This window comes from Cetorhinus maximus, chromosome 5 (assembly GCF_964194155.1).
Source record: "Cetorhinus maximus chromosome 5, sCetMax3.hap1.1, whole genome shotgun sequence".
In the NCBI taxonomy this organism is placed as follows: Eukaryota; Metazoa; Chordata; class Chondrichthyes; order Lamniformes; family Cetorhinidae; genus Cetorhinus; species Cetorhinus maximus.
This window is the reverse complement of record NC_135883.1, coordinates 126,475,426-126,992,842: the sequence shown is the minus strand read 5'-3', so window position 1 is coordinate 126,992,842 and position 517,417 is coordinate 126,475,426. Positions and strand designations below refer to the sequence as shown.

Genomic DNA, 517,417 nt, shown 5'->3' with positions numbered 1-517,417 from the left:
CTGTGCAAAAATGATTGTACCTGATTATTCTGACACAGAGGGCTCTCCTGATCTTCATGTTAGCTGATATTATCCTCTCTGCTCAGGGTACTGACCATCTTCCCTTCAAATCTGCCAGTGTTCCCTCTCAGCTGTGCAGCCATGCACGATCAGAAAGTTCCCGCGCAGGTCATGAATAAAGCAGCCCCTTAAAGTTACTGTTGTGTGTGTGGTAGCAAAAATAATTCAAGGTAGCCGCACATTTAAACAAATGGCCTCAACAACACTTAACCTTTCTGTCCTTACAAGCTCTGTTCCCCCATCTCCCACCTCCCTTCCCTCTTAACTCCTTGAATGTGGGCACAGATGAACAAGGTGACACCACCTTTCCCCAAACTCCATGTTTGAATCCCTCCAATCAAGTTTCTGCCCCCACTAGAGTACTGAAATTACTCTCATCAAAGTCATAAATGATATCCTATGTGATTGTGGTGAATTATCTCAACATGTCTACAGTCTTCGACAGGGTGAACCACACCATTTCCTCCAATGCCTCTCTGTTGTTCTCTTAGGTGGAACTGCATTTGTCTGATTCTATTTTTATCTATCCAATCGTAGCCAGGGAATCACCTACAATGGCTTCTTTTCTCATTTTCAACTGTTATCTCTGGTGTTATCTCTGGTGTTACCTCAAGGTTCTATCCATGGCCCCCTCCTATATCTCAACTACATCCTGCCCCTTGTTGACATCATCCAAAAACATATCAGCTTCTACCTATGAGCTGGGAATACCCATCTCTACCTCATCATCATCACCTCTCTTGACTACTGTCCCTAAATCGTCAAACTGTTTATCCAACATCCAATGCTGAGAGCTGAAATTTCAGTCCCCTCTACAAACTATGTTCCCTAGAGACTCATTCATTCCCTCTCCCTGGCAACTGTCTGAGGCAGAACTGGGCTGATTGTCGTATTTTACACTGAAATGAGCTTCCAATTACATATCCACGCCTTCACCAAGACCACCTATTTCCACCTTGGTAACATTGCTCAATTCCATTCCTCCTCTTCTCATCTCATGCTGAAACACATCCCAAGACTTTCTTACCTTTTAGACTTGACTATTTCAATACACTCCTGGCAGACCTATCTTCCACCCACAATAAAATAAAGCTTATCCAAAACTCTGCTGCTTATATCCTAACTCTACAATCAACCCCTGTCCATCTATCAACCTGTGCTCACTGACCTACATTAGCTCTCAGTTATGCAACAACTTGGTTTTAAATTCCTTCTCCTTGTTTTCAAATCCTTCCATGGGCCCACCTGCCCCTCCGCATCTCATCTCCTCCAGTTCTACAACCTAGTGAGATATCTTCTCTCCTCTTAACTCTGGCCTCTTGCACATCCCCGATTTTAATCACTGCTATTGGCAGCCATGCCTTCAGTTGCCATGGCATTAAGTTCTGGAATTCCATCCCTAAACCCCTCCACCTCTCTTTCCTTGTTTAAGATACTCATTGAAACCTACCTCTTTCACCACCCGCTGTGTCAAATTTTGTTCAATAGCGTTCCTGTGAAGTGCCATGGGAGTTGCTGTTAACATCAGGTAAATCTCAGTATTTTAATTGTACTGGAAAAGCCTGACCATGGGCATGGCTAATTCTGGAGCAAAGGTCTCCACCCTGATGTTTATGGGGCCTGGAGCCTTTGCTGTGCTAAGTGCACTCATGTTTCTTGATGTCATGGATTAAATTAAATTGGTTGAAGCCTGGCATTTGTGATGGTGGGACCTCGAAAGGAGACAGACTTGATTGTAAAGACTTCAGCCTTGTTTTGTTTTCACAGACTGGATTCTGTTATTGACAATGGGAGGGTTAATTGAACTTCCTGTAAGTTGCTTAATTGTCTATCAAAATTGGCAACTGGATGTGGCTGAGCTTTGGGTTTTGGCATTTAATTTAACTTGGTATGAGCCTGGAAGATTCCATCCCAAACGGTGAAACACCAGACTTCAATCCTCACCCAACCTAGGAATTTCAGCTTTAACATACCTCCTAATGGTTGGTTTCAGAGTGGCATTGGATTGGAACAATTTCATCAGTCTGCTCTTGCATCTGTGCATGATTTGGAAACCCCAATAGAGCAGAGGAAGATAACACCTATTACAAAAGGTATGGACAAATCTTCATTACTTTTACATGCCAGAATCACGCTACCCATGATTTTCCATTTATTCACTTTTAATAAATAGAAAAATGTGGGAACTTTCCAGTTTTTGGATATGTAGTCCTGATGCATGAAATTCTGCTTTAGGACTGTGCTAAAGGCAAAGTCTGTCCATATATCTTCACTATGTCATAAGCTTAAAATTCTTCCTAATTCACACACTATAGTATACTCCAGTTATTTACTATCAAAATTAGGTTAATATATGAATGATTTTGACTCAAAGTAGAGGTATGTTGTTGAAATTTGCAAAAAATACCAAATTGAAGAGTGTAGATAATGATGTGGAGGACTACACCAAAATAAAGGATGAATGGATGGATAAATGACAAATTGAATATACCCAATGGTTCATTTTAGAAGGAGAAACAAAAGGGTCAAGTTACTTGAATGGTAAGAGATTAACTGGGGTGAAGAAACAAAGAGATCCAGAATGTAGATACATAAGTCACTAAAGGTAGCAACTCATTGATAAGACCATAAAGGGTGTGAACAAAGTACTAGGGTTCATTTGTATAGTAATGGATAAGTAGAAAGAAAGAGCCTTGGTTAGACAACAGAATTTTGCTAGGGGGTTGGAGTTTAAAAATAGGGAAGTCTTGTTACAGTTGTACAGGGTGTTGGTGAGGCCGCTCCTGGTGTATGTGTACAGTTTTGGTCCCCATATTTAAGAAAGGATATACTAGCATTGGAGGCAGTTCAAAAGAGATTCACAAGTCTGATTCCTGGGATGAAGGGGTTGACTTATCAAGAACGGCTAAACAGGTTAAGCCTTTATTCATTAGAGTTTAGAAGAATGAGGGGTGATCTTATTGAAACGTACAAGATTCTGAGGGGCCTGACAGGGTAGATGTTGAGAAGATGTTTCCACTAGTGGATATAGTTACAGAATAAAGGGACAATCATTTAAAACAGATGTGAAGGAATTTCTTTTCTCATGGTGGTGAATGTCTGGAATTCTCTACCCCAAGAGAGTTGTGGAGGCTAGATCACAAAGTATTTAAAGAGGAGGTAGATAGATTTTTGAAATATCGGTGAGTTGAGCTATGAGGAGCTGGCATGAAAGAGGAGTTGAGGCCTTGGGCAGATCAGCCATGATATTGAATGGCGGGGCAGGCTTGAGGGGCCAAATGGCCTCCTTTTTTATGTTCTTATGCACACGTGGAGTATTGTGTGCAGTACTGGTTGCCACATTGCACAAATAACATTGGAGCACTGGAGAAAGTGCAGAAAAGAGAATTGAGAGTAATACAACCATTAGAAAAGATTGAATATGCCAGGCTCTTTGGGAACAGGAGACTTGATAGAAAATTCTTTAAATTATGAAGAGAAACTGTTTTTGCCTGTGGGCAAACAAGGAGGTACTAACAGATCAAATAAAGAATTTGGGAGACATTTGTTTACACATGGAGTGGTTGAAGCAGATAGTAGGAAAAGGGAATGGAGGGATATGGGGCTAGGGTGAGACCAGGTGATTTGAGTGGGAGGAGGCTCATGTTGACTTCAAGCACCAGTATAAGCCTGTTTCTGTGCTGTATAGTTGTATGTAATTCTATGTTAAAATGTACTTAATTATAACAATATTAATTTGGTTTTTGGACAAATACAATTATTATTCATCATCCTTTTTACAAAACTATTTCATGTTTATGGTTTGCTTATTGAAGGTTAGAAGTTTGTCCTTTCAATGACACCACCAGAGGGAGGTATTCATAACCAGTTGAACTGTCTTGGTAAAGTCAAGAACTCCCTTCCACACAGCACTGTGGATGTACGTGGACTGCAGAGGCTCAAGAAGGCAGCTCACCACCACCTTCTTGAGGGTAATTAGGGATGGGCAATAAATGCTGGTCTAGCCAGGGGTATCCACACCCTGAGAAATAATTTTAAAAAACAGTTTTTAAATAGAACTTGAACTCTTACACTGTATGCTATTTATATTACAAAGCTATGCTGATACTTTTCCTGTCTTCCTCATCTGGCATGTAAAAATACATGAAACCTCAGAATATGCAAAAATTAATTGATGCTGAAGTAAACTTCACAATACTTCTATTATGTTTTTCATTATTTCGTGAAAATATTGAACCAATTTTCTTTAGCGTTCAGGTAAATTCCTAAGAAAAAATGATACGTCTCTGACTTTATCTGAAATCTCATAAATTATAATAAACTACAAAAGCAATTAGCGCCTTGAGGAAGAAGCACAATAGATGTTAAGAAACCTTTGTCATGTATATTGTGAACTTTTAGTCAATACGTTAAAATTTTGAATACAAACAGGCTATTAAAATGGCTGTGGCAAGTCATGTGACCTTTTGGTCTTTCAAGTGTCAGGCAGTCCTGAGTCTCAAGCAGATACCTAATTAAATATGGACACTTACAGGCATCCAGGGAATTCACACATCCCTTTGTTTAAGAATGGACCATCAACAAAAGAACTGTAGCATTCCAGCCAGCCCATCTTTCAGTTTCACCATGGACAAAATAAACTTCAAAATTCAGTGTGTGGTAGACAAGTGTGAATGGATCCCATTGACCTTCCATTGTAAGATGATGGTCTCTTGTGCAAATCAGGCTGGGTGAATTTCAAGGTGACAAATGGATGTGTAAGCAACAAATGAAGATCTTCATTTCAGCTAAAGCATAAACTCATCTAAAGAACTACAGGCCTACCACAAAAGAGGCTGGGGCAATCATAAATTGTAATTGTATTGTTTTGCCTTCATCTGTACCTGATCTTTGTGTGTGTTAGTGTGTGTGAGTTGAGTGAGGTGAGACATCGTGTTTTAAACATCTGGGGCAAATGTGATCAGGCCTCAACTGTGATTTTACGCTGGCTGGCCAATTAACGGCCAGCCAGAGCAAATCATGCGCTACAGCACTCAGCACTGCTGGGGTGGGGGGAGGAGGGCAAGCGTGGATATTTGCGGGTGCACACAGTAAAAGCTCTGTGCCTCAGGGAGCTGAAGTTTTTAAAATAAATAATTTAAAAATGTTAAAAATATGTCCCCATGAGCAGGGAAATTAGTTTGAAAATTTTTATTTTTTTTAATCACTGATCAAAACTGCAAAAAATCCAAAGGCTGCCTAGCCGATTCGCCTGTCTGCCAACCGTAAGGTTGGCCAGGCAGCGAAAAGTTTCTGCCCTATGATCTGAAATATTTGAACTCAGTGTTGAGTCCAGAAGGCTGTAAAGTGCCTAATCCAAAGATGAGGTGCTGTTCCTCGAGTTTGCGTTGGGCTTCATTGGAACACTCCAGTAGGCCAAGGACAGAGATGCCAGGGTGGGAGCAAGGTGGAGAAGTAAAATGGCAAACCATCAGAAGCTCAGCGTCATGCTTGTGGTCTGAGTGAAGGTATTCCTCAAAATGGTCAACAAATCTGCGTCTGGTCTCCACAGTATTGATGACACTGCACTGTGAGCAGCAAATACAATATAATAAATTGAAAGAAATACATTTTGATCACTGCTTCACCTAGAAAGTGTGTTTGAGGCCTTGTTCAGTGAGGAGAGAGGAGGTAAAAGGACAGATGTTACATGTCTGATGTTTATATGGAAAGGTGCAGTGGGAAGGAGATGTGGCTTTGGGAGTGATAGAGGATTGGACCAGGGTGTCACGGAGCAAATAGTCCCTTCAGAATGCTGATAGGGAAGGGAGGGGAAGAAGTGTTTGGTGCTGGCATCATGCTGGAGGTGGTGGAAATGGTAGAGAGTGATTTGTTGAATATGGAGGCTGGTGGGGTGGAAGGTGGGGATAAGGGGAATCGTATCGTGGTTCTAGAATGGACAGGAAGGGGTGAGAGGAGAAGTGCGGGAAATGGGCAGGACAAAGTTGAGGGTCCTGTTAATCACAGTGGGGGGGTATCCTTGGTTGAGGGAAAATGAGGGTATATTAGAGGTGCTAGTATGGAAGTTTGCATCATCTGAACATGTGACAGAGAAACCAGGAGAATGGAATGGAATCCTTACAGGATTTGAGGTAGTTGTGGGAGTTGGTGGGTTTATAATGAACATTTGTGGATAGCCTATCTCCAGAAATGGAGACAGAAGTTGAAGGGAAGTGATGAGTCGGATGGACCAGGTGAAGGTGAGGGAAGAGTGGAAATTAGAAGCAAAGTTGTCTAAGATTTCCAATTTGGGGAAAGGGCAGGAAACAGCACCGATACTATCATTACTGTAATGGAAAAAGAGTTGAAGAAGGGGTCCGGAGTAGGACTGGAACAAGGAGTGCTCCACATACCCCAGAAAAAAACAGACATAGCTAGAACCCATGCAGATACCCGTAGGAACACTGAGGTAAGTAAATTTGAAACACTTACCTTGAAGGCTGCAGGTGAACCCAAGGTTTGGTATTGCTGAATGCATTTGCGCAATGCCTCAGGGGATAGCATTGTGAAGTGGGCGCCTCAGGCATTAGCCCCACTATTTATGCAAAGAGCCTAACACCTGTTTCAGGCATTGGCCCTTGCAGGACAGTTTTCTTTCCTCCATCAATATGGCAGGTGCTACACCTCCAACTGGATATATGTGTGCAATTCCTGACTTCATACTGGGGATTTAGTAGGCCACTGAGCACCTGAAAAATGGACACTGGGTGACTGAATATATATGCCATAAATTTCTAAAGCATCTTCACTTCCCTCCCTCAATACCCTTAGGATTCTAGGATGTATCCTGTCAGACCCTGATGTTTAGTCTTCCCATAGCTAACATCTAAATTTTTCAGCTATCACAATATCACCCATCTCGCATTCAACTATTTCAGAACTCACCTCTGTGATATCCTCCTCTTTAGTAAAGACAAAGAACTTACTGAACACTTCTACCATTTTTTGATCATCCTCTCAAAATTGACAATCCTCTCACCTCAGGGCTCCCACCTCATTTTAATAATTCTCTCTTTAATAATATTTTTTGTAAAATACTTAGCTGATCCTTTTGATGTTTTAGAATTTTTCTGCATACCTTCTCTTATCTTTCCTTTTCTAAACTTATTTACTTATTTTCTTCTTCCCCTTTAATTTTTTCATTATTATTCCTAAATGGATTTCCTGTAAATAAATCCATAATAAAGGCAGTTTTCTTTAGCATAGTTGCCATGCTTTACAACATACTTATGACCACTGTATTCCTAAACCATTTCTAATTCTTCTTTACTGTATCAGGCATTTTGAAGCTTGATAACCTCTCCAGGAAGTGTGAGCAATTTAGCTCTGCTCTATTTCCGTGGCTCATTATTTGACATTATGTATGGATAAGGCAATTTGCACCATCTGGTACATGGAGATTTAGATTGGACTTTACTACCTTTCAAGCCCTATAAACATCTGTTGTGTTTTATATGAAGTGCATCAGATTTACTCATGCAGATTATAGGGAAAATGACACACACTGTGGGAGTAGCTACTATTACAGATAAATTAGTCAGGTTCCAGCTGCCATCCAAGAGAAAAAGGGAAGAAAGACTTGCATTTATATAGCACTTTTCATGATAGCAGGACATCTCAAAAGCGTTTTACAGCCAATGAAGTATTTTTGAAAGTGTTGTCTCTGTGTAAAAAGGAACCATTTGTATGAGGGCAATGATGTAACTCAAAACTAAAAGAAAGGAAATCTCTCTATCAAAAATTGCCTTCTTCACCTACCTCACTTTACTAATGTTTTCCACTGAAAATTCAAACCAACTAAGTGGAAAACCTTTTTGCCTGTCAAAATTTAGCCTTTGTTCTTCAGTGTACATGATCACTTCTTGTTGTTCTCACATGCTGGCTTCACACAATACACAGAGAACTTCAGATTCACAAATATAATCACAAATATAGTCCTTACAACTGTTAAAGGATCTCATTAGATTCACACAACTGAGTTAACACGCACCTGAACACATATCTTTCCATCTTTGGTCAAGTCAGAGCCCTTCAACACTCACTATCTTTTCAAGAGTTGGCAGGGAATGGCAGTGCAGTGGGTTATGTTCGTAAACTACTATAATAATCTACATATGTTCAAATCCCACCATGGCAGTTTGAGAAGTTGAATACAGTCTGGAATTTTTTTTTAAAACTTGCTGATAATACTTAAAGTGACCATGAAGCTTTTGGATTGCTGTAAAAATCCAACTGATGCACAATGTGTGAATGAATGGACCTGAATGAACTGTCACCCTTGCCTGACCTTTAACACATTGGTGGCTCTGAAATGGCCTAGTATCAAATAAATACTCCAATGTCGCTCACTAGTTCTGGGAGGGTGGAAAATTGGCCAGTTCCTATGTCGGACTGGTTTGCAATTTTGTTCCTTTAGGACCTTTTCTTAAGCAGTCACCAAGGTCGCTTTAAGGACTGCTGGTTAGACCGTTCACTATCTAGCAGAAAGGTAGGATGCTGATTTGCATATTTAAGCAGTCATATGTCAAAGCAGGTAAGGGATCTGCTTGCCCATTTACAGACCTACATGAAAATTGTGTCAGCTGGGTCTTTAGCATCAATGCTGAGGTGGCCTCCTGATATTTCACTTCAGGCAAGAAACAGGCAGCTGATAGCAGATAATCACTGCCAATTCTTCAGGAGAGAAAAATTCTGCCCCTTGTCTGTGAGGCTGCTAGTCAGATGGTTAAAAAACAGGTTGAGACTTTGCAGTTCAGCAAGGCAATATTACTGGTTCCACAAGTTAGAGACCCATGTCACATGACTCCCACCTCCACACTATCTTTGACAAAGGACGTGTATCCCTTGTCTGGGTCCCAAGATTGTTAAATGTCTCAATCATTAGGAATCGAAAGGAAGGTTGTGGGGCCCTTTGTCTCAGCAGACAAGCAGACTCCTGTTGGCCAGCTTGGGTTATGAAAATGCAGGTGGCCTTTGTATAGCTCTCTTTGAATTTGGTCTGGGCAGCCCACTGGGGATCGTTAGTGGCTCTTCAGGGATAACGATATGTGAGTTTCTACAATATTGCCAGGTAGCTTCTTTTGTTTGGGGGTCACAGGCAGACATAGGTTCCGCCATTTTAGATCTTTTCCCAGTTTGAAATTGTTAGAGATAGCAATGAGCGTATCTCTATAAATGTTATTTTTAAAAAAATTATTCAGGGTGAGGCCTTAGTCCCTCACAGCATACAGTGGGTCACCAATTCCTTGCATTGGTACACTAACAGTGCAATGCATCTATGGCAATTCAGCACGGGAACCACAGATATTTTATCTGGTAGACACGAGTGGACCAACAGTGGCAGAACTATGGATCTCAACGTTGTGACTAACCACAAGATCACCAAGGTACCAATGGCAGCAGAAGAGACCAAGAACAGTATCAAGTCAGTCCAGGGGCAACAACAATTGTACCCGGAGAACTTCAATACCATTGGAGATTTCAAAGGTGATGCTGTACTGCACTTCAGAGCAGATGCAATTTCGTCAATTGACCCTCCCAGAAAGTGCAGCGCTCACATACAAGAAAAACTTTAGTGTGAGCTGGACGACGTGGAACACAGTGGCATCATCCACCGTGTGCATCACCACAGACCGGTGCAGTTCAATTGTGTGCGTTCTAAGGAAGGACGATGTAATCAGAGTATGTCTCGACCAGAGACTTCTAAACCTCTCCCTAAAGAGATGCCCACACAACATTCCAACAGGAGGAGCTGAATCCCAGGTTCATGGGAGTTAAACTCTTCTCCAAGCTGGATGCCAAACAAGTGTATTGGTCGGTCCACTTAGCTAAGGAATCTCAGGAAGCCACCATCTTCAGAACACCATTTGGAAGACATTGCTTCCAGAGACTACCTGTCTGAGCTTATCTGTCAGTCAAGATCTGTTCTAGCGGCGTATGGACAGAATCACAGAAAGCACACCTGGATGCACATGCATCACTGATAATATCACAGTGATGGGCAAAACCAAAGGAGAGCATGATTAAAATCTTCATTCACTGATGGCAGTGGCTCGTTGTGACAGGCTCATCTTCAACAGCAGGAAGTGCCAGGTGAACGTGAGTTGGGTCTATTTCTTTGGCTCCATCTATTCAGGCTGCGGAATTCGTCCTGATTCAGGCAATGTCAAAGATGTCAGATATATGCCTACCCCACAGGACAAAGAAGACCTACAGAGATGCCTTGGATTTTTCAACATCATGGCATGATACAGTCTGAACTTTTCCGACAAAGCGACATCACTGAGAGAGCTGCTGAAGAAAGATGTAAAATAGTGTGGCAGGAGGACTACCAACATATGTTTGAGTCTCTCAAATAATCGTTGTTAGCAGAAACGTGCACCCTACAGTACTACGACCCACAGAAGACGACAATCCTGGAAGTCAATGCCTCGCAAAAAGTACCAGGAATGTGCATCCTGCAAGATGCAAACTGATTGAGATAGGCTTTTGGATCCAAATGCAAACACAATACAATTACTCCAATATAGAATGCAAAACACTTGCTCTGGTAATTGGGATCACAAGATTCCACACTTACCTCTTTGGTAAGCAGTTTGCAGTAGAAACTGATCACAAGCCACTGGAGATGATCTAGCACAAACCACTGACTAGTGTGCCACCTCCACTACAATGACTCCTCGTAAAATACAGGGGTACGACTTCAATGTCTGCTACAAACCTGGTACCAAAACGGTCACCTTGGACATATACGAACATACCAAATAGGAGCAGAAGTAGACCATTTGGCCCATCGAGCCTGCTCCACCATTCAATAAGATCATGGCTGATCTGTTTGTATTACTAATTCCACATTCCCATCTGCCCCTGATAACCTTTAATTCCCTTGCCTAACAAGAATCTATCTACCTCTGTCTTAAAGATATTCAATGACCTCGCCTCCACTGCCTTCTGAGGCAAAGAGTTCCAAAGTTGCACAAACCTCTGAGAAAAAAATTCTCCTCATCTCTGTCCTAAAAGGGCATCCCCTAATTTTAAAACAGTTCCCCCCAGTTCTGGACTCACCCACAGGAGGGCACGCTGAGCAGATTGCTGAATTCGAACAAGAATGCAGACATTCCCCTGGATTTACAAGTAGGCAGCATAGACATCGAGGTGGAAGATGTGCTCAAAATCGATCTACTGCAGTTTGATCAGCACAAGTGCGACCAACTTCAGTCAGAAACAGCCAGTGACCCACAACTGAAGGCACTGTAGAAAGCCATTGTAGAAGGATGACCCAACATGATAAAAGAGGTGCAAGCCAACCTCAGATGTTTCTGGTCATACAGGGATGAACTCGGTATCTCGAGAGGCATAATATTCAAAAGGAAACAAGTACTTGTGCTTGAAGCAGTCCAACAGGACATATTGTCACAACTACACCAAGGACACAGAGCGGACGAGATGACTGGCATGTGATACAGTCTATTGGCCAGGGATTAATGGTGACATTGAGACGTTAGTGAGGATGTGTGAGGCATGCAACAGTCACAGCAACATAAAGAACTCTACATCCTCATGAGGTTTTGTCAGTTCCCTGGTCCAAAATCGCCACTGATCTATTTACTGTAAATGGAGACAGCTTTATCATAGTCACTGATTACTTCTCCAAATTTCCAATTGGCAGGAAGGCGAGGGACATGTCAAGTGTGTCTGAGGCAGACATATAGGATGCAATATTCAGTCTGTTTGGTGAGCCTGATAGAATCATTTCAGACAATGGGCAACAGGAAACAGGCAGACCTTTCAGGGACATGTGTGTCAAATGGGGTGTGACCCATGTGACATCCTCACCAACTACTCCCGATCTAACAGCCTCACCGAGGGGATGGTCCACACTGTCAAATCACTTATCCTGAAGTGTGGGACAATGAAACAAGATTTTCGTGTCGCCATGTTTACACCTCTTAGCTACACCTCTGGGTATGGGTTTACTATTGCCAGCAGAGATCATACTTGGAAGGCAAGTGAGAACGATCTTGCCAAGCCATCGCCTACCCAAATCCTCCGAGACGCAGGATGCGCTTATCAAAAATCGAGAGGATGAAGATAATGGATGACTGGCATGCAGGTGCGGAACTACCTCAGCTATACATAGGACAAAACGTTAGGGTCACACACCCTGCAGTGGGAACATGGTTACCCGCAGAGGTATCCAAAGTGTGCAGGGAGTCCAGGTCTTATGAAGTCACAACATCCAACGGAGCAACATTAAGGAGGAACAGAAGCCAGCTAAGAGAAATGCACAACACGCCAATTGTGCACAACCAAAACGAAAGATCACACCCAGATGATGACAATGGGATGGAACACCAGGACAACAAACAACACAACCAACATGTCTGCGAATCAAGAATAGCCAAGGGAAAAACACACACCTCCTAGACCTCTAAACTTGTAAATGTTACAATCAATATTTCTATACTTGCAAAGCTTACAATCCCTATCTCTGTATAACTAAATTTGCACTTACCCAATGTCTATTTTCTCTGTGGGCATTTTGCTTGCACCAGGATGGCCCACCACCATGTGGAGAGACCGCCATTTGAAACTTGGTGGCCTCCCAGCAAGCTCTGGGGGTTCCACCTTTATGGGCATTCTGTGGCCCATGCAGGGGGCCCTTTGGTGGCAATGGCCAGTCTTGCAGCAACGGTGCCACCAGTGCTCAGTGAACCCCTGCCTCCCCTCCCCCCCCCCCCCCCCCACCTCCCTGAACTCTACTTACATTTCCTCAAGGGTGCTTGGCTATTGAGATGCCTTCCCTGCCCCAGAGCTGCAGCTTCAACTGTGGCCACCACTGATGCTGAGACTGATGGTCTTCTGACTGGGCCAGCAGCTCTTTAGGCATGGGGGTGGAGAGGAGGGGAAGGAGGGTACTATTTTTAATTGACCAGCAGTTATTTAATAAGCCGGCAGTGCCACCCCAGGCCCCGCCACCAGTCAAAACTGACTTGCCTCCCGCTTTCAGCCCTGGCTGTGGGTCTTCTACCTTTTCCACAAAATCCAGCCCTAGGTTTCTACTTGCTCCTGAAAAACTTCTGCATCATATGAAAACTGCTTTAAGCTTCAAGAAAATCTACATTTGAGTGAAACACACACACATACATTTCTCAATCTGCAACATATTAAGCAGTTCACCAATGTCCTGTTCTCCAGGGCTTACCATCACCTTGCTCACTGACCTCAGCATTCAACCCTTGAGGAGTGTGAAGGCAACAGAGAGGGTACAGAAAACATTTAGGGAATGGTTCCAAACGAGGTACTTCAGTTAGGTAGATAGATTGGAGAAGCTGGGTTGTTCTCCTTAGTGAGCAGAAGGTTGAGAGGAGATTTGATAAAGGCATTCAAAATCATGAGGGGTCTGGATAGAGTAGAAAGAGAGAAGCTGTTCCCTTTGGCAGAAGGATTGAGAACCAGAAGGCACCAATTAAGATGATTTGCAAAAGAACACAAGGGTGGCATGAGGAAAAAAACATTTTCAAGAAGCAAAAAGTTAGGATCTGGAATTCACAGCCTGACGAATGATGGAGGTAGGTTCAATTGTGACTGTCGGAGGGAGTTGGATATTTATCTGAAGGGAAAACCTTTGCTGGGTGATGGGGAAAAGGCGGGACAGTGGGACTAGCTGAATTGCTCTTGCGGTGAGGCAGTGTGGACACAATGGTCCAAATGGCCTCCTCCTGTGCTGTAACCATCCTACGATCCAATGAAATAGGAGTTTGAGCATCTGCTGCAGTGGTTGGATTTCCAAGGCATCATTGATTGTACACATATCCCTACCAAGGAATAATTCATGCAGCAGTCATTATTCAATCACTATTTCAAATTTTACCCATTTAGTTTAAAAAAATGTTTATTTCAAAATGCTGCAATTTGATTTGCATTTAAAAGGTCAATGACTTCACCGTGCCTGCTGTAGGGCATTGCAATGAATTTTCTTTCAGTTTAAACAGCTTTCTGAATCATAAAGATAGAGCAGTATGGTGATAGAGGCTATACAGAAAAACAAAACAGATACCATGATAATGATTCAAGTTGACTTATTTAAGCAACAGCCCAGGTGTAGCAGTAATAATTTTGGAAATGCTTCCCCCACTTCTCTTTGCTGATGGATATTTTATGGTATCTGACCAACGTCAGCATAAAAGCTGAGGAAACTTGTTTTACTCTTGGTGTGTTTTTGTTAATACAGAGAATTGAATGTGTTCACACAGTGGCCATATATCTCTGTGACTTGAGTAACAGGTAAACAAGCTGTTGACTCACAATCAGACACATTGACCCAGAATTTGCTGAAGTGAAATATCTCACAGCAAGTGCCAAGAGTTGGATATTTTTCCCTTACCCTTTGGATCGTATTACAATAATTCCTCACTTAACTTTGTAGTTGCATTCCTGAAAAGTGCAACTTTAAATGAAACAAAGTGAAGCGCATCAAATTTTCCCATTACCACCAATGTAAAAGCTTTAATTAGGTTCTGTTGGACCTTTCCCAGCAGGAAAAACATTTAACTCTGTTAGTTTAAACACTGTACATTGCCAAATTACTATATTCATAAACAAAATAACTTCTATAATAAAATAAATCTAAAAATATAAAAGAAATATGCTAACTCTTTCTACTTACCTCCCACTCCTCACCGCCTCTCCCACTCTCCAGCCCTCTAGTTCACTGCCAGTCATGCTCCCTGAACCTCCTGTTGGTTGACCCTTCCAGTCCCCAACCCTCTCCCACTCACCACCTCTTTTGTTCCACACCTCTCTCGCTCATTGCCTCTCCTGCTCCCCGGCTCTCTGGCTCACCGTCAACTGTGGTCACCGACCCTCATGCTGATCGACTCTCCCGCTCCCTGACACTCCCGTTTGTCACCTCTCCTGCTCGCTGCTTCCCTCTCCTGAACCCTCATTGTGAGTGAGCAGGAGATGAGCGGCAAACAGCAGGCAACAACCTGCTAAGTGAGAGCAACTTTGAGTTGCAGGGACGCAGAGGAAAGCACAAGCTGGAGAAGCAGCAATCGGGAGGGCAGTCAGTGGGTCAGCGGCAACCGGGAGGGTTGGGGAGTGAGAGGGACCACTCCAAAATGGTGCTGATTGGCCATGCAACCCATGTCACACCCGACATGAAATAAGGTTAAAATGAAACCCTGCCGCTAAATGCGAACACCAGCCCCATTAACTGACTGACCTTAAAAGCGAAACAACTTAAAACAGGGGTAATTAAAGCGAGGACTTTATGTATTTTTATGCCAGAAATCGTTGGAAGTGCAATTTGATCAGGCTATGTCAGCACCAGTAGAGCCTGAGCAGCAGGTCTAATGGTCTCCTCAACCTCCTTGATCAATGAAATTTAAGGAGAGAGAAAGAAACAAGAGTGAACAACAGAGAAGGAAATAAAATGAATCATAATCAACTGAGGTACCGAAAGAGAAAGGAAGAGAGAAATTGGATTAAGAGAGAGAGAGAAAAGAATAGAAAGGTAAAGTAAGAAAAAGACTTATAACTTAAATAAACCTCGAAGACAATATGCCACCTGCAGAAGGGAGACCGCACAGTTTCAACTGTTCCTGTTTTGAGCCTTGAAGTTTCATGGCAGGACCATTAATCACATCCATAACAGAGTCCTTACTGCATTAAATAGGCCTAACTCAACGATGAGGTTCCTTCAAATAATGATAGAAATTCAGCAATTTCTTAATGCTCACACTGAGTGCTCAAAGTTGTAACTAGTAAGCTCCTAGAAATTAGGGATCTCTTGAAATCGAGATGGTGCATAGAGTTTGTCTATTTGGGTTAAAAGATGTCCCATAACTCTTTATAATTAATTCAGTTTTGTGTAGCAGTGTTATGTCACACTTAAAGACTTTATCTTCTAATTGCTGCTAGTATTAATTGAACTGGCCTGCGCATTGCAGAGGTCCTATCCCCTCCCAGTGATATGTCAATTATGGATAAAATTGGTCTTATTGTCCATAAGAGCAATGACCACGTTTTGTGACCTCTAGAGAGTTATCCACAGGGCATGACCAAACTATGTGTCCATGAAGCTGTACCCTTCCCATTTTGTCAGTGATGGGTGAATTGAGAGAGCCTATGTAGGGTAGAGCAATTGTCATAGGGGACTCTACAGTCAGGGGCTCAGATAGACGCTTCTGTGGTTGTGAAAGAGACACCAGGATGGTATGTTGCCTCCCTGGTGCCAGGGTCCAGGATGTCCCTGATCGGGTACGGGACATTCTGAAGGGGGAGGGAAAACAGCCAGAGGTCGTGGTACACATTGGTACTAACAACATAGGCAGGAAGAGTGACGAGGTCCTGCAGCGGGAGTTCAGGGAGTTAGGCAGAAAGTTAAAAAACAGGACCTCTAGGGTTGTAATCTCAGAATTACTCCCTGTGCCAGTGAGGCTAGAAATAGGAGGATAGTGCAGCTAAACATGTGGCTGAAGGAGGGAGGGTTTCCGATATCTGGATCATTGGGATCTCTTCCGGAGTAGGTGGGACCTGTACAAGAAAGACAGGTTGCATCTAAACTGGAGGGGCGTCAATATCCTGGCTGCGAGGTTTGCTAGTGTCACTCGGGAGGATTTAAACTAGTATGGCAGGGGGGTGGAAACCAGAGCAATAGGTCAGCAGGTGAAATAAATGACTGGGAACTAGTGAATATGGCCAGTAGGACTAAGAGGAAGAGCAGGCAAGGAGAAATTACTGAACACAGTGGGACTGGGGGTCTGAAATGCACTTGTTTCAATGCGATAAGTATAACAGGCAAGGCAGATGAGCTTAGAGCTTGGATTAGTACTTGGGACTATGATGTTATTGCTATTACAGAGACTTGGTTGAAGGATGGACAGGATTGGCAGATAAACGTTCCAGGATTTAGATGTTTCAGGCAGGATAGAGAGGAATGCAGAAGAGGTGGGGGAGTTGCACTGCTGGTTAAGGAGAATATCACAGCTGTACAACAGGAGGACACATCGGTGAGCTGATGCAGCGAGGCAATATGGGTATAGCTCCGGAATAGGAAGGGTGCAGTCACAATGTTGGGGGTTTACTATAGGCCTCCTGTGGAGGAATAAAATACGTGTGTAATTGGGAATGAATTAAAATACACGTATAATTGTGAATGAAATAAAATACACGTACAACTGTGAAATAAATAAAATACACCTATATTTGTGAGAGAAATAAACTTAAAATACATGTATAATGTAATTTACTGTAGACTGTCCCCAAACAGTCACGCAGCCAGCACATAAATTAGCAAATCAAAGGGCCAGTGCTACCTTCCCAGACTAAGGGGCTCCGGATGTCAGATACGGTGGCAAAATCTAAGAGAGAAAAAACTATTGTGTGTGTGTCTTGCCCAGGATATGTAATCAAATATCACTGTCTATTTGCTAAACCATTGACATTGTCCTGTCTAATCGTTAAACCATTAACACTGATCGCTATCTTTTGAAACCATTTGAAACTATTGTAATTGCCCAAGTTTCTGTCACGAACCTTTTGCTATATCTATGTGTGTAAAGAGGTGTTAGGCAGATACTGGTTCCCTCCATTGAATGCGACTAGGCTCTCCGTGATATCACGACTTTAATAAAGACTTCCTAGACAAACCTCCAGTTCTGAGTGTTCACTCTGTTTTTCCGCGACACCTCCCAATTGCCGGCGGGAGATTGAGGAACAGTTATGTAGGCAGATTTTGGAAAGATGTAAAAGCAATAGAGTTGTTGTGGCGGGTGATTTTAACTTTCCCTATATTGACTGGGAATCACTTAGTGCTAGGGGTTTGGTGCAGAATTTGTAAGGCGCATCCAGGAGGGCTTCCTGAGGCAATATGTAAATAGTCCAACTAGGGAAGGGACAATACTGGACCTGGTATTAGGGAATGAACCTGGCCAGGTGGTCGAAATTTCAGTAGGGGAGCATTTCGGGAAAAGTGACCATAATTCAGTAAGTTTCAAGGTACTGGTGGATAAGGATAACAGGAGTCCTCGGGTTAAGGTGCTTAACTGGGGGAAGGCTAATTATAACAATATTAGGCAGGAACTGAGGAATCTAGACTGGAGGCGGATGTTTGAAGGCAAATCAACAACTGACATGTGGGGGGGCTTTCAAACGTCAGTTGATAAGAATTCAGGACCGGCATTGTTCCTGCTAGGATGAAGGATAAGTATGTCAAGTTTCAGGAACCTTGGATATCGAAGGATATTGTGAGATTAGTCAAAAAGAAAAGGGAAGCATTCGTAAGGGCTAGAAGGCTGGGAACAGATTAAGCACGTGGAGAATATAAAGAAAGTAGGAAGAAACTTAAACAAGGAGTCAGGAGGGCTAAAAGGGGTCATGAAAAGTCATTGGCAACCAGGATTAAGGAAAATCCGAAGGCCTTTTTTATATATATATATATATATATATATAAATAAAAAGCAAGAGGGTAGCCAGGGAAAGGGCAGGCCTACTCAGGGACATAGGTGGGAATCTGTGTGTGGAGCCAGAAGAAATGGGAGAGATACTAAATGAGTACTTCTCATCAGTATTCACCAAAGAGAAAGAATTAGCATCTAGGGAAGAGTGTGTAGATAGCCTGGATCATGTTGAGATCAAAAAAGAGGAGGTGTTAGGTGTCTTGAAGAATATTAAGGAGGATAAGTCCCCAGGGCCAGATGAGATCTACCCCAGAGTACTGAGGGAGGCAAGGGAGGAGATTGCTGGGGCCTTGACAGAAATCTTTGTATCCTCACTGGCTACGGGTGAGGTCCCAGAGGACTGGAGAATGGCCAATGTTGTTCCATTGTTTAAGAAGGGTAGCAGGGATAATCCAGGAAATTACAGGCCGGTGAGCCTTACGTCAGTGGTAGGGAAATTATTGGAGAAGATTCTTCGTGACAGGATTTACTACCATTTGGAAGCAAATGGGCGTATTAGTGAGAAGCAGCATGGTTTTGTGAAGGGGAGGTCGTGTCTCACTAACTTGATCGAGTTTTTCAAGGAAGTGACAAAGATGATCAACGATGGAAGAGCAGTGGATGTTATATACATGGATCTCAGTAAGGCCTTTGACAAAGTCCCTCATGGCAGACTGGTACAGAAGGTAAAGTCGCACGGGATCAGAGGTGAACTGACAAGATGGATACAGAATTGGCTTGGTCATAGAAGAGAGGGTAGCAGTGGAAGGGTGCTTATTTGAATGGAGAGCTGTAACTAGTGGTGTTCCACAGGGATCAGTGCTGGGACCTTTGCTGTTTGTAGTATACATAAATGATTTGGAGGAAAATGTAACTGGGCTAATTAGTAACTTTGCAGATGACACGAAGGTTGGAGGAGTTGCAGGTAGTGAAGAGGATTATCAAAGGATACAACGAGATATAGATCGGTTGGAGACTTGGGCGGAGAAATGGCAGATGGAGTTTAATCCGGACAACTGCGAGGTAATGCATTTTGGAAGGTCTAATACAGGTAGAAATTATACAGTAAATGGCAGAACCCTTAAGTGCATCGACGGGCAGAACCTGGGTGTTCAGGTTCACAGGTCACTGAAAGTGGCAACGCAGGTGGATAAGGTAGTCAGGAAGGCATATCGCATGCTTGCCTTCAACGGCAGGGGTATTGAGTATAAAAGCTGGGAAGTCATGCTGCAGCTGTATAGAACCTTGGTTAGGCCACACTTGGAATATTGTGTGCAATTCTGGTCGCCACATTACCAGAAGGATATGGAGGCGTTGGAGAGGGTGCAGAGGAGGTTTACCAGGATGCTGCCTGGTCTGGAGGTTATTAGCTATGAGGAGAGGTTGGAGAAACTCGGATTGTTCTCACTAGAGCGACGGAGATTGAGGGGCGACTTGATAGAAGTTTACAAAATTATGAGTGACATGGACAGAGTAGATAGTCAGAAGCATTTTCCCAGGGTGGAAGAGTCAATTACTAGGGGACATAGATTTAAGGTGAGAGGAGAAAACTTTAGAGAAGATGTGCGGGGCAAGTTTTTTACGCAGAGGGTAGTGAGTGTCTGGAATTCGCTGCCAGAGGAGGTGGTGGAAGCAGGTGTGATAGTGGTGTTTAAGAGGCAGCTTGACAAATACATGAATAGGATGGGAATAGAGGGATAAGGACCCTGGAAGTGCAAAATGTTTTAGTTGATGGGCAATATGATCGGTGCAGGCTTGGAGGGCCGAAGGGCCTGTTCCTGTGCTGTACTTTTCTTTGTTTGTTTATGTGACACATTCAATACATAATCCTGACTTGACTGTTTTTGCATTTACCTGAAGATATAAGTTGAGGATTGACTTTCATGCTTTCCATCCCCCCACCACCCCTTTCTCTCACACATACTATTATTAGTAAGGTCTCATTTCCAAGTTTCTCTTTCTCAAAGGTTTTCTATGGGCATGTTGGAGAATTATGATGCAGAGGGAATAAATGTGCTTTCAGGGAATTAATATATAAAATTAGTATTATAAGTTCCTGGTGGTAATGTTGGATTTTCAGGTGATGAAGTGGTCTTGCTGTGTAACATATTGAGCAGTTGTTGGAAGGCCTCTGGAATCCGTCATCCTGCTAGCTGGACAGACGACTGAGACAATCAGGCACGGTCTCTGAGACACAGTCTCTCTGTACTGTACCTGTCCTGGAAGTGTTTGATGGGACAATGTAAAGGGGACTTCACTATTTTCTCCATGTGTTTCTGGACCTCCATGTACTGGAAGTGATATCTTTATGCATTTGTAGACAAGCAGATTGAGACTGTGTGGGTTAATAAAAAATTATCAAGTAATCCCCGGTTAATCCCATCACCACTGCCAGCAAAGACCCTTTTATCAAATGTCTTTGTTATTTTGTCTCATGAAAGAGAGACTTGCTTTTATATAGTCCTTGTCACAATCTCAGGACATCCCAAAGTAATTTACAGGCAATGGAATACTTTTTTTGCAGTGAACTCACTGTTATAATGCAGGAAACATAGCAGCCAATTTGCTCACTGCAAGTTCCCCAAAACAGCAATTTGATAAGGATCAGATAACCTGTTTTAGTGAAGTTGGTTGAAGGATAAATATTGGGCAGAATACCAGGGTGACCTCTTCTCTTCTTCAAAATGGTGCCATGGAATATTCTGCATCCGCCTGAGAGGCAGGCCTTTGGCTTAGTGTCTCATCTAAAATATATTAACATATTTGAGACTAAATGACTTTGTATGTTTTTTTTATGAGGCCCACATCTCCTACAACCACTTTAATGATTAATATACTCACAATCTGTGTGCTGTATTTTGGAAATGGCTGACATTATCTTAGTCAGATTAGAATAGTGCAGCTAATATCCGTAATATGGGAAGAAACTACTTAGGAACTGATACAAAAGAGCCAACTGTCTAAAATAAACACTTGCATGCAGCCTTATTGCTTAAGTTTATTTTCCTCATAAAATTCATGCAGGTAAGTGACTGCCTGCAGTAGTTTGCTGTAAAGTGAACATAAGTCAGTTTTGACAGTTTTTTGTCAACTTCAGGTTAAAGTTATTTTGCAGAGGTTCCGCGGAACAAGGCCTGGAAGTTATTACCCTCTTCCCTTCCCCATGAAGAGCCCATTTTGGAGGGAATTATTGACTGTTTGTTCACGACCCTGAACTCTCCGTTTATGACACAAGCAGAGCTATAATTGTTGTAATGATTGTGTCACGTGGGTCAGTTATCACACTAAAGTGAGATGGTGACAATCCAAATCCTGCAGTCATGCTGTAAAATCCAGCTTGCAACAGATAAAGTGACTATAAACTGTGGCAGTAAAAACAAAAATGTTTAAACACACAACAATTCTGCTTATTCATATCATAGGTTGTTGATGGAATATAATAATAATCAAACATAGGAAGCATTAAAAAGAGTTTATTAGACCTTTGACTGTTGAACATGCTTTGCAGTCAAGATACATGTATGAACCTGTGGGCCAGACATTGTGTTTTGGGTGTGGGTGTCTCAATTCTGTTCACAGACCTTTAACCACATACCCCGTGCTAACAACTGTTTGAGAGAGCAGGAAGCTGGTGCCTCCCATATGAGCACCCATCAGCACTCAAGACCTCACAAGCTCATACTCATCCACCATGGGAGTTTCTGAAAGAGAGGATCAGGAAGCACAAGTTAGAAGGAGATCTAGGAGTAACACTAGCAATAAGAAGAAAGGATATTTCAGGCCAGACACGCAGTTTCTGTAGGGCTGATGAATTTATATCTTACAGTGAATGCAAACAGAGCTTAAGTTTGTAATCAGCAAGAAGTGTTTCCTGCAGTTCTTCGAGAACTTTTAGATTTTTTTGTATGGTATTTTGAAGATTGTGCAGTGTTGCTGCTCCAATACCTGTGCAGGCATGTGGAAAGCTGCAGCCCATCATGGAGAGAATGGCAACTCTCATGTTATCTGAAGGGGAGTTCCAGAGGACAGGGTATCACAGCACAGATGCAGCTTTGCTGACCTAGCCTGTGACTCCCACATTTGACAGCTGGGGCTTTCAATTGATAGAAGAATTTCACTTTTGAGCTCTGGGAGACTGCAACACAATCTTTGGACCTCTTTCTGGAATCTATTGCTGCTGGTCATATTATACGCCTGGACAATATAATTTTTGTAGCTACAAAAGATAGGAGGTCATTCCTTTTAGGCAGTTTCAAGCTTTTAAGATTCAAAGCAACACAGGATGTTCCCTTCCCCTCTTGTTCTGTTGGCTATATCTGAGTAAAAAGAAGGCCCACCCGGTACTCCCCAACATCATGCTAATAGATGGGACTCAGAAATACAGACAAAGTCACACCCTTCCATTTTGGTCAGGTGCAAAACCTGCGAATCGCAACATGCACTTCAAGAGAAATGCTAGGATCATAAAATTAAAGGGGATGTAGCCACATGAATAGAGAGATAGCCAAGGACAGAAAAGCATAAGGAAAGAAAACTTGCATTCATATAGTGGTTTTCATGACCAAATATCTCAAATTGCTTTACAGCCAATGAACTACTTTGAAGAGTAGCCACTACTGTAATTCTTCTTATTGTGTCCACAGACAGTCTATACATGGCCCAGCCAGAACTGGACACATTTTTGCACCTTGTTGTTGAATTCGGCAAGATCTGCAACAATGCAGGGTTCCTCTAGCGATAGACATTGCAGGAGTTGTTGCATAGTCTGTGGCTCAGTTCCACATTCACAAGTTGTCGGGCAGGTTGTATATCCCCATTTGCTTAGTGACGCCTTTGAAATACCTGCACCAGTCCTAAGACTGTTAAGGCACTTCCAGGTTGCCCAGTTGCAATTAGCTCCTGGGGGAAGGCTTTCATCAGGTAGAATTTCCATCGCTAGGGGTTGTTCAAGACTGGCGAGCCGGTCTTTCCACAAGGCGATGCGGGCTTCATTACTACTGTAATGTATGAATGTGTAAATGGAGGCTTTTTTAACTGATAGCACGTGGGCAGTGTCCAGGTATCTGTGCTGGGACCAATTTTGTTTTGTTTATATAAATGATCAAGACATAGGGTCAAGAGGTATGGCGTTGATATTTAGAACCATAGAAAAGTTACAGCACAGAAAGAGGCCATTCAGCCAATCGTGTCCGCGCCAGCCGATAAAAGAAAAAATAAAAACTAGCTGCCCATTTTAATATCATCTTCCAGCACCTAGTCTGTAGCCTTGCAGGTTACAGCACTTTATGTGCAGATCTAGGTGCCTTTTAAATGAGTTGAGAGTTTCTGCCTCCACCACCAAACCAGACAGTGAATTCCAAACACCTACCATCCTCTGGATGAAGAAATTTTTCCTCATGTTCCCTCTAATCCTTCTATCAATCATCTTAAATCTGTGCCCCTGGTCATTGACCCCTCAGCTATGTCCTGATAATAGTTGATTGTGGTAGTGGACTCCAATATTAGATACCAAATGGCAAGGGAAGTGGCTCTAGAAGTCTATAACGCATTCACATTTGAAAGTGACTTGAAAGAAATAATGGAAAAATTTGAAGCCTACTGCAGCCCTAAGAAAAACATCACATATGAAAGATACTGATTTTGTATATGCACGCAAGGTAGTGACAACATTAGTCAGTACGTAACTGAGCTGAGAAAATCGTGTGAATTTGGAGAGCTTGAAGAATCGCTCATCCGAGATAGAATTATTTGCAGAATGGCAAATGACACTCTGAGAGAGTGGCTTTTGAGAGAAGTTGATCTCACATTGAAGAAAGCAATAAATATCTGCAGAGGGGCAGAGACAACAAAATTCCAGATTAAACAGGTGACAGAAGATGATAAGCCGCACAGGGTCAAGCAGTTAGATGCAATTAAACAGAAACAGCCCCGGGGAAAAACAAATAGATAGTATGAACGTAAAAAGAACAAAACTGCTATTAAAACATTTAAATGCAAATGATGCAGAACCGAGCATTTTCCACGTGGTTGTCTAGCCTATGGAAAACAGTGTAAGAACTGTGATAAACTAAAGCACTTAGCTAAGATGTGTAAGTTGAAGAAAGTGCATACGATTGCAGATGATGACAGACACTGAAACTGAACCTTTCATTGGTGCAGTAACAACAAATCCTAAAGAAGACGGATGGAAGGTTGATTTAAATATTGCCAACATGATGGTGAATTTCAAGCTTGACATAGGTGCACAAGCAAATGTCATTCCCATAAGCCTGTATTGTAAGATAAAGAAAGAAAAACAGCTAAATAAAACAAAAGTGAAGCTGTCTACTTATACAGGTGAAAAAATTGCAGTAGAAGACAGGTGCACTTAAAGTGAACTACAAAAATAGTCTAAAGCACTTCCATTCGTAATGATGAAAACTGATGCAAAACCCATTTTTGGAATCAAACTTATGAAAATCTGAAGGTGAGCAAGAGAATAATGACTGTCATCACTGTTGACATCCTGAGCGAGTATAAAGATATGTTCCAGGGGATTGGTTGCCTAAAAGGAGAACACACTATCGAGACTGATGAAACTGTGGCACCCAAAATACACCCACCCGGGAAAATACCAGTAATGCTGAGAGACTGACTGAAAGCAGAGTTGGACAGAATGGAAAAACTTAACATCATCAAGAATCCAACCTTAATTAATTGAAAGTTAATTTTAAAATCAGATGGGAATCTGAGACTCTGTCTGGATCCCAGAGATCTCAACCAGGCAGTACAAAGAGAGCATTACCAGCTGCTCACAGTGGAAGAGATCACGTGTAAGCTAGCTGATGCTAAATACTATTCAGCCTTGGATGCGAATTCAGGTTTCTGGCCGGTCAAGCTGGATGAATGCAGCTCCCATCTCTATATCTTCAACACACCATACAGTCGATACAGATTTTTACACTTACTTTTTAGTATTAATTCAGCTCCAGAGCTGTTCCACAGAACAGTGAAGCAACTGTTTGAAGTGTTAGGGGGCGTGGAAACCTATATCAATGATGCGTTGGTCTGGGGAGGCTCATGAGAAGAACACAACCACAGGCTGAGGCAGGTGCAGGCCAGAGCTAGAGAAAGGGACCTCAAGTTGAAGAAGGAAAATTGCAAAATAGATCTTCATGAGATCAAGTACTTGGGACATGTGCTAACAAATGAGGGACTGAAGCCGGACCCAAGTAAAATCAAAGCAGTCATGAACATGCTATCCCCAGAATGTAAAAAAGACTTGGAGATGTTTTTGGGAATAGTGACCTATCTTGGGAAATTCATTCCAAACATGTCAGACCTGACAACACCTCTCAGAGAACTTATACAAAATGATGTGGAATGGCATTGGGAATAAAGTCACAAGGGGCCTTTGATCAGTCTGAAGAGAACACTGACCCAGGCACCAGTGTTAAAGTATTACGATGTCAGTCAGCTGATCAAGATCTCAGTGGATGCTTTAAGGACTGGCCTGGGAGCTGTCCTCTTGCAAAATGAGGCACCAGTGGCATACGCTTCAAAGGCAATGCCCAAATAGAGAAAGAAATTGTGTTTGACCTAGAACGTTTCCACCAGTTTGTCTATGGCAAAGACATAGAGGTAGAGTCTGATCATAAGCCTTTGGAAGCTATACTTAAAAAGCCCCTGAACTGAAGAATCCTAAGATTACTAATGCGTCTGCAGAAGTACCAGGTCAGAGTTAAATACAAACCGGGCAAGGAAATGTGCATCACAGACACTCTGACACGTGCATAACGACCCATCACGGAGGAAGAGGATAAAGAACCGGAAGCACAGGTTCACATGCTGACAAAGAACTTACCTGTGGCAGTAAACAAACTGGATGAGATCAGGGAAACAACCAAGAACGATGCCACCCTGAGAAAACTGTGGCAAATTGTGCAAACTGGCTGGCCCACACATCGGAGCGGAGCCTGTTCTGCTGTACAGGAGTACTGGAACTTTTGTGAGGAACTTCATGTAGCAGAAGGAATACTTTTCAAGGGAGAAAAGATCATAATTCCTGCAACATTGAGGAAAGGAATGCTGCAGCACATACTTAAAAGTCACCTCAGCATAGAAACATGCAGAAAAGCTCAAGATGTATTGGCCTGGAATGGGAGCACAAATTGGTGAAATGGTGAATGTGTGTGTAGCCTGCCAAAAGTACAGTAAACCACAACAAAAAGAACCACTTCAACCACACAATGTTCCAGAGAGGCCCTGGCAGAAAATTGGAGTGGGTTGTTCACATTTGGCAAAAGTGAGTACCTACTAGCAGTAGATTATTACTCAAAGTTGTTTGAGTCTGTGCTGCTGAGAAATGAAAGTAAGAGCATCATTGCAATAAATCATTTAAAATCAATTTTTGCTTGCCATGGCATCCCTGAAGTGCCCTATCTCAGATAACGGTCCACAATTCTAAGGCACTGAGTTTTGCAAATTTGCACTGGACTGGGAGTTTTGCCACACTATGTTAAGTCCCAAATATCCATAATCCAATGGTGGAGCATACTGTGCAGACCTTCTAACACTTGTTGAAGGAGGCAAAGACGGATGGAAGAGACCCCTACCTAGCTCTGCTGGATTTCAGGAATATTCCATTCGAGGGCATTGGATCATCTCCAGCACAGCTCCTGAAGAGGAAAAGACTAAGAACTAAGCTTCCAACTGTATCCCAACCGTTATTTCCACAGCCAGTGAGTTACAGCGAGCAAGACCTGCTCAAACTGAGACAGCAGAAGCAGAAACAGTACTTTGAGCGAATGTATGAAGGTCGGATAGCATATGTTGGAGCCTGTCTTGATAGAATTCAGTTGCTGCAGATATGTGTTTATGTTAGAAAATGAGTTATTAATAAAGTTAGCTCAGCTACAATGTCGATGGCCTGAGTGCATCATTGAAACAAAAAACGGGGAAAACAAGGCATCCTGATCTACTCTATCCAGGCCCCTCAATCTTGTTCACTTCAGTTAGGTCACCTCTCAGCTTCCTCAGTTCCAAGGAAAATAACCCCAGTCTGTCCAATCATTCCTCATAACTGCAATTTTAAAGCCCTGGCAATATTCTTGTAAATCTCCTCCGGACGCTCTCCAGAGCAATTAGGTCCTTCCTGTAATGTGGTGACCAGAACTGTACACAAAATTCCAGCTGTGGCCTAACCAGCATTTTATACGGTTCCATCATTACATCCCTGCTTTTGTATTCTATACCTTGTCTAATAAAGGAAAGCATTCCATATGTTTTCTTTACCACCTTACCCCCTGACCTGCCACCTTCAGGGAACTGTTGACAAGGCCTCTCACTTCCTCTACCCCTTCCAACATCCTTCCATTTATTGAGTATTCCCTAGCTTTGTTTGCCCTCTCCAAATGCATTCTCTCACATCTCTGGATTGAATTCCTTTTGCCACTTTTCCACCCACTCAACCAAAATATTTACTAAAGTTTCTAATTTGTGGAGAATTCTGGGGATTACAGAAGGACATGGACAGATTAACAGAATGGGCATCTAGATAACTGATGAAATTCAATTCAGTGAAGTATTTCATTTTGGTAGAAATAGTAACATAACCTAATGGTGGCGAGTGAAGGAACAGAAAGACTATCAAAGATAGCATGAAGAAAGGTTCTTGCGTTGAATTAGAGTAAATTAAGGATAGATGTAACTGAGGTTTTCAAAATAAAGTTTTTGAGAGGGTAGATAGTGAAACATTGTCTGGAATTTTCTCAGCAAGTAGTCCTGCTGCTGGGACTGAAAGCAGGACCCAACCCCATACCTGCATTTTACTGGCAGCAACTAATTAAGAGGCCCCAGCAGGACTGCTGTCCAGTTGAGTGCAGCAACCCACTTCCCAGACTCCCGGTCCAATAAGAAGGCCGGCAGATTGGCAATACCACTGATAGTGGTGGCCATTGCTGAGGCTGCATGAAGAAGGAGAGGGCACCTCCATGTTGAGGTGCTCTCGAAGACAAAGTACGTTTATTAATCTGCCATGCTGAGGTCAGGCAGGCAGGCCCTGGTGATCAGGGGCTCATCCTCCAAAGGCAGTGCTGTAGCTGTGGCGGTGGCCATTGACGCCTGGGGGCCCCTCCATGGGTCATGGAGTAGCCATAAAGGGAATCTGCTGTGGCCGTTGGGGTTTACTTGGTGGTCTCCCGCATGGCAGCGCCTCTCAACACAGGTAAAATGAGGGGTGGGAAGTGGCCTTTAATTGGACACTTAATTGGTTTTATTGGCCAATAAAGCCAATTAAGCATTTTGGTGAGCTTTCAATTTTTCTGTTGCCATCTTAAGAGGCCTTCCACCTCCCAGTCTCCAGAATGCTGGCAAAATGCAGCCCATTGTTTCCATTGCTTAGTGAGATGAAAATAAGTTGGTCATAAACTGAGGACCTTCACCTAAAGAATAGAGAAGGGAGTTAGAAGATTTTTATTTCCTCACAGATGACTATTAAAACAAGAATTGATTTGCAAGAAGCAATCATTGAAATTATAACATGATTTTAAAAAGAAAATGAACAGGATTGGTGTTTGAGAACAAAGTCTATGGCCAGATTATTGCCGTCGGCATGTGGGGGCGGGCCCGACACGCCGATGCACAAAATGACGCACAATGACGTCGGCGTGCGTCCCGATGTCATCGCGCATCATTTAGATATTTTGTTCGGCAGGCGGGCACCAGAGGCAGCCTATTAAGGCCATTAAAAAAACCAATTAAAGTAGTTAACAAGAGCCCAAGCAGCCTTCGCGTTTTTCAGGAAACCTCATCCATGGGCGGGATGAGGTTTCCTGAAGGTTTTATAAAATTAATTAATTTTTGCACAATTCACAAACATGTCCCAGCTCATGTGACACTGCCACATGAGGGGACATGTTTAAATAATTTTTAACTTTGTTATTGAAAAACTTTTATTTTGTAGCTTTGTGCCTCAGGGAAGTGGCTGCACTCTTTCGTGCGCATGCTCTCTCTCTCTCCTCCCCCCGCCTGCACAGGTAGCGCTGAACTGGCTATGTGTCACGCTGGGTGGGCCTTAATTGGCCTCCCCCCATGTAAAATGGCGGTGTGCAGCCGATCACAGGTAGCGATCGGCTCTGCGCCCATCCGCCCGCCCGACATAGGTAAATTTCTGGCCTATGAAAGGACATGGGGGAAATAGGGAAATAGGATTACAGTAGTGTAATAATCCTGTTAAAGATTGTTAACATTTAGAGAAATTTGAACACCCAGTGATTAACTGAAAGAAATTAAAATTCCATGGTTTAAAACAAAGGAATTTTACTATACAGAAAACAAGTCAAGCAAACACCACTAAATAAACATCGTCTTAGATGAATATTTATACTTTACATCAAAAAGCACAATAAAACATAATCACATTTATTTAAACTAAAATTCTCAATGGAACCTCTTCTTTTTCCTTATTACTTGCTCCAGAACGTCTTTGGCTACTTATCGAGCTCTTGAAGGTTCCTTCACTTCTTGGGACTAAACCAAAGTTCCACAGCACTCAGGAATTCTCAGTGTTCCTGCTATCCTCCAAGGTATGAGCTTTCTTTGGGGCCTTCCACTGGCCTCCAGCTAAATTTGACTCTTCACTGCTTCTTAAGCATCTCACAATTGTGGACACTCAAACTGAAGCATGGGCTTCCCTGCACTCTTGCTTAGTGTCTCCACCTCAGAAATACCCCAGATTTCTCATAGCCCTTTTGCTTCTGGACTAAGCTATTTTTCAGCTCTTAGCAGCTCTCTTTCTGTGCCTGCTGAACTTTGGGCTTAAACCCAACAACTTCATTGCTTTCAACTCCAACCTCAAAGACCTTCTGGAAAAATCCCACAGACAACCTCCCAGAATTCCACCCAAGGCTTCATCTTGACTCACTCATCGCTATGGCAACAGAGAATAGTTGAGATATCCAATAGATATTTACATTAATTAACCTTTTAGCTTCAAAACCAAAGCTCTTGACCCTGAGGCCAATTTAAATTTCTAATGAAGTCAGGGCAATTCTCCTCAGGTTTATTGTTAGCAGTTCCCCAGCTGAATGAAGGCCACCTGCTGTTTTATGACTTTCACCCTCCTAACTCTGACCTCAGAATTACACCCGGAACCTTTTGAACTGACACTACTTGAGGTGTTCTGGCAAAATTCTAGCATTTCAATTGCCTTGCCCTCACAAATGTAATCTTCCCAAAATTAGCTCCAAAATATAAATATGAACCATGAACCAGGTAATTATATTGGTAGATAACTCCATTCAAGATCTGTCACTAGCATGGGCACTTTGTGTCAAATGGCCTCTCCTTATGATGTAAGATCTCTAAAGAATATAGTGTTGGACAGTAATTGCATAATGCATCATAGCATACCTAAAATGAAAACATCTTCTGAAAGTGACAGGGTCATATAATTAAAAACAGCAATAAGTATGAATTTGGTTGTACAGAACTTGACTATTGTTTAGAAAAGAGATATGTTGTTGAAGCTTTTCATCTTGCACCCATCAGGACAGATTCGCAAGAATAGCAACTGTAAAGGGAAGGGAAGGGAAATAAATTGTTGGTCCCTTTACAACTGGTATTCTTGTCCTGTCTTGAGTGTATACGAACATATGAATTAGGAGCAGGTGTAGGCCACTTGGCCCCCGAGCCTGCTCCGCCAGTCAATAAGATCATGGCTGATTTGATTGTAACCTCAACTCCATGGGCAGAATTTTGCCCTTGGCAGGCAGAATTGGCGGGAGTAGGTGTGGACGGTTGGGAAGCCGACTGCCACCTGTGATCGGCACCACGCCGCAATTTCAGGCTGGCGGGCCAATTATGGCCTGCCCAGCGTAAAATGTGAGTGGCAGCGCTGAACGCTGCCTGTGCGGGAGGGAGTGTGAACTGGCCGAGCGCGAATTTCGCGCATGCGCGCGGATGAGCGCTGTATAATCTCCCTGAGGCACGGAGCTACCTCAGGGAGATGAAGAGATGTTAAAAATAATAGAGAAAATAAAAATATAATAAAACATGTCCCCTCATGTGACTCTGTCACATGAGCAGGGACATGTTATGAATGAAAAATTAAAGTTTTTACTTTATTTTTATTTGCTTTTGGAAACCACATTTGCCCGTGGATGTGGTTTCCAAAAAAATGTGAAGGCCACTTGGCCTTTTCGCCTGCCCACCAACTGTTAGGCTGGAAAGGCAGCGAAAAATTTATGTTAATTGATTACTTAATGGCCTTAATGGGCCTTTTAATTGACTGAACTATCGCACATCCGGGTGCTGACGTCAACATGCTCAGCCAACGTCAACGCGTGTCATTTCACACTTGAGGGTGTCGGGCGCACGCCTGCTGAGTGAAAATTTCTGCCCCATATTCCCATCTACCCCCAATAACCTTTCACCCCACTGCTTATCAAAAATCTATCTAGCTCTGCCTTAAAAATATTTGAAGTCTCTGCTCCTACCATCTTTTGAGGAAGAGTTTCAAAAGCTCACAATTCTCTTAAGAGAAAACATTTCTCCTCATCTCTGTCTTAAATGAGTGACCACTTATTTTTAAGCAATGATCCCTAATTCTAGATTCTCCCAGAAGAGGAAACATCCTCTCCACACCCGTTCTGTCAAGACCCCTCAGGATCTTATATGTTTCAATCAAGTCTCTGCTTAATCTTCGAAACTCCAGTGGATACAAGCCTAGCCTGTCCAACCTTTCCTCTTAAGATAACCCTCCCATTCCAGGTATTAGTCTAGTAAACCTTTTCTGAGCTGCTTCTGATGCATCCTTCTTTAAATATGGAGACAGTACTCCAGATGAGGGGGAGAATTTTCTTCCCGTTGGGCGGGTGGTTCGGGCACGGGCGCAAGTGGGCATGGAGCTGATCACCGCCCGCGATCGGCTACGTGCCGTCATTTTGCGTGGGCGGGCCAGTTAAGGCTCGCCTAGTGTGACATGCACCCAGAAGCGCTCAGCACTACCTGTGCAGGCGGAGGGGGTGCTGGGGAAGAGAAAAGTCGGGGCCTGCACTCTTTTGCACGTAGAAATCTCCCTAAGGCAGGAAGCTGCCTCAGGGAGATTAATTTAAGAATCAAACATTGCAAGAAAGGGAAAAAAACTTACTCAGACATGTCCCCTCATGTGACAATGTCACATGAGCTGGAACATGTTTATATATTTTAGTAATTTTTATTTAATTAATAAATCCTTCATGAAACCTCATCCTGCCCGTGGATGAGGTTTCCTGAGAAATGCAAAGGCTGCCTGGGCTCTTCGCCTGCCCGCCAACCTTAAGGTTGGATGAGCAGCCCAATCAGTTTATTTAGGTGATTAATGGCCTTAACAGACCTTTGACAGCAGCTGACTCTGGTGCATGTCCGCTGAACTGAAAATCGGAATGATGCGCAGTGACGTTGGGATGCACGCCCAACTTCCCTGTGCATCATTTTATGTGTTGGTGTGCGGGGCCTGCCCCCACACGCCGAACGGAAGATTCTGGCTGTGGTCTCACCAATGCCTGGTATAACTGAAGCATAACCTCCCTACTTTTGCATTCAATTCTGCTTGCAATAAATGATAATATTCTATTAGCTTTCCTAATTACTTGCTGTACCTGCATACTAACCCTTTTTGATTCATGCACGAGGGCACCCAGATCCCTCTACATCTCAGAGCTCTGCAACCTCTCACCATTTAGATAATATGCTTCTTTTTTATTCTTCCTGCCAAAATGGACAATTTCACATTTTCCTACACCATACTCCATTTGCCAGATCTTTGCCCACTCATTTAACCTATCTATATCCCTTTGTAACCTCCTTATGCCTTCTTCACGACTTACTTTCCTACCTACCTTTGTGTTATCAGCAAATTTAGCAACCATACCTTCAGTCCCTTCATCCAAGTCATTTATATAAATTGTAAAAAGTTGAAGCCCCAGCACTAATCCCTGTGGTGCACCACTCACTACTTCATACCAACCAGAAAATGATCCACTTATGCCTACTCTCTGTTTCCTGTTAGTAGCCGATCTTCTATCCATGCCAATATGTTACTCCCTATGCCATGAGCTTTTATTTTCCGCAATAACATTTGATGTGGCACCTTATCAAATGCTTGATGGGCCGAATGGCCTAATTTCTGCTCGACCCGCCATTTCTGTCCAACCTTATTTACTTAATTAGTCAATTAGTTAATAATTTACACAGATAAAGTAACAGAAAGTTGCATTCATCTAGCTTGGAGACAAGGAAGGAAACTGAACAACCACTGGAGGCTGAAAAAAGTAGATAAAACCTGGGTGTAGTGCTGCCGGAGCACACCAAAGCACCACTCTGGCACCTCCAACCAGGGCCCAGGAGAAGGGGTTGCACTCTGGGTGCTCAGCAGTCTACAGTGTATTGTTTTATGGAGGTTGAGCTGCTTATGTTATCTGATCTCTCTGGCTGTGTCTCCCTCTCTCTGGTGTACTACACAGCTTACTCAAACGGGCAGGCATTGAATTCCGAGGCCTTTGTAGGCCGGGGTATAATGTCAAAGGAAGCGGGACCGGCTAAAAGATTGTTTTCTTTTGAAAGTCAGGTTTCAAATGCTTGGCCCTCAAATCAGAACGCAAAAGGAGAAACTGGTGGGAAACATTCCAGGAATTGAACAGCTTGACTGGTGTTTTTGCCGTCTTAAATTCAATCTTAAAAATCCCAAAGAACGGAAAGAACCAAATGCGGCAAGTACCATGTGGATGATTGCATAATTATTCAGATTGATCTGATCATGAATGTTTACAGCATTAAGTATATAACATGCCGCAAGGCCAAAAAGCAGGACAGGAAAATTGAGGTTTGCTATCATGCTTCTTTTATCCCAGCACCATGTCACAATTGTGAACACCTGACAATAATACAAAGCCATGTACTGTCAAGAGCTGATATGTTGCATCTCCAGATTTCAGGAAAAAAGTGCTTTGCCTTTCAAACATGTTTAATGTTTCAGTCTTATGGAGACAGGGGTTCTTAATATACCACACACAATCTGTTCCAATAAATATGTTCCAATAAATATGTTAAAGTATTATTGTATATTTATTTTTCAATTGACTTTATAGTCTGGTGTTTCGTTTTAAGCAGCTTTCTGAATATACCAAGACCTTTATGGTTATGTCCCATAGTTCTCAGCTACAAAGTAAAGGCTGAGAAAGGATCCATTGTGTTTGGTGGATGACGAAAACTGTTTGGGTGCGGCTGCAGAGAAGCTCCATCTCCCTTACAAGTTCAAGTTCAGTTCAATATGCAAGTTCAATAGAAATAAGTTATACGCACCTTTCAAAGTATAAATCCTATTTAAAAAAATCTCAAAGCCACTGAATGTTCCAAGTTAAGAGCAACAAGTGTGCCTATTTGTTGTTATATTGTTTTTAACAGTTATATAATGGCAAATTCTAACAAAATACTGACAACCATTATCATACTCTCTATGTTTATTATATAAAATAACATCAAACTGACAGTAGATCAATCAGAAGTGAACATTCTTTAAAAAATAGGACTTCATTTTTAACAGGCAGAGGTCTTTCCTAGGTTTCTGATGTCTATTCACAGCACAGTATTGACCAGGATTTGTTTTTGAATTCTAATTTGACATGAGGGCTCAGGATCCCACGTCAGTGGGCTGGAGGGATGAAAGCTATGGCTATGAAATGTAGCACAGACAACTGAGTACAGAAGGGACAGCAAATGTAAAATAACAGCGCTGACAGAAGTCTTTCATCTGGTAACTTATTTCCAATTTCCCTTACCCGACTATGTCGGTGAAAATTAAAAATCTAAAATGCCAACATATATTAGCAAAATATTATTATAATAGTGGAGCCCTAAACTCTGGATTACCCTCCTTACACCTCTCTGCCTCTTTACCTCCTTTTCCTCCCTTAAGACACTCCTTAAAACTGGTCTTTTTCCCATTTTACAATACTTCCAAGACTTGCATCATCTTCAAATTTTGAAATTGTGCCCTGTACATCGTTCTGGGTTATATTAGTATAAATCAAGCAAAGCAGTAGCCCCTCTATATACCATCACCCAGTCAGAAGTAAGTAAAGTTTTCTGTAAATTCATGTTATTAATAGGCTTGAATTAAATAATTAAACTGTTGCATAATGAAATTCTAGCTATGCAAAATACCACAATTTGAAATAAAATGCCTACTGGGACTAATATTTTTTAACTTAAAAGCATAGTTTTGCTTACTTTTGGGGACTCAAATGATTAATGCATAGGAAAACCACATAACAGTAGATTTAGAAATTATATGACCAACATATTTTCTTAGAGCTCCAGCACTTTGAAATTTGAGAAAAAGGAGCACCTCTTTTCCCCTGTGCCCCAAATTCCCATCTGAACCAAATCCCTAACTCCTCACTCAATATGCATACCACTCCCACCTGAATCGTATTTCCAACTCCTCCCAACTCCTTTCTGCGTGTGGGTTTAAAACCTCTTTGCTTTTATAGAGCCTCTGATGACTCACTAGCTAGCTCAGCTTTCTGATACAGTAATTAACACTTATTGAGGGCAACTACTTTCAGCTAATTGACAGATAGCTGCCACGTCAGGCAGCTCCCTACTTGGCTGGGCTATTCAACTAAAAGTGTTTGAAAGTAAAAGCCTAACTCTTGATTCGAATTTAAAATAAAGAAATTCCCACCTCAGCCAAATTCCCAATTCTTCACTCAATCTACGTCTTACTCAGGTGTAGTCTTATGTCTGCTGGAAAGCTTCGATTGCATGTCCCTTTTTTTCAGCAATAAGTGAGAATTTAGTAAAATTGATCCTGTTGGCCCCACCTAGAACCCATTGCCTGTCAGGATAGGCTCTGAATCCCCGGGACCCTGAACTGGATGAAGCAGCTCTGGAAAAGTGAGTGAGTGAGCGATCCTGTTGGGTTACAGCGTACTGCCACCAGGTGACAGAAAGAACATCTATATCTTTATAAATGCAAACTGATAGACGAAATTCATATTAATTCAAAAAATACTCATAAACTTAACTACACAAAGCTAAGACCTATATTTGGAAGTATTTTTATTGCACGTTATTCAATGTCATATCCTGTGATTCTAAACATCATTCAAATTATTTTCATCAACTGTTGACAAAGAAAGGTTTAAGAAGTGGAGAAAATATTCAGAGAGGAGAGAGGAGAGGGGAGTATCCGGAACACACTGCTGCTCCTTTGCTGGCGCTGCCGCTTTGTGTATGTGTGTGTAGCAAGTGCTAGCCTCTTCTCCCTCCCTCCCCACTCTCTCTCTCTTTCTTCAATGGCAACAGCTCTGGTCCCCATCGAGCATGTCCGCCTTTGACGTCAGCGCTTTATATAGACCTGGCTAAGGGACGAACATCAGACACTGGCTTTGAGTCATCAACAGCTGCTCTCAGGATTTCTCTCTTTCCCCTTAGCACAATTATCCCAGGGTGTCTGTTGCCACGACTGTTATTTGGATATTTCCATTTAGCAATTTTCATTACAAACTACATCAGTAACATCCCTGAAGTGAAGGGCTCATTGCACATATAAGTTAGCAGATGTTAACTTACCATGTAGAATAATAGAGCATGAAGCAATTAACTCAAAGAGGACAGCAGGTATTATAAATAATGTGAACCAAAAGCAATAACTCCTCAGCCTATTACCTCTGGTAAAGCTAGTCCAGGACCTATGGACTTTTTAAAGCTGCAAATGCAATTTTTTTTATACTCTTTTATATTTTCATTAAGGAGAGAAAAATAATTAGCTTAGCTTCCAACATTGTAAGGAAAGGCTCATTACAATACCAAAGCAACTCAACTGTAAATGTTTAAACTGCAGTCTGCTGACACAAGAGACATGCTATAAAACACACAGGTGCATTGTGCCACATGGTTCCACTTATCATTTTAATATGGAATGATAATTGCATCAAGGACAAGGGACTTGATATAAAATTGATAAAAGGAAAATTTTAGCTAGACTAGCAACATCAATTGTTGTAAAAATCCAACTGGTTTACAAATGTCCTTTAGGGAAGGAAATCTGTCGCCCTTAGCCTGGTCTGGCCTACATGTGACTCCAGACCCACAGCAATGTGGTTGACACTTAAGTGCCCTCTGAAATGGCCTAGCAAGCCACTCAGTTGTAACAAACTGCTACAAAGTCACAAAAAAGGAATGAAACTGGACAGACCACCCGGCGTCGACCGAGGCATCGGAAATGACAATGGCAAACTCAGCCCTGTCAACCCTGCAAAGTCCTCCGTGGCTAGTGCCAAAATTGGGAGAGCTGTCTCACAGACTAGTCAAGCAACAGCTTGACATAGTCATCCTCACGGAATCATACTTTACAGATAATGTCCCAGACACCACCATCACCATCCCTGGCTATGTCCGGTCCCACCGGCAGGAAAGACCCAGCAGAAGTGGCGGCACAGTGGTATACAGTCGGGAGGGAGTTGCCCTGGGGATCCTCAACATCGACTCCGGACCCCATGAAGTCTAATGGCATCTGGTCAAACATGGGCAAGGAAACCTCCTGCTGATTACCACACACTGCCCTCCCTCAGCTGATCAATCAGTGCTCCTCCATGTTGAACACCACTTGGTGGAAGCACTGAGGGTGGAAAGGGTGTAGAATGTACTCTGGTTGGGAGATTTCAATGTCCATCACCAAGAGTGGCTCGGTAGCACCACTACTGACCGAGCTGGCCGAGTCCTAAATGACATAGCTGCTAGACTGGGTCTGTGGCAGGTGGTGAGGGAATCAACAAGAGGGAAAAACATACTTGATCGCATCCTCACCAACCTGCCTGCCACAGATGCATTTGTCCATGACAGTATCGGTAGGAGTGACCACTGCACAGTTGTTGTGGAGACGATGTCCTGGCTTCACATTGAGGATACCCTCCATCATGTTGTGTGGCACTACCACTGTGCTAAATGGGATTGATTTTGAACAAATCTAGCAACTCAAGACTGGGCGCCCATGAGGTGCTGCGGGCCATCAGCAGCAGCAGAATTGTACTCGAGCACAATCTGTAATCTCATGGCCTGGAATATCCCCCACTCTACCATTACCATCAAGCCAGGGGATCAACCCTGGTTCAATGAAAGTGCAGGAGGGCAGGCCAGAAGCAGCTCCAGGCATACCTAAAAATGAAGTGTCTACCTGGTGAAACTGTAACACAGGACTACTTACATGCCAAACAGCATAAGCAGCAAATGATAGACAGAGCTAAACGATCCCATAATCAACGGATTAGGTCTAAGCTCTGCAGTCCTGCCACATCCAATCATGAATGGTGGTCGACAATTAAACAACTCACTGGAGGAGGAGGCTCCACAAATATCCCCACTCTCAATGATGGAGGAGTCCAGCACATCAGTGCAAAAGATAAGGCTGAAACATTCATAACAATCTTCAGCCAGAAATATCGAGTGGATGATCCATCTAGGCCTCCTCCAGAGGGCCTCAGTATCACAGATGCCAGTCTTTAGCCAATTCGATTCACTCCACGTGATATCAAGAAACGGCTGAAGGCACTGGATATTGAAAGGCTATGTGCCCTGACAATATTCCAGCAACAGTACTGATGGCTTGTGCTCCCGAACTTGCTGCGCCCCTAGTCAAGCTGTTCCAGTACAGCTACAACGCTGACATCTACCCGGCTATGTGGAAAATTGCCCAAGTATGTCCTGCACAGAAACAGCAGGACAAATCCAACCCGGCCAATTACCGCCCCATCAGTCTACTCTCGATCATCAGTAAAGTAATGGAAAGAGTCATCAACAGTGCTATCAAGCGGCACTTGCTTAGCAATAATCTGCTCACTGACACCCAGTTTGGGTTCCACCAGGGCCACTCAGCTCCTGACCTCATTACAGCCTTGGTTCAAACATGAATCCCAAGGTGAGGTGAGAGTGGCTGCCCTTGATATCAAGGCAGCATTTGACCAAGTGTAGCATCAAGGAGCCCTAGCAAAACTGGAGTCAATGAGAATCAGGGGGAAAACTCTCCGCTGGTTGGAGCCATACCTAGCACAAAGGAAGATGGTTGTAATTGTTGGTGGTCAGTCATCTTAGCTCCAGGACATCACTGCAGGAGTTCCTCAGGGTAGTGTCCTCAGCCCAACCATCTTCAGCTGCTCATCAATGACCTTCCTTCCATCATAAGGTCAGAAGGGGGAATGTTTGCTGATGAATGCATGATGTTGGGCACCATTCATGACTTCTCAGATACTGAAGCAGTCCATGTCCAAATGCAGCAAGACCTGGACAATATCCAGGCTTGGGCTGACAAGTGGCAAGTAACATTTGCGCCACACAAGTGTCAGGCAATGACCAAGTCCAATAAGCGAGAATCCAACCATCACCCCTTGACATTCAATGGCATTACCATCACTGAGTCCCCACTATCAACATCCTGGGGGTTACCATTGACCAGAAACTGAACTAGACTAGCCACATAATTACTATGGCTACAAGAGCAGGTTAGAGGCTAGGAATCGTGCAACGAGTAACTCACCTCCTGACTCCCCAAAGCCTGTCCATCATCTACAAGGCGCAAGTCAGGAGTGTGATGGAATATGCTCCACTTGCCTGGATGAGTGAAGCTCCCATAACACTCAAGATGCTTGACACCATCCAGGACAAAGCATCCTGCTTGACTGGCACCACATCCACAAACACACAGTTTATGGATGTGGTGCCAATCCCACTCCCTCCACCACCAACACACAGTAGCAGCAGTGTGTACCAATTACAAGATGCACTGCAGGAATTCACCAAGGCTCCTTAGACAGCACCTTCCATACCCATGACCACTACCATCTAGAAGGACAAGAGCAGCAGATAGATGGGAACACCACCACCTAGAAGTTCCCCTCCAAGTCACTCACCATCCTGACTTGGAAATATATCGCCATTCCTTCATTGTCTCGGGGTCAAAATCCTGGAACTCCCTCCCTAACAGCACTGGGTGTACCTACACCACATGGTCTGCAGCGGTTCAAGAAGGCAGCTCACCACCACCTGCTCAAGGGCAACTATGGATGAGTAATAAATGCTGGCCCAGCCAGCGAAGCCCACATCCCATGAATGAATAAAAACAGAAATATCCTTGAACTTTATGGAAGAAGGTAGCTGGATATGAATGTTAAATATGTATTCAACTATTTGTATCTTAGACCACCAATATACAAAGATGCAGGCATGTCAAAATTCTACTCCAATGAAATTTGGAGAGTACCTGTTTTCTCTACAATTAACAACCTAACAATGAAATTTCAAAGCCGTATGTTCTCATGACCTTATTAGTGGGCAGTAATTACAACAGAAAATAGTCTGATTTTTCATTTAACAAGGATTTTCCTTAGATGTATTATGTCTAAATTTTCATTCACGCCAATTAATTACGTTTGATGTGGTGTCTTCAATCCTGATGGATGCCTCTCTATCCCAGAAATTAGCATATTTGTCCCATTAGTCAGTATGGAATTATGCTGATAGATCTGTCTTATTTCCTCCTTTGTAGATTAGCATAAATGATGTTTAGCTCACCATTATCAATTCTGAGTACCACTGATGGTCTTTAGAGGAAGGATGTAGCAAGGCTCTCCAGACATATTTCACTACTGCAAAGATTTTCCAAATGCATTAAACATGACATGTTTTGTGCAGAACAACCATGGGTGCCCTGGGTTTGAATCCCTCCAGTTTTCTGACCCTGTTACAGCATTGAAAGGTCACAAGTCATAAGTGACATCATTTGTGGCTGTGGCCATTGTAAACAATCCCTCTGCATCCTTCTCAAGCTCTCTGCAGCTTGTGACACAGTAAAAGTCTCTCCTCCATTCTCCAGTTCAGTGAACTGCCCTCTCCTTGTTCCACTCTCACTGATCCAAGTCATAGCCAGAGTATCTCCAGCAATGGCTTCTCGTTACCTCTGGAGTCCCCAAGACCGTTCTATGACCCACTTCCTCTTCCTCATCCACACACTGCCTCTTGGTGACATTATCCAAAGATATGGTCCTTGATAATAACCGTCTCTCCCTGTCACAACGGCCAGGAGAGGATCATAAAGTGAAATACGTACAACTGGACCCCAACCTCTTTCTGCCTCATCATATCTGAGTAACCCACCCATGGAGAGGTGGGACACTTAACTTTAAATTGGGCTCTGGATTTAAAATTTACAGCTGTTCCATGGGTTTCTGGGGGTGTGAAACGTGATAGTGAATGGGAGATGGAAATTGCAAGCTCCACAAGATAAATGCCTCTTACAGCAGTCCTTGCCAGCCTTCCAACCTCCAATCGCCAGTCTTTTCTCTGCAGACTCGATTATTGATCCCCCCCATGCCCTCCCAATCCCAGCCTCCCTCCCTTCTTGATCACCAATCTCTCCCCACCCGATCATGGGCCTCAGTCTCTCCCCTCCAGAACACAGGTCTCTTTTCCTCCTGGTGACAAGCCTTTCCCCCTCCCAATCAGAGGCATCACCTCCCTCCCAATCACAAGCCATTCCCCTTTCCCAACATAGGCGCCCCTCGCCCCGCCTCTCTCAATCACAGTCCTCTCCCCTTTTCTCAATAACAGGCCTCTACCCCCTCTCGATCACAGGCCGCTCCTCCCTCCCAACACAAGCTCCACCCCCGTCTTGATAACAGGCCTTTATCCCCTCCCAATCACAGGCCGCAATTCCCTCCCAATCACAGGCCTCACCCCACCTCCAAATCACAAATCATCCCTTCCTCCTGACACAGGCCCCTCCCCCTCTCAGTCACAGGCCTCTCCCCCCCTCCCACTCAGGCCCCCCACCCCCATCCCAATCATAAGCCATTACTCCTTCCCGACACAGGCCCCTCGCCTCTCTTGATCAAGGCCCCTCCCCTCATCTCAATGACGAGCCTGTCTTCCCTCCCAATCCTGGGCCTCTCCTCCCTCCCAATCACAGGCCTCTCCCCCCTCCCAATCACAGGCCTCTCCCCCCTCCCGATCACAGGCCTCTCCCCCCACCCCCGATCATGAGTCCCTTCCCTCTGCAGGATGTTGATAGGGAGGAATTTGGTGTTGGTAATGCCCTTGAATGTCATAGGGGAGGTATTTAGACTGCTGTTGGAGATGGTAATTGCCTGGCAGTTGAGTGATGCAAATGTTATTTGCCATTTATCTGCCCATTGCTTCTGGTCAGATTGGAGCAGTTATCAAGAAGGCAAATAAGCTGCTAGAATGCATTTGGAGAGCATTAGATTGTAAATTAAAACACAATAACAATAACAACAACTTGCATTTATACAAGATAAAGCACGAAGCCAACTTTAGATTATGACGTCATTTTGGTTTCTCTCAAAAAGGATACAAATGCATTTGGGAAGAATGTGCAGAGTGACTTCAGGCGTTAGGGCACAATACATGAAGAAAAAGTTTAGTGGTTAAACAAAACTTTTCAGGAGCCATGATATAGGTTTTTAAAATAATGTGTACAGATAAGTTTGAAATAAACAGGCTGCTGAAATTAGGCAATGAGCACAAGAGTAAAGGACACAAGTACAAAATTCAAAAGTCTCAAGTCAGGTTAAAGATTAGAAACTACTTTTCTTCCTACAAATAACAAGGGAAGATTGTTGACTAGGTTCCAGTTTACTTTTAAAGTAAGGTGAGTTGTCGAGATGTTAAAAGTATTGCTTGACGTTTCTCAGGAGAATTAGCAGAACTTTGGGAGTGAAATTGTTCAAGCGAAATGGGCTCCTAGTGAGTCGGCAGTCCATTTTACTCCATGCTTCATTTTCTTTCCTATTGGTCTACTGATTCTCTAAGTGCAAATCTGGGACAATTCTGCCCAAAGTGCAGTAGCATGCGGGAAAAGGAACATTTTACCCGCCAGCTGCAAAGGCAACTTTTCACGCTTTACTGCCTCAGTAATCGTGCATTCCCAGGAAACACAGCGGGCCTCTGGCAGGGTGTCATCTCATTTGCCCACCCCACTGTCACATCAGGCCTTCAGTAAATCAGGTGCCATATTCAAAGGCTGCCCCTGCACAGAGCTAGCACTCTCCAAGTCATTGGAAGCTGCAGCAAAGTAATGGCTGCCATAGGGAGGAAACGTGCTGTCTCCAGATTTAGCGGCGCCTCTCTCAAGCGTCTACTGGACACAGTGGAGGCCCGCCATGAAGTCCTCTATCTTCACTTTGGGCAAAGACCAGCAAGCAAGGTCACCAATCTAGCATGAGAGGCGTTAGTAGCGATGGTCAACGCCAATGCCCTGCAAAAGACGCCCAGTGCCGCAATACGATGAATACGCATCTGTTCCGCCAGGATAAGTCAACCACCTCAACTCACACACTGACAAACCCATCACACATCCACAGGGATCTCACACTTCAAGGGACAACACCACTAACTCTCTCACACACCCTCATACCTCCATCAGGCTTATATCTTCTCGAGCTCGCATCCTCATTCCATCCATGGCTCCGTTCACCACACAAACATTCCATGCAGTGCCATGTGCCCTGCTCACATTCTCTCCATCTGTTTTCATGCAGGAGAAGCTGGCTCACAAGAGCAGGGAGAGGTCCCAGACCTGGGGTGGAGTGGTCCTCAATAGGCCCCTCGCTCACTTTGAGGACCAAGCTATTGTGCTGACTGGTGAGGACGTGGACCTTGCCTGTGGCGATGGTGAGGTCAACAGTGAACGCATGAGGATCCTGCACCACATCATCCCTCTCTCAACACAATAGTGAGTGCTCTCTCTCTTGCTTTTGACTCTGCTGTCATGCATTAATTATCTCTATTTTGGTTCACAGGAGCTCTGCCAAGCAACCGACACACTCAGCCAGCTAGTCCCTCAGCTCCATCCACGTCCTCACCTCCAGCGAAGAGGACACCTCCTCCATTGAAGAGCTGGAAATAAGTAGCCTTACCCACACCCTCCACCTGCGCAGAGGCACATACCTTGGTGAAACCTAGATCTAGAGCAGGCTCGGGCTCACAATCTGGTGGTCACCACACAGACATGTGTCTGCAGCAGGAGGAGGCAGGTTCAGCCGAGTTCTCCGGCACTCAGAGCACTGCTGGAGAAGAGGCATCTGTGAGGTCCAAGTTGGATGACGAGCCTCTGGATTTGGCCTTTCAACTCATCCTGGAGAGTCAGTAGAGGGCGGGGGAACATCATGCATAGCTGTTGGAAGCCCTCAACAAAGTGGCACGTGAGTCAGAGGAGTGCGTCTGTCAGCTCTCTGATGAAGTGATGCCCATATGTGCGCACATGGCGGTATCCATAGGAAGGATGGCGGACGCCATGGAGGTCCTGGTCCAGCAGGACATGGAGATGCGCGCAGACCTGCATTCCATCACGGTAGCCATGGGTGACTTCCTGTAGTGGCAACACGGTAGGGAAATGGGCCACCTCGACGTCCCTCCAGGTGCTCCTTACCCTCAAGGAGTCAGTCAGGGGCCCTCGGGCCCAAAGGGAGGAGGAGCAGCTGTTAGGCACCCCCGGGTCATCCACTCAGGAATCTCAGAGGCTGTCCTCTCCCTCTATGTCCCCTTTGCCTGTGATTCCCTCAACCTCGTCCTCTGTCACTGCAGAGGGAGCAGTGGCCCACAGGAGGACAGCCAAAGCAAGCCGAGGCCCTCAAGGCCTCGGCTCTCCAGAAGACCCACGCCACAGTCATCAGAGGCAACAGGGCCAACCATTGCCCAGGCTGTCTCCACCCCTGCTGTGGATGTCAGGGCAGAACCTAGAAGTAGCAGGCCTAGAAAAGTTAAGAAATTCTGATCACAAGTGGTTGTACGGGTAAACACATTGTGTCAGTATATAATCTGAAAATATATTCACTTTCACTGAACAACGTTTCATTGACAGGCTTCACAAGCCCTCCCACTGGATACCCCCAACCCCCCATATTCTCCCCGTTATACCCTCTTCCCCCTGTATCCCCTTTCCCCCTTCCAACCTCACCCCTCTGACACCATCGTTCTGCCTCCCAATCTCACCTGCCCCCAACACGCCTTCCTCTCCCAGTCAAACTTAGACTTTCCTCTCCCAGCCAACCTACACCTTCCTCTCCACCGCCTTGTCGACCATCTGTAGGAGCCCATGGCCAAGACACTGATCTCCTGAAGCTGACCCTCATTGGTGACCTTCCACCTTTCGTGAGCTGCTTCGCAGTGGAACCATGTCCATGGGAATCCACCCAGCATGCGATGCACGTTCCTCCAGGGTCCCTTTGCTGTAGAGCTCCAGCATCTTCTGTTCCTTGGATATCCGGGATATGAGCAAAGCCCTGGTGGTAAGTCCCGACTTCTGCACGTCACACTTGTCAGGACGTGTTCTGTGTGTTTTCCCGCCAATGTGGGTGGCAAATATGACGTTGGGGGTTGATTCCATGAGCTGGGTTTATAATGATATGCAGATGTGTTAAAATGAAGTTGCTGACATGCGGTAGCAGGAAAAGCAGCCCGCCATTGATGGGCAGAGCGGACGATTGCAAACTGGTTTCACAATGACATGAAACTGATTTTTGGGCTTCCCGCCATATTGCCCGCTCACAGCCATAATGATGTCCGACCTCCACGCCCACAGAAAATTCTGCCCTATGAATCCATTTTAGTGCAGGTCTGACAATGGTCAGCAAGATTTGTGTGAAGCCAGGAGCCATTTTCTTGGGTGAGCTGTGGCTCAGTTGGTAGCACCCTTGCCTCTGAATCACAAGATTCTGGGTTCAGGTCCCTCTCCAGGACTTAAACATAAACATCAAGGCTGACAGTCCAGTGCAGTACCGAGAGGCAATGCCGAAAGTCAGAAGTGCAGTCTTTTGGATGAGATGATAAACTGAGGCCTTGTCTGCCCTCTCAAGTGGGTATAAAAGATCCTGTGGAACTATTTTGAAGACGACCCATGAGTTCTCCCTGGTGTTCTGGTCAATATTTATCCCTCAATCAACATCACAAAAAAACAGATTATCTGGTCATTATCACATTGCTGTTTGTAGGAGCTTGCTGCCGTCCCTTTAAAAACCGTTGATTTGGCCACCTTACATTCATTCCTATTGAGCTGGATTTTTGTAAAGCGTGCAATGTGCATTGCTTGAAAATTGCATCAAGACTGATCCCTTAATTTGTTTTCCGACTGTTTTGCGTGAGGGCACAGGACGCCTATTTCTTGGCCTGCTCCAAAATTGTGGCAGTTGGTGAATGGTCACCACTGCACTGTTGTTTTGGTGTCATCACTGTCCTGTTCTTGCTGAAAAATAGGTGATGCCAAGGTCAGAACTGGCCTCTATATTCTCAGAGTTATGAGGAGAATAGATTGATTCATGTATACCAATGCTTGTTTTATTTAGTATGCTGAAACTTGACTGAGGATAGTTTATCAACATTTTCAAAGCATTAACTAAAGCATAATAGCTTAAATACTAAGTGGTTTCTTAATAGCTGTAGATTTAATATTGACAGTGAATGGAATCCCGGCAGAGCAAAGTACATATGACATTCTGTTGTGTAATCTTTATGGCAACTATATTAAAACAGATAAATGAATCAAGAAGAGTACTCTGACTTCTGTTTGTATTGTACTGATTCTACGTGAAATAAAATATATATTTAACAATGTATAACACGTGAACTTTGAGGTTTGGATCTGCACTTAAATCTCAATATATTTCATTAATAGTAGGATTTGCTCGAATACATATTTTGTTTCATTGTGCTACATAGCAAGCAATTCCTTCAGGTATTATGCTATGACCCATGAGCAATGTAAAAGAGATGATGATGCATGTGTCCCTGATCCCTATATAACCAATGGGGCTTCCCATATAAATCTTGTTTAACTTTGGTAAGTTTTAATAGTTTCTTCTTGTCTTTTGTTTTTCTTTTAGGTAATCTGTCCCAAAACATGTGATGATGGGATACTTTCCATGATTGCTACAAGGTACATTAAAATTGTCCTTGAGATGTTTTGTTCTATCTTCCTTTCTCCTCTCTGGAGGAACCTCTCTTTGATCCAATAGCAATTTAAGGAACTTACAATGTTAAGAAAACACTCTATAGATCAAGAGTCCTAAATAATGTCACGTAGCTCATTGAAACGTTAATGATGCCAATGGTAACTTAGGTGTGAAGAAAAGGATTTTAAAAATATTTAACTGTAATTTTCAAAACAAAATCTTCAAGAATCAACTGAGCAATTTGAAGATGTTTTCCAAACTTCTCAACTTTCAAAATACTTGGCTCATAGGAAGACAGTAATTGGTTGCCGGAAGGAAATCATAATTTTTGGGATTCCTCAACAAAGCATCCTCGGCCCAACTACCTTCAGCTGCTTCATTCATGGCATGTTTTCCATTGTAAAGTCAGGAATGTGGTTGTTTGCAAGTGATTCCAATATTCAGCTCCATTTACAACCTAATGAAACAGGCCAGGTCCAGAATGCAGACAAAGTTCTGACTTGAATTGGCAACTTTCAGTAACATTCACATCACAACTTCCAGGTGATGACCATCTCCAATAGTAGAAAGCCTTACCATCTTCCCTAGACCTTCACCAGAACCACCATCACTGAGTCTCGCACATTCCATATTATGGGATTACCACTGACCTGAAGCTTAAATGGATCAGTCATATCAACACTGCAGGAGTTCCTCAGGGGCACTATATTAGGTCCAAACATCTTCAGCTCCTTCATCAATGACCTTGCCTCCATCATAAGGCCAGAAGTGAGGGTGTTCACTGATGATTGCATAATGTTCAGTAGCATTCGCAACTCCTCAGATACTGAAACAGTCCATGCATTCTTGCAACAAGACCTGGACAACATTCAGGTTTGGGCAAGTAACATGTGTGTCACATAAGAGCAAGGCATTGACCATCTTCAACAAGAAAGAGTCTAACTACTTCCTCTTGACATTCAACAGCATTACCATTGTTGAATCACTCACTATCAACATCCTGTGGTTTACCATTGACTAGAAATTTAATTGGACCAGCCATATGAATACTGTTACAAGAAGAGCTGGTCAGAGGCTGGGTATTCTGGGGTGAGTAACTCACCTCCTGACTCACCAAATCTCACCCACCATCTGCAAGTCACAAGCCAGGCAAGTGATGGTATGCTGTTCACTTGCCTGAACATGTATAGCTCCAACAACACAAAATTCTCAACGCCATCCAGGGAAAAGCGGCCCACTTGAATGGCATCCCATCCTCCACCTTGAACATTCACCCCCTCCATCACCTGTGCACAGTGGCTGCAGTGTGAACCACCTGCAAGATGAACTGCAGTAACTTGCCAAAACTGCTTTAACAGCACCTCCCAAACCCATGACCGCTACAGTCTACAGGAGCAAGGGCAGCAGGTGAACACCGCCAACTGCAAGTTCCCCTCCAAGTCACATGCCATCCTGGCTTGGAAATTTATTCCTGTTCCTTCACCTTCAGCACTGTGAGTGTACCTTCACCACATGGACTGCAGCGGTTCAAGAAGGAAGCTTAACATCACCCTCTCAAGGGCATTTAGGGATGGGAAATAAATGCTGGCCTTGCCAGTGATGCTCACATCCCATTAACAAATAAAAAAATATACACTGGGGGCTGAATTTTCCCAAAAGTTAGGAAGCTCCACCACAGAAATCAAAGGCCAGTTGAGGATGGCGGCCTGTCTCTCAGAGTTGCTGGTCCAATCAGAAGCCTGGCACCTCACCTCGGCAGTGCCACTGATAGTTGCTGAGACTACAAAGAGAAGAAGAGAATGCCTCCATGTTAAGGCAACCCCAAAGACTAAGTAACATCTTTTATTTAATGTTTCGGGGCCAGGCAGGCAGGTCCCAGTGATTAGTGGGGTGAAGCCTCCAGCGGATGCATTGGAGCCCTGGGGGCAACCATTACCACCAGGGGGCTCTTCTGTGGGCCATGGAGGGTCATAAATGAACGTTCCCATTACCCCCAACTCTCCACTAGGAACCCGCCAGACGGCCACCCTCACCTACCCGGCGGTCTCCAAACTCAACAGGGGCCCATTCCAAACACAGTAAGATGCTGGTGGGGGTCAGAAGTGGCCATTAATTGGCCAATTAACTGAAATAATTCTAAGACCTTTCTGCCATAGTGCACCGAGGGGCTGGGAATTGTATAGACCCCTCAGGCTGTACGGCTCACAATGAATGTATGCATTGAATACTAATTGTATTATAATTGTATTGAAGCACCTCAGAGTGCAACACGATGTATGTTGATAACTCCAATACCATTGCACTGTCTGACTATCTGTAATGACCATATTGAAATGATTGTAATATTCATTGATTGTATTGAAGCACCTCATGATCCACGTGTAAGAGTTGAATCTGATTGTATTTTTTGTGAAGGCGATTTAGAAATGTTTTGTAATGTTCTTCCAGATATTTTATGTATAAAGTATTTTTTCAAAAAAACAATTAATTGCAATAATTAGATGCCCGCCTCTGGTTGGTGGATAGCTGCTCTGTTTTCATTCCTACTGTTGACAATATGTCGTTGTGGTGGGAAGATGTCAGGTTGCCCTCCCAACAGCTTCTGCCATGATTTTACGAGACCTACCCCTGTCCCATCCCATTTCCAGAGATGTGGGAAAATTCAGCCCACAAGATCAGGGTGCAGGCCGTGCACTCTGTGACTCAGAAGATCTACATGTCGAATTCTTGTTATCCCATTCACTCAATCGTCATCCCTGCCATTGGATCACAGATTCACAGAATTGTTACGGTACAAAAGGAGGCCCTTTGGCCTATCATGTCTGCACCAGCTTTCTGAGCATTTTAACTTAGTGCCAATCTCCTGCCTTTTCCCCGTAACCCTGCACATTGTTTCTATTTAAATAATCATCCAATGCTCTCCTGAATGCCTCAGTTTAACCTGCCTCCACCACACTTCCAGGCCGTGCATTCCAAACCCTAACTACTCACTGTGTGAAAAAGTTTTTTCTCACCTCGTATTTGCTTCTTTTGCAAAACACTTTAAAACTGTGCCCTTTGGTTCTCGATTCGTTTACGAGCGGGAACAGTTTCTCCCTATCTACTCTGTCCAGGCCCCTCATGATTTTGAAAACTTTTATCAAGTCTCCTCTTAACCTTCTCCTCTCCAAGGAAAACAGTCCCAACTTCTCCAATCTTTCCTCATAACTGAAGTGTACACAATACTCCAGCTGAGGTCTAAACAGTGTCTTGTATAAGTTCATCAAAATCTCCCTGCTCTTATACTCCGTGCCCCTATTATTGAAGCCTAGAACACTGTATGCTTTAGAAACAGCTCTCTCTACCTGTCCTGCCACCTTTAATGACTTAAGTACATATACATCCAGGTCTCTCTGCTACTGCTACCTTTTAGAATAGTATCCTTTATTTTATACTGTCTTTCCATATCCTTTGTACCAAAGTGTATTACCTCTTCTCCACATTGAACTTCATCTGCCATCTGCCCACTCCACCAATGTGTCAATGTCCTTTTGAAGTTCTACACTGTCCTCCTCACAGTTTACAATTCTCCCAAGTTTTCTGTCGTCCGCATACTTTGAAATTGTCCCCTGCACACCAAGATCTAGATCATTTATATATATGTATCAGGAAAAGCAAGGGTCCCAATACCGACCCCGGGGAAGTCCACTACAAACCTTCTTCCAGCCTGAAAAATACCCATTAACCATTACTCTCTGTTTCCTATCCCTCAGCCAATTTTGTATCCACATTGCTACTGTCCCTTTTATTCCATGACTTATAACTTTCATCACAAGTCTGTTGTGTGGCACTGTATCGACGCCTTTTGGAAGTCCATATACACCACATCAATGGCCTTGCCCTCATCAACTATCTCTGTTACCTCTTCAAAAAACTCCAGCAAGTTAGTGAGACATGATTTTCCTTTAACAAATCCATGCTGACTCTTCTGAATCAATCCACATTTTTCCATGTGACTATTAATTCTATCCTAAATAATTGTTTCTAGAAGTTTTCCCACCACCGAAGTTAAATTGACTGGTCTGTAATTTCAGAGCAGATCTTTACAACCTTTTTTGAACAAGGGTGTAATGTTTGCAATTCTCCTGTCCTCCGACCTGAGCACCCCCCCACACCCCCCCCCCCCCTCCCCAACTCCCGAATCCAGGGAACATTGTAAGATTATTGCCAGTGCCTCTGCAATTTCCACTCTCACTTCCTTCAGTATTCTTGGATGCGTCTCATCCGCTTCTGGTGCCTTATCAACTTTAAGTACAGGCAGCTTATCCAATACCTCCTCCTCCTCCTTATCAATTTTAAACCCTTCTAGTGACTGAGTTTCCTCCGCTGTCACCATGGCCTGGGTAGCATCTACCTCATAGGTAAAGACAGGTGCAAAGTTTTCATTTAACACCTCAGCCATGCCTCTTGCCTCTATGTGTAAATCCCCTTTTTGGTCCCTAATCGGCCCTACTAGCCCTTTTACCACCCTTTTACTGTTGAAGTGCTTATCGAATACCTTGGGATTTCTTTTTATGTTAGCTGCCTGTCTTTTTTCATAATCCCTCTTTGCCTCTTGTATTTGCTTTTTCACATCCCTTCTGAATCTCCTATATTCAGCTTGGTTCTCAATTGTATTTGCAACTGACACCTGTCTTAAGCACACTTTTTCTTCTTTAACTTAATTTCTATCTCCTTTGTCACCCAGGGTGCTCTGGATTTGTTTGTCCTACCCTTCCCTTTTGAGGGAAAATACCTTGACTGTGCCCAAACCATCTCCTCTTTGAAGGTAGCCCATTGTTCAGCTACTGTTTTTCCCGCCAACCTTTGGTTCCAGTCTATCCAGCCGAATTCCGTTCTTGCCCCATTGAAGTTTGCTCTCTGCCACTTGATTATTCTTACTCTGGATTGACCAATCTTATTTTCCGCTGTCATCCTAAACCTTATGATACAATGATCACTGTCCCCTAAATGTTCCCTCACTGTCATTTGATCTACTTGGCTCACCTCATTCCCAAGAACCAGGTCTAGCAGTGCCTCCTTTCTTGTTGGACTGGACACATACTGCAGTGGGAAATTTTCCTGAACACAATTTAGGAATGCTTGTCTCTCACTGCCCCTTACACAACCACTATCCCAGTCTATGTACGGGTAATTAAAGTCCCCCATTATAGCTACTTTATGATGTTTACACCTCTCTGTAATTTCCTTGCAGATTTGTTCCTTGATATCCTTCCCGCTAGCTGGTGGTCTGTATATTACACCGAGCAATGTAATTGCACCCTCCTTATTCCTTAGCTCTAGCCAAATCGATTTTGTCCTTGAATCCTCCGACACATCCACTTTCTCCTGTACTAAAATACTCTCCTTAACTAAAAGTGGCAGCCTTCCTCCTTTTTTCCCTTTCCTATCCTTTCTGAATACTTTGTAACCAGGAATATTTAACACCCAGATCTGCCCTTCCTTAAGCCAGGTCTCCATTATTGCCACAACATCATAATGTCACAAGGCAATCTGTGCCTGTAACTCCCCAATTTTTTTAACCAAAGTCCATGCATTCAGATACATGCAGTGTAACCCTGATTTAGACTTCATTACTTGCTCCCTTACTCCGACTCCATCTATTAACTTACTATTCTCTATTTTGGTGCTATCTGCCTCTCCCAGCATTCCGTGCACCCTGGTATTACTTTCTAATATTCTCTCCTGGTTCCCGCACCCCTGCTGAGTTAGTTTAAACCCTCCCCAACAGCACTAGCAAAATGACTCGCAAGGAACTCAGTCCCAGCTCTGTTCAGATGCAACCCATCCGGCTTGCACAGATGCCATCTCCCCTAGAGCCAGTCCCAGTATCCAACTCTTTCACCAGTGATACTGTGGCTGCAATATATACAGGATGCACTGAGACAGCTTATTAAAATTACCTCAACAGTTCCCTGATCTCCTGCAATATCCAGAAGAACAAGAGCAGCAATATTGTGAGAACACTGTTTTCTCCAAGATCTTCTCTGAGTCACACATCATTTTGACATGGACACATATCGCTATTTCTGCATCATTGGACCAATATTCTGAAAATCCCAACCGAATACCATTGTGGACAAACCACCATCACCAGCATCACAAGGACTGCCTTCTCAAGGGAACCAGTTATAGGCAATAATCCCAGCTTTGTTAGTGTCCTCCATACCTCATACAAACATACGAATTCGGAGCAGGGGTAGGCCACTCGGCCCCTAAAGCCTGCTCTGCCATTCAATAAGATCATGGCTGATCTGAATGTAATCTCAAACCTACATTCCTGCCTACCCCTGATAGCCTTTCCCCCCCTTGTTAATCAAGAATCTATCTAGCCCTGCCTTAAAAATATTCAAAGACTCTGCTTCCACTGCCTTTTGAGGAAGAGAGTTCCAAAAGCTCACAACCCTCAGGGAAAAAAAATTCTCCTCATCTCTGTCTTAAGTGAGCGACCACTTATTTTTAAAAAGTGACCCCCTAGTTCCAGATTCTCCCACAAGAGGAAACATTCTCTCCACATCCACGCTGTCAAGACCCCTCAGGATCTTAAAGGTTTCAATTAAGTCACCTCTTACTCTTCTAAATTCCAGTGGATACAAGCCTAATCTGTCCAGTCTTTCCTCATATGAAAACCCACCCATTCCTGGTATTAGTCTAGTAAGCCTTCTCTGAACTGCTTCTAGTGCATTTATATCTTTATTTACGTGAGGAGATCGGTACTGTTCACAATACTCCAGATGTGGTCTCACCAGTGCCCTGTACAACTGAAGCATAACCTCCCTACTTTAGTAACCAATTCTCCTCACAATAAATGATAACATTCTACTAGCTTTCCTAATTACCTGCTGTACCTGCGTATTAACCTTTTATGATTCATGCACAAGGACACCCAGATCCCTCTGAATCTCAGAGCTCTGCAATCTCTCACCATTTAGATAATAAGCTTCTGTTTTAGTTTTCCTGCCAAAATGAACAATTTCACATTTGCCCACATTATACTCCATTTGCCAGATCTTTGCCCACTCACTTAACCTGTCTACGTCACTTTGTAGCCCCCTTACATCCTCTTCACTATTTACTTTTCTACCTATCTTTGTGCCATCAGTAAATTTAGCAACCATTCCTTCGATTCCTTCATTCAAGTCATTTATATAAATTGTAAAAAGTTGAGTCCCCAGCACTGATACCTGTGGCACACTGCTTGTCACCTGCCAACCAGAAAAAGACGCATTTATGCCAACTCTCTTCTATCCATGCCAATGTTACCTCCTACACCAAGAGCTTTTATTTTCTGCAATAACCTTTGATGTGGCACTTTATCAAATGCCTTCTGAAATCTAAGTACAGTACATCCACCAGTTTCCCTTTATCCACAGCACATGTGACTCCTTCAAAGAACTCCAATAAATTGGATAACATGATTTCCGTTTTACAAAACCATGTTGACTCTGCCTGATTGCCTTTGTCATTGTCACAACATCTTTAATAATAGCTTCTAACATTTTCCCTATGACAGGTATTAGGCTAACTGGTCTATCGTTTCCTGCTTTCTGTCTCCCTCCCTTTTGGAATAAAGGAGTTATATTTGCTATTTTCCAATCTAATGGAACCTTTCCTGAATTGAGAGAATTTTGGAAAATTAAAACCAGCACATTAACTATCTCACTAGCCACTTCTTTCAATACCTTAGGATGAAGTCCACCTGGACCTGGGGATTTGTCAGCCCACAGACCCAACAGTTTGCTCAATACCACTTCCCTGGTGATTGTAATTTTCCCAAGCTCTTCCCTCTCTTCCATTTCCTGATTTACAGCTATTTTCGGGATGTTACTTGTGTTGTCTATAGTGAAGACTGAAGCAAAATAGCTGTTTGATCCATCCACCATCTCCCTACTTTCCATTAGCCATTCTCCAGATGCACTTTCAAAGGACCAATGCTCACTTTGTTAACTCTTTTCTTATTTAAATATCTATAGAAACTCTTACTCTCCGTCTTTATATTACTAGCTAGCTTTCTCTCGTACTCAAAATTTTCCCTCCTTATTAGTCTTTGTGTCATTCTTTGCTGTTCTTTATATTCTTTCCAATCTTCTGACCTGCAACCTGTCTTTGCGTAATAATATGTTTTTCTTTAAGTTTGATACTGTCTTTAACTTTTTTAGATAACCATGGGTGGTGGGCCCTCCTCCTCAGATTTTTCTTTCTCATTGTAATGTGTATATTCTGTGTATTCTGAAATATCCCTTTAAATGTCACTGAACTTCTTTTGACATTAACCTCATTTGCCAGTTCACTTTACCTAGCTCTGCTTTCATGCCCTCATAATTGCCCTTGTTTAATTTTAAAATACTAGTCTTGGATGCATTCGTTTCTCTCTCAAAATGAATGTAAAATTCAATCATATTATGATTGCTACTACTTAGGGGTGCTTTCACTAGGCGGTTATCAATTAATCCTATGTCGTTGCCCAATGCCAGTTCTAGTATAGCCTGCTCCAGGGGAAAAATTTTCCCCCCATTGGTGGGAGCGGGGGGAAGTGCAGGAGCGGGCACAGGCAGGTGTGTCTCCAATTGGCGCCCCTGATCGGGGGGTGTGCCGCCATTTTATGTGGGCGGGCTAATTAAGGCCCGCCCAGCGTGACGTCCACTAGGAAGCGCTATGTGCTCCCTGTACGGGTGGGGGGGGGTTCCCTCAGGTATGTGCACGAAAGAGTGCACTGATCTCCCTGAAGCTAAGTGCTGCCTCAGGGAGATCGGCTCCAAATTTAAAAATGTTAAACAAATGGTAGCAAGATTTCCTTGACATGTCCCCTCATTTGACACTGTCATATGAGTTGGCTCATGTCCTTCGCTTTTACTGAAACCTTTATTAAACATTTAAAAACCCTCATGAAACCTCATCCCGCCCATGGATGAGGTTTCATGCTTTTTATTAAGTCCGCCAGGGCTCCCAGCCTGCCCACCAACCCTAAGGTTGGACAGGCAGGTCCATTAATGATGTTAATTACTTTTTAAATGGCCTCAATAGACCGTTGACAGGTCGGCGGGCGTGCAGCTGATTTGGCTGCACCCCCATCGACCTGAAAATGGAAATGACGCAGGGTGACATCGGGAGTTCCACCCAACGTCATTTTACGCGTCGGCGAGTGGGTCCCGCCCCCGCTTGCCGACCGGAAGATCCTCCCCCAGGATGTGCTGCTGTAAGAAACTATCCCGAAAATGTTCTATGAACCTCTCATCTACGCTACCTTTGCTCATTTGATTTTTCCAGTCTATATGTAGATTAAAATTCCCCATGATTATTGCTGTACCTTTCTGGCAAGCTCCCATTATCTCTCCTTTTACAATTACAATTAGGTGGCCTGTACAGCACTCCTCCAAGTGACTTCTTGCCTTTACCATTCCTCATCTCAACCCAAACTGCTTCCTGAACTTAGGTCATCCCTCTCTAATGTGCTAATACCATCATTAATTAACAGAGCCACCCCTCCACCTTTTCCTAACTTCCTGTCCTTCGTAAATGTCACATACCCTTCAATATTCAGGTCCTAATCTATATCATCCTATAGTCATGTCGCTGTAATGTCTATCAGACTTATTTATTTCTAGTTGCGCTATCAGTTCATTTGTTTTATTTTGAATGCTATGTGTGTTTAGATACAAAGCCTTTAGTTTTGTCCTTTATTTTTGTAGCATCTAGACTTATCTGCTGATTTACTCTTAGATTTGTACTCTCTGTCCCTTCCTGTCACAGTCTGTTTATCATTTCCCATGTTAATACCTGTCTCTCTTGCATTGTCTCTGCTCTTTGGTTTACCACATCTTCCCAAATTGATCCCTTGCCCCCACTATTCAGTTTAAAACCCTCTCTACTTCCCTAGCGAGGCAGCTCGTGAGGACACCAGCCCCAGCATGGTTCAAGTGTAGATTGTCCCAACAGCACAGATCCCACTTTCCCCAGTGCTGGTGCCAATGCCCCACAAACCGGAACCCACTTCTCCCACACCAGTCTTTGAGCCATACATTCATTTCCCTAATCTTATTTGTCCTATGCCAATTTGCACGAGGCTCAGGTAATAATCCAGAAATTATTACCTTTGAGGTTCTGCTTCTTAATTTGGTGTCTAGCTGGCCATACTGACTATGCAGAACCTCCTTCCTCAGCCTGTCTATGTCATTGGTACCTACATGGACAATGACCACTGGATCCCCCTGCCATCCCCGCCACGGCAAGTTCATCTCCAGCCTGAGCAGGTGTCCCGAACACCGGCACTGGGCAGGCAACAAAGCCGCCTGGACTCTCGCTCTTTGCTACAGAGAACAGTGTCAGTCCCCTTTACTATACTGTCTACTACTACCACTACATTCCTTTTTTGCTCCCCTGACTTGGATGGCTTCCTGTACCACAGTACCATGGTCAGTTGCTCATCCATCCTGCAGCCCCTGCTCTCATCCAACAAGCTGAGAGAACCTCAAACCTCTTGGACAATTGCAGAGGCTCACACTCCTGCACTCCTGCCCTCTGGGCCCACTTACCTGCCCCACTCGCAGTCACACCCTCCTGTCCCTGGCCACTGACAAAATCAGAAAACCCTATCCTAAGTGGTGTGATTGCCTCCTGGAATAAAGCATCCAGGTAACTTTCTTTCTCCCTGATGTGTCACAGAGCCTGCAGTTCTACCTCCAGCTCAATGACTCTGAGTCAAACCTCAAACACTTGCTGCGGACGTGTTTGCCTGGGATCACAATGTTATCTAGGAGCTCCCACATGCTGCAGCCTTGACACATCACCTGTCCTGTGATCCTTAATGCGTTTTAAAAAATTACTTAATTATATTAATCACTTATTTATGTTGCTTTCTTATATATTTTACTAACTTTACCACCAAATGGTGTACTATTTTAAACCTTAGGGACAGAGTAGAACTTAACCACTTACCAGATACTCACCAAACAGCTAGCTCCTTTCCTTGAGGTAGAGCCAGACTCAATTTCTATGGGCTGAGAAAGATAGAAAGTGAAAACGAACAACTCCTTCTCCCCCTTCCCCGAACTCCCCTCTCACCAAGTCTTCCGCTCAGTTAGTCTTGGCTGCACTCCGTCTGCCAAAACTGCACTAAAGAACCCTGAATTTACAGTGAACTGAACTGTGGATACAGTAACCAGATTCAACCGGTTAGCTAATTAACTATTCAGCTCCTGAAGCTGAGAGTGAGTTTACCTTGTTAACCTGCAAGAAAGAAAGAACTTAGCCTGTTTACACCGTACTTTTCCAGTTACTGTTAATTACTGTTAATTACAGACCAGATTAGATTTTAAGAGCAAAATTTAAGAACAAAATTAACACTTAAAACTCCCCTCTCACGAAACTCCGCCACCAGCGCGTCAGTCATAAAATTCTGCCCAAGGTGTTTAACAAGGTCGAAGCCAGACTTGCCTTTATTAGCCGAGGAATAGAATGTAGGAAAAGGGAGGTCATGTTGCAAGTACAGAAAACGCTGTTGAGGCCACATCTACACTTCTGCGTTCATTTGTGACCTGCGCTTCATGGGAGGGATGGCATTGGAGTGGAGAGAATGCAGAGGTTCCTGACCAGGATGCATGCTGGCCTGGAGAGTTAGAGTGATGAGGAAACATTGTGACATTTGCCGTGGAGCACAGGAGATTGAGAGGTCACATTATTGACCTTCATACCATTATGAGGGGCATAGAACGGGTGGACAGAAGGCAACATTTCCCCTTGGCGCAGGGATGACTAACATGGTGGCATTTATTTAAGTTGAGTGCCATGAGATTGACAGGTGAGGTGCTGAGGACCTTTTGGACAGAGTAATGTGGGACGGACTGACTGTAAGGGTGGTGGAGATATAAACCCTCCTAAGATGCAATAAGTATTTGGCTGTGCAGCAGCGATGCCATGGCATGTTAGGCCATGGGGATAGTGGTCAGAAATGGGATAAGGCAACTTTGGAAGGTGCTAGAGACACGCATCCTCAAGGGGCCGAGGGACCTTTGTGTATGACCCACACATCTGACTGTCCCAGTCTGTGAATGAGCAGAGTTGCTGTATTAACGATTGCAGCAATCATCAGTGCTTTGGATGGTGGGCAGACAGAGTGTATGGTACTGTGGGCCTCAAATACCTGGCCGCTGCACCCCAGCCTCACTGACACCTGCCGACTTGGCCGCCTGCCTCCTCCCCAGCCCCATGGCCTGCTCCTCATAAGTGGTGAGGTGCTGCAGCACGGCGTGCCCACCACCAGTCCGCGGACACTCCTGGATATTGCTCTCAGTTTTTGCCTGCAGAACAGAGAAGAGCATTTATTGGGGCTGATCGCTCATGTACTCTGCACGCGCACGTCACACCCCAACCACATTGGCCCATCTGAGGCCTCCAGCAGCTCCTGTCCACACGACTGGTGATCAGTCACTAGAAGATAGTACGGCTGCTCCCAACCCCCTCCCCCAACGGCCACCTTGGACACATTTGGCGTCCATCACTTTGAATAACACACGGGTCTTGGCGTCCATGGGAAGGAGGCGCAACTAGGTGTGGCGCCGAGGCCAGCAGATGTCAAATGCGACAAGCACCAACATATGCTGCGGGGAGAACCCATCTTCCCCTCAACCACTAAGGCTGATGTAAGTTTGCCCACCCAGTGTGTGCCAAATGCCCAATGCAGTAACGACACTAAGACATGGGGTGGGTGGGGGTGGGGGGGGCTCAAAGGCTAAGGCTACCTGCTGTGTAAAGTGACCAAGGCCGACATGGTACTCACCCTTCCAGAGCGCTGCAAATCATTGAAGCGCTTGCGACACTGGGTTCCTGGGCACCGCACATCGTCATGGGAGCTTACAGCCTCCGCCACCTCCTGCCAGGCCTGCCTAGTGACGTGGGGGGCCCTCCTCCTCCCTGGACACCTATTCCAGGAGGACAGCAAGGCAGGCATCAGAGACCCGAGGGGCACATTGTCCCCGGTCGCTGGCCATGGTGAACAGCCTAAAGGAGGCTGCCTGGCCGTGCTTTATACAGACTGCCGGTTCCCCATTGGAACCTGCGGTCTGAGCACGCCCACTGCCGATTTAATTTTCCCGATGAACATGGGAGGCTGAAATGCGCTGGGCGGGCCTTAATTGGCCCACCCGCACAAAATGGCGGTACGGCCCATTTCGGCGGCGGGGATTGGCTGCCCGCCTGCCGCCGATTCGATCGGGCCCACCCGCCCGACAAACTCAAAATTCAGCCCCTTATGTTCCTGTTCTGCTACCTTAACAGGTCTGCCCAGCATGGTCCCTGTAATCGTTGTGACTTCCAACAGTCCTATCATTACTCATGTATTCCCGTACCTTGCTTGTCTTGCCCAAGTGCTTAACCGAACACTTATCCACATAACATTCCAGGTGGCATTCCTTAGGCCATCTGATCAGCCTGTCTGTATGCGCGTGTAATGTGTGGGCCTCATCTTGACTATTTACCACCCTACCAATGTTCGTCTCCTTAGGTTCTTGAAGGGTGAGTGACTTATGAGCCTGGGGGGGAAAGGGATGAAAGGTGTTACTGACTGAACGCTAACTGATGCACTGTCCTTGTTGTTAATTTCAGCATCACCACCGCATGGCTGCCACCAACAAGTCCAGAGCCCCCCCTCCACACCTGAGGGCCAACACTTGCGACGTGGGTCACATCCTTTCAGTGAGCCAGGCACCAGCGCAGCGACAAACACCTCGGTGGGGATTATGACGTCGGCTAGTGTCCCGGGGCACAGTGGAGGGGGCACTTCACAATCGCTGGAGGAGGTGGCACGGACAGAGAGTGCCAATGGCGCCAGCAGCGGGAGGACTGCAGGGGACCAGGCACATGCTGAGTCCGGCAGTGATGATGTGCCTCTGGAGATGTCAGCCATGCAGCAGCTGCAGCCAAACGGCCGGGTGCGCGGGAGCATCTGGCAGGGTTGCATGAGGATGTGTTTCACTTGGTCTCTGTGGTGGAGGAATCCAGGCAGAGTGTCAGTGATGGCATGAACCTCAGGACAGAGCTTCAGGCTTCCTCCATTGAGAGATTGGCGACTCTCATGGAGAGGGGGTTCAATCGGATTGAGAATCTTCTGATTGGGTTACGCTCTGACCTGCAAGCCCTCACAGCGCTAATGGCCGTCATTGGCAATGTGGGAGATGTTCTGGGCACCAAGTGTCGCCACTCGGTGCCCATCCATCTGCGGTGAGCAGGGAGGTCCAATGTGACCTCACGTCGGCACAGCAGCTGCCTGTTGTCGCTGTGAGCTCCTCTCAGGGTGCTCCGGATGAGGGCAGCAGCTCCTCCGCCCCTCTGCCAGTGACCGTTGCATCAGTTGAGGCTGCGACAACTGGGGAGGTGCTAGTTCTGGAACTGGCCACTCCCTCCCAGGTGGCGCCATCACAGGCTCCACGGGCCAGAGGACACCCATCAAGGTCATCGAGGCCAACAGGACAGCAGATTCAGCAGGCTGTCTAACAAGCCACTCCGAGCGATGGGGCGGCACCTAGATGTAGCACCCGCAAACGAAAGCATAAGGCACATTAGGCACTCCCCGGGTATGTCACTGGTGATTTTGTGTTGGCCTTAGAATCGGGAACAAAATTCTTATGTTTGCAATGGAGAAGTCTCTGTTATATTTTGGACATAATAAAGTCCACTTTTCTGACCATGGCTGAGGGTGTTTCCTTTGTGCTGCAGTTTTCTTTTTCACAGACATGTCATGAGTGTTTGAGAGGACATTGATGTTTCTGTACTAAGCCCTTAGTTGCAGCTGATAAGGTGGAAGATGTAGCACCTAAGTGCCACGTGTGGAAGTTCCAGGCAATGCTGTTCCTGCTGATCCATGTGTGTGGAGCTAGCTGACGGTTCATTGGATTAAATTGTCCCGGGTGTCCCTGCCTCCTTGGTGTAGTAGCGGGTCGGCATGCTGCCCCTCATCATCGCCCTGTGCTTCCTCATCCTCTGAGCCACTGCTGGATTCATCGTGTGCAGCCTCATCCAGGGCGTCAAGGTCTTTATCATTAACTGCATCCCCCCTTTCCAGCGCAAGATTGTGCAGAGTGCAGCATGCTACCACTATCACAGAGACGCGATCTGGGGGGTACTGGAGTCCGCCCCCTGAGCGGTCCAGGCAATGGAAGCGCATCTGGAGAAGACCGATGGCTGTCTCCACCACAGCCCTTAAGGTGCAGTGGCTCCTATTGTACCGCTGCTCAGCTTCTGTTCTTGGATGACGATGAGGCGTCATGAGTCACCTTCTGAGGGGATAGCCCTTGTCACCCACCAGCCAACCATCCAGCCGAGCCAGAGCACTGAAGAGTGCTGGCACCTGGGAGTGTCTGAGGATGTAGGCGTCATGGAGCTGCCTGGGTACCTTGCACAGACTTGCAGAATCTGCATCCTGTGATCACACACTATCTGCACGTTCATGGAGAGGAAGCCCTTCCTGTTGACGAAGGCACCGGGCTCACCTGCTGGTGCCTTGATGGCCACATGTGTGCAGTCTATTGCACCCTGGACACGGGGGAAGCCAGCAATGGCCACAAAGCCTCTGGCTCGCTGTGCCAGACTTGCCTGGTCGCAGCAGAAGTGGATGAAGGTCAATGCACGTCTGAACAGAGCGTCTGTAACCTGATTGACACAAGTGTGGACAGCTGATTGGGAGACACTGCAAAGATCATCCACCGACCCCTGGAAGGAGCCAGATGCATAGAAGTGGAGGGCAACTGTGACCTTCACAACCGCTGGCATGGGGTGTCCACCCACACAGTTGGGGGAGATCTCAGGGTCAATCATCTGACAGATATAGTTGACTGTCCCCCTTGACAGTCGGACCCTCCTTTGGCACTGCACCTCAGTCATATTGAGGTAGCTGCTTCGCCGCCTATATACCCTGGCAGCAGGATAGTCGCGTCTCCTGCAACCCCTTCCACCTTGGACAACCTCTTGGCCCCGCACACCTTGTGCCTGCTCCTGGCCTCCCAAAGGTGGCTCCCCTGGAGGCTGATTGTCCACTCCTGGCCTCCTCCTTATTCTATCCCTCCCTTCCTCCTCAGAGGAGCTGCCTCCAGTGGAGATGTCAGAACCCATACCCAGCCTAAATGGAGGCCTCCAGAAAGCTGCAGGCCCGATAAAGATTACTGCCTGCAGATTGCTGAGCTGAAGCTTCATAAGTACAGAGAAAGCTATTGGAAATTGATCCGAACTGCTAACAATCACACAGGCAAGGTTAAAACACTTTCTGCGTTAAATACTTCAGAAAAAACATTAACAATCCCTCTGAGCCCACATATCCCGACCGTGAATGAGGTTTGTTAAAAAGTCACTTACCCGCCTGCCCGTTGGGTCCGTGCGCCGAGGTGAAGATCACACGGGCGCCTCAAAATCAGCTTCAATTGCCGAGTTAAGGGCCTTAACAAGGCCTTTAATTAATGGCAGGCATGCGTCATGCTTCATAATGCACCCGCCCACCTAAATATCGCAATGCTGCGCGCTGACGTCAGGACACTCGCGCGACATTTTAAGCGCTGACATGTGGGCTTCGCCACCTGCGCGTCAGCCAGAAAATTCTGCCCCAAGTCTCTAATCAGTTTGTCAGTTGCACTCTGTTTGCCTCGAAAACAAAATTTGAAAATTACAATCTTGCTTCCTTTCAGAAAAGCGGTGACTACCCATCTCCTTTCTTGAAGAATTAATTTCTTTAGATTCTAGACAATGAAGTAGAATTGGAAACGAATGAAGTAAGGAACATTGAATAGGTTTTAATTCTACTCACCCTGCAGAAAATGTGCAGGTGGACAATTAAAATCAGCCAGGAAACGTACTTGCCAACATCCTACACAATTACAGGAAAGGCACTGCCAATATTCTACACAATTATGTCTTCTATTTGCTAGTGTACTTTCCCAAAGCTTTAATCCACAACGCATCCTGATAAACATGCACAATATGCCAAGGTAGGTTTGTTATTTGTTTGGAGATAGATAAGATAATCAGGACTTCAATTCAATAGTTATAAATGCAAGATCTTTCCTTTTTTATTTGTTACCCTGGTTTGTAGTTGATCTTTGTCTGATAAGCATGGATCAGAAGTTAACATTTTCTGGTTAGTTACTTCTTTTCACAGCCTCTTGACCAATTAGTATTGGAGAGTAAATGTGGAGTCTGTAAGCAGTACTCCAGTTTTTCAGTTAATGGTTAACTATGTCTGAGGATCTCTTGTTTGTCATTTAAATACTTTAACTTGTTACCTTCAAATATGGTATTTTTGACTTAAGAAGTCTCTTTGCTTCTTCTTAATTATATGTTTGTCTGCACAAGATATATCAGATTTTTGTTTTGGATCTCATTGTTAGCTGAGCTACAAGGAAGGGACTGATATTATATATAATTGGAATGTACACGCCAACCTTGCATTTTCCTCATAGTACACTCCCACAATTGTCGGCTCTGTCTGAGGAGGGGTGTAATGGAGGCAAAAGGAGAAGTGGGAAAAATCTGAGCGTAAGTCAACTATACTCTTCTTAGCATAAGTATTTTTAAGTGCTAAGGAACAGTTAACTTGCCCTCTCACTGTTTCCTGGGCTGCTGTGAAGTCTTAGGAGAACTACATAAAGCAAGAGTAATGTACAATAAAAACAAATGTTTCAGGGTGTGTTGAGAATTATTGCAAGTAGATCACAAGGGGAGTTTTATGGAGCCTGCAAGAGTGGGAAACATGGCATGCAGGGTGAATTAATTAGGCAAGATGTGAAATCACAATTTCCTGATGCCGGGTTGAAATGCAGAGATAGAGTAAGTGGCATGCTGAGCCTCATGTCATCCTATGGTGGGTTCATACTTGTTATATATTTGCATCCATAAATCGTCATGGTGGAAACCCTTTTTTTAATTACAGCCTACCTTCAAGATAAATTGGGGAGGCGATGGTGTAGTGACATTGTCACTGGACTAGCAATCCAGAGACCCTGGGGACCTGGGTTCAAATCCTGCCACGATAAATGGTGGAATTTGAATTCAATAAAAACCTGGAATAAAATCTGGATGACCATGAAATTATTTTTGATTGTTGTAAAAATCCATCTTGTTCATTAATGTCCTTTAGGGAAGGAAATCTGCTATCTTTACTGGTCTGGACTGGCCTACATGTGACTCCAGAACTGCAGTAATGTGATTGACTCTTAAATGCTCTCTGAATAAGGGCAATTAGGGATGGGCAAGTTGGGATGACTTGGGAGCCTTTTAAAAATGGCAGGCAGGTCCCTATTCTGGGATTCCCAACTTCATTCCTGGGGTTTCCGATTTTTGGGAGTGCCCTTAAGGGCGCAGGCTGGTTTGGGTTGCGAGCCTACATGCTCCACTCCCAACCTGGCCAGCTTCATTGTGGGGGTAGGCATGTTCTAATCCTCCACAATTTTCATGGAATCGGGCCAGCTATTTGAAGAGTCGTAGCTCACAGCACCTCAGATGTGTCACAAAACATAGTCTGCATAAGGGAGCCTTTTGAACGGTAAGTTCAAAAGGCCCACCTCATGCCCCCATGCCAAGGTATGCCCCCCCCAAAGAGCCACTAAGGCCCCTCATGCTCCCGCATGCCAAGCTATGGCAATTCTATGCCCCTTACCCCACAATACGCTGTGTAGAACAAATGAACACTATAGGGTCAGTATTATGTGTAAAAAAAAAAGTTTTAAAAGCCATTCATTGATAACTGTCCACTTAAAAAAACTCCTTTCTACTACATGCCAATAAATGTGTTAATCATCCAGACCTTTAAAATTATCAATAGCTGAAACTGCAAGCTCTAGAAACCTCTTTATCTTGAGTAAATAAACATTGTGAAATTGACAGCATAAATCAGAGATAGAGCTGTCAATCAAGCAATGTTTTCCCCGGGGTTCAGATGTTTCAACAGGCTAATGAATTTCTGGGTTCTCAGCTAAGCCTCATTATGTATTCTTGGCTGAGAGCCCAAACATCAATTAGAGTACTAAAACATTGTTTGACTGATAGCTCTTGCTCTATGATCTATGCCGTCAATTTCACAAAGTTTATTTACACAAGATAAAGAGGTTTCTAGTGCTTACGGTTTCTGCTATTGATACTTTAAAGGGACTGGATGATCGACACTTTTATTGCCCTTACTAAAAAGGAGCTTTTTAAAAACATGGAAACATCAATGAATGAGTGTTTTTTTAAAGATTTTTTTACATATCCTATTGTCACTTTAGGGTCCAGTGTATAGTGGGTGAATGGGCATGGAAGTGCCATAGCTTGACATGAGCACGAGAGGCCACAGGGGTGGGTGAGGCATACTTTGGCATGGGGGGCATGAGGGGCCAAAGTAATTGTTGAGGGAAAGGTTGGCATGGGGGAGCATGAGGGGCCATGGGGAATGGGCAAGAGGCATGAGGTGGCATGGAGTGTGTATGGGGGAGCAAGGGGGTGTGATGGGTGAGGGCTAGAGGGCCTATCTGGTTTTATTATAAGCAGGACAAAGTTCCACAGCACCAAGGTGGGCTTTTTAAACAACCCGCCTCTGTACCTGGAAGCCCCTGCGGCAGCCTCCAAACCTTTCCCTTGGTCAGCTGGCCTGACTGTAGCCGCACGCTTCCCCCTACATGAAAATGCCGTCCTTATGGGCTTCCTTTTATGGTAATATTTCGTTCTTTAACAGAGTTTATGGCTATATTATTTCCCCCCAAAGGTCAACAATGATGTAGAGTGCCTCATTAAAGGTTCCTCACTAATCTCAATGAACTCATTTGTCAAATTTTACTGCAGCAAGAACACACTCTCCCAAGGTGGGCGGGTCAAGCTGGGAATTTTCTTGACTCCTGCTAGCCGCCTTGAGGGTGAAAATCCAACCCATACTAATTTATTGAAATTTTGCAATCAATGCTATCTGCAGTAATTTGCGGTATAATGAACAGAAGCAAATAAAGCTACTGCTTGAGCTCTGCAGTACATACAAATTCAGAAATGTATGCCCTGGGAAAGTTCAAGCCAACAGTCTCACCTCGGAATTTAGATGAGGGGGGTAAACCAATTAAACTACATTCTTGTGTTTTGCGGCAACACCCAAAACTCTTCTTGAGATTACTGCCTTGTAATTGCTTCATAGAAAAACTCTTTGGCTCAGAAATTGCTACAGTGGTGTATTGTGCAGCCAGTGACATGAATTCGACTTTTTTCTTCACCTTTCAGATTGCACTATACTTGTGAAAATTGCTGGAACATTGACATCACTACGCCATTATTGCTTCAACTTGAAAGGAAGAAGAGTGTGTGCGTGAGACAGAGAAAGGCAGAAAGGAAAAGTGTCATAACCATGGATCCTATCCCTGAATTACTTACGGACATATTGAACTTTTAAGTAAGACATATGTTTTTTAAAAAAAGGACAGAAAAGCAAAAGCTGGCTGAGACTGTACAATAACCACTTGCTGGGAAATTCCTATGTGGATTACTTGACTGGCTAGTTCAGAGAGAACAGAATGTCACACTTAAAAGGTGTTGATACGGCCTACTTCAGACAGAGGCACTTCAAAGGAAAAGATACTATGCAAACTGAACTGTAATCTCCTGTGGTTGTGGACATAATGGGAAATGAGTATCATCTCAGCCGAAACCATCTCCTGCTGAGTTATGCCTCAGACTGTGAACATGAACTGAGTTGAAAAGAAAACAGATCTGGGCGAAAGACATGTTTGTTTTTCCCCTTCCAGGAATACACAAGGAAAGGGGTTTAAAAAAGCCAACTGCAACCCTAGTTCTGTGTGCTAGTCTGGTGTTCTCTTCTGGTATGTGTGTGCTATAAAGTCACTGCTGAAGAACATCAACTGGGCATCCCTGCACTTGTAGATATAAAGGTTCTATCTGATTGCTGGAAGCAAGTCACAAGTCAATCAATCCACAGTCAAAAAGGAAACAGAACAACTCCTTTCAGCTAACCTGCAGAACCAAGAATCTCCAAACCAAATGCTCAATTGCCAAAGTCAGCGCTACCGGAATCACCTCAACTTAACAGCCACAACGTTTCACCACCTACTCCTCACGGACAAGCCAAAGGACTGATTCATATATCTTTTTTTTTTAAACTTTTGCTTTTGGACTCGATTTCTCATTTCTAATCTGTGTTTATGTGTGTTGCATTTTTATTATTTTTCCTCGCATTTAATAACTAATAAACTCTTTCTTTGACTCAAGACAATCTTTTAAAACATAGGGCAGGATTTTCGGGTGGCCGGGCAGGCGCGACGGATGGGCCCGGAGCGGCTGGAAAACGGTCCCCTGCCCTCAACTGCGATTTCACGCTGGCTAGCCAATTAATGGTCAGCCAGCATGAAAGGTGCACTGATAAGCTCAGCGCTGCCAGGGTGGGGGCGGAAGGTGTGAGTGCAAAAGTCTGCGCATGCCTGGGGGAGCACGCACTGAAAGCTTTCTGAAGGCAGGGACCTGAAGACATTTAAAATCCAAAATAAAGCTTTTGAAAACCTGAAAAAAAAATGTCCCCACATAGGACTCACGCACATGAACATCCGCCCGTGGATGGGATTTCCTAAAAAATCCAAAGGCTGCCTGGCTGTAAGGTTGGACGGTCAGCGAACAATAGCTTTAAATTAATTGATTAATCCTTGAATAGGCATCTTAATTGTCGGCGGGCACACTGCCGACTCTTGCGCGTGCCCCGCCGACTGAAATATCGTGCGACATCATCGCATGTTATTTTACACCCGATTGGGTCAGGCGTATGCCTGCCAGTGGGATGTAAAATCCTGCCCATAAATACATTTGGACTGGGAAAAGGTATCCATGAGGGAAGGGGTCCTTTTTAAATTAACCTTGTTGTGACCAACCGAGGGGTTGAATCAAGAAAGGGAGCCAGTTCATCCCTCCTCACCCGGGAGCATAACAATTTGGGGTATCTCATCCAAAATCATAACAAATTGGGGGAACCTCGCCCGGGGACCGGTCATAACAAAGGCAAAAAAAAATGTGGAAAGAACAAGCAGAAAAAGAGGGCTTTGTAACCCAGTTGTGTGTTGGGAATTGTTGTATTGGTCCTTGAGAAATTAATGAATGAATGGCAAGGTAGGTGTGCGAAATGTACAAGCAGTCTTAGATACATATGCTGGGATTTTGTTAGTGTGGCAGTGGCCCCCGTGATGGGCTGGAAAGCAGGGGCAATTCCACCTCGACAGCTTCTGGGGGCCCTGACTTGATTTTACATCCATCAGGCAGCTAATGAGCTGCAGTTAGAGCTCCCGTTTCTTTAAAGGGACAAGATCCCACCTCCAAGAGGTACCAGCCAATTGAAGGACCAGCAGCTCTTCAGTCCCAGCTGCACCACCAGGAGCAGTGGCCATTGCTGGGAATGCACACAGCCCAGATAAGCAGTGTGGATGCTATCCTTGGACCAAGGTAAGTAGGATTGGGGTCATCAGGGCAGCAGCCCAGCTATGGCAGTGGGGGCAGGGTGGTTGGTGAGGGCTGGAAGGGTATTGTTGCTGGGCAGCCACTACCACCAGGGATGGGGGGTGGTTGGGGTGGGGGGTGTGGGGTGGGTGGTCGCCCTTCTATGGAGTCTCAATATTCTGTTGGGACTGGAGAAATGGTAGGTAGAAACTGCTCATCGCTAGCCTTGTTTTACAAACAGGGTACAGAGGCAAAAATTACCATTTTCATGGTGTCCTGGGCTCCCAGATGACCTGAAAAACATCTAGTGCCATATGCCATATCTAATGTCAGATGTTTCTCAGCCATCAGGTGTGGCTGCCTGAAACAGGCATTAGGCTCCTTGCCATGTTAAAGAGGTGCTAACACCTGTCTTTGCATACTTCAGGGAACTTGAACTGCCCTGAGCAGAACATGTGTCAGCCCTAATTTGTCTGCTGTGGATGTAGCCTATAAACTGGCCGCCAAAGGTAAGTAAAAGCTTCACTTTTTTTGAACGCAGTGCAGGAACAGGAGTGCTCTTCTTGGCTCAATAGCATTCCTGCAAGCTGTTGCCAGCTGCCATCCCACTGTCCTTCACTAGCCCTCCCTTCCCAAGAACCTCCATCATCTGGAACTTATTATGTTTTTTGTATTAATGCCAATAAGGTAAATAATTTGTGCCCTTGGAACTATTGTTTCCATTGGGCTGAAAATGCAATCAATAGTCACATTTGAATATTTTGAAGTTAATTTTCCAAAGACATTTAACAATTTGCAAATCAATTTGAAGATTTAATTTATTTAGATTCACTCTTCATGCTTCTCACTGAACCTGGCATGTAGGTGGAAATTTATATTATATTACAGCTTGATCAGGAAATAACAGCCTTCAGAAAGGAGATCACGTTTCCATTTATGGATTCATTATAAATGTTAGCTGATGGACAACAGTGATAAAGAGCTACTTGCAGTGAGCTAGGATGCACGTACTAAAGTGCATTGTAGGTCAGACACAGTAGCTTATCTTTAGCCAGAACCTGCTCTGCCTTTTAGGAAATAAATATGCACATTGCTTCCAATAGGAAGCCAAAGCAAACATATATTGGTCTTGGACTTTGTCCATGATGAAATGACAAACAAAGGATAGAGCTGTATACTGCACACGCCATCAGATGTTGTAGAGCATAGAGTCTTCTGTGAATTTGCAACCAAATAACTATTTTTTAAAAAATAAAACTTTTCCCAATACATTTACATTTCCCTTTCCTCCTTCAGGCCCCTTCAACATCACACGTGATGCTCTTTTTATAGGCAGAGCAAATTGAGACAGGTTTCTCTCTGATTCCTGTAAATTTAGTTGAGCAAGTTAGGTGAATAAAGGTAAAGAAAGTAGTCAATTTCAGTTTTTTCTTTTCCTGACCTACCTCCTCTGAGGGAAAGCCTCAGTTTTTCAGATCCAGATGAAAACCAATGAGGTTTAATCAGCTAAGGTGGCTGGATTCAATTAGCAGGTCCTCCTGGGTCCTCGGACCTTCTGGTGGGAAACCATGAGTCGCTGGAATTGTTTTACTTCATATTTCCATGCCTAGCAATTTCTTTTGCTTATCACCTGAATTATTAAGTTGTAGATAAAGGAGTTGAGGGGCACTGAGTGGTCTTGTCCATCTCCAGTGGCCATACTGCTCTTTGTCGAGACTGAGTAAAGTGCAATTCTCCTCAGAGGCTGAACTTTCATCTATTTCTTTCCTTTCTCATTATAGGTGCAAATATTTACAATTAAGGATTTTTGAATGAATGGAGTCATTCATACCTGTGGGATGGTGATATTTCAACATGGCACAGAGTACAAATAAACTAACATTAATGTGTAACTGCAGCATATTGCTATGATACTTTGGGCTGGATTTTCTGGTCAGTGGTAGAATTGAGGTGAAGATTTGCCATGTTCCTAGTGAATGGTGGAACAGGCTACTCCTGCTTCTATTTTTTTTTTAAGAGGATATATTGTAGTCATGCTCCAATTATACAAAGTTCGGGTTAGGCCTACATGTTAGACCATAACTAACTGGAATGGAACATGATAAAGTCTGGGCTGTGTGGCTGAATTTGCTTTATAAACTGATCCATAGGGTGGAATTTTCCCCGAATTGCACTAAGTGCGGTAGCGGGCTGGTAAAATGAAGTCCTACCCACCAATGAAAATGGTGGGTTTTCTCGCCGTATCTACCCGAGCCCGCCTCATTATTTATGCATTCCCAGGGAACACGCCGCTTCCATGGCGGGCGGCTCTCATTCACCCGCTCGCCATCACGCCAGCCACCATTTTTAAAAGGCAGCTGCCAGCAAAGCACTCTGCCACCAGCTCACCACTGCTGTCTGGGAGACATGGCCAGCAAAGGCAAAAAGACTGCAACCCTCTGCTTCAACGATGGGTCCCTCGAGCGACTGCTGGATGCTGTGGAGGCCCGCGGGGATTTGCTGTACCCCCACTCTGGCCGCAGGATGGGTAGCAATGTCACCAACCCAGGTTGGGAGGCAGTGGCAGCGGTGGTCAGCACAAACACCCTGCAGAGGAGGACAGCCACTCAGTGCTGCAAAAGGATGAATGATCTCCTCCGTTCCGCCAGGGTAAGTCACTCCTTTCATCACTCCCAACTCTCACACTCACAAATCCATCACAGATCCACAGGGCCCTCACTCACTGTCAGTGCAAGAGATGTTACCATTCACTTTTTCACACACACCGTCATTGTCCTCACCCCATCCATGGGACCACTCACCACCCACAGAGGCCAGGCATACTTATCATCTAAAACAAAAACAGAATTACCTGGAAAAACTCAGTAGGTCTGGCAGCATCGGCAGAGAAGAAAAAAGTTGACGTTTCGAGTCCTCATGACCCTTCAACAGAACTGAGTAATATTAGGAGAGGGGTGAAATATAAGCTGGTTTAAGGTGGGGTGGGGGGGCTGGGGGGAGAGAAGTGGAGGGGGGGTGCGGGGGGGAATGGAAACAAGCAAGCAGTGATAGGAGCAGATAATCAAAAGATGTCACAGACAAAAGGATCAAAGAGGTGTTGAAGGCGGTGATATTATCTAAATGAATGTGCTAATTAAGAATGGATGGCAGGACACAGAAGGTACAGCTCTAGTGGGGGTGGGGTGGAAAGACTAACAGGGCATAAAAGGTATAGATTTAAAAATAATGGAAATAGGTGGGAAAAAAAAATCTATATAAATTATTGGAAAAAACAAAAGGGAGGGGGAAGAAACAGAAATGGGTGTGGGGATGGAGGAGGGACTTCAAGATCTAAAGTTGTTGATTTCGATATTCAGTCCAGAAGGCTGTAAAGTGCTTAGTCGGAAGATGAGGTGCTGTTCCTCCAGATTGCGTTGGCCTTACCGGAACAATGCAGCAAGCCAAGGACAGACATGTGGGCAAGAGAGCAGGGTGGAGTGTTAAAATGGCAAGCGACAGGGAGGTTTGGGTCTTTCTTGCGGACAGACCACAGGTGTTCTGCAAAGCGGTCGCCCAGTTTGCGTTTGGTCTCACAATCTGGTGAGCACATCGCACTTTCTGATCCACAGCAGGCGGAGGAAGGGACTTCCCAGGCTCCCGGCACTCAGAGGACTCCTGGAGGCTAGAAATTTGCTGAGTCCAAGTCAGGGATCAAGCCTCTGGACTCGGTCATGTCACAGTTGCTGGAGCTGCAAAGGCAAGCTAGGGAACATCAGGAAGGGATGTTCGCTGAACCCCTCAGATTGCAAAGCATGATGGAGGAGTCCGACCATCTTCAGGCTGAGGTGATAGCGTCGGCATTGCAATGCACTGAGGTCAACACTAGCAGGGTGGTGGCTGCCATGGAGACCTTGGTCCAGGACGTCACTCCTGCACTGCTGCGCGGGCTTAACTCCATCGCTGATGCCAGAGTTGGTCTCCAACAATGTATACGCGAGAGGGGTGCTGGGCAGCTTCGTCTCACTCCACCCATTCCTTCTGCTCATAGAGTCAGCCAGGGGCCCTCGGGCACCCATTGGTAGGAGGATCAGCAGGTGCACACTCAGGGGCCACCACCCAAATGATTCTGGGAGTGACTGACCCATCCGAATCTGCTCTTCCTGTGACCTCCGCAGATCCAACTTCACAGGCCGAGGAGGGTGTCACTGCCAAACAGCAGGACCCCGAAAGCAGGCCTGGGCCTTCCAAGTCTTGCCCCTCCAGAGGACGCTCAACAAAGTCATCACAGACAGAGCGTCACAGTCAGCAGGCTGCCTCCACCTCTGCTGTAGATGTGCGGGGAGCACCAAGACGTAGTGGCAGGGTTAGGAGAGTTAGGTAAAAGTAATTGCACAGCCTGGGCATGGGTGTTGATCACTTGTACATACTGTTCACTATTGTCAATAAACTCCTAAGAATGTCACCCTACCTATGGCTCCTTGTTCTGATGACCAGTGTTCTTGTCACTCAGATGTGAAATGTTTCTGCACAAGATAAAAGGCAGGTGTCTCAGGCCAGGGCCTCTTCCCTGTGCTCTGTGCAGCCTTCAGACCAAAGTGATGGTCCAGCCTCACACTCCCTGGAAACATTACTGATGGCCGCACCTCAGTGATGCTGGTCATTGCTGCCAGAATGTAGTGGGTAGGTGCCACAGAGTTCTCTTATACTCTCTGTCTGCTCTCAGCACCCTTAAGGTGGGGCTGGTCGCCATCACACCAACATCTGCGACCAGTGATGCTGTGCATCAGCTCCTGAAGGGCTGAGTCACTGAAGGCGGACACAGCATCAGATGCTTCTAAAGTTTCATGGCTGTGTCTCTGAGATGGCCCGATGATGGAGCACAAGCGAGCTGCCCTAGGCCAGACAGGAGTCAGACATTCTCAGAGGCCATGTAAAGATCTATGGAGTGTCCTCACTACATGTTATCATCATCCTCCTGCGATTGAGTGACTAGGGCCTCCATTGTATCTCCGTGACAGGACAATTCTCACAGAGGGTATTAGCGCTGCGATAAGCCAGACTGGAGTCAAATGTTCACAACTGCGATGTGAGGATCTATGGGGACACCTCACTGCATGTCGGCATCATCCTCCACAAATCTGGCAGCTTTGAGGGCCTCCCAAGTGCGCCTCCCTTGTCTAGCCATCCCCATCATCATCACCACCGAGGACCCCCTCACCCTCATCCCCGTCGGCATCCTCCTCATCGGAGGAGACGTGCAGCTCTTTCACCTCCTCCTCAGCCAGCTCCTCTCCCCGTTGCAGCGCCAGGTTGTAAAGGGCGAAGCAGGTGACGATGATGCGCGACACCCTCTGCGGACTATATTGCAGGGCTCCACTAGACTGGTCCAGGCACTGGAACTGCATCTTCAGCATCTCAATGGTCTGCTCCACCAAGGTGCGAGCTGCTGCATGAGCCTCATTATAGTGTCGCTCTGCTGCAGTCTGAGGCCGCTGTACAGTGTCATCAGCCACAGCCTCTGCTGGTAGCCCTTGTCCTCAAGGAACCATCCCTGCAGCCTCTGTGGACCCTGGAAGACTGCAGGGATCTGCGAGTGACTCAGGGTGTAGGTGTCGTGCACACTCCCTGGAAACCGTGCACATACCTGCAGGATGTGTTTCTGGTGCTCGCATACCAGCTGCATGTTCCGTGAGTGGATGCCTTTGCAGTTGATGTAGTCCACCGAGTGTAACGATGGAGACCTGAGCGCCACATGAATGCAGTCAATTGCACCCTGCACCTGTGGGAATCACGAGATCGGGGCGAATCCAATGGCCCTTGCATCCTGGCTGTCCCAGTCCCGGACGAAATGCACAAAGTTGTGTGTCATGGAGAAGATGGCATCCGTGACCTCATGGATGCATTTGTGGGTGGCAGATTGTGAAATCCCGCAGAGGTCACCTGTGGAGCCCTGAAAGGAGCCACTGGCATAGAAATTGAGCGCCGTGGTCACTTTCACAGCCACAGGCAGTGGATACCTTCCATATCCCCTTGGCGCCAAGTCCTGTAGTAAATGGAAGATGTGAGCCACCAGGTCCCTAGACATGTGCAGTCATCGGTGACACTGGTTCTCAGTCATCTGCAGAAATGGCAGGTGGCGTCTATAGACCCTGGATCTCACTAGGCGCCGACCAGCCACAGCTCGCAGTTGCTCCTGGGCAGCATGTGTGGGAGCCCCTGCTGCCCCTTCTTCATGAGGTTGCTGCTCCTGCCTTTGCACAGCCAAGAGCCTCAGTCACTCTCTCCTCTATTTTCTACAGTCTCTGTAGGCCGTCAGGCATACAGCTAGGATCCATGATCTTGACGTGGTCCTCCTGCAGCATGAAAGAGAGACAGATGTGGTTATCATGGCTGTAATTAGCACCTTTCCAGGCTGGCTGTGACTGCCCCTTAGTGCTTCCTGAAGAGTGCTGGTCACTCCTCGGATGGCCAGAGATGAGTGTGCTGCATGGCTGCCCTTTCAACCTGCGACATGGGAGACACTGGTCCAAACCAGGATGCTGAGATTGCAAGGGGCTGTAAGTGCCTCCAGCAGTGACTGCTACATGGCCAGCATTGGCGAGGATATTGTACAATGTATGCAGTCCAAATGCTCCGCCGTCCAATAAAGTGGTGATGGACTCGAAGCCTGTGTGGAGGGTGGCGGAGGGGGGCAGGGGGGAAGGGTATGCTTGGTGGCCCTTTGGTGCCTCCACGTTACTTGCATGAGCGGGCAGGCTAGGACCTGACCCCAATCATATCACTGTGGCTGTGCCTGATCTGTCTCAGTTGCAGAGGCATGGTCAGTTTATACAGGTGTCACTAAGGCATGGCAACTCCCCTCAGTTACCCTGCGCACCCCCCCACCCCACCCCACCTCGATTACCTGTGTGCGGGATGCAGCGCCAGGGCAGCACTTGACCCCCCCTCCACTCCTCAGCAGTCGCCTCCGAGGCTGGCCAGCACTTGACCCTGGACACCATCTCATCCGTCCTCCTCAGCAGTTGCCTCCGGGGCCAGGCGTCAGTTGTCCCCGCTCCCTGGCGTCCCTGAGGCCTGTAAACAATGGGTGAGCTGTGGAGAACGCTGCCGCTCACTCACCTCAGTTCCCCCAAAGTGAAGGCCACTAAGTGCACGTGGCCTGCGTGATGTTGTGAAACACTTCGGCATGCTTTCCTGCCGACTTGGACGGACAATACTACGGGTTTCCAAGAGCCTGATGGGATGGCCTTTCAATCATATTCTAATATAACAATTAGCTCGCCGCCAACCGATGGTGGGAAACGCGGCCTGCTGTTGGCGGGCAGAGTGGACGATTGTGACCTGCCTTCATGCCATGGCGAAGTGGGTCACGCCATATTTTCCATGCACGCCACCTATCAAGCCCGCCATCAGCGGGCTTGGAAAATTCTGCCCATAGTGGCACACCCTGGACTTTTAAATCCTAATACTCTTGTCTTAATAGGCAGCTGACTTGTTTCCAACATCACTTATAAACATTTTTGCAAGGTGTATGAAGGAACCCTTGATCTCTGCCCCTGTGATTTCCCCACACTTAGGGAAAGCTCATGGCCTTTGCTCTGTACCTTCCCCCAGCTGGAGGAACTAAAACTAACAGTTTCCATTTTGGGGTGCTGTGGATGTGAACCTACATTGCAAAACTCTAAGGCTCAATGTACCAGAGCAGTTGCACTACTGACTGCCATATTTTCAGCCACACATTATGGTTTAAATCTTAACTTTCAAATATTGGCACCAAGAAAATTTCAGTACTTCCAAAGGAAATGGAACTGACAGATATGAACACGTTGCATTTTTGGCTTGGCTATTGTCAAGGACAGCGTGAATTTGATAAAACTCCCGTGACTGTAAAAGAATTACATCATCTAAGTTGGCAGCTTGAGGAGGTCATTGGTACCAAGGTACGGATGTCTCCTTCACAACAGTATACGTGATGACCAACAATATATCCTCTATTAACCTTGCAGAGATAAAGCTCTCACCATTCCTGCCATTCAGAGAAATCAGGTAACCAATCAACGTAGAAAGAAAAAAATGAAATAATCAGCCACGCCTGGCTTTGCAGTTGAAGTTCAAGGTACTTTTACAACAAGGGTTACGCTGAGCCTATAAAAGCAGAGTTCAGTGACTGTGAAGGCAGATAAGATTCAGAAGGGTTGCAGGCAGTTAAAAATGGCTTGTGTATCCCAGTCAGTGAGTTTTGATAAATGCCACTGTGGCCAGGGATCACACAGTAGCATACTCTACAGCATTCTCAACAAAGATCATTCCAGCGAATCAAACTGGTGCCACTATCGACATCACCACCACCCCTCAGCTCTTGGGTGCTCCTGTGAGTTTGGAAGAAAAGTTGTTCTCAAAACGCCAGAACTCACTTGCAGACTGGCCTCGGAGGTGCTGCTAAAGACTCTGAATTTCATTAAAAACTTGCCTTCATTTTGCCAGCTACCTGAAGGGGATCAGGTCCTGCTGGTGCAGGATTGCTGGGCTCCGCTCTTTGTCTTGGGCTTAGCTCAAGAAAGAGTAGACTTTGAGGTGGCTGAAGCTGTAACACCCAGCTTGCTGAGAAAGATTCTCTTGAATCAGAAAGTGATGGATGGACAGAACCAGGAGACAGCCTTGAACATCCCTACTCTGGCAGAAGTTCAAAGAGTGAAGATATTTCTTATGAAGCTCTGGAACATGGATATCAGCACCAAAGAATATGCATATCTCAAAGGCATCACCCTTTTCAATCCAGGTAAGAAAGAAACCGAATTTCAATAACAATGATGACTTTTTAAAAAAATCATTACTCACAAAATGGAGAACTCTATAAATGTTATAAAAAGAAACCATAAAAAGAAATCCCTCATATTGCTCCTAGTCTGGTTAAACCATCTGCACTCAGAAAATTCTCTCCAATTGTGGAGTGTTGCATTGGATCTGATGGTCTTCCGCTGAACAGTCGAGAATATTCCCGGTTCAGCTATTAGGAGTGCTATAGCAGTTCAGGCCCATCTGTTCACAACTATTTACCATCCTTCAGCATGCTAATAATCCTCACAATGTGGCAAGATTGGCAAAGCATATTGTGTGGGCTAAGCATATGGAGTAATGGAAAGAAAAGTCACTCAGGCTTGCCCTGCAAACCTTTCAGAGCAACATTGGTGGAAGCCAGAGGAGTAAGCAAAGGGCTTAATATTAATACAGGCTGAGATTCAATAAAAGGATAAAGGGAAAGAGTAGGAAAATGTAAATACAGTAGATAGCTTCAGCACCTTCATTGGCACAATGGGCTAGGTGGCCTTTTCCTATGCTGCAATTTTCATGATTATCTGAAACAACATCACAAATTAAGTCCTGACACATAACCAAAACAGCCAAAGTCAGGGGAAATCATGCTGAGATTCTATAGTGCTTTCGTTAGACTAACCTTGACTTCTAGGTTCAGATCTTGCCACTAGGCACAGCAGAAGCATTCAAGCCCTGGCTTGAAAAGAGGCATAAGTTAGGCTACAACAACAGCTGCAACAACAACCTGTATTTATACCGCACCATTAACATAGTAAAACACTTCACAGGAGCATTACCAAACAAAATTAGACACTGAGTCACATAAGGAGGCATTTGGGCCAGTGACCAAAAGGTTGGACAAAGAGGTAGGTTTTAAGGAGCGTCTTAAAGGAGGAAAGAGACGAAGAGAGGCAGAGAGGTTTAGGGATGGAATATTAGAGTTTAGGGACTAGGCAACTGAAAGCATGACTGCCAAAGTTGAGGTGACTAAAATCAAGGATGCTCAAAAGGCCAGAACTGAAAGAATGCAGATATCTTGGTGGGTTGTAGGGCTGGAAGAGATTGTTGAGACAGGGAGAGGCGAGGCCATAGAGGGGATCTGAAAACAAGGGTGAGAATTTTTAAATCTTCACTGGGAGTGAGCACAAGGACTTGGTGTGTTAGGACAGGGGCAGCAGAGCTTTGGCTGACCTCATGATCAAGGAGGATAGAACATGAGAGGCCAGCCAGGGGTGTGTTAGAAATAATATAGACACCTGGGCTTCTCAGCTTTTAAAGGGGTGTGACAGCTATATTGTAAAGGAAGTGGCATAAAAAAAGATAAATCTGGAAAACTATTTCAAACTAGGCGATGACTTTAGGACAAAAGGAATGACAAGTTCAAACCAGAAAAAGGCAAATTTAGGACTAATATAAGGACACCCTTCTTCATTCAAACAGTGATCAACACATGAAATGGGTAGAATAGAATCATTGAAACATAGAAAGTTTATGGCACAGAAAGAGGCCACTTGGCCCATCGTGTCTGTGCTGGTTGAAAAAGGACCCACCTAATCCCACTTTCCAGCATTTGGTCCATAGCCCTGCAGGTTACAGCACATCAGGTGCATATCCAGACACCTTTTAAATGAGTTGAGGGTTTCTGCCTCTACTACCCTCTCAGACAGTGAGTTCCAGATCCCCGCAACCGTCTGGGTGAAAAGAAAATGTCCTTATATTCCTTCTAGTCTTTCTACCAATCACTTTAAATCTATGCCCCCTAGTCCCTGACCTCTCTGGTAAAGTAAAGAGGCCCTTCCCATCCACTCTATCCAGGCCCCTCACAATTTTGCACATCTCAATCAAACCTTCCCTTAAACTTCTCTGTTCCAAGGGGAACAACCCCAGCCTGTCCAATCTTTCCTCATAGCCGCTATTTTCCAGTCCTGGCAACATGCTCATAAATCTCCTCTATAACTTCTCTAATGCAACATCATTTCTATAATATCGTGACCAGAATTGCACACAGTACTCAAGTTGTGGTCTAACTAATGTTTTATATAGTTCCAGCATAACCTACTCTTATATTCTATGCCTCAGCTAATAAATTAAAGGATTCCATATGCCTTCTTAACCACCTTACAACCTGTTCTGCTACCTTCAGGGATCTGTCGACATTCAATCCAAAGTCTCTTGCTTCCTCTGTACCTCTCAGCATCCTTCCATTTATCATGTAATCCTTTGCCTTGTTTGACCTACCCAAATGCATCACCACACACTTCTCTGGGTTGAATTCCATTTTCCACTTTTCTGCCCACCTGACCAGTCCATTGACATCTTCCTGCAGTCTACAGCAATTCTCCTTGCTATACACCGTGCAGCCAATTTTTGTGTCATCTGCAAACTTCTTGATTATTCCCCTACATTTACATCCAAATCATTGCTACATTCCCTGGATTGAATGGGTTTTTATTTATTTTAACCAGTCTGCCATGTGGGACCTTGTCAAAAGACTTGCTAAAATCCGTGTGGACCACATCAACTACACTACCCTCACCAGACCTCCCTGTTACCTCCTCAGAAAAAAAATCAAATTAGTCAAGACATGACTTTCCCTTAACAAATCCATGCTGACTGTCCTTGATTGATCCATGCCTTCCTAATCGACAGTTTATCCTGTCCCTTAGAATTGATTCCAATAATTTGCCCACCATCGAGGTCAGACTGAATGGCCTATAATTATTCAGTCTATCCCTCGGTGTATTTTTAAACAAAGGTACAATGTTAGCAGTCCTCCAATCCTCTGGCACCACACCTGTATCCAGTCAGGCTGGGGCCCCTGGGCACCCAAAAGGAGGGGGAGCGGCAGGTGGACACTCCTGGGTCACTGACTTGGGAATCTCAGAGGCTGTCCTCTACCTCCAAGTCCCCTTTGCCTGTAACCCCTTCAACCTCATCCTCTGTCACCGCAGAGGGAGCAGCTGGTCCACAGGAGGACAGCCAAAGCAAGCCGGGCCCTTATGGCCTTGGCTCTCCAGAGGACCCATGCCGACGTCATCAGAGGCAACAAAGCCAACCATTGCACGGGCTGTCTCCCCTATTTGCTGCAGATGTCAGGGCAGCACCTAGAAGTCTAAGGCTTTCAAAAGTCAAGAGATTCTGATCACAGCTGGTTGCACGGGTGAACACATTTTGTCACTTTACAATCTGAAGATATATTCACTTTCACTGAATGATGTGCAATGGTGTCTTTCAGCTTCATTGACAGGCATCGCGAATCCTCTCACTGCATCCCCCACCCCCCCTACTCCCCCCACCGACTAGCGGTTCAGCTGCACGCAGCCAGCCCTCAAGTGATTCTGGAGGGAGAAGTGTGGGTGTGTGGCAGGGCCTTTTGGAGCCTCATGTAAACACTCTCCAATACACATGGATCCTTCCCGCATCACACTCATCTCAATGGCCTGAGCATTTTCAATGCTGCCTGCTGGGGTTCTCTTTCAGTTGTCCATTTGTGCTGACCTGCATCTCCGCCCACCTACTGACCACACTCCCATGCAGCACCTGTTTTTGCCCACCACGACTCTCATTTTACTTTCGATTTAGCCAGCATGGTGCGTCTAACATTTTTCTTCAGGTCTACTGTCCTTCCCCTCCCCCAGTCACCCATTTCCTTTCTCCCATCACTGTCAACCCCCAGCATCATCTTCCACGTTCCCACTGTTACCTACCAGCCACAACCATTTACTTTCGGGGATGTCCAAGTAAGCATGCACATTCCCTTCCTACCTGAAAATCCCACCCCCATCCACATTAACCTCCCTGACCTCCTCCTTCCCACCCCCAGGGTCCATGCCTGCCTCCGAGTCCCCACCAAACACCCTCGCCGACCCTTCTACCGATACAATTACACCCGCACCCTCCCATCCTACCGCCTCACTCTGTCCTCTGTCATTCTAACCATTCCCTCCTACCACTCCCACCCTCAGGTCGCTCCCCAGGAGGCAGTCATGGAATCAACAGAACCCTCCCTTGCACCTTCACCAGGGACATCCTGCCTATCGCTCTCCTTCCTCCCTTGGAAATCCTTCCCCTCTTGGAACTCCTTCCTCCACCATCATCCATTGTGAGCAGGCCCTCAACTGTGACATTCCAACTTCCGCGCCCTGCTTCGCAGCAGAGCCATGTCCATAAAAATCCACCCAGCATGCTATGGACCTCCAGGGCCCCGTTGCTGTCGGTCTCCAGCATTTTCTGCTCCTTAGAAGTCCATGTCGTGAGCAAGGCCCTGACAGTAAGCCCCAACTTCTGCACGTCACACTTGCCAAGACATGTTATGCAGTGGCGTGTTTTCCTGCCGACGTGCTTGGATGATCCAGCGTGGAGGGATGATTCCAGCAAGCTGATCTTATAATGATATTAAGATGTATTACAATGAGGTTCCTGACGTCCGACAGCGGGAAAAGCGCCCTGCCATTGACGGGCAGAGCGGGCGATTGCAAACTGGTTTCATGATGTCATGAAACCAATTTTTGCCCTTTGTGCCATATTGTCCGCTCACGCCTCCAAACGTACCCGTCGCCAGCAGGCATGGAAAGTTCTGCCCAGAGTTAATGTTTTGAGTCTGTATGACTTCTTCAGAGCAATATACTTGTCCCACCCTACTGAGGTGCAAACCGCCTGGCTTGTGCAGGTCCCACCTGTCCCAGAACCAGTCCTAAGGCCCCAGTAATCTGAATCTCTCCCTGCTACACCATCTCTCCAGGCATGAATTCATCAGCTCTAACCTCTGTTATGGCACAGCCGATAGTAAATGCTGAGCTGCTCAAATCCCAAAGAGAAACTTGAAACAACTGCCACAACTGCTTTGCAATTTGTATATTTATTTCGAGATGCATGCCTTGAATTCAGTAGTAATAAGTCCACTGAGTGTTAGAGGGTTTTTACAAAACTAAATCCAACATTTATTAATAAAAGAAATAATTTTAAGCACATAAGTAGGTCTATAAATTTCTACTATGATAACTCCTAGCTCCCATGATTAATCTAACTCCCAGTTACACCTCCATTAAGGCAACAGTAAAACACATAGGGGAGAATTTTCTCTGTCGAAGGGATTAGGTGGGAGTGGGCGTGGGTGCAGCCAATCCACCATTTTATGTGGGCTGGCCAATTAAGGCCCACAGAAGTGCTGAGCGCCCCCTGTGTGGGCAGGGGAAGTAGGCTGAGCCGGGGCCTGCACTCTTTCGCACACATGCGTATGAAAGAGCGCAGAAATCTCCCTGAGGCAAAGAGCTGCCTCAAGGAAATTAGTTTTGGTTTCAAAAATTTTAATGAAGAAAAAAAAAGTTTAGGACATGTCCCCTCATGTGAAAGTGTCACATGAGCTGGGACATGTCTATGAATTTTAATGAAAATCTTTATTTCACTTATAAATTATTCATGAAACCTCATCCCGCCCATGGATGAGGTTTCATGAAAAAAGCAAAGGCCGCCTGGGCTCTTTGCCTGCCTGCCAACCTTAAGGTTGGACGGGCATCTATGTTACGTGGTTTAATTAGTTTTTAAGTGGTCTTAATAGATCTTTGACAGTTTGGAGGGTGCGCAGCTGACTCCAGTGCGCGCCTGCCAAACTGAAAATCAGAATGACGTACAGTGACGTCGGGTCACATGCCCGACATCACCGCTCATCATTTTATGCGTTGGCGAGTGGGCCCCGCCCCTGCTTGCTGAGCCGAAGATTCTGGCCACGGATTTTAAAAGACCCCGGCAAAGTAACACGATACCCTGAACAGTCGAATTCAAAAGTGAGTTTTCTTAACTTTGGTTCCTTGTGGACAGAAGCTTGAGGCTTAGATGCTGGAGGCTTTTCACATTTGTGTTACATCTTAAAATGCCTGCCCTTACACACAACCTTCTTTCCTTTATACATATTTCCCCCCTTGAATGCAAATTCCCATTGTTTCACTATGTCTTTGGACTTTACCTCTCTAAAAATAAAAATCTACCACAGTACTAATTTTACCAGTAATCTTTGGGAAAAATAAACACACTGTTTCTTAACTTCTTCTGGCTAGGTGTAACATTTCACCCCCTCTTTTGAATTCAAGCTACTCTGGTTTATTTAAAAATGAAAATGCTTCCTTTACACCTCACATTCTAAAACTTCACCCATGTTTACTTAGTTAGTATTTGAAACCTAGCGTCTCTTCTTACATCAAAGCCTTCAGACCAGCTGTCTTTAATTCAATTAAGTCACACACACACACACTCAGACACTCTACAATAAATTCCAATAACATTATGAAAATTATTATATCACCTCCTATTTTTATGCTCACTAGTCCGCAGCCCTGGTAGATTTCTGGAGATTACTATCTCTGAGGTCCTGCTTTTTAATGTCTTACCTAGCTCCCTAAAATTTGCTTTCAGGACCTCTTCCCTCTTTCTGCCTATGTCATTGGTACCAATGTGAACCACAACGTCTAGCTGTTCATCCTCTCCTTAAGAATATTAGTCGTGGCAAAAACACTTATCATTGAAGGAGTGAGATGTTGTGATAAGAGAACCATGGATCTTTTGGATGGATAAGTTAGGATGAGCTGCATGGCCTTCTTCATCTCAATATATTTTGTGAACCGGCAATCTCACACATTGGTCTACCAGTTAGTACTCTAAGACAATAATGGATATTTTGAAAAAAATTACGTGGGAGAACTAATAGGAAAGCATTAAAAGTATTCATTACCATAATAATGCAATCTGAAAATCCAGGTGTAACTATGGTAGGTTAAGGCTTGACTTGAGTGAATAATGCAACTGTCTACATCAGTAGTGATTTTAGATTGCATTCAATATGTTTTACCTATTTTTCATTTTAATATTTGATGGTCAAGTGTACTTTCTATGGGGTGTTAACTGAAAAGAAAACATCGCAAAAACCTCCCTCTTTCCTCACTGAAATCTATTCAATATGTTGAGTTTATCCTTCGAAAGTTAGATCATAATAGAATTTGATAAATGTTATATATAGATGGAAAAATTCAATACAAACCTACAAACCAATACAAATTCAATAAGGAAAACAATATTGCCTGTCTTCCAGCAGATAGCTCAGGTGTCATTGAATGAATCCTGTGTTGTAAGGTTGTTTGGTATCTCACTAAGAGGTCTGGAGTCTTGTGCGGTTGAACATAAACCGTTTATAGACCTGTACTATCGTCATGCTGACTTCTCTCAAACTCTATCTACAAACACCCTACCATCATGTGACTTTCTACATCATAATATGGGCGGTACTGTTTCCCCAGTCCCACATTAACCCTTGCTCTGCTGAACACCCTTACACTACACCTCCCCCTAAGTCTTTACCCAAATATATTTACAATATAATATTTCCACGCTACCTCTTCTCCCCCCCAAGTCTCTGACTTTAAAAATTCAGATGGTCTGGAGGCTTTATGACTCTTCCAGATCTCATTCTCTTCCCATTCGGAGGAGTGGTAGTCTCAGTTGCTTCGGGCTGACTTTGTTGGCTTGGAGTTGAAATTATAGTACTTGTTGTTTCAAATAGATGGGTTTTAAGATCTGGTTCGCTTATTGCGTTTGTTAGTGTTATGTTTTTCTTTATCAACCATCGTCTTCTTTGATTGGATACCATGGGATTATCCTGTTCCTTCTGGAGGGAATGTTCACTCTGTTCATTCATAGTGTGGGCTCTGGTTTTCTTTGTCCATGGGGACCGCCATGTTCTTCCTGGAAGTTGACATTTCAAAAATTGAACCTTCATTTCCACTTGTTTCACAATTTTAGCCAAATATTTGTTTACTCTCTTATCTTCCAGTTTGTTTTCAAGCTGATTAATCCTTTTATTCAGCTCAGTAGCTGCTCTGGTGAGTTCAGTTGCCTTTGTTTCACAGTTATCTGCGGAACCCTTATACAAGCTTAACAACTTCACCTCGGCATTCAGTTCTTTTCGGAGTTTATCTTCCATGGGTCACTGACTGTTCCTTAGCCACTTTCAAATCACTTATTAGATCCTCAAGCTGTTTCCTAGAATTTTCCTTATCTACTTTTAAAGTCTAGATTTCCTTTCGCATACTGAACACCTCATCTTTCATGTTCTTCAGATTGGATTGAAGTTCAAGGATTTCATTGCTCTTTTCACAATGAAGTTCCAACATTTCATCAGTTTTGGTTGTTAATTCTGCATTCAACCAACTGTTCTGATTCATTAGTAATTCCTTTTCCTGTTCCAGGAATTTTTCACCATACTTAATAGGGATTTCTGATATTTGAAGTTCATCAAGTTCTAATTTTTCATTAGCAAACTCATCTGCTGTATGTGAAAATTGGTTCTCTACATTGAACAGTTTCTCTTCAGCAGAGCCTATTTCCTCTGTGCTATCATTAAAGCTCACATTTTAAAATTTTTTACTTCTGCTAGTTGTTTCTGAGACTCTTCACACTCCTTTGAGAGCTTCTACTTTCTCTTGCAACTGGTCAACCTTTTCTTGACATTCCAAGTTCTTGACTTTCATTTCAGCCAAGTAATTTTTCAACAACTCAATGGTTCTCAGTAGGTCCTTCAACAGGTTTTCCTTTTCTTTGTGAAGCTCAATTGCTTTGTCTTGAGTTTTCTTTTAATTCAGTAGAATCTTCTCACGTTTTTCTGCTGTTCCTCCATTCTGCTGTTCAAGGCAATCTTCATCTCTTCATGCTAATGAATGATTACGTACTCCTTTTGTATTTGATCTTGAAGAACAATTAGCTGTTCTTTTGACTGTTTATTTTCTTGTTGGCCTACTGCCAACTCACGCTGCGCTTCCATGCATTGCTTTGTCGTCACTTCAGCTCCAAAGCAGCTTTTCTGAAATAGTATTCAACATTTTTGTTTAACTCTTCATGTTTCTCCGAGCCATGTATTGATTCTTCAAAGAGTTTTTCAGGGCAGCGACTTCTTTAAGCACCTTTTCTGTCTGCTGTTGTGCTTGGCTGTACTTCTGGTTGAGTTCTTCCAACGTACAAACATTTTCCTGTGGAATTGCTTAATTTTCTTTTTGCAGGTTTTATTGCTTTTGGGTTACATTAGGTACTTTCTTCATTCACAGCCATCTGCTTGCTCCGCACTCTCACCTGTTGTTGCAATTTGTCTACTGTATCAGCATTTTCAAAAAGCTCTATTTTTAAGCCTTTCGGTTGCTTCTCAGCCTCTTCTTTCCTCTGCACTAAACCGTTTGGCTCGTACACTTCATTGCACTGACATGGTCTGCACCCATCTTGTATTTTGCTTGGATATTGTCTCTCTCGCCCTAGAGTCTCCTTGCCCTTTTGGTGCTGTATTGGGATTGTGCCAGACGTTTTTTTAATGTCTGTGCTCTCCACAACTTGGAGTTCAAAATACTTATCAAAGGCTGTTAATACCTCACCAGATGTGGTTGAGGATTCATCTATACCTTGTCTTATGATTACCTTGGTGGCAATTTCACCAAATAAGTACAAGAATGCGTTAACTTGTACTTCATCTGATTTTCTACTTAATCCTGATGTACTCCTGTAATTTAAAAACTTTCTTCTCCATGATGCCCAATTTTGTGTCTGGTTTGGCCTTTGCACAAGCCCAAATTGTTCTGTTTTTTTCAGAACAGGGGAGTACAGCTTTGAAGGTTTTTTCAAGATGACGCCACAGTAACTGTTTTTCTCTTCTTCCTGCGCTTGTTGGGTTTCAGTGGGCTCCCGTTGTGATCTCAGAGCTGCCTTTAAAACTTAGCGATTCTGCTGGCAACCTTTTAAAGTAGCAGTTTTTGCCAGTGATTTGCTTCTTTGAGCTTGGGAAATCGATTTGAAGGCAATTTTTTTGCTCTGCCTTCTGTTTTAAATTTTTTTTCCACTCATTCGAGTTCGGCTGCCACGTGGTATGGTACGGACTCTAGACTCAACGGCAGCGTCCTTCCAGCTGCACTGGTTAAACAATCAGCATGCTCTGCTTGATTAGTGCCCTGATTATTTTTGGAAGGTTAGTTCAGTCTTTTAGTAATATTTTTCTCACCCTTTGTGAGATCTGGCTGGGTCCTTCGACCCAGCATTCGATCAGGTTTGGCAATGGATTGCCACGTATTCTGGTGGAGTCATTTTCAGCTGCGCAGTGGATCTTTCTTTTGCCCTTTAGGCAATGCAATGGAGCTTTTTTAGGTGATCTACAGCTGTGCTTTCAAATTAGGTGCGCTTCATTCAGGTCAGGCTACAGTTTCTTTACTGTTTCATGTCTTATTATTTTGAGGTCCTCCCTTTGCTGCTACCATGTTGTTTGGTATCTCACTAAGAGAACAGAAACCATTTATTGTTAACACACAACTACATGTATATCTCCAAGGTATAGCACTGTCTAGTTACTATTTTCATGCCAACTTCTCTCAGACTCTCTCTACACACAGTCTATCATCATGTGGCTCTACATCATAATGTGGGCGGTACTATTTCCCCACTCCCACATTAAACCTTACTAAACCGAACACCCTTATACTACAACCTGTTAAAGTAGGATTGAATATGTTAGGTGATGCTCTTGTAAGTTCATTTGTCATTTTAAGTGTAGAAATTCCTTTGTGTGTTCTTATTAATGAAGTTGTTAATGCTTTAAGGTGAAATTTCCATGCTTGCTCTCATAACAAAATCTATTTATCTTACACAGGCTGACCCAAACATAACAATCAATCGATTTAAAATGACCACAAATAAATTTCTACTCCATCATGTCAAGAAACACTCAGTAATTGATTTTTAAAACATTTTTTTAAGGTTGATACCTTACTTTTCCAGCATTGTGAGGGGGTGTGGAGAAAAATATCACAGCCTGATCTCAACCAGAAACATTTTTTCTTCCCATTTTGCTGTGTATTTTTCTCCTCTCTTTCTTAGACTCCCATTCCAATTAATGCACCATTTATATAATGTAAAGGTGGGCACTCCAACAATTCAGTACCAGGCATTCCTAATGCTCCAGCCAGGAGGAATTCATGAGAGTAGCTTGAGGTGTCTGGATCTTCAATGTTCTCACTCATCGCTTGTGTTGATGTGTTTAGTCTCTGTTTGGTACCTCCTCCTGATGGGGTGAGCTCCTACAGTGCTTGCCCAGTTTTGTTTATAAATCATTACTTTAACATCTTTAACATAAAATGTTTGAACAAACAAATTTCACATCTTAATTTTAAATTGGGCTTAAACTATAAGGTAGGCATTTCTTGAAGAGGTGAGCAGCACTTCTAAACTACAAAATCAGCATAATTCACTTGAAAGTAAGGAAGTATTGACCACTTAATGAAATAACGCAGATTCATGATCATGACCGTTGATATGATGAATTCCTAAACTCAGCCAGGTCATCAGCAATTAAATAGAACAGAGATAAAGGAAGAGAAAAGAGATTTTAGGTTTACTGTATAGGGGGTAAAAACTCACCTTGGATTGTAACAATGTCATTTATTGCATCAGCTGCCTGTTGTGTGCCACACTTGAGTTTCATTCCCGTTTACTGTAATTGAATTGAATATTGGACCGGGAGTAAAACAGGTAGCCCATATGGTTTTGCCCATTAGTGCTACCACCAAAGACATATTTATACCCTGTAGACTTTTGGAACATAACACAGAGTAACTGTGAATGTGTGTAATTCCTTCCATTTTAAATGAGCATAACTCTTCACTATGCTGTATTACAGACATTCCTAGTTTAAGGATGCCTCAGTACATCCTGGCCCTGCAGCAAGAAGCCCAGCACACTCTGAATGAATTCATCAGCATGGTGAACAATGGAGATCAAGCGAGGTTTGCTCGAATTCTACTGATTCTCTCCACTCTTAGAATGGTCAGCGCTACTTCTGTCACAGAACTCTTTTTCAGACCAGTCCTGGGCAAAGTGAATATGAATGAATTGCTCTTGGAGATGCTCTGTGCAAAACTGAATTGATTTGCAAGAATATTATCCTCTACACTTGAATCTTCTTGATACTTTTGTGACATGTGAATGTACTTTTTGTTGTGTATGTAGCAAACCCTGTAGCAGCTATCTGTGCAATATGTATAGTAAATATCAATTATTGTATCTACACAGAGGCATGTTATTAACAAGTGCTTATTTATGTGTTTGTTTTAATAAAATTGGAGTTGTGAACTAATCTACATTCCATACTATTTCTTCTCCCAAGTTATCTTTCTTAAAATACCTATAATAAGAACATAAGAAATAGCAGCAGGAGTAGGCTATTTGGTCCCTTGAACCTGTTCCAGCATTCAATAAGATCACAGCTGATCTGATTGTCCCCTTAACTCCACTTTCCTGCCAACCCCATATAATCCTTGACTCCCTTGTCTATCAAATATCTGTCTTACCAAGTCTTGAATATCTTCAATGACACAGCTTCTGATGCTTGATGGGAAAGTAAAATCCAAACACTAACTCTGAGAGAATAAATCCCTCTTCACTTCCATCTTAAGACCCCTTATTTTTAAACTGTGTCCCCAGTTTTAGTATCCCCCATGAGAAGAAACATCCTCTCAACATTTAACCTGTCATGCCCCATCAGAATCTTATATGCTTCAAGAAGATCACCTCTCATTCTTCTAAATTCGAATGAGTGTAGGCCCAACCTGTTCAACCCATCCTCTTCTCAGAAATCAGCTGAGTGAGCTCTAGGGAAGAGTGATCATAGCATGGTAGAATTTCACGTTCAGTTTGAGAGCGAGAAACTTGAGGCCCACACTAGTGTTCTGGAGTTAAACAAAGGTAACTACATGGGTATGAGGGCAGATTTGGCCCTAGTGGACTGGGCAGGAAGACTACAAAGTAAGACAGTTGATGAACAGTGGCAGATATTTAAGGAGATATTCAATTCCTCCCGAGTAAAATATATCCCAGTGAGGAAGAAAGATGGTAAGAGGGAGAAAAAGCATCCATGGCTAAGCAAGGAAGTTAAAGATAGCTTAAAGGCAAAAACTAAGGCATAATAATTGCAAAGGTCAGTGGCAGGCTGGAAGATTGGGACATTTTTAAAGATCAACAAAGGGTTACTAAAGAAATAATAAAAAGAGCAAAGGTAAATTATGAAAGAAAACTAGCGCAAAGTGTAAAAACTGATAGCGAAAGCTTCTACAAGTATATAAAAGGAAAGAGAGTAACTGAAGTGAATGTTGGTTCCTTGGAGGACGAGACTGGGGAGCTAATAGTGGGGAACGCAGAAATGGCAGAGATGCTTAATCAATATTTTGCCTCAGTTTTCACAGTGGAGGACACTAGTACCACCCCAATAGTAACAGGTAGTGCAGAGGATATAGAGAAGGAGGAACTTAGAACAATCACTATCACTGGAGAAAAAGTACTGAGTAAACTATTGGGATTAAAGGATGACAAGTCCTACATCCCAGGGTCTTAAAGGAAGTGGCAGCGGAGATAGTGGATGCATTGGCTATAATATTCAAAAATTCCCTGGATTCTGAAAAGGTTCCAGTGGATTGGAAAATGCTAATATAACCCCCTTATTCAAAAAGGATTGGGGGGTGGGGGGGTGGTGGGGGGAGGCAGAAAGTAGGAAAATATAGACCAGTTAGTTTAATGTCTGTCAAATTGTTGCAATCCATTATTAAGGAAGTAGTAATGGGGCATTTGGAAAGTCAAAATGCAATCCATCAGAGTCAGCATGGTTTTATGAAGAGTAAATCATGTTTGACTAATTTGCTAGAGTTCTTTGAAGATGTGACAAGCAAAGTGGATAATGGGGATCCTGTAGATGTAGTATATCTGGACTTCCAGAAGGCCTTTGATAAGGTGCCGCACAAAAGATTAATACAGAAGATAAGATCACACGTAGTTAGGGGTAATATATTAGCTTGGATAGAAGATTGGCTAACCAACAGAAAGCAGAGAGTTGGTATAAGTGGGTCTTTTTCTCGATGGCAAGCTGTAACTAGTGGGGTGCCACAGGGTTCAGTCCTTGAGCCCCAACTATTTACAATCTATATTAATGACTTGGATTCAGGGATAGAAGGTACTATAGTTAAATTTGCAGATGACATCAAAATTGGTGGGAAAGTAAGTTGCAATGAAGAAATAAGAAATTTACAAATGGATATGGACAGGTTGGGTGAATGGGCCAAAATTTGGCAGATGGAGTTTGACGTGGATAAGTGTGAGGTCATTCATTTTGGTCGGAAGAATAAAAAAGCAACTTATTATTTAAATGGAGAGAAACTTCAGAATGCTTCAGTGCAGAGGGATCTGGGTGTCCTCGTGCATGAATCACTGAAACCTAGTATGCAGGTACAGCAGTTAATAAGGAAGGCAAATGGAATTTTGGCATTTATTGCTAAAAGAATAGAGTATAAAACTAGGGAAGTGTTGTTGCAACTGTACAAGGCATTGGTGAGACCGCACCTGGAGTACTGTGCACAGTTTTGGTCCCCTTACTTGAGGAAGGATGTAGTTGCATTGGAGGCGGTTCAGAGGAGGTTCACTAGATTGATTCCAGAGATGCGGGGCTTGTCTTATGAGGAGAGATTGAGCAGTTTAGGCCTATACTCGTTAGAGTTTAGAAGGATGAGAGGAGATCTAATTGAGGTATATAAGATCCTAAAGGGGATAGACAAAGTAGACATGGAGCGGATTTTTCCCCTTGTGGGGCATTCTAGAACGAGAGGCTATAGTTTTAGGCTAAAGGGTGGTAGATTTAAATAAGAGATGAGGAGGAATTACTTTTCTCAAAGGGTTGTGAATCTGTGGAATTCAACACCTCAGATTGCAGTGGTTGCCGGGATGCTGAATAATTTTAAGGAGGAGATAGACAGATTTTTAATTAGTACTGGGTTGAAAGGTTATGGGGAGAGGGCGGGAAATTGGAGTTGAGGCCGAAATGAGATCAGTCATGATCATAATAAATGGTGGGGCAGGCTCGAGGTGCTGAATTGCCTACTCCTGCTCCTAGTTCTTATGTTCTTATGAGCCTTCTCTAAACTGCTTTCAATGCAAGTATGTCCCTCCGTAAGTAAGATGACCAAAACTGTACACAGTACTTTAGATGCAGTCTCACCAATGCACTGTACAGTTGTAGTTAGACTTCGCTACTTTTGTATTCCATTTCCCTTGAAATAAAGGGCAACATTCCATATGTCTTCCTAATTACTTGCTGCAACTGCATGCTAAATTTTTGTGATTCATGTACAAGGACACCCAGATCTCTTTGTACTGCAGCATTCTGCAGTCCATCTCCATTTAAACAGTATTCTGCTTTTCTATTCTTCCTGCCAAAGTGGACAATCTCACATTTTCCCACATTATACTTCATCTGCCAATTTTTTGCTCAGTCACTTAACTTATCGATATTGCTTTGCAGATTCTTTGTATCCTCCTCACAACTTTCTTTCCTATCTATCTTTGTATCATCAACAAATTTAACTACAACACAATCGGTCCCTTCACCCAAGTCATTAATAAAGTAAATAGTTGAGGCCCGAGCACTGATCCCTGCAGCACTCCATAGTTACAATTTTCCATCCTGAAAATGAACCATTTATCCTGACTCTATTTCCTGTTAGTTAGCCTGTCCTCTATCTGTGCTAATATGTCACACCCAACACTATAAACTCTTATCTCGTGTCGTAACCTTCTATGTGGCACCTTATCAGATGCCTTTTGGAAATCCAAATACACTACACCTACTGGTTCTCCTGATTCACCTGCTTGGTACACCTCCAAAGAATGCTAATAAATTTGTCAAGCATGATAAATAAGCATATTAGCAAATACACTTGGCAGAGGAGATACAGATATGATCCAAATAAATTAAAAATAGCCAGGAGCCATGAGTTGAAATTCTCCTCCAATGAGGAGATTGATGACTCACAGGTCAGAATTTAATGACCCCCCCCCACCCACTCCAAGTGAGTTTGTGGGCGAGGGGCATTTAATTGGATGGGAGGGTGGTGTGTGGAGACCCTGCTGCTTCCCCGCTTCTACCCCAATTAGGCCCAGGGAGGGAAGGCTCAAGGCCTACCTCCCCTGCCTTTTGAGGCCTTATTTGAGCAAGGTAGATGGGGGGACCCGTCATGCAGAAAGCCTGAATAGCAAACCCTGTCGGGGTTACTTACAGGCTTCCAGGGCGGGTCCCTCATTCAAAGGCACTCGGTACTTGACCAAGGGACCTGGCATTGGGAAGGTGGCTGACCAGTCAAGAGCTATCTCCTGCCCCTGCTGCCAACCCCCTGCCCTTCAATCCCCACTGCGGGATCCCTTGTGATCCTGGGAGTTGGGTGGCTGAATTAAAGGCAACAACCACCACCTCCCAGGTGGTGCTGCAGAGCACTGTACAGCTGTCGGCCTCTGATTGGCCAGCAGTTCCTGGTGATCAGGACTTCTGCCTCCTGGGTTCTTGATCCCTGGTAAGAACTGCCGCTGCCCAGTCAAGTGCCTAAGTGGCGATTAATGCAGCGGTCCTTCCCTAAAAGAGGTGACACGGGGCTCTTGCCAGCTCTCCAGCTGGCTGTGAGAACCCTAATGCCTACGTTAAATTCAGCACACAGTAATGATCAGATTCACTTAGTTCAGTCAATACAACTTATCTTTGTGTGATAAAATGAAGAATATACCATGCTTCTTTACTTCAGTGGGTTATCTTATTGACTTAAACAATACAGGCCGGACACTGGTCTACCACTTATCTTTTGAGCACTATAAGGGCCCTTGTGACTTCAAAATATCATCTGTGGTATATATTCACACTTGAGGAGCAAATCGCACTGGACAGTACATTGATGCAGGCAAGTGCGATAATCATCATTCAGAAGTTTGCAGAGCAGGCAGATCACGATAGCAATGAAATGTAACACTGATTTGACGCCAGTGGTGCCATTTTGGACTTCAATGCTTCAGCTAATGTCCTCTCTTCACCTTACACAGTGTTCAGCAGCTGGAAGGACCCCTAGCCAGCTCTATTAAAAGGGATCATAAACTACTGATATAAATACCTAGTTCATGGTTCATAGTAATACTTTAGAGGTGATTTTTAGCTCTGGGAAGATTAAAGTTTAACTGTAGAAAATGGGATAAATGAAAGTAAAGCAGCTTGAAGGCCATTACACTTAAAAGGTTGGGCCATGTTGACTTAAAGGGTTAACAGAGAAGTAACATCATAAAACAGAAGGTGGGCTTACTTAGCTGGAGAATTGGAAGAGGTGTCTACGCTGCTTGCAAAGAAATGTTTTGTTTTTGGAGTTAGAGCTACAATTAATTTAAAAGCATTCAGTGAGCCCTGGAAGGTAATGTTGTCATGGAGATGGGTGGAGCTTAAGAAAGTTCTAGGGTTTTAATTTACCACAGATAAGGGGGAGTGTGTGTTCTGCAGCGGGTAAAAAGGCCATACTGAAAAGGTACTGCTGTTCACAGGCTCCAGGCAGTAAAAAGTGTTGCTGTTAGCTGGCTCTTTGTAGTTGGGGCTCAGGAGAAGTCCCAGGAACTGTTTGATAGCTCTGTGCAGTTAGGGCTCAGGAGAAGTCTAGGGGAGTTGAGAAGATGGCAGAAGGTTACTGACTCTGTGTTGTTAATGGTTAGGGTTCAAAAGAATCCCTGGGAGCTATTTATAACTTGGTGTAGCTGTTGAGATTGGAGTTTGGTGAAATTTAGGGGCAGTGTCAGCCCAGTGAAGCAAGCCAACTATTAAAGAGCTGGAATTGTGCCAGTAAGTAGAGGCTGAAGTGCAAACTCAGAAATCCAGGGGAATGGAATCCTGCAAGATGAGATTGAAACCCTGTGAGGCATGTAGTCATTGAGGCAGTCTGAGTTGGAGCAGCACTGAGAGAATTCAGGGGCTTGATCTTTCAAGTGAGAAGTTTGGAGTCCCTTGTAGGGGAGACAGAGTTTCAATGAGATTGGCTGACTCATAGTGTTTACTGACATCTGGGTGGGTTACTGAAAAATCTGTGGGATCTGTCTTGGTTGCATTTGCTATTTATTGTACAGTTTGGTATGTTTGGCCACAGTTTGCTGTTAATTGGCATGCACCTCATATTAACCTTGAAGGTTATGTATAAGATGGATAATGTAAATTGTTTTATCTTTCTGACCTTGTATAGTAAAGTTTATTTTTGTTTGTTCAAAACCCGTGGAATCTTGTGGCTTTATTCACTTAGCAAGTGCCTTGAATCTCAAACTTTGTCTACTTTAAACAAAATGTTATTGGTCCCTAACTGGATCTTACCAAAATCTTGGGGGTCTGGTCTAGGATAATAGCACTATTCACAAGTTAGTAGTTACTTGATTTCTTCTGACTATGATTCTGCAAGCATTTGGTGCTTTCTATAGTTGTTTCAAATTGCAAAAGTCTACAAGGAGTGGTTAGCCAGTTTTGAAGGATTTTTTTGCTGATTTCAAGTCTTCCGCACAGAGTAGTTGATCCCAGACATGGTCACTATAGTAGGCGTTCTCCTTGGAATACTAAATGAACAGAGGCCATGCACAGCAGGACAAGCTGCTGGAAGAGTGAGGAGGAGGAAGAAGAAAGGAGGAGACCACTTAGACAACCCCTTTATGTTAGGGTTGTCCCTGAAGAGCTCATCCAAGTGTTGTATACCAGTAGCTGCAACCCTAATTCTTCATTCACCAACAGTCCCACACTTTACCTTTACTCTGTCACGGACTATCACAGCATCTGCCTGGCCACCGTGCAAAAATAAAACTCACCATAAAATAAACATTCCAAACTGAATTTATGAATGAAATCACACCATATTGCAAGCAATAGTCCACACACCATATTGCAAGCAATAGTCCACTAATCACCCTTGTGCACTCCCTTAACATCTATCATCGGTGTGCCTTTGCCTGTCCTAGTGCTCCGACAGAATGTTACCCCAATGGCTGCAACGTGGTTGGTGGAAGGTTGCTGACTTTCAGTGGGGAACACCTTGGCCTTAGAGGTTGACCTTGAACAGTTCTGGGCCTATAAGGCTGACTGCAGACTGCACCAGCTCAGCATGGGTGCAGCAGTCTGAGCTGGCTGGCTGACAGGCAACAGCAAAGGCACTAGCAGGTAATGACAGCATTGTGATTATGTCACTGGATTAATAATTCAGAGGCCTGGACCAATGTCTCACCATGCTAACTGTGGAATTTCAATTCAGTTAATAAATAAATCTGGAAAAGAAAGCTAACATTCGTACTGATGACCTTGTGAGTATGAGATGAGGAAGTAATGGCATATGAAAAGGAGGACTGAGGATGAGGATACTGTCATCTTCAATGGTTTCATTCCCCCTCTGCCCCTACCTGAGTTCTTCTGCTCCTGAACCCTTCATCGAAATCGTTGCTACTTCTAGACCTAACTATTCAAACCCACTCCTGGCTGGCATCTAACATTCTACCCTCAGTAAATTTGATTCATTCAAAACTTTGCTGCCTATGTCCTAACTCACACCTAATCCCATTCACCCACCACCCCTGTGCTTGCTAATCGACTCAGGCCTCTGGTTAAACAATGCCTCAATCTTAAAATTATCATCCCTGTTTTCAAATCCATGTATGGCCTGGTTCTTCCTTATCTCTGTAGTCGCCTTCAGCCCAATGACCCTCCAAGATATTTGCATTACTCTAATCCTAGCCTCTTGCACATACTTGATTTTAATTGATCCACCATTGCTGGCTGTGCCTTCAGTTACCAAGGCCCTAATCTCTAGAATTCCACCCCTAAACCTTTTTATTCTCTACCTTTTACCTCCTTCAAGACCAAGTTTTCGGTCATCTGCCCTAATATTTCCTTATGTGGTTTGTGCCATATTTTATTTTATAATGCTTCTGTGAAGCGCCTTGGGACATTTTATTACATTAAAGGTGCAACATAACTACAAGTTGTTGTTGTTATTCGGCCACAGTTTCGGCAATGGCTGTTCCAGTAATGGTCAGCACCTCTCCTCCATAGGTGTTAGGACATGCAGGCCTGCTTGCCTCCTTCCAGTTAGCTCCTGCACCACTTTGTCCTGTATGAGGAGTGAATTGTGTCAGCGAGTGTTGGAAAATATTTGGCTGAGTTGGTGTCGTAGTTGAATAGTGTCTGCAGTACATGAGATGTGGGTATGAGACTTGTAACAGTGCTAAGTGTGTGAAGGTGAGGTGAAGCATATGAGTGTCATAAATGAGGGCTGACATTGATAATATTGGAACAAAAACAAAAATACCTGGAAAAACTCAGCAGGTCTGACAGCATCTGCGGAGAGGGATACAATTGATGTTTCGAGTCCATAAGACCCTTCATCAGAACTAAGACATAGAGAAATGAGATGAAATATAAGCTGGTAGAAGAGGGTGGGTGGTATTTCATCTCATTTCTATATGTCTTAGTTCTGATGAAAGGTCATACGGACTCGAAATGTCAACTGTATCCCTCTCCGCAGATGCTGTCAGACCTACTGAGTTTTTCCAGGTATTTTTGTTTTTGTTCTAGATTTCCAGCATCCGCAGTATTTTGCTTTTATCTTATTGATAATATTGGTATGTGGGTGTTACGACCCCGGATGAGTTTCCCCCAATTTGTTATGATCCCGGATGAGGTACCCCAAATTGTTATACTCCCAGTTGAGAAGGAATGAACTGGCTCCCTTTCTTCATTAAACCCACTTGGTTGGTCGCAACAAGATTAATTTAAAAAGGATCCCTTCCCTTGTGGACAACTTTTCCCAGTTCAAATGTATTTATGTTTTAAAAGGAGCCAATTTTATCAGACTGTCTTGAGCTAAAGAGTGAGTTTATTAGTAACTAAAATGTGAGAAAAAAATAATAAAAATGCAACACACATACACAGATTAGAAATGAGAAGTGAGTCCAGAAATAAAAGTTAAAAAGATATACGAATCAGTCTTTGGCTGGTTCATGAGGAGTAGATGATGAAATGCTGCGGCCGTTAAGTTAGATGATTTCGGTAGAGTTGACTTTGGGCAGTTGAACAGTGGGTTTGGAGATTCTCGGTTCTGCAGGTTAGCTGAAAGAAGTTGTCCTGTTTCCTTTTTGACTGTGGCTTGGCTGGACTTGTGACTTGCTTCCAACAATCAGAGAGAGAGGACTTTTTTACCTGCAAGCGCAAGAATGCCTAGTTGATGTTCTTCACCTGTGACCTTCACAGCACACACCCTCACACACCAGGCCTGGAACACCAAGACCAGCACACAGAGACCATGGTTACAGTTGGTTTTTAACCCCTTTACTTGTGTATTCCTAGAGGGGAAAAAACAAATATGTCTATCGTCCAGAAACTGTTTTTTTCATTTCACATCATGTCCACAGTCTGAGATATAACTCACAGGAGATGGTTTCTGCTGAGATGGTAATCAGCCTTCATTATCTCTGTTCAGTTTTTGCATTGCATCTTTTCCTTTGAAGTGTCTCTCTCTGAAGTAGGCCTTGACACCCTTTTAGGTGCAACATTCCATTCTCTGGACCAGTTGGTCAAGTGTAATCCACATAGGAATTTTCCAGCAAGTAGTTACTTTGCAGTCTCAGCCAGCTTTTTCTTGTATGTCCCTTCTTAAAAAAAACACATCCTACTTAAAAGTTCATATGTTCATAAGTAATTCAAGGCTATGATCTGTGGTCATGACTGGATGTGTGGTGAGTTGAGCAGTATCTAAGACTAATGGTGCAGTTGGTGGGATTTGGCATTTGATGATGCATTCTCTAACTTTAATCACTTCTGTGAGATTGTTGAACTTCTTGCATCACTGCATCCAAGTCCTCGGAGCTTGACTCCTGGTATTGACCTTCACTGTTATCTATTCCAACTGCCTTTTGAGTGTGTGTCTGGAGAGCCTCCTGGTAGCCTGTGGGTACAGGGCATCTCTTCTACTTTCCACCAATGCCACCAAAGCCTCCAGTGCAGCTGGAGCTGCCATGGCGAAAAACCCAGGTGCAACCCACACCTGCTGTGCCATTCTGTTCATCTCCCCTTTGCCCCAATATTTTCTACTCTATATAATGTCCTGCCGGGTGTTGACATAGGTATGACAGGTATTACTAATACAATGCCTATTAGCATATTACTATTCACTATACATTCAACATTCATTCTATATACACATGTTAAACCTCAGAGCTGGCAAGCGGTCAAGTCATGATTCTTGTGTTGTGAGAGATTCAATAAATGCTCATTAGTTACCCATAAAGGGACTACCCCTTCATTAATCGGTCTTAAATTTTCTCGGGCTTGTTCCAGTGCCCAAGATCGATAGGTGCTGCATACATCATTTCTGCTCGCTTCGTCTGAAATATCTTTCCCTATTTCAATTAATTTATTGATAGTCCCCGCATGACTTTCGAGCACGGTAGCCAGGCTTTGGATTAACCAATGATGTCCCTATATTAAATGTCGTAGTGGCATCATTTATCAGGCTGCACTTAACGCGGTTCCCTCCCAAGCCTGACTGCATCTCGCCATTGAACTGAACTGCTTCAGTCATCAATTGGCACGTCAGAACTGTATAGAGTGCTTGGTAGTGGGTTGAGGACCACTGGGGCAGGACGACACCGGATACATTCAAGACTATGGGTACCAGCTCATGGTGTACATTATCATACAAAACTTCTGATTAACCAGTACCAAACCATTCGCCGGTCCGGGATGCATATTCGGACAAGATGGGTCAGTTTTGGTGGTTTGGGGCATCAATTATCTCTACTCGGACTGTGAAAGTAGAGGTGGGAGGTGGCTGGGTAGTGGCGGACCTCACATGCCCAATCTGAAGCAAACTCTTACTACAATTCGAAAGCACTTGTTCTCCTACTGTTACATTTATCATTCCCCGTTGCGTGTCGCATTCGGCACTGTCAGTGCTGTACCCAAGTTCCTCCTGCGGTGCGGGATGAGCAGTGATGATCCCTGACCTTGTTGCCAGTACTGATACGCCAACGACCAGGATCTGTGGAGACATTAACATCGGCTCTCGTTCTCATATCTACAAGTGCGCATGTATCACCTATCATAATTACCTCGTATGGTCCATGTCTGTTCGCTCCGAGCTCACCCTGACCATCACCTTATTCCCCACTTGGGGGGGTTCGTTGTTGCTCTTTGGATTTGACTGTTTCCATATCCTTAATCAGCTGTCAGTCTCTAACTTCCTCTCTCAACTGTAAATGCCTACTTAATTCCCTTACATTGTCCTGTATTTTTCCTTTCAGTGGCCCTACACCTCCTACTATAATGCCTTCAGGTAATTGCATGGCCCTTCCTGTTATCAGTTCAATGCGGTGAACCTGGTAGTCCTATTTGGTGTAGCCCTAAGGCGCATCAGAATGCTGGACAATACTGTGGCCCAGCTGTTGCCTGTCTCCTAAATTGCTTAGGCTATAGATGTTTTTAAAGTTCAGTTCATCATTTCCACCATCCCTGGACTCTGGGGGTGGTAAGGAATATGGAATTTCTGTTTAATCTCCATAAGATTACACACTTCTTTAATGACTCTCCCTGTGAAATGAGTTCCCTGTTCTGAATCCATCTGGGTAGGCATCCCCACTCCTTCCAGTTTACTCTCTCCTGCTGCTGTGTCATACCATTTTACACATGCAACAGCTACTATCTTATCTTGTCCAGGTTGCCTGGAGAGACTTTAAAATAAATAAAATATTCTCATAACAGTTTTAAAAAAATAGAAATCAGTATTGACATGTTTTTGCTTCCTTATCTTCTTCTCAAACATTTTATTGTCTCAAAAGTAACCCACTAAATTGTGTCTGACCCTTTTCTTTTAGAATTATCCCAGATTCATTAACTCGGCCAAAAATTGGATTTCTGCCAAACTTTGTCAAGGTCTTGAGCTTAGCTTCATATTTTGGGAACAGACTTTACAAATACAAAAGCTTGCAGCATTTGAATTGGTGCCAATTGTTGTCAAACCTTTTAAAATGAAAGTTCCCTTTTGAGAACTTTATCAAGAACCAAACCTCAAATTTTTAAACTTTGTAAGAACTGTAATTTACACTATCAAAATTAAAAGAACCTCTTTGTCATGTGTAATGATTTGTATCCAAGTTATAATTTCCGTATGTTTATCGACACATTCTTTATCTTAGTTAGCATCCTCGTTATTCAAAGTAACCTGTTAATTACACTGCACTTTACATCTCAAGATTGTCCCAAATTCAAATTCCAGTGCTTTTGGAAAGCAGATTTCCTTTAATATTTAATTCATCTCTTCATAAGAAACCCCTTTTTATCCATTGGAACCACCTAGACCTTGTGTTTGTGTCTTTTGGTTTTCCTAGAATCTTTCTGAATTTCAAGTAATTTTTTTTCCTCAGAATTTTAGAATACTAACTCGTATGTATTAATCCCAATCAGTTTGGAAGCTGATGATAAGGGTTATTCCCTACTAGTCTGCAAGGGGGTGGTACAAGGGTTGGTTCATCTCAAACAAAGGCAAGCCCTGCTTTATCTTTACACTACCTTCAAATTACGATTTTTGCCAGAAATCTCAACTCAAACCTTATACTCAAAACTTTGGAATGTTTGAGTATACTTTCCCTTTAATCTAATAAGGGGCTTTTGACTCTAAAGTGCTCAACTACACACAAAAAAGACAATTCAGGGAAGAAAACACATTAAAGCTCACATACAAATGCTTCATTGCACACAAACAAACACATAGATAAAGGTATGTATCGATACTCCTATAATATTGAACTTAACTCTAAACGAAGCTTCAAGTACCAGTGGGGGGAATAAAGGGATCTTGAAGGCTCCACCTATAGGGACCTTCAAACTGACGAAAGCTCACATTTTCTCTGCTGCTGCTTGTCAATTGCTCATTAACCCCCTAGGGGTACCCTCTCTCTCTCTTCAGCACAAACAGCTCTTGTAACTTAGATCAATTCATTTTTTTTTAAGTTACAGAAAATTCAGTAGCGGACTACCTACCTCCCTTAAAACATATTATAAACGCTCAATTCTGTCCCGATTAAAAGTTCCATCTGGTGGGAAGCTCTCTCCTTTACCTTGAGTCAATTTAACCCAATCTGAAACATATTGGACAATTTCAGGACCGTAATGGACATACATATAAGCACTTGGGGTTCCCTTCAAAGGGGGAACCTGGGGTTTCTTTGATGCTATATTTCCCATTTTTATTTAATAATATACACAAAAATACACACAGAAACTAAATCTTCAACTCCAGGGGACTCAAATCCCTGGGTATACTACTATTACTTTTCAACTTCAAGGGACTTGAACCCCTGGGTATACTACTACTGCTTTTCAACTCCAGGGGACTTGAATCCCTGGGTATACTACTACTACTTTTCAACTCCAGGGGACTCGAACCCCTGGGTATACTACTACTACTTTTCAACTCCAGGGGACTCGAACGCCTGGGTATACTACTACTGCTTTTCATCTCCAGGGGACTCGAACCCCTGGATATACTACTACTACTTTTCAACTCCGGGGACTCAAACCCCGAGTACACTAAATTACTGGCCAGACTAATCTCCTAAATACTTAAATAGATGACTTACCCTGAGAGTCAGCTACAGGCAGGCGAAAGCAGATCGCAGGTCAACGAACCCCAGAAGCCCAAATGGGGTTGCCGCGGACTGAGGAGTCCTTGAACTGTGAGGTCCTAATGCTGGCGTCCGTGACGCAACCCCAGGGGTTAGTCATCTCGATGGAACCTCCAAGAAACTGTCGGAGATTAATCACACCAAGGCATCATTAATACATAGAAACCCCATTTATTACTTGTGCACAAGGGAGAACAATACAGCGAGAGCTATTGCACTGTCTCAAAGCAGAATACACAAACACTTGCTTAAAAGCATTTTACAACCAATCAGTAAATTTTTCACATCTCAGTCCGCTTATTTGCATACGTCAACTGACCAATCCATGTTTTAGTTAATTTCCATTCCCACCACAACAGGTGCGGTGCCTACGCACTTGGTTATCACAATTTTGATTACATTCGGCCTGAGAAAGAACAACATGGAATGTCTCAGGGCTCATCCTACAACAGTGGTCAGACAAGATGGTATTGTTCTTCAAGGTTGCAGTATTTTTCTCTTAGGCCTAGGCATTTAATTCAATTTCTCAAGGCCACCACAGCTTCAGCCTTATCTTTTCCACCGATATGCTGGACTCCTCCATCATTGAGGATGGGGATACTTGTGGAGCCTCCTCCTCCAGTGAGCTGTTTGATTGTCCACCACCATTCACGGCTGGATGTGGCAGGACTGCAGAGTTTAGATCTGATCTTTTGGTTGTGCGGTCACTTAGCTCTGATTCTCACTTGATGCTTATGCTGTTTGGCATGCAAGCAGTCCTGTGTTATAGCTTCACCAGGTTGACACATCATTTTTAGATAAGTCTGGTGCTGCTCCTGGTATGCCCACCTGCACACTTCATTGAACCAGGGTTGATCCCTTGGCTTGATGGTAATGGTAGAGTGGGGGATATGCTGGGCCATGAGGTTAGATTGTGTTGGAGTACAATTCTGCTGCTGCCCTACAGCGCCTCCTGGATGTCCAGTTGTGAGCTGTTAGATCTGTTTGAAATCTATCCCATTTAGCACGCTGGTAGCGTCACACAACAAAATGGAGTAAATCCTGAATGTGAAGTCTCCACAACGACTGTGCGACGGTCACTCCTACCAACACTGTCATGGACAGATGCATCTGTGGCAGGCAGGTTGGTGAGGATGAGATCAAGTATGTTTTTCCCTCTTGTTGGTTCCCTCACCACCTGCTGCAGACCCAGCCTAGCAGCAATGTCATTTAGGACTCCGCCAGCTCGATCAGTAGTGGTGGTACCGAGCCACTCTTGGTGATGGACATTGAAGTCCCCCACTCAGAGTCCATTCTGCGCCCTTGCCACCTTCAGTGCTCCCTCCAAGTGATGTTCAACATGGAGGAGCACTGATTCGTCAGCTGAGGGCGGGCAGCACATGGTAATCAGCAGGAGGTTTTCTTGTCCATGTTTGACCTTCATGGGGTCCAGAGTTGATGTTGATAACTCCCTGGGCAACTCTCTCCTAACTGTATACCACTGTGCCACCACCTGTGCTGGTTGGACAGGACATACTGAGGGATGGCAATGGTGGTGTCTGGGACAGTATTTGTTAGGCATGGTTCTGTGAGGAAGACTATGTCAGGCTGTTGCAGTAGCCCCCAGATGTTAGTAAGGTGGAATTTGCAGATTTGACAGGTTGCGATTGCCCTTGTTGTTTCCAGTGCCTTAGGTCGATGCCTGGTGGTCCGTCCGGTTTCATTCCTTTTTTGAGACTTTGTAGTGGTTTGTCACAACTGAGTGGCTTGCTAGGCCATTTCAGAGGGCATTTAAGAGTCAGCCACATTGCTGTGGCTCTGGAGTCACATGTAGGCCAGACCAGGTAAGGATGACAGATTTCCTTCCCTCAAGTGTACCAGATGGGTTTTTATAACAATCGACAAGGGTCATCATCGAACCTCTAACTACAGATTTTTATTGAATTCAAATTCCACCATCTGCAGTGGTGGAATTTGAACACAGGTACCCAGAGCATTACCCTGGGTCTCTGGATTACGGGTGCAGCGACAATACCACTATGCCATCGCCTCCCCTATATGCTTTTTAGCTCCTCATGTTTTCCCATGACTCCATATTGATTCTTCAAGGAGTCTTTCAAGGCCGCAACTTCTTTACGTGCCTTTTCTGCCTGCTGGTTTGCCTGGCTGTACATCTGGTTGAGTTTTCCCAACTCCAACTTTGATTTGCCAACTGTGGAACTGAGAGTCATTATTTCCTCCTGGTACCTTTGTATTGTCTCTGAAATTTGTTTATTCAGGTCTTGAACAGCTTGGTTCATTGAAGACTTCAGTTTATTGTGCGTTTTCAGAGGCATATACTCAGCTTGAATCTTATGTTTCAAATCTTCCAGTCCAGCTTTGATGTGACCATTTTCCTGTAAAACAGCTTCATTTGCTTTTTGCCCGTTTTGCTTCTTTTGAGTTACCTCAGATAGCTTTCCTTCATTCATAGCCATCTGCTCACTCTAAACTGCCACCTGTGCCCCTTGCTCGGGGGTTGTTTGGCTCCTCTCTGTGGAATTTTCTGTCACCCCTCGCTCTGGAGTCTTTTGTTGCCCTCTCTCTGGGGTCTTTCGTGGCCTTCTCTCCAAAATCTACTTTTTCCCTCTCTCTGGCGTCTTTTGTTGCCCTTGGCACTTTATTGGCAATTGACCTCTCTCTCTGGGGTCTCTTGTTGCCCTCAGTGGAGTTGCCTTCTCTCTCTGGGATCTCTTGTTGGCCTCAGTGGAGTTGTCCTCACTCTCTGGGGTCTCTTCCAATTTTCCGTCCATGGCTCTTTTCTTGTAGTTACAGCTTTAAATTGTGTTGCCTCTTTAAGAATTTGAGTGCAGTAACTTTTTTTTACGCTCAGGCTGTAGTTGCAAGGATACAGTTAGCTTCCCTCTTTTTTAGAGATTTGTTGCTGGGAGATTTTTGACTCAACTTTGAAAGAAAAGCTTTGCTGGTGTATTTCGCATTAAATGTATCAAAGCAGGTGCAGAGTGTTCCAGGTTTTGGTACTGTCCTGTATTGTACTGGGCTGTAAGCTTGAATCTGCTCTCCTTAGTTTCCATTGAGAGTGCTTTTAAAACTAAGATTTCAGCATTTGGTCCATGCAAGAAGACAGGGACCCAACTGAAAAGGGTTCCCTTTCTCAGGAGCTCTGCAGGATCTTTTCTTTTTTTCTTACAGATTTCTCTGCATGTTTCTCTAGTTAACTCTGCTAGCCTTTTTTTCCTGCAGATTTTTTTTAAACCTTTGTTTTTTACTTGCAGCTCTCTTTCAGCTACCCTCTGGAAGTTCCTGTGACCACGGCCTATTCTAAAATGTAAGTAGTTACTTTTTTTGCATTTTTGCTCACCATCTCATGAACTGTGTCACTCAGGTTCTTGCAATTTTCTGTCATGGACTTTCAGTCACTCTGGTGGATTCCTCATTCCCAAGTCTGTAGTGAAGTTTCTTCAATTGCTTCTTCAATTTTTCTTCTTAGTGCATAGCTGTCTAGTCCGATGTCAGCTGCTTTTAGTTTTTCATACCTTGGGTTCATGCATTTAGCTGCCACCTTTCATATCACCGCAGATCACCATGGCAGATTATGGTCCTATCTCGGATGTGATATCTTTTAGGAGCTCCTACTTCTGCCAACCATGTTGTACTATGCTGATAGTGCTGATACCCCACCGCTGCCAATGATGTTGCATTATGGTATGCAGTGGTCTCTCAACAATGGGATGTTGAGACTTGCATATTTAAACATGAACTGTTTATTGTTAGACTTTAACTATTTACAGGTCCCAGGTTACTCTCATGCAGGATGCTGTTACCTCCATGCAGACTGGTTCCAGCGTGTTCTTTCTAGACTGTTCTCTCGGTCTATTACCATGTGACTCTATACATCATACTGTAGGTGGTGCTATTCTCCAGTCCCACATGAACCCTTGCTCTGCCCAGCACCTTTACAGTACAATGGCATCCAGGCATATCATACAACAGACAAAAAGATCTGAGTGGCTGAAGACTAAAAGGTCTGAGTTTTTTTGTGATAAAGAATCGTGTAATTATAGCACTTCTTATGACCTGTTGTGGAATGCAAATGCTTCTAGGCCATTTCAAATGGGTGGAGTTATTTGACTTCAAGTGGGTAGAAATATTCGTTTTCCCTTCTATTGCTATCAAGATTGTGGACCAATGCATTTGTATCAAATCACCAAAGTGACCTCAGCATTTCAGCATTCAATGCAGTTAGTGCATGTAATCCAGGATGAAGTCCATACTAACAATAGAACATGACCTTGCTGGATTATGTACATGCGAAGAGAAGCAAAGGATAGCGGCAGTGCTTTGCAAACTATTTTCCAATGTGACCCTATTTTATTCATCACCACCTTCTCAAGGACAATTCGAGGTGGGCAACAAAGGCTGGCCTTGCCAGTGATGCCATGTCCCATGAACGATATAACTTTTGAAAATTAATGTGACCTCATACATTCTGGCTGCGCTTTTCCTATATTACAATAGTAAAGCACTTCATTGGCTATAGACGCTTTGAAATGCCCAGTGGTGAAAAGCGTCATATAAAAGCAAGTTTTTTTTTAACTTAGTCATGGGTTAAGTGTATGTATGTGAAATTTGAAGATTATTGTTCAGATGCATTGCAGGCCCTCACTCTGACTACCATTTCACCTTGATCATACTGCAGGATGCCAGCTGCTGACTTACTCACCCGCTGCGGAACTACAGCAACCCGAATGCACCGCGGCAAAAAAAATCTGCCGCAACCTGGTTGGTGGCGCGCGACGATGACGACAGAAAAGCCGTCAACCAATGGGTTTGCGCTCGTGCGGTGACGGTGGAAGGAGGTGAAAGATGGCGGCGATGTTGCTGGTGCGAGCGGCGGTTTGTCGGAGTGGCGGGAGGCTGGCGCGAACGGCAGTGATGTCAATAGCCCAACGGTCCATGGCGCATTTCACCTTCGTGCCGGACCCTGAGCCCAACCCTGCACAGTATGGTGAGGGCGGCGAGGCGGGAGGGAGCAAGCCCTGCGGTGGGGTTAGAGGACATTACTCTGTATCGAATCAATGACATGGTTATAGGGTTCAGGTCTCAACTTAGGGAGACAGTGCATTATGATGAAAGTTCATTGACAAGAAACGATATCTCTGTTTCTCTCTCCATGAGTGATGCCAGACCTGCTGAGTGTTTCCAACATTTTCTGTTTTAATGCACACTGCTTAAACTCTGGCTTGAACTGGCTTAAACCCTCCCCCTCCATTGACAATATGGTCCCCGAATGCTGCTGAAAAGCTTCAATATTCAAGTTCTGTACTACCAAGAAACTGTTAATATGGTCCCTGTTACAGGTTGTTGTTTGGTGCTCTACCCAGCCTTCCTTCCCCTTGATGTGCAACCCTGATGATTATACTGTGATAGGAACCTTCAAGCTCAAAGTGCTAAACAGCTAATGCTTACTATGTAAATATTGTAATGTCAGGGAATACAGCAGCAATCTGTTCACAGTAAAGTCCCACAAACAGCAGTGAGCTACACTTTGATTTTGGAGGTGTTGAGCTCCCCTTTGCTTCAGTAAGTGCCACACAACCTGCTGTCTGTCACACAATATGCTGCCTGAGAGGGCAGATGAGACCTTGGTTTAATATCTCATCCCAAAAAAACCACCCCTGACTGGAGCATTTCTTCAGTATTGCAGTGAAGTGCCAGTCCAGATTCTGTACTCCAGTTTCTGGAGTGGTCCTTGAACCCACAATCTTTTATATCAGAGGTGAGATTCCTACCTGCTAAGTCAAGGGTTAGCACAGTGCGGTTTGTGTGCCGGCAGTGTGACTGGACATGACCTTCTCCATATGTCAGAAACAAGAGGAGTGTAGGGAACAGAGTATACTTTTGTAGGTCTCATGAAGACATTTGGCACTGTCAGCAGGCAGGACTCTACAAGATTTTGGCTGTCCACCAAAGCTCCTCAGCCTCATCTGCTCCTCTGTTACAACTTGCACTGCACATGCACAATTTGATGGCTCCACTTCCAACTGCATCAGATTGAAGAATGGAGTGAAACAGGATTGTGTCCTACCTCCTACACTTTTTCTCCATGCTCCTGACCTTGTCTTATCTGCAAAAATGGAAGGAGTCTATTTGCACACTAGGTCAGATGGCAAGCTCTACACTCTATCAAGAATGAAAGCAACGATAAAAACACATTGTGTCCTGATCAGAGAACTTGTGTACACTGATGATACTGTGCTAATTAGGCGCACACAAACTCTGCTACAAGGACTCATGGACAGCCTCTCCCATGCCTGTAATTTGTTCTCTCTGACTATAAACACCAAGATAAAAGGCTAATGGAATGCTATCCTTTATTATGAGAAGGATTGAACATAAAAGTAAGGATGTTATGCTTTGGTATACAGGGTATTGGTGAGACCACACCTGGAATAATGTGTGCAGTTTTGGTCTCCTTATTTAAGGAAGGATGTAAATGCATTGGAGGTGGCTCAAAGGAGGTTTACTAGATTGATACCTGGAATTGTGGAATACCTGGGTTGTCTTATGAGGAAAAGTTGGACAGACTGGGCCTGTTTCCACTGGAGTTTAGAAGAGTGAGGGGTGATTTGATTCAAGTATACAAGATCCTGAATGGCCTTGACAAGGTAAACATTGAAAGGATGTTTCCTCTTGTGAGTCCAGAACTAGGGGGCACTGTTTTAAAATTACGCGTTGCTCTTTAAGGACAGAGTTGAGGAGAAATTTTTTCTCTGAGGGTTGTGCAACTTTGGAACTCTGCCTCAGGAGGTGGTGGAGGTGGGGTCATTGAATATTTTTAAGGCAGAGGTAGATAGATTCTTGTTAGGCAAGGGAATCAAAGGTTATTGGGGTTAGATGGGAATGTTGAAATTGAAACACAAGAAGATCAGCCATGATCTGATTGAATGGCGGAGCAGGCTCCAGAGGCCGAATGGTCTACTCCTGTTCCTATTTCTTATGAAAACTGTGGTCATGGGACAAGGTGTTGCATCTCTGCTGCTGACCCCACTAAATAATGTCTCACTGGAAGTGGTTAGCAAAGTTGGATCCATGGTGACACAGAATCTGTCCTTTGATGCAGAACTTGCTAATTACACATAGGAAAAGAAGTTACCATTTTTAGCCCGAAACATGCCTGGAATAAATCAGCTGACCCTTGGGCCTTAAACCACCAGCTTGGACCTATGATCTCAGCACCTCGTATGGCTGTGAAACATGGACAGCTGAAGCTATTGAGAAAATAAGCTCAATAATTTCCATCTTTGCTGTCTGTGGTGCATTATGGGTATATCCTAGCAGGACAAAATCACGAATGCAGCAGTCCTCTCAAAGGCAGAGCTCCCAAGTTTGTTAGTACTCATCAAACAGAGGTTGGCTCGGACATATCCGCAGGATGGAAGACGGTTACATATGCAAAGACTTTCTGTATGGTGAGGTAGCGGGAGCCAGACGGCCAGTGGGATGCCTGAAGCTCTGCTTCAATGATGCTTGCAAGGGTGACATGAAAGCCCTAGAGATCAATTACCTCACCTGGAGGTCACTAGCTGACGACAGAGGAAAATGATGACAACTCCTCTGGGCTGGCATGTACCACAACGATGACCTGTGGCTACAGTGTCTTGGCAACAGACGCCAATGCTGAAAACAGCAATCCACAACGACACTTGGTAGCTTCACGTGCGGCACCTGTGGCAGAACCTGCGTCTCAAGGATTGGCCTCTTCAGTCATCAGCAAAGTGGCTCCATATGAAGAAACTGCATCTGAAATGATTGTTAACTGCGTGTCCATCATCTTTTGTAGATGGAAGGATGCTGTTGCTGATGAAGCCAAGGCTAATAACTGATATCTGGAGTGGGTTACTTTGCTGTAATTAAAGCCATTAGATTGAATACATATGTTTTCAAATCAGTGAGGTGTCGAAACTCCTCACACACAAATATGCCTTTGAGTTTTCAAAGTACTTAGTTAGCACCACACACAGCCATTCCAATGCTCTCCTTACCATCCTCAACTCCATAAGCTTCAGTTCTTCCAAAGCTTTGCCTATATTGTACCCTGTACCAAGTCCAGGTCACTTATTATCTCTGTCATGCTGACCTCCATTGCCTCCTAATTTCCCAAAGTGTCAAATTTAAAATTCTTATCCTTGTGTTTAAATTCCTTCATGATCTTTCTCCTCCCTATTTTCACGATCTCCTCCAGCCTTATAGCGCCCAGATTCCATATTCGTCTGACTGTAGCCTCTTGTGTATTTCACCTAACTTTATTCTATCACTGACGGTAAAACCAAATTTTATGCTCTGGAGTTCCCTCCCCTTTCCTTGTTATCACAAGCTGGGGCAAACAGCAGTACAGCATTAGTTGAGATATTGCTGCCATGCCAGTTGCAGCGAATGAAAATTGTAATTGTTACCATTATGCAGTATTGTGCATCAATGTATTACACATCCCTATTCTAAAGTGTTAGATGCTAGCTTAGATTTGAAAGTTTTTTTTGACATCTTTCCTCTTCCCAACCAAGTGACTGGAGAAGAAAGAACAAAACTGCAGCAATAATTCGATTCTGGACTTGTATCTCAGATGTAAAGGAGTTGAGACATACTATGAACCATGTGAAGAAGTAGACTGGTGCCAGGTGTACTTGTGTTTAGAATTTGACTTTGTCTGAAAATTAGGTAAAAGTGGTTGGTGGTGACTTTGAAATATCTCCAAACTTTTTTGCTTTATTTTCCTTTTTTTTATTTCTTCCTTCTCTCCTCCCTCTAGGAGATTTTAATTTCAGCTTATGTTGAACATTGACATGGGATTCCGAATGATGCAGCAGTTGGTCATAACTGTATGTCTTGTTTTTGTAATTATATAAAAGTACCAATACTCGAAAGGGATTGTGTAAACACTTTGTGGGTTCATTTATTTAAACTAGGCACATGAGAACGTATATACATGAATAGAAAGCTTGAAGATACCGGTAGCAGAGCTGTGTGTGCTGTGTACTGTTCACAGGCCAAAACTGTGATTGGATCACATGACACCCTTCTCTTCTAGTGATGGCATTCTCTATCCCTTCAAGACATATTACAACACTGGGAATGTAACATCGTAATGTGCAAATCCAGCAAGTCCTTAAAAATACAGCAGGTTCTACCTTTTCATGCACCGAATTTGCTGGTTAATTTGTTGTGAATGCGCTATGACTTTCCCAGCAAAACTTGGGCCATTATGTCTTGTATGTGCCAGATATGATGTGTTGTTACAAATGCAAAACTATCTTAAAATTATGAGTTTAAAACTGATTAGCGCTTTCCAGTCTTCAAAGTTCCTCATCAAACAATAATTGAACTCTGAGTGATCTCTTGTTTACGTGAAGCAATTAAACTTTGTGACATTAAAGAGATCGGCTAATGGAAACTTTGTATAACAAATTTCATTCATTGTTCAAAAGTTACATTTTGTGAAAAATAAATTTGTCTTTTGTAGCTTGACATTATCAACAAACAAAATGATTAATGTTGTCGTCGTTGGCTGTCTGTTGATTCGAGGATGAGTCTACTCAGGATTGTGAGTTTCTGCCATGGGTCTTCATGTGACTGAACAGGCTGTGTCTTAACCCACAGATCTTTGGGTACATGGGGTAGGATGTGCTACGAGGTAGTGGGATCTGGAGTGTGGGATCTGGAGTGTGGGATTTGCTTCCTTCTCTGCTGCTTCTCTGCCTCATGATTAAGGTGTTTGGACTCAACATGTGACACAGCGTGATGGGCAAGATGTTGCCAATTAGATAGATTGGTTGCAAGCTCCTCATAGTCATTAACATCAATGCTGATGAGATGTTTTTACTCAAGGACATTCGTTGACAAATCAAAAGCTTTCACATCAGCTCAATGATCTATTAAGAGCTTTTAAAGTATTAATTGAATTTAGAAACCATTTACCAGATATGGAAATGAATGAAGTGCTTTTATTAACTAGACTTTATGCGTCAGGATAATGAAAGATTATTTTTAAAAATGGATCCGTGGACAAAGTAATCAAAGATCATTATTCAATGCTGGAAAACAGAAGGACTTTAATTTTATGAAATGACTTTGTAATGAGAAAATATTGTCTGTATTTTTTTTTAAAGGTCCAACTCAGAAGATGAACCTTTTTCAATCTATTACAAGTGGCTTGGACAATGTTTTGGCGAAAGATCCAACTGCAAGTATGTAACTTCATTTTATTGTCATTTTTGGGTGGGAACGGGGTTCTGGTAAAAGATGGAAGTGAAAGGAGGAAATGTTCACAGAACCTTATATGCCTACCCCATGCTTTTTAATTCCTTTTCAGTGGCTCATGCATTAATGGAATTTTGGCATTGCCTCTGACACATATAGTGTGGTGTTCCAGGGCATTACATTACTGTCTTTAATCTTGGTGATATCTTTGTCTTTAAACTGAGCCCTTGGGGGTTTGGTATTTTAGTTTAATTTGAGACCTGACCCATTTTGTGTAAGTTGTAAAAGCCCGTTATAAAATATTATTTACTTATTTTTATTTCTTACTTTTCCTGTCATGTCACCTTTGGACAAGAATTGATAGTGTTGGCCACGTTGAAGGCCAACTGTTACCAGAAAGTAAATCCAGTAGGAAGCTTCAATTCTTAGGAAAAGAATAAACCATAATATTTAACATATCATATTTCATTCTTATGTTTTCTGTTAATTTATATGCAGGTTTTCCTCAAAGTAACATCAGAAATCTGGATGCCACTAATGCAGATGAAAATGGATTAATTTTGAAGTTGGACAGTATTTTATTCATTCATGGGATGTGGGCATCGCTGACTAGGCCAGCATTTATTGCCCATCCCTAATTGCCCTTGAGAAGGTGGTGGTGAGCTGTTTTCTTGAACCTTTGCAGTCCATGTGATGTAGGTACATCCACGGTGCTGTTAGGGAGGGTGTTCCAGGATTTTGAACCAGCGACTGTGAAAGAACGGCGATATATTTCCAAGTCAGGATGGTGGGCGACTTGGAGGGGAGGTTCCAGGTGGTGGTATTCCCATGCGCCTGCTGCTCTTGGTAGTGTTCATGGGTTTGGAAGGTTCTGTCTAAGGAGCCTTGATGAGTTCTTGCAGTGCATCTTGTGTATGGTACACACTGCTGCCACTGTGCATCAGAGGTGAAGGGGTGGCAATCAAACAGGCTGATATGTCCTGAATGGTGTCAAGCTTCTTGAGTGTTGCTGGAGCTGCACTCATCCAGCCAAGTGGAGAGTATTCCATCACACTCCTGACTTGGGCCTTGTAGACGGTGTACAGGCTTTGGGGAGTCAGGGGGTGAGTTACTTGCCACAGGATTCCTAGTCTCTGACTTGCCCTCATAGGCACAGTATTTATATGGCTAGTTCAATTCAGATTCTGGTCAACATTACCCCCACGATGTTGATACTGGGGTATTCAGCGATGGTAATGTCATTGAATGTCAAGGGGAAATGGTTGGATTCTCTCTTGTTGGAGATGGTTGTTGTCTGGCATTTGTGTGGCGCACCTGTTAGTTGCCACATGTCAGCCGAAGCCTGGATATTGTCCAAGTCTTGCTGCATTTGGACATGGACTGCTTCAGTATCTGAGGAGTTTCGAATGGTGCTGAACATTGTGCAATCATCAGCGAACATCCCCACTTCTGACCTTATGATGAAAGGAAGGTCATTGATGAAGCAGCTGAAGATGATTAGGCCTAGGAGACTACCCTGAAGAGCTCCTGCAGTGATGTCCTGGTATTGCGATGATTCACCTCCAACAACCGCAACCATCATCCTTTGTGCTAGGCATGACTCCAACCAGTGGAGAGTTTCCCCCTGATTCCCATTGACTCCAGTTTTGCTGGGGCTCCTTGATGCCACACTCATTCAAATGTCACCTTGATGTCAAGGGCAGTCACTCTCATCACACCTCTAGAGTTCAGCTCTTTTGTCCATGTTTGAACCAAGGCTGTAATGGGGTCAGGAGCTGAGTGACCCCAGCGGAACCCAAACTGAGCGTCAGTGAGCAGGTTATTGCTGAGCAAATGCCTCTTGATTGCACTGTTGATGAAACCTTTTATCGCTTTACTGATGATCGAGGGTAGACTGATGGGGCGGTAATTGGCTGGGTTAGATTTGTCCTTGTATGCAGGACATACCTTGGCAATTTTCCACATTGCCGGGGAGATGCCAGTGTTGTAGCTGTACTGGAACAGCTTGGCTTGGAGCCCGGCAAGTTCTGGAGCACGCATCTTCAGTACCATTGCTGGAATATTATCAGGGCCCATAGCCTTTGCAGCACCCAGTGCCTTCAGCCGATTCTTGATATCACGCAGAATTAATTGAATTGCTGAAGATTGGCATCTGTAATGCTGGGGACCTCAGGAGGAGGCTGGGATGGATCATCCACTCAGCACTTCTGGCTGAGGATTGTTGCTAATGCTTCAGCTTTATCTTTATCTGAATACAAAGTTGACTGCATTAATGTGTCCTGTTTCTTGAAACAAATAGTACTGCTGACAAGCTCACTGCATTCTTCTGGTATTACTGGAAAAACTGGCTTGTCAGGGTATAAATTACCTCTAATTCTCTATTCCATAGCTGTCTGTTGTCTTCAGCAAATTCTTTAGTTTGTTTCTTATCCTTATTTACAGCTGTGACATTTTCACCATTTCGTTTTTGTATTCAAACCTTAAGAATACACTTAAAATTGTGGTTCCAAATTTGCTGTCAAAGTTATGCTGTGGTTTATATGTCTCTTTGCCACCTGTGTTCAAATGGTGCAGCAATTTCACATGACGGGCAGAGGCTTGGTTAACGTGAATATCCAGAAGTTGCCATCTGAATAGCGCAACTTCACTCTTAGCTTCACGAAAATAGCAGCTGCCTGTCTCATTGAATCGTGGTGTTGCTTTATTTGTGTGGAGGAAATGAATGAAATAAGCCACATGAAATTAAGTCTTGTAATTTCAAGTCTAAGTACAGTTTTAACAACGTGATAGCTGTTAATTACTGCAAATCACCCTCTGGTGCAGAAAAGTTAACTTACAAGTATGAAGTGTCATTGTTTCAGGTTTTAAATGTTGGATAGTTTATTGTTACAACCAAGTGAGAGGTGGCAAACTGGCTGTCCTCTATTCAACTTCGGTTGGACACAACAATCACAGAATCTTAACGGCACAGAAGGGGGACATTCGGGCCATCGTGTCTACACTGGCTCTCCAAATGACCATTATGACCTAGTGCCATTGCCCTGCCTTTTCCCCATTCCCCTGCACATTGTTTCTATTCAAATAATCATCTAATGCCCTCTTGAATACCTCGATTGAACCTGCCTCCACCACACTTCCAGGCATTGCATTCCAGACCCAAACCAATCGTTATGTGAAAAAGTTTTTTCTCACATCACACTGGCTTCTTTTGCAAATCACTTTAAATCTGTGCCCTCTCGTTCTTGATCCTTTTACAAGCGGGAGCAGCTTCTCCCTATCTACTCTGTCCAGCCCCCTCATGATTTTGAACATCTCTATCAAATCTCCTGTTAGCGGCCTTCTCTCCAAGGAGAACAGTCCCAACCTCTCTAACCTATCTTTGTAACTGAAGTTTCTCATCCCTGGAACCATTCTTGTAAACCTCTTCTGCACTCTCTCCAGTGTGTTCACATCCTTCCTATAATGTGGCGCCCACAACTGTACACAATACTCCAGCTGAGGTCTAACGAGTGTTTTATATGAATTCAGCATAACCTCCTTGCTCTTGTACCCAATGCCCCTATTAATAAATCCCAGAATATTATATGCTTTATTAGCTGCTCACTCTACCTGTCCTGCCACTTTCAATGATCTATGCACATATACATCCAGGTCTTTCTTTTGCACCCCCTTCAAAATTTCATCCCTTATATTATCTGTTCACGTTCTTCCTACCAAAGTGCATCACCTCACACTTCTCCACATTGAACTTCATCTGCCACATATCTGCCCACTCCATCAACTTGTCTATGTCCTTTTGAACTTCTACACTGTCCTCGTAGTTTACAACACTCCCAAACTTCTTTTAACCCGCAAACCATGAAATTGCCCCCTGTACCAAGACCTAGTTCATTAATAGCAGGAAAAGCAAGGGTCCCAATACTGACCCCTGGGGAACTCCACTACTAACCTTCCTCTAGCATGAAAAGTATCCATTGACCATTGCCCTCTGCCTCCTATTTTTCAGCCAATTTTGTATACATGTTGCTACTGTCTCTTTTATTCCATGAGCAATAACTTTTTTCACAAGTCTGTTGTGTGGCACTGTATCAAGTGCCTTTTGAAAGTCCATGTACGCCACATCAACAGCATTACCCTCATCGACCTTTTCTGTTACCTGTTCAAAAAATTCCAAGTTAGTTAAACACGATTTCCAATTAGAAATCCATGCTGGCTCTTCCTTATCAACCCATATTTTTCCATGTGACTACTAATTCTATCCCGAATAATCGTTTCTAGAATGCTGCCCCCAAAGGTTTAAGTTTCTTCTCATGAGGATATGCCTTTTCCAAATCAGAATGTGTTTAAATATTTAAGCTGTGAGGAATAAGGAGCCAATCAAACAAGGTTTTCTTGAGTCAAAGAAAGAGCAAATTTATTAACCACTAAACCCAAGAAAAATAATAAAAAGGCAACATCAGGCTTTTGGCTCTCATGCAATCATTTGGGCCCATACACACATTCAAGTATCAGAAATGAGGCGTTAGATTCCAAGTGAAAAAAAGGTAAAAGAGTATCTGGTTAAGTGTCCTTTGATTGTCCTTGAGGTATAGATTTTAAACACTGTCCCCAATTTAGTTTAACTGGTTTCTTGGATGTGGTTAGATGTAGATGATTTTGCAATTATCACGAGATCTCAGTTTGCTGGTAGGTTTCTGGTAGAGTTGGCTTCTCAAACCAGGTGATGTTCTTATTCCAAAAGAGAGAGGGGGAGAGAGAGAGAGCAGCCTTCAGCCTGTTTCCTCTGCTGAAGACTTTCTTGACACTGCCTTGGTCACTTGCAATCTCTCTAAAGTGGTTGGGCAGCCTTGCCTTGAAATACTTCACTCATTGTGCAGTTCCAAGAGGTTTTGGGTGTGTCTGTCTGTGGCAGCAATTGTTTCAATATCCAGTACTTTGCATTTTTAATGTCCCTTCCTTGGACAGTTATGAGTTTTGATGGGTATCTGGATTACAGGAAATGTCTCTCCCTTCACACTTCCTTGAGGGTGCTTTGTTTTCTTCTCCCCTTCACCTTGGAATGTGGCCTTCCAGTTTTCAGCAGTTTGCTCTGTCTCAGTTCATATTGCAGAATTTCCAGCCAGTTGAAAAGTCATATTTTCAAAAAACAAAAAGGCATTTCCTTGTGAAAAATAAAATTAAACCTTTGCTGTTATCAACAGAGGAGGTTGAGTAGAAGGGAGCCAGTTTACCCCTTCTCACCTGGTCATAACATTATGCATGTCAAATTAAAAGTTTTATTTTTAAAAAACATTTTCTTTAATTTTCGCTTTCTCAATCTGATCTTTCCTTCCCTCTTTTTAAGTCTCTTTTTGTGCCTAATTTGACATTTAATTCACAAACTCTAATTTACAGTTCCATCTCAATCCTTACACTGTTGATTTCTGAATCCTTCAGTCTAATTGATTAAGAAGATACACATTTTGTTTCTTTGTTGAGCCCTCCCTGACCCTTTTAGTTTAAAGCCTTATTTACAGCTTTCATTTGCTGCACTGGTGCCAGTGCCCCATGTATTGAAACCCCTGCTTGCCACACCACAGTCATGCATTTAAACCTTTAACCTGTTTGTCCCTATGGCAATTTTTGTATGGCTCAGATAGTTATCCAGAGATTATTACCTTTGAGATTCTGGTTTTTGGTTTGTACCCAAGCTTCTCAAACCCCCTGGGCTCTCTAAGATGCCCTTAACACTGGCACCAGGTAGGCAACATAGCTTTTGGGATTCCAGGTCATGGCTGTGGAGTACAATATCTGTCCCCTGACTATACTGTCCCCTACAGGTACCATGCCCTAAGAGGACGTCAGCAGTCATGGTCTTCCATTGGATTGGTCCATGATTATGCTTGGCAAAGTTTGCCATTGCCTTCTGCAGTATGGCTGACCAGGAAACTCTCCCGCTCTTTACCACCTGCAATCAGGGGTATTGGATCAAGTTACAGACTGATAACCTGTTTGGCGACATTATGAATGTACCTTCTGTGGCCTTCATGTCTTGAAGTGGGACTTGAACCCTGAGCCTCTGGCCCAGAGGTACGGACACTACCACTGTGCCACAAGACCACTTGGCCCCCCCCCTACCACTACTGTGTTCCTATTTGCTACCCCCTGGCCCCAGGATGGCATCCTACACCACAGTGACATAGTCAGTTTACCCATCCTCCTTGCGGTCTTTGCTCTCATCCATGCTAGTAGTAGGTAAATCTACCAGCCACCTACTGTACAGTGAGGCTTCAAAGTAATTCACCAATGTGCTCTGTAATTCCAGAATGTTGACAAAATTCTATTTCAAGCAAACTGCTGTCCTGGAAATTGCAGAAGAGTTGGAAATGTTTATTACCAGATATACCTTTTGGAGGTAGGGGAAGAGAATAAGTGATAGTCTATTTTCTAGAATTATATTATCTACTGCCTCTGTGTTGTCAGCTTGTCTGACATCCATTTTTGGATGAACCACAATTTCCTCCTGTTAAGCACTGGGAAAAATGAAACCATCACCTTTAGCCTCTGAACAAGCTCTGTGTACCCTTGCCATTGATTCTATCCCTCTGCCTCTGGTTCATGTTGAAACAGACAGTTCACAAGTTTTGTATTTGACTCAGCTGAGTTTCTGACCTCATTTCCACCCTCATCGTGAGACTGCCCATTTCCACCACCATAATGTCACCCCTCCTTACACTAAGTAAGCTTTGTGTTTTCGAATGCTCAATTGCCCATACCATGTTCTGCACACCATCAGCTCTGTTCTTATTGACTTGCATTGGCACCCGGCCACTCAACGATTTCACTTTAAAATTCTTATCCTCATATTTAAATCCCTTCCTATTTCTGCAATCTCTCTCAGCTCCACAAGCCCTCTCCCCAAGAACTCTCCCTCTTCCTCTGGCTTCTTGTGCATCCCTCCTCTGCCTCCCTCACTGGCAGCTATGGCATTAGTTGCCTAGGCCTCACCCTCTGGAATTCCCTCCCTAAACTGCTTCACCTCCATCTCTTTTTAGACCGTCCATTAAATCCACCTTTTTGACCAATCTTTTGGTCTTTCCCTTTCTAATATCTCCTTTGCCCTGGCATTTATTGCCCATTCCTTATTGCCCTTGAGAAGGTGGTAGTGAGCTGCCTTCCTGAATCACTGCAGTCCATGTGGTGTAAGTACATCCACAGTGCTGTTAGGAAGGGAGTTCCAGGATTTTGACCCAGCGACAGTGAAGGACCGGCGATATATTTCCAAGTCAGGATGGTGAGTGACTTGGAGGGGAACTTGCAGGTGGTGGAGTTCCCATCTACCTGCTGCCTTTGTCCTTCTAGATGGTAGTGGTCGTGGGTTTGGAAAGTGCTGTCTAAGGTGCCTTGGTGAGTTCCTGCAGTGCATCTTGTAGATGGTACACACTGCTGCTACTGTGCAGCGGTGGTGGAGGGAGTGAATGTTTGTGGATGTGGTGCTAATCAAGCAGACTGCTTTTTCCTGGATGGTGTCAAGCTTCTTGAGTGTTGTGGGAGCTGCATTCATCCGGGCAAGTGGGGAGTATTCCATCACACTCCTGACTTGTGCCTTGTGGACAGGCTTTGGGGAGTCAGGAGACGAGTTACTCATTGCACAATTCCTAACTCCTGACCTGCTCTTGTAGCCACAGTATTTATATGGTAGTTCAGTTCAGTTTCTGGTTGTTTGTGTTGTTAAATAACTGAAAATAAACAAACAGATTCAAAGATGCTAATGAGATGAAATAGGAGAATGAGTAAAATGGATAAATGAGAAACATAAGTTACTTTGAAAATAATTTGTTTACACCATAAGACCATAAGACATAGGAGCAGAAATTAGGCCATTCGGTCCATTGAGTCTGCTCCGCCATTCAATCATGGCTGATAAGTTTCTCAACTCCATTCTCCCGCCTTCTCCCCGTAACACATAGGAAATTATGGCAGAATTTCATGACTTCATGGAGTGAAGTGGCAAGATTACTTGGGTTACTTTGTTACGAGAAAAGCTTTATGATCAAAAGTAAACCACAGATAAATTGTTCACATAAATTGGTTTGGGAGCTGCTTGAACTGTCCCTTCTTGGCTAATTTAAAAGAAAAAATAAGACTTCCCATCAATTAGCTGAAAGGAACAAAACAGTTGATTGGCTTTGTAATATAATTGGTTGCAATTTTCCTATTTATTTTGTAACTATGTGCAAAAAAAAAATGAAAGGAAATAAATTATTTTCTGAAGTTCATTTTGTTTTATTTTTGGAAACTATGTCCAGTAACCATTCCCTACTAATTGGTAGATTTGCAATTTCATTATTGACTAAGGGAATTGCAAACTGGAGGGCAAAAGACAGCTGCCACCAGCCTGCCACTTCCCATGTTTCCTCTTAGTAGTTTTTTCTGCATATTTTGGCATATAAAAATCAGTTTAGGTAAAGTGTCAAAAAAATCTGCATAAGTGCCAACACATGGTGCACATGCACATTGTGCTGACTTGTGTAGTTTTGATTTGCATTTTGCTTCTGCCCACTTTATTTTTAATAGATTTTTATTTGACAGAAGAAGAGTGATTTCAATAAAAATCATTAAGTTACAGAGATTGTTGTGGTCGACTATAGGTGATTTTTTTTCATTGTACTTTCTGGAGTACTGCTGTGAAGTCTGCTATACTTTATGATAGGAATTTGACATTTTGTCAGAACAGCATAAATTAAATATACTGATGCCTGTCATATTTTCTTTGCAGTAATTCAGCTTCGCCTGATCAGTCTGCTTCTTGTGTTTCCAGTATAATCATAAAAAGAAACTGATATTTTTGCCACGTCATTGACAAAGCTGATAGTGCAGAGCAATTAACATATCAATGAAATGTGGTAAAAGGAAGCTGTACAACTTGGTTTCATTTTTGTGCTAAACATGTTGAATTAATATTTCATGGTGTTAGATCAAAACACCACAGTGGCAGATTTCCTCTGTTATAACAATTCACAAATTCTTCCTTTATACTCAAGTTTATGATACTATAAATTAGCAGATTTCCTGTTGTGTTGCTCATAGTGAGTTGGAGAATATACCATTTTATAATAATAGGAGTGTTATGCCATGTGCTGTTGGAGCCACCGATTTGCAGTGAATGAATAATTTTTTTTTATTACTTTATTTTGAGATTTTCATCTTTTGAATGGATTTGAGGTCGAATTTGGAAAAATAATTTTTGTTAACCCAATCAGTGGCATTCATTATGCTTAAACAAACAAAAAACACATGGCCTTTATTTATACTTATTCGTTTATCTGTGTGTTTTTTTATCCCATTTTAAAAAAAATACAAGAATATATATGTTCCATTTAGGAGTATGTACCTACTTCTTAATAGTACTGGGGATTTTCATGGGGTTTAGAATTATTAGGAGGTGGTTCTAGGTTTTGTTAGCACTGTGGAAATGGTCTTTGGACTTTGCAGCATTGAGCAGGGGGAGTCATGGGTCTCACAGTACTGTGAAAGGGAAATTTGACAATACTGGGATGGGGATGGATTGTAAGTTTCCAATAGATCTCAGCAAACACTGAATTAATTGTTTTTTTAGTTCTTCCTGAAAAAGTACTGTTTTCTTAAATTAGATATTGGAATTGCACAAATAAATATGCAAATGTGGCCGTTTCACTGAAAACTCTCGAGTAAGTGCATGTTTGTTTTAATATTATGTTATTACTTGTAACCAGTACAAGCCAATCAGCAATTTTTGAATGTCTTCATGGAAGTGGCTGGAAGAGGTAGGTGTTGTGCAAGCAGCCTCCTTGTAAATGGTCAGTTTTCCTGTTAATTGGAATTGCTCTTTAGAAATTCTAACACAATTTAAGAATCCCATTCAAAATGGTTGCCATTTTACCATAATACACAAAAAAATATGATTCACTCAACAGTAAATAGTTAGCATTTCACTCACCTTTTAGCTGCATAACATTTTATATGATGGCAGTCACTAATGAGAGTGTCTCTGTATCTCAACTTGACTAGCTTGCAGAAATAAAAACTAAACTTAGTAGCTTAAAGTTTTACTAAAGTCTTACTCAAATAATTCAACTTTTAATAACGCCATTTCCAAAAACACAAGCTGAAGCATTGTTAAGGGATGTGGGACAAATTCATTTTTGCCTCCTGAGCCTTTAATTGGTGGAACAATTCTTTTCTAAAACCCTCTCAGTTTTTGTTCATTTGGAATTAAAAAGTGTTTGATTCCAGTGAAGCATTACATAGTATTCATATTTGACCATTGAGAGGCAGCCTGTATTTTAAACATATTGTTTAGAGTTTGGCACCTTTTTAGTAACAGATTTAAATGGTAAACATTCAACTATGTTTTTGCACCTTCCAGAAGGCGCAACGATTCAGAAACACTATTTCTGTCTTTTAAACTGTCTGTTTCTTAAGGATCTTATCTTAGTGGAATCAGTCAATAATCTTTGTCTTGCTGATGCTGGGTTTACAGTGACTTATTGAAATGGGTTTGCCCACAAGCATCATGGCAACCGATGGAAGGGAACGAATACTCTTGTGGTTCCCAATGTCAGGTTCCATCTTGATCTACCCACTTGCTCCTTTGGTACTTCCTTCAAGCCACTTAATTCTCTACTACCTCTCCCATTTCTACCAAATGTATTCATTTCTTCTTTGCTGAGATCTCCTCCTTCCTTCCCCATTTTCCTTCTGCATGGAACATCTTCTCATCATTGATTTCAACTTTCAAATAGATTCATCTTGCCTCTTCTCTTCACCTTCATGCTCATTCAGTTTCATCTTCCACATACAATTCCCTACTAATGGCTATTCCCCTGGTCTTATCATCCTTGCTGCCTCTTGAGACATTTATCTTTGATTAAGCCATTTCTGACTATCTCGTTTCTATACACTTTTTGCTGCCTGCTTTGATTCCCTTTACAAGTGCCCTCATCACAGTAGATGACAGATTGTCCTGAACATTTTCACTTGAAGCACCAGATCTGATGAGCTTTCATAATCTCACCTCGATGGCTGCCTGTACTCCAGCCTGCTACCTCGATCATTAACAACTTCACATCTTCTCTTAAATCCTCAAGTGTTTCATCTCAATGATACTTGACTCCTCTTGACTCATTCCTGATTATATAACTGCTTGTCCCAATGCTTTATTGCATTCAGTGGCTCCCTTTTTTGTTTTGTTCTTCCATTTTTATTAACCATAAGGCTGATTTCTCTAACACTTTAACCTCTGTTATCCAGCTAGTGCATGTGCCATCACCTGTTTTAACTCTATCTATCCAGTTGTAGCCAGGAGAGAATCCCCTGCAATGGTTTATTTTCCTGTTACTGCATTGTTAGCTCTGGGGACCCCAAAGATCTCTCATTAGCCCCTTCTTATTGATTGTTTATATGCTGTGTTACTTTCCAGTTAGGGACCTTGTTTTAACCAATAGAACTAGGACAAGATTTCACTTTTTTTTCACTTTTGTATTGTGGATGCCTAGCCTCTTGCTTTTCCAATACTTCCAAGCTAATTCAGCTGATTACTTTTGCAATAAGACACTGTGAGGCCCACTGTATATTCTCCCACTAGTTTCAAATTGGGCAATCTTCCAGCTTCTGTTCCCTCACAAAATTCAAACTGAGATTAAGCCTTACCCACGTTCCACATGGTCAGTAATGATGTTAGCTCTTTGCTCTGCTTAAAGTGCAGCTTATCTAACTGTTAATTGCTCTGGTTACCTTCTCTCAGTGAGATGCATACACCATGAGGTCCAAACTGCAACTAACTCAGCAAAAACGCCTCAATAAAGTGAAAGCAGAGAACCTTCTTAAGCTCCACCTGTTTTCATAATGATGTAGTCTGCACTGGGCTGTGCTCAAACTGACCTTCAGATTAACTACCCCTAGTTTATAAATTCTTCTTTGATCTGATGAAGTGAATGGGTTTTACAATCTTTCAGGGTTTATTGAATGCTTTTAAACTTACTTAGCTCTAACTCTGAAAACAAAAACGCCTCTCTGAACTGCCATTGTTCTTCCAAGCATTGCAGACATTAGATCTCCAGCTCTTTAGCTAAGTAAACACATCTGTTTTATAGCCCTATCTCTTCTGACATTATTAAACAAACATGGGCCACCTTTTGAACTGTAATTTCTTTAGGTTTTCTGGCAGTCTTTAAAACACAACACTTTAATTACCTTATCTTTTTAGCTGTTAGCTGCTTGAGGCAACATGGTCCCAACCTTTCAAGTATAAAGTGAGGGAGGTGGTGGCAGAGTGGTATTGTCATTGGACTAGTAATCCAGTGACACAGGGTAATGCTCTGCGGAAAGCTCAGGTAATGTCCCAGGGCAATACTCTGTGCATCCAGGTTCGAAATTTGAATTCAATAAAAATCTGGAATTAAAAGTCCTTTAGGGAAGGAAATCTGCCGTCTTTGTCTACATGTGACTTCAGACCCTCAGCAATGTGGTTGACGCTTAAGACCACTCAGTTGTATCAAACTGCTACGAAGTCTAAAAAAAAGAAACTGGACGGACCACCCGGCATCGACCTTAGGACCAGAAACAAAACCGCAAACTCAGCCCTGTCAGCCCTGCAAAGTCCTTCTTACTAATATCTGGTGCCAAAATTGGGAGAGCTGTCTCACAGACTAGTCATGCATCAGTCTGATTTAGTCATACTCAGGTAATCACCCAGACACCACCACCACCATTTTCGGGTATGTCCTGTTCCACCGGCAGGACAGACCCAGTAGAGGTGGTGGCATGGTGGTATACAGTTGGGAGGGAGTTGCCTTGGGAGTCAACATCGACTCTGGACCCCATGAAGTCTCATGGCATCAGGTCAAACATGGTCAGCTGGTGAGTCAGTACTGCTCCAAGTTGAACACTATTTGGAGGATACACTGAGGATGGCAAGGGTGCAGAATGTACTTTGGTTGGAGGACTTCATGTCCATCACTAAGAGTGGCTCGGTAGCACAATTACAGACCGAGCTGGGCAAGTCCTAAAGGACATAGCTGCTAGACTGGTTCTGTGGCAGGTGGTGAGGGAACCAACGAGGGAAAAACATACTTGACCCCATTATCACCAACCTGCCAGTCCCAGATGCATCTGTGAAGGACTGTATCAGTAGGAGTGACCACTGCACAATCCTTGTGGAGATGAAGTCTTGTCTTCACATTGAGGACACCCTCCATCATGCCTGGCACTACCACCGTGCTAAATGGGATAGATTTCGAACAGATCTAGCAACCCAAGACTGGGCACCATGAGGCGTTGTAGGCCATCAGCAGCAACAGGATTGTACTCAACCACCATTTGTAACCTCATGGCCTGGCATATCCCCCACTCTACCATTACTATCAAGTTAGGGGACCAACCCTGGTTCAATGAAGAGTGCAGGAGGGCATGCCAGGAACCGCACCAGGCATACCTAAAAATGAGATGTCAACCTGGTGAAGCTGCAGCACAGGACTACTTGCTTGCAAACAGCTTAAGCAGCAAGTGATAGACAGAGCTAAGCAATTATACAACCAATGGATCAGATCCAAACTCTCCGGCCCTGCCACATCCAGTCGTGACTGGTGGTGGACGATTAAACAACTCACTGGAGGAGGAACCTCCACAAATATCCCCATCCTCAATGAGGGGGGAGCCCAGCATTTCAATGCAAAAGATAAGGCTGAAGCATTTGCAAAGATCTTCAGCCACAAGTGCTGAGTGGATGATCCATCTCGGCCTCCTCTGGAGGTCTCCAGCATCACAGATGCCAGCCTTCAGCCAATTAGATTCACTCCATGTGATATCAAGAAAAGGCTGAAGTCACTGGATACTACAAAGGCTTTGGGCCCTGACAATATTCCAGCAATAGTACTGAAGACTTGTGCTCCAGAACTTGCCGAGCCCCTAGTCAAGCTGTTCCACTACAGCTACAATACTGGCATCCCCCCAGCAATGTGGAAAATTGCCCAGGTATGTGCTGTAGACAAAATGCAGGACAAATCCAATCCGGCGAATTACCGCCCCATCAGCCTACTCTCGATCATCAGTAAAGTGATGGAAGGAGTATTCAACTATACTATCAAGCGGCAGTTGCTTAGCAATAACCTACTCACTGACGCTCGGTTTGGGTTCCGCCAGCGTCACTCAGTTCCTGACCTCGTTACAGTCTTGGTTCAAACATGGACAAAAGAGCTGAACCGGTGAGGTGAGAGTGACTGTTCTTGCCACACTCGGTCAAATGTTGCCTTGATGTCATCAAGGAGCCCTAGCAAAACTGGAGTCAATGGAAATCGGGGGAAAACACTCCCTGGTTGAAGTCATACCCAGCAAAAAGGAAGATGGTTGTGATTGTTGGAGGTCAGTCAACTCAGTTGCAGGACATCACTGCTAGAGTTCCTCAGAGTAGTGTCATAGGCCCAACTATCTTCAGCTGCTTCATCAAGGACCTTTCATCATAAGGTCAAAAGTGGGGATGTTCCTTGATGATTGCACAATGTTCAGCACCAATCACGATTCCTCAGATACTGAAGCAGTCCATGTCCATATGCAGCAAGACCTGGATAATAGCCAGGCTTGGGCTGACAAATGGCAAGTAACATTCATGCCACACGTGCCAGGCAATGGCCATCTCCAACAAGAGAGAATCTCACTATTGCCCCATGGCATTTAATGGCATTACCATTGCTGAATCCCCACGATCAACATCCTGGGGGTTACCATCGACCAGAAACTGAACTGGCCTCGCCATATAAATACTGTGGCTGCAGGAGCAGGTCAGAAGCTAGGAATCGTGCAACGAGTAACTCACCTCCTGACTTCCCAAAGGCTGTCCACCATCTACAAGGCACAAGTCAAGAGTCTGATGGAATACTCTCCACTTGCCTGGATGAGTGCAGCTCCAACAACATTCAAGAAGCTTGACACCATACAGCACAAAGCAGCCTGCTTGATTGGCACTCCATCCACAAAAATTCACTCCCTCCACCACCGACATAGTAGCAGCAGTGTGTACTGTCTATAAGTTGCACTGCAGGAACTCACCAAGCCTCTTTAGGTAGCACCTTCCAAACCAACGGCCACTACCATCTAGAAGGACAAGGGCAGCAGGTAGATGGGAACACCACCACCTGAAAGTTCCCTTCCAAGCCACTCACTGTTCTGACTTGGAACTATATCACCGTTTCTCCACTGTCGCTAGATCAAAATCCTGGAACTCCCTCCCTAACAGCACTGTGGATGTACCTACACCACATGGACTGCAGCGATTCAGGAAGACAGCTCACCACCACCTTCTCAAGGGCAATTAAGGATGGGCAATAAATGCTGGCATAGCCAGTGATACCCACATCCCATGAACGAATAATAAAAAAAAAAGCTCCCAGCTTGCGTTAGTTGCATTTATCCCATTTTTTACAGTTAAATTTTAATTTCTCAAACTAAAAATTATGTACTAAAACATAGGAACCATGAATAAATAATCACAACAGCTGTCACACAGTGCCATTATATGAAAGCATGCCAGGTTCTACATTTGTGCTGAAGACAACCTGATCTACCTCATCACCAACTTTCTTGACCCTCCCATTGCCTTTAAGTTGTTAGACTGGCATTCCTGGGTGAAACAAAATTTATGCTGATTTATAATTGGCAAGACTGAAGCCATTGTCCTTGGCCCCCTGTACAACTGCATTCTCTACCCATCATCTCCATCCACTTCTCAAGTCATTATCTCAGGCTGACCCAGACTGATTGCAATTTCAGAATGTCTTCTGTTAACTATTACTGAAATTTCAGTCAGATGAAGTAAGTGATGGTGGAAGTTATTTCTTTTACAGTTGAAGATCAGTGGAAAACTAACAAGCTTTTACAGTAACTAAAATATTTCAGCCTCAATTTTGTGCACAAGTCTCGAGTGAGACTTGAATCTATCACCTCCTGCCTCAAAGACAAGAATGCTAGTGTTGAACCTGGACTTCGGTAGCATAAGAACATTGGAATTCTATGTGTATACATTTTCTTAAATGTCAACAGAAAATGTCAGCAGATATAATAGGTCAGTTAACTCCTGAAGAGAAAGAATAGACTAGCTAGGTTCTGAATGCAATGGTTCAACTTTGGTTCAGATTACCAATATTGGTGATTTTGCGTTTATCTTTGATCAAACATATTTTTTTCACCATTTTGGTTATTTTGTTGATCAGTGCAACTTTAACAAATTTTTATTGCTTTTAAAGTGATTTTTGGAGAGGACGTTGCCTTTGGAGGAGTTTTCCGGTGTACAGTTGGACTCAGGGACAAATATGGTAAGTTATGTATTTTTTCTTAACATGTAAGTGTGTTACCATCTAGTAACCCATCAAGGAGTTTAAATGACATCCACAGCTCTATTTGAATCGTTATCCTTCATTTTTCTTATTTAGGATTATACATTTACAAATATCCAATTTTAGAATAATCGGACAAAACTTGGTAGGAAGGCTTAATGTGACTTAATGACAAACTATTGGGGAGGTTTTGAGACTGCATTCCTGTCAATGGTTTTTCTAGCCATATCTTCCCCAGAGTCTATTGCTGGGTGACCAAACCTAAAAGGTGCGCCATTTCAATATGCCAATCAGGATCCTTCGATGTACGTGGATTATGATTGCCAGTTTAGGACAATGCTTGCAGTCTGAATATGAATACAGTAACTTGGGCCATTGTTGCATTGGGTCCCCCCATCTTACTTTTGAGAACTCCCTCTTGCACCAACCAAACCCTTCTTCCAGCCTGGATTACTGGTGGGGCCACCTGATACTTTTGTAGGCCTGGAATTGGCAGGCTTGCCCCAAAGAGCTTGTTTTCTTCCTTCAGCCTGCTGGCCCTATGCTGACTGGCCTCGGCCCTCCCCTGTTGGGACTGTCGGGCAGCTGACGGGTGCGCTCCTCTGGCCAGTGCATGCAGTTGAAGTCTGCTGTCATATGTTTATCATATAACTGCATTCAAATTGATCCAAGTTTTAAATATGATGCACAGTAGGCGTTGGATGATGACGAGACTTTTCATTAAATTCAGATTGATTATCCAATTCAGTAAAGAACGGCAAATTAAATTTAATTGAAAGGACCTGACCTGACAGTCAGTTTCTCATTTGTGGATCTGAATATTGTGGAGATGCAATTAGTATGGTGGGATACACAGGACATTGGAATATTTAATGCCTACATAGGTAATTCCCTGGTTAGATTGCCCTACAGTATGACAATAAATACATTTAAAAAGTAATTAATTGGCTATGAAGTGATTTTGGATGTTCTGAGGTGGTGATGGGTACTATATAAATGCATGTTTGTTCTTTTCTTGGTGTGCTAGAATTTGTAGTAAATGAAGAGAAAATTTAGCTTACTCTTGTGCAATTCTGATCCCATACTTCAAAAGGAATATGTGTACTTTGGAAAGAATGCAGAGAAGAGGAAGAAAACATGTAAGGGGATGAGTACAATGGTGGTTTAGAGAAGCTTAAGAGAAGATATTCGGTTTAAAATGTTTTCCATATACTGTACTTGAATGCTAAAAATGTTGTATTGAGAAAAAGCTAGTGGCGTGAATTATTTAAACATTTCTGTACTGTTTTCCTTTACAGTCTGCAGAAATTTTGGTTGAGTTTGACTTGGTGGGAAACTTGGTGAAATTACAATCACTTGGGAAGCAGTGCTAAACAAACTGATGGAACTGCAGGCTGACAAGCCTTCAGGTTCTGATGGACTTCATCCTAGGGTCTTAAAATAAGTGGCTAATGAGGTAGCAGATGCATTGGTGTTAATTTTCCAAAATTCACTAGATTCTGGAAAGGTTCCATCAGACTGGAAAGTAGCAATTATAACCCCTCTATTCAAGAAGGGAGGGAGACAGAAAACAGGAAACTGTAGGCCAGTTAGCTTGATGACTGTTGTGGGGAAGATGTTAGAATTGATCATTAAGGAAGTTATAGCTGGGCGCTTAGAGAAACTCAAGGTAATTGGGATGACTGAGCGTGGTTTTGTGAAAAGTAAATCATGTTTAACCAATTTATTGGAGGTCTTTAAAGGAGTAACATGCGCTGTGGATAAAGGGGAGCCTGTAGGCGTGTTGCACTTGGATTTCCAGAAGGCATTTGATAAGGTACCACATCAAAGGTTGTTGCGGAACATAAAAGCCCATGGCGTTGGGGGTAACATATTAGTATGGATAGAAGATTGACTGGCTGGCAGAAAACAGTATGCATAAACGGGTCTTTTTCTGATTGGCAGGATGTGATGAGTGGAGCCCCGCAGGGCTCTGTGCTGGGAACTCAACATTTTACAATTCACATCAATGACTTAGACGAGGGGAGTGAAGGCATGGTAGCTAAATTTGCAGATGACACAAGATAGGTAAGTTAAGTATGTTGTGAAGAGGACTTAAGGAGGTTGCAGATGGATATAGATAGGTTGAGTGAGTGGTCAAAAATCTGGCAGATGGAATATGATGTCGGAAAATGTGAAGTTGTTCACTTTGGTAGGAAGAATAGAAAAGAGTACTGCTTAAAAGGAAAACAGCTGCAGAGTTCCGAGGTCCAGAGGGATCTTTGTGTTCTCATGCATGAGTCTCAACAAGTTATTATGCAGGTACAGCAAATGATTAAGAAGGCTAATGTAATGCTATCCTTTATTACGAGAGGATTTGAACATGAAAGTAAGGATGTTATGCTTCAGTTATACAGGCATTGGTGAGACCAAATCTCGAATATTGTGTGCAGTTTTGGCCTCCTTATTTAAGGAAGGATGTAAATGTGTTGGAGGCGGTTCAGAGGAGGTTTACTAGATTGATACCTGGAATGAGCACGTTGTCTTATGAGGATAGGTTGGACAGGCTGGACTTGTTTCCACTGGAGTTTAGAAGAGTGAGGAGTGATTTGATTGAAGTACATCAGATCCTGAATGGCCTCGGCAAGGCGGATGTGGAAAGGATGTTTCCTCTTCTGGCTGAGTCCAGAACCAGGGAGCACTGGTTTAAGATTAGGGGTCGCCCTTATAGGACAGAGATGAGGAGGAATTTTTTCTCTGAGGGTTGTGCGACTTTGGAACTCTGCCTCAGAAGGCGGTGGAGGCAGGGTCACTGAATAATTTTAAGGCAGCGGTAGATAGATTCTTGTTAGACAAGGGGATCAAAGGTTATTGGGGGTAGATGTCAATGTGGAATGATCTTATTAAGGCAGGGTCGCGAGACTGAATAGCTACTTCTGTTCCTATTTTGTTTGTGCGTATGATACAGCATTGGCAAAAATGGAATCATAGAATTATAGAAATTTACAGTACAGAAGAAAGCTATTCGGCCCATCGGCTGATAAGCCACCCATCTAGCATAGTCCCACTTTCCGGCTCTAGGTCCGTAGCCTTGCGGGTTATGGGACTTCAAGTGCATGTCCAAGTACTTTTTAAATGTTGTGAGGGTTTCTACCTCTGCATTTCAGGCAGAGTTCCAGGTCCTCACCAGCCTTTTGTGAAAAATATTCTTCTCAAATCCCCTCTAAACATCTTACCTCTTACCATAAAATGAGGATTATGGACCCCTCAAGTAAGGGAAATAGTCCTGCTCTACCTACTCTATCTAGACTCCTCATTTTATACACTTCAATTAGACCTCCTCTCAACCTCCCCTGTTCCAAAGAAAACAACCCATGTCTATCCAATCTTTCCTCATAACTGATATTCTTCAGTCCAGGCAATATCATCGTAAACCTCCTCTGAACCCTCTCTCGTGCAATCACACCTTTCCTATAGTGTGGTGACCAGAAATGCACACAGCAACTAGTGTTTTATACACTTCCAGCATGACCTCCCTGCTCCCATGTTCTTTGCCTTGGCTGATAAAGATAGGAATGCCGCATGCTTTCTTGACCATCTTGTCAACTAGTCCAGTCATCTCAAGGATCTGTGGACATGCACTTCAAGATCCTTCTGTTCAAGATACTTCTCAGTATCTTACCATTTATTATTTATTCACTTGCCATGTAAGCCTTCCCCAAAAGTATTACCTTATGCTTCTTTGGATTGAACTCCATATGTCACTGTTCTGCCTGCTGACTAGTCCATTGATACCTTGCAGCAGTCTCAGCTTTATTGTCAACCACCCAACCAATTTTTGTATTATGCAAACTATTTTAATCATATCCCCTACATTTAAAGTCCAAACCATTTATATATGTCATAAAAAGCAAGAGACCTAGTATTGAGCCCTGCGGAACGCCACTTGAGGCGGCTAGGGGGAGTTGGGAAAATTCCCGGCTCAGCCCGCTGTCTCGGGAGAAAATGCCTGCCGAGGCAGGATCTCCTTTGCTGAGTGTGAGCTGGAGTCGGGCTAGCCAGCCTGGGAAGAAATGCGGAGGCAGGCTGTTTAAAAGACCTGCCTCGGGGCTGTGGGACTGTGTCCCAGTGAAAAAACAGAAAGGCCACCCAGCCCTCACCCCTCACACCCCTCCATCTTCCATACACTCCCTATGCCTCATCCATGCCACCTCATGCCCTCCACCCTCCTCCTCAGGCCCCTCATGCCCCCATGTCAAGCTCTGCCCTTCCACCCACCTCCCTATAGCCCTTCATGCCCCCTATGGCAAGTCCTGCCCTACCTCCCACCCCTAAGCCAAACTCTGGCACTTCCATCCCCATTGACCCACTGTACACTGTCTTGAACCAATGAACACCAGAGCGTAAAGTGGGTGTGTAGAAAAAAGGCAAACGAATAAAAATGTCAATCATCCAGCCCCTTTGAAGTTTCAGAAAGCACAAACGCTCAAAACCACTTGAGTTACCTAATGTAATATTGTGAAATTGATTGCAGAGATGAGAGAGCCTGAACTGTCAATCAAGCCATGTTTCCTTTGGAGCACAGAATACTTTTTTTCAAACTTAGAAAGTGACCAAAGGATTACATTTTCTTAAAGCTTTTCATTAAACATCTCACTTTACATTGTGATGTTCATTGGTTCTGAAAAGGAGACAGTGGGCCAATTAAATAGTTAATGCGTTGGTTTTAATTTTCCAAAATTTCCTAAATTCAGGGAAGGTTCCATTAGATTGGGAGATAAATGTAACTCCTTTATTCAAAGAGGGAGGGAGACAGAAAGCAGGAAACTACAGGCCAGTTAGCTTAACATCTGTTAGAGGGAAAATGTTAGAAGCTATTATTAAAGATGTTATAGCAGGGCACTTAAAAAATTCAAGGCAATCAGGCAGAGTCAACATGGTTGTGCTGTGGATAAAGGTGAATGTACTGTACTTAGATTTCCAGAAGGCATTTGATAAGGTGCCAAATCAAAGGTTATTGCCGAAAATAAAAGCCCATGGGGTAGGGGGTAATATATTGACATGGATAGAAGATTGGCTGGCTAAAAGGAAACATAGAGTAGGCATAAATGTGTCTTTTTCTGGTTGGCAGGATGTGACGAGTGGTATGCTACAGGGATCAGTGCTGAGGCCTCAACTTTTTTACAATTTATATAAATGACTTGGATGTAGAGACAAATGGTATGGCTGCTGAATTTGCTGATGACACAAAGGTAGGAAAGTAAGTTGTAAGGAGGACGTAAGGAGGCTACAAAGTGACATAGATAGGTTAAGTGAGTCGACAAAGACGTGGCAAATGGACTATAATGTGGGCAAATGTGAAATTGTCCCATTTTGGCAGGAAGCATAAAAAGAAGCATATTATCTAAATGGTGAGAGATTGCAGAGCTAGTCCCAGTGCATGAATCACAAAAGGTTAGTATGCAGGTAAAGCAGGTAATTAGGAAAGCTAATAGAATGTTATCATTTATTGTGAGGGGAATTGAATAACAAAGTAGGGAGGTTATGCTTCAGTTTTACAGGGCACCGGTGAGACCACATCTGGAATATTGTGTACAGTACTGGCCTCCTTATTTAAGGAAAGATGTAAATACGTTAGAAACAGTTCAGAGAAGGTTTACTAGGCTCCAACCAGGCATGGGCGGGTTGTCTTATGAGGAAAGGTTGTACAGGTTAGACTCGTATCCACTGAAGTTCAGAATAGTAAGAGGTGACTTGATCGAAACCTTTAAGATCCTGAGGGGTCTTGACAGGGTGGATGTAGAAAGGCTGTTTCCTGTTGTGGGAGAATTTAGAACTAGGGGTCACAGTTTAAAAATAAAGGATCGCTCATTTAAGACAGAGATAAGGAGAAATTTTTTCTCTCGGAGGGTTGTTGACTCGGTGAGTTTTTGGAACTATTCCTCAAAAGGCAGTGAAAGCAGAGTTTTTGAATATTTTTAAGGCAGAGCTAGATAGATCCTTGATTAACAAGCGGATGAAAGGTAGACGGGAAGTTACAATCAGATCAGCCATGATCTTATTGAATAGCGGACTCCTGCTCCTAGTCCATATGTTCGTATGTAATGGGCATGTGGACATGAGAGGACCTAGAGAGTGGGTGGAAGGGCAGAGCTAGGCATAGGGGGCATGATGGGGCCTGAGGGGGTGGGTGGGGGATTGTAACTTGGCATAGGAGGCATGATGGGGACCTTTTGAACTTCCCTTTTATACGGTCCCCTCATGCATAGTAGGAGTCATGACTCCTGTAAGGGGCCTTGATCCACAACTCTTTAAAAGCTGGCCCGACCCCATGACAATTGCGGAAGTCTAGGAGATACCTATGTCCGTAATGGAGCTGGCCAGGTCGGGAGTGCCGGATGCAGGCTTCTGACAGGAAGCAGCCCATACCCTTTAAAGGCACTCTTAAAAATTGCACAGCCCGGGAATGGGGTCGAGAATCATGCGATCGGGACCCGCTCGCCATTTTTGAAGGGTTCCCAAGACTTGGTGAAAATCCCCTTCTGAGCCAATTTTGGATGCAACTTGCAACTTTGTCATGAGCTTTTACTTTCGTGACGAGTTTACCATGCGAGGCCTTATCAAAAACCTTGCTAAAATTCATATCGATACATCAAATGAGCAAATTTTGGGTGCAACTTGTAACTTTGTCATGAGCTTTTACTTTCGTGACGAGTTTACCATGTGGGGCCTTTTCAAAAACCTTGCTAAAATTCATATACATCAAATGAGCTACCCTCTTCAACCCTCCTTGTTAACTCCTCAAAAGATTCAATTGTATTAGTCAGGTGCCACCTTTGCTTAACAAATCTGTGCTGAGATTGTCTTTGATTAATCTGTGTCTTTCTAAAAGAAGATTTATCTTGTCCCTCAGAATTTTTCCAATTGTTTTCCCACCACCAAAGTTAGGCTGACTGGCCTCTAATTGCTCAGTATATCCCTTTTTAAACAATAGTATAATGTTAGTTGTCCTTCAGTCTTCTGGCACCACACCAGCAGAGAAGGTTGGAAAATGATGGTCAGAGCCTCCACTGTTTTCTTAACTTAAAGTCTTAATTTGTTTGGGAGTGTGAAACCTCCCCTAGACATTTCCTTACACTTGACCAGTGCTGTTCTGAATCATTCTGTCTGGGGGGAAGTTCAGCCTGACTGAATATTCCTTCATTCAGTCCCAGAAACTATTGAAACCTTGTTTCTAGGGGAAATACAATTTGTGACTGTTAGTCTGCTACTTCAAAGGCTGGCAATGCAGAAATTTTTGTTGGCTGAGCTCTGTGCTGAAGAATATAAAGAAATTGGCTTTCCTCTGTTTGTCCTCTATGTTTCCTTTGAAGAATGCACTGTTACTTGTGGTTATTGTGTTGGAACATGTCTATTAAATATTTTGTACGAACACTCTGTACTGAACGCAGTATTTTAAAATTAAGGAGCCCGTTTAATGTTGCTAGGCCATATATCTACCTATGGCCAAAATTGTTGGTGGACAATTTGCTCCAAGGTAAGAGATGTTCTTGCTCAGGTCAGTGTTGTTCTTCAGCAAACACATTGAACAAGAATTAACCAGTTAATGATTTCTGATCAGTGGCTTGCTATAGCAAGCAATTTAAAGATTGCATCATCATCTTGCTATTTATTGTGTTTTGTAGGTGCAATTTTATTGGATTTCTACCAATTGCACAGCCCGGGAATGGGGTCGGGTCTTGATTGTGGTATTCCTGACCCCATTCCCGGCTGTGAGCAATGAGGTGGGTGTTAAGAGGCTTTAAGGTGATTTAGACAGGTTGAGTGAGTGGGCAAATACATGGCAGATACAGTAGAGCGTGGCTAAGTGTGAAGTTATCCACCTTGGTAGGAAAAACAGAATGGCAGAGTATTATTTAAATGGTGAGAAATTGGGAAGTGTTGATGTACAAAAAGGACCTGGGTGTCCTTGTACCAATCACTGAAAGCAAGCATGCAGGTGCAGCAAGCAGTTAAGAAGGCAAATGGGAACGTTGGCCTTCATTGCGAGAGGACTTGACTACAGGAGCAAGGATGTCTTACTGCCGCTGTACAGGGCCTTGGTGAGACCACAAATGGAGTATTATGTGCAGTTTTGGCCTCCTTACTTAAGAAAAGATATACTTGCCATAGAGGGAGTGCAGCAAAGGTTCATCAGACTGATTCCTGGGATGGCAGGATTGTCGTATGAGGAGAGATTGGGCTGACTAGGTCTGTGTTCACTAGAGTTTAGAAGAATGAGAGAAGATCTCATTGAAACGTATAAAATTCTGACAGGGATGGACAGGCTGGATGCAGGGATGATATTTCCTCTGGCTGGGGGGGGGTGTTCTAGAACAAGGGGCCACAGTCTCAGGATACGGGGTAGGCCATTTAGGACTGAGATGAGGAGAAACTTCTTCATTCAGAGGTTGATGAACCTATCACAGAATCACAGTGCTGAAGAGGCCCTTCGGCCCATCGAGTTGGCACTGACACGTGAGAAACACCTGACCTACCTACCTAATCCCATTTACCAGCACTTGGCCCATAGCCTTGAATGTTATGATGTGCCAAGTGCTCATTCCATACTTTTTGTACTTTTTAAAGGATGTGAGGCAACCTGCCTCCACCGCCCTCCCAGGCAGTGCACTCCAGACCGTCACCACCCTCTGGGTAAAAAAGTTTTTCCTCACATTCCCCCCAAACCTCCTGCCCCTCACCTTGAATTTGTGTCCCCTCGTGACTGACCCTTCAACTAAGAGGAACAGCTGCCCCCTATCCACCCTGCCCATGCCCCTCATAATCTTGTACACCTCGATCAGATCGCCCCTCAGTCTTCTCTGCTCCAACAAAAACAACCCAAGTCTATCCAACCTCTCTTCATAACTTAAATGTTTCAACCCAGGCAACATCCTGGTCCTGGAACCCCTTCCAGTGCAATCATATCCTTCCTATGATGCGGTGACCAGAACTGCACACAGTACTCCAGCTGTGGCCTCACCAAGGTTCTATACAACTCCAACATGACCTCCCTACTTTTGTAATCTATGCCTCGATTGATAAAGGCAAGTTTCCCATTTGCCTTTTTCACCACCCCACTAACATGCCCCTCCGTCTTCAGAGATCTATGGACACACACGCCAAGGTCCCTTTGTTCTTCAGAACTTCCTAGTGTCATGCTGTTCATTGAATACTTCCTTGTCAAATTACTTCTTCCAAAGTGTATCACCTCACACTTTTCAGGGTTAAATTCCATCTGCCACTTATCTGCCCATTTGACCATCCTGTCTATATCATCCTATAGCCCAAGACACTCAACCTCACTGTTAACCACCTGGCCAATCTTTGTGTCATCTGCAAACTTACTAATCTTACCTCCCACATAGTCATCTATGTTGTTTATATAAACGACGAATAATAGGGGACCGAGCACACATCCCTGTGGTAGGCCACTGGACACTGGCTTCCAATCACGAAAACATCCTTCTGTTATCACCCTTTGTCTCCTACAACTAAGCCAATTTTGAATCCACTTCATCAAATTACCCTGTATCCCATGTGCATTTGCCTTCTTTATTAGTCTCTAATGTGAGACCTTGTCAAAGGCTTTGCTGAAATCCATATAAACTACATCAGCTGCACTACCCTCATCTACACACCTGGTCACCATCTCAAAAAATTCAGTCAAACCTATGGAATTCTCTACCATAGAAGGCTGTGGAGGCCAAGTCATGGAATATATTTAAGAAAGAAATGGATAGATTTCTAGACTCTAAAGGCACCAGGGGATATGGGGAGAGCACAGGAGTATGGCGTTGAGATGGAGGATCAGCCATGATCATATTGAATGGTGGAGCAGGCTCGAACGGCCGTACCCCTACTCCTATTTTATATGTTTCTGTAAACCTGTGCATGTTATGTAATTGATATAATAAAGTGATAACTTTGTATTCGTGATGCAAGATTATGTGAAAATTTAAAGTAATACATCAGCATTGTTTTGCAAGTTTTATAAACAGTTATTGTAGCCATGCAAGTATATGGCTTCCCTTTCTCAACTGTGCACCTTTAAAGCGGTGTCTTCATTGCATTGAATTGTTTTAGAAGCTGGAATATTTTACAGTGGTGCACTGCTTCATTGCCTGATGGGAATGGGAATGAAGGGTGCACACCATTAAAGGAAGTTGCAAATTTCAATCAGATATTAGTGGGAAATACCAAACAGAGATGTATTCTTTCCCAAAGAATAGAAGGAAAAATTGGAAACTTGCAACCAAGTTCTCTGTGGTACACTTGGCAATATGATCTGGCTCATTCATGGGACCTAGAGGATTGTATGAGTAATTGGATGCTGTGATTTTTATTCCTGCTGGTACATGATGCCAGTGCCTGAAGGATAGTGGTGATTATAGCCATACAAGCACTGGAAAGTTTATATGTACCCTGTATAGGTTAAGCTAAGTGTGGTTTGAGAAGATTAAACTCCAGCTGTATCTTGTGCGTAGTTGAGGGTCCCTCGGTGTTGTCACTCTGTGCTTTAAACATCCAGACTTAATGGGCTGTGCATCTCTGTGCAGTGTGCACAGGCAGACATAAACTTGACACCCTTTTCTCAGTATCTTAGTTTCAAACCTTGTAAACGTGATCATTTTCTGATTGATGATAGTGGCAGTTATCTGCTTGATCCAATTGAAAATCTATATTTTCAGTATGTTAACAGTAATGATGGAATGCTTATCATGCACCTGAATGGGTGCAGCTGCAACAGCACATAAGCTCAACACCCACCAGGAGAGAGTATTCTGCCTTAATTGGTGCCATTGCCAATAGATTCAATATCCACACCCTCCAGCTGCATTGCACGAGAGGGTGCAGCAATTTAACAGACTTATTTTGATAGCACTTCTCAGTTCAATGATCTCTACCACCAAGGAGGAGAAGAGCAGCAATATTATGCTCATCACCTGCAACTTCCCCTCCAATTCACACACCTTTCTGTCTTGGATACTTAACACCATTCATCACTATTGGGTCAAAATACCACAATTCCCTAGCTGGAATCATTGTGGAGCACCATGAGCTTAAGGACAGCTCAAGGAGAAGGCCCACCACCAGCTTTTCAGGATAAGATGGGATAGGTAATAAAAATGCAGCGTTATCAACATTGCTCACTTTCCAGGAACAAATAAATGGAAAAAAATAATTTTCTATAATTTCTTCAGCCGCCTTTGCAGTAAGAAAATAGTCCTGGAACTCAATTCTGTAATCATAACTGTATTTCAAAGTCTCTTTTTAACTTGCTCTCCTCTAAGGAGAACATCGCCAACTTCTCTAGTCTCTCAGCATAACTGAAGTCCCTCATCTCTGGCATAAAAACAGAAAATGCTGAAAACACTTGAGGTTGGCAGCAACTGTGGAGGGAGAATCAGAATTTATGTTTCTGGTCTTTGACCTTTCATCAGTTCTGATTGTTGATCTTTGCACTCAAACCCTGGAGAGTGACTTGAACCTGGAACCTTGTAACTCAGGGGCAAGCGTGCTACCAACTGAGCCACTGCTGACACTCAAATCCCAGATATCTCTCTTCCTGCAGCCCTTTAAAACTGTTTAATTAGTTTATCTTGCCTTTCATTCTTCCTATTGAAATTTATCACCACTCCACTCTGCGATACAGTTCATCTGCCACGTGCCTGCCCATCTTACCAACTTGTGTCCCCCTGAAGTCTGATAATATCTTTCTCATTGCTGATGATGTTAAACTCGGACGTGTAGTAAGCAAACTTTAAAATTATGCCCTGTCCTATCCTGATCAGTGATATGTATCAAAAAGCAGTAGTCCTAATACCGACTCTTGAGGCGCACCACTGATTACCTCCCTCATGCCTGAAAAGCAACCGTTCATCACTACCTTCTGTTTTCTGACCCTTAATGAATTTTGCATCATGCTACACAATATCAACCGTACTAGCCCCACCTGCCCTCTGCAATACTTCATAGAAGAACCTGATCAAGTCAGTCAAACACTATTGCCTTTAACAAATCTATGCTAACTTTTATCTATTAGCCATACTCTTCCAAATGTCAATTAATTTTGTTTCGGATTATTGAATGGTGAGCAGGTTTGAAGGACTAAATGACCACCTTCTTTTCCTAAGTTACAAGCAGAAATCATTCTGCGGTCAGTAGCTTGCTAGCGTCATGGAAGTAGCATGTGCCTTCTTATGATGGGAGGTTTGCATACTTCACTGTGTAACTACTTGAAAATTAAATCTCCTTTGTGGATTGAATGTATGATCATCATTGTCAACCAGTCATGGTCAGTGAAATCCTCTAATGGCCACAGAATGTGAGGGATTAATTGGCACTTGAGCTGAATCATGATTTTTATCAATTTAGCAGAATGCATTTGGGAGAATCTGGAATGTGAATATAGTCACAAAAAAACCCTTTTATGTTTGAAATGCAAAGACAAAAAACAGCACTTGAAAAGGGTATGCTGCTTCTACTCAGCGAGGCAACACAAATTATAAGTCCACAGTGAAGGCACTTAATTTGATGGACAAATTTACAATGTGAATTGGTACGTTGAATAACCTCTTGGAGAATTGAACTTACCACATTAACTTACTGGAATCTTGTTTTTCTTTCTAACTTAAAGAAAGAATCATAATTCATTTGTTAGCTAAGAGTAAAGTAAGGCTTCTGTTTGAAATAATTGACTAAGTTCCACAACTGTCACCTTCGCACAGCGTGCTCGAGTTTTTAACAGTGTTCAGGAAACTCAGTTAGGTGTGATATTTCTTACTTGAACAAAAGCTGGCACTAGAGCCCTGCAAAATCAAAGCCCCTATTCAGTCACTTACTGTTTCATTGTTCGCGTCCTTCTATCTACGAAAAATGACGGGGTTTCTTCATATGGCGCACCTCACCTCTAGAGTTCAGCCCTTTTGTCCATGTTGGAACCAGGCTGTAATGAGGTCAGGAGCTGAGTGTCACTGGCAGAACCCAAATTGAGCATCTGAGCAGGTTATTGCTAAGCCAGTGCCGCTTGATAGCACTGTTGATGCCCCTTTCATCACTTTATTGGTGATTGAGAGTAGACTGATGCTGGAGGAAGAATGTATAATGAAGTTCAGGTTTGGGAGTAGTTCCTTCTTTAATAATATCTGGGGTGTCGCTGTGGTTCTCATTGGAATAGGGTGAAGTCCTGTTTCATGTCGCTAATTGAAAATTAAATGTTCAATCAGCCTTCTCCTGTGACACAAAGCTGAAATGCATCCAGTTTCTCCCTGGAGAACATTTCATAGACCTGTGGCCACTGAGTCCATCTGGACCCAAGGGATAGAATGACAAAATACCTAAGTGCTTTCTGTATCGATATATTAATGTGTTTACATGAGCCTATAGTTTTGAGTCGCAGTTCAGTGGTTAGGTGGATTCAATCCTGATGGAGGTAAATGTAGACAAGATTGGAACATTTAGTCAGACAGGAGATAATCACTGTACAAGATGCACTTTGTGTAGCTGACAGCATTGATGGACCTGTTTCGAAAGCAGCTCTTGAACTAAATAATGATGAAAGAAACTGAACAAATAGGCCCTGATTTTAACCAGTCCTCATCATGTATAGCAGTTAATGGACTACCTGGATACCTCAGATTGTGTGCCCATGTTTTGCTAACGGAGGTGAATTTCAGAGGGGAACAAAATGTTTCATTATATGTCAGCTTAACTCAGTGTGAGCCTCCGAGTCAAAAGTCTGTAATTCATGTGCATCCTAGGATTTGAACATATAACCTAAACTGATACTTTAGTGAAGCACTGAGGAAATGCCGTACTATTGGAGGTGTCCTTTTTCAGATGAAATGTTAAGCTGAGGCCCTGTCTGCCTGTTGATTTGGACTTGAAAAAGCTCATTATTATGTTTAGTTCAGCTCATATTGGATTGGGTCCAAATAACTAACAATCAGGAAAATCATTTTGACTTGGTACCTAGAATCCAAAATTATCAGGCTTCTGATATATCACATTAGGTTTGAGACAAATTTTATTAACACATTCTGAAGAAAAAGTGGGATGTAGTAAAATAGCCACTTCTCACACTGTGGGTTCTTAGCTAATAGGCTATCTAAGGTGCTATGTGGGAGGCTTGTGGTTCTAAATAATATGTTTGAGTTGCATTTCAGTTTACCAATTCCTGCCAGAGTTGGGGAGAATAGTGGTCACCTTTGGCTTTGTGTGTATCTGGAACAGAGAGAGTCTGAGAAGCTTGCATTTGAAACTGCTATAGAGGGAGAGATCTTTTCTTGTAGTGTGGATTAATTTGCTAATTAGCTTGCTAGTGGGTGGCATGCTTTGCTAATTTATATTTTCTGAGGGATGTTATGAAATAGATTCAAATTCATTGAATCTGTTCTGATTGTTCATGCATTACATATAAAATAAATCAGCTTATTGGTTTACAGTTATCTACATCTCAGTGAATTTTTTCATCTGCCTTCTGCAAGATAGGAGAATAGGATTAAGGGGTGAGATCAATGTCGAATACATCACTGATGGTTTCATTTCTTATGATTTCTGAATTGTATATTCTATGTTCCTTAAGTCAAAGGGGCATAGACTTTAAAGGATATGCCGGCTGACTGATTTAGCTGTCCACTGCCTGATCTGGCTAGGCCAAGTAAAGCATTATCAGGACTTGCTCATGATTGCTAAAGCTGCTCGTCCTGGAATGCAAAGATACACCCTGGCTAATTTTCTCTACTGCAAACTGTCGTCTGAACAATTCTCCCCCGTCTCCCCCACCCTCACCTCCCAACAATAAGTATCAGGAGCTCATGGACTTCTATGTTATTGAGATCAAAACTACCTGATCAGCTGCCGCACCGTGCTCCTCCCTTCCGCTAGCCCACCAAGCCAAACCTCCCCTGAAGTTCCTCTATCCCCTTGCCCTAAATTCACAAATTTCTCTCATTCCTCACATTTCTCCCCTCATGCCCTCTCTGAGATCACCTTGTCCATGAGACTCATCTCCTGCTCCCTCGACCTTATCCCCACTAAACTGCTGACCACCCAACTTTCCCAGCTGCTCCCCATGTTAGTTGATGTTGTTATTAGTTCCCTCTCCTCAAAAAACCTACTCTTGTCCAAGCAAACTACTGCGCCATCCACAACCTCCCTAATATCCAATTCTGGATGAGCAGAAATTCCCTCAGTTAAATATTGGGAAGAACTAAAACCATTGTTTTAGGTCCCTACTCCAAACTTTGATCCCTAGTCATTGGCTCTACCCCTCTCTCTGAAAACTGTATTGAGACTAAATCAGATTGTTCATCACCTTGGTGTCAAATTTGACCCCCAAGTTGAGCTTCCACCACATTTTTGCACCATCACTGAGACTGTCTTTTTCCACCTCCGTAACTTCGTGCGTGCCTCAGCTCGTCTGCTGTTGGAACCCTCATTCATGCTTTTATTACCTTCAGACTTGACTATTCCAACACACTTCTGGTTTGTCTCTCACATTCTACCCTCTGTAAATGTAAGGCTATCCAAAACTCTGCCCGTGTTCTCACTCGTACCAAGTACTGATCACCTCTTATCCTGTGCTTGCTGACCTATATTGGCTTCCGGTCAGCTAAGTCTTGATTTTAAAAATTTCATCCTTGTTTCAAATCCCTCCATGGCTTCATATCTCCCTATCTCCTGCAACCCCACAATCTGCCAGGACATCAGTGCTGCTCTGTTTCTGGCCTCTTGAGTATCACCAATTTTAATCTCTCTACCATTGATGGCTGTGCCTTTGGTTACCTGGTTCTTAAACTCTGGAATTCCCTCCCTACACCTCCCTACCTTGTTTGCCTCCTTTAAGACTCTTGCTCGAACCCACCTCTTTGACCAAGCTTTTAGCCATCTGACCTAATATCATCTTTTGTGGTTCAGTGTAATATTTTGTTTTATGTTGCTCCTGTGAAGTGCCTTGGGATGTTTTAATATGTTAAAAGCATTATATAATTATAATTTATTGTTGTTGTAAATATTGGGCAATTGGCTGTGGCTGAAGGGGCTCATTGAGATCTCCTCTTTCCATCACAACATGATGGGTAAGCTCAGCTATGAAAAGGCAATATCTCAGAGGTTTGAGATCCCCAGGGGGTTCAAACTGGGTTGCCTTCTGGCACAGACACTGTGGCATATTCTTGTCTTTGCTGTTGTCATATGCCTTCTGTTCATCTATGGAGGGTTCTGAGGAACAAAGGGACCTTGGCGTGTGTGTCCATAGATCTCAGAAGACGGAGGGGCATGTTAGTGGGGTGGTGAAAAAGGCAAATGGGAAACTTGCCTTTTGTAATCTATGCCTCGATTGATAAAGTAGGGAGGCCATGCTGGAGTTGGAAAGTACCTTGGTGAGGCCACAGCTGGAGTACTGTGTGCAGTTCTGGTTGCCACATCATAGGAAGGATGTGATTGCGTTGGAGGGGGTGCAGAGGAGATTCACCAGGATGTTGCCTGGGATGAAACATTTAAGTTACGAAGAGAGGTTGGATAGTCTTGGGTTGTTTTTGTTGGAGCAGAGAAGACTGAGGGGCGACCTGATCGAGGTGTACAAGATTGAGGGGCATGGACAGGGTGGATAGGGAGCAGCTGTTCCCCTTAGTTGAAGGGTCTGTCACAAGGGGACATAAGTTCAAGGTGAGGGGCAGGAGGTTTAGGGGGGATGTGAGGAAAAACTTTTTTACCCAGAGGGTGGTGACGGTCTGGAATGCACTGCCTGGGAGGGTGGTGGAGGCGGGTTGCCTCACATCCTTTAAAAAGTACCTGGATGAGCACTTGGCATGTCATGACATTCAAGGCTATGGGCCAAGTGCTGGTAAATGGGATTAGGTAGGTAGGTCAGGTGTTTCTCATGTATCGGTGCACTCTGTGATTCTGAGAGGGTGTCTATTTACATAGTAGAACTGACAGAAAGCTGTTCAGCCTTGTCTGCCTGAGATTCAAGACAAAAGTGTGCCAAGTCTTCAGCAGAGAGTTGCTCTACATTGATGATTCTACATAAGCATACCATACTAAAGAATGCCTTAAGTGGTAAATGGTCAGACCCTCTCATGTCTGCAAAGGGTTTGGTTTGACTAGTAGCATCAGGAAGTCAAATGTCATGGTCCAGGATGTTGCCATGCTGTCATCAATCAGCATTGACAATGTGATGCTGGAGGTTGTTGAAAGCTTCTCAAAACCGGACTCCGCAATCACCAGCTTCCTGTCATTTGATGCTGAAATCAGCACATGCATCGTACAAGCTGCAGCTGCTATGTCCAAACTGAGTAAGAGTGTGTGTAACAACAGCAGCCTGACTGAGAACACCAAACTGCAAGTTTATCCAAGCCTATTCCTCTGTGCACTCCAGGCAGATGAAACAGTTTCCACATTCACCATCTCAGGTGTATCCTCGGCATTTCTTGGCAGGACAAGGTCACCAATTCAGAGTTCCTGGAGCATACTAATTCAATCAGTATATACTCATTACTAAAACAATAATGTCTGTACTGGCTTGGCCAAATACACTGGATGAACTGTATGGTGAACTGGCCACTGGGTCATGACCTCCTGAATGTCCATACCTATCACAGATTTTCTACAGCACAGGAGGAGGCCATTTGGCCCATTTTATGTCTGCATTGGCACTCTGAATGAGCAATTTGCATAGTGCCATTCCCTGCCTTCTCCCCTTAATCTTCCTTTTCAGATAACAATTTATTTCCTTTTCGAATGCTTTGATTGAACCTGCCTCCACTGCACTCTCAGGCGGTGCATTCCAGGTCCTAACTTCTTGCTGCATGAAAATGTTTTCCCTCATGTTGCCATTGTTTCTTTTGCCAACTATCTTAAATCTGTGCCCTCTTGTTCTTGATCCTTCCATGTATGGGAGCAGTTTTTGCCTTTCTACTCTGTCCAGATCCCCTTATAATTTTGAATACCTCTTTCAAATCTCCTCTCAAAATTCTCTTCTCCAAGAGAAACAGTCCCAACTTCTCCAATCCATCTTGGTAACTGAAGTTCCTCATCCCTGAAACCATTCTCGTGATTCTTTTCTGCACTCTCTAATGCCTTCACATCTTTTCTAAAGTGTGGCACTCAGAACTGGACGTAGCGCTCCAGTAGAGATTGTACTAGTGCTTAAGCAAGTTTAACATAGCCTCCTTGCTCTTGTACTTGATGCTCCTTTCAATAAAGCTGAGGATATTGTATGCCTTATTAACTGCTCTCTCAAACTGTCCTGCCATCTTCAATGACTTTTGCACATGCATACACAGGTCCCTCTGCTCCTGCATCTCCTTAAGAATTGTACCTTTTATGTTATCTCTCCTTGTTCTTCTTACAAAATAAATCACTATACACTTCTCTGTTAATATGGCAATCATCTTGTTAAAACCAATTGGTAGTTAAACAGGTGATGGGCATTAATTATTCCAACTGAAAAGAATTAAAAGGTACAGCTGGAACACTGTGTGGAAGCTACTGGGAAGCTAGTAGCACTATGGAGTTGTCTTGGAAATAAACCAGCTTTAACCAAGAGACCTGCCTGGATTAATTCTTCCACCACAACCTCTTATTGTGAGTAACATGGTAGCAGAGAATGAACGTTAAGCTTTGCTGATTGATTGCTGTATATGAAGCTTTCTGTCTCAGTCCTCTGAAGGAAAAGAAGTGTACTGTTGCTAACAATTTACGTTACGGAAAGGTGGAAGGACGGTGCAAAATCACAAGCTTTGACTATTCATCAATTTTTTCTGACTCTGAAACTTATCAGCATTGGAAGGCTGAAGTTGAAATGTGGACCCGGGTTACTACTATACCCTGGATGAAGCAAGGTATGGCTTTGGCATTATCATTACCAGCCAAAAGGAAGATAAGGAGTAAAGTATTTTCAGAGTGGAAAGTAGATGATTTGGATCATGAAGAGGGATTAAACCGTCTGATACAATTTTTGGATAAGTTCTACAAAAAGGATGAGTTATTGGAAGCGTATGAAGCTTGGACGATCTTTGATAGATTTAGGAAATCAGATGAACAGTCCATGGAAGAATATATCTTGGATTTTGATAAATGGTACAGGAGACTACAGTGATTTGACCTTGAAATTCCAGAATCGCTTTTGGCATTTAAATTACTGGACTGTGCTCGCATTTCCCATGTTGATAGTTTTTTTTGGTACTAACAGGTGTTCAGTTCCGGGGGGAAGAACCTCTCTCAGATCAAATGGCTGCTGCCCTAATAAAATTTCTGGGGGAACAGTCATTCCCTGCCACTTTTTTTTAAACAAATATGAACAACTATGCTGTAAAACAAAGGATAGAGGATTCATTGGTGACCGAATTTCACGGTCGACCAAATATTAGACGAAGATTCCAATACAAAGATGGGGTTAATGACAAGAGGTCTGAAAATGGTCGTAACCCTAGCCAATTTCAGGGTTGGGACAGAAAGCGCGTCTGGGATGGTGACCGTAGACGTTTAAACCCCAAAAACGCATTGGGAATGGTTAATTGGTGTTTTTGGTGTGATTCCCAGTACCATTACGTAATGAACTGCCCACAGCGAAGGAATTGTGTTTTTGAAGTGACCCACGAGACGGATTCATCTGAAAATGATGATGGTGACTGCTATGATGGAATTGTGTTGATCACTGAGAGTTTGAATCCGGTGATGAGTATCTTGATGGTAGATTCCTTCAGCTGTGCAGTTCTGGACAGTGGTTGCACTTGTACGGTGTGCGGCATGGACTGGCTTAACTGCTATCTGAAGTCTCTCGATGCGGCAGACTGGCGGAAGGTCAAGGAGTATGAAAGCTCTACCTGTTTCAGGTTTGAAGATGACAATACATTAACATCCTCCAAACAGGTGGTCCTCCCTTGTAAGCTAGCAGGGATCAATCTGTTTATCTGTACTGATGTGGTTTCTAGCGAGATACTGCTATTGTTGAGTCGATCTGTGAAGAAGGAGGCTCAGATGACGTTAGACATGAAGAATGATAGAGCAGTTGTGTTTGGAAAAAATGTGAACCTGCATTTTGCTCGGTCAGGCCATTATTGCTTGTCACTAAGCAGGCCAGAGATTTCTTATCAAAAAATTCATGAAGTTTTGTTAACTGCTGAGAATGAGAATTTGGTGGACAAAAAGATCATTTGGAAATTACATATACAGTTTACACATCCGGTGCCACAGAAACTGAAGACTCTGCTTCGAGATACGTGAGTGGTCGATAAAGGATATGATGATCTTATTGAACAAGTCACTGCTCAGTGTGAAATTTGCCTTAAATATTGCAAGACACCACTGTGACCTGTTGTGAGCTTGCCACTAGCCAGGGAGTTTAACGATGCAGTGGCAAAGAACTTGAAAGTTTGGGACAAGGATAGGGGTATTTTTTTTACTACGCTTCATAGATATGGCAACCAGATGTAGTCTATCCACTGTGATACATAGTAAAGACGAAAGGACCATTGTCGATAAGGTCATGGAGAAATGGATAGGAACAGGATTAGGAACACCAATGAAGTTCCTCACAGATAATGGTGGGGAATTCGCCAGTGAGGAATTTCAAGATATGTGTGAAAATTTAAACATCTTCGCTATGCACAATGCAGCTGAGAGCCCATTTAGTAATGGTCTTTGTGAAAGAAACCATGCAGTAGTAGATGACATATTATATAAAATATTAGCTGATCAACCAGGTTGTAAACTGCAAACAGCGTTCGCATGGGCGGTGCAGACAAAGAACTCTCTGCAAATGGTTGGGTACAGTCCGTATCAGTTGGTGTACAGAAGAAATCCGAAGTTACTTTTGGTGTTGTCAGATGCTCCCCCTGCTCTAGAAGGGACTAGCATTAGCTCCACTTTTTCTGCTCATCTGAATGCTTTGCATGCGGCGGAAAAGCTTTCGTTAAAGCTGAGATTTCAGAGAAAATTTGGCGGACCCCACGGCACCGCATAAGACCATCAGGAATACAGTTTAGACAAGGAGACATGGCATGTTATAAAAGGGAAGGCCAGAAAGAGTGGAAAGGACCTGACAAGGTTATGGGGAGTGATGGGAAAGAAGTAATTGTGCAACATGGTAATCAAACTGTTAGGGTACGTTCGTCACGGTTAATTGGTACTGACTATACCTTTACAAGTTCTGAACAGGACATAGAACCCGGGGAGGCACCATGCACTTCACATACACATACACTGGGTAGTTATGAGGAGCAGACGGCGGCAGATACAGGGTTGACTGACTATGAACAAAGTAATACTGAGGTCCAGGACAACGCTATTCGTCCAAAAGGGAAATTACCCAAAGTAGGAACAAAGGTAATATACATGCCAGAGGGGACCAATGTGTGGAGGGATGCCACCATCATAGGGAGAGCAGGAAAGGCCACCGGTAAATACAAACATCGGCTAAATGTGCAGGATGAAGGACAGGAGTCAAGACCTATCGATTGGCAAACCGAGGTAAAGATGTGGAAACCCAGAAAGCGCAGTATGAGTTCTGATAGACCAGAAAGTGGTCGTGGCCCTAGAAAAAGATCACGGACTTGTATACGGAGTTCTGTTCGCATGGGAAGACAATCATATAGTAGCAGTCCAGAAAGGGAGAGGAATGAGAGTAGAGGCCGTAGCTTAACAAGGAAGACTAGAGAGCAAGCAAGTAGAAGTCCTTCTGACAGAGAGATTCTAGTAGCTGCCAATAAATTGGAAAGTAAGTTGATAAAGGAAGCCAAATGGAATGAGTTAGAAAGTTGGAAGGAATTTGGGGTATATTCTGAAATACCTGACAGAGGACAGCCAGCTTTATCTAACAGATGGATCCAGGTCGGAAGTCAGGCTTCTGGGGCCTTTAAATTCATAGGTTTAGACATTGAGCAGAGCAAGTTAGGAGTGACATTGAATCAACAATCTTATCTAGAAAATGTTAATTATATCCCAATAACTCGTGGTAGATCCTCACAAAAAGAGGATCCTGCTTCCAAGGAAAAAATGGAACAGTTGAGAAGTTTGATTGGGCGGCAGTTGAACTGGTTGCGCACTCAGACTAAGCCTGACGCTAGTTATGATGTGTTAGAGCTGAGTACCATGATGAAATATGCCACAGTTGAGCAAGTTCTGAAAGCAAATGAAACACTTAAAAAAAAATTAAATTCTGAGAGATGTGTGCTCAAGTTTCCAGCCTTGGGTGATCCAGAAGATATGTGGTTGGTCATTTTTAGTGATGCTTTACATGCCAAACTTCCAGATGGGTACTCTAGCACAGCAGGATTCATCATATTGTTGGTGGGAAAGAATGATAAATGTTGTCCACTGGCTTGGGAGGCCAAGAAAATAATAAGGGTAGTAAGAGCACCTTAGCTTCTGAAACATTAGCCTTAGTAGAAGCATTAGATATGGAGGTTTACTTGTCCAATATATTGGCAGAAATATTATATAAGGGGCAATGTGGGAAAAGTTTGCCCATAGAATGTTATGTTGATAACTGGTCTCTTTGGGACAACGTTCATTCCACGAAGTGTCACGGAAAAAAGACTATGAATAGACCTAGCCAGCATTAAGGAGATGTTAGAAAGCGAAAAGATCTCTAAGATAAAATGGGTTGACACAAGTCACCAACTATCAGACTGTTTTACAAATATATATATATATATATAAAATATGTGGTAAAAGAAATTTGGGAATTACAGACGTGGAAATACTTGACATTATTTCCTTCTGTTTGTTTAAAAAAAAGTGTTCAAAAAAGAAAAGAGGGGAATATGTTAATATGGCAATCACCTTGTTAAAACCAATTGGTAGTTAAACAGGTGATGGGCATTAATTATCCCAACTGAAAAGAATAAAAAGGTACAGCTGGAACACTTTGTGTGCAAGCTACTGGGAAGCTAATAGCACTGAGGAGTTGTCTTGGAAATAAACCAGCTTTAACCAAGAGACCTGCCTGGATTATATTCTTCCACCACAACCTCTTATTGTGGGTAACATTCTCCACATTGAACTTAATATGCCACTTGTCTGCACACTCCACCAATTTGTCTATGTCCTTTTGAAGCGCTACAATATCTTCCTCTCATTTCAAGGACACCTGCAAATGAGTTATGAAGGTAGTGGATGTGGACAACCAGGAGATAGTCACCAACAGTTATTACTTCTGGAACAAAAATAAAAATACCTGGAAAAACTCAGGTCTGGCAGCATCTGCGGAGAGGAACAGTTAACGTTTTGAGTCCATATGACTCTTCAACACAACTATGTAAAAATAGAAGAGAGGTGAAATATAAGCTGGTTTAAGGGGGTGGGGTGGGACAAGTAGAGCTGGATAGAGGGCCAGTGATAGGTGGAGATAACCAAAAGATATCATAGACAAAAGGACAAAGAGGTGTTGAAGGTGGTGATATTATCTAAGGAATGTGCTAATTAAGGGTAGAAAGCAGGACAAGCAGGGTACAGATAGCCCTAGTGGGGGGTGGGGTGAAGGAATCGAAAAAGGCTAAAAGGTAGAGATAAAACAATGGATGGAAATACATTTAAAAATAATGGAAGTAGTTGGGAAAAGAAAAATCTATATAAATTATTAGAAAAAAAAGGAAGGGATCGGAAAGGGGGTGGGGATGGAGGAGAGAGTTCATGATCTAAAATTGTTGAACTCAATATTCAGTCCGGAAGGCTGTAAAGTGCCTAGTTGGAAGCTGAGGTGCTGTTCCTCCAGTTTGCATTGAGCTTCACTGGGACAATGCAGCAGGCCAAGGACGGACAGGTGGGCATGAGAGCAGGGTGGAGTGTTGAAATGGCAAGCGACAGGGAGGTCTGGGTAATGCTTGCGGACAGACCGAAGGTGTTCTGCAAAGCGGTCACCCAGTCTGCGTTTGTCCTCTCCAATGTAGAGGAAATCGCATTGGGAGCAACGAATGCAGTAGGCTAAATTGAGGGAAATGCAAGTGAAATGCTGCTTCACTTGAAAGGAGTGTTTGAGCCCTTGGACAGTGAGAAGAGGGGAAGTAAAGGGGCAGGTGTTGCACCTTCTGCGGTTGCATGGGAAGGTGCCGTGGGAGGGGGTTGAGGTATAGGGGGTGATGGAGGAGTGGACCAGGGTGTCCCGGAGGGAATGCCGCTGCGGGGGGGGGTGAAGGGAAGATGTGTTTGGTGGTGGCATCATGCTGGAGTTGGTGGAAATGGTGGAGGATGATCCTTTGAATGCGGAGGCTGGTGGGGTGATAAGTGAGGACAAGAGAGACCCTATCATGTTTCTGGGAGGGAGAGGAAGGTGTGAGGGCGGATGCGCGGGAGATGGGCCGGACACGGTTGAGGGCCCTGTCAACCACCGTGGGTGGAAAACATCGGTTAAGGAAGAAGGAAGACATGTCAGAGGAACTGTTTTGGAAAGTGGCATCATCAGAACAGATGCGACGGAGGTGAAGGAACTGAGAGAATGGGATGGAGTCCTTACAGGAAGTGGGGTGTGAGGAGCTGTAGTCAAGGTAGCTGTGGGAAACTTTTTACTTAATTACTTCTGGAGGCTGACTGCTTGGAAAGACATCAGAAGAGGCAAGGAGAAATGGAAAACTCAGCTGACTGAGAAGAGGGCACAGAGAAAACAGAGGCCAGAGAATCCTGGACCTTCTCAAACTACTGTCTTCATCTGCAGCAATGTGACAGAAAATGTTATGCCAGAGTGAGGCTCCTCTGATGAAGAGTCATACGGACTCGAAACGTTAGCTGTATTCCTCTCCGCAGATGCTGTCAGACCTGCTGAGTTTTTCCAGCTATTTTTATTTTTTTCAGATTTCCAGCATCCGCGGTATTTTGCTTTTAACTAAGTGATGTTTAACACAGAGTTGACCCAACAGGGCACAAGCGATCGTCTTTCACATTTCACACAGAGGTGTGTGTTGAACAAATCGTAACCGCTTTTGAAAGCATACTTTACCAGAAGCAAACTTTCTGTCAGCTGATGATGGATTGGAATTGTTCGGGAAAGATTGCACGTTGAAAGCCTGATATAAGATTATGTTACAGTCAGGTTCATAGAGTGGGAAACTGTGAAGTTGAAGGCATGGAAAATTATTGTCGAAGCTGATACCAGTGATTACTCCAAGCTGGTTTCAGGTAAGGATATGGAATTTAAGTTCATGAAAGGTTGTGGGCCGGCTTGTTTTAAAGACTTTTTAACTGTTTTATTATAAAGAGTTCTCTGTGACCAGTAGATGGCAATAAGTATCCATTGTTTTTAACCTTCATGTGCACCACCTGAAATTGCAGCCAGTGGACCTTTGAATGAGAGTTGAACAGCTCCCAGATAAGGGGAATGTGATGTTACCAGAGATGAAACACCAATAACCTATTGAGCATCTGGTAACCCAAGTAGAATAAATCATGATAATAAAAATGAGGTGAATACCCAGGCAGGCTGCAAGGGCTCCAGACAAAAAATTCCATGGACCAGACACAATTTAACCTAATGCTCTAAGAGAAAGGAGATTAGATTTGTGAGGCATTGAAGATCATTAAGATGGAATTGTTGATTATTTTGGAGGTACCAGTATGCTTTTGTAGGCTAATGCGGTGCCTATTTTCAAAAAGGGTGCCAAAACTGACATAAACAATGACATACCTATTTATAAAATAATAGAAACAATTATATTAGAAGTAAACTCTAAAATTAACTGTAGGATTAACCCCTCTGCTTCACTTTCCTCCTTTCAGACACATCTTTAAAGCTACCTCTTTGACCAAGCTTTTGGTCATCCAACCTAATATCCCCTTATGTGACTCAGTGTCATACTTCATTTTATAATATTTGTATGAAGAGCCTTGGGATGTTTCATTACATTTAAAGGTGCTATGTAAATATAAGTTGTTGTACAAAAAAACTTAGTAAATAATAGTCTGCATGGATTCAGGAAAGGAATTTCTTACCTGACCGATCTTGTATGTTTTGAGATGGTGACATTCAGTTGACCTTTGGAGAATCCAATAACTAGTATGCCAAGATAAATGAATATCCAGAAAGCATTTGAAAAAGTTCCATGTAAGGAGCTGCTAGTTAAGCTAGCAACAGTTGGAAATTTTGGCAATGGATTAAAAATTGGATGAATGCTAGAAAATTGTGTGTTCTATTAGAGGAATTATATCAAGGTGTAAAAATGCTGACTTTGTGTAGTCAGGGGTCCTGTGGGAGGCGTGGGTAGGGATGTCCCGTTGGAGAGGGGAGGGTGGGGGATATTCGGGGTGTCCTGTGGGGAGGTGTTGGGGGGGTGGCGGTTTCCCAGGGAGGTCATAGGAACATAGAAAATTGGAACAGGAGTAGGTCATTCGGCCATTTGAGCCTGTTCCGCCATTCAATATGATCATGGCTGACCCTCTAACTCAACGCTGTACTCCAGTTCTCTCCCCATACCCCTTGATGCCTTTAGAGTCTTGTGTGTGCCAGGCGGACCAAATCCACAAGGGAGACTTGGTCACGCTATCGCAACGGTTTCTCAATATGTATTTATTATGAGAAGATGTATGCACTGAATTTAGAAGTAATAAGTCTACCAAGACCTCTAGAGATTTTAAAAGTTAAATTAAAATATCTATCAACAAAATAAAAGTTTTCAAGCACATACATAAGACTACAATTACTTACTACTATAATAACTCCTAAAATTCCTAATTAACTGACTCCCAGTTACACCCCCTTTAAGGCAATAGCCCAAAATAGATTTTAGATTTAAAACAGAACGAGCAAGTTAACATAATACCCACTTTACAGTGGAATTCCAAATAGCTTTTCCCCAACTTCAGTTTCATTACATAGCAGGCTCATGCACACATGGCTGGAGGCTTTACTGAGGCTATTTCACTCACTCCTGTTAGATCTTACATGGCCTTCTGACACATAGCCTTTCATCCTCCTTTATATATGTTTCTTTCTTTGAATATGTAAATTCTATTATTCCACTTGCCTTTGAAACTGTATCTTCCTCACAATATAAAAACTTTCATCTTGCTAATACTGTTAGTAACCTTTGGAAAAAATAAGCACACTCCTTAGCCCTGCATATCTGGCTAGTTGTAAACAGACTAAGATCCCTTTGAAATCCAAATAATCCCCTCATTTATCTAAAAATGCAAATTCCCTTCACACCTTACACGCTCAGCCAACATCCATGTTTACTCATAAGCATGTCAAGCACCTAGCTTCTTTTGATGATTTAAAGCCTGCAGTCTACTTGACTCCAAATGTAATTAAATCACACAGTCAGACCCAACTATACTTACCCTCATAAACCTATTTCACAATAAACCAGAAAAATATTATGAAAATTATTATACTTTCATCACAGTCTAGAAATCAATCTATTTCCTCCTTAAATATATTGAATGCCTTGGCCTCCACCACCGAAGCCTCCACCACCTTCTGTGGTAGAGATTTTCACAGGTCCACAAACCTCTGACTGAAGACGTTTCCCCCCTTCTCAGTCCTATATGGCCTACCCTGTATCCTGAGACTGTGGTCCCCTTGTTCTAGATGCCTTCGCCCCCCCCGCCCCCAGCCAGGGGAGGATCATCTCTGCATCCAGCCTGTCCATCCCTGTCAGAATTTTATATGTTTCAATGAGATCCCCTCTCATACTTCTAAACTCCAGTGAATACAGGCCTAGTCAGCCCAATCTCTCCTCATATGACAATCCTGCCATCCTAGGAATCAATTTGGTGAATCTTTGCTGCACTGCCTCTATGACAAGCATATCCTTTCTTGGGTAAGGAGAGCAAAACTACACACACTACTCTAGGTGTGGTCTCACCAAAGCCCTGTATAGTTGCAGTAAGTATTCCTTGCTCCTGTAGTCAAGTCCTCTTGCAGTGAAGGTCAACATACCATTTGCCTTCTTAACTGCTTGCTACACCTGCATGCCTGCTTTCAGTGGTTGATGTACAGGGACACCCATGTCCCTAAGTACATCAACATTTCCCAATCTATCACCATTTAACTAATACTCTGCCATTCTGTTTTTCTTACCGAAGTGGATAACTTCACACTTATCCACATTATACTTCATTTGTCATGTATTTGTTCACTCACTCAACCTGTTTAAATCACCTTGAAGTCTCTTAATATCCTCCTCACCACTCACATTCCCACCAAGTTTTGTGTCGTTAGCAAACTTGGAAATATTACATTTGGTTCCCTCATCCAAATCATTGATATTTATTGTGAATAGCTGGGGCCCAAGCACTGATCCCTGCGGTACCCCACTAGTCACCGCCTGCCTCTCCGAAAAAGACCCATTTATTCCTACTCTCTGTTTCCTGTCTGCTAATCAATTCTCAATCCATGCCAACATATTACCCCCAACTTAGAGTGCAAAATTAAAGCACATCAACTGCTTATGTGGGACATTATCAAAAGCTTTCTGAACATCCACATACACCACATCTACTGTGGCCTCAACTCCACTTTCCTTCCTACCCCCATACCCTTTGACTCTCTCGTCAATCACGAATCCATCTAACTCGACCTTAAAAGGTATTCAATGACCCTGCCTCCACTGCTCTGAGGAAGAGAGTTCCACGCACTCATGACCCTCTGAGAGAAAAAAATTCTCCTCTTCTCCTTATCAATTCTGCTAGTTATACCCTCAAAAAACTCTACTCGGTTTAGTAAACATAATTTATCTTGTATAAATCCATGTTGACTTTGTCTAATCCTGCTGATCTTTTCCAAGTATCCTGTTATCACATTGGGAGTATGTGGGAGTTGGTGCTTTGGTGGGGTTGTTGGGGGTGTAGTAGGGGTGTGAGTGGTAGTCATGGGCCTTGTGAGGGTTCGGGGGAGGTCAGTACAATAGTTATGCAGAAGTGGGGTAACTATTGCTGTAAGACACTTGGAACCATCTGAAGTTTGCAATTTGAATCGCATTTCTGGATGCTTCCCAGGGCAGGGCAATTGTCCATCGGAAGTTTGAACTTCCCAGGCAATTACCATGCAATCCTTACCTGGGAACTTCCAGGGTTGGGGTGGGGTGGGGAGGGTGTTGGAGGTTGGGGGGTGGAGGTGGTTCCCCAGTGTATCTTTTGGGCACACCCTCCCCTCTGCACCCCTGATATGCTGCCCTGGAGCTCGGAAGTTACGGGTCAATGTGAATTAATAAAATTAAAGAAGATACCAAACAAGAAAGCATCATTGATTCCAAAGAGGCAAAACAGAATCTACAAAATTTCTGAGTGAGTGGAACATTGGCAGATTTTAATATGAACAAGTGTCAAGTACTGCACACAGGAAGAAAAAAATGGGTAATACCTCCATCAGTATTATTGAAATTGCTAAAAGATGAAGTTGCAAATGATCAAGGTACAAATCAGACTCTACGCACACAGCAGGATTTACAGTAGAAAGAACACTGAACTGTGTAACCACAAAGTATTGTACAAATAGAGGCAGTCATATGCAAATTGTATAATGCTTCGGTCATACAATGTCTTGAGTGCTGTGTTCATTTCTAGTCACTGAAATGCAAGGACGATATTTAATACAGAGATGTAGTTTTATTTTCTTAGTAATTCTAATTAACATTTGTTACAAGAGTGAGGTTTATGTAATTATTAAGTTTTAGAACTATATCTGGTTTATGTATGTCTAACACCTGTGGACAAGAACAGCTGTTTCTAAGTTTACAAGATAAAGACCCAAATCTTCTAAGACCCAGAAAGCTATTATTGATCTTGGGTTATGCTCAAACCTAGCCCTTTGTTTCTAAGATGAAAAGCAATGGTGTTCAGAGATAGCTGATTAACATTTCTACTTGGATACAAGGTTAGTTTGTTTCCTATTGCAGTGGAGAGGAGGGTAGAGGAAGCCATTTTGAGATCAGATTACAGGCTTCCCTATAAACCCAGAAATATTACAGATTCGCAGTTGCAGTTTTTGGTCTCGAGTGACCTGCAGCTGACAGGGAGGGAGAGAACTCGAAGATAGATGTTGGTCAGGCAAGAGCACAACCATTAGGATGTGGCAAAATAAAAACAAAAATACTTGGAAAACCCAGCAGGTCTGGCAGCATCTGCGGAGAGGAGCACAGTTAACGTTTTGAGTCCGAATGACCCTTCAACAGAACTAAGTAAAAATAGGTGAAATATAAGCTGGTTTAAGAGGGGGTGGGACAAGTAGAGCTGGATAGAGGGCCAGTGATAGGTGGAGATAACCAAAATATGTCACAGACAAAAGGACAAAGAGGTGTTGAAGGTGGTGATATTATCTAAGGAATGTGCTAATTAAGGGTAGAAAGCAGGACAAGCAAGGTACAGATAGCCCTAGTGGGGGCGGGGTGAAGGAATCAAAAAAGGCTAAAAGGTAGAGATAAAACAATGGATGGAAATACATTTAAAAATAATGGAAGTAGGTGGGAAAAGAAAAATCTATATAAATTATTGGGAAAAAAAAGGGGGGGAATCGGAAAGGGGGTGGGGATGGAGAAGAGAGTTCATGATCTAAAATTCAACAATTTTAGATAATGAACTCCCTTCTCCATCCCCACCCCCTTTCCGATCCCCCCCTTTTTTTCCAATAATTTATATAGATTTTTCTTTTCCCACCTACTTCCATTATTTTTAAATGTATTTCCATCCATTGTTTTATCTCGACCTTTTAGCCTTTTTTGATTCCTTCACCCCACCCCACCCCCACTAGAGCTATCTGTACTTTGCTTGTCCTGCTTTCTACCCTTAATTAGCATATTCCTTAGATAATATCACCACCTTCAACACATCTTTGTCCTTTTGTCTGTGACATATTTTGGTTATCTCCACCTATCACTGGCCCTCTATCCAGCTCTACTTGTCCCACCCCCTCTTAAACCAGCTTATATTTCACCTCTCTTTTATTTTTACTTAGTTCTGTTGAAGGGTCATTCGGATTCAAAACGTTAACTGTGCTCCTCTCCACAGATGCTGCCAGACCTGCTGAGTTTTTCCAGCTATTTTTGTTTTTGTTTTGGATTTCCAGCATCTGCAGTTTTTTGCTTTTATATTAGGATGTGGCACATCATCGAATGTCTTTTGGAAATCCAAGTACACATCTACAGGTTCCCCTTTATTCACCTTGCTTGTTACTTCCTCAAAGAACAGTAATAAATTAGTCAAGCATGTTATCCCTTTCACAAACCAGGCCAAACTAGTGACTTATACAAATTCAACATAAACTCCTTGCTTTTGTATTCTATGCCCCTATTAATAAAGCCCAGGATACTGTCTGCTTTATTAACCACTCTCTCAACCTGCCCCGCCACCTTCAATGATTTATCCACATATACACACCCAGGTCCTTCTGCTTCTGCACCCCCTTTAGAGGGTGTACCCTTTATTTTATTTTGTCTCTCCTTGTTCTTCCTACCAAAATAAATCACTTCACCATATGCCATCCGTCTGCCCATTCCACCAGCTTCTTTGAAGTTTACAGTATCTTCCTCACAGTTCACAATGCTTCCTAATTTTGTATCATCCGCAAATTTGGAAAGAGTTCTTGTCTAGAGATTTTAGGAGATGCTTTGAAAAACCTACGATTGCCAATAAAGTACAAGAACAGAGAGTGTAGGAGAATAGCAGTATAAATATTTAGATATGAGGTTTGCAAAATGCTGCATATAATTTTTTTTCTCACTTATCTATAGAACTAATTCTTCCACTTAATTGGTAATTCATTGTATGTGAAGTGCTTTGAGATGTTTGAACATAAAAACCTAATAACAGGAGTACTAAGCCTTTAAGCCTGCTTTGTCATTTAATAATATCATAGCTGCTCTTCAACCTCAACTTCACTTGCTCACTTGATCCCCACATCCCATGATTCCTTTAGAGTCCAAATCTATCAATCTCAGCTTTGAATGTACTTAAATCCTTCCGTGGTAGAGAATTCCAAAGCTCCACAGCCTTCTGAGTGAAGTGCAAGTTTGGGAGATGGGGGAAATACTTATTTTCAGTGTTTACTTTAAGTCTGTGAAGCTATTAGTGCAGTTCCTGACAAATTTATGGATTGATAACTCGTACAGTGAAGGTAGTAAAATTAAGTTAAACATAGTATGTGTTAGATTTCTGTGATGCCAGTGCTGGAAGAGATGAATTGTAAGGACAGGTTGCATACACTTGGATTTATTCTCTTAAGTTTAGAGGTTGAGGGGCATCTAATCGAGGTGTTTAAAATTGTGACAAAGTCAGTAGGATACATAGAAACTCCAGAACAAGGACAGCATCTTAAAATTAGAGGCAGGCCATTTATGAGTGAAATTAGGAAACACTTTTTGACTCAGCCATATCAACACTGTGGTTACAACATTCACTGGATGAAGGTAGCTGCAATAACAGTCAAAATTCAATATTATCCAGGGCAAAGCACTTTGTCCCTGCTATTGAACTTGATATCCACCTTCCCTGTCACCATGAGCACTGTGGCTGCAGTAAGTACAATTTTCAGGATGCATTTTTAACAACTCACTAAGGTTACTTCAATGCACGTTCCTCCTTCTGCGACTTCTACCACAGAAAAACAGCAATATCATGAGAGAACTATCACAACCTAAATTCCACTCGAAGCCCTATGCCACTCTGACTTGGATATTGCTGCTCCCTTACTGTCATTGGATGAGTATCGTGGAATTCTGTACCTAGTGTCGCTGTGGCAGCAGTGTAACCAAAAGGATGGCACAGGTTTAAGGAGAAGGCCACGCTACATTTTCAGTACAACTAAGGATGGGCAATAAATGTGGCCTTGTCAGCATTATCCATATTCTGCAAAAGATTTTTAAAATTGCATGTTGTTTTTGAGAATTGTTTGTTTTTAAACCTTTTGCCTTTTTACACTATTTACAAAGATTTAAAATGCTGCAATATGTCATTTCTTCTGATGTGTAGGTTATTAATAGCAACGTTGAGATTAACGTAATTGGATAGCGCCTAGTAAGCTTCTAGGTAACTGTCACAAATAGTTGTGTGTAATTTAAGTGTATCATCTTCGCCTGTGATCTTAAGTGCACTTGAAGTGTTGACAGTGCCATTGAGTTTGATGTGGAAGAGGCTAAAGAGACATGAGTAGGGCATCTCTTGATTATCAAATAAATGCTTAGGGCTATAAAAAGACTCATTCATTCCAAACATTTGGCACATAATTCTCAATTCCAATGGGTTTAGAAAATTTAGGAGAGTTCTGATTTTACAGAACCTTTTAATGATATTTTAGAAAATATGCAAAGTATTCTGACCTCACTGAAATAAACTTGAGCTTCATTGGTTTAGGGAGAACATTTTTTTAAATTAAACAGATTTTTTTTTCTCAAATGCTCTGTTGCCTACCAAGGAAGCCATCATAAAATGTGGTTTGTGGTTCTCAAACACATAGAATGACAATGTTCAGTTAGCTGATATTTGCATTTTGGGTGGTTTTTTTAAAAGTCTATTTATGTTAAAAGAAAATATAGTAGTTACGTGTTTTTGGGAAACAGTTTTATACATTGAGAAGTACTTATGTTGAAACGATTATCTTCCCCATTGTTGAGCTCCACTGCGCAGTGGTGGGAAATAATCTGAAGTATTATACGTTTAGGAAATTCATGTGCTGAGTGACTGTGATCTTCCATTGCTTCAGTGGTATAGTAGTGTAGAAACCTACTAGGTCAGTTGAAATATCTTCTCAGATGTTTTAACTGGAAGAGAGCAAGTGGACTAGTCAGCTGTTCTTTTACTTGAAAACTTTCACCAGCAACTGGAGGCCAGTGAGCAGAACTCTTAATAAGTTTACATCTGTAAGCAGAGTACTTTGTTTAGGCTGGTTAGAGTGAACATTGCAGTTTCAGGCATTCACCTTTTGCCATTAAAAATTGTACCGGTGTCAAATCAGTGAAGCTACACTTTAAGGCTGCATTTGCATTTCAAGTTTATTGCTGACATAAAATACCTTCAACTTCATAATTGTGCTAAATTTGTATAGTATAATTTAAACCCAAGGTGACTTCAAAGCAGAGTAAGACCCCCTCTCTCAGGTATTTCATTCTACTTTGCCCTGCTGTCCCATCTGGCCTTGTCTCTAGATTTAGCCTGTATTTATACCGAAACTGTAGTGTCAGCGTGGTACAAAATTACCCTGCAGTGATATAGTTTAAGTGTAATATGCTTTAAGTCTACTGAAAGTACACTTTCTGAAATCATGCCATGATAATTCTGGTACAAATAGTTTGCAGCAATACAGAAGAATAATGTTTTGTACATCAAATATAGGTACACACTGATGTGATTAAGATGTAAATAAAACTAATCAGTGCCATATGCTTTGTGTTTTTTTGCATGCTGATTTGGCAAAATCATTTTAAAATGCCATCCCTTGCATTACATTAAAGTTGAATGTATTTAGGAGTAATGGCCATTTAAAAAACAACATGTTGTGTAACTTACAGGATTTCTATTTTTTGTTTTATTTTAATTCCGATTAATATTGCATTTGTGTTAGATATTTTGTTTCTCTCCTTTCAGCAAATGTCCAGAAGGTTCCGGCTACGTCAGCTGGAACCGCCAAAAAAAAAATGTAAATGTAAAGAATAGTCTTCTGGAAAAACAAGCCCTACTCTGTACTTTTATGTTCTAGAAGCTAAATGTTGGAAAATGTTTTCTGAATGAGTTCGTGAATTTAAAAAAATGTAATTTTACTTTTAAAAAGTTTTCAACAATTGTGGTTTAATTATGCGTTTATTTAATCACACTTCTGACATTTTTAATGCTTCCTTGTAGTTATTCAGTTGCAATCATAAAATATTGCTTTATTTTAGGAAAAGAACGAGTGTTCAATACTCCTCTCTGTGAACAAGGTATTGTGGGATTTGGAATTGGTGTAGCAGTTACAGGAGCCACAGCCATTGCAGAAATACAGTTTGCAGATTACATCTTTCCAGCCTTTGATCAGGTATGTAATTGCTATCACAAAGTGAATTACTGGATCCCTGTAGGTTGAGTAATTTCCTGTTTCAACACACCACATTTTAAAATCTATTAATGAGTTAACCATATTACTTTTTAAAGTGTGTTAAATAGACATTACCATAACTGCCATGCCCAGTAAAGGCATGTCATATTCATACATGTAAAGATGGACTGTATTCAGTATAGAATTTCCTGGAACTGCTATTTCTTTTAAAAATGGACGTTAAAAGGTTGCTAAGGTGGGTGGTGGGGTCAGGTGACTTTTGCATTTTCTGCACAAACTCAGAATGAGTTCAAGTCTCTGGAAAGTTCCTAATTGAATGACCATGGGTGGGGTGCCCTCCTTGAATGAAAATACCAAGATGGAACCATTTCTGGAATTTACACCTCCTATTTTTTGCAGACTTACCCAAAATCTATGGACCCTCCGACTCTCAGTCCCTGAGCTCGAAACTTAACAAAGAGAGCTGTAAAGAGACTGTTTGATCACAAGTAGGTGTGAATGGCCATCCCATACCCATTGTGTAGCAATGGCTTCTAACTTCAAATCATTCTGAGTGGACAGTAGGAGTATTAATCATGTAGTCACATGACTGAAACTGACTGCAGATAATGAATCTTATCCCAAGAACCAGAGAGAAACCAGCCAGTTTGCAAACAACACAGCAGCAGCAAAGGCAGAAACACCTAAGCCTTAAATGGAGACTGAGCATCATAAGATATTTAAGCCTCCTTCTTCTCAAGTCCACGAATACAGAAAACCAACCTCCTAGTAATACTACAAGCAACTAACTTGTGATTTGGTGAAAAATCCACCTCTTTGAAGGAATCCTACAATGACTTTGATATATGACTTTGATTACTGAATTCATCTAGCTACACTTCAAGAATGGAAAAGAACCTCTTCTTCACCAGGCCTGCACTGAGATGAGCCAATCACCTGGCTTACAAACTATTTTCTTTGTTTATAACTTGTAAAAGTGCACCACCCTCTTTATCTGCATTTTCCTTAAGAGGGTGTGTGTGTGGTGAGTAAGTGAGTGACATAGCGTTAGATTTTTAGGGTGAATGTGTGAATAAATAATATTTATTTAAATCCACTAAAAGTGCTTTTCCTATTCAAATTAACTGCACACTCGGGTTAAGAAACACCCACATCTTCCTTTTCAAAAATATACTGATTATGGAGAGTAAAGGAACAGGGATTTCAGTTCTCTGTCATCTCTAACAGTAACATTTAATGAAACTTGTCAATTCAGGTGACTTTCCAGCAGAATAATGAAACTGCTTGCTCGCAAACTGTGAACGTGTTGAGAAGGGACACTGGAAACCAGATTCTGGGATCAAATGGCAAAAAGTTATGCTCTGCCAAATTTATGAGTAAAAAAATATTCTATGAAAATTTTCTCCCTTTATTCAGTCATGCTTTCCCATTATACTTCTTGTGCTTTGGACCTACCTCTGTTCTTGACAATTTCCAACTGCTTGTATTTTGCTTAGAAATAATCATTCAAGATTCGGTCACTCTTTTGCTTTGGCTCCTCTCCATTTGATGCAACAGTTGAGGTCAATTAAAAAAAGAAAATACCCAGCAACTGCTATCTACCTGCTATAAGGTTTACTGCATTGACTTTTTTTAATGGGCATTACATTGTTTTCATTACATACTTTTCAGAATATTTTAGAACTCTCAGAATTGGCAGGCATAGTATGAGGCACAACCTAGCACAAGGCTGGTTCTCTTCTCTCTCTGGAAAAACACTTAAACAGCCACTAGCTGCCCATACTTAATTGCCCTTGAGAAGGTGGCGATGAGCTGCCACTTTGAACCACTGTGATACAGCTTCACCAGGGTGACACCTCATTTTTAGGTATACCTGGTGCTGCTGCTGACATGCCTTCCTGCACTCTTCGTTGAACTTTATTTACAGCTCCCCAACAAAGAGCACACGAGAGCGGCAGCTGTAAGATACTACACTCCCTCCCCACTTCAAAAAAACTTGTACCACTTTAATGTATATGTAAATAATTTCCCAGGTACAATATTTCTAAACCAATATCAACAATACTTGAACTTTAACAGAACAACAAAAATGCTGGACAAACTCAGCAGGTCTAACAGCATCTGTGGAGAGAAAGACAGGATTAACGTTTTGAGCCCATATGACTCTTCTTCAGAGCTGAACTTTAACACGTTGGGTTGCAAATTTGTTTTTACTGTAATCACATCCAAAACACGTACGGCCAATGCCACCAGAGTAATTCACATGTAAGAAAACCTTGTTTTTCCTTGACACTAGTTTATATTTAACAAAAACATCACCATTTAACAAGACATTATGAAGAGAACAATTTTTTTCCTGCTTTCTGCATACTTTTAATTAACCTAACTTGTTTCTTTCTGTTTCTACCTGGGTATCTTCTTCCATTTCCATTAGCTTGACTCTGCTCTATCAATATTTCTAACTTTGACTACTGTTTCCACTTAATGGTTAGGACTGTGACATTGATTAATTTGCCTTAATCAAAGACCCTGGCACACTTTGCCCTACCTGTGGATTCTGTGATGTCATCAAACTTTTAGTTTCTTTGTGACTTCCATTTTTTTTCTGACTTTCACACTGGACTGTAGGAGGAATTTGGACTATAGGAGGGTTATCATACTGTCCTTTTGTGTGATTTCCTTTTCCAAACAAATGATCTACAAGACACTGACGGAGTCCCTCTCCAGCTTTCACTTTAATCATATACTCCTCCTTCGAACTGCGGTGGTTTTTCACCTTGACCTCCTGACCAGCACTTAATCCTCTAAAATTCATGCCTTGTATATCATGACTCATCTTTACTTGGTCTTGCTTTTCTTTTACTTTGCTATTGATGTAATGCTTAAGCAAACTAAACCTTGTCCTAGGAACAAAACAAAAACAGAATTACCTGGAAAAACTCAGCAGGTCTGGCAGCATCGGTGGAGAAGAAATCAGTTAACGTTTCGAGTCCTCATGACCCTTCGGCAGAACTAGGAGCCTGTTTAAACACAAACTCATTAGGTGAACAACCTGTTGTAGACTGTGTGGTTATTCTGTAAGAGAACAGAAATTTGTCTAATGTGTGTCAAAGAGAAACATGGAAATTATTGCTTAGCTTGTCACTCAGCAAAAACTTCTGCTAAGACTTCATAATCAGTACACTTCTTTCTGCAGCACCATTTGATGTTGGGTGATACGGTGGGATTAGAGTGTGTTCGGCTCCGTTGATTTTCAGAAATTACTTGACACCAACACCCCTGGCAACCCGTAAATTGCAAACCAACTTTTCAAAACCTCAGTAGTTTTGGCAATTGTGGTATTGGGCATAGACTCAACACTTATCTGCTTGCTATAGCTATTGATCAAAATAAAGCACCCTTTCCCTTGCACTTGGAAGAAATCAACATGTACTTGTTTCCACGGTTTTCTTGCATTTGACTATTGAATGCAAGGAGCCTTGGTTGGATCGTTTCTCATTCTGCGACACGCTTCACAACTTTTCACCAATTCTTCAATATCTCCATCTACCTTCTTAATTGCCCCAGTTGTTTCTGATCCATTCAGCACTTTTGTCCTCCTTGCTCAAAGATCACTTTGTGCTCTCTTAGCACTTCCTCAATGTCAACTGTACTCCTACTTGTCGGTACTGTAAATAACTTGGCCCAGATTAAAAATATCACCTTAAACCAATTCCTTCCCATCAGGGAGACTTTGTTCTCTCCTACTACTGCCAATGGCAAGTAGGATGTATCATCCTATTTCACCCTAACACCGACTTGATCTAACACTGAATAATGTTTTTGGAATAATTAGAGAGTTTCACACCAGTTTTATGTAAGGGAATGTGATTTAGGGATTTTGTGTACTCTCCTAAAATAACAGACACTGCTTTAGCCTTATCAGTGATGAAAGTAAGTTGTGAATCTCTGACTTTCATTTCAACTGTGGGTACTGGAATTATATCTTCAGTCCTTTTACTTGGCTCTTCCATGTGCAGTTTTTCTTGCTCTCTCAGTGAATACAACTCTTGATCATCCTGCTTGATAACATCGACTCCTGTTTCCATATATCATTTGTGCATTCGAGGAATTTCAGGCTCTTGAACTAGCTTTAAATCTATCACAACTTTGACCTGTTGAGTAGCTATGACCTGGAGTTTTACCGCGACCGGGAGCATTATTGCTTACTCTACTTTTGCATGCTGTCTGGACGTGACCGATTTTCCCACAGGCAGAGCACTTTGAATGGAAATGTTGGCATCTAGATGGTTGGTGGCCACCAAGGCAACAGTAACAGTTAAATTTCTGACTCTGAGACTGTGAACTTAGTGGCATGGCCTCGATCCTGCTGAAACCTGGTGAACCTCCCCAATTAACTCAGAAAAAGAACTCCCTTGCAATCTGCAAGTATCGTTTTCTGCCATTTTCATAACCGTGGCCCATCTCAGGCTTCCTTCCATGTCAGTTTATTGTCTTTACTCAAAAGCTTATCCTAGATTTTATTGTTCTTAAGATTGCCTATGGAAGTGTTTCCAAGGTTGTTTTCTAAGTTCACGCCATACCCACAGTGATGAGAGATCTTTAACATGAGAATGTAATCTGCAATGGTCTCACGAGGCAACTGACTCCTTTGACGGAATACAACTTTCAGTGCAATTTCATTCTTAGTCATGCCATTATAAGTCCAGAATCTCATTAATCTCAGCATTTTCCATAGTACTTGGGTCTCGCAGGCAACACTGGTTAGATACTACATCAAAAGCATCTGGCCCCATCATGGTGAGGAAAATATTTGCTTTATCCTCATCTTTTATTATATTCACTTCCATCTAAATTTGAAAACTTCAATCATAATTACACCAGTCCTTTTTTTTTTGTAGGATTGAATTCCCCCACTGCCCCAACTATGACTTCAGTGCCATTTTTCCCATTCAATGATGTACCATGCTGATTCACTGGGCTGTACGTGGACACATGTAAAGGAGCAGTCTTTTGAACTGCTGAAACCACCTCAAAATCAATTTTAGGAGTTTGAAAAAGTGTTACAATACTCGTTAGTCCTCAATTTGTGTCACAATGCTCTTTAGTCCTCAATTTCTCAAATGAAATGTAAGAAAAATTCCATCCCAGCTTTGTTGCCATCTTTCTGTTGTGAACTACATTGAGAAAAACTTATCATGTGGACTCACTGCAACCAGCGATTGCTGAACGAACTTGATTTACACCACCACAACAGAGAGGGCAGCAGAGAAGCAGCTATAATGTACAACAATAATGAAGCCATCGATCCCATGGTAAACATATCATGAACTTGTGTGTGTAAAAATAAAAACTAGTGATCTCAGTTTTGAAAATGTTTATTTTTCTAGCACCCACAGTTGCGGAGCAAGTTCCAGCTTTCCACTGTGTGGAAAATGTAGGATTGAAATCCCCTGCAACTGGGAAATTTATGGAACATAATTTCAAACACACGGACATTTTGACCTCCTGACTGGAACTAGAAATTTCAAAAAAGATAAACTGCAGTCAGCAGTACAGGGCTGGGCAGCAAGGGATTAATTTGGACATTTAGTGAAAACACAATGACTTATCAAAGCGTTTGGACATTGAATAACGCGATCAAGAAAGCCTGATTACCCAACACAATGGCACAAAGGACATATCATCAACACAATACACTCAAGGAATTATTCAACCACCATAGACGATAATAGTGCAACAGGGGTCATTCAAACCCTAATTAACTTTGGAGCCAGGTGCTGTTACTGTGCTGTTACTGTGCCACCTCAAACAGCAGGAGAATTGCTCATACAATGAGAACTGATGATATTCGCCTGGATAAAAACAAAAAACTACTGCGCATGCTGGAAATCCAAAACAAAAACAAAATTACCTGGAAAAACTCAGCAGGTCTGGCAGCATCGGTGGAGAAGAAAAGAGTCGACGTTTCGAGTCCTCATGACCCTTCAGCAGAACTGAGTGAAGTTAGGAGAGGGGTGAAATATAAGCTGGTTTAAGGTTGGGGGTGGGGGGAGAGAAGTTGTGGGGGTGGGGGGGGTGTTGGTTGTAGGGACAAGCAAGCAGTGATACAGATGATCAAAAGATGTTACAGACAAAGGAACAGGGAGGTGTTAAAGGTGGTGATATTATCTAAGAGAATGTGCTAATTAAGAATGGATGGTAGGACACTCAAGGTACAGCTCTAGTGGGGGTGGGGTGGAAAGACTGACAGGGTATTGTAGTTATAGATGTAAAAATAATGGAAATAGGTGGGAAAAGAAAAATCTATATAAATTATTGGAAAAAACAAAAGGAAGGGGGGAAGAAATGGGGGTGGGGATGGGGGAGGGAGTTTAAGATCTAAAGTTGTTGAATTCAATATTCAGCCCGGAAGGCTGTAAAGTGCCTAGTCGGAAGATGAGGTGCTGTTCCTCCAGTTTGCGTTGGGCTTCACTGGAACAATGCAGCAAGCCGAGGACAGACATGTGGGCAAGAGAGCAGGGTGGAGTGTTAAAATGGCAAGCGACAGGGAGGTTTGGGTCTTTCTTGCGGACAGACCGCAGGTGTTCTGCAAAGCGGTCACCCAGTTTGCGTTTGGTGCCATAGGTGGGGGTTGAGGAGTAGGGGGTGATGGAGGAGTGGACCAGGGTGTCCCAGAGGGAACGATCCCTACGGAATGCTGCCGGGGGGGTGAAGGGAAGATGTGTTTGGGGTGGCATCATGCTGGAGTTGGTGGAAATGGCAGAGGATGATCCTTTGAATGCGGAAGCTGGTGGGGTGATAAGTGAGGACAAGGGGGACCCTATCATGTTTCTGGGAGGGAGAAGGAGGTGTGAGGGCGGATGCGCGGGAGATGGGCTGGACACGGTTGAGGGCCCTGTCAACAACCACCTTGGGTGGAAAACCTTGGTTAAGGAAGAATGAGGACACGTCAGAGGAACTGTTTTTGAAGGTAGTATCATCAGAACAGATGCGACGGAGGCGAAGGAACTGAGAGAATGGGATGGAGTCCTTACAGGAAGTGGGGTGGCACCTCCCCATGCCCACGCAGAAGATGCAACACCTGCCCCTTCACTTCCTCTCTCCTCACCGTCCAAGGGCCCAAACACTCCTTTCAAGTGAAGCAGCATTTCACTTGCATTTCCTCTAACTTAGTCTACTGCATTCGTTGCTCCCAATACGGTCTCCTCTACATTGGAGAGACCAAACGCAAACTGGGTGACCGCTTTGCAGAACACCTGCGGTCTCTCCGCAAGAAAGACCCAAACCTCCCTGTCGCTTGCCATTTTAACACTCCACCCTGTTCTCTTGCCCACATGTCTGTCCTCGGCTTGCTGCATTGTTCCAGTGAAGCCCAACGCAAACTGGAGGAACAGCACCTCATCTTCCGACTAGGCACTTTACAGCCTTCTGGGCTGAATATTGAATTCAACAACTTTAGATCTTAAACTCCCTCCCCCATCCCCACCCCCATTTCTTCCCCCTCCCTTTTGTTTTTGTCAATAATTTATATAGATTTTTCTTTTCCCATTATTTTTACATCTATAACTATAATACCCTGTCAGTCTTTCCACCCCACCCCCACTAGAGCTGTACTTTGAGTGTCCTGCCATCCATTCCTAATTAGCACATTCTCTTAGATAATATCACCACCTTTAACACCTCCCTGTTCCTTTGTCTGTAACATCTTTTGATCATCTATATCACTGCTTGCTTGTCCCTACAACCAACCACCCCCCCCCCCCCCCCCCCCCCCCGACCTTAAACCAGCTTATATTTCACCCCTCTCCTAACTTCACTCAGTTCTGCTGAAGGGTCATGAGGACTCGAAACGTCGACTCTTTTCTTCTCCGCCGATGCTGCCAGACCTGCTGAATATTCGCCTGGATACATTTGCCATGGAAAACCTTGTATTGTTTCAACCAGCAGCACCTGATCACATTTGTTTGGACTTGTGTGGAATCAACTGATGGACATGGAACAACAAGAAATATGTTTTGACATGTCTGAGTTAAATTATTATAAAAGCAGAGCAGATCTGAGCATCTGGGGCTGTAGTCAAGAAGGAGGTTCAGGAAGGGTCAACCTGGCTCGCGGACCTACAGTTTTCGCTGGAAAGACCAGCCGTGTTGGGGATTGTAAGTGTTTTCAGCCATGTCGTGGTGACACTGGCCTTAAGTATTTGGGCTGCAGAGGGAAGAAAGGTTGAATTTGATCACCTTGACTCAGGCCTACAATCAACACCAGACAGACGAGCTGTGTTGGGGGATTGTAAGTTTCAGCCAAATCGTAATAATATTGGTCTGAGGTTTTGTGAAGGTTTGGGGCGAAATCCTGGTGGGTTTTTTTTGCCGGTACCTTGTAACTTATTTCAGCCATATCTTGATATTGGCCTGAGGGGTTTTTTTCCCTTAAGGTTTCAGGACAGGACGTGGTTTTTAGCCTGTGTTTTTGTAAGATTTAACCGAGTCGTGGTGACTTCGTGTCGGGCACTGGGAATAGGTTGTTTAAATTTTAGGTTTTGTACTGTGTGGTTGTGGGTGATTCAATAAAGCAATTGTGAATTATCAGAAGAAACTTGTCTTGCTGGTCATTTTGTTCAAACCACACACTTTTGAATCTGGCGTCACGAACTTGAGTGTGGGGAGGGTCTCTGTGGGGGGGGGGGTGTGGGGGATCCCCTACCAAAAAGTGCTTTCTGGTTTCATCCCTAAACATCCTGGTTTTAATTTTAAAATTTGACACTTTGTTCAAGAATCCCTCACCAGAGGAAATAGTTTATTTGGATCATCCCCATTTGAAATCATTTATCATTTTAGGCTCTATGATCAGATCATCCCTCAACCTTCTAAACTCTAGGAAATACAATCAAGTTAATGTGGCCTGCCCTCATAATTTAACCCTTTTTAAGATTTTGTATCATTCTGGTGAATCCATCCTTAATTTCCAATGCATCTTCCCTTAGGTTCAATGCCTAACATTATTTTACCCTGATTCCAAATCTGGTTTAGGAACATAGTTAAGCATTGTCACCTTGTAGATTGCTTTTCTGCAATGACTTGACATTTTAAGTACCAATTCACTAAAACCTCTGATCTATCTCAATCTTTTCTTTAACAATTTATATAACATTCATAGAGTATGTATTTTTTTCTAACATGCTGTACATACAGGGTGGTATGTGACTTGAAGAGGAACACGGACATGGTTGCATTCCCATGCATTTGTTTTGCCCCTGTTTTGTAGACTTGTATTCTATCTAACCTAATTTGTAGCATAGGAATTGCTAGATGAAAAAAGGCCAAGGTCCACCTAGTTTGCCTTTTACCATTCTGGTGTTCATGTGATAAAATGATAATTGAGTTTTTGACTAATTTTAGCAATCAATTTCTATGAATTAATCTATTACAGACTTGTATATAACACAAGGAACAACATAATGGTGGAAAGCTTTGGGAACCATAGGTCCACAGTTACCATTTGCTCTCAAGCGTGCTACTCTTGCCATATGTCATGTGTCAAACTATTCATATACTGTATTTCAAAATGGTATTTTCTGAGCGAAACCTATCAACACTTCTCCCATTCTCTCCCCTAGTCTTTTCTTCTATATTTATTATTCCATGAAACAGTAGCACAATGGTGCAGAAATTGGGCAATGGTCATTTCTAATAACTAATATTTTTGTAATGTGCTCATAAAAATTAAAATCTACTTTAGGTTACCTTTTATTTTACCTCTGCCTTTTTGTTTCTCTCATAGGGAATCAAGGGCTTTCACCCAACGTAATTTGTAAATTGCTCAACATTCTGCATTGAATCTTTCAGCTATTTCAGTGTGGGAAGACTCCTGTTTCCGTATTGCACATGTATAAATAGGAATGCATTCTAGAGAAGATTTACTATGGTATTGAAACTGAACTATAATTTTCACTTTGTTCTGATATTTTATTTTCAGATTGTTAATGAAGCTGCTAAGTATCGCTATCGCTCTGGGAACTTATTTGACTGTGGAAGTTTAACAATTCGAGCACCTTGGGGATGTGTTGGTCATGGATCGCTCTATCATTCTCAGAGTCCTGAGGCTTTCTTTTCCCATATTCCTGGAGTTAAGGTGAGCATTCCAGGACAACTTAATTTTCATTTTTGTAAATTAGCTGGTTGAAATAAGTTTTCGCTATTTCATCTTATAGATGCAGACCCATAGCACAAAACAATGCTCAATTTTAGAAGAGTATGGAGAAATGGAGTTTGTTGGAGTGGGAATGACGAATGTACACTGGTTCTGTTGAGGATTTAGTTCATGGTATAATCCTGAAATAAGTACAGATGATTTTCTTTGCTTCTAGGTGGGCTACTCCTGACCTTTAGAGGGTTTGATGCTTGCACTGTGTAGCCACAATGTAGTTCTAGAATTTTGACTCTGTGATGTTGAAGATAAAGCAGTATATTTCCAAGTCAGGGTGGTATGTGACTTGGAGAGGAACACGGAGATGGTTGCATTCCCATGCATCTGCTATTCTTGTTCTTTAGGAGGTAGAAGTCCTAGGCTTGGGAGATGCTGTTGAAAAAGCCTCAGCAAGTTGCTGCAGCACATCTTGTAGATGGTACACAGTGTAGACAGGATGCACCAGTGTTGGAGGGAGGGAATGTTTAAGGTGGCGAATAGGGTGCTAATCAAGCGGGCTGCTTTGATGGTGTTGAGTTTATTGAATGTTGTTGGAGTTTCACTCATCCAGGCAAGTGGAGAATATTCCATCAGACTCCTGACTTGTGCCTTTGTAGATGGTAGAAACACATTAAGAAGTAGGTGAGATATTCGCTGCAGTATACCTAGCCTCTGACCTGCTTTTATAACAGCAATATTTATGTGGTTGGTTCAGTTAAGTTTCTGCTCAATAATGATCCCCAGAATGTTGATGGTGGAGGATTCAGAGAAGGTAATCCTGCTGAATGTCAAAGGGGGATGGTTAGATTCTCTCTTGTTGGAGATGGTCATTAGCTGGCACCACTGTGGTACAAATGTTACTTGCCATATACCAGCCCAAGCCTGAATGCTGTCCAGGTCATCCTGCATGTGGGCATGGACTGCTTTGTTATCTGAGCAACTATGAATGGAATTGAACAATATGCAATCATCCTAATTTCCCATTCCCATTTCAGACCCAGTGGAGGAGGGAAGGTTATTGATGAAGCAGCTGAAAATGGTTGCATCTAGGACACTGCCCTGAAGTACACCTACTGTGATTTCCTCAGGCAGAGGTGATTGACTTGCAACAACTGCAACCATCTTTGGTGCTAGATATCACACCAGCCAGTGGAGAACTTTCCCTCTTATTCCACTTTTACTGGGGCTCCTTAATGCCATGCTTGATGAAATGCTAATATACTTTCAAGGGCAGTGACCCTCCCCTCACCCGGAATTTTACTCTTGTGTCTATGTTTAAACCAAGGCTGTAATAAGTCCTGGAGCCAACTGGTCCTGAAAGAACCCAAACTGCGCATCGATAATCAAATTATTGTCAGTAATTGCCACTTGATAGCACAGTTGATGATACCTTGCATTGTTTTACTTATGATCGAGAGTAGGCTGATTGGGTGGTAGTTGACAGGATTGGATTTGAGCTTTTCGCGGAGGAAACATACCTGGGCAATTTTTCACTTTGCCAGGTAGATGCCAATGTTTTACTGGAATAGCTTGTTGAGAAACTTGGAGTGTGAGTCTTCAGCACTAGAGCTGGGATGCTGTCAAGGCTTTTTGCTATATCGAGTGCGCTCAGCTTGTTTTTGATATTACATGGAGTGAATCGAATTGGCTGAAGACTGGTATTTATGATTGTGGGGACCACAGGAGGAGGGCAGAGATGGATCATCTACTGGCACTTATTGCTGAAGATTGTTGTGAATGCTTCAGCCTTGTATTTTGCACCCATGCTGGGCTCTGCCACAATTGAGGATAGGGATGCTCAGGGAGCTGCCTTCTCCCATTAGGTTTCTAATTGTCCATATTATGTGTTAACTGTCATATAATGCTGATATAGGACGATTGTTTCAGAACAGTATAAGTCCTAGAGCGAAGCATTATTAGTAGCATAGCAATTAAGTTTTCTGGTTTCATGTGAACTCAACAATAATTGACAGAGGGTGTCTAGGTAATGTTGGCGTAGTGTTGGGTAAGGTGTGGGGAATGTGGCGAAGACATCTCGGTGCATTGACCCTTTTTTAAAATGAGGGAAATATATTTCCAGTGTAACATTTTGTAATGAAAATGTTAAGATATAAAACTTAACAACCCAACTTGCAGTTAATGACAGTGAAGACCAGGTTTTTTGCTGGGTCTCTAAATTGATTCTGGGATTGGAACCCTTCACATTTTCCTTGTAGATGCAGTGAAAAAAAGATGCAAGCATCAATATTCTTACACTGGGATCTAAAATAAGCTTTTTGGCTGATTTATGCTTTGATGGTGTAATTGTTTTGACACTAAAAAGCTTTTGACCCTATATATTTAAAACAGTAACAAAATGCATGCATCTGATGTTCAGGTTGCATGGGTCAGAATTTAATTCAAGCATTGCATGGTGGAAAGATGCAAGGGCATGGATCAAGTGCTAAAGAAGCTGCTGTTATTTTTAAAACCAATTTCTAAGTTTCTATCTTTTAGTGCACATGCAAAAATCCCATTCAGTACTTCTTGACACTCTTAATTACTGGCACCTCTGACTTCTGTCATAGCTGATTTGGGCAGTTTACCATACAGTATTTGTTAGATACTTTACTGTTTGACTAATTGCTAAATATCTCTCAGATTCTAACTGATTATGGATGTCTGTGTATATAATGCAAGTGTTAAGATGCAACCTAGGGATAGCAAACAGGACAAAAAATTGGCACATGCTCATTTTCCAGATAGCAACTTCCAACATAGTGCAATTGGATATTTTAACACTGATGACAATGTTGGTAAAATTTCTAAATCCCTTCTAATATAGCAAGATCTGCTGTGCATCCTAAATAGAAATGCTTAACTAATTTGTATCACATGTTTGAAACGCTGCAGATGATGTACTGTCGTTTCCTTTCTCCTATCTACCCACCCATTTCCATAGAAATTAAAAGTAAATAGTTGTCATCAGAAATTGCAATGTGAAAAGTATAAGCAGAAAAAAGAGTACCGGTCCTCCTATAAACTGATTTTTCTTTGGATAGCAGTGGAATAAATTTTATTAGAACCTGTAACTTCCACTGTAAACTGCGAAGACAAGAGGAGTCAAGATGTAAAATTAATTGTATGTTAAAGTTGCTTGAGCGGGGGGAAATGGAAATAAAACTTACTAACTGAGAAGGGAAAATAACTTGTAAAACTTGAGTAAGCTTGAATGTATTACCACCTAGAATGGGCATGCGAAATGGTATCTAGACATGTAGAAGTGCCATCTAGCAATGGAGGATTGGAAAACAAGCTATGGTAAATGTAAAACTGTACAAATGTTCAAATTTAAAGACAATTCCGGGTGCTATTGCCTGGTTTGATTCATGTGTGACATGATAGTGACTCAGAAAGTAAATGTTACAAACAACTGCATAACTGGATGCAAGACTTTTAACATAGGAACCTAGGATGATCCCCCATAATGCATATGGTAAAACACAGATTACGGGCTTTTTCTTGCTTCTCTTTGTGTTAATGTTTCTCTCTGTTCTCTTTTGTGTGGGAGATGGTGAGATGTGGCAAGGAAAGGGGTCACCATTAGCTGCAGGCTGCATTTAGAGTGGGTTTGTGGATCAATTGTGACCACCACAGATCCCTTTCACTCCCTCCTCTAATCACTTGTGCTTTCCCATTGATCTCATCTGTTCTATCCTCTTCTCCCAAAATTCCAATTAAAACTCTTAACAAAAAAAAGTTTTGCGTATAAAAGGCATGACTAAAACACTTGCCATTCTTTTTGAAGTTTTCAAAATTCTAGAATTTATTGGTCGAATTAAAATAGGTTAAAGTTTGAATTCGGCTGAGTCTTATTTTGGGGCATCTGCCATGCACAGCAGTAAAGTGCATCTTTTTGTGACCTGTCTTCTTTATTGGCATGCTCGGAACAGGTCAAATGTAACCCTGAGGGATTGCTGATCAGATTTCAATATCTTGGATGAAAACAGGAAATGCTGGAAATATTTAACAGATCTGGCAGCCTGTGTGAAGAGAGAAACCAAGTTAATGCTTCAGGTCTGTAAACTTTCATCAGAACTGGCAAAGACTTGAAGCATTAACTCTGTTTTTCTCACTCCACAGATGCTATCAGACTTGTTGAGTATTTACAGCATTTTCTATTTTTATTTCAGATTTTCAGCACCTGCAATATTTAGCTGATAAATCTTGGAGCTCAGTCTTTATTTCCAATCCACAACCAATTACAATCCTTTTTGCAGCAACATTTAAAAAAAAAAATTACCTGCTCAGGTAGAAGCAATAGTTCAAACGGTTCTTTTGTGTGAAATTCTCCTGATGTAATGGCCAATATTTTTGCTCAAACAAAACACTACAACAGATTATCAGGTCATTAATCCAAATGATAAGGTGCTCTGCAGTCCTGCCACATCCAGTTGTGAATGGTGGTGCACAATTAAACAACTCACTGGAGGAGGAGGCTCCACAAATATCCCCATCCTCAATGATGGAGGAGCCCAACACATCATTGCAAAACATAAGGCTGAAGCATTCTCACAATCTTCAGCCAGAAGTGCCGAGTGGATGATCCATCTCGGCTTATTCCGGAGGTCCACAGCATCACAGTTGCCAGTCTTCAAATTAGGTTCACTCCACGTGTTATCAAGAATGGCTGAAGGAACTGGATACTGCAAAGGCTATGGGCTCTGAAAATATTCTGGCAATAGTACTGAAGACGTGCTCCAGAACTTGCTGCGTCCCTAGCCAAACTCTTCCAGTACAACTATAACACTGGCATCTACCTGGCAATATGGAAAATTGCCCAGGTGTGCCCTGTACACAAAAAGCAGCTCAAATCCAACCTGGCCAATTACCGCCCCACAGGTCTACTATCAATCATTGGTAAAGTAATGGAAGTGGTCATCAACAGTGATTAGCAATAGCCTGTTCAATGACGCTCAGTTTGGGTTCCGCCAGGGTGACCCAGCTTCTGACCTCTTTACAGCCTTGGTTCAAACATGGACAACAAGGGCTGAACTCGAGGTGAGGTGAGAGTGACTGCCCTTGACATCAAGGCAGCATTTGACTGAGTGGGGCATCCAGGAGCCCTAGCAAAACTGGAATCAATGGGAATCAGGAGGAAAACTCTACACTAGGTTGGAGTCATACCTAGCACAAAGGAAGATGATTGTGGTTTTGGAGGTCAATCATCTCAGCTCGAGGACAACACTGCAAGTGTTCCTTAGGCTAGTGTCCTAGGCCCAACCATCTTCAGCTGCTTCCTCAATGACCTTCCTTCCATCATAAGGTCAGAAGTGGGGATGTTCACTGATGATTGCACAATCTTCAGCACCATTCGCGACTCCTCAGATACTGAAGCAGTCCATGTCCAAATGCAGCAAGACCTGGACAATATCCAGGCTTGGGCTGACAAGTGGCAAGTAACATTCACGCCACACAAGTGCCCGGCAATGACCATCTCTAACAATCTCAATCCTTCGCCCCTTGACTTTCAATGGGATTACCATTGCAGAAACCCCCACTATCAACTTCCAATGGGTTACCATTGACCAGAAACTGAACTGGACTAACATATAAATACTGTGGCTACATGAGCAAGTCAGAGACGAGGAATCCTGTGACGAGTAACTCGCCTCCTGACTACTCAAAGCTTGTCCACTATCTACAAGGCACAAATCAGGAGTGTAATGGAATACTCTCCACTTGCCTGGATGGGCGCAGCTCCAACAGCACTCAAGAAGCTTGACATCGTTCAGGACAAAGCAGCTCACTTGATTGGCACCCTTCCACAAACATTCATTCCCTCAACCACCGCTGAACATTGGCAGCAGTGTGTACCACCAACAAGATGCACTGCCGGAACTCAACAAGGCTCCTCAGGCAGCATCTTCCAAACCCCTGACCACCAGCATCTAGAAGGACAAGGGCAGCAGATGAATGGGAACACTACCACCTGGAAGTTCCCCTCCAAGCCACTCACCATCCTGACTTGAAAATGTATCACCATTCCTTCAATGTTGCTGGGTCAAAGTCCTGGAACTCCCTCTCTAACAGCACTGTGGGTATACCTACACCACAGGGACTGCAGTGGTTCAATAAAGCAGCTCACCACCACCACCTCAAGGGCAATTAGGGATGGGAAAGGAATGCTGGCCTAGCCAGCGATGCCCATATCCTGTAAATGAACTAAACTGCTGATCATCCAACTTCCCCCTCTTGGTCCCCATGTTAGCTGATATTGTAAATTGTGTTCTCTGTTCAGTTTTTGTCCCTGTCTCCTTGAATTCTGCTGTCAACACCCCTCTCAAAAAAATCAGTTCTTGACCCCACTGACCTTGCAAACACTGTTCCTTCTCCAAAGTCCTTGACCATGTTGTCTCCTCCCAAATCCATACCCATCTTTCTCGAAATTCCATGTTTGAATCTCTCTAATCAGGTTTTCGCCCTGCAGTACTAAAGCAGCTCTTATTATAGTCACAAATGACACCCTTTGTGACTGTGACAAAGATATATTTTTCCTTCTTGTTCTTTTTGACCTGTATGTAGCCATTTACATGGTTGACCACACCATCCTCCTCCAATGCCTCTGTGCTGGCGCCCAGGTGGGCGGTACTGCTGTCAGCTGGTTCCATTCTTATCTGTTTAATCACAACCAGAGTATCACTTGCAATGGTTTTTCTTCCTGCCCCTGTACTGTTAGCTCTGCTGGCCCCAAGGATCTATCCTTGGCCTCTACCTATTTCTCCATCTACATTCTTCCGCGAAGTGATCCGAAATCACAGTACTACTTTTTGTCTGGTGCTGATGACACCCAGCTGTACCTCAACATCACCCCTCTCAACTCCTCCACTGTTGCTAAATTATCAAACTGCTTATCCGACACCCAGTACTGATGAGCAGAAATTTCCTCCAGTTAAATATTGGTAAGACTGAAACCATTGATTTTGGTCACTGCTCCAAACTCTGTTCCTTAGCCACTGACTCCATCTCTCTTTCTCTCTGGCAACCTCTGTTCACAACCTTGGTGTCACATTTGAGTCTGAAATGAGCTTGTAGAGTAGACTCATAAAATGATTTTTAAAAATTCTTTCACAGGATGCGGGCCTCACTGACTCAAGATTTAGCCCATTGAGTCTATGCTGACTCTCTATACAGCAACCCAATCAGTCCCATTCCCCACTCTATCACCGTAGTCCTGTAAGGTTATTTTGTATAAGTGCTCACCCAGTTTCCTTTTGGAATCATTTATTGCCTCCACTTCCACCACCTTTTTGGTAGCAAATTCCAGGTCATTACCACTTGTGGTGTAAAAGAAAGTTCTTCCTCACATCCCCTCTTGCATCTCTTGCCGAAAACTTTAAACTTGTGTCCCCTAATCCTTGCACCATCAGCTAATGGGAGCAACTTTTCTTTGTCTAGCTTATCGAAACCTGTTATAATCTTGTGCACCTCTATCAGATCTCTCTGGAGAACAATTCCAGCTTCTCTTACCTAACCTTGCTAAAATCCCTCATCCCTGCAACCATTCTGATAAATATCCTCTGCACCCTCTCAAGGACCCTCACATTTCTTAAAGCATGCTAACCAGAATTGGATGCAATACTCTAGTTGTGCCATAATCAGAGCTTTATAAAGGTTCAGCATAACTTTGCCGACTTTTGTATGCAATACCTCTATTTATGAAGCCCAGGACCCCATATGCCTTGCTAACTGTTTTCTCAATATGCCTTGCCACCTTCAAAGATCTTTGCACATGAATCTCCACGTCCTTTTGTCCCGGTACAATTTTTAGAACTATGCTATTTAGTCTAAATTGCTTCTCCCTATTCCATCTGCCCAAATTCATCACTCACACATCTCTGCAATAATAATTTTCTCAGTACCTGGTGATTGTAGTTTTCAGTTCCTCTGTCCCTTTCACCTCTTGATTCACAATTATTACTGGGATGTCATTTGTATCCTCTACAGTGAAGGCAGATGCAAAATACCTGTTCAATTCGTCTGCTATTTCCATATTTTCCATTATTAATTCCCCAGACACACACTCTAGAGGTCCAATGCTCCCTTTACTATTTCTTTTCCTTTTTTAAACACCCATAGAAGCTCTTACTATCAGTTTTTATATCTCTAGCTAGCTTTCTATCAGACTCGAATTTCTCCCTCCTTATTAACCTTGTAGCCATTCTTTGCTGTTATTTTATAACCTGTCCAATCTTCTGATTTTTTTTTTCTGACCAAAAAAGTCAATTTTCTGACCAATCTTGAGACCACGTCTAGAGCACTGTATACAGTTTTGGTCTCCTTATTTAAGAAAATCCATAAATGTATAAGAAGCAAGGTGGTGAGGTTATCTTATGAGGGAAGATTGACCAGGTTGAGCCTATTTCAGGGCTTAGAAGACTGAGAGGTGATCTTGAAACAAACAAGATCTCGAAGAGACTTGACAGAGTGGATGCTGAGAGGATGTTTCCCCTTGTGGGAGAGACCAGAACTAGGGGACACAGTTTAAAGATAAGGGGTCTCCTATTTAAGATGAAGATGAGCAGAAATTATTTTCTGAGGGTTGTGAATCTGTAAAACACTTTTCCACAGAGAGTGGGAGAGGAAGTGTCATTGAATATTTTTTAAGACAGAGGTAGATAGATTCTTGACGAACAAAGGAATTGAAGGGTATAGGAGATAGGCAGGAAAGTGACATTGAGACCACAATCAGATCAGCCATGATCTTTTTGAATGGCCAAGCAGGCTCGAGGGGCTGAATGGCCTACTCCTGCTCCTAATTTGTATTTTATGTATGCTCATATGTATTAAATTCTATCTCCCACTTGTCTGCCCATTCTGCTAGCCTAATCTACCATCTTCCAGTCTGAAAAACAGCCATTTACCATGACTTAGTGTTTTCAGTCCTTTAGCCAATTTTTCATCCAAGCTGACACTGACCCTTCTATTCCATGATACACACTTTTGTTGATCAGCCTCTTTAGTGGTGCTTTGTCATAGGCTTTCTTTATATTCATACAACCAACATCTATTGCAATTTCCTTTCATCAACTTTATCTGTTAATTCATCAAAAGGTTCAGTTAGATTAGTCAAATATGACCCGCCTTTTGCAAATTCTGCTGACTATCCTTAATTAACTCCAACCTCTACAAGTGCCAATTGATTTTTTTTCCCTGATTATTATTTCTAATACCTTACCCGCCACTGATGTTAAAGTGACTGGCCTGTAGTTACTAAGAATGACTGGCCTGTAGCTACTGAAAAAAAACTTTTTCACACAACGAATGGTTTGGGTCTGGAATGCACTGCCTGGAAGTGTGGTGGAGGCGGGTTCAGCCTAGGCATTCAAGAAGGTATTAGATGATTATTTGAATAGAAACAATGTGCAGAGGCACAGGGAAAAGGCAGGGCAATGGCACTATGTCATAATGCTCATTTGGAGTGCTGGTGCCAACACGCTGGGTCAATTGGCCGCCTCCTGTGCCGTTAAAATTCTGTGATTCTGTGAATGTCCTTGCACCCTTTCTTGTATAATGATGTTACATTTGCCACTCTCCAATCATCTGGCCCCTCCCTTGTACCTAGGGAAGAATGAAAGATTGTGGCAAACCCTTGCTCTGGAGATCACTCTCTTCCTTTAGCAACCTGCAATGCAAGCCATCTAGACTAGATGACTTATCCACTGTTAGCATAACCAGTCTTGCCAGCCTATCCTTCCTATCAATTTTCACCCCATCCATTACCTCTACCGCCTCTGCTTCTATTAATATTTTGTCTGTTTCTGACCTCATATGCCTGGCATCACTAAGACCGCCCAGTTTCACCTCAGTAAGATTGCCAGATTTCGCCCCTGTCTTATATCATCTCTGGCTGAAATCCTCATTCATGCTTGAGTTTTCTCATGCACTCTTGGCTGTTCTCCCACATTCTACCCTCCATAAACTTTAGGTCATCCAAAACTCTGCTGCATGTGTCTTAATTCATACCAATTCCAATTCCCTGTCACCCCTGTGGTCTCTGACCTACCTTAGCTCCCAGTCAAGCAATGTCCTAATTTCAAAATTCTTATCATTGTTTTCAAATCCCTTCATGGCCTTGCCCCTCCCCATCTCTTTAGTCTCCCCCAGCCCCACAGCCCTCTGAGATATCTGTATTTTTCTAATCCTTCCGTGACTTTACCAGAGGACTGTTGAGAGTAGGTTGGTACAGTGTTAATTGACTGATTGGATTTGTCCTGCTTTTTATGGGCAGGGCGTACCTGAGGAATTTTCCAAATTGTTGGGTAGAGGCCATGTGTTAGCTGTACTGGAGCAGCTTGGCTAGCGATGGGGCTAGTTCTGGAGCATAAGCCTTCAGCATTACAGCCCTGACATAAGTGACAAAGGCTATGTCAAGGCCCATAGCCTTTGCTGTATTCAGTGCGCTCAGCCATTCCTTGATATCATGTGGAGTTAGGCCAATAGGGTAAACGTATAGAGCATGTTGGCACTTAGTGAGTCCATAACTAAAGGTCATAAATATATGATGGTCACCAATAAATCCAATAAGAAATTCAGGAGAAATGTCTTCACCCAGAGAGTGGTTAGAATGTGGACTTTGCCATAGCATGAAGTAGTTGAGGCACAAAGCATAGGTGTATTTAAAGCGAAGCTAGACAGGTTCATGTGGGAGAAAGAAAGTTTTGGTGATACGGTAAGATGAAGTTGAATGGGAGGAAGCTTGTGTGGAGCATAAGCATTGACGAGTTGTGCTGAATAACCTGCTTCTGTGCTGTAAATTTTGTGTTGTTCTGAGGAGATTGCATATTGGTATCAAAAAAATGGGAATGAAGTTTGAGAAAGAGACAATTAATATTTGTTTTAATTGGGTCATAGATAAAAGAGACTTTTACCCATTGTAGTTAGATAGTAAATTTGCTCCCTTCACACTTTGGATCATAGATGTGCATACATCATAATGGATTTGGTTACATAAACATACTCTTTTGATAATAAAAGTGGGAATTGCAGAAATAATATTTAGAAAGTTGAACTTCATGCTGCATTGAAGCATTCTGCAACATCCCTGCTGGCTGGTAAAGCACTTAAAAGGAGTCTGCTATATTGCCATGGATTATAATAGCAATTTTGTGCAGTCTCTGATATTATTTTAATGTTTCCAGTCAGACACTCTTGTAGGAGCGACAGTAGAAATAAGTCCCTTAGTGTACTGTGGTAGTTTCGTTAAAGACTACCAATGAGCAATTCCTGCATTGGGTTTAGTAAATGATGATGTTGATCAATGGTTTGTTCAGTTAAAAAAAAACTTTCTGCTGCATGCATAAAATAAATCAGAACTTAGAAGTGTTACCCAATCGAATTCAATTACTCTAGTATTACTTGTATTTGAAACTGCCATTGTTTCTCTTTTCAGGATTTTTTTTCTTAATTTCTTCAAATCCAATGCTTAAATAAATAATGATCTGGTGTAATTAGTATAAATGTGTAAGTGTATGCAGAGCCTGGCAAAATTAATTTGTTGGGCATTAGAGGATCTGTGCTGTGTGACAGGTAAATTCCAAATAATTATTCACAGGATCATAGATTTTTAGTGGCACAGAAGGAGGCCGTTCGACCCATTGTGTCTGCACCGACTCTCCAAATGAGCATTATGACCTAGTAACTGATGGATTGTTGAAACTTTAGAAGCCATATTTATATTCCATTTAACCATAGATCAGAAAACTACCACCAAAAATCTGCATTAAATTTGGCCAATAATGAGGATAACCAGCCTCAGTGCTGTCTAACTCATTCTTTCATTAACATTAAAACTCCTGATTTAGTGGAGGATGGAACTGAACTGACGAAGAGACTGAGTGAGGTTCTATTTATACATTGAGGGAAATGATGGTCAGTATTGTATATTGTATGCCAAACTCGGCATACAATTATGCCTTTGTACTACTTATACCAGATCGTTATTTCTTGAAGCATTTCATTTGAAAAAATAAATGGAAACATTGCTGCCAAGAAAAATGGGGACAGTTCCAATACGTGCAAGTGCTACCAGAATAGTTGCAGCAGATTTGCTATCCTTTGTCGGAGCGAGCTTTAGATTGAAGGAAAATATCAGTAACAGTTCTTCGTTCCTAACAGATGATATCCAACATTTTTAAAGTTGTGTTCCAATGAAAAACTGAGGAATGCTGTTCTTAAAATGGGTATAATTCTGTAAGCAACGCTGTGCCACATGATTTTAGAAGTATCAACTTGTTGTGCTGAATTCCTGGTCAGTTGTGGGAATGAAAACCTGATGGGAAATTCGATCCCTGGCTGTATTTGGACACTGATTAGTTGCTAGTCTGAAGTTGTGTTACTGAATGTTTTGAGATAGTTCACTTTTAGGATGGGTAACCAGGTGATTTTTATATCTTAAAAGAGGAAAGGCAGACAAGTGGCAGATGGAATTTAATATAATATATGAGGTGATGTATTTTGGCAGAAGGGTTAGGGAGAGGCAATGTGGTCTAATGGCACAGTTCTAAAGAGTATGCAGGAACAGGAGAACCTGGGGCGCATGTGCATCGATCTTTGAAGGTGACAGGACATACTGAGAGAGTGGTTAGAAAAGCATATGGGATCCTTGTGCTTCATAAATAGAGGCATTGAGCACAAAAGCAGAGAAGTTAAGCTGAACCTTTATAAAGCTCTGGCTAGGCCCCAACTAGAGCATTATGTCCAGGCTTTGTCACCACACTTTATTAAGGATGAGAGGGTCCTTGAGACAGTGCAGAAGAGATTTACCAGAATGGTTCCAGAGATAGGGGATTGTGGTTACAAGGTTACGTTGAAAACACGAGTTGGTGTTTTTGGAGCAAAGAGTTTGAGGGGAGATTTGATAGAAGTATACAAAATTATGACAGTTTTAGATAAGGTAGACAAGAAAAAGCTGTTCCCATTAGCTAATAGTACGAGGACTAGGGGACAACCAGCGTGGACTTGATGGGCCAAATGACCTTCCTTTGAGCTGTCAATGACTCCATGAGGTGGAGACACAGAAAAACTTAGGAATGAAATTCCAGAACCTTGTGTCAGACAACTGTGGCACAACCTTCATTGGTGGGGTGAAGGAATCATGGATGAGCAAGAAGCCAGAATTGGAGGAAAGCAGTGGAGAAGTGCTGATCAAGCTGTGTTGAGCTTGTCGAATGTTGCAGGTGCATCCATCCAGGAAATCAGAATGTATTCCATTTCATTCCTGGCTTGTACCATGTAGGTGGTGGAGAGGTTTTGGCGAGTCAGCAGGTGAGTTATCTGCAGACTGCTCAGCCTCTGATTTGCTTTAGTAGCCACTGCATTTTTACATTTGCTCGAGTTTCTGTTCGATGCAGGTGCCCTGAATGTTGATGGTGGGATCCCAACAAGGATGATGCCATTGAATCTCAATGGTATATAATTACATTCTCTTGTTGAGAATGATCATTCCCTGACACTTGTGTGCCATGAATGTTATTTGTCACTTACCCAGAGTTATTTAGGTCTTGCAACGTGCAAGCATTCCCTCTTAATCGTCATTTACTTCAATTTTGTCAGGGCTCATTGAATCCTTTAATTTGAAAGGCCATATGTGTTGTTTGCTCTCTGAAAAATTGTTTGGCGTTAGTCTTAAACATGTGATTTTACTAGTATAATACATGCCCTTTGTTCCATTGCCACAGAAAAAATTGGAATAGTGTCATGGATTTGCCTTTGTACACTGTTTTCCATCTAATATACTTCTGTAAGTTTCACTTTTAGCCATCTTCTCTGCATTATCTTCAGAGTTTGATGGTCTCCTTTTTTTCTTGAAGTTAGTATAACAATAAATGTCGGTGATATGAGAGTACCAAATGGGAGTTTAACTGCCCTCAGCTACATTGAAATATATTTTTTTTATCAATAAACTCATCTCTTGTATTGAAACTCATTTACTTAATTTTTTTATATTAGTTTTTGAATGCATGGTGTAAATGGAATAATTCTGAAGGCCAAAATAGATTCTGTAATAGTCTCCAAGCATTGTATTAACTTACTTGTGCATTTGTTATGTGACCAATCTGATGAGACCCAAACTCAAATGTTGTTCAAGTGTGCGATCATTTTGTGGTCACTGCTGTAAAAGATCATACGAGTTGCACAGGTTTGTCTTTCTCATTCTGCAACTGGATGACTATCCAATTGCTCTTAAGAAGATGGCCGCCTTGAACTACTGCAGATTATGTGCTGTGGATACACCCACAGTGCTGTTAGGAAGGATGTTTTGGCTTTTTGACCCAGCGGGGCTGTTCTGATGGATCTACTGCCCTTGTTCTTATAGAAGAATGTGTACAGTTCACACAGTAAATTCTACAGTTCCATATTATGTTCAAGATAGTGATTTAATTATTCTGGCAACACATTGTGGAGAAAAAAAATCCGCAATTGCTTTGTATCGTTTTCCTTTCATCTGATGTTAGCTGATATAACAACTTCAAAAAAACATTATTTTCATGGATTCAGTACAGTATTTGAAGTGCGCACAGATATAGAATAAATATTCATGTTGACCTATCAACAAGTTTTCTGAAATCAGATTTTGAGTATAATAATTATTGTGCAATCAACATGGCCAATTACTGTCAAATTTCATGTAAATGTTAACTTGTTATTGTTGCCATTTTGCAATTTGAGGTTATACCTTATTAAAGCCATCTGCAATTAAAACCTCGCTCCTTCAGAATTGGAAGAAGTTGACTTAAACCGTAGGCATATGGTGACAATCAGTTATGAAAATATTTGTAATGCTTCCTTCTGACTGTGATAATGTGGATATTGTTCTGCTACTCATCTTTTTCTCTCTTTTCCTAATTTCGCTTCCTTTTCTAATTAGGTTTATTGGATGAAATTCCAGGTGGATATTAGTGTCGCTTGCATTTTATTCTGACAAAACAGCTTCCTATTTTTAAAAACCCTTTTAACATTTTTTCCACTTTTGAATCTGCATTAATTAGTATCCGCCAATGCTATTTTTGTGTCCTCTGCTGTTAGTCAGATGTGGATCCTTGAAATAGTTCACCCCCAGATTTAATTTCTTGACCCCTATCTTTTTTTTAATGACAGCTTAGATCCTTGATACTGAATATTAGAGGACTGGTGAACTTCTCGTGACTTCAGCAAATTTGAATTTCTTCTGTTGGTCATGAGCTTTTGATCATCAGCTTTTTGTTAATGTATCAGAAGAGGAACTAAGCTGATGGAAGGAAATCCAAAATAACTGCCAGTGGCATGGTTGTTTTCAAGTGTGTACAATAGACTGGAAATTGTTCAGTATATTGTTGTTTTGTACAATTAAAATACTACACGATCCTCTGACCCCTCCCCCCCACTTATCTCCTCACCACCTAACCTATAAATGTACTATCTCGTGTGAGCTTGAGCTAGTAAATTGGGAATGTCTCTGGTATAATCCTTGTTCTCTGTTAAGTTAACTGATCTCACTCAAGTGGTGATGATAAGGTTAGGTCAGTTTCCTAAGCAGCTTGAGCAAGGGAGAATTAAAAAGTAACTGGGGCAACTGAAGAGTAGATTCATGTAGATCTTTATTAGGGACTCAACTGAGCAGAGTCCATCTCCAATATCAGTTTCATATTTGACTACTATTATTTAGGCCCACAGGGAAAGAATGATCATTTGGGTGAGGCTTTGGGAGTCAGCATATTCAGGGAGAAGCGAAGAAAACTGTTGAAAAATATTATTTGTTCAGAAGCTGAACCTCCTGGAATGAAATATTAAGATTGCTGGTGCTATTAATTGTAACTATCAAAAGTCAAGCAACTTAAATTGTTTATTAAAAGATGAAATATTTTATTTTCATGTGGGTTGGTTTCCCTTTTTAATCTTTCAAGATGTATATTTTCAGAAGGAGTTTTTTAAACCCCTTTTAATGCTGTGATTTTTAATGAAAGACACGAAACATGCTTTCTGGTAAGTTTAAATCAAAATTTCTAGAATCAAAGCACGCACTTAGGTTAACAGAATAGCAAGAAGCAAATCATGTGTTAAATTAGTCCTTTAAGATGCAAGCATTGCAGGCCTGATGGGTTTTCTTTTGTGGTTCCTTGAAGACGAAGAATGGAGGTTGAAAGCTGGGTGTGGAAAGCGGTGTTTTGGCTAGTTTCTGTAAACACGAATCTTGGAGGTGAAGACAAATTAGCCCCTCTCTCACTACCTGGGTTGCCTGTTGTATTAGGCAGGATTCCTTTGGAGGATGGTCCCTCTTGTGTCCTGTTTGTTTCCAGGACTTGCCCTTGGCCCTTGCAATAATGAGATATGTTATCTGAAGTCTGTTTTGATCATGTGACCACATGATCTTTACTTCTATTGTCCACATAAATGACTGGAATTTAGAAGCCTTGCTACACAATGGAGGATGAATGGTGGTCATTCACACCTTGTGATAAACTGGTTTCTTCACAACTTGTTTTATTAATTTTCGAGTTCTCCGACACTGTATTTTGAGTGTTTTTTTCAAGGGAGGGTCCTCCAGCCATGGACATTTACAGTTTAATGACTTTCCAGAAGCAGGTTCAGACATGGGTTTATACTTGCTTGTCTAGAAACCACAAACAGTAGTTGACCTGACTTTCTGGCAGTTATTTTGGGAGAGTACAGTGTCAATTATTCCATGTTTCGTGTCTTTCATTTTAAAAATACAGAGTCCACATTGAATAGAGTTTGTGTCTTAAATGTTATGAATATGACATGCCTTCCCTGAGCATGACATAGATCAAAAATCTGTCTAACTCAAGACTTGAATATATTCAATGCCCCACCTCCAGTGCTATCTGTAGAAGAGAATTCCAAAGTTTAACAGCCTTCTCAGAGAAGAAATTCCTCCTCACCGCCATCTTAAATGAGAGACCCTTTACCTTTAAATTATGCCCCCTAGTTCTAGATTCCCCCACGAGAGGAAACACCCTCCCTGTCAAGCCCCCTCAGGATCTTATATGTTTAAATAAGATTACCTCTCATTCTTCTAAATCACAATGAGCATAGGCCCAACCTTTGCTCATATGACAACCATTGCATCCCTGGAATCAGCCCAGTGAACATTCTCTGAGCTGTTTCCGATGCAAGTAAAGCCGTCCTTAACTAAGGAGACAAACCCTACACACTACTCCAGGTGTGGACTCATCAATGCCCTGTAAAGTTGTAGCAAGACTACTCTACTTTTCTACTCGATCCTCTTTGCAATAAAGGCCAAAATTCCATTTGCCTTCCTGATTGTTTGCTGTACCTACTAACTTTTTGTGATTCATGTACAAGGGACCCAGATCCCCCTGTACTGCAGGATTCTGCAGTCTCTCTCCACTTAAATAATAGACCAGAACTTCTGAGGAGTGACAGTCACAGTCAGATTGCCTCATTGAGCTTTTTTCTTACCTTAGTCGGGAGCTGCAGCTTCTTGACCTGACCTTCTGACTTGGGCCGGGTGAGCAAAGTGCAGCGGGTTCCTGAGTCCTCCAGTCCAGGAGTCAGATGAAAGGAAGCTATGCCCCCTTTCTACAGCACTAACTGCCGTAAGGCAGGTAAGCTTAAAGGTCCCAGGCACTTTGAGAAGCCAGGGAGAAGTGTATGTGTAAGCTGGGAGTTCAGGTGGTTAGTTGGGGGGTTGGGGGGGAGGTGGTGGCGGGGTGGGGTTGGGGAGCGGTGTCAGGTGATCGATGGGGGTGTGTCAAGTGGCCAGGGCTTGGGAGGGTAGGAGTGGCCGGGGGGGGTAGTTACGGGGTCAGGAGAGTTGTGGGGTTGGTGGTAGGGACAGTAGTCGGTTGGGGGGGAGGGGGAGTCGGAAGGGCAGTGGGGGGGGTGCGGTGGGCTGGAGGGTGTCACAGAATCACAGAGTGCAGAAGAGGCCCTTCGGCCTATCGAGTCTGAACCGACACGTGAGAAACACCTGACCTACCTAACTAATCCCATTTACCAGCACTTGGCCCATAGCCTTGAATGTTATGACGTGCCAAGTGCTCATCCAGGTACTTTTTAAAGGATGTGACACAATCCGCCTCCATCACCCTCTCAGGCAGCTCATTCCAGTCCATCACCATCATCTGGGTAAAAAGGTTTTTTCCTCACAGCCCCCCTAAACCTCCTGCCCCTCACCTTGAACTTGTGTCCCCTCGCGATTGACCCTTCAACTAAGGGGGGTTGGAAGTGTAGCGAGAGTGTGGGGGTAGTCAGGGATTTAGGAGTGAAGTTGATTGTTAGAGGGGTAGGTGGGGTTAGTCAGGTGGTTGGGGGGCTTGGAGGGATAGTTGGGAGTGGGGTGGTATTTGGGGTCGGGAGGTCTTTGGGGGGCAGGGTGAGGGGTAGTTGGTGTGAGAGGATTAGTTGGGTGGGTTGGTCCAGAGGTGGGAAGGGTAATCGTGTGGTCGGGGAGGTAGTCAGGGGGTTGGAGGTAGTTGGGAGGTCGGAAGGTAGTCAGGAGGCAAAGGGGTGTCCTGTGGGGTGTTGGGACGGTAGTTGGGGTGTCCTGTGGGATGTCAGGAGAGTAGCTTGGGGTTGGGGTGGGGGTGGGTGTGGTCAGTACTATGGTTACCCAGGAGTTAGAATTGGTTTTCATTCTTCTAACTTTTCCTGGGTAACTATTTTGATAATACAGTCGGAACCAGCCAAAGTCTCGAGCTTAAATCGGAGTATGGGATGGTTCCCAGTGCAGGGTAATTGATCATTGGAAGTTTGAACTCCCCTGGCAATTGCTGTGTAGTCCTAATGTGGGAAATTTCGTAGGGGTACCCCAGCACATCATCTGGGGTATCTCCTGGGTATGATGCCCCGGAGATTGGGTTACGGGTCAGTATTCTGTTTTCTATCTGCCAAAGTGGACAACCTCATTTTTTCAATTCATTCTCCATCTGCCAATTTTTTGCCTACTTACTTAACCTATCTATATTTCTTTGCAGACTCTTTGTATCCTCACAAGTTGCTTTCCTACCTATCTTTTAATTGTCACCAGATCTGGCTACAATACTATCAGTTCTGTAATCCAAGTCACTAATTGTTTTGACATGGCTGATGATGTGTATAGGCGGATCAAATCGACAAGGGAAACTTGATCGCGCTGTTACAACAGTTTTGCAATTTGTATTTATTTTGAGATGTGTGCACTGAATTCAGAAGTAATACAGGCAAAACTCAGTTATGTTATAACAGAGTAATAAATCCACCAAGACTTTAGAGATTTAAAAAAAAAACTAAATTAAAATATTTAACAAAAGCAGAGATTTCAAGCGCATACATAGATCTACAAATTACTGCTGTAATAACTCCTAAAATCCCTAATTAGCCTGGCTCCCAATTACACCCCCTTTAAGGCAACAGTCCAAAAAATTAGATTTTAGATTTTAAACAGATCCAGCAAATTAACACAATACCTTGACAGTGGAATTCAAAATGGCTCTCTTCAGCTTCGGTTTCTGTAGACAGCAGGTTTATGCACAAATGCTGGAGGCTTCTCAATTCTGTTAGATCTTACAATGCCTTCCCCTAACACACAGCCTCAAAATCCTTTATTATGTAAATTCCATTGTTCCCACATGCCTTTGGGACTTTACCTTTCTTATAATATAAATCTTTTCATGTTGCTACTATTCTCATTAACCTCTTTGAAATTCAAATTCCCCTTCATCTATCTAAAAATGCAAAACCCTTTACACCTTACATGACCGCAAACATGTTTACTCATTAGCAAGACACTTCTACACCTTACTTCCTTTTGATAACTTCAACTTGCAGTCTGCTTAACTATAAAATGTAATTAAATCTCTCACGTGTGCGCGCGCGCGCACACACACACACACACACACGCAAACACAAAAACACAACCCCCATAAACCTACTTTACAATAAACCAGAAAAATATTATGAAAATTATTATACTCTCATGACACTAATATAGAACGTAAATAGTTGAACCCTGCAGTGATCTCTGTGGCACCTCACTCGGTACAGTTGCCAACCTGGAAATGACCCATTTATTCTGACTTTGTTTCCTGTTAGTTAGCCAATCCTTTATCCATGCCAATATATCACCTCCAACACTGTGGGCAGAATTTTCGGGTGGGCCTGACCCAATCTCCGGCGGGCGTGGAGCCCATCGCCGCCAGCGAAGTGGGCCGCACCGCCATTTTACGTGGGCTGACCAATTAAGGCCCGCCCAGGGTGACATCCACTGGGAAGCACTATGCGCCCTCTGTGCGGGCGGGGGGAATCCCTGAAATTAAGAGTGCACTCTTTCGCGCATGCTCACGAAAGAGCGCACATCTCCTTGAGGCTAAGTGCAGCCTCACGGAGATCGCCTGGACCTTTAAAAATATTAAAAATAGAAAAAAAAATTCCCTTACATGTCCCCTCATGTGACATTGTCACATGAGTTGGAACATGTTCATAATTTACAGAACAACTTTATTACAATTTTTAAAACCCTACATGAAACCTCATCCCGCCGGTGGATGAGGTTTCATGTTTTTTCTGTTTGCTGCCGGGCCTCCTGGCCTGCCTGCCAACCTTAAAGTTGGACGGGCAGGTCCTTTAATTGGTTATTGGTCCTGTCAATGGCCTCAAGTGGCCATTGACAGGTCGGTGGGCCTGCAGCTGATTTTGCTGCGCCCCCGCCTTCCTGAAAATTTAAATGGGGCGGGATGATGTCGGGGGTTCCGCCCGACGTCATCCCGCGTAATTTTACACGTCGGCGAGCGGGCCACGCCCCCAGCCCAGTGACGGCAAAATTCTGCCCCATGAGTTTTTATCTTGTGTAGTAACCTTTTATGTGGTATCTTATTGAATGTCTTTTGGAAATCCAAATACACTACAGCTACTGGTTCCCTTTTTCTGCTTGTTACACCCTCAAGGGACTCTAATAAGCTTGTCAAACTGAATTTGCACAAGAATAAACCTGGTACCAGTCACATGCTAAGATTTTATGGAAAACAAAGCTGCTCTTCCCAGAATAAGAATATAATGCATACAAGTGAGGAGGGCATTCAATCGAGCACATACCTCCGCCACACTGTGCTAATTCTGTTATTACATTTACAAAGCTCTTCCTTGAGGCTTTTTCCTGCCTGGTTGATGCTCTGTAACCACAAAGTGGAAAAAAGAAATCTTTTTGTTAAGAACTTCCATCTCACTGATGAGGCTTCAAACCAATCTACATCCAACAACCTGCTCTGAGAACTCTGCTCACATTTTGACAGCTGAGACAATCCACAACATTCTTAAATGATCAACAACATTCTAAATATAACAACCCAAAACATTCTTTAAAAAAAAATCAATTTGCCCTATCTCACAACGTTAACAGATCCTTAAAAAGAAAATCCCAGGATCCAGATCCAAATCTGCACCTTTGTCAAAACTAGCCAGCTCTTCCTTTGGCCATCCCTTATCTGTGTACCAAGTTTCGTTTAAACCTGTCCATTAGTATTTGAGGTGTGTTGTTTATAGTCAAACAGACTAACGGGGTGAAAATATTACCTCCGCCCACCTTCAGTGGCAGAAGTAATAACTATGCAATATATTAATCCAAGTTGGCTAGAAATTAGACTTCAAAAAATATTTTTCAAGTTTTGATAGTATTCTGCTATTAGGTTTTTCTAAATCTGCAATTTATTAATGCCTGACAACTACGTGAAATGGGCGTTAATTAAACTGTAATCTGAAACAACATGCAGCTTCTATGTATTAACGAGCAATGGGTATTCTTAAAAAAAACACTTCCAGTGAGAAGTCAGCGGAAGTACTATTGGAGACATGTCTGGAAGGTAACTTAATAGATAGGTCGATCATACTGTACTAATGTGGGAAAAATTCTTAAAATACTTTTTTGTTACAGGTGGTTATTCCAAGAAGCCCTATCCAGGCCAAGGGATTATTGCTATCATGCATAGGGGACAAAAATCCTTGTATCTTCTTTGAACCTAAAATTCTTTACAGAGCTGCTGGTAAGTTTCCAGGTGTATTGTCTTCTTTGTTTCTGATGTAAGAACAATCAAGCAGCACATACTACATTTATTAATTTTGTTGGAATTAATACAGCTATGTAAGCTTAAAAAATCAGTGTTTTAATTCATTGAAAAATACAAATGCATTTGGCAAAGGTCAAAACCAGACATTTTTGTATGTTGGATTTCAAATAAGACATTCCAGTTTTGTCATCCTTTTGGTTTTTATGTTGGCTTTCTGTTTTTAGTTCAACTAAGCACAGTATTATTATGTTGTACTTTTCAAAGCCCAACATTATTAAGAAAATCATTTTTGGCACTTGATCTCTCTTGTATGTTGAGTAAGATTTGAAAGCACTCTATGATGTGTAAGTATAACACTGGAGGAAAAAAAGGTCTTTTGAGAGGAAGAACAATCAAGCAGCACAAAGCCTTTAATTGAAAATTCAGTTTTCTGATTTCAGGGACAATGAAAATAGAAGTATGCAATTGGAGCTCAAGATTGTTTGGAAGATAAATTCACTGCAGTATAGCACTTTGTTCTAGATATGACTCCAGCCAGTGGACAATTTTAGGTAACCTTGTGACATGCATGGTAATGGCTGAGAGCTAGGAAGTAGCATGGGGATAAGGGGTACATTCTCTGAATACTGCAACGTGACAACTAATGTTCTCCAGGAAATCTGTATTGTGTGTCAGCTTTTCGCAACATATGCTGGTGCTTGGAAGAAGGAATAGAGAGTTCTATATTCAAATTTGTAGATGACACAAATTTAGGCGACTTAGCAAGCCATGTGGGTTGGACCAGGAACTTACAAAGGAACATAGACAGATTAAGTGAGTGGACAAAACTATGGCAGATGGGAGTTCACTGTGGGGTTGTGAGATCATTCACTTTATCTGAGAAAGACCAATTGAAATTTTTTTTATAGGAGCCGTGATGGAGTAAACGGATTTTAGGTATCCTTGTACACAAATCACTAAAAACTAGAGCACAGGTACAAAAAGATTCAAAAAGTTAAATAGAATGTTAACCTTTATCTTAAGGGGGATGGAATGCAGAAGTGAGGAAATGATAGTTTTACAGAGCATTGGTCAGACTTTATCTGAACTACTACGTTCAATTTTGAGGATTGACCCTCATGGAAGTGGATAGAGCCTAGGAAAGGGTGCAGCACAGAATCGCCAGAAAGATATCAGGCCTTAAAGTGTTAAATTATGAGGAGAGCTCGCATAAAGATGGCATTTAAAAGATTAAGTGGAAAAATAATTGAGGTATTTAAAAAGATTGTGATTCAGTAGGGTAGATAGAAATTATTTGCTTTGGTGGGGGAATCATGAACAAGAGGGCGTAATCTGAAAATTAGAGCTGGGCCATTTCGGAGAAAAATTGGGAAGCATTTTTTCACGAAAGGAGTATGGTGGAAATTTGGAGAACTTAATTAAAAGATCTATGAATGCTGGATTAATTTATATTTTCAAGACTGGAAAAGACTTGCATTTATGTAGTATTTTTCATGACCATAGGATATTCCAAAATGCTTTAAAACCAATGAAGTACTTTTGAAGTGTTGCCGCTGTTGTAGGAAAAAATGGCAGCTAAATTTCAGACAGCAGGTTCCCACAAAGAGCAATGTGATAATTAAATAATCTGTTTTTGAGATATTGACTTAGGGATAAATGTAGGCCAGGACATTGGGGTAACTTCCTTGCTCTTCTTCAGAAAGACAGGGCATCAGATTTAAAGTCACATCGGAAAAAAATTACCTCCGACAGTGTAGCACTCAGTACTCATTAGAGTATCAGCCTTAATTTTTGTGTTCTACTCCTGGAATGGGATCGATAGATAATTGGGTAAGGGTATCAAAGGATATGGAGCAAATGATGGGTAAATGGAATTGAGGTACAGATCAGCCATGATCTAAAAATCTTGAGCTGAATTGAGCTTGAGTTTGTTTGTATGTATATTTGCAAGCATGTGCATATGTATAATATATATCTGTGTATTTGTAATTACGAATGAGTATATATGTAAATATGTATGTATGTAAATGCATGTATGTGTGCACCTGCGTATGTGCTTATGCATGTATGAATATTTAAGTGGCTGGATGTACAAAGATATAACGTGTGTTGATGCATCTACATGTAAGTGCATGTGTGCATTTATGCATTTATATGTGTGTGTAAATATTAACAAAAATATCTGCCCTCTGGATGTGATGCTAAGGCTTCATTTATTGCCCATCTCTAGTTGTGCTGTTAAGGTGGTGGTAAGACGACTTCTTGCACTACTGCAGTCCTTGTGAAGTTACTCCCACAATAGTGTTAGATATGAAATTCCAGCAATAATGAAGGAACAGCAGTGTAAAGGGATCTGATTGAAACTTACAGAATACTGAAAGGCCTGGATAGAGTGGACGTGGGGAAGATGTTTCCATTAGTAGGAGAGACTAGGACCCGAGGGCACAGCCTCAGAGTAAAGGGAAGACCTTTTAGAACAGAGATGAGGAGAAACTTCTTTAGCCAGAGAGTGGTGAATCTATGGAATTCATTGCCACAGAAGGCTGTGGAGGCCAGGTCATTGAGTATATTTAAGACCGAGATAGATAGGTTCTTGATTGGTAAGGGGATCAAAGGTTACGGGGAGAGGACGGGAGAATGGGTTTGAGAAACTTATCAGCCATGATTGAATGGCGGAGCAGACTCGATGGGCTGAATGGCCTAATTTCTGCTCCTATGTCTTATGGTCTTATGGTCTATGTCCCAGTCAGGTTTGTCTGTGACATGGGGAGGTCCTGGAGTGCACCTTGGAGGTCTTTTTGTGACTTGAACCTGATGTACGTAGGATTCCAATGTTGAAACAGGTCCTCAATTCAGGCCCGGAGAATATATGGGAAAATTTAAAATATGAGCAGCTGCATCATGTTATGGTACAATTTCCACTGGAAGCAGTTCTGCACTATAAATGGGCTATTACAAGAAAGGATAAAATTGATGAGCCTCTAGAAATTGAGAAGAATAAGTTATGTGAGAGCTAGTGTTTCCTGCTAAAGGATAATCTTAGTAGAACTGTAAATTGTCCTGGCATTTCTGAACATTCAGTTTCCAGGCTACCGTGGAAGCCTATTCCAACTGTGTGTGAAATAAAAGCTGCTACTGGTGGATTGGTTGCTGTTGTGACAGAGTGGGTATTTTCCTTAGCTGCAGCAGTTACAATCCTGAAGTGGTACATTCTGTTCCTCTGACTCATAAATATAAGTTTTATAGATCTGCAGGAATCATGCCAGTTCTAACCACATGGTGTTAAAATACATAAAGCACCTCCATTTTTTGGTAGATGAACTACTTTGATTGGTCTAAACCCACAGATTGACCTGACTCTTAATTGGTTTCAGTCATTCATTTGCAAAGTTTGTTCATGGAAACAAAATATTCAGAGTCTGATTTATGTAAGCTAAAATGCCTATATTTCCATATTTTACAGTTGATACTATATATATTTTAATTAATTTAAATATGCCCATTTAAAATGTTAGAGATAAATTGTAGAATTCTACAAAAATATTCTATGAAATAATAGTTCGTTATTTATCCACGTGGAATAGAATATTGCTTTGAAAACTGTGTCTTCCCTGTCCTTCCCCATTACGAGAATGTTAACAAGGAGGAAAAAAAAGCACCCATAACAAGAATGTTAACAAGGAGGAAAAAAAAGCAATGTTAAGATCTAGCAATTAAGTAACCTGTGTATGCTTGACATCAAAAGATGTTTGCTACAAAATTAAGATCAGAAGCTGTGATTGGCAGTGGAATTTTATTAATAGGTGACCAGTTTTCACAAGATAAAAAGAAATTATGATGGTAGAATAGGTGCACGTTGGCACCAACAATATAGAGAGCAGATATTGAGATTCTAAGGTCAGATTCTCAGGAGCTAGGGAGGAAGTTAAAAAGTAGATCTTCGAGGGGAGTAATAGTGCCATGCGTTGAAAATGGAAGATAGGGAGGATCAACGCATGTCTTGAAGCATGCTGCAGAGAGGAGGACTTGGGGCATCGGGTCAAGTTCTCGGACAAAAGGTATCTATTCAAAAGGGACAGGTTGCACCTCAACAGGACTGGGACCAATCCCCTTGTTGGGAGGTTGACCAGTGTGGTTAGGCAGGACTTAAACTAAGTTGGCAGGGGATGGGCACCAGCATATAGAAGTAAAAAAGAAAAATAAGGGGCATAAAGTGAGTGTTGAATTGTACTAGAGAAGGAATTAGGACCATATTAAATAGGGATGGGCTAAGAAGTACTAAGAGGGCTGCAAAGAAGGATTACAGTGCATGTATGTAAATGCACAAATACTGTGGCTACAAGAGCAGGTCAGAGGCTAGGAATTGTGCGACGAGTAACTTGCCTCCTGATTCTCTAAAGGCTGTCCACAATCTACAAGGCATAAGTCAGGAATGTGATGGAATACGCCCCACTTGCCTGGATGAGTGCAGCTCCGACAACACTGAAGAAGCTGGACACCGTCCAGGATAAAGCAGTCCGCTTTGATTGGCACCACACCCACAAACATTCACTTCCTCCACCACCGACGCACAGTAGCAGCAGTGTGTACCATCTACAAGATGCACTGCAGGAATTCACCAAGGCTCCTTAGACAGCACCTTCCAAACCCACGACCACTACCACCGAGAAGGACAAGGGCAGCAAATAGATGGGAACACCACCACCTGGAAGTTCCTCTCCAAGTCAATCACCGTCCTGACTTAGAAATATATCGCCATTCCTTCACTGTCGCTGGGTCAAAATCCTGGAACTCCGTTCCTAAAAGCACTGTGGGTGTCCATACACCACATGGACTGCAGCGGTTCAAGAAGGCAGCTTACCACCATCTTCTCAAGGGCAACTAGGGATGGGCAGTAAATGCTGGCCCAGCCAGCGAAGCCCACATCTCATGAATGAATAAAAAAATCATGCTTGACTAATCTACTTGAATTTTTTGATGAAGTAACAGAGAACGTTGATGAAGGAAACACGGTGGATGTTGTCTATTTGAATATTAAGAAAGCCTTTGACAAGGTACCACACGAAATGCTGATTAACAAAATTAAGGTTAATGGAATAGGAAGGCCATTGTAAATTGGATTAAAAAATTGGCTTAAGGACAGAAAGCAGTGAATTGTGGTAGATGGTTATGTTTTGGACTGGAGGTGGTGACCATATGAAAAGGGAGGCGGTGAACAGATGAAAAGGGAGCAGAAGTCAGCCATTCGGCCCCTTGAGCTTGCTCTGCTATTCAATAAGATCATGGCTGAACTGTTTGTGTTTCGAGTTCCATATTCCCATCTATGCCTGATAGCCTTTGATTCCCTTGCCTAACAAGAATCTATCTACCACTGCCTTAAAATTATTCAGTGACCCTGCCTCCACTGCCTTCTGAGGCAGAGGGTTCCAAAGTCATACAATTCTCTGAGAGAAAAAAATTCTCATTGCTGTCCTATAAGGGTGACCCCTAATTTTAAACCAGTGCTCCCTGGTTCTAGACTCACCCACAAGAGGAAACATCCTTTTCATGTCCACCTTGTCAATCAAGTCACCCCTCACTCTTCTACACTCCAGTGGAAACAAGTCCAGCCTATCCTCATAGACAACCTGTTCATTCCAGGTATCATTCTAGTAAACTTCTGAACTGCTTCAATGCATTTACATCCTTCCTTTAATAAGGAGACCAAAACTGCATGCAGTATTCGAGATGCACCAATGCCCTGTATGACTGAAGCATAACATCCTTACTTTTATGTTCATTTCCTCTTGTAATAAAGGATAGCATTCCATTAACCTTTTTGGTTAATGTACCTGCATACTAACTTTTTGTGACTTGTGCATGAGAACACCTGCATCCCCCCGCACCTCGGAATTCTGCAGTTGTTCTCCGTTTAAATAATACTGTGCTATTTTATTCTTCCTGCCAAAGTGAACAACTTCACATTTTCCCACAATATACTCCATCTGCCATATTTTTGCCCACTCACTCAACTTGTATACATCTGTCTGCAAACTCCTTACGTCTTCTTCACAACATACTTTCCTACCTACCTTTGTATCATCTGAAAATTTAGACAGTGGCGTACCATACGGAGTAAAATTTTAAAATTTGCTGATTCTACCAAACTTGGAGGAGGGGCAAACAGCAATGATGATCCGAATTGCCTGCATCAGGACATTGACTAGCAGAATGATCAGACAATTTAATATTGAGAAGTGTGAGGTGATGCATTTTGGCAGAAGGGATGGGGAGAGGCAATATAGACTTAATGACAAAATTCTAAAGAGTGTGCAGGAACAGAGGGACCTGGGTTCCATGTGCATTGATTTTTGAACGTGACAGGGCATATTGAGATAATGATTAACAAAGCATATGGGATCTTGGACTTCATTAATAGAAGCATTGAGTTCAAAAGCAGAGAAGTCATGTTGAACCATTGTAAAGCTTTGGACAGGCCCCATCTAGTTGTTCACCTTGGAGCAAAGGAGTTTGAGGGAAGATTTGAGGTGTACAAGGTTATGACAGGCTTAGCTAAGGTAAGGAAAATCTCTTCCCATTAGCTGATTATACAAGGACTAGGAGACATAGATTTAAGATTTTGGGCAAAAGATGCAGGGGGAATTAAAGGAAGAACTTTATTACATTGCGAGTGGTAATGACCTGGAACCCGCTCCCACGAGGGTAGTGGATGTGGAAACAATCAACAAAATCAAAAAGAAATTGGATGGGCACCTAAAGGGAAATAAACTTGCAGCATTATGGGGACTGAGTGGGGGAATGTAACTGGCTGGCTTGCTTTGCAAGGAGCTGGCATGGGATTTGATGGGCTCCTCCTGTGCTGTAAATTCCTCAATGACTAATAGAAAAATACACAAATTTCCTAGTATGTTAGTTGTGCTTTATGCACAATATTTTACAGAAAAGCCACTTCTAAGGGGGAATTGGAAGCATGTGGAGCTCCATCTCTGTCTGAAGTCTTCAGCGAGTATGCTAGATATGTAGAGTGTCAGGCAACAAAATACTCAAAATTGAGCTACGGATGGGTGAACATACCAGCAATTTATAATATTTAAGGAGTATTTTAGGAGTATTTATCAACGCCCACGGCTTCTGTTGAAATCTGTTTGAGTACCTCATGTCACATACAAAGCATGCCTGTGATTAGTTCTATTTTCCAGGGACTATTCATACTGTTAACAGGTGGTGGCAGTGTTGCATGCTTTAGGAATGCCAAATAGTTAACGATGAATTATCTATTTATAAAGTAATGCTTTGTGATGTTCAGTTTTTTTTCAATAGCTTTTTAGGTTAATGTGTCCAGGTTACAGAAGTAATATAAGAAATTCTCGTTTCATAAAATTTTTAAAACCAATTTTGTATCAGTGCTGGTGAAAGCATTAAGAGAATGTCTGCCTAAATCATGGTAATTTTCTTGAGTAGGCCAGGATGGAAAATCAGGCAGGAACTTGAATTGCTCAGTTTTTGCCCGTTTCTACATCCATACCAATCTTTCAGGGATGCTTCTGCTCGACACTATAAATGCACATCCAGATATGGGTGTGAAGAACCTTGCAGCAGCAGCAGTCATTTTTCTCCCTCCTCCTTTTCCCATCCCATAGAATTAATCAGACCCTGAAAAAATCATCACCATGAGCCTGCCAGAATTAAGATTGTAAACTGATGCTGGGAAAGTCATTGGGATGAGTTCAGGTTGAGACACACTCCACATTTCCAGGTGCTTTCATTTGATCACCTTTCTTCCCACCCTGACAGCCAAAATGGGATTCAGAAAGTTTTGAGCGAAATTACTTTCAAAGGTCGCTAGTAATGTTTCAGCGTTTTGTATAGTTCCGCTCAGTGTTGAGAACCATCTATAGGCAGCTCAGTATCAATCTTGATTTATGTTCCTCCAGACCTCCAGCCTCCTCTGTGAAAGCACTGACTAATGCAATTAGTTATAGTTAAATTATAGTTCTAAAGAAACCACCACTACTCAATTCCTTACCGTAGTGAAGCAACAACACGCTAAAAAGTGGATGCAGCATGGAATAGAGTGAGTTATGTGATTCTGCGACCAATGGTTCAGTCAAAGCCCTGCAGCCCTGTCACATCCAGTCATGAATGCTGGTGGACAATTAAACAACTAATAGGAGGAGGCTGTTTCAAGAACATCCCCACCCTCAATGAGGTGGAGCCCATCATGAGTTCAAAAAACAAGTCAGAAGTGCTGAGTGGATGATACTTCTTGGCCTCCTCCTGAGGTCCACTGCACCATAGATGCCAGTCTTCAACTAATTTGATTCCTCCATATAACGTCACCTTCAGGGCTACAGGTCCACTTAACATTCCAGCTGTAGTGCTGAAGACTTGTGCTCCATAAGTTGCCAAGCTATTTCAGTGCAGCTAAATCACTGGCATTGTTCACCAACGTGATAAATTCAATTGGAATGCCCTGTCCACAAAAATAGCAGGACAAGTGGCTTATTGTCCCATCGATCTACTTGTAATCATTATCAGCAGATGTCATCAACGGTGCTATCAAATGGTACTTACCAATAACCTGCTCACCAATGCTCAGTCTGGGTGACAACAGGATCACCCAGTCTAAACTTAATTACACCCTAAGTCCAAATATGGGCATGAGCTGAATTCCAGAGGTGAGAGTGACTGCCCTTGGTATCAAGGCAGTATTCAATTAAATGAGGAGCCAAGGGTCAAACTCTCCATTAGCCGCAGTCACACCTAGGAAGATGCTTATGATTGTAGGAGGCCAGACATCATTGCTGCAGGAATTCCTTGGAGCAGCAGTGTTTTTGGCCCAACTCTCTACAGCTGTTTCATTAATGACCTGCCCTGCATCATAAGGTCAGCATTAGGGCTGTTTGCTGACTATTGCACAGTGTTCAGCTGCATACTCAATTCCTCAGATAATGAAGCAGTCTCTGCCTGAATGCAGCAAGACATGGATAATATTCAGACTTTGGCTGATAAATGGCAAGTTATATTTGCATCACACAAGTGCCAAGCAATGACCATTCTCCCAACACGAAGCATACTAACCACCTTCCCTTGACATTCAATATCATTACCATCGCAGATCTACTTCACAGCCTCTTGAGTGACTGACGATATGAAAAATTCTACAAAATATTTTGACTGCTTATTGCTCTGAAAACTGGAGGCAACATTTGTTTTATTATGTTTGTGCACTTTAATTTTTCTTAAAATGGTGGAGAACAAACCTAGTGAGTAGACACTGAAAAGAATATACCTTATGAGGTGGCTCCTCTTTAGCAGCATGTGTGCGTTGCAAAATCGTGTTTCTGATCTCATATACTGCATTCTTTCCCTGCCTGATTTTTCAACAATACTTGTGGGCCTCACTTATCCCTGTAAAACCTTTCACTAAAAGTATGAAATTTATATCCCATAGAAGATCTTGTGACTTTTGGACAAGTTCACTTTTGCCCCTCATAAACTGACTTGCTGTGGTTTGCATTGCAGTGATTTAATTGTGATTTCTGTGATTTACTCATTGTTTAGTGTCAGCTTTGGTCATCTTTCATGTTTGAGTGTTCAATTTTAGGTCACTTTTATAGCAGGGAGAAATGCTCTTAATAAGTTACATTAGCGGGCAGCTATATTTGTCCTAACTGCAACAAAGGAAGCTGGGAGAATGGAATTCTGTTTGGCTGTTCCAATTGACCTGAATATAGAACCCTTCAAGAGGCTACATTTATTCTTGTATCCGGGAACTGATTGAATTGGCAGGATCTGCGTAATTTGGGGTTGTCTAAGGGGATGTTTTTGTCACCAGAGGTATCTTGATGGTGGAATGTGCTGCAGGCTGTTCTGCAGAACACCTTCAGGAATACAAAGGTACTACGTGTGGTTTTAAAGCTCTATTGGTTTTCAGGCCCACAGCAGGGGAGGGCATCAACGCATGCTTTGTTCACAGGTGTGCCACCATGTTTGTCAGGGCAGCATCTTCATATGTTTCCAATAGGAAGGGACCAAGCACCGGGTTTGGGTTCAAGACTTTTCTTAGTGGTAAAATTTCCTCAAGTGTTGAGTTTTGCAAATGGAACCCATTTAACAACTATTCTGCTTCAGGAGCTACCTCTCTAAACCTGCCCTTTCTCCTCATTTAAGACATGTCAAACCTACTGTTTTGACCAAGCTTTTTTTCACTTGACCTAATAGTTCAATGTCAAATTTTGTCTCTTAATGCTTCTATGAAGTGCCGTGCACTCTTTATTATGTTAAAGACATAATATAAATGCAAATTTTTGGACTACTTAGCAGTGATGATCCTGTACATTTGGATTAAGGGGACCACCATGTGTTCTGTACTGCACAGCTTTGTAATCCAAAGTGATATCAGTGTTCAGGTGGTGCAGAATGACCAGAAAACTGATGGCTTCTAGGAAGGGTAGGAGACCATCAAATTAGCACTGATATTCAGGGCGACTGAAGTGAAGCATTCATTGCCAGTTAGTTTCAGTGAATGATAACTTTTACACTGTGTGGTTGAGTTAATAATAAAAATGTACACATTCTGTCCCTCATGAAGAAAGCACACTTTCCACCCATTCAAACTGATTTGCCTTGGCCTTGTTCCATAGCATTGGTGAGAATCTTTCTAACACCCACACGATGGGCTGGATTTTACAGCCCCCCACTGGGCGTGTTTTCGGTGGGGTGCAGAGGGGCACTTACAATGCGAGGGGTGGCAAACTGACCGCCTTCCTGCCCAACCCCGAGCTGCCCCTCTCAATGTTGTAGGTGGGCTGGTGAATCAGCAGCCCACCCTCCATTTTTTAAATAAATAATTATGGGTCAATTAAGCTTGTTACCAAGCCAATTGATTTGAATAATATGCTGCCCACGCCATAATACAGTTGGTGTGGGCAGGACTGGGCAGGCAGTTTTTTTAAGCAGATTGCTTAAAATTCAGGAAGGGGTTATACAACTTTTGGGAGTGCCCTGTGTGCATTGGGGTTAACCCATCAAGATGATACCCCCTTTATTTCTCCCCGCCTAGCCTCCAAAACCTGCCCCCGACCCCTCTCGCTCTCCTTTGGTTACCCGATCCTTCCCCATCCAAAACCCCAGATTTATGCCTCTCTGGTGGCCACGCCCTCTTCATCTATGCATCTGCTTGCAGTCCCAACAGTGCCCTCTACTGAAGTCTGGCGCTGCTGGGACTGCTACAGCTGCTAGCCAATCGCTTAAGAGTTAAAAGTCCCACTCTCGCCTCATTCATGCCACCCACAACATGTTATTGCTGCGGGGCGGCCTTGTTTAATTTGGGTTGGCTGGCGCATGATATTTTTTTCCGGGGGCGGTGAGCAATATGCCCTCCTATCAAATTCAACCCCATATGTAACCATACATTAAAATAAAATGAAGGTATTCCCCTCTTCCTGCATATTCCAATTTCCTAACACCTATGCTCATAATCTTTGACTGATAAAATCAATTGTGGTAGCAGCCCTGTTGAGTTGCATGTAGCATGGCTTCTCTAAATGGAGGGTAATCCAGTATCTGAAACACCTGGAGCCAATTGCACTGTGGCTGTCAGCTCATCCTCACTTTCTGCCAATTTCTGAATCCATTGAGGAGATTTACTGCAAAAGAACTTGTGCTATCTCTGAGAGGAGGCTGATCATGGGACATTTCACCCACCATATTTTCAGAGTTGAATTTTACAGTTGGCAATCCCACATACTCGTGAAGCCTGACATCATTGCTCATTCCAGATAGCTGACCAATCAATCAATTTGTAATGTGAATTGTTGTTTGTGCTGTATAATATATTGCTTATCCTTTTGCTTTTATGAATAATTTTGTTTGTACTTATTTAACTTTGAAACAAAATTTGAATAGTAGTTTGAAGTGGTATAGAAGTGTTATATTTTTTGTTATCTGAATTGACAGAAAATGCGAACGGTGTCCAATGCATTCTCTAGAATAAAGAGGAGGCATAGTGGTATTGTCACTGGACTAGTATTCTAGAGACCAGGGTAATGCTCTGGGGACCCAGGTTCAAATCCCACCAAAGCAGATGGTGAAATTTGAATCCAATAAAACCCAGGAATTAAAAGCCTAATGATCATGAAACCATGTCAATTGTCGTAAAAACCCATCTGGTTCACTAATGTCCTTTAGGGAAGGAAATCTGTCCTTACCTGGTCTGGCCTACCTTCAGACCCACAGCAATGTGGTTGACTCTTAAAATGCCCTCTGAACAAGGGCAATTAGGGATGGGCAATAAATGCCGGCCTAGCCAGCGACATCCATATCCCATGAACGAATTTAGAAAAAGAATGTTTACAGAAAATGTAATTTCATTTGCACAAAGGAAGAGGTAATGGAGAACACTCAACAGAAGATCCAGTGCCTATATAAAGTTAATACTGCTCTGTATATGAGGAGCTTTTTTAAAAAAAAAAGTTGTGAATACCTCCGGGAACAAATGAAATCCCCAGTGATTTTGCTTGAATCGTTCATTCAAGTAGCCGTTTATTAAAGAAGTCACTTGCATATAACCCCTTAGATCGAATGTTCACTTAATCCGTCTTCCCGGCTAGTGGAACCTGCATTCATTTCATCCAGTAAATGTAGACATTTTGAGAACCAGGAGAGCAGTTCTTATCATAGTTGTGAGCATTTTTAAAAAAGGTGTTATAAATAGGATTGTTTAATTCAAAAATAAAAATGCATCGTCTGTGTTGTTTCACTCAGAAGTGCCTTTAAAAAAATTTAAATATGCTTTATAATCTTGGATTGCTTCTGTTCAGGTTTTGCTGCTAAACTGAGCAGACGGTTTCTCCAAAACATTGTGAACTTTGTCAATTAACCCATGTGTCATGAAAGTTCTGAAGGCTTGGCCGGCACATATTGAATAGCAAAATAAAGATGTGGCTCAAGGAAAAATTTTGTTATTGTCATTGTAAATTTACTGAGTACACAGTAATGTCTCCAATACGGAAATCAATTGTTTGGAAACACCAGTTATCCGGAAATGTTTTGAGCAAACCCAAGCAATTCATGGACTCGCCACTTGTCTGTTCAGGCACTACAACAAATTGCAAAGGCATGGAAAAGTAAAGATTATGGGCATATAACTTCTTAATGTGGGGCACAGTATTTTTGGAAGTACAGTTTTGGAGCAAACTCAGCAGGTATCAAATGCAGTATTAAAATATTAAACATAACTCAAAAGTTGTGTTTGCATAATGCACTGTTTGTAATCCATTGTAGCTAGTAGCCCTTAGCTACTAAAGATTTTTTTCAGGCTGCTACATTTTAAACAGCAGAGGTCCTGTAGCTTACCTATTTTTACCAAATTAAGATCAATATAACTGTAAATGTATTCCCTGATCTCTAGAGTGGGTAAAATTGATGCAATCAATTTTTGACTTGCCAGCATACATTCTTTTTAAATGACCCCATTGGCAGCCCCATGAGCCCTGGATAGGACCAGATGTTCTTCTTTAAACCCATGATTCTTGCCAACATTGGTAGGGCACGGAAGAAATACATATGTATTACTTCTGTGTGGTTCATCATTCTATAATCTAGAAAATTCCAAAATCCAGAAATGACTTGGCCCTAAGCATTCCAAACTGGAGAGGTTACAGCAAAGTTTCATTCTTACAGGATATACAAATTATTTAGATATTTCTGTTAGTGGGCTGTGATTCTTAATTTGCTACGTGGTAGAATAAATTTATTATCTTCAAGTACGAATGATTCCATAACCTTAATTATAAAGTGCTGATCACATTTGTGAACGGTATACAAACTAATACTAAAACAAAATACTGTGAATGCTGGAAATCTGAAATTAAAACAGAAAAAGCTGGAAATACTCAGCAGGCCAGATAGCATCCGTGGAGAGAAACAGAGTTAACCTTTCAGATCTATGGTCTTTGATGTGCTGAGTATTTGTGGCATTTTCTGTTTTTATTATGGTATACAAACTAATACGTTTTGTGTTTTTATTGCATTGCATTTGCTTAGTGGAGCAAGTTCCTGTAGAAGCCTATCAAATCCCTCTTTCGCAAGCAGAGGTCCTGCAGGAGGGAAATGATGTAACACTTGTTGCCTGGGGAACTCAGGTTGGTATTTGTATATTTTATTTATTGAAGCAAGACGCTTTGTCTATTGTGTGTAATATAAAATCATATCTTTTAAGAATTAGTGGTTTTGAAAAGCAGAAATGGAGATGCTATGTAAAGTAAGGTGACATTTATATTACCAGGGCAAAAGAACTAAAAAAACACTAAGCAGTGTAAAATTGTCTTTCCAAGTTAAATATTCTAGTGTGTGTCACAGTATGGGTTGTTCATTGTATGTTTAAGAAAACTATGTTTGTAATTCAATAAATCTGATTGTTAATAAAGCTTACTTGTTCCCCATCCTTGACTAGCACTGAGAATCTCTGACCAACTTGTTTGAGGAATGTACATGTTGCACATTGTGTGCTTGAGCTTTCATAAAATGAAAAGTCCCATATGAAAAGCTGTTACGCAAACGTTAAGCAGAGGGATCTGATTTAGAACTTGCAGATGGAGATAGAACTGGTTGAAAGAAAGTAGCAGGTACTAGTCAGGTGGAGATCTACTGAGTGGAATATCCATGGGATCGGTACAGTGGCCTCTAGTGTTTGGAGGAAAGTTGAGCCTGATGAAGCAGCCAATAAATTACAGAAAAAATCTAGACACAAGTTGCATGTCTGTGGAACAATCTTGTGTATTATTTAAAAATGTATATATGGCATGCAGTTCCTGTACACAAGTCTTTCTTCTTCTTGTTGCTTAGTTTGGTCGCACTTTGCTGTCGATGTTTACCATTATAAATTGTTACGTCAACATTTTCATTCAATTTTGCTTTGTCAGCAGTTAAGATATATATAGCATGCAGACCTTATTCACTAGTTGGATTTTTGGAGAGAACTTTTGATGCCTCCCAATTCCATTGCCACCTTGTGTCTAAAATAAAACTTGTATTCATCAACTGACTGGACAACACTGTGGAAAATTTACTAATAGTGGATGGATGTCAGTACAGGTAATTGTAAAATTATTACAGTCCAGAAGGAAAAATAAAACACATACGTAATAAATGGTGGAGAACTATCTTTGAAAGAGACAGACATCTGGAGTGATAGAAGACTTAATCCTGTCAATTTATTGTAGAGCAGTAAACAACAAAGAAAGCAATATACTGAGATGTATTACTAAATCCACAGAGTATGGGACTTTAGGCATTCTCTGGTTAGGCAACACCTTGAATACTGTGGTCTTTTCTGGCCATTGAAGCACACCAGACACATCAAAGCCTTAAGGTAATACAAAAAAGGACAAAGAATCTGATTTCATGTGTGTTGGAGGACTAAATTCTCAGGGAAAGTCCAAAAATACATGAATATTCGGTCCTTAAAGAAGGTGATCAGAAGGCAATTTAGAAGCCTGTGAAATACACATGGAATAGAAATGGTTAATCTTGAGCTTTATTTCAGGATAAACCATCTCCTCTTTTGTGTGTGTCTTTTTTGCTATTTATTTTTTCTCTAAGTGTCTCCTTCATTCTGTGCCTGTTATTTTGGAAGCCTTTTGTGCTTCGGTTCCATTTCACTCTATATCTGTTACACAAACGCTAAAGTGAGGCAATCAAAATTGAGTAAGTTGAAATAAAGAATAGGAAATAAGTGAAAGTATTTTATGACAGAAGGATAAAAATATGCTGCAAGTTATGTGAATCAACATTTTTTAACAGTATATACTTAATGCATTTAGGAATACAAATTGTAGGAAATAGAATATAAAGGTTAAAAGCTTTTGAAACATTCTAATAGCAGAGAGAAACAGAGTTAATGTTTCAGGTTGATGATTTTCATCAGAACTGAATGATGTTTGAGATTAATGGCTTTTAAACAATTACAAAGCCGGGGGAAAAAGGGTAGAAAAAGGACAAAAGAAGGGATCGATGATTGTGTGGATGGTGGGAGTAAATTAAGGACTAAAGTGATGGCGCAAAGCAAAATGAGGTGACAAAGAGGCAAGTATAGAAACAGAAGATGCGTCCAAACTGGGTGTAAACGATTACACCAAAGTAGCAGAGCAGGGAAGCATGGGAAATATGACAGATGAGAAGGCTGGCATGACCCGGGAATGATGTCTGAAAGAAAATGGAACGGTGCTCAAGGCTTGCAGTTGTTAATCTCTGTTAAGGCCAGAAAGTTGTAAAGCGTCTAGTAGGAAGATGAGGTGTTGTTCCTTGTGCTTACTTAATTGAAACAGTATTAGGAGGCCAAGACAGAGAGGACATAGTGTGAGTGGGATTGAGAATTAAATTGGCATTGCCCATTTGGCGAGCTACAGTCACATGATTTGTCTCTGACTCTCAAAGCCAACTTTGCTTTGCTTGAGGATTCCACTAGCCTGTTCAAGATGCTGTTGAAGACATGCCAAGACAAAAGATATTAATGAAAGTAAGAACTTTTAATCATAATGGATGGATGGATCATGATTTCTTAGTATAGAATGAGGAATGGTGAGTCTTAGCGAGCAGGGCATTGATAAATAGCTTAAAACAGCTAAAAAATGCAGACTGTGTTATGAGGGAGATGTCCCCTGTAGCAGACTGGAAGGAGCCAGTGGCTAGGAAGTTAAGGGTTGTGATGATTCTGAAAGGCATTGACAAAGTCTCTAGTGGACTTACTCGGATATCGAAATTTCCTAGAGCTGGAATGCTTTTGTGTTGACAGTATGGCTGTTGAACAGAGACAGCTGTTAAGATAGGGACATCCTTTGACATGATTTTTTTTACTGCTGCCGTCTGAACTGTAAGTACCTCAGCGGGTAGTTAAAGACCATTTCACTGCTACTTCCTGTACTGTATTTTCTGAAAGTATCATTGCAGTTACTATGTGCAATGTTCTTGACAGATGGAGTTTCTATTGACCTTTCCATTGTTCAGTGATATAAGAATATGAATCATTCCTGCTGCTCTTTTGTGTTGTGCTCTTTAATGCCCTTTTTTAATTGTCATTTAATGAATATTTTATAAACTGATGGTATCCTTTGCAAGTACTTGGATTTGTGCAATAGCTCATACACTAAAACGCTATCATCTTGGCCATCACTGTCGTACGGTGTCATAATATTTCATATTACTCAACATCACACCTGGATTTAACATGTTTAAGAAGCTATTCTTTTTCAATGTTCAACTAAATTGCTAATGTTATAGCATTGGTATGCAGAACACTACAAATCTCAGTGTCAAATCTCTCCTACCTTTTATTTACCCAGTGACTAAGTCTCTGTAGATGTCTTTGAACTATATCCAAATTAGAAAATTCTCCTTTCCTACACAAATTGATGTAATTTGCAAATGTATGTAATCTGTTTACAATACTCATCGGAAAGTCATTATTTAACATGAACAGCAGTAGTTTCAGGATCAAGGAATGATCTGTTCCTAATATTACTGCTACCCAATTAATAAATTACATTGAAGATTGATTTCTACTTATTCTTGCCTTGCCATTTCATGAATTTGTAACTTAACGTTGGCTCCTATGAGCCTTGCTTTATTCAGAAGACTCTTGTGAATTACCTTATCAAACTTTTTCTGGAAGACCAGATGTTTATATATCTACTGTCACACGTTAATTGCCACAGCATCAAAAAGCCAAAACAGTTTAGTTTAGAAACAATAATCCAGGGCAATATTACCAGCCACATCGGCAAATGCGAGTTAATTAAAGAAAGCCAGCATGGATTTCTTAAGGGAAAATAGTTTTTAACTAACTTGCTGGAGTTCTTTGAAGAGGTCTGAGTGCCACACTTTAGGAAAGATATGAAGGCATTGGAGCCAATGTAGAAAAGATTCACGAGAATGGTTCCAGGGATGAGGAACTTCAGTTATGCAAATAGAATGGGGAAGTTGGGAGTGTTTTCTTTGGAGAAGAAGAGGCTCAGAGGAGATTTGATAGAGGTATTCAAAATCATGAGGTCTAGACAGGGTAGATAGAGAGAAACTGTTCCCACTCATGAAAGGATCAAGAACGTGTGGTCACAGATTTAAAGTAATTTGCAAAAGAAGCAAAAAATGATATCAGAAACAAGTTTTTCATACAGTGTGGGGTTAAGATCTGGAATGCACTGCCTGAGGCTGTAATGAAGGCAGGTTCAATCGAAGCATTCAAAAGGAAATTTGACTGTTATCTGAAAAGGAATCTGCAAGGTTATGGGGAGAAGGTGGGGGAATGGCACTAAGTGAATTGTTCATTTGGAGAACTGGTGTAGACACGATGGGCTGAATAACCTCCGGTGCTGTAAAAATTCTGTGACTCTGAATTGGACACAACCTCACTTCCTAAATCCAAGTTGGCTTCAAATGATTGTACTTTCCTTAGATCAGATCAACATTAATTTTGCTTTATGGTAGGCTGCAATATAAAGAATTCCAGGATTGCGCCATTGCCTCACTTAAAAGATTGGAATTATTTATAGATGTCATTTTCTGAGTTGTAAAAAGAAATGCCATGGGAATGCCTATTTTTCTTTCTTGTTTTCTGTTGTGATACTGTTGTTTTATGGATAGTCAAGTTTTGTTTTTCTGTTGAACATTTTACTACTGACCTTTGATTTCTTTGTGAACTAGGTTACATTCTTCTACTCCCTCAGTTCAATTCTAGCAATGTTTTCTGTAGCAAAAAAAATTGTTGACAAAATGTTTAGTAGCCCAACTATCCTGTTGCTCCCCGACTCATATCCTCCACTCTTAATTGTGCCTCACGAGTTTAATACGTTTCCTGCTACAAACTTACCAAATAATTTTTTCTTTTCTGAAGTTCATTTTTTGTCCCAGGCTACCATTTTGGCATCTTTTTATCTGTTTTCCATTCTCCATCTGAATCTGCTTGCTTAAGCACTTAAAAATGTATTTGTTTTTGTTCTTGCACTGACCAGACTATTTAACTATTTAGTCCTTAGTTTTGAAATTAATTTGTATTTCTTTTATATTTTAGTTGCAATGGTTACAGTATTTGATCAAATATTTAATATTTGATAAATGTTTGTCCTATGTAATGGTATTTCCACTTTACATTTCCAAGAAGTGTCACAGAAGAATACATTATTTCCTCAGAACTTCTGTGAAATTTTAAGGATAGAAATTGAAGGATTCATTGCTACTGTTCTGTATTCCTTAATGTTATGCAGAGAAAGGAGCTAGCTGTTTAGTGAGTATCTGGTAAGTGGTAAGTTATATTCTAACCCTGAGGTTTAAAATAGTACACAATTTGGTGGTAACGTTAATCAAATATATAAGGAAACAACATTAAATAAATGATTAACATAATTAAGTAATTATTTAAAACATATTAAGCATGGCAGGACAGGTGATATGTCAAGGCTGCAGCATGTGGGACTCCTGGGTAACATTGTGATCCAGGGCAAACACGTCCGCAGTAAGTGCTTATGGCTTGAGGAACTTAGGCTCAGAGTCATTGAGCTGGAGGCTGGGCTGCAGACTCTGCAACATATCCGGGAGGGGAAAGTTACCTGGATGCTTTGTACCAGGAGGCAGTCACACCACTTAGGATAGGGTCTTCTGATTTGGTCAGCAGCCAGGAACAGGAGGGTGCGAGTGAGGCAGGTAAGGGGACCTAGAGGGCAGGAGTGTGAGCCTCTGCAGTTGTCCAATAGGTTTGAGGTTCTCTCAGCTTGTTTGGATGAGAGCAGGGGCTGCAGAGTGAATGAGCAAACTGACCTTGGCACCGTGGTACAGGAAACCATCGAAGTGGGGGGAGCAAAAAGGAATGTAGTGGTAGTAGGAGACAGTATAGTAAGGGGGATTGTTATGACTGAGCAGTTGGTAAAGCTGAGTTATTTAAAAATTCCAGATGGAAACTTTAAACAACTGCCATAACCTAAATTTTAGTGGTACGTTTGAGATGCAACTCTAAATTCAGGAATCAGACCACCAGTTCTCGAGACATTTTATATTAAACTAAATGAAACATTTTATTCAGATACAACACATTAAACACATATACATGGCTACAAATTACTACTGTAATAACTTTTAACAAATTCCCAAAGCAATCTCCATTAAGGCAACAGCACCTATAGACTTAACCAGGCACCAAGCAAAGCATTTTCCGCTTACGAATTCAAAATGAGGTTCCTGTGGAGACAGTTGTAGGCTTGCAGCTACTTTGATCTTACATTGCCCCTGCGCTGCACACACAAAATTGCTATTGGTCATATCCAGCACATCTCATTGAATGTAAATTCTCATTGTATCACCAGCCTCTTTGAACTCCACCTCTTCTAACAATAAAACCCTTTCCATAGTACCAATTTTATTAGTCATATAAACATATCGCTTGGTTTCTGCTATCTAGGTGCCAGATTTCACCCCACTTCTTGAGTGCCCTATTTAAAAAATGCCAATGCCCTCTACCTCTCTTACATCTCAAAACTAGTACACATCAAAGCACCCAGACTAGCTGGCTTTAATCCAATGAAGACACACCCACAGACGAAACCTCTTTTTTAAAAGGAAAATATTTTCCAATAATATTATATACATTAATAGCTTCATGACATCCCACTGCCTGTCGAAAAATGAACCATCATAATTCTAAAAGACTTCATTTTAATAACCCATCTCACACTATCTCCTATACTTATTACACTATTACATTATCAGATGCATGCATTAACACAAGTCCTTGGCATCAACAGAAATCACTCCAGTTCAGTGTCTGGGTTTTATTTTAAAATGTCCCATTTTCCTTTAAGCTTTAAACTCTTGATAGTGCAACTGCAAACAGACTTTCTCTTCCAGCAATACGCATAATCCATAGATTAAATGGTTGTAATAAAAGACTCCACCTGAAAAGCCTTGCAGTTTTGTCTCAAAATTTGTCCAAAAACTTCAAAGGATTATGTTCTGTGTAAACAATTGTTTCTGATGAATTGTTTGCGACATAAATTTCAAAATGCTGCAATGCTAACACCAAACTCAGTCTCTTTTTCGATTGTTGAATATCTTTTGTACGTGAAAATACCCTATTGGTTTTTCAATTCCGGTGTCATCATCTTGTAACAGTGCAGCCCCAATGCCTATATTGCTTACGTTAACAGCCAACTTCAATTGCTTGGCATAATTGGATACTGCCAACACTGGTGTTATAGCTCATACAGTTTTCAAATTATTGAATGACTTCTGACATTCCAGTGTCCATTGAAATTTCTTGTTTTTTAATAGTTCAGTCAGTCGAGCAACTTGGCTAAAATTTGGTACAAATTTCCAGTAAAATGCACTCATGCCCAGAAATCTCAAAATTTCTCATTTTGTTGTAGGCACTGGGAAATCCATGATAGCCTTGACTTTCGCATCCGAACCACCTTACCATGTCCAACGGTATAGACTATATACGTAACTTGCGCTTTTGCAAATTCACTTTTAGCCATGTTCATCACCAAATTAGCTTCTTGTCATTGAGTAAATAATTCTTCCAGATGCTGTAAGTGCTTCTCCCACGTCTGACTGAAAGCGATTAGATCATCAATACAAACGGCACAATTGCTTAGACCTGCAATTACTTTGTTCGTCAGTCTTTGAAACATTGCAGGTACATTCTTCATACCAAATGGCATGACTTTAAACTGATATAATCCACTTGGCATTACAAAAACTGATATCTCCTTTGCTCTCTCTGACAGCGGTATCTGCCAATATCCTTTTAGCAAGTCAACCTTTGTAATAAATTTAGATTGTTCCACTTTCTCAATGAAATCTTCCAACCGTGGTATAGGATATGAATTCATTTTTGTCACCGCATTCACCTTTCGATGGTTCACACACGGTCTTTGTGTTCCATCGGTTTTGGTAACAGTACAATAGGCGAACTCCAATTACTGCAACTACACTCAATGATATAATTTTGAGGCATGAAATCAGTTTCTTTTTGTACTTGTGATAACTTTGTCGGATTTAATCTATAAGGTTGTTGCCTTATTGAAGATGATATTTCTATACATACATCATGTAAAGCTAAATGTGTCGTTCCCAGCTTATTTCCACAAATAGGTTTGTGTGACTGCAATACCTTTTCCAAATTGCTTTGATACTTGTTTGGAAGGTAACTCAATATTTCATTAAAATTTTCAAGCACCCCCTCATTATCCAATTTGATTAGGGGAAAATCAATTTCAGAGTCCTGCATCTCTATCTCTTTCTCATCATCCACCATCATTAATACCTCTCTTTGTTCCTCTTCCCTCTCAAAGCACTTTTTAAGCATATTTACATGACACACCCTCTGCTTCTTTCTTCTACCTGGAGTATTTATTAAATAATTTGCTTCACTCAACTTCTTTTCAATCCTGTAAGGCCCACTACATCTTTCATTTAATGAATCACCTAGTACTGGTAACAAAACTAGTATTTTCTCCCCAGAAACAAAACTGCGAGTCTTAGCTTTCTTATCTGCTTTCACTTTCACCATTTGCAGTGATGTCTTTAAATGTTCTCCAGCCAACTCACATGCTCTGTTCAATCTTTCCCTGAAATTTGACAGTAATCCAGGAGAGTAGTTTCTGAATTTTGATCCACCAGTTTCTCATGAATCAATTTCAGTGGTCCCCTTACCTCATGATCATAAACTCGTTCAAAAGGGCTAAAACCAATCAATGATTAGGAGCATCTCTAACAGCAAATAACAAAAATGGAATTCCTGTATCCCAATCCTGTGCATAATCCTGACGGTATGCTCTTATCATAGTTTTTAAAGTTTGATGCCATCTTTCCAAAGGTCCTTGTGACTCCGGATGATAAGCTGTTGACTTAAACTGTTTTATCCCCAAACTCTTCATTACTTCCTTAAACAGCTGTGACATGAAATTTGACCCCTGACCTGATTGTATTTCTTTAGGTAAATCATATCTTGTTAACAAAAATTTAATTAACTCCTCCACAATCTTCTTAGTTGTAATATTCCTTAAAGGTATCGCTTCAGGAAACCTGGTAGACACACCCATTAGTGTCAGTAAATACTGATTTCCACTTTTAACCTTAGAAATGGGTCCTACACAATCAATTATGACCCTGGTAAAAGGTTCTTAAAATGCTGGTATTGGGATTAAAGGCGCTGGCTTAATCACTGCTTGCGGTTTTCCTGTTATTTGACATGTATAACAGGTCCTACAGAATTTGACTACATCCCTATGCAATCCTGGCCAAAAAAATACTTCTGTATCTTTTCCTAATTCCTAAATGTTCCCCCTTTGGAATTTCATGAGCAATCCTCAGAACCTCATTTCCATACCCTAATGGATAACAATCTGATGCACCTCCCTCCTGCTTTCATTTGCTGAGACATGATCCGACCTCCATTTTCCTTAAGGTAATAACATACTGCACTACATTTTGCTTCTGTTTCTGAATAAGCTTTCTGATATAACTGTTTTAATTGCAAATCATTTTTCTGTAATTCCACTAACCTCTTTGAGTTAAACACTTCAGCTGAACTGTCCTATATCCCTTCCTCCTGAAGAATGTTATCAAAAACAGTGCCAGCTAATTGGATTTCAACACCTTTTTCTTGTCTTTGAACTGCCTGCTTATCTTGTTTGTCTTGTTCTTCCCTATAAGCCAATGACCTCGTTACAGCACAATCAGGAAACAATCCAGGATGTTCCTTCTGTAACACCTCTGTTGAAAACACTTCTACAGGCTGCTCAACTACCACAGGCATCACCCACATTTGCGATCCAGCTATATGATTACCCAGAAAAAATGAACCCCTGCAATGGGCAATTTTTCCACCACTTCAAATATAACTTCATCATTCTTCCATTTACTCTTTAAATTCACATTCCACAACGGAAAAGATTTAGCATCTCCATGAACCCCGCTTATTATTACCTTTTCCTGCAATACTTCCTTTGAACAGCAAATATCACTATCCCGCAACATTAAGGATTGACTAGCCCCTGCATCTCTTAAAATTTTAATATCTTTACCTATCCACCCTGTACACATGGAAAGACTTTCCCTTCACGTACAAAGCCTTTAAACATTTCTGCAACCTGCTCTTCAGAATTCTCTTGAGTAAACTGTGAACACATTCCCACTTCTTTACCTTTCACAGATTCTCCCTATTTCACTTGTACACAAACCACTGGTTTCTTCTATGCCTGAACCTCAGAACCCACAGCACTTTTACTTCCAGAGCTTTGCTATACCCCAATAATTCCAACAGATTTTTCCTGCAATCTCCAACACACTGACTTCGTGTGCCCCACTTTGTTACAATGAAAACACTGCAATTTTCAAATATCACTTCTACCTTCAGCACCTTCCTTTTTATTTTGAGAAAAAACTTCCTAGGGACTTCAACCTACTCCTCTTCCCTGATTACCTACCTCCTTTTCACCTTCCCACTTTTTGTCCTTTTCCAATTTGAAAGGGTGATGAAAAAAGGTTTGGCTCTATGAACTAACTCATCATCACCAGCTATCTCTGCTGCTTGTCTTACAGAATCAACCCTCTGTTCCTCTACATGCGTTCTCACTATTGAAGGGATTGAATCTTTAAATTCTTCAAAAGAATTACCTCCCTAAGAGCTGCATAGGTTGTTTCTATTTTTAACACCCGTATTCACTGGTCAAAATTACTTTGTTTTACTCTTTCAAACTCAATATGTTTGCCCAGGCTGTTTTTTCATTTTCCTAAATTTCTGCCTGTATACTTAAGGAACCAATGCATATGCACTCAAAATAGTCTTTTTCACCACATCATAATTCACTGACATTTTTTCCGATAGCGAAGCATATACCTCAAGCGCCCTACCTAACAACTTAGACTAATAATAACGTCCAGTTTTCCTGTGGCCGTTTCATCTGTTTAGCTAGCTTCTCAAATGAAATTGAGAATGCTTCAATATCATTTTCCTCAAACTTTGGAAGATCTTGTACAAATTTAAACATCTCTCCACTGGGTTTTACTCTCGAGATAAATCCTTCCTAACCTACTGGCATCTCTTTTTTTAATTGCCGACATTTTCAGTTGGAATTCTCTTTCTCTCTCCTCTTTCCTCCTCCTCTATCTTCACAATTTCTAATTCCCTTTTAAAAGCCATTACTCTATCCTTTGCATCTAATTCAAGCTTTTTTCATTTGCAGCTGAAGCCTTCCAGCTGTAGATACTGTGCTATACTTTCAATTATATCTTATTTCCTAGCACCCACAGGTAACTCCAATTTTAACTTATCTGCCAACTCTGTTAACTTACTTTTGGTTATTTTCTCCAATCCAATCAGAGTTATCTCTTCTACTCCCAGACAAGTCTTAGCAATTACCAAAATCATCTTGCAGTCTCACCACTTCTAAAATACCTCAGCAGCTCCTGAATTCAAAGTACTTCTTGCACTCGTAACCTTAAGATTCACCAATTCCAAACCAATCAAGGAATTAGAAATATTTTTATCCTGGCAAGAGCTCCCAATTGTTATGATCCAGCAGTTGGTAAAGCTGAGTTATTTAAAAATTCCAGAGGGAAACTTTAAACAACTGCCATAACCTATATTTTAAGTGGTATGTTTGAGATGCAACTCTAAATTCAGGAATCAGACCACCAGTTCTCGAGAGGCTTTATATTAAACTAAATGAAATATTTTATTAAGTTACAACACATTAAGCACATATACATGGCTACAAGTTACTTACTATCATAACTTTTAACAAATTCCCAAACTAATTTCCATTAAGGCAACAGCACCCATAGACTTAACCAGACAACAGGCAAAGCCTTTTCACCTTCATATTCAAAATTAAGTTCCTCTCACTTTGGTTCCTGTGGAGGCAGTTGTAGGCTTACAGCTACTTTGATCTTACATTGCCCCTGCACTGCACACACAAAATTGCAATCGGTTATATCCAGCACATCTCATTGAATGTAAATTCTCATTGTATCACCAGCCCCTTTGAACTCCACCTCTTCCAACAATAAAACCCCTTTCATAGTACCAATTTTATTAATAATATTGCTTGGTCTCTGCTATCTAGGTGCCATATTTCACCCCACTTCTTGAATGCTCTATTCAAAAAATGCCAATGCACTCTACCTCTCGTATATCTCAAAACCAGTACACATCAAAGCACCCAGACTAGCTGGTTTTAATCCAGCTAAGACACACACACAGACGAAACCTCTATTTTAAAAGAAAAATATTTTCCAATAATATTATATACATTAATAGCTTCATGACAGGGGTTCACACAGTTCTCTGTGGCAAAGAGCGAGAGTCCAGAGGGCTTTGTTGCCTGCCTGGTGCCAGGGTTTGGGACACCTGCTCAGGGCTGGAGAGGAACTTGCAGTGGGAGGGAAAGGATCCAGTGGTCGTGGTCCATGTAGGTACCAACGACATAGGTAACATGAGAAAGGAGGCTCTGCATAATCTGTATGACAAGCTAGGCTCCAAATTAAGAAGCAGAACCTCAAAGATAATTTCTGTGTTATTACCTGAGCCATGTGCAAATTGGCATAGGACAAATAAGATTAGAGAAATGAATGCATGGTTCAAAGACTGGTGTGGGAAAAGTGGGTTCTGGTTTGTGGGGCACTGGCGCTAGTATTGGGGAAAGTGGGATCTGTACCTTTGGGACGGTCTACCTCTGAACCGTGTTGGGGCTGGTGCCCTTGCGAGTTCCTGACTAGGGAAGTAGAGAGGGTTTTAAACTGAAAAATGGAGGCAAGGGATCAAATCTAGGGAGATGTGGTAAACCATAGAGTAGAAACAAGGCAAGAGAGACAGGTATTAATATGGGAAATGATAAACAGACGGTGGCAGGAAGGATCAGAGAGTAGAACTCTAAGAGTGAATCAGCAGATAAGGCTAGACACTACAAAAGTAATAAAAGGACAAAACTAAAGGCTCTGTATCCGAACACACGTAGCATTCAAAACAAAACATGAAATGATAGCGCAAATAGAAATAAACAAGTATGATCTGATAGCCATTACAGAGGGCATGGCTACAGGATGACATAGATTGGGACCTGAATATTGAAGGGTATGTGACATTTAGGAAGGACAGGAAGTTAGGAAAAGGTGGAAGCGTGGCTCAGTTGATTAATGATGGTATTAGCACGTTAGAGAGGGATGACCCAAGCTCAGAAAACCAGGATGCAGAAGCGGTTTGGGTTGAGATGAGGAATGATAAAAGCAAGAGGTTACTTGTGGGACTGGTGTTCAGGCCTCCTAATTGCAAGTACACAATAGGACAGATTATAAAAGAAGAGATAATGAGAGCTTTCCAGAAAGGTACAGCAATAATCATGGAGGATTTTAATCTGAATATAGAGTAGAAAAATCAGATGGGCAGAGGTAGCATAGATAGGAGTTCATCGAATGTTTTTAAGGATAGTTTCTTAGAACAGCATGTTCTGGAGCCAACCAGAGAGTAGGCTATACTGGACCTGGTATTGAACAACGAGATAGGATTAATTGATTTCCTCCTCGTGAAGGCACCCCTATGGAGTAGCATTCATAATTTGATTGAATTTTACATTCATTTTGATTGAGATGTCAATAGAAGCTCAGTGGCAGACACTTAATTGGATATTTCAGAATGCACAGAATATATACATTCCAATGAGAAAAAAATCCAAGGAGCCTTGGTTAACTATAACAGTTAAAGACAGTATAAAACTTAAAGAAAAAGCATATAATTACGCAAAGACAGGTGGCAGGTCAGAAGATTGGAAAGAATGTAAAGAACAGCAAAGAATGACAAAAAGATTAATGAGGGGGGAAAAATTAGAGTATGAAATAAAGCTAGCTAGTAATATAAAGAGGGATAGTAAGAGGTTCTGTAGATATTTAAATAAGAAAAGAGTTGACAAAGTGAGCGTTGGTCCTCTAGAGAGTGCATCCGGGGAACTGATAATGGAAAGTAGGGAGATGACGGATGAATTAAATGGGTATTTTGCTTCAGCCTTCACTATGAAGGACATCAGTAATATCTGGGAAACAGCTGTAAATCAGGAAATGGATAGGGAGGAACTTGGGAAAATTGCAGTCATTAGGGAAGTGGTATTGAGCAAATCTTTGGGGCTGTGGGCTGACAGATCCCCAGGTCTGGATGGACTTCATCCTATGGTCTTGAAAGAAGTGGCCAGTGAGATAGTTGATGCACAGGTTTTAATTTTCCAAAGTTCTCTAGATTCAGGAAAGATTCCATTGGATTGGAAAATAGCAAATATAACTCCTTTATTCAAAAAGGGAGGGAAACTGAAAGAAACTATAGGCCAGTTAGCCTAACATCTATCATGGGGAAAATGTTAGAAGTTATTATTAAAGATGTTATAGCAGGGCACTTCGAAAAATTCAAGGCAAATCAGGCAGAGCCAACATGGCTTTGTAAAAGGGAAATTAACCAATTTATTGGAGTTCTTTGAAGGAGTCACATTTGCTGTGGATAAAGGGGAACCGGTGGATGTACTGTACTTAGATTTCCAGAAGGCGTTTGCTAAAGTGCCACATCAAAGCTTATTGCAGACATAAAAGCTCATGGTGTAGGGGTTAGCATAGTGGCATGGATAGAAGATTGGCTAGCTAATAGGAATCAGAGAATAGGCACAAATGGATCTTTTTCTGGTTGACAAGATGTGACAAGTGGTGTGTCACAGGGATCAGTGCTGGGACCTCAACTTTTTCCAATTTATGTAAATGACTTGGATGAGGGGACCGAAGGAATGGTCGCTAAATTTGCTGATGACACAAAGACGGGGAGAAAAGTAAATTGTCAAGATGATGTAAGAGGCTACAAAGTGACATAGATTAAATTAATGGGCAAAGATCTGGCAAATGGAGTGTAATGTGGACAAATGTGAAATTGTTCATTTTGGCAGGAAGAATAAAAAAGAAGCTTATTTTCTAAATGGTGAGAAATTGCAGAATTCTGAGATTCAGACGGACCTGAGTATCCTGGTGCATGAATCACAAAAGGTTAGTATGCAGGTACAACAGTTAATTAGGAAGCTAATAGAATGTTATAATTTATTGTGAGAAGAATTGACTACCAAAGTAGGGAGGTTATGCTTCAGTTGTAAAGGGCATTGGTGAGACCATATCTGGGGTATTGTGTACAATACTATTCTCATTTAAAAAAAGGTGTAAATGCGTGAGAAACAGTTCAGAGAGATTTACTAGATTAATACCAGGAATGGGCGGGTTGCCTTATGAGGAAAAGCTGGACAGGTTAGGCTTGATTCCACTGGAATATGGAAGAGTAAGAGGTGACTTAATTGAAACCTTTAAGATCCTGAGGGATCTTGACAGGGTGGATGTGGAGAGGATGTTTCCTTTTGTGGGAGAATCTAGAACTAGGGGTCACTGCTTAAAAATAAGGGCTGCTTATTTAAGACAGAGATGAGGAGAAATTTTTTCTCTGACGGTTGCAAGTCTTTGGAACACTCTTCCTCAAAAGGCGGTGGAAGCAGACTCTTTGAATATTTTTAAGGCAGCGCTGTATAGATTCTTGATAAACAAGGGGGTGAAAAGTTATTGGGGGTAGGCAGGAATGTGGGGTTGAGGTTACATTCAGATCAGCATGATCCTATTGAATCGTGGAGCAAGCTCGAGCGGCCGAGTGACTTGCTCCTCCTAATTTGTATGTTCATATGCATGTTTAGGAGGAGGTGGGTGGTGACACCCATATCCTATTACCGCTTGCCTTTATAACTTAGGTTCTCAAAATTTCAGTTTCTGTTGTGCAACTCTACAGTTCATCATGTTCACGCTTATGGGTCAAACTATATTATATCGGAATATTTAGCCACTGCATAATCATTGCTCCAAATGCCTAATTACTTTCCCAGATGTTTGTTTTTGAATCCATAGAATTGTACTTTCCATTTTCCACTGAGCCTTTCTTGCAATTAAAATACAACAATATTTATATTGTGCCTCTAAAATTTTAGTAAAAATTGCCGAGTGCCAATTTGTGAACACGTGAAGGAGAAAGAGAATTAGCAAAGTAGAGCAAATGCACAAATGAAAATTTGAGGTACCTTTTAAGGTTAGTCAGAGAGCAGGAAGGGGAAACTGGACATCCTCAGCATACTGACGACTACTGACACTGTGTGAATAATGTTTCCCAGGTGCTGGCTCTTAATGCAACAGGTGTGGAACCAGATATAATTGACCCCCAGAGGAGTAACGCATAGATTGCGGAGGAGAATGCAGTAGTTTTCCATGTTGAATGCTGTGTAGAGATCAGGGATGGTTAATGTGCCATGATTTTAGGTACAAAGGATGCTGTTAATGACTATTGTGCCTGGATTTGTTGGCCCTTTTTCACCATTACTTTTAATGGTGTGGCTTTTACAAGCACTATGCATTCTTATAGGATTCAAACAGAAACATGATCAAAGATGGTTAAACTGAGATAAAAACAGAATTACCTGGAAAAACTCAGCAGGTCTGGCAGCATCGGTAGAGAAGAAAAGAGTCGACGTTTCGAGTCCACATGACCCTTCAACAGAACTGAAGTATAGTTAGGAGAGGGGTGAAATATAAGCTGGTTTAAGGTGGGGGGCGGGGGGACAGAAGTTGAGGGTGGGGTGGTTGTAGGGACAAGCAAGCAGTGATAGGAGCAGATAATCAAAAGATGTCACAGACAAAAGGATCAAAGAGGTGTTGAAGGTGGTGATATTATCTAAGAAAAGTGCTAATTAAGAATGGATGGCAGGACACTCAAGGTACAGCTCTAGTGGGGGTGGGGTGGAAAGACTGACAAGGTATTAGTTGTAGATTTAAAAATAATGGAAATGGGTGGGAAAAGAAAAATCTATATAAATTATTGAAAAAAAAAACAAAAAGGAGGGGGAAGAAACGGGGTGGGGATGGGGGGTAGGGGGAGTTTAAGATCTAAAGTTGTTGAATTCAATATTCAGCCCGGAAGGCTGTAAAAATTCTGTTTTTGTTTTGGATTTCCAGCATCCGCAGTAGCTTTTTGTTGTTAAACTGAGATGTTGGGTCTCCTAGATCCTGAACAGTAAGTGATTTGGCTGGGTAAGATGCCTTTCACCATCGTGTTGGAAAAGCATTTCACCTTTGTTGGACTATGAGAGGGACTGGATTTTTGACACAGTGAGCAGTTTTTAAAAATTACAACATATAATGACATGACAAGCCCAGGTCAGAATGAAAATGATGGATAGTACCACTGTCAATCACACCTGGAGAATGCACACTTCCAATTTTGTACTATGTAACCATCCTCCCCACTGCATTTTGTTGCAGAAATAACGTGGATAACGTGGAGACTTTGCTATAGATTTAGTCATGAGGTACTGTTTGTTTTAGTCAGTAGAGACTGTTAGATAGATTCTGTTTGGTGTAGACATTGTTTGCTGCCCCGTTGTAAATCCCACCCCATCATTGACTGACATGGTTGTGTCAATGCTCACTTTGTTTGAGAAAAGAACAGAAGCATTTAAGCAGCAAAATGTTGTGAGAAGATTGAAAAGACAATGTGTTGCAGGCAGATGAGGCTGTGCCCTGGGTTGCAGGACAGACTTAGAGGATTAATCCCCATTTAAGTAAAGCCAGGTAGCCCAACTAAAGTTGGATAGCACAGTGTGTTAATTGTTTTATCTTACCAGAGATAAGGTTTGCTGTTTGAACAGTGTGACTCTAATCATCTCCATTGCTGTCGAATAAAGCCATTTATTGGTTCGAAATCAAACCTTGTGTTTTGGACTGGTACATCAAGGGACAGACTTCTTAGAACAGCTCTGACAACTTCTAACGACCAATTTCTGTCAGTTGGAGCACTGATGTGAGATAATGGGAAGCCCCGCTTGAAGCTGAGTTGTGGTTAGGGCAGCCAGTGCAGCAATGTTGGAGGCTTATTTTGTGTAAACAGGCAGGGAGTGGTTAACATATGTCAGAATAACTTTGGAAGAAATATGAAAATTCTGTCCACAGTCCTTGGATCTAAATGAGTATTGTGACATTGTAATGTCCTTGGTACCTGCTGACACCAGTATTTTACAGAAGTTTGAGAGCAGAACTTGGCCCGAGAGTCAGATATATTTCTTCAAAGAACATTTGAAGCAGTGCATGATAATTTCAAGTTTCTCTCTGCTTTCCTCATTTCCCGTCTGAAATACTGGAAGTCTAGTAGATTGGGAAGTACTGTGCTTACTATTAATGAGAATAGGAAGTCATCTTAGTTGCTTCTTCCAGATGATATTCCTTGGAATGTTTGATTCATAAACTGTTCTCAGTTGGGGGGATGAAAGGTTGATTCAACTAATGCACCCAGAAAGGGAATGAGAATGCATTAGACCCTATGTATGGATGCGTAACAGTTAAAAAAGCTATTATGTTGACTGATATTTGTCTAGTCTCTTTGACTTTAACTCTTTGACTTTAGTCTCTTTGACCTTAGTCATTAAATGTGCTTAGCTAATCAGCTACATTACAGTTAATCCAAACTCTTTCATGTTTCTTTTAGTATGCTTCTTGATATTTGCTTTTAATTATTTGAGTGTTGTATGACATCAAGATTAGCATAATATGCAAATTTAAAGACTGATTTCTGATTACTGATAATCTATTAACCTAATGTCTATACTGAAAGTGTGATCTGTTGGAAAACGTTTCATGAACAAAAGTCACACACGTTATATTTTAAGTACTAAACGTAATTTGCACTTCATAATTCAGCTGCAAAAATAATTTTCTGTATTATCAAATGCTTTGAAGTAGGATTAAATGAATTGTAGAAGACTGTGACAGACTTTTTAGTTCTTAGTTTTTTTTTCAATAAACTAAAGGAACCAATTTTTTTTGGTAACACTGCAAAAGGCCCCATTACTAGAACAACAATTACTGACGTTTCTGTGGTACTTATTATGTACATAGAGACATCACAGAGTGTCTTATTGGGCAGTGGATAACACATGGACACTTAGGAGAGGCCAGGGGAGCGAAGAAAGGAGAAAATTGCTATCAAAGTGGAGGTGCTAAAGGTGGTATTTAAAGGCATGGAGGGAGCTGGTAAGGCAGTGATGCAAAAAGAGTTTGAGGGTGGGATAAGGTGACTGAAGTAGCAGCTAGCAATGGTGGGATGAAGTGAAGTGAGGAATGAAAAGTACAGCAGTGTTGGATGGCTGATGGATGCGCAGGACATAATTGGATAAGATTATGGAAGTTGGTGGAGCATGCAAGGTTGTGGAGGTATTTGAAGCTGGGGCAAGAATCTTAAAAATTGAGTCTGTGAGGCATTTGTAGGTGGTGGAAGTTGTGATTGTAGGTGATAGGGCATGTGTGTTCACAAGCTGTGGTATTCTGCATGATACAGTTTATGACCATAGTGCACGGTTAAAAGTGGGATGCTGGCAACGAAGGCATTCATGAAATCTGACTATATAGTGATAAAATGTGGATTAGTGTTTTGGCAGTAGGTGAGGAGAGATGGGGCAGAGGTGAAGAAAAGTAAATTTGATTTAGGGAAGTTGAGGTTGAAAACTATGGCAAATGATACTGAAATGCAGTAACAATGTGCCATGATCTGTAACTGAGATTAATAACGTATGTGACTTACTTTAAATGAACAAAAGTAATAAAGGCCTTGGTGACTCAGTTGGCTGGAACATTGTTTTCAATTTAGGAGTTTAAGCCGTATGACTGTCATGACCATGGATCTTATCCCCGAATCCTATCCCCTCTCCCAGGCAATGACCATCTCCAACAAGAGAGAATCCAGCCATCCCCCCTTGATGTTCAATGGCATTACCAGCACTGAGTCCCCCACTGTCAACTTCCTGGGGGTTACCATTGACCAGAAGCTGAACTGGACTAGCCATATAAATACTGTGGCTACAAAAGCAGGTCAGAGGCTAGGAATCCTGCAACAAGTAACTCACCTCCTGACTCTCCAAAGCCTGTCCACCATCTACAAGGCTACAAGGCACAAGTCAGCAATGTGATAGAATACTCCCCACTTGTCTGGATGAGTGCAGCTCCTACAGAACTGAAGAAGCTGGACACTGTCCAGGACAAAGCAGTCCGCTTGATTGGCACCACATCCACAAACATTCACTCCCTCCACCACCTGCGCACAGTAGCAGCAGTATGCACCATCTACAAGATGCACTGCAAGAATCCACCAAGGCTCCTTAGACAGCACCTTCCAAACCCATGACCACTACCACCTGGAAGGACAAGGACAGCAGATAGATGGGAACACCACCACCTGGAAGTTCCCCTCCAAATCACTCACCAACCTGACTTGGAAATATATCATCGCTCCTTCACTGTTGCTGGGTCAAAATTCTGGAACTCCCTTCCTAACAGCAGTGTGGGTGTACCTACACCACATGGACTGCAGCGGTTCAAGGAACAGCTCACCACCACCTTCTCAAGGGCAACTAGGGATGGGCAATAAATGCTGGCCCAGCATTTGCTTTTACCTTCTGTAACAGGTTGTTCTGTGGCCTTAGTAGTGAAGCAATGCAGAAACGCCTTCTGACAGAGGCTAACCTCACTTTGCAGAAAGCCTTAGAGATTGCAGTTTCCATGGAGCTGGCTGCATAAGAGGCACAGCAGCTGAATGCATCAATTTGAGTGCATAATGTGACAGCTGGGCATGCACACAAGATAGCAAGCAGCCAAGAGTGTCACCATTGTGGAAAACCTGGTCACCATCCATCTGAATGTTGGTGCAGAGACCATGAATGCTGTCAGTGTGGCAAGTAGGGATACATTGAGCATGTCTGTAAAAACAAAAATTTAGCAGTGAATCAGTATAGCAAACCAGAGGAAAAGAAATCTACAGTCTGGCGTAACAAAAAGAAAAACCTGCATGTCATACAGCAAGGACCAGAGTGACACCGAGTCCAAAGAAGAAGGGCTCCTCCACATCTTGTCAATGGCAGGTGGCTCACAGGACTACTGGGTAACACCGCTGCTGGGGTGGGGGGGGCAACCAATACTTTGGAACTGTATACAGGAGCAGCAGTTTATATGGCCCCAGATGCTGTGTTAAGGAGAAGCTTAAACACCTTCCCTTGACGCCTGCAAAAATCGTTCTGAAAGCATATAGGGGGGAATCTGTACCTATGATGGGCCGAACGGAAGTTAAAGTAGAACTAAATGGATAGATTGCTCAGCTACTACTGTTTGTGGTGAAAGGCAACGACCCAGCTTTAGTTAGATGGTCATGGCTTGAGAAGACCTGGTTAAACTGGGCAGAAGTACACAATATTTCAAAAGAAGAAACTGGTCTGACAGCTGTTCTAAATATATATTCTCCTTACACACATGCTGTTGTTTTCGAAGGAGATTTGGGAAGCATGAAGGGAATTACTATAAAATTGAATTTCAAAGCTGACTCGCAACCAAAATTTCTGAAGGCCAGAACTGTGCCTTATGCTATACGACTAAAAGTTGAGGCTGACCTGAAGTGTCTGGTCAAGATAGGAGTCTTGGCACCTGCCACTCATAGCGAATGGGCAACACCCATCGTTCCAGTGCTCAAGAAAGAAGGTTCCATATGCATGTGTGGTGATTTCAAGGTTACTGTTAACTCCATGTTGTGTGCTGAACAATATCCACTTCCTCATATTGAGGACCTTTTGCTGGCCCTGCATGAACTTCTGTGTCACAACAAAGCCTGGACAGAAGCCTTGTTGCGTTCAAGAAGGTTAGAGCTGTGTTGATAGATTCCGAGGTTCTGATGCACCTGGACCCCTCCTTACCTCTACAACTTGCATGTGATGCATCGCTTTATGGAGTTGGGGCCGTTATTTCACACATAATGCCCTCAGGTGTGGAGAGGCCCATAACATTCGCTTCATGGACTTTAAGCAAAGCAGAGAGCCAATATGCTCAAACCGAATGCGAAGCACTGGGAATAATTTTCAGAATTTGGAAATTTCACCAATACCTGTTTGGATGGAAATTCACGCTGCTGACTGATCATGGACCACTCACCTCAATATTCGGTCTACACACAAGCATCCCTTTTTTGCAAGCAGGATGCAGCGTTGAGCATTAATGTTGAGTGCTCTCACACATGACATCAAATGTGGAAAATCTATTTTGCATGGCAATATGGATGGTTTTTCGAGGTTGCCCCTACCAATCAGCCATGTGGACACTGCTCAGAAAGACATCGCCTTTGCACACGTGGAGAACACACCCATCACTTCAGTCCAAATCAAGAAGGCTGCTTCAGCTGACCCAACGTTGTCCAAAGGCATGGACCTTGTGATGCATGGCAACTCTTCCCGAACTTCCAAGTCTCAGCTGACCTTCAACTTTACTTTTCCAGGAGAATGGAGTTATCAATCACTTCAGGTTGCTTGTTTTGGGGCATGCGAGTTATTATTCCACCAACATTGAGGAAACCAGTGTTAGACCAACTGCATTCTGGACACTGTGAAATAGTTCGCATGAAAGAGATTGCCAGAAGCCACTTTTGGTGGCCTGGCCTGGACTATGACATTGAAAACAAGGCAAGATCTTGTTCTTCATGTCAGAGTGTGAGAAATGTACCTCAATTGACATCCCTCCACCCATGAGATTGGCCGGAAAACCTTGGCAGCGCATCCACGTCGATTTCACTGGTCCATTTCAAGAAACAATGCTCAAGGTGATTGTGGATGCACAATCCAAATATCCAGAAGTTTCAGTGATGTCCTCTACTACTGCTGAGAGTATAATTCAAGGGTTAAGAGAAATGTTCAGTCATTACGGGTTACCAGAACAACTTGTGACCGACAATGGATCTCCATTTGCCTCGCAGGAGTTTGAGAAGTAACGGAATTCATCACATCACCTCAGCACCATACCAACCATCCACCCGCCAGTGGCTTAGCAGAGAGATTTGTTCAAACCATGAAACATGCTTTAAGATCGGGACAAGGACATTTCTTCATTTAAAAGCGTTTCGACATACTTCTGTTGACATACTGAAACACGCCACATGCTACGACTAAAACAAATCCAGCATTCCTACTAATGGGATGGCAACTGCGCACTTGCTTTGATCTGCTGAAACCAGCAAAAGCACAACAAGTTGCGCAAGATTAACAGCGCGACCAAGTGAAGAGTAGAACACAAAGACCAAAGCCAAGAATTTTCTGTTCTGGACAAGAAGTTATAGTTCGCAATGATGCTACCAGAGCTAAATGGGTTCCTGATACTGTGATTGCTCAGACAGGACAGGACCTGTTTCGTATGCATCCAAACTATGAATGATCTCCCCTGGCGCAGACGTGTTGACCAATTGTTGTCAAGTCAAGCACCATCTAAGGATATACACCCCTTATGGAAGAGCCTGATCACACCACTTCCAGTGAGCAGTCTCCAAGTCAAGGAATGTTGACTCCAGTCTCGCCACCTCAGTCTAGCTTGTCTGAAGTTGATGTCTCACTTTTACCTGTATTAGTCACAAATTCATATTCTGCTACAAGTCCTAAGTTGTCATCAGCCTCCAATGAACACTACTCTGTAAAAGCACCAGACGTCAGCCGTAACCCACACCGGAGGAGAAGACCTCCTGAGCGTCTGAGTTATTGTTAAGGTGAACCCATGTTTATTTTCTGGGGCAGTATAATCCCTCGGGTTCAGCCGGGAATAGAGGCAGCCTACCCTTTTCCCCTAGTTCAGAAAATGTTTTCTTGAACTGACATTTCCAGTTGGGGGTAGGAATATGTTATGCACTGTATGCCTTGTTTAACTTCTTGTATTTTGCAAGCCAGTGCAATATGGGATTGCAAAATCCATCTTGTTAGATAGGTTGTTGAAGTAAAAAAAATGGAAGCTGTAATGTTCAATCCCTCCACGCCTACGTGTGCATTGATTAATCTTTGAAAAGTTATCAGCAGTACCAGTATTAAAACGTAACATCAATCAGCATAGTTACATATTTAAAATGAGCAAGATGCTTCTGTTGTATGGGAAGTAGAAATATCACATTAGTACAGTTGGAGTTCTCCAAAATTTATGTTGCTGAGGGAAACTGGAGAAGCTCTTCATATTTGTATTTGATACAGGAAAAAACTGTTATTGCAAACACTGGATTAGATTGAGTCAGGTGCTTTGCTTCAGTTTAGGTTTTCTACTGTCGTATCCCTTAAGAAGGATTGCAGAACCTAATTCCATGCAGAAAAATGGAATTCACAAAATGGCTCTACTTGATATATTCAGTCAACTGCAAACCTGCCAACTCTTCTGGATTTGATGGGGTCACGTAGAGTGAGATTTTCTTCTCCCAACTTCAGGATTTCGTTCTCACAAGGGTACCTTGTGCTCATCTTTTCCTAACAAGAACAGTCATTTTTATAGGGTTCACAATTCTAGCATCCAAAGCAGAATTAGAAATTTAACTTCTATAGTTTTGCAGTTATTTTTCTCCTGTTCCAAATGGTGATAAGTTCCTAACTTCATAGGCTCTGGCTCCAGCTGAAGATCACATGAAAAAATGCATGCAATTCCCACAGTTGGCTTTTACGAGAGAACTGAAATATAGAGGAAGCAAGGAAGAGAATCAAATAAGAGGAAGACAGGGAGAAGAAAAATAAGCCTGTTATATTTAATACTCAGGGAAAATTAAATACAACAAGCTTATTTTTCTTCTTCCTAATAGCCTATGTGACTCACATTAATACTCTGAAAATAAATTTATTTACTAATGTTTTAAACTGACTCTTGTTCATTTGTAGGTTCATATTTTAAGAGAGGTGGCCAGCATGGCTCAGGAGAAGTTGGGAGTCTCATGCGAAGTAATTGATTTGAAAACTATTCTGCCTTGGGATGTTGAGACTATATGCAAGGTATGCTTTATGGTATGGTAAACTATCTTTATAAAGCCAATGATTGTTGCAAAATATATTTTTAAAAATAAAAAGTTTATGTAGTTTTTCAGAGGATTATCTGATCTGAGATTGTACTGCTTTCTAGACTCGCTATCACTTCATTTGTGAACTAGGCTAATGTTTTTCTCCATGTATTTTATCTGCTCACAATCTTAATGAAGAGCATTATTTCTTTCCATGATCTCCTCTTCCCATTGTGGTACTTACACCTCCTTTGCTCAGTAAGAAGCATTACTGTGTTTAACATTTTAAATCAGCTTTTCTCACCCTATTGTCCAAATATCTGTTACTTACTAAAGTGAAATGTTTGTTTCAAAATCAGAAATGCAGGAAGAAAAACAATGATACTGATCATAATTTGACATTTGTCAGTTTGCACCTACAAATGCATTTTTTGTTGTTTTGCATTTCTTCGCCTGTGTATCTGTCTGCTTTTCTGACAGCCAATACAGTAATGATTAGAATGTGTGAGATGTTTTTAGTTCATCCTGTATAGAGTTACTTCAAAAATTCATAAATAATAGAATACGTAAAGTTTTTTTAAACAAAAAAGTGCACAAAATATGCACAATTTTCAGTCAGTCCATGTATTTCATCTTTTCAGTTTATATTTGCTCGTTTTGGCCTCTGGATCATGCAGATGCTCAGGTATATTCCTGGAGATTGCATTGAGATTGCATAACTGTACCTTGTGAAAAGTTCCAGTTCTCTCATACGAGTATTGTGCTGTTTAGTATTTTGCCTATAATTGATGCTGTGAATTATTTCAGTTGTAATTAAATCTGCAAAGTAGGTCAGCATGCATACTGCGGTTTTAACTGGTATTTCCACAGTCTCAGATGACCCAAACAGAACAGATGTCTACAAATAAGTAGTTTCTTGCTGCTGAGGATAGTTGTTAGATAAAGAGCTATTCCAAGTCACAGCAGAAAATAACCATGCAGGTGTTGTTTGCAGAATTTATGCAAATGTCAGACTTTAATTTTTTTTAATCCAAAGAATCTTGTACTATGACAGCCCAGTCTGTATTTTCTGTTATGGTGGATCCCATTCACTTTTTTGTGTGCCCAGTGCTCTGTTAACCTTTTTTATGCTGGCAACAGTGTCCACCTTAAAATTGGCAGGTGCATTTAGATGAAACAGTAATGATGTGCTGTTACAGCCCATTTTTTGCTCATTGCTGCTCAGCTCATGCCTCTATAAAACAGACCTTCATTGTTTTGTAAAGGCAAACATGAATTTCAAGGGTCTAGATACCTTTCATTGAAGGATTATTAAAAATCTTGTTCCTCAGCCATTTATAATTTTAAAATTTATTTTTTTGCTACTGACAACTGTTTTGCTACTTACCTTTTGTGCTATGGGGCTGCCATTTCTCATTCCCCTTTTGTGAGTACCCCTGCATTTTTTTTTGAGTACAACAAACAAGGAAGGGCGGTTGGGCTAGTCAAGCACCACGGGATGTTATAGTACACACCTGTTGTACTCCCACTACAGACCAAGATCCCTATGGGCAGAATTTTTAGGTTGGTGTGTGGGTGCGAGCCCAACCCAATGGGATGTGAAATCACCTGAGATGACGTCGGGCGAGCGCCCCGACATCATCCTGCGGTTGCGCAATATTTCGGTTGGTGGGCGTGCATGTGTCGGAAGCGCACCCGCCGACAATTATGAAGACAATTAAAGTTGCCAAAGTTCCAGTTGTCCCCGATTTTTCGTGGACTGCCCAACCTTACGGTTGGCGAATGGGCTAATCTGCCCAACGGACTTTGCATTTTTGATGAAGCCTCATTCAAGGGTGGAATGAGGTTTCTGTTATTAAATATAAAAAAAAATGTATGGACAGAATTTTCATCATGTACATGTTCAGGCGACTGTGATGCGTGGACATTTTTTTCAGGATTTAAAAATCTTTATTTAAATATTTTGAAGTCTTCACTCCCTGAGGTAGCTCCCTGCCTTCAGGGAGCTTTTATTCAGTGCTTGCCTGCGCCCACACTTACATCAGCATCCGCCCTCCTCCCGCCCAAACCCTGGCAGCACTGAGCATTTTGGTGCGTGCTTCATGCTGGCTGGCTGTTAATTTGCCAGCCAGTGTGAAATCGCGGTCGGGGGCTGATGACAGGCAGTGGTACATTTCCCCGCTGCTCCCGGGCCTGCCGATTGCGGCCACACGCCGACCTAAAAATCCTGCCCTATGTCTCCAACAGAATTAGGTGTTTGCAGAGACTGTGCTTCATAATGAAAGCTACCAACATACTATGCAATATGTTGCAACCATCTCTCAGCAAATTCTACCATTGATATTGCACTGCTACTGGATGTGAATGTCACAATTATCTTAAATTTACATTATCTGGTCATTCTAGGTTGTTACTGGGAGCATTAGTAACATTATAAAATACATAAAGGAAGTCACTGATGCATTATTTTAAAGAATCAAACCATTTCATCCACTTCCTTACAGACAAATGTGAGCAGCATGTTAGAGAGACATACTTTTTAAAGAGAGGTTGGATTCCCAAAGGCAAAGGTATATTATTGATTGCAGCCACATGTCCATATGTGTTCTCATGATTGATCTTATCATTTACATCAATAGGAAAGGATTTCACTCCGGCAATGTCCAGTTCTTTTCTAACCAGCAGGACTTAATCTTGCCATCTTGTGAGCTAATGCCTTCATTTTAAGGCAGACTACACTGCTCATAATTTTTCCCTCAAGAGAGGAAAAGCTTTGAGTGGATCCTGGGAGATCAAGGCTATCATTTACAGTCATGTTGATGACATCCTGGGAACATGGAGAGGTGTCACCTGAGGCCCATTCTACCACAGAGCCTTCATAGGCTACAGCATTGGGATTTTAAATGCATGCTTCAGGTACCTAAATCTTTCTGGGAGTATTCTGCAACATAGTTTAGCTAGGTTTTCAAGGATTCTGATGGTGTGTTATATGTTGCACAACATTGATTTACAAAGAGGCCTCATCAGGGAATTCCCAAAGGGAAAAAATACTCAGAGGAACGGATCAACAAGTGGAGCAGCACCTTGTAAAATCTCAGGAGATCCTTTTGCTAGTTGCAAGAGAGAATTTTAGTAATCTGATATGTGACTACTGTGTCCGACCACTGCATGAACGGCCCTATCTAAGGCTACTTGTTCCATTTCCCTTAAGTTCTACCGGTCTCTAGACAGAGTTATATTGGGATGCTAAACAAAAACAAAAATACCTGGAAAAACTCAGCAGGTCTGGCAGCATCTGTGGAGAGGAGCACAGTTAATGTTTCGAGTCCGCATGACTCTTCAACAGAACTGAGGAAAAATAGAAAAGGGGTGAAATATAAGCTGGTTTAATGGGGGGGTGGGGTTGGGACAAGAAGAGCTGGATAGAGGGCCAGTGATAGGTGGAGATAGCCAAAAGATGTCACAGACAAAAGAACAAAGAGGTGTTGAAGGTGGTAAATATAAATATATTGGGATGCTGTTAGAACCCCTGTGGAACTTCATGGTCAGTTTTGCATTTGTAGATTTTACTTGGTGTTGAAACATATATGGATTAATTTTGGTTTGTATGAACCTTTTCTCTACAAATGAATCCCTTCTGACAACAGATTTGAATTTGTAATTCAGTTGTAAATGCTTCAAAATTTGTATAGCTATCCCTTGCTTAGCACTCCTAATGTGCCAAACGAAAATCACTATCCCATCAGAGAACATGTAATAAGGGTGGGTTATGTTCTTGACCTGTCATTTTTGCATTAAAAACTTATTGGCTGCCTTGAACCCTAACTGACCCAAAAACCCTCTTACTTATTCTTAAATACTTGAGAACTCTAAATAACTTACTAGCTCTTTCTACTTTTCTCCTCCTCGCCACTTCCCTCCCTGATCCTCCCAATTGCCAACCTTCCTGCTCGCTGCTTCCCTCTCCCAAACCCTGGCTGTGAACAAAAACTCGGGAGAGGGGTGGCAAGAGGGAGGATGTGAGCGATAGGGAGGGAGCGGGGCAAGTCACAGGAAGCAGCAAGTGGGAGGGTCAGGGGAGGGAAGCAACAAGCGGGTGGGTCGAGAAGGGAAGTGGTGAGCAGAAGGGAAGCTCTGAATGGAAAGATTGGGTTTTGGAAGCGGCAAGGGGCAGGGCTGAGCAGGGAAGTAGCAAGTGTGTGGATAGAGGAAGGAAGTGGCGAAGCCACTTATTGGCGAAAGCTTGCAATGGGAAAATTGAGGCATGAAACAGCATAAAATGCAGCACAAGTCATAGATCGCAGGGAAATCTGTGCCTTAGTTTTCATTTTGCAAATTATAACTGAAACAGTATCATGTTATGGAAACAAAGCTTGTCTAATGCCAGGAGTTGTTCTGTTATTGCAATGTTAGCCTTGTGCTGTAAAAATACTTGAATGAAAATACTGTTAAACATTAATTCTCTTCAACTCTTCCTCCTTTTTCTCACAGTCTCTTATTTTTAATTTGTTTTTGTATTTCTAACTAATGGGTTACATAGTCTGCTATTTTATTTTATGTTAAGAAGGTAAATTTGAACATTAGTTGTTGTTAATGAGCTCCTTTGGATCCACCTGTCTGAGAAAATTGGCTGAAATTAGTTTCCTGTTGCTATTTTTCAGTTTGTCGAGAAATATAGAGGCAGACGCATTAAACTCTCAGATCCAGCCAGATTAATTTCAATGCACTTTAAAATTTCAAATATCAGACTGTTACTGCAAGATAAATTATATCGTTTGCAGTATTGGCAGCCCAGCAGTACCTAGATGAGATAATTTGTCTGTAATGCTGCAAGCGTTAGGAGCCTGGCACAATCACAGAGTAGTAATCTAATCTTGACATTAAAAAGACTTCTAAACCACAGGAGCTTTACTTATGTGGTATAGGGCTGAGTTTGATCAAATTACTGCTATTTAATCGGTGTTAATAATCCATTATTGTTTTTGCAAATTTACAGTTTGTGCTGTCTCTCGTTATGAGTAACATGGTTTATTTGCACGTTACCTACACTTTACAGTGTAAATGTTGTTCCTCTCAATTTTAACACCATTAGGCTGGCCGGACCACTTGCATGTTTCCCATTTAATTCTTTCAGATTAGTTTATTTTTATCCTCGATTAGCTCAAAATTTATTCCTCTGCAAACAACTTAATGTTTTTTTATATATGTATTACCAAAAACATATTCTTCTCTTGTCTCCCTTTTCTTTTGCTTGGACTTTTCTTTCCCTCTTGTCTGATGTTTTTTTTTTCATTCTTCTGGTTTAATTTTTCCCTTGCTGCCCATATTAAGTACATTCCAACAATGGCCAACATTTATCCCTCAGCCAACAGTGTTAGAACAATCTAACTATTCATTTATCTTGTCGCAATTATGGGACCTTGCTGTATGCAAATTGACTTTCATGTTCCATATAATCACAATAACTGCTTAAAAATGAACTTCATTGGCTGTGAAACTCTTTGGAACATTGAAGGCGTGAACCTCGTGAATTAAATGCAACTTTCTTTTCTTTCATATGTTCTATAAATATCTGTGTGCCTAAAAGTGCAAAGATACACCTTACATCCTATGCAATTTTGATTCTATTTTGCAAAAATATTAGCAAAACTGATTTGATATATAATTTTACTATTCTGTCCATAAAGTGGAATGAACAACAATCTATATCAGTACAACAAAAAACTTGCATTTGTATCATGCTTTACAGAAGTATTATCAAACAAAATTTTAAACAGAATCACATGAAGTGATATTAGAACAGATGATTAATTAGAACAGAACTTTTTTCGCTCAGAAGTTGGTTAGTATGTGGAATTCTCTTCCCCAGAGAGCAGTGGAGGCTGGGTCACTAAATTTATTCAAAGCTGAGTTAGACAGATTTTTGATAGACAAGGGAGTTGAAGGTTATGGATGGCAGACAGGAAAGTGGAGTTGAGACCACAACCAGATCAGCCATGATCTTATTGTATGGCAGAGCAGGCTCGAGGGGCTGAATGGCCTACTAATACTCCTAAGTCCCATGTCCCTATGACCAAAAACTTGGTCAAAATGGTAGGTTTTAAGGAACCTCTTAAGGAAGAAAAAGAGGTGGAGGTTTAGGGATGGAATTCTGAACTTTGGCCTGAAGCAGCTGAAGGTGCAGTAACTAATGGTGGAGCAATGAAAATCAGGGATGCGCAAAAACCATAATTGGAGGAGTGCAGATATCTTGGAGGGTTGCCAGGCTCTAGGAGATTACAAAGATAGAGAGGAGTGATACAGTGAAGAGGCTTGGAAGCAAGGATAAGAATTTTAAAATCGAGGTGTTGCTTGACTGGTAGCCATCAGCAAGCATAGGAGTGATAGGTAAATGGGACTTGGTATGAGTTAGGATATTGGCTTCAGAACTTTGGATGATCCCAAGTTTACAGAGGGTGCAAGTTGGGAGGCCAGTTGAGAGGTAACAAAGGCATGCATGAGGGTTTGAGCAGATGAGCTGGAGCAGAAGCGGAGATAGGTGATATTACAGAGATAGAAGTAGGCAGGCTTGGTGAAGGAGATGGTTTGGAAGTTTGACTCTGGTTTAATAAAATGCAACGTTGCGAATGGTCTGGTTCAACCTCACATAGTGCCAGGGAGTTGGTGGTGTGGGAAGAGTTTGTGGTGGGGACTGAGTATAAGAGCTTGGGACTTTTAGTTGGCGCAAATTTCTCCTCATCCAAACCCGATATATGTTCAGAGAATGTCACTGAGGGGCAGTATGTAGATGAGAAATAGGTTGGAGCCAAGGATAGATCTTATGAAGAAACATAGGTATTGGTGCAGGACTGAGAAGAGAACCATTGCAGGTGATGTGCAGCTTTAGGACGTAACTTTCAGTGCCTTATATCTCGCCTTGTTAGATATCTGGCCCTGTTTTTGTCATGGAACATTTGTGACATGGAACATTATGGGATATGGACTACAGGAATGAATTGTCAAAAGTGGAATGAGTATAATCTTTAGGTTAGTGTTACTTTACAAATCTGCATTTTTTGAAGAAGAAAATCAATGCTATTTGAGTAGCTTTCAACTGTCTTTTGTACATAATATGTCAAAAATTGAGTTAAAGGTTTTCTTCCTTGTGAACTTATAAATGGTAGGATGAACTAAGGTTTGTTTACATAAAAACTGCTAATTAAACTTGCACTGGCAATTGCAAAATGAAATATAGTTATATTTGTGGCTGGCATTGCACTGATTCATACTATTATTAGATACACAAAATGTTTTGTGTATTTGTTTACTATCTGATTTAGTTCCTTCACTCAGGGATGAAAAGTGTTTGAAAGACCATTAACTCAGCCATTAGTTTAACTTCTGAGGTCGAATTATGAGGTGAAATGCAACATACATGTAATTAAAATGCCTATACTTGGATGAGACGAATTATGTGGCAGGAACATGTAATTTTGCTTCCTTTCCAATGGGCGTTGTAAAAATGTTGAAGAAGCACTTTAATATTTGAAAACGAAGGAATCGGCACAAGGTTCAAGAACCAGAGAATACTGATTTAAGGCGAATGAAAAGAACCAATGGCAACACGGGAGAAAAACTTTTTTAACGCAGCAAGTGACTAGGATTCAGAATGCAGTGCCTGAGAGTGTGATGGAGACAGATTCAATCCTTGCTTTTGAAAGGAATTGAATAAGCACCTGAAGAGAGAAAATATGCAGGCCTACGGGGGACTGGGACTAGCTGGCATTGGCACAATGAGCTGAATGGCCTCCTCAGTGCTGTAACCTTTCTATGATTCTAGGAGGTAGGAAAAAACTCTTTCCTCTGGCAAGTGGATTGGTAACCAATCCAGAGATTCTCTGGAGTTGCAAGTAAAAGAAAGAAGGACTTTTTACAGTACCTGTCATTTTCCCAAAATACTTCACAAATGATGTATATGGTGCATACGCATTGTTGAGGAAACCCTGATATCAGTGTTTTAAAAAAAATGTAAAATTGTTGGATTTCATGGTGTAAGATGTAAATTCCCACCCCTGACAGGTAACTCTACTATTTGGACATGAGAATTATGAGAAATGACGAGACAACGCTCTAAGCTCAAATTAGTAATGAATGTCTTTATTAGATTTGAACAATACAATACCTGTGGTACCATGCACTGAGTAACCATATGTCCATTGGTCATAAGTACATTACAAGGAATCATACATATGATCACCTAGTGAGCGGCCACCACCCTGCCAATTGTACCCTTTAGCAACTAATCAAACTGCCTGACTTAAGCACCAAATCACTCTTTGCAACAATTTGTATCTTTCTCTTCAAGGTGGGCAGGATGTCTCTTTGACAAGATTGTACTGTCCCTACCCACCCCATACCCTCCATGCTAACCTATGCCCCTGTGGGTACAGGCATGGATCCCCATACTGTCCATGCCAATCTATACCCCTGTACCCACCCCCCATGGACCCCTATGCTCTCTGTACCAACCTATGCCCCTGTCCCCACCCTCTGATCCCCATACCCTCCATGCCAACCTATGCCCCATGTACCCACCACCAATGTCCCCTCATACCCTTATGCCCCTCTACTCACCCCTACGGCTCCTCATAACCCTCATGCCAACACATGCTCCCCACTCATCCCCGTAACATTTCATAGGCCCTACGTCAATTTAGTGCCAACTCATTCCAACCCATCCCTCCACCCACCACCTTTTGCCCTTACCCTCTCCATGCCAATTCATTTAGTATCCACCATGGGAAAACCTTGGGAGCAGTGCTGACATAAAGTTGTGTCTATTTATGCCATCACTAGTTTTAAAAAAAAAACTCACTGATGAAAAAAATTCAATACATCAACTAGTCCCATATGAAAATAAATATTTCACTTAAGTACTTAATCTCTAATGAAAAAAACATCTTCCACATTCCAAAACCACTTGAAGCCGTCGATCAAACTTCTCACTTAACACGCACTCCACTGTGATGATGTTAGCTTGTAAAATTAATCATGCAGCACAAATCCTATAATGAAAGTCATCAGGCTTATGTTAACAAACAGAGTAAAATAGCCAGCACTGATTTTTTTTAAAAAAGTGGTGTTTAAAATTTAAAGCCTAGCAGAGTTAAATCCATTGACAGCTTTGACAGTCCCATTTAGCTTTGTCAGTTCTTTGACTGCTCTTTGACAGCTCCAATGAGTTTATGCACTTTTTATGCACATTCGTGTCTAATTTAAAAAAATCCCAAAGAGTACTTTACCTCAACCAAAGGGCACCTGACCTCTCCCAAAAGTGTCCTCGGACCATATCCAATGGGTTTCTGTTCCTCTCCAAAAGGGTACACTGGCTACCCACAAGTGAATCCACAAGTGTCAGATCTGCTTCTACCAGATCTAATCTGCACACTTAGGGTTCAGACACCTTCCTCCCCTAAAGTCACAAATAAATGAAGACAGCTGCTGATTTATATGGGCAGCTCTTCTGGGGAAATACGGATATGCAATTTAGAAACCCCCCCCCCCCGCCCCCCCACCACCACCACCACTCCAAGCACCCATCTCAACTCCCTGCAGAAATGGCGGAGGCTGGGTTCAGGAGTGGGACTTCAAGATTCAGGTCTCTGCTGGCATTTTGTACGGACTGGGAGCCTCCCAATCTGTGCAAAAGTTCAGGCCCTAGTTTCTCTGCATTCCAAAAGAAGCAAACTCTGCTATCTTCAATCAATGTCAGTAGGTGTCACCCTCTCACAGTTTTCAAAGCACCCAAGTTAGCTAAACAGACATTTTGGCTCCATGTTATTTGTGTACATGGGGCCGAATTTTTCGCCCTGCGGGCGGGTGTGGGCCCAACCCAAATTGCAGTGAAATAGTGCGCGATGACGTTGGGCGAGCATACCAATGTCATCGTGCACACTTGCAATCTTTTGGTCGGCGGGCGTGCACGAGAGGTGGCAGCGTGCACGCTGACAATTAAAAGGCCTTTTAAGGCCCTTAAGTAATTAATTAAGTTGCATTTTTCGCTGCCTGCTCAACCGTTTGGTTGGCGGGCAGGCGATTAGGCTAGGCGGCCTTCGCATTTTTAATGAAAACTCATCCACATGCGGGATGAGGTTTCCAATGCTTGCTAAAAAAAAATTTTAACATCCTTTTTTTACATGTCCCTCTTCATGTGACTGAGCCACATGTGGGGACATATTTATCTTGTATGTAAAAAGTTTATTTTTGTAATGAAAGCCCATCAACTCCCTCAGGCAGCTCTGTGCCTTCAGGGAGCTGGCAGTGCGTGCTCCCACGTGCATGTGCATGCTTCAACGCTTGTGCTTCTCCCACCCCCATCCCGGCAGTGCTGAGGCTCTCGGTGCACGTTTCATGCTGGCTGGCTGCTAATTGGCCAACCAGCGTGAAATTGCAGTCGGAGCCCGATCGCGGTTGGTCTCGTGGCCGTTCTCGGCCTGCCTGCCGCGCTCACCTGACAAGGGGATTATCCTCCCCATGAAGTTTAACCAAAATTCTAATTTGACATCAAAGCAAAACATAGCTTTGAAGTATTTATGTTTGCTGGTTCCAACCTGATTTGATGACTTGTGCCTCTTTTGCTAAACATTACATAGCATTGAAGTGTTACAGACCAATGCCTCTCTATATCTGTAATGAAAAGAAAATCCTGCAGTTGTTAACAGGTTAATTTTAATTTGAAAAGCCTTTTTGACCTTTGCAATGTGTGCTGGCCAGATTCAGTCAGTTACTGTACCTGCATACAACCAACAGCATTCTGCATTTTATTTAAAATTTCAATGCAACCTCCTCCCCCACACCCGCCCCGCCAGGTCAAATAGCTTGTGTAAATCTCAACCACAAATTTTGATTAAAGTATGCTTGTCAGTATTAAATGGATTGTATTTATTAACTAAATAGACATTCGACTAAGTTTGAATTGCAACTTCAGAGATTCACCATAAGGTCTCTTTAGTGCTGGTGGAAAGCCTGTGTACGCCTTCTCTCTACTGCACACTTCCTTCTCACATACCCAAATTCACGCATTTCAGTGCTCTGAAATTTGGAAGAATTTTGTGTTCTTCATTCATCATCATTTAATTGCTAAAATTCAAGGAGAGTTTATAGATACAGGTAGTTCTATTCGCCATTATCACAAGGTGAAGTATATTGCCTTTAATTGCTTCTTATGTTACAATTAAAAGCAGAAGTCCAGGAAAAATGTAATTGAATTTGTGAATTCCAATTGGGTGGCGGTAACTAGTATTCTGACCTTTAATAAATATAGTAATTAAAATCACTTTCGTGAATTAAGGTGTTGTAGGTTGCTTCATTTTAACAACTGCAAATAAGTAGCACTCAACTCAAGTGTAGATTTCATGTTATGTTGGTGTCGTTTCAAATGGCAGCAGAATTGACAATGGAATTAAGCGGAAACATATGGAAACTTATTCCAGTGAAAAAACTGGAACAATTAATTATTACTCACTTTTACATCAAGCAAAGGTCCCAGAGTATGAGATCACTCCCAAAATCAGAATATGTCTCTGTTTTTGATCAGATGAGAATTACTAGTTCCAGATTTGTCATGCATTTGCAATTTAGCAGAGAGAAAAAGCTTTCAATTTTTGATTAGGAATAAGTTTTAATTTGTTCCCAGTATGAAGATATGAAAGAATCAAGGGACTCTTCAAGCATAGAAGTAGACTTAAGACTTAGTTGATATTACATTTCATTTTTGATATTGCCATCTATAATGTGACAGTAGATGATCTGTGCCAGACGGATCAAATCCACAATGGAAACTTGATCACGCGGTCACAGCGGTTTTGCAATTTGTATTTTATTTTGAGATGTGTGTCCTGAATTCAGTAACACTAAGTCCACCAAGACTTGAGATCTTTTAGAAAACTAAATTAAATATTTATTAACAAAAGAAAAGATTTCAAGCACATACATAGGTCTACAAATTACTACTATGATAACTCCTAAAACCCCTAATTAATCTAGCTTCTAGTTACACCCCCATTAAGGCAACATTTAAAACAAATAGATTTAAACAGATCCAGGCAAGTCAACACAATACCCTGGACAGTAGAATTCAAAGTGGCTTTTCCCAGTTTCAGTTTCTGTGGACAGCAACTTAATGCACAAATACTGGAGGCTTTTCACATTTCCGGTCGATCTTACAATGCCTTTCCTGACACACAGCCTCATTCTCCTTTATACATGTTTCTCCCATGTAAATCCCATTGTTCCCATATATCTTTGGAACTTTACCTTTCTCATAATATAAATCATTTCATGGTGCTAATAATATCAGTAACCTTTGGGAAAAATAAACACACTGCTTGCCCTAGCTTCTCTGGCTAGGCATAACATCCTGCCATCTCTTTGAAATTCAAACTACCCTGATTTATCTAAAAATGCAAATTCTCCCCATCTCACATTCTAAGACTTCAGCCGTGTTTACGTATTTAGCATTTCAAACCTAGCTTCTTTTGATGAGTCAAAGCCTCCAGACCAGCTGTCTCCAATTTAATTAAATCCCACACACGCACACACAGAAACTATCCAAATCCCATTATTAACCTACTTTTACAATAAATCACTATTATGAGAATTATTATACTTTTGTGACACCATCCTATAAGCTTGTAGCATTATCAAGATTAGCATCAACCCTGGTGACCTCATTCAGTGAATGAAAGCAAGGATGAACAAGCTTGTATTTACGTAGAACCTTTCACAATCTTACTATGTCCCAGAGCACTTCACCGCCAATAATAGTACTCTTAAGTGTAGCCATTGTTGTATTTTAGGAAAATAGTGATTGCTAATTTGTGTATCACCCTAGAGCTGCCTGAAAAATGCACATGGCCCTTTGATTTGTTATTTTGGTAAGTGTAACAACCATGTTGTTCATAACAAGTTTCTACAAACAAATAAGATGAAGGACCAGTTAATCAGTATTTGCTAAAAGGAGGTTAGTTTTGTGGGACAATTGCTTGCTTTTCTTCAAAGTGCCATGGGCTCTTTAAAGGAAGATAAAGCTTTGTTTTCATGCCTTACTAGGCGAATGATACTTCTAACAATGTAGCAGCACTGCACTGGGATGTCAAGCTAGACTGTATATGCAAGCCCTGACAGGAGCTTGAGCTCCTAATACTCAAATCACAAGGAAGAGTGCTACTAACTGAACTAGGTTGATATTATGCTTATTTTACATTTGCCTCATTAATATATGTTTACAACATATTTTAAAGCACTGCCTGCCTCTTTAAATAATGCCAGAGGGCCAGTAACATTCTGGGTTGGAGCAGGATACTAGACTGCTGTCAATGTATCAAATTCTAGCTTGTTGCACTCCGGTGTCGGTGACAATTCTAAGTTGGAAAAAAGTTGAAGGAGAAAAGTCACTAGTGTCTGATCTTCGTTTGATTAACTGTGTTCCTCTCCGCAGATGCTGCCAGACCTGCTGAGTTTTTCCAGGTATTTTTGTTTTTGTTTAAGACTTCCTGTTTGATCTGCAAGTCCAGGCCAATCTGATAAGCTATCCAAACCAGCTTTCTTCCATCTATCCTACATTTAAAATCACAGTCTCCTGAAGCAGAATAACATCTTATGAACCAAAAGTTATAAGCCTAAAACATATTAATCTTTAAATTATGCATTTGTAACATGCATCACTGTTAAAATACTTTATTATTGATCTATTTATCTAAATATGAAAATTGCATGTTTTCCCACTCTTTCACACACCAAGTATTGCCCTTTCATTTATTATCATTAAAAGCTATCATGGAATAAAGAAGGATCTTCAGGATTGCAAATATCTGACATGTAGTCTTCACTATTGCACTTGTATTCAAATTTCTTGCATCCAAATTTCCCATTGTTGATTGCAGCTTTATTGCAACTAATCTCCATTTCTCTTAGTTGATTGTTATGACTCTGGGATTTTTACTGAAAACAAAGTCCATGAAATAAGTGTGTGATTTATAAACTATTCGCCAACTAATTACAAATATAGTGTCTCTTAAATTTATGATGAATGTTTCATTTGTGAGAATGAACTTTATCCTTCCCACTGTGTTAAATATGGTGAATTCTATTGTCGACATAATGTCAGAAAATTCAAAAGTCATTAAAATGTTGATATTTGGGAAAATAATTTGTAAGTGATAGTGGGTTTTAATGCTGAGAATTGTCTCAACAGCTCCAGTATCTTCCCCATCTGTGTATAATCCATAGCCCTAGAGAGAATTCCTGACAATTTTTGCTTTTGAAGTTATGTGGATTGCAGATGTGCCCTTTATGGAAAATTTAAAAAAAATCAAACATTATATAAACAGACCCAAAAGCAGTTGGTGGTACAGATCATTCAGTCTGCGGGAAAATGCTTTGAGGCTTTTTAATGTGTCTTAGGAATATTTTAGATCAGTTCTTCAGATTGATTGCAAATTTCACATTGAAGGTAATTTTGTATAAAGTTAAAATTTCATACTAAAGTTAAAAAAAAGTTTGTGAATGTCTGAAGGATATATGAAAAAATAAAAATATGGTTTGTAAATATCTAAAGGACATTATTATTTTTGGCTAAAATATACCACTATTTTTTTGCTTCACTTTCATTCAAAATCAATTTGTATTTCCAAGTATGTATAAAACATACATTTATGCAAACAAATATTTAGTTGTAATTTATATAGGATGTAACTGATATGGGTTATAAAGTACTTTGTGTAGCAAAGCTACCCCTGGGTGCCAGGCTAAATTGGTTCAGTGCTCTGTAATAAATGAATTGGCTCATGTTATCCAAGAAGCTTATTTGAGAGAAAGCAGGTCATATTGTAATACAGAGGGGAACCAACTTATCACACTAAAAAAAGCAAGTTGGGAATGGCAACAGATATAAGAAGTGAGACAGACCTTTGCCTGTGAAGTACAATCTGAGAGTTTTGCACCACGGGGTTGCTCATGATGTACCTCTTGAATAAGCATCTATTTTTTTTCATGAAAAAATCTTTTTCAAAGGTTAAAATATTTGCTTAAAATGGTATTAAAGCCCATGGGGGGGGGGGGGTTTCTCTTTTCGCATTACTCCTCTCTATATTCAAAAATTTATGTTCAAAAATTTATACTTGACTTAAATGGTCAACTTTTCATCTGGAAAGAGATCTACCAGAATCCGTAGTTGCCTTCCTCATCTGCTGCTTGGTATTATGAATGGGAAGGCATCCAATGTGGCTTTTTTTGATACTAATGGAATGGTAACAAGAGTCATTCGATTCCAGAAAGCATGCTGCCAGTTGGGTGTTCTGCAAATATAGCCACTTTCATGCCTTTGTGCTGCCTTGCTGCTCTATATCCATTTTTTATCTCATAGTATTTACAGCACAGAAGCAAGCCATTGAACCCAACAGGCTGATGCTATTAAAAGAAATGGGAACAGGAATAAACCATATGTTCCTTTGAGCTTGCTATGCCAGTTGTTATAAATTCAGTTCATTATGTCTGCATGTGCTGTGTAAGTTTGCAGTCTTTGGGCATTGTAACATTTAAAGGTACAGCATTTTCCAATGCTGTTACAGTGGCTCCTGCCTAGTTACAAGGGTGGGATTGTGTTGATAGATTCCCCATATTAATTCAAAGGTCAGTCAATTTTAGTCAGTCAGTTTAGTCATGAGCAGGTGAAGAAAAAGGTGACTTGTTCCATGTAGCTTAAGGGCTGCTGTTAGCCCTGGGAGCCATTTGGTAACTGTGCAGCTCGGGCTCAGATGAAGCACCAGTAGCCATTTGCTTGTCATGTGCTGCCGACAGCTTAGATGAAGCTTCGGGAACTTGATAGCTCTGTGCAGCCAAGAGTTTGGGCTCAAGGAACCCTACATGACTGGGTGTGTTCAGAAGCAGGGAGAAGAGGCTCCAGGCAGCAGAGGTGTTGTGGTGAGCAGTCTTTGGGAAGTCAGTGCTCAGGAAAAGCCCTGAGGAGCAAACCCTGGAAGGGAGCAGTTGTTAAGGCAGTCCGAGTCGGAGCGGCTTTGAGGGAGTTCCGAGGATAGATCTTTGAAAGTACAGAATTGGAATCCCTTGTGAAGAAGGCAGAGTTTAAAGAGATTGTGCAACTCACAGTGAATACTAACCTCTGGGTGGGTTGTCAAGAAATCCATTGGTTGCATCTGTCATTTACTTTGTAGTGTGGTGTGTTTGACCACAGTTTTCCTGTTAATTCACGCGTACATCATGTTAATTCTGAATGTTAGAATTTAAGATTTATCTTTGATCTTTCTAAACTTGTATAATAAATTCTGTTTTTTTGTTTGTTCAAAACCTGTGGTATCTTATGGCTTTATTCCAAAAGCAGGTCTTGAATCTCAATCTGAAACTACTTTAAACAAAATGTCCCTCACCGGACCTCCCCCGACGTCCCGGGATCTGGCTAAGGATCGTAACACCGTAAATACGATCATGGCTGATCTTCAGCTTCAGATCCACTTTCCTGCTCACTCCCCATGCCCCTTGATTCCCTGTGAGACCAAAATTTTGTGTCTCAGCCTTAATCAATGATGGAGTATCCACAAGCCTCTGGGATAGAGAATTCCAAAGATTCACAAGCCTTTGAGTGAAGAATTTTCTCCTTATGTCAGTCCTAAATGATTGGTCCCTTATCCTGAAACTGTGACCCTGTGTTCTTTCCTCGTGTCGATTCCACAGCCAGGGGAAACAACCCCTCAGTGTTTATATATCATAGCCTTGCATAGTACTCAAAGTATTTATACAGGGTAACTTTGTTTATTTGTGAATTTATCAGCATAATTCAAGAACATAAATTTAAAAAGGTTGATTCAGCCTAGTGTGCTAAGTCACCCAGCCAAGAATGCAACTACATCTATCATTTTCTTCATTTGTTTGTTCTATGGGCGTTCATTCCAAATGTTTATCATGCCTTGAGTATTTTTTTTCCATGATCTATTTTAAATTTATTTTTCTTTAATAATTTATGCCCTCTTTTTCTATTGGTCTTATCAACTTCCTTGAAGTAATATCCAGGATTCACTTTATCTAAGCCATGTAATACTTAAAATAACTCAAAGATGTTTCCCCTTAACCACCATAATTCTATACCTTTGTTTCCTCATAGTTTATCCTTTAAACATGGGCTCACTTTTTTTACTAATCGTTGCCCTCCTTACAACATTAGATTTGAACTTTTGAAATATGGCCGCCAGAATTGCACACTGCATTGTAATACCTCAGTAAACCTATTCTCCAGTAGTGAGGCTATATATATCAACATGCCAATTGCTTTTTAAGTTACTTCTTCACATGAAATCACTGTTGACAGTGACACATCTGTTGTCAGAATGTGGTCTTTTCAGGGGTTTCCTGCACTAATTCCATTAATTGTACACTCATCTTGTTCTTTCTTCCAATGTATAAGACCTGACATTTGTCATGCTCAATACAAGCATGAGGATATTGGATAATATGGGCTGTAAAATCATACTTCGTGAAAATGGTGACTCTATTACTAAGAACCTGTGAAGATGGCTGCAACTTAACATGTGACTATGGGTTTAAACAACTGTGGACCATATTCGATTCTGTGGCCAATATTTAGTTAAGCATGGACCTGTTAAGCTGTTAAGTTTTGAGCTCACGGACACAGAATCTGGTGGGGGAACCATTGAATTTGAGTTTCAGTAAACACCCAGACATTAGGAGGTGTAAATTCACATGTAGTTTCATATCTAACATCCCTATTCAAGGGAGGGAACTCTACCCATGGCCACCTACATTTTAAGGACTTCCCAGAGACCTGAGTTAATTGTTTGTCTCGCAGCTATCAGAAAGGTTACGGACCTTTGGTGGCCATCTTTGCAGAACATTGTTCACCTTTTAAAGGAAAAGTCAATTCCAAAGAGTCTACATTGAATAAAGGCCACATCTTGGAAGTTAGGAATATGACATATCTTTACTGGGCATGACATTGCTGTTCACTTAGGCTGAGTCAAGCTGTATGAAATGGTGGTGTCATGTTTGACCCAAAGTTGAGTTTCAAATACTACATTATGTTTATTACCAAGACTGCTTACTTTCTAGGGTTACCAATTCTGGTTGGTCATATTCCAAGAGGTTTGATCACGTGGCTATGCAATGTTTATTAAATGTCCTAGAAATTACGCAGTGCAGGAATATTTCAACTCCTTTGCATCAGTTTTTGCACTGAGGCTGGTTACCTAATGCATGCATAAACAGGACTTGTATCAAATAAGGTGACCTCAGATTTCACATACAATATGGTATTCTGTAAGATTAAGGCCAGCCTTAGTAGATTTAACTTCTACTCTGTGATAATTGTAAATAACTGCTTAATTTCAGTAACTTGAATTCCTGACTAAGTATTTCTAGTAAGTTAATAAGCAAAATAAGTAAAACATGGTTCACTATTTCCAGAAAATATTATAGCCACCAATATTCTATGACTTTACGTTTAACATTGGCATGTCCATTAACAGTCAATTTGTCTTTAAGGTACATTGCAAGTACTGTGCGCAATGACTGTATGTAACCTCTTCATAGTGACCTTAAAAATTAACTCCAACTTAAAATCAACATAAATTCTGGTAAATAATTGAATTTAAGAGCATGTTCACTGTATACAAACCAGCAACCTGAGGCCTTAGAACAACCGCCAAACAGATGGTGAGATGAGGCAAGTAAGCATGTGATTGTAACATTTTCACAGATCTGCACAAAGTTAAAAATTAGCAGTGTGAGAAAAGAGTTAGTTGGCTGTTCTGATAAAATAGAGTAATTTGTGGAATAAAGAAAGTCAGACTGCATTAATTCTGTTTTGCATCTCCTATGGATTGAAAAGTTGGTTGAGTTTCAAGGCTTTTTGACTTTGTGAGCAGCCTCGGTGCACAGTGTGAACCCTGCACATACAAAGTTTAATTTCACGTTCCAGTTAATTTATGTATATCTCAAGCTATGGGCGTGAACAGTTTTGGGGTTCTATTTAGGATTTATCTACTAACAATGACAGTGCTGCTGAAACTCCTATTCAAACCTCCAAACTAATTGAATACAGAAAGGGGACAAGTCAGGAAATAATAAATGTGTGCAGATAGACTGAATTTGAGTTGCTTCAGCTAAAAGTGGTCCAGGAATCATAGATTTGACACCCTGTTCTAGTTCATCTTCCCAGATCTTCATGGATTAAAGAATGGTTACAGCACAGAAGGAAGCCATTCAGCCTCTCCATCTCTATGCTGGACCTCTGCAAAAGCAACTCATCTAGCTCCACTTCCTTGCCTTTTCCCCATAGCTCTGCAAAGTTTTTATCCTCGGGTAATTATCCAGTTCTCCTTTGAAGGCCTCCATTGAATTCGCCTCCACTACACACTCGGGCAGAGCATTCCAGATCCTAACCATGCACTGCGTTAAAAAGTTTTTCCTCCTGTCGTCGTTGCTGCTCTTGCCTTAAGTCGCTGTTCTCTGGTTCTTGACCCTTCTGCCATTGGAAACAGTGAGGATTATTTATTTTTTTATTTTTCAAAATATATTTATTCATGGGATGTGGGCGTTGCTGGCTAGGCAAGCATTTATTGCCCATCTTGAAGTGCCCTTGTTCAGACAGCATTTAAGAGTCAACCACATCGCTGTGGTTCTGGAGTCACATGTAGGCCAGACTAGGTAAGGACAGCAGATTTCCTTCCCTAAAAGACATTAGTGAACCAGATGGGTTTTTACAACGATCACCAATGGTTTCATGGTCGTCATTAGACTTTTAATTCCAGATTTTCATTGAATTCAAATTCCACCATCTGCCGTGGTGAGATTCAAACCCGGGCCCCCAGAGCATTACCCTGGGTCTCTGGATTACGAATCCAGCGACAATACCGCTACACCATTCCCTGGTTATTTTTTATTTACGCAGTTAAAAGTCACATATCCAGTGTATATCAGTAGTGTCGTATTTTTAAAGCATCATGTCTCTCAAGCAAGTTACGATGATTATCCTGAATAATTGCTTTATCTGTGGTTGGCACGCTGAATTAATCAATGGTGGAAAAATGTACCAGTGAATAAAGAATAATCAGCAAACGGAACAATAAAATTTTTCCTTTTAAAAGCCCCATTCACAAAAAAGTACCACAAAAAGTGATCAATCAAATCACAAATAATATGTGGACGCGTCCACTGACAACTAAAAGGCCTGTTCAGGCCACTAAGTAATCAATTAACTTAAATTTTTCGCTGCCTGTCCAACCTAACGGTGATGAGGTTTCCAAAAGCAAATAAAATAAAAACTTTAACTTTTCATTAATAGGCACATGAGGGGACATGTTTCATTACATTTTTATTTAAAAAATTTTTTTTTCATATCTCTTCATCTCCCTGAGGCAGCTCTGTGTCTCAGGGAAATTATGAAGTGCTCACTCACACGAATGCTGAAGTTCGCGCTCGGCCCGCTCACCTCCTTCCCCCCCCTCCCCCCCCACAGGCGGCACTGCTGCTCGCGTTTCATGCCAAGCGGGCTTTAATTGGCTCAACAGTGTGAAATCGCAGTCCGGTGCCAATCGCGGGCGGCTTCCTGACCGAGCCTGCCTGCCAAGGGTAAAACTCTGCCCTTAGTTTTTGTTTCAGATTTTACACTGTGTGATATTTTGTCTCCAAGAATTAGTAAAAATTAAACTGGCGATTTACATTGGAAAATAAATCTGACACCCAGAGTACTATGTTTTTGTTTACTGCAGTGCTCCCTCCAAGTGGTGTTAAGAAGATAATAATTAGGAATTAGAGTAGACCATTCGTTGCTTTGAACCTACTTTGCCATTCATAAGGATCATGGCTTATCTTCATTCTCAAAATGAGTTCAACATAGAGAAGTGCTAATTTTTCAGCTGAAGGAAGCAATAAGTGGTAATCAGTAAGAGGTTCACTTGACCTCCTTTAACTTACAGCCACAAACCTTCAAGGGATGAGAGTGAATATTCAGAACTCAATAGGGCATTTCCACATGGTTGTCTGACAGAATATCCTCACCTTCAATTAAAATCCAAAACATATAAATAATGAGTTAAAGAAAACATTCAAGTTAGGCTACCTATAAAATGAAGTGATGCCAGCACAGGGGAAGGAACTGATTTTTTTAATGCATTCATGTGATGTGGGCGTCGCTGGCTTGGCCAGCATTTATTGCCCATCACTAATTGCCCTTGAGAAGATGGTGGTGAGCTGCCTTCTTGAGCCACTGTAGTCCATGCAGTGTAGGTACACCCACAGCGCTGTTAAGGAGGGCGTTCCAGGATGGTGGGTGGCTTGGAGGGGAGCTTCCAGGTGGTGGTGTTCCCATTTGTCTGCTGCCCTTGTCCTTCTAGCTGGTAATGGTCATGGGTTTTGAAGGTGCTGTCTAAGGAGGCTTAGTGAAGCGCTCACTCAGAAGATAAGTGAATTCCTGCAGTTCATCTTGTAGATGGTACACACTGCTGCCACTGTGCATCGGTGGTGGAGGGAGTGAATGTGTGTGGATGGGGTGCCAATCAAGTGCGCTACTTTGTCCTGGAAGGTGTCGAGCTTCTTGAGTGTTGTTGGATCTGCACTCACCTGGGTAAGTGGAGAATATCCCATCATATACCTGACTTGTGCCTTGTAGATAGTGGGCAGGCTTTGGGGAGTCAGCAGGTGAGTTACTCACCGCAGGATCCCTAGCCCCTGCTCTTGTAGCCAAAGTATTTTTATGGCTAGTCCGGTTCAATTTCTGGTCAATGGTAACCCGCAGGATGTTGATAGTGAGGGATTCGGTGATGGTGATGCCATTGAATGTTAAGAGGCATGTTGAGGAATGTTAAGAGAATGTTAAGAATGTTAATGAGTAAGTAAGTAGCAGGTGAGTGTTTAATTAAGTGTTAAGTTTGATTGCTCTTAATTTGGTTAATGGTCTAATAAGTATAGGTACGGCAGGGTACCTCAGTCCCCTGGAATGCACATCTTGTTTTATCTCGAAAGCTCAGGACGCTGCTTGTGTTCTGCGCAACCACGAGTACAGGAAGTGTCATAGGCTAGAGGAGCTCAAGCTCTGGGTTTTGGAACTTGAGCAGCGTTTGGCATTAAGGTAATGTAATCACGAGACTAAGAATTATACGGTTAGCACATTTCTAGAGGTGGCCACCCCACAGATTAAGGGTACACAGGGTGATGTCGTGTAGGTGGACTTACAAAAGGCATTAGATAAAATGCCATAAAGAAGGCTTGCCAGCAAAGTTGAAGCCCATAGAGTAAAAGGGACAGTGGCAGTATGGATGCGAAAATGGCTGACTGACAGGAAATAGATAATGGTGAATAGTTGTATTTTGGGCTGGAGGATAATAGATAGTGGGGTTCCCCAGGCTCACTGCCTTGCTTGATATAGATTATTGACCTAGTCTTGGGTATATAGGGTACAATTTTAAAATTTTGAAGACAACATGAATGAACTGTGAGGAGGGTAGGGATATGGAATGGATGGACACATGGCAGATAAAATTTAATGCAGAGAAGTGTGAAGTGATCCATTTTGGGAGGAAGAATGAGGAGTGACAATATAAAGGGCACAGTTCTGAAGAAGCTGTAAGAACAAAGAGACCTGGTGGTATAAGTGCAAAGGTTGTTTAACGTTGCAGGGCAGGTTGAAAAAGTGGTCAAAAAGACATAGGATCCTGGGCTTTATAAATAGAGGCTTCGAGTGCAAACCTTTAATAAACTCTGGGTCATCTTCAACTGGAATATTGTGTACAATTCTGGGCACTACACGTAAGGAAGGATGTGAAGGCATTAGCGAGGATACAGAGAAGATTTATGAGAACAGTTCCAGGGATGAGAGGCTTCAGTTACATATATAGATTGGAGAAGCTGGTTTTGTTTTCCTTGGAAAAGTTTGAGATGAGTTTTGATGTGGTGTTCAAAATTGCAAGGGGCCTAGACAATGTAGATAGAGAAAAACTGTTCTTATTTGCCAAAGGATTGAGAACGAAGATATACCGATTTAAAGGTGACTGGTAAATGAACCAATGGCGATATGAGGAAAATCTATTTTACACAGTGAGTGGATAGGACCTGGAATACATCGCCTAAGAAGGTGATGGAGGCAGATGCAGTCGTGGCTTTCAAAAAGTTATTGGATGAGCACCTGAAGAGGAAAGGATGTGCAAAACTACAGTTAAAAGGTGGGCAGTGGGACTAGTTGGGTTGCTTTCGGAGAGCAAGCACAGCTATGCAGTGCAAGATAACCTCCTTTTGTTCTGTAACTATTTTCTGATTCGTTGTTGGGTCTATTCTACCAGTCAGACCGAACATATCATGTGATTGTGAATGAAGTGTCTTGTATGTTGGTTTGTATATATGACTGAGTGTAATTCGATCAGACATTTGCTTGAGACAGTTTTCCCAATCAGACACCAGTTTCCTGTGTGTTTTTTATTTATTCATTCATGGGATGTGCGTGTCAGTGGCTAGGCCAGCATTTATTGCCCATCCCTGATTGCTCTTGAGAAGGTGCTGGTGAGCTGCCATCTTGAACTGCTGCAGGTCCATGTGGTATAGGTACATCCACCATGCTGTTAGGTAGGGAGTTCCCGGATTTTGACCCAGCGACAGTGAAGGAAAGGTAATATATTCCCAAGCCAGGATGGTGTGTGGCTTGGAGGGGAACTTGCAAGTGGTGTTCCCATGCGCCTGCTGCCCTTGTCCTTCTAGGTGGTAGAGGGCGTGGGTTTGGAAGGTGCTGTCAAAGGAGCTTTGGTGAGTTGCTGCAGTGCACCATCTAGATGGTACACACTGCTGCTACTGTGCATCAGTGGTAGAGGGAGTGAATGTTTAAGGTGACAGATGGGGTGCCACTCAAGCGGGCTGCTTTTTCTTGAATGGTGCCAAGTTCTTAAGTTTTGTTGGAACTGCACTTATCCAGGCAAATGCAGAGTATTCCATTACATTCCTGACTTATGCCTTGTAGATGGTGGACAGGCTTTGGGGAGTCAGGAGGTGAGTTACTTGCCACAGAATTCCTAGCCTCTGACTTGCGCTTGTAGCCACAGTATTGATATATATTTATACCTGGCTGGTCCAGTTCAGTTTCTGGTCAGTGGCAGGATGTTGATAGTTGTTATTAGCGGTCATGACTTTGTGGGGTCGACTGGGATAGAATTGCCTGAGTTTAGTGCTGACTCAGTGTGTGGGTCTGCCAATACATCTGTTTAGTATTTCTCATGATGGTATTCTCTAGTGATTGTTAAAAAGCTGAGTGGGCTGTCAAGCCGTTGCAGATATCTGTGATTAAACCTGTGCATGGACATGACTTCGGGCATACTTTCGTCAATTTCCAGCATTATAGCAATTCGTGAACAAGTGCCATATTGAAGCTGTAACAGACTGCAGTAATCTTCAGAAACTACTCGTGAATGATGCTAAGGAAGCTCTATTAATATATCAAAAAGTCACTGTAACATTAGTATATATTTATTGTTAAATTCGGTGGCCTCAGTTTTTGTTCATGGGTACTTTGAGTAGTATGTTAGACACCTCATGGGGGCCTGGTTTGAAATAAATATTGGAATTATACTGTGAAGTCACTTATTATGGAATAGCACAGCACAGAGACCATTTGATCCACTGAGTTTGCATCAGCGCTTTTGAAGATAAATCCAGTTAGTCCCACTCCCCTGTACCCATGCTCTGTGTTCTTCTTCAAGAATTTCCTATTTCTCTTTTGAAGGCTATTGAGTCTGTGTGCACCACCCTGTCAGGCAGTGTATTCCAAATCCTTGACACTTGTGTGAAAACATTTTATTTATGTTGCCTCAGATTTTTTTTGCCAGTCACTTTGTATCTGTGCCCTCTGATAATTTCCCTTTAGCCTTGGAATGTGTTTAGCGAGCTTTTTGGCCTTTGTACTTTGCCTCCACTTTTAAAGCCAAGGATCCCATATATTTTATTAACGGTTTTATTAATCGGTCCTACCATCTTGAAAGATTTATGCATACACTTACCAGGTCCCTCGCTTCTTGCATCCTCTTTAAAATGGTAACACTCAGCATGTATATCTTCATTGTTTGTGCCAATGTATTTCTCCTTACACGTTTCTGTGTTGAATTTCATCCGTCATCTGTGTGCCCATTCAATCAACCTGTTTATGTCCTCTCGAAGTCTATTTCTTCCTCACTGTTTACTTTTGCAAGTTTTGTGTCATCTACACGTTTTGAAATTTTGCCCTGGACCCCTAAGTCCAAGTTATAAATGTATATCAAAAACAACAGTGGTCCTAGTGCTGAACCCTGGGGAGCACTGCTGTGCATACCTCCCTCCAGTTTGAAAGACAGCCATTCAGCACAGTTCCCTGTTTTCTATCCCTTAGCCAATTTTGTATCCATGCTGCTTCTACCCCTTTTGTCCCACGAACTTCAATTTTGCTAGCAAGCCTAATACGTGGTATTTCATCAAATGCCTTTTAAAACCCCATATACATGATATCAATTGCACCACCTGTTACCTTATCAAAAAACTCAATCATATTATTTAAACATGATTTTCGCTTCAAAAGTCCATGCTGGCTCTCCTTTGTTAGTTCATGCTTGTCCAACTAGCTGCTAATTTTCTCCCAGATTATTGTTTCTAAAAGCTTTCCCACCACCGAAGTTAAATTGATTAGCCTCTGGTTGCTGGGTTTTAGCCTTTACTTTTTTGAATAAGGGATTAATGTTTGCAAATCTCCAGAGATCCCTGTATCGAAAGAGAATGGGAAGATTGTGGCCAGCATGTCTATAATTTTTGCCTTCCTTCCTTCAGTAACCTTGGCTGCATCCCATCTGGACTTTATTTAGTTGTCATACACATGACGGAAAATTTGTGTGTCTTCCTCTCATGGTTTGCTATTTCGTTGTCACAGTTGAGCTTCAAACATTCACAACTAAACGTGATTAGCAAGTGGTGATAAGCAGCAAACACAGTTGGCTGAAATGTCCAAGGATCAAAATACAATGAAATTTTAGTAGGCAAGGAAAACCTCTTCCCATTAGCCGTACAAGGACTAAGAAGCACAGGTTTAAGATGCAAACAAATCAGGAGCGGGAGCAGGCCATTTGGCCCTTCGAGCCTGCTCCTCCATTCGGTAAGATCATGGCTGATCTGATTGTGGCCTCAACTTCACATTCCTGCCAAGCCCCCGATATCCTTTGACTCCCTTGTTAATCAAGAATTTATCTACCTCTGCCTTAAAAAAAAAAATTCAATAACCCTGCCAAAGACTTACGACCCTCTGAGAGAAAGATTTTCTCCTCATCTCAGTCTTAGATGGGAGGCCCCTTATTTTTAAATTGTGTCCCCTAGTTCTAGTCTCTCCCAAAAAGTGAAACACCCTTTCAGCATCCATCTTGTCAAGTCCCCTGAGGATCTTGTATGTTCCAATAAGATCGTACCTCATTCCTCTAAACTCCAATGGATACAGGCCCAGCCTGTTCAATATTTGCTAAGATAACCCCCCCTCCCCCATCCCAGGTATCAGTCGAGTGAACCTTCTCTGAACTGCTTCTGACGCATTTATATCCTTTCTTAAATGAGGAGACCAAAACTGTACACAATACTCCAGATGTGGTCTCACCAACCCCTGTACAACTGTAGTAAAGCATCCTTACTTTTATGTTCCATTCCCCTTGCAATAAATGACCAACATTTGCCTTCCTAATCTCTTGTAATACCTGCATACTAACTCCTTGTGATTCAGGTACCTGCACGCCCAGATCCCCCTGTACCTCAGTTATGTAATCTCTCTCCACTTAAATAATATACTGCTTAGTTTACATTTTCTCACATTATACTCCAACTGCCAAATTTTTGCCCACCACTTAACCAATCCATATCCCTTTGCAGACTCCTTATGTCCTTTTCACAACTTACTTTCCTGCCTATCTTTGTGTCATCAGCAAATTTAGCACAATACATTTGGCCCCTTCATCCAAGTCATTCATATAAATTGTAATTAGTTGAGGCCCCAGCACTGATCTCTGAGGCACTCTACGTGTCTCATCTTGTTTGCCAACCCAAAAATAATCCATTTATGCATGCTCTCTGTTTCCTGTTAGCGAACCAACCCTCTATCATGCTAACATGTTACCCCCTACACCAAGAGCTCTTATTTTTTTAAATTTGTTCATGGGATATGGGTGTTGCTGGCTAGACCAGCATTTATTCCCCATCCCTAATTGCCCTTGAGAAGGTGGTGGTGAATTGCCTTCTTAGACTGCTGTAGCCAATGCATTGCAGGAACACCCACAGCGCTGTTAGGAAAGGAGCTCCAGGATTTAAACCCAGCGACAGTGATGGAACAGCGATATAGTTCAAAGTCAGAACTGTGTGACTTGGAGGTGCACTTGCAGGTCGTGGTGTTCCAATGCATCTGCTGCCCCTGTACTTCTAGGTGGTAGAGGTCGTCGGTTTGGAAGGCGCTGCCGATGGAGTAAACTTTGTAGGTTTGATGTGGCACCTTGTCAAATACCTTCTGGAAATCGAAGTATGGCACATCCACAGGTTCCCCCAGGGGGAATGAAAGGAAGAACTTTTTTACATAGCGAGTGGTAACAACCTGGAACTTGCTGCCCATGAGGGTGGAGGATGCGGAAACGATCAACAATTTCAAAGGGAAATTGGATGGGCACTTGAAGGGAATAAACTTGCAGGGCTATGGAGAGTGAGCCGGGTAGTGGGAATGACTGGGTGCTACGTGGGGAGACAGCATGGGACTCGATGGGCTGAATGGCCTCAATCTGTGCTGTAAATGACTCAATGACTCTAAAATTACAGTGTATGCAGTTGTAATCCTTTTAGCTGCCCTATTTGTAGGAAGGTCCTTTGTGAATAAATTAGTGATGTGAATTGAAATTAACCAGTAATACGTCTCAGCAAAATGACTGTTAGAAAGTTAATTACATTTAAAACATGTGCCCTAAAGTGGGAGTGTATATGAATAGAGTATAGGTGGGCCTAGAGCCACCCAAATAACTGAGTACACTTGCCTTCAGCCACCCATAATGACAGCCTTGGATTCACAAAATAGCATTCATGATTGCACTCAATCAACTTTGAAGGCAACCATTTGCAGTGAACTAGTCAATTACGAGCATGTTTTGGCCAACTGGATACAGTATAATTAAAATGTGCTTTCTGTGCTGAATATTACTAGATATTAACCAACTATGTTTTCTTTAAATCCCACTATTCAGGATAGTCATTTTTAGTCTCTCAAGGCACTGAAAGCCACGTGAACTATGCCTGACCTATATTCACCAAACGGATGCAGATTTCTTTTTGTAACTCCAATTAAACACTTAGAGGAGATGCGCGCTCTCCTGAGTATTCAGAGATATTTCCTACAAAAATCACATCTCTCTATGTGCATTTCAAGGTCAGCATGACTTTTTTTCCTACAACATTTAAAAAATCCCACTCCTTGGTGGGGCTTCTAGAAAGTATTTGTATGTTGAAGAATTGATCAGTTTGAGGCAGCAGGAAGCATGTTGCCCATCTATTTGGATTTCAGCAAGTTCTCATCTGTATTAATTTCTGAGTTGGAGATATCTATGAATTAATTTACAAAAGGATAATCCACTGAGTTTTGTGCTCTTTGGTGTAGAATTCTTCTTAGGAGTTCCATGTAAATTTCTATTGAGAGAAGGACAAATTTTTCCTGTCCCATTGATTTTATTATTCTTATATTGTAGATTCCAGATAATTAAATCAGCAGTACAATTGCCATTCCTTCACAATGATTTATTTTTCTCAAGTTGATTTTTTTGATTTTTCATGCAATTCTGTTTCCTAATCACACTTAAACTACTTTTTTTTAACTGCATGGAAACATGGAAAATAGGAGGAGGAGTAGATCATTCGGCCCTTCGAGACCATTCAATATGATTATGGCTGATCCTCTATCTCAACGCATACTCCTCTCTCCCCATACCCCTTGATGCCTTTAGAGTCCAGAAATCTATGTATTTCCCTCTTAAATGTATTCAGTGACTTGGCCTCCGCAGCCTTCTGTGGTAGAGAATTCTGTAGGTTCACCACCCTCTGAGTGAAGAAGTTTATCTTCATCTCAATCTTAAGTGGCCTGTTCTGTATCCTGAGAATGTGACCCCTTGTTCTAGACCCCTCCTCTCCCCAGCAGAAGCATCATCCCTGCATCCACTTTGTCCATCCCTGTCAGAATTTTGTACGTTTCAATGAGACCCCCTCTCATTCTTCTAAACTCCAGTGAATACAGGCCTAGTCCACCCAATCTTTTCTCATACGACAATCCTGCCATCCCAAGAATCAGTCTGGTGAACATTCGCTGCACTCCCTTAATGGCAAGCATATTCTTTCTTAGGTAAGGAGATCAAAATTGCACACGATACTCCAGGTGTGTGGTCTCTCAGCTGTACAGCTGCAGTACGACATCCTGGCTCTTGTACTCGAGCCCTCTCCCAACATACCTTTTGCCTCCTTAACTGCTTGCTGTACCTGCATGCTTGCTTTCAGTGATTGGTGTACAAGGACACCCAGGCCCCTTTGCACATCATTTCCCAATCTATCACCATTTAACTAATACTCTGCCATTCTGTTTTTCCCGCTGAAGTGGAGAACTTCACACTTATCCACGTATCTGCCTTGTATTTGCCCACTCACTCAACCAGTCTAAATTGCCTTGAAGCCTCTTAACATCCTCTTCATCACTCACATTTCCACCAAGTTTTGTCGTCAGCAAACTTGGAATTGTTACATTTGGTTCCCTCATCCAAATCATTGATATATATTGCGAATAGCTGGGACCCAAACACTGATCCCTGTGGTACTCCACTAGTCACTGCCTGCCACTCCGAAAAAGATCAGTTTATTGCTACTTTCTGTTTCCTGTCTGCTAACCAATTCTCAATCCATGCCGATATATTACCCTCAGTCCCATGTGCTTTAATTTTTCACGCTAACTTCTTTTATGGGACTTGATCAAAAGCTTTCTGAAAATCCAAATGCACCACATCCATCAGTTCTCCCTTATCTGTTCTGCTTGTTATGTTCTCAAAATACTCCAGTAGGCTTGGCAAACGTGATTTCCCTTTCATAAACCCACGTTGACCCCCCTTTCATAAACCCATGTTGATTTTATCTAATTCCGCTGATATTTTCTAAGTGTCCTGTTATCACGTTCTTTGTAATTAGACTCTAACATTTACCCTGTGATTGATGTTAGGCTAACCAGTCTGTTATTTGCTGTTTTCTCCTTCCCTCCTTTTTTTAGATAATGGGGTTACATTTGCTACCCTCCAATCTGCCGGGACTGTTCCAAAATCTACAGAATTTTGGAAGATGACAACCAATGCATCTACTATTTCCATGGCCGCCACCTTTAGTACCCTGGGATGTAGATGATCAGGCCCTGGGGATTTATCGGCTTTCCATTCCATTAATTTCTCCAGCGCTATTGTTTTAGTAATACTAATTTCCTTCAATTCTTCCTCCTCGCTAGACCCTTGGTTCCCTAGCATTTCTGTGTCTTCCTCTGTGGAGACGGAACTAAAGTAGTTGTTTAATTGTTCTGCCATTTCCTTGTTCTGTATTATAAATTCTCACGTTTCAGACTGTAAGGGACCTACAGTTGTCTTCACTAATCTTTATCTTTTTGCATACTTATAGGAGCTTTTATAGTCTGCTTTTATGTTACTTCCAAGTTTACTGTCATACTCTATTTTTCCCCTCTTAATCAATCTCTTCATCCTCTTTTGCTGAATTCTAAACTGCTCCCAATCCTCAGGTTTGCTACTTTTTCTAGCAACTTTATATGACTGCTCTTTGGATCTAGTACTATCCTTAATTTCTTTTGTTAGCCATTTTTGGGTCATTTTTCCTGTTGTGTTTTTGTGCCAGAAAGGAATGTATAGCTGTTCCAATGCATACGTTTGTTCCTTAAATATTAGCCATTGCCTATCCACCGTCATGCCTTTTAATGAAGTTCCCCAATCTATTTTAGCCAACTCATGCCTCATACCTTCATAGTTTCCTTTGTTTAGATTTAGGACCCTGGTTTCAGATTGGACTACTTCACTTTCCATCCTAATGAAGAATTCTATTATATTATGGTCACTGTTCCCTAAAGGACCCAACACAACGAGATTATTAATTAACCTCTTCTCATTGCACAATACCAGATCTAGGGTAGCCTGTGCCATAGTCGTTTCCTCGACGTAGTGGTCTAAAAAACTATCTCTCATACACTCCAGGAATTCATCAGCCACAGTATTATTGCTAATTTGGTTTGCCCAGTCCAAATGTAGAAGAAAGTAATGCATGATTTTTTTAAAATTCACTCACGAGATGTGGGCTTCGCTGGCTAGCCCAGCATTTATTCCCCATCCCTAGTTGCCCTTGAGAAGGTGGTGGTGTACTGCCGCCTTGTACCGCTGCAATCCATGTGGTGTGGGTATACCCACAGTGCTGTTAGGAAGGGAATTTCAGGATTTTGATCCAGCGACAGTCAAGGAACGGCAACATATTTCCAAGTCAGGATAGTGAGTGACTTGGAGGGAACTTCCAGGTAGCGGTGTTCCCATCTATCGGCTGCCTTGTCCTTCTAGGTGGCAGTGGTCATGGGTTTGAAAGGTGCTGTCTAAGGAACCTTGGTGAGTTCCTGCAGTGCACCTTGTAGATGGTACACACTGCTGCTACTGTGCGTCGATGGTGAAGGGAGTGAATGTTTGTGGATCTGGCACCAATCAAGCAGGCTGCTTTGTCTTGGATGGTATCAAGCTCCTTGAGTGTTGTGGGAGCTGCGCTAGTCCAGTCAAGTGGGAATTATTCCATCACACTCTTGACTTTTGCCTTGTAGATGGTGAGAGGCTTTGGGGAGTCAGGAGGTGAGTTACTTGCCACAGGATTCCTAGCCTCTGACCTGCTCTTGTAGCCACAGTATTTATATGGCTAGTCCAGTTTAGTTCCTGGTCAATGGTAACCCCCCAGGATATTGATAGTAGAGGATTCAGTGATGGTAATGCCGTTGAACTTCAAGGGGCGATGGTTTGATTCTCTCTTTTTGGAGATGATCATTGCCAGGTGCTCCTGTAGCGTGAATGTTACTTGCCACTTGTCACCCCAAGCCTGGACATTGTCTAGGTCTTGCTGCATTTGGACATGGACTGCTTCAGTATCTGAGGAATCATGAATGGTGCTGAACATTGTGCAATCATCAGCGAACAACCCCACTTCTGACCTTATGATGGAAGGAAGGTCATTGATGATGCAGCTGAAGATGGTTGGGGTGAGGACACTACCCTGAAGAACTCCTTCAGTGATTTCCTGGAGCAGAGATAACTGACCTCCAACAACCACAACCATCTTCCGTTGTGCTAGGTTTGACTCCAACCAGTGGAGAGTTTTCCCCCGATTCCCATTGACTCCAGTTATGCTAAGGCTCCTTGATGCCACACTCGGTCAAATGCTGCCTTGATATCAAGGGCAGTCACTCACACTTCACCTCGGGAGTTCAGCTCTTTTGTCCATGTTTGAACCAAGGCTGTAATGAGGTCCTGGCGGAACCCAAACTGGGCATCAGTGAACAAGTTATTGCTAAGCAAGTGCCGCTTGACAGCACTGTTGATGACCCCTTCCATTACTTTACTGATGATCGAGAGTAGAATGATGGGGAGGTGGTTGGCCAGATTGGATTTATCCAGCTTTTTGTGTACAGGACATACCTGGGCAATTTTCCACACTGCTGGGTAGATGCCAGTTTTGTAGCTGTACTGGAACAACTTGGCATGGCAGGTTCTGGAGCACAAGTCCTCAGTACTTTTGATGGAATATTATCAGGCCCCTAGCCTTTGCACTATTCAATGCCTTCAGCTGTTTCTTGATATAACGTGGAGTGAATCGAATTGGCTGAAGACTGGCACCTGTGATACTGGGGACCTGTGGAGGAGGCAGAGATGGATCATTCACTTGGCACTTCTGGCTGAAGATTGTAGCAAATGCTTCAACCTTATCTTTTGCACTGTTGTGCTGAGCTCCCCCATTATTGAGGATGGGGATATTTGTGGAGCCTCCTCCTCCAGTGAGTTGTTTAATTGTCCACTATCATTCACGACTGGATGTGGCAGGACTGCAGAGCTTAGACCTAAGCCATTGGTTGTGGGTTCGCTTAGCTCTGTCTATCACTTGCTGCTTATGCTGTTTGGCACCAAAGTAGTCTTGTGTTATAGCTTCACCATGTTGACACCTCATTTTTAGGTATGCCTGGTGCTGCTCCTGGCATGCCCTCCTGCACTCTTCATTGAACCAAGGTTGACCCCCTCAAATAGAAATCAAATTCATGGCGCTTCATAGAGAAATTGTTTTTTCATCTCTTAATTGGCACTAAACCATTTTTCTAGCATGATTATGATTGAAGATAAAAAAGCTCATATTAAAAAGTGGAGGTGTAATGGAAGGTGGAGAGAAAATTGTCAAAATACTAAGTGAATGTTTAGAGACACTTATTTAAGTAAGAAGAAAAAATCTCAATTATCTTAGATGTTTTTGAAGCTAGTATGATGGAGGTAGAAGTTAAGCAATAAATTTCTTTGCTGGATTATGTTGAGGAACAACAGGTGGCATTTTGCTGTTGTACTTATCATCATTATGAAGGAGCTGCTGGTTGCCAGTGAGGTAATACCTAGATTGAACATAAGAATATAGGAACGGGAAGGCCATTCGGCCCGATGAGCCTTCTTCACCATTCAATTAGGTCATGACTGATCATCTACCTCAAAGCCACTTGCCCGTGCTACCCCCAGAATGATCAATGGTTTGGTTGAGTGGGTGGAAAAGAGGCAAATGGAACTTAATCCAGAAAAGTGTGAGGTAATGCATTTGGGGAGGGCAAAAAGGCAAGGGAATACTCAATAAACGGGAGGTTATTGCGTGTTGTTCAGGAAGTGCAGCTAGTTCTGAGTGTAATTACTGCGAGTTTTGGTGAGCAAGAGAGGGAGGTGCTCTTTTCTTGCTCTTTTTCTTTCTCGGCTTTCAGGAGACCAGAAGTTGAAAAACTGCACGCAAGGAAGAGTTTGAAAAAATCCAAGAGTGGCATCAAAGTCATTGGTTGGTGAGAAACTGCTGTTAGGGAGGGTCTTTAAGTAGCTGAAAATTAGAAAAACGTCTTTTTAAAAGAAGGAGCTACTTGGATTAAGTAAGAAACACAAGCAATAGGGAATTATAGTTAAGTCAAGGCCAGATAAAATTACGTAGTATAAGCAAACCAAAGTAAAATAAACATAAGTAAATTGAAGCCTTGGTAGGACAGCTCAGTCATGTGGAATGCATGCCCTCTGATATGTGGGAAGTCATGGTTTCGGAGCTTGAGTGATGGCTGGAGTCAATGTGGCGCATCCGCGAGGCTGAGTTACGTTCAGAGAGATGGTCACACCGCATCTTATGAGCCTGGGGGCAGAAAGGGAATGGGCTTCTGCCAGACAGTCCAGGAAAGCTAGGCAGGTAGTGCAGTCGTTCCCTGGGGTCCCGCTCGTCAATCGGTTTTCCCGTTTGGATTCTGGCGAGGGTGTTGGTTCCTCCGGGGAATGCAGTCAGCCAGGTTTGTGGCACCACAGCTCTGCTGTACATACAAACATGCGAGCAAGGAGCAGGAGTAGACCATTCAGCTGCTCGAGCCTGCTCTGCCATTTAATAAGATCATGGCTGATCCAGTAGTAACCTCAAATCTGCATCCCGCCTACCCCTGGTAGCCTATCACCCCCTTGTTTATCAAGAATCTATCCACCTCTGCTCTAAAAATATTCAAAGACTCTGCTTCCACCACCTTTTAAGGAAGAGAGCTCCAAAGATTCACGACCCTCTGAGAGAAATAATTTTGACTCATCTCTGTTTTAAATGAGTGACCCTTTATTTTTAAATAGTGATCGCTAGTTCTAGATTCTCCCACAAGAGGAAACATTCTCTCCACATCCACCCTTTCATGACCCCTCAGGATTTTATATGTTTCAATCAAATCGCCTCTTATTCTTCTAAACTCTAGCGGATACAAGTCTAACTTGTCCAACCTTTCCTCATAAGATAACCCGCTTATTCCAGAAGTTAGTCTAGTAAACCTTCTCTGAACTGCTTCCAGTGCATTTACATCCTTCCTTAAATAAGGTGACCAACACTGTACTTCAGATGTGGTCTCACCAATGCCCTGTATAACTGAAGCATAACGTCCCTACTTTTGTACTCAACTCCCCCCGCAATAAACTATAACATTCTATTAGCTTTCCTAATTATTTGCTGTACCTGCATACTCGCCGTTTGTGATTCACGCACTAAGACACCCAGATCCCTCTGCACCTCATAGCTCTGCAATCTCTCAATGTTTAAATAATACACTTCTCTTTTATTCTTCCTGCCAAAATGGACATTTTTACATTTTCCTACATTATAGTCCATTTGCCAGATCTTTGCCCACTCACTTAACCTATCTATACATCACTTGACCTATCTATATCTTTTTGTAGCCTCCTTATATCCTTCGCACAACTTACTTTCCTACCTATCTTTGTGTCATCAGCAAATTTGGCAACCATCCCATCAATCCTTTCATCTAAGTCATTTATATAACTGGTCCCAACACTGATCTCTGTGGCACACCACTCGTTACATCTTGCCAACCTGAAAAAGACCCATTTCTGCCTACTCGCTTCCTGTTAGCCAGCCGATCTTCTGTCCATGCCAGTATGTTACCCCCTATATCATGAGCTTTTATTTTCCACAATAACCTTTGATGTGGCACCTTATCAAATGCCTTCTGGAAATCTATGTACAGTACATCCACCAATTGCCCTTCACCCACAACACACGTTACTTACTCAAAGAACTCCAGTAAGTTGGTCAAACGTGACTTCCCTTTTAAGAAATTATGTTGACTTTGCCTGATTCCCTTGAACTTATCCAAGTGCCGTGCTGTAGCTTCTTTAGTAATAGCTTCTAACATTTTCCTTATGACAGATGTTAAGCTAACTGGCCTGTAGTTTCCTGCTTTCTACAACCTCCCTTTTTAAATAATGGAGTTACATTTACTATCTTCCAATCTAATGGGACTGCCACCGAATCTAGGGAGTTTTGGAAAATTAAAACCAACTCATCAACTATCTCACTAGCCACTTTTTTTAAGACGCTAGGATAAAGTCCATCAGGACCCGGGCACTTGTCAGCCCACAGCTCCAACGATTTACTCAATACCACATCTCTGGTGATTGTAATTTTCCTGAGTTCCTCCTTCCCTTCCATTTCCTGATTTATAGCTGCTTCTGGGATGTTACTTGTATCTTCTATACTGAAGACTGATGCAAAATACCTGTTCAATTCATCTGCCATTTCCTTGTTTTCCATTAACAATTCTCCAAACTCACTTTCTATAGGACCGTCTCTCATTTGTTTTTAAAATATTTAGAGAACCTGTTTTTATATTTCTTGCTTGCTTTCTCTCGTACTCTAATTTTTCCCCCCTCATTAATCTTTTAGTCATCCTTTACTGTTACTAATATTCTGTCCAATCTTCTGGCATTCCATCTATCTTTGCAAAATTATATACTTTTCTTTTAAGTTTGATACTATCTTTAACCTTTCTAGTTAACCATGGATGGTGTGTCTGTCCCTTGGACTTTTTCTTACTCGTTGGAATGTATCTATTCTGTGTATTCTAAAATATCCCCTTAAATGTTTACCACAGCATCTCTATTGACCTATCCCTTAACTGTTCAGGAGGGGAGGAAGAGCAACAGTGATAAGGGATTTGTTAGTTAGAGGGACAGACAGGCGTTTCTGTGGCTGTAGACATGACTCCAGGGTGGTATGTTGTGTCCCTGGTGCCAGGGCTGAGGATGTCACAGAGCAGCTGCAATTCATTCTTCTGGGGGAGGGTGATCAGCCAGGGCTCGTGGTCCACATTGGTATCAATATAGGTAAGGTGATGAGGTCCTGAAAGCAGATTTCAGGGAGCTAGGAAGGAGATTGAAAAACAGGACCTCTAAAGCAGACCTAGTCCCATGTGCAAGTGAGTATAGAAATAGGAGAATTTAGCGATTAAACACATGGTTGGAAAACTGGTGTAGGAGGGAGGGCATTAGATTTCTGAGGCATTGGGACCAGTTCTGGGGAAGGTGGGATCTGTATAAACTGGACGGTCTACACCTGAACAGGACTGAATATCCTTGCAGGAAGCTTTGCTTGTGCTGTTGGTGGGGTAGGCGGCTGGGGCTAAACTAGATTGGTAGGGAAATGAGACCTGAGGGCAAGTTCAGAGCAGGGAACGGGAGTCAGAAAATTAGTGAGTAACTCTGAAAGACAGAAGAAGCATAGGTTGAAAAGTGTGCAGGAATTTGGCAGTGTTAAAAGGTACAAACATAAATGCAACGAGTATAGCAAATAAAGCTGATGTGCTGAGCGCACAGGCACACAACAGCATGATATCATTGCTCTAACGGAAACTTGGCTTAAAAAGCGGCAAAAATAGCAGCTCAACATCCCTGGATATAGAGTTTTCAGACAGGATGTAGAGGGGGTTAAAATGTGGGGGTGTAGCATTATTGGTTAACGAATCAATTGCAGCTATGAGGATGGATGATATACTAAATTAAGCATCAAATGAGGGCATATGGGTTGAGCTCACAAATAAAAAAGCGGCAGCCACACGGCTAGGAGTGTAGTATAGACCCCCAAGTAGTGGAAGAGAGTTAGAAGTGCAAATATGTAGGCAAATTTCTGAGTGCAAAAACAATGGAGAAGTAATAGTTGGAGACTTCAACTACCTTAATATCAATTGGGAAACACACAGTGTGAAGGGCACCAAAGGCACAAAATTCTTGAACTGCGTTCAAGAGAACTTTTTTAGACAGCACGTAACAAGCCCAATGAGAGGGAGCGCAATTCTAGATTTAGTCTTCGGAAATGAAGCTGGGCAAGTGGATGAAGTAGCAGTGGGAGACCATTTTGAAAATAGTGACTGTAATACAGTTAGATTTAGCATCATTGTGGAACAGGACAAAGAACAGGAGTAAAAGTTTTAAATTTGGGGAAGACAAATTTTACAAAGCTGAGAGGTGAACTGAAAGTGGACTGGACGCAGCTGCTAGGGGGAGGTGGTGGCATAGTGATATTGTCACTGGGCCAGTATTCCAGAGACTTGGGGTAATGCTCTGGGGACCTGGGTTCGAATTTGAATTTAATAAAATCTGGGATTAGAAGTCTGGTGATGACCATAAAACCATTGCCGATTATTGTAAAAACCCATATGGTTCACTATGTCCTTTAGGGAAGAAAACCTGTTGTCCTTACCTGGTCTGGCCCACATGTGACTCCAGACTCACAGCAAAGTGGTTAACTCTTAAAATGCCCTCTGAATAAGGGAAATTAGGGATGGGCAATAAATGCTGGCCTAGCAAGCGATGCCCACATCCCATGAACGAATACAAAAAAGGGAAAACAGTGTCAAATCAGTGGAAGGCATTCAAAAGTGAGATTCTATGAGCATAGTGTAGACATGTCCCCACAAAGAAAAAGGGTGGTACTGCCTTGTTATCCAGAAGGGTGAGATAAAACAGTTACAAAAAACTTAATAAAGCCTAAAGGAGTATAGAAAGTACAGGGCTGAAGTAAAAAAGAAAATTAGGAGAGCAAAGAGAGGATACAAAAAAAATTTGGCAGGTGATATCAAAGAAAACCCAAAGATGTTTTAGCAGTACATTAACAGCAAGAGAATGACTAAGAAAAGGGTAAGGCCTATCCGAGATGTACATTGATACATTATACGTTGAGGCTGAAGATGTGAGTTCTCAATGAGTACTTTGTTTCTGTCTTCACTAAGGAGAGCGATGATGCAGACATTCTAGTTAAAGAGGAGGAGTGTGAAATTTTAGATTCAATAAGCATAATGAGAGAGGAAGTACTGGAGGGACTGACATCTTTGAAGGTGGATAAGTCACCAGGGCCAGCTGCATTGTATCCCAGGCTGTTAAAGGAAGCCAAGGAGGAAATAGCGGATGCTCGGAGGATCATTTTCCAATCCTCACTAGATACAGGCAAGGTAGTAGAGGATTGGACCTCTGTGAACATTGCACCAATATTTAAAAAGGATGTGAGGAATAGGCCAGAAAATTTAGGCTGGTCATTCTGACTTCAGTGGTGGGCCAATTATTGAAATCAATTTTGAGAGACAGGATAAATTGTCACTTAGAAAGGTACAGATTGATCAGGGATAGTCAGCATGGTTTTGTTAGGGGAACATCATGTCTTACTGACTGAATTGAATTTTTTGAGGAAGTAACAAGGAGGATTGATGAGGATAGCGCAGTGGATGTTGTCTACGTGGATCTTAGTAAGGCATATGATAAGGTCTGACATGGTAGACTGGTCAGAAAAGTGAGATCCCATGGGATACAGAGGAAGGTGGCGAGTTGGATCCAAAATTGGCTCAGCGACAGGAAACCAAGGACGATGGATGTTTTTGCGAATGCAAAGGGTTTCCAGTGGTGTTTCACAGGTCTCAGTGTTGGGGCCCTTACTGTTTGTTGTATACATTAATGATTTGAACTTAAATGTGGCAGGCATGATCAGGAAATTTGCAGAAGGCACAAAAATTGGACAGGTAGTTGATAGTGAAGAAGCTAGCTGTTGTCTCCAGAATGATGTCAATAGTTTTGTTGAATGGCCAGAAAAGTGGCAAAGTGGAATTTAATCCAGAGAAGTGTGAGGTAAATGTATTTGGGGAGGGCAAACAAAGCAAGGGCACACTCAACAAACGGGAAAACATTGCAACGGGTTGGGGAAGTGACAGACTTTGAAGTGCGTGTCCACAGGCCCCTGGAGGTGGCAGGACAAGTGAATAAGGTGGTAAAGAAAGCATATAAAATGTTTTCCTTTATTGGATGAGGTATTGAAAACAAAAGCAGCGATGTAATGCTGGAACTGTATAAAACGCTGTTTAGGCCACAGCTGGAATTTTGTGTACAATTCTGGTCACCACATTGCAGGAAGAACATAACTGCTCTGGAAAGAGTACAGAGGAGATTTCTAAGAGTGTTGCCAGGGCTTGAAAATTGCAATTACGAGGAAAGATTTGATAGGCTCAGGTTGTTTTCCTAGGAACATCAGAGGCTGAGGGGTGATCTAATTGAGGTGTACAAAATTATGAGGGGCCTAGATAGGGTAGATAGGAAAGACCTTGTTTCCCCTAGCTGAGGGGTAAATTACCAGGGGGCATAGATTTAAGGTGAGTGGTAGAAGGATTAGAGGGGACATGAGGAAAAACTTTTTCACCCAGAGAATAGTTGGCATCTGGAATTCACTTACTCAATTGGTGGTTGAGGCTGAAATGCATAAGACAACATTTGGTTGTCCTATGAGGAAAGGTTGGACAGAAGGGGCTTGTTTCCACTGGAGTTTAGAAGAGTTAGGGGTGATTTGATTGAAGTATACAATATCCTGAATGGCCTTGACAATGTGAATGTCGAAAAGATGTTTCCTCTTGTGGGTGAGTCCAGAACTAGGGGGTACTGTTTTAAAATTTGGGGTTGCCCTTTTTGGACTGAGATGAGAGAAATTTTTTCTCTGAGAGTTGTGCAACTTTGGAACTCTGTCACAGAAGGCAGTGGAGGTGGGGTCAGTGAATGTTTTTAAGGCAGAAGTAGATAGATTCTTGTTAGGCAAGGGAATCAAAGGTTATTGGGGTAGATGGGAATGTGGAAATTGAAACACAAGAAAATCAGCCATGATCTTATTGAATGGCGGACCAGGCTCAAGGGGCCAAATGGTCTACTCCTGTTCCTATTTCTTCTGTTCTTAAAAGGTACCTGGATCTAAACCTGAAGTGCTGTAACCTGCAAGGCTATGGACCAGGTCCTGGAAAGTGGGATTAAAATGAGCGGCTAGTTTCTTTCTTTATCTTTTTTTGACTGGCGCAGACACGATAGGCTGAATGGCCTCTTTCTGTGCAGTAACGTTTCTGTGGTTCGATCCCTTGACGTCATCATTATCCAGAAATTTCTGTTAGAATAGAATGTCATAGAGTTGAACATGTGCAATTATTGAGCTTCCACAGCACTCCGTGGTAGAGAATTCCAAAGATTCACCACCCCCTGAGTGAAGAAACTCCTCCTGATCTGAGTTTTAAATGGCTTGCCCCTTAATCTGAGACTGCGTCTCCTGTTTCTTAGACTTACCAGCCAGGGGAAACATCCTAACCTCATCTACCCTGCTATGCCCTGTAAGAATTTTGTAAGTTTCAATGAGATGACCTCTCATACTTGGAAACTCTGGAGAATACTGGCTCAATTTTCTCAATGCATCCTCATAAGAGAATCCCACTATCCCAGGGATTAGTCTGTTGAACCTTTGTTGCACTTTCTCTTTGGCAAGTATATCCTTCCTTTGATAAAGAGACCCAAACTGTATACAATTCTTCAGATGCGGCCTCACCAAGGCTCTGCACAATTGCAGAAAGACTTCTTTACTCAATGCTCCTTGCGATGAAGGTGATTTGCCTTCCTAATTGCTTGCTGCACCTGCCTGCTAGCTTTTAGTGACTAATGAACAAGGACACCCAGGTCCCTTTGGACATCAACATTTCCCAACCTTTCTCCATTCAAGAAATACTGTGCTTTTCTGTTTGTTTTTAACCAAAGTGGATAACTTCACACTTATTCACATTATATTCCATCTACCATGTTCTTCCCCATTCACTGAGCCTGTCCATGTCCCCTTGAAGCCCTCTTGCATCCTTCGCACATTTTACATTCCTACCTAGTTTTGTGTCATCAGGAAATTTGGAAATATTACATTTGGTTCCCACATCCAAATCATTGATATATATTGTGAACAGTTGTGACCCCAGAACTGATCCTTGTGGTACCTGACTAGTAATAGACTGCCATCCTGAGAATGACCCGTTTATTCCTTCTCTGTTTTCTGTCTGTTAACCAATTCTCAACCCAAACCAGTATATTAGCCTCAATCCCATGTGCTCTAATTTTATTTACTAACCACCTGTGTGGGATGTAATCAAAAGCTTTCTGAAGCTGGAAAATTGGAAGCAGGAAAATGTTGTGAAGAGTGTTCCATCAGACTTGTGACTTGTGCTTTATATATGGTGGACAGTCTTTGGGAAGTTGGGAGGTGAGTTACTCGCTGCAGAATTCCCACTCTCTGACTTGCTCTTGTAGCCACAGTATTTATATGGCTGGTCCAGTTAGATTTCTGGTCAACAGTGATTGCCAAGAAGTTAGTGGTGGATTCAGCAATGGTGAGCTCCTGAATGTCAGGGAGAGATAGTTAGATTCTCTCTTATTGGAGAATGACTTTGCCAGGCAGTTGTGTGGCGTGAATGTTATTTGCTACTTATCAGCCCAAGCCTGAATGTTGTCCAGGTCTTGCTACATTTGGATACGTCTTCAGTATCAGAAGAGTCGCGAATGGTGCTGAACATTGTGTAATCATCAGCGAACTTCCCCACTTATGACCTTATGATGGAGGGAAAGTCATTGTTAAAGCAGCTGAAGATGTTTGGATCTAGAATGCTACACCGTGCAAACCTTCTTGACTGCTTTGAAAAGATTATATATAGAGTAAAGAGCAGAATTATTTATAAACTAGTTGTATTCAGATTTTCAGAATGCTATTGATTAGGTTACAAATGTAAATGCTTCCAATTAAGCAGAAGGCCATGGGGAATCCAGAGTATGATGTGGAATTCAATACAAAGTTATTTAAAGAGTGGAAAACTGCACACAAACAAGAGCAGTTTTGTCAGAAAGCTGAGGAAGAAAATGTTGAGTTGAATGAGCTAGGTGCTTGAATCTCTGTTCTTTCTTGTTTATTGTTTTGACTCTGAGCTAAAATACAAGATCTTCAAATTTGAAGATAATACGAAAGTAGAAAGAACAGTAAAAGCAAATGATTTACAAGTCGGGACACAATTGGAAGATTAAACCCTATGATAAACGTGAGTTATCACACTTTACATGACTGGTGTATTGTATATTTGTGGGGTGCTTTCTGCTAATTGATAAATGGTTATGGGTGGCTTTTAGATGACCTAAACAGCTTGTATTCATGATTGCTGTGTTTACCCAGAGGATTTGTTTGTCAAAGATCTAGTGTGTAGGCTGCATCCTCCCACCTAGCCCAATGGGCTTCCTTTAATTGCCTTTCTCACTCATGTTAATGCTTATGAAGGGCATTTGTTTTTTTTTAGTAGGCCAGGGATGGTGACCAGTTGAACAATTTCTCTGCCTGAATCTCAAAGAAAGCATATTTCTTCCCCAAACTGGGTGGTCATTACTGTGGGAAGCCCTTGAGTGAAGTTGATGGGTCCAGTTCAGTGATGAGATAAGTAACATATTTTAACTCAATAAATCACCACCTTCATTTGTAGGGAGCTGCTTGAAGGGCCTCTTCTCTTCTTTTGAAAGCTGTTGGAGCTAATGTGTATTCTATATACAATTTTACGCTAATTTACTGACTATGTATTTAACTGCAGTATTGAAATTGACCTTCACAGCTGTCTATGCAATTGACATGAAGTATTCACGGAACTTAATAACATATGAGAGATTGTGTGCATTTTAAAAAATATATGTTTTAAACATGTGGCTTGTAGTAAATTTAATAAATTTGCATAATTCTGATATGCTCGTATTAATGAAAAATATATTTAAAAACATGCTGCCTCCACATATGAAGCCCACTCTGAGCTTTGATTTGATGTTAGGAAACAATATGTAGCAGCACAATGTATGCATATATACAACTTCCCAAAATGTCTGCACTCCTTCAATTCTGGGGACCTGAGCATCCCTGATTTTAATTGCTCCACCATTCGTGGCTATGCCTTCAGCTGTCAATGCCATAATTCCTGGGATTCCCTCCCTAAATCTCTTCCCCGACCCCAAATTTCTGATGACCCAGAATCCCACCCCTTTTGTCTTGGTACTTTGGCCCAAAAGGTTGCTTGCATTTCCACCGCTCCTAACCACGTCCTTGCCATTTTGGTTGGGACGTCGAACAAAAGCATGTAAATGAGGTTGGGCTGTTGTCATTGACTGGGCCTCCCATTGCCTTCACGGACCGCCAACTCGCTAGGCCATTTTCCTGCCCAGGAGTCAAAATTACCACCAATATCTTTCCTTTTAAACAATCACTCCAATGTTTTTTTTATTCCTGAAATTTATTTCCTATTAATTTATCTTTATGGGATTTTCTTGTTAATTTAGTATACAGCTGTTAAAATGAAAAATGTTTACTATTTAAATCCCTGAGAATGTATCAAGGAGCGATTCATTATTTTATGGCAGAAAGTATTTGAGCAGCTGAATTTCAATGGGACTTCATATAAAGGTCAGTTTGTTATTTTGCAACTAAATTTGTGCTGTTTATGTTTTAAAGTACTGTCTCAGGTAAACACGTTTGTAGGAAAATAAAATTTGGCCAGTATAGAAGAGTGTGCAGTCGATGAGTAACACCTTCAGCTGAAAAAGAGAGGGGGATGAATGTCCAGCATTATCGTTAATAAGCCTACCTTGTCAGTTTCATTTGCTATTGTCTGGGCACATCACAATTAATTGTTGATTTAGTAGAGTTGTTTCTTTTAATGTCTTTTTTCTTGGGGCAATAAATGTCGATGGAACAAAACCAAACCATTGTGGATGCTGGTAACCTGAAATGAAGACAGAAAGTGCTGGAAACACTCAATAGGCCAGGCAAAATCTTTGGAGAGGGAAATAGAATTGATGTTTTAGGTTGATGACCTTACATCAGAGTTGATGGAATTTTAATTTAAATATTATCCTTATTCTGTATTAATCTTCTTGTAATCTTACTAAGGCATTCTCTGGAGTAGTATATGACCTGGTGCACATTAAAGGGAACAGTGAGCCTGTTATATGGCAGCATTTACCAAGCTTCTCTGAGTAATATGTGTGGTGGTCATGTATTTCTGTGCTCAGTACATGATTAGAACATGTAGAATCGTTGAATGGCTGCAACACAGGAGGCGGCCATTCAGGCCTTCAAGCTCATGATGGCTTTCTACAAGAGCAATTCAGCTAGTGTCACTTTCCTGCTGCGATTATCCAGCAACTTATAGTCTGTTGCTGCAACTTGCCTTTTATAGGGAGTGCACCATAAAAAAGGGCAGGTTGTCTGGAGCGTGTGATTTGTTCACAACACTACTAGACCCCCTACAGTGTGCAGAGGACACCAGCAGCAAAATGGAGTCCAGGGCATAGCTGCCCTCACTCCCCACCTTTGCTTGTAGGCACATTATAGGGGAAATGAGGTGTGTAGACGAATTTTGTGTCTTACCCACCTTGTTTCCAACGGGTGTGGGCACATTGCAAATTGTGACCCTCCCATGCAAAGGTTGGGGCAGATGAATTTTATGTCACTATCTTTAGTCATCCAGGAAGCTCTAACTTTGGATGCCCTCCCTGCCTTTCCCCCTCATTGAAATATGTATAATCTGAACTTGAACTAACTCTTTGGCCCCCCAATTGTTCATTTGCTGTTTTACCTGCTATTCTTTGTTTCCAATCCACCAGGACCAGATTGCTTTCAACTCGCTGAAATTAGTTCTCCTCCTGTTGAGTATTTTTTTGATTGTTTGTTGACCTTTTCCATGACTACTCTAAACCTAAAGATATTGTTGATCACTGTTTCAACAGTACAACCCCACTAAAACATGCTCCATTTGCCCTACTTCAATCCCCCAAACTAGATCTCACACAGGTTCCTTCCTTATTGGGTTGGAAACATGCTGATCAAGGAAGTTGTACATGTTTCGGGAGTTCCTGCCCCTTCTTGCTGTTTATGCTATTTCCCCCCCAGTTTACATTGGGATAATATATTTAAAATATTGTAGTCCCTCATTAGCACTACTCTATTGTTTGTATATTTTTCTGAAATTGGTCTGCCCAGATTTGCTTCTCCACCTCTGCCCCACTGGTGCGATGGTAGAAGATGGTGCGAGGTCTAGCTGAAGCTGTTGAAATGAATGTCTGTCTTGGTGGGTGGATCCCTGGCTCATTCTGGGAATTGCCTTAAGATTCTATTGGTGACATTTGAAGGGCTATAATTGGCTCAACAGCCCTTTCTGTTAAAAGGCAGCTGTAACAGTGATAGTGGCAGTTCTAAAATGAAAGATTCAGCCATGGCATCTGTTAAAAACAATGCTCCCTGGAATATTCTCCCTGTGCCTGTGACCAAAACTTACATTGCTGCCAACTACTGTAGTAATGTGACCTGAATCATTTTTTTGGAAAAATATACTTTATTCATAAAATATCTGAAAAAACATTACAAAACATTTCTAAATGGCCATCACAAAAAGTGCAATCATGTTCAACTTTTCCATATAGATAATGAAGTACTTCAATGCATTTAATGAATATTACAGACATTTCAACATGGTCATTGCCGATAGTCAGACAGTGCAATGGTATTCATGTTATCGACATAGATCATGTTGCACTCTGAGATGCTTCAATACAATTATGATACATTTAGTTTTCACTGTATACATTCCTTGTGAGTCATACAGCCCAAGGGGTCTGTCCAATTCCCAATCCCTTGGTGCACTATGGCAGAAAGATCTTAGACAGTGACCTTTCCCCATTGCGCCTTTGCGGCGGCTGCCCCAAGCTTTAGTGCATCCCTCAGCACGTAGTCCTGGACCTTGGAATGTGCCAGCCTGCATGACCTGAATCATGTCCTTGATCATTGGGAAAAAGCTATTAGCCATCTTCCCCACTGTCTTAAAATGGTGCTGTTTGGTCATGAGGAATCCCAGGTCGTGTATCTGGTGGCAAATGATCCAGATCTCTGCTGATTCTGTTGATAAAACCATTTAGCTGTTAAGTCGAGTCTTCTGGATGTGATCAAGCAGTTCAGGATTGATATCTGGCTCAATTTATGAATGTACTTTTTTAATATGTTAATACAATTCCTTAACCAATTATAAAATTGGCAAACCACAGTGGTCTTTTGCATGTCTGGTTAATACCTGATACCACAGGAAGCAATTGAAATGAGATTGTCAAGGATTTCCTGATAATTGGGCTTTTGTTTTGGAGAATTTCCATGAGTTGAGACTCACCAGTGCATATACCTGGTAATGATTTACAAATGTGGAGAAGTATTTAATATTCCTAAAATAATTATACCAGTTAATAGCAGGGAGTCCACCGGTTGGGCAGACTGGGATGTAGTGGATGGACTGGTGAAGGCTTCATCCAGTTCATCCCAATCTGTGCCAGCGCAGTCCACTATAGAGCACAGTCAGTTATGAGTCAGATTTTCAAGATTTGCTAGCCTGCGAGTCCCAACATAACAGGGCTCGATACTTGGACCTTGTTATTTTGAGCTGGAACTATACAGTACTGGCCAGCACGAAAGCACTATTTGCTTTAGTCAAACAAGGTTGAGGTCTTGATTTGTGTTGAATTTCTTTCAGGTGTGAATTTTTCACTGAAATTTAGCTAACTACTAGATCAGAGGTTTGACTGATTTATTGCAGATATGTGCTTGCCTAGACAACACATGCAATATACAATGTATGTACATTGGAATCCTGGTAAATGCACATATTGTTTGCCAAAATATTTTATTCTTGGTTAAGGAATTCTATAACACATATTAAAAGAGCACATTCATAAATTGTCTACCACATCTTGTTTTAATCATTCAGAAATTCGACCTAAATGAAAACAAAACATACATTGACCAAAACCTATATCTTGAGTAAAAGATGAGATAGCTAAAATATGTATTTTAGCAAACTTAACATTGGGTTGAATAAATCTTGTATAAGGAGCATAAATAACAGTGTAAGTTAAATATTTTATGCTTGGACCAGCCTTTTGTAAGATAATGCATAAATTAGGATTACAGCATTTGTAAAGTAGCAGTAGCTTGGGAATTTTTAAATTGCATATGAGCATTAGCCTTTTAAACAAAATTTCGTAACACTGCATGCCCTGTGTCACAAATCTGCTATTTCACCAGATTTTATATTCAATATAACTGAAATGTTGCAGTGGTTAGCAAAGTTCTAAAGTAAGTTATCAGTATGGCAAAAAGGCTGATGACCTGTTTGGAAATTTAAGGCTATAACCCTATCTCTGGTGTCAGATGAGAACAAGCCACTTTAGCTTCACACTTGTGGCTTATAACGTCATGTAAATTGTTCACTTGGATTACTGCCTTCCAATTGGCTTACCCCCTTATACACATTGTAATACATAGTTTTTACTGAATTGCTTGGTTCCTTTCATTTGGTAGGTTGATATTTGACCTGTATAACCAGCCTAACCTGCTCAGACTATGTGAATGGGTGTTTCAGCCATTATTTAGCAAAATATGCTTGAAAACACTCGGCAGGTCCAATAGAGAGAAACAAGAGTTAGCGTTTCACAGACCTGAAGTGTTATTTCTCAGCAAACCAAACCAAACATTAAATTGATGTTCCTGTGAACATCAGAAAGTACTGCCACTCCTGGGAAGAACTTTCTTTTCGAGGGGAAACTGTTCAGGGGAAACAGTTTTAGGCATAGAGATGACGTAGAAAATTCATTCAAATTGAAGGATATCGGGAGAACCAGAGATGTTCTTTACAGGTTTAGCATGAGTGCTGAAGTCAGAATATTTTTGCGTTTTTCAAATGCAGGCAAAAAAAAAACAATAACATCCGATGTTCATGGCAAATTACACCATCTGTGACCATGAACATGGGGCATTATCCCTTTTCATGTTTCTGGATTTCCCTGCAGCTTTTTGACGTATTCGGCTGTACCATCCTACTAAACAGCTCTCCTCCATTTTCCAGCTCAATTAGACAGTCCCTGCTTGATTTCACTCTTGTCTGTTCAGTCATAGAATGATAAAGCACAGAACTAGGCTATTCGGCCCATTATGTCTGTGCCAGCTCTTTGAAAGAGTGATGCAATTAGTTGCACTAACCCCATAGTTCAACAGATTTTTCCCTCTCAAGTAGCACAGTGATAATGTTAATGTATTAGTAACCTGGAGGCCCAGGCTAATGTTCCAGAGACATGAGTTCAAATCCTACTAAGGCAGCTGGGGGAATTTAAATTCAATTAATTAATAAATCTGTAATAAGAAGCTAGTAACAATAATGTTGATTGTGAAGATACAGGATTGTCACAAATTCACATCTGGTTCACTTTGAGTTCAGAAGAAGGGGTCATATTGGACTTGAAACATTAACTCTGTTTCTCTCTCCACGGATGCTGCTCAGACCCACTGAGTTTTTCCAGCATTTTCTGTTTTCATTTTTGGTTCACTAAAGTCCTTTTAGGGAAGGAAATCTGCTGTCCTGACCCAGCCTGGCCTACATGTGACTCCAGACCTACAGCAACCTGGTTGACTCTCAACTGCCCCCTGAAATGGCCTAGCTGCCATTCAGTTGTATCAAACCACTACAGAAAAGTTGACTAAAAATAAAACTGAACGGATAGCCTGATATCGACTGTGGCACCTGAAATGACAAAGGTACAGTGGCCGACCCTGCAAAATTGTCCTCCCTAGCAACTGGGAAGTTATTCTAAAATTGGGAGAGCTGTCCTACAGCCTAATCAAGCAACAGCCTGATGTGCTCAGGCTCACCAAACCATACCTTACAACTCATGTTCCAGGCTCCTCCATCACCACCCCTGGATGTATCCTAACCCAACTGGCAGGGCAGACCCACCAGAGATGGTGGCACAGTGGTATATAGTTGGAAGGGAGTTGTCCTGGGTGTTATCAACATTGACTGCAGACCTTATGAAGCTTTATGGCATTAGGTCAAACATGGGCAAGAAAACATCATACAGATTAGCATGTACTGCCCTCCCTCAACTGATGAATCAATACTCCTTCATGATGGACACCACTTGGGAGAAGCTCCGAAGGTAGCAAGGGCACAGAATGCACTCTGGGTGGGGGACTTCAATCCATCACTGGGGTGGCTTGGAAGCACCAATACTGACCGAGCTGGCTGAATCCTGAAGGACATATCTGCCAGATTGGATCAAGTGGTGAGAGAACCAGCAAGAGGGAAACATCTACTTGACCGCATCCTCACCAATCTACGTGTCACAGGTGCATTGGTAAGAGTGACCACCTCACAGCCCTTGGAGAGACAAAGTCCCATCTTCACATTGAGAAAACCCTCTACCATATTGTGTGGCACTACCACTGTTGTTAAATGCGATAGATTCAGAACAGATCTAGCAGCTCAAAATTGGCCATCAGCAGCAGATTATTATTCCACCACAATCCGTAACTTTATGACCCAGCATATTCCTCACAAATGCCAGCCTTCACCAATTTGATTCACTCCACATGAAATGGCTGATGGTACTGAATACAGCAAAGTGACCTTTGGACGCTGACAATGTCCTGGTTGTAGTACTGAAGACTTGTGCTGCAGAACATGACATACCCTTAGCTAAGCTGTTACGGTACAGCTATAACACTGGCATCGACCCAAATGTGGAAAATTGTCCAGGTATGTCCTGTCCACAAAAAGGAGGACAAATCTGACCAGTCCAATTGCCACCCCATCAGTCCTCTCTGAATCATCAGCAAAGTGATGAAAAGTGTCGTCAGCAGTGCTATCAAATGACACTTAATCAGCAATAACCTGCTCACCGATATTAAGCTTGGGATCCGCCGGGGCATTCAGTTCCAGACCTCATTACAGCCTTGGTCAAAATATGGACAACGAACTGAATTCTAGAGGTGAGGCGAGAGTGACTGCCCTTGACATCAAGACAACATTTGACGGAGTGTGGCATCAAGGAGCTTTAGCAAAACTGAATTAAATGGGAAGCAAAGGGAAACCTATCCACTGGTCGGAGTCATACCTAACACAAAGGAAGATAGTTCAGGTTTTTTGGAGGTCAGTCATCTCAGTTCCAGGACATTGCTGCAGGAGTTCCTCGGGGTAGTGTCCTCACCCCAACCATCTTCAGCTGCTTCATCAATGACCTTCCTTCCATCATAAGGTCAGAAGTGGGGACATTCACTAGTGATTGCATAGTGTTCATTACTATTCACAACTCATCAGATACTGAAGCAGTTCATGCCCATGTGCTGCAAGAACTGGACAATATTCAGGCTTGGGCTGATAAGTAGCAAGTAACATTCATGCTACACAAGCAACAGGCAGTGACCATCTCCAACAAGAGAGAATCAAACCATTTCCCCTTGATGTTCAATAGCATTTCCATCGCTGAATCCTCCACTATCAACATCCTGGGGGTTACTATTGACCAGAAGCTGAACTGATCAGCCATACTGTGGCTACCAGAGCAAGTCAGAGGCTGGGAATTCTATGGGGAGTAATTCACCTCCTGACTCCCCAAAGCATGCCCACCTGCTACAAGACAAGTTAGTAGTGTGATGGAACACTCTCCATTTACCTGGTTCAGCGCAGCTCCAACAGCACTCAAGAAGCTTGATACTATCCAGGAAAAAGCAGCCTGCTCGATTGGCACCCCATCCATCCTGATATTATTTACCTTTACTTGGACATGAGGGCTTAATTTCAAAGTTTGCTGATGTGAACAACCTTAGAAATGTAAGCAAAAGTGAGGAGGAAAGTAGCAGACTTCAAGAGGAAGTGGATAGACTGGTGAAATGGATAGACACATGGCAAATGAAATTTAATGCAGAGAAATGTGAAGTGATGCATTTTGGATGGAAAATGAGGAGGTGCGATATAAACTGAATGATACAATTGTAAAGGATGTCCAAGAGCAGAGAGACCTGGGGGTTGACAAACACAAATATTTGAAGGCGACATGGCAAGTTGAGAAGACTGCCAAAAAGGCATGTAGGATCCTTTGCTTTATAAATGGAGACATGGAGTGCAAAAACAACAAAGCTATGGTAAACCTTTAAAAAAGCTATTAGGCCACAGTGAAAGTATTGTGGTCCAATACTGGATGGCACACTTCAGAAGGATGCCAAGACCTTAGCGGCTGCAGATTTATAACAAGGGTGAAATACTTCAACAATATAGAGGGCAAGAGAAGCTTGGATTGTAAAGTTCATGGGTGATTTAATAAAGGTGTTCAAATTATGAGGTATTCTGATAGAGTAAATTAGAAGAAATGGTTCCCACTGGCCAGAGGAGACAGATTTAAGATAATTGGCAAAAAGAATTAGAGAGCAGTTGAGGGTAATTTTTTTAATGTATAATTTTATATTATGTTCTGGAATGCACTGCCTGAAAGTGTGGAAGCAGATTCAATATTCACTTTCAAAATGGAATTTGGCATGTACTTCAAAGGGAGAAATTTGTAGCACTTTGGGGAAAGAGTAGCGAATAGGATGATGGGCCAAATGGCTTCTATCTGTGCTGTAAGATTAATAGCATTTTGGGTTTAACAAAATAATAGAGCACAACAGTAAAGCTAAATATGTATAAACAATGGTTAGGATATTATTTGAGTAATATGTGCAGCTTTGAACAACTCAAAATGATATGACATAAGGCAGTGGATAATGTACAGCATTGATTTGCCAGATTTGGATCAGCCATATAAATACTATGGTTACAAGAGCAGGTCAGATAATGAGAATTCTGAGGTGAGTAGCTCACCTCCTGTTTCCCGAAAGCCTGTCCATCATCTGTAAGGCACAAGTCAAGAGTGTGATGGAATATTCTCTATTTGCTTGGATTAGTGTTACTCCAAGAAGCTTGATCGCATCCAGGACAAAGCAGTTTTCTTGATTGGCACCCTATCTACCAACTTAAACATTCACTCCCTCCACAACCAACGCAGAGTGGCAGTGGTATGTGTACTATATACATGATGCATGGTAGGAACTTGCTAAGGCTTCTTCCCCAGCTCCTTCCAAATCTGAGAGCTTTACCACCTAGAAATGGTATAAGTGCAGCAGACGCATTGGAACACCACCACCTGCAAGTACCCCCCAAAGCCACGCACCATCCCGATTTGGAACTATATCGCCATTCCTTCACTGTTGCTGGATCAGAATCTTGGAACTCACTTTCCAACCGCACTTTGGGAATACCCGCATAAGATGCACACAGCAGTTCAAGCCACCTTCTCAAGGGCAAGTAGGGATGGGAAACAAATGCTACCCTTGCCAGTGACATGCACAACCCATGAATGAATAAAGTAAATGATACCAGGAATGACAAATTATAGCTACGAGGAGATACATACGGTAGTTGTATTTGCAGAAACGCCAGCTTTCTGGCAGGTCTCGCATCACGGAAGGAGTTTTGGGAGAAGGGAGTGATTTGGGCCAGGAGACCTGAGCTCCCCTTGTGGGTCCACAGAAGCCCCCTCGCTCCTCAGGCCCCAAAAATGCAAGCAAGCAAAGCTTATACAAAAGCAAAATACAAGGGATGCTAGAACTCTGAAATAAAATGTTTTTTGTTTGTATTTTAAGTTTAAAAAAAAACTTACCTTGAATGGTTTCTTCTGATTTCAATTCTCTTTTCACATGATTTTATCTGGCAGGAAAGCAGCAGCAACTTTCTCATTCGGTTCAGAGTTAAATTGTGGTTTGGGCTCAATGATATAGTTGGCTTCAGGTGGATGCTTTTACCTACCCGCCCTATCATTATGCAATGTATTCATTGTGTGTGCAGATAAGATTGGGTGACATATGACAACCTATTCTCGAAGCTCTGCATAATCTTTGCACGTGTTAACTGTATCAGTTCTAATGGTTACATTTTGTTTGCAGTGAGGGTTTTCACTGGTTTTGGGTTAAGCAGGGTCTCAATTTTAAAATTCCCATCCTTGTTTTTCAAATTCGCCCATGTTCTGGCCCCTCTCTATCTCTGTTATCTCCTCCAGCACTCCACCCTCTGAAATATATGTGCTTCATTAATTTGGGCCTGTTGAGCATCCCTGTGTTCCTCTGCAGCAAATGCAACAGAGACTTCCATGCCAGAGTGAGGCTCCTGAGCCACACCAGTCGATGCTTAATACCAAGTTGACCACCATGGTGCAAACCATCGTTTTACGAGATGGTTTATTTACTCTACCATTTGTGGCCATGCCTTCAGCTGCCTAGGCCCAAAGCTTCGGAATTCGTTCTTTAAACTTCTCCGCCTCTCTACCTCACTTCGCTCCTTTAGACTATCCATAAACCACCTCTTTGACCAAGATTTGGTCATCTACCTTAATATCTCCTTATGTGACTTCGATGTCACATTTTGTTTTAAAGTACTCCAGTGAAATGCCTTGGGACATTTTCTTACGTTAAAGGCACTATATAAATACACGTTGTTGTTGGAGAAAACTTGCAGATGAAGTAGGAAAGTGGCAACTTAACTTTTGATAAATGTGAGGAGATGGACTTTTGGTAGGAAACGTACACCTTTGAAAATAAGAAGCTGAATGGGGTAGAAGAACAAAGAAATTTAAGGTTACAGTTGCACGAATGATTAAAAGCAAAATTCCAGGTCAGCAAAGACATTAAAAAGGCTAATAAAGCGCTGAAGTTTATTTCTATGAGTATAGAATTCTGAAGCAGTGAAACTATGTTAAACTTGTATCGGACTCTGGTCAGGCTACCCTTAGAGAACTGTGCTTAGTTCTAGTTTCCATATTGTAAAAAGGACATAGATGCACTGGAGAAACTGCAAAAAACGATTTTCAAGGATAGTCACTGGCCCTCTATCCAGCTCTACCTATCCCACCCCCCTTAACCAGCTTATATTTCACCTCATTCCTATATTTCCTTAGTTCTGATAAAGAGTCATACGGACTCAAAACGTTAACTGTATTCCTCTCCGCAGATGCTGTCAGACCTGCTGAGTTTTTCCGGCTATTTTTGTTTTTGTTTCAAGGATAGTGCCAGAACTGAAAGATCACATCTGTTAGGAAGGAATGAACAGGCTGGGGTTTTTTTTCTTTAGAAAGAAACTCATCAGTGGTGACCTGAAAAAGTTTTTAAAATTATGAATGGGATTAAAAAAGAAAGATTTTAATTTGTATAGTGTCTTTCATAAACTCAGGATGTCCTAAAACACTTTACAGCCCCATTCAGCTGACTGCCAATTTGAAGTGGCATTCAGGATTCATTTATTGTTTACATCCTGCTCATTTCCATCATCAATAGTAAAAGCTTATAACCTGAGAAATACTAGATTAATAAAAATTGTATTATTAAATGAGCTCAAACTGAGGCCCAGTTTTATATGCAGAATTAGCCCTTCTGAAGTAATGCAAGATCAGAATTCTGCTGGCATTTGATATCTAACAGTTACAGAGGAATGAGTGGAAGGGGAAAAGCCCTTAAACATTTGCCTTTATGTAGAATCCTTGCTGATTCACTTTTATTTTGCATAATATATGTAATGAATAATTCCTTAATATTTCTCTGTTCTCTGTGTTCTTAGTTGTAACAATTGAACAAATCAACAAAAAAACACTCATGGTTTATTTTTAAACTCCTAGCCTGCAATGAAAATACCCCTTTTTAAAAACAGACTTCTGGAGCCCTGATGGTTCAGTGGATCAATGTTCTGTTTATTGCAGAGTTTGTCACATAGATCAAAAATCTTGGGTTCATTCATTGGTCAATGCTAAGTTAGCCAAACTAAGCTGGACGATGATGAGGCAACATAATTGCTTGAGTATTCCCATGCATTTTGAGGGTGGGGGAGAGAGAGAGATCTGGAAGGGATCCTTCTGCACCTCTGTAATATAAAAGCTTCTTTAGCCACTGTTGTAAATGCAATATGTGGACATTTAATTTGCATCAAATATGATGGCTTCTGTGTTTGTTTAGCCGATCAACTGTCATTGTCTAGAGTCTCAAATGAGCAATTGTTGCATGGGGGAGACACCAAAGAGATGGAAGCATTAATGGAAATGTAGGAGAAATAAGTAGATAGAAATTTCAGGCAAAAGAAACGAAGCATTTTGTACCTATTATCCCAGTGCATGATTTCAAGGTTATATAATTTTACTTTCGCTTCCTTTCATTACTATTTGTGATGTTTGATTATTTGATCCCATTAACCAGAATTCACTGGTATGTTAAATGTGGTGGCTACCAGCTGAAATAATTAACTTAAGAAGAGATGGTAAAGATCAAATGTGTTTTTAAATAAGCAGTTAATTGTTTCCGTTTAACTTCCTGTTTAAGTTAGATAGTGTTGACTTCATTTTTCTATTTAAAAACCACTGTAGACACAGAGGGCCACATCTGTTTTTAGGATTTTTATAATCCAAGAGGAAAGATGATGGCCAGCACAAGTACTTAATAGTCATTTTGTAGTACAGAATTGCTGAAAAAAGAGATATGTTAAAAAAGCATTTCATCTTGCATTCATCAGAACAGCTCGCAAACATTTTCCAACAGTAATGGAGTAACAACAATGTATACTGCATGTGAAGAGGCGGCTGATTGGTTAGCAATTGGACTCTGATTGGTGGAGGCGTTAGCATAGAGAATGCAGCATGAAACAGTTAACTGCCCAGCTTCTCATGCAATATAAATTGTTGTTCCCCTGTTACGGGTGGAAATTTCTTGCGAGGTATCCAGGTGAGTATAAAATAAAAAGCTTTGATAGGGATGGGCAATAAATGCTGGCCCAGCCAGCGAAGCCCATATCCCATAAATTAATTTTTAAAAAGTCTCTTTTTTCCATCAATACTCAAATACTTAATAACTGTTACTGAAAAGATCAGTGTTCAGAATATACCCTTTTTATGATCAATAATTTAAAAAAAAATCTTTTACATTAACAATGTATATCATTAAACAAACTGTTCTGTACACTTTCTCCCATTGGAGGAGACAGGATTCAGTGAAAATCAGACCTGTAGATTGAGTGCAGCAGGTGTAGGCCAATGCAGATGAATGTAAGGTTATGCATGTTCGAACAAGAAATAAGTACCTGGCAAAGGGATGCTGTTTGCCTAAGTCCATGTTAATATTATGGGAGCAAGCTGGGCCTACGGGGACACAAGTGAGTGTCCCTCCAATCCCCTAGTGAAATTGATAAATTGAGAAAAAAAATTAAAAATCCAGAAATCAAACCACAATAATGTCAGGGGCAATTATAATAGGTATTCCCTGTGGCAGCTACTTTCAATGAAGGTATTCAATGAACTGATATATGGCAAAAGTAGAAAAAGATGTTGAATGTAGCAGTTCACTGAAACCATCAACTGACGCTCAAAGTAGATCGTATATTCACACAGAATACTCTATGCAGTTTCTGACACCCTGTTGAAGAGCAATGAGAAGATCAGTAGACTAATATTCTGAAGAGAGATTCACCCATTGGAGATGACACTCTTCCAGAACTCCTCACATTAACCACAATCGTCCCATACCAGATCATGTATAACCCCCATGCACATAAGACCAAAAAACATAGGAGCAGAAATTAGGCCATTTGGCCCATCGAGTCTGCTCCGCCATTCAATCATGGCTGATAAGTTTCTTAACCCCATTCCCCCGTCTTCTCCCCGTAACCTTTGATCCCCTTACCAATCAAGAACCTATCTATCTCGGTCTTAAATACACTCAATGACCTGGCCTCCACAGCCTTCTGTGGCAATGAATTCCATAGATTCACCACTCTCTGGCTAAAGAAGTTTCTCCTCATCTCTGTTCTAAAAGGTCTTCCATTTACTCTGAGGCTGTGCCCTCGGGTCCTTGTCTCTCCTACTAATGGAAACATCTTCCCCACGTCCACTCTATCCAGGCCTTTCAGTATTCTTTAAGTTTCAATAAGATCTCCCCTCATCCTTCTAAACTCCATCGAGTATAGACCCAGAGTCCTCAAATGTTCCTCATATGTTAAGCCTTTCATTCCTGGGATCATTCTCGTGAACCTCCTCTGGACCCCCTCCAGGGCCAGCACATCCTTCCTGAGATACGGGGCCCAAAATTGCTCACAATATTCTAAATGTGGTCTGACCAGAGCCTTATAAAGCCTCAGCAGCACATCCCTGCTTTTATATTCTAGTCCTCTCGAAATAAATGCCAACATTGCATTTGCCTTCCTAACTACCGACTCAACCTGCAAGTTAACCTTAGGAGAATCCTGGACTAGGACTCCCAAGTCCCTTTGTACTCCAGACTTCTGAATTCTCTCCCCATTTAGAAAATAGTCCAAGCCTCTATTCTTCCTACCAAAGTGCATGACCTCACACTTCCCCACGTTGTCTTCCATCTGCCACTTCTTTGCCCATTCTCCTAACCTGTCCAAATCCTTCTGCAGCCTCCCCGCCTCTTCAATACTACCTGTCCCTCCACCTATCTTTGTATCATCTGCAAACTTAGCCAGGATGCCCTCAGTTCCTTCATCTAGATCATTAATGTATAAAGTGAAAAGTTGTGGTCCCAACACTGACCCCTGCGGAACTCCACTAGTCACCGGCTGCCATCCTGAGAAGGACCCCCTTATTCCCACTCTCTGCCTCCTGCCAGACAGCCAATCTTCTATCCATGCTAGTACCTTGCCTCTAACACCATGGGCTCTTATCTTACTGAGCAGCCTCCTGTGCGGCACCTTGTCAAAGGCCTTCTGGAAGTCCAAGTAGATAACATCCATTGGCTCTCCTTTGTCTAACCTACCCATTACCTCCTCAAAGAATTCTAACAGATTTGTCAGACATGACCTCCCCTTGATGAAACCATGCTGACTTTGCCCGATTTTACCATGCACTTCCAAGTATTCTGAAATCTCATCCTTAAGAATGGACTCTAAAATCTTACCAACGACCGAGGTCAGGCTAATTGACCTGTAATTTCCCGTACCTCTAGTATTGGCTAATATCCTATTTATAATTGATACTTCTGAGAATTTTTGTGCATGTACACACTAATATTGAAAAGGGAAAATGTTGATCTTTAATTGCAATAATTAAAATGTATTAACGGTTCTGGTTCTGCGTGGAGGCAAATGGGTTTTTGCAGAGATTAGTGTTTGCACTGTTGCTTTTTACTGTCTATATTCATAATATGGATGAAAGTGTTGTGTGAATTGTCAGCAACTTCACAGATAACACAAAGATTTGTGCTGGTATTAGAATCTTTAATGAGAATAAATATCAGATAATCATAATTAGGTTTAGATGTGCTGAGGGAATGGACCCATGTCTCTCAGAGAAAGTGGAAATCTATGTCTATTAATGTGCTCAGCATGGACTTGACCTGGGTTAGGTCTTCCTGATTAGTGCTTTACATTAGAACTGTTGAACCTAGATTAGCTGCGTGGGTTAACAAAGTCTGCTTTTCATGAATTCTTTGGGATGCGGTTGCAGAAACAGACCAGTACAAACCATATAAAAACATGTTCCACTTTAACAAAGGAGTTAATGTGCACCAGTAAAATATGTTAAGTAATATTGATGCAGCAATTGTGCTACTGGAATAAATGATGAAATAAGCTGTTCACTCCAAATACTAAGACTGGAAATATTTACTTTATCCTAGATTTAAAGGCTTGTACTTATGGGATTTGCTTGATCTCTGTGCTGAAAGTTAGCCTCACTTGTATATACTGAGGGAAAATTGTTTTCACTGAAGTATTTTACTGAAGTGACATAAATGTAAGTATTTAATGTTCTAAGTCTTATTTAGCCTCACTTGTACATGCTGAGGGAAAATTGTTTTTACTGAAGTATTTCACTGAAGTGGCATATGCGTAAGTATTTGATGTTCCAAGTTTTATTTATATAGATTGGAAAAAGTGATCTGTCACATTTAACTCCCGAATGGCTTAATGAGAATTTAATCCCTGTAGATAAGGATAAACCAGGCTCAGTTTTTAATTTATAGTTTGTTTTACAGGAACTGCATTTATTACATCTAGACTTTAACAGAGATGCTGAATATACTTCAATGATAATGTGTAATGGATAATATTGGCTCACCATATTTTTCAATGGTTGGCTGAGCCAAACATATCAGGAGAATATAAAATGCTGGAAAAACTCAGCAGGTCTAACAGCATCTGTGAAGAGAAAAACAGAGTTAACGTTTCAAGTCTGGATGACTCAGCTCTGAAGAAGAGTCATACAGACTCGAAACGTTAACTCTGTTTTTCTCTCCACAGATGCTGTTAGACCTGCTGAGTTTTTCCCAGCATTTTCTATTTTGGTTTCAGGTTTCCAGCATTCGCAGTATTTTGCTTCTATACCAGGAGAATATGGCTCACCACCTTCTCCTCGAGGCCAATTTGGTATGGGCAACAATCTTGCCAGTTATGCTCATCCCATGAAAGAATTTCTAAAAATCCAGGTTCAATCCCTGGTCTCTGATATTAGCTGCTCTCAGTAAGGAGAAGTGTGACAACTGTACCAATTAAATGCTCTTTAACCATGCAGGATTGGTGATTATGACAGCTATTTATAGTGACCACTATAGTGATTGAACTTCAAGTAAAAGCCTAATTGGCCTTAGCTGTGATGCCCATCATATTTCAATAGCCTGCCCACACTTTTCTGCCAAGACTTGTATATAAATGATGGCCACTTGGCAAGGCATTGGGGAATTCCTGGTTCCTGTGGAAGCATAAGTGAATAAAGACTGAACACTTACAGGAGAGTAGTGATGAAAATTAGTGGAGAAAAAGTGTTCATCACATTTCAGGTTTCATGTATGATAGCATTAAAATAGCAAAAATATTAAATAATAACTGAAATAAAAGCGTTTTGTTTAATTTTCTCACTCCATCTCCCAGCCTTGTACTTTTCTGTCACCTTCCTCTCTGATTTTCTGTTCACTCACCACCTCCCTAAAGGGAGCAACTCAAAAAATTTCTTGGGATGCAGATGTACTGGTAAGGTCAGCATTTATTGCCCATTACTAGTTACCTTGAGAAGGTGATGATGAACCACCACCTTGAACTGCTGCAGCCCACGTGGTGAAGATAATACCACCATGCTGTTAGATGGAGAATTTCAGAATTTTGACCCAATAACAATGAAGGAACAACGCTACATGTCCAGGCCTAGATGTTGTATGATTTGGAGGGGAATCTGGAGGCAATCGTGCTTCCTTAAACTTTGTCCCCCCACTCCTCCAAAGTAATGGAGGTCATGGGTTCAGAAGGTGATATTGAAGAAGCCTTGGCAAGTTGCTACAGTTCACACCCTCTTGGTAGTACACACCATAGCAATGGTGCACAGATTCAACAGTTGGCAGTTGCAAACCTTTTGCCTTGCTACTTATTTTGCATGTGCAATTCTGAAAGCTGAATGATAATCAATTTAACCATGGAGAATAACTCACTTCCTGGCTCCCCAAAGTCTGTCCATCATCGAAAAAGCACAAGCCAGGAGTGTGATGGAATTCTCTCCACTTGCCTGGATGAGTGCAGCTACAACAGTATTCAAGAAACTCGATGCCATCCAAGGCCAAGCAACCTACTTGTTATGTACTCCATCTGCCAACTTAAACATTCACTCCCTCCACCATTGACAGACAGTGGCTCCTGTGCGCACCATGCACAGGATACACTGCAGCAATTTGCCAAGCTGACTTTGATAGCACCTTCCAAAGCTGCAACCTCTACCAGCTGGAAGGACAAATGCGGCAGATGCATGGGAACATCACTATCTGCAAGTCCCCTCCAAACCACACACCCTATCCTGACTTGGAAATCGATTGTTGCCATTATTTGATTGATTGATCACTGAGCTCAACAACTTTAGATCATAACCTCTACCTCCATTTTGTTTTGTGTTCCTTTGCTGGTTATTTTCTCCCTCTTATCTCCTTTGCGTTCGGACAGCAACAATTTAGGATCGAGCCATTCACACCGCCCCGAGATACTTTCTTAAATTCAGTCTTGGGATTCGAGCTTCATTGGCATATCAGCATTTATTGCCCATCCATAATTGCCCTTTGTTGGTTTACTTGACCCATTATGACCCCCTTTGGCCTTGCACCATGAAACCATTTGCCATTTGATCTCTCCTGCCCTCCACCCTATTACCTTCCCTTTAGGTTTTCTTCACACCTTCCCACCCCACACTCACCTCCCCGCTTCATTTGCTCAAAACCTATTACTTTTCTAGACACAGACCTGAAATGTTAACTCTGTTTCTAACCGATCCTGTCAGTCCTGTTGAGTTTCCAGCATTTTCTGTTATCTCAGAATGATAGAGCCCTATAGTAGCCATCATAAAATCTTAAAATGTCAGTGTACTTAGTAAACAATATTATGCATGCATATAATCCTCTGAACTAATGCTTCATTCCACATGATCCAATCAAATTAAATTAATTATCCAGTGATGTAAATATATTTAACCATTACATAGTCAAACAAGTTTACGGTCATTTGAAGTATATATAGCAATTTGTTTTTTTTTTTGAAAAGATGCCTGTCAGTCTTTGTTTTGATTCAGAAGGGATTGTTTTAATAATTCTGTGGAGCAGGAAATTGAAAGAGGCCGTGGACTGCTCCTTATTATGAGTACAGATGAGAAGAATGCATAAAGTACTTAACAGACAGCAGCTAATAAGACTTCCATCCAGTCCTTTTTTCTGATTCACCACTCTTGCTGATAACCTATTCCATAATTTCATCACCTTCAAATCTTATGAAAACTTTATAATGTAAATATTCATTATTTACACTGTTAGGATGAGGCAATAATCCAAAGAAGCAGATTAAAGAAAATCGTAGAAAAATTCAAGTGTAAGTTAGCGAAAAAAGATTCTTCACCTAGAATAGGGTAGTTGGAATGTGGAATTCTCAGCCACAATCATTTTTGAGGCATAAGTTATAAATCTAATTATAAAAGGGAATTACATAGTTATTTTAAAAAAGTAGTAAAGGATACAGAGAATGAGCAAATGAGTGGGTTTTAACTAGGTGGCCCAGATGGAGGAAAACACTTTGAGTGTAATGACTTGTTTCTGCGCTATAACCTTCTATGTACATAATCTGTAACTCCATAGCCTGGTATATCCCTCACTCGACCATCATCATCAAGCTGGGGCATCATCCCTGGTTCAGTGAAGAGTGAATGAAAGCATGCCAAGAGCAGTACCAGGCACACCTAAAAATGAGGTATCAACTTGATAAAACTGAAACACAGGACTACTTGCATGCCAAACAGCAGAAGCAACATGTGATTGACAGAGATAAACTATCCCGCCAATGGCTCAGATGAAAGCACTGCAAGTCCTGCCATACCCAGTCATGTTGGGGACAACTAACCTGAGAAAGAGGTTCCACAAATATCACCATCCTCAATGATAGGGGATACACCAGTGTAAGAGACAAGGCTGAAGCATTTGCAACCATCTTCAGCCAAAAATGTTGAATGGATGATTCATCTTGGCCTCTTCCCAAGGTCCCCAGCATCGCAGATGCCAGTCGTCAGCCAATTCGATTCACTTCACGACTGAAGGCTTGGGTTGATAAGTATCAAGTTACATTCGTGTCACACAAGTGCCAGGCAAGGACCATCTCCAACAAGAGAGAATCCAGCCATCTCCCTTTGAATTCAATTGCATTACCATTGCTGAATCCCCCACTGTCAACCCCCTGAGGGTTACCATTGACCAGAAGCTTAACTGGACTAACCGATGTAAATACTGTTGCTGCAAAAGCAATTCAGAGGCTGGGAATTTTTAAAAATATATTTGTTCATGGAATGTTGCCATTGCTGGCTAGGCCAGCATTTATTGCCCATCCCTAATTGCCCTTGAGAAGCTGGTGGTGAGCAGCCTTCTTGAGCAGCTATGGTGTAGGTAAACCCACAGTGCTGTTAAGAATGGGGTAACTTCTGCAGAGAGTAACTCACCTCCTGGTTCCCCAAAGCCTCTCCACCATCTACGTACACAAGTCAGGAGTGTGATGGAATACTCTTCACTTGCCTGGGTGAGTGAAGGACCAACAACACTCAAGAAACTCGACACCACCCAGGACAAGGCAGCCCATTTGATGGGCACCCCATCCACCATCTTAAACATTTACTCCCTCCACCATTCAATGCGAAGTGGCAGCAGTGTGTACATCTACAAGATGCACTGCAGCAAATCACTAAGGCTCCTTTGACAGCACCTTCTGAACCTGCGACCTCTACACCTAGCAGGTCAAGAGTAGCAGATAGATGGGGACACCACCTGCAAGTTCCCCTCCAAGCCAAACACCATCCTGCCTTGGAAATATATCGCCATTCCTTTATTTTCTGGTTCAAATCCTGGAACTCCCTCCCTAACGGCACTCTTGGTGTACCGACATCACATGGATTGCAGTCGTTCAAGAAGGTAGCTCACCACCACCTTTTCAAGGATAATTAGGGATGGGAAACACATGCTGGCCTTGCCAGCGATACCCACATCCGGTGAAAGAATAAATAAAAGACAAAGTTACAGTCTGGACAACTATTCTGCAGTTCTAATTCTTGTACACCTTACAGCATTTCATAGGAATTCTGTTGTATGTTTTATGTTTCTTCCTCCTGTCCAAATGGAAGTTGAGGTCATCATATAATAATTTTTAAATTTATTTTTAACAGGGCAAATGGTGTCCGATATTCTGAAGTGTTCAATAACCTCTATGTCTCGTACTTAACATGTATGAATATAAGGGAAAAAATAAGCATATTAAATACTCTATTTTAAAACTGTAGAGTTGATCACTGATGTCTTTGTCAAATTTAAAAAGCAGAAGTTAGCCTTTAAAATTACACATTGGCTCTTAGCCATAGAGTCATAGAGGTCTACAACACAGAAAAAGGCCCTTCGGCACTTCGAGTCTGCACCGGTCAAACAAGTACCTAACTATTCTAATCCCATTTTCCAGCACCAGGCCTTGTATGCCATGTCATCGCAAGTGCACATCCAAATGCTTCTTAAATGTTATGAGGGTTTCTGCCTCTACCACCCCTTCAGGTAGTGAGTTCCACATTCCCACCACCCTCTGGGTGAAAAAATACTTCCTCACATCCCCTCTAAACCTCCTGCCCCTTACCTTAAATCTATGCCCCCTGGCTATTGATCCCTCCACCAAGGGGAAAAGTTCCTTCCTGTCTACCTTATGTATGCCCCTCATAATTTCATACACCTCAATCATGTCCCCCCTCAACCTCCACTGCTCCAGGGAAAATAACCCCAGTCTATCTAATCTCTCCTCATAATTAAAACTCTCCAACCCAGGCAACATCCTGGTAAATCTCCTCCACACTCTCTCTAGTGCAATCACATCCTTCTTATAATGCGAATTCCAGAACTGCACACAATACTCTAGCTATGGCCTAACCAGTGTTTTATACAGTTCCAGCATAGCCTCCCTGCTCTTATATTCTATTCCTTGGCTAATAAAGTCGTATCCCAAATGCCTTCTTAGCCACCTTATCTAACTGTCCTAATACCTTAATATCTTGCACACCAAGGTCTCTCTGATCCTCGGTATTTCCCAGGGTCCTACCATTCATCGCGTATTCCCGAACCTCCTTTGTCCTGCCCAAGTGCATCACCTCACACTTATCCGGATTAAATTCAATTTGCCACTGATCAGCCCATCTGACCAACCCGTCTATATCCTCCTGTAATCTAAGGCTATCCTCCTCACTATTTACCACCCCACCAATTTTTGTGTCATCCGCGAACTTACGATCAGCCCTCCTACATTCACGTCTAAATTGTTTATGTATACACAAACAGCAAGGGACCCAACACCGTGGAACCCCACTGGTCACTGGCATCCAGTTCCAAAAACACCCCTCAACCATCACCCTTTGTTTCCTGCCACTCAACCAATTCTGGATCCAATTTGCCAAATTGCCTTGGATCCCATGAGCTCTTACCTTTGTTATCAGCTTCCCATGTGGGACCTTATCAAAAGCCTTGTTGAAGCCCAAGTAGACAATGTCAAATGCATTGCCCTCATCTACACATTTGGTCACCTCTTCGAAAAATTCAATCAAATTGGTCAGACATGACCTCCCCTTAACAAAACCATGCTGACTCTTCTTGATTAATCCCTGCCTTTCCAAGTGTAGATTAATTCTATCCCTCAGAATTACTTCCAGTAGTTTCCCCACCACTGAGGTTAGACCAACTGGCCTGTAATTCCCTTCCTCCCTTCTTGAATAACGGTACCACATTGGCTGCCCTCCAGAGCTCTGGCACCTCTCCTGTGGCCAGAGAGGTATTGAAAATTATTGCCAGTGCCCCTGCTATCTCCTCCCTTGCCTCACTCAACAGCCTGGGATACAATTCATCCGGGCCTGGAGATTTATCTACTTTTAAACCTACCAGACCACTTAGAACCTCCTCCATTGATATGCTAATTTCTTTAATTATATCTTAGTCCTTCTGCCTGATTTCCATACCCACGTCATCCCTCTCACTTGTGAACACCGACACAAAGTATTCATTTAGAACCCTACCTACGTCTTCCAGCTCCACACGCAAATTACCACAATGGTCCTTAGTGGGCCCTACTCTTTTTTTAGTTCCCCTCTTACTCTTGATGTACTTGTAAAATAACTTTGAATTTTCCTTTATTTTACCTGCCAATGTTTTTTCATGCCCCCTTTTTGCTCTCCTAATTTCCTTTTTAAGATCCCCCTACACATTCTATACTCCTCTGGGGCTTCCACTGTTTTGAGCCCTTGGTATCTGCCATAAGCCCCCCTTTTTCTATTTATTCAATCCTGTATATCCCTTGACATCCAGGGTTCCCTGGTTTTGCTGGTCCCACCCTTTGTCTTTACTGGAATATGTTGGTCCTGTACTCTCCCTGTTTCCTTCTTGAATGAGTCCTACTGCTGTGACGCAGAATAACCCAAAAGTAGTTACTCCCAGTCCACTCTGGCCAAATCATATCTGATCTTATTAAAATCGGTCTTCCCCCAATTTAGAACGCTGATTTCTGGCCCATCTGTGTCCTTTCCCATAACAACCTTGAATCTAATGGAGTTATGATCACTATCTGCAAAATGCCCCCCCCCCCACTGATACCTCTACCACTTGCCCAGCTTCGTTCCCTAAAACTAAGTCCAAGCAGCATCACCCTGGATTAGATAATCCTACAGTTGTCAAACAGTGGTGGAAGTAAAATAATAATTATACCGCTATCATTATGGATTGAAGAAGTCATGCCAAATTATGTGAAATTAGGTGCCAAACATTAATGGTTATTATTCTTTGCATGGAAAAATAGCCCTTGCAATTTTCAGTTAAATTGTTTTGAGAGCTGCACCTCCAAAACATTTTTGGGAAAGGATCTATATTGGCAAACACATTCTGCCATAACATTCAAAGCTTTGCATTTATGTGTCAAATAATACCTTTTTCTCTGCTTCTATTTTAGTCTGTTGTGAAAACTGGGCGGTTGCTGATTAGCCATGAAGCTCCAATAACAGGAGGATTTGCTGCGGAGATCAGTTCCACAGTTCAGGTTTGTGAGTGTATATCTGTAGCTGCACAGCAAATGAATGAAAATAAGCCATTGCTTTGATTTGGAGTATACCACTGCACAGTACCTATTGGAAACAAATAGACGGTTTGGTGCATCGCACATTTTGTGACCTATCCTAAATGGCAACATCACCTTTCCAGATTCTGAGATTGCACAGTGATGTATAATTAACACTCAAGTTATATTTTGGACTTGCCTAAATGATTGGCACAAAATTTTCCTCCCATTTTCTAATTGCCCCAGAACATACGTCAATTGCAATCAATAATAGGTGTGCAACTTTCCCCAAAGCATCCATGGATGCTGCTCTGACCAGGCTCCTCCATTTTTAAGTGCCTCTGGACACAGCAGTTTTGAATTTTTAACATTTCAATAAGTCTTAATTTGACATTTCATTTTCTTGAATTTGTTTCCCAGTTATCATCCTTGCTTTTCTTCCATGTCGTCTTGTCTTGGTGATACTGATTGAGTCAGCAGTCACTTTTTGGTACCATGCCCAAGTGGCCGTTAGCCTTGCGAGTCATCCTTGACACTGAGTTGAGGACAGACTATCTGAACATAGGGAACTTCACAACTGAACCAGATTCTGTATTCACAAAGGCATCCACGCGATTGCAGTTCTGCTAAGGATGGGGCCACTGTAGCAAGCAGAAATTGGGAATGGGAATCTTGGTTGATATTCTGTCCACTGTCAAGTTGTAACAGCCAGTGGTTGTGTTCCTATTGTGTTCCATCTGAAAACTGCTAATTCAGCACAGACCAGAAATCAAAGCTTGGAAATTCCCTATTCCCAAATTCCCTGCCTAAAAGACATTGGTGAACCAGATGGATTTTTAATGACAATCGACAATGGTTTCATATTCATCATTAGACTTTTAATTCCAAATTTTTTTATTGAATTCAAATTTCAGCACCTGCCGTGCAATTTGAACCCAGGTCGGTTCCCCAGAGCGTTACCCTGGGTATTTGGAGTAATACCAGTGACAATACCACTGTGCCACTGCCTCCCCGTAACTGGAGACTTAAAACAGTAATATGCCTGAAAGTCCTGCGTAGGAGCTCATAGCCAGACTCTAGCCTGCTGTGCTTTGCCATCAAAATTCTTGGCTATAAAAGGTTGTGATTATAGTGTGTATCTAATCCATACCTTCAGTGGCCTCACTGACAATTTTCAGTATGTATTTTAATTTTTCCCACTCACTAATCTTTTGGGAACCATAATTTATGATTCTGTGTGACGTTATTTAACTATTAACCATTTGGATACTTGTTGGAGATTTCAGCACCTGAAAATACTCCAGCAAATTGTTTAGTTCATTTCCAAAATACCATGAATTGAGTCATGGCTTTAGATTGTGTGTGCTCCTGTAATTTAGAATGTTATCATTTTTTAGAGAATTCGACAGATGTGCAAGCTGTACTTCAAAAGCATTATGTTTGTAGTGTCTGAGTCTATTCTGGCATGGCCCATGGACATATTTTTACCCAGACTGACAACTAAAGTATGAAGAAATTTTCAGTTTCCATATTATTTTGTAGGTTTTGTAATATGTTTGTGCCCTTATTTAAATTATTGCTACTGTTGACTGCGTGTTGGCCAGGGCGTCAAATAATTAATTTCTTAAAAACCTAGGGCAGTTGTGGAATATTAAACACTGAAATTATTCAAACCCCATTCATACCTGCCATTTTGATACTCATATTTCTCAAAGTGGTTGCTTGGGTGAAGCAAAGTGATAAACAGGTCAAAATGGATTGCTTTCCAAATTGCCACTTAAACATGTTTCAATGGATGATGTTTCCATCAAAGGTTGGCATCAACTGCAGCTGTGGAAATAACCTTGAACTGAATTGTATCATCCTCCAGGTCAAAGAAGATAGCATTCGCCAATACACGTGTATGTGGATTTACAATTGAATTACCAATTGTAATTGTTGCAAATTTAGTTTTATATTCAGTATTGAAATTACTTTAAAAAGTCTTTTGTTTCTAAAAATTTAAAATGAACTGGTATTTCATAAATACAAAGTTAATGTAGGTGAAAGACCACCTTTCACTAATACTCAACAGGGTTTATCGCACTTGGTGTATTGTCATTAAACTGGTGTCAGTCACCTTCTGATGTCTTAGAGGAGTGCTTGTTATGAATACGTAGGATTTGTCAATGACCAGTTGTAAAGGAATCACTTTAATTGGTTATGTGGAACTATAATTTGTATTTTTACCTTTCTGTTTACCTGTTGATGTTAAAAATGGACTAGTAAAATTGAAGTCCTCAGGTAGGTAGATATCAGAAACATAATTTGAAAATATTTAACCTTGGAAAGATCTATGATATACTTCTATTAAATGACAGTACAAGTGTTAAAGGAAGATATGTCGCATCTAGAGTTTATATTACTTGTGCTCACTTGTGCTCTGGACTCGTATTCCAGTGACCCAGGGTAATGCTCTGGGGAACCGGGTTCAAATCCCACTATGGCAGATGGTGAAATTTGAATTCAATAAAAATCTGGAATTAAAAGTCTGATGATGACCACGAAACCATTGTTGATTGTTGTAAAAACCCATCTGGCTCACTGATGTCCTTTGGGCAAGGAAATCTGCCATCCTTACCTTGTCTGGCCTACATGTGACTCCAGACCCACAGTAATGTGGTTGACTATTAACTGCCCTCTGAACAAGAGCAATTGGGTTTGGGCAATAAATGTTGGCCTAGCCAGTGGCGCCCACATCCAATGAACAAATATAAAAAAAAATAGAGGTTTTTTTTTGCCTGTGGTGGCCCTGCAAGTTTGGAAAGTGTTCCTCAAGTTGGTTGCTTGTCATTGCAATTTTATTATTTCCACGTGTAATACAATTAAATTTAGAGGTCTAATTGGAATATATGCCAAGCTACCCTCTGCTGCTTACCACAAACTCTTGTGAATATGGAAAAAACATGCCAGTCTGTTGAGAAAAATAAATTATTCTACAAAATGAAAGTGTATAAGTCACCCACATTTTAAAACTTTTTCATTTGTTGGAAATCCTAGCTAATTAAAATTCTTCAGAAAAACAAGGGTTTCTTGCTTCCTGGATTTGTAACATTGCTCACTTGAAATCCAATTATTATACCCTAATATGTCAGGTCAGTAAGTTTTACTATGTGCCTGGGCTTGGAAATCACCCTGTGCATGTGATCATTTTTAATTCTCAAAAGTGTAAACTGTACTATTGCAAAGCCATATTTTGAATTATGTTTTGCATCTGTCTACTCTCATTATTTTCATTTTAGAAAACATGAAGAATGCTATTGCTTTTCAAATTCTAAAGATATTTTAGTTTCCAAAATCATCATATCTTTTGTATCTGACAAAGATGCACATTTAGGGCCTAAAGCTTTCATAATTTACTTTTGGATTCTGAATGTTGAAGCTTGGGGGTATGAAATTAACTGCAAGTGGAAGAGTTGGATGTGATGTTTATTTTGTGAATGTGCTTGGCTTGCACCTTTTTGCTAAGTCCAAAACAAGACAGAGGAGGATTGTGGCAGAGTAGGAGGTGGAGCTGTGGCTTGAATTTTTGTTTGCTTTGGTATGGATGAAAGTTCATTCAGGTCATTAATAATTTAATGTTTCCACTTTGTAGGCGCAGAAATAAGTGGAAGAAATGGACTTTACAAATTTACCATCTCAATGCTTTTACCTTTTGATGTGTCTTGAGGAAGTGAGAGACCTGCCAGGGAACTATGCAAATATTGGAACTTTGTTCTGAAAATTGGCTTTTCTGCCGCTCCCTCCCCCTGGTAGGGGTTCAAATTCAGCCCAAACTGATGGGATAAACATTCTTATTTTGGTGATTGTAATGGCATTATGTTAAATGAATTTTAGTAGACTAAATCGATTTGCTAGTGGCAGTGAGTCCCCAACACAGAGCTACTTATAATTAAGCCATACACTGATGGTCATATTTGTGGATAATGTGCAAAATGAAAACTTTAGATTAGAACATACTCTGGAGATCCCTGCATCCAGTTTTCCCCTTCCCTGAAAATTGAATCCCCATCTACATAGCCAATCTTTATGCATAAGGCCATTTAATTCTGGAGCCAGCACCTCTGATTGGCTCTCCAGCTTTGAGAGCTTGCCCACCACCCTTAATTAGATAGAGAACCTGTCTCCATGCCAAGTAAGAGGACACCCCTGTGAAAATCCCAACAAGTTACTGTTTCCCTCCAGGGGTAGGTTTGGGACCCAGAAACAGCCTTGAATTCTGTTCCCATCCCCAAGAGGGAAAATCTAGCCCATGGTCTCTCCAGTTCATTGAGCAAGCAGAGAAAAATAGGCCAATATTTCAAATGTGATCTTTGATCAGAATTTAGAGTATTGATCAGCTGGAAACTTTAATCTATATTTTTCTGCTCTTATGGCTGGCCGCCTGCTATGCATTTGCAACGTTTTTAGCCTTAACTTGGGGGAAAAATTGTGAAGAATGTGTTATACATTAGCTGGTCCTCTTCAGGAAAGAAAGAGTTCCTTAGATACTATTTTCTACTCAAATATATGAAATAAAGCAGATGGAACACAACTTTTAGGCTAAGTATTTTGTTTTCCTGCTCTTTTAGTGTGACATTGTAACTGCAGCAGGATATTAGGAAGGCAGTTGTTTAATAGTGTTAAGTTTTCTTAGGGAGGTACAGTCATTCCAAAAAGCTGTGGTTTGTTGTTTGGATAGTAGAAGCATGGGGGATGTAGTGGTCGAGGAAGTGCTTTTCCTTGTGACAGGGAGGCATTCCTTCAATTTTGCCTTCAAGTATGCTTAAGGATTTAAAGAGCTTTCATGTAGACATTTGAAAACAAAATTGCAGGGGAGGCATGGTGGTACAACATGCTGGAGCTCCAGCTTGCTGCACTACAGAGCAGAGCCCACTGTTAGAATCATAAAATGGTTACAGCACAGGAGGAGGTCATTCGGCCTTTCATGTCCATGCAGGCTTTCTGCACGAGCAACTCACCTGGTCCCATGCCTCTGCCTTTTCTCCAAAGCTTGCAAATGTCTTCTCTTCAGATAATTATTCAATTCTGTTTTGAAGGTTTTCATTGAATCTATCTCCACCGCATTTTCAAGCAGTGCATTTTAGATATTAACCATTCACTCATGGAAAAGTTATTCCTCATGTCATCGTTGCCTCTTTTGCCATTCACCTTAAATCAGTGCCCTCTGTTTCTGGATCCTTCTGCCAATGGAAACAATTTCTCCTGATCTATTCTGCCCAGGCGCCTCATGATTTTGAACACCTCTATCAAATCCCTTTTTCATCTTCTCTTCTCCGAGGAGAAAGTCTCAGCTTCTCCAACCTATCTACATAGCTGAAATTCCTCATCACTGGAACCATTCTCGTGATTCTTTTCTGCACCCTTTCAAAAGTCTTTACAGTTTTCTTAAAGCGTGTTGCCCAGAACTGGACACACTGCTCCAGTTGAGACCAAATCAGTGTTTGATATTCTCACCATCCCTGTCCCGACCATACCACTGACTGGAGATGAGGCACTTTCACGCTGAGACTTGGGCTGTACCAAAAAGGTGCCAATAAGGTGTCAGTATTAAATACTGTCTAGATGGAAAACCTTTTAGTCTCAATTGCATCTATGGCAAAATTAAACTGACCACCACAGATATACATGATCTGCAATTACCTACTCTGCACCAGATTTGCAAACCACTCTTGATCTTTACAATTCTGCACGCAAGAAACTCGGTCTGTCCTTGCCTCGAATGTTGCCAAAACAAAGCTCTTATATCAATCCACACCTGGTAAATATGTGGTGGCATAGTGGTATTGTCACTGGGCTAGTACTCCAGAGGCTCAGGGTAATGCTCTGGGGACCCAGGTTGAAATTTTACCACAGCGGATGGTGAAATTGAATTCAGTAAAAAAAAAACCTGGAATTAAAAGCCTGATGATGACCACAAAACCATTGCGGATTGTAGTAAAAACCCATCTGGTTCACCAATGTCCTTTAGAGAAGGAAATCTGCTGTTGTTGCCTGGTCTGGCCTACACGTGACTCCAGACCCACAACAATGAACAAGGGCAATTAGGGATGGGCAATAAATGTTGGCCGAGCTAGCGATGCCCACATCCCATGAGCAAATTTTAAAAAAGGTCCTGTTTCCTCAATTCTCAAGTGGCCAATGTTCCAGGGAGGGCACTCTGAAGCTCTCCTTGAAGCGCAGCAGCTTTGTCATTAATGACTGGGAAGAGCTTGCTACCAGTCATTCAGAATGGCGAAAACTTGTCCATCAGGCTGCATGACTCTTTGAGTCCAAATGCTTTAATGATGAGACAGAGAAAAAAAGAAAAGGAAGCAAATCATGCACTTTGGATTCCACTACGTCGTGGGACGTATTGCCTCATGTGCCCCAAGATATACTGGTCGAGAATCGGCCTGTTCAGTCACATGAAGATCCATGGCAGAAACTTACGACCCTGAGTAGATGTCACCCTCGAATCGAGGGACAGCCAGTGATGACCAAAAAGGTAATCTTCCATATATAAGATTCCAAGTTACTGCTAAAATAAATGGTTGAAAATATTTGCAACAGGCTATGATGGATCTATTGATGATATTGAACACGGAGACCAGAAAATGATGTCTGTCTTTCTTCTCATGAAATACATACATCTTTTAGTTTTAAAAGGCAAGTGCTTTTTAAAACATAGCTGTAAGTTGAAACTTTGCAAAACAATGTTTACTATTAAAACCACAGTGTCTGGAAGTTTAGCAGAGAGAGTAAGAGGAACTTCTTCATATAAGAGCAGAAGAAATTATTACAGGAGTCCATCCAACCTGTACTGTCATTCGAAAAGACCATGGCTAACCTTCTACATCAGCTGTGCTTTTCTGCCCTATCCCCATATTTCTTTGTTACCTTAGTGCCCAAAAACCTATAACGATCACAGTCTTGAAAACACTCAATGACTGAGCATCCCACAGCTCACTGGGGTAAAGAATTCCAAAGATTCATAACCTCTTAGTGAAGAAACTTCCCCTCATTTCAGCCCTAACTGAGCCACTCCTTATGCTGAGACAATAACCCCTGGTTCTGAACCCTGCATCCAGGGGAAACAGCCTCCCTGTCAAGCTCTCTTGGAATCTTGTATGTTTCAATATCACCTCTCATTCTTCTAAACTCCAGAGAATGTAGGCCCATTTTATTCAATCTTTCCTCACAGGACAGCTGTCTCATCTCAGGAATCAATCTAGTAAACCTTTTTTGGATCCTCTTTAAGATAAATATATCCTTCCATTGGTAAGAAGACCTAAATTGTACACAGTATTCTAGGTATGGCCTCACCAAATCCTGCCCTAATTACAGCAAAACTTCCTTACCCTTATACTCCAACCCCATTGCAGTGAAGGTTAACATACCATCTGCCTTCCTAATTGCTTGCTGTACTTGCATGTTATCCTTCTGTAATTCATGTACAAGAACCCCTAACTCCCTCTGAATGTGAACATTTACTAGCCTCTAATTTTTGAAAAAGTTCTATGTTTTTCCGGTTTTCCTACCAAAGTGTAAAACACTTCACTTTTCCCCATGTTATACTCCATTAGCTACCAACTTGTCTAATCACTTAGCCAGTCGATATCCCTTTGCAGACTCCTTACATCTTCACTACAGCCTACTTTCCCACCCACCGTTGCATCATCAGCAAACTTGGGGTATGCTACACAGAATTAAGAGGCTATCACTTCCATGTTAGTGGCTGAGGCAGAAACTGTGCCAACATTCAAGATTAGATTGTGTCATTAGATATAGGAATAGGAGATTAAAGGATCAGAGATAGAGCAGGCAAATATGATTAGATCTATTTGCTCACACAAGGACCTATATGAGTATTTTCACAATACTGGTAAAAGATAATGTGACAAAGAAGATGAAAATTCAAATTAATTTAAACAAACAAGAAAGAGCTTTATTTAATTCTTCAACAATCTCATAATAGCAGTAAGTAAGGAGAAAGAGCCTGAGAGAGAACAGTGTCAGATTTTCCAAAATTGACCTCGCAATTTGTGATTAAAATGTTAGATTTGTGCAACAGAAATGTTTATGGCATTCAGGACACCATTCAAAAAATATAAAATGAACTGAAACTTAACCATATCGAATTGGAATCATCTGTCTGGAAATGCTTTAAAAGAACTTTGAGCACTCAGAAAGGGAAATAAACACAAAGTCAAGATTTCACTTTCACTTCGAACCGAACCTGATGATACTTGTTACGCTCTAGGACACCAGCCTTGACAACCCATGGTTTTGCTTGTCTTGTAGCTTGCCAGCCCTTTGTGACATATCATAAATTTTTCATGTTTATTGGCTGCACTCTGAATCACACCTTAGCAGGACCGGAACTCACCTTAGCAGGACTAGGACTAATGTCCTCGCAGAGAGATTTACTAGCGCTGTTAGGGAGGGTTTAAACTAGATTGGCAAGAAGAAGAGAACCTGAGAGGTTCCCTTGGGTTGAAGGAAAGCAAAACTGGCAACAGGAAGTAGAAAAGTAGTAAGAGAAATTAGAAAGCAGACAAAGCAAAGGCTGGCATCAAGTGGAATCAGAATGTGGAATAGTGTTAAAAAGACAAAGTTAAGGGCACTCAATCACATCCTTCCTATAATGTGGTGACCAGAACTGCACACAGTACTCCAGCTGTGGCCTCACCAAGGTTCTATACAACTCTAACATGATATCCCTACTTTTGTAATCTATGCCTCCATTGATAATGGCAAGTGTCCCACATGCCTTTTTCACCACCCCACTAACATGCCCCTCCGCCATCAGAGATCTGTGGACACACACGCCAAGGTCCCTTTGTTCCTCAGAACTTCCTAGTGTCATGCCGTTCATTGAATACATCCTTGTCAAATTACTCCTTCCAAAGTGTATCACCTCTCACTTTTCAGGGTTAAATTCCATCTGCCACTTACCTGCCCATTTGACCATCCTGTCTATATCATCCTATAGCCCAAGACACTCAAACTCACTGTTAACCACCCGGCCAATCTTTGTGTCATTTGCAAACTTACTAATCCTACTAATCTTACTAATCATAGTCATCTATGTTGTTTATATAAATGATGAATAATAGGGGACCCAGCACAGATCCCTGTGGTATGCCACTGGACACTGGCTTCCAGTCACAAAAACATCCTTCTGTCATCACCCTCTGTCACCTACAACTAAGCCAATTTTAAATCCACCTCATCAAATTACCCTGTACCCCATGTGCATTTGCCTTCTTTATAAGTCTCCCATGTGGGACCTTGTCAAAGGCTTTGCTGAAATCCATATAAACTACATCAACTGTACTAACCTCATCTACATACCTGGTCACCTCTCCAAAAAATTCAATCAAATTTGTTAGGCATGTCCTCTCTCTAACAAAGCCATGCTGACTATCCCTGATCAAACCTTGACTCTCCATGTGGAGATAGATTCTCTCCTTCAGAATTTTCTCCAATAGTTTCCCTACCACTGATGTGAGACTCACTGGTCTGTAGTTCCCTGGCTTATCTCTACAACCCTTCTTAAATAGCGGAACAACATTAGCTGTTCTCCAGTCCTCTGGCACATCCCCTGTGGCCAGAGAAGAATTAAAAATTTGGGTCAGAGCCCCTGCGATCTCCTCCCTTGCCTCCCTCAGCAGTCTGGAACACAAATCATCCGGACCTGGAGATTTGTCCACTTTTAAGCCTGCCAACACCTCCAATACCTTGTCATTCTTCATATCAATTTGCTCAAGAACCTCACAGTCGCTCCCCCCGAGTTCCATACCTTCATCCCCTCATTCTCTTGGGTGAAGACGGATGTGAAGTATTCATTCAACACTCTACCGATGTCCTCTGGCTCCAACCATAGATTGCCCCCTTGGTCCCTAATGGGCCCTACTCTTTCCCTGGTTATCCTCTTCCCATTGATATACTTATAGAATATCTTGTGATTTTCCCTACTTTTACCAGCCAGCGCTTTCTGATACCCCCCTTTGCTCTCCTATTTACTTTCTTAAGCTCTACCCTGCACTTTCTTTACTCCATGCCTCCGCTGATTTGCTTCCCTTGCACCTGCTAAAAGCCTCTCTTTTCCTTCTCATTGTATCTTGAATATCTCTTGTCATCCATGGTTCTCTGGGCTTGTTAATCCTTCCTATGACCCTAGAGGGAACATGTTGAGCCTGTACCCTCCCCATTTCCTTTTTGAACGCCCCCCCACTGTTCTTCTATATATTTCCCCACAAGTAGCTGTTCCCAGTCTACCTTGGCCAGATCCTGCCTTATTTTACTAAAATCCGCTCTCCCCCAATTCAAAACATTTTTTTGCAACTTGTCTATTTCTTTGTCCATAACAAGCTTAAATTGTACCATGTTGTGGTCGCTATCACTAAAGTGCTCTCCTACCACCACCTGTCTGGCTTCATTCCCCAGAATTTGGTCCAGCACTGCGCCGTCCCTTGTTGGGCCCTCTACATATTGACCTAAAAAGTTCTCCTGTACACATTTCAAGAAATCCACTCCATCCAAGCCCTTAACACTATGTCGATCCCAATTCATGTTGGGAAAGTTGAAATCACCTAATATAATTACCCTATTATTGTTTTTACACACCTCTGCGAATTGTGCACATATTCACTTTGTTTTTTATTCATTCAGGGGATGTGGGCTTTGCTGGCTGGGCCAGCATTTATTGCCCATTCTGAGTTGCCCTTTAGAAGGTGATGGTGAGCTGCCTTCTTGAACTGCTGCAGCCCATGTGGTGCAGGTACACCCACAGTGCTGTTCGGAAGAGAGTTCCAGGATTTTGACCCAGCGACAGTAAAGGATTGCCGATATATTTCCAAGTCAGGATGGTAAGTGACTTGGAGGAGAACTTCCAGGTGTTGGTGTTCCCATAAATCTGCTGCCCTTGTCCATCTAGATGGTAGTGGGCGTGGTTTGGAAGGTGCTGTCTGAGGACCGTTGGTGAACTGCTGCAGTGCATCTTGTAGATGGCACACACTGCTACTACTCTGTGTCGGTGGTGGAAGGAGTGAATGTTTATGGATGTGATGCCAGTTAAGCAGGCTGCTTTGTCCTGGACGGTGTCGAGCTCCTTAAGTTTTGTGGGAGCTGCACTTATCCAGGCAAAAGGGGAGTATTCCATCACACTCCTGACTTGTGCCTTGTAGATGGTGGACAGGCTTTGGGGAGTCAGGAGGTGAGTTACTCATCGCAGGATTCCTAGCCTCTGACTTGTCGTTGTAGCTACAGTATTTATATGGCTTGTCCAGTTCAGTTTCTGGTCAATGGTAACCCCCAGGATGTTGATAGTAGGGGATTCAGTGATGGAAATGACTTTGAACGTCAAGGGGCGATGGTTAGATTCTTTCTTGTTGGATATGGTCATTGCCTGGCACTTGTGTGGTGTGAATGTTACTTGCCACTTGTCAGCCCATACCTGGACATTGTCCAGGCCTTGCTGCATTTGGGCATAGACTGCTTCAGTATCTGAGGAGTTGCGAATGGTGCTGATCATTGTGCAATCATCAGCGAATATCTGCACTTCTGACCTTATGATGGAAGGAAGGTCACTGATGAAGCAGCTGAAGGTGTTTGGGCCTAGACACTACCCTGAGGAACTCCTGCAGTGATGACTAACCTCCAACAACCACAACCATCTTTCCTTTGTGCTAGGTATGACTCCAACCAGCGGAGAGTTTCCCCCAAGATTCTCATTGACTTCAGTTTTGCTAGGGCTCCTTGATGCCACACTCGGTCACATGCGGCCCTGATATCAAGGGCAGTCACTCTCACCACACCTCTGGAGTTCGGCACTTTTGCCCACATTTGAACCGAGACTTTAATAAGATCAGGAGCTGAGTGGTCCTGGCGGAACCCAAACTGGGCATCAGTGAGCAGGTTATTGCTAAGCAAGTGCTGCTTGATAGCACTGTTGATGATCCCTTCCTTTACTTTACTGATGATTGAGAGCAGGCTGATGGGGCGATAATTGGCTGGGTTGGATTTCTCCTGCTTTTTATGTACAGGACATACCTGGGCAATTTTCCACATAGCCAGGTAGATGCTAATGTTGTAGCTGTACTGGAACAGCTTGGCTAAGGGTGCGGCAAGTTCTGGAGCATCACTCTTCAGTACTATTGCTGGAATATTGTTAGGGCCCGTAGCCTTTGCACTATGCAGTGCCTTCAGCCGTTTCTTGGAGTGAACCGAATTGGCTGAAGACTGGCACCTGTGATGCTGGGGACCTCTGGAGGTGGCTGAGGTGGATCATCCACTTGGCACTTCTGGCTGAAGATTGTAGCAAATGATTCAGCCGTAGCCTTACCTTTTGCACTGATGTGCTGGACTCCCCCAATATTGAGGATGGGGATATTTGTGGATCCTTCTCCAGTGAGTTGTTCAATTGTCCACCACCATTCCTGACTGGATGTGGTAGGACTGCAGAACCTAGATCTAATCGGTAGGTTGTGGGATCGCTTAGCTCTGTCTACCACTTGCTGCTTATGCTGATTGGCACAAAAGTAGCCCTGTGTTATAGCTTCACCAGGTTGACACCTCATTTTTGGTATGCCTGGTGCTGCTTCTGGCATGTCCTCCTGTACTCTTCATTGAACCCAGGGTTGATCCCCTATGTTGATGGTAATGGTAAAGTGGGGGATATGCCAGGCCATGAGGTTACAGATTGTGTTCAAGTACAATTCTGCTGCTGCTGATGGCCCACAGTGCCTCATGGATGCCCAGTCTTGAGTTGCTAGATCTGTTTGAAATCTATCCCATTTCGCATCGTGGTAGTGCCACACAACATGACGGAGGGTGTCTTCATTGTGAAGACGGAACTTCGTCTCCACAACGACTGTGCGGCGGTCACTCCTACCGATTACTGTCATGGACAGATGCATCTGTGACAGGCAGGTTGGTGAGGATGGCGTCAAGTTTGTTTTTCCCTCTTGTTGGTTCCCTCACCACCTGCTGCAGACCCAGTCTAGCAATTATGCCCTTTAGGACTCAGCCAGCTTGGTCTGCCGTGGTGGTGCCAAGCCGCTCTTGGTGATGGACTTTGAAGTCCCCCAACCAGAGTACATTCTGTGCCCATGCCACCCCCAATGCTTCCTCTAAGTGGTGTTCAACATGGAGGAGCACTGATTCATTAGCTGAGGGAGGGCGGTGCGTGGTAATCAGCAGGAGATTTCCTTGCCCATGTTTGACCTGATGCCATGGGACTTCATGGAGCCCAGAGTCGATGTTGAGGACTCCCAGGGCAACTCCCTCCCAACTGTATATCAGTGTGCCGCCACCAATATCCTGCCGGTGGTACAGGACATAGCCAGGGATGGTGGTGATCGTGTCTGGGACGTTATCTGTAAGATATGATTCCGTGAGGATGACTATGTCAGGCTGTTGTCTGATTCCCAATTTCGTCACTAACCCCCACATGTTAGTAAGGAGGACTTTTGCAGGGTTGACAGGGTTGATGTCGGGTTGTCCATCTGGTTTCATTGCTTTTTTGAGAGTTTGTTGTGGTTTTATACAACTAACATTTCAGAGGGCATATAAGAGTCAGCCACATTGATGTGGGCCTGGAGTCACATGTGGGCCAGGCCAGGTAAGGATGGCAGATTCCTTCCCTAAAGGGCATTCGTGAACCTTATGGGTTCTTAAAACAATCGGCTGTGGTTTCATGGTCATCATTAGACTTTAAATTCCAGATTTTTATTAAATTCAAATTCACCCATTTGCTGTGGAGGGATTCAAATCCTGGGTCGCTGGATTACTAGTCCAGTGACAATACCACTATGCCATCACCTCTCCCAACATGAGTAATACAGTAATAATGTGTGACTTCAATTTACATATAAACTGGCTAAACCTAATTAGTACTAAAGCTATGGAGGATGAATTCCTGGAGTGTGTACGAGATGGGTTTCTGGAGCAGTACATTGAAGAACCAAATAGGGATCGTTTAAGGTTTAGTATTACATAATGAGAAAAGGCTAATTAATAACCTTGCTGTAAAGGAGCCTTTAGGATATAGTCACCATAATATGAGAAAAATTTACGTTAAAAATGAAATGATATGGTTCGTTCTGAAACTAAGGTCTTAAAACTTGATAAAGGCAGCTATGAAGGTATGAGGGACAAGTTGGCTATGGTGAATTGCGAAAATTAAGATTTAATGGCAATGGCTAGTAATTAATGAAGCATTACATGGTCTGCAACAAATGTACGTTCCTCAAAAACATAAAAACCTAACAGGAAAAGTGAATTGTGTCTAACAAAGGAAGTTAAAGATTGCATTAGATCAAAGGAAGTGGCTTATAAGGTTGCCAAAACACTGGCAAGTCTGAGGATTGAGAAAAATTTAGAATCCAGCAAAGAAGGACCACGAAACTGATAAAGAAAGGGAAAAGAGAATACGAATGCAAGCTAGCAAGAAACATAAAGGCTAATTGTAAAAGCTTCTTTAGGTATGTGAAAAGGAAAAGACTTGCAAGGACAAATGTATCCATTACAGGCAGAGACAGGAAGAAAAATAGAAAGCAGAGTATTTCTTAAATGGTGAGAGGTTGGGTAGTGTTGATGTCCAAAGGTACCTGCTTGTCCTTGGGTCATGCTTGCGACCTCCCTGTCGCTTGCCATTTCAACACTCCACCCTGCTCTCATGCCCACATGTCTGTCCTTGGCCTGATGCATTGTTCCAGTGAAGCTCAACGCAAACTGGAGGAACAGCACCTCATCTTCCGACTAGTCACTTTACAGCCTTCTGGACTGAATATTGAGTTCAACAATTTTAGATCATGAACTCTCTCCTCCTTCCCCACCCCCTTTCCGATCCCCTTTTTCCAATAATTTATATATATTTTTCTTGTCCCACCTATTTCCATTATTTTTAAATGTATTTCCATCCATTGTTTTATCTCTACCTTTTAGCCTATTTTGATCCCTTCCCTTCACCCCACTAGGGCTATCTGTACCTTGCTTGTCCTGCTTTCTATTCTTAATTAGCACATTCCTTAGATAATATCACTACCTTCAACACCTCTTTGTCCTTTTGTCTGTGACATCTTTTGGCAATCTCCACCTATCACTGGCCCTCTATCCAGCTCTACCCCCTCCCTCCAAAACAGCTTATATTTCACCTCTTTTCTATTTTTACTTAGTTCTGTTGAAGAGTCATACGGACTCAAAACGTTAACTGTGTTCCTGCTGCCACACCTGCTGAGTTTTTTCAGGTATTTTTGTTTTGGATTTTCAGCATCCGCAGTTTTTTGCTTTTGTCTTTTGAGGAGTTTTGAAGAATGAGAGATGACCTTATGAAACTTGCAAAATTCTCATGGGGCTTAACAGGATAAGATGTTTCCCCTGGCTGGTGAGCCGAGAACCAGGGGACACAGTCTCAAAATAAGGGCCAGGCCATTTAAGACTGAGATAAAGAGGAATTTCTTCGCTCGGAGGGTGGTGAATCTTTGGAATTCTCTACCACAGAGGGCTGTGGAAGCTCAATCACTGAGCATGCTTAAGACAGAATTTGATAGACCTCTGGATACTAATGACATAAGGACTTTTGTCCTTGGAAGAAAGAGAAACTGATTTGGAAAATGCTAAGAGACAATCAAAATTTAATGGAAAAAAAGCACAAAACTCCATGCAGCTATCCCTTGTTTAGCACTCCTAAAGCTTATGACGATAGTGGGGAAAAATGGCATAGAGGCAGATGATTAACTATGATCTGTTTGAATGGCGGAGCAGGCTCGATGGGCTGAATAGCCTACTACTGCTCCCCTGTATATTCATAGAGTTGAAATAAACAATCTGATAGGAAAACATCCTTTAACGAACTATCTTAATTGTATTGAAGTGAGAGGGACGGCCGGGAGAGGTGACGTGGGAGCAATGGCAAGCAGGAGGGTTAGGAGAGAGAAGTGGTGAATGGGAAGGTTGGGTGAGAGAAACAGTGAGTAGGAGGGTCGGGAAAGGCAGCGGACAGGAAGTGGTGAGCGGGAAGGTTGGGGGAGGGAGGTAGCTAACGGGAAGGTCGGGAGAAGGAAGTGGCCAGCAGGAGCGTTGTGTGAGGAACTGAGCGGGAACTGAGATCGGGAGGGTCAGGGGAAGGAAGCGGTAAGCTGGAAGTCTGGGCGATGTAGGCGGTGAGCATGAAATAAGTGGAAAGACTTCGTAAATTATTAAGTGTTAGTAAGAAGATTTTAGGGCCAGTTAGGTTCAAGGCAGCCGAGAGGTTTTTAATGTAAAAATTACATTATTAGGAAAGTAACCCACCCTTATTACATGTTTTCCTATGGGAAGGTGGTTTTCGTTTGTCACGTTTTCATTTAGCACACCATTTTTAGGAACATTTCAGGAGTGCTAAACAAGAGATAGCTGTATGGATAAAAGCAAAATACTGCGGATGCTGGAAATCTGAAGCAAAAACAAAAATAGCTGGAAAAACTCAGCAGATCTGACAGCATCTGCGGAGAGGAACACATTTGACGTTTCGAGTCCGTATGACTGTTCATCAGAAGTATGGAGTTTTGTGTTCTTTTTTCAATTAAATTTTGATTGTCTCTTAGCCTTTTTCAAATCAGTTTCTCTTTCTTCGAAGGACAAAAGATAATTTACTATTCTGTCTCTTAAGACTACATTTGTTCTGTTTTCCCTGTGAATTTTTTGCAGGGAGTTCAAGTGCGCAGATTAGAACACCACCTGCAGCCAGCATTGACATTAAGCACTCTCAAATTAAAAATATCAGTCATACATAGACTGATGCCACATCTACTCTACCAAAATAATATACTTTGTGACCTCAGATTTGACACCTTTTTTAATCCTTATCAACATGAGTAAATTGTATAGATCAAATTCATAATTCTCCTTGTTCATTCTGAAAGCATTGTGCTCAGCACAAAGCCTCCTTTTTCTAATGTGAACAAGCCCATTTTGCTTTTAAAATCTAAGGTTATTTCACCCGTTGTGGGCCATAGCTGTTAACATCTGGATCACTGCAATAAAATTCACCTAAATAATATTCATAAATTACATAATAATTGACTATAACATTAACTTTATTTTTTATGATTGGTAAGGTCTGCAAAATCATTTACACATGATTTTATATGATTTACAGAAACGTGCTCTAGAGAAAGGAGAAGGTAAAATACATCCTGATCTAGTTTTATATGATTCCTTCCTTATTTTAAGGGCTGCAGGTTTACTGTGACTAAATAGGTCAAATTCTGTTCTCATTACCTGAAATTGCTGGATTTTTGCCAGTGTTTAGGGGTTGCATTCCAAGACTCCTTTCATTTTTCTTTCCGTGGAAATCACAAATCTATGTCTTTGTTTACACTGTAGCATTTAATTTGCTATACGTTACATTTGGCTCTTGCACTGTGGAAAAGTGAAAGGCATAATTCTACATTTGCTGCTACACAGAATAACAGATGAGAAAATTTGGCTCAGAGATTCAAATTAATCAAAAATAACTGTAGCCCATTAGCCTCAATAGTAAACCTCCATCCCCTCATGACGGAAGGGAGGAAGTCGAGGGGGGTTGAGCACTTAAAAATACAACTTGAACCTGATATGAATGCGCCTGCTGTCATTTTTACAGTGGCAGATAGCATATCATGCATGTATCATGCCTTGGAAAGGAGGGCACTTCATTATGAGTGCATTTGGTAGCCTGATTTAAATTCTGCTGCTGCCAGCCAGGTTTTTCAAAGTTCAGGAAACCTGATTGTGAGAGGGAAGCAGGAGCTGCAGGCACCAGTATGACGGTGCATTTACCATATACCTTGTGTACCAGGAAGAGAAGAAGTGCTGCCCCCTCCATCCCTCGCCCCCATCAAACCCGCAGGGAAGCCATCCAACTCCCCGCTGCTGATTGCTGCCTAACTCTAGCTCCTGCCATGAATGGTGACCTCCCTCTCCCCACACTTCCCCACCCAACAAAGCCTGACCTATAGTTTGCTCCACAAACATCCACCCCTCCTCCCAATGCCTGATCTATAGCCTGCATTCCCCTCCTGATCGCTAGAGATCTCCCACAAGGGTACCTGGCAGCAAACTTCTGACTTGCTTTTCCTGCCTTTCAGCTGGCCAGCCTGACAATTTGGCCAGCTACCAGAAAACGTGAGAAAAAACATGTAAGAATTGGGTCCTGCTGTTAAATTTGGCAGAATTTCTGTGTCCCTGGTCATGTTAGTTTTCATTGTGTTTCAGCATCTCTCTGCATCCCATCCAACCTCTATGTAATTATGAGGGCCCTTGTGCTTGGCATACTTATGCTCTTTACTCTTTGCTTAGTCTCACTCTTATGATAATAGCACATGCATTTTTTTCCATGTGTCAAACATATTGCTGTCACTCAAGTGATAAGCTTAATTTTATATTGGAAGTGCTTTTATTACCACTATGAACTCATTTGCTTTTCATATTGTGTCTGAAAAGTTTTGCATCAATTTCAACAGTGAATATATGAATTCTAATTCCTGTTTAATCACAAGAGGTTAAATTTTTTTCAACTTGGAGCATAAAATGAGAGAAAACACTGTAAAGAAAACACTGGATGACAGTTGCCAACTACCCTAGGGCCATCCCAGAAAGCAGGAATATCCCAGCTTTCGTTTTCTACTGTCATGAGACCCATCTCTTACTCCCTTGACCTTATTCATGCTAAACATATGATCATTCAACTTGACTATATGGTAGTTGATACTTTAAATGGTTTTCTTTCCTCAGGCACTGCCTTGCTCTCTTTCAAAGCTACCATCATCACCTCATTAAAATAAAATTGCTTGACGCTCCTTTACTTGGAAACTACCACTCCATCACCAATCACCCTTTGCTTTGCAAGCTCTTTCACAGTGTCACTTCCCAAATCCGTGGTTGTCGTTCCCATAACTCTATGTTCCAACCTCTCCAGTTAGGTTTCTGCTCTACTAAAACACTACCAAAATGGCCTGAACCAAAGTCTTCATCTACATCTTCTTTGTCTATGATTGTTGTGCATTATCTACCTTTGACCTGTCTGCAGTTTTCAACATGGCTATCTGCATCCTCATGCAATGCATCTCCAACAAGACCTTCTCTTCCTACCACATAACATCCCCCTAAAGTGTATCTTTGAATCCGTCTCTTTCGTCATATATTTGCTACCCCTTGGAGGCATTGCCTGAGGACATGAGATCAGCTTCCACGTCCCTAATTACCCTTGAGAAGGTGGTGCTGAGCTGCCTTCTTGAACCAATGCAGTCCCTGTGGTGTAGGTGTGCCCACAGTGCTGTTAGGGAGGGAGTTCCAGGATTTTGACCCAGCAACAGTGAAGGAATGGTGATATATTTCCAAGTCAGGATGGTAAGTTGTTTGGAGGGAAACTTCCAGGTGGTGGTGTTCCCATGCATCTGCTGCCCTTGTACTTCTAGATGGTAGTGGTTGCAGGTTTGGAAGGTGCTGTCCAAGGAGTCTTGGTGAAACAGAAGCAGTGCATCTTGTAGATGGTACACACTGCTGCCACTGTGCGTCGGTGGTGGAGGGAGTGAATGTTTGTGGAAGGGGTGCCAATCAAATGGGCTGCTTTGTCCTGGATGGTGTCAAGCTTCTTGAGTGTTGTTGGAGCTGCACTCATCCAGGCAGGTGGAGAGTATTCCATCACAGTCCTGACTTGTGCCTTGTCGATGCTGGACAGGCTTTGGGGAGTCAGGAGATGAGTTAGTCTCCACAGGATTCCTAGCAGCTGCCCTGGTCTTGTAGCCACAGTATTTATATGGCTGGTCCAGTTCAGTTTTTGGTCACTGGTAACCCCCAGGATGTTGATAGTGGCGGATTAAGCAATTGTAAAGCTATTGAATGTCAAGGAGCAATGGTTAGATTCTCTTGTGTTGGAGATAGCCATTGTGTGGCACGAATGTCACTTGCTACTTGTTAGCACGAGCCTGGATATTGTCCTGGTCTTGCTGCATTTGGACATGGACTGCTTCGGTATCTGAGGAGTCGCAAATGGCACTGAACATTGTGCAATCATCAGTGAACATCCCCACTCCTGACCTTATGATGGAAGAACGTCATTGATGAAGCAGCCGAAGATAGTTGGGCCTAGGACTACCCTGAGGAAGTCCTGCAGTGATGTCCTGGAACTGAGATGATTGACCTCCAACAAGCACAATCATCTTCCTTTGGCATGACTCCAACCAGCGGCGAGTTTCCCCCCTGATTTCCATTGATTCTAGTTTTGCTAGGGACCCTTGATGCCACACTTAGTCAAATGCTGCCTTGATGTCAAAGGCAGTCACTTTCACCTCATCTCTGAAGTTAAGCTCTTTTATCCATGTTTAAACCAAGGCTGTAATGAGGTCAGAAGCTGAGTGACCTTGGCAGAACTCAAACTGAGCATCAGTGATCGGGTTATTGCTAAGCAAGTGCCACTTTATAGCACTATTGATGATCCCTTCCATCACTTTACTGATGAATGAGAGTAGACTCTCAATGCGATGACAGCAATTGGCTGGGTTGAATTTGTCTTGCTTCTTGTGTACAAGCCCTACCTGGGCAATTTTCTACATTGCTGGGTAGATGCCAATGTTGTAGCTGTACTGGAACAGCTTGGCTAGAGGCGCGTCAAGTTCTGGAGCACAAGTCTTCAATACTATTGCCAGAATATTGTCAGGGCCCATAGACTTTGTAGTATCCAGTGCCTTCAACCGTTTCTTGATATCTCACAGAGTGAATCCAGTGGGCTGAAGACTGGCATCTGTGATGCTGGGGACCTCTGGAGGAGACCAAGATGGTTCATCCACTTGGCATTTCTGGCTGAAGATTGTTGCGAATATTCAGCCTTAGCTTTTGGACTGATGTGCTGGGCTCCTCCATCATTGAGGGTGGGGATATTTGTGGAGCCCCATGCTCTAGTGAGTTGTTTCATTGTCCACCGCCGTTCACAACTGGGTGTGGCAAGACTACAGAGCTTAGATCTGATCGGTTGGTTGTGGAATCGCTTAGCTCTGTCTGCCACTTGCTGCTTATGCTGTTTAGCATGTAAGTAGTCCTGTGTAGTAGCTTCACCTGGTTGACACTCCATTTTTAGGTATGCCTTCCTGCACTCTTCATTGATCCAGGGTTGATTCCCTGGCTTGGTGGTAATGGTAGAGTGGGGGATATGCTGGGCCATGAGATTACAGATTGTGGTTGTGTACAATTCTTCTGCTGCTGCTGATGGCCCACAGGGCCTAATGGATGCCCAGTCTTGAGTTGCTTGAACTGTTTGAAATCTATCTAACTTAGCACGGTGGTAGTGTCACTCAACACGATGGAGGGTATCCTCAGTGTGAAGGCGGAACTTCATCTCCACAACTGTGCGGTGGTCATTCCTACTGATACTGTCATGGGCAAATGCACCTGTGGCAGGCAGGTTGGTGAGGATGAGGTCAAGTATGTTTTTCCTTCATGTTGGTTCCCTCACCACCTGCCGCAGACCCAGTCTAGCAGCTATGTCCTTTAGCACTCAGCCAGCTCAGCCAGTAGTAGTGCTACCAAGCCACTCTTGGTGATGGATATTGGATTCCCCACCCAGAGTACATTCTGTGCCCTTGCCACTCTCTGTGCTTTTTCCAAGTGGTGTTCAACATGGAGGAGCACTGATTCATCAGCTGGGGTGGCGGGGGGCTGGTTAGGAGCTGGTACATGGTAATCAACAGGAGTATGTCTTGCCCACGTTTAACCTGATACCATGAGACTGCATGGGATCCGGACTCCCAGGACAACTCCCTCCTGACTGTATATCACTGTGCTGCTACTTCTACTGGGCCTGCTTTGCCATTGGGAGAGGACATACCCAGGGATGATGGTGATGGTGCCTGGGGCATGATCTGTAAGGTATGATTCTGTCATGATGTTGCTTGACTAGTCTGTGAGACAGCTCTCCCAATTGTGGCAGTTGTGATTTTAGTAAGGAAGACTTTGCAGGGTCGACAGGGCTGGGTTTGTCACTGCCGTTTCCGGTGTCTAGGCCGATGCCAGGTGGTCCTTCCAGTTTCATTCCTTTTGTAGCAGTTTGATACAACTGAGTGGCTTGCTAGGCCATTTCAGAGGGCATTTAAGAGTCAACCAAATTACTGCTTGGAGTCACATGTAGGCCCAACCAGGTGAGGATGGCAGTTTCCTTCCCTAAAGGACATTAGTGAACCAGATGGTTTTTACGACAATTGGCAATACTTTCACGGTCATCATTAGATTTTTAATTCCAGATTTTTATTGAATTCAAATTCCATCATCTGTCATGGTAAGGTTCGAACCCCGAGGCCCCAGAGCGTTACCCTTGGTCTCTGGATTACCAGTCGAGTGACCAATGCCACTACGCCACCGCCCCCCCTTGACTGACAATATCATCTCTCAAACTCTTAACCACCCATTTCTCAATCCCTCCACTGCCACTGTGTTCTTGGACTAGTTATCTGACATCTGGCCTTGGATGAGCCACAATTTCCTCCAGTTAAACATTGAGAAGCCCAAAGCCATTGTCTTCAGCTTACTCTGCAATTTCATGCTCTTGCCAGCAATTCCAATCCCCCCCTGTTTTAGCTTTATAACCTCAGTGTCCTCGTGACTATGAGCCAAATTTCCACTCTTTCTAAACTTGAAACCTAATTAGTTAAATAAAACACAATATAGATGGCAGGGCAGTTGATGTGTTACCACTCTAGCATGTGGGATCTGGTGGACATCTGCGTGATCCACGGCAATCGCATCTACAGTAAGTGTGTGTGCAGCTTGAGGAAATTCAGCTCAGAGTTGATGAGCTGCAGTCCGAGCTTCGAACACTGTGATACATTAGGGAGGGAAAAAATTGCCTGGACACCTTGTTGCAGGAGGCAGTCACACCCCTTAGGTTACATTTGATCCATGGTCAGGCTCAGGAGGGTTTGACTGTGAGTGAGGCAGGTATGAGGATCCTGAAGCTCGCAATGAAGACGCCTCAGCCCCTGCAATTGTCCAGCAGGTTTGAGGTTATTGCAGCTTGTTTGGATGAGAGCAGGGTGGATGAGCAAACTCACCATGGCACCGTGGTGCAGGGAGTCATTCAATTGGAGAGGTAAAAAAGAATGTAGTTACAGTGGGGGGCACTAGCTTAGAGGGATCAATTTAGCCCTCTGCAGCCGAGATAGTGAGTCCCGAAGGCTGTGTTGCCTGCATGGTGCCAGGGTTAAGGACATCTCTGGGCTGGAGGGGAACTTGGAGTGGAAGGGGAAGGATCCAATCGTAGTGGCTCTGTTAGCCGTGGTTATGTTAAGTAGTTTAATTAGTTAGGCTATAAAATTAATGCAACATTTAAATCTCCCCATTACGGCCCCTATTTGGTAGGATAAAATCTTAAAACTCACCAGCCTACCTGCTCACCCAACTAATGTCTTTGAACACTCATCAGCTACTGAAGGCTGAAAAAAGGTATAAAAAACAGGACCACCTTCCCCCTCTGCACTGAATTCCCCCTCTGCACTGAATTCCCCCCTGCACCAAATTCCCAAGTTAGCGTTAGTTCCTCGTCACATTCAGGCCTTGTCACCTCCACTCTGTGGTCCCACTCTGTGTGATTGCAAAACCTGGCTGCTTGTATAGGAGGCAGGTGACTCACACCCAAGTTGCAACTGCTAAGTCAGCTTCTTGCTGCAGTAAGTAACACCTGTTCATGCAACCACTTGCAATTCATTAAATTTTTTTAAACTAGAAAACCCATCATGTTTATTGTTGCTGTTTACATTTTTTACAAAGCTGGTAAGAACCAGATTCCGGAATGTTCAGATATCTACACAGCCTGGAAACCCAGGATCAGTTTAACGTTAAACGGGAATCTAACTGCCGCTGCTAGGCAATTTCTGTTAAACTAGGCTTTTTAACTAGCTTACAGTTTTAAAGTTCTAAGTTGGAGTTTGACTGTTTATCTAAATTATAGCTTGAGAAGATATCCCAGCTGCATTAAATTCCCAAGTTCGCACTCCTTCCTCGTTGTACTTTGTCCTCATTGTCTCCACTCTGTACTCCCACTCTAATGAAGAGTAAGCAACTGCGGAGGAGCAAGCGTAAATTGCTGGTGAGATACCAGGTGCGTAGGCTGTACGTCTCAATGATTGGCTGTTTAAATCAAACAACATTGTTCCTTCGGTTGTTCATAATAGACATTGTACAGACTGTACTCAAGCAACCTACGCTTGCAAAACCCAAAACAAAATGTCTTCAGTTAGATGTGATTCTGCGATTGAGCAGCACTGACTGAACAATCCTGAGTGTGCTAATAGCTACACTAGCAACCACATTAAGATAATCAGCTGAGCTCGTAACGTGGCTTACTTATGCTTGCTAGAAGCAACATACAATTATATGCAAGGACCTGTTTTCTACAGGCAAAAGCACCTTTACTGAATTAACCAGGAGCTTGTGGAGCCTATAGTCCCTGTTGCTTTCTTCATGGCAACATGTCGGCCAATCAGAGTCGACTTGCCAACCAGTCAGCAGCCTTTTTTCCTGTAGTATAAATTGTTTTTTTGAAATTTGGCATTTTTGCATTTGTCCGATGAATGCAACACAAAAAGCTTCAGCAACATGTCTCTCTTTTCAGCAATAAAACACAAGGACTGAGAAAAAAATAATGCAAGGATAATTGGAAGGAAAAACTATACCTTGGAGCAGTAGATCTGGACAGGGCCACAGGGTGGATTTGAGATGGGGATGGGGCAGAGGGTAGTGCAATCAGCGTTTCAGGGTTGTTTCAGGTTATGGAAAGAGGACGTAGTCAGGATGTAAGTATCTCTTTTGTTACTTCCTGACAATGTTCACTGCTCCTTTCCCTAATGATAACCTGCTCTTTGCAGCTGCCCTGTGCTCCCCTCCCTCCTCCTATTCTGTGATTGTCATTACTCCTCTCCCACACACACTTCCCCTTGCTTTGCTAATGCCTCAGTCCCATTATGTTCCCTACTTATTCCTGTTATTAACAACTTCCTAGCACAACCTTACTCCCATGTTGTTCCACTTGGATGTGGGTCTACCTCGAAGACATGATGAGGAATTCAAGAAAAATGGAATATAAAGTGTTTAATCATTTTAAAATAGATTAACGTATATTTAAAAGAAGATTTTAATAATGGGCTGCAGTGATTTAAGATACTGACTCACCACCACCACCACCAAGGGCAATTAGAACTGGGCAACAAATGCTGGCCTTGTCAGTGACACTCACATCCCAGGAACAAATAAAAAAATGTAGAGTTAAAAGAGAGTGGGGAAGGAGAGTCAATGGGAGGAAAAGAATGGGTGGAAATAAAGGGTTAAATTTCTTGTTTCTTGTCTGTGTGAGATTGTAAAATGTCACAAACATTAAAGGTCCCATGCACTCTCTGAAGTAGCGCAAGGCAGTATGTACTGACCAACATTTGTTCCTCGACAACACCACCAAATAGGATCATCAGATCATTTATCACATTGAGAGTTTGTGGGACCTAGCTTTGCTCTAATTGACTGGCATGTTTGTCTACACAACAGTCACTACACATCAAAGTTAATCATTTTCTGTGAAGCACTTGGGATGCCCTGAGGTTATAAAAGGCCTTAAGTACATGCAAGGTTTTTCTTGGTCTTCCGATTCACAAATTTGAAAGGAAGAGTATAAAAATATGCAGTGAAAATGTGGAGAAATTGGTTTAGAATAGAGAGCACAGTTACAAAGTTCGCAGCATTAGAGACTGAATGGCCTACTTTTCTGTTGTAATTTTTAGCATTGCATAAAATGCTTTAATATTTAAATGGAAATGCAGTAATTTTGTGAATTCTGTATTTAGTGAATTCCATCTGCCTTTTTCAAAATAGAATCGTCATTACCACACATCCCAATATGGGGAAATGGCCTCCTTCAGTAGTACCCTCGCTAATCCCCATTCAGCTAATTTTTTGCTCTATGACTCACAAATGGATTAGGTATTTGTTCAAAGGCCACAAATTATTCTGTAAAATGTAGATACTATGAAGGCAGTTCTTTTGGAATGTGGCAGGTGTTTGCAGCAGCTACATTTGTTTATATAATTATTTAAGATTAAAAAAAACAAAATGCCTAAGGAGAGTTAGGCAGGAAAGAAGAAACTAAGAGGACAAGTGGTCAGTCTATAAAACAGAAACGCTAGCAAGCTGATGGAAGCAATTTCTACTGATTCATTCAAATGCAAATTTGATTTTTTTCAGAAAATCATATTTTGAGATAAAGTGTAGGAGACTTAGAGGCATGACATATATTCTAAATGCAGCATATTGAGAGGAACAGGTTACTTTGGGGCTAAGATTCCCAAAGCTCTCCTCCGCCAGGGATTTCCTTGCTTAATGTTTGTATCTATTATAGACAGATAGAAATTGATTGTTGTTATTAGTCAACAACTCCATTATTGTGGAACCTCCAGGATGATAGAAGGTAAACTAGAAGGACATTGGCCTTCCAAGCGGATGATGCATCTCGGCCTCCTTCTGATTTCTGCAGTATCACAGATGCCAGTCCTCAGCCAATTTGATTCACATGATGTCAAGAAATGGCTGAACCAGCACTAGGCAACCACAGTCAAGCTGTTCCAGCACAGCAACAATACTGGCATCTACCTGACAATATGGAAAATTTCCAGGCATGCCCTATCCACAAAAAAAGGAGAAACCCAACCTGGCCAATTACCGCCACATTAGTCTTCATTTAATCAACATATTGATGGAAGATGTCATCGACAGTGCTATCAAGCAGCATTTACTAAGCAATAACCTGCTCACTGGTGCTCAGTTTTGATTCCACCAAGACTTAATTACAGCATTTGTCCACATGGACAAAAGACCTGAATTCCGAAGGCAGTCAATAGGAATCGGGGGAAAACTGTCCACTGGCTAGAGTCATATCTAGCCGAAAGGGAAGATGTTGTGGTTGTCAGAAGCCAATCATCTCAGCTGCAGAAGTTCCTCAGGATACTGTCCTAAGTCCAACCATCTTCAGCTGCTTCATTAATGACATTCCCTCCAGTTTCAGGTCAGAAATGGGGATGTTCATTGATGATTGCACAGCATTCAGTCGCATTTGTAACTCCTCAGATAATGAAGCAGTCCATGCCTACAAACTAGGGCTGATAAGTGGCTAGCAACATTAGCAGCACACAAGTGACAGGCAATGAACATGTCCATTGAGTGAGATTTTAACCATCTCACTTTGACGTTCAATGGCACTACCATTGCTGAATTGTCCCACCATCAACATCCTGGAGGTGGCAGGGGAAAGGTCACCATTGACCCGAAACTTAACTGGACCAACCACATAAATACAGTAGGTGCAAGAGCAGGTCAGGGGCCTGGAATTCTGCAGCAAGTAACTCACCTCCTGACTCCCCAAGCTATCTACAAGGTACAAGCCAGGAGTGTAATGGAATATTCTCCACTTGCCTGGTGAGTGCAGCTCCACTAATTCTCAAGACGAGACAAAGCAGCCTGCTTGATTGGCACCCCAACCACTACCTTAAACACTGACACCCTCCACCACTGATTCACAGTGACAGCTGTGGATATCATCTACAAGATGCACTGCAGCAACTTACCAAGGCTCCTTTGACAATGCCTTCCACACCCAGCCACCTTCAAGAATAAGGATAACAGACACATGGAAACACCATCACTTGCAAGTTTCCCTCCAGCAAACACCATCCTGACTTGCATCATTCTTTTCCCATTGCTAGATTAAAACCCTGGAACTCCCAGGAACTAACCAACACTGTAGTCCACAAGGACTGCAGCGGTTCAAGAAGGCGGTTCACCAACCCCTTCTCAAGGGCAATTTGGGATGGGTAATAAATGCTCACCTTCTCAACAATACATCCCATGAACAAATGAAAAAAAAAATTATGCTGCTTCTCAATTTTCCTTCTAAATACATGTCACTTCACATATCTCTGCATTAAAATTAAATTGTCATATCTTTGCCCATTTTGCTTGTCTGCTTGAATACTGAAGCTTGCTGCTATCATCCTCTCTGTTTACTACACTTCAAGTGTTGTATCATTTGTAAACTTGAAAATTAACCCCCTATACCCAGGTGTAGCTCATTAACATATATCAAAAGAACTGTGGTGCTCATACCAAAGCTTGGCAATCACCGCTGCATACTTCCCTCCTGTCTGAAAAACAACTGTTCACCGCTACTGCATTTTTTTTCTTAGCCAAATTATAGCCATTTAGTATATTTAAATTATTCCTGACCCAGAGACATTACTTCCATAGCAATTGCTCTTCACTTTTGATATACAACACACTAGCCGCATGTAGCATCCTCACACATACCTTACAGAAAAATACATTCAAAACATGGGAGCATAAATAAACAAATATATAAATAAAATATATACTGAATGCATAGAATACAAATTCCTGTAATGTTACAGACACAGTAGCCATTCTGTGCCAGCAGCATCAAAGTAGATTACTTAAAAAAAACTTTTTTGATAGTATTGGTTGAGGAAGGGATATTGGCCAAAACATCAAGTTAACATGCTGTGGATCTTAATGTTTTAGGAAAAGACATCATTCTATTATTAGGTCAGACAGGAAGTTAATCATCTTATTTGCGAATCCAGCAGTTAGTATTGTTCTTTAAATTTCATAGCAGAGGCAGTAGTTTGTTGCATCGGGTCCCCTGCAAATGAGAAAAGCATTGTGTAATGATACAAAATTTCTTTTTTTAATCAATACCTGTACAAGATCCATATATCATGTGTAGAAGATTTTCTAAATATTATGGCTTTAGTATTTCTTGGTGATTTTATTCCTTCTATTGTGCACTTGCACCAACTCATGCAGATCTACGATTTAGTACAGAAAAGTGTGCATGCAAGATTGAATAAGTACGTGGGGATTATTGTACACATAAGAAAATAAGCCAAATTAAATAAGCTGTAAGCCATCTAGAAAGCCATGTTTACTCTATCAAACTTTGGCCTAAGTAGACTTTGTTGCATAACCGTGAAGATGTTGATGTTGCATACAAAGGCGTATCCTACCTTGGTCAAGCGTTACATTATGGAATTGCATGATCTTCTGGTGAGTGGAATAAATTAAAGCCACTAAAATATGGCTTTTGTTTATCTCAAATGTTTTAAATTTAAGATGTTTCTAATCATGAACTCTTTTGCATTTTTCTGCCAGCATAGTGCCTATTTAGAATGATGAATGCGCTTTATCTATACATCTGTTTTCATCCTTTTCTTCATTTTTGCTTTCACACAATTTTAATTTACCAATTGTTCAGAAAATTACAGAAATTGTAGTTTACAGTGTCCACATATTGCCAGCTCTTCAATTAATGCTGTTTATGGTAGTTCTATATTCCTATCTTTTCCTGTATACTTTCAGAAATGATTGAAATTTTCCCTTAGTTAAAAGTGGCAGAATATCCAGATTACGGTACTCAATCCAATTTATTTAGCAGCAAGCTGACATCTCTGTTTAGATTTGTTAACCGTAGTTTCATTCCATCTCCAGTTAATCTGGACTCCCAATTGTAATTAATTTCTTTCAGATAAATGTTCATTAAGTTTTTCTATTCATTCACGGGATTTAAGCATTATTGGCAAGGCGTGCATTTATTACCTATCTCAAGTTTCCCTTGAGAAGACAATGGTGAGTTGTCTCCTTGAACCATGTGATGAAGGTGCTAGCACAGTGCTGAAAAGCAGGGAGTTCCAGGAGTTTTGATCCAGCTATGGGGAAAGGAACAGCATTATAGCTCCAAGTCAGGGTGGTAATTTTGGCAGGAATTCCATCCGCTGCAGAGATTTCATTGTTTTCCAGGCCCAACAGCAGCATTCTCTCCCAAGCCAGCTTGCCCAGCATCGAGGCGCTAATTGTTCAAAACCAACTCCACCTGGCAGGACATGTCATTCATTTGAGTAACACCGGACTCCCGAAACAACTGCTCTATTCAGATCTCAGTTGTGGCAGAAGACTCCCAAGAGGACAAAAGAAATGCTTAGGAATGTCCTCAAAGCATCCCTGAAAAGGTCAAACATCCCTGCTGAGTCATGGGAGCCCCCACTTGTGACCGATCAAAATGGAGAAGGTTCATTTGGGAAGTCTCCGAACACGTTGAGAGACTTTGTCAGAACCCAGAGAGGCATTGGAGAGAGCGCACAAACCTCCCAGCGACTTATTTACCCAACACTCTGAGCACCACCTGCCTCATAAGTCTGCAGATCACACATTGGACTTATCAGCTATCTCATAATGCATTGAACCAGAGTGGAAGCAAGTGATCATGATCCTGAGGAGCTACCTAAGAAGAGAAGAGCTTGTAGGGGGTGATGTTCTCATGCAACTACTGCCCTTTTCCATTTAGATTGTTGTGGTTGTGGGTTTTGAAAGGGTTGCTGAAAAAACCTTGATGAGTTGCTGCAGTGCATGTTGTAAATGGTATGCACTGCAGCAACTGTGGTGGAGGGAGTGAATGTTGGAGGTTGTGGATTGATGCCAATCAAGTGTGCTGCTTTGCCCTGGAAAGTGTGAAAATTTTGAGTGTTTCTTGATTTCATATGGAGTGAATCAGATCACTGAAGACTGGCGTTTGTAATACAAGGGACCTCAGGAATAGGCCACGATGGATTATTCATTCGCCACTTCTGGCTGAAGATGGTGCAAATGCTTCAGGCGTGTTTTTTGTGCCCATGTCCCAGACTCCTCCAACATTGAGAGTGGGGGTGTTCATGGAGTCTCCTTTTCTTGTTAGTTGTTTAATTGCCTACCACCATTCACACGGGTTGTGGCAGAACCATAGAACTTTGGCCTGATTCGTTGGTCGTGGGATCACTTAATTCTGTCTATAGCATGATACTTTTGAGGTTCAGCATGCATGTAGTCCTTTGTTGTAGCTTCATTTTTAGGTATGCATGGTGTTGTTCCTGGCATGCTCTCTTGCACTCTTCGTTGAACCAGGGTTGGTTCCTTGGCTTGATGATCATGATAGAGTGAGGGATATGCTGGGCTATGAGGTTACAGATTGTGGTGGAATACAGTTCTGCAACTGCTGATGACCCACGGCACCTCATGGATGCCCAGTTTTGAAAACTGTTCTTAATTCATTCAATTTGGCAAGGTGGTAGTGCCACACAGCATAATGGAGTGTGCCTCAATATGAAGATACAACTTTGTCTCCATGGGACTGTGCAGTCGTCCATCCTACCAATACGCTCATGGACAGATGCATCTATGGCAAGTATATTAGTGAACTAGGTTTTTCCCTCATATTGGTTCTGTCACCACCTGCTGCAGGCCTTGTTTAGCAGCTATGTCCTTCAGGACTCAGCCAGCTCAGTCAGTCATGGTCATGGGTATTTAAGTCCCCCATGGATATTGAAGAACGTTCTGTTCTTGCTACCAGCGGTGCTTCCATCAGTAGTGTTCAACATGGCACAGCACTGAGGGAGGACAGTAAATGACAGTCAGCCAGAGGTTTCTTTGCCATGTTTGATCTTGATGGTATGCATGGTCAGTGTTGAGGACTTCCAGGGCCACCCACTCCTGACTGTATACCACTCTTGTGGGCCTCTCCTTCTGGTTAGACAGGACATAACCAAGAATTGTGATGAAGACATCAATGATATTGGCTGAAAGGTATGATTCTGTGAATATGACTTTGCCATAAAAGAAACGCATGTGTTTATTATTTCATCTTAAATAATGTATTTTGTGTATACATATACATTTGTAAACAAGTTTAGACAGGGCCTTTTGCAACCTTTTATGAGGAAGGGTGATTATTTCACCCTTCACTCACTGCGTTTATCCAGATAATGCATTTAAACCTACCTGTGCCTCTATTTTGGTCAATCCATGTAATTATAAGAGAGAATATAAATTCTGGAGCTATCTGCAAGAAAAGGATTAGCATAATTTGAAAGTTGCAAATGAAGTTCAGTACTGTTACGATAGAGCAGGTGGTAATTGCCAGGCTGACCAAATCCCAAAGGAAAACTTGGTCAAGCTATCACAGCGATTTGCAATTTGTATTTATTATGAGAAGGTATGTGTACTGAAGTCAGAAGTAAAGATTCCACTACCACTTTTGGAGATTTTAAATATTAAATTAAAACATTTATTTAACAAAAGAAAACTTATACACACAATATTACAGTTATACAGTTAAATTTAGTCTTATAACATTTCTCAAAATACTTCTACTTAGCTAGATTCGCAAATAAACACCCTTTCCAGGCAACAGTCCTGATAGATCCTTAATCTTTAAAATACCCACTAATGTTACCGCAAGGCATCCTCTGTTGCTATAAGGGACTTGCTTATATGTTGCTTCTCTCTCCCTTTCACTTGACAATGGAAATCCAAGGCTTCTAACAAAACCATGCTTTCTGGAGCAACCAGACACTTCTGTGGGGTGGCTGGAAGCTGTTTCCTTCACAGGGCTATGCTTGCACAGCACGCTCTTCAAACTCACACCTTCATACAGCTTTCAATCTTTCCTTAAATACTTTTTTCCCCTTTCATCTTTAAACCCATTGTTCTTAACTGTCTTTTGAAAGTTGCATTTCCCAGAATCTAAAATCTTTCATGTTGTCTTTATGGCCACTAATTGCAGGAAAAATAAACTTAGTAACTTTGCTTTATTTATTTATGATTTTTGCCAGTTGTAAAACTTCCTTTTTCTCTCTTTGAAATTCAACAGCTAAAAATCCACTCCTCACTTATGTCCTAATGCAAATTCCTGTTCATTTTGTATCTACTGGTATCCCATCTTAGCTTGCTCATCTCCCCTTCAAATATCGTGCTTTATCCCAACCCGTTGATAACTTAAACCTTGCAGTCTGACTGTCTTCAGTCTAATTAAATTAGCCTCACAAGATACACACAGCCCCCATAGTAGTATTGTAAAAAATTATATTTTCTGTACAAGCACCTAGAGTTGTTTTGTGTGAAGTGTTGATTCTAATCTCCCCGCAGAATTTCACATTACTGTGTTCCAAAGTCAGATCAAGGTCTGACTTGGGAGTTATGCTGTTGTTTTTGCATCAATTGATCTAACTACACCCTTTACATCAATTTCATTGGAATGGTAAAAATGTGCTAATTTTTTTTCTGCTTTTTAAAAGGAATGCTTTTCGAAGTCTAATACCTGGTGCGTTACTGGTGCAAAGCATACTTAACTTTAAGTTCCCTTAACCTTTAAGCAATGCATGGAATTGTCCCAGATTTGCAAAAAAAAGTGCTGTAGCAGGTTGGAAAAAGGACGTTTACCTGCTGGCTGCAATGTCGGCTTTTTGCATCATATAGCCCCATTTCCGGCATGTCCCGCCTCATTAATTATGCATTCACAGGGAACATGCCAGCTCACTGGCGGGCTCAGATTGGCCCGCTACACATGACCTCAGTGCTTCCTCACTCTGGGTGCCATATTTAAAGCACACCAGAGCGCATAACTACTTGATGTCTTCAGATCAGGACTGCACCAGGTGATAGATGGCTCCAAAAGTAAAGAAGATGGCAGCCTCCAAATTTAGTGACGCCACTCCAGGGCACCTGCTGGACACAGTGGAAGGCCACTGCGATATCCTCTAATGCCGCTCTGGCCACAGGAGGTCCACCAGAATCACCAATCTGGCCTGGGAGGCAGTAGCAGCAACGGTCAGCACTACCGGAGCACAGAAGAGATCAGCCACCCAGTGCAGGAAGAGGATGAGTGCTCTCATCTGTTCTGCCAGCGTAAATCAACCAGCTCATTACTCTCAACTCACAAACCCATCACACATCCATAGGGATCTCAGACCTCAAGGGACAACACCTCTAACTCTCTCACACACATTCACACCTCCATCAGGCTCCTATCCTCTGGAGCTCGAGCCCTCATCCCGTCCATGGCTCTGCTCACCACACAAACATTCCACGCAATGTCATGCGCCCTGCCCACACTCTATCCGTCTGTTTTAATGCAGGGACCTCTTTCTCTGACACCGCAGAGGGAGCATCTGACGCACAGGAGGACAGCCAAAGTGGCCTTAAGGCCTCGGCTCTCCAGAGAACGCATGTCGAAGTCATGGCTAACCATTGCACAGGCTGTCACCACCATTCCTGCGGATGTCAGGACAGCACATAGAAGAAGTGGTAGGCCAAGAAAAGTTAAGAATTTTAGATTTTTAAAAATATTCATTCATGGAATGTGGGCATTGCTGGCTAGGCTAGCATTTATTGCTCATCCCTAATTGCCCTTGGGAAGGTGGTGGTGAGCTGCCTTCTTGAACAGCTGCAGTCTATATGGTGTAGGTACACCCACAGTGCTGTTAGGAAGGGAGTTCCAGGATTTTGACCCAGCAACAGTGAAGGAACGGTGATATATTTCCATGTCAGGATGGTGAGTGACTTGGAGCGGAACTTCCTGGTGGTGGTGTTTCCATGAGTCTGCTGCCCTTGTCCTTCTAGATGGCAGTAGCCATGGGTTTGGAAGGTGCTGTCCAAGGAGGCTTGGTGAGTTCCTGCAGTGTATCTTGTAGATGGCACACACTGCTGCCACTGTGCGGCAGTGATGGAGGGAGTGAATGTTTGTGGAAGGGGTGCCAGTCAAGCAGGCTGCTTTGCCCTGTATCCTGTCAAGCTTTTTGAGTCTAATTGGAGCTGCATGCATCCAGGCAAGTGGAGAGTGTTACATTACATTCCTGCCTTGTGCCTTTTAGATGGTGGACATGCTTTGGGGAGTTGGGAGGTGAGTTACTCATTGCAGGATTCCTAGCCTCTGACCTGCTCTTGTAGCATTTGTATGGCTGATCCAGTTCATTTCTGGTCAGTGGTAACCCCTGGATGTTAGTGGGAGATTCAGCGAAGGCAATGCCATTGAATGTCAAGACGTGATGGTTAGATATTCTCTCGTTTGAGATGGTCATTGGCTGGCACTGGTGTGGTATGAACATTACTTGCCACTTGTCAGCCCAAGCCTGGATATTGTCCAGTTCTTGCTGCATTTGGGCATGGACTGCTTCAGTACTTGAGGAGTCACAAATGGTGCTGAACATGGTGCAATCATCAGCGAACATCCCTGCTTCTGACCTTATGATGGAAGGATGGTCATTGATGAAGCAGCTGAAGATGGTTGGGCCCAGGACACTACCCTGAGGAACTCCTGGAACTGAGATGATTGACCTCCAACAACCACAAGTGGTTCCATGGGTAAACATATTTTGTCACTTTATAATCTGAAAATGTATTCAGTTTCACTGAATAATGTTTAATGGTGAGTTTCAGCTTCAATGGCAGGCTTTGCGAGTCCTCCCTCCCCCTACACACACCACCACCACTGCCCCCCCACCAACCCCACTAGCAGTTCAGCTACATGTAGCCAATCTGTGAGTGATTCTGGAGGGAGAATTGTGTTTTTGTTTTATTATTTATTCACGGGATATGGGGTTCTATGGCTGGTCCAGCACTTATTGCCCATCCCTAGTTGCCCTTGAGGAGGCAGTGGTGAGCTGCCTTCTTGACCCGCTGCTATCCATGTGATGTAAGTACACCCACAGTGCCGTTAGAAAGGGAGCTGCAGTGTGTGTGGCAGGGACCTTCGGCCCTTCATGCAAGCATTCTCCCATGCATGCAGAGCCTCCCTGAATCATGCTCTTCTCAATGTCCTGAGCATTTTCAATGCTGCCTGCTGGAGTTCTCTTCCAGTTGTCCATCTGAGCTAACCTTCATCTCCACCTATCTACTGATCGCACTCCATTGCAGCCCATGCACCCGAACAACATGAGGCTCCACTCAAGTTTCTTCTCCCTCGTCCTTTCCCCTCCCCCAGCCACCCATGTCATTCCCCCCATCACTGCTGACCCGCTCTGGCATCACCTACCTTCCCACCATCAGCCATCAACCAAAACCCTTTTCTTTCCAAAATGCCCAGGTGAACGTGCACGTTCCCTACCTTCCTGTGAACTCCACTCCCATCCACATTGCCCTCCCCAACCACCTCCTCTTCACCCCCAGGGTTTGTGTCTGCCTCTGATTCCCATCAACCACCCTTGCCGTCCCTTCTATCGCTACCGTTGCATCCTCAGCCTCCCACACTTATGTCTCACTCTGCCCCCTCTCATACTTGCCATTCCGTTCTATCACGCCCACCCTGAGTTCGCTCCCCATGAGGCAGTCATTGACTCCACAGTCACCTCCCTTGCACATTCACCTGGATATCCCCCCCACCATTTACTCCCTCCCCTACCCTTACTCCCTCCTCCCCAGAGTCCTTCCCCCATCTGAAATCCTTCCCTCCTCTGAACTCCTTCCCTTACTTCCTTCCCCCTTACATCTACCTCCCAGTTGCCACATTTTCCCCCGTTACACCTCCCTCCTGCTGCATTCCCTCCCTCCACTCCCCCAACTTCACCCTGCGACACCTTTGTCCCCCCTCCCCCCGGGTATATCATCATCTCCCACACAGCTGGACCTTCCTTCACCTCACCCTGGCCGATCATCCGTAGCAGCCCATCGCCAAGACCCCGATGTCCTGAAGCAGACCCCAGACATCAGTAGAGACCTCCCACCTTCTGTCAACTGCTTTGAAGCAGAGCCATGTCCATGAAAATCCACCCAGCATGCGATGTATGTGTCCTTCCAGGGTCTGGTAGTCGTAGGGGCGCAGCATCTTCTGCTCCTCGGATATCCGTGATATGAGCAAGGCCCTAACGGTAAGTCCCGACTTCTGCACGTCACACTTGTCAAGACGTGCTCTGGGCTGGCATGTTTCCCTGCCAACGTGGGCGGTAAATTTGACGTTGGGGGATGATTCCGGTGAGCAGCTAAGATGATGAGATGCAAATGCATTGAAATTAGGTTCCCAACACTGGACGGTGGGAAAGGTGGTCCGTTATTGACGGGTGGAGCGGACCATGGCCAACAGATTTCATGACGACGTGAAACTGATTTTTGGCCTTCCCACCATATTGTCCACTCACTATTGTCAGGTCAGATGCCAACGGGATTGGAAAATTCCAGCCAATATTTGTTTATCTCATGACTGATGCATTTTGCTGTCATATATTTTACAGAGTTTCCTGTGTAAACTGTAGATTACATCTGATAAACGTGACATCAGCTATGTTATTTTTGTTATGTAGCTGTCATTGCCATGCATTAAAGGTACAGTGTGTGCAGATAGGCAATGTTTATACTGACAGATGTAGCCAACCTAAAAGTGGAATCAAATCCTCGTGTAATTATTGGTGCCGCGATTTAAGCACTTGAATTTCATTTGTGATTTTTGATGACAGATCACTGCCACATGAGCCTCGCTGTTGCAATTTGATTTCATTTGAACTCCATTATTAGATTACTACCTTGTAATCACTCCCCAAGCATTTTTTAAACATATATATGCATGTAAAGGCTAACACAAAATGATAACTGATCAATGGCCAGAGGAGTGTATACAATTAAAACAACTTTCTTCAGTAATTAAGTTCATATTTTAAAGGGGATTTTATTAATTGAGGATCATGGTAATCTGCATTATGAACGGATATGATATAATTTGTTATTGGCATAGACCATAAGAACAGGAGAATGCCATTCAGCCCCTCGAGCCTGCTCCGCCATTCAATATGATCATGGCTGATCGAACACTTTAATGCCTTTTACCCACACTATCCCCATAATCCTTTATGTTATTGTTAATCAGAAATCTATCAACTTCTACCTTAAACATACTCAATGACTGAGCTTCCATGGCCCTCTGGGGTAGAGAATTCCAAAGATTCACAACCCTCTGAGTAAAGAAATTTCTCCTCATCTCGGTCCTAAGTGGCTCCCCCCGTTATTCTGAAATTGTGTCCACTAGTTCTAGACTCCCCAACCAGGGGAGACATCTTACCTGCATCTACTCTGTCTATTCCTTTAAATATTTTGTAGATTTCAATGAGATCACCTCTCATTTTTCAAAACTCTAGGGAATACAGGTCTAGTTTCCCTAATCTCTTTTCATAAGACTGTCATCCCCAGAACAGTTCTGGTGAACCTTCGTTGCACTCCCTCTATGGCAGTAATATCCTTTCTGAGGTAAGGGGACCAAAACGGCACACAGCGCTCCAAGTGCAGCCTAACCAAGCTCCTGTACAGTTGAAGTAAGACTTCACTACTCTTGTACTCAAATCCTCTTGCGATAAAAGCTAACATTCCATTAACCTTCCTAATTGCCTGCTGCACCTGCATGTTAGCTTTCAATGACTTATGGTCAAGGACACCAGGTCCCTTTGTACATCCGTACTTTCTAATCTCTTACCATTTAGAAAACACTCTGCACATCTGTTCCTTCTACCAATGTGGATAACCTCACATTTGTCCACATTATATCCCACCTGCCATGTTCTCGCTCACTCACTAAGTCTGCCCAATCCTCTTGTAGCTGCTTTACATCTTCCTCACAATACACATTCCCACCTAGCTTTGTGTCATCCGCGAACTTGGAAATATTACATTTGGTCCCCAGATCCAAATCATTGATATATGTTGTGAACAGCTGGGGCCCAAGTACTGATACTTGCGGTACCCCACAGCCTGCCAATGTGAGAATGACTGGTTTACTCCTACTCTCTGTTTTCTGCTGTTAACCAGTCCTTAATCCATGCCAGTATATTGCCTCCTATCCTACGTGCTTTTATATTGCTAATCAACCTCCTGTGGGGACTTTATCAAAAGCCTTCTGAAAATCCAAGTAAAGTACGTCCATCAACTCTCCTTTATCAATTTTGTTAGTAACATCCTCGAAAACGCCAAGAAGGTCGTCAAACATAATTTCCCATTCGCAAATCCATGCTGACTATGCCCAATCAGATCACGATTATCCAAGTATCCATTCATAATAGATTCTAGCATTTTCCCTAATACTGATATATGGCGAACAGGTCTGTGGTTCCTTGTTTTCTCTCTCCCTCCCTTCTTAAATAATGGGGTGACATTTGCTACCTTCCAATCTTTAGAAACCACTCCAGAATCTATAGAATTTTGGAAAATGATCACCAGTGCATTCACTAGCTCTATAGCAACCTCTTTCAACTCTCTGGGGTGCAGAATATCAGGTTCCGGGAACTTATCAATTTTCAGTCCCATTAATTTCCCCAATACAACCTTTCTTATACTGATTTCCTTCAACTCCTCAATCTCCCTAGTTCCTTGGATCTCTAAATCTGGGAGATTTCCTGTATCTTCCTCAGTGAAAACAGACACAAAGTAATAATTTAGCTTCTCTGCCATTTCTCTGTTCCCCATTATGAATTCTCCTGACTGCCTGCAATGGACCCACATTTGCCTTAGCCAAGCACTCCCTTTTCATTGCATTCATATTCTATTCCCCCTTTCTATACCAGTTTCTTGGTCTTCCTTTGCTGTATTTTAAAAACCTCCCAATCCTCAGGTTTACTGCTACTTCTGACAACTTTATAAGCCTTTTCTTTTAATCTTACCCAATTCTTAACTTCCTTTGTCAGCCACGGTTGACAGACTTTTTTTGGGTTGTTGCACCTTGAAGGAATGTATAGGTGCTGTAAGCTATGTAATAGTTCTTTGAAGAATATCCATTGCCTATGTACAATCATACCTTTTAATGTATTTTCCCAATCCACCTCAGCCAATTTGTCCCTCATGCCTTCATAATTTCCTTTATTCATCTTTCACACCCTTGCTTCAGATTGAACTGCCTCGCTTTCATACATAATGTAAAATTTTATCATATTGTGGTCACTCATCCCTAAAGGTTCTTTTACAACAAGATTATTAATTAGTCCTTTTTCATTACATAGTACTAGATCGAAGCCTGTCTTTTAGTTGGCCTCACAACATACTGGCCTTTCAAACCACTCTAACGCACTCCAGAAACTCGTCTTCCACAGCATTAGTGCTCATTTGGTTTACCCAGTCTATATGCAGATTGAAGTCACCCGTGATTACCATGCTACATGCTTCCCCCATCTCCTTATTAATACCATGCCTCACATTAACACTACTGTTTGGTGGCTGATAAACAACTCCAACCAATGTCTGCTGCCCTTTGCTGGTTCTTAGCTCCACCCAAACAGATTCCACACATTATTCTTCTAATCTAAGCTCCTCCCTTTTTAATGCACTTATTATCAGCGCAACTCTACCTCCTTTCCCTTCTTGCCTGTCCTTCCTAAACGATGAATATCCTTGAATACTCAGTCCCCAGCCTTGGTCATCATGCAACCATGTTTCTGTAATGGCAGTTATGTCATACTCCTTGACCTCTATTTGTGCCTTTAGATCACCTACTTTATTGCAAATGCTGTGCTAATTCAGGTAGAGTGCTGTTAGCTTTATCTTTTTGACATCATACCGTATTCGAAGCATATTCAATGCTCTGCTTCGTTTCTCCTGCCTTCTAGTCTCACTACTACTTCCTGTTACCAATTTTACTTTCTTCCAATTTTGGCCACCCCTCTGACAAGCTAGTTTAAACCCACCCCAACAGTACTAGCAAACCTTCCTGCGAGTATATCAGTCCCAGTGCTGTTAAGATGCAACCCCTCCAGCTTGTACAGGTCCCACCTGCCCCAGAACTGACTCCAATGTCGCAGAAATCTGATGCCCTCCCTCCTGCACCAGTTTTCCAGCCATGTATTTAATTGATCTATCCTCCTATTCCTATGCTCACTCGCACGTGGCACTGGGAGTAACCCTGAGATTACTGCTCTTGAGGTCCTGCTTTTTAACTTCCTTCCTAACTCCCTGAAATCTGCTTTCAGGGCCTCATCCCTCTTCCTACCTATGTCGTTGGTACCAATGTGGACCACGACTTCTGGCTGATCCCCCTCCCCCCAAAGGATGTCCTGCAGCCGCTCCGTGACATCCTTGACCCTGGCACCAGGGAGGCAACATACCATCCTGGAGTCACATTTACTGCCGCAGAAACACCCGACTGATCCCTTGACTATGGAATCCCCTATCACTATTGCCCTTCCATTCTTCTTCGTCCCCGCCGTACAGCTGAGCCACCTGTGGTGCCACAGGCTTGACTCTGGCTGCACTCCCCTGAGGAACCATTGCCCCCAGGGGAGTACATGATATATATGATGTATCAATATGTAATTTTCATGTTGAATTTTTAATTGATTTTGTTTAAATATTTTCGTTATTTGACTGATTCCATGATCATCTTATAGCAATTCAGGTTGAAAACTTGGAAATCTTTTGCTGGCAGATTGCAGCCTAGTGGTCTGTGACAAAAGGCAACTATTTCATGTAATCATGTGAATGAAAAGTAACTTACCTATCACTATGGTAACATCTGGATTTCTGTCATAGGCAATATTAGTTGCTCATGTTAATGGCTCTTGGCCTGAAATAGATTGATGTTTGCAGCAGGTGACACACAAGCACACCATCAAGTAGGCGATGGCAGCCAAAATTCTCAGTCTGAAGGCAGACTTAAGCAACATCACGAATCCTTGTCTTGCCCCATGAAATGTATCAAAGGCTTTAAGTTACACCTGCGCAACCCTGCTTAGAAAAGTCACTTCTGCTCATTATTCATAAATTTTGGTAGAACTGGCCTCTTGCTGAGGTAATTGAATTTTAGCTCATTGGCATGTCATTGCTGCTTAGAATTTAAATATCAGCTTCTATAGACAGGAAGCTAATGCTTCTTTAATGAACAGTTCAATTAGAAATGTCATTTTTACAAATAATCCATTTTACTGCATTTCTTCAAACCACTTAAGGATGAATATATGGGAAAAGGTGAAACTGTTCTGCAAAGAACATTGCTAATTGTAATGCATTTTTGCTTTCCTGAACAAGTCCAATTTCAGCTTTTTGGCACTGTGAGCAACATTCTTCATATTAATAATCATTTTGCACTTGATGTAAGGATGTGTGGAGATAGATAGGCATTACAATAAAACTCTAGGACAGGATTAATGGACATACTGAGGGACTTTTTCATTTTTAGCAAGAGTCAAAACTACTTCTAGCTGGTGCAGGAAAATTTCGAGGGAACAGTTTCTTACATCTCCAGTTCCCCTTGTAGACTCATCTGTCTATTTTGTTATGATGCATTGGACACCACCAGTTCCCCTCCAAGCCACACACCATCCTGACTTGGACATATATCGCCGTTCCTTCACTGTCGCTGTGTTAAAAATCCTTGAACTCCCTTCCTAACAGCACTGTGGGTGTACCTACACATCATGGATTGCAGTGGTTCAAGAAGGCAGCTCACCACCACCTTCTCAGGGCAATTAGGGATGGGGAATAAATGCTGGCCCAACCAGCGACACCCACGTCCCATGAATGAATAAAAAAGTGTCTACTGTATGTCATTGGGATTGAAATATCTTGGGCCTGTTAGACCATAATACTGTTTTGTGACACAATTATTAATTAGATCATTGCAAAACAATTGCAGCCCATTTTCTACTGCTATGGATGATTCCTCTTTCTCGCTTTGACCTGCATTTTTTACTCCTTTTTTCTCGCCTCTGTCACGCTTCATCACAGGCTTACTCCCATGCTTTACTACTGTTACTCTCCTCTGCCACGGATGCTCTGAGGACTTAATTCTGTTTCTAATCCCCTCCCAGCTGTTCCCTCCTTCCCCTAAATATTCCTGACTCCATAATCCAATCCTTGTCTCTACGCTGCACTCCTTGCCCACTGGTACTGTCCTGGCCCCCATTTTCAATGGCATGAATTCTCACACACATGCCCACAGGAAGTCCATGCCTCCCTGTTGAGACGTTAGTATCGTACTGGCTCAGGGTTTGTGCTGACAAGCCCAGCCCTGCTGCCTCACCATGCACTTTATCCTTTGGCTCTGCTTCCTTCCCGGACCTTCATACTGTTCACCAGCTGCAATCTCAGGCCTTGCTGTCCCCCTGCCCTCCTATCCTATGACTTTCCAATTCCACAATCTCTCACAATTTCATGTTTCCCTCCTTCAGAGACAAGACTCCCCTGAAACGCCTGCTGTCTGCAGACTGAGCATCCCAATTCCTTGCACCCACCAACCCCCCACAGCCTTAGCTTCTTGCCATTCTCACAATGTCATCAGGCCTGACATGGATATGCTATAACAGATCCTCCAGTATTCGCTGATGATCAGTTGAGTATGTTAGAATCGTGGGAGTTCAGCTTCCAGTCGCTCCAGGATGAGTAAGTGACCTGAGCAAATTTAACTATCCACCCACATGGTTTCGGCACAAAGGTTTGTGCAGTGGAACATAGAAAGAAAGATTTCATTTGTCGTCTTTAAACCAGATGTTTAAAGAAGATTGTGTGCCCTTTGAAGTATTTATATACTATCTGGAAAAATCTCAGTTTTACCAGTAGAAATTATTACAAGTCATCTTTCATAACTGTGGTCATGCTGATGTTCATGAAAGAGAGCATTGTGTAAGTTGGTGTTTGCTCATAAAATCTCATGGCCTTTAAAGCACAGCTCAAACTTGAACTTTTTTTCTGAAGGAGTCTTGGTGAGTTGCTGCAGCACATCTTGTATATGGTACACACTGCTGGCACTGTGCATTGATGGTGGAGGGAGTGAATGTTTAACGGGTGGATGGGGTGCTGATCAAGCAGCTGCTTTGTCCTGAATGGTGTCAAGCTTCTTGAGTGTTGTTGGAGCTGTACTCATCCCAGGAAAGTGGAGAGTATTCCATCGCATTCATGACTTGTGCTTTGTTGATGGTGGACAGGCTTTGGAGAATCAGGAGGTGAGTTACTTTCTGCAGAATTCCCAGTATCTGACCTGCTCTTGTAGCCACTATTTTTATACGGCTGGTCCAGCTCAATTTCTGGTCAATGGTAATACTCAGGATACTGATAGTGGGGGATTCAGCAATGATAATGCCATTGAATGACAAGGGGGGATGGTTAGATTCTCTTTTGTTGAAGATGGTCATTGTCTGACAGTTATGTGGCGTGAATGTTCCTTGCCACTTATCAACCTAAGCCTGAATATTGTCCTGTTCTTGCTGCATATGGACACGGACTGCTTCAGTATCTGAGGAGTTGCTGATGGTACTGAGTATTGTGCAATCATCAGTGAACGTCCCCACTTCTGACCTTACAATGGAGGGAAGGTCATTGATGAAGCAGCTGAAGATGGTTGCGCCTAGGACACTACCCTGAGGAACTCCTGCAGTGATGTTTATAGCTATTGTTGCAGGAGATTGTAGTCTTCCAAAATACCTTAAATTCTGGAACAGTCCCAGTGGATTGGAAAATAGCTAATGTAATACACTTATTCAAGAAAGGAGGGAGGCAGAAAGCAGGAAACTGTAGGCCAGTTAGACCTGTCATAGGGAAAGTGCTAGAATCCATTACTACAAGGAGGTTATAGCAGGATACTTAGAAAATCACAATATGACCAGACACATGGCTTTATGAAAGTGAAATTGTGTTTAACTAATCTATTGGAGTTTTTTGACGAAGTAACATTCAAGGTGGATAAAGAGGAACTGATAGATGTGGTGTACTTAGATTCCTAAAGGGCATTTGATAAGGTACCATATCAAAGGTTATTACACAAGATAAGGCCATATGGTGTAGGGGGTAATATATTAGTATGGATAAAAGATTGGTTAGCTAACATGAAGCAGAAAGTAGGGATAAATGGGTCTTTTTTTGGATTGGCAAGTTGTAACTATGGAGTGCCACAGGGATCAGTGCTGGGGCCACAACTATTTATAATCTATATCAATGAATTGGATGACGTGACCGAACGTATGGTAGCTAAATTTGTAAACGTGAATTTCTTCACTTTGGCAAAAAGAAAGAAAAGCAGTATACTATTTAAATGAAGAGGGATTGCACAACTCGGCGGTGCAGAAGGGTGTCCTGGTACATGAATCACAAAGTTAGTATGCAGGTACAGCAAGTGATTAAGAAGGTAAATGGAATGTTGGTATTTATTGCAAGAGGAATGGAAAATGAAAGTAGGGAAGTTTTTCTGCAGCTGTACAGGGCTTTGGTGAGACCACACCTGGAGTACTGTGTACAGTTTTGATCTCCTTATTTGATAAAGGATATATATATACTTTGGAAGCAGTTCAGAGGAGGTTTACTTGACTCATTCCTGGCTTTAAGGGCTTGTCCTATGAAGAAAGGTTGAACAGGTTGGGCCAACACCCGCTAGAATTTAGAAGAATGAGAGGTGACCTTATTGGAGCACATGAGATCTTGAGGGGAGTTGATAGGGTGGATACCAGGAGGATGTTTCCTCTTGTGGGAGAGACTAAAACTAGGACACATCGTTTAAGAATAAGAGGTCTACCTTTTAAGACAGAGATGAGAAATTTTATCTCTCAGAGGATCATTAGAATGTGGAATTCTCTTCCCTAGAAAGAGTGGAGGCTGGGGCGTTAAATTTATTCAAGGCTGAATTAGGTAGATTTTTGATAGACAAGGAAGTCAAGGGATATGGGGGACAGACGGGAAAGTGGAGCTGAGACCGCAACCAGATCAGCCATGATCTTATTAAATGGTGATGCAGGCTTAAAGGACCAAATGGCCTACTCCTGCTCCTAAGTCTTATGTTCCTATGTCCTGAGATGAGGTGACTGGCATCCAAAAACCACAGCCATCTTTGTGCTAGGTAAGACTCCAAACAGTGGAGAGCTTTAACCTTGATTCCCATTAACTTCAATTTTACTAGGGCTTATTGATGTCACACTTGGTCAAATGTTGCCTTAATGTCAAGGGTAGTCATCATCACTCGCCTCTGGAATTTAGCTCTTTTGTCCATGTTTGGAGCAAAGGTGTAATGACACATGGGCCTTGGCAGAACAGAATTCAACCTTAGCGCTGGTGAGTAGGCTAGTGCTGCTTGAAAGCATTGTGGATGAGATCTTCAATCATTTTGCTGATGATTGCGAGCAGACTATTGGTCAGTAATTGGCCAGATTGAATTTGCTCTTTTTATGGACATGACATACCTGGGCAATTTTCCGCATTGTTGGGTAGATGCCAGTGTTGTAGCTTTACTGGAACCGCTTTACTAGGGGCACAGCTGGTTGTGGAGCAGAAGTCTTCAGTACTACTGCCCAGATGTTTGTCAAGGCCTGTAGCCTTTAGTTTGATGTCACATGGAGTGAATCACATTGGCTGAAGACTGGCACCTGTGATGGTGGGGACCTCAGCTAAAGGCCGAGATGAATCATCCACCAGCAGTTCTAGCTGAAGGCGGTTGAAAATGCTTCAGCCTTGTCTTATGCACTGATGTGCTGAAGATGGGGGTGTTTGTTGAGCCTCCTCCTCCAGTTCGCTGTATGCTTGTGCATTCATGACTGGATGTGGCATGACTGCAGAGCTTTGATCTGATCCGTTGTTGTGGGACTACTTAGTTCTGTCCATTGCAAGCTGCATGGAGTCCTGTGTTGCAGCTTCATCAGGTTGCAATCTAATTTTTAGGTATGCCTGGTGCTGCTCCTGGCAAGCTCTCTACACTTATTGAACCAGGGTTGATCCCTTGGCTTGATCATAATGGTAGAGTGAACTCGGCCATGAGGTCATAGATTGTGCATGAATACAATTCTGCTCCTGCTGATGGTCTACAGTGCTTCAAGGATGTCCAGTTTGAGCTGCCAGATCTATTCTGAATTTATTCTATTTAGAACAGTGTAGTAGCACACAATATTATGGAGGGTGTTCTCAGTATGACGGGACTTGGTCTACACAAGGACTGTGTGGTGGTCATTCCTATCAATGCTAACATGGATAGATGCAGTTCTGACAAGTAACTTGATATGGTTGAGGTCAAGCTGATTTTTCCCTCATGTTGGTTGTCTCACAACCTGTCGCAGGCCCAGTCTAGCAGATGTGTCCTTCAAGAATCAACCAGCTTGATTAGTAGTGCTACTACTGAGCCAATCTTGGTGATGGGTATTTAAGTGCCCCACCTAGAGTACATTGTGTCCTTGTTGCCTTCAGTGTTTTTTCCGAGTGGTGTTCAGTATGGGCACTGAGGGAGGGTGTTAAGTACAATCAACAAGAGGTTTCCTTGCCTCTGTTCGACCTGATGCCAAAGTCAGTGTCAAGGACCTCGAGAGCCACTCCTTCCCAAAAGTATACTGCTGTGCTGCCACCCCTGATGCCAGTAACACAGGACATACTCAGGGATGGTGATGGAGGAGTCTGGGACATTGCTGCATGGTATGATTCTAAGAGTATGACTATGTCAGGGTGTTGCTTGACAAGTCTGTGAGACAGCTCTCCCAATTTTAGCACAGGTTCCCAGATGTTTGTGAGGAAGTCTAGGTCACCTTGGGCATAACTGAATGGCTTACTGGAACATTTCAGAGGGCAGTTAAGAGTCAATCACAGGGCACATGTGGGTCTGGAGTCAAATGTAGGCCAGAACAAGAAGGATAGCAGATGTACTTTCCTGTAGGAGATCAGCAAACTAGATGGGATTTTATGGCAATACGGTTGTTTCATAATCATCATTACTGAAACTAACTTCTTGTTAATTTTTAATAAGAATATTTTATTAATTAATTGAATTTAAATTATCCAGCTTTCGTGGTGGGATTTTTTGAACTTGTGTCTCTGGAGCATTAGTCAGGGGATCTGTGTTACTAGTCCAGTAATATTACCACTATGCTGCCATCTCCATACAAGTTGTGACATGACACATTTGTATGAGAGGATATATTGCCAAGACATTTCTTTCTATTGGTTTTAAAACATTTGTATCTCTTGATAATTCAAGTTCAATTTTAAGATCAACTGTTCCTTAAAATGTAAATGCTGTTGATATAATTGGAAATGCTCTGCACTGAACTCCTTTGTCAGTAATGGCCACCTAGAAGCATCTATGATACTCATTAGCTTTTCCATTGTCTGCTCAACTCTGCTCATTCTCAATCTGTGGTGCATTGCTACCATGAGAGAACTTTCTGGATAATGTGTCTGACTGAACTCTCAGACTAGTAAAATACTTCTGTTTGACTCTTAAAATATGTAGGAAAATTTTTGTTGCCTTTCTCGGGGATGAAAGCCATTTAGGAAATAGTGCGTACAGCTCCTCTGAAAGTTGAATAAAAAGACAACATATGTAATCTAAAATAAAAACAAAAATACCTGGAAAAACTCAGCAGGCCTGACAGCATCTGCGGAGAGGAATACAGTTAACGTTTCGAGTCCGAACGACTCTTCATCAGAACTAAGGAAAAATAGAAAAGAGGTGAAATATCAACTGGTTTAAGGGGGGGGGTGGGGTGGGACAGGTAGAGCTGGATAGAGAGCCAGTGATAGGTGGAGATTACCAAAAGATGTCATAGACAAAAGGACAAAGAGGTGTTGACGGTGGTGATATTAGCTAAGAAATGTGCTAATGTGGACATTAAGGATGGAAAGCAGGACAAGCAAGGGACAGATAGCCCTAGTGGGGGTGGGGTGGGGGGGAATCGAAATAGGCTAAAAGGTAAAGATAAAACAATGGATGGAAATACATTTAAAAATAATGGGAATAGGTGGGAAAAGAAAAATATATATAAATTTTTGGAAAAAGGGGATCGGAAAGCGGGTGGGGAAGGAGGAGAAAGTTCATGATCTAAAGTTGTTGAACTCAATATTCAGTCCAGAAGGCTGTAAATTATCTAGTCGGAAGATGAGGTGCTGTTCCTCCAGTTCGCGTTGAGCTTCAGTGGAACATTGCAGCAGGCCAAGGACAGGCATGTGGGCATGAGAGCAGGGCGGTGTGTTGAATGGCAAGCAACAGGGAGGTCTGGGTCATGTTTGCGGACAGACCAAAGGTGTTCCGTAAAGCGGTCACCCAGTCTGCGTTTGGTCTCTCCGATGTAGAGGAAGCCACATTGGGAGCAGCGAATGCAGTAGACTAAATTGAGGAAAGTGCAAGTGAAATGCTGCTTCACTTGAAAGGAGTATTTGGGCCCTTGGACGGTGGTGAGGGAGGGAAGTAAAGGGGCAGGTGTTGCATCTTCTGCGGTTGCATGGGAAGGTGCCGTGGGAGGGGGTTGAGGTGTAGGGGTGATGGAGGAGTGGACCAGGGTGTCCCAGAGGGAACGATCCCTGCGAAATGCCACCAGGGGTGGTGAAGGGAAGATGTGTTTGGCGGTGGCACCATGTCTGTCCTTGGCCTGCTGCAATGTTCCAGTGACGCTCAACGCAAACTGGAGGAACAGCACCTCATCTTCCGACTAGGTACTTTACAGCCTTCCGGACTGAATATTGAGTTCATCAACTTCAGATCATGAACTCTCTCCTCCTTCCCCACCCCCTTTCTGATCCCTTTTATCCAATAATTTATATATATTTTTCTTTTCCCACCTATTTCCATTATTTTTAAATGTATTTCCATCCATTGTTTTATCTCTACCGTTATAGCCTATTTCGATTCCCCACCCCCACCCCCACTAGGGCTATCTGTCCCTTGTTCGTCCTGCTTTCCACCCTTAATGTCCCCATTAGCACATTTCTTAGCTAATATCACCACCGTCAACACCTCTTTGTCCTTTTGTCTATGACATTTTTTGGTTATCTCCACCTATCACTGGCCCTCTATGCAGCTCTACTTGTCCCACCCCCCCTTAAACCAGCTGATATTTCACCTCTTTTCTATTTTGCCTTAGTTCTGATGAAGAGTCATTCAGACTTGAAACGTTAACTGTGTTCCTCTCCGCAGATGCTGTCAGGCCTGCTGAGTTTTTCCAGGTATTTTTGTTTTTGTTTTAGATTTCCAGCATCCGCAATATTTTGCTTTTATCTTAAAATGTAATCTAAACACTTCTTAGAAAATATCAAATATTTGTGAAGATTTTTATCAGTTAAATTTTGTTTTATCATTAACTTTCATTCATCTGCTGTTTGAAGAATAAATTAAACAAACCATGTGCCAAAAGTTGTTAAATATTTATAGCCTATGCATTCTTGTGAAAATAATTGTTTAGTGTGAGCATTCATACCAGGAAATACAAATGCAGCTGCACATTCTTTAAAGCCCCTTTAATCCTTGAAATGACATAATTCTTGTCACATTTACTTATACACTGGGTTTGAGACTGTAAGGCTTGTCAGATTGAATACATTGCAAATAATCCACTCTGTGCTTCTTTGATTGACTCAGATTTCATGTTATCTTCAGACCTAATTTAATTAAATCTTGGCTGAGCTCTTTGGGTGCCTGGTGCAAGATGGTGCACTATTGGATGTTTATGTTGTAAGTAGTACATTCAAGCTTATCTTCAGATGTGAATTTGAAGTGTAAACAAATGCACCCTCAATTTAAAATACCTTTCTGTCTGGATGGTAAAAATTTAAGATAAAAAGAAAAATGTTTTAATATTGAACTCCAGGTCTCATTTTTAAAACAATGTTCACATTCCTTTGAGTATCTAGGTCCTAGCAGTAATTCATTATCACTTTCTCTAAATAGGAGAGGCATGTTTCGGAGTGGATAGTCTCCAGATAATGGGCTTAGCCATTTAATAAGGGAGAGAAATTTTGGCCTTTTACACTCAAAGCATGATACAGTATTTGTTACTGGCTATAATTATGTACATACATAATACTGCATTTAACAATAGCACTAGACTAAATGAATTTATTGAGATGTTCACACCAGTGACACTACTTAAGCTCTTCAATAAGATCCGTCACTGTGACTGCAATTATTCCTATTTGGCTGCGGATAACGCTGCAACCCAATACCATAATGCATAGGCTGACGCTAGCTGGTGAAGAAGCAAGAATTTTTCCTGTGTTGAGCTGGTGATGACGAGAGTGCTGGATGGCAGCACAAGTTGTCACCAGCTGCTGTTTCTTGTGGCCTTGAATAAACTGACAGTTCAGTTATTTGGCCATGAAGGGGGAATCCATAGTCAGAAAATGAAAGTTGAAGTTGAGTTCTTACTTTCAAGCAACTGCATATGTGCACTTATATATCTATTGCTGCCAGTGGCCTGAAACTTGCCTTGAGCTGTAAATGGAGAAGGTTCCAGAGAAGTAGTTCATGATGAACAGAACCACAAAAAATATCAAATCATATTGGATCTGTTTAGAACATGAATATTATCTTTATCCTTCTGGAAAGCACATTTTCAGGGCAGTAAAAATATTTGGATGGATCACTATGGAGCAAAAGAAAATGCAGGGTTCTGGAAAGACAAAGAGCAGGGCACAGGTTAATTTTGAATTCTGTTGGCCAAAAGATGGCACAGGCACTATAACCCAAATGGCCTCCTCCTGTGCATTAAGCTTCTCTTGTTCTGTGGTTCTATAGGGAAGTCGAAAGTAGAGGAAAAATCGGAAGTAGTACAGTGATTTCAGCACAGGAGGGTGGAGTATAGATTTGTGTGCAAACGTATACTGTTGTAGAAAGTGCCAAGCAAAGGACTGTACCTTCCTGCAATGAATAAAACAAATTGGTGATTTAATTGCATGCATCTTGCAGCTATCAAAATTGTAAAGCTGGCATTACAGTAGCATGGGAGCACAAATGACGTGTGCAGTTGAAGCAGTGGCTTTCTGTCTCTTTTCATCCTCCTGGTCATCTTTATGCCCCTTTCAACACTGGCCATTTCACCACCCACAATCCCAATGGCTGGCCCCAGCAATTTAAAGCTGGGAATGGCATTAATTCCTTAAAGGCGAGATCTGCCCCTTTCTCAGGAGGAAGTCACACCTGAGAGAGCTGCTGGCCAATTGGATGCCTCCGATGGGCCCAAGGGGACCCACAAAGGAGACCACCCCCTCACCTGATACCAGTTCACGCAGCTAAAGCTGCTGGGCTTCCTGCATGGCCTGGGCCTGCCCCCGCCATGGATAAAATACCAGCAACGGCGGGGTGAGGCCTTTAAGATGCTTTTAATTGACCACTTAAGGGCTTCAATAGGTCCGATAGCAGGTGGGTTGGCCGATGCTGCCTCCATCCCCCTGTAAAATTTCAGACAGGTCGCAAGCAGGCGGGTATGCATCAGGAAAGCCACCTATTGGATTTTACATGCCCCTCCCTAACTTCGAACCCACCAAATGGAGGAACATAAAATCGAGGCCCAGTTCATGCCTTATTGTAGTTTCTCCTATCAGTGACAATAGTGGTATACAGCAGAATGTCTCCTTGTGGTCATCTTTGCTGTGCAGGATGGCTTTCTTCCTATATTAATTTACATTCATCAAAATGACTGGTTTTGACTCCATTTATCTCCTAAGCTATCCTATCAGGCTGAACCTAATGATAACCAGCCTTGTTATTCCTTGTTTTCCCCTGTTCTGTGTATTTTTACCCCATATGTAATCCATTGTCAAGATGTTATTTTTCCTCTCTGGCACTACAATATTTGCCACTGATGCAAAACCAGAAAATAAATGAAGCAGTCCGTGCCCACATACAGCAAGATCTGGACAAGATCAATGCTTAGGGTGATAAGTGACAAGTAACATTTGCACCACAAAAGTTCCCGACAATGACCACCTCTGACAAGAGAGAATCTAACCACCACCCTTTGACATTCAACGGCATTACCATCGATGAATCCACCATCATCAACGAATTTCCCACCATTAACATCCTGGGGTTACCATTGACCAGAAACTTAACTGGACTAGCAATATAAACACTATGGCTATAAGAGCAGGTCAGAGGCTAGTAATTCTGTTGTAAGTTGCTCGCATTCTGAATCCGGAAAGCCTCTACTCTATCTTTAAGGCACAAATCAGGAGTGTGACATAATAAATGTGCACTTGCCTCGATGAGTGCTGCTCCTACAAACTCAAGAAACTCAACACCATTCAAGACAAAGCAGCCTGTTTGATTGGCACCCTATTCATCACCTTGCACATTCACTCTTTTGAATACTAGCACACCGTGCACCAGAGCAACTCGCCAAGGTCCTTCAACAGTACGTTCCAAACCAGCGACCTTTACCTCGCAGAAGAACAAGGTTAATAGATGGATGGAAATACCACCACCTTCATGTCACACACAATCCTGACTTAGAAATATATTACTGTTGCTTCACATGGGTCAAAATTTGGGAACTCCCTTGCTAACAGCACTGGGGATGTACCTACACTACACAGACTGCGGTTATTCAAGAAGATGGCTCACCACCACCTTTTCAAGAGCAGTTAGGGATGTGGAGTAAATGCTGGGCTAACCAGCGAAGCTCACATCCCATGAACAAATACAAAACAACATCAAAAACTATAAACACAATTGCAAAATACCATGGATGCTGGAAGTCTGAAATTTTGCACAGAAAGTGCAGGAAATATTCAGCGTGTCAGGTAACATCAATGAAGAAACAGTTTACGTTTCAGGTCAATGTCCTTTTGTCAGGATTAGAAAAAGTTAAGAGTTGCAACAGGTTTTAAGCAACAACAGAGGCAGGGAAAAGGGACAGGTAGAAAGGAAAAGGGAAGGTCTGTGATTGGGTGGAAGGCAGGAGGAATTAAATGACAAAAAAGAAGGTGCAAGGCAAAAAGAGATAGTAATGGATTAGTAAAGAAACAGAAGATGGGTCTAGAGGAGGTGTAAATTGGAATAGTAGAATTATTACCAACAGTTGCTTTCTGAAAAAAAACTGGGGCAGAAGTCATGATCTAAAATTGTTGACCTCAGTGTTGAATCTGGAAGACTGTAAGGTCCCTAATGAAAGAATAACGACTTGCATTTTTATAGCATTGTTAATGGAGAAAAATATCCCAGGTACTTTATAGGAGCATTAGCAGATTAATTTGATACTGAGCCACTTAAGGGGATATTAGGGTGATGAGGTGATAGGTTTTAATGCGTACCCTAAAGGAAAAGAGAGAGACAGACATTTACAGTGGAAATTAGAGATGGTTAAGACCTTAATGTGAGGAACACAGACTTCTTTGAGGATGTAGGGCTGGAGGAGGTTCCAGTGATGGGGAGGAGAAAGGAACTTAAGAACAAGATGACTATTTTAAATGTGAGGGATTGCTGGAGCTCAAGTACGCTAAATTATGTGTGATTGGTGCTAGGTGTGTATTAGGATACAGACAGTAGAGTTTTCGGATGAGCTCAATTTTATGGAGGGTGGAAGTTAGAAAGCTGACCCGGAGAGAATTGGAATAGTCGACCTTGGAGGTAAAAAGCATCAAATCTTCTCCTCCATTTTGTTCTGATGAAAAATCATCGATCTGAAACATTAACTTTGCTCTTGCCACAGATGCTGTCTGACCTGAGTTTTCCCAGCTTTTTTTGTTCTTATTTCAGATTTCCAGCATCCGCAGTATTTTGGTTTTGTATTCTCCTCCATTCTCTACTCTGCAAACTTCAGTTTACTCTGGCCCTAGTTTCTTTTACACTAAGTTGCCCCCAAAACCCCCAGCACATTGCCAAACTCAACTGGCTCTCTCTGTCCCACAAATCAACTTTAAGATCCTTGTCTTCAAGTCTCTTTGCAGCCTCACTTCACTACATCTGAGCAATAATTTCAAGCCATCCGTTCCTTCATCTGCTCCTGATTCCACTTTATTGCTTTTTCTCCACCCTCAAACTTCATAGAAGCTCAGAAGCCGATCTTTCAACTATTATGTCATTGTTCTCCAGAATCCTCGCCAGAAACACTTGGCCTTACAGCCTCCCTCCCTTTGGTCTCAATCTTCTCTTTCCCCTGCCCCCTCCCCCCACCACCCCCGCAATACCCCCACCACCCCAACCTTCCTTTTCTTACTTGTGATCTATCCCTCATACCAGCAAAGCCCTCTTCTAAAGGAATATTAGTCATTGTTGCTGCAGTCTCATTTTCTCTTTCAAGTCTTCTTTCTCATGTTAACTCTTTGCTTGCTGCAATGAATAGGGAGAACTACAGTGTGATATCATATGATGAGAAAGAACTGCAAACAATCTCCCCAGATCACTAATAGTAAATGGAAAATCATCACATTGAAGCCATGTACATGATACATAGGATCATACAAATTAGGAGCAGGAGTAGGCCACTCGGCCCCTTGAGCCTGCTCCGCCATTCAATGAGATCATGCCTCAACTGAATGTAACCTCAACTCCACATTCCTGCCTACCCCCGATAATCTTTCATCCCCTTGTTAATCAAGAATCTATATAGCTCTGCCTTAAAGATATTCAAAGACTGCTTTCACCGCCTTTTGAAGAAGAGTTTCAAAAAAGACTCATAACCCTCTGAGAGAAAAAATTTCTCCTCATCTCTGTCTTAAATGAGCAACCCCTTATTTTTAAACAGTGACCCCTAGCCCTAGATTCTCCCACAAGAGGAAACACCCTCTCCACACCCACCCTGTCAAGTCCCCTCAGATTCTTACATGTTTCAATTAAGTAACAACTTACTCTTCCAAATTCCAGTGGATACAAGCCTAACCTATCCAGCCTTTCCTCATAAGGCAATCTGCCCATTCCTGCCATTAGTCTGGTAAACCTTCTCTGAACTGCTTCTAACGCATTCACATCTTTCTTTAAATAAGGAGACCTGTACTGTACACACTGCTCCAGATGTGGTCTCAACAAAGCCCTATACAACTGAAGCATAACTTCCCTACTTTAGTAATCAATTCCCCTCACAATAAATGATAACATTCTATTAGCTTTCCCAATTACTTGCTTTTGTGACTTATGTGCTAGGACATCCAGATCCCTCTGAATCTCAGAGCTCCTCAATCTCTCACCATTTAGGTAATCCTATTTTTTATTCTTCCTGCCAAAATGAACGATTTCACATTTGCCCACATTATACTCCATTTGCCAGATCTTTGTCCACTCACTTAACCTATTGATGTCACTTTGCAGCCTCCTTATGTCCTCTTCACAATTTACTTTCCTACCTAACTTTGTGTCATCAGCAAATTTAGCAACCATGCCTTCAGTCCCTTCATCCAAGTCATTTATATAAATTGTAAAAAGTTGAGACCCCAACACTGACCCCTGTGGCACACCATTCGTCACATTCTGCCAACCAGAAAAATATCCATTTATGCCAACTCTCTGCTTCCTGTTAGTTAGCCAATCTTCTATCCATGCCAATATGTTACCCCCTACAGCAGGAGCTTTTATTTTCTGCAGTAACCTTTGATGTGGCATTTTATCAAATGCCTTCTGGAATCATTAAAGATTTTTTTTACTTCAGTTGACAAAAGCAACTAGATAACTAACATTCTGAATGAAGTGACCAATCTTGAGTTAGTGCCAATTCTGTAAATTTCCCCAGCACTCAGTAGATTTACTAGCTGCTAATTAAGTGGAAAGCAAAACATGATAAAGTCACTATTTAGCGCTAGAATGACATCTGGTTTTTTCCCTTGATTCCACTCAGTGAGCAAACAGCAGCAAATATTTTCAATGAACACTGTTATGAGCGTGCTTGAGACTTGATGTGTGCCTTTTATTTGTGTGTGTGTAAATAGATATGTTAGCATGTTCTAGCCTATGCAGTTTAGTGCTTTATCCATGCACCATTCTCCTTTAATTCTTTGTGTAGTATGCAGATACTTTGCTTTACTTGTTTTCCTCATATTCTTGGTTGTATTTTAAATGTACTTTGGATCCATCATTTGCTTTAAGAGCTAAGATATTATTTCCTATGAACTGTAGGTATTGTCAGTATGTTGGGTGATGCATTTGCGTGACATTGGTAAGCTCATTATTATGGGTAGTTATACTGACACTTTTGCATTGATTCAGAATGTTTTAAGATTTGTATCAATGCAAAATTGATGGTATAACAACCAAAGTAGGCAATGGTTTGAATGAGCTTTCTCTGCAATTTCATCATAATTTTGGACTTATACTTCATGAGCAGCTTGCTGGTTTACTCATATTTTGTATGCTTTCTTCAGTTTTCAATGAGTTCTGTTTTTGGTTTCAGTGATTTATGATTATCTGTCCATAAAGCGTGATCAAGCACAAAGTGGACTTTTGCGTAAAGTAATAGAGATGGAAACCTTCAAAATATTTAAACAATTTAAGTCCATGCTGGGAGGATCAGATGGGATCTTTCTGGAAGCATGAGCTTCCTGATCATTATTTACCTTGTGGCCTTATTAAGAAAAAGGTTGCTTGGGGTCCTCAGAATACAGTAGCTCAAGCATGCTACTCTGGAAGCACAGGTCATTAAACCTTGCATTGAAATGATACAAGTTCAGTCATTCCTTGCATGTTTTGGTAGGTGTTTGGCTGGTAATCGGGAGGAAACTAAATTCTAAGTTCTCTGAGTGAGTGAAGCTGGAGACCGCAAATTTGCAAATCATCTCAACAATAATAACGTTGAACATAGAAAATATCTTAAGATGCTTCAGAGGCATAATTAGCAAACAAAATGCTGAGGTAAAGAAGAATGTATGAGGGGAGGTGACCAAGACATTGTTCAAAGACATGTTCTTAAAAGAGGTGAGGGAGGCAGAGAAGTGAAAGGGTTTAGGGAGGAATACGAGGTCTAGGTGGGTGAAGGTGTGGCCACCAATAATGCAGTGAAGGGCGATAGGTGTCAAAAGAGGTCAGACCAGAGTTCAATGAATGAAGGGCACAAAGTGAGTTTGTGAAGGCTGGAACAATTTGCAGAGATAAGGTGAGGGATGACCATGAAGTAAATTTAAACAAGAGAATGGGAATCTTAACCTTGAAGTGTTGGAGCATTGGTAACTTAGAGCTGAGATCAATAGATTTTTGGACTTTCCAAAAGAAACTCGGGATATGAGGATCAGACGAGAGGGTGGAGTTGAAATTGAGGATCACCATTATCTTATTAAATGGCAGAGCAGACTTGAAAAACTGCATGATCTACTCCTGCTCTATTTCTTATGCTCTTAACTAATATAGGTCAGTGTTGGACATGGTTGATGGGTGAGCAGGACTTGGTGTGTAGTAGGAAACAATCAGAGGGATTTGGATGAACTTAAATTTAATGACGGTGGTGTTAGTTGTTGAGTTTGAGGGTTATAACCATTGAAAGCTTCATCTGTAACTTAGGCTAAAGATTCTACAATGAGATACTCTACCATCTATGTCTATGTGTAAGCTATATTCATTAAATATAAATAGATCACATGTTGCCTATCTGAAGACATCATCTATCTATCTCTAATCTGGGCCAATTTTATCTTGCATGCATCTGAGGGTGTACATAAAAAGTAGTGTGTTTTTTCACATCCTGTGTTTTTAGCCTTTCACACATTGAGAGCTTTTGAGACAGCCATGGTTTTTGTAATTGGAAGACCCCATTCAATTTAAATTAGCCTTTTAAATGCCTTTCAGGAATACACAAGAAAAGGGGTTAAAAATCCAACTGCAACACTAACCTGTGTGTGTTAGTTTTGGTGTTCCAGTCCTGATGCCCTTATGGCCCAGAGTCAAGTAGAAAGACTAATATGGGATAGTCTTGTCCTGTTGACAGTTCAACCTTAACAAAGGGACTTGTGAATTTTACAAGTGGCTGTGATTGTCCATGTTTTATTTGATTGAGTTTCAGGCCTGTCTGGAGCCGATATTGCCAAAGTCATATGATACGTGGTCAGCCAAGCTGTTGTGTCCATTTTAAAAATATAGCTTTAAAATTTGTAATATCTTCATGCCTACTAGGCGTGATAATATACATTGATAGCCTACTTGCCTACATTGAAATCCCCCACCCAGAGTATATTCTGCACATCTGCCATCCTCAGTGCTTCCTCCATTTGGTTTTCTACATCAGCTGGGGGGTTGGGGGTGCGGTATGTGGTAATCAGCAGGAGATTTCCTTGCTGTCATGACCACAGACCATAGCCCTGAATTAGTTATAGACATATTGAACTTTTAAGTAAGGTGTGTTGTTTTTAAAAAAGGGACATACAAACAAAAGCTGGCTGAGACTGCAGAGTAATCACTTGCTGGAAAATTCCTGTGGATTACACTTGACCAGCTAGTCCAGAGAGCAGAATGTCGCATTTAAAAAGGTGTCAAGGCTTACTTCAGGCAGAGTCACTGCAATGCAAAATCTAGACTGTGGTTGAGGAGATAATGAAGGCTGATTACCATCTTGGCGGAAACCATCTCCTGTGAGTGTGCACCTGATGCGAATTAAAAAGAAAGCAGATCTGGGCGAAAGGCATGTTTGATTTTTCCCATTCCAGGAATACACAAGAAAAGGGGTTAAAAATCCAACTGCATCCCTGACCTCTGTGTTAGTTTTGATGTTCCAGTCCTGGTGTACGAGTGTGTGCTGTGAAGATGACAGCTAAAGGCATCCCTGCGCTTGCAGGTAAAAAAAACGCCCCGTCTCTCTAATTGCTGGAAGCGAGCCACAAGTCAGCAAAGCCACAGTCGAAAAGCAAACATGACAGCTCCTTTCAGCTAACCTGCAGAATGAAGAATCTCCAAACCAACTGCTCAACTGCCCAAAGTCAGCTCTACCAGAATCATTAAACTTAACGGCTGCAACTTTTTATCCTGTACTCCTCACGGATCAGCCAAAGACGACTCCTATATCGTTTTAACTTTTACTTCTGGACTCACTTCTCATTACTAATCTGTGTGTACGTGTGTTGCTTTTTATTATTTTTTTCTCGTGTTTTAGCAACTAATAAACCCATTCTTTAACTCAAGAGAGCCTGGTTAAATTGGCTCCTTTTAAAACATAAATATATTTGGACTGGGAAAAGGTATTGACGGAAGGGCTCTTTTTAAATTAACCTTGTTGCAACCAACAAGAGGATCGAATAAAGAAAGGGAAGCTTGTTCGTTCCTTCTCACCGAGAGCATAATAATTTGGGGTATTTCATCCGGGATCATAACAAATTGGGGGAATCTCACCCAGGAACCCGTTGTAACATTGCCTGTGTTTGACCTGATGCAATGAAACTTCATGGGGTCCGGAGTTGATGTTGAGGACTCCCAGGGCAACTCCCTCCCGACTGAATACCACTGTGCTGCCGCCTCTGCTCACCAGGGATGGTGATGTCTGTAAGGTATGATTCTGTGAGTATGTCTATGTCAAGCTGTTGCTTGACTAGTCTCTGAGACAGCTCTTCCAATTTTGCCACTAGACCCCAGATGTTAGTAAGGAGGACTTTGCAGCACCAACAGGACCAGGTTTGTTATTGTCGTTTCCAGTGCCTAGGTTGATGCAGGGTGGTCCGTCCGGTTCCAATTCTTATTGATGTTTTAGCAGATTGATTTTGATACAACTGAGTGGCTTGCTAGGCCATTTAAGAGTCAGCCACATTACAGTGGATCTGGAGTCGCATGTAGGCCAGACCAGGGAAGGACAGCAGATTCTCTTCAATAAAGGACATCAGTGAGCCAGATGGGCTTTTCTGACAATTGACAATGGTTTCAAGGTCATCATTACACTTTTAATTCCAGATTTTTATTGAATTCAAATTTCACCAGTGGTGTGATTCGAACCCAGGTTGGATCCCCAGAGCATTACCCATTACTACCAGTCCAGTTACAATACCACTATGCCTCCCCCTAGAACCAAGCCCCAGCTAAAACCAGGAGCCTGTCCAAATGTGACACCATAGCGCAATCCAATGATTTAAATGCGAGCACTGAAGAAGAAATTTCCAAATTGAATTTTTGCAAACTTTTATACAGCCTGTATAAATTCATGGAATGACCATGTGTCTTTCAAAATCTATTGAAGTTGGACCATGTCTCATAGGCATCCAGTAGATCATCTTTCTGGTAAATTTTATCCATGAAAAAGAGCCAAACCTTCCTCAGTATCCAGCTGACAGATTTCCAGCACACAAAATACTTTGCTTCTGATTTTATTTTTGTTAGGATGCGACAACGCCAAAGCCGTACCTTGTTTCCTCATTGACAGGGACGTAACTATGCCCACGTATCCACCATTCTTCCACTGGTCATAAGGTTCAGACTCTGAGAACATTGGCAGGTAATCACATACTGACAATTTACACTTGCTTTCAGCCATTCTTCACAAAAATTACTGGATTGTAATCTTCTTTCTTTAAAAAAAGTTAGTTTCTAACCTTCACCTTGAGGCAACCATTCTCTGCTATCATCATAAGTTTTTGATAGCCAATTGGTGAAGGAGACCAAAAGTCAGTCTTTGCTCATTTTAAGTTTATTCACAAAGTTAGACACATTACAAATGTATAGCTAACTTCACAATTCACCGCCAGTGTCAATAAGTACCCTTTTTTCACACAATTATCCAATGAATGCCCACCATCTGTACACACTTAACCTTAATTTATTCAATTAACAGGCAGCTGACGTTCTTACTTTATTTTGTCTGTGTCTATTCAAATCAAAGTTAATCATTTTTTAAAAAACAGCTTTTTGTTCTCTTTGCCTTTCTGGAAAAGGAAAAGAATGAAGTGTCCCACACCCGCAATAATAATTGGCTAAATCCATACTGTGTTTCCCTGTTTCCTCGCTAGCGTGTGGCATTGTTCATTCATAAAGTTTCTGCAAGTTGTTTCACATGCAGCCCTTTCTCTTTCAAATATTTTGAGGACGCAGCAACTTGAGGCCAGGGTATTGACATGTCAGTGATGGTCATGCCTGTGCAGTGCACAAGCCTTTGAGAAGTGGCCTTGTCTGTTTCATGCCTTCACAGTATTGGACATTGCCAGTACACTTTAACAACTGCATACAAATTACATAACCCAACATGCATGATTGCGTCCTTCCTACCCATGCATTTGAAATAATATGCTAAGAATGGGAAACAACGGAGCCAAACATATATATTCTAGTTATTTACTCAGTTATATTTCATTATCTAAAATTTTTTTAAATTCTTTCATGGGATGTGGGCGTCACTGTCAAGGCTACCATTTGTTGTCCATCCCTAATTGCCCTTGAACTGTGGGGCTTGCTAGGCCATTGCAGAGAGCAGTTAAGAGTCAAGAATATTGCTGTGGGCCTGGAGTCACATGAAGGCCAGACCAGGTAAGGAGGCAGATTTCCTTCCCTAAAGGACATTAGTGAACCAGATGGCTTTTTATGACATTCGATGATAGCTTTATGGTCACCATTACTGAGGCTACTTTTATATTCCAAATTTATTAATTGAGTTTAAATTCCACCAGCTGCCATGGCGGGATTTGGACACATGTCCCCAGAGTATTAGCCTGAGCCTCTGGATTACCAGTCCAGTGACATTACTACTAGGTTACCATCTCCCAACTAAAGTGAAATTTGCATCCATCCTCGACCTTCTAAACTTTGTGTTAATCCCCAGATTTGCTATTAGGAGTGACCGTCTAATGATGATGATAGCCTGTGTGTTTTGGGCTTGAGTTTTCTCTACTGGTATTAGCCTTATTCTTATCTTAATCATTTGATTTGATTAAAACTATAGTCACTCTGTGAAATATTTTTGTTCAATTATATTTTCAATCTCCTGACAGTTAGCCAGCTGTTCAATTTTATCTGCAAGGTATTAGTTCTTAGAGCTCTTGCATGTTCTTGCCATACACCCTCAATGATATCATTCAGTGCAGATAATTGATACTTGCTGTATTTCTGAAGTCTGTTCTAAAACGGTTGGCACAGCTCGGACATGGTACAAGCTTTCTTCAAAGATTAATGTATGTTTGATATGGTTTGAAACTGTTCTGTGGCATACAGAAAATATGTACCATGACTATTTAATATAGGGTCTAACAGGTCAGAATGCTGTAGAATTGTTCAAAGAACAAACAAAGAAAAAATAACAAATTGAATATTATTTTTCAATTCTATTGACACCATCTTTCAATCATGAGATCTCAGGCTCCAAATTTAAACAAACTAAGTAGGTTAAGCTTTACATTAAGAAATATTACATCTTTTAATATGATTAAATTCAAATTCATGCATGTGTGATATATTTGTGTCCAGGCAAAAGGAATTTATGTTGTCACCAACTGTTTATTAAAGTTGTTCAGGTACAAAAATAAAAACAGAAAATGCTGGCAATATTCAGGAGAGAAAAACAGTTAACATTTCAGGTTTTGGCAGACTGTATTTTGTTTCTGTAAAGTCAGTTGAAGGGTTATGTGCCTATCCTGCTATTAAGACATAGTGCGACTGATGAAGTTCATTTGGTACTGTTATGTTTAGGTGGTTATGGGGTAATGATTACTCGTGATCTTTTATATAGAGTTGACATTCCAAGTGGTTGTCACAATGAGGCAGTTACTATGGCTGCAACTGGCACCTATTGACGTTGTGAGAAATTGAACAGCTGTTTAACATTATTACAACAGTGAATACGTTTCTAAAATACTTCACTGGCTGTAAAGTGCTTTTGGGCACCCTCAGGTAATAAACAGCCCGTCTTGCCTTTGCATGCGTTTATTGTCTTATAGATCTTCAAATATTGGTAGCTAATAGGAAAGTCATTCTGTTATTTTGCATGTATGGAACAAATTACATATATGCATGAGATATGTCAGCATTTTTGATGTCTGTTTATACCTATTTTCTATCAAATTAGGTAAATAGGTTTTGTATTTCATTGAAAATTCATTACAAATACCTCTTATTCCTGTAGTTGGTGCCATGATTTTCAAGATGTTGCACTGAATGATTTTGTTTAGTGAGAGTAAATCACCGTGTTTGTTTAATTTAGCTATTTAGCCTTTGCAAAATACTTGCTGATTTTTATTTCCAAATGCCATTGCTTTCTCAGTAACTAAAATTTCTAATGTTCAAACTAAGTTGTGAACAAAATGCTAAAAATTAAAATTTACTCAGTTTAAATTTATGCCTTTTAATACCTTCACTGTTTTTTTACTTGATGGCATCATCCTGTCCAGAAAGCCAGAGTTTAATTAGATTGTTAGTTTGAGCATGTACAATGCAATTAATTTCCCAATATCCATCAGTACTGTTTAGTACTGGTGAATTATTTTTATTTTGCCTCTAGTATTGCTTTCAAATAATTTTATAAATTAGATGGCACATTTCAAAGGCTTTGTTAAGCTAAAATGTATATTGAGTTTTTTTAAAGGCTGCATGTCTGGGAGTAAATGAAATGAAAAGAATGACAGTATTCTGATTATCTTTTGTAACTTTTATTTTGACCTGTAAACTTTAGAAAATTAATTAAGGTGAAACATTGTATCCTTCGACTACTATCAATTTAATAAATAAGAGCATGTTCTTAAAAATGATCATGTTGATTCTCACCTGTGAGTCACAGTGTTGTGAGTTTGAGCTCCTTTTCAATACCTGCATATAATCTAGACTGCTACTCTGATGTAGTACTGAGCAAGTACTATATTGTTAGATATGCCAACTTGGACACTGATGCCTTGTTCAAGTGGATGCCAAAGCTTGTATAACTCTCTGGAAAAGGTTAGAGAATTCTTCTGGTGTTCTGGCCTCTTCTCTTCTCTTGGATAGTCCCTTGGGATTGACAATGGCATGCTTCCACTCCAGTTCAATGGGTTCTGAGATGGCTGATAAGTCCAGTGCATGATCTTCAGACTTTGCCATATGCGGGGCAGGCGGTGCTTGAAGGGCTGGGTCGATGGGTTGTTTGAAGGTTTGAGTGCTCTCTCCACACTTTGATTTTGCCTCTGCACGTTCCCAATGAAATTTCTCGATGTGGTCGGTGCCTTCCCGAATGAACCATCGCCATTTTGGTCACAAGCCAGGGACTCCCATGAGTCGGCAGGAATGTTTGACCTCTTCAAGGATGCTTTGAGGGCAACTCTAAGGCGTTTCCGCTGTCCTTCTGGAAGCCTTATACCGCTACCGAATTCTTGAGCAGAACAAAAGCAAAATACTGCGGATGCTGGAAATCTGAAACAAAAACAGAAAATGCTGGAAAAAGAAGGTCATATGGACTCGAAATGTTAACTCTGTTTTTCTCTCCACAGATACTGTTAGACCTGCTGAGCTTTTCCAGCATTTTCTGTTTTTGTTCTTGAGTAAAACAGTTGCTTTGGGAGCCTGGTGTCAGGCATACATGTCCCACCCAACAGGGATAGTTTTGAGTGATTAGCACCTCAATGCTGGACAAGTTGGCTTGGGAGAGGCCACTGCTGTTGGATTGCCTTTCTTGCCTCTGGATTTGGAGGCTCGCACTTCTGGTGCCACTTCTCCAGTGCTTCGAGGTGCCTGTTGTGGATTGTCCATGTCTATGAAGCATATTGGAGCATGGAGAGCACTGCTGCCCTGTAAACCCTGACTTTAGTTTTCGGTTTGAGATCCTGGGCCTTGAAGGCTTATAGTCTCAGTCAGCCGAAGGCTGAGCTGGCACATTGGAGGTGATGATGAATTGCGTTACCTGTGCTTTCCTTCGTCAAGAGTCTCCCAAGATATGGAAAATGTCCACATTTTCCAGGACCTTGCCATTCTCAATTGACAGGGGGAGGTGTGCTGTGCTGTGGGGCTGGAAGAGGACTTTAGTTTCCCAGGTGTTGAGTGAAAAGCCCATTTTCTCATGGCTTCGGAGAAGGTCCAACAACGTTGTCTCAAACAACATCAAAAGAGGAGGCATCATCATTCATTTCACTTTATGTTTGTAAATCATTCAGTATCATTTGAAGAAAATCTAGATGCCAAATTGCAAAACACTAATCCAAGTAGAATTTACATTGTGTGTTTTTAAACAGAGGGGTAATATGTGTGCTTTACAACATAATCAGAGACAATAGTCTGTTTTTTCTCACAAATGCCCTATGTATGTGAAAGAGTGAGAACAAAAGATTATTTGTGTTTTGCTTTTGTTTTGTACTGAATGCCTTCAGAAGGCGCACACAGCTGAGAGGGTAATTTGAATTCATTTTCCCAAAGCATACACGAGTACCATTTTGAAGCAAACTGTCTCTAAATATTCCCGTGTTCAGTTGACGGCTAAAGGATATTACAATTAATGGCACCCGTCAGAGTGAGGAAATTACTCTAATTATCCCATCTACATTGCCTGAAGATTTTAAACATTCTAAGTTGTGCCAACTGTAAGACATAGAGGGGGTGATTCAGATCCAAAAAGGTGTAGAGAAGAATGTTTTCCTCATTGTTTGAGTGTTTTCCCCAAAAAGACCAAGATGAATTTTGAAAGCTATAATTATCACATTTTGCTCAAAGTAATTGGAATGTTTATATTTTCTTACACCTGTGTACGAGAGAGACAACTGAGGAACACTCAGTGCATGTCAACGAGTCTTAGTGCACAACAAAAAAAAGTCAATGCTTACAGAAATCTCTTATAAAATCACAAACTAATTCTGCCAGCCTTGGGAAACCCCCACAATCCCCAAAATCTTGTGCTGTCAGGTGCATGTGTTGCTACTCCCTTCACTCCTGACAGGGACTAGGAATCCATCAGTGAGCCAAACATCACCTTTCAACTCCAGTTGTGTGAAACTTCAGATTTGCCTTCCACAGTTCTGCCATACCCCAAGTTCCACCTGCTAGTGGTGGCAGATCAAAGATTTTTACCCCACATCAAAACCCAGAAACCTGCCCCAGTTCTGTTAAACTCAAGGACCATTCTCTAGGGTAGCAAAACATAGGCCTGTCCCCCCAAGTGCAGTTAATGCCATTTCCTTTCATGTTAGATACCAAATATCTACTTCTAATTGGTAAACCTTGCATGCTATCTAGCTGTCTATTCTTCAATTGAAAAATGGCAAGGGAGAGATATTCTGTGGGTAAAGAAACATACAGAAATATAAAAGCCATTTATAGTTTTCACAAACTAATGAACAGTGTTGCAAAATTCAATCTTCAATCCATCTGGAAAGATCCCAGAACACATTTAAAAATGGAATTTGATATATTCAGCCGCTGTAAATCAGTGGCTGTGACATTAGCCCTTACGTAGCATAAACACACATATTGTTCCAAAATAATTAATCCTCTGACTCAGCATGTGTTTTATAACACAACACCTAATTTTCAATTTAAGACATTTCATAAAATAAGGCCACGTACTTCTGAAGTTAAATAAGAATCTGTACGGTGTTCAGAGTTAATTGTAGCTCTATTTCTCAGGCACTGTCAATCATTAATAACTGATCACACAAACATTTTTATTTTACAGTGCATATTTTTATCTGTAATTTGTGTCAAAAATGCTAGACTCAGCTTGCATTATGTAAGGCAATTATATTGGAATTTAATCTACATATATATTAAATCAGGCGAGCAGTTTGTTAGTCTCAATTATTTAGAATCACAATTTTTAAAGAAGGTAACTCCAACACAAAAAATAGATTAGAATTTATAAGATTAGAATTAACCATAGTCTTTATGTATGTGTGCACCTTTTCCTATTGGAAAATAAAATTGGAATTTAAAAATATTAACTGTCCCAACAGTTTGAATAGTAAATGCCATATGCTTTTGACTTTCAACTTGTACTTGGCTTTCTGCTATTTGTTCAGTTTTCTGGGATAACACCCCCCCCACCTTAAAGAAATGGTGACGGAGAAGTTAGGTTTTCTACCTCTTTTGGACACAGCTTTTTTTAATGTAACTTGTGGCATATTCCAGTTAAGTTATAAAAGGCATCGTGCAGTTGGTTTTAGTGTCTTATCTTAGAAATCTCATGGTTTGTCCAGAAGGAATGCAGATCGTCTGAGCCAGATCTGTGTTGTAGGCAAGCCCATGGACTCAGAACACTGCCCCTAATTCATTTATACTAACTTGGCAATCTCACTCAGAAATTACATAAACCTCCTGGAAAAAATGTTACATTGGTGCTATTTTGAATTTATAGCTGAGGCACATTGTTGGGCTGCAATAGAGGGAACTTTATTTTGCATCTAGACATGTTATTCTGACTTAAGAGTTCTTGAAGCCGATGCTGCTACCAGAATTACAAAGGGCAGCATTTAATAAGAAGAGCATGGCAGGACAGGAAGTGGGCACCTCTACCGCTTACTTGTCAGGAGCTGCAATGCACACAATCACAATGCAAATTTTGAGTGCCTATGGTGGGCACATGCCCTATGTGCAATAATGTGGTGGGGGATTGTTCTCCGCAGCCTGCCCCTTCATCAGCTGTTGATGCTGGTGAACAGGGCTTAGTGGTTGTAAAAGAAAAAATAAGTATTGAGGACACAACGGTGGCATGGGTGTAGAGACACTGTTATGGTATGTGCATGTATATTGTCAGGAAGATATAATAATTTCCATAATGTTATTGGAATTTATTGTAAACTAGAGTAATAGTGGGATGTGTCTATATATGTGTATATATATATGTGTATATGTATGTATGTATATATATATATATATATATATATATATGTGTGTGTGTGTGAGAGAATTAATTGAATTAGAGGCAGCTGGGTGCTTTGATGTAATAAGAGAAGTTAGGTTTGAAATGTTAATTAGGTAAACATGGGCAGTTTTAGAACGTGAAATGTAAAGGGGCCCATTTGCATTTTTTACCAAACTAGTGTGGCTTGAATTCAAAAGTGGGGATGTAATGTATACCTAGCCAACAGAAGTAGTAAGAAATAATGTTCATTTATTTTTCCCAAAGATTACTGGTAAAACTTAGTGCAATGAGAGATTTTTATTATTATTAGAGAGGTAAAATTCAAAAGACATAGTAAGACAATGGGAATTTGCATTCAAAGGAAAAATATGGATAAAGGAGTGAAGGCTGTGTGTAAGGGAAGGCATTTTGAGATCTAACAAGTGTGAAAAGCCTTCAGCATCTATGCCTTAAACTGCTGTCTTCAAAGGACTGAAGTTAAGAAAACTTGCTTTGAATTCGACTTGTTCAGGGTGCCATGTTTCTTTGCTTGGGTCTTTTAAAATCTGTGTGTCTTACTGTTGCCTTAACGAAAGTGTAACTGGGAATTAACTTCAAAATTCCCCTTATTAATTTATTTTGGTAGCAATTTGTAGACAAACGTATTTGCTTACAATCTTTTTTATTAATAAATGTTTAATTTAGTTTTGTAAAAAATTCTTAAGACTGGTGGTCTTATTACTGAATTCAAAGCCAGCATCTCAAAACATACAAATTGAAAATTAGTTGTGACAGTTGTTTCAAGTTTCCCTCTGGTATTTGAACAGCTCAGTATTTACCATCTGCTGTGTCATAACAATATAGATATCACAATTTATTTTGTTCACTTGACTATTGTGTGCATTGTGTGCACTTATTGGGACGTCATTCTTCGGAAGGCATATTGCACTGTCATGCTACATGTTTGGCAGCCCTTGCTAAATGAAGGGGACTGAGGGACATCTCACTTGTGTAGGCAATATGTTAGAGGTCAGTCTTTATTGGATGGTAATGTGTGTGGCGTGATTTGTATTCTTAAGGCAATGTGATTTGGTTGCACACGCAGCATTTGCTGTCCTCCCCAAATATTACTTGCCAAGCTGATTGGCCGAGGTCACTGATGAGTGCGAGCAGTGATATACTGCTTCTGGAATCATCACCTTGACAATGTGGGCAAGGGGCAGAAAGATGTCATAGTTTCATTGACTTGAGTGTCAATGCAAAGCTGGTATCCTAGGGGAGAGTCATCGTTTTTCACCCCGTTTAAGAACGGCCCACTCCTCTTGGTCTTCTAGGGGGCAGAGGGTGTGTGTAGTGAAGTAGCTCCAGATGGAGGCCGGCAGAGATGGGCGCATAATCGGATCAGGCAAAGATTTGCAGGCAAATAAATGATAGTTAGGTAGGTGCATCTCTCATGGTCAAAAGGATTAAAGATGAGGATGTCCCTGACAGCACTGGCATGTCTCTGCATGGCTCTGGCATCTGGGAGAGCTACCGCAAGATCTCTCATCTTACTCATGCTTCTCCCTGTCACCCTCATCAGACGAGGTTAGCAGCTCCTCCATGTCCTTGATTGGCAATTCTACCCTTTGCAATGTCACGTTGTGCAAGGCACAGCAGACAACGACAATCCTGGACATCATCTGTGGCACTTATTGTAAAGCGCTGCTGGACTGATTAAGGCATCGGAAGCACATTTTGAACAATCCAATGGTCTGCTCTATGATTGCCCTTGTTGAGCAGTGTGCAGCATTATAACTCTGCAGGGCTTTGGGGATGGCGCACTGGTGTCATGAGCCACATTCAAAGAGGATAGCCCTTCTCACCCAGGATCCAACCTTACACTTGGACAGAGGCCTCAATTAGTTATGGTGTTCCTTAAAATGAATGCGTCATGAGAGCTCCCTGGGAAACATGCACACACCTAAGGGGTGGTGGCTTAATGTTAATGTCACAAGACAACTAATCCAGAGGCCTAGGCTAATTGCTCTGGGGACAAAGGTTCAAATCCTACAGTGCAGCTGGTGGAATTTAAATTCCATTAATAAAAATCTGGAATTAATAACTAGTCTCAGTAATCAGAACCATGAAGCCATTGGTGATTGTTGTATAAATACATCTGATTCACTGTCTTTTAGGGAAGGAAATCTGCTGTCCTTTACCTGGTCTGGCCTACATATGAACAATGTGGGTTGACTCCTAACTGCCCTCTGAAATGGCCAAGCAAGTCACTCAGTTGTATAAAGCCGCTACAAAATCTGAAAGAAATGAATTCCCTTCCTAACAGCAATGTGGGTATACCTACACCACATGGACTGCAGCAATTCAAGAAGTTGGCTCACTACCACCTTCTCAAGGGCAATTATGGATGGGCAGTAAATGTAGGCCTAGCCAGCGATGCCACATTCCGTAAATTAATTTTTAAAAACCTGCATAATTATTTTCCAGTGGTCACAAATAACTTCAATGTTAAGGGAGTGAAACCCATTCAAATTTACAAGTGCAGCTGATTGTTCCCAAGGAGTTCTAATGGGCCACGTATGTGCAGTTGATTACACCCTGTACCTGTGCGAACCACGTGATGGTCCTGAAGCCAACTTCTCTGGCTTTCAGCATCTGTTGAGAATCTGATCATAGGACCTTCTGAACAGCGCATTTGTCACCTCTCACATGCACCTATGACTTTCAGTTTGGAAAATGCCACACATCATTGCAGTGGAGTCCTTTAATGAGCCACTGACATAGAAGTTTAGGGCCGCAGTTACCTTGAGAGCAATTGATGAGGCAGTCCCTCCAAAGCCATGGGACTGCAGGTCTTGTTGCAGAAGTGGCACTGAACAATAACTGCCTCCCGGTAAAGCCTTAGCTGTCTTTGATATGGCATCTCAGACATCTGGAGGGAGTTGGTGCACACTCTGAACATGTGCTGATGCACCAATGCTCTTTGGCAATGAAGATGACCTTAGTTGGGTTCCTCCTGACTTTCCAGCCCCTCAGCTGGTGCTGCCTGATGGCCTTGTGGCCGATGTTGCTGCACAACAAAGACTCTCCTCCAGCGAATTCTCGCCTCCACCACCAAATGTTACAAAACGATTGGGTGTATGAGATCCTTTGCAGCTCCACAACGTAAGCTGTGTGAAGAAGGCAAGCAATGATATAAGTATCTCTGTTGACATGGCTTAAATTCCCAGAGCAGCTATGGTTGACCTGTGGGAATGCATGACCCTCACATGGATCAGATCCCAAACTCCTCCCATCCCACAGTGGCAACCTTCCACAACAACCTGTTCTTCTTTGAGATAAAAATTTCCAAGCAGCCCCTGAACCCCAGCAAGGAGGCAGTTTCTTAGCAGCCATGTCGATGGACATTAACACTGTGATCCTGCAGCTGGAGCCCATCCATCTCCACCCTCCGCCACCCTCGAGCTTCCTCCCATCTCCCTTGACCCTCCCAACATTACCCAGCTCCTTCTCTCAATCATCCTGGAGCATCCATCCATCATCTTTCCCATGCCTTCACTTTCCTTCAGAGACCATTGACCTGCTCTCCCACAGTTGGACCTTCCCTGTTTTAAACTCAGTGTCCCTTCCCTGACACACCATGTATGATTCCGCTACCTCCTTTGGACACACAGGACAAGACCACTGCAATGACACACCCTGCCCTAAAGAAACCTGGTTCCCTTCAAACACTATCGCCAAGTTTGCGGATGACACAAAGAGTCTAAAGAGGGAGATAGACAGGTTAAGTGAATGGGCAAAAACTTGGCAAATGGAGTATAATGTGGGAAAATGTGAAGTTATGCACTTTGGCAGGAAGAATAGAGGAGCTGAATATTATTTAAATGGAGAAAGACTGCAGAAAGCTGCGGCACAGAGGAATTTGGGGGTCCCCGTGCATGAATCACAAAAAGCTAGCTTACAAGTTCAGCAGGTAATAGGGAAGGCAAATGGAATGTTAGCCTTTATATCAAAGGGAATGATGTATAAAAACAGAGAAGTCTTGCTAAAACTATGTAACCACACCTCGAAAACGGTGAACAGTTTTGGTCCCATTATCTAAGGAAAGATATACTGGCATAGGAGGCAGTCCAAAGAAGGGTCACTAGGTTGATCCCGGGTATGGAGGGATTTTCTTATGAGGAGAGGTTGAGTAGGTTGAGCCTGTACTCATTAGAATTTAGAAGAATGAGAGGCGACCTTATTGAAACATATAAGATTCTTAGGGGGCTTGACAGGGTAGATGCTGAGAGGCTGTTTCCCCTTGTGGGAGAGTCTAGGACCAGAGGGCATAATCTCAGAGTAAGGGGTCGCCCATTTAAGACAGAGATGAGGAGGAATTTCTTCTCTCAGAGGGTAGTGAATCTCTGGGATTTTTTGCTGTAGAGGCTGGGTCATTAAGTATATTCAAGGCTGAGATAGACAGATTTTTAATCAGTAAAGGAATCAAAGGGCTATGGGGAAAAGGCAGCAAAGTGGAGTTGAGGATTATCAGATCAGCCACGACCTCATTGAATGGTGGAGCAGACTCGATGGGCCGAAAGGCCTACTGCTGCTCCTACATCTTATGGTTTTATGGTCTTATGGTCACAACCCCCCCTGCCCTTATGCAGCCACTTGAGGACCTGGGCACGAGCAGATCCACTTGCCAGCCCAACTGCTGTGCCATTTGAGGGCCTGAGCACCTTAGCCTCCACCCCCACCTCGTCCTTTCCATCATCAGCTGCTGGTGAGTTAGACAAAGACAAAACCTTACCTCAGATCCAAAGACAGAACAACCTCACCTGGCGCATGTCACCTTTAAGCTATTCGGAAACAGAAGGCATGAGTTTCCCATGCGTCACTGATTAAATCTTGAAGGTAGGATTGAATTTGGTGTGCTCCCCAATTAATAAGTATTCATGATATGAAAACAATGGTAAAAAAGTTCCCACTGCCTGCTGGTGTATTGGCCGCACAACTGCTGACACGCCACCCACTCAAGAAACCGAGATTTTGGATCCTGCCTAATTAAGTCCCCTCTGCCTGCTATGTTTCCTGAGCTTACAAGCCCCACTAAATACAACCCAAAATGCTGCACTAAATTCCCTCAGTGAGAGCAAAACTCCAGAATGAAGCGGAGTGGGATTCTCTATACACCACTGCAATATCATACATAGAAACATACATAGAAAATAGGAGCAGGAGTAGGCCCTTCGAGCCTGCTCCACCATTCATTATGATCATGGCTGATCGTTCAACTTAATAGCCTGCTCCCGCTTTCTCCCCATATCCTTTGATCCCTTTTGCCCCAAGAACTATGTCCAACCCCTTCTTGAAAACATACAATGTTTTGGCCTCAACCGTGGTAGCGAATTCCACAGGCTCACCACTCTCTGGATGAAGAAATTTCTCCTCATCTCAGTCCTAAATGGTCTACCCCGTATCCTCAGACTGTGACCCCTGGTTCTGGACTCCTTCACCATCGGGAACGTCCTTCCAGCATCTACCCTGTCTAGTTCTGTTAGAATTTTATAGGTTTCTATGAGATCCGCCCTCATTCTTCTGAACTCCAGCGAATATAATCCTAACCGACTCAATCTCTTCTCATATGTCCCGCCATCCCAGGAATTAGTCTGGTAAACCTTTGCTGCACTCCCTTGATAGCAAGTGCATCCTTTCTCAGAAATGAAGACAAAAACTGCACACAATATTCCAGGTGTTGTCTCACCAAGGCCGTGTACAATTGCAGCAAGACATCCCTGCTCCTGTACTCGAATCCTCTCACTATGAAGGCCAACATACCATTTGCCTTCTTTACTGCCTGCTGCACCTGCATGCTTACGAGGACACCCAGGTCTCGTTGCACATTCCCCTCTCTCAATTTATAGCCATTCAGATAATCTGCCTTCATGTTTTTGCTACCAAAGTGGATAACCTCATGTTTATCCACATTATACTGCATCTGCCATGCATTTTCCCACTCGCTCAGCTTGTCCAGATTACACAAGCATCTCTGCATCCTCCTCACAGCTCACCCTCCCACCCAGCTTTGTGTTATCTGCAAATTTGGAGATATTACATTCAGCTCCCTCATCTAAATCATTAATACATATTGTGAAAAGCTGGGGTCCCAGCACTGATTCCTGTGATACCCCACTAGTCCCTGGCTGCCATTTGGAAAAAGACCCGTTTATTCCTACTCTTTGTTTCCTGTCTGCCAACCAGTTTTCTATCCATCTCAATATGCTACCCCCAATCCCATGTGCTTTAATTTTACATGCCAGTCTTTTATATGGGACTTTTTCGAAAGCCTTCTGAAAGTCCAAATAAACCACATCCACTGGCTCCCCCTCATCAACTCTACTAGTTACATCCTCGAAAAATTTCAGTAGATTTGTCAAGCATGATTTCCCTTTCCATGCTGACTCTGTCCGATTCTACCGCTGTTTTCCACGTGCTCAGCTAATAAATCTTTTATAATGGACTCTAGAATTTTCCCCACTACCAACGTCAGGCTGACTGGTCCATAATTCCCTGTTTTCTCTCTACCTCCCTTTTTAAATAGTGGGGTTACATTAGCTACTCTCCAATCTGTAGGAACTGTTCCAAAGTCAATGGAATCTCAGAAGATGACCACCAATGCATCCACTATTTCTAGGGCCCACTCCCTTAAGTACTCTGGGATGTAGATTATCAGGCCCTGAGGATTTATTGACCTTCAATCCCATCAATTTCTCCAACACCATTACCCTACTAATACTGATTTCTTTCAGTTCTTCCCTCTCACTAAACCCTGTGTTCCCCAACATTTCTGATATGTTACTTGTGTCCTCCTTTGTGAAGACAGAACTAAAGTATGTATTTAGTTGGTCAGCTATTTCTTTGTTCCCCATTATAAATTCCCCTGTTTCTGACTGTAAGGGACCTACATTTGTCTTCACTAATCTTTTTCTCTTCACATACCTCTTCTCTTCACTTGTCAAACCAGTATAAAATGTGTCGAAGAAGTTAATTAGATTAAATGCATTCTAAAATTTTCTTCGACATAAGTTCAGCTCTTTTGATTATTACCTAATATCTGGCTATGTTGCGGCCCACCTGTATGCTGCTGCCTGACTGAACAGATTTGTAAAAATCATAGATGCAGAGGGGAGGGCACCGTAGGTTATTTATACCTTAAATGTTCTGGCCTTGTAGGCAGCCCAACGTAAGCCTTAAGTCCAACTTAAGAAAGAGAAATAGAGAGAGAAATAAAAGTTGCATTAAGAGAGAGGGAGAAAGACAAAAGTAAGAAAAATATTTGATTTTAAAACAACTTTAAGGACTGCCTTCAACAACTATTTAGTACCTGACATTCCACCATTGCAATTCTTTTTCTGGGCAGGAGAGTTGGGTGGCATTGCAGCAGCATAAATTTCAGCATTAAAATATCCCTCATGTTGTTCAGCACCAGCCCTAACTTTCTGCAGCATGTTTATTGGGCAGTGCAAGAATTTCTCGAAACTGACAGGGAGATTGATGCCAAACTGCAGCATTTGTGAGGCTAATGATGGAGCAGCTCAAGTCATCCAACAATTTATGGAAAATTCAGAACTTATAGATGGGCTTTCCTCACCACAAATTGCATTTTGCACACTAATAGCAGCATGCACATTAAACTGCCTATTAATTTGCCAGCAAATTATGGCCCAATGTGTAATGAAACCATATTCCTCTTACCAGTAGGACAGTAGTCAAAATTTTTGGATGCAGCCACTCAATTCCATTGTGGTCACCAGGACAACTGAGAATATGTACTTTATATCGCGATGCAAGTTTTTCAACTGGAGTTGCTAGCTTAATGACATGAAATTCAGAAATTTGGTAAACAATGAGTCGGAAAGTATCAGACGACAGGAGGACATAGACACATTGGTGAAGTGGACAGAAATGTGGCGGATGACATTTACTGCAGCGAAGGGTGAAATGATGCATTTTGGTAGGAAGAATGAAGAGAAGCAATATAAACTAATGGTACATTTTTAAAGTGGGTGCAGAAACAGAAGGACCTGGGGGTATATGCACACAAATCTTTGAAGGTGGCTGGACGAATCAAGATGGCTGTTAAAAAGCATATAGGTTTTTTGACTTTATTGATAGGGGCATAGTGTACAAAAGTAGTTAAGTTAATGTTAGAAGTTATGCGTCTCAACTGGAGGGAGTGTGTTCAATTCTGGGCATCACATTTTAGAAGGCCTGAGTCATGGCCTTAGTGGGGGTGCAGAAGAGATTTACAAGAATAGTGCCAGGGATGAGAGACTTCAATTATATGGAGATTTTGGAAAAGCTGGGTTGGGGCAGTGGTGGTTTTGGGGAAATTTTATGGAGGCATTTAAAATCACTGCTTCCAGGTGCAGAAGAACTGATAACTAGAAGGTATGGATTTTAGATGATTTTAAAAGAACCAGAGGTGATATTTTTTATATACAGTAAATTGGTGTGATCTAGCATGCAAATTGCCTGAAAGGGTGGTGGAAGCAGATTCAGTATTAACTTTCAAAAATTTATTGGGAAAAGATTTGTAGGGTTATATGGGAAAAGAGCAGTGGGGTGAGATTAAGTTGGATAGCTCTACGAAAGGATGACGCAGACATGATAGGCAGAATGGCCTCTTTTTCACAGAATCTCAGTGCAGTAGAGACCCTTCGGCCCATCGAGTCTGCACCGACACGTGAGAAACACCTGACCTACCTACCTAATCTCATTTACCAGCACTTGGCCCATAGCCTTGAATGTTATGATGTGCCAAGTGCTCATCCAGGTACTTTTTAAAGGATGTGAGGCAACCCGCCTCCAACACCCTCCCAGGCAGTGCATTCCAGACCGTCACCACCCTCTGGGTAAAAAAGTTTTTCCTCACCTCCCCCCCTAAACCTCCTGCCCCTCGCCTTGAACTTATGTCCCCTCTTGACTGACCCTTCAACTAAGGGGAACAGCTGCTCCCTATCAACCCTGTCCATGCCCCTCATAATCTTGTACACCTCGATCAGGTCGCCCCTCAGTCTTCTCTGCTCCAATGAAAACAACCCAAGTCTATCCAACCTCTCTTCATAACTTAGATGTTTCATCCCTGGTGAATCTCCTCTGCACCCCTCCAGTGCACTACCCTCATCTACGTACCTGGTCACCTCAAAAAATTCAATCAAATTTGTTAGGCATGACATCCCTCTGACAAAGCCATGCTGACTATCCCTGATCAAACCTTGTCTCTCCAAGTGGAGATAGATTCTCTCCTTCAGAATTTTCTCCAATAGTTTCCCTACCACTGACGTGAGACTCACTGGCCTGTAGTTCCCTGGCTTCTCTCTACAACCCTTCTTAAATAGCGGAATCACATTAGTTGTTCTCCAGTCCTCTGGCACCTCCCCCGTGGCCAGACAGGAATTAAAAATTTGGGTCAGAGCCCCTGCGATCTCCTCCCTTGCCTCCCTCAGCAGTCTGGGACACAAATCATCCAGACCTGGAGATTTGTCCACTTTTAAGCCTGCTAACACCTCCAATACCTTGTCACTCCCTATATCAATTTGCTGAAGAACCTCGCAGTCTCCCTCCCCTAGGATACCCTCATCCTCATTCTCTTGGGTGAAGACGGATGTGAAGTATTCATTCAACACTCTAGCAATGTCCTCTGGCTCCTCCCATAACCCCTTGGTCACCTTTGGGCCCTACTCTTTCTCTGGTTATCCTCTTCCCATTGATATATTTATAGAATATCTTGGGATTTTCCCTACTTTTATCAGCCAGAGCTTTCTCATATCGCCTCTTTGCTCTCCTAATTGCTTTCTTAAGTTCCACCCTGCACTTTCTGTACTCCACTAATGCCTCCGCTGATTTGCGTCCCTTGTACCTGCTAAAAGCCTCCCTTTTCCTTCTCATCGTATCCTGAATATCTCTTGTCATCCATGGTTCTCTGGGCTTGTTACTCCTTCCTATCACCCGAGAGGGAACATGTTGAGCCTGTACCCTCCCCATTTCCTTTTTGAACGCCCCCCACTGCTCCTCTGTAGATTTCCCCACAAGTAGCTGTTCCCAGTCTACCTTGGCCAGACCCTGCCTTATTTGACTAAAATCCGCTCTCCCCCAATCCAAAACATTTTTTTGCAACTTGTCTATTTCTTTCTTCATAACAAACTTAAACTGTACCATGTTGTGGTCGCTGTCACTAAGACGCTCCCCCACCACCACCTTAGTCACCTGTCCGGCTTCATTCCCCAGAATTAGGTCCAGCACTGCGCCGTCCCTTGTTCGACCCTCTACATATCGACCTAAATAGTTCTCCTGTACACATTTCAAGAAATCCACTCCATCCAAGCCCTTAATACTATGTCTGTCCCAATTAATGCTGGGAAAGTTGAAATTAATATAATGACCCTATTGTTATTGTTTTTACACACCTCCGCAAATTGTGCACATATTTGCTCCTCAATTTCCTGCTGACTATCCTGGGGTATATAATAAACACCTTTTTATTCCTAAGCTTCATTCAATGCCCCCTCCAAGATATCATCTCTCCTTACTGCAGTAACTGACTCCTTAACTAATAATGCATTGCCTCTTCCTCTTTTACCCTCTCCCCTGTCTCACCTGAAGATTCTATATCCTGGAATGTTGAGCTGCCAATCCTGCCCCTCCCTCAACCATGTCTCAGTGATGGCTACTATATCACAATTCCACGTGTCAATCCTCACCCTTAACTCATCCGTTTTACCTGTAATACTCCTGGCATTAAAGTAGAGGCCATCCAGCCTTCCCTTACTCCCTTGAAACTTAATGCAGCTGTACTCCCTCTGACTTGATTGTTTTACTGTATTGTGATGTGTCCCTATTCTGCTAACATTCTGTGTCCCTTCCCCCTGCCGAATTAGGTTAACCTCCTCCCAGCAGCACTAGCAAACCCGCCCGCAAGTATGTTAGTCCCTCACTTAGTTAGGCTCTGGTTCAGATGTAGACCATCCCGCTTGTACAGGTCCCACCTTCCCCAGAAACAGTCCCAGTGATCCAGGAATCTAAAACCCTCCCTCCTGCACCATCTCTTAAGCCACGTTTTCACCTGCGCTATTTTCCTATTTCTGAGCTCGCTAGCATGTGGCACTGGGAGTAATCCAGAGATTACAACCCGAGAGGTCTTGCTTTTTAGTCTACTGCATAACTCCCTGAATTCTTGATGCAAGACCTCATCCCTCTTTCTACCTATGTCATTGGTACCAACATGGACCGTGACCTCTGCCTTATCACCCTCCCCCTTCAGGATGCCCTGCAGGCGTTCAGTGACATCCCGGACCCTGGCACCAGGGAGACAACATACCATCTTGGAGTCATGTTGACGGCCACAGTAGAGCCTACCTGTTCCCCTGACTATAGAATCCCCCATTACTATTGCTCTTCCTCCCTTCCTCCCCTCCTGTACAGACAGGATGCATGTGGTGCCAGAAGCTTGGCTCTGTCTGCACTCCCTGGAGGAACCAGCACCCTCATCAGCCTCCAAAATGGAATACCGATTTGCTAGCGGAACCCTGGGGACTCCTGAACTACCTGCCTGTTTCTCTTGGACTGCCTGGTGGTCATCCATTCCCTTCCTTCCTCAAGTCCCTTCATCTGCGGTGTGACCACCTCTCTAAACGTGCTATCCACAATGCTCTCAGACACGTGGATGCTCCACAGTGTCCCTAGCCGCCGTTCCAGCTCTGGAACCCAAGCTTCCAGGAGCTGCAGCTGGACATACTTCCTGCACACATGCTGGTCCCGGGCACTGGAAATGTCCCCGGCTTCCCACATGGAGCACGAGGAGCACACCATGGCTTTGAGCACTCCTGCCATGACTTATCCCTTTGAATTAAACCTTTTAAATCAATTACCCTAGGGCCCTTCTCTCCTGATCCTCATTACTGTAGAATATACAAACTGTAAACCACAAAAAGACCTTAAACTATAAGCGATTAAAGTAGTAAATACCTTACCCGCTACTTATCAGTCATTACTTTCCCTTGTAGCCTCTACTGCTGCAGCACGGCAAGACTATGCTCTGAAGATTTAAGAAGTTGGATAGCAAGGATAAAATGCAAAGAGCACTTCTTCCCCTGTGCACCAAATTCCCACTGTAAACCAGATTGCCAATACCCACTCTGGCTGGGTCTCACTCAGGATGAGCTCTCTCCCCTGTTCTGTGTTATTTTTTGATTTTATGTATTTACTATCCAGTGCTACGCCCCAGTGTAAAAGGGAACAGCCATAAGCAAACTCAAACACCCTTTGAACTGAATCATGACTTTAGGCACAAAGTATTTGGCATGTTGCATGCCCAGGGCAAGCAATAAGTTCTTTAAGCCTTTGTTAAGCTCACTGGAAATAATATGAAATATTGTGTGCCTGATAATTAGGGCCATGCACCCTTTGAAATGGCTTTTGCAGCTGGTGTTACTTCAAAGGTTTGGCACAACATTGCATAGAGCAGATGCTAAATCTGGAACAAACCATCTTAATTGTCACCTAGGTGAACCTTGTATCTAACATGTGTTAAGAATTTCACCCACAAGAGGTAAAAATAGTGCCTCTTGAAATGGCATTAACACATTAGGCAAGGTGTGTATTTCTCCCTGATATGGAAGAACAAATAGCCTTCAGTATATGTGAAAAGCATTTCACATTTGTCACCAGTCTGCCACAAAGAAATATTTCAACACATGGAATCTTCTCTTAAGATAAAGCTAAGACAGATCTTACCTGTCACATGTATTCTTAAGAATAAGTCCATTCATAGAGAAGTTGTAATTTCTATGCAAAAAAGACCTGTGTTGGCAAGATCCAGATGTTTTGAATGGTATATTAATAATCCTTAACAGTCATAGTCACATCTCATTGATTAAGTCTAACTGACAGCTGCCTAGTTGTAGATGTAAACTAGTTTTCCTTTCATTTCACTTCTTAACATAGTACCTGATGAAAATGTACAAACAAGACAATTGTAGACAATTCTGGTCGCCACATCACCAGAAGGATATGGAGGCATTGGAGAGGGTGCAGAGGAGGTTTACCAGGCTGCTGCCTGGTCTGGAGGCTATTAGCTATGAGGAAAGGTTGGAGAAGCTCGGATTGTTCTCACTAGAGCGACGGAGATTCTAACCGAGGTTCCTTGCAAATTTATCATATCTTTTCTGTTTTTCAATTGTATTTCTCTTGAAATAAACCCTAGTGCTTGCTTTGCTTTTGTTTTGGCCTTATTGACCTGCATCATAACTTTCAGTGATTTGTGTTCCCATATCTCTTTGCACCTCCACCCTAATTACCTTATTTTCTAAGTGATATGTGAGCATCTTATTTTTCTTAATGCCTCTCACATTAACATATTTTGAAATTCATTTACGGTTTATATGTGAATTCTTTAAGTTTATTAACGCTGCCTTGTAATTTGTAGCAGGCCTCCTCAGTGATGACTATTCTTCCAAATTTGCAATTGTTTGTAAATTTCAAAATTTTTCATTTCAAACTCTAGATCATTCATATTAATTGTGAATAACAGTACTGATCCTTGTGGTGAACCAACCCTTTCCCACCCTGAATTAGCTACCTTTTACCCCTACTCTCTGCTTTCTGCCTTTCAACCAGTTAGCTATCCATTCTGTGAATTGCCCTCTGCCTCTTCTTTCTAGGACCATATTCATTGGTCTGTTATGTGGTTTTTCAAAGGCCTTTTGGAATCCTAGGTATATTACATTGCATTATTTTTGTCTAGTTTCTCTGTTACATCTTCAAGGAATCCAATGAAGCTGGTTAAGCAAGGCTGTCCCTTTTGAAAACCATTTTGGCAATATATTGTTACATTTTTTGTTCTTGGATGTTTTTCTGTTTTCTTCTTTAGTAGGGATTCCATTCTTTTTTGTACCACCGATGTTAAGATGACTGTGGTTCTCTGGACATGTTATATCCTCCTTCTTAATTATAGGTACAATGTTAGCTATCTGTCAGTCCTCTGACACAGCATCTTTTTGTTTCTAATTTTTAAAAATATTCATTCATGGGATGTGGGCTTTGCTGGCTGGGCCAGAATTTATTGTGCATCCCTAGTTACCCTTGAGACGGTGGTGGTGAGCTGCCTTCTTGAACCGCTGCAGTCCATGTGGTGTAGGTACACCCACAGTGCTATTAGGAAGGGAGTTCCAGGATTTTGACCCAGTGGCAGTGAAGGAATGGTGATATATTTCCAAGTCAGGATGGTGAGTGACTTGGAGGGGAACTTCCAAGTGGTAGTGTTCCCATCTATCTGCTGCTCTTGTCCTTCTAGATGGTAGTGGTCGTGGGTTTAGAAGGTGCTGTCGAAGGAGCCTTGGTGAATTCCTGCAGTGCATTTTGTAGATGGTATACACTGCTGCTACTGTGTGTTGATGGTGGAGGGAGTGAATATTTGTGAATGTGGTACCAATCAAGCGGACTGCTTTGTCTTGAACGGTGTCAAGCTTCTTGAGTGTTGTGGGAGCTGCACTCATCCAGGCAAGTGGGGAGTATTCCAACACACTCCTGACTTGTACCTTGTAGATGGCGGACCAGGCTTTGGGGAGCCAGGAGGTGAGTTAGTCGTTGCAGGATTCCTAGCCTCTGACCTGCTTTTGTAGCCACAGTATTTATATGGCTAGTCCAGTTCAGTTTCTGGTCGATGGTAACCCCCAGGATGTTGATAGTGGGGGAATTCAGTGATGGTAATGCCATTGAACATCAAAGGACGATGGTTGGATATTCTCTCTTGTTGAAAATGGACATTGCCTGACACTTTGTGTGGCAGAAATATTAATTGCCACTTGTCAGCCCAAGCCTGGATATTGAATTATTAAAATTGTGTAATAGTGTCCTTGAAAGAATTTTGAAATGCTTCCATGAACAAATGATTATTGAAAATGCTTACATATTAGATTTTGAAAATCTGATATACGGGCCTAGATTTTTACCAAGCTGGGATGACTCAGGAGCCCTTTAAAAATGGCAGAGTGGGTCATTGGTTCTAGACAGTGTACAGTGGGTCAAAGGGCACGGAAGTGCCATAGCTTGGCATAAAGGGCATGAAGGTCCATGGGGGTAAGTGGAAGGGCAGAGCTTGGAATAGGGGGCATGAGGGGCTATGAGGGTGATTGGAAGGGCAGAGCTTGGCACAGGGGCCATGTGGGGCCATGAAGTGTAGGTGGAAAGGCAGAGATTGGCTTAGGGGCATGAGGGGCGATGGGTGTGGATAGGGGGGCATAGGGAGTGTTGGGGAGGGGTGAGAGCTGAAGGGCCTTTGAGTTTTTATTTTAACTGCGACAAAGTCCCACGGCACTGAGGCGGTCCTTTTAAACTGCTCGCCTTGGTACCTGACAGCCCCTGTAGCTGCCTCCACACTTCCTCCAGGGCCAACTGCCCCGACTCCAGCCCACACCCATCCCCTGACAGTGACGATTCCCACTTTGATGGGCGTTTTTTCCCAAGAGAGGGGCGGGCTGAGACATGAATTTTCCTGACTACTGCTGCCCGCCTTGAGGTTGAAAATCCAAGCCATGGAATATGAAGGAAAAGAAAGAACTTGAACTTATGTAGCACCTTTTATGACCTCAGCACATTCCAAAGCTGTCACCAATGAAGAACATTTTTTGAAGTGTAGCCACTTTTGTGATGTGGGGAAAGGTGTCAGTTAATTTGTGTGCATAGCAAGCTACCCAAATGACAATCAAGTAAATGATCAAAAACAAAAATAGCTGGAAAAGCTCAGCAGACCTGACAGCATCTATGGAGAGGAAGACAGAGTTAACGTTTCGAGTCCGTATGACTCTTCATCAGAACTAAAGAGAAATAGAAAGGAGGTGAAATATAAGCTGTTTAAGTGGGGTGGGACAGGTGGAGCTGGATAAAGGGCCAAAGATATCAAAAACAAAAGGACAAAGAGGTGTTGATGGTGGTGATATTAGCTAAAGGATGTGCTAATGGTGACATTAAGGGTAGAAAACAGGACGAGCAAGGGACAGATAGCCCTAGTGGGGGTGGGGGGAAGGGATCAAAATAGGCTAAAAGGTGGAGATAAAACAATGGATGGAAATAAATTTAAAAATAATAATAGAAATAGGTGGGAAAAGAAAAATATATTTTAAGAAATAATAATTATTAGAAAAAAGGGGATCGAAAAGGTGGGTGAGGACGGAGGAGAGAGTTCATGATCTGAAGTTATTGAACTCAATGTTAAGTCCGGAAGGCTGTAAAGTGCCTAATCGGAAGATGAGGTGCTGTTCCCCCAGTTTGCATTGAGCTTCATTTGAACATTGCAGCAGGCCAAGGACGGACATGTGGCATGAGAGCAGGGTGGTGTGTTGAAATGGCAAGTGACAGGGAGGTCTGGGTCATGCTTGCGGACAGACTGAAGGTGTTCCACAAAGTGGTCACCCAGTCTGTGTTTGGTGTCTCCAATGTAGAGGATACCGCATTGGGAGCAGCGAATGCAGTAGACTAAATTGAGGGAAGTGCAAGTGAAATGCTGCTTCACTTGAAAGGAGTGTTTCGGCCCTTGGACGGTGAGGAGGGAGGAGGAAAAGGGACAGGTGTTGCATCTTTTGCGGTGTCACCAGACCTCCCTGTCGCTTGCCACTTCAACACACCACCCTGCTCTCATGCCACGTGTCCATCCTTGGCCTGCTGCAATGTTCCAGTGAAGCTCAACTCAAACTGGAGGACCAGCACCTCATCTTCCGACTAGGCACTTTACAGCCTTCGGGACTTAATGTTGATTTCAACAACTTCAGATCATGAACTCTCTCCTCCATCCTTCCCCCCTTTTTCGATCCCCTTTTTTCTAATAATTATTATATATTTTTAATATATTTTTCTTTTCCCACCTATTTCTATTATTATTTTAAAATTTATTTCCATCCACTATTATATCTCCACCTTTCAGCCCATTTTGATCCCTTCCCTTCCCCCCACCCCACCCCACTAGGGCCATCTGTCACTTGCTCATCCTGCTTTCTACCCTTAATGTCACCATTAGCACATCCTTTAGCTAATATCACCACCGTCAACACCCCTTTGTCCTTTTGTCTATGACATCTTTGGCAATCTCTCCTTTGCCTCCACCTATCACTGGCCCTTTATCCAGCTCCACCTGTCCCACCCCCCTTAAACAGCTTATATTTCACCTCATTTCTATTTCTCTTTAGTTCTGATGAAGAGTCATACGGACTCGAAATGTTAACTCTGTCTTCCGCTCCACAGATACTGTCAAACCTGCTGAGTTTCTCCAGCTATTTTTGTTTTTGTTTCAGATTTCCAGCATCCGCAGTATTTTGCTTTTATTTAAGTAAATGATCAATCTGTTTTATTGATGTTGGTTGAGAGATAAATATTAGCTAGGGACTCCCCTGCTCATCTCCAAAAAGTCATGTGATATTTTATAACCACTTCAGAGGCTAGAAGAGGCTTGTTTTAATATCTCAACCAAAATATGGCTCAACATTCCCTCAGTATGCCAAGTAAAGTTTGGGAGATTTTACAACTCTCAAACTGTTAAAATGTGTGCGTCTGTTGTCTCATCCCAAGCCCATTAGCCAGGATTACAAGAAATGATAAGCAAGTCATTGGCCCACATAATATGCTCCCAGATTGGGAGTGTTTGCTGCTTTTACGGAGTGTAATACGTGACGTGATAACGTCGCGCACCATTTACGGTGTCATCACACCAGTTTGCGATGAAATGGTACGCGGGTGTGTCATAGAGTCAGAAACCCACCCACGTTATTTAAATTGCAATTGAGATGGTAATTAAGGTCATTAACAACACATCTCAGCTATCACAACAGGTGGGCAATCTGTTTTTTAATGGACAAGCTTGTTTGGGCGGGTTTTAAAACTGCAGCTGAGACCAGAGCCTCAGCTTTGCAGTTAACATTTCATTGACGGCAGGGACTGCTCATGTGAATGAGCAGAGAACCTTTTGGATATTGTTTCATCAGGAAGACTCTCCTCTGATCCAGAGGGCTCCTTGATTAATTATTTTCCTGTCCATTACCCAGGGGTGCAAAGTCTTTGAGACAAATGGGCATTGTGGTCGCTGTTGAAGATACAACCTCCAGTGAGGGGGAGAGGAAGAGGAGGAGGAGAAGGGTGAGAGGATGAAGGGAACACACGGAGGCTCAGGATGCTGTGGTTTTTCAGGAAGGAGACAGAGCAGAGCCAGTCTCGAGGGTGAGGAGGAACCCAGAAACCCTTAGCAAAGACACAGGCAATCTTATGCTGCCCCAAGAGTATACAGGCAGAGATTTAGCTACCTGCAACTGAGCGAGACTCTGTGCAGGACAAGATTCAGGCTTTCAAGAGCCACCGTAACATCGCTTTGTGATATGCTCGCAGGGGAGGTTGCATCCAACTGTGTTGGGGGCCACCTGATGCCTGTCGCATTGAAGATGACATTGGTGCTGAACTTCGTCGCAACAGGCTCATTCCAGGAAGCCTGTGGAGACCTGAGTGGGATAACACACCCTGCTTCACACCATTGCATCAAGGTGTTCACAGATTCAATGTTCCGAAGGGCTGGGAATTGCATCTCATTCACGTTAGGATGTCTAAAGTCAAATGGATAGAGTCCAAGGATTTCCAGCGGATTGCAGGTTTCCCCAGGGTGCAGGGAGCCATTGACTGTACACACGTAACCATTAAGGCTTCTCCTGGACAGCCATGCACCTTCATAAACAGGAAGGGGTTTCACTTGATCAATGTCCAGTTGGTGGGTGACTGTAATAGACGGATCATGCAGGTGAGTGCCAAGTATCCGGGCGGCAGTCACGACTCATACATCTTTAGGAACTCTCAGATTCCAGACCATTTTGCAGGCCCGCATTCGTTGGAAGGCTGGCTACTAGGTGATGAGGGCTATCCCTGAAATGATGGCTAATGATGCCCAGACCTGACGCAAAGAGGAGGAGCATTGAGAACCACACCAGCACTATGGCCATAGTGGAGCAGACCATTGGTCGCCTAAAGATGCGATTCTGATGCCTGGACAGAACTGGAGGTGATTACAGCACTCCCCCTCACATGTGTCCATGATGGTTGTGGTTTGCTGTGCACTTCATAACACCACCATCCAAAGAGGAGATGCCCTGGAGGATGAGGACACACCAGGTTGGGGCCAATCCCCTGACGAGGAAGGCGGTGATGAGTTGAGGGACAACAGCGATGCTCCAGCTGTGATTGAATGGTTGGACGTGACGCCAGGGATGCCTTAGTATGGCAAATGTTTCTATAGTGCATCTTGCCACTGCTGCAGAAGGGGGTGTCTGGTGAAATTTTGGCCCTCCTTTTTCCATGTTGCTATGAGAGCCCAGTAGCCCTTATATCCAAATGTTCACTATGGACCCAGATGAGAATACGATTCCTCCTGCCCTCCCTCAACTTTTTATTTCTTACCTAAACCTCCAAACATCAGTCACATAGCCACAGCAATCAATAAGAACATCAGCATGAGGGAATATAAGATTTGTGTTTATCTGCAACCTTGTAAAGTCTAACGACCTCAATGGATAAAAACTTCACCCATGTGCCCCTATTCATGACTAATGTGGTATTTACCTGCACATTTACCGGTGCTCCAGCGCAGTGCTCCCACCTCGCTTGCGGCTGCACTGGAGAGAGGCGGCTGGTCTGCCACCTCCCTTGCCCTGGACGACTTTGGCGAGTGTCCTCTGTACGGCTGTGGCCTTGAGCAGCCAGCTATTCCAGGAGACTCTTGCTGAGATGCATGCAATGGTTGAGGCCTGTTCAGCAGACCTGGCAGCGTCTGTGGAAAGGGAAACAGTTAATGTTTCGAGTGGAATGTGACATTTCTTCGAAACTGAAGGGAACTTCATTCTGTTGAGAGGAGGAAGGGGAGGCAGAACAAAAGGAAAAACCTGGGATAGGTTAAAGGGCGGGAGAGATGAAAAAGCAAAGATGTCGTGGAACAAAAAGCAAAGGGAATGGCAGTGGTTATCGTGAAGAAACAAAGTATTTGCCTAGAGTAGGTGTTAATGGCAGTATATTGGAAAGCCATGCCTGAAAGCAAAAACATGAAAACAAGATACAGACTGGTCCTTGTCAAAAAAAATCAAAATAGAGGACAGAGTTCATGGTCTGAGGCTGTTGAACTCAATGTTGAGTCTAGAAAGCTGTAAAGTGCCTAATCTGAAGATGAGCATAGAGCTTCACTGGACCATTACAGCAGGCCGAGGAAAGAAATGCCCAGCAGCAAAGTGGTGAATTAAAATGGCAAGCAACCGGAAGGTCAGGTTCATGCTTGCGGACTGATTACTTATTTGCAATGTAGGCAACTGTAAGATTGCAGGATAAAGAATTGAACCCATATCTGGAAGATCAAAAAGCATGAGAACAGATTTTGTGATTAGAAATTCTCTGAAAAAAACATAGAGATGATGTCAGGAAGTACTTCTTCACACAAATGGTAAGGGAATTTGGAACTCTCTTAACCCTGCAAAAAAATGTGAGGCTAGGACAATTGAAACTTGAAATTGATGGACTGCTGTAGATAAGGGTGTTAAGGATTATATAACTCAGGCAGGTCGATGGAGTTAATATTACAGATCAGTCATAATCTAATTGAATAGTGGGAGAATAGGCTTGAGGGGCTTAACCTGCTTGGATTCCTTTTGTATCTATGGTAGAGGCTGCTGTACATAGATCAGTGTTTCCCAAACCTTTTCCTGGTGTGACCCCATTTCACTGTGGCCCTGGAGAATGGGTTAGCTTCAGTGGTGAGGTGGAATTAGCTCCTGAATGGGATGAGAAGTTCAGCATGGTGGGAAGCTCCAGGGGGTTTTCGCAAGAAATCTACCTATTCACAGGCTTTTTGTGCAGCAGCATTCATCGCCCAATATCTGATTGTTAGGCCACGCTCACCAATAGAAAAAAGTGAGGATTTAAAGGAACCTTGCCTTGGAGCTTGCAACCCCAAAATCTTGACTCATGACCCGACAGTTTGAGAAGTCCTGATGTCGAGGCGAGATGGAGTCCAACATGGAAAATTGATATAACATTGAATGGGATTAAAAAAGAAGCCTTGTGGTTAGATTGACTGGGCCTATCTTGGATTTTGATTAAAGCTGAATTATAAAGGCAAAAGCTCATCCTCCAGACTCCATTTGCCATTGGCTATATCTGTTTCAGGTCATCACATGGGGCACTCTTCATAACACGCAAGCAAGGTGGTCTATTGGTGAGAATTCACATAGAAGGTTTACAGAGTCACCTCATGATAACCTATTTTGCAGTGAATACTCCAAACAGTATAGAGCAACAGGTCAGTCAGTTAACCAACCCACCGTGCATAAAGCAGGATTTCAAGGGTAGAGATGTTTAAGAAATCACTGACTTGTCCACAGTCTTCCAGTATGTATTGAATACATTGAGATTCCAATGGTATAATCATATATATGTAATGCAAAATTTTCATTTCTTCTGAACTAAATCTTGTAGATGAAGAACCACTGTTTGTTGCCAATGCTTACTGGCTTTAAAAGCTTTTACCCGAAATTAGCCTTCTTTTGAAATTCAGCCATAACAAATATTGGCCATTATCTCTGTCAAAATAATGGTGAGACTAATAGCACTCGGCATTATTTATGCATAAATGCAACTTCAGCTCAGAGAAAATGCAAAATTAAACATGGGAATCGAAGCATTGCTACCCCAGAAGTCCTGCTCCATCATTAGATTTGTGAAAGTGACAACTTGTTGCCTACTTCAACATGAACAGTGTGAAGTGCTGTATTTGCATAATAGGTATGAACTAAACTCACCACAGTCATTTCAAGCCTAAATGCTCAAATCTGTGTGATGACTGTTAAATACTGTCAGTTAACCTCTCTAGCACTGAAAAATAACTTGCAAGTGGAAGATCTCATTCCATCAGGTTTTAATTGTTTGGGGATTTTAAATTTTTTAAAATTAAAAGTAAATGTTTTACACTTTCCTTCCTGTTTCTTTTTTTTATCTCCCTCTTTTGACATAGTCTTCCTTTCCCCCTATTTTTCTTTCTGTGCCTGACTTGCATTGAATTCATTCACTCTAATTTACACTTCCTTCTCTGTTTTTGTGCTGTTACTTTCACAATCCTTCAATTGGTCGAATAAAGAGACGCACAAGAGATGCTTGTTCTATTCACTCAGGTCCCGATGCCTTGTTTCCTTTGCTGCACCATTACCAGCTTACTCTTAACATGAGCTTGGCACACAATGTTTTAAAACTTAAACATGCAAGGGAAAGTCTAAAAACAGACACTCTTTAATACATTAGAGTCACCACCATTCAGATCCTGAATCTCTGCGTTTATTCGAATCGTAACTAAAAAACAAACATTTATTGAAATATTTTAAATTCACAATATTTATATGCACAAATGGAAGCTGAACTCACCCTTTATTGCATCAGTGGGTGGGGATGAGGAGGAGGAAGACATAAAATGTTCCTGATGATTCAGCTGTGGTTTGCCACTATAAACAAGAGATTAAAGAGACTAGTCTGAGTTAAGTGAACTCATTCAAATTCAAGCATCTGATAACTCTTTCCAGTTTTGGAGCTGGTTAGGGATAGTTCAGAAGTTGATTTTAAAATGAAATAATGCTTTAAACACTGCATTTTTGCCATATGAAAGAATCAAAACACATAACGGGATTTTCTTTTAATCAACTTTTTGTTGGACTAATGCACTGAGTAGTTGGTCATGGGTTTTTATCTCTTCATATTAAACAGAACTTTTTAGAGTATTAACTTTCAAAGCTGCTGTTAATGTGGGCCTTGAAAATAGTTGCTATAATAACCTGATACCCTCTTTTGTGAAGGCAATTACAAACTCACCTGAAATCCGAACAGAACTTGTCAGAGCAGCCGAGTAAAGGCAGCAACAAAGACCAGCAAATTCAACTGATATCTGTACAAAATATGACATTTTACTATGCAGGTGAAAATTTCCTTATCTTCTATCCCCTCCGCACTTACCCCTAACCCCTTAGAATTTCAAAGGAAAAGGCAAACTTTTGAGATAGCAGGGAGAATTTTAACTCCCTCTTACAGATGGAATGGGTGTTCAAAGTGAGTGATTAATTGCTCCTCGGTTCTCGATCTGGAGCAACTTTAATATCCTTGTTTGTTTTGCTGGTGACTGATGCTGACTCATTTAGGATCTTCATTTATTTTTGCTTGTCGTGGTCCTGTAAAATACATAAGATCTGGTAACGTTCATTAAAACCTGTCTGGGAAGAATTGGGACCCCAAAAGGTCATTTTAAACTTACTCTGTTGGGGCCTGGAGGAGCGGCGAAGAATTCACCTCCTGATTCCCCAAAGCCTGTCCACCCTCGACAAGGCACAAGTCAGGAGTGTGATGGAATACTCTGCACTTGCCTGGATCAGTGCAGTTCCAACAATGCTCAAGAAGCTTGACACCATCCAGGACACAGCAGCCCACTTGACCGGCACTCTACCTAGTGGCAGCAGTGTATGTCATATACAAGAAACACTGCAGCAACTTGTCAAGGCTCCTTTGACATCACCTTCCAAACCCATGACCTCCACCACCTAGAAGGACAAGGACAGCAGACACAAGAGAACACTACCAGTGACAAGTTGCCCTCCAAGCCACACACCATCCTGACTGGGAAATATATCACCTTTCCTTCACTATCATTGGGTCAAAACCATGAAACTCCATTCCTAGGGCACTGGGGGGTGTACCTACACCAGATGGACTGCAGTGGTTCAAGAAGGCAGCTCACCAACACCTTCTCAAGGGCAACTAGGGATGAGCAAGAAATGCTGGCCTTGCCAGCCATGCTCTCATCCCACGAAAAAATTTTAAAAAGTTTGTGTGCTCCTCTACGCAAGCTTCTTGAGTGTTGATGGAGCTACACTCATCCAAGCAAATGGATTGTATTGCATCGCACACCTGGCTTGTGCCTTTTAGATGCTGGAAAGGCTTTGGGGTGTTAGGAGTTGAGTTACTCATTGCAAAATACTCAGCCTCTGAGCTGGTCTTGTAGCCACGTTATTTATATGGCTATTCTAATTAAGTTACTAGTCAATGGTAGCCCAAGGATGTTGATGTTGATGGTGAGGGATTCAGCAAATGTAATGCCATTGGATGTCAAGGGGGAATTGGTTAGATTCTGTCTTGTTAGAATGGCCATTGCTTGAAACCTGCATGGCGCAAATGTTACTTATCACTCATCAGGCCGAACCTGAATGTTGAACAGGTTTTTCTACGTGTGGGCACGGATTGCTTCATTATTGGAGGAGTTGCAAGTGGAATTGAAACCTGTGCAGTCATCAGCAAATATCCCCGCTTCTGAACTCTGATGGTGGGCAAGACATTGATGATGAAACAGCTGAAGATGGTTACATCTAGGACACTGCCCTGAGGAGCTCCTGCTGTGATACCTGGGGCCAACAACTGCAATCATCTTCCTTTGTGTTGGATATGACTGGAGGGTTTTCCCCCCCTTATTCCTATTGACTTCAATTTTCCTAGGGTTCCTTGATGTCAAGGGTCACTCTCATCTGTTTTGTCTATGTTTTAACCACTTAAGCTGAGTGGTTCTGTAGGAATCAAACTTGTCGGGGAGTATGATAGCACTGTCAATGACCCCCTTCCATCACTGCCAATTACTTGCCCATTTATTAAGTCTATTAATGTCATCTTGTATTTTATTGTAGTCTTCCTCAATATTTATTAAACTCCAAAATTGGTATCTCTGTAAATTTTATAATCATACTTTTGATTGCCGAAAAGAGATGGTTTATATAAGCCCTGAACAACAAGGGTCCACGGACCAGTCCTTGTCGAACACTACTTGTCACCTTTTGCAAGTCTGAGTAGCTACCATTAACCCCCGTTCTCACTAGCCCACTTGCTATCTATTCTGCTACTTGTCTCCTGACTCCGCATGCTTAGCCCTTTGTCTACCTTACTTGAAAATCAAAATATATTACAATACCCTTGATAAATATTTTACAATAATCGTACAGATGCTGCCAAGCGTTCTCATGTCGTGTATGTCACTTCAAATGGAAAATTGATATTTGGGATGGCAAATGGCCGTTAGCATGTTTATTTGAATCAAGACAGTATCTCTCGCTCTGTGTTTTCTGTCCCCAGTTTGTTCCTACAACCACAAGAATTTTTTTTTTATTCATTCATGGGATGTGGGCTTCGCTGGCTGGGCCAGCATTTATTGCCCATCCCTAGTTGCCCTTGAGAAGGTGGTGAGCTGCCTTCTTAAACCGCTGCAGTCCATGTGGTATAGGTTCACCCACAGTGCTGTTAGGAAGAGAGTTCCAGTTTACCCAGCAACATTGAAGGAACGGCGATATACTTCCAAGTCAGGATGGTGAGTGGCTTCCAAGTGGTGGCGTTCCCATCCATCTGGTGCCCGTGTCCTTCTAGATGGTAGTGGTCGTGGGTTTAGAAGATACTGTTGAAGGAGCCTTGGTGAATTCCTGCAGTGCATCTTGTAGATGGTACACACTGCTGCTACTGTGCGTCGATGGTTGAGGGAGTGAATGTTTGTGGATGTTGTGCCAATCAAGCGTGCTGCTTTGTCCTGAACGGTGTCAACTTCTTGAGTGTTGTGGGACCTGTACTCATCCAGGCAAGTGGGGAGTATTCCATCACACTCCTGACTTATGCCTTGTAGATGGTGGACAGGCTTTGGGGAGCCAGGAGGTGAGTTAGTCGTCGCAGGATTCCTAGCCTCTGACCTGCTGTTGTAGCCACAGTATTTCTATGGCTAGTTCATTTCAGTTTTGGGTCAATGGCAACCCCCAGGATGTTGATAGTGGGGGAATTCAATGATGGTAATGCCATTGAACATCAAGAGGCGATAGTTGGATTCTCTCTTGTTGGAGATAGTCATTGCCTGACACTTGTGTGACACGAATGTTACTTGCCACTAGTCAGCCCAAGCCTGGATATTGTCCAAGTCTTGCCGCATTTGGGCATGGATTGCTTCAGTATCTGAGGAGTTGCGAATGGTGCTGAACATTGTGCAATCATCAGCGAACATTCCCATTTCTGACCTTATGATGGAAGGAAGGTCATTGATGAAGCAGCTGAAGATGGTTGAGCCAAGGAGACTACCCTAAGGAACTCCTGCAGTGATGTCCTGGAGCTGAGATGATTGACCTCCAACAACCACAACCACCTTCCTTTGTGCTAGGTATGACTCTAACCTGCCGAGAGTTTTCCCCCGATTCCCATTGACGCCAGTTTTGCTAGGGCTCCTTGATGTCACACTCAGTCAAATACGGCCTTGATATCACCACACCTCGGGAGTTCAGCTCTTTTGACCATGTTTGAACCGCGGCTGTAATGAGGTCAGGAGCTCAGGAGCTGAGTGGCACTGGCAGAACCCAAACTGGGTATCAGTGAGCCGGTTATTGCTAAGCAAGTGCCGCTTGATAGCACTGTGGATGACCCCTTCCATTACTTTACTGATGATCTGGAGTAGACTGATGGGACAGTAATTGGCCGGGTTCGATTTGCCCTGCTTTTTGTGTACAGGACATACCTGGGAAATTTTCCACATAGCCGGGTAGATGCCAGTGTTGTAACTGTACTGGAACAGCTAGCTAGGGGCAGTGCAAGTTCTGGAGCACAAGTCTTCAGTACTATGGTTAGAATATTGTCAGGGCCAATAGCCTTTGCAGTATCCAGTGCCTTCAGCCATTCCTTGATATCACGCGGAGTGAATCAAATTGGTGAAGACTGGCATCTGTGATGCTGGGGACCTCCGGAGGAGGCTGAGATGGATCATCCACTCAGCACTTCTGGCTGAAGGTTGTAGCAAATGCTTCAGCCTTATCTTTTCATTGATGTGCTGGACTCCTCCATCATTGAGGATGGGGATATTTGTGGAGCCTCCTCCTCTAGTGAGTAGTTTAATTGTCCACCACCGTTCACAAGTGGATGTGGCAGGACTACGGACCTTAGATCTAATCCATTGGTTGCAGGATCGCTTAGCTCTGCCTATCACTTGCTGCTTAAGCTGTTTGGCACGCAAGTAGTCCTATTTTATAGCTTCCCCAGGTTGACACCTCATTTTTAGGTACACCTGGTGCTGCTCCTGGCATGCCTTCCATTCTTCATTGATCCAGGGTTGATCACCTGGCTTGATGGTAATGGTAGAGTGGGGCATATGCTGGGCCATGAGGTTACAGATTGTGGTTGCGTACAATTCTGCTGTACAGCGCCTCATGGATGCCCAGCCTTAAGCTGCTTGATCTGTTCGAAATCTATCCCATTTAGCACGGTGGTAGTGCCACACAACACGATGGAGGGTATCCTCAGTGTGAAGGCGGGACTTTGTCTCCACAAAGACTGTATGGTGGTCACTCCTACCAATACTGTTATGGACAGATGCATCTGCGGCAGGCAGGTTGGGGAGGATGAGGTCAAGTGTGTTTTTCCCTTTTGTTGGTTCCCTCTCCACCTGCCGCAGACCCAGTCTAGCAGCTATGACATTTAGGACTTGGCCAGCTTAGCAGTAGTGGTGCTACTGAGCCACTCTTGGTGATGGACATTGAAGTCCCCCACCCAAAGTACATTCTGCTCCCTTGACACCCTCAGTGCTTGCTCCAAATGGTGTTCAGCATGGAGGAGCACTGATTCATCAGCGGAGGGAGGGCGGTACATGGTAATCAGCAGGAGGTTTCCTTGTCCATGTTTGACCTGATGCCATGAGACTTGAGGAGTTGATGTTGAGGACTCCTAGGGCGACTCCTTCCCGACTGTATACCACTGTGTGGCCACCTTAGCTGGGTCTGTCGTGCTGGTGGGACAGGACATACCCAGGGCTGGTGATGGTGGTGCCTGGGCCACTGTCTGTAAGATATGATTCCGTGACTCTCAAAGCATGAATCCTTTTTTAAAAGAACTTTGATTTGAAATAATGGCACCAATTTGAGGTAAACTGGTAACAGTAGTAAACAGACAATTTGGGAATTGCTCTCCCAGTATCCCTGTCAGTTAGATAGCAGTGCCTTAAGCCATTGGGGTACTGATACTTCCAATTGCATTTCGCACTGCAACCACAATATTCCCAAAAAGAGAATCCCATGTGATGTAGCAAAGCATCATAAAAGACCTGCAGTATGAAATTAAGTTTTGGGGAAATAGATGTATTATTGCTTGGACTGGAGCTCTAATTTCATGTATTTAATGCATTTTCCTTTGACAAAGGACTGAAATGAACTGCTAAGAGTCACTCGTCAACCCTTTCTCAGATTAGTGTTTGTGTTTTCCATCATTTCAAATTAGTTCTAGTTTAACTCAGTAGCCTTCTGTTAATATCCAGAAAAAATTTACTTTTTAAAAAAAAATTTATTCTTACGAGGGTTGTGGGTGCCGCAGGCAAGGCCAGCATTTGTTGCCTACCCCTAACTGCCCTTGAATCAATTGGCTTGCCACACCATTTCAGAGAGCCGTTAAGAGTTAACCACATTGCCATGGATCTGGAGTCACATGTAGCCCAGATCAGATCAGGACAACAGATATCTTTCCCTAAAGGACATTAATGAGCCAGATGGGTTTTTACAACAATCGACAATGGTTTCATCATTACCATTACTGACGCTAGCTTTTCAATTTCAGATTATTAATTGACTTTAAATTCCACCAGCTGCCGTGGTGGGATTTTAACCCTTATTCCCAGAACATTAGCCTGAGCCACTGGATTACTAGTCCAGTGACGTTACCACTACATCTCCGTCTCGCCCTGTATAGCATAAAAATCTACAGAAGACAAAAAAATCAACAAATCAAACTTCCACCATACTGAGGTCGCTCTGTCCTCTTATTCACTTCTTTAAAACCATGACACCATTTATCAACACATTGCTTTAGATTTTATGTTGTAGCCACAACAGAATTCTCTCCAATCCCCTTTTGAAAGAATCTATAACTTGTGTATTTCCTGCACTAGGTGGCAGCTTATCCCACAAGTTACAGTTGGAGGAACAAATTCCTTTCATCACTCGTTGCCTTCCTAATTCTGAATTGCATCCTACTAACCAGCTTCTCCTTGGTTTATTCCCTTTCTTATTTTAAAATGGTATCTACTTTGTTCTCAATTTAACCTAAGGAGCTAAATGTCGCAGTTCTCCGTAAATCAGAATTACTTTTCCCTTACCTCTGCATCATTTCTTGTATGTTGTTCCCTTTAGAGTATTGTGATTAAAAATGAATGAATGTTTGCTCAGAACCAAATACATTTTAAAAAAAAGTTTATCCCACCTTTGGTTTGCTTGGCTTTTGTCAATACAGAGATATCACTGAAGTATAGTTAAATTAGTCTGCTATTCCAACAAGGTCTCACTGCTTTAATTTGAATGAATTGAATCAATCTGGTATCCATTTAATTTATTCATGTAGAAATACTCGCTGGTGGAATAGGTTCATGTTAATTAATTGTTGATAAAACTCCCTAAACCTATAGCTGATTATATCACTAAAATTATTTGTTAGATGATCTGGCATCAGTGTTCCCTATGATGACTGCCACAAACAAAAACAAAATAATGTAACATATGCTGCTATGCAATTCCCAATTATTAATTCCAAACTATTTTTTAAAGTCATAGTAATACTATTCATTTTCTTGTACTAAAGTCATCAGAAATCATGGCAATGGAACACAAGCTGTTGGTGATGCAAACCCTGACTGAAAGCCAAATAAATTGCATGTTGCCTTGGAACCTGTCTAATCATATGCATTTAAGAACTGACATTAAGAAAGTTGATGACATTTTGCAGATTGGGTAGCAGTGCTGAGTGGTACTAATTTTTATATTCAGCAATAGTTGTAATCATAATTTCCAAACAGAACAGCTAGATTCAAATAGATTTTGGCAGTTATAGATTATTTAATTCTAACAAACTAATTTGACAGTAAAAAGTTGAATATATATTTATGTTATGAAAATATACACAAGACCTGTTGCATGCTGCTTATCCGAACCACTGCAAGTTGAGGAAAAATTGTATCAGAATACTTCATTGACAAATGCTGCGTAGTTCACAGTTTGAAATAACGATGTTTAAGTTCTGTAACTCATCCTCCCTTCATCAACCACTAACCTCAACCAAAAACCTGTAATTGAAATGAGCTCCATAACAAGGGTCAGTCCACAATACTCACAACACTCAATTCTAACTGTTTTCAGTTAGTTTTGCAAATGGTAATGCATTTCACATTAATATTCAGTAAGGTTCAATGTTTATAAATTCATAATGCAAATTTCATAGCTATGAGATTAAATGCAAGAAGTTTAGGACAGAGGGCAGTAGAAACCTTTTTGCACAGAGTTATAAGAATGTGGAATGTGATTGAAGTCAGAAACCATTTCAACATTGAAGAACAGGTTAAGTAGGTTGTTGAAGGAAAGGTAATAACGGATATGGGAACAGGATGTGCACAAGGGATTAGGATTAGAGCTCACATGGAGAATAAATAAAAACATGAATAGTTTGTAATCTATATAATTCTCTTGCAGTAATACGTGAATTGCTAATTCATTCAGTCAGAAGAATATTCATTGCACGTTGCTAAAGGTTGAAAATATTGAAGACTTCTGGATGGAAGGAGTTTACAATCTTCAAAGACTCGAAACATTAACTCTGTTTCTCAGACCCACTGAGTTTTACCAACACTTTCTGTTTTTATTACAATCTTCTCCAGTTGCATAATTTGGCCATTTTTTTGCACTAAGATACTTGAATTATCCATCAATTAAATAAAACAGCGCAGGAGGAGTTTTGAGCTCGAAAAAGAATTCCAATTCACAGATAATTCAAATTTAAAGAAGTAGTCTGTATACCACTGCTGTGTGCTTCTTAGGTTGTACAATTGTAAGGAACATATCTTTTTATTTCTGTTGGACTGTTGTAAAGAACATATATTTTTAGTTTCTGTTGGACTGTGGATTAGAATTACAATGGATGCAGTTTAAAGGACATGTCCACTGGAACAGGATAAGATAGATATATATATATATACACATATATATATATATATATACATATATATATATATACATATATATATATACATATATATATATATACATATATATATATATATACATATATATATATATACATATATATATATAATGTTGCAGCCCTGGAACAAGAGTGTAACATGAAAGACAGGATGGTGCCAGAAAGGAGTCCTGGATGACGGGAACTGCCTGATAACAGCATTTTAATTGGCTCCTGACCAGGTGACCAGGTTTTGTGTTAGCACAGTGCAGCAGAAAGCTCCTGGCCTGCAAAGAGAAAACATCTAAAATCTCTTTTCCACATGTCTCTATGACCTGCCACCTCTGAGGAAACCCCTGTAAAAAGGAAAAGGGGAAAACCACTATTAGAGACATTGAAAAGCAAGTGCTTAGCCAGTGAACTAAATACTGAATGTGCTGGAAGACCAGCTCGTGCCATCAACAAGAACTGAAAGGAATTTGGAAGCCACCGATTAAAATGAACCCATGAAATCCTGTACTCTGGAATTGGTGCTATTGAACTGTTTTATCCCACCCTTTTTGTGTGTCTTATGTGTCTTGTATGTGTGTGTATAGGGATTTAAGAAGGGGTAGAGTTTAGGTTATGGAGTTAGAAATTAGCAGTTCATATTTCTTTCTTTAGCCACTGGTTAACAGTTTGTTCAATAAATAGCTATTTACTTATTAAGTTTGCAAATCTGGTGCTTGTATTCTGTTAACCTAAATTAAACAGTTAGGGGGAGACGATGGCGCAGTGGTATTGTCGCTGGATTAGTAATCCAGAGACCCAGGGTAATGCTCTGGGGACCTGGATTCGAATCCTGCCATGGCAGATGGTGGGATTTGAATTCAATAAAAATCTAGAATTAAAAAAAGTCTAATGATGACCAAGAAACCATTGTTGATTGTTGTAAAAACCCATATGGTTCACATATGGGAAGGAAATCTGCTGTCCTTACCTGGTCTGGCCTGGCCTACATCTGGCCAGACCCATAGCAATGTGGTAGGCTCTTAAATGCCCTCTGAACAAGAACAATTAGGGATGGGCAATAAATGCTGACCTAGCCAGCGACACCCACTTGCCATGAATGGATAAAAAAATTGGGGCAATCTGGTGGTTTGGTCAAACTTTTCACACTTGTCACGGTTTGGGGAACAGTGGGTCTTGATTGACAGCGCACTATCCCCAATGAGTCGTGACACAATAGTGATCATTTGTTTCATCTGGAAGATAGCATACAGCAGCCATAACATTTAATGAGGATAATTTAGACTAAAATATATATTCACAAATCAGCAATTTCTACCCCTTCACAATTGCGTTTCACAAATATAGGGATATTGTTACAATAAGTGAAGGAAATTTTGTCAATAATAATGCAGTTGAGCTTATTCTTATTCAGAACAAATCTTTCTTTGCTGTCTATTCCATTCTGTTCCCCAGAACTTTCTCAGATTGAATTCAGATGTTTCCTTTAAGTAAAAAATCAAGCTGCACTGTTCATAATATATTTTTTTAAAATGTGCAATTGCCTTCCTGGGACAATGGCATTTTGCCTGATCTGTTTTCCAGCCATGTCTATTTTCCTTCATCTATATGATTCCTGTTGCTGCCATTCACCGTGACACTCACTTTGACACCGCCTTCCTTTCCAGTCCCCACGTCCTTGGAGGAACATATAAGTCAACTGATTATGGTTGGCGTAGTAGTACATGACTTCAGAATAATTGGCCATAATTTTTAACCCTGAATCAAAACATGATGTTACACTAATGTTGTTAATTCCATCAGTAAGGATTACATGATACTTGCCCTGCAGTGTAAAAGAGAATTTGCAGGCGAATGATCTTGTGCTATTGCTGTATACTTTCAAGTAGCTACGTCTTTCGAAGTATGCCTGAAAAGAGCCCACTTGCCTGTTCTTTCAGCCAAGGGTAGTCCATGGTGCACAAAGAAATTAATAACAAAAATTAACTGAGAGTTGTCTTAAAAAAAAGGGTTTTGGCAAACTGAATATAGTATTGGGACTGAGAGAATTCATATTGCACAGTTAATGTTCTACAAAATGTAATTGCACAAAATAAATTTGTATTATCTTGCATGCACAGAATTTGCAAGTTAGTTCATGATTTAAATACTTAATCTGCAGTTATTTGGTTTTTTTAAACTGTTGACCCACATTGGAAGAACAATATGTTATATGATATGGAAAATATTTGAGAACTTTGAGTTTGTAACAACTTTATTAATGCAAAGTGAACAATGGTATTAAAATATCAATTATTGTGCAGTAAAATAAGTTTCTGCTTACTGTATATTTAAAGGATGAATGGATTTGACTAAAGACATGAGTGGGGAAGTTGCAAATGTGTTGCCCATTTTTCATTTATTGTCGAAATCAGGTATGATTTTAGGGTCTTTGTGTTGATCTATTCCTACGATGGGATTTTAGGTTTTTTTAAAACATTTTCTTAGAGGTAGAATTTAAAAATGTAGGTGTGCTATGACAGTGATTGGTAAACGCTGAGTTGTTCAAATCCCAGAGGGAAACTTGAAACAACTGCCACAGCTATTTTACAATTTGTATCTATTTCGAGATGTGTACCTTGAATTCAGTAGTAAGACCACTGAGTCTTATAGGTTTCTTACAAAACTAAAGTAAACCTTTATTAATATAAACAAAATTTAAGCACGTACATGGGTTTACAAATTACTACTATGATAACTCCTAGCTCTCCTAGTTAGTCGAACTCCCAGTTATAGCTCCGTTAAGATAACATTAAAACACACAGATTTTAAAAGATCCAGGCAAAGTAACACGATACCCTGAACAGTCGAATTCAAAGTGAGTTTTCTTCACTTCAGTTCATGTAAACAACAACTTGAGGCTTAGAGGCTGGAGGCTTTTCACACTTGTTAGATCTTAGAATGCTTGATCTTGCAAACAACCTCATCTCCTTTATACAGGTTTCTCCCTTTTTAATGTAAACCCCATTGCCCCAATATGCCTTTTCAACTCTACTTTTCTAATAATTAAAATCTTTTATAGTAGTCATTTTATCAGTAAGCCTTGGGAAAAATAAACACACTGTTTGGCTTCTTCTGGCTAAGTGTAACATTTCACTACCTCTTTTGAAATTCATATTATTCATATGGCTTATCTAAAAATTCAAATGTTCGCTTTACACCTCACATTCTAAAACTTCAGCCATGTTTACCTATTTAACATTTCAAACCTAGCTTCTCTTGCTACATCAAAGCCTTCAGACTAGCTGTCTTTAATTCAATTAAGCCTCACGTGCACACACACACACACTCACACACAGACACACACTATTCCTACCTTACAATAAATTCCAATAACATTATAAAAATTATTATATTTCCTGACAAGGTTGTATTTCTCAAATTAATGCATTTTTTTCAGAAAGAAAACAGCTGTATATTTTGATTTGGTCTATATTGTAGCAGTTTGGATCATATCATCATGATGGGTGGATTGAATTTTACATTTGGTTTGAGTGAGAGAAGAGTGGGTCCAAGACTAGTATTTTAAACTTAAATATGGTAGTTATGAGTAAATAAAAACAGAACTAGCTAAAGTGAGCTGGCAAATGAAGTTAAGGGATAGGGCAGCAGAGATGCAGTGGCGGACGTTTAAAAGGATATTTCAGAATACACAGAATAGATACATTGCAATGAGAAAGAAAACTTCCAAGGGGAGGACCCACCATCCGTGGTGAATCTTGAGAGTTAAAGACAGTTTCAGACTTAAAGAAAAAGCATATAATTGTGCAGATGCGTGGCAGGTCAGAAGATTGGATAGAATATAAAGAACAACAAAGAATTCCAAAAAAATTAATAAGGAGGGAAAAATTATAGTACAAGAGGAAGCTAGCTAGAAATATAAAGATGGATGGAAAGAGTTTCTATAGATATTTAAATAAGAAAAGAGTTTTAAAAAGTGAGCATTGGTCCTATAGAAAGTAGCCTGAGGAATTGATAATGGAAAGTAAGGAGATGGCAGATTCAATGAACTGGTATTTTGCTGTCTTCGCTGTGGAAGATACAAGTAACATCCCAGAAATAGCTGTACATCAGGAACAGGAAAGAAGGGAGGAACTGGAGACTCAAGAAAATTGCAATCACCAGGCTGACAAGTCCCTGGGCCCTGATGGACTGCATCCTAGAATCTTGAAAGAAGTGGCTAGTGAGATAGTTGATGAGCTGCTTTTAATTTTCCAAAATTCTCTAGATTTGGGGAAGGTTCCCTTAGATTGAAAAATAGTAAATATAACTCCTCTATTCAGAAAGGGAGGTGAGACAGAAAGCAGGAAACCAGTCAGCTTAACATCTGTCATAGGGAAAATGTTACAAGCGATAATTAAAGATATTATGGCAGGACACTTAGAAAAATTCAAGGTAATCAGGCAGGGTCAGCTTGGTTTTCTGAAAGGGAAATCATGTTTAATGAGTTCTTTGAAGGAATCACATGTGCTGTGGATAAAAGGGAACTGTTGAATGTACTGTACTTAGACTTCTAGAAGGCATTTTATAAGGTGTCACATCAGAAGTTATTGTGGAAAATAAAAGCTCATAGTGTAGGGGCTAACATATTGGCATGGAGAGAAGATTGGCTAGCTAACAGGAAACATGGACTAAGCATAAATAGGTCCATTTTCTGGTTGACGGGATGTAATCAGTGGTTTGCCACAGGGATTAGTGCTGGGACCTCAACTTTTTACAATTTATATAAATGACTTGGATGAAGGAACCGACGGTATGGTTGCTAAATTTGCTGATGATACAAAGGTAGGTAGGAGTGTAAGTTGTGAAGAGGATATAAGGAGGCTACAAAGTGACATAGAGAGGTTAAGTGAGTGGGCAAAGATCTAACAAATGGAGTATAATGTGGGCAAATGTGTAATTGTCCATTTTGGCAGGAAGAATAAAAAAGAAGCATATTACCTAATTGCAGAGCTCTGAGATTCAGAGGGATTTGAATGTCCTAGTGTATGAATCTCACAAGGCGAGTAGGTACAGCAAGTAACTGGGAAAGCTAATAAAATGTTAGTTTATTCTAAGGGGAATTGAATACAAAAGCAGGAAGATTATGCTTCAGTTGTACAGGGCACTGTTGAGACTATATCTGGAGTACTGTGTACAGGATAGGTCTCCTTATTTAAAGAAAGATGTAAATACGTTAGAAGGTTTAATAGACTAATAACAGGAATAGGAGGGTTGCTTATGAGGAAAGGTTGGACAGGTTAGGCTTGTATCCACTGGAGTTTAGAAGAGTGCGGTAGCGGGCGTGGAAAAACATGTTTTTTGGGTTTTCGCAGCATATTGTTCACTTCCCGCCCCATTAATCATGCAGCCACAGGAACCATGCTGTCTCACTGGTGGGCTGCCTCTGAATTGCCCACCATGCCGTTACCTCACCATTTCCTCACTCTGGGTGCCATATCTAAACTGCAGCCGTGTACACAGCTCTCAGTGCTGCTTGCAGCTTAAGACTGCTCCAGTGAAGACATGGCCTTGAAAGCAAAGAAGAGTTCAGTCAGGCGCTACTGGAATGCCTTTTGGAGGCCCACTGTGATGTCCTCCACACCCGCTTTTGCCGCAAGAAGTCTAGCAATCTCAACACTTCAGCTTGGGAGGCGATGGTTGTTGTGGTCAGTGCCAATGCTGTGCAGAAGGGGTTGGCCATCCAGTGCAGGAAGAGCTACCAGTGTAAGGCAATCATCTCATCACTCTAATCTCTCATACTCATAAGGCCATCACACATTCACTGCCAGCTCAAGGGACATCACCACTCACTCTCTCACACACACCCTCACATCTCTATCTGGCTTCATCTCCTCTGGAGACTGTCTCCTCAGCCTTCACCATCTTGAGACCACTTGCACAGATCAACATGTGCCCCCATACACAATCTGGGATACCCTGCAGCCTCTCCCCTTGTCTAAGGCCACTTGTCCTCCTTCCCCAAGCTATCCTAGCCCTGCAGCTGTTGAAAAGCCACTCCCACTTTACGGCTGCTTTGGTAGATAGATACCTGCCTGTGAGCTCTCCTAAAAGTGCTGTGGTGCTGTCTGCGAAGCCTGGTGCTGGTAACTGCGAGTGCTGCACAAAGCAGGGTAGGCAAACAAACCTCGAAGCCCTGAGCGAAGTGCAGCTCACCAGGTGCACATCACTTATGTACACTTGTGAAACACATCGGCGTGCAATCACACAGATGTGCTCAGATGATCCAGCGTAGGGGGATGATTCCAGTGAGATGCGATGCTGAAGTAATGAAACTAGTGCGGCGGCAGGAAATGCGGACCGCCATTAACAGGCGGAGCGGATGATCGCAAACTGGTTTCATGACGCCGTAAAACCGACTTTTGGCCTTCTCGACAAATTATCTGCTCACGCCTGCCATGACGCCCGCCGCCAGTGGAAGTGGATGATTCGGCCAATATTTCCTCTGGTGGTAGAATCTGGAACTAAGGGTCACGGTTTAAAAATAAGGGGTCGCTCATTTAAGATAGAGGTGAGAAATTTTTTCTCTGCGCGTTGTGAATCTTTGGAATTCTCTTCCTCCAAAAGCAGTGGAACGAAAGTCTTTGAATATTTTTAAAGCAGAGCTAGATAGATTCTTGATAAACCAGGAGGTGAGAGTTTATCGGGGTAAGCAGGAATGTGAGTGGAGGTTACAATCAGATCGGCCATGATTTTATTGAATGGTGGAATAGGCTCGAGGGGCGGAGCGGCCTGCTACTCCTAATTCATATGTTGGTATGTAATTTTACCTGCCCCCAACGGTGGCACAGGAAGCGGTCGCCACTTCCACCCTGATGCTTTTTTCCTGGTCAGCAAGCAGCTGACAATGCAGCAGGAGTGGGCAGGCTATAAAAGAGCCTCCTGGACAAACAAGGGGGAGACTCTTCGTCATGACCATAACTTTCCTGCCCAACTCTATTACCATTAACATAAGACATTGAGAACACAAAGGTGGAATGGGTGTTTTTCAAATTTAAATTTCACTTATAATATTTCACATTATATTGGCTTCTCTTTATTCATGTGTGCATCACCGCTATTAGTTGAGAGTAGCATAGTCAGAGAGATAAAAACAGAAAATGCTGGAAAAACTCAGCAGGTCTGGCAGCATCTGTGGAGAGAGAAACAGAGTTAACGTTTTGAGTCCGTATGACTCTTCAGAGTTCTGAAATGATAACTGTTTCTCTCTCCACAGATACTGCCTGGTCAGCTGAGTTCTTCCAGCATTTTCTGTTTCTATTTTGGATTTCCAGCATCTGCAGTATTTTTCTTTCATCTTAGAGAGCTAAATGCTTCGTGATTGGCATGCACTGAAAGTTATGTTAAGTTAGAGACATTTCTTTATTGTGGAAGAAATGATGTTGTGTTTTTGTGTTCTGTCTTTGTTGAATGTTCATGTTAGTGTCCAGTGTTGTACTCGGCACCCTGTGGGGCATGGCTGGACTTGCTGGCCCTTCCTTCTATTCATTTTAAAGGAAGTTGTCTGAGATCACTCTCAGCAGGGATAACTGAAATGTTGTAGGTGAACTTAAAGTCCTGTATAGACTTTGCCAGCCAATACCCTGAGATAGGCTCACATTGAGGACAGTACTGGCACCACTCTTTAGGCCCCTCATTTTCTTACCTTGACTGACTGTTCCCCCCAACCACACCCAGGACACCAGGCTCTTCCCACTTCACTCTTCCATGCACCTGACCCCATTCCACACCACTGCTCCCCTCACCACTGACTCATCCTTGTCAGCAACGAGCCTCTATGCAAGCCTGCCATTCTCCTGCTGTTCTCCATTGTGCTGCAGAGTTCAGCAAGGAAAACTGCTGGCCGCAGACACAGCTACACAAAACCAACTGTTGCATGCCACTTTTAAATGAATGTGAACCGGGTGCCATGAGATTCTCATGTGCTGCTGACTTTATCATGCAGGTAGGACATAATTCCAATAAGTTTTTATATAATGAGTATTTATGACTATGCAAATGTATGGCAATGAGGAAACTGCCACAGGATGGTGTGAGACCCAACTCATCACAAACACGCTGCTGAGTTAATTTCGAAATTTGAACCCACTGTTGGGGAAAGCAAAATTTCAGCTAATTAAGTCACCCCACCTGCCATGTTATCCACTCTTGCAGGCCTGATAAAATACCCCCCTGATGGGGTGAAATTCTTTGCCCTGAGATTTGCTTCTGAGATAAATTCCCTAACATGTTTCCAAAGGTTTAAAAGATGCATGAGTCCTGTGCTCATTTGACTGAGTGATAAAGTTATAAAAATTGTAACCTGTTAAAAGCCAGTTTTTTGACCTGTGGTATTTGTTAAAATTTCAATCTTCACCATAAAGAAGAGTGCGCATTTTGTTTTTCACGTCTTCACAACCTTCCCTTCGTTAATAATGTGAAGCAGTGGCAGAGTCTATAGGTGGCTTAGATATCTGACTGGCCATGACATCATGTCCATAACCTTCTTTACAATCTATGGAGACTTCAGCAGAACTAATAGGTCAGGTTGATCACCTTTTATCTGAACTGATGAAAGGTCATCAACCTGAATCATTAACTCTGTTTCTCTCTTGACAGATGCTCCCTGATCTGCTGAGTATTACCAACATTTTTAATTTCTATTTTATATTTCCAGCATCCACAGTAATTTGCTTTTGTATGCTGTTGCATCTACTTGCATAACAACAGTAACTCTTTGTGTGCTTTGCTTTTCAACATAATGAGATATTTCCGTCTAGTATTATTTATTGATTCACCATTTACTTGCACTCACAACTGGAGCACTTCTACCTGCACAACTAATAATGTAAATGCCATTTTTCTCATGTTACGATCCAAGTGTTAAATAATAAGTGTTCAGTAAACATAATGAAGAGAGTTCTAGTACAGTTTCATTTTATTAATGCAGTGCTATTGTGAGCTTAAAAATATAAATATATAATTCTTTTGATAGCCCTTTATTCATGAAAGATACTAATTCCAAGGTGTGAACATCATAAGTTCTTAAAGACAAAAAGCTAAAAGCTACTACGGATGCTGGAAATCCAAAACAAAAACAGAATTACCTGGAAAAACTCAGCAGGTCTGGCAGCATCGGTGGAGAAGAAATCAGTTAACGTTTCGAGTCTTCATGACCCTTCGGCAGAACTGAGTATAGTTAGGAGAAAGATGAAATATAAGCTGGTCTAAGGTGGGGGCGCAGGGGGAGAGAGAAGTTGAGGGTGTGGTGATTGTGGAGATAAGCAAGCAGTGATAGGAGCAGATAATCAAAAGATGTCACAGACAAAAAGATCAAAAAGGTGTTGAAGGGGGTGATATTGTCTAAGAAAAGTGCTAATTAAGAATGGAAGACAGGATACTCAAGGTACAGCTCTAGTGGGGGTAGGGTGGAAAGACTAACAAAGTTTTAGTTTTAGATTTAAAAATAATGGAAATAGGTGGGAAAAGAAGAATCTATATAAATTATTGAAAAAAAAGGGAGGGGGGAGAAACGGGGTGGGGATGGGGGGAGGGGGAGTTTAAGATCTAAAGTTGTTGAATTCAATATTCAGCCCGGAAGGCTGTAAAGTGCCTAGTCGGAAGATGAGGTGCTGTTCCTCCAGTTTGCGTTGGGCTTCACTGGAACAATGCAGCAAGCCAAGGACAGACATGTGGGCAAGAGAACAGGGTGGAGTGTTAAAATGGCAAGCGACAGGGAGGTTTGGGTCTTTCTTGCGGACAGACCGCAGGTGTTCCGCAAAGCGGTCGCCCAGTTTGCGTTTGGTGTCTCCAATGTAGAGGAGACCGCATTGGGAGCAACGAATGCAGTAGACTAAGTTAGGGGAAATGCAAGTGAAATGCTGCTTCACTTGAAAGGAGTGTTTGGGCCCTTGGACGGTGAGGAGAGAGGAAGTGAAGGGGCAGGTGTTGCATCTTCTGCGTGGGCATGGGGAGGTGCCATAGGTGGGGGTTGAGGAGTAGGGGGTGATGGAGGAGTGGACCAGGGTGTCCCGGAGGGAACGATCCCTACGGAATGCCGTCAGGGGGGGTGAAGGGAAGATGTGTTTGGTGGTGGCATCATGCTGGAGTTGGTGGAAATGGCGGAGGACTCCCTTCTCTCTCCCCTTGTCCAGTCCCTTCCCACCTACATCCGTGATCCCTCTGACACCTTACGTCACATCAAAAATTTCCAGTTCCCTGGCCCCAACCACTTCCTCTTCACCATGGATGTCCAATCCCTCAGCATTTCACTTGCATTTCCCCTAACTTAGTCTACTGCATTCGTTGCTCCCAATGCGGTCTCCTCTACATTGGAGAGACCAAACGCAAACTGGGCGACCGCTTTGCAGAACACCTGCGGTCTGTCCGCAAGAAAGACCCAAACCTCCCTATCGCTTGCCATTTTAACACTCCACCCTGCTCTCTTGCCCACATGTCTGTCCTTGGCTTGCTGCATTGTTCCAGTGAAGCCCAACGCAAACTGGAGGAACAGCACCTCATCTTCCGACTAAGCACTTTACAGCCTTCCGGGCTGAATATTGAATTCAACAACTTTAGATCTTAAACTCCCCCTCCCCCCATCCCCACCCCGTTTCTCCCCCCTCCCTTTTTTTTCAATAATTTATATAGATTCTTCTTTTCCCACCTATTTCCATTATTTTTAAATCTAAAACTAAAACTTTGTTAGTCTTTCCACCCTACCCCAACTAGAGCTGTACCTTGAGTATCCTGTCTTCCATTCTTAATTAGCACTTTTCTTAGACAATATCACCACCTTCAACACCTCTTTGATCCTTTTGTCTGTGACATCTTTTGATTATCTGCTCCTATCACTGCTTGCTTATCTCCACAATCACCACACCCTCAACTTCTCTCTCCCCCCGCCCCCCTACCTTAGACCAGCTTATATTTCATCTTTCTCCTAACTATACTCAGTTCTACCGAAGGGTCATGAAGACTCGAAACGTTAACTGATTTCTTCTCCACCGATGCTGCCAGACCTGCTGAGTTTTTCCAGGTAATTCTGTTTTTATCATAAGTTCTTAATTGTTTAGTGTTTCATATTACTGTCCAGTTCTTCCTTTGGTTTATTTAATCAATATAATTTCTGTATCCTAAAAGGAACTTAATTCAACTGTTCTACAGCGATTGAATTTTAAAATTGACATCCTGATATACGACCCAATTGTATGAATTTTTTCAGTTTTTAAAAATTGCTCAGTTAGCTACAGTGGTAATCAGTCAACTCCATATGGATAGCATGATCATACTGTTAAGATCATTTCATATACCCATAAAGCTGATTGAAACTTTACTTTTAAAAAGCAACATGGAATATGGACTTTGTACCTTCACAAAATGAACTACAGAGTCAGGCGACTCCTTTTGTTGTTTCTGTATAGACAAAGACAGGCATGTCTGAACATATCTCTGGGAAGTTACTTAAAATGCAAAGGACCTTCCCAGGTGCTGATTGACCAGCCTTCACCATTTCAATGGAAGAGACTTAAAATGACAATGGCTGCCAGACTGGCTGGCCCCATGCAGATGGAATTTCAAATAAAGATATTTTGGTCGCTAATCATAGCTGGAATGTTGATGACATAGCCTCCAATGTGTGGTGAATTGCTTAGCCATCAACCCATTGTGTGGACAATGGAAAACATCGAGATAGTTGTAACATGATAGAAACTGGCTTGTATTAAGAAATACTTGGAAGTAATTTATTAATCCGTAAAGACAGACCAGGGAGTTTAGTCTGGGATACGAAGACCAGAGGCAAGCCATCTCTCACCCAGCACAAGGAAGGACTCTGCATCAAAAGCCAGCTTAGGCAGAGAATTGGGGTTTAATCATTTTACCTGCCAGAGTATAATTTGTCACTACAGGGCTCGACCAACTTCAACTGGAAAGTCAGAAGCTTATTGTTGTTTGGGGTAAACCAGTGTGAATTTATCAACAGAAACCTCTGGCCTTCCTTTTTCTTTAGAACATCAAGAGGGGATCCTTCAGTCCTGCAATATTTCAACCACCACCTTGAGGACTGATTAGAAGTTTTACCCTTTAAATAACTGAAGTCCATGCTACATCTTTAGAAAGCACCTGTTCATGTGTGTCTGTGCATCTAGTAGGTGTGAAGAGTGAGTGTTGTTGCGATTATGTTTTGCATGTTGTGAGAAATAAACGTTTATACTTTCTTTTGATTTAAACTAACCAAAAAGCCTGTTTGTGTCTGTTCTTTAAAGTCACAGTAATCAAGGAACTAAAACAATTCTCCTCCAAAATACATCTTGTTGCAGTCAGCCGAGAGGTGGGAAAAGGAAGGGAAGTTATCCCACATCATCTCTCCCTGTCTGTAACAATACCGACTCCACGCAAGATGGCACCAGGTACTTCTATTCTGCGTGATGTGGCACATATCCTGTCACATTATCTCATGACCTGGAGCTGCCTCTCAGCACAACAAACAGGGATTGTCCTTATGGATAGTCCAGGAACCCACCTTAAGATTTATCGCTTAGAAGAACAGACACATTTCATAAATATCTGAACAAAAATTAACGTATACATCTGGCTAAGGTTGCAACAGTAGCAGCATTTTAAAATCAAACCAGTCCATGGGAACGCATTGCTTCACCTTAGAATAGTTGAGTCTCATTTAAAACTTGGTAGTTTCTTTGGATGTACAAGTGAATGACCCAACAGTTGCTACTTTTTGAGTAAAATGACCATGCCCTCAATGTAGTTCAAGTCAGTGATAATGGTGACCCCTTAGCAGGTAACCCAGATACTGTTGCCATCATATCACTGTCTGGGATTAATCCCCTGGCTTGGTGGTAATGGTAGAGTGCAGGATATGCTGGGCTAGGTGGTTACAGATTGTGGTTGAGTACAATTCTGCTACTGATGATAGCCCACAGTGCCTCATCAATACCCAGTCTTGAGTTGCTAGATCTGTTTAAAATCTATCCCATTTAGCACGGTGGTAGTGCCACACAACGCGATGGAGGGCATCCTCAATGTGCAGGCAAGACTTCATCTCCACAATGACTGTGCGGGCGGACACTCCTACCGATACTGTCATGGGCAGATGCACCTGTGACAGACAGGTTGGTGAGGGTGAGGTCAAGTATGTTTTTCCCTCTTATTGCAGACCCAGTCTACAGTTGCTTAGGACTCGGCCAGCTCGGTCAGTCGTGGCGCCAGCAAGCCACTCTTTGAAGTCCCCCACCCAGAGTACATTCTGCGCCCTTGCCACCCTCAGTCCTTCCTCCAAGTGATGTTCAACATGGAGGAGCACTGATTCATCAGGTGAGGTAGGTGATAATCAGCAGGAGGTTTCCTTGCCCATGTTTGACCTGATGCCATGAGAGTTCATGGGGTCCAGAGTCGATGTTGAGGACTCCCCGGGCAACTCCCTCCTGACTATACCACTGTGCCGCCACCTCTGCTGGATCTGTCCTGCCGGTGGGACAGGACATATTCAGGGATAGTGATGGTGGAGTCTGGGACGTTATCTGTAAGGTATGATTTTATCTGTAAGATATGATTCCGTGAGGATGACTATGTCAGGCTGTTGCTTGACTAGTCTGTGAGACATCTCTCCAATTTTGGCACGAACCCTCAGATATTAGTAAGGAGGACTTTGCAGGGTTGACAGGGCTGCAATTGATGTCATTTCCAGTGCCTAGGTCGATGCCGGGTGGCCCGTCTGGTTTCATTCTTTTTTCGTGTCTTTGTAACGGTTTGTTACAACTGAGTGGCTTGCTAGGCCATTTCAGAAAGCATTTAAGAATCAACCACATATAGCCCAAACCAGATAAGGATGACGGATTTCCTTCCCTAAAGGACATTAGTGAAGCAGATGGGTTTTTACAACAACCGACAATAGTTTCATGGTCATCACTGGACTTTTAATTCCAGATTTTTTATTGAATTCAAATTCCACCATCTGCCGTGGCAGGATTCGAACCCGGATCCCCAGAGCATTATCCTGGGTCTCTGGATCACTAGCCCAGCGACAACACAACACCACTACGCCATCGCCTCCCCCAATTGTCACTGATCCTTTTCTGGAACACCCAATTCAACCAATTCAGTAGCAAAAAGGCCATATGATTGAAATAATCAGGATGCATAGCTATGGATGCCCCTTTGTTTTTCTGTAAGTAGTTTTATTTAAAAATTGGGTCCATGTGGAGTGGTCTAAGATGAAGCAGAATTGTTAATGCCATTGTAAATTTAGGCAGTCTGTTGATCAGGACTGTTGGAAAGACGTTTCTGTAGATTAATGGTAGCAAGACTTCATGATGCAAGCAACAATTGAGTCACTCTCCCTTCTGCTTCCAAAGTGGAATATTATTGCTTGTTTCTGGTTTGGAAGAGCTTACTCCACCTGTTGTACAATATTACACGGGCAGAGGGGTCTTTTACCGAATTTTTCTTGATAAAAGGTCATATCAGAAGGAAATCCATGGGCATCATACACCCAAATTTATGATATTTGTCTTCCCTCACCAGCAGTGTGAGGGATTATAATATAATCATTTCACTATTTGCTAGCTACTTAATTTGAACAAATTTGGACTGATATTGTAATATTCTCAGATAATTATAATTCAAGTGTGTACAGGAAAACATTTTAGGTCAATATGTAGAGGGTCCAACAAGGGACAGCACAGTGCTGGACCGAATTCTGGGGAATGAAGCCGGACAAGTGGCTGAGGTGGTGGTGGGGGAGCATTTTAGTGATAGCGACCACAACCTGGTACAGTTTAAGTTTGTTATGGACAAAGAAATAGACAAGTAGCAAAAAATTGTTTTGGATTGGGGGAGAGTGGATTTTAGTAAAATAAGGCAGGATCTGGCCAAGGTAGACTGGGAACAGCTACTTGTGAGGAAATCTACAGAGGAGCAGTGGGGGGTGTTCAGAAAGGAAATGGGGAGTGTACAGGCTCAACATGTTCCCTCTAGGGTGATAGGAAGGAGTAACAGGCCCAGAGAAACATGGATGACCAGAGATATTCAGGATACGATGAGAAGGAAAAGAGAGGCTTTTGGCAGGTAGAAGGGAAGCAAATAAGCGGAGGCATTAGTGGAGTATAGAAAGTGCAGGGTGGAGTTTAAGAAAGCAATTAGGAGAGCAAAGAGGGGACATGAGAAAGCTCTGGCTGGTAAAAGTATGGAAAATCCCAAGATATTCTATAAGTATATCAGTGGGAAGATAACTAGGGAAAGAGTAGGGCCCATTAGGGACCAAGGGGGCAATCTATGGGTGGAGCCAGAGGACACCGCTAGAGTGTTGAATGAATACTTCACATCCGTCTTCGCCCAAGAGAATGAGGATGAAGGTATCAAACTCGGGGAGAGAGACTGTGAAGTTCTTCAGCAAATTGATATAGGGATTGACAAGGCATTGGAGGTGTTGGCAGGCTTAAAAGTGGACAAATCTCCAGGTCCGGATGATTTGTGTCCCAGACTGCTGAGGGAGGCAAGGGAGGAGATCGCAGGGGCTCTGACCCAAATTTTTAATTCTTCTCTGGCCACGGGGGAGGTGCCAGAGGACTGGAGAACAGTTAATGTGGTTCCGCTATTTAAGAAGGAGTGTAGAGAGAAGCCAGGGAACTACAGGCCAGTGAGTCTCATGTCAGTGGTAGGGAAACTATTGGAGAAAATTCTGAAGGAGAGAATCTATCTCCACTAGGAGAGGCAAGGTTTGATCAGGGATAGTCAGCATGGCTTTGTCAGAGGGAGGTCATGCCTAACAAATTTGATTAAATTTTTTGAGGAGGTGACCAGGTGTGTAGATGAGGGTAGTGCAGTTGATGTAGTTTATATGGATTTCAGCAAAGCCTTTGACAAGGTCCCACATGGGAGACTTATAAAGAAGGCAAATGCACATGGGGTACAGGGTAATTTGATAAGGTGGATTCAAAATTGGCTTAGTTGTAGGAAACAGAGGGTGATGACAGAAGGACGTTAGTAACTGGAAGCCAGTGTCCTGTGGCGTACCACAGGGATCTGTGCAGGGTCCCCTATTATTTGTCATTTATATAAACAACATAGATGACTATGTGGGGGGTAGGATTAGTAAATTTGCAGATGACATTAAGATTGGCCGGGTGGTTAACAGTGAGGTTGAGTGTCTTGGGCTACAGGAAGGTATAGACGGGATGGCCAAATGGGCAGATAAGTGGCAGATGGAATTTAACCCTGAAAGGTGTGAGGTGATACACTTTGATAGGAGTAATTTGACAAGGAAGTATTCAATGAACGGCATGACACTAGGAAGTTCTGAGGAACAAAGGGACCTTGGCGCGTGTGTCCATAGATCTCTGAAGGCGGAGGGGCATGTTAGTGGGGAGGTGAAAAAGGGATATGGGACACTTGCCTTTATCAATCGAGACATAGATTACAAAAGTAGGGAGGTCATGTTGGAGTTGTATAGAACCTTGGCGAGGCCACAGCTGGAGTACTGTGTGCAATTCTGGTCGCCACATTATAGGAAGGATGTGATTGCACTGGAGAGGGTGCAGAGGAGATTCACCAGGATGTTGCCTGGGATGAAACATTTTAAGTTATGAAGAGAGGTTGGATAGACTTGGGTTGTTTTCATTGGAGCAGAGAAGACTGAGGGGCGACCTGATCGAAGTGTACAAGATTATGAGGGGCATGGACAGGATGGATAGGGAGCAGCTGTTCCCCTTAGTTGAAGAGTCAGCCACAAGGAGACATATGTTCAAAGTGAGGGGCAGGAGGTTTGGGAGGGTTGTGAGGAAAATATTTTTACCCAGAGGGTGCCGACAGTCTGGAGTGCGCTGCCTGGGAGGGTGGTGGAGGTGGGTTGCCTCACATCCTTTAAAAAGTACCTGGATGAGCACTTGGCACGTCATAATATTCAAGGCTATGGGCCAAGTGCTGGTAAATGGGATTAGGTAGGTAGGTCAGGTGTTTCTCACGTGTCGGTGCAGACTCAATGGGCCAAAGGGCCTCATCTGCACTCTGATTCTGTAAAATGGACATATTGCTTGCATTGTTTTTGTACATGTCATGTCAGGAGCTTCTTGTTTTCAGCGTTTGTCAATCCAGTCACAAAGTGTGGTACAAGGAAGGCCTGTGGATTTCATGTTGGGAAAGTAAATGGAAATTATCCAACCATTGTCGACTTCAGTTTGCCTGATTGGTCAGAAAATGTCCACTATTATCTTTAATCAGTGTACATCGAAGCACAATGACACAACAGTGTTCCAAGAGCTAAGGAAAGTGGCAAGTAACACTTGAATAAATATAAGGCCTATATAAGAAATATAAGAAATCACAAGGCCTATGGATTTTTTTCATCTGTTGCTCTTGTGATGCCACTGGATCTCTCTATGCTTGGAGCAAACACCATAAAGTCCAGTATCTAATCTGCACCCTCTCGGCTTTTTATGACCTGTGGATTTTTCATCAGTGCAATTTATCTTTTTGTTTATTCTTTCACAGGCTGTGGGGGGGTCGCTGGCTAGGCCAGCATTTTTGTTGCCCATCCCTAATTGCCCTTGAGAAGGTTGTGGTAAGCCACCTTCTTGAATTGCCACAGTGCATGTGGTGGTGTTCCCAAGCTTCTGCTGCCCTTGTCTTTCTAGATGATAGAGGCTGTGGGTTGGAAGATGCTGTTGAAGGAGTCTTGGTGAGTTGCTGCAATGCATCTTGTAGATTGTGCACACTGCTGCCAGTGCGTCGTTAGTGGTGGGAGTGGAAGTTGAAGGTGGTGGATGGGGTGCCAATTGAGCTCGCTGCTTTGTCCTGGAAGGTGTCAAACTTCTTGAGAATTGTTGGAGCAGCACTCATCCAGGCAAGTGGAAAGTACTCGGTTGGATTCTCTCTTGCTGGAGATGGTCATTGTCTGGCACTTGTGTGGCACAAGTGTTACTTGCCACTTATCAGCCCAAGCCTGAATGTCGTCTAGTTCTTGCTGCATTTAGGCATGGTCTGCTTCAGTAGCTGAGAAGTCATGAATGGTACTGAACATTGTGCAATCATCAGCGAACATCCCCACTCTGACCATATGATGGAGGGAAGGTCGTTGATGAAGTAGCTGAAGATGGTTGGGCTTAGGACACTACCTTGAGGAGCTCTTACAGTGATGTCTTGGGACTGGGATGATTGGCCTTCCAACAACCACAACTATCTTCCTTTGTGCTAGGTATGACTTCAACTAGTGAAGAGTTTTCCCCCTGATTCCCATTGACTCCAGTTTTGCTAGGACTTCTTGATGTCATAGTCAGTCAAATGCTGCCTTGATGTCAAGGGCAGTCACCCTCACCTCACCTCTTGAGTTCAGCTCTTTTCCCATGTTTGGACCAAGGCTGTAATGAAGCCAGAAGCTAAGTGGCCTTGACATAGTCAAGTGGCCTAAACATCATATGACTATCCTACTGCTGAAACCTATATACAGTTTTTATACTATTTGGCATTTTTACTTAATTTTTATTGTTTTGTGCTGGGGAATTGAACAACTTCGGTGTTTTGGCACTCAATGTTAGCATCAGTCACAAGCCTGGCCATTTGCAGAGTGATCTACTTGAAGGCATACAGTCTTAAACCCTGCCTCAGGCAAGCATACCGTACTTTTTCCCCACATCACTCATTCTTCAATAGGCGCTCTGTGAGATTGACAGCTTAGTATCAAATCATCCTGAATTGTGGCAGTTTTGAAGTGCAGAATCAAGCCTACTGGGAATGGGTTTGAAAACGGACACAATTTCACATAGCTTTTAGCCTAACATCAGTCATTGGGAAAATTCTGGAATCTATTATTAAGGAAGTCTTAACAATGCACTTAAAGTATTCTAAAATTAGAAAAATCAAAGGGAAATCCTTCATGACAATTGTTTAGTTTTTTGAGGAAATAACTAGTGAGGTAGATAAAGGGAAACCTGTAGATGTAACATGCCTGAATTTCTAAAAGGCATTCAATAAGGTGCCACACAAAAGATTAATGGGCAAGATAAGGGCTCATGGAGCTGTGGGTGATATATTAGCATGGGTAGAGAATTGATTTACAGATAAGCAGAGAGTGGGCATAAATGGGACATTTTAAGTTGGCAGGCTGCGACTAGTGGAGTGCTTCAGGATCAGTGCTGGACCCTCTGCTTTTATAATCTATATGAATGGTATGGATGAAGAGAGTAATCTATCTAGGTTTACTGATAATACAAAGCTAGATGGAATGGTAAACTGTGGGGAGGACACAGAAGCTGCAAAGAGATATAGACAGGTTAAGTGAGTGTGCAACAAGATGGCAGGTGGAGTATAATGGTGGGGGAGTGTAAAGTTATTCACTTTGGTTGTAAGATTAGAAAAGCAGAATACTTTTAAAAAGGTGTGTAACTTGTAAATTTTGATGTTCAATGTGACTTGGCTGTGTTTGCACAAAGAACTCAGGAAGTTGGCATGTAGGTACAACAAGCAATTAGGAAGGCAAATGACATGTTGGCCTTTTTTGCAAAGGGATTGAAATACAGGAATAAGTAAGTCCTACTACAATTGTACAGGGCTTTGGTGAGACCACACCTGGAATACTCTGTGTTTTGATATCCATATTTAAGGAAGGATATACTTGCACTGGAGGCGGTAGAGCAAAGGTTTACTAAATTGGTCCCTGGGATAAGGGGGTTGTCCTGTGATGAGACGCTAAGTAAATTATGCCTATTCTCTGAAGTTTAGAAGGATGAAAGGCAATCTCATTGAAACATACAAGATTCTGAGAGAGCTTGATAGAGTAGAAACTGAGGCCCAGGTTTTCACCACAATGGAGAGACTCCTGTTTCAGCCCCCTACCCCAACCAAAATTTCAATCTGCGGGGGAACATTTTGAAAGGAAGGTTCGCCGAGTCGGGAAACTTCCTGACTCAGCAGACCTGACCCAGGGACGAAAATCCTGGGCCTGAGAGATTGTTTCTGCTGGTCGGGAAATCTAAAACACTGAGGGATGAATCTCAGGATAAGGGGTCATTCAGTTAGGACTGATTGTGTCGTTATTTTCACAGCATATAAATTCAGACAGCTCAGTGCAGCCTATCACTAGAGTGCAACCTCACTGGAGTGCTGGGAGTTTGGTGAGTTGAGGGAACCTTAAATCTCTTTCTAAATGTCTAATATTGTTTGTATTTAACATTTAACTGCAAGTACTGTTTAAATTCTAAATCTCATCCAGGGGCCCAAGCAGGGAGTTAGAAGCTTTCCACTGGGCAGCAGCTGTAGATAGTTAATTAAGGAAATTAACTTGAACTGTTTTGTCCGTACCTGGGCTCAGCTAGTGCCTTTATTTTAAAGTTTAGACATTTCAGTGCAACCTCAGTGAAGTCCTGGGAGTTTGGTGAGTTGAGGAAGTTCAGTGAGGAGGGGAAAGAGGTGCTCCTTTGCTATTTCTAACTTTTTCACCTTGTAGGAACTAGTTCTCGCTCTACTACAGGGGAAGAAGTTAGCTGGTGAGTATCTGGTAAATATCTGGTAAATGGTTAAGGTCTATTCTTTTCCTAAAATTTAAAATATTACAGGAATTTGTGGTAAGATTAATGGAATACATAAAATCAAATAAGTAATTGAATAAAATAATTAGCTAGTTAATTAAAACACGGAATGGCAGGACAGGTGATGTGTCATGGCTGCAGCGTGTGGGAGTTTCCGGATACTGGTGTGATCCAGGGCAAACACATCTGCAGCTTGAGGAGCTTTGACTCAGAGTTATTGAGCCAGAGGCCGAGCTGCAGATACTGCAACACATCAGGGAAGGGGAAAGTTACCTGGATGCTTTTACCAGGAGGCTGCCGCACCCCTTAGGATAGGATCTTCTGATTTGTAAGGTGGTGAGGGACAGGGAGGTGTGACTGCTTCTGAGGCAGGTAAGGGGATCTAGAGAGTGCCTGCAATTGTCCAACAGGTTTGTGGTTCTTCCAGCTTGTTGGATGAGAGTGGGGACTGCAGGGTGGATGAACTGACTGACCATGGCACTGTGGTATAGGAAGCCATTCAAGTGGGAGGAGCAAAAAGTAATGTAGTGGTAGTAAGGGAAAGTATAGTGAGCAGGATTTACACTATCCTCTGGAGCAAAGAACAAGAGTCCGGATGGCTGTGGTGCCTGCCCAGTGTCAGGGTTTGGGACATTTGCTCAGAGCTGGAGAGGAACTTGCAGTGGGTGGGGGAGTATCCAGTTGTCATGGTCTATGTAGGTACCAACGACATAGGCAGGACAAGGAAGGAAGATCTGCATAGTCAGTTGAGAAGCTTGGCACCAAATTAAGAAGCAGAACCTGAAAGGTGGTAATCTCTGGATTATTACGCGAGCCACGTGCAAATTGGCATAGGGTACGTAAAATTAGAGAGATGAATATGTGACTGCAAGACTTATGTGGGAGAACTGGGTTCTGGTTCGTTGGGCACCAGCATCAGTGCTGGGGAAAATAGGGGCTGTACCACTGGGACGGTCTAGACCTGAACTGTACTGGGAACAGTGTTCAAGTGAGCCACATAACTAGGGAAGTAGAGAGGACATTAAACTAAACAAGGTGGGTGAAGGATCAAGCTTGTGTAGATGTAGCAAATCAAAGGGTAGAGTCAAGGTAGGAGAGTAAAATAGTAATATGGGAAATGAGGGTCAGAAAATGGCAGGAAGGGAAAGAGAGAAAAAAATCTAAGCACGGAATAACCCCACAATTGCAGTAAGTGAGGTAGTAGGTGTGGAAAAACAACGTTTTACCCACTGGTGCCAGTGGCGGGTTTTTGTGCTGTATTGTCTGCTCCCCACCTCATTAATTATGCAGCCACAGGAAACATGCCATCCCGCTGGCAGGCAGCCTCTGAATCACCCGCCATGCAGTTACCTCACCGTTTCCTCATTCCAGGTGTCATATCTAAACTGTAGCTGCACACACATTCTCAATGCTTGCAGCCCAGGACTGCTCCAGTGAAGACATGGTGCTGAAAGCCAAGAGTTCAGTGACCCGTCATTGGAATGCCTTTTGGAGGTCTTCCATGATGATCCCCACCACCCATCTGGCCGCAGGAGGTCCAGCAATCTCACCATTCCAGCTTCGGAGGCAGTGGCAGTGGTGGGCAGTGCCAACACTGCACAGAAGAGGTTGGCCATCTAGTGCAGAAAGAGGATGAATGGTCTCATCCCTGCTGCCAGGGTAAGGCGACCTGACTCTAAATTCACACACATACAAGGTCATCGCACATTCACTGGCATCTCCCTCACTCCCAGTTCAAGGGACATTGCTCACTCTCTCACACCCTCACATCTCCATCTGGCTACATCTCCCCTGGAGACTGCCTCCTCAGCCCTCACCATCTTGAGGCCACTTGCACAGATCAACATGTGCCCTCACACACACCCTGGGATGTCTCCCTTCCCCAGTACAGCCCTCGCCCTGCAGCTTCTTCCCCTGCCTGAGGCCACCTCCCCCTCTTCCCCAAGTAAGCCCTAGTCCTGCGGCCATTGAAAAGCCACTCCTGGCTTATGGCTGGTCTAGTAGGCAGAGACCTGCCCATGAGCCCGCCTAAAAGTGATGTGGTGCTGCCGGTGAAGCTTGATGTGGATGACTGCAAATGCTGCCCGAAGCAAGGTAGGCAAACAAACCTCAAAAGTCCCAGGTGAAGTGCAGCCCGCCAGGTGCACGTCAGTCATGTACAGTTGTGAAACACGCTGGCGTGGCCGATGATCCAGGGTGGGGGGGATTACTCCGGCGAGCAGGGTTTTTAATGAGATGCTAAAATATTGAAATTGGGTTCCTGATTTGTGGTGGCGGACGATTGGAAGTTAATAATAGATAATAAGGAAATGGCGGATGAAATGAACAAATAGTTTGCTTCTCTCCTCACTATAGAGGATACAAAAAACATTCCAGTAATGGCTGTAAATCAGGAGGTGGATGGGAGAGAGGAACTTGATGAAATTACAATCGGTAGAGAAGTGGTAATGAGCAAACTGTTGGAGCAGCTGGCTGACAAGTCCCTGGGTCCTGACAGACTTCATCCTAGAGTCTTAAAAGAGGTGGCAAATGAGGTAGTAGATGCATTGGTGTTAATTTTCTAAAATTCGCTCAGATTGGAAAGTAGCAAATATAACCTCCCTATTCAAGAAGGGAGGGAGGCAGAAACAGGAAATCATAGGCCAGTTAACTTGACGATTGTCATGGGTATCAAATTGTCATGTAGTATTAAATTGAAAGAAAAAACATACAACATGACAAAGATTAATGGTAAGCCAGAGGATTGGGAAAGTTTTAAAAACCAAAAAATAATAAGAGGGAGAAAATAAACGTTGAGGGTAAACTAGCAAGTAATATAAAAATGGACAGTAAAAGCTTCTTTAAATATATAAAAAGGAAGCGAGAGGCCAAAGTGAACATAGGCTCCTTAGAGAATGAGGCTGGGGAAATAATAATGGGGAACCAGGAAATGGCAGAAGTGTTGAATAAATACTTTGCATCAGTCTCCATGGTAGAAGACATTAATAGCATTCCAAAAATACTAAATAAGGGGCAAAAGTAGGGGAGGAAATAAATACATTAACTATCACTAGAGAAAAATACTAGGGAAACTAATGGGGCTAAAGGCCGATAAGTCCCCTGGACCTGATGGTTTGCATCCTCGGATATTAAAGGAAGTAGCTACAGAGATGCACTGGCAGTAATCTTCCAAGAATCCTTAGATTCTGGAAAAGTCCGAGAGGATTGGAAAATTGCCAATGTAACACCCTTTCTCAAAAAGGGAGAGAGACTAAAAACAGGTAACTATAAGCCAGTTAGCTTAACATCCGTCATTGGGAAAATGTTAGAGTCTTATATAAAGGATGTAATAGCAGAGCATTTAGAAACGCATAATATAATCAAGCAGAGTCCGCATGGCTTCATGAAGGGGAAATCATGCCTGACAAATTTATTAGAATTCTTTGAGGAGGTAACAAGCAGGATAGATAAAGAGGAACCAGCAAATGTAATATATTTGGATTTCCAAAAAGCGTTTGTTAAGGTACCGCAAATAAGGCTACTTTGTAAGGTAAGAGCCCATGGTGTTGGGGTTAGTATATTAGCATGGATAGAGAATTGGCTAACTAATAGAAGACAGAGTTGGGATAATAGTGGCATTTTCAGTATGGCGACCTGTAACTAGTGGAGTGCCACAGGGATCAGTGCTGGGGCCACAATTATTTACAATATATATTAATGACTTGGATGAGGGAAGTGAATTGTGAATGACAAAAAAAATAGGTGGGAAGGCAAACAGTGAGGATGACACAAAGGCAGGAAGAATAGAGGAGCTGAATATTATTTAAATGGAGAAAGACTGCAGAAAGCTGCAGCACAGGGATTTGGGGTCCTCATGAATGAATCACAAAAAGCTAACATACAAGTTCAGCAGGTATTAGGGAAGGCAAATGAAATGTTGACCTTTATTTCAAAGGGGAATAGAGTATAGAAAATGGGGACGTCTTGCTAAAACTATACAGGGCACTAGTTAAACCACACCTAGAATACTGTGAACAGTTTTGGTCCCTTTATCTAAGGAAAGATATACTGCCATTGGAGTCAGTCCAGAGAAGGCTCACTAGGTTGATCTTGGGCATGGAGGGATTTCCTTATGAGGAGAGGTTGAGTAGGTTGGGCCTGTACTCATTGGAGCATTATTGATTCTTAGGGGGCTTGACAGGCTAGATGTTGAGAGGTTGTTTCCCCTTGTGGGAGAGTCTAGGACCTGAGGGCATAATCTCAGAGTAAGAGGCCGCCCATTTAAGACAGAGATAAGGAGGAATTTCTTCTCTCAGAGGGTAGTGAACCTGTGGAATTCTTTACCGCAGAGGGCTGTAGAGGCCTGTTCGTCAAGTATATTCGAGGCTGAGATAGACAGCTTTTTAATCAGTAAGGGAACCAAGGGTTATGGGGGAAAGGCAGGAAAGTGGAGTTGAGGATTATCAGATTAGCCATTGATCTCATTGAATGGCAGAGCAGACTCGATGGGCTAAATGGCCTACTTCTGTTCCTACATCTTATTGTGGGGAAGGCGTTAGAATCGATCATTAAGGAGGCTATAGTTGAGCATTTAGAAAAACTCAAGGTAATCGGAAAGGGTCAGCACGGTTTTGTGACAGGGAAATCATGTTTAACCAATTCATTGGAGTTCTTTGAAGGAGTGACATGTGGTGTGGATAAAGCAAAGCCTATGGATGTACTGTGCTTGGATTTCCAGAAGGCATTTGATAAGGTGCCACATCAAAGGTTATTGTGGAAAATAAAAGCTCATGGTGTACGGTGTAACATTTTAGCATGGATAGAAGATTGGTTGGCAGGCAAAAAACAGAGAGCATGCATAAATGGGTCTTTTTCTGATTGGCAGGGTGTGAAGAGTGGAGTCCCGCTGGGGTGTGTGCTGGGGCCTCAACTTTTTACAATTTATATCAATGAGTTAGATGAGGGGAGCAAAGGCTTGGTAGCTAAAATTGCAGATGACACAAAGAAAGGTAAGAAAGTACGTTGTGGAGAGGACATAAGGAAGTTGCAGATGGATATAGAAAGATTGAATGAGTGGGAAAAAATATCTGTAGATGGAGTATAATATGGGAAAATGTGAAGTTGTTCACTTTGGCAGGAAGAATAAACAAGCAGAGTATTACTTGAATGGAGAATGGCTATAGAATTCTGAGGTGCAGAGGGAGCTAGGTGTTCTCGTGCATGAATCACAAAAAGTTTGTATGCAGCTATAGCTAGCATTTAAGAAGGCTAATGAAATGCTATTCTTGACTGCGAGAGGAATTGAACATGAAAGTAAGCATGTTATCCTTCAGTTATACAGGGCATTGATGAGATCGCATCTTGAATATTGTGTGCAATGTTGGTCTCCTTATTTAAGGGAGGATGTAAATGCATTGGAGGCGGTTCAAAGGAGGTTTATTAGATTGATACCTGGAACAAGCATGTTGTCTTATGAGGAAAGGTTAGACAGACTGGGCTTGTTTCCATTAGAATTTAGAAGAGTGAGGGGTGACTTTGATTCAAGTATATAACATCCTGAACGGCCTTGACAAGGTGGATGTGGAAAGGATGCTTCCTCTCGTGGGTGTTTCCAGAACTTGGGGGCACTTTTTTAAAATTAGGGGTCACCCTTTCAGGACAGAGATGAGGAGAATTTTTTTTCTCAGAGGGTTGTGCAACTTTAGAACTCTCTGCCTCAGAAGGCAGTGGAGGTGGGGCCATTGATTATTTTTAAGGCAAAGGTAAATAGATTATTGTTAGGCAAGGGAATCACAGGTTATCGGGGGTAGATGAGAATGTGGAATTCAAAATACGAAAAGGTAATCTGTGATCTTGTTGAATGGCGGAGCAGGCTTAAGGAGCCAAATGCCCTACTTCTGCACCTATTTCGTATGTTTATATGTTCGTATGACTAAGATGTGGAGAAACTACTTCATTCAGAGGGTTGAGAGTTTTTGGAATTCTCTACCCCAGAGGGTTGTGGCTGCTCCATTGTTGAATATGTTTAAGGCTGAGATAGATTTTTGGTCTCAGGGAATCAAGGGACATTGAGGGCAGGTGGGAAAGTGGAGTTGAGACCCAAGATCAGCCACGGTCATATTGAATGGCAGAACAGGCTTGACAGGCCACGTGGGTCTACTCATGCTCCTATTTTTGTGTTCTTATGTTCTTTGCAGCCAGCAAAGAGACTGAATTAGAGGAATTTTTTATCCTCACTGCATTACAACTTCAGTACTGTTATTGCAATCCTGTTTTTGTAAATCTGATCCCAGTAGCTCAGTATAGAGGCAAACTCATCCTATCAATTCTACTGAAATGAATAAGACCATCTCCCGCTGTTCTCACCACAGTGTCAGCTGCGGCTGAATTTGTAGCATACTCACCACTGAGTCACAAGGCCCTGGGTTCGGGTCCTAATCTGGGGTTTGAGCACTAAAATTAAGGCTGACCTTCCTGTGCAGTGCTGAGGGGGCGCTACACTGTTGGAGGTGCTTTCAGTTGGTGCGGTGTTAAACCGAAGCCCCATCTCCCTGCTAATTGAATGTAAAAGATCCCATGGTACTACTTTGAAGAAAAGCGGGCAGAGTTATCCTTGGTGCCCTGGCCAATATTTATCCCTCAATCAACATTACAAAAACAGATTATCTGGTAATTATCATAAAGCTGTTTGTGGGAGCTTGCTATGTGTAAATTGGCAGCTGTGTTTCCTATATTGCAACAGTGACAACATTTCAAAAATTCTTCATTGGCTGTAAAGCACTTCAAGATGTCCAGTGGCCCAGGCAAAGCACTGTATAAGTACAAGCCTTCCTTTCTTTTCAACAAGTACAGCAATATGGTTTTTGGCACTGAAGCATCAGTTAAGCCCTTCAAAAACTGTAGTTGCAAACTAACTCCTAAAATAGGGCTTGATGCTAATGACACTTAATTTAAGGTTACATTGTAAATAGGAACACTATTGCTGGTCTATAATCTGTTCTCGCTATGGCCTGTAATATAGGATCACATCTTACATTGTGCAGAAGAAATGTACAATAGCAAATATCCTTATTTCTTATATGTTAAAATCCAATATTAGCATAAAGATGATTATACTTGTGTATTCTATGGATATTTGCATGGCAGCACTATTCATATACATCATGCTATTTAGAGTAGAATTTGTGTGTGGTCAATATAATGAGCCTCCACTTGAACATGTTCACTTCTGCAAGTTTTTTTTGGCAGGGATTAATATTGCACTACACCCCAAGTATAATTTAATTGCTTTGTACATGAGCTAAATTTGAATCCATGTTTCAGATTTGAAAGGAGAGTATTCAAATATGCTTGGTTTCAGGAAAATCCCCTGTCCCCATTAGCTAGCTTGTAGTCTAAAGCCATAATGCTGGTAAAATACCTCATTTGTGGTTACATGGCAATACAATTGTCATGAATTCCAGTTAATATGAAATAGGAAAAACCAGAAAATGCAAACAAAACTATGTACTTGTGGGGAGGATTCCAAGATCATCATAAATTCAAGGAGCTCCTGGGACATCCTAAAATAATAAAAGGAGGTTTGTATGATTACATTGGAATTCCTTTAATGTGAAGGATCAGGGGAAAGAGGGACTATAATAACATGAAGGAAAGTTGATTGGACAGAGAATAGGTTAGGGTTAATGGGTGTTGCTTGGATTTGAGAATGTTGGGAGTGGACTTCTGCAAGACACAACAGTTGAGCTGAATGGTCTGGAATTTTACTGACTTTGCTTCTACCTCAGCTCAATTGCTGCTGAAACCGTCATATCTTTATTACCTCTAGACTTGAATATTCAAACCGGCTCGTGGCTAGCCTCACACATTCTATCCTTTATAAACTTGGGGTCGTCAAGATCTCTGTTGCCCATGTCTTAATTTGCACCAAGTTCGTTCACCCATCACCCCTGTGCTCACTGACCTACAATAGCTCCCTGTCAAACAGTGCCTTGCTTTTAAAATTCTCATCCTTGTTTTCAAATCCCCCCATGGTCTCGCTCCTCCCTATCTCTGTAATCTCTTTCAGCCTCACAACCCGCAGATATCTGCACTCATCCAATTCTGGCCTCTTAGGCATCCTCAATTTTAATTGCTCCAACCTTGGTTGCTCCTTCATTTGCCTAGGCCCTAAACTCTGGAATTCGCTCCCTAAACCTCTCCACCCCTCTACCTTGCTTTCCTTCTTGAAGATGCTCCTTAAAACCTACTTCCTTGACCAAACTTTTGTTCATCTGCCCTAACATTACTTTAAGTGGTTCGGTCTCCAATTTGCTTTATAACGCTTCTGTGAAATGCCTTGAAACATTTTATTGCATTAAAGGCGCTATATAAATGTAAGTTATTGCTGTTGAGATAATCCATTTCTCAAGGAAAATAAGGAATGATGGTATACACTCAATGAAAGTTGAAGGTGAGCAAAGATATCTAGCAACCCAAATACGTAACTCACTTGCAAGCACAAATATGGGTAGATAAAACGGTGTTATATAAAGGACCTAAATCAGTTACAGAATAGTTATTCGTTAATTATATATGTGAAATGTAAACCTCTAATTTAACCAAGTTACATTTTTATATTCACACCAATCCAGCATTACACTTGTGAATGATTATAATGGTAATAAGGATACTATGTCACCGAAAAATGGTCATGTTAACATGTAACAAGGTTTTGTTTAAAAACCTCAAAATAAACCCATAAAATGCAGAATGTAAACACACTTCTGATTTTAAAATAAGCCATACTGAAAAGTTAACCTATCTTTTTTAAGGTTCAGCAGTTTGTACTTTTATTTCAGAATTTCAGCAGTTGCTATTTTCTTTATCTTAAAAATGTGCTCTCCCTTATGTTATTTCTTTCACTAACAAATAAAAATACAAGTATTTTTTCCAACATTATTACCAAAGCAGTTAAAGCGATGGTTTTTAAAATTATCCATGACATGTTTCATGGCAACTGGTTTCTGATGTCAACTATTTCATGTGTTGGTTACAATATCTCATATGTGAATACAGCATTTAATAATTTGTATCAATAAATATGCGCTTCAACATCATTGTAATTTTTGTCTTGTCTGTACATTTCTGCATATACTGTATTGAATTGTTTGACAAAATAAAGGTGGATTACTGAGGGTGCAGAATCCACGCCCAGTTGTTATGCCACAGTAATATGTACTTCTCATAAATATTAAGGGTATGTTTTGTTTAAGAATTTCTAGTTACCATAATAATGAGGAAATAAAGTCATTGGCTTACAGTCATTATGGCACAGAAGGAGGCCATTCGGCCCATCAAGTCCATGCCAGCCCTCTGTAGAACAGTCCAATCAATCCCATTTCCCTGCTCTATCCCCATAGCCCTGAAAGTTTATTTCCCAAAAAGTGTCCATGCAGTTTCCTTTTGAAATCATTTATCATCTCTGCTTCCATAACCCTCATAGTTCCACACGAGTTCCAAGTTATTTCCACTCGCTGCATTAAAAAAAGGTTCTTCTCATACTCCCCCTTCAGCTTTCGCCAAAAACTTTAATCTTGTGTACCATAAATTAGCGGAAAGAGTTTATCTTTGTCTACCTTCTCTAAACTTGTCATAATTTTCTACATCTCTACCAAATCTCCCCTCAAATTCCTTTGCTCTAACGACAATAACCCCAGCTTCTCCCAACCTAACCTAATAGCTAAAATCCCTCATAAGATCATAAGAAATAGGAACAGGAATACGTCATTTGCCCCCTCGAGCCAGCTCTACCATTCAATAAGATCATGGCTGATCTGATGTGGCCTTAGCTCCACATTCCTGCTGCCCCCCACCACAATTTAACCCTTGACTCCCTTGTCAATCAAAAATCTTTATAACTCAGCCTTGAATATATTCAATGACCCAGCCGCCACTGCTTTCTGGAGAAGAGAATCCCAAAAATTAATGACCCTCTGAGAGAATAAATTCCTCTCCTCATTTTCTTATATGGGAGACCCCTTAATTTGAAACTGTGCCCCCTAGTTTTATATTCCCCTATGATGGGAAACATTCTCTCAGCATTTACTCTGTCAAGCTCCCTCAGAATCTTATATATTTCAGGAAGATCACCTCTCAATCCTGGAACCATTCTAAAATCTCCTCTGCACCCTCTCAAGGACCATCACATGCTTCCTAAAGTAAGGTGACCATAACAGGACACCGTACTCTCGTTGTAGCCTAATCAGAGCCTAATCATAGGTTCAGCGTAACTTCCCAACTTCAGTACTCATACCTCTATTTACGCAGCTCAAGGTCCCATATGTTTTGCTAACTGCTCCCTTAATATGTCAAAGATCAATGCACATGAATACCCAGCTCCCTCTGTCCCTGTACACTTTTTAGAATTGTGCCATTTAGTTTATATTTCCTCTCCCTAAACCTTCTGCCAAAATGCATTACCTCAAACTTTTCTGCATTAACTTCCATCTGCCACTTGTCTCCCTATTTTGCTAACTTTTCTATGTCCACTTGCCTTAGCAAACTGGGATGCAAGCCATCCGGATCAGGGAACTTACCCGCTTTAACTTACCTGCTTTAAGTATAGCCAGCTTTTCCAGTATATCCTTCCTATCAATTTTCATCTCATCCATTACCTCTACCATCTATGCTTACCACCAGGATCCTCTTCCTTGGTAAACACCAAAAACATATTAAGTACTCTAGCATTGCCTACGCATTTTGTTATGATGTGGCAGGTGATATGTGCCAGGCGGACCAAATCCACAAAGGAAACTTGGCCACACTATCACAACGGTTTTGCAATTTGAACTTATTACGAGAAGGCATATCACTGAATTCAGAATAATTGAGTCCACTAACACCTTTAGAGATTTTAAAATTAAGTTAAAACATTTATTAACAAAAGAAAAAAAAAATAAACGCACACAAGATTACAGTTACAGGGTTATTTAGTCTTAACAGTTCCCAAAATTCTTAATTAAACAGGATCCCAACTATACATCCCCTTTAAGGCAACAGTTCAAGCTAAATTTGAAATTATAAAATCAATCCAGCAAGGTTACCACAGCACCCATTTGACAGTGGAATTCCAAAACCATATTCATCACACTTTGTGTTTACATACGTGTATTGCAAACTTGTCTTTGATTTCATTGCTTCCATCTAACATGGTGCTACTTCCTTCTCTAGTACTATCCAAAACTCCCACCCCTATACGTACCTTATTTCTCTTTTTTCCTTCTATGTGTTGGCTCCCATCCCCCTGCCAATTTATTTTAAACCCTTCCCAATTATGTTAATAAACCTTGCCATGAGCATTTTAGCCCCAGTCCTGTTTAGGTGCACCCCATCTCTTTTGGATAGGTGCCTCCTGCCTCAGAACTGGCCCCAATGTTCTAAGAATCTGAAGCCCTCCTTCCACCACCATGCCTTAAGTCATGTATTGATTCTCCCTAACTTCCTATTTCTACTCTTGTTAGTGTGTGGCACAGGGAGTAATCTAGAAATTACTACCTTCAAGGTTCCATATTTTAACTTTCTCCCTAGCTCCTGAAAACCTGACTGTAGGATCTCAATACCTGCCTGTGTCATTGTTACTGATGTGTACCACAACTTCTGGTTCCTGCAGAATATTCTGCATCCTCTTTGTGATATTCTTTACTGTGACTCTAGGGAGGCAACACATCAAGCAGTGTTCACATGACGGTTACAGAAACGTCTCTCTGCGCGCCCCCCCCCCCCCCCCCCCCCCCCCCAGCTATGGAATATCCTATAACGAGTGCACTTCTACTCTTTGCTGTTCCCCATTGTGCATTTTCTTTCAATTAGTGCCTTGGGGTGGACTGCATCTTCTCAAGGTGTCGTCACTTCCAGCAGTTTCCAATATTGAATACAGGCTTGAGAGTGTGTTACGATCCCAGATCAGAGCCTCCTAATTTTGTTACGACCTGGTTAAAGACCCATAACTTTTGTTGTAAAGTAGTCAAAGTTTTGAATCCCAGTTACTTACTAAGAGAATAAGCCACAAGATTCCGCAGTTTTGAATAAACAGAAGAAATTTTACTATATAAGAGTCAACAAAGCAAAAGATTAGTGATATCAATCTTATACTCTAACATCCAGAATTAACATGAGGTAAACATGAATTAACAGGCAAACTATGGTTGAACACAGAAACTATACATTTAATGACAGAACCAATCAAGCCAGGTCCCCTGAATTTCTCAGCAACCCACCTAGATGTCAGATATCACTGTGAGTCATAAAAATTCTTTAAACCTCTGTCTTCCTCACAAGAGCTTTCAGCTCCTCTCTGTCGAGGATATAGCTTCTGATTTCCCTCAACAGCCACTTCAACTCAGACTGCTCTCCCTCCAGCTGTGCATTCTCTTCTCCAGAGACTGTATCGGACTGGATTGTTGAGGCTGCACACCAGCATCTAATTACCAGCACAATTCCAGCTCTCTAGCTACTACTCAGAGTAGCACATCACTGCTCCTGGGCTTTTCGTTGCCCCAACAGCCAGCTTCACTGAGCTGATACTGCTGCTGGGTTTCTCTGAGCTCCAGCCTCTCCAGCTACACTGAGCAAATACTGCTCCTTGGCTTCCCTGAACCCCAGCTCATAGCAACAGAAAGCTACCAATGGCTCCTGGGGCTTCTCAGAACCCTAGCCCCCTCAGCAGCATGGAGCTAATGGCAGCACTTGAGCTGCATGGCGCTGATCCTCCTCTCTCTATGCTCCTGGCTGCTTGTCACGTGGGCAAACTTTTTTGCCATACCCCAGCCCCTGGTTGCTGTTTTCACACCACATCACCGCACAAGCACACTGCCTGATCCCAGCAGCTGCAGAGGAATGCCAGTCCGAGTATGTGTGGCCTGTCTCCCTGTCGGCTTTGCGCTGGAACTCCTAGGCGTGCCAGGAATTGTAGTCTTTGGTCTCTGCCTGGAAAATCCCCAAACCCAGCAATAAAGACTCCCTCACACGTAGCATGCACCCCAGAGACTCCTGCACTTCCTACTCTTCCGGATGATCACCCATCTACTACCCATAAATATCCCCCATCCTCAATAATGGAGGAGTCCGGCACATCAGTGCAAAAGATAAGGCTGAAGCATTTGCAACAGTCTTCAGCCAGAAGTGCCGAGTGGATGATCCATCTCGGCCTCCTCTGGAGGTCCCCAGTATCACATGCCAGTCTTCAGCCAATTCGATTCACTCCAAGTGATGTCAAGAAACGGCTGAAGGCGCTGGGCACTGCAAAGGCTATGGGCCCTGACAGTATTCCAGCAATAGTACTGAAGTCTTGTGCGCCAGAACTTGCCGCTCCCCTAGCCAAGCTGTTCCAGTACAGCTGCAACACCGGCATCTACTTGGTAATGGTATATCCTGTACACAAAAGGTAGGACAGATCTAACCCGGCCAATTACTGCCCCATTAGTCTACTCTCGATCATCAGGAAAGTGGTGGAAGGGGTCATCAACAATGCTATGAAGTAGCACTTGCTTAGCAATAACCTGCTCACCTACGCTCAGTTTGGGTTCCGCCAAACTGAGTCACTCAGCTTCTGACCTCATTGCAGCCTTGGTTCAAGCATGGACAAAAGAGCTGAACTCCAGAGGTGAAGTGAGAGTGACTGCCCTTGACATCAAGGCAGGATTTGACCATGTGGCATCAAGGAGCCCTGGCAAAACTGGAGTCAATGGGAATTGGGGGGGAAAATCTCCACTGGTTGGAGTCATGTCTAGCACAAAGGAAGATGGCTGTGGTTGTTGGAGGCCAATCATCTCAGTTGCTCCATATTCTTGTTGTGTCGCAGTGAGTCACCTGGTTGTGTCTTCATTTGTGTAGAACAGAGAACAAATCTGACAGAAGTAACCACTCTTTAGAAAAATAATTCAACACCTATAGGGTTGTTGAGCTTATAGGGTGGCATTTTAAACTCAGCAAAGCAGGAGTTCCTCAGGATAGTGCCCTCGGCCCAACCATCTTCAGCTGCTTCATCAATGACCTTCCTTCCATCATAAGGTCAGAAATGGGGATGCTTGCTGATGATTGCACAATGTTCAGCACCATTCACGTCTCCTCAGATATTGAAGCAGCCCATGTCCAAATGCAGCAAGACCTGGACAATATCCAGGCTTGTACTGGCAAGTGGCAAGTAACATTCGCGCCACGCAAGTGTCAGGCAATGACCATCTCCAACAAGAGAGATTCTAACCATTGCCTCTTGACATTTAATGGCATTAACATCGCTGAATCCAGCACTGTCAACATCCTGGAGGTTACCATTGACCAGAAACTGAACTGGACTAGCCATATAAATACTGTAGCTACAAGAGCAGATCAGAGGCTAGGAATCCTGCCGTGACAAACTCATCTCCTGACTCCCCAAAGTCTGTCCACCATCTACAAGGCACAAGTCAGGAGTGTGATGGAATACTCTCCACTTGCCTGGATGAGTGCAGCTCCCACAACACTCAAGAAGCTTGATGCCATCCAGGACAAAGCATCCCGCTTGATTGGCACCCCTTCCACAAACATTCACTCCCTCCACCACTGACGAACAGTGGCAGGAGTGTTTACCATCTGCAAGATGCACTGCAGAAACTGACCAAGGCTCCTTAGACAGCACCTTCCAAACCCACAAAACACTACCATCTAGGAGGACAAGGGCAACAGATACATGAGAGCATTACCACCTGGAAGCCCCCCTACAAGCCACGCACCACCCTGACTTGGAAATATATCACCATTCCTTCACTGTCGCTGGGTCAAAATCCTGGAACTCCCTCCCTAACAGCACTGTGGGTGTACCTACACCACATGGACTGCAGCAGCTCAAGAAGGCAGCTCACCACCACCTTCTGAAGGGCAATTAGGGGTGGGCAATAAATGCTGGCCTAGCCAGCAATCCCCACATCCCATAAATGAATAAAAAAAAAAAATCCTGAACTCTCATTGACTGTGGGGTGACCACCTCCTGGAATGTACAATCCAGGAAACTCATCCTCGCTGATGCTCTGCAGTGACGTCAGCTACCCCTCAAGGTCGGAAATCCTGAGTTTGAGCTCAGGCAGCTAGAGACACATCCTACACACATGGTCCCCCAAGACACATGATGTTCCACATGCCGCAGGAATTGTAAGCAACAGGTCTCATTTGCCCATCCCTGATCTAACTAACCTCTATTCTCTCTTTTAGAATCGAGTTAATTTTCCAGCTCCTGGTTTAAACAAATGCCCTAGTTTAGGGATAGAAAAAGAGAATTACTCACCAACCAATCTCTTACCAGTTTTCCTCTGTTGTCATACTTGATTTTTTTCCTCTTATTTCCGAACACACACACACACTATCTGACTCATGATGACACCCCGCCACAGCTTTTAACTAAGAGTCTCCAATTCTGTAGCACCATAATCCCTCTTCCTACAACTGCCGCTGACTCTCTGCCACTGCTTTTAAATGTGGGTCTCCAGTACTGAGCTTTCTCAGACTTGGTTGCTCTGATTTACCACTTCCTTCCTATTACTTAATGATCAAAAGTGGGGAAATATGTATTATGCCATATATTAAAACTGTATGATATGCTGTAGATAATCTATCAGGCTCAGTGTTATAAGTTTGTCCAATAAGTGTGAGTTTTTGTCAAGAGTTTAACTTTACTACCCAAAATCTAGTCATGATAGTGTGAACTGGAATTTAACGACAAAACCCCTTGCTGTATGAATGGGTTACTGTAAACTCATATGTGCCTTCACATACATCATTTGAAATACAGACTGATTGACACTTGCTTCAGTGAGACGAGGCAAGATACAAAATTGTCAAGCTGCAATTGTTACAGTCACCTATTGAACATAAAGAGTAACAGTAATAATGAATGTAATTTACTTTGACTAAATCCTGGTAAACTTCCCATTGGGATTGAAAACAACAAAATGAGACCTAGTGGTCCTTTTAGTGGGCAAAACATTCACTTTTTACTGAGCAGGCCTTTCTTTGAATCAGATTAGCTCTGAGCTTGAGATGAGCCAATTTTTTCTTGCCAGATGAGGCTTCCCAAAGTTAAGTTTTAATATTATTTATGCCAGGACCCTACATGCAAAATGATCAGATATTCTGATCCATATATCCTTGTTGTTAGAGGGAAGAACTATGAGGAAATGGCAGCTAATCGGCCTTAAAATAGGAACCTTGGGGAGATTCCTTGCCATACTTTCATTGTTGGATTAATATTCTGTAATTATATATGTAATGTCAATGTAATGGCAGTTACATTGTCAAGGTCCAATAATAACCTTCTTGTTGACAGGCAGTTATATTATATAGCAATTACATTGTTAAGACAACTGCTTGTTAAAACAGGTGATAGGCATTGGTTCACCTATCAAAATAGTATAAATGTAACATTCCAGTGTAGGAGGGAACGGAAAAGTCTGATGCACTGAAGAGCTGTCTTGAGAATAAATCAGCTTGAGGCAAAAGACTAGCTTTGGACTCATTCTTCCATGACGAGCACTTATTGTGACTAACATGTAAAATCACGGTGAGAGTTTTTTTAACTCTTTCACGGGATGTGAGTGTCACTGTCAAGGTCAGCAGTTGTTTCTTATCCCTAATTATCCTTAAGAATATAGTGACGAGCTGCTATTTTGAACCACTGCAGTCCGTTTGGTGTAGGTGCACATATAGTGCTCCCAGGAAAGGAGTTCCATGATTTTGACCCAGTGACCAGTGAAGGAGCAGCAATATAGTTCCAAATCAGGATGGTGTGTGGCTTAGGGGGGAATTTGCAGATGGTGGTGTTCCCATGCATCTGCTGCCTGTTCTTCTAAGTGGTAGAGGTCATGGGTTTGGAAGGTGCTGTCAAAGGAGACTTGGTGAGTTCCTGCAATGCATTTTGTATATGTCATACACTGGAGCCAGTGGTCCGGTGGCGGAGGAAGTGAATGTTTAAAGTGGTGGATGGGGTGCCAATCAAGTGGGTTGCTTTGTCCTGGATGGTGTAGAGTTTCTTGAGCGTTGTTAGAGCCACACTCATCCAGGCAAGTGGAGAGTATTCCATCACCTTCCTGACCTGTGCTTTTTAAATGGTGGACAGGCTTTAGGGAGTCAAGAGGCGAGTTACTTGCTGCAGAATTCTCAGCCTCTGACCTGCTCTTATAGCCACAGTATTTATATGGCTAGTCCAGTTCAGTTTCTGGTTAGTGGTAACCTCCAGTACTTGATGGTGGGGCAGTCTACACTGCAGTGCTGCTCTGGGCTGCAGTAGGGTGCTTGAGTTGGAGTTTGGTGACTGAGGGAATTTAAGGGTTAATTTCTGTTTAAAGTCTAGTCTTGGTTTAATTTAATAATTAACTGAAAGTTGCTGTTTGGATTGGAAGCAGGTGAGTTTTAGACCAGTTTTAAAACAGGGCTTATACAGGCTCTGCTTGCAGCTACAACTAGTTAATTAGATAACTGGTTTAAACAGGTTTTCAGAGGCTAGATTCAGAGAGTATCAAAACAGGCTATCTTACAGTGCTGCTCTGGGCTGCAGTAGAGCGCTTAAGTTGGAGTTTGGTGACTGAGGGAGGAGGTGAGATGGGAACGAGGTGATCCTTTGAGTACTGAGAGTACGGTCGGGTAAGTATTTACTATTATCGCTTATTGTTTTTAAGATCTTATTTTGTGGTTCATCATTTGTGAGGGCTATATTCTGTAACAACAAGGAGCAGGGAAGAAGGGCCCTAGAGTAATTGATATTATTTGATATTAAGTATCTTCCAAAAGATTTAATTTAAAGGGGTAAGTCATGGCAGGGGAGATCAAAGCTGTGGTGTGCCCCTCCTGCTCTCTCTGGGAAGCCAGGAACATTCCCAGTGCCTGGGGCCAGCATGTGTGCAGGAAGTGTCTCCAGCTGCAGCTCTTGGAAACCCGGGTTTCGGAGCTGGAGCGGCGGCTGGGGACACGGTGGAGCATCAGCGAGGCGGAGAGTGTCGTGGATAGCACGTACAGAGAGGTGGTAATTCCGCAGGCTAAGAGTCCACAGGCAGGAAAGGAATGGATGACCACCAGGTAGAGCAAGACGACTAGGCAGGCAGTGCAGGAATCTCCTGTGGCTATCCCCCTGCAAAACAGATATACCACTTTGGAGACTGTTGGGGAGAATGGCCTCTCAGGGGAAAGCAGCAACAGCCAAATTTGTTGCACCACGGTTGGCTCTGCTGCACAGAGGAGGAGTAAAAAGTGTGGGAATACAACAGTTATAGGGGATTCAATTGTAAGGGGAATAGATAGGTGTTTCTGTAGCCACAAACGAGACTCCAGGATGGTATGTTACCTCCCTGGTGCTAGGGTCAAGGATGTCTCAGAGTGGCTACAGGACATTCTGAAGGGGGAGGGTGAACAGCCAGTGGTGGTAGTACACATTGGTACAAACGACATAGGTAAAAGAAGGGATGAGGTCGTAAAAGCAGAATATAGAGAGTTAAGAAGTAAGTTGAAAATTAGGACCTCAAAGGTAGTGATCTCGGGATTACTACCAGTGCCACGTGCTAGTCAGAGTAGAAATAGCAGGGTATATCGGATGAATACGTGGCTGAAGAGATGGTGTGAGGGGAGGGTTTCAGATTCCTGGGACATTGGGACCGGTTCTGGGAGAGGTGTGACCAGTACAAATTGGACGGGTTACACCTGGGTAGGACCGGGACTGATGTCCTAGGGGGAGTATTTGCTAGAGTGGTTGGGGGAGGGTTTAAACTAAAGTGGCAGGGAGATGGAAACTGATGCAAGTAGTCAGAGGAGGGGGAATCAAGGACAAGAACAAAAGACAGAAAGGGGAATAAGAAAAGTGATAGGCAGAGAAAATCAAGGGCAAGAATCAAACAGGGCCTCAGTGAAAAATAGTGGGAACGGGCAAGAAATGTTAAAAAGATAAACCTTAAGGCTTTGTGCCTTAGTGTGAGGAGCATTCGCAATAATGTGGATGAATTAACCGCACAAATAGATGTAAATAGGTTTGATATAGTCGGGATTATGGAGACATAGCTGCAGGGTGACTAGGGATGGGAACTGAACATCCAGGGGTATTCAGTATTTAGGAAGGATAGACAAAAAGGAAAAGGCGGTGGAGTTGCATTGCTGATTAAAGAGGAGATTAACGCAATAATGTGGAAAGATATTAGCTCTGACGTGGAATCTGTATGGGTAGAGCTGAGAAACACCAAGGAGCAAAAAATGTTAGTGGGGGTTGTATATAGACCCCCCAAACTGTAGTGGTGATGTTGGGAATAGCATTAAACAGGAATTTAGAGACACATGCAAAAGAGGAACATCTGTAATTATGGATGACTTTAATCTGCATATAGATTGGACAAATCCAACTAGTAACAATACCATAGAGGAGGAATTCCTGGAGTGTATACGGGATAGTTTTCTGGACCAATACGTTGAGGAACCAACTAGAGAACAGACCATCCTAGACTGGGTATTGTGTAATGAGAAAGGAATAATTGGCAATCTAGTTTTGCGAGGCCCCTTGGGGATGAGCGACCATAACATGATAGAATTCTTCATCAAGATGGAGAGTGACATAGTTGATTCTGAGACTAGGGTCCTGAATCTTAATAAAGGAAACTATGATGGGGACGCGATGGATTGGGAAACGTTACTTAAAGGGATGACGGTGGATAGGCAATGGCAAACGTTCAAAAAGCGCATGGGTGAACTGCAACAATTGTTTATTCCTGTCTGGCACTAAAGTAAAATAGAAAAGGTGGCCAAACCATGGCTTACAAGGGAAATTAGAGATTGTATGCCTCTTCCTTGGATCTAATATTTATTGGCCAGAAAAAACAACAGACCTGAGGATTTGGAGCACTTTAGAATTCAGCAAAGGAGGACCAAGGGATTGATTAAGAAGGGGAAAATAGAGTACGAGAGTAAGCTTGCATAAAAACATAAAAACTGACTGTAAAACTTACTATAGGTATGTGAAGAGAAAAAGATTGGTGAAGATAAATTCCCCTTACAGTCAGAAACAGGGGAATTTATAATGGTGAACAAAGAAGTGGCTGACCAACTAAATACATACTTTGGTTCTGTCTTCACAAAGGAGGACACAAATAACATACCTGAAATGTTGGGGGACACAGGGTTTAGTGAGAGGGAGGACTGAAAGAAATCAGTATTAGCAGGGAAATGGTGTTGCAGAAATTGATGGGATTAAAGGTAGATAAATCCCCAGGGCCTGATAATCTACATCCCAGAGTACTTAAGGAAGTGGCCTTAGAAATAGTGAATGCATTGGTGGTCATCTTCCGAGATTCTGTAGACTCTGGAACAGTTCCTACAGATTGGAGGGTAGCTAATGTAACCCCACTTTAAAAAGAGAGGTAGAGAGAAAACAGGGAATTATAGACCAGTCATACTGATGTCGGTAGTGGGGAAAATTCTAGAGTCCATTATAAAAGATTTCATAGCTGAGCACTTGGAAAGCAGTGGCAGAATCGGACAGAGTCAGCATGGATTTACGAAAGGGAAATCATGCTTGCGAAATCTACTGTAATTTTTCAAGAATGTAACTAGTAGAGTTGATGAGGGGGAGCCAGTGAATGTGGTTTATTTGGACTTTCAGAAGGCTTTCGACAAAGTCCCACATAAGAGATTAGCGTGTAAAATTAAAGCGCATGGGATTGGGGGTAGTGTATTGAGGTGGATAGAAAACTGGTTAGCAGCCAGGAAACAAAGAGTAGGAATAAACTGATTTTTTTCCGAATGGTAGGTAGAGACTAGTGGGGTACCGCAGGGATCAGTACTGGGACCCCAGCTATTCACAATATGTATTAATGATTTAGATGAGGGAGCTGAATGTAATATCTCCAAATTTGCAGATGACACAAAGCTGGGCGGGAGGGTGAGCTGTGAGGAGGATGCAGAGATGCTTCAGTGTGATTTGGACAAGCTGAGTGAGTGGGCAAATGCATGGCAGATGCAGTATAATGTAGATAAATGTGAAGTTATCCACTCTGGTAGCAAAAACAGGAAGGCAGATTATTATCTGAATGGCTATAAATTGAGGAATGGGAATGTGCAACGAGACCTGGGTGTCCTCGTACACCAGTCGCTGAATGTAAGCATGCAGGTGCAGCAGGCAGTAAAGAAGGCAAATGGTATGTTGGCCTTCCTAGCGAGAGGATTCAAGTACCAGAACAGGGATGTCTTGCTGCAATTATACAGGGCCTTGGTGAGACCACACCAGGAATGTTGTGTGCAGTTTTGGCCTCCTTATCTGAGGAAGGATGTACTTGCTATAGAGGGAGTGCAGCGAAGTTTACCAGACTGATTCATGGGATGGCGGGACTGACATATGAGGAGAGATTGAGTCAGTTAGGATTATATTCGCTAGAGTTCAGAAGAATGAGGGGGGATCTCATAGAAACCTATAAAATTCTAACAGGAATAGACTGGGTAGATGCAGGAAGGATATTCCCGATGGTGGGGGAGTCCAGAACCAGGGGTCACAGTCTGAGGATACGGGGTAGACCATTTAGGACTGAGATGAGGAGAAATTTCTTCACCCAGAGAGTGGTGAGCCTGTGGAATTCACTACCACAGAAAGTAGTTGAGGCCAAAACATTGTATGTTTTCAAGAAGGAGTTAGATATAGCCCTTGGTGTGAAGAGGATCAAGGGATATGGGGAGAAAGCAGGAGCAGGCTATTGAGTTGGATGATCAACCATGATCATGATGAATGATGGAGCAGGCTCGAAGGGCCGAATGGACTACTCGTGCTTCTCTTTTTAATGTTTCTATTCAGCAATGGTAATGCTACTGAATGTTGAGGAGCGATGGTTTGATTCTTTCTGGTTGGAGGTGTTACTGCGTGGCACTTGTGTGGCACAAATCTTATTTGCCATTTATCAATGCAAGCCTGAACATTGTCCAGGCCTTGCTCAGTATCTGAGGAGTTGTGAATATAACTGAACACAAGGCAATTATCAGTGAATATCCCCACTTTTGACCTTATGCTGGAAAGAAGGTCAATGATGAAGCATCTGAAGATGTTTGGGCCTAGGACACTACCCTGAGGAACTCCTGCAGCAATGTCCTATGGCTGAAATGATTGGCCTCCAACAAACACAAGCATCTTCCTTTGTGCTAGGTATGAGAGCAACCCGTGGAGCGCTTTCCCCCAGATTCCCATTGACTTCGATGTTGCTAGGCTCCTTGATGCCACACTCGGCCATGGACAGTGACTCTCACCTCACCTTTTGAGCTCAGCTTTTCTTTTTTTCACCATTTTTGGACCAAGGTTCTAATAAGGTAAGGAGCCAAATGTCCCTGGTGGAACCCAGACTGAGTATGGGTGTGCAAGTTATTGCTGTGTCAGTGCTGCTTGATAGCACTCGATGGCACCTTCCATCATTTTGTTGACGATCGAGAGTAGACTGATAGGATGGTAATTGGCCAGACTGGAATTCTTCTGCTTTTTATGAACAAGAAATAGCTGGGTAATTTTCCGCATTGTCAAGTAGATGCCAGTGTTGTAGCTGTAGTGGAACAGATTAGCTAGGCATGTAGCTAGTTCTGAAGTACAAGTCATTAGTCTGCTGGGATCCTGTCATGGCATGTAGCGTTTGCTGCATCCATTACCATTATCGTAAAGATTGTTATAGTTCAAACAGAAGGTGCACCATCACCTTCTCAGGAGACCTGGGGAAAGACTCTAATCTAATCTTGCCAACATCACCCACATCCAAAGAACATATTCATTTTTTAAAAATTCTGTATGTCTGTTATGTTTACAAAAACAATATGTCTTTCTCAAATCTTGTTGTCACTGTGGGATAAAGTTGATGTGCTCTGAACCAAGCTTCTAGAGTGGGGCATTATAGATAGTGGGGCAACCTGCTGAAGGATCGGACAATTGAGGATAAACTTTCTCTGATGGCTAATCACAGAGGCACCATAGCAGCATTCATCAAATAGTCCAAGGTCTAGACAGCTCCAACCGCTTGGCTGAAAGGAAGCTTGAAGATTTATATCACTGCATAGGGGTAAAAAAGAAGAAAAAATTTAAAAATACAATTAATATTGAAACTACAAACATACCACAAAAGGCTCATGAAATGTTTTTGTAAATTTTAGTAGTTACAATTTGGATAAGTTAATTTAGACCATAAGACATAGGAGCAGAAATTAGGCCATTCGGCCCATCGAGTCTGCTCCGCCATTCAATCACGGCTGATAAGTTTCTTTAGGTGCACCACATGTGGAATCTGCCTCACATCATTAAAGATGATCTTTTGGCAGACTTAAATGTACAACTTCAACAGTTTATTATAATTTAATACTTGGATTCCCATAACCTATTCTATGTTTTGGATAAATGGTGCATATAATTTATCATAATTATAACAAATGTTAAACCTATAATAACTACATTTGTTCATTTCAGTCTTAATAATGTTAAGTGTAGGTCTGTCTATGTTTCAAATAACATTTTCCTTCAAATGATTTCAAAAGGACTCAAATTTTTCTGAGGAATCTTAATACCATATTTATTTAATACAACTTGACAAGACTTTCAGACAAGATGATTGATGAAACACACAGAATAGTGAAAGAACAGTTTGATACTGGTTATCTGATACACCCTTAAGCACATAAGAAAACATAAGAACATAAAATTGAGAGAGTTTCTATTTCAGTATACCTCAAAGTTACAAACCTGAACAAGTACTGTAGGTTCTCCAAGCCTGGGGGTCCAGCTTATGTGACAACATATGACTGATGGTTTTCCAGATGATTGACATAAAGACCTTAGGTGTACCTTCTTTTGTTAGTACAACTACTACATCAAGTAATAGAGCAGGTTCCTATTCCTCCACCTTAAAACTGATGTTTCTCAGTATTGCTATCCCATAGACACCAATAACCTTTAAAAAGATATTTGAACTACCAGTGACTAGCTGAAAAGATTATATAATAGGATTTCAAGTTTAAGACTATTACTGTAACAAACAAAAGGCAACATTGTCTAACCACTATCCAGTAGGCAACTTATACTTTAAAGTACAGAAATATTTCCCCATTTGGAAATGACCAAAAATCCCCTTCTCCCTGCCACCACCACCTCTGCCCCCCCCCTTCTAATTCTACAACTGATTTTCACTGAGCATAAATAGAGACCTCTTCCCTCTAGCCCAAGCTAGGTGAATCTTCCAGCCTCCTTTAAATCCTCACAAACTCAGTCTCTTCAATCTGAGTGTGAGCTCCTACTCCCATTCCGTGTGGTGACCCAACAGAATCAGCATTTTCTCTGCTTCAGGTACAGGACTAGCTGCCTTTATCTCCTGCTCTCTGCTCCTCAGATAGCTGAAGACTGACTTGTCTGTGAGTTTCAGGGATATGTTAGGAACCCTGTAACCTGGTATTGCAATGGCTTTCTATGGACATTTTTCTTCCCAAAGCCCATCAAAGTGAATCACATGAGCCTTGTATCCAGGTAAAAATGTTAATTAGCTATCTCCTAGACCTCCAACTCCAATCTATCTTGGAATTAAACAAACGGTTTAAAGTACAACCTATGAAAAGCCTGAAACTCCTAACACCTCCCTGTGATACTTGGAGACTAACAGTTGACCCACAGTCAACACAGGTATGAACATCTTGCCCCTTCTCAGCAAGTCTTTTGACTTAGGCCCCTCTTGTCCTCATAGCAACCAAGCCACCCAGGTTTTTTGCCAGGCAGAATTCAGAGCAGGTCACATGACCCTCTTTATTCCTCTATTTTACTTTAAAGAGGCAGCTCCAAAGCATAACAATCTTATAAACTTAGTATTTGTAACATCAGCAAAATAACATTTTGGATGATCTAACAAAAAGTTTGATTCAGGATATCTACACCATTTCTCACACCAAATAGCTGCTTACACTGAGTGAGTTATGTGAGATACGCTTATTCATCCATTAATCATGCTGACTCAATTTACTACGTTAGAAATGTGTGATTTTTCCATGTTTTGTTAGTGGTGCCTTTCCATGTGCAATCATGTTAATCATTTACATTTCAGATCAACAATTTGCTGGAAGAGTGAGCTTTTACAATCAGTATTCGGCTACGAAAGAATAAATGTACATTGAGAATTAATTTTGAAGGCTTTGTTCTTAAAAGAAAGATTGTACTAATATTGTTTTTCCTAACCTCTGGATGCCTGAAAACAGTGAAGTATTTTTGAATTGTAATCACTGTTATGCAATAGGAAATGTGGCGGTGGCATAGTGGTATTGTCACTGGACTAGTAATCCAGAGAACACGCAGATGGTGGAATTTGAATTCAGTAAAAATCTGGAATGAAAGTCTAATGATGACCTTGAAACTAATATCAATTGTAAAAACCCCATATGGTTCACTAATATCCTTCAGGGAAGGAAATCTGCGATCCTTACCCGTTCTGGCCTACATGTGACTCCAGACACACAGCAATGTGGTTGACTCAAGTGCCCTCTGAAATAGCCTAGCAAGCCACTCAGTTGTATCAAAAAAGGAATGAAACTTGGCGGACCACCCGGCATTGACCTAGGCACTAGAAACGACATCAGCAATCTCAGCCCTGTCGACCCTGCAAAGCCCTCCTTACTAACATCTAGGGGCCAGTGCCGAAATTGGGAGAGCTGTCTCTCAGACTAGTCAAGCAACAGCCTCACATAGTCATTCTCACGGAATCATACCTGACAGATAAAGACCCAGACACCACCATCACCATCCCTGGCTATGTCCTGTCCCACCGGCAGGAAAGACCCAACAGAGGTGGCGGCACAGTGTTATACAGTCAGGAGGGAGTTGCCCTGGGAGTCCTCAACATTGACTCCAGACCCCATGAATTCTCATGGCATCAGGTCAAACATGGGCAAGGAAACCTCCTGATTACCACGTACTGCCCACCCTCAGCTGATGAATCAGTGCTCCTTCATGTTGAACACCACTAGAGGAAGCACTGAGGGTGGCAAGGGTGCAGAATGTACTCTGGGTGGGAGACTTCAATGTCCATCATCAAGAGTGGCTCGGTAGCACCACTACTGACTAAGCTGGCTGAATCCTAAAGGACGTAGCTGCTAGACTGGGGTTGCAGCAGATGGTAAGGGAACCAACAAGAGGGAAAAACATACTTGACCTCATCCTCACCAACCTGCCTGTCACAGATGTATCTGTGCGTGACTATCGGTAGAAGTGACCATCAGTCATTGTGGAGATGAAGCCCTGCCTTCACATTGAGGATATCCTGCATCGTGTTGTGTGGCACTACCACCGTGCTAAATAGGATCGATTTCGAACAAATCTAGCAGCTCAAGACTGGGCATCCATGAGGCGCTGTGGGCCATCAGAAGCAGCAGAATTGTACTCGAACATAACCTGTAACCTCATGGCCAAGCACATCCCCCACTTTACCATTACCACCAAACCAGGGGATCAACCCTGATTCAATGAAGAGCACAGGAAGGCATGCCAGAAGCAGCACCAGACATACCTAAAAACGAGGTGTCAGCCTGGGGAAGCAATAACACAGGACTACTTGTGTGCCAAACAGCATAAGCAGCAAGTGATAGAGCTAAGCGATTCCACAACCGACCGATCAGATCTAAGCACTGCAGTCCTGCCACATCCAGTTGTGAATGGTGGTGGACAATTAGATGACTCACTGGAGGAGGAGGCTCCACAAATATCCCCATCTTCAATGATGGAGGAGCCCAGCACATCAGTGCAAAAGATAAGGCTGAAGCATTTGCTACAATCTTCAGCCAGAAGTGCCGAGTGGATGATCCATTTTGGTCTCCTCTGGAGGTACCCAACATCACAGATGCCAGCCTTCAGCCAATTCATTTCACTCCATGTGATATCAAGAAATGGCTGAAGGCACTGGACAGTGCAAAGGCTATGGGATTGACAATGTTCCGGTAATAGTACTGAAGACTTGTGCTCCAAAATATGCCACGCCCCAAGCCAAGCTGTTCCAGTACAGCTACAACACTGGCATCTACCCGACAATGTGGAAAATTGCTCAGGTATGTCCTCTACACAAAAAGCAGGACAAACCCAACCTGGCCAATTACTGCCTCATCAACCTCCTCTCGATCATCCGTAAAGTAATGGAAGGGGTCATCAACAGTGCTATCATGTAGCACTTGCTTAGCAATAACCTGCTCATTGACGCCCAGTTTGGGTTCCACCAGGGCCACTCAACTCCTGACCTCTTTACAGCCTTGGTTTAAACATGGACAAAAGAGCTGAATTCCCAAGGTGTGGCGAGAGTGACTGCCTCTGACTTCAAGGCTGCATTTGACTAAGTGTGGCATCAAAGAGTGCTAGCAAAACTGGAGTCAATGGGGATCAGGGTGGGGGGGTAAACTCTCCACTGGTTGGAGTCATACCTAGCACAAGGGAAGATGGTTGTGGTTGTTGGAGGTCAGTCATCTCAGCTGCAGGACATCACTGCAGGAGTTCCTCAGGGTAGTGTCCTAGGCCCAACCATCTTCAGCTGCTTCATCAATGACCTTCCTTCAATCTTAAGGTCAGAATTGGGGATGCTCACTGATGATTGCACGATGTTCAGCACCATTCGCGACTCCTCAGATACTGAAACAGTCCAAATGCAGCAAGACCTGGACAATTTCCAGGCTTGGGCTGACAAGTGGCAAATAAGATTTGTGCCACACAAATGTCAGACAATGACCATCTCCAGCAAGCGAGAATCTAACCATCACCCCTTGATATTCAATGGCATTACCATCATTGAATCCCCCACTATCAACATCCTGGGGGTTACCATTGACCAGAAGCTGAACTGGACTAGCCATATAAATACTTTGGCTGCAAGAGCAGGTCAGAGGCTTGCAATCCTGCGACGAGTAACCCACCTCCTGACTCTCCAAAGCCTGTCCCCATCTACAAGGCACAAGTCAGGAGTGTGATGGAATAGTCTCCACTTGCCTGGATGAGTGCAGCTCCCACAACACTCAAGAAGCTTGACACTGTCCAGGACAAAGCAGCCTGCTTGATTAGCACCACATCCACAAACATTCACTCGCTCCACCACCGACGCAGAGTAGCAGTGTGTACCATCTATAAGATGCACTGCAGGAATTCACCAAGGCTCCTTCGACAGCACCTACCACTACCATCTAGAAGGACATGGGCAGAAGATAGATGGGAACACCACCACTTGGAAGTTTCCCTCCAAGCCATTCACCATCCTGACTTGGAAATATATCGCCGTTCCTTCACTGTCACTGGGTCAAAATCCTGGAACTCCCTAACAGCACTGTGGGTGTACCTACACCACATGGTCTGCAGCAGTTCAAGAAGGCAGCTCAACACCACCTTCTGAAGGGCAATTAGAGATTTGGCCAGCCAGCGAAGACCGCATCCCGTGAATGGAAAAAAAATCGCGAAGGAAGCAGTACTGAGCAAACTGATGGAGCTGCAGGCTTACAAGTCTCTGGGTCTTAAAAGAGGTGGCTCATGAGATAGTAGATGTGTTGGTGTCAATTTTCCAAAATTTGCTAGATTCTGGAAAGGTTCCATCAGACTGGAAAGTAGCAAATATCACCTTCCTATTAAAGAAGGGTGGGACAAGAAAACAGGAAACTATAGACCAGTTAGCTTGAAGTCTGTAGTGGGGAAGGTGTTTGAATCTATTAAGGAGGCTATAGCTGGGCTCTTAGAGAAATTCAAGGTAATCGGGAAGAGTCAGCATGGCTTTGTGAAAGGGAAATCATGTTTAACCAATTTATTGGGGTTCTTTGAAAGAGTAACGTGCTATGGAAGGGGAACCTGTAGACGTGCTGTACTTGGATTTCTAGAATGCATTTGATAACGTTCCACATCAAAGTTTATTGTGGAAAATAAAAGCTCATGGTGCAGGGGGTAACATATTAGCATGGCTAGAAGATTGGCTGGCAGAAAACAGAGTATACATAAATGGGTTTTTTTCTGATTGGCAGGGGTCTGTGCTGGGGTCTCAACTTTTTACCATTTATGGCAATGGCTTAGATGGGGGCAGTGAAAGCATGGTAGCTAAATTTGCAGATGACACGTAGGTAGGAAAGTATGTTGTGAAGAGGACATAAGGAGGTTGCAGGCAGATATAGATAGGTTGAGTGCGTGGAGAAAAATCTGGCAGATGGAGTATGATGTGAGAAAATGTGAAGTTGTTCACTTTGGCAGGAAGAATAAAAAAGCAGACTGTTACTTAAACAGCGAACGGCTGCAGAATTCCGAGGTGCAGAGGAATCTAGAAAGCTAATGGAATGCTATCCTTTATTACGAGAGGAATTAAACATAAACGTAAGGATGTTATGCTTCAGTTATACAGGGCTTTGGTGAGACCACATCTCCAATATTGTGTGTAGTTTTGGTCTCCTTATTTAAGGAAGGATGTAAATGTGTTGGAGGTGGTTCAGAGTAGCTTTACTAGATTGATACCTGGAATGAGTGGGTTGTCTTAAGAGGAAAGTTTAGACAGACTGGGCTTGTTTCCACTGGAGTGAGGGGTGACTTGATTGAAGTATATAAGATCCTGAATGGTATTGACAAGGTGGACGTGGAAAGGATGATTTCCCTTGTGGGTGAGCCCAGAGCAAGGGGACACTGTTTTAAAATTAAGGGTTGCCCTTTTAGGACACAGACGAGGAGAATTTTTTCTCTGATGGTTGTGCAACTTTAGTACACTCTGCCTCAGAAGGCGGTGGAGGCAGGGTCATTGAGTATTTTTAAGGTAGAGGTAGATAGATCCTTGTTAGGCAAGGGAATCAAAGGTTATCGGAGGTAGGTAGGAATGTGGAATTCATAACACAAATAGATCAGCCATAATCTTATCAAATGGCAGAGCAGGCTTGAGGGGCTGAATGGCCTACTTCTGCTCCTATTTCGTATGTTTGTATAGAATGATGATCAACAGATAGATCTTACGTAGATTAGTTTTACTTCACTGAGAATGGGTGTGCTCTTACCATTAGACATTATTCCAGGAAGCTCTGTGATAGTAAATGTTTTGAATGTCCCATCGGAGAAGATTCCTTATATGAATGAACAAAGCTTTGAAGTAGATTCTTTCTTATTATATGACCTATTAAACACAAAAAAAACAGAACAGTAATATCATTGTGTGACTTGCTGCATGTTTTCTCTGTAAACTCAACCTGCTTTTCATGAGTCAGGTTAATGTTATGCAGATAGGGAACATGGATTGATTTGTTGCACGGAAAGAAGAAATGTCAGTCAGTGAAAACTAAACCAGTTGATATGATGTTACCACGTCCATTCTGGGCCAGAAGTGCTCAGAGCACAATGCACGATATCTAAAACAGTATTTGTTAACACAAACTTGCACTAGATAGAGCATGAACTAAATAGAGTACACTTTGTGCTTTCTGGGTGTAGCTCTAAACACCCAGAAGGTTAATTTGTGTAGACAAAATCTGATTGTCACTGAATCCTGTGCTCATATTACTTTTTTTTATGTAATTTACAGGAAGAATGCTTTCTTAATCTGGAGGCACCGATCAGCAGGGTCTGTGGATATGACACACCTTTCCCGCACATCTTTGAACCCTTTTACATACCAGACAAATGGAAGTGCTTTGATGCTGTGCGGAAAATGATAAATTATTAAGTGCGGCAGGTAAGAAACCTCAATTTCAAAAGGATATGTGTTAACACCTGAAATATATGTAGATGAAATCTGCAAATGAGTTGCAAGGCACTCGTATAATCAGTAATTTGGAAATGGCAGTCAGTTGTTGTGGTGAAGTTTGAGTAATTTGACATTTATCAACCACCAAGGCTTAGATTACAGCCATTAACACACTCCCTGTTATTTGTTTTACGTAATATGTGCTATTTTCATTTTTACAGTCGAACCTACATCATTTGTAAACAGTAAGAACATAAAGGCTAGTTCTAATTTCAATCTGATGGTCTTCCTTACTGCCAAAAGTACATGATGTTCAGAAAAGGGGGTATCATTTGTACTGCAATTACTGCAGGATTTCAAGAAATTTGTAGTATATTGATGGAATGAGCTACCTGATGCATTCACCATGGCAACGTCTCAACCAACCAGAGCTGACTTGCCAACCAGCCAACTCATGCAGCATTAAATGTTGTTTCCTTTGAAATTTGGCATGCTTTCGTCTGTCCTGATGAGTGCTAGGCGAAAAGCTTCGATTGTCTCTTTTTCCCAGCAATAAATAGCAAAGATATTTTATTGCTTCATCTCATATAGTAAGACATATAAATTTCCACACAAGATTTTCATTTTCCATAACTTAAATGGTTTGATCCCCTCTCCACCCTGTTCCAGACTCAGTGGTTGGTGACGCTGCAGTGATGCACCTACCCATACTCTAATGTTATTGTCCAAACCCACCACTCAGCTGAGTTCCAGTGCATTGTATTCACCACTTGAATCCTTGTGCAAATGGCTGTTAGATTTGTTCCAGTACTTCCAAATTAGCAACAGCTTGTATTTATATTACAGCTTTAAAATAGAAATAATCATCTTAAGCACTTCACAGAGGAATATGGCTGATTGATGTAAGACATGGAACCAAAGGGCCATGTGACCACAAGTTTGGTCAAAGGGATGAGTTTTAGATTGTAAATCAGAAAATACCTTTAGGACCCAGCAACACTTGAAAATTACAGTCAACCTTACCCTCTCTAGCCCTTAAAACACTTTGCGTCCTCAAATTAGAAAGCTCTCCAGACCAATTTCTTCCCTATATGCCATGTTTGCCAGATAGCACCATAATCCTAAAAATTACTTGGCAATGAAACTCTGGGCTGCCAGACAACCTAGCAGGAATCAGGATAAGCTTGGAAGCAAACACTTAGAAATGACTGGTTACAGGAAAGCCAATTCAAAATCATCATCAAACATGCCGCACTCCTAGCTGGCTCTGCAAAATCCATTGCTCCACGAGTGTAATATTGGAGAGCAGTAACCAGAGAGTGTACTGGATATGCGCCTGTTCTCAGCTTCATTTCTGATGGGCCTGCTTGTCAGATACTGAGAATCTTCTGGTCAACTCTTGCTGTGCGTGTCCATAATGTAGAAAAGTCCCACCACTCAAGCAGGAAGTGATATGATCTGCAAGATATGTTAATGCATAATTTAAAATCTTGTAGAAATGTTTGGAACCTTAGGGCCAGTTCTTGGAGATCTGCTTGACGCAATTGCGGAGACACAGCAAAAATTCATCCCTAGGAAGAAGAAGCATACTAAAGGGAGGACGAGGCAACCATAGCTGACAAGGGAAGTCAGGGACAGCATGAAAGCTAAAGAGAAAGCATACAATACGGCGAAGAGCAGTGGGAAACCAGGGGATTGGGAAGCCTACAAAGACCAGCAGAGGACAACTAAAAAAGAAATAAGGAGGGAGAAGATTAAATATGAGGGTAAAATAGCCAGTAATATAAAAGAAGATTGCAAGAGTTTTTTAGATATATAAAGGGTAAGAGAGAGGCAAAAGTGGACATTGGGCTGCTGGAAAATGACGCTGGAGAAGTAGTAGTGGGGAACAAAGAAATGGCGGAGGAACTGAATAGGTATTTTGCGTCAGTCTTCACAGTGGAAGACACGAGTGACATCCCCAAAGTTCAAGAGAGTCGGGGGGCAGAGGTGAGTATGGTGGCCATTACCAAGGAGAAGGTGCTAGGAGAACTGAAAGGTCTGAAGGTCGATAAATCACCTGGACCAGATGGATTACACCCCAGAGTTCTGAAGGAGATAGCTGAAGAGATAGTGGAGGCGTTAGTGGTGATCTTTCAGGAATCACTGGAGTCAGGGAGTGTCCCAGAGGACTGGAAAATCGCTAATGTAACCCCCCTGTTTAAGAAGGGAGTGAGGCAAAAGACAGGAAATTACAGGCCGATTAGCCTGACCTCGGTCGTTGGTAAGATTTTAGAGTCCATTATTAAGGATAAGATTTCAGAATACTTGGAAGTGCATGGTAAAATCGGGCAAAGTCAGCATGGTTTCATCAAGGGGAGGTCATGCCTGACAAATCTGTTAGAATTCTTTGAGGAGGTAACGAGTAGGTTAGACAGAGGAGAGCCAATGGATGTTATCTACTTGGACTTCCAGAAGGCCTTTGACAAGGTGCCGCACAGGAGGCTGCTCAGTAAGATAAGAGCCCATGGTGTTAGAGGCAAGGTACTAGCATGGATAGAAGATTGGCTGTCTGGCAGGAGGCAGAGAGTGGGGATAAGGGGGCCCTTCTCAGGATGGCGGCCAGTGACCAGTGGAGTTCCGCAGGGGTCAGTGTTGGGACCACAACTTTTCACTTTATACATTAATGATCTAGATGAAGGAACTGAGGGCATCCTGGCTAAGTTTTCAGATGATACAAAGATAGGTGGAGGGACAGGTAGTATTGAAGAGGCGGGGAGGCTGCAGAAGGATTTGGACAGGTTAGGAGAATGGGCAAAGAAGTGGCAGATGGAATACAACATGGGGAAGTGTGGGGTCATGCACTATGGTAGAAAGAATAGAGGCTTGGACTATTTTCTAAATGGGGAGAGAATTCAGAAATCTGGAGTGCAAAGGGACTTGGGAGTCCTAGTCCAGGATTCTCTTAAGGTTAACTTGCAGGTTGAGTCGGTAGTTAGGAAGACAAATGCAATGTTGGCATTTATTTCGAGAGGACTAGAATATAAAAGCAGGGATTTGCTGCTGAGGCTTTATAAGGCTCTGGTCAGACCACATTTAGAATATTGTGAGCAATTTTGGGCCCTGTATCTCAGGAAGGATGTGCTGACCCTAGAGAGGGTCTAGAGGAGGTTCACGAGAATGATCCCAGGAATGAAAGGCTTAACATATGAGGAACGTTTGAGGACTCTGGGCCTATACTCAATGGAGTTTAGAAGGATGAGGGGGGGATCTGATTGAAACTTACAGAATACTGAAAGGCCTGGATAGAGCGGACGTGGGGAAGATGTTTCCATTAGTAAGAGAGACTAGGACCCGAGGGCACAGCCTCAGAGTAAAGGGAAGACCTTTTAGAACAGAGATGAGGAGAAACTTCTTTAGCCAGAGAGTGGTGAATCTATGGAATAATTGCCACAGAAGGCTGTGGAGGCCAGGTCATTGAGTGTATTTAAGACCGAGATAGATAGGTTCTTGATTGGTAAGGGGATCAAAGGTTATGGGGAGAAGGCGGGAGAATGGGGTTGAGAAAATTATCAGCAATGATTGAATGGCGGAGCAGATTCGATGGGCCGAAGGGCTTAATTTCTGCTCCTATGTCTTATGGTCTTATAATTGTTATTAGGAATATAGCTCTGCTCACCACACCTGTACCCCAACCTCTGCCCCACTCTCCACTACCATCACCATCATCACATTCCATGAAAAAAAAATCACCTTGCCAATCAGAATGATAAATAAAGCCTGATTCCCATCCCTAAATCCCACATTTGCGGGAGGAGATATAACCCAGTATAACCTATCTGCTTCTTCTCTTTCCCCCCTGCACAGGGCCTTAGCCAACAATCTGCTGCAACTCATTCCATGCTTAGTGCCATCAGTGTAGGATAGTACAGTATCCATGTACAAAATACTGTGAAGTGATAGCATTCCTATGTAAGGACATAATTTAAATAGATTGAAGAACGCATGGAACACCGGGGGAATGAGGAAAATTTACACTGGCTACAGTTACTTGCACTTACTTAACCATATATGTTACTTATCAACCATCTACTACCAAACTATTACTGATATCCACCTTGAATATATGTCAGACTGGAGCTATGGGTATAAGCTTCAGAAGCATTGTGATTTATTGATGTCAAATACTGAAGAATATTAAATTTATCAAGTTTAAACATTTTTTGCTCCTTCCCAGCATGTTCATGTTCTGCTTGGTCACACTTTCTTTTTCAATGTCTTGAAATTTCAAAAGTAGTTTAACTTTCACAATATTTTTCTGTTTTTGGCAACCACTTACTTGTCATGTTGCATGAAGTGCAAAAGGATTGGGTGTGATACATTTTAAATGTTGTAAAAAGAATAATTGTTTTCACCCTATATTAGCTCTATTTGGGAAGATGATGTACTCTAGAATTTATGTGGTTAAAATTACCTGTAATTCATGTCAATGACTTCTTCCCTTTTAGAGAGTTAAGCGTGGACTGGATTTTGCTGCATTTTCCAGAGGTCTGTCATGTTGTATCCAGACCAATTCTCATTGTCCAAAATATGAGTTACCTACTGTAGCAGAGAAGATACGAAATCTGTCACAGCTGCAGCATTCCTGGAAATCGCAAAAAAAATGACTACGTCTATACTTTTCTATTTAATCACAAGGGAAAAGGTTGAGCTTTAAACCAGGTTTGTCTTAAGGCAACAAATTCTTCTGTACTTCTGATCTAAAGGTGGATTAAAATGTTTCTCTACCATTATTTATCTGTATTTTAGATTGGTTGGTATTGGTATTGAGTCTGCAAAATTGATTATGGTTCTCTTTTTGCATTAAATGTGCCCATCCAATGTAATAGCAATGAAAGTGATTTTTATTACACATACAGAAATAAAAAACATATATGTACTTAAGTTGTTTCTGAAATAATTTGTGATTTTTTTTCTTGGCCTCTTCAGAATGAAGATGGTGCTGTACGTTTTAATTAATTTGCTGTGAAATCAATTTTGTTTGAAGACTGAATTTTTATAAATGTCACCTGAAATTACATTTTATCTTGCATGTAATGGGATGATATCAAAGCGTTACGTAAGGTAATGCATTGGCAAATGGACATTAAAAGTTAAACTCATTATGCCTGTTGTATTAAAGATTGCAAAGATAACATGGACTTCAATCAAAATATGTATGTGAGCCAAGCATATAACTCAGAATTCTCAATGATTCCAAATCCCATATTAGCCTCAACTGTAAAATACAAGGTAGCTGCCATTTACCACCTTACTTTTTTGTTCTTTGATGTGAGCTTCACTAGCAAGGCCAGCACTCGTTGCCCATCCTTAACTGCCTTTTAGCTTATAGCTGTTTGTAGGTACACCCACAGTTCTGTTAGAAAGGGAGCTCCAGGATTTCGACCCAGCAACAGTGAAGGAACAATATAGTTCAAAATCAGGATAGTATGTGATTTGGAAGGGAACTTGCAGGTGGTGGTGTTCCCATGCGTCTACTGCCCTTGTCCTTCTAGGTGATAGACGGGTTTGGAAGATGTTGTCGAAGGAGCTTTGGTGAGTTGCTGCAGTGCATCTTGCAGATGGTACACACTGCTGCCACTGTGCGCTGATGGTGGATAAAGCGAATGTTTAAGGTGGTGGATGGGGTGCCGACCAAGCTTACTGTTTTGTCCTGGATGATGTTGAGCTGATTGAGTGTCATTGGAGCTGCACTCATCCAGACAAGTGGAGAGTATTCCATCACACTCCTGACCTGTGCTTTGTAGATGGTGGTCAGGTTTTAGGGGTCAGGAGGTGAGTTACACACCGCAGAATCTTGTAGCTACAGTATTTTTATGGCTGGCCCAGTTAGGTTTCTGGTCAATGGTGACTCCACGATGTTGATGGTGGGGGATTCAGCGATGGCAAAGCCATTGAATGTCAAGGGGAGATGTTAGATTCTCTATTGTTGGAGATGGTCATGGCCTGTCACTTGTGTGGTGTGAATATTACTTGCCACTTATCAGCCCAAGTCTGAATGTTGTCCAGGTCCTGTGGCATTTGGACATGGACTGCTTCAGTATCTGAAGAGTCGTGATTGGTGGTAAACACTGTACAATCATCAGCAAACATCCCTACTTTTGACCTTATTATGTAACTTCAAATTCAGCCGAAAATTGATCGAGTGAAAATTGATATTTCTGCTTTCTCATAGCTGTAAGTGCTGTATTTGAAATGAGTTTGATTAGTTTTAGTGCTGTTCTTAGTCGATATAAATTAGTTAGTATGGACGATATCACACAAAAGATACATTGTTGGGATGGTTTAAAAGTGGTCCCACTCTGTCAGGTGTGCCCTGCCCTTCATATTAAGAGTGAAATAATTCTTAGCTATCCAATACTCGGGTAGGTGAACACAAAACTTGATCTTAAAATGCAAATGCAAGATCCTGATTATAATGTGTTTTCAACTGTCTTTTTATAAATATACTTTAGTACTCTAAATACATTGTCCGTTTTTCACTCCTAACCACATTTTAAGACTCTAACCACTTTTGTGGAAATCTTATTCATTTTTACATTGTGAACAATTTAATCTAAATGCAGTATGGAGTCAGCAAGTAGATCAATAGTTCATATAAATCACAATTGAAAACTAATTACATACAGAGGAAAATTGAGATTTTTGTATTTTTGATTATCCACAAAATTTCTTCGAATGCTGGGAGATCAGCAAGGAGTTATCGCTGCCTGTACCCTACCTTTCCTCATCAGTGCATGGTCTTTCTCATGGTAACATCAGCTGCCCAACAATCGTCGAACGGTTAGCTGAAGGGTTTATAGATCATGGAGTTCCTCACTCAGATTCATTGACCGTTTCACCTGATTCAACATTTGCTGTAGAAAACCTGAAACCGAAATCAACAGACCGGTTCAGTAGTAAGCCAGCATGAATTACTGGATCATGGACTGTTCTTATGTTATGAGCGAGATGGGAGGTGTGTGCAGTTAATTCTAGCACCACTCCTCCACAGGTCATAATAAGAGTTTAAATGTTTAATTCACCCGCAAAACTGGCCAATTATTTACCATTGACACTGTTGTTCCCAAAAAGACTCAAACCAGGCTTCTTTCAGTTAATACAGAAAAAATATTAAGATAAAAGCAAAATACTGTGGATGCTGGAAAACTGAAATAAAAACAGAAAATGCTGGAAAAACTCAGCAAGTCCGGCAGCAACAGTGGAGCGAGAAACAGAGTTAATGTTTCAAGTCTATATAACTTCTTCAGAGCTAAAGAGAAGTAGAAATGTGATGGTTTTCCACCCATGGTGGTTGACAGGGCCCTCAACCGTGTCCGGCCCATCTCCCGCGCATCCGCCCTCACATCTTCTCCTCCCTCCCAGAAACATGAATGGGTCCCCCTTGTCCTCACTTATCACCCCACCAGCCTCCGCATTCAAAGGATCATCCTCTGCCATTTCCGCCAACTCCAGCATGATGTCACCACCAAACACATCGTCCCTTCACCCCCCCTGGCGGCATTCCGCAGGGATCGTTCCCTCCGGGACACCCTGGTCCACTCCTCCATCACCCCCTACACCTCAACCCCCTCCCACGGCACCTTCCCATGCAACCGCAGAAGGTGCAACACTGCCCCTTTACTTCCCCTCTCCTCACCGTCCAAGGGCCCAAACACTCCTTTCAAGTGAAGCAGCATTTCACTTGCACTTCCCTCAATTTAGTCTACTGCATTCGTTGCTCCCAATGCGGGTTTCCTCTACATTGGAGAGACCAGATGCAGACTGGGTGACCGCTTTGCAGAACACCTTCGGTCTGTCCGCAAACATTACCCAGACCTCCCTGTCGCTTGCCATTTCAACACTCCACCCTGCTCTCATGCCCACATGTCCGTCCTTGGCTTGCTGCATTGTTCCAGTGAAGCTCAACGCAAACTGGAGGAACAGCACCTCATCTTCCAACTAGGCACTTTACAGCCTTCCGGACTGAATATTGAGTTCAACAATTTTAGATCATGAACTCTTTCCTCCATCCCTACTCCCTTTCCGATTTCCCCCCTCCCTTTTTTTTCCCAATAATTTATATAGATTTTTCTTTTCCCACCTACTTCCATTATTTTTAAATGTATTTCTATCCATTGTTTTATCTCTACCTTTTAGCCTTTTTTGATTCCTTCACCCCACCCCACCCCCACTAGGGCTATCTGTACCTTGCTTGTCCTGCTTTCTACCCTTAATTAGCACATTCCTTAGATAATATCACCACCTTCAACACCTCTTTGTCCTTTTGTCCGTGACGTCTTTTGGTTATCTCCACCTATCACTGGCCCTCTATCCAGCTCTACTTGTCCCACCCCCCCTTAAACCAGCTTATATTTCACCCCTCTTCTACTTGTACTTAGTTCTGTTGAAGGGTCATTCGGACTCGAAACGTTAACTGTGTTCCTCTCCGCAGATGCTGCCAGACCTGCTGAGTTTTTCCAGGTATTTTTGTTTTTGTTTTGGATTTCCAGCATCCGCAGTTTTTTGCTTTTATCAGAAATGTGATGGGTACTGTTTAAGGTGGGGTGGAGCAGGTGGAGCAAAGTAGAAGGTCAGGAATAGGTGGGAGCTCAGGAGAGATTGACAAAGACGTCAAGTAACAAGTCAAAGGGAGTATTGATGGCAGTGTTAAAGACTAAAGAAGGTGCTGATAGTGGCATAAAGGTAAGATATCTGAATGTGTTAAAAGCCGAACAAGGGTCGGCGCTCTGTGAAAGCGCAACATAGAAACAAGCGACAGATGGCCCTGTGGCGGGTGTTGGGGGAAAAGGATAAATACAGGGAGAAAGAAATACAAAAAAAAAATTAAAATTGGATTAAATAAGAGGTAAAGGTGGAGGAGATATTTCATGGACTGAAGTTGTTGAACTCAATGTTAAGTCTGGAAGGCTATAAAGTGCCTAATCGGAAGATGAGGTGCTGTTCCTCCAATCTGCGTTTGGCTTCACTGGAAAATTGTAGCAGGCCGAGGACGGACATGTGGGTATGAGAACAAGATGGTGTGTTGGAATGGCAAGCGACAGGAAGGTCTGGGTCATGCAAAGTCTGGGTTATTGCTAGAACAGATAATGTAATTGCTGATGCGTTAGCCAGAATGTAATTTTTGTTTGTATAGGTTCTGATCTTTTAATTTCTATATTATACTGAGATTCTGTATAAGGAATGAGAGAGAATGGATGACTACATGTTTAAAATTTTTATATATATGTTCTATATGTTTTGTAATGAAACACATTTTATACTTTGTTTATCTTCTTAACAAAGAACTGCTGCTGCCAGGCTAAAGACTGTTCCTGTTGGTTAAAAACACCTGGCCTAAGAAAAGTATTCTCTGAACATCTTAGTCTTTAAAACTGTTAGGCAGAGTGAGAGTGTGGGTGCCTTAAAGGAAGCAGGCTGCAAGAAAAAGACTCTCTCTCCCTCTCTCTGCCCCACCTTTGTGTTGCATGCAGTCTAGAGTAAGTTAAACTTTCCTCATAAACGTCGCATCAGGATAACTCACCAGTTTTTTTGAAAGTCTGCAAAGTTGTGATAAATAAGAGTCATCAAGGACAGTTTCACAAAATCTGCCTGAAGGAACTTCTAGACCTATTAAAAATCCATCAGATTTCCAGCATCTGCAGTATTTTGCTTCTATCTTTTCCATCAATATGAACAATCTTCAAGTTATAAGACAATAGTAACAAACTCTATTGAAATAGTCTGGCATTCTGAGTCTTAAATTTTTCTATAAAAAGGGCAGGGGATTATGTTAAATATGTGTAAAGGTTTCTTTGCATATATCTCAAAATTGGACATATATCTCAAAATGTTTTAGAGCCCGTAACAATCCCAGGGTTTCCTTTTCTACAGTAGAATATCTTTTTTTATGCTAATTTCAATTTTTAGAAAAGTATCCCACTCGCTTTTCTATGCCTGATTCATCATCTTGTAATAAGACCGCACCTACCCCAAGTCACTGGCATCGATTACCACCTTGAAGGGTTTAGTGAAGTTAGGGGCAGCCAACACCAGTTTCATGAGTCAAAATTACCTTCAACCTCTCGAAAGTTGTCTGGCACTCCCTTGAGCATACTACCTTCGACTTCTTTTGTAATAAGTCTGTTAGTGAAGCAGCTATTGTGCTGAAATTTGGCACAAACTTACAATAGAAGCCGCACATTACAAAAATTTCATGATTTCCTGTTTAGTTTTAGGGGCAGGGAATTCTACCAAAGCCTGTACCTTCGCTGCTCTTGGCAGTACTTGTCCTTGCCCTATGACATGCCTTAAGGGGAGGCGATGGTATAGTGGTATTATCGCTGGACTAGTAATCCAGAGACCCTGGGTAATGCTCTGGGCAGATGGTGGAATTTGAATTCAATAAAAATCTGAAATTAAAAGCCTAATGATTACCATGAAACCATTGTTGATTGTTGTAAAAATCCCATCTAGTTCACTAATGTCCTTTCGGGAAGGAAATCTACCATTCTTACCTGGTCTGGCCTGCGTGTGACTCTAGACCCACAGCAATGTGGCTGACTCTTAAACAATCTGAAATAGCCTAGCAAGCTACTCAGTTGTAACAAACTGCGACAAAGTTACAAAAAAGGAAAGAAACCGGACGGACCACTGGGCATCGACCTAGGCACCGGAAACAACAATGGCAAACAGCCCTTTTGACCCTGCAAAACCCTCCTTACTAACATCTGGGGGTTAGTGCCGAAATTGGGAGAGCTATTTCACAGACTAGTCAAGCAACAGCCTGACATAGTCATCCTCACGGAATCATATCTTACAGATAATGTCCCAGACACTACCAATTCCATCCCTGGGTATGTCCTGTCCCACTGGCAGGAAAGACCCAGCAGAGGTGACGGCACTGTGGTATACAGTGGGGAGCGAGTTGCCTTGGGAGTCTACAACATCGACTCCGGCCCCCATGAAATTTCATGGCATCAGGTCAAACATGGGCAAGGAAACCTCCTGATTACCATGTACTGCCCTCCCTCAGCTGATGAATCAGTGCTCCTCCATGTTGAACACCACTAGAGGAAGCACTGAGGGTGGCAAGGGTGCAGAATGTACTCTGGGTGGGGGACTTCAATGTCCATCACCAAACGTGGCTCGGTAGCACCTCTACTGACCGAGTTGGCCGAGTCCTAAAGGATATAGCTGCTAGACTGAGTCTGCGGCAGGTGATGAGGGAACCAACAAGAGGGAAAAACATACTTGACCTCATCCTCACCAATCTGCCTGCCGCAGATGCATCTGCCCATAACAGTATTGGTAGGAGTGACCACCGCACAGTCGTTGTGGAGACGAAGTCCCATCTTCGCATTGAGGATACCCTCAATCGTGTTGTGTGGCACTACCACCATGCTAAATGGAATAGATTTCGAACAGATCTAGCATCTCAAGACTGGGCATCCATGAGGCGTTATTGGCCATCAGCAGCAGCAGAACAGCACTTGAGCACAATCTGTAACCTCATGGCCCAGCAAATCCCCCACTCTAGCATTAACATGAAGCCAGGGGATCAACCCTGGTGCAATGAAGGGCATGCCAGGAGCAGCACCAGGAATACCTAAAAACGTGGTGTTAACCTGGTGAAGCTATAACACAGGAATACTTGCGTGCTAATAGCATAAGCAGCAAGTGATAGAGCTAAGCGATCCCACAACCAACGGATCAGATCTAAGCTCTGCAGTCCTGCCACATCCAATTGTGGATGGTGGTCGACAATTAAACAACTCACTGGAGGAGGAGGCTGCACAAATATCCCCATCCTCAATGATCGGGGAGCCCAGCACATCAGTGCAAAAGATAAGGCTGAAGGTTTTGCTACTATCTTCAGCCAGAAGTGCCGAGTGGAAGATCCATCTCGGCTTCCTCCAGAGCTCCTCAGCATCACAGATGCCAGTCTTCAGCCAGTTTGATTAACTCCACGTGATATCAAGAAATTACTGAAGGGACTGGATGCCGCAAAAGCTATGGGCCCTGACAATATTCCGGCAATAATACTGAAGAATTATACTCCAGAATTTGCCATGCCCCTAGCCACACTGTTTCAGTACAACACTGGCTTCTACCCAGCTGTATGGAAAATTGCCTAGGTATGTCCTGTACACAAAAAGTAGGACAAATCCGACCCAACCATTTACCGCCCCATCAGTCTCCTCTCAATCATCAGTAAAGTAACGGAGGGGGTTATCAACAGTACTATCAAGCGGCACTGCTTTAAGTAATAACCTGTTCACTGAAGCCCAGTTTGGATTCCGCCAGGGCCACTCAGCTCCTGACCTCATTACAGCCTTGGTTCAACCATGGACAAAAGACCTGAACTCCCGAGGTGAGGTGAGAGTGACTGCCCTTGACATCCAAGCCGCATTTGACTGAGTGGGCATCAAGGAGCCCTAGCAAAACTGGAGTCAATGGGAATCGGGGACAACTCTTCGCTGGTTGGAGTCATACCTAGCACAAAGGAAGATGGTTGTGTTTGTTGGAGGTCAGTCATCTCAGCTCCAGGACATCAGTGCAGGAGTTCCTTAGGGTAGTGTCCTTGGCCCAACCATCTTCAGCTGCTTCATCAATGACCTTCCTTCCATCATAAGATCAGAAGTGGGGATGTTCGTTGATGCTTGCACAATGTTCAGCACCATTTGAGACTCCTCATATACTGAAGCAGTCCATGTCCAAATGCAGCAAAACCTGGACAATATCCAGACTTGGGCTGACGAGTGGTAAGTAACATTCATGCCACACAAGTGCCAGACAATGCCCATCTCCAACAAGAGAGAATCTAACCATCGCCCCTTGATGTTCAATGGCATTACCATCACTGAAGCCCCCACTATCAATATCTTGGGGGTTACAACTGACCAGAAACTGAACTGGACTAGCCATATAAATACTGTGGATACAAGAGCAAATCAAGGCTAGGAATCCTGAGATGAGTAACCATCTCCTGACCCTCCCCCCCTCCAAAGCCTGTCCTCCATCTGCAAGACACAAGTCAGGAGTGCGATGGAATACTCGCCACTTGCCTGGATGAGTGCAGCTCCTACAACACTCAAGAAGCTTGACACCGTCCGGGACAAAGCAGCCCACTTGATTGGCACCTCATCCACAAACATTCACTCCCTCCACCACCGATGCACGGTAGCAGCAGTGCATACCATCTACAAGATACACTGCAGGGATTCACCAAGGCTCCTTCGACGGCAGCTCCCAAACCCATGACCGCGACCATCTAGAAGGACGTAGGCAACAGATAAATGGGGACACCACCAACTGGAAGTTCCCCTCCAAGTCAACCCTGACTTGGAAATATATCGCTGTTCCTTCACTGTTGCTGGGCCAAAATACTGGCCCTCCCTCCCTAACAGCACTCTGGGTGTACCTACACTACATGGACTGCAGCGGCTCAAGAAGGCAGCTGACCACCACCTCCCCAAGGGCAACTAGGGATACGAAATAAATGCTGGCCCAGCCATCAAAGCCCACATTTCATGAGTGAATTTAAAAAAGTAGGTTATTCAAGCTTTTGCAAACTCACTTTTGGCAAAGTTTGTTGCGAGATCTGCTGATTATAATTTTTTATATAGGACTTCCAATTGGTTTAAGTGATCTTCCCAACTGCTGCTGTAAACCAATACATCATCCAGATAAAGCACAGTTAGGAACATTACTTATAACCTGATTCATTGGTCTTTGGGAAGTGGCTGGAGCATGTCTTAGCCCAAGTGCCATCACTTCGCATTCGCATAGCCCATTCGTGTGACAAAAGCCTTAGCTCATGATGCTAAAGGTACTTGCCAGTATCCTGTCAGTAAATCTATATTCTAAACAAGGGACTGGGTAAGTGTCTGTTTCATTGTTTTATTAACCTTTCTGTAATCTATACAGAATCTGGTTGACCCATCAGGTTTAGTTACTAAGACTACAGGAGAACTCCAACTGCTTTGACTCGGTTCAATTAAGTGATTTTTCAACATGTTGGATTTCCGCTTCTACCTGAGCCTTTTTCTCTGGGCTTAAACAATAAGACTGTTGTTTTATAGCAGACAGCTTCCCTATATGCATGTCATGCGTGGCTAAAGTTGTACACTCTGGTTCTTCCCTGCAGATTCCTTTGAATTTCGTAAGTAACCTCACCAGATCTTCTCGTTGTCCTACCTCTAAGTATGAGAACATGGTGTCTAACTGTCCTAATATTTCAGAATTAGCTAATGGAACAGCAGGAGCTTCAATTGGTGAACTGTCTAAATCTCCTTCTGCCTCCCTCTCACTGTCTCCTTCATCCTCCGCTCTCCTTACTACCTGACATACCTGCTCCTTTCTATCATCCTCTCTTTGACGGTATGGTTTCAACATGTTGATGTGACATAGACAATTCTTTTTCCTGTTATCTGGGGTGTCTGTCAAATAATTTCCTTTACTAACACTCTTAACTACCTTGTATGGGCCATTGAACCATGCTTTCAGGGGATCCTACTGTAAAGGCAATAACACTAACACTTCATCCCCTGGTTGAAATTTTTGGATTTCAGTTTTTTTTTTCCTGCCAATTCCTGCATCTTTGTTTGAGAAACTTTACTTCATTCTGGATCGGCTTTCTCAGCCTCAGTCAGAGACGACTTACTGAACATTTCGTTTGGATTGTCCAGAGCCCCAAAGAAAGTTTCAGATAGCCAAATATCTGTTTGTGGTGCCAATTTTACCCCTGACGATGGAACTTGTTTAGCCATTGCTCGGGTCATGACACAAGAAGGAAAAATTCCTGGAACCTTTTCCTGCAACTGCTCTGTTCCCTTGATTCACTTGGGGAATAGGAGTTACTTTTCCCTTTGACAAGAATTCCCTATGGCTTTCAGGTATCTTGTTCACATCAGTGTTCGCACTTGGATTCACAGCTGCAGTTGATATTACAACTTGATCAGTTATATTTTCAGTTGGGGCTTTTTTTCCTGAATCATCTTTACGTACCCCAATAAGTCCCATGGATTTTCCATGTAACTTCCACCAATTTCCCTGAATGTGTCCCACCTTGTTACAATGGAAATCCTTAGGCCTTCAGATGTCACTCCCACCCTCAGAACTTTCCTTTCTGGTCTGAGGAGGAAATTTCAGCACATTCTCAGTTGTCCCTTCTCTTCCCTGGCTACTTGCCTTCCTTTCACCCTTCCACTTTCTATCCTTCTTGTGTTTGTGGGGGTGATGGAAAAAGGGTTTGGATTTATCAACAAGCTCGTAGTTATCAGCCATCTCTGCCGCCTGTCTAGCTGTTGAAACCTTCTGGTTCTCTCCCACTGGAGGGAGTGAATTTTTAAATTCCTCCAGGAGAATTATTTCCCTAAGGGCCTCATACATGGCCTCTACCTTTAGTGCCCGTATCCAACGATCAAAGTTAGTTTGCTTTACCCTCTCAAATTCAATGTAGGTCTGCCCAGGCTGCTTCCTTATTTTTCAAAATTTTTGCCTGTATGCCTCAGGGACCAACCCATATGCACTAAGAATATCCTTCTTTGCTGGATCATAACCCATAGACACCTCTTTTGAAAGTGATGCATAAACCTCATAATCTCTGCCCACTAACCCACTTTGCAGGAACAATATCCAGTTTCCTTTTGGCCACTTCATTTGCTTAGCTACCTTCTCAAATGAAATGAAGAATGCCTCTACGTCCCTTTCCTGCAAGTTTGGCAGGGCATATACAAATTCAAACATCTCCCCACTGGTATCCAGGTTGAGATAAGTCCATCCGCAGACGCCTCTGGTGCCTCTGTTTTAAATTCCAGCCTTTTAAGCTGGTATTCCCATTCTTGTTCCTTTTCTCTTGCCTGAAATTCCAGTTCTAGCTGCTTAAGTGATCGTTCTATTTCTGCTCTTTCCTGTTCAAGTTTAAGTTTTTTCATTTCCTTTTTGTATTCATTTGCAACCAAATCCTAGCTAACTCAATTGACTCACCCCCTGGAGAATGTGGTCTCTCTTGTATCCCATCCAATTTCAAAAGCTGTGCAATTACCTCAGCTATGTCTGCTTTTCTCGCCTCTTCGGTTGATTCTAACTTCAAATTATCTGTCAATTCCCTTAGCTTAGCCTTGGTTACTTCTTGTAAACCAGTCAGGGCTAAGTCTTCCATCTTTACAAAAGCCATGTTGGTTACGAATGAATCAGAAACCTAAGTATCTGTCTTTTTATCATTTAAAAATTATTAATCTGCATTCAATCATTCATTGCCCATGCTTCAAATCCCGTGAAAGACCCTAATCTTATGGGCAGAATTTTTAGGTTAGCAGGCGGGCGCGATTGGCCGATCAGGGAGCGGACCGCCGACCGCAATCGGCCTCCAACCGTGATTTCATGCTGGCTGGCCAATTAACGGCCAGCTAGCATGAAGCGCATGCTGAAATGCTCAGCACTGCCGGGGTGGGGGCGGGAGGAGGGCGGGCGCTGACGTAAGCATGGGCAAGCACTGAATGAAAGCTCCCTGAAGGCAGAGAGCTGCCTCGGAGCTGAAGACTTGAAAACAATTAAAGTTTTTCAAACCAGGAGAAAAATGTCCAAGCATACCTGAACGTATACATGATAAAAATGCTGTCTGTAGTTTTTTTATTTAAAAACGGAAACCTCATCTTGCCCTTGGATGAGGTTCCATGAAAAATGCAAAGTCCGCCTGGCTGATTCGCCAGGCGTAAGGTTGGATGGAACATGAAAATTCGGAGACAATTGCAACTTTAATTACACTAATTGACCTCTTAATTGTTGCTGGGCACGCTTCCAACTTTTGTGCGCACCTGCCGACCGAAATATTGCGTGAGAGCGAGATGATGTTGGGACACCCGCCGGAGGTCATCTTGCACAATGTCACGTCCGATGGGGTCGGGCATATGCCTGGCTGCCGACCTAAAAATTCTGCCCTATGTTACGGACCAAGATGGGAGGAGTGCACAGTTAATTCTAGCACCACTTCCCCATAGGCCATAACAATAGTTTACATGTTTAATTCACCCGCAAAACTGGTCAATTATTTACCTTTGACATTGTTATTCCCAGCCTAAAAAGACTCAAACCAAGTTTTTTCAGTAAACACAGAAAGAATATTGATATATTATAAAACAAAATACTATAAAAAAAACAAATTAATGAACCGGTTAATATATAAGTTGTAATTTAGAAGTGTACAATTTTCCTCTTTTTTAAAAAACATATATTTAGAACCATAGAAAAGTTACAGTACAGAAGGAGGCCATTCGGCCCATCTTGTCCATGCCAGCCCGAGGACACCCAGGTGCCCTTTCTAATCCCACCTTCCTGCACCCGGCCCATAGCCCTGCAGCTTACAGCACTTAAGGTGCAGGTACTTCTTAAAAGAGTTTAAGGTTTCTGCCTCTACCACCAACTTGAGCAGCAAATTCCAGACACCCACTACCCTCTGCGTAAAAAAGTTCTTCCTCATGTTCCCCCTACACCTTCTGCCACTTATCTTGAATCTATGTCCCCTGGTTCTAGAATTCTCCACCAAGGGAAACAATTTTATCCTGTCCACTCTATCTATTCCCCTCATAATTTTGTACACTTCAATCATGTCACCTCTCAGCCTTCTTTGTTCTAAGGAAAATAACCCCAACCTATCCAATCTCTCCTTGTAGCTACACTTTTCGAACCCCTGCAACATTCTTGTAAACCTCTTCTGCACTCTCTACAGAGCCATTACGTCCTTCCTGTAATGTGGTGACCAGAACTGCACACAATACTCCAGTTGTGGCCTCACCAGTGTTTTATACAATTCCAACATTATATCCTTACTTTTATATTCTATACCTCTGCCAATGAAGGAGAGCATTCCATATGCCTTGTCTATTTGAACTGCTGCTTTCAGGGACCTGTGTACTTGTATGCCAAGATCTCTCACTTCATCTGCCCCTCTTAGTATATTCCCATTTATTGTGTAATCCCTGTAACTTTTTGACCTCCCTAAATGTATGACCTCACACTTCTCTATGTTAAAATCCATCTGCCACTTTACCGCCCACTCCACCAACCCATCTATATCGTTTTGGAGATTATGGCTATCCTCTACACTATCCACTACTCAGCCAATCTTTGTGTCATCTGCAAATTTCCCAATCATGCCCCCCACGTTCACGTCCATATCGTTAATATATAACACAAACAGCAAGGGCCCCAACACCGAGCCCTGTGGAACACCACTTGAGACAACTTTCCATTAGCAAGGGCATCCATTGACCATTACCCTTTGTTTCCTGTTACAAAGCCAGCCTTTTATCCAGTTTGCCACATTACCCTGAATCCCATGGGCTTTTACTTTCCTGACCAATCTGCCATGTGGGACCTTGTCAAATGCCTTGCTAAAATCCATGTACACAACATCCACTGCACTACCTTCATCAACCCTTCTTGTCACTTCCTCAAAGAATTCAATCAAGTTTGTGAGGCAAGACCTTCCTTTAACCAATCCATGCTGACCATCCCTGACTAGTCCATGCCTTTCCACATGACAGTTAATCCTCAGGATTGATTCTACTAATTTGCTCACCACCAATGTAAGACTAACTGGCCTATAATTGTTTGGCATTTCTTTTGATCTCTTTTTAAACAATGGAACTACGTTTGCATTTCTCCGGTCTTCTGGTACCTACCCTGTATTTAGTGAAGATTGGAAAATCATCCTCAGAGCATCTGCTATCTCCTCCCTGACTTCCTTCAGCAGCCTCGGAAACAATCCACATAGAACCTGGTGACTTATCAACTTTCAAGGATTTCAACCCTCCGAGTACTTCCTCTATTTTTATGACTGTCCCATCCAATATCTCGCAGTGTTCCTCCTGGACTACTATATCTACATCCTCCCTTTCCTTTGTAAACACGGAGACAAAATATTCATTCAAAACCCTTCCCACAGCCTCTGCATCTACACACAAGTTTCCATCTTCATCTCTGATAGGTCCCACTTTTCCTTAACTAACCTTTTAGCATTAATGCATTGGTAAAACATCTTTGGGTTATCTTTAACTTTACTTGCTAATCTTTTTTCATGCCCTCTCTTTGATTTCCTTATTTCTTTTTTTACTTCGTCCCTGCACTTCCTATATTCGTCTAGGCTATCTGCAGTGCTTAGTTCTATGTGCCTATCAAACGCTTTTTCTGTTTGATCTTCCCCTGTATTCCTCTAGACAACCAGGGGGGTCTAGATTTGGCTGTACCACTCTTATTTTTGTAGGGGACATGTCTACTTTGTACAATTAGGATCTCGCTTTTTAGTGCTTCCCACTGGTTTTCCACTGTTTTATCCTCCAGCAGTGCTGTCCAGTCCACCTCAGCCAAGTGCCTTCTCATTTCTGCAAAATTTGCCTTCCCCCAGTTCAAAACTTTTACTCCTGCCTTATCTCTGTCCTTTTCCATGGTAATGCTAAATCTAACTGAATTGTGTTCACTGTCCCCGATGTGGTCGCCAACTGTCACTTCACCCTCTTGCCCTTCTTCGTTCCCCAAGACTAGGTCTAGAATTGCATTTCCTCTCATTGGGTTTGTCACTAATTGGTTGAAAAAATTTTCCTGGACACACTGCATGAATTTTTCTCCCTCAGTGCCCCTTATATTGTTTGAATCTCGGTTGATATTAGGATAGTTGAAGTCTCCTACTATTATTGCCCTCTTGTTCTTACAAGCAGAAATTTGCCGACATATTTGTTCTTCTATCTCCCTTTCACTATTTGGGGGTCTGTAGTATACTCCCAGTAGTGTGACTGCCCCTTTTTTATTTCTAAGCTCAATCCATAAAGCCTCGTTTGTTGACCCATTTAGTATATCATCCCTTCTCACAACTGGAATTGATTCTTTAACCATTAGTGCTACCCCCCCTCTTTTTTTATCTCCTTATCATGTCTGAAGACTATATAACCAGGGATATTAAGCTGCCAGTTTTGTCCCTCCTTTAGCCAGGTCTCCGTTATAGCAATGACATCCTGCTGCCATGTGTCTACCTGTGCCCTTATCTCGTCTACCTTGTTTGTAATACTCCCTGCATTGAAGTTTAAACAGTTTAACCCCGTTAATTTCCCTTGCTGGACACTTTTTAAACTTTGCTTCTCTGGTAACTCCATGTCTATCACAATGTCCCCAGCTAATGTTCTACCTCCATTTTTCTGATCTGAATCTGATCTATCTGATCCTACTCCTGGGATCTCTTACCCCTGCCACACTAGTTTAAATACTCCCCAACAGAACTAGCAAAAGCCCCCGCAAGGACACTGGTCCCAGCTCTGCCTGGGTGCAGCCCGTCCGGTTTGTACAGGTCCCATCTTCCCCAGAACCGGTCCCAGTGCCTCAAGAATCTGAATCCCTCCCAGCTACACCATCTCTCCAGCCACGTGTTCATTTGGTCTATCCTCTTATTCCTGTTCTCGCTAGCACGTGGAACTGGGAATAATCCTGAGGTGACTACATTTGAGGTCCTGCATTTTAATTTATCTCCTAACTTCCTGTACTGAGCTTGCAGGTCCTCATCCCTTAGTTTACCTATGTCGTTGGTACCAATGTGTACCACGACCACTGGCTGCTTACCTTCCCTCCCCAGAATGTCCTGCAGCCACTCCGTGACATCCTGGACCCTGACACCAGGGAGGCAACATACCATCCTTGATTCACGTTTGTGGCCACAGAAGCGTCTGTCTGTACCCCCAACTATTGAATCCCCTATCACTATAGCCCTGCCACTTGTTTTCCTCCCACCCCTCTGAGCAGCAGAGCCACCCACGGTGACGTGAACTTGGCTGTTGCTGCTTTCCCCTGAGAGGCCGTCCCCCCCACCAACAGTATCCAAAGCAGTATATCTGTTAGAGAGGGGGATGACCACAGGGGACTCCTGCACTACCTTCCTGAGTCTTTTCCTGTTCCTGATGGTCACCCATTCCCTTTTGAACCCCCATACACACACACAAACACAAAGCAGGACAAAATAAACATAGCCCCCTGCAGAGGCTGGAGTATGGGAAATTTTCTTTTAAAAGGATAAAATTTGAAGCGATCTTGATGCTGTTGATCTAACAGAATTCTGGTCACAATAGATCTGGAAGTTTGTTCAGATGGATTTTTTGGTGAAGCTATCCTTGATGATTCTTATTTATCACAACTTTGCAGACTTTTAGAAAAACAAATGAGTTATCCTGATGAGATGTTTCTGAGGAAAATTTAACTCACTCTAGCCTGCTTATAAAACAAAGGTAGGGCAGAGCCTGCTTCTAAGGCACCCACACACTCAATCTGCCTGAGAGTTTTAAAGACTAAGATGTTCAGAGAATAGTTTTCTCAGGCCAAGTGTTTTTAACAAATCAGGGAGAGTATCTAGCCTGGCAGCAGCAGTTCTTTGTTAACTTATGCAAAGTATCCCTTCCCTCTCCAGGTGTTCCCTGCCAGACATCTATCTTGACACGTGGTTTCTTGAAAAATGGCATATTCACAGCCCAAATTAATATTGCAAACTTTTAAAAATAACTTGTGAGTAAGAATGTCCAAACTTCAATGTCTTTCAAATTTTACAAAAACGGGTTCCTCACACTGTCTATCAGCCATATTTTCATGCACAGAATCAATGTCTGCTGTTGCAAGGAGAGGTGTGCCTGAGATTTTAGTCCATATTTGTTTAAGTAGCAAGAGGATTCAGAATACCACTGCTAACTCTAACAAAGTTGCCAGTTATCTGTTACTGGTTAAATATGTAGTTTGGCCTTTTCCAGTTCCCCTGATTCTTCTGTTATTTACATGTAAATATACTGTCTCCACAGCTTCTATAATGTTTGCTTCCCACTGTTAAAGTGCCTGTAAGCCATCAGAAGTGTACATGCAATAAAATCTTTATAAGCCTACAAACCTGAAAGTAAGTCGCACAGCACAAGCAGAGGCACCAGTTAGACAGATAATGCACAAAAGACAGTGTAAGAGCCTTGCATACTAAGTGTATAGTCATGCTAAATCTTTGAAAATCACTGGGTACTTATGATCCCCAGCTGAGGTTACCACTGGACAAGCCTGATCTCAGAGTGGAACCCAGCTTGATAGATCCTAACTTTTATTTGTTCATTTAGATACGTGGAGAGGGTCTACTGAACAGAGTCACAGGAGTCAGCTAATGAACTTTTAACAAAAGCATAAAATATTTATTAAACAAGAAAACTATTACAATATTATTACAACTATTACAATACTCCTTTGCCTACAACTATACTTTACAGTTATATACAGATTTGTAAGGACAACAAAAGTTACAAAAACTATCTTATACTTTAATGTTCACAGTAAGTACACAGTCTGTGTAAACCTATGGGACCCTGTGGTCAGACACACCACACTCTGAAACCAAGTGACAGATACCACCTCAATCTGATGCTATGGATCTCTCATCAACTCCCCTTGATGCTTGTCCCACCATGAGTCAACCGGTCTCACTGAACTCCGTCATTCACATGAGGGTTTCCAATCAATTCGCTTCGGAATCTTCTCCTAAACCGATGCTTTCTCTCAGATGCCTTCCACAAATGTTCACCTCCAAGGTTTCAAACTCTCCTTCTGATGTTCCTCTTCCCTGGGTCACCACATGCATTCAAGCTGTCTTCCACACATTCTCTCCCGTCAACAGTACCACTGCTTCACATGCCCATAGCAAAGAGTTGTAGACCTTCAGCTGTCTCTTTGGACCTTCTTGCCTCTTACAAGCTGTTCTTGCTTTAAATCTGCTTTCTGCAGCTTTTGCCTCTTTAAATCTGAAGCTTGGAGCCCTTCGCTCTGCCCCTTACTCTTAACTTCACTTAACAGGGCCTTTTCCAGGTTCCTGTCCTTCCTTTGTCTAGAAGGTCTTCTTGGAACTTTCTCCTGTTCCACTCCCCTGGATCTGGGGTCTTTTCTTTAGCTTGGGAGTGGCTATCTGACCCTTTTGCTCCAGTCTCTCCTGGCAGCAACTTTCAAAACCAACTGAACTCAAACAGCTTCCAAAATCAAACTGCTGTTTCTCTTTGTCTGTGTGTCTGTGGGAGGGACTTGTCTCTCTGGACCCCTGTTGCTAGGCAACAGCACTTTTTTCCTACTCTTGCATTTGCTTAACTTCTTAAGTCATAAAACTCTCATTAGAAAAGCAAGCACCTTTTGAAGTGAAACTAAAACTCAATTTGACCTTTCTTAACACAGATACATAAATACAAATCAAACTTAAACTTTAAAGCTAAAACTCATTCCTAGCACCCACAAATACCAATATAACTTAATTAAACTGTCTCTATTTCCTAACAGTACCCAGAAGGATAAAACAGTAAAAACTGGGAAATAAGAATACTGGTCCGAACTGGTTATGTATACCTTAAACGGAACACTAGTAAAAACTGGGAATTAAGAGTACTGGTCCGAAATAGTCTTGTATACCTTAAAATGGAACACCAGTGAAAACTGGGAAATAAGAGTACTGGTCCGAACTGTTTTTTCCTTCTGGGTAGGCCTCAGTTGGAATATTGTACAACTCTAGACACGACACTACACTTAAGTAAATATGATTAGGGCTTGGAGAGGGTACAGAGGAGTTTTACCAGGATGAAATTAGAGCTGAAGGACTTCAATTATGTGGAGAGATTGAAGAAGCTGAGATTGTCCTCATTAGAGCAGCAAAGATTAAGAGGAGACTGAATAGAGGTGTTCAAAATGATGAGGGGTTTTGAAAGACCCAGTAGGGAGAAACTGCTCCCTTTTTTCAAGTAGATTTAAAATAATTGGCAAGAGAACTAGAGGGACAATTTGAAGAAATTTTTTCACACAGAGAGTTGTTATGATCTGGAACTCTACCTGAAAAGGTCGCAAAATCTGATTTCATAGGAACTTTCAAGGGCCAATTGGATATGTATTTGAAGAGAACTCATTTGCAAGGTTATTGGGGAAAAATCTGGGATCTGAGATCCCGCATAGGCATGACAGCCTTCTGTAAAATTCTCTGGTTCTGTACAAGTCACTAGTTTCGAGAGAGACACAATAGAGAGATGACAGTCCAGAAATCTGGGCCTGCACCAGGCAAGAGAGTAGCAGAGCCAGAACGTGGGGAGATGAACCTCAGTTGGGACTTTATTTCACAGAGACTGGTGTTCGTGGAGTCTGGGTACTGGTTGTTTTCCTATGAGCTTGTGCTCAATACTGTAACTGTTAACTCTGCTGCTTCAGGAACTGTAAATGCCAAAGCAAGTATGGAGGTAAGAGGGAGGTACGGTAGAAAGGAGAAGCTGGGTACGAGCAAAGTGGGATCCAATGCTGGAAGTAAGACAGCATTTAAAGCAATTGAGACCAATTGCTTTCGTTCAAATAGTGTCGTAGGTTTGTTGCACTTCAAATGTTTGATGACTGTTGAAATAGTACGAATATATTAGTTCAATATAAAGAACTGCGGTATGGCTGTCATACTGTATTAGTGATAGAGTAATTATGCTAGTCCGGAAATACTTTGTTTGTTTCCTGGTTTACTCTCCAAGTTGCTCATGTTGTGCTACAATAATACCAGGTATCTTGCAACTGTTGGCTGTTTTGCATTTCTGATAATTAACATAATAAATGTCCCAAAATATATAGGATATATACGTTGGTGTTTCTGTACGCAGAACATGAAAGTGAATTAACTAGCAATGAGATACAGACAAGTTCATATTCAGTGTTTTTGTCTTTTTTAAGTAGTTTCTAATGTATTGCATTTGCTGTTATCCGTAGGGATCTCTTATTTCCTGGTACAAACTCCTGGAAAGTTGAGAGCCAAGGGGAAACTGAATGTTACGAACACCTGCTATGATTTCATGAAAGTACAAGAACCCACTCAAGGGAAAACTTGGAGCAGTTCTAAAGAGAATAAAAAAGCATTGCCAAGAAAATCTACTTCCTGGTGTTTCATATCATTCTCCATGATCTGGAGCTAATAGTGACAATGCTTACCAGTGTTTTTAAGTCTCATTGTATTTGTTTTGTGAAATAGAAGCGTTGTGTTTTTAATACATCTTAGCAATGTCACATGGCATGACTCCCATTTTATGAGAATGGGGGTGTTGTGAGGACTAGTACTACCCTGGGCCCTGGGGTGACCCTGAGGTCTGTAAGTAGGGTTTCCAACCCTCCCGAAATGGCCGGGAGGCTCCTGGAATCGCCCCCAATCTCCTGGGCGGCTATTAAAAGCAGCTTGGAAGATTTTAAAATGTAAGGATTCCCCATTAATTGATGGACTCCTGTCCCAGCAGCCAGAACGTCCATTTCACTGAACGGCATTTCGCAAGCAGGCTAGATGGCACTCTCGTACAGGCGCAGCCAGCGTGATAGCACATTACATCACAGCTGCGCATGTGTACTGAGCTCCTGGATGTCGCTGATTGATGCCCTGCCTTTTTTTTCTCTTGCCAGTGGCGAGCTGAGTGTGGTGTGAGCTGGCAGGGGAATTGGCACTTCTGCAGGAAGCAGGCGTGAGGCCATTGTCCCGGGGATGAAGCGTGTGAGTCTCCTAATGTAACCATTAGGAGGGAGTAGGCCAAGGTTGCCACTGGCCAGAGAGCAGAGTCCGAGATGACTGCTTGCCGGGTGTGTCTGTGCTCAGAGGATGGTCCTTCAGGAGCCCCCGGGTATGTGTGTATGTGGGGGGCAATTGGAAAGACCGGGGTCTGAGCCGGAGAGGGTAAGGGTTCAGCAGCGATTGCTTTTAAGGGTACCAGGTCATGGTTCCAGTGAACACCTGGGCGCAGCAGTTCCTGAACTAGCCAATTCTAAACAAGGATACAAAGTACTTTTGTTCATTTATATGTGTCAAAGAAATCCTTCCCCTCCTGCTGGTGTCTGGAGTTTTGGACTTTGCCCCCTCCCCCCGCATCGGGTCACCCACTCCCGCCACGCTGCCGGGATTCTGCGATGTCTCTTCGGCCGACATATGCCCAGCTGGAGTTGACAATCCTATCTTAAATTACTGGGATGAGCTTACAGCATTATGCAATAGTTTGAGAGAGGCTCCCAGAGTTCGAGGAACACAGGGATCTGAGGCAGATATCAGGACTGGGGAGAATTTGGGAATTATACAGGAATTTCTAGGAATGTGGTCCAGCAATTTGACTTCACTGAGGAAAAGTTATTGGATCTGAAAGTAGGTGTGAAAACTAGTGACAGGACTTCAGGATCTATCAGGACTGGTGAGTAGGGCTTCAAGTGGTCAGGGTGGGGCAGAGGTCTGGCATTATTGAGGACTGTTGGGGTCTGGCAATGTTGGGTGGAGATGGATTTTTATCCAAGAATTTAACTAACCTTATTTGTGTATCAGGACTCCAGGCAGCAAATTTACAATGGCATATACTCCTTCCAAATGCTTCTTCTGAAGACCCATGACCTCAAGTGCATTGCTGAATGCAATTCTAATATTACATTTCTTGAAAAAAGTTGGAATTGTTATGAACATTGTGTTCCAGTTAACCTAAGCACTTTCTAAATCACAATTGGTAGATTTTTAATCTGATGAAAAATTGGAAAATAAGTAATTTTTGGTTTATCCATAGTGAACATGCAACAGTCAACAAAGCTTTTAGGAAAGCTATTTGAACAGTCACAGTTGTAGAGACACGCCTGATAGAGGCATTCTCCCTTCGAAAGTCCCAGTCCTTCCCACTCTAAATCTTCCTCAGAGAGGCATTCTCCCTCACTGATTTTATCAACCAACCTGATAAGGCAACTTTGCTCCAGGAACAGATGTTGTGCTAGGGGACGGGATGTTTGATCTGTTACATCTTCAGGTGTTTTCTTTTGTAGCCCACAGCAGAGAGTCTGCTCCTAAATCCAAGTAGCAGCTTCAGAAATAAAGGGCTGAATTTTTGTCTGGGTGCGCAGGTGTGATTCGGTGCGTGAATGGCTACACTGCCTTTTCTGTGAGGAAATGTGTGCATAAGGGCACGAGAAACAGGAGCAGGACTATATCATGTAGCCCCCTGAGTTGGCTCCACCATTCAATAAGATCATGGCCGATTTGAGCATATGTGAAAATAAGAGTCAGCAACTGAAGTGGGTGGAATGGTCTGCAATCCAACAAGGCTGTAATATTTTATCATGGATTAATTTACATCCAGTTATGTTCTCATGAAGCTGATTACCCCTATAATGCCTTTCTGAAGCCTACTGGCATCTGTTTCTATATTCCCATACAAATACAATTAGCATCATGAATCCAAATAACCATTCACGTATTTGCATTGTGCTTCAGTAGAAATTGCAAACTGAAATTAACTTGGATCATGGTGAAGCATAAATCCCTTGAAACATTGGCACCAGTGCAGTGAACTAAGTAGCCTTCTGAGTCAGTCCTTTGACTTGACGAGAGGCCTGCAATTCATAACAAATATGTTAGATACTCTGTCAAACTAGATGCAATATAATTGCACAAACTGAATGCTACTAGCAACAGGAACGAAATGTTAGACATTACCAGACAGGTTTATCTTTCCTTTCTATCAGCATTGCCATCAGACATCAACAAGTATACATATGTAATACTGAGAAATTTAGATGTATGGTCAAAGCACATAATGCAGGAAAATAGTAAGGTGGAAAAGAGTAATGAGAATCAGCGATTATTAATTGGGTGATATCAACTTTTGATTTTTAAAAACCTGGAGATTGTAGGAGAAAGGAATTGCATCTAGAGTAAAACCAGTAAAACTGGAAAATGACTGGTACCAGTAAAATTTGTCTGAACTGGCCTTGTATGCCTGAAACTGGAATCCCAGTAATATTGGTAACCGTAGTATTGGTTTCTACTATTTTGAGCTGGTGTTAACTGTTTTCTCCTCTCAGTATCTAACCCACTTTCTCTTTGTATCAGCCCCTTCCACGTCCACTTCTGCCAAGGTTTGGAATCACATTTTTCTTTTGAAAATACTTGTCAAAATTTATTCTATAATTGCTACACTTTTCCTCAATTTATACAGTGCCCTCTTACAAAACCAAAGCAGTAGTTCAGAGGTGACTACCCAAATACTTCAATATCATTTTATCAACTGCTACAGGAAATAGAGACAATATTGTTTTGAAGTGCTTCTTTTAATTCAATATTTCTTACCCTTCTGAAGGTAAAATTTGTTTATGAAACATAATACATTTACATCTATAGGGTATGTAGTTTATAGGCATCAAAGCAAGAACTTTTTGTTTTCTATAGTATGCATCACACGAACCCACAGAGTACGACTGGCAAAATAACATTTTGTTTTAAAATCCTGAGCTGCCAATTAAGTAGGTAGCTCATTTCATTTGGTTTTGAGTTCTAATTCAGTCCTACAAAGTATAAAATCTAGGCTGAGACCAGCTATGCATGGAGCTGGCTGAAATTGGCCTTGACCATCAAGTGGCATTAGGACGCCGCTTGTCAGTTTCATACAGATGGAGGTTCACGGCCCAATTTTGATTGGGCCTCAGGCCAATGTCTCCAGTATTTATTTGAATCATGCTGTTCACTGTGTGCCGGAAATTGATGTCAACTTTTAGATGTGATGAGTACCCACCTGAAAAAAAATAATGTACCAATCAGGATCCTAATGATACAGGTAGACCCTGCTGCAAAATTGGTCATCAAATGGGGAGTAGGAGGCAGCAAATTGTCCCAGGTATTCAGTGGCCTAACTAGTGGTTCTTGAAATGGTTGATCAGAAAAAGGTAAGAACATTTTTTAATGGAATCATTTCAAGGAAACTGCTGCAAGCTAGTGCTGGCTGGGACTGGCTGAAATTGGTCTTGATCATCAAGTGGCATTAGGACGTCAGTTTCATACAGATGGAGGTTAATGGCTCAATTTTGATTGGGTCTCAGGTTGATATCTCCAGCATTTATTTGAATCATGCTGTTTACTGTGTGCCGGAAATTGGTGCAACTTGTTTTCTCCCCAAAAAGCAGTGGATATGTGGAAGCAAAACACCTGGAATGATTTAAGAAACAAAGCCTCTTAGGTTTTTTTTTGTCCAGATAAACTCTGATAGGACCTACGATCTTCTCTTGTGATATAAGCTTTAAATTATCCTGCATATAATGTGATGGTGCATGTGTTGTGCTTAATAACACCAAGTGAACATCAATTTATGATCAACATCCACATGAAATTAATTTTGGATGATCTCAGTATGAGACTAACATAGTTCTAAGGTTCCCTTACTTACTGTCTCCCAATTCGTTAACAAGTCTGTTCAGCACTTGGAAGCTATTTCCTGATTCCTCACTACATCAGTTTTATATTTTCCATCTCTCTCAATATAGCATTAAAACAGACTTGTTCTTTCAACTTCACTACCATGTGTTCACTGGAATAGCTGGTAACATGGTACAATATTGATCTTCAGTTGACATCAGACTTTGATTCCTGTCCCATCCAACTCTACCCAACAACAGTAAATCTGAAAATTAATGGGTGGGTAGAGATTCACTACAAGTCATGTCTCTGTAATAAATGTTCTTGACAATATATAACAGAGGTGTCAATCACTTACTAAACGTAAACCTCTTTCAACATCTGGGGACAAGATTCATTTCAACGTGCAGTCCCTATGCTGAAGGGTACTTGATACTCTGTTTTTAGAATACATCAAGCCAAATTGTTTATTCTTATAGATCGTTTCTCACCATTGAAGTAATTAACACAAGTACTGGCATCTCTAACAATTGAAGACTATATTTTTTGCATTATCCAGAAATCAATAGACGGTTGGTAATAATTACATGGCAATAATATAATCTCCTGAGCAGTTAATAATTGCCATCTGGACAAAAGAAGGGATTATAACCTAGAAACTACCCTGAAGTAACTCGGTTTGTCAAATGCATGCTGTGAACTTTCTGGATTGGTATTACTAAGTGCTGAGTTTTTTAAATTCGCTGACAGCAGCTCTCAGCCTGGCCACCCGAGGTCAACATGTTCTAAGCAGTTAGTGTGTAATGACTGTCATACTGAAGGGTTAGTAACTGTGCTGTTGCCTTATATTTTTGAAATTGAATAAATTAGGGTACAGGTCAAGGCTCATAGTGCAGAACATCACGATTGTAGAGAGTAAAACAACATAAATTAAATGTAGTTGTTAAGTGATATCAAACCTGGAAAGATAGACATGTAATTGTATAGGGCCTAAGCATAACTTTCAAAAACATTTCATACATTAACTTATTTTAAACATAATACAATAAATTATTTCTACCTGCAGTGACTGCTATATAGGCAAGCAGCTCTAGGAAAAGGAATCTACAAATATATTGTGAAACAATTTCTGATAAAGCCTGTGTATAATTATATATTGGCAAAACATTACAAAAGTACAGAGCATTACAAGGTAATTACCGATAAAACATCAAGAGGGCATCCATCAGCTGGGCATCTATGAGGTGCTACGGGCCATCAACAGCAGCAGAATTGTATACAACCACAAACGGTAACCTCGTGGTCCGGCATATCCGCCACTCTGTCATTATGATCAAGCCGGGCAATCAACCCTGGTTCAATGAAGAGCGCAGGAGGGCATGCCAGGAGCAGCAACAGATATACCTAGAAAGGAGGTGTTCACCTGGTGAAACTACAGCACAGGACTACTTGCGTGCCAAACAGCATAAGCAACATGCAATAGACAGAGCTAAACAATCCCACAACCAACGGATCAGATCTAAGCTGTGCAGTCCTGCCACATCCAGTCGTGTACGGTGGTGGACGATTAAATGACTCACTGGTGGAGGAGGCTCCACAAATATCCCCATCCTCAATAATGGGGGAGCCCAGCACATCATTGCAAAAGATAAAGCTGAAGCATTTGTAACCATCTTCAGTCAGAAGTGCCAAGTAAATGATCCATCTCGGCCACCCACCGAGGTCCCCAGCATCACAGATGCCAGTCTTCAGCCATTTTGATTCACTCCATATGATATCAAGAGAAGGTTGAAGGCACTGGATACTGCAAAGGTTATGGGCCCTGACAACATTCCGGCAATAGTACTGAAGACTTGTGCTCCCAAACTTGCTGCACCCCTAGCCAAAATGTTCCAGTACAGCTACAACACTGGCATCTAACCGACAATGTGGAAAATTGCCCAGGTAGGTCCTGTACACTGAAAGCAAGAAAAATCCAACCCAGCCAATTACCACCCCATCAGTCTACTCTCGATCATCAGTAAAGTAATGGAAGGGGTTGTCAACAGTGCTATCAAGCAGCACTTGCTTAGCAACAGCCTGCTCACTGCTCAGTTCGGGTTACACCTGGGCCACTCAGCTCCTGACCTCATTACAGCGTTGGTCCAAACATGGATAAAAGAGCTGAACTGAAGAGGTGAGGTGAGAATCACTGCTCTTGACATCAAGGCAACATTTGACTAAGTGTGGCATCAAGGTGCCATAGCAAAACTGGAGTCAATGGGAATCAAGGGGAAAACTCTCCAGTGGTGAGTTATACCTAGTACAAAGGAAGATGGTTGTGGTTGTTGGAGGTCAACCATCTTAGTCCCAGGACTTTATGCAGGTGTTCCTCAGGGCCATGTCTTAGGCCCAACCATCTTCAGCTGCTTCATCAATGACCTCCCTCTGTCATCAGGTCAGAAGTGAGGATATTTGTTGATGATAGCACAATGTTCAGCACCATTTACGACTCCTCAGATAATGAAGCAGTCCGTGCCCACATGTGGCATTCCTGGACAACATTCAGGCCTGGGGTAATAAGTGGCAAGCACCACATAAAGTTCCAGGCAATGACCATCTCCAACAAGAGAGAATCTAACCATTTCCCCTTGACATTTAATGGCATTACCATTACTGAATCCCCCTCTGTTAACATCCTGGGTGTTACCATTGACCAGAAGCTGAACTGAACCAACCATATAATTACTGTGGCTACAAAAACAGGTTAGAGGCTGGGAATCCTGCGGCGAGTAACTCATCTCCTGACTCCCAAAAGCCTGTCCACCATCCACCAGGCACAAGTCAGAAGTGTGATGGAATACTCTCCACTTGCTCGGATGAGTGCAGATCCAACAACACTCATGAAAGCTTCACCATCCAAGACAAAGCAGTCTGCTTGATTGGCACCCCATCCACCATCTTCAACATTCAATTCCTCCACCACCAACACAGTGGTCGCTGTGTGTACCACCAACAAGATGCACTTCAGCAACTCACTCCTTCGCCAGCACCTTCCAAATCCGTAACCTCTGCCACCTAGAAAGACAAGGGCAGCAAATGCATGGGAACACCACCACTTGCAAGTTCCCATCCAAGCCACTCACCATCCTCACTTGGAACTATATCGCTGTTCCTTCACTGTCATTGGGTCAAAATCCTGGAACTTTCCCTCCCTAACAGCACTGTCGGTGTATCTATACCACATGGACTGCAGCTGTTCAAGAAGGCACCACCTTCTCAAGGGCAACTAGAGATGGGCAATAAATGCTGGCCCAGCCAGCGAAGCCCACATCCTGTGAAAAAAAAAGTACAGTAACATCTCTTTACACCCTGTGCATGTAGAATAAGGCTCAGAACTTGCACACAGTAAGAGGCTCCTCAAATGGTTTAAGCTTCAATTGTGCTAAATATAATTGGACATCATGAAACTACACTGAGCCATTATCCTTTTTTTCCCCCATTCATGGGATTTTGGCATCATTGGGTAAGACAGCATTTATTTCCCATCCCTAATTACCCTTGTTCAGGGGGCATTTAAGAGTCAACCACATTGCTGTAAGGACAGCACAAAGGGCATTTGTGAACCAGATTGGTATTTATGACAATGTTTTCATAGTCATCACTAGACTTTCAATTCCAGATTTTTGTTGAATTCAAATTCCACCATTTACTGTGGTAGGATTTGAACCTGGGTGCCCAGAGCATGGTTCCCTGGGACTCTGGATTACTAGTCCAGCTACAATACCACTACACCATTGCCCCTTTACAGCTTGCCACGTGTTAAACTGAAGCCTGACAGTGCTTCAGCTCTATCGATATAGACAGCTGTACATTTTGTCCTGAAAGTAGTGTGGCTTATTGCACACCATTGCTGATATTTAACATCACAGTGGTCCTTCATAATGATCAATTTGTCAAGTTGAGGGAAATTTCTTGCATCCTAAATTAGCGCATCGTCATATTATGTGTCTGGTTTAATTTGGGAATAGGAACCAGTGGTGAACAGATTAGCATAATAAGATTGTCCAACAGCTGTAGTGCTTTCAGTTCAATGTGTACCCTGTACGTGATTGTGTTCCATTCTCTAATTGCAACAAATGGAAAGGACAATATGGCAACAGAAGACAATTATCATTAACTGGTTAATATCATTTCAGAGTGGGGTAAAAACTGGAAAATATGAGAGAATGTACAAGAACTGGAAGCCACTGTTGTCAATAAAGAGGTCTTTGTATTTACATTCAGACATGTCTCAGTAAAACTGGGAATAGGTATTAGTGACAATGAATTATTATAACTAAAACATTATTTCTTTTGTATTTTGATAAGCCTATTTTCAGGTTCCTTTTATGTCCAAAGATTTAAAAAAATTCCAATCCAAACAGCTTGTAACTTGTGCACGGCTGCGCTGGAGACCAATACCATAACTATGTGACGCAATGTAGGCAATACAGAAAAGATGGATTTTGTTTTTTAAGTGGCTACCTTGAGTGATTTTCATCCAGACAGACTTTTGTAAATTCTCGGAAATGTGTGTGGGTATGGAAAAATCCAGCTTGTAACATTCCTCACAGCAAGATAACATTACACCTCTTCACCATCCAGGGTGTTCTGGTTAACATATCACCACATTTACTACCCAGTTAGTCTGTAGTTTTATTGCACAAAATTCTAAACTCCTCATAAAAATAAACAAATCAAATTTAATGGTTGTATTTTTATGAAAAAAATTGCAATATTTTTACATGCTGTAAGTTAATTTTCTTCGTCCCCTTTTCACAGTCGAAATGTTATATTCACTTCTTATTTTGCTCTTTTTTTCTACTTCAAAATCATCTGGGTTTTGTTGTGGGAGAAAATCCTTTACTTATATCCTTGTACACTAATTAAAAAAAGGTGCACGTGGGAGATATTAGCTCAAGTACTTACTTGCCAAACACTGTCAAGTATTTCTTCTTGTATAAGACAATAAAGCAGATCAAGTCATCTGGTTTAAATCTCCTGTTGGTGCAAGTGCAACAATTGAGAAGGCCTCCTGTACAATATTGATCCATCAGCTGAACCTCTTTGATTGCTTGCCACCTCTGATTCTTTGCCACCTCTTTGACTGCTTGCCCACACTCAAGGCTTTGGTATGCCTGTATTACAAATATATGGAGTCAGCAGTTCATTGCAAATATTCTATGATTGATGTACATTGCAACATGTGTCCTGGATTTCCACCTCTGCCTCCCATTCTGTTATATATTGTATTATCTGTCAATAGCTAGGAACTAATTATTATGTATAAGTGTTTCAAGGGGCCACATTTCACGGCTGCACTAAAGACTCGTGTGAAGTGTAACAGAACTACAGTCCTTCTAATGTACAAGGCGGTATGGCAAGTTAAACATAAAGAGTTCTGATCTTTCCAAGCTTGAAGTGTGATTATTACCAACACCTGGGAACCAAAAGACAGCAAGAACTCATAGCACACCCCAGGTGCAATTTTTATTAGCTCCCCTTATTGTGTAGGGGTGTCAGGTTGTGATATTTTTGCAGAACAAAAAGCATTTCTATGTACAGCATGAAGCCTGGTACAAAAGTGAAACTACTTTAATTTGGTTTGGCCTATGTACATACATGCTTACAGAAACACAGAATTGTTACCGCACAGAAGGAGGCCATTCGGCCCATCGTGCCTGCACCAGCTCTCCAAATGAGCATCATGACTTTGTGCCATTCTCCTGCCTTTTTACCCATCCCCTTGCATGTTGTTTCTATTCATATAATCATCTATTACCCTCTTGAATGCATTGACTGAACCTGCCTCCACTGCATTTCCAGGCAGTGCACTCCAGACCTGAACTACTCGCTGTGTGAAAAAGTTTCTCCTCACATCACATTTGCTTTTTTTACAAATCACTTTAAATCTGTGCCCTCTCGTCCTTAATCCCTTGATGAGCAGGAACAGAGGAACAGTTTTCCCCTATCTACTCTATACTCCAGCTCCCTCATGACTTTGAACACCTCTATCAAATCTCCTCTTAGCCTTCTCCTCTCCAAGGAGAACAGTCCCAACCTCTCCAACCTATCTTCATAACTCAAGTTTCTCATCCCTGGAATCATTCTTGTAAACCTCTTCTGCACTGTCTCTAATTGATCACACATTGATCACATCCTTCCTATAGTGTGGCGCCCAGAACTGTACACAATACTCCAGCTGAGGCCTAACTAATATCTTATATAAGCTCAGCATAGCCTCCCTGCTCTTGTACTCTATGCCCCTATTAATAAAGTCCTGGATATGTATGCTTTATTAACTGCTCTCTCCATCTGTCCTGCCACCTTCAATAATCTATGCACAAATACACACAGGTCTCTATGTTCCTGCACACCCTTAAAAAACATACCCCTTATTTTATATTGTCTGTCCATGTTCTTCTTACCAAAATGAATCACCTCACACTTGTCTGCATTGAACTTCATCTGCCACCTACTTGTCCACTCCACCAACTTGTCTATGTCCTATTGAAGTTCCATACTGTCCTCAGAGTTTACAATGCTTCCAAGTTTTGTATTATCCGCTAAATTTGAAATTGTCCCCTGCACACCAAGATCTAGATCATTAATATATATCAGGAAAAGCAAGGCTCCTAATACCGACCCCTGGGGAGCTCCACTACAAACCTTCCTCCAGCCTGAAAAATATCCATTATCCTCTGTTTCCTATTACTCAGCCAATTTTGTATCCACGTTGCTACTGTACCTATTATTCCACGCGCTATAACTGTATGGAATGCCTTTTGATAGTCCATGTACGCCACATCAATAGCATTACCCTCATCAATCCTCTCTGTTACCTCTTCAAAAAACTCCAGCAAGTTAGTTAAACACGATTTCCCCTTTGGAAATCCATGCTGGCTCTTCCTAATCAACCCACATTTTTTCCATGTGACTACTAATTTTATCCCGAATAATTTTCTCTAGAAGCTTCCCCACCAACTGAAGTTAATCTGACTGGTCTGCAATTGCTAGGCTTATCCTTACAACCTTTTTTGAACAAGGGCATAATGTTTGCAATTCTCCAGTCCTCTGGTACCTCCCCTGAGTCTAGGGAAGACTGAAAGATTATGGCCAGTGCCCCTGCAATTTCTACTCTCACTTCCTTCAATATCCGGTCCTGGTGCCTTGTCAAGCTTAAATACTGACAGTTTATCCAACACTTCCTCCTTATCAATTTTAATTCTTCTAGTGACAGAGTTTCCTCCTCTGTCACCGTGGCCTTGGTGGCATCTGATTCCTTGGTAAAGACAGATGCAAAGTATTCATTTAACACCTCAGCCGTGTCCCCTGCTTCTGTGTGTAAATCCCCTTTTTGGTCCCTAATTAACCCTATTCCTCCTTTTACCACCCTCTTACTATTTTTGTGCCTATAGAAGACTTTGGGATTTCCCTTTATGTTGGCTGCCAGTCTTTTCTCATAATCCTTCTTTGCCTCTCTTATTTGCTTTTTCACCTCCCCTCTGAACCTTCTGTATTCTGCTTGGTTCTCAATTGTGTTTTCTACCTGACAGTTGTCATAAGCACACTTTTTCTTCTTTATCTTAATTTCTATCTCCCTTTTCATTGAGGGAGCTCTGTATTTGTTTGCCCTACTCTTCCCTTTTGAGGGAATATACCTTGACTGTGCCCAAACCATTTCTTCTTTCAAGGTAGCCCATTGTTCAGCTACACTTTTTCCCACCGGCCTTTGGTTCTAGTTTAACCCATCCAGCTCCCTTCTTGCCCCATTGACGTCAGCTCTCCCCCAGTGAATTATTCTTCCTCTGGATTGCCCATTGTCCTTTTTTACTGTCATCCTAAACCTCATGATACAATGGTCACTGTCTCCTAAATGTTCCCCCACTGACACTTGATCTACTTGGCCCACCTCATTTCCAAGAACCAGGTCCAACAGTGAATCCTTTCTTGTTAGACTGGACACATACAAGTAAAAAATTCTCCTGAGCTCAATCTAGAAACTCTTGCCCCTCTCCGCCCTTTACACTACCCTGTTCCAGTCTACATTGGGGTAATTAAAGTCCCCCATTATAACTATTCTATGATGTTTGCATCTCTCTGTAATTTCTCTGCAGAATTGTTCTTCTACGTCCTTCTCACTATTTGGTGGTCTATAGACTACACTGAGCAATGTAATTGCACCTTTTTTGTTCCTTAGCTCTAGCCAAATTGATTCTGTCCTTGAACCCTCTGGGATATCCTCTTTCTCCAGCACTGCAATGCTCTCCTGAACCAATACAGCAACCCTTCCTCCTTTGCCTCCTGCCCAATCTTTCCTGAACACCTTGTACCCGGGAATATTTAACACCCAGTCCAGCCCTTCCTTGAGCCAGGTCCCTGTTATCGCCACAACATTATATTTCCACATAGCAATCTGTGCCTGTAACTCCCCAATCTTATTTACTACACTGTGTGCATTCACATACATGCACAGTAACCCTGATTTAGACTTCATAACTTTCTCCTTTACTCTGACTCCACCTATTAACTTATTATTCCCTATACTAGTGTTATCTGCATTTCCCAGTATTTTGTGCACCCTGGTATTCCTCTTTAATACTCTCTCTTGTTTGCCACACCTCTGCCGAGTTAGTTTAAACCGCTCCCCCCCCGCCACAACAGCACTTGTAGAACACCCCACAAGGGCACTCAGTCCTGGCTCTGCTCAGGTGCAACCTGTCTGGCCACAAGAGGGTGCTATTACAGAAGGCAAACAGTTGAATAACGCTCCTGCAAGAATAGACTGACCAATTAATTGTACTAAAAGGAAACAGTGTATTAATGATTATCAGCTTAATTGAAGTCTTCCATGGTGAGTTAGTCCCCTGTGATGTAGTCATCTGTCCTAAAGAGAGCAAACTATACTAGACTAGATTGTGCAACAAGATAGAATTAATTGATAACCTCATAGTGAAGACATCCCTAGGTGGCAACGATCATAATGTGACTGAATTTTACATTCAGTTTGAGGGAGAGAAGAGTGGGTCTGAGACCACTATTTTAAACTTAAATAAGGGCAATTATGAGGGCATAAAAGCAGAGCTAGCTAAAGTGAACTGGCAAATGAGGTTAAGGGATAAGTCAATAGAGATGTAGTGGCAGACATTTAAAGGAACATTTCAGAATACACTGAATAGATACATTCCAATGAGAAAGAAAAATTCCAAGGGGAGGACCCACCCTCCGTGGTTAACTAAAAAAGTTAAAGACAGTATCAAACTTAAAGAAAAAGCTAAGAATTGCATAAAGACAGGCGGCAGGTCAGAAAATTGGACAGAATATAAAGAACAGCAAAGAATGACAAAAAGATTAATAAGGAGGGAAAAATTAGAGTATGAGAGGAAGATAGCTAGAAATATAAAGACAGATAGTAAGTGTTTCTATAGATATTTAAATAAGAAAAGAGTTAAATAAGTGAGCATTGGTCCTATAGAAAGTGAGCCTGGAGAATTAATAATAGAAAACATGGGGATGGCAGATGAAATAAACAAGTATTATGCATCAGTCTTCACTATAGAGGATGCAAGTAACATTCCAGAAATAGCTGTAAATCAGGAAATGTAAGGGACGGAGGAACTCAGGAAAATTACAATCACCAGAGAAGTGGTATTGAGCAAACTGTTGGAGCTGTGGGTTGACAAATCACTGGGTCCTGATGGACTTCAGCCTAGGGCCTTGAAAGAAGTGGCTAATTGATGCATTGATTTTAATTTTCCAAAACTCCCTGGATTTGGGGAAGGTTCCATTAGATTGGAAAATAGTAAATGTAACTCCTTTATTCAAGAAGGGAGGGAGACAGAAAGCAGGAAACTACAGGCCAGTTAGCTTAACATCTGTCATAGGGAAAATGTTAGAAGTTATTATTAAAGAAAAATTCAAGAGCCAACATGGCATTGTGAAAGAGAAATCCTGTTTAACCAATTTATTGGAGTTCTTTGAAGGAACCACGTGCTGTGGATAAAGGGGAACTGGTGGATGTACTGTATTTGGATTTCCATAAGGCATTTGATAAGGTGCCACATCGAAGATTATTGCGGAAAATAAAAACTCATGGTATTGGGGGCTAACATGTTGGCAAGGGTCAAAGATTAGCTGGCTAACAGGAAACAGAGGGTAGTCATAAATGGGTCTTTTTCTGGTTGCAGAATGTGATGAGTAGTGTGCCATAAGGATCAGTGCTGGAGCCTCAACTTTTTACAATTTATGTAAATGACTTGGATGAAGGGACCGAAAGTATGGTTGCTAAATTTGCTGACAACATAAAGATAGGTAGGAAAGTAAGTTTTGAAGAGGATGTAAGGAGGCTACAAAGTTACATAAATAGGTTAAGTGAGTAGACAAAGATCTGGCAAATGGAGCATAATGTGGACAAATGTGAAATTGTCCATTTTGGCAGGAAGAATAAAAAAGAAACATATTATCTAAATGGTGAGAGATTGCAGAGCTTTGAGATTCAATTATATAGAGCCTTGGTGAGGCCTCACCTGGAGTATTGTGCACAGTTTTGGTCAGCTTATCTAGGGAAGGGTATACTTACCATAGAGAGAGTGCAACAGAAGTTCACCAGATTAATCCCTGGGATGGCGGGATTGTTGCTTGAGGAGAGATGAGCAGACTGGGTATGTATTCCCTAGAATTTTGAGGAATGAGTGGTGGCATCCTTGAAACTTAAAAAATTCTGACAGGGTGTGACAGGGTGGATGTAGATAAGATGTTTCTCCTGCTTGGTGAGTCTAAAACCAGGGGACATAATCTCAGGATAAGGGGTAGGCCATTTAAGACTGAGATGAGGAAGAATTTCTTCACTCAGAGGGTGGTGAATCTTTGGAATTCTCTACCCTAGAGGACTGTGGAAGCTTAATCACTGAGCATGTTCGAGACAGAAATCGATAGATTTCTGGAGACTAATGACATCAAGGGATATGGACATAGTGCGGGAAAGTAGAGTTGAGGTGGATGGTCAGCCATGATCTAACTGAATGGTGGAGTAGGCTCGATGGGCCGAAAGGCCTTCTTCTGTTCCTATGTTCCTATAATGAGGCAAATTAAGGATTTTTAAAATTGCCTCTCTAATTGCCCTAGAGTTGAACTAGAGGTAAACCGTAATTCTTGCATTGTTTCAGACCATGTGGTGTAGGCACACCCACAGTGCTGAGTTCCAGGATTTTGACCCACTAATACTGAAGGAACCATGACATATTTCCAGATTAGGATAGCATGTGACTTGGAGGGGAACTTGCAGTCGATGGTATTTCCATGTACCTGTTGCTCGTGTCCTTTTAGGCAGTAAAGGTTGTGGGTTTGGAAGGTACTGTTGAAGACGCCTTGCCATCTTGTAGATGGTATGCATTGCTGCCACGGTGCACCAGTGATGGAAGCAGTGAATGTTCAAGATGGCAGATGGGGTGTCAATCAAGCAGATTACTTTTTCCTGGATAATGTCAAGCTTCTTGAGTGTTGTTGGAGCTGCACTCATCCAGGGATGTGGAGAGTATTCCATTACACTCCTGATTAGTACCTGCAGATGCTGGACAGGCTTTGGGGAGTCAGGAGGCGAGTTCCTGCAGAACTCCCTGTCTCAGATCTGCTGTTGTAGTCATAGTATTTCTGCAGACATGGCAATTCTCGTGAATTGAAATTTCCTGTATTCGCTATAGTCTGCTTAATATTCTAGTCTCTTTCTATGCTAAATTTGATGAAAATTGGAATTTTGATTCCCAAGGAGAGGTTAATAGAGACAGACTTTTACTGACTTCATAAATAATCAGTATAGAGATAACATGTAATACTGTTTTGTCATTTTGCAAGCTTTGTCATGTAGTCTCTCACTCTGTTTGCCAATGTCAACAATAATGCGGCTGGAGGCTAGACGGTTGCTGGGCAGAGCCCTTTTAATTTGTGACAGTGAACAGACAGCTCACCAGCAGGAGAATGCTTCCCTTGGTGTATTTGAGCACTGATTCCAGAGTTCGTTTTACAGCATGTTATACCATCCTTCGAACTTCAATCACTGGCTCATACTATTTTCCCTGTCTCCATTTCTTCTCCTGTCTCTTCATCCTCCTTATTTTGAAATTCCTGATGTTGCGCTTCCAGCCAACTCCTTACTTATTTTGCCAGTTATTAGCAGTGATTGCAGAGACAGATAGTCTGAGGCAGCTCACCAGTAATTCCTCATAGACTGAGGTGTAAAAGCCAATTGCACTGTTGAGTTTTTACTTACCTTATTCTTTTACAGTTAGGGCTAGAATGGAATGTTCTTCCTCCAAGACCATTTATGCAAAATTTAAATCCTTGGGTAGCAAATCTCTTTACACATGATAAACGTGGAAATTCACAAGCTCTTGCCCTGTGGCAAATCACTTGAACGTTCCAGAAGCAAAAGGCTGTGAGTGGGAAGAATCACGACTGCATTACTCATTTATTTAGTCGGGTCTTGATTTACTTTAACAATTGTGGATTGCATGTCTGGAACATTGGCCTAGAAAGTTGTGGGTGCCATGTCCATTTTACAGATATAAAATGGCAGCCACACTTATCAATATGATGGGTGTGAGTGTGCACATTCTACTCTGGAGGTGCAATGCTCACCACACTCTTAAAATCTCCATGTGTAGGCATCCAGGATGTACGACTGAACTAGGCATCTGCACACTCCTGGCACTGATAACCAGGTCTACGTGTGGCCAATACTAAAAATGTTTGTTTGATAAAAGAAAATTACTTATCTGAATATGGCCCTAGAAAAGCATGAGAACGGTGGTCCTGAAAACCATTGCCAGACCTGATTGGCCCCTACCTCATCACGATTGCCCCATCCCTCTTCTTTCTGATCACTTCCTTTCCCCCACTGTCTCCAGATTGGCTCTCCCTGATCTATGTCAAGGCTACGATTGGATAGGACGCTGCCCCAACTACGACCTTGTGGAACTGGCAATCTGCTCCCGGACACCCATTTGGTGATCGTATCTCACAGGATGCTAAAGCCCAACGATTGATTTAGGGTGAGCCCCATGTCACTGGCATTTGGCATATATTGCCAATGTGCTGCCTGTTTCAGGTCCTTGTAAATTCTTTTGTTTTATTCATTCATGGGATGTTGGCTTCGCTGGCTGGGCCAGCATTTATTGCCCATCTCTAGTTGCCCTTGAGAAGGTGGTGGTGAGCTGCCTTCTTGAACCGCTGCAGTCCCTGTGGTGTACGTATACCCACAGTGCTGTTAGGAAGGGAGTTCCAGGATGTTGACCCAGCGACAGTGAAGGAACGGTGATGTATTTCCAAGTCAGGACGGTGATTGGCTTGGAGGGGAACTTCCAGTGGTGTTCCCATGTGTCTGCTATTGCAGGCCTAATAACATTACCTCAGTACTCTCTGTGGTTTATAGGTGTGTTTTTCTCATGGATGCCACATCCCCTATTATTCTGAAATATTGAGCCTGCCTCTTTACCTCCCCATTTAACTAATGACTTTCATTTAGTTAAAAAAAGTCTATACAAACCGAATCAGTATTTATTGTTTATTGTTGCAGATTTCCAGCATCTGCAGTATTTTGCTTTTATCTTAGTATTTAATTCACTGCCACTTCTCTTCCAGGAATGCCTACTTTGACGAAGTACTGCTCTTCTCTCCGACAGGATTTCCGCTTGTCTCTTTTGCCCTGTTCACCTTCATTGCTTTCCATTTCTCTCCTGGTGTTTGCCCTCTTTCCAGCTCTACCTGTCCCACCCCCCTCAACCAGCTTATATTTCATCTCAATCCTATTTTTCCTTAGTTCTGATGAAGAGTCATACAGACTCGAAACGTCAACTGTGTTCCTCTCCGCAGATGCTGTCGGACTTGCTGAGTTTTTCCAGCTATTTTTTATTTTGCTTTTATTTTATTGTTTATTCAGTTACTGTATATGTTATTTTTAACTTGCAGTAACTATTGAGATAAGTACAAGAAACATTAAACCTGTACTGATGGACAGCATAAATGCTGTTTGTTTTCAAGCTGTTTCCTGCTTGCCAAATTCTCAAAGTGATATCGCCGTAGAAGAGAGAACGGACTCAGTAAGCTGATCCTACTCCAATTGACACTGAGCAAATAAGTGGCTGCATTAGCATTCTTCAAATAGAGTATTAACTTGGCTTCGGATTCATCCTGATACAAGGCTTTCTCATCTCAGCAGTTGGGCATTGCTCATGGCAGGAGGTGCAGGAACTGATGCTTAATTGAGAGAAACAAAAATTGATTAAACAAATAGCTTAAATTGGGCCTCAATGAGGAGACCATTTGATCTCTGATCCCCTGCCTCTCTCGACAATGACCACCAACTCTACCCATGCAAATCTGGAACACCAAAAGACACTTTGGCTTGAAGTTCTTTCATCTGACTGTGACAGCTGGTAATCACAGCCGTGGCAGGTTGACTGATTTCATTTGTGTGACACAGTCTGTTTTGTAAAATGACCTCATTCAAAGTTGAGCATGAAAAGAGTTTGCTCTGATTTTGACTTCTCATTCGAGACAGTGTAGAAAGAGTCCGTTGAAAATACTGAGCCATGAAGAAAAATAACTGTTGGAGAACCGTGTTCGAAGGCAGAAGTTATTTCCCAGAAAAGCTAATGTTTTACCTGTAAGACCACCCATCTTATGGTCCATTTATAAACAATGATTTTTCAAACAAGTAAAAATCACATTATATTTGTTGGTGTTACTTTTGGTGCTGGCATTTTTCACGCAAGCCAGACCATGACTCCTTTAAATGTGCCTGTGACCTGGGTTTGCAAACTCTAGTTGGAGGCAATTTTCCCTTTAAGCTGCATAGGTCGTGCACAAGTTAGCTCTGTAAATTATCACGTATGCATAGCCACATAAAAACAATTAAACGGGCTGCACACTTAAACAAATCACCCTATGCACTGCAAAAAAAATGAGAGGGAATGTTGGTTGGAATTATTTCTGGAGGGTTGATCACATGATTAAATGGTGCCTGCTCATGTAATGTCTGGTCACATGATATCTGACCATGTCACATTTGATAATGTGACATCTGATTATGTCAAGTCTGATCACCTGATTTACTTTTTAAAGGCTGCGTCACCTTTGTTGAATATTGTTGCTCATTCTTTTGCAACAGCAGCTGTTGTGCGAGAAATTCTGAGACCAAGGAGGGCACCCATCACCAGACGATGAAGGGAAACTGAGGGCAAAGAAGAGAGGAATCCAGAGGTGTGGAGCAGTTCGCACTGGTGTAAGGAATGTAATTCCACTAGTAAATAATAGTAATTCACTGGAATGGCACTGCTAAATAATAGTTATACATGTAACACTTTGATTCTCCTCATTACCAACAGTAATACAATACTCAACAAAAATTGTCTGTACATAACTTGGTGTAAAGCCCCAATATCTTAACTGTTACTAATAATAATCCTATAACTGTTGCTGTTCATCATGTAACTATAGGCAGAATCCCACTGCGTTATGAGGAGTAGTCAGACTTCTCAGTCACTTTTAACAGACCCATGTGTCTCCTTACTTCCTTGGAGGCTGGTTTCATGTGAAGGTGACATACCTGAACAGGAGGCTGAACCAAACCTAACCTGCACTTAGACTTCACATGTCAAATTCGACTGGTACATACCAGACTGATACAGATGCAAGAGATCACAAAGGGCTCAGCGTTTGGGGCACTTCTCAGAAGGCACATTGCTGTAAACTCAGCTCAGCGCCAATATTTCTAAACCACTCTGGGCTTGAGCTCAATAAAAAAGGAGTTTCATTGCCCTCTCACTCACTCACTCACTCACTCACTCACTCACTCACTCACTCACTCACTCACTCACTCTCATCCTCTGCACTCCACCAATCCACCATCCTCTTTCCCAGACATCCACTCTATCTTCCCAGAAGGAAAAAACAGTTAAAACTGGGAAAGAAGAATACTGGCCCAAACTGGTCTTGTATAACCTAAAACGGAACACCAGAACAACTGGGAAATAAGAGCACTGGTCCAAGCTGTTTTTTAATTCTGTGTTGCTGAAGTCCTTCGTCCAATCTCCCATCCCCTACACTCCTGCTCTCCCCCAATCTCCCATCTCTCAATCCCAGACTCCCTCTCTCCACTGTGTCCCCTTCAATCAATCTTCCCATTTCGTGACCCCCATCCCAATCTCCTACTGCCAAGACCCCAGCCCTCTACTACCCCCGACCTCTGAGCCCCTCCTTCTGACTTCTGAACCCACCCCAGATTGGCTGCTTAGAGTTGACGTGTGACATGCTTTTTGGAATAGGATCTGTTGCCATAAAATATTTCCTCATGTGAATTTCTTCTTTAGTGTGTTGAGCTTAATTGAGTGCACAATGTAACTGATACAACTTGAAACTGGTCTCCCAATATCCCCAATTTACTCACTTGATGACAACGAAAACACAAAAACTCAGCATTTAAAGCCACAAATTGAACATTTTTATCTAGATTACGTTTGTTGTAATTTGTTCCCAAGTGTATCAATTTCCCCTCAATCCTTACAACATTAATTGAAACCAGTTCCTCATGGTTTCTTTAAGTTCATAATGTATTCGCGGACAACCAAAAAAGCCTTTCTCTTAAGATGTAAAATAATGACCCTTTTGCCTTAAAAGCATCTGGGCTACATGATGTACATCCTTTCCAGATATTTTCCGCATCTCTATATTTCATGCGCACGTGAAGTTTAAATTGCTCCATTCTTCTTAATATTGGAAGTAAGCCTAGCAAAGAAACATTGTATTTCTGTACTTCTACTGCCATTCACTGAATGCCTGATCAGCAATTTTTGAACAAAATATGGAAGGTTTTTATACCTTTTATAAAACTAAAATGTTTCACAAAATACAGCATCACAATCAATTACAACCATAGATTTTTAGGTGGACAACAAATCAATAATGTCATTAACTGTACTTTATGCCGACTTCCATGTCTGCAACATCGCCTGTCTCTGCCCCTGCCTCAACCCATGTGCTTCTGAAACTCTTATCTATACTTTTGTTATTTCTGGGCTCAACTATTCCATTGCTGTCCTGGCCAACCTCCCATGCTCCATAAGTTTAAGCCCATTCAAAACTCTGCTGCCCATATCCTAACTTGCACTAACTCCCATCACCCTTGTGTTCGCTACCCTGCTTTGGCTCCCAGCCCAGCAACACCTTGAATTTAAAATGCCTCCATGGCCTCACTTCTCCCTGTACCTGTAATCTCCTCCAGCCCTACAGCCCTCCAAGAACTCAACTTCCCTCTAAGACTAGCCTCTTGCGTGTCTCTGACTTTCTCCACCCCATCATTGATGCTGTGCCTTCAGCTAACTAGGTCCTGAGCTCTGGAATGCCTTCCCTAAACCTCTCTATCACTCTCTCCTTTAACCTAGCTCTTTGACCAAGCATTTGGTCAGCTACCCTAATGTTTCCTTCTTTGGCTCATTGTCACGTCTCTTTTATCTGATTATGCTCCTGTGAAGCACTTAAGGGGCATGAATTACTACAGTAAAGACATTTATATAAATGTATCTAGTTGTTCAGAGGAGCAGACAGTATGAACTGTTTTACTCTTGGTTTGGAGTGGAGATATACGACCAAATTAGGATAGTGTGTGACTTGGAGAGGAAGTTGGAGGTGCTCTCATGAACCTCCTGCCCTTATCCTTCTAGGCAGTGGAGGTTGCAGACTTGGGAGGTGCTGTTGAGGGAGACTTGGCGAGTTGCTGCTGTGCAATTGTTACTAACTTCTTACTCCCTCCCACCTTCCTGATGAGTCTAAGCAGTAATGGGCTTTCTCCATTTTATTTGATTGACAGTTCAAATAAATGTCATTGGCACATCACTGGTAACGCATTCAGCTGGGGTCTCTGCTGTCAAAGGGTCAATTATCCATTTAAAAAATAGCTTGAGCCAAACAGTAAATGTGATTGACTCCAAAGTGGCTGCACTATTAGTCTTGGAGCCGAAGCTGGCACTTACTGTTTGTCCACTGCAGATTATCACACAAGCCTTCTCTCTGTGCTGAAGACCCAGGGGTTGAAGATTTCTCCAAGGGCTCATGTGCAATGTACGATGTGTGAATTGTGGAAGGACTGGGAAAAAGTGAGGCAACAAAGTTGTATCTGTGTTCCCAGTCAGACTTGCCTTCTGTTGATAATGGGTCAGTGTTCAGGTCGGGTCAGGACTGTAGGTTTAAGACAAATATCTTACTGCAGGGTCAGTTACAAAATTTGAATATATCTTTTGCTGGGGGCTGACGGAGCTCCATATTGAACCCAGTAACTGCTTTGTACTAATTTTTCTGTGCTTAAAACTATTAAACCAATTCTAGGAGCTATCATTCAAGCAGAATTCCTCATATTGGGAATGTGAAAATTCTGCATTGCTATTGAAAGAAATGCCTTTCCAAGGGACACAGTGGTAGAATTTCACCTTTAGTGTGTGGACAGTAGTCCAACAGAGCGAGTCACCTGCCCTTTGCCGAACCTGCCTAATTTTCAGCTCATTGATTTAAATTGTCGGGTTCTGGCTGATCTCTTCCATCTGATTTACACTCACATGAGGGAAACAAGAATCTATGCCACTCTGTTCAGGTTGTGTTTACATTGGCTATTCTGTTGATACTTCTTTAGAGAGTCAGTGCCCTCCTTACAAGTGTTTCAGGAGCCAGTGTTGAGCTCCAAGAGTCTGCAGCCCAACCTACTCATACACACGCATAGGAAAGAGAGTTACATGCAAGGCACATGAACATGATGCAGACCCCACCACCACCACCCCACCCCCTTCGACCCCTCCCAAATGGACAGCAAGCAAGCATCCCAGCTATGGCTGCTAAATCTGCCGAAATACCATGTTCAATATTACCACTAGAAAACGTGTCAATACTTTGCTCTCTAGTGATTGATGGGACTTGAGATTTTGGTCCTCAAATTTTGTGGGAGTTCTGTCAGTGTGCCGTTGTTATTCGGGCAATCGACAGACTTAATTCTCAATAAAATGGTGAAAACCTGATAATACATGAACTCTCCCATATCTGGTATTCTCTTCAATGCCAGGGAAAGTATTAGTACTTCAGTTCATCCCTTTTAAGACAAACTCCAGGCAGCAGGCAGGGCCGGGATGGTGAGTTGCTAAACTAGAACTTCATGCTCGTCTGTTGGGATCTGGTGTTGTAGTGCCAGCTGGTGTATCGATTGACTGGGGGAGTACTGCCGTCTACAAGGGTGTACGTGCAGTTCAGGCCAAATAACCTCAACTGCTGAAAATGAATGAAAATTTTAAAACTGTTTCTCAGGAAACCAAAGAGCTGGGATGGGGTTTGGAGGCTTTGAATACCATCCCACGTATGGTACAGGCACTGCAATTTCAAATAGGAAGCCATAGGTGGGTACAAAAGATGCACCCTAAGCGTAATGCAAACTAGGCGTCTGCATACTGACTGCTGAACTCCAGTGTTGGAAGTCAACATTGGGTGCTATCCAAGTGCAACTATTGGAAGGCTACCTGTGGGTCGTTGTCGTTATTTCAATGTTTCCCTCTTATCCGCTAAGAATAAGAAATATTGTGTCTTTCATGATCTCAGGGCATTCCAAACACTTTGCAGTCAATGAAGTACTTATGAATAGTTGTACTGTTATAATGTAGGAAATATTGGCCCACATTTTGTGTTAAGAGTAACAGTGAGGCTTGCAACACTCATCTTTATTACAGAACAAATCAGCAAATTTTGGTATCAGTAGAAGCGCAGTTAAATGTGGAAATCAGGAAATTGTTCGATTTGCCTTCGATACATGGCACCTCACCAAAAGATTCGACATTCAAACATATGAAAGGCATGAAGTTGTGATACTTACCCACAGGATACAACTAAAAGTTAGGTCTTGTCCATTGAAGTGTAAGTAAATTTTCAATGGTTTGCTAAGTCTTAGGTCAGAATCATCCCAGATTTGCACTAAGTGCGGTAGCGGGAGGGAAAAAGAATGTTTTTTCCTGCCGGCCGCCATGGTGGCTTTTCACGCCATAACATCCCAATCCCACCTCATTAATCATGCATTCCTGGGAAACACGCCGTTTCAATGGTGGGCGGGCTTTCACTCACCCGCCACCCTGTCACCTCGCCGCTTCCTCACCATATTCAAAGTGCAGCTGTACACACTTCTCAGTGCTTCCAGCCTAGGACTGGAAGAAGACATGGCCCCAAAAGGTAAAAGACTGCAGCCCCCTGGGTTTAGTGAGGTGTCCCTTGAGCACCTTTTGGACACTGTGGACGCCCGCCATGATGTCCTCTGCCCCCACTCTGGCGACAGGAGGGGCAGCAATATCAGCAATCTGGCTTGGGAGCTGGTGGGAGCAGTGGTCAGTGCCAATCTCCTGCAAAAGAGGACAGTCACCCAGTGCTACAAGAGGGTGAATGTTCTCCTCCCTTCCGCCAGGGTAAGCCACTCTTCCCATCACTTTCAACTCACACACTCACAAACACAGCACACATCCACAGGGATCTCACTCACTGCCAGTGCAAGGGGCATATCCATTCACCCTGTCATACTCACCTTCATTGTCCTCATCCTGACCATGGGACCACTCATCACCCACACATGCCAGGCATACATCAACTGGCCTGGCAGGCATCCTGCTTACACTATCCCCATCTGTATTCATGCAGGACAAGCTGGCACACAACAAGAAGGAGAGGTCATAGACCAGTGGAGGAATGCCTGAAATTAAGGTCCTCATGGACTTTGAAAATCGAGTCATCCAGATGGCTGGCAGAGATCTGGACCATTCTTTTTCAGCATCCCGATGGTTTTCCCCACCAAGGTGTGAGTTGCAGAATGAGCCTTGTTGTATCTTTGCTCTGCTGCAACCTGAGGTCAGAGCACGGGCATCATCAGCCACGTCCTCTGTGGGTAGCCCTTGTCCTCGAAAAGCCATCCCAGCAGCTTCTGTGGACCCTGGAAGATGTCAGGGATCTGGGACTGACTGAGAATGTAGGAGTCATGGACACTCCCTGGAAACTGTGTGCAGATCTGCAGGATGCGTTTGTGATGGTCGCACAGCAACTGAACATTCAGCGAGTGGAAACCCTTGTAGTTGACATAGTTGACTGCTTGTTGCCACGGAGATCTGAGCACCCCATGAGTGCAGTTGATGGCATCCTGCACCGGTGGGAAACCTGAGATCTGCACAAATACCAGCGGTCTTGCATCCTGGCTTTCCTGGTTCCAGGCAAAATGCACAAAGTTGTTTGCCTTCGTGAAGGTGGCATCCATGACCATCATTTGTAGGTGGAGGCTTGCGATATCCCACAGAGGTCACCTGTGGAGACCTGAAAGGAGCCACTGGCGTAGAAATTGTGGATGCCCTCCATGTCCTTGTGGGACCAAATCCTGCAGCAGGTGGCAGATGTGACCGACCGGTTCCCCAGACATGTGCAGCCTTTACTGACACTGGTTGCTGGTTATCTGCAGGAATGAAAGGCGGTGTATACAGACCCTGGGTCTAGGCGCCGACCAGCGACAGCTTGCTGTGGCTCTTCAGCAGCGTGTGTAGGAGCCCCAATCACCCCTTCTCCTTGAGGCTGCTGCTGCTCCCACTGCCAAGCCACGTGCCTCAGTCGCTCTCTTCTCTTTTATCTCTGCTCTCTGTAAGCCATGAGGTATACAGCTAGATCACCAGGCTCCATGCTCCTGATGTACTCCTCCTGCAGGATGAAAGAGAGAGATGCGTGGGTTAGCCTGGGTGTACTAAGAACCTCTCTTGGTTAAGTCTGAAGGCCTCTTAACACATCCCAGAGAGTGCTGGCCAACACATGGATGCCAGAGTTTAGTGCGCTGCATGGCTGCCCGAAACCCCACCCACCTCTGCCCCTGTCCATTGGACCGATTGGTGGAAACTTTGCCCATTGAACTGCATGTTGCACTCTCAGCTCAGGTGCAGGAATTTTCCTAACCCTGGCGCCAGCTGCACACCTTATATATGCTGTTGTGAAATACGCACTGACGAGTTTGGATGATCCAGCGTGGGGGGATGATTCTGGCGAGCTGGCCTTATAATGATAGGCATTACAATGAGGTTCCCGATGTCTGACGGTGAGAAATGAGGCCTGCCATTGATGGGCAGAACGGACGATTGCAAACTGGTTTTACTATGGCATGAAACCGATTTTTGGCCTTCTCGCCATTTTGCCTACTCTCGCCCCCAAACACGCCCAATGCCAGCAGGCATGGAAACTTCCACCTTAATTACTACTAAACAACCTCTCTGCCATTGATTTTTTTAAAATATAAGCTTGGAGTCTCATTCCTTCAGATTCTAATTATGGTTGGAGATTTTTAAAAAAATGTTTTATTTCCCTCTTTTATATCTATCATAACTCATTTTTCTGTCACTTTATTTCAATTGCTGCACCTGATTTTACAGTTTACACGGAATTAAACATTCTAATTTACAGTTTAGATGCTGCGTATTGCAGTCAGGATTCTTCAATCTGATTGTTTGAAGAGCCTTGCTGCTGTTTGCCCTGCTGACAGATGCAACAGATTCCCTATAGATGGTGCCATGCTGGAATGGATGCTTGATGACTGCAAGTTGCCACCAAGAGGCAAGCACCATTCATTTGCCGTTGATGATAAAGTCTGGCCCATTGGTTTTAGTTCCTGCCCCAACACCATGACTCTCAATGTGAGAATTCACAAAAAAGCAATAACAAGTGACCTATTTGGTGACCTTCCTTTGTTCACGCTTCTTGAGCTTACTGTTGAACTTGTTTCACTTTTTATCCCCATTTACACTGGTAGGACCACATTCCCAACCGCCTGATTAAACTCTGTAGGGGTATTAGGAAATGAAAGAGTTACTGTCACATGCTCCCAGCTCTTTTTTTGTAAAGATTCCAGTAAGTCTTAATGTCACACGTTTGACTGCAATTTCTGGGTCAGTATTTACAAAGCAATAGATTTTCTGTTTTAATTCATGTTTTCAACTGAATAAACAATGCGGCTGTAATTTTGCATATTGCCAATTGCTCTTGCAAAGTGAAGGCGCAGGACATTTACAGCTCAATAGTTCATCCAGAATCTACATCAATGCATAAATACCGATAATGTCTTATGTGTAGTCTGTGTGCATAAAAACATAAAAATGCTTATGGAGCAGCATTTAGTGTCTTATACTTAATGTATGATAGAAAGTGTCGGACTGTAATGGGTGTTTTATGTCAGAATGAATGCTTAAATTAAGGTGTTCTTTCTCATACTCGTGCCCCTAACTTACAGTGCTTATGTTAGTTCTTTTTCTGTTGGAATGCCTGCTAAAATCTGATCACTGGTCACCAGGGGAGACACGCTAAGGGCCAAGCCTCTAACTGAAATAAAAGCAAAAAACTGCAGTTGCTGGAAATCCAAAACAAAAACAAAAACACCTGGAAAAACTCAGCAGGTCTGGCAGCATCTGCGGATAGGAGCACAGTTAACGTTGATCCTGTGACTAAATAGCTCAGTGATGAACCACTCTAGCATGAATGGTTGCCACATCTTTTTCTGCCCATTACTTCCTCTCTGCTTTGCCAGCCATTCCTGTTCCATTTGGCTCACTGGCTCATTTGTCTTACCAGTTACTAAAATCTTTTTAACCCAATTAAGCAAGGCCACAGCTCTGATTTGATTGCTAAACTCAGATGAATGAAATTTAACGTAAACAATACTTCAGGTTACTCTCCGAATGAATTTAAGCCTCCCCCCCCCCGCCCCCACCACCACCATCTGGAAGTAAAGTTGAATGTAGGTGATGTTGACAACCATTTGGATGCTAAGTGCTAAGTTTTATGCGCATTTCTAGTCAATTGGTTCACATTATTACGCATCACCAATGGAGTTCAGAGTCTGACAGTGATATGGCAATGAGATTTTATTGAGATTACATTAAGCTCTTTTTCAGTTCTCCCCACCCGTTTTGTCACTCCCACTGCCTCTTCTCTTTCTTGTTTACTGTTGGCGAGTCAGCTCCTTTTGAGCTGACACTGTGAAGTGCATGAAACTGGCCTCATGATTCACAGAATGGTACAGCACAACAACAGCTTGCATTTAGATAGCAACATTAACATCATAAAATGTCCCCAGGCCATTCACAGGAGTCCTATCAAATTATTAATGAATTTCATGATTTTCTTACATTTCTCCTCCCTTGTTACTATCTCACTAGCTAGTGGTAACAATCTATCACTAATTAAATTATTTTAACTCTTGCTATTATTTCAGATCTGCTTTGGATGCTTTCCTGGGCACTTTGACTTCTGTTATTCCCTTAAATGATTTGATCATCGTAGTTTTATTGGACACAACTCATGCTGCTCCATATCTACTTGTATAGAAGCATAACCTGGGTGTGTAACAGAAGAACCACCTTTTGACCTGGACCAGATATTCATTATCTTTTACGTGTGAATTTCTTTAATCTCTCTGAAGGTAGACCAGGTTAATGCTAGATGAAGCAAAGTGTGGTTCAAATCAGAAGCTGTTTTATTCCATAATTAAATGAAGCAGCAAGATCACTGGGTGTGATCAGATCATATATTCCACTTCATAGAATCACACAGCACAGAAAGGCCACACCGTTGGAAACCAGTGAAAAGCATAGCCCGTAGCACCTGACTGCTCCATTCCCACTAGTGGACAGGGTTAACAATGAGCCTACACTAAGCTATAAACCTGTCAGCGTGTTTTGGAGAGGACAGGATGAACGACTAACAGGTAATGAGGGAAGAGTCTGTGGCATGTATATTTGCAGCAGGTTTCCTCAAGTGTGCCGACTTCTTACACATTTGCAACCAGGTTCTCTGTATAGTGTTGACAGCATTCACCTCGTCAGCCTGATTTTGCTTCACTTCATGTAGCACTGTGAATGTGAATCTGTTTTTCAGTAATATTTCGGCTGTAAACTCTTGGGACAGAATTTTATGTTGAATGAGTGGGCACGCGCCCGGTCTGAAGTCGCGTGAAATAACATGAGAAGACATTGGGCCCGCGTCCCGACGCCTTCGCCCTCTCACACGCAACATTATGGTCAGTGGGCGCACATGGGAGTCTGAAGTGTGCCCGCCGACAAATAAGCGGGCAATTAAACCCATTAAGGAGACAATTATTAGAGATTTTACGTGGTTGATGGACTGGTCAATCGGCCAGACAGGCTTCGTGTTTTCACTTCACACTCGATCCAGGGCAAGATAAAATGTCCAGGATGAAATAAAATAGAATAAGATATTTAAGGTTATGCATTTTGCTGCCAGTTGCTCGAATTTTCATTACAGAGAAAGTTTGTGGCATCTTATTGTGCAAATGTCATTGGAAGGATACTGCAGCTCCCCGTGCCAGCTCCACAGCAGTTGTCAGCCTTCAGGAAGCTGCAGTATTGTTCCAATGAAATTTGTACAAAAAAATGCCGCAAACTCTTTCTGTAATGCAAACGCCCCCCGCCCCCGGCACCCTCACTCCTTGCGTTGCCTGCCCTCTTCCTGCCCTCACATGGCGGCGCTGACCCTCCCACAGCGCAAATTTCATGCTGGCTGCCAGTTAATTGGGCCAGCCAGCGTGAAATTACGTTTGGGGTCTGATTGTGACCAGATGCGGAAACTGCGGCCGCTTCCGGGCCTGCTGGTCAAGCGCGCCCAACATGCGCAAAATTCAGGCCTTGAAGTCAATGTGCTGTCTTTTGTGATCCTTTTAGCTAATAGCAAAATAAATACTGAGAGCAATTTAATGGTTACATTCTTGTCTGTAGGAAGGGCAGAGCAGCTTGCTGCGTGGGTAAAAGCTCAGACAGATCACATTATTTACGTAACTCAGGAATATCTGCTGGAAACAACTGTGCAAATTGACTTGCTGGGATCACATGTAGTGCACCCTACTATTGTAAATATTGAGTGCAAAAAGGTATTTTCAATGTCATAACTTTTGACATGATTGAACAGTCACTCTTTGTATCTACATTGTACAAGACTTCTCGTGTGCAGGAGGGCATGTCAGAGCACTTCACAGTAGAGAGGAGAGGGATACCAGGGACACTGAGCATGGGTGAAAGGAGAGGAATGGCAAAGCGAGGAGGGGAGCCAAATGTACGGTTAAAGTAGCGGGGGTTGATGAGGTGTTTGAAAATGGTTAACAGGTGATAAACGGGTGATAAACTGGCAATACACTGGTGCTGAAATGTGATAAACTGGTGGTGAATTGCTCACTATTTAGCAGTAATGGATTAGCCATCATTATAGAGTCTATGGCCAGGATATTGAGGTTGGCGAGCGTTGGGCAGGGCCCGCTCGCCAACGTGTAAGATGACACAGGATGACATCGGGTGGAACTCCTGACGTCACCCCGCGTCATTTCAAATTTCAGGTCAGCGAGGGCGCAGCTGAATCAGCTGTGTGCCCGCCGACCTGTCAATGGCCAATTGAGGCCTTGTAAAAAGTAATTAGACTAGTTAATGGACCTGCCCGTCCAACCTTAAGGTTGGCGGGCAGGCCGGGAGCCCTGGCAAGCTTCAGAAAAAGCATGAAACCTCATCCACAGGCGGGATGAGGTTTCATGTAGGTTTTTAAAAATTTTATAAAAGTTTGAAAGAAAATGATGGACATGTCCCAATTCATGTGACAGTGTCACATAAGGGGACATGTCAGGGAAATTTTAATTTTGTGCATTGACCATTTTTGAATTTGGCACTGATCTCCCTGAGGCAGCACTTAGCATCAGGGAGATGAGTGCGCTCTTTTGCGCGCATGCACGAAAGAGCGCACTCCCGGCTGAGGGAATCCCCCCCCCGCCCGCACAGGGAGCGCATTGCGCTTCCTGGTGGATGTCACAATGGGCGGGCCATAATTGGCCCACCCATGTAAAATGGCATCACGCCCCCGCTCCTGCACATGCCCCCCCGTGGTGAGGGGAAAATTCTTTCCTATAAGTCAGGATGGAGTGATAAAATAGAGTCCAATAGAACGACTTGAAAATTTTCAGCTGATTGGAGAGAGGCAGCACAGAACTGTAAAGGGAAGATCATTCCTGATGAATCTGACTGAATTTTTTGAAGAGGTGGCTAAAGTAGTGAACAGAAGAATGTCTATGGATGTTATTTATATAGACTACCAGAGGGTATTTGAATAAATCCTTCATAAGAGACTGTTAGTTGAGGTTGAAGCTCACTGAATTGAAGGCAAATTACTGACTTGTTAGGAAATTGGCTGAGTTTTTTTATTCCTTCAAGGAATGTGGGCGTCGCTGGCTAGGCCAGCATTTATTGCCCATCCCTAATTGCCCTTGCGAAGGTGGTGGTGAGCCACCTTCTTGAGCCGCTGCAGCCCATGTGGTGTCAGTATACCCACAGTGCTGTTAGGAAGGGAGTTCCAGGATTTTGACCCAGCGACAGTGAAGGAATGGCGATATATTTCCAAGTCAGGGTGGTGAGTGACTTGGAGAGAAACTTCCAGGCGGTGGTGTTCCCATCTATCTGCTGCCCTTGTCCTTCTAGATGGTCGTGGGTTTGGAAGGTGCTGCCTAAGGAGCCTTGGTGAGTTCCTGCAGTGCATCTTGTAGATGGTATACCCTGCTGCTACTGTTTGTCAGTGGTGGAGGGAGTGAATGTTTTTTGTGGATAGGGTGCAGGTGGCAGACTAGGGATAATAGGCATATACTCTAATCGACAGAATCTGACTAATTGTTTCCCACGGGGATCTGTGTTGGGGCCTCAGCATTGTTACCAATTTAAATGATGGGATCAAAAGCCACATTTCCAAATTTGTCAATGGTGCAAAGATAGGCAGCCTTATAAGCAGCGTGGATGGAAGCATAAAGTTGTAATGATATAATAGATTAAGTGAATGGGCAAAAATGTGGTATATGGTTTTCAATATAGACAAGTGTGAGATCATCCACTTTGGAGCTAAAAAGAATAGAACACTTTCTAAATGGTGAAAACCTAGAAACAGTAGAGATCCAAAGAGGCTTGGGTCTCCAAGGTACATGGATCATTAAAATGCCATGAACCATTACAGAAAATAATCAAAAAGGTTAATGGATTGCTGGCCCTTATATCTAGAAGACAAGAATATAAGAGGTAAAAGTCATGCTTCAGCTATACAAATCCCTGGTTAGACAACACCTAGAGCATTGTGAGCAGTTCTGGGCACCACACCTTAAGAAGGACATATCGGCCTTATATTGAAACACGCAGCATAAATTTACCAGAATGATTCCTGAATATCAAGTGTTAAATTATGATGAGAGATTACACAAACTAGGGTTGCATTCACTAAAATTTGAAAGGCTATGGGGTGATTTGATCAAAATTTTCAATATATTAAAGGGAACAGATGCGGTCAATTGAGAGAAACTACTTCTGCTAGCTGGGAAATCTAGGGCTAGGGACCATAATCTAAAAATAGAGCCAAACCTTTCACGAGTGTAATTAGAAAATACATCTACACACAAAGAAGTTTGGAACTTTCTTCCACCAACAGCAATTGGTGCTTGATCAATTGTTAATTTTAACTCTGAGATTGATAGATTTTTGTTAACCAAAGGCATTAAGAGATATGAAGGAAAGGCCATATATAGAGGTAGGTCACCACCACCTGATTGAAAGATAGAGCAGACTTGAGAGGCTTAATGGCCTATTTCTGTTCTTATGTTCCCTTGTATCCCACCTCTTCCACTTCCCCGCACCCCCCTCCCCCACCCCCAATCATGCTTGAGCTTCTTGTCCATTGAGAAGTTTTGAACAATTGGGCATGGTATGTAACAAACACCCAACCTAGTACAAAAATGTTCCTTCATCGCTGAAAGTGAAAGTTATTGACATTTCTTTAGGGCTCCCATATTTTATCCTGTTAATGTTATAGTGGGAGATTGGGAGAACTTCAGTGGCATTTGAGGACCATGTTGTTCTCATTGGAACATTTGACTGATTAGATGAATCTCAGATGTCCTTCTCATTTCACTGTTGTAAAGCACGTTACACATTGAGGCAGAAAAGGCTGCAACTGCATGGCAAGTCTTTCTGAAATGCCCAATCCTCCCTCCTATTTTGTTTCAGTGTTGGTGGTGTGCTACACTATGGGGAGAATTTTCTCCCCATCGGGCGGGTTGAGCAGGATCTGGCGTGGATGGGCGCGCAGCCAATTGCTGCCCATGATCAGCTGTGCGCTGCCATTTTACATGAGCGGGCCAGTTAAGGGCCGCCCAGTGTGATGCGCACCCAGAAGCACTCAGTGCTACCTGTGCGGGTGGAGGGAGGAGGGAGAGTCAGGGCCTGCGCTCCTTCATGCATGTGCACTAAAGAGTGCAGAAATCTCCCTGAGGCACAGAGCTGCCTCAGGGAGATTAATCTGATTGTGAAAAATGGAAAAAATGAATAAAAAAATTATTCAGACATGTCCCCTCATGTGACAGTGTCACATGAGCTGGGACATGTCTATGAATTTTAATAAAAATTTTTATTGAAGTTATAAACCCTTCATGAAACCTCATCCCACCCGTGGATGAGGTTTCATGAGAAATGTGAAGGCCGCCTGGGCTCTTCGCCTGCCCGCCAACCTTAAGGTTGGACGGGCAGCCCAGACAATCAGTTTAATTAGCTAATTAATGGCCTTAACAGGCCTTTGACAGTTCGGTGGGGGTGCAGCTGACTCCGGTGCATGCCCGCCGAACTGAAAATCGGAATGACGCGCGGTGACGTCGGGACACACGCCCGACTTCACTGCGTGTCACTCTACGTGTTGACGTGCAGGGCCCGCCCCCGCATGCCAAACAGAAGGTTCTGGCCAATGAGTCTTTGCTTCTTAGATAATCTTCACGATACAGTAAAAGTCCAATCAACATTTTAAAAAGAAAGAAAAGATAATGTTTTAGGTAGGACTCTGACTTTATCAAAACCCCGCTCATTACCATTCTGATGTGTAGTTGTGGAACTTCCTGTTTTTGTTTTGAGCTTTTAGCATTCTTGCTTTTTACCTCATTTTAGTGAAACTGTTTTTAAGACAGAATCATGGCAATTACTGTAACTAGACCTAACATTTAAAGTGTCACTTGAGCTTTCTGCACATTTGAGTGTTGACTTTTAATAAGGGATCCGTTAGTTCTCAGTAGTTTAAAATATGCTACCACATCTGTGATTTAAGAATGTGCATAACTGTTTGTGTAAGAGGCCAGAGCTGGGATAACAACAAAAAGCAAGGCTGAGGCCAAGCAACATTGGCTCAAAATTGTACTTTGCAGCCATTCCGATTTATTCCTTTTGAAATGTTAAGTGCCTCTGAAAGTGTATGCATTAGCCTCTTGAAAAGTTAATTACTTATATTTGGGCCATCTGCAAAGATTTGGTTATATAACAACTTCTAACTTTAAGGTAATAACAATCTCCACATCCTGCAATGATTGGAGATGAATTTTGCTGCCTTGGTTCCAAAGTGTGACTGATTAATTGATTATTTACACCAAAAGTTACAATATTCCTGTCATGGTATGTTTCATTCATGATCTCAGGATGATCAGATGAAGAGCACTCATGAGGCCCTTCTTAATTGCAAAGTTCGAGACAAGCCCCAGAATCTCTGAGAACTGTTCTTACCTATTTTTGTGTACCTCGCTTGCAGCTGCTCTGGCCACTATTGCTGTTGGAGGTGTATTGACAGTGTGCCACCATGCACCTGATTACTGACATTAAAGGCCATTACTTTGTGGCTCTGTAAAGTAAAACAAATGCACTGAAGTCAAGATGCTGAAGTCAAATACACTGGAGTAAAATTGTGCGGGGTGGACAAAGAACCAACTGAGTCTCATTTATCTCGATATATCTGCACATCCCTGCTACTTCCTTCACACTTTATAAACCAGATAACTTAGTCCCTTTCAATTCATAACAGATATAAGTTTGCAGTCAATTTTTGTAGTAGTCACACATTTTGATTTGATTAGGGCTGCTGAGTATTGTTAGAGTGAAAAATAACTCTGTGTCTGCCCTGAATTTCCTGATATCTCCTAAATCTGCCTTTTACTAGTTTGAACCTGTGTCTCTATGTCCAATTTAGGTTTACGTTGAAGCATTTTCCTGTGTTTACTTTTTCCATATTGATATCTACTTTTACATATATTTCTGTAAGTCCTCAGCCCAGCTCCATCTTTTGCCTATAACTTGTGAAGTGAAGCAGGAGAGATCTACTTAAATCGAAAGAAAAGGGAATCTATTAAATATTAACCTCAGGCAGAATGCTGCCCTATTGCTTAACACTGGAAGGGTACCTTGCATTACGATAAAATTACCAGATGTGCTGGTGCCTCAGACACAGCTGGAGGAAACCTGCAGCCAATTTCAGTTCATAAGAATGGTAAGAGACAAGACACACGGATCCCATTACACAAGATTGATATTTCTCTTCAAAAGGTGCCATAGAAATAAATCTGGAATTGATGTGAATAAAATGTTGTGACCAGACCATTGACAATATTCTATGAAGCCAATTGTCATATAAGGACACACCACAGGAAAACACTAAGCCTAATCCCAATAATATTTTCTGTGTTATAAATCATCAGACCCAGACATTACCAACTGTGCAAACAAATGATCCAGTTTGCTCACAGCCCATTAACCTTTTCACTGACATAGTCATAAACTGTGGCTTGAATGAAACACTTACAGGGGATGGCATTTGACTACTTTGAAGCAGGTTGAGGCTTTCCAGAGACTGCCTTTGCTTCCCACAGACAAGATGCATTTGGTAGTTGATTCTCACGTATCTTTGGTGCACTGTGCAGAAAGCGCTCTTAAATAGATTTAACCGAGTTATTTAAAATTATTAATAGAAGTAGATACGATTATTTCAGTCCGCACGAACAGACAATGGGCTGGTTATTCAGGGCTCAGGAGAAGCTGCTACGCACATTGGGCTCAGTATTTCACTGATCCGTCAGCCCTCTGCTGATTAGGCTTCTGATTTAACGGACTTGACACCATTCTCTTGTGAACATCCCCCTCAGACACGAAGCAATTACATTAGAACAATGACCTGTGGTTTGAAGCCATGACGCATTCAAAGATTATTTCATTGGAAGCCAGTGCTAGTGTTCTTTACTTTCTCTGATGGACACCTCAAAGCTCCAACTCTTTAGTAACTGTGAAAAACAGGATGATGACATTAGAAGTTCCAGAAACTGAAGACTGTTGTTAGAATTAAATTAGCCTAGTGAATGCAACACAAGATGCTTTGACAACTGCTGGCTGTTTTTGGTCTTTATCAGGTTGCCAACCTTTAGTTATTTTTAATTTGTTCTGTTTTTTTATTTAGACCAGTGCAGGGGAAAGGGGGAATGTCATGAACCTACCACAATTCTTTTCACAGTATAAATGTTTACTCTGAATTTGATGACAGCAATGTAATATCATATTCACCCAGTGTGCAAACAGTCACATAGATTGGGTGTGGGCATCGCTGGCAAGGCCAGCATTTGTTGCCACCCCTAATTGACTTTGAGAAGGCGGTGATAAGCCCGCTCCTTGAATTGCTGCAGTCCAGTTGATGTAGGTACACACACAATGCCTAATGCTGTTGTATTTCTATGTTCAGTAGGTCTCATGAAGAGGTTCTGAGTCTTGTATGGTTGAAGATTAAGTGTTTATTGATAATACAAAACTATGTACATATATACAGGGTTTAGCCCAAGCTATGAGCTAACTCCATGCTTGCTTCTACACAGGTCTCTGTCCAGTCCACAACTGACCCTAGTTTCAAGTCATTTGTCTCTTTACACCATGCTGTAGGTGGCACTGTTTCCCAGTCCCACATTAACCCTTGCTATGTCAGATTCCCTTACATTAAGGGGAAGGCGGTGATATTGTCACTGGACTGGTAATCTAGAGACTTAGGGTAATGCTCTGGGGATCTGGGTTCAAATCCTACCATGGCAGATGGTGGAATTTGAATTCAATAAAAATCTGGAACTAAAAGTCTAATGGTGGCCACAAATACCATTGGCAATTGTCAGAAAAACCCATCTGGTTCACTCATGCCCTTTAGGAAAGGATATTTGCCATCCTTATCTGGC

The 517,417-nt window shown here is 42.3% G+C and overlaps 2 protein-coding genes across 4 annotated transcripts; both read left to right on the top strand.

Moving 5' to 3' along the window:
* The first annotated feature begins 78,135 nt into the window (after positions 1-78,135).
* LOC144680357 (nuclear receptor subfamily 0 group B member 2-like) lies at positions 78,136-90,929 on the top strand. Its single transcript, XM_078541333.1, has 2 exons — positions 78,136-78,746; positions 90,474-90,929. Exons 1-2 carry the CDS (start codon positions 78,179-78,181, stop codon positions 90,719-90,721), a joined length of 816 nt encoding a protein of 271 aa, XP_078397459.1. The 5' UTR covers positions 78,136-78,178; the 3' UTR covers positions 90,722-90,929.
* An 18,214-nt stretch (positions 90,930-109,143) lies between these two features.
* Positions 109,144-480,010, top strand: bckdhb (branched chain keto acid dehydrogenase E1 subunit beta). 3 transcript variants are annotated; one of them, XR_013576645.1, is made up of 12 exons: positions 109,144-109,325; positions 114,484-114,561; positions 130,831-130,899; positions 165,744-165,877; positions 175,877-176,032; positions 197,994-198,102; positions 212,176-212,273; positions 236,925-237,035; positions 304,428-304,514; positions 454,893-455,042; positions 459,542-459,755; positions 479,850-480,010. XR_013576645.1 is itself a non-coding variant. In XM_078542455.1 (11 exons), the coding sequence occupies exons 1-10, from the start codon at positions 109,184-109,186 to the stop codon at positions 455,031-455,033; spliced, it is 1,125 nt and encodes a 374-aa protein (XP_078398581.1). In that variant the 5' UTR covers positions 109,144-109,183; the 3' UTR covers positions 455,034-455,042; positions 459,542-460,228. The 3 variants fall into 3 exon arrangements, 2 of the variants coding, with proteins under 2 accessions (XP_078398581.1, XP_078398582.1); XM_078542455.1 differs by lacking the exon at positions 479,850-480,010 and having other exon boundaries at positions 459,542-460,228; XM_078542456.1 differs by lacking the exons at positions 130,831-130,899; positions 479,850-480,010 and having other exon boundaries at positions 109,160-109,325; positions 459,542-460,228.
* Positions 480,011-517,417: the final 37,407 nt, after the last annotated feature.

Bases quoted from the DNA above. Each gene is read 5' to 3' on its own strand.
- LOC144680357 (XM_078541333.1), top strand. From the start codon at position 78,179: ATGGCTTGTGTATCCCAGTCAGTGAGTTTTGATAAATGCCACTGTGGC. The intron at 78,747-90,473 runs GTAAGAAAGAAA...GCTGTATTACAG, and splicing joins CATCACCCTTTTCAATCCAG to ACATTCCTAGTTTAAGGATG.
- bckdhb (XM_078542455.1), top strand. From the start codon at position 109,184: ATGGCGGCGATGTTGCTGGTGCGAGCGGCGGTTTGTCGGAGTGGCGGG. The intron at 109,326-114,483 runs GTGAGGGCGGCG...TTTTTTTTAAAG, and splicing joins GCCCAACCCTGCACAGTATG to GTCCAACTCAGAAGATGAAC. The intron at 237,036-304,427 runs GTATGCTTTATG...CTTCTATTTTAG, and splicing joins ATGTTGAGACTATATGCAAG to TCTGTTGTGAAAACTGGGCG.